General features: G+C 41.7%; 3 protein-coding genes and 2 long non-coding RNA genes across 7 annotated transcripts; 2 read left to right on the plus strand and 3 right to left on the minus strand.

Moving 5' to 3' along the window:
• Positions 1-424: 424 nt before the first annotated feature.
• Positions 425-270,692, minus strand: grin3ba (glutamate receptor, ionotropic, N-methyl-D-aspartate 3Ba). Its single transcript, XM_034195295.1, has 12 exons — positions 270,006-270,692; positions 100,012-100,712; positions 78,936-79,432; positions 75,742-76,013; positions 74,929-75,165; positions 67,444-67,590; positions 67,059-67,204; positions 53,771-53,886; positions 7,475-7,626; positions 3,884-4,048; positions 2,784-2,851; positions 425-1,833 (listed from the first exon to the last, which is right to left on the minus strand). Exons 1-12 carry the CDS (start codon positions 270,540-270,542, stop codon positions 867-869), a joined length of 4,005 nt encoding a protein of 1,334 aa, XP_034051186.1. The 5' UTR covers positions 270,543-270,692; the 3' UTR covers positions 425-866.
• Positions 270,693-277,772: 7,080 nt separating this feature from the next.
• Positions 277,773-277,989, plus strand: LOC117500817. Its single transcript, XR_004557857.1, has 2 exons — positions 277,773-277,850; positions 277,913-277,989. It is a non-coding gene; the product is annotated as an uncharacterized LOC117500817 (long non-coding RNA).
• A 129,508-nt stretch (positions 277,990-407,497) lies between these two features.
• Positions 407,498-436,832, plus strand: cldn11a (claudin 11a). 2 transcript variants are annotated; one of them, XM_034159713.1, is made up of 4 exons: positions 407,498-407,550; positions 408,214-408,489; positions 411,185-411,349; positions 436,514-436,832. In XM_034159713.1, the coding sequence occupies exons 2-4, from the start codon at positions 408,264-408,266 to the stop codon at positions 436,783-436,785; spliced, it is 663 nt and encodes a 220-aa protein (XP_034015604.1). In that variant the 5' UTR covers positions 407,498-407,550; positions 408,214-408,263; the 3' UTR covers positions 436,786-436,832. The 2 variants fall into 2 exon arrangements, with proteins under 2 accessions (XP_034015604.1, XP_034015603.1); XM_034159712.1 differs by having other exon boundaries at positions 407,524-407,546; positions 408,210-408,489.
• Positions 436,833-468,626: 31,794 nt separating this feature from the next.
• LOC117500907 lies at positions 468,627-471,566 on the minus strand. The gene is made up of 2 exons (XR_004557889.1): positions 470,707-471,566; positions 468,627-469,384 (listed from the first exon to the last, which is right to left on the minus strand). It is a non-coding gene; the product is annotated as an uncharacterized LOC117500907 (long non-coding RNA).
• Positions 471,567-477,125: 5,559 nt separating this feature from the next.
• On the minus strand, positions 477,126-524,713 carry slc7a14a (solute carrier family 7 member 14a). 2 transcript variants are annotated; one of them, XM_034159561.1, is made up of 9 exons: positions 524,341-524,713; positions 523,798-524,034; positions 516,029-516,246; positions 515,788-515,934; positions 511,910-512,118; positions 511,675-511,822; positions 506,901-507,396; positions 498,732-498,968; positions 477,127-478,021 (listed from the first exon to the last, which is right to left on the minus strand). In XM_034159561.1, the coding sequence occupies exons 1-9, from the start codon at positions 524,645-524,647 to the stop codon at positions 477,723-477,725; spliced, it is 2,298 nt and encodes a 765-aa protein (XP_034015452.1). In that variant the 5' UTR covers positions 524,648-524,713; the 3' UTR covers positions 477,127-477,722. The 2 variants fall into 2 exon arrangements, with proteins under 2 accessions (XP_034015453.1, XP_034015452.1); XM_034159562.1 differs by lacking the exon at positions 523,798-524,034 and having other exon boundaries at positions 477,126-478,021.
• Between the last annotated feature and the right edge of the window lie 52,003 nt (positions 524,714-576,716).

Raw genomic sequence — 576,716 nt, forward strand, 5'->3', positions numbered from 1 at the left:
AAAAAAGACATACTGTAGATAAGGAAGGTGATAAATACACAGTTGCATCCTTGAGCAATGCCCTCAACTCCCAAGTTGCAAGACATGCTTCTGGGGTGAATTACCTAGTCTTAGTAAATGGAATTTTGCAAGGTAGATTTCAACAAGTGACATCGCAGCCAGTTTTTATATTTCATTTTTTATATTTATTCCCTCTGAAGAGGTTTGTTTTGTCAACTTGACCTGGAATGACCCTTTGAACCGAGCTGAATTAATTTTGTGGGAGGTGTAGACACTGGATTTTGAAGTATAGCCAGTTGGTCCCAGTGTTTATTTGTGTTAACTAACACCATATTTTTGGGGTGTAGCAGAAATTTGTGCCCCGTGATTGTTTGCTAATCTTGATTGCTCGGTTTTACACGTTTTAGGCAAAATTAGATTTTTTTTCTGTGCTCTTATACTGACATTTGTGTGCTTGTAGGCATCTTTAGGTGTTCTAACAGGATGTTGTTTTCTCTTTGTGATGTCAAAGTTGTAGCCTCATGGTTCTTCAAAGGAAACAGTGGAATCCGTAAATTACGATGTGATTTTAGAACTATACCAGATTATCCATATTGCTGACACATTCCACTTTGCCATTTTGCCAGTATCTAAAAATTCAGTTGATTAAATTTCATTTCACAGTATTATGTTACATTTGATTGAATAAAGATGTTATTATGGCTTGAGGTGAAATTTTAAATGCAGAAATAATGTAGAATATAGAAATGACAAGTTAACATTTGTTGTGAGCTACGTTACTGTACTTTTCCAATAAGTGTCCTTAAATTATTTAATCTGACGTCTCCGTTTCTCTTCTGTCCTACATTTGGGCTTCAGAAAGACCATCAAGTTCCACTGGTTACACTTGACTGGTTGGCTTTTGTCCTCTCCAAAGTGTTCAGAGTGCGAGATAGATTTGCTTTCTGTCTGTCAAGGCTTGAAGTGTTCTGTGATTGAACATTTTTGCTTCCAGAACCTGGGTAGTTGCCCCAACTTTGCTCCAGACTGGTGGAAGTGGGTGACTGGACAGTCCTTTCACCTACAAAAGCGAGAGCAGAGCGTAATTGGTTGATTCGCCCTCTGTCTAAACTGTTCACTGTATTTAATTGGCTGCTTCTCCCACGCTCCACAGTCCCAACACCACCCGATTGGTTAGGTCTCCCTGCCTGTTGATTGTTCAGAGTTTGAAGTTGGCAGGTTCTGTCTCGTTCAGGGAGTTTTGTCTGGGCAGAGCTACTTCTGTCAGTGTTAATAGTTTGTATTCTCTGTTTGTCCTTGTCCCGCTCCAGGCTGGTGTCCCTGCGTCCAAGTCCCCTCCTCTCCCTCTCCAGGCTGGTCTGAATTTCTGCTCGCCTTGCCAGAGCTTCTCTCAGCTGGGTACGGTAGGTCTCAATCTTTCCCTGGAGCTCCTGGAGCTCCCCTTCCCACAGGCTAGTCTTCGTGACCCCGCTTCCCAGGGGAGAAAGCACCAAGCCCGCAGAAGCCAGTGCTGAGATGGGGCCACCGTTAGCATGGAGGCTAATTGCTGGAGGGGATGCAAAGCCTATACTACCAAGCCCCAAACCTCCGAGGCCTAGCCCAGGACGACCGACCATCCCGGGCCTGCCACGTACTGAGGCGGTGTGTGTGCGCAGGCGGTAACTATGGAGTGTTTCCAGGTCAAAATGCACACGTTTTTCCTTGGGCTCATTGGACGGTGAGTTGTTCGCATTGTCTCCAGTTGATGCAGGGAGGGATGAAGGAGGAGATGGAGGATTAGTCTGATGCTGTTTTCTGTGTAAGGTGCAGTTTTCTGAGATACAAGAGGAGGGACTAGTGAGAGAGAGAGCGGGAGAGAGAGGAGGGACACACCCAGTGAGATACATATCCCAGTATTTATAATACTGATTGTACATTTTCCACTATAACATTACAACATGCAGAGAGTATACTATATTATACTTGCCATACACCATACAACACCATGCAATTTATATTATACTGTACTATGCTATGCAATACTAAACTATACATACCACACCATACAACACCATACTATTTATATTATAATGTACTATGCAATACTAAACTATACATACTGTACCATACACCATATTATATAATACCACACCATACTATACTGTACTATACACCATACAACACCATGCTATTTATATTATAATGTACTGTGCTATACATACTGAACCATACACCATACTTTACCACACCACACTAAACTATACAGTGTATACACCATATTATACCACACCATACTATACTATACTATGCTATACACCACACAAAACACCATGCTATTTATATTATAATGTACCATGCTATCCTATGCTATGCACACTGTACCATACACCATACTATACCACACTATACTATACAGTGTATACACCATATTATACCACACCATACTATAGTATACTATACACCATACAACACCTATGCTATGCACACTGTACCATACACCATACTATACTATACACTGTATAGTAATAGTATGGTGTATGGTACAGTAGGTATATTATAGCACAGTACACAGTGTACTGTGCTATACAGTATAGTGTACTGTGCTATACTATACCTACTGTACCATACACAATACAATACCACACTATACTGTACTATGCTATATACCATACAACACCATGTTATTTATGCTATACATACTGTACCATACACCACAACACCACACTATGCTATACTATGCTGTGCTGCACTATCCTATAGTATAATATACGCTACATGCATGCAAAAGAAAATGAGTTTGTTACTTTTGATCAAGGCCAGTCAGTTCCTTCCCAACATCTTCATATGTGGTGTGGAGAGCTCGATGGATTTTCTGTAAGCACAGATAAAACACATCTGATAAATCTGGTCATGTTTCATCGGGTCAGATAAAACACATCTGATAAATCTGGTCATGTTTCATCGGGTCAGAAGTAAATCAAGGAGAATATAACAATTAAACCTGTCACGGATGCCGTGGTGGCTTCTGTCACTTGTCTCCTTCATGCACAGTGTTTTTAAGGACAGTCTGCTCTCGGCCACATTGACATTTTCAGTCTATTGTGTAGTGATTGATTTATCAGATCTGTCCAATTTAAAAGCTGAGAAAGAATAAGTTGCTTATTAACAAGAAAGTTCCCCCCTCCCCAGAACATGCCTGAGAGAAAGCCCAAAGAGAATAACTCAGATGTCACCCTCTCATTTGAGCTGGTGTTTTGATGAATGCCCAACGCTGCCTGGGACTGGTTGCCCTTTTTCGGAGGACTACAGCAAACAGATGTGCGCAGACTTGATATTCACAGCCACATTTTCATTATTCACTCAAAAATATCACCACCAGCACCTCGTTTGCTCTTGGCTACAGTTTCCCTGTGACATTTACAGCTCCAGTTGGTTGTTTTCCTGCATGTTAGAAACAACAAACCTCAAAATGCCTGAAATCACACTGCAGAAAAACAAAATGTTGCACAGTGTTTGTGCACGTTTTAGTCCATTCATTCACTTTGGATCCTTATAATGAAATACAGAGATGTGAAAAATACTGTAAATACTCATAACTAATGAAGAGCAGATTGATGAATGATGAATGACTGCTTTTTTAAAGATGCACATTTAAAAATCATAAAAATGAGTGATTGCAAATTGAAATGTCGTGAAGCACTGCTTATGAGACCCATAAATATTACATTTTAAAGAGTTACAACAGCATTCCCTATTTAATGCAGAGTTTAATCTGCCAAATCCATTTCTGCACATTTTCAACAGTAGAGGGCGATATTGACTGGCAGAGAAGAGCAAGGTTTGTGCAGAATTCCTGTGTGTGCATGAAAGACACTGCAAATGTGTGTGTGTTTTTTTTACTCACTTGACTCGTGTGCAGCCAGTACTGCAGCGTGCGCGCGCGCCGGAGCCGAGGGATAACCAGGTGATAGAAGGTGTGCTCTCCGGCCAAGGTCAGCAAGGCTCCGCCCACTCCCATACACAGCAGCACAAATAGGCCTGAAAAATGCTGGATCCCCATCTGTAGAGTCTGCAGGATGGAGGGAGCACGAGCGACACAGAGCAGGAGAGAGTCAAGCTGACACTCAAATCAATTGTAACACTTTACATAAATGTCCATTTAAATGAGTTTGTGTGAATGTGGAATGTAATATATAAATGGTTGTGAGAAGACAAAATGAACAGGTCAGATATCAGAGAAACTGGGGAGGTTTCAAGCAACAGCCTCCAGAACAGAGTACTCTTCTGTTTGATTCCCCCCCCCCCCCCCCACACACACACACACAAAATCATGTTCTTTGGGACATGACTTGTGTGAATGAATGTGAGGCGCCATTGTAAAGTAATAACACGTATGACTAAATCGACACACAGACCAAAATCGATTGGAATGTTCTCTCAACAGGATGACGGCTCAATCAGTCAAACAATATTTACGTTTAGGAGCTTTCTGAGAGCAGAAGTTAGCTTTGTTATATTTACACACAAACAAAATGGAGTTTGCAGCTAGCTACCAGACTATGATGTCACCACACTAATGTCCGCTAAATGTCTTGTAAATGACATAAGAGGTGTTATCAGGTTACAAAATGGCGTTTTCAGTTTTACGAGGTCTATTAGAAAAGTATCCGACCTTATTATTTTTTTCAAATGCCATATGGATTTGAATCACGTGTGATTACATCAGACATGCTTGAACCCTCGTGGGCATGCGAGAGGTTTTTCACGCCTGTCGGTTACGTCATTCGCCTGTGGGCAGTCTTTGAGTGAGGAGTCGCCCACCCTCTCGTCGATTTTTTCATTGTTTAGGAATGGCTCAGAGACTGCTGCTTTGTTTGATCAAAATTTTTTCAAAACTGTAAGGCACAACTGAGTGGACACCATTCGATAAATTCAGCTGGTTTTCGGTAAAAATTTTAACAGCTGATGAGGGATTTTGGTCTGGTAGTGTCGCCGTAAGGACGGCCCACGGTGCCTGACGGCGATCTGCGCTTCGAGGCAGCAGCGTCTCGCCGTTTCAAGTTGAAAACTTCCACATTTCAGGCTCTGTTGACCCAGTAAGTCGTCAGAGAACAGAGAACTTTCAGAAGAAGTCGGCATGAGGAGTTTATTCGGACATTCCATTGTTAACGGACATTTTGTAATGAAAGAACGTGCGGGCAGAGTCGCATGTCGGGCCAGACCCGACCGCGGGTGGTTGCGACAGGAAAAACACCTCCGTTGGAAACCTTAACGGGCAAGTTGGAACATGCCCAAGCTGTTAAACAGTTTCTCAGTTACTCACTTGTTGAAAGCCATCAAAAGCCGCCTGAATTTTACAAATGGTTTTCAACACGGAGGTGGTATTCCTGTCGCGGCGCACACAGATTCGCCGAGTCGTCACGGAAATGACTCGGAGAATTTGCACGCACGTCTTTCATTAAAAAATGTCCTTAAACAGTGGAATGTCCGCATAAAGTCCTCATGCCGGCCTCTTCTGAATCTTCTCTGTTCTCTCACGACGTCCTGGGTGAATTAGGCCTTAAATTAGGATGTTTTCAGGTCAAAACAGACCGACGACGGCGCCTGGAAGTGCTGCACAACGTCCCGCTCCGTGGGAAGTCCTTACACTGACAGAAACACCCCATAATCTCTCATCAGCCGTTAAACCTTTCACCGAAAACCAGCTTAATTTCTCGAATAGTGTCCACTCGGATATTCCTCACAGGTCCAGAAAAATTTTTGATAAAGCAACGCGCACCGTCTCGAGCAGCGTGTGAATCAAAGGAATTCAGCCGAGAGGGCGGGACCACATCTCACTCAAGGCCTGCCCACAGGGAAATGACGTCACTGACGCGTGAAAAAACTCACGCATGCGCACGAGGGCTCAAGCATGATTGGCGTAATCGCACGTCATTCAAATCCATATAGTTAAAAAAAAAATAAAAGGGTCGGTTTATTATCTAATAGACCTCGTAGAAGTGTTTATTTCTCACTAGCCTTTACATAATATATGACAGAGGTTATATTTACACACAAACAAAACAGAGTTAGCAGCTAGCTACCAGTCTATGATGTCACCACACTAATGTCCGCTAAATGTCTTGTAAATGACTTCAGAGGTGTTATCAGGTTCCAAAAACAGCGTTTTCAGTTTTAAAACTGTTTATTTATCACTAACCTTTACATAATATATGACAAAGAGGTTATATTTACACACAAACAAAACAGAGTTAGCAGCTAGCTATCAGTCTATGATGTCACCACACTAATGTCCGCTAAATGTCTTGTAAATGACATAAGAGGTGTTATCAGGTTACAAAAACGGCATTTTCAGTTTTAGAAGTGTTTATTTCTCACTAGCCTTTACATCATATATGACAAAGAGGTTATATTTACACACAAACAAAATGGAGTTAGCAGCTAGCTACCAGCCTATGATGTCACCACACTAATGTCCGCTAAATGTCTTGTAAATGACTTCAGAGGTGTTATCAGGTTCCAAAAACAGTGTTTTCAGTTTTAGAAGTACTTATTTCACACTAGATTTTACATAATATATGAGAAACATGTTATATAAACACAAATGAAGCATTTTTAGAGAGACCTGCCACTGACGTCACGGTGCTGCGCTACTATGATTGGATGTCACCTCCGCCACTCAAAAAAAGAAAAAAAAAAGGAACAGATTGAAACAGAATGTGACTTTATTTGATGGCGTCGGTTAAAACCAGACCACGAAGTTAGAAAGAGACGCTTAATAACAGAATACACTGCTCCCTTTTGGCAGCTCTACACACCCCCTGATATAACGCCAGTTCATTATAATACTTTCTGGAGGCCTGGAGGAAGTATTTATTTTGTTTCTACGCTGTTCTCCATGTGTCTCATTACAGCAACACCTCTGTTAGCACTTAGTCCCACGCTGATGCCGCACGTCCATAAGCGTCAACGCTAACCTCCTTTTGCTCCCAACCCTGAGGGCACACAGTCTGACCAACGCCAACATTGTTTAAGAGCCGTCCACTCTCTTGGCTCCAAAAAAAGATGAACAGTAATAGCTTCCGGACACAGGGGGAAGCCGAGGTCTTCATTTCGCTGGAGAATCAGGTGTAATTGCATTTGTTGCTTATAATATGACTCAACTTTGAAGTGGGATTTAAAAGGAGATGGCCACGCGGAGCTGAATAACACCTCTGTTCACAAACAAGAGATAAAGATAGAGACGGTGAACTGTGCTGAGAGATTCTTCAACAAAAAAAGTGACATGAAAATTGGAGGGGGAGGGATGTAAACTCTGCTTTAGTGTGCTGAAAACACAAATAAGTGTCGACACCTGGGGAATATGCGACTATAACTCTGTAAATAGGTGTGTGTCTGTGTTCTGACAGGTAGTACTGTCACAGTCCCAATGGGAGACTCATTTTGAGGAGGACAATTGTAGCTACACAGAGACACCTGCTCACAAACATCTCACCTCAGTGACGGCAAAGACTCTCTTTCCACAAGGCACCACCTTATACCATTTGTCATGCAGCATGTCCATGACGCCGTCCGACTTGTAGCGGCTGACGAACTCGGACACATTACGGGTTAAAGGAGAGCCCTGGGGCAAGCCTATACCGTAGCCTGGAAAAGGCGGTGGGGGTGTGGGAGCACATAAATATATTAATGACACTGACAATCGCAAATAAAGCTGCAGATACTTGTTTTTGTGGAGGAAATACAGCTGGTTATAGTTTGCTGAAGGGCAAATGCTCTCTGGGAAGAAAAGAGATTTATGGCTTTGCAAAGTTTTAGTTGGTATCAGATACTTCTGAATGGCACACAAACTGTTTTTGCTTCTTTTGTGCAGTGAAATGACATACTGATCTGCTTAAACTAGTGGGTTCAGCTTCATACAGAACAAAAAAGTAATGAAAATTGACCAAATATCAAATATGTGTTGATATACCATTTATACAAGTAAACCGAAACTTTGGAAATGAAATAGATAAACTTAAAACAAAGCTTGTTTTTGGATTGATCTGATGCATCACAGTTAACCAAAGTCAAACCAGTTTATCCTCATTATATGTCCCTTTAATTTGGAGAGTTATAAATTGATAGTATTTCTTGTTTTTGAGTTATTGTGTTAACAATCTGGAAGGGCTGGACCCATCTATTTTTTTCGTTCTATGTGCAGTTAACAGGTTACATGCCTAGGCTTTCCAGAGCCTAGGAAAATAAGTGGAATTGTATGTAACTCAACTAAGGATTTTTACCAACCAAAGGGTTATGGGTTCAATCCCAGGGTTGTCTGAATATTGAAGTATCTTTGAGCAAGACACTGGATGGTAACCACTCAGACACTCGCCTCACGTAAGTAACTATGTACCTGCCACACGCAGGTGAAGCATAGGTATTCCCCTGGCATTCTCCAGCCACTGGGGCCCCTTTTTAGCCCACAAAAATAAAGGTAACCCGTTAAAGGTAACAAATTGAAGGTAACCCGTTAAAAGTTTCACAGTTGTCTCCTATAGAGTTCCAGGCCATGAAGCCGACAAATGGGACTCCTTTTTTATATTGTAGTATTACTGAAGTGCTTTGATGTAGTATCACTGTTTGTGCCGAAACCTTCTTAGTCCCTGGAATAATAAGGAATAAATACAGCATGCTTGTGTTACACGCACATCACTGTGGTAAGCTGGTGACGGTGATTTACTATAATTCACATTATTTCTGTCAAAATGAAAATGCAATTGGAGCCCCTGGAGTTTTCATTCTGCAAGCAGATTGCTTTAATTGGCTTGCTCAAGAAGATTTGGACAATGAAAATTTAAATAAATTATATGCAAGTAATGCACAGTCTCCTCTGCAAGTAACAGAACAACAAATTAATTTCTTTTTGCTGTACACTGAAAACATTTGGGTTGGTGATCAAAGATGGCTGTGAGTGGGTAATTTAGAATGTCAGCATTTATTTACCCTGGTATTATGTCTACATATGTCAAACAGCATGCTATAGTACTGCCTGTGTCAGACTACCCAGAAATACTGGAACATGATGGTACTAACAGGTGTTTCCTTTGGTCCAGATGCACCAGTTAGATTGCTTGTTTGAAAAACAAGTAAGCAACAGTACCTGTGGGCATAAAGATGGTAAAGGCGATGACAATCTGACATTTGACCCCAATTACCTTGTCGTTCACTCAAATACGTCACCTCTGACCTTGCATGGCACTTCTGGAATATACCGAAGTGTATTTCACAATTCGTCTAAATAGAGTTGAAAATTTAATTCCTTGATCTTGACCTTTACCAAAATTAATGAAAGCACAATTTCATGGTCCGCTTTCGTTCACATACCAAGTTTGGTAGAAATCAGCAAAAGGATCTGGAAGGAGGAGGACAACAAACCTCGGCCCCAATGATTGTCCTCTGCTACCCTCTAGTGTCCGTCCTGGATTTGTTACCTCCGCCAAGGAGGTTATGTTTTCGGTCGCGTTTGTTTGTCTGTTTGTCAGCAGGATAACACAAAGTTTTGAACGGATTTTGATGAAATTTTGTGGAGTGGTTGAAAATGAAAGAGGAACAAGTGATTAAATTTTAGTGGTGATCTGGATCATGATCTGGATCCAGGAATTTTTTAAAGGATTCTTCACCATTGCAGGATAGAGGGAATTTTGACATTCTAGTTTCTAACTCCACAAAAACAAGGCAGAAAGGCTTGAAAAAAATTAGGGTGTAACATAGTCAAATGTTCTGTCAAACAACAAAGTTTGGTGATGATCGGATCTGGATTCCGGATCTGGTGATCCAGAATATGCAAAAATATAGGGAACATAGAAAATGTGTCAGTGTGAGGTGACAAATGAAGCTAGAGATGCACTAACTAACACCAAATTGTAGCTGAATCTGTACTGATTCAGTAAGGTGTCATCAGATTTGATGTACCTTCAAATGTTATGGAGCTAGATCCAGAAGAAAACCGCCATTACCGAAAAATCGTTTTTATACAATAACCTTTGAACTAATAAAGATATAAAAGTGATTCCAAGTTCTAGTGGTATGTTTTCATGGTCAAGGATGTCAAATATAAAGGAAAGAAAAGTGTATGTATCATAGTTTTGGTTGTAACACTGAATTGTTGAATAGATCACTGTGCCAAGGAGGGAATCTCTTTAGGGTCAGTGACCCTATGGCCTTGTTTAGAGAAGTGTTTCATAAATGTTAAAAAATTCATATATTTGCAGTTTAGTTGAATAATAAATTGAATGTTGTCTTTTATTTGTTTTTGTCTATAAGCACATGCAATATCAATATCAGTGCTCAGATGACAGTAGCTTCTGGGAAAGGTGCAAGTTGCAATAAACTGTGATGCCAAGCGCTAAGGATACATGCTATCCAGTCACAGCAGATGAAACTTTTTTTTTACTACTGAGCAAACATCATTGTTGGACTTTTTTAGGTTCAATGATTCCATGGCGTGTAGATGTTATGGCGTCAAGGTTTGCACTCTCTGAGTGCTTCTAGTTTCTAATATGTGGCTTGTGGCTTTCTTCCTGTGTCTCTTCCCCAGCTGTGTCTCATTCAGCTAATTTCCCCACCTGCCTCCTGTTTGTAGTCACTCCCAGTGTATTTAAACCCTGTTCGTCTCTCAGTCTCTTGTTTGAATGTTTGTGCTTTGTTGCTTTCTTCTTGCCATTGCTTCCACTGTTTCCTTGTGATTGTCTTCTTGTTGCTGACCTTTATTTGCCTCTTGTGAGTTTTTGGCCTTGCTTGACGTTATTGGGCACTCTTGCCTGTTTCTTTGGTTAATCGCCATGTTTTGACCTCTAACTGTGGTTTGTTTGTTTTTTGTTTTTTGGACCATTCTCCTGCCAGTCCCCTCATGGGCACTGTTCCCAGAAGTTTCGGACTGACATCCTATGTATTAATCTCTGATCTCTTCCCATGTGAATGATTAAAGACTCTGTTTTTGAATTTGCTTGTGTGATCTTTGCGTTAGGGTCTGAGCCATCGCCCCCCTGTAACACCATATGTATATGTGTTTCGTGGATATCTGAGTAAAAATCTTTATATTTGACCTTTGATGCCAATGAGGTTGACCTCTGGTAAATTTGATGTTGTCTGGGTAACTCCAGAACCCACCTACAGGTTTGGTGGACCCTAGTAGCCTTGACTTTTCCCAAAATTACCCCTTTCAGGATGATTCTGGGGTTGACCATTGTACACGTCAACTTTGGTGGAACTTTGCAAAGTATGTGGGAGGATTCCAAACAGAGACGAACCAACAATTTTGACCTTTGACCCCAGTGACCTTGAACTTTGCCAAAATAAGCTCTTTAAGGGCATATCTGGGTCAGTCAGAGCCAAACAAATGTTTCTCAGATTCTACCATAATGTAATACTGTCTTTTACTGAGGTTTTACCTATGAAGACTGCTGTAAGCTATTTTGAATCTGAGAAAAGGAAAATCCATCAGAGACATTGAACAAATCAAATCAAATCAATTTTATTTATATAGCGCCAAATCACCACAAACAGTTGCCCCAAGGCGCTTGGACAAACACTGGGCATTGTCAATTGAACAATTTGGAATGTTTTGAAAAAGAAACCAGTAGTGAGCATCAGTACTGAATGGGTCAACCAAGAAAACCACGGAAGAGGATAAACTTTTTGCAGTAAACAAGTGGGAATTGCTGATATTGGTCATCTCATAACTTCTTGGGGCATTATGTAAGACCCTTTATCAATTTTCTCAAAAACAACGGGTCCTATTTTCCACCTGGGGCAAAGCAACACACAGCACAAATGTGTCATTGGTAGTTTCCACTTGATGCAGTCGTGTGGTGCACACAGTGAGTCCATTTTTTGCTCATTTGTGCAACCATGAGTCTGTTGGTTTAAATAATGGGTGTGGTCTGACACAGTGATTGCATGTTTAATGTGGAATCAGAAAGGAGTTGCACCATAGACCAGCAAAGACCTGCTCTAAAGTCAGGCAGTGTGCATTTATGATATTTAATGTCTTAATGAGGGAAACACAACACATGGACATCCTGCCTGTATACATAATAGCAACTAAATTAAAAATAGCCAATAGAAACAAGAGTCATCATGAGATGACAGTTCTCCCCAGACCACACAAATCAGTAATACAAAGTGACTGGGATCATGCTGAACACTATATCTCCTCCCCCATTATTTCATACTGGGAGATAATAAATGCAAGCACTCATTGGAAAATATAATCCTCCACCTTACTGCTTCGCCTCAGGGAGCTCTGGTGGCATCTTTCCACTTGTGTGATTTGACAAGTTGGCACAGACCTTTTAAATCATTAACATATCTCTCACTTGCATCTTTTTTCTAAATAGCAGTGCACAGGGTTCCTTGCACATTAATTTCTTAAAGGGGATGATGGAGCACACTGCTTTATTTCATGTTACGACCAAAGCATACCCATGAATAATGAAGACTATACATAGGTGCAATCACTTGCAACTTGCATTCTACTTTGTGCTCAGATTGTGCATGTTCTGAATCACAAAAATGATCAGGATATGCCCCCCAAATTGATTTGTGTTATGCATAGCTTATCAAGAGAGGGCTCAGTATGTTAGCGGCAAGTTGAATCTAAAATTAATAATTGCATTGGTTCCAAATAATTATCATGCTTTATGGAAACAAATGCACTACAGAAACAAACAAAAGTAATTCTGAATCTGGTGATTTTCAGAATTATTGATTTCACTCTATACAATGGGTAAAATTATTATATGGTCACTGCGACAACTCAGCTAGCTGGGGTGTACAGCTAGTGCATTCTGAGTGCATGTCCCGAGCCCAAGTAAACGAGGGAGAGGAGCAATGTTACAAGAGTGGAAGTGAGAGTTGGGACTTTGAATGTTGGCTGTAAAACTGGTAAAGAGAGAGTGTTGACTGATATAATATCAACATACTGTGTGTCCAAAAGACCAAATGGAAGTAAACCTAAGAACATTAGAGGTGTGTTCAAACTGTTGTCTTAGTGTGGACAGTAGGAGAAATGGTCTTCGGTCATTCTAAAGGAAAAGTATATTAAGAGTGTACTAGAGATAAAGTGAGTCTCTAAGAGGGTGACCACTGTAAAGTTGAAAATCAAAGGGGTGGTGGTGAATGTCATCAGTGCATATGTCCCATGGGTATATTGTTTTTCCAGATTAAAGATGCATCTGTTCTCTCTTTCATATGCACAAGATACTACCATTGCCCTGAATTTCTTCCTCCCTCCATCTTAATTTTGTTACTCATAATGGAGCATGTCTCTGTCTCATTTAAATTCTGGGACTGTTAGTGAAACAAAGAACTAGCTGTGAGCAACCACATCAGTATCCTGGGTGTGATTCTGTTATTTAGCTCCTGAGAAACAGTGTTGTGAGACTTGTTAGTTCCAGCTGATTTATTATGCTCCATGGTGAAGGCAGATGAATTTAACTGTCCAAATAGAGACTGTGGTAGAGAGGTGAAGAAGGGAGTGTAGGGTAGGTGGAGAAAGGTGGCAGGAGCGATCTGTGACAGAAAGATATCTGCAAGAATGAAAGGCAAATTTAAGACGGCAGTGAGACCAGCCATGTTGTACGGCTTTGTGATTGTAATGCTAACAAGAACACAGGAGGCACAGAGATGCTGTGATTCTCTTTGGGAGTTACGAGGATGGACAGGATTAGGAATGAACATATCAGAGGGACAGCTCAGGTAGAACGGCTTGGAAACAAAGTCTCAGAGGCGAGACTGAGATGTTTGGTCACGTACAGAGAGGGGACGCAGGGTATATAGGGAGAAGGATGCTGAGGATGGAGCCATCAGGCAGGAGGAGAAGAGGGAGGCCAAAGAGGAGGTTTGTGGATGTGCTGAGGGAGGACATGCAGGTGTTTGCCATGACATGAGATTGGTAACTTCCTGATTACAACTTTTAGTTAAGACATGACACCATCAACAAGATAGGCCATTAAGCGTCCATTTTTCTAAACCAATAAAAATGTTAATATTTTAAAAGAGAATCAAAATATATGTGATTCTCAATAGAGAAGTAAAATTAAGTATGCCAGAGCTTTTATTCTCTGATCTCTGCTGAGGCTTGTGTCAAACCTTGTTTGGAACATCTTAATGGCTTGATTAATTTGACACCTTTGAGAATGCAGATTTCTGCTGGCCAGAACCAGGTGTGTAGTTTAATTGGGTTTGATTTTGTTGGCGATGAGGTTGTTGATGAATTATTATGTAGATGATGAATTTGATGTAGAAAAGCCCAACTACAGGGACGGTGGCTGCAAATGAGATTAAGCTATAAATGTTGTGGACGTGGATATGTATGTATCACACTTTTATCCCCATATAGATAAAGATGAAAATGTGTAAAAATAATCAAAAGAGGCAAACAAAAGATTAAAAAAAGTTTCTGCTTTTGTTGTTATGTCACTCACAATACAACAATTGTTCTGAGGTTCTTTCATGCATTGAACTGGTTCAAAGATTATAAACTGACAAAAACAAAGTCCTATTGCTTGATTTTGGACAACTAAGGAACCAGGATAATGACATACCTTGTATACAAATAAATAAGCAAATAAAATGGATTCAAATGTTTCAAGCAGAGGTGCACATGAGAATGATTTGTTCCTGTTTTTTGGTGGAACAACTGGTTCCCACGTACCCTCGTCATCTCACAAACAGCCAGATACAAAACATACATCAAGGTTCAAGGAGCAATTCTTTTACTTTGTACTTCCTTGTGCTGCAGAAGAAAGGCTCAGTTTAGCAGAAAAGCAAAGGTTAGTGTTTGTGTGGCGATGAGTGGGAGGGGATAAGACACTCATAAAATCCTAAAAGTACTGCTATTAATCACATTGTGTGCCTCTGAAATGACTGCTGCTGACTGTTGTCAGGGCTTGTAACTGTACCTCAAGGTCAATGCTATAACTTCAATGGTAACTATGTACTCATGTTCCAATAGATACTATAAATCTGAATTGAGGTATCAAGCAAATGACTTGGATAATGTCAAGTAGTTGGTAAAAAAAATGTTAGGTGCATGTTTTTTCCCATGTAGCTAGAGGTCTTGAATGTCTCGTGCTGGTGCGCGCATGAAGGAGGTAGGGTTCGGGCTAAATATCCTGTACAAGTCATAGAGCTCCAAAGTAAACTCCTGTGTAGCGCAACCATGGAGTAAAACCAGCATGAACCTCAATGTAAAACCAACATAAACTGTGTAAAACCAACATGAACCTCAATGTAAAACAAGCATAAACCTGGTTTAGGAAGGTTTGTACATAGTGTGACATTTACTAGAGCTCTGGGTGCAAACTAAGCAGAATTTCTATCACCTCATTTGTTAAATCAAGTCACTGTTGTACATGAAGATGAAGCAAAGTCCACACATTCCATTTTGAAAAGAAAGTGTAGAATCAGCTCAGGGGATGTCAACCAGCATGAACCTTAATGTAAAACCAATACAAACCTCAATGTAAAACCAACATGAACCTCAGTGTAAAACCAACATGAACCTCAGTGTAAAACCAACACGAACCTCAATGTAAAACCAACACGAACCTCAATGTAAAATCAACATGAACCTCAACGTAAAACCAACACGAACCTCAATGTAAAACCAACACGAACCTCAATGTAAAACCAACATGAACCTCAATGTAAAACAAGCATAAACCTGGTTTAGGAAGGTTTGTACCTAGTGTGACATTTACTAGAGCTCTGGGTGCAAACTAAGCAGAATTTCTATCACTTCATTTGTTAAAACAAGTCACTATTGTACATGAAGATGAAGTAAAGTCCACACATTCCCATTTTGAAAAGAAAGTGTAGAATCAGCTCAAGGGAGTCATGGATATGTGACGTGTGAGATCTATACCCCTTGGAGGCTGTCACAACAAGACATGACAACACTATGCTATTATTTTGTGACGTAATTTCATTCCTAATGTGCCACCACTTCTCATTGTGTAACATCTTGTGTAATGTCAGATGACATCAATATCCATTTAAGGGATTCCAGGGATTTCCCAAATAATTTAGAGCATGAAGGTGCTCTACCTCTGGGGATGGTGTGATAATGTGGGGCGGAAGTCCAGAGGAGGGAATTGCTTGCATTGTGCTGATGTTTAAGATGTGCCAGATTTAAATCAATATTCCATTCAAGGGATCCTTTCATTTGAATGACCCAATCCAGTCAATGATTGTCTGTAGCACCTAATATAATATTATATAACCGAAATTAGTGAAATGGCATGATTGTATTAAGGATTGTATAGCTTTTTCAGTATTTAGTATATTTAACATATTTGGAACATTTTTTTGTCTGTGTTCTCTATTTCTGCTTTGCTCCATTTGGGTTAGGTTGAATTTTATTCCTTAATTACCCAAAACATTGTGTTATATAATCAGCTAATATAAATAATTTGCAATCAAAATGTTTGAAAAAAAATCCCATAATTAAGTAGCAACTGACATTTTGAGTTAATGCCAAACAGCTGTGAATGGAGTAATTCTGAGACCTAGATCAGGCAGATGGGGTTGAACACACGACACCCTCTGCTCCCTGTAATGTGTGTCTAATGCATCCTTACAAACTGGCAGTTTATTTTAGCTGTCAAAACACTCTACTTGCTCTCCGCTCTGTCAGTTTCACAGCTCGCTGTGAGCGCCTCCTGCTCACCTTTTGCTGCTGCTAGCACAACATTTGATCTGTCGCACCCGAACCCCTTCACATGCAAGCGTTTACTGTATTCTTCAACTGTCCCATGAAATTATGAAAGCTGTGATATCAGTGCTTTAGCTGCTGTAGCGGTAAAAACCCAACATGGGTTAGCAGATTTTAAAGGGGTCAGGATCGCATAAAATTGGTTATCCACATTTAATAATTAAAGGTTGAATGAATGAATGAATGGATTTATTCGGCACACACACAAATCCGAAAGAACAGAAACATACCAATAATATGAATGTTATATAAACAAGCCTGTGAGTCTGAAAGGGTGTGGGCAGAAGCAAAGCTTATCAACGCCCACCCCTGCTAGAATGAGTCCAACAATTATAACAGTCATAACAACATATACACAAATTCACAACACACTACATAACAACACAGACATACACTTCAATATTCAATTACATTTCAATTCATGTATAAGTATGTTATGTATAAGTATGTTATGTATAAAGCGCCAAATCAATCAATCAATCAATTTTTTTATATAGCGCCAAATCACAACAAACAGTTGCCCCAAGGCGCTTTATATTGTAAGGCAAGGCCATACAATAATTATGTAAAACCCCAACGGTCAAAACGACCACCCTGTGAGCAAGCACTTGGCTACAGTGGGAAGGAAAAACTCCCTTTTAACAGGAAGAAACCTCCAGCAGAACCAGGCTCAGGGAGGGGCAGTCTTCTGCTGGGACTGGTTGGGGCTGAGGGAGAGAACCAGGAAAAAGACATGCTGTGGAGGGGAGCAGAGATCAATCACTAATGATTTAATGCAGAGTGGTGCATACAGAGCAAAAAGAGAAAGAAACAGTGCATCATGGGAACCCCCCAGCAGTCTACGTCTATAGCAGCATAACTAAGGGATGGTTCAGGGTCACCTGATCCAGCCCTAACTATAAGCTTTAGCAAAAAGGAAAGTTTTAAGCCTAATCTTAAAAGTAGAGAGGGTGTCTGTCTCCCTGATCTGAATTGGGAGCTGGTTCCACAGGAGAGGAGCCTGAAAGCTGAAGGCTCTGCCTCCCATTCTACTCTTACAAACCCTAGGAACTACAAGTAAGCCTGCAGTCTGAGAGCGAAGCGCTCTATTGGGGTGATATGGTACTACGAGGTCCCTAAGATAAGATGGGACCTGATTATTCAAAACCTTATAAGTAAGAAGAAGAATTTTAAATTCTATTCTAGAATTAACAGGAAGCCAATGAAGAGAGGCCAATATGGGTGAGATATGCTCTCTCCTTCTAGTCCCCGTCAGTACTCTAGCTGCAGCATTTTGAATTAACTGAAGGCTTTTTAGGGAACTTTTAGGACAACCTGATAATAATGAATTACAATAGTCCAGCCTAGAGGAAATAAATGCATGAATTAGTTTTTCAGCATCACTCTGAGACAAGACCTTTCTGATTTTAGAGATATTGCGTAAATGCAAAAAAGCATTTACGCAATAAGCATTTAAAAGCAGTCCTACATATTTGTTTAATATGCGCTTTGAATGACATATCCTGATCAAAAATGACTCCAAGATTTCTCACAGTATTACTAGAGGTCAGGGTAATGCCATCCAGAGTAAGGATCTGGTTAGACACCATGTTTCTAAGATTTGTGGGGTCAAGTACAATAACTTCAGTTTTATCTGAGTTTAAAAGCAGGAAATTAGAGGTCATCCATGTCTTTATGTCTGTAAGACAATCCTGCAGTTTAGCTAATTGGTGTGTGTCCTCTGGCTTCATGGATAGATAAAGCTGGGTATCATCTGCGTAACAATGAAAATTTAAGCAATACCGTCTAATAATACTGCCTAAGGGAAGCATGTATAAAGTGAATAAAATTGGTCCTAGCACAGAACCTTGTGGAACTCCATAATTAACTTTAGTCTGTGAAGAAGATTCCCCATTTCCATGAACAAATTGTAATCTATTAGACAAATATGATTCAAACCACCGCAGCGCAGTGCCTTTAATACCTATGGCATGCTCTAATCTCTGTAATAAAATTTTATGGTCAACAGTATCAAAAGCAGCACTGAGGTCTAACAGAACAAGCACAGAGATGAGTCCACTGTCCGAGGCCATAAGAAGATCATTTGTAACCTTCACTAATGCTGTTTCTGTACTATGATGAATTCTAAAACCTGACTGAAACTCTTCAAATAGACCATTCCTCTGCAGATGATCAGTTAGCTGTTTTACAACTACCCTTTCAAGAATTTTTGAGAGAAAAGGAAGGTTGGAGATTGGCCTATAATTAGCTAAGATAGCTGGGTCAAGTGATGGCTTTTTAAGTAATGGTTTAATTACTGCCACCTTAAAAGCCTGTGGTACATAGCCAACTAACAAAGATAGATTGATCATATTTAAGATCGAAGCATTAAATAATTGTAGGGCTTCCTTGAGCAGCCTGGTAGGAATGGGGTCTAATAAACATGTTGATGGTTTGGATGAAGTAACTAATGAAAATAACTCAGACAGAACAATCGGAGAGAAAGAGTCTAACCAAATACCGGCATCACTGAAAGCAGCCAAAAATAACGATACGTCTTTGGGATGGTTATGAGTAATTTTTTCTCTAATAGTTAAAATTTTGTTAGCAAAGAAAGTCATGAAGTCATTACTAGTTAAAGTTAATGGAATACTCAGCTCAATAGAGCTCTGACTCTTTGTCAGCTTGGCTACAGTGCTGAAAAGAAACCTGGGGTTGTTCTTATTTTCTTCAATTAGTGATGAGTAGAAAGATGTCCTAGCTTTACAGAGGGCTTTTTTTATAGAGCAACAGACTCTTTTTCCAGGCTAAGTGAAGATCTTCTAAATTAGTGAGACGCCATTTCCTCTCCAACTTACGGGTTATCTGCTTTAAGCTACGAGTTTGTGAGTTATACCACGGAGTCAGGCACTTCTGATTTAAAGCTCTCTTTTTTAGAGGAGCTACAGCATCCAAAGTTGTCTTCAATGAGGATGTAAAACTAATGACGAGATACTCTATCTCACTTACAGAGTTTAGGTAGCTACTCTGCACTGTGTTGGTATATGACATTAGAGAACATAAAGAAGGAATCATATCCTTAAACCTAGTTACAGCGCTTTCTGAAAGACTTCTAGTGTAATGAAACTTATTCCCCACTGCTGGGTAGTCCATCAGAGTAAATGTAAATGTTATTAAGAAATGATCAGACAGAAGGGAGTTTTCAGGGAATACTGTTAAGTCTTCTATTTCCATACCATAAGTCAGAACAAGATCTAAGATATGATTAAAGTGGTGGGTGGACTCATTTACTTTTTGAGCAAAGCCAATAGAGTCTAATAATCGATTAAATGCAGTGTTGAGGCTGTCATTCTCAGCATCTGTGTGGATGTTAAAATCGCCCACTATAATTATCTTATCTGAGCTAAGCACTAAGTCAGACAAAAGGTCTGAAAATTCACAGAGAAACTCACAGTAACGACCAGGTGGACGATAGATAATAACAAATAAAACTGGTTTTTGGGACTTCCAATTTGGATGGACAAGACTAAGAGTCAAGCTTTCAAATGAATTAAAGCTCTGTCTGGGTTTTTGATTAATTAATAAGCTGGAATGGAAGATTGCTGCTAATCCTCCGCCCCGGCCCGTGCTATGAGCATTCTGACAGTTAGTGTGACTTGGGGGTGTTGACTCATTTAAACTAACATATTCATCCTGCTGTAACAAGGTTTCTGTAAGGCAGAATAAATCAATATGTTGATCAATTATTATATCATTTACTAACAGGGACTTAGAAGAGAGAGACCTAATGTTTAATAGACCACATTTAACTGTTTTAGTCTGTGGTGCAGTTGAAGGTGCTATATTATTTTTTCTTTTTAAATTTTTATGCTTAAATAGATTTTTGCTGGTTATTGGTGGTCTGGGAGCAGGCACCGTCTCTACGGGGATGGGGTAATGAGGGGATGGCAGGGGGAGAGAAGCTGCAGAGAGGTGTGTAAGACTACAACTCTGCTTCCTGGTCCCAACCCTGGATAGTCACGGTTTGGAGGATTTAAGAAAATTGGCCAGATTTCTAGAAATGAGAGCTGCTCCATCCAAAGTGGGATGGATGCCGTCTCTCCTAACAAGACCAGGTTTTCCCCAGAAGCTTTGCCAATTATCTATGAAGCCCACCTCATTTTTTGGACACCACTCAGACAGCCAGCAATTCAAGGAGAACATGCGGCTAAACATGTCACTCCCGGTCCGATTGGGGAGGGGCCCTGAGAAAACTACAGAGTCCGACATTGTTTTTGCAAAGTTACAGACCGATTTAATGTTAATTTTAGTGACCTCCGATTGGCGTAACCAGGTGTCATTACTGCCGACGTGAATTACAATATTACCAAATTTACGCTTAGCCTTAGCCAGCAGTTTCAAATTTCCTTCAATGTCGCCTGCTCTGGCCCCCGGAAGACAATTGACTATGGTTGCTGGTGTCGCTAACTTCACATTTCGCAAAACAGAGTCGCCAATAACCAGAGTTTGATCCTCGGCGGGTGTGTCGTCGAGTGGGGAAAAACGGTTAGAGATGTGAACGGGTTGGCGGTGTACACGGGGCTTCTGTTTAGGGCTACGCTTCCTCCTCACAGTCACCCAGTCGGCCTGCTTTCCCGGCTGCTCGGGATCTGCCAGAGGGAAACTAACGGCGGCTAAGCTACCTTGGTCCGCACCGACTACAGGGGCCTGGCTAGCTGTAGAATTTTCCACGGTGCGGAGCCGAGTCTCCAATTCGCCCAGCCTGGCCTCCAAAGCTACGAACAAGCTACACTTATTACAAGTACCGTTACTGCTAAAGGAGGCCGAGGAATAACTAAACATTTCACACCCAGAGCAGAAAAGTGCGGGAGAGACAGGAGAAGCCGCCATGTTAAATCGGCTAAGAGCTAGTAGCTGCGCTAAGCTAGCGGATTCCTAAAAACACGCAAAGTGAATAATGTGTAAATAATTTAGAGGTGATTCAGCAGAAGGAGTGCTTTAGTTAAGGCACGTAAAGATTACACTGGGAAACAAATCGTAATCTAGATAACTAGATCAATCTAACTGCGCAGATTAAACAGCTAACAGATACAGAAAAACACCGCTGTGCTCCGGAACAGGAAGTGATACAATACCGCAGTGAGAGCCAACCACCAGTAGAGGCAAGCAAACATTCCACCACAGTGACGGATAGCACACTGCAATTATGATAATTACACCGTAAACAGAGCAAACTTGTAAACAGAGCAAACAAATCACAGCAAACTTGGCCCAAGTCACTCCATATTAACCCTGCCGACCCCCAGAGCAAGCACTAGGCAACTGTGGTGAGGAAAAACTCCCTCTTAGGAAGAAACCTCAAGCAGACCAGGCTCTAGGGGGTGACCTTCTGCTTGGGCCGTGCATATATACCTGTATACGTACATACATACACACACATTATATACATATATACACTTATACACACAGATATACACACTCACATATATACCTATATACATACCCACTAACACATAAATAAATATACACTACATATATATACACATACATACATTTATACCTACACATACATATACATACCCCTACACATATACACATATATATACACGCACACATATACATACATACACACACACACACACACATGTATACATATATACACATACATACTACATATATGCATATACATATATACACACACATATACACGTACATATACGTACATATTGACTGATTGATCATTTATTTTGAGTTTTACAAAATAAGCATTTCTTTGACATCTACATTTACCCACATTGGGTTGAAAAGAACAGGAGATACAAACATACACGCATACATACCCGCGCACTTAACCCGAAAAGGGGTGGGATGAAGACGAACTTATTTAATCCCACCCCCAAATACCCATACGTTATTACGACTACCGAGTGTGATCAATATTCCTTTTTTATTACTATGTAATTGATATCATATATTAGTGATGAGTATCTATAATAATAATAATAATAATGATGATAAAAACAATTCCCACCATAATAGACAGTAATAATGACAATAATTATTGTCAATCAAATTTTTTTTTTTTTCTATTATTATTATTACTACCATTTTTTTTAAAAATTGCTATTGATATTGCTGGTGTCATTCCTTAAGCCATTTTCATATGTCAATAAATTCCCCACATTTACTCAGAAAATGACTATTTAAAAGGACTATTCTTGTGTGTGTCGATGGTAATTCTGTCTCAATATATACATATATACATATATATATACATATATATACATATATACACATCATACATGCGAACATACATACACAAAATACACACATACATCACCTATACACACATGTATACACATAATACATATACATATATACAATCATGCTACATTCATTTTATTTTATTAATTTAATTACCTTAACCTTTTTATTAATTTATCATTATCATTATTATTATTATTATTATTTTCTTTTTTTTCCACTTCCCCTCCTTCCCCATTTGTCATGTGTGTGGTGCATTAAAAGATGCAAAGTATTTTGTAAACCTGCTGCCAGAGAGGGGTCGCCCTGTGACACAGGTCCACCCTTTGCTGAATGTCCTAGGCTCTGCATTAAAAGACAAGGTTTTGGAGTCTGCTGGCAGAAGGGGGAGACCTTTGCGCAACAGACCCCCTCCAAGGTTGACTCTGGAATTTTTTTCGCCAAACAGTCGGTTCAGTATTGAGCTGGAATACAGAGGATCCCTATGGAGCACACATGCATGTTTACCATAGTAAATGTGAAGAAACTCTATAAAATGACTGATTATTCAGACAGTGATTTATTTGAAGTTGGCCACTCACTACCTGGTGATGTGATACGAATGCACACTTTGCCGGAATTGTACAGAAATGAAAGTCCTATTGCAAGGCGTGAGCAAGTGTCTGTGTCCCACTTATGAATTCTGGTGAGTTGAGATCCAAACGCAATTGTTCGAGCATGTTCAAGGACATATGGAACAACCTATGGTACCTGGAGAAATTATACATATTCACACCTAGCATAAACAGTTTTAAGAATGGCTTCGATAAACTCTGGAAGAATCTACCCTTAGTCCACCATCACAAAGATATGCCTGCTACTAAAGACGCATCAAGATCTGCGTATCAACATTACAACCTGTACATCCTTAGGAGGGTTAGCAGTACAGCTGACAGAAGAGGCCTTCTATGATTACCTAGGTTTTGTGATGTGACCAATGCTGTTTTTCCCGTATTGCATAATAACACCCTTTGTGTGACGCTACATAGATATTACTTGTACAAACAAAGACCCACACATATACAGAAAGTTGCACGTGAGCAAAAGAGGAGGAGCCTAAAAGACACAAACATTAATAATGATACCCTTACAGGTGACCGGACTTCCACAAAGAATTTGTGTGAGGTGGAGATATAATTTTGTTGTTGAAAACCCAAATAAATGCACCCCATATTTTACATAAGTAAATTGTCTCTAAGGGCAAGTGACACAACTGTAAGTTGATTTTCAGCTGTCAGCCCATCTGATTTTCTGCAAAACTTTAACTTCTCAAATGAATAAGCAGTGGCGATCTCTAGAGGGTGATGTGCTCATTTCAGGGCTTATGTACATTTCCTACTTGAAAATCAAAATTAATTTTAAAAAATATATAAATGTCAGAAATGAATTTTTTTAAGCAGACAGATCTTTGACCTCGAATTAATACATAAAAATTTACATTTTGAGAATTTTACCTTTCTTGAGTTTTAAGATGGATGGAAGGATGGATGGCAGGTACCGTACATCCGTAAAGTATTCACTTTTTCCACAATTTGTTATCCATTTTATTCCAAAATGGATGAAATTCATTTTTTTCTTTAATCCTACACAGAACAAAATTCTCTGTTGTGATGCTTCAAAACTTGAACTCTTAAGCACACAGCTAAAATATCAAAGGAGTGGCTTCAGGATAACTCTGTGAATGTCCTTGAGTTGTCCAGCCAGAGCCCAGACCTGAATCTGATTGAACATCTACGGAGAGATCTGAAAATGGCTGTGCACTGATGCTCCCCATCCAACCTGATGGATCTTGAGAGGTGCTGCAAAGCAGAATGGGCAAAAATGCCCAAAGATAGGTGCGCTAAGCTTGTGGCATCATATTCAACAAGACTTGAGGCTGTAATTGCTGACAAAGGTGTTGTGTGGGCCGCTGAAGAGGAGGTACTGCTGGCCCACCACCACCAGAGGGCGCCCTGCTTGGAGTGCGGGCTCCAAGCACGAGAGGGCGCCAGACCTAGAAGAAGTGACAGCTGTCATTCATCCCCTGCACCAGCTGTCACTCGTTCATCATCATCACCACCATAAAAGCCGGACTGCAACTCCACCTCCTCGCCGAGAAATCGACTACCAGTACCAAGGTAATTTCTCTGCTGACTAACACTGTGTGTGTAATAACTTGAACTTCTATTGCAGCCGTTTTCCTGGAGTGTTGCCTTATCTGGAGGATTGGCGTTTGGTGTGACAGCGACGGCTTCGCCTCACACCCCATCTCAGATAAGTGGTTGACCAGGAGCTGCACGAGTGTGTGTGATTTGGAGGTGGAGGTGCTCCCTCCCAACTGTGTTTGGACTGTGAATTACTGAGTGTGCGGACTCACACTCACACATCATATCTCTGCTTTCTGCCAGCAGTACCAGGGTCGACAGCCGAAGACAGAGGCCACCTGGGGACTCGGGACTTGGCGGCTCCGGTGTTCTTCAGACCGTTGGTGGTGGAGGCCGTGTGGGACGCGGCTTCTCTCTCGTCGGGGGTCTTCTATCTTTGAGCCTGCCCACACGTCACCTGGTGTTTATTGACTGTGAAGATTCCTGCACGTTTCGTTGTGTATTATCACAACATTAAATTGTTACCTTTTGGCTTACTCATTGTCCGTTCATTTGCGCCCCCTGTTGTGGGTCCGTGCTACGACACCTTCCCAACAAAAGGTGCATCAACAAAATATTGTGCAAAGAGTGTGAACACTGATGTACATGTGATTTCTTATTTTTTTTTTAATTTGCAAAAATATCAAATCTTTTTTGATATTGTCATTATGGGGTGCTGTGAGTAAAATATTGAAAAAAAAAAAAAGAATTTGTTCCATTTTGGAATAAGGCTGTAACGTTAAAATGTGGAAAAAGTGAAGCGCTGTGAATATTTTCTGGATGAACGGTATGGTTTTATACTGTGTTGGCAGGATTATCAGCAGTATGTCAAAATGACGCCAGGAGTGTGTAAATCCTTACATCTCATTGATTAATGTTCAGCTTTGGTTTATTAAATGTTTTGTTGGACTACCGCGTTGTTTTGTGTTCTGCGGTAATTTTCAGATGATCTGGATTTGGGTTAGTTTGTGGATTTCAATCACGAGAACAGCTGCCAAACCACTCAACAATACTCGTTAGTATAAAAAAACAAGCAAATTCATACACATTTATGTCCTTTCACTTCGATAATAATCCTGTTGTGTCTGATGATTTGCGGACGTTCATGCTGGTTATACTGTCGCAAATAGAGCTTTACCCATTCTAATTCAGTTCCATCCTTTGCACGGTTTATTTTTCTGTAGGTAATTCGGTCGGCGAGGCTTACCGTCGAGCTGAGGCAGCGTCGCTCCAACAACGGTCAAGACGTGGTGTAATCCATCAAACGTGAAACAGTAATTCTGTATCAGAATCCATATCAATACTTTTGTATGATTCACCCATTTAGGCGGCGGTGGCGGTATGTGACTTTCTCTCTCTCTCAGCTAACAGTGCTGATTCTGTCGAATTGTAAATCTCGTTGTATAACTCAACACTTCCGCATCCCAACAATATTGCGCGGAGGACAGGAATGACATTCAACAGGAATGACATCTCTTCAGAACACCGGTCAGGGCACAGAGTAATACATCCAAATGTGAAACGGTTGAATATTTTGCCACCGTTACCCCGATATTATACGATCTGACATCTCACACGCTTAACTAATCAAATTGACGGAAAAAATGTAATTGGATTAGAATTGCAATTATACAACATAAAGTAAATTTAATCCTCTGGGTCGACGCCATCGTATACGACGGCTAAGACCAAGCTTTACTAAATTATAAATAACTTTTTAATGATATGAGATAGAAATGTACTTTTGTTTTGCTGAAAAGTTAACTCCGCGGACTTTCGAGCCAGCCATTGGCCATCTTCGTACTCCTCGTAGAAGCTGTGTGATGACGTGCGCAATGTGAGTGTCCAATTGGAATTGGTTCACCGTCACATGGTTTTCCAAAATCCAATCGTAGGGCAGATTTACCTCACGTGAAAAGCCAAAGATTGTTTTCAGGAGTGATATGTTACTAGTTGGCCCATTTGAATAGCCCCTTGGGTGCTCCAATGAGGACATACTATTCCAGTGCACCCTGTGCCATTACGCACAGCAAAAGTGAAAGCAGACGGAGCAGATGGAGAGCCTCTCATGACAATCTCACATGCTTAAACAAAGAGTGTGTAACTATCAGGATTGCTCCACTAGTTTGCATGTGAATGTTACTGGATAACTCTTGCTTTCTCAGCGTAAAGCACTGTTTACCATATCAAAATAACAAAACGCATAGACCATTTTGTATTTATTGTTCAAAATGTGCATTTGTGTTTATTGTTTGAACCTTTTTGTTGTACAGTCTTTCACACAAGACCTCAAATTACCTTTATAAAGTGTCAAAACAGTTGTTTATTATAGTTTGCTGTGTGCTTTGAATAACTGTGTGTGGAAAATTATTTTTCACTTTATTTTTTTCCTTTCTTATTGTAAACCTTTATTACACTTATAAAACACAACAAAAAATATATATTCTGAAAGCACATGTTGTCCTGAAAAAAGAGACATAAAACTTGATTGTGGGATGCAGGGAGAGCTGTTGACAGCAATAATAAAACATTTATGCCAGGCGAGTTGACTGTCCAAAAAATGCCCTCGGAACCCAGAGTGTTAAAGTAAAATTTGCATTTGCTCCTTTAATAAATGTGAGTATTGTATATAAAATATACACAACACACTTTACAGCATGAGCTATAGATTGTCAGGATAGTGCTCCTAGGGACTAAAGGCAAAGTTTTCTGTGTGTGTACAGCATGCGTTTTGATTTGTCTTGTAGTGCTGACGGCATTAAGCACCAATCTCCTTGATTTACACACCTAACACTGCGCACATTTGTAAATCCAGGCGAGTTCTTTCTACGGCTTGAAAGAGGAAAGAAATGTTGCAGTGCCACTCTCAGACTTTGAACCTTCATCTGTTTTACATTACAGCCCGTATTTGTGTTCCACCATGAAAGAGATCAGTCCCTCAGCTTCCATTCAAGATGCTCTCACTGATTTATTGCTGTACATCTCCCGAGGTTGTTTGTTTCATTTCGTCTTTACTGTCGAAAGCACAGGAAAGCCAGCAGCACTTGTGTGTGTGTGTGTGTGTGTGTGTGTTTGTGAGATCGTCACACGGCTGGCAGCTGTTTCTTGGAGCCGGTAAGGCACGTCAGCCCGGTGGAGGTCACGGGCACAAACACAGCAGCCAAGGTTCACAAAAACTGTCACACTCTGCTTCCTGCATGACAAAGACATTTGAAACTTCCCTCTATTTGCTTTCATGTTGCTCTCCCTTAAATCTTTCTGTTTCTTCTTTCCTCAGTCACTCCTGTCATCCGTCCTTTTTTTCCCAGCCAAAGTTCACACCTCTCTCACCATTCCCGCTAGATTGTCCTTTGTTATCTCCGTCATCCTGCGCTTTCATTCAAATTTTATTCTGCTCTTTATCTCTCGACTCTTCTCCAGAGTCCTCCGCTTTGTCTTCGTGCCTCCCTCATCCTCCTCCTCATTCTTTTTTTTCGCCGCGTTTCCGTCATCAGCCTATCTCCATCTTGCACTCGAATAATGAAATAAAAGTGGGCAGCCACTTGTCGCTTGTTTTGATTCTCTTCCACAGATGTTCCCGTCTTCCACCGCAAACTTTAAAATCCCAGAGCTGTCACTCAGACTCCACACACACATACACACAAAATGACACAGTACAACACTTCAAAGATTTATATATTAAAAAAATCTCACAAAATCACAGATCATTCCACTTCTACAATTTGTTTACTAAATATTTACAATCATAAAGTTGTTTCCATTAAACAGCTTCTTATTAGAATCATTGCTCTAAAACATTCTTTCTATTCCCAAAAAAGAATGAGCCTCATAATTTGCCTATGTTGCTTTAGATATAAAAATATGATTTTATGATTTAAGGCCCTTCTCCCTGATCGCTGTTTAGACAGGCGGCCAGCTCTACGAAGAGTCCTGGTGGAGCTGAATTTCTTCCATTTATGGATGATGGATACCACTGTGCTCATTGGGACCTTCAAAGCACCAGAAATGTTTCTGTACCCTTCTCCAACTTTGCGCCTCGAGACAATCCTGTCTCGGAGGTCTACAGACAATTCCTTTGACTTCCTTCTTGTTTGGTGCTCTGACATGCACTGTCAACTGTGGTACCTTATATATAGACAGGTGTGTGTCTTTCCAAATCATGTCCAATGAACTGAATTTACCCCAGGTGGACTCCAATTAAGCTGTAGAAACATCTCAAGGATGATCAGTGGAAACAGGAGGCACCTGAGCTCAATTTTGAGCTTCATGGCAAAGGCTGTTAATACTTATGTACATGTGATTTCTTAGTTTTTTTTATTTTGAATAAATATGCAAAAAACAAAACAAAAAACATTTTCTACATTGGTATTTTGGGGTATTGTGTGTAGAATTTTGAGGAAAAAATGAATTTCATCCATTTTGGGATAAGGCTGTAACATATCAATGTGGAAAAAGTGAAGCGTTGTGAATGCTTTCTGAGTGCACCATGTTCATATGGGTTCCCTCTGGGTACTCTGGCTTCCTCCCTCTTCCAAAGATGCAGGTTAGGTGGATCTGAAACTTTAAATTGATTGTAGGTGTGTGTGTGAATGTGTTTGTTTGTCTACATGTGGACCTACGATAGACTAGCATCCTGTCCAGGGTGTGCCCCACCTTTCACCCTGTTACTTTTGGGATAGGCTCCAGCACCCTGTGATCCTTGATTGGAGTCGGTGGGTACAGAAAATGAAGGGATGAATGAAAAAATTGACTTAAATAATGAATTAAATAGCATGATTAAACATAAAGCACATGGTTGTTGTTGGTGATCTCAGAGTTGCATTTCTGCTTTTTGCAGATGATGCGGTTCTCTTGGCTTCACAGGCAGTAAAATGGTAAATGAACTGCACTTATATAACACTTTTCCATCTGCATCAGATGCTCAAAGTGCTTTAAAATAATGCCTCACATTCACCCCGATGCAAGTGACCTCCAATGCAGCTTCATACTGAGTGTGAAGGCACCGGGATGAAAATCAGCACCTCCGAATCTTGAGGCCATGGTCCTTTGTCAGAGAATTATTGCGTCAGGTGGAGCTCGTGGTTTTTTTCATGACTGAGGGTAAGTTGGCGTGTGAGATCGATAAACAGATTTGGGCAGCATCTGATGTTTTACTGACGCTGTAGCGATTATTGTGGTGAAGAAGGGAGCTGAGTCAGAAGGCAAGTCTCTTAACCTATCGGTTGATTTATGCTGGTATCCTCACCTGTGGTCATGAGCTTTGTGTAATGACTGCGAGAATATGATCATGAATACAAGTGGTCGAAATGAGATTCCTCCATCGGGTATCTGGGCTTACACTCCTGGACAGGGTGAGAAGCTTGACTACCCCAAGGAGGGACTCTGAGTAGAGCCGCTGCTTCTTCGCATCAAAAGGAGCTAGTTGAGGGGGTTCCTGGTGGTCTCCTTAGGGACCTTTCACAGACTATCTCATACAGTGGGGCAAAAAGTATTTAGTCAGTCCCTGATTGTGCAAGTTCTCCTACTTAGAAAGATGAGAGAGGTCTGTAATTTTCATCATCGGTACACTTCAATTATGAGAGACAATATGAAAAAAAATTCCAGGAAATCACATTGTAGGATTTTTAAAGAATTTATTTGTAAATTATGGTGGAAAATAAATATTTGGTCAATAACAAAAGTTCAACTCAATACTTTGTAACATAGTCTTTGCTGGCAATGACAGAGGCCAAACGTTTCCTGTAAGTCTTCGCCAGGTTTGCACACACTGTACCTGGTATTTTGGTCCATTCCTCCATGCAGATCTCCTCTAGAGCAGTGATGTTTTGAGGCTGTCGCTGGTCAACATGGACTTTCAACTCCCTCAGCAAATTTTCTATGGGATTGAGGGCTGGAGACTGGCTAGGCCACTCCACGACCTTGAAATGCTTTTTACGAAGCCACTCCTTCGTTGCCCGAGTGGTGTGTTTGGTTGGGATCATTGTCATGCTGAAAGACCCAGCCATATTGCATCTTCAATGCGCTCACTGAAGGAAGGAGGTTTTGGCTTAAAATCTCACGATACATGGCCCCGTTCATTCTTCCCTTAACACAGATCACTCGTCCTGTCCCCTTTGCAGAAAAACAGCCCCAAAGCATGATGTTTCCACCCCCATGCTTCACAGTAGATATGGTGTTCTTGGAATGCAACTCAGCATTCTTCTTCCTCCAAACACAAGGAGTTGGGTTTTTACCAAAAAGTTCTGTTTTGGTTTCATCTGACCACATGATATCCTCTTCTGGATCATCCATAGGATCTCTGGCAAACCTCAGACGGGCCTGGACACGTACTAGCTTAAGCAGGGGGACACGCCTGGCACTGCAGGATTTGAGTCCCTCTCTGCGTAGTGTGTAGCCTTTGTTACTTTGGTCCCAGCTCTCTGCAGGTCATTCATCAGGTCCCTCCGTGTAGTTCTGGGATTTTTGTTAACCATTCTCATGATCATTTTGACCCCACAGGATGACATCTTTGGTGGAGCCCCAGATCAAGGGAGATTATCAATGGTCTTGTATGTCTTCCATTTTCTTACAATTGCTCCCACAATTGATTTATTCACACCAGCCTGCTTGACTATTGTAAATTCACTCTTCCCAGCTTGGTGCAGGTCTACAATTTTCTTCCTGGTGTCCTTCGACAGCTCTTTGGTCTTGGCCATGGTTGTGTTTGGAGTCTGACTGTTTGAGGCTGTGGACAGGTGTCTTTTATACAGATAACGAGTTCCAGCAGGTGCCATTAATACAGATAACACGTGGAGGACAGAAGAGCTTCTTAAAGAAGAAGTTACAGGTCTGTGAGAGCCAGAAATTTTGCTTGTTTGTGGGTGACCAAATACTTATTTTCCAGTATAATTTACAAATAAATTCTTTAAAAATCCTACAATGTGATTTCCTGGATTTTTTTTTCTCATTTTTTTCTCTCACAGTTGAAGTGTACCTATTTGAAAATTACAGACCTCTCTCTCATGTTTCTATGTAGGAGAACTTGCACAATCAGGGGCTGACTAAATACTTTTTTACCCCGCTGTAATTGTCATATCCAGTAGTTGTGTGAATGGGGTGAAGTCTGCTATCTCTGATCACCTTGTTTTTTAAAGTCATTAATGATGTATGTTGTACAGTCATTCCACCCTGTCAAAAGAACAGGTCAAGGACATCATTAAAAGCTCAAAATTACCACAACATTCCACAAGTGACCACATGCTCAAGTGAAGTTTAACATCATTTTTAATTCACCCCTTATTTCCACATTTCCACACTTCTGCTCACAAACTGTTGTGAGCCGATGAAGTCCTTTCACGTAAGCTGCCGCTCTAACCAGAACCTCACCCTAGCAGCAACAACAACAACAAAAACACTCCCCTCTGCCAGCCTCATTCTGATCTTCAGACACACTCCATCCTGCTTCACTGAGCTTGTGCAGACAACGATTTCGCACACGTACACAAGTGAGCATCGAGCGGCTGAGTGTTCAGCGGCAATATTATTAATGGGGTGTGTCTCGGCCGTCATAAACATCTCCCGGTCGCGCACGCACAGCGGCCCTTCACATCTTTCTACACCTAATCAGCACGAGGGTTTCAGCAAATGCTTCCTCTGAATCTCACCTCTCAAATCCTCCATCTATTTCCTGTGTCCAAATTCCACACACAGCCCAAACCGCACTTCCTCTGTTTCCTCCTCCCTCACTCCATCTGGCTGAAGGTTTGTCTTGATTAGGTGACACTGTTGGCTGGCTCCTTTATCACTCGCTGTGCAGAAAGTCACAAACTGGCAGCGGGTGAATGAAAGCCCTCTATCTCCTCCTTTTACTCAACTCCCACCTCCCTCACCGGCTCTTCTGCTCCTCACTTTTTTGTTGGTTTTTTCTCCTCTCACTTTTCCCCATCATATCCCGCATTTGGCCTCGTACATGCCTATTTCTTACCTCTCCGTGTTCTCTGTCTCTTCCCCCCCACCGCCGCCATTTCGTGCCTCCTACCATTCAGATTGATTGAGTTATTCCCTCCATTCTTCGCCAGCTGAGAGGCGTATAGCTATCACTGCAGACAGATTCTCCGCCAGACTTTTCATCGAAACAATGAATCAACTAGTCGTCAAATTGACCCATTCTGCATTCTGAGAGCTACATTGTCATCCTCGCCCTCATGAGTGGCGCCACAGCCATGTCTCCCGTCTCATTTTCGCAGCAGTAGATAATCTCTAGTGAACAAGGGTGTACAGTAAGTAGAGTATGGGAGTGGGGTCTTTCTCTGGCTGCACTTTGACTGACAGAATTGCTATCAAATTGCTCTTGCTGGTATCTGCTCCCTGTAGGAGGGCCCCTGTTTCATCAATGAGAGAATAAAAGAAATGTCTGGGTGGAAGCAAATGCCTATACACCATAATATACAGAGTTCCAGCTAGTACTACATGAACCAAGCAAGTTATTGGTTCCATCAATGGTCCACCATAACTATAGCCAGTTTGGGGCCAATCAAAGATGACACAGCGGTCAAAATTTAAAAATACATCAGTCATGTTGAAGACTATATACCACATTACACTCACCGGGCACTTTATTACTAAACCTTAACACAAATAGCTAATCAGCCAATCACATGACAGCAACTCAAAATGCATTTAGGCATCTAAGACGTGGTGAAGATGACTTGCTGAAGTTCAAACAGACAATAAGAATGGGGAAGAAAGGGGATTTAAGTGACTTTGAAAGTGGCATGGTTGTTGATGTCAGACAGGCTGGTCTGAGTATTTCAGGAACTGCTGATCTACTATGATTTCTAGAGTTTACAGAGAATGGTCCAAAAAAGAGAAGATATCCAATGAGAGTCAGATATGTGGATGAAAATGCCTTGTTGATGCCAGAGGTCAGAGGAGAATGGGCAGACTGGTTGAATGGGTGACTGCGTGATGCCATCATGTCAATTTGGACCAATATCTCTGAGGAATGCTTCCAACATCTTCTTGAAACTATATGCCATGAAGACTTAAGGCAGTTCTGAAAAAAAAAAAAAGATCCAACCTGGTATTAACAAGGTATACCTAATACAGTGGCCAGTGAGTGTATGTGTGAGATCATTTGAATTCCAAAAATGTGTTGTTTGGACTATCTATAACTAAAGGTTATGGAGTAAAAACAGGAAAAAAAATATGAGAAAAGGTAATTTCAGTGTGTGTGTGTGTGTGTGTGTATGTTGGTCAAAAATTAAAAGTGATGCAATTGTGGTAAAATGTGATGTAAATTATTGGTTGAGGTAACATGATTTTTAAAAAGTAAAATATTGTACCATTTGTTATGCTCATTTCCTTTTAGTTTGAAATTGAAGCAATCAAAACAGCTAAAACTATGCCATTTTTAAATCTATCTAGCTCAACCAATAATTTGCATCACCTTTGACCAAATTTTTGGTCTTTAATTTTTGACCTGTACAATCTTAAATGGACTTTGCGCAGCCGATCTGCTCTGTGTGCGCAGCTGATCTGCTCTGTGTGCGCAGCCGGTCTGCTCTGTGTAAGCCTGATCCCGTCAGATCTCAGAAGCTAAGCAGTGCGGGACCTGGTTAGTACTTGGATGGGAGACCTCTTTGGAACACCAGCGGCTGTGTGTGTTTCTCCAGGTAAAACTGGAGTTGCGTCAGGAAGGGCATCCAGCGTAAAACTTGGGCCAACTACCAATGCGGATCTGGCTGTATCCGCTGTGGTGACCCCAAACACGAAATGGGAGCAGCCGAATGGACAGCAGCAACAATCTTAAATGGACCTTTGTCACCATTTTTACTGTTTTTACCCCATAACTATACAACATTTTGCCATACATAGTCCAAACTCAACATGAAATTATCAGGTTTGACTGATAGAGACATCTGGACACAATTGCAGGACTCAACAAAACAGCTTTGGTTCATAAAAAAGTTTACTGAAATATTCAGTGGGGTCCGGTACACAGCAAGGCAGTCCAAGATAAGCAGACAAATCCAAAGCATCAGGCATAAGTCGTGGTTGCTATAAACAGGCAGGTGGTCAACACAACGTGGTAGCAGGACTAGGAAACACAGAAATCAGAGCTGGAAGTGTAGGCACAAGGCACAACGATCTGGCGGGGAACTAGTACAATCATTGGAGCTTAAATACACCCAGGTGATGAGCTACAAATTAGAAACAGGTGTATGGAAAGATCCAGAACAGGGTGTGGCCCAAACAGAGTGTGACGCCCACCACCAAGCACCAAGAGAGATGGACAAGAGAGATAGGGACAGACAAAGCCCAAGCAGGAAAAACCCATCAAGAGAAATCACACACTGGAAGAACAAGCAAATCTAAAACATAATACAGAAAAGTCCAGATCATGACAGAAATGTGATCTAATCTTTTAGTTTGTGGGCTTGGGGATATGGTTAGGGTTAAATATCGTGACTGAAGGTTAAATATGGTGACTGAAACTTGACCATGTCATGAAAATGTGACAGATTTTGTGACAGTGTCACCAAAAAAAAAAAAAAATAGGGTGACACTGAGCTGTCCAAACGATATCTTTTTATATTCCTTATGATCACTCAAACAATGTTACACTTTGCAACATGATTAAAGCACTTTTAAATTCTGAAGTGGGTGTCGATTTTCATTGATCCCCAGTGAGCTGTACCTTCCACTGCGATGATTATCATATATTTTTGTATAGGCCATGGTGTCCTGACACTGAAATAAAAGTGTTGTTTAATGTCCTTAGGTGGTACTGATTAGGTCAAATTGGCTGCGTGCTCATGGACTATATGAGAATAAAGGTCACTAGGTGCATTAAAGATGGATATTAAACTTTATGCTGCATCTTCAAATGTCATTTCTCTCAGAAATGCCACACCAGGTGGCTCGCACCATCAGTATATAAGCTCGGGTTCAATTCCAGGGTTGTGATTTGGGCAATCTGTGTCCTTGGATAAGACATTTCATCTGAATTGTTCCAGTCTCAGCTCAGGAAGTAATCTCCAATGGATTTGCATCCCTTCCAGGTGGAGTTGTAGACTTCACATTATAGTATCCAGGAATAAGCAAGAGGTTGAGTGAAGGGCTTTCTAATATTGTTTGCGCATCTCTGCTTACCACGTCCCCTTAACCTTGAAAGAGGAGATGTGTTTCTGTCTTGAGCCCAAAGTCCATGTGGGTGTGTTGTTGAATACAGACTAAATTCTGCTCCTGACAGGCGACTTTCTACATGTGTAATTAGCAACATGGAGTCACAAGCAACTTGATCAGCCTGTCTGTATTTTTTTTTTTGTGATGATCAGTGTGCATATTAAAAGATGCCTGTATATATATCAGAACCCAAAAGTTAAGGGCTGAATATACAGTAGATTTGGCAAAGTGAGTTATGAAAATTTTGCACACTCACTGACCATTAACCCTGTGCCAATCACAAGGAAAAACATCAAGGAATCAAGGAAAAACATCCTACAAAAAAAGAACTATATCAGTAACTTTCACAAAATGTGTGATGCACAATTTTAAACAAGAGCAAACACACATTTCTGACGTCCGCCAATCCGGATTCGGATCACCTCCAAAATTCAGTGGAGTCTTCCATGCCCTAATATCTATCTGTGATGCAAATTTGGTGAGAATCCATGAAGTAGTTTTGAAGTAATCCTATATTTTTTATAAGCCATGGTGTCCTGACACTGGAATAAAAGTGTTGAAGTAGTTTTGACGTAATCCTTCAAAGTCTATATAAGGGTGATTCTTTAACTACGGGCACTATTGGCCTTGTAAATGTAATTTCCACCACACCATTGCCTTACAATATAAAGTGCCTTGGGGTAACTGTTTGTTGTGATTTGGCGCTATATACATGTGCTCTGATGTCACTGTTTATCTCCATAGAAACTACCCAAACAATCTTTCATGCAAACTGTTTAAAGGGACATTACAGTGTTGTGGTGGAAATTACGGCAATAGTGTGGGACAATTACATTTTGTTTAAAAAAATCACAACAGTTGTATGACATTGAATACCCCAATTATGTTTTGATTATTTTACTGATATTTTATTCAGAGATATTTTAAAACATTAGAAAAAACATTTCTTTACCATTCATTTTTATCATTGAAGATCAAAAGTCTGGGTGTGGGACAAGCACAAAATGGCAATATTTGCATATAATGATGCTGAAAAAAGGTGAAAAAGTCATCATAGACTATTAGAACAAATTTCTTAACACACTTTCATTGTAAAGATAACTATAAAAGTGTGAAATTTCCCCTTTTTTCTGTTTTTCATACAATATGATCAAAGGACATAATAAGTGCCCATAGTCTAAGAATCACCCATAAAGGGAAATCTTGATCCAGAATCCAGATCTGGTTGCGGATCACCTCCAAATTCAGTTGAGTCTTCCATGACCTAATATCTATCTGTGATGCACATTTGGTGAGAATCCATGAAGTAGTTTTGAAGTAATCTTCAAAGCCTATATAAAGTGAAATCTTGATCCAGAATCTGGATCTGAATCACCTCCAAAATTCAGTCGAGTCTTCCATGCATTAATATCTATCTGTTGTGCACATTTGGTCAGAATGTGTGAAGTAGTTTTGACATAATCCTTCAAAGCATATATTAAGGGAATCTTGATCCAGAATCTGGATAGAGATCTGGATCACCTCCAAAATTTAATGGAGTCTCCATGGCCTAATACGTTTCTCTGGTGAAAATTTTGTCAAAATCCGTGTAGTAGTTTTGACGTAATCCTGCTAACAGACAAATAAATAAACGCAGATGATTTTATTACATCCTTGCCGGGCGTAAAAACCAACAACATTTTTACTGCATTCAATGCTGTATTGGTTGATTTGAAAGAGAAAAAAAAAACAATGTATCTGATACGATAAAATAAATACTTGCGTACTTGTGACATTTGAGACTTGTTTGTGTATACCAAAAAACTCATGCAGATTTTGCTGACCCACTGCTGAGTATTAGACTGTGCTCTTCACAGCACTCGGGGAAATTCACTTGACACTGAAGCCACATTATTAGCTCCACAGAACACACTGATAGGACACATGAAACGCTGTCTTGTCTGGGACTGTTTCCACTTTGAGTCAATGAAATATGAGGTATTATAATTAACTGTCTGAGACACTTTGACATGCAAACAGTATGTTAACCAGGAGGATTTTTACATTGTGTGCTTAGTTGTGTGTTGCCAGATCCGTAAGATGACACTGTAAAAACACACCAGTCTCCACCCTAATGCAGTTTCAACCTGGGTGAACATTTGCACAGTGACGGCTGTGCCAGTCTTGTCACCCATTGCTGTTGGGAGATGAACACGGTTTGATGGTGGGAGAAAACCCACACAGGCACAGGGAGAACATATAAGCTCCACACAGGAAGGAATCAAATACACAACATTCTTCCTGAGGTAAAAGTGCTAAGCACTGCCACACGTCCATGGCCCGAAAATGCATGCAAGCACCATACTAGGGGAGCTAGGACCACTACCTTTGGACCCCCCCCCCCCCCACCCCCAAGGACTAAACCAAACCTTTTTTAGGTTCCTTAGATGACCCCAAAAAACAATCAGGATAATCCCAAAAATAAAAAACAGGCCTCAAGCCACTTATCCAAGATGGCGTCCAAGATGGCCGCCCAAATGGGGTTTTTCACTAAAATACCTTTAAATAACATATAAACAATTTAAATATCACAGTGATTCAATGGGAAGACCATTGCACGTCACAGCAAACTCATTTGTGCCTAAACTAAATTCATTCATGGGTTTAAGATTAAAAATGGCGTCCAAAATGGCCACCAATAGACCCTTATCATTGAATCTCTGTGATATTTAAGTTGTTTAAAGGTGTTTTAGTGAAAATAAAAAACTATTTTGGCAGCCAACATGGACACCATCTTGGATAACTGGCTTGAGGCCAGTTTTTATTTTTGGGAACATCCTGATTGTTTTTTGGGGTCATCTAAGGAACCTAAAAAAGTTGGTTTGGTTTAGTCCTGCGGGCGGGAGTGTGTGCAAAGGTAGTGGTCCTAGCTCCCCTAGTAGTGTCCTTAGGCCTGGTTGCCTTGAAAGGTGCTTGAGCACAGTTGTCCTTCTTTCCCACTTCCGTGCTGGCCTGCACACACATTCCACTCCATGTTCAGGGTCTAAGCATGCCTGCGTCAACCCAACATGGCTTCAACTTTGAGAAAGATAATACTGCATTGAAAGGTTACTGAGTTTAGCCCTATTTGGATGTGATTACATTTATATAAGGAGGTGTAGCAATGTAATGTTCATTACGCATGAATAGCACTGGATAAAAACACATAATATAAATAACAGAGGAGAGTGGTTACTCAATAAACAGACCAGATGCATGGTCATCTATCCTAAAAAAAACCCCAAACAAACAAACATAGCCAAAAAAAGCAAACAAACATTCAAGCACCCATCACACACAGCAAGAATGTGGAGGAACCATTCCTGACACAGCAAATATTGCCATAATCTGATGCAGTCGGGAGGAAAAGAGGCATGGCCAGCCGTGTCAGAACGTATCTGGATTACCTCATCCACACCTGCACGATGGCATCCAATGCGTACATAGACAACAGAAAGATGATACAGACTGCTGTCAGATGGCCATAAAAGGCACTGCAGACTGTCTGATGTCCAAATGTCTGGATGGCAAACACGGTCCTGACACACGTGTGCGTGGTGCACCAGCACTCCGCGCACGTGTAGGGCTGCAATTATCAATCAGCCGTGTGTGTGTGTATCCATAATGCTGCATGGGTCACTGTCCAGTTGCACGTGCACGCGCATGCAACTGGACAGCTTCGCTCAAAGTTTGCTGGCAGTGTGCCATGCTGTCCCCTGTCAGATGCAGTGCCTTTCCAAGGAACTTTATTTTTTCTTGTTTGCTTGCTTCAGGAACACAATGCAATTCTGGACACCGCGATGGTTGGATTATCACATGGGATTATTTTTTTTTATTTTGGGTGAGAGGATTTTAACCACAGGCTGCTGTCCCGGCTTCACATCTGCACTGTGAAACACTCCTGGACCGCTGTTGGAGGTGAGATTCATGTTTATTAATGGTGTAACGACCTGGCCCAACAGTTTCATGTCATATCTCCTACAGAGTTAGAAGGTGATCATTTATTACAGCGTGAGATCTGTCCAGCTCCGACGTGTTACTCTGCATCACATAGAGGCGCAGCTGCCTGTGTTATGATGGAGACGATAGTTCACATTATTTATGTCGCCGATGGGAAGGAATGTACAAATATCTGTACTGTAAGGTTTATTGCGGATATAACAGCCTGGTCAGATTTGCGGCGGTGTGCACGCAGTTGCGCATGGTGTTTTCGGTTTGATAGCCGCTGTTCACAGTCACTGTACATAATAATAATTCATAATTATTATGATGATGAAGTGTGCCACATACATTTCAACAGTTCCTTTGCGCTCTGGTTGGTGGACATTATTATACACGTGGCAGGTCATACCGGCAGGCTTTGCTGTGCCAGATCCATCTCAAGGTTCCCTCGTATGCGCTCAAATCATTTCGGATTCTGTTTTGCCGCCATTGGAATATGTAAACTGCAGTCAGATGTTCCTCAGATTGCACATGGACCGCCGTCGGATAGGTGTCCCATCTCGATGGCGCCCGGAGGGTTTTGAACATGTGCATCACACTCTGGGCCGCCGGCTGATTTTGACAAACTGTGTGGATTTCCACAGATGGCTGTCAGAATGTCTTGGAACTGCAATCTGACACTTTTCGGATGTGTGCTGATTCATAATTTTGATGCCATTCTGTGTGATTCCGGATATGTGTGATGGGGGTATCAAGCTTGTGCACCTTTATTTCAGTTCTGTGAAAGAATTGATTCATCATTAGTTACTTTCTGTCATGTAACTTCAAGTTATCTGTTGGGTTCACTTTTTTGGCTTCATGCGTTCAAAACAGAACAGGCTGTCTACATACAAGCATAAAAAAAATGTCCCATTCCACTGGCTTTAGATTAGATTTTTTTTTTATCTGCATGCAGATCTGTCGTCTTCACATTGTGCATTATGCAGGTGACAAAGCAGGTGATCCAAACAGATGCAATGTGTTTTCCAAATGTGTCTCTATGAATGACTACCTCCATGCTTGAGATAAATGGTAAAAAAAAAAAAACCTTTTCCATGAATAGTTTTACAGAAGGTAAAAGGTAAAGTCTGTCCAGTCTGAATAAAATATGCAGGAACTGTGCTCACCACTGGGCAGCACCCTCACATCGGGGTGAATGTGAGGCATTGTAAAGTGCTTGTTGTGTGGGCCGCTGAAGAGGAGGTACTGCTGGCCCACCACCACCAGAGGGCACCCTGCCTGGAGTGCGGGCTCCAGGCACCAGAGGGCGCTGCCGCCTCACAGGAGCAGCCGGGGTGACAGCTGACACTCATCACCTGTGACAGCTGTCACCACTCATCTGATCTGCATCGGTATATCAGCAAGACGTCATCTCCACCTCTTTGCCGAGATATCGTTCTACCTGAAAGGTAATATCCTCAGCCTGACTGCTTGATAGAAAGCCCTTTTTGTGATTTTTGTGAGTGATAACAGACTTTTTCTCCAACGAGAGGTGGAGGTAGCTTCCCTGCCATGCAGATTGCTGGGTGCAGACGCACCCACGTTTAATTGTGTTTTTGTTCCTCGCCAGCAGTACCAGGTCCGACACGCGGAGGCAGTGGCCACCTGGGAGTTCGGGACTTGGCGGCTCCAGTATTCCCGGGGTCTGGTGGTGGAGGAAATCGTGTGGTTCCGGTTCTGCTTTGGACAGGCGTCTCCTATCTTCGAGCCTGCCCACACGACACCTTGTAATTTGACCTTTGATCTATTGTGTAATCTATTGTGTTTGTTGTGCACGTTCGCAACAGTAAAGTGTTGTTATTTGACCTATTCCATTGTCCGTTCATTTGCGCCCCCTGTTGTGGGTCCGTGTACTTACACTTTCCCAACAGGATATCTCGGCCAACGTCATGGATCCCGAGGGGCGTCAACCGGCTGTTGAACGGCCAATGGAAGAACAGGGCGCACAGGCGCCCGCAGGAGGAACGATCGGTGAGTTGCAGCGGATCCTCACTGTTTTCACGGCTCGGTTGGATTTAATGACCGAGCAGAACGTCCTCCTTAACCGCAGGGTGGAGGCTCTCGCCGCGCAGGTGGAGGCGCGCCCTCAGGGCGCTGCTGTGGCTCTCCCTCCTGTCGACCCTGTGCGTAACAGTGACGTTCCACTGGTCGTTCAACGACCCCTCCCACCTTTCCCTGAAGCATACATAAGCCCTCCAGAACCGTACGGAGGTTGTGTGGAGACGTGCGCGGACTTCCTTATGCAGTGTTCGCTCGTCTTCGCACAACGTCCCGTCATGTACGCGACTGATTCTAGCAAGATAGCTTATGTAATTAATCTGCTTCGCGGCAAGGCACGCGCTTGGGCTACAGCGCTTTGGGAGCAAAATTCACGGCTCCTTCTGACATATGATGGGTTTGTGAGGGAGTTCAGAACAGTGTTCGATCACCCAAATAGAGGAGAGACCGCTTCAGCCGTGCTGCTGTCAATGAGACAGGGGCGCCGGAGCGCAGCTGCTTATGCAGTCGACTTCCGCATCGCGGCTGCGAGGTCCGGCTGGAATAGCACTGCCCTCCGCGCCGCCTTCGTAAACGGACTGTCGTTGGTCCTAAAGGAGCTCCTGGTGGCTAAGGACGAACCGCGGGATTTAGACGGGCTTATTGATCTCGTTATACGATTAGACAATCGGTTAGAGGAACGCCGTCGGGAGCGAGGCGAAGGACGTGACCGGATACGCGCCACCCCTCTCCCTTCCGGGTTCGAAAAGGGGCCGCCCTCCCCACGCTCCACAGCCGCAGCGCTTTGTGGGGCAACAGCTCCCCCTGTTGATGTTGTTAGGGAGACGCACAGGGCCAAAATGGGAAGGCTGATCCGTGGAGAGTGTTTTCTCTGCAGCTCAACAGAGCACACACAGAGAGACTGCCCCAAACGGCCAAAACGTCAACACTCGCCCTTAGAGACTGGGCTAAGGGGGGGTCAAGACATTCAAGTGAGACACACACAAATTGCCACACGACTCCCAGTCACAATCCTGAGCGGGGATTTAACCCTTCAAGCCCGAGCACTGGTGGACACGGGGTCAGAAGGGAATCTGCTAGACAGCAGATGGGCAAAGGAGGTAGGGCTCCCTCTGGTGGCGCTTCCTACACCATTGCAGGTGCGGGCACTAGATGGCACCCTCCTCCCTTTACTCACACACAAGACACCACCAGTAACTCTGGTGGTGTCTGGAAACCACCGGGAGGAGATTGAGTTTTTTGTAACTCCTGCCACCTCCCGCGTGATTTTGGGCATCCCATGGATGTTAAAGCACAATCCCCGGATCAATTGGCCGTCTGGGGTGGTGGTTCAGTGGAGCGAAACCTGCCATCGGGTGTGTTTAGGATCCTCGGTTCCTCCCGGTTCCCAGGCTAAGGAGGAGGTCAAAGTCCCGCCCAATCTGACGGCAGTGCCGGTTGAGTACCACGATCTTGCTGACGTCTTCAGCAAGGATCTGGCACTCACCCTTCCCCCGCACCGTCCGTACGATTGTGCCATTGATTTGGTTCCAGACGCTGAGTTCCCGTCCAGCAGGCTGTACAACCTCTCACGACCTGAGCGCGAATCAATGGAGACCTACATCCGGGACTCATTAGCTGCCGGGCTGATCCGGAACTCCACCTCCCCGATGGGGGCAGGTTTCTTTTTTGTGGGCAAGAAAGATGGCGGACTTCGTCCATGTATTGATTACAGGGGGCTGAATGAGATTACGGTTCGCAACCGATACCCGTTGCCATTATTAGATTCCGTGTTCACCCCCCTGCATGGAGCCAAAATCTTTACTAAACTGGATCTTAGAAATGCGTATCACATGGTTCGGATCCGGAAGGGAGACGAATGGAAGACGGCATTCAACACCCCATTAGGTCACTTTGAGTACCTGGTCATGCCGTTCGGCCTCACAAACGCCCCCGCGACGTTCCAAGCATTAGTTAATGATGTCTTGCGGGATTTCCTGCACCGATTCGTCTTCGTATATCTAGACGATATACTCATCTTTTCTCCAGATCCTGAGACTCATGTCCGGCATGTACGTCAGGTCCTGCAGCGGTTGTTGGAGAACCGGCTGTTTGTGAAGGGTGAGAAGTGTGAGTTCCACCGCACCTCTTTGTCCTTCCTGGGGTTTATCATCTCCCCCAACTCCGTCGCTCCTGATCCGGCCAAGGTTGCGGCGGTGAGAGACTGGCCCCAACCCACTAGCCGTAGGAAGCTGCAACAGTTCCTCGGCTTTGCTAATTTCTACAGGAGGTTCATTAAGGGCTACAGTCAGGTAGTTAGCCCCCTGACAGCCCTGACCTCACCAAAAGTTCCCTTCACCTGGTCGGATCGTTGCGATGCCGCGTTCAAGGAGTTGAAACGGCGCTTCTCGTCTGCACCCGTTCTGGTGCAGCCCGATCCTAGTCGCCAGTTAGTGGTTGAAGTGGACGCCTCGGACTCAGGGATAGGAGCTGTGCTTTCCCAGAGCGGGAAGACCGATAAGGTCCTTCACCCGTGTGCCTATTTTTTCCCGCAGGTTGACCCCGGCCGAACGGAACTATGACGTCGGCAATCGAGAACTCCTTGCGGTGAAAGAGGCTCTTGAAGAGTGGAGACATCTGTTGGAGGGAACGTCCGTGCCATTCACGGTTTTCACTGACCACCGGAACCTGGAGTATATCAGGACCGCCAAGCGGCTGAATCCCAGGCAAGCCCGCTGGTCACTGTTCTTCGGCCGTTTTGACTTCCGGATCACCTACCGTCCCGGGACCAAGAACCAGAGATCGGATGCCTTGTCCCGGGTACATGAAGATGAAGTCAAAACGGAGTTGTCGGATCCACCGGAACCCATCATCCCGGAGTCCACTATCGTGGCCACCCTCACCTGGGACGTAGAGAGAACCGTCCGGGAGGCCCTGGCACGAAGCCCGGACCCCGGAACTGGGCCGAAGAACAGACTTTATGTCCCACCAGAAGCCAGGGCTGCAGTCCTGGACTTCTGTCACGGCTCTAAGCTCTCCTGTCATCCAGGGGTGTGAAGAACCGTGGCAGTTGTCCGGCAGCGCTTCTGGTGGGCGTCCCTAGAGGCCGACGTCCGGGATTATATCCAGGCCTGCACCACCTGCACCAGGGGCAAGGCTGACCATCGTAGGGCTTCGGGTCTGCTCCAGCCGCTGCCCGTGCCCCATCGCCCCTGGTCCCACATCGGCCTGGATTTTGTCACGGGTCTCCCGCCGTCCCAGGGCAACACCACCATCTTCACGATAGTGGACCGATTCTCCAAGGCGGCCCACTTCGTGGCCCTCCCGAAGCTCCCGACGGCCCAGGAGACAGCGGACCTCCTGGTTCACCACGTCGTCCGGCTGCATGGGATCCCAACAGACATAGTCTCAGATCGCGGTCCCCAGTTCTCCTCGCACGTCTGGAGGAGCTTCTGCCGGGAACTGGGGGCCACGGTGAGTCTCTCATCCGGGTACCATCCCCAGACCAACGGGCAAGCAGAATGGGCCAATCAGGAGATGGAGCAGCCCTGCGTTGCGTGACAGCCGCGCACCCGGCAGCCTGGAGTACCCATCTGGCCTGGATCGAGTATGCCCATAACAGCCAGGTGTCGTCAGCCACCGGCCTCTCCCCTTTCGAGGTATGTCTGGGGTACCAACCGCCTTTGTTTCCAGTGGTTGAGGGAGAGGTCAGTGTGCCCTCGGTCCAGGCCCACCTACGGAAGTGCCGTTGGGTGTGGCGTGCCGCCCGTTCTGCCTTGCTGAGGTCCCGGATGAGGTCAAAGGCCCATGCAGACCGTCGGCGGACCCCGGCCCCTGCGTATCGGCCAGGGCAGGAGGTGTGGTTGTCGACAAAGGACATCCCCCTCAAAGTGGACTCCCCCAAGTTACAGGACCGTTACATCGGTCCCTTCAAAATCCAGAAGGTCATCAGTCCAGCCGCAGTGAGGCTTCAGCTGCCGGCCTCACTGCGGATCCATCCTGTATTTCACGTGTCCCGAATCAAACCACATCACACCTCACCCCTCTGTACTCCGGGTCCGGCACCGCCTCCTGCCCGGATCATCGATGGCGAGCCGGCTTGGACTGTGCGCCGGCTTTTGGATGTCTGTAGGATGGGCCGGGGCTTCCAGTATTTGGTGGACTGGGAGGGGTACGGACCTGAAGAATGCTCCTGGGTGAAGAGGAGCTTCATTCTGGACCCGGCCCTCCTGGCCGATTTCTACCGCCGCCACCCGGACAAGCCTGGTCGGGCGCCAGGAGGCGCCCGTTGAGGGGGGGTCCTGTTGTGTGGGCCGCTGAAGAGGAGGTACTGCTGGCCCACCACCACCAGAGGGCACCCTGCCTGGAGTGCGGGCTCCAGGCACCAGAGGGCGCTGCCGCCTCACAGGAGCAGCCGGGGTGACAGCTGACACTCATCACCTGTGACAGCTGTCACCACTCATCTGATCTGCATCGGTATATCAGCAAGACGTCATCTCCACCTCTTTGCCGAGATATCGTTCTACCTGAAAGGTAATATCCTCAGCCTGACTGCTTGATAGAAAGCCCTTTTTGTGATTTTTGTGAGTGATAACAGACTTTTTCTCCAACGAGAGGTGGAGGTAGCTTCCCTGCCGTGCAGATTGCTGGGTGCAGACGCACCCACGTTTAATTGTGTTTTTGTTCCTCGCCAGCAGTACCAGGTCCGACACGCGGAAGCAGTGGCCACCTGGGAGTTCGGGACTTGGCGGCTCCAGTATTCCCGGGGTCTGGTGGCGGAGGAAATCGTGTGGTTCCGGTTCTGCTTTGGACAGGCGTCTCCTATCTTCGAGCCTGCCCACACGACACCTTGTAATTTGACCTTTGATCTATTGTGTAATCTATTGTGTTTGTTGTGCACTTTCGCAACAGTAAAGTGTTGTTATTTGACCTATTCCATTGTCCGTTCATTTGCGTCCCCTGTTGTGGGTCCGTGTACTTACACTTTCCCAACAGTGCTTTGAGCGCCTGATGCAGATGGAAAAGCTCTATATGAATGCAGTCCATTTACCATTTATTTACCATTAGTAATAGTAATAATATTTCATTGTGCCAACATTCTTATTTATATGTAAAATATTCTAATTAATATAAATTACAAATTCCAATTATGAATTATAAATATGAATATTTTTTTAAGTAAAATATTACAGTATGTTAAAAGATGCAACATGGCTCAAAATAGGAGGCTCACTGGTCAGACTCCTACGTTCAAAGCTGAAAATATCATACTTTTTATGGAGAATTTGATTTCTAACAGAAACTTTGCGGGCTAATGCTCACTGACTGAGTGACGTGATCTGTAATGTGAAGAAGCTCAGAGCAGAACTACTGCACCCTCACTTTGAAAAGAGCCAGTTAAGGTCAGTAGATGGGGATTCTCCTGAATGCCTCTCTGTGGAGGTTTTCTCAGGTCATCCAACTGGGAAGACACCCAGAAAATTCTGAAGACTTTATTTATTGCCTCTGAATTCATTGGGGTTCCCCATGACGAGCTGGAGGATGTGTCTGAGGGGAAGAACATCTGGGGTGTCGTAATTAATTACTTCATATATGACCCAGTGTTCACATTAAATTCTCAAAAATCAGCTTGAAATTTTTATATATATATATATATAAAGTACTACCTGGCTTCATCCTCTTATTCAGGATAGACACAACCTTCTTGCCAAGTTTTTTGTACATTAAATCATTAGTTTTAAATTCATTCATAATTCATTTTCCGAAGACAAGCAAATGTGAACAAAAACATTGACCTCATTTGTCAGGTAAATAATATGGAAAGCAAGTCACTGAATATTTAATGGTATCAATATTAATGAAATCAGGATTTTTGCACTGACAGCATTGAAAGAATAAATAAATAAATAAATAAACACCAGGATGCCTGCAAACATGGACTCGTACCCGTGTGTGTGTGTGTAATCTCTTAAAATTTGAAGTTGAAAATGAAAACGATACTGTCTCGTGTGGTTCATTAGCTGCCCATATGTTTCATGGATCTCTTGCAGCTATTCACTCCTTCGAGCATCAAATCCAAAGTGCTCTAACGGGGCATTGTTATTAATAATAGATGGTTGAGTACATTTCCCCTCCAGCATTGCACGCTCATGCAGTGAATCACTGTGCGATTCTGTCAGTCATGCAGCCTAAGTAGAGTACTTGATTCCTATTCTAATGTGTGTGTGCATGTCCTTATAACATCCATATGCATGTGTGCATATTTGCATTAGCATGTTTAATATGAATAAGACGCCGACAGGCTGTCAGACCATATAGCAGATGCACCGACTGTGCACGTGACTTATGTCGTGTGGACAAAGTTGCATTCCCAGTTTATGTGGTGTACTTGATAATCAGATCAAACTGATACATTTCTGAGCTTTTGTTTACATGGTGTAATCCAGCTGTCATATACAGCTTGTTGCATGTCATTAAAACATCGTTTGTGCTGCAAGCGAGGACCCGTGAATCATCGCGGTTTCTTCAATTAACAAAATGAGACTGCTTTTGGCATCTATTTGAGCTTCACTGCTTACAGTGCGCCGGTGCTTCTAATGTGCTGTTGAGGTTTTTTTTTTTTTTTAAAAAGCAACAGCATTAAACTAAAACATTTTGTTCCAGCAGGAATGTAATCGTTTTAAGTGAATGAGCTGTGCAAACAGGCGGGGAGGAAAAAGAGATGGAGGTGGTCAATGTAGGTAATCATACTGAAGCCAGGATTCTATAAACCAATAAAGAACACACTATATGAGGATAGGTTTTCCAACGAAATAAGGCCCTGTGTCCTTATAACTACCCCCCCCCCCCCCCACCCCCAATATAGGCACCTCCATCTTTTTTTTCTCAATTGCTCTACATGAGAATGGAGTATATGTGACCACAAGCACCCACTGCCAGCTTTTTTTTCACAGCAAACCACTTTTTCTGTGCCGTCTCTGAGCACGTTTCAGCTGAAAACCTCTGAACTTTGTAGAAAGACGACATGACATCACTGCAGTGTCTTTTCAGAGAAACGGGAGGTTTATTTTTGCTGATTCGCACTTGTAACATAATCGAGACAAACTACTCATCTGTGATAGCAGACTGGACAGACGCTTGGGTCTTTGCTGAGAGTGAGTACTTTTTAATGATGTAAATTATAAACTAGTCATTTGCTGTGTATTTTTGTCATTAGTGATGAACTGATCTGATATTTCAGTATTGGTCCTGTACTGATGAAAATGATGGTTGATGTTTTCCTTTAGGGGAGTACAATATTTGTTCCACAGTTTGAGTTGATGTTTTGCTAAATGGCTGCATTAGCAAAGTGCATCCTGACAAATGTGTTAATTAACAGAGTATTGTTTTAAGGCCGGGGACAAAGGTATGGCGTTGGTATCGTTGTTGGCAGATACTGAAGGGTCCAGTATTGTTATCATATCAGACATGGAAAAAGTGGTACTATGGTATGCCTCCTTGTCATAGAAACACTGAAGCCTGGAACACACCTGGAATCACTGAGACTGCTGGGGTGAAATTTTTATGGGTGCACTACAAGGGGCCTAATGCTGTAAAAAGAAACAGCTCACACTCACTCAACCGCTTATCCGGGATTGGGTTGTGGGAAAAAGAAACAGCAGAGAAAACTTAAAAATTTAAGAGCGGTAGATGTTTGTGTCACCGACCGAACGGTCCCCCCGCCTTCACTGCGCATGCATCATTTCGGAATATCAGCAGCAATTCACCAGTTATCACCTCGTTTCTGCTTAAAACTGCACTCCAGTCATCCTCTATCTCAGCAACAGATATCTGAAGCTTTTGTACAACAATCATTTCCACATAAATTCAGCATTATTTCATGATAAGACGGTGGAGCGATCAGACTGCCACAGCAGCACGTCTGAGTCTGACTCTCTGAGTCTGAGTCTCTACACCCAAAGCGATCAAAGGGAATGATGTGATTATTAACCATCAGATGACAAAGTCAAACCTCTGAAATCATTCTAAAGTCAGTTTTATGCAGAAACAAGGCAACAGTCGGTGAATCGCTGCTGATGCGCCGAAATGATGCATGCGCAGTGAAGGCAGGGGGGCCGATTTTTTTTTTAGAGAGACCGCTCAGTTGGTGACACCAAGTTTTTTCTTGTGCATTGTTTCGAGGTGGTGTAGAAAGAAAGAATAATGGGTAGTCAACCAATGCTGAGGCTCTTGACATGCTGACATGTGATCCCCAGGGGCGTGTCTAGAATTGTTTTCTTGAGGGGGCCACGTAGGTGCCCAAACTGTAGAAAGGTGGCACACTGAAATTCCAATTTCTTTTTTAAATGCCTATCCAAGATTGTAATGAACAGGAGGCTCTGCCTGTGCATGTGCCTTTGATGTGGCACCTACATTATGAATTACAAAGTAAAGTTACAAGACAGAGTATTATTCACATACATTGAGGATTATGCCAGCTGAATATCCTTGTTTTTCTGCTGTTGGGCAACATGTTCAACAAAGTCATCTAAGTTTAATGATCTTGTCCTTCTTCTCTCAATACTAGCACTCCAATATTGCTAAGCCTATCATCATTCATTGTTGTTCGCAAATGATTATTAGTTTAAGCGCTGAGAATCTACGCTCACAGCTAGCAGCGCTCACAGGCAAGGCTATAGCTATCCTACACAAGTGAAAAAGCTGAAAGACCTTTTGTATGATTCAAGGAAAGTTGAAAAATCCAGTATAGTGGATACTTCAGTCCCACACTGTGCCTTTCTCTGAATGACCTTCTTTACCTGATACAGGTCATGTTTCAGGTCCTCATCTCTAAGTTCATCATTCTGCAAAGTTCCTGGAAAAAGTTATCTTATTATTTAATTATTCAAAATGTCAATGCAAGCATAAAATGGACTCGGCTTTTAATACATATTCAAATGTGATTAGTTTGAAAGAAATCCTGCTGCTTTTCTGGACGTTGTGGAAATATAGCCTATTCAGTTAAATTAAACTTCTTACACTATAGGTTTCTAATCTATTCCTCTCCACATGGTTGATAGCCAGATAGATAGGTAGTTTATTCATCCCGAGGGGAAATTCAGCTGTCCATTAGGTCAGAATAAAAACTACTACTAGCAACTTATAAGTGAGGAATCCTAATCAAGCTACATTTTGAAGGGGAACTTCAAAAGAATGATAAATATTTCTTTTACAATTTAAAGGAGACTTCAAGTTAATGATAAATGCCATATTTACATACATATACAGTCCTCCAAGTGATGAAAAATGTAAGCAATGAAAGCAAGAGAGAAAAGAAGTGCATGGTAAGTGTGAGATAGGCATCTTAGAAAAGTCGTACTCTCAGCTTTTCAAGAGCTTCTTGAAGATGCAGTGTGATGCCCCTGCTCTGATTACATTTGGTTGGAGACACCATAAATGAAAGTAGTCTGGATTGTCTCGTGTGTAGGGATGATTGTGCCAGATACTGCTCCTTGCTCTAGCACCAGAAGAAAGGACAAAGTGGTTTTTGCGTAGGGTTGGCCAATTGGCCCGAGTTGTGCTGTTAACCATTTACAGCTGGATAGATGGAACAATGCAATAAAATGTCTTGTCCAAGGACACAAACAGGTAGCTTGGATCACACAGATGGCATCAAACCCCGGTCTATATATTTGTTGTGTAATTCCTATTCCACAGAGACACACGCTTGCTTTTTGTTTAGTTGATTACCTTCGGTATTGGAAGGCAATGAAAATGTCAAAATGCTGAATTAGAATGTAAATGTACTTACTATAAATAAAATGCCTTTCAAATATTGTTTACAGAAACTTATTGAAACTTACTGATCTTTCAGCTCTTGCTGTGTGTTTGTGGATATTGGTTACTTAATTCTTGGTCTTGTTTTCTCAACCTATGCCCATACATTATGGCTAGAATGATTTTGCTTGCCTGAGGTTATCCCAGGGGAGGAACAAACAAATCCATAATGGCACTGGTTTTATAATTTGTTTTCTTCAAGCTACAACTATCCCAAGTGACTTACTTTAAGCCTTTAATATTCAGCTCAACCGCTTGGTGGAGCATATTGATACCAACTACATTCTATTGAAAAAATGTGAAGACATTAAAGGGTTAAGGAAGTGCTTTAGGAAATGTGCATTTTTTAAAAGTTCTTATCCAAACATAATTTTGTTTAACGAATATATTAAGTTCCTGACATTAAAATACACAGTAGAGATGTACTACTTGTATTGTGAGGGAAGATCCATTATGACATTTTGGCAATGTTGTGCTTTTCTCTGTGCACGTGCCACTGCGCAGTCGCAGCAATGTTTGAATGTCTACCACAAAACCATTAAGGAATGATGTTGCTGCATTTCCTCAAAAGTCAGCATGTTCATAAAGCTGTACTATGATTCCACTTAATCACTTTGATTGCATTGTATAACATTATTACATGGGGAAAATATACTGAGTTCATTGGAAGCTCTCTATGTCAGCATATTCTCTGTATTAAGGGATTGCGATTGGGATCAGGGACAAAAACGAGATTGGAGCATCCCTGCTGTTCAGCCACCCTTGTAAGCACTCATTTCCCATTCGATGGCAAAATTCATTTTCCCAAAATGTCAGGATTAAGACTGTTTTTAGGTTTACGCTTGGCGTTATCTTTTGGTTTAGGGTGTAAAAAATACTTGGCTTGACATGGACATTTGAAATTTTAGCACAAATGTAAATTATACTACAATCTGAGAAACATTTGTCTCTGTTCTCCTACTCCTTTGTTCAATTTCTACCAACCTTAGTATGTAGATAAAGGTCAACCCTGGAAATACCAAAAGGTTATAGTTTCAGACAAGGTTATTTGGGTGAAGGTCAAAATTTTTATTTTCACTCCAGTGGAGACCAAACTTGGCACACATATGTAGGTGGGTTCTGGAATTGCCCAGGTAAGTTCAAGTTTACCAAAGGACAATACTGGGGTCAAGGTCATTTCGGTCAAAAGTCAAAATTAAAGTTTTTCACTGCATTTGTACCAGACTTCACACACATATGGAAGCTGGGTCTGGAATTGCCAAGATGAGGTCAGATTTGACCTCAAAACTTTAAATTAACCGTAGGTCCCGAAGGTCACTGGGGCCTAGGTTATTTCTGCTTGTCTGTTGGTTGGCCTAGGTCCGAGGTACTTTTGCTGATTTCTACCTATTTAGTGCATCAGCGGATGAGCTAGAAATTTCTCTTAAAGAATTTATTTTGGCAAAGGTCAAGCACAAGGAAATTGATTTGGACCAAATGTGGAGTAAATGTAGGTGGATTCCAGAATTGCTGTAGCCAGAGGGCAAACATGTGGGTGAAGGTGGTAGTACTTGGGTTCAAATGTCAGATTGCCCATGGGTACAGTTTCCTCATCAATGTAATGCAAAAACTCTATGCAGTCTCACTCCAAGTGGCAGTAATGTCTGTGTGTGTGACACTGAGTGTGTACCTTCAATGGCGAATGGCTTCCCCACAGTAAGCAGTTTGCAGTCTGCATCAATAGAGACCTCAAAGTCCAGCAGAGCTTTGTCCATGATGAATGCATCCAAGGCAGGAGGATCTGTCCTTCACCATCGACATATACAAACACAGGAAAAGCATCATAAGGGTGAGAGAGGATTAATTAAGACATACAAAACTCAAATGTTTCAAGACCTGTAAATGCTTGTGTTCTCTTAACCAAACTCTCCGACTGCCAAGACCAATGCAGGAACTCTTTATTTTAGGCTGTCATCCCACTGTCATTTATACAGAGGATGAGATTAACTGCATCCTAATACACTGTGTAAACACATACATCATTACCTAAACAAACAGCTTCTGCAGTAGACTGATAAGGCATTATACACACTGCCAACAAGTCTCCTACTCCGGCAATATCGATCCAATTGACTCAGTCTGACCCCGAATTATAGAGCACTCCTCTGTACGCTGCCTCTGACCGCTGCTGGCAGCGGATGCATTTCAGGACACTAAGCACATTTCAACACTGACAGAGGACAGGTTCAGAAAACCAAATGTAGAATTATGAGCAGTCTCATAATTAGGTATGTGTGAGCTTGAATGTTTCACATTCACTTAGTGTTAAATGAAATAAATGGTTCATTTAGCTGCATTAAGCTTTTTAGTTAGTTAAATTTATATTCAGTTTTCTGTTCATTTAGCAGAATTTTCTTTGTTTTAGCTGGTAAGTTTTATGTAGATTGAATTAATTTGGGTAGACTCAGATTTGTGTCAGGAAGGCCATTTGATATCAAACCTGCCAACTCGACACATGGCTTCATAGTGGAACTGCTGTGGCATGCTTGAGCAAAAATGGGAGCAGCTGAAAGAATTAATTCATTCAAATTACTTTTCAGTTAATTTTACATTATATTTATTGTATCGAAAGGGATTGTTCTCATGATGTGGAATATAATAGATTTAATTGTAACCGAATGTTATTGCATGTATGTTGTTCACGCATCATTTATTTTTGGCGCTTCATCCGCATGGATCACTTCCATTCAGTGCCCTTCAAAAGTATTAGGCCCCCTGGAATTTCACAAATTTTAATTTGTTTGTGCCATTTCAAATACAAAATAAATAAACAAATAAATCAGGCTTCTCAATGATAATAATAAATAATAATAATAAAAATCTAAAATTATCTTTCATAAGCTCAAATTCAAAGCAAATCTGTACAACTGGATATAAATTAATTAAAAATACAAAAGCCAAGATGATGGGTTGCACAAATAATGGGCAACTTTTGGTGTGGTACCTGTAAATCAGTTTTCTTCAGACAAGTCAGGGGATGGAAACATAAACATTTTCAAGTCACTGAATATTTACATCAATTACAAAGAAATACAAACAGTATGGCACTCTATGGTAAATCTGTGTGGAGTAGACAGTTCTCAAAAACTGAGTGACTTTGCAAGAAGGAAAAAAGTGAGGAAAGACACCCAGACAACCCAGAAGATGTTATAGGCTTCTGTAACTGTGATTGGAGAAAGTGTACATAATGCACGTTTTCCATTTTGTATCCGCAGTTATACAGCTTCATGATGAAGTGGTATAGAGAAGGATTTTCTTAACAAGACCACCAGGGCCGGTTTCATAAAGCAGTCTAATCTTAAGTCGAATAAAGTCACTTAGTTGACAAATTTTTTGACATTAATTGTTGTATAAAGCGCTTAGTCGGCTAAAGTTTCGCATTACTCGACAAAAGTTTTTAGCCTGGTACAGAGGAGGCTAATTTTATTTTAGTTGACAATACTTCAGTGTCTTACCTCAAAAAATGGCGACTATTATGTACCACCACTTGATGGAATACTCAAGAGCACCCCTACTTCATGGTATTCTTCTAAAAGGTGAGCTTACTCCACTTTTGGCCATGGTTGTAGCTAATGACTGTCAAGTGTTTGTGACTTTTCTCACATTAGCCACCGGGCATCACTGTTTTACGCTGAGCAGCGTTGTGTGCACAAAAAGGCTTGACGGAAGTGCTGTAAGTATAAAGACAAAGAACTGCTAGGCACGTCGTTCTACAGTTCATATGTGTCTGTAAATGTTATTAAAGCCAGTTAATGAAACAAAGGCTGGATAGTTCATGACAACGACCAACCAAGAAGTAAACAAAACTCTCACACATTGGAAGCCTTTCTTGGCAATGGCAGTTGTGAGGCCATTATGCCTGTGAAAATCGTCGACTAACATAAGACGGCTAATCTGCAAGTTTAGCCGTCCATGTGAAATGGTGATGAGATGGATAATGTGCGATTTAACCTTAGTCAACTAAGTAAAATTAGCAGATTTAAAGATTAGACTTCTTTATGAAACCGGGCCCTGAAAGTTCAGCTACAGTTTGGCAGAAGGTACATCTGAGATGCAAGCCTAGAGTTGATCCTTTTTGTATTTGAAATGGCATAAACAAATTAAAATGTGTGAAATAACCAAGGAGCCCAATACTTTTGGAGGGCATTGTATGTGCATTATTCCTATTGTATTATTCCAGTTAGCTTTGTCTTCAGTTGGTTTTATATTCACTTAGATTTATATTCTGCTACATTTAAGCTATGTTGGTTGTATATTCACTTGCTTTAATATTCAATTAGATTTATATTTATATTCTCTTTCTCCATGTGTGTATGCTCAATTATTACCATCAGTATTCATTTAACTTTATATTCAGTTGCTTTTATATTCGCTTTGCTTTATTTTGTTATTTTTAGTGTTCCACTAGTTTTACCTCAAGTAAACTTTATATTTGGTTATATTTGTATTTCTTGAGATTTACAATCTATTGGTTTTATATTCAATTGTTTTATATTCAGTTAGCTTCATATTCTATTATTTTTATGTTCAGTTGGTTTTATGTTAAGGTAGATTTAGATTCAGATACATTTATATTGTATTGAATTTATAGTCTATTAGCTTTATATTCAGTTAACGTGACATTAAGTTGGCTTGTTCAAATGTTTTTTCTCCAGTTCCCTTTATATTTAGTTAGCTTTTTGTTGCTTTTATATTTAGTTAGCTTTATATTCAGTAAGCTTTATATTCATTTTGCTTTTATGTTTATTTGGTTTGCATTCAGTTCTGTATTCATTAAGGTTCATGTTGCTTTCAAATTCAGTTTTATGTTGTTTTGTATTTAGTCAGCTTTATATTCAACTGAGTTTATATTCATCAGTTAGCTTTATATTCAGTTGCTTTAGCATTCAGTTAGCTTTGTGTTCAGTTAGCTTCAAATAAATTTTTATATCCAATTACCTTTATATTCAGTTGCCTTTATATTCTCTTAGCTTTATATACATATTCAGTCCGCATTATGTTCAGTTGCCTTTATATTAAGTCAGCTTCAAGTTTAGTTGCCTTTATGTTTAGTTGCCTTTATGTTCAGTTAGCTTTATGTTCAGTTGCGTTTGTTACGACCCAGCTCAGAAACCATAACAAAAAAGTGAGGCACACATGGAAGCAACAAATTTTTAAGCCCTTTATAGCGCATTTATTTCAAAAATAAAAGAAAGAGGAAGGGAAGGCGTAGCGGGATGAACAGGAGGACCAGGCCCAGGACCAATCATGCGGCCGCTCCCCAAGTCGCAAGCTGGAGGAGGAAGAGCCAGGGAGAGAACGGAACTCCCCCCTTTTATAGCCCCAGGGCAGGAGACAGGAACAGTGCCTCCTGGTGGCCGGGACCTCATGACACACAACAAACACATTAGGATGGCAGCAGGGGGCCGTCACACCTTTATATTGCCTTTGTGTTCAGTTAGCTTTATGTTCAGTTGCCTTTATATTCAGTCAGCTCTGTGTTTAGTTGCCTTTATGTTTGGTCAGCTTGAGAATATGCCACTAGTCCAAAGGTTCAGGTAAATAAATGAATATATTTTGAAGCCAAGTTTCAGTAGACTGCACTACTAGCTGTATCCTTACATGTATCCCTTGACCTGTGCCAACCCCTACTGGTGGTTGGCTCTCACTGCGGTATTGTATCACTTCCTGTTCTGGAGCACAGCGGTGTTTTGCTGTATCTGTTTGCTGTTTAATCTGCGTCGTTAGATTGATCTACATAACTAGATAACGATTTATTTCACAGTGTAATCTTCACGTGCCTTAATTAAAGCACTCTCTCTGCTGAATCACCTCTAAATTATTTTCACATTATTCACTTTGTGTGTTTTTAGGAATCCGCTAGCTTAGCCCAGCTGTTAGCTCTTAGCCGGTTTAGCATGGTGGCTTCTCCTGTCTCTCCCACACTTTTCTGCGCTGGGTGTGAAATGTTTAGTTATTCCTCGGCCTCCTTTAGCAGTAACGGTACTTGTAATAAGTGTAGCTTGTTCGTAGCTTTGGAGGCCAGGCTGGGCGAATTGGAGACTCGGCTCTGCACCTTGGAAAATCCTACAGCTAGCCAGGCCCTGTAGTTGATGCGGACCAAGGTAGGTTAGCCGCCGTTAGCTGTCCCCCAGCAGATCCCGAGCAGCCGGGAAAGCAGGCCTGCTGGGTGACTGTGAGGAAGAAGCGTAGTTCTAAACAGAAGCCCCCTGTACACCACCAACCTGTTCACATTTCTAACCGTTTTTCCCCACTCGGTGACACACCCGCCGAGAAACAAACTCTGGTTATTGGCGACTCTGTTTTGAGAAATGTGAAGTTAGCGACACCAGCAACCATAGTCAAATGTCTTCCGGGGGCCAGAGCAGGCGACATTGAAGGAAATTTGAAACTGCTGGCTAAGGCTAAGCGTAAATTTGGTAATATTGTAATTCATGTCGGCAGTAATGACACCCGGTTACTCCAATCGGAGGTCACTAAAATTAATATCGAATCAGTGTGTAACTTTGCAAAAACAATGTCGGACTCTGTAGTTTTCTCTGGGCCCCTCCCCAATCGGACCGGGAGTGACATGTTTAGCCGCATGTTCTCCTTGAATTGCTGGCTGTCTCAGTGGTGTCCAAAAAATGAGGTGGGCTTCATAGATAATTGGCAAAGCTTCTGGGGAAAACCTGGTCTTGTTAGGAGAGATGGCATCCATCCCACTTTGGATGGAGCAGCTCTCATCTCTAGAAATCTGGCCAATTTTTATTAAACCCTCCAAATCGTGACTATCCAGGGTTGGGACCAGGAAGCAGAGTTGTAGTCTTACACACCTCTTTACAGCTTCTCTCCCCCTGCCATCCCCCCAATACCCCATCCCCGTAGAGACGGTGGCTGCTCCCAGACCACCAATAACCAGTAAAAATCTATTTAAGCATAAAAATTCAAAAAGAAAAATAATATAGCACCTTCAACTGCACCACAGACTAAAACAGTTAAATGTGGTTTATTAAATATTAGGTCTCTCTCTTCTAAGTCCCTGTTAGTAAATGATATAATAATTGATCAACATATTGATTTATTCTGACTTACAAAAATCTGGTTACAGCAGGATGAATATGTTAGTTTAAATGAGTCAACACCCCCGAGTCACACTAACTGTCAGAATGCTCGAAGCACGGGTTGAGGAGGAGGAATAGCAGCAATCTTCCACTCCAGCTTATTAATTAATCAAAGACCCAGACAGAGCTTTAATTCATTTGAAAGCTTGACTCTTAGTCTTGTCCATCCAAATTGGAAGTCTCAAAAACCAGTTTTATTTGTTATTATTTATCGTCCACCTGGTCATTACTGTGCGTTTCTTTGTGATTTTTCAGACCTTTTGTCTGACTTAGTGCTTAGCTCAGATAAGATAATTATAGTGGGTGATTTTAACATCCACAAAGATGCTGAGAATGACAGCCTCAACACTGCATTTAATCTATTATTAGACTCAGTTGGCTTTGCTCAAAATGTAAATGAGCCCACCCACCACTTTAACCACACTTTAGATCTTGTTCTGACATATGGCATAGAAATTGAAGACTTAACAGTATTCCCTGAAATCCCCTTTTTGTTTGATAATTTCTTAATAACATTTACATTTACTTTAATGGACTACCCAGCAGTGGGGAATAAGTTTCATTACAGTAGAAGTATTTCTGAAAGTGCTGTCACTAGGTTTCAGGATATGATTCCTTCTTTGTTATGTTCTTCAATGCCATATAGCAACACAGTGCAGAGTAGCTACCTAAACTCTGTGAGTGAGATAGATTATCTCGTCAATAGCTTTACATCCTCATTGAGCACAACTTTGGATGCTGTAGCTCCTCTGAAAAAGAGAGCCTTAAATCAGAAGTGCCTGACTCCGTGGTATAACCCACAAACACGCAGCTTAAAGCAGATAACCCGTAAGCTGGAGAGGAAATGGCGTCTCACTAATTTAGAAGATCTTCATTTAGCCTGGAAAAAGAGTCTGTTGCTCTATAAAAAAGCCCTCCGTAAAGCTAGGACATCTTACTATTCATCACTAATTGAAGAAAATAAGAACAACCCCAGGTTTCTTTTCAGCACTGTAGCCAGGCTGACAAAGAGTCAGAGCTCTATTGAGCCGAGTATTCCTTTAACTAGTAATGACTTCATGACTTTCTTTGCAAATAAAATTTTAACTATTATAGAAAAAATTATTCATAACCATCCCAAAGACATATCTTTATGTTCGGCTGCTTTCAGTAATGCTGGCATTTGGTTAGATTCTTTCTCTCCGATGGTTCTGTCTGAGTTACTTTCATTAGTCACTTCCTCCAAACCATCAACATGTCTATTAGACCCCATTCCTACCAGGCTGCTCAAGGAAGCCCTACCATTAATTAATGCTTGGATCTTAAATATGATCAATCTATCTTTATTAGTTGGTTATGTACCACAGGCTTTTAAGGTGGCAGTAATTAAACCATTACTTAAAGCCATCACTTGACCCAGCTATCTTAGCTAATTACACTATGTAACACAATTTTTGTTCCTGGGTTCTAAGTGTTATATTTCAACTGCTTATGTCTAAAGTCTATGGAAAAATAACTACATTCAGCACAAACTTTGATTTTATTTTTTTTAACGTTCTAGAAAGTTCTAAAAGTTTCTTGAAATTTCTAGATAATTCTGGAAACTTCTAGAAAATTCTTGACAGTTCTAGCAGTTAAAGAATATTCTAGAAGACTGCTCAGTAGTAGTGAAGGCGAATCGAGAATATTCTTGAAAACAGACACATTTCAAAATATCATTGTCCTGATCACAGAAGCAAAGTTTCTGTGGAATAACAGCTATTTTCTATTTATTTAAGGCATGACAGGTTAGGAAAACACACTGTGTACCCAGGAACAAAACAAAAATAAAAATTTGTTACATAGTGTTATAGGCCAATCTCCAACCTTCCTTTTCTCTCAAAAAGTCTTGAAAGGGTAGTTGTAAAACAGCTAACTGATCATCTGCAGAGGAATGGTCTATTTGAAGAGTTTCAGTCAGGTTTCAGAATTCATCATAGTACAGAAACAACATTAGTGAAGGTTACAAATGATCTTCTTATGGCCTCAGACAGTGGACTCATCTCTGTGCTCGTCCTGTTAGACCTCAGTGCAGCTTTTGATACTGTTGACCATAAAATTTATTACAGAGATTAGAGCATGCCATAGGTATTAAAGGCACTGGCTGCAGTGGTTTGAATCATATTTATCTAATAGATTACAATTTGTTCATGTAAATGGGGAGTCTTCTTCACGGACTAAGGTTAATTATGGAGTTCCACAAGGTTCTGTGCTAGGACCGATTTTATTCACTTTATACATGCTTCCCTTAGGCAGTATTATTAGAAAGCATTGCTTAAATTTTTACTGTTACACAGATGATACCCAGCTTTATCTATCCATGAAGACAGAGGACATACACCAATTAGTTAAACTGCAGGAATGTCTTTCAGACATAAAGACATGGATGACCTCTAATTTCCTGCTTTTAAATTCAGATAAAACTGAAGTTACTGTACTTGGCCCCACAAATCTTAGAAACATGGTGTCTAACCAGATCCTTACTCTGGATGGCATTAGCCTGACCTCCAGTAATACTGTGAGAAATCTTGGAGTCATTTTTGATCAGGATATGTCCTTCATGCGCATATTAAGCAAATATGTAGGACTGCTTTTTTTGCATCTAAAATTATAAAGGTCTTGTCTCAGAGTGATGCTGAAAAGCTAATTCATGCATTTATTTCTTCTAGGCTAGACTATTGTAATTCATAATTATCAGGTTGTCCTAAAAGTTCCCTGAAAAGCCTTCAGTTAATTCAAAATGCTGCAGCTAGAGTACTGACAGGGACTGGAAGGAGAGAGCATATTTCACCCATATTGGCTTCTCTTCATTGGCTCCCTGTTTATTCCAGAATAGAATTTAAAATTCTTCCTTACTTATAAGGTTTTGAATAATCAGGTCCCATCTTATCTTGTCATACAAATCCACTATTTTTACAATCCAAATTCTTAAAATTCACAGACTTGGTTCATTTTCAAACAGTACAAATTGTGTATAAAGCAATACACAATTTACTTCCAGCAAATATTAAAAATATGTTTTTTAACAGATCAGGGGATTACAGTCTGAGGGGGAAATTTAATTTAAAGCATCAGTGGGCACGAACAACATTAAAAGGTTTCTGTATTTCTGTCTGTGGGGTGAGGATGTGGAACAGATTGGGAGTGGGGCTCAAGCAATGTCCAAGCATGAACCAGTTCAAACAGCGGTACAAAAATATGTTTTTTTCTGGGTATAGGGAGGAGGAAGGGTAATGAGGGTTAGGGTGTTTTTGTTTTTTGCTTTGGTTTGTAAATATATAGTATTTTGTATGTAAGTTGGTATGTGTAGGTGTATATTTATGTTTGTGTATATATATGTGTATATATGTATATGTGTATATATGTGTATGTATATGTGTATGTATGTTGATGTGTGTATGTATATATATATGTGTATGTGTATGTATATGTATATATATATATTGATATCGGTTTAGGTGTGTAGGAATCTATGTGTATATGTGGCAAAGGGTATTACTGGTTGTGGGGAAGAAGGGGTAGGGATAAATAAGCTGATGCTTCACCCTACCCCTTTTCGGACATGTTGGGTACACAGTAGGAACTTTTTGTTGTTGTCTTTACTGATCTATCTTGTAATTGTTGTTGTATCAAATGTTCGAAATAAACAGTTTTCATTCATTCATTCATTCATTCATTCATTCATTCATTCATTCATTCATTCATCTTAGGGACCTCATAGTACCATATCACCCCAATAGAGCGCTTCGCTCTCAGACTGCAGGCTTACTTGTAGTTCCTAGAGTTTGTAAGAGTAGAATGGGAGGCAGAGCCTTCAGCTTTCAGGCTCCTCACCTGTGGAACCAGCTCCCAATTCGGATTAGGGAGACAGACACCCTCTCTACTTTTAAGATTAAGCTTAAAACTTTTCTTTTTGCTAAAGCTTATAGTTAGGGTTGGATCAGGTGACCCTGGACCATCCCTTAGTTATGCTGCTATAGACTTAGACTGCTGGGGGGTTCCCATGATGCGTGTTTCTTTTTATTCACCTCTTTTTGCTCTGTATGCACCACTCTGCATTTAATCATTAGTGATTGATCTCTGCTCTTTTCCACAGCATGTCTTTTTCCTGATTGTCTCCCCTCAGCCCCAACCAGTCCCAGCAGAAGACTGCCCCTCCCTGAGCCTGGTTCTGCTCGAGGTTTCTTCCTGTTAAAAGGGAGTTTTTCCTTCCCACTGTCGCCAAGTGCTTGCTCATAGGGGGTCGTTTTGACTGTTGGGGTTTTTCTGTAATTATTGTATGGCTTTTGCCTCACAATATAAAGCGCCTTGGGGCAACTGTTTGTTGTGATTTGGCGCTATATAAATAAAATTGATTTGATTTGATTTGATGTGCTTTTCGGTTCAATTAAAAAGACATTTATTTCATCTGGGATGTGAAAGTGAATGTTACTTTAATAAAAAAAACATGTCACTTTGATTTTAACTTTGCTGGTTATAAAGATACATCATACAATGCAACTGTCATACGCAATATTCCGTAATTAAGCCTTTGGCAATTAATTCAAATGGCAATTATCCAACATACATGGGTGACTGTGAATTGTGATGTTTGGCTTAAATTGGAGTAAATACACACACAGACTACTGAACCTTCAGACGAGTGAACCTTCGGACTACTGAACCTTCAGACGAGTGAACCTTCGGACTACTGAACCTTCAGACGAGTGAACCTGCAGACTACTGAACCTTCAGACGAGTGAACCTACGGACGAGTGAACCTTTCCCGCTTCATGTTCATTTAGGTTTATGTTCAGTTGCCTTGATGTTTCGTTAGCTTCATGTTTGGTTGCCTTTATGTTCGGTAAGTTTTCTGTTTGGTTGCCTTTATGTTGAGTTGCATTTATGTTTGGTTGCCTTTATGTTTGGTTAGCTTCATGTTGGTTTGTGTTTATGTTCAATTGCCTTTATGTTGGGTTGCCTTTATGTTCGGTCAGCTTTATATTCATTTATATTCATTTGCCTTTATATTCACTTAGCTTTATGTTCAGTTATTTTTACATTCACTTAGCTTTATATTTAATTACCTTTGTGTTTAGCTAGCTTTATATTCAATTTCATATTCCACTAGCTTTATGTTGCTTTTACATTTAGTTTTCTTTATATTAATCTTATAGGGAACACAGAGGACCAGTGATTCATGCTGTTGTGTCACAGAAGGAGCATTGTAGGTTTGACTCCACCAAATCCCAGTTGCTTCCTGTATGGAGCTGGCATGTTGCGTCCAGGTTTTCTCGACACACTCTGTTGGTGGCACTACCAACATTCTAGTCACTGCAAAAACATTGGGCCAGTTTCACTTTGAAACCATGTGATGATTTAAGGTGCCGTCTTCATAGCGATGTGGCGATGTGCAGTCAATTCCATAACAGACCAGACTGCTCAAAATACGCGCATCTTGTTATTCAGAGCATTCTCTGAAAGAAAGCAAAAACCGTCTATGTCCAGACCTGTCAAATATGAGGCAGCACGAAAAATACTCAGAAGTGTGAATGTACTGTGTGTCTGTGCACATTTGCGCATGCATTATATCTCGTGCACATGTAAAGCTGCAAGCGTAGCCCACATCATTCTGTGTCTCCAGCAGGAAGGCTTTATTTCTGCTCAGATTTGAGCGCAGTATTGGGGTCAGTAGTTGTGCCAACACAGTATTTTACTGCCTCACTTCACTTCTCTGCACCGCTGTGACTGACACTTCTGTTTTGCTCCCTGTGCAAAGAGACTCTGCCTTTATCCTCCTGATTCTGCTCCTCTTTCTCTGAACAAGCATTTTGTATCTTTGCACTTGTATCACAAAGTCAGTGCTCACACTATCTCAGCATCTTTGCAGATGTTCTTGTGTGCTGTACAGTGCAGCTGTGGGATACAGAATGTGCTGTCGTATGTAATCTAAGAATCCATGTGTACGTACTCCAAAGATGATGCATTTGTATATATCTTAAATGGTTTTGCCGAGCTTTAAAAAAAAAAATCATGCTTCATACGCTTTCAGTTCCTCAACATCATGTTGTGACTTTCACAAGTTGCAAAACTGAATCTTCATCAATTTGTCCTTGACCTCATTCATCCCTCAATTTTGTTACAATAATTGAGTTCATTTAAGCAGTGTTGTAATGTAACGAAGTATAAATACTTCGTTACATTACTGTACTTAAGTAGAATTTTGACCTGTCTGTACTTTATTTACATTTCTGGCGACTTTTACTTTCACTCCACTACATTTCCTCAATAAAATCTATACTTTTACTCCGATACAGGACTCTGTTGATGCAGGTAAGAAAAGAGTCGTCTGCCGTTTAATTTACACAGTGTGTTTTTTTTTTCGTTCTTCATAACGTGCTTTCCGTGGGACAGCACATGAAGGTTCTGTGGTGTGTCGGAGAACTTTTCCCATAGTCACATTCTTCTGCTGCAGGAGAAAAGTTCTCGCCCCAGTGATATGTCTACATGATGACAGCAAGCAGACACACGCGCGTCACAGTTCTGACCAGTTCAGCAGCTGCGGGATTTGGTTACACATCCCGCAGCTGCTGTGAAAAAAAAAAACAATTACATGCCACCCACAGGAATTGAACCCGTGCCTTCCAAACGCTCTGAAGGGCGCTCTGATCACGTCCACATCTGCTGGCAGCGTCCAGCTGGCCCCGCGCGCATGTCCTGCCAGACACAGGTGTCTTGTGGAAGGTGCGCCGCAGGACTGACACTGCGTCATGTGGAACAGAGCTCACATGGGTGACGTGACAGGCAGATCACCTGCTGCATGTTATGATGTGATGGTCTGTTTCAACCTGGGGGTAGCCTGTCAATGGACCGGAGCATGCACGCATGCACTCGCTGCAGCCTGTTGCCACAGTGAAATGTCTACATGATGACAGCAAGCAGAAACACGCGTGTCACAGTGAGCAGTTGTTAGTTCATGTCTGTCCAAACACAGTACTTGTTGTCCAGCTGGGTTATCCAGAATGACAGATCTCCACAGCTGCTTCTGTCGGTGGCCACACCTCCTGTCAGTTCAGCACACACACCAAAGCCACATTCATGGGACACTTAGACATATTTCACTGCCAGCACGACAGTGATTGTCTGCTGACTGTCGTGTTAATAGTGCGAATGGCCGCACATTTTCTAAGTGCCATGCGAGCGGTGTTAGACGTTCATGTGTGTCAGCTGGAATTTGGCTGACACCTGCCACGAGAGGGTTAGATGGGCTTGCACAGTGCACACTCTGTCTTTCAGCCGCTGGTGTGTGCAAATAGTTGTAGCAACAGGTGTACGAGGCATTAGAAGCAGCTACAATTCTACACGTTTTGCATACAATTCCTGCTTTATGCACACTTTATGCGCAAATCGATCAAATTTGCACTATATGTGAAGGGGCCCTAAACCTAACCAGGTTTTGTATTATGGGTAGTCATGAACTGGTATTCTCATTCCAGATAACCTCTAGATAATCATTGTAAAGGATTTCTCATCTCTTAATGCATACGTTTACACACTTAAGTTTTAGCCTTTCCAGAATCAAAGTGATTTAAAAATAAGTGAAATGGCAGCCATTCTGGACGCCATCTTGGATTTTGAAAAAGCCACAAAGAGGATTTTCAAGGAATTATAATATATGATTCTACATATTTTCCTGGACCTACCCTGAAAATTTCAGGTTGTTGTATCAGGAATGGCAAATAATTTTCCAACAGGACTTCTTTTGAAGTTCAGTTTACCTTGGTAAGCTTTGTGTGTATGTGTGTGTGCGTGTCTTACTTTAACATGTGTACCCCCTTGGGAGTAGTGGGCTGGTTGAAGCGCCTCATGTAGTCATGCATCTCTGGGAAGCTCTTCTTCATGTAATCCTCAGCACTGCTCTCTCTGACCGTCCCAAAACGAAAGCCGAGAGAGGGATGGTGCAGCTGGGGTGAAGTAATAAAGAGGAAAAGATGGATATCACGATGCACTTCATATCATATTCACTGTAGCCGTGAACTCCTAACAGGGATGTGGAAGTAGTGTTTCACAAATATGTCTTCTCTTTACTCATCAGACTGTCTGTGTGAACTTCACTGTTTGTGTACATGTAGCTGTGCATGCCCCGGTGCCATGTGCTAACATGCATGAAATTGTGAGTTTGTGTCCTTGTCTGTGTTCTAACCTTTTCGTCATGAATTCCTGAGACCTGCTCGAACGTCTTCTCACCCACCATCACTGCTGCTAAGTTAGCGGTGTAGCTGGAGAGCACCAGTAAGCAGAATATGGCCCAAAGATTCATAAGAAAGCGCCCCGTCCAACATTTAGGTGTCTGCAAAGCCGAAATGTATGCCAAGAAAGAAGTTGTCATGTTTTCTTCTATGTGACGGTAACAATGCGTCAAACACTTGATACGTACATTATAGACACCACTAGGGGAGCCCATGAGCTGATTTTGTTTTAAACTTGTTTATTTTATACAGTATTGTGTGGGTCCATTCACAGGTGACCCAGACTTGCCCTGTGCTTTAATTAAACGTGACTGTGACTCAAACCGCAAATGTTAATGATGACAAAATGATCCCTGACCTGCAATCTAACCCACTAAATGGTATCGCAATAAATTCACAGGACTTCACCAACACTAATGCTGTATTCAGGAGTAACTTGTCCAAACACTTCTCACTGTCCGTGCATCAGGTGCCCAATAGACTTTTTTTTTCTTTGAAATGAGAAAACAAAAATCAGAAAACAACCTAATTTCCATTTTTATTTTGAAGTAGGTAAACAAAAGGGAAAAGATTATTTTATTTTTCATTTCATACTTGAAAACAGATGAACACACAGTGATCCATTCAGTGATTTTCTTTCATCTGTTTTCAAAGTCAAATCTGGAATTAAATACCTGTGTGGACATCAGTTTTCTTAATATTGTCTTTTAAAAAAATTGTGAGTAGGTGTTTTATAGAGTTCATCTGGTAGCACCTCACATGAATGCATAGACAGTGGAAACTACAGTATGGCTTTAGGGCATTAAAATGATGAAATCAAATTATTGATAACATATTGGAAATAACATTATGTGGAATAATTTAGCAATCATGTGAATCTCTCACCAGATGTTTTATTTTAAATTAATGATGACAAATCTTTATATTTCTGACCATTTTTATATTTCTGAATAATTTTTATATTTCTAATTATATTTCTATATATTATATATATTTATATATATATTATATATATTTCTATTATGTATGATGTGTGCTTTGTATGTACTATTGTACACTATTTTTTCACACAAAATAGAGAATTCTCAATTTTGAATGATAAAATAATAGAACATCCAGAGCTTCCTTATATGCTGTTTTAGTTTTTCCACTTCATTTAAATGTAGCCCCCCCCCGACTCCCTTTCCCAAATCCAATTTTGTAGTCATAACCCCTGGAAACCTGTATTCACATTATGACTTTATTTATTGACGTGCATGAATTAAATGGGTTTAAACATTTCTGCACAGCTTGAAATTGAAGCAGTTTAGTTCTGACATAAATTGAATAAATAAATTCATTAACAGCTTAAATAATTCTGAAAGATCACAAATAAATTGGGAATCAGCACACTATATCCGCTTACTCCAATTAAGAGTCACGGGGGGCTGGAGCCTATCCCAGCAGTCAGTGTGAGGCGGGGTATGCCCTGGACAGGATGCCAGTCTATCGCAGGGCATAATAATAATATTAATAATAATAACAATAACAATAATACCTTTTATTGATGTATCTATTTTTCAAATACTGAGACAGTTTTGGGAGAAAAAAATTGAAGACAGAATTGGTTTTATCATGTCAAAATGAAAATCCAATCATGGACCTTCCACACCAAACTTTTCTTTGAGTTGTGCTTTTTTATTTTACATTCTCCAGTCTTCACCTTCTCCTGCACAGTCTTCATGTGCACTCTCCTCTCATGCAGGTATCTATGGTAGGCACGTGCTGCATCTTTTCACAATGAGTTATTCAACTAACGATGATTTAGAAAATTATTTCTTAAACATTGATATTAGCTTTTAAGGAATATTTGACTAATATGCTTAAAATTTATTTTCACTGACCCGCCTGCATATGACCCACATATCATTTAAAAATATTTGTGTGAATCGTAACCGCGGGCACCTGCTGATTTCATACCAACCCTTGCATCACTGGTCCCATATAACTGAATATTACTGAGGATGAAATACATTTTCTGAACAATCATTATTCAAGAATACTTTACGAGAGAGACTTCATATTCAGAATGTGCATATATTATGGTGACACAAATATGATATTCAAATACACACATCTGCATACACTATTCCAGCAGCTATAACTCAAGAACAGTTGCAGAAGCACCTCATATTGAGGATGTATTTACAGTGCATCTGGAACGTATTCACAGCGCTTCACTTTTTCCACATTTTATGTTACAGTCTTATTCCAAAATGAAGTAAAATCATTTTTTCCCCCTCCAGCTTCTACTCGCAGCACCCTATAATAACCACATGAATTATTAAAATAAAAAACTAATAAATCAAGTGTACATAAGTATTCACACCCTTTGCTCAAAACTTTCTTGATGCACCTTTGGCGGCAATTACAGCTTCAAGTCTTGTTGGTTATGATGCTGCAAGCTTGGTGCACCTATCTTTGGGCAGTTTTGCCCATTTGTCTTTGCAGCACCTGTCATGCTCCATCAGGTTGGATGGGGAGCATCGGTACAGCTATTTTCAGATCTCTCCAGAGATGTTCAATCAGATTCAGGTCTGGGCTCTGGCTGGGCCACTCAAGGACATTCACAGAGTTGTCCTGAAGGTACTCCTTTGATATCTTGGCTGTGTGTTTAGGGTCATTGTCCTGCTGAAAATGAACTGTTGCCCCAGTCTGAGGTCAAGAGCGCTCTGGAGCAGGTTTTCATCCAGCATGTCTCTGTTCATTGCTGCATTCATCTTTCCCTCAATCCTGACTAGTCTCCCAGTTCCTGCTGCTGAAAAAAACATCTCCACAGCATGATACTGCCTCCACCATGATTCACTGTAGGAATGGTGCCTTGTTTCCTCCAAACATGATGCCTGACATTCACGCCAATCATTGTTTCATCAGACCACAGAATTTTGTTTCTCATGGTCTGAGAGTCCACCAGGTACCTTTTGGCAAACTCCAGGTGGACTGCCATGTGGCTTTTACTAAGGATTGGCTCCCATCTGACCACTCTACCATACAGGCCTGATTGGTGGATTGCTGCAGAGATGATTGTCCTTCTGGAAGGTTCTCCTCTCTCCACAGAGGAATGCTGGAGCCTTCTCCCACAATTGCTTAGTTTAGATGTGCAGCCCTTTCCAGGGTGTACCTCGCCTCACACCCTATGACTGCTGGGATAGGCTCCAGCCCCCCGTAACCCTTGATTGGCGTATGCGGGTATTGAAAATGGATGGCTGGATTAATATTAAAGGATTATTAACGACTGCAAGGCCTGTACAGGGAAATATCAGACCGAGCATTAGCAAGGTCTGATATTTCCATACAGACTGAGCAAGCAAGGTTAATACTTTGTTTATTATATGGCTATTATATATATAAACACTCAATCTTACAGTATCGCCTGAATATGAAAGCCGCTGACGGCTCGAAGTCAGTCCTGTTTGCTTCACCTCCATGAAGAACTTGCTATCAGATGGTCTGGTCGTTAGCTGGTAAGCTTTCAATCTGTGTGTTTTTTCTGATGCTGTTCAGATATTTATGGAGTTTATGTCCAACTTGGATTTTCTAATTGTGTTTTTTGCTTCCTGGTTAGTAAAGAAAATACGCATTGCAGCCCGATTGTCATGGTAACCAGTATGGATATGAGAAAATATCCCACCGGTAATCAGCCAATCAGAGTGTGCGTAGTGTCGCAGCCATATTATTATTATTATTATTATTATTATTATTATTATTATTATTATTATATTTATTTATTTATTTATTTTTTGCTCAAAGTATGCTCAAAGTAATTGAGCCGCATTAAGACGAGTTTGCCCTCGGATTGTTTTTATACTAAAAAAGAAGTAGTTGACTGTTTCTTGTTTTGCACACTTTCAAAAAATACTGGCCCAAGCCAAACCATGATTTTTTTATTCTAATTATAAGCCCTAAAGTCTTGAATTGATGCTAGCAAATTCAACCGATTCTTATTTATTAATTTTTTTAATGGGCTTTGATTGACTTTTGTCAACTTATTTGTATATAAAAATAACTAAACAGAACAAAAGAGCTTATAAAAAAAGTAAAAAAAAAGAAAAAAGAAAATGTTATAATGCCAAACTAAAAATAAAGCTAAGATGAATGACAAAGAAGGAAACGGAAATGGCAAACATGTAATATGCAAATGCGAATAAGTCAGAAATATGCAGGGATTACAATAATATAAGATATAAGTGTGTGAAAATGTTGCTGTTAGGCTTCACTTCTGTTCCTCCACCCTCCTGTCAAATCCCAATTTAACTTCACATTAATGCTAATCAAAGTAATCACAACAGACCAGCAGAAAAGTTAATGCCAAACAGGAAATTAAATGGTGTGACTGTTTGTGAGATGCATCAGAAATATCTCGCCATGAAATTGCATGCCGAGCCGAACAAATACACCTGAAGCCTGCGATCATTCATTTATTTCACCTATTAAAATCCCTTTAACGGCTCAAAACAGAGGAATTTAAAAAGCCCCAGATTAGTGCCACATTAATTATACAAACAAGGACCAAAGCCATTATGACGAAGCGTGTTTCAAACATTTTCTTCTCTCGGCACAATTAGTTTGACAAATTGATGGAGAAGAAAGAGAAGATGACATGTGCATTATTGCAGAGTTTAACACGAATCTCAGGGCACCCTGAAATGAAACGGTAGACGACACAAATAAATAAAATGTTTGCGTTTTCAGATGTGGTGTTTTGCTCTGTGCCAATTGAAAACGATCCTGTTCAGTAAATAACATATTTTGCGACATGTAATTGAATTGTGTAAAGAGCTCAGCTTTCCATTTGACTAATTTGTTTTTATTTGACTTTTAAAATGGATCAAAAATTGCATTAAAATTGACCTGTGCCAGACAAACCAGCCATTATTGTCAGTTTAGTCAACAATTTAGCCGCCTGTTGTCTTCTTCCTGACCTACGTAAACGTGAGGCTGGCTCAGTACACAGTTTTACTCAAGGACATGACACAACCTGCTAATAACCACATTACCTAGGCAGGAATCAAACCCGTGACCTTTAATTACAAGATAAGAAGGTCTCTCCAATTAATCCTTCTATATCCTGTCATTTGGTTCCTTTGGGGACATTGCGGTACATTTTAAACAAATATTACCTTGATGGGATGCACTCTGACGCATTGGTCACTCAGAGAGGAATAAATTAAGCAAATGACATTTCGGATATTCATCTGAATGCAAACATTTGAACAGCAGACATAAGCAATCACTGTGATGGATTCTGCCGCACACAGTTTGAAAGACAAAGAATGCAGAGGACGCGCCTGTCTTTCATGACCGATGACGTCTCTCGTGGCAATGGATGTGACAGAATTAGTCATATGTGACAGATTTATGATGAATGCCGCCACTGCAAAGGTAGATTAAATATCCGTGTGCATTCATAATACATATAAATGAGATGAAAATAAGAGGGTTTTCTGTTTTTTTTTCAGGGCATTTGGTTGTTTTCATTGTGTTGTGTATTTATTGATGGACACATTTGCTTAAGATTGAAAATTTCAGTGACAAATCTGTGTCTGTTGTGTCTTTGTTTCTGCTCACGCCTCACCGGCTTCACCTACCTGCTTGCCATCCCCCCTTTTTACATCATCCTCTGCATACCCATCTCCATGTTTCCCTCATCTTCTCACACTTTCCATCTCTGCTTGACACTTATCCTTTCGACCTCATGTCAGCCTTCCTATCATCATCTTTGTGAACGTATCCCATAAATGACAATTTTCCCTTTTCCACCACTGCTGTCCATTTACAGTTTGCCTGCTTATTTTCAACTTTGCTTCTGTTTTCCACCTTCATCCATCCCCGTCATCCTCACCATAACTCTCTGGATCTCTGTCAGCACACTTACCCTTTCACCCTCCTCCTGTGTGCACATTATCCTCCCTGCACTTCATCACTGCCTACCTTCTTAACCTCTTCCCTATCCATCTTTTTTTTTCTGGCAGCAGTAATCGCTGCCATATACACCTTTCCCTCTATTTAACTACCATCATCCATTCTTTCCTATAATCCACATTGTTTTTTTCTCAAGTAACCATATGTCCAGTTTCCTGTGGGACAATCCATCTTACAATGGCTATGTCTGTCAACTGGCTCCATGTCGAGACAGATGCCTACAGTTGCAAGTATATGTTTACAAGCATCTTAGCTAAAAACCTTCATTTTTCACCATCTGTAAATGTCCTAGTTTATGAAATGCTGTGGGCCTGATATACACATGCATGCTGATTTTACTAACAGTGCACAATGAGGATTGCATCTGTCCAATGTGGAAATAGTGCATATTGTAAAGTACACTCACCAACCACATTGTTAGGTACACCTTGCTAGTACTGGGTTGGACCTGTTTTTGGCTTCAGAACTACCTTAATTTTTCATGAAATAGATGCAACAAGGTGTTGGAAACAGTGCTCAGAGATGTTGGTCCATATTGACATGATACCACCACGCAGTCGCCCATTCAGCCTGTCTGCCTGTTCTCCTCTGACATCAAAAAGGTATTTTCATCTAATGGATATCTTCTCTTTCTCTGACTATTCTCTGTAAAATCTAGTTTACAGGGATCAACGTTTCTGAAATACTCAGACCAGTATATCTGGCACCAATATTCAAAGTCACTTAGATCCCAGTTCTCACCGGTTTGACCTTTAGCAAGTCATCTTCACCACATGTAGATGCCTACATACACTGAGTTGCTGCCATGTGATTGGCTAGTTAGCTACTTGTGTTAACAAGCTATTGAACAGGTGTACCCAATAAAGTGGCAGTGTGTGTAGCATGTATTCTGCGGGAAAGTCTGTGTTGTCTCACTATTTTGGGTCTCTTTAGTCTTTTGCTACAGCACCACTAAATAACATCAGTATCAATGTCTGTATGGATCCTTGTATATGATTGGACCATCCTTACCACTATCCCCCACTTGTTGGACATTGACTGTTGTTCTTTTTGTGGTCACAGATCTAGCCACCCTGTTTCCTCCCTTCTCTGCCATATGTCTACTCAATCCTTGCCCTTCCATTGACATTTGAAGGAAGTTTTAGGCAACTGGCCTTTTTGATGCCCATCTCTCAACTTATTGTTTACCTTGAGCTTTCTTAAAACTAGCCACAGTTATAAGAGGAAGAAAGCCCGTTTGAGTGGTCTACCACTCATTGTGTGAAGAACTTCTGCCATTGTTGTTTGAATAAATTTCTTATTGTGCCCTCGTAGTGTTTGCATTCTTTGGTCTTTCTGGAGGACATCCTCAGCTCTGATGTATCCTTCTTTGTGTACCATCTTGTGTAGTTATGTCAGGTCTCCTCTTACTCTTTGTTCAAAAACCTTCCTGTATCCTACATGATATTTATGTACGACAGCAAGGCGAGCTACTTTACCTTGGTGGCGACAGTGCGTCCAAACAATATGGCGTAGCATAGATTGAGGGCAGAAGAGTAGGAGAAGACACGTAGCCTGTTCCTTCCATGAGGAGTCATGCCAAAGGGGCTGTTCCATTCATACAAGGTGAGGAAGAGTGCGGTGAGATGCAGTGTTACAAAAATTCCCACCCACATGGACCAATGGAGAGGCCACATGAAGGCGCCGATGGGGGCTGCTGTATCCCGACTACGAACCTGTCGGATCAAACAATGTGTATAGTTGTACAAAAACTGTGACTCCAGTTTGTAGATCTTTTCAACGAAATTCTTATAAACAGTCACACAATGATAATCTTTCAAACTTTTATTTTGTGCAAGAAATCTATTTTTTATAATGTGGGGTTTGTCATTTTTTGCACTGAAAGAATTTTGTCAGATAATATAACATCAACAGTTTGTCGGCCACAGAGGGAGACATTAAGCAAACCAAGTACAACTGCAGTATATTTGATGGATCTGCTAGATTACTTCTGAAAAATGCATCTTGGAATGTTATACACACTTATACTCCCTCTCATTTTCAACTTCACTGAAAACTGATCTCCTGTTCCTCTTCAAAAGACCAGGTTCAGTGGGGTTGATGGGAGAAATTAAATCATTTGCAGACCATATCGTCTAATCACACAGAAACTGGCCACACAGAAATACTGACAAATCAAAGTAATGTTGAAAGCTGTGTGGTGTGCATCTTCTACAGTCATAAAAATGCAAACAAATCATTAAAATGCAAAGGAAGAACTCAAGAAAACTAATGAGTTCAAGCAGATTTACCAGAATGCCCAGGCTGGTGGAGTAAAAAGGGGAGGTGAAATCGATGACTCTGCTCCTGGCAGAGTTAATGGAGAAAGACGTTACGGCCATGTCAGCGGTTCCACTCAGCAGGTCCCCAACCAGACCTGTCCACCGTCCTGTCGCGCTCAGTGCGCCGTATTTCCCATCACCCACAATGTAGAGGTCAAAGGTGAAACCCATGTCCTCCGCCAGTTTCTCCAACAGGTCGATGCAGTACCCATAGCAGCACTTTCTCAGGTCTTCAGGTAGGTCTAAGGATCAAAATATGATGATGATGTGAAATTTATCTTTCTGGGTATTCATATATAAGGTGTGAAAGAGCAGACGTCACACGTCTGCACTCAAAAAATAGCTTATTGGATGAACTCAGTTCAATTATGTGCAGGATTTCTATCTAATAAATATATGTAGCCCCAACTCAAATAAAGCACATTCAATGCAAGACAATGTAATTTAATTTAGTTGGGACTACATATATTTATTAGATGGAAAGCCAATCCAATAAGTCAGTTTTTTGAGTGATGGCTCATTAGATGAACTCAATTCAAATATGATCATGAATTCCATCTAATAAATATATGTAGCCCAAACTCAAAAAAGCACATTCAATGCAAGACAATGTAATCTCATTTAGTTGGGATGACATATATTTATTAGATGGAAATCCAATCCAATGAGTCAGTTTTTTGAGTGATGGCTCATTGGATGAACTCAGTTCAATTATGGGCAGGATTTCCACCTAATAAATGTTTTATTTCAGTTGGGGCAACATATAATTATTTTATGGAAATTCTGCTCATAATTGAATTAATTTCATCCAATACATCAGTTTTTTAATTGTGGGAATTTGTTGCCACTTTTTGACTTTACATCATAGAAAATGCTGCATCTCAACAATAATCTTACCATAGAATATTTGTTCTATGGTAAGATTATTCAGTATCAGACTTCATTGTTCCCAGAAAATGTAACAACTTTTGATAAAGCATTCAGTGGTGCAAAGCTCTATCATTTTGAATGTTCAGCCAGAATGTTTCTTGCAAACTCGTCTTGCTGAAATTCAGCCATCAAGAGGTGTGCGTGTACAAGTTACCACAATACCATCACAGCAATGAAGTTGTAATGTTAGAAAGTCTTTCTGTTTTGTTTTACTTTTACAAGAAAGCTGTTAGGAAACAAGAACAAAGCTGTGAAGTTATGGCAAACATTGTTACACAATATAGTCAAACTTGAACAAGAATAATCATATTATAAGAATACTTGGAGTATTACACTTAGGAATATAAGGTCATAAGATTGACTCTACTGTTAAAAGAAAAAAAATCCAACTTTAATGATAATGAACTTTCACAGATATGCGTCCCAGGAGGTCACAGCCTATAAATGCAGCAAATTGGCATGTGAAATTCCCATCTGTCCATCACCATGATCTAGCACACAATTTGATTATGTAATACACCATATTTGTACCATGTGACAAATGCAAAAGCATGGTTGTAGTATAAATTTTTAAAAAATTGGCAATTTGGTGCTTAGGGAACACCCTCGTTGTGATGTAACATTCCGCTGAAATGCAAGGGATTACCAGAGTATGTCAAAGTTGGCAACAATTTTTTTTTCAAACATTTTGAAAATCCACCTAAAGTTGAAAGAAGATCACAAAATAATGATAGACTTTCCCAGGTCACCTCTCTAACACATTATCCAGTACTATAAAAAGCTGACTGAGGCATTTAACTTCATCCACCTTCAGCATCTCTTTCATCCACACTCAGTCCCACACTTGTACGTCTTGCTCTTACTGACTTTCATTCCCCTTCTGTCCAGAGCTTATCTCCACCTCTCCATGCTTCCTTCGCCCTACTGTCTACTCTTACAGCTCACAATGTCATCTGTGAACATTACAGTCCTGTCTCATATTGTCCATCAACCTGTCCATCGCCATAGAAAAAAAAAAGAAATGGCTGAGCTGATACTTAATGCAATCCTACCCCACCTTAAACCAGTATGTTATTCATACCACACATTTATATCTGGGACCACCCTACCCTATTTCGCTGACACTCCCAACCTCCTCATTCAGTTCCAGTAATTCTCTCTTGAAACTTTGTCACAAACTTACTGTAAATCCATAAACACATAGTGAAATCCTTCTGGCCTTTTGTGTGCTTTTCCAGTACATTCAAAGCAAACATTGTACATGTAGTACTATTTCCTGGCATGAAACTATATAATTACTAGTGTGTGCATCTTTTCCTTATGAAACAACCCAATACTGACCTTGATACATTGGCTATGATATGATTTGGGAACAATACTTAATACAGTAATGCTTCACTAATTTAATGTGACACAGTGCAAATGATGCAATTCTTTGTTTAATGTAGACATTCATTTTCTATGATAAATTAGAACAAGCCAAACGTGGCTTGTTCTGCATACATAGTATGTACATTTTTCATGAAAAACAAGGGACCTTCAGGGTTTTGCTACTGTGCAGCAGCACACTGACACAGCCTCCGCTCACCTTTCGTTCACCTCTGGGGGCAGCACTACATACACTTGCCAATGTTAAAGTTAAGCCATTTACATTTCATAGTACATTTAAATCAATTTGGGGTCCATACGTATATCACTGTATATGTATGTTACTTTAGTATGTATGTATGTATGTATCTATCTATCTATCTATCTATCTATCTATCTATCTATCTATCTATCTATCTATCTATCTATCTATCTATCTATCTATCTATCTATCTATCTATCTATCTATCTATCTATCTATCTATCTATCTATCTATCTATCTATCTATCTATCTATCTATCTATCTATCTATCTATCTATCTATCTATCATCACTTCTTCGTGTCCTCTCATAAGCTTTTTCATAAAACTGAGACACAACTGTAGAGGTGGACCCTTAACAGCACACCGGCTTTATTTTGAGCTGGACAGAGTTCCCATTATTCCATACTGATTTCACTGAAACTCTTCTTCAATCTTGAGGCAAAACTGATCTTGCATAGCAATAAGATCTTATATAGTTTACATTAATTCACACATTTTAGAATGTGTTTGGAAAGATATTAGAGTTCCCTTCAGACCAATGCTGAACAGTTGATGTATTATTGGATGTTCAATGTAAGGACAGATGACAAATAAAAACTTACCAATGCCTTCCAAGTCTGCAACTGTAGCATTTGGGTTGTGTAGCTGGTTGAAGAGGCTTTGGATTATGTCAGACCTGTTTGTTCTGGGGTCCAGACAGAGTTGACCAGCTGGACAGATTCCATCCGCGTCTGCTTCCCGTGTGAAGACAAATGGGTGTTCCACCAGGGTCACCACTGTCAAGCGGTGCCCCTCGACAGAAAGACCTGGCCTCCAGCGTCCCCAAAAGTGACCATCCCCTTGCCCTTCCCCTCCTCTTACCCCAGCACCAAGTCCCTGTCCCTGGCTGTTACCAAACCCTCCAACTAGCCCAAGGATCCCCCCTTCTAACTCCAGCCTGCCTCTGGTCCACTGGCCAACAGTAACCCAGGCTGGCTGGCCAAGGGCACCCCTCTTCAGGCTCCATACATGGAAAAGTTGGGATGAGAAGACCCGGGAAATGGCAGGATCCACCTGGATCAGTCCTGTGGCCCCGGTGAAGGAAGTGTTGGAGAGAAACCTTGAGGGATAGAGAGAGAAAAGAACTGTAAAATCTGTGTAATCTGTTTAACCTTCACCAGTGAGGAGAATCCAATTGGAAAATGTTAGATGTAATAAAACAGCATTACACCAGCAGAAAAAGTAAAATACCTGGGAAAAAAGCTGGAAAAGTAACAAAAGATGGAGCAGACAGACATGGTCTGGTTTTGGAGCTTCAGTGAGTCAAGTCTCAGATGGGTAATTACATATTCCAGGAAAAGATAATTAAAAGTTAATGCAGTGCGGTGAGAGTCTCCCGCTATCTGCCAGTCCATACAGTCAGTCATTACTATTCTTCTCACATATCGGGTGTTCCTGCATTGGTCTTTATGGTAGAATACATTACAATCCCCGCTCATAAACCTGCCCTGGCCTTCTGAACTGTGTAGGGCTTGTTAGCAGATGTCTAAATATGTAATGATGAAGAGATCACCAGGTGATGTCTCAGTTTCAGCTTCTAAAAGGATTATTTGATCATGACTTGATTAGTGGGTAGCTAATGACCACTTTATGGTAGTTTAAATGTTAGCATATGCAGGGATCACTAGGGAGGGGGCATTGAACTAAGAATGCATGTCTGGGTCATCACCAGAAAGTGGATATTTTTTTCCTTGCTTTAGCTACTGGCTTGAGCCATAACACTGTCAAAGCCAAAAACAAAACAAACCATTGATCTATTTCTATGCAGTCATCAAGTTTGAGTTTGGATCTGTCTGCACTGAGACAACAGAAGCGTCCTGGACAACTTTCGAGAAAAAAATCAAATGAAATCATCAGTACTACCAGTACATCGCAAGACCCAGACCCCTTCAGATTCATTTTAGGATTACTCGGAATGCCCTTGCATGGTTGACATCATACCTGACCAGTCATTCTCACTGTGTTTTGTACAATAACACTACTGCTAACCTTAGTGACATGAAATTTAGGGATCTGTCTTAGGCCCCCTGTTTTATCCCTTTATATAGAACCCCTTGGGTACATATTGCAGCATTTTGGGATTACCTTTCATTGCTATGCTGATGATACTGAGTTATACATGCTGACAAGTGCTCATAATCTCATCCACATAAAATCCTTAGAAGATTGTCTTGCATCAGTGAAAAGCTGGACGTCTAGCAATTTCCTACTTTAAAACCCTGACAAGACTGAAATGATGATTCTTGGTCCAGTGAGATATCGGCATCTATTGGAGCAGCTAACGCTTGGCCTAGGCTCGTGTGTCATACAGCACACTGACAAAGTGAGGAACCTTGGGGTAATTTTTGATCCTACGTTGTCCTTGGACCTCCACATTAGAGATATTACGAGGACTGCTTTCTTCCACTTGCGAAATATAGCTAAGATTCGTCCCATCCTGTCTATGGCTGATGCTGAGACCCTGATTCATGTGTTTGTTTCTTCTAGATTGGACTACTGCAATGTTCTGTTTTCTGGTTTACTGCAGTCCAGCATTAGGGGTCTCCAATAGGTTCAAAATGCTGCTGCCAGACTTTTGACAGGAAGCAGAAGGTTTGACCACATTTCCCCCATTTTGGCATCTCTTCACTGGCTTCCTGTCCCTGTGAGGACTAGCTCCTCCCTAGTTAGCTGACCTACTTAAACCCTACGTACCGACCTGGGCGTTGCATTCTCAGGGTGCAGCACTACGTTGTGTCCAGAGGGGTAACAAAATGTCTGTGGGTCACAGAGCTTTCTCTTATCGTGCACCTGCTTTGTGGACTGATCTCCCTGCATCAATAAAACAGTCGGATTCTGTAGAGACTTTCAAGTCCAGACTTAAGACGCACTTATTTTCGCTTTCATATGGCTAGCATACTGACATAGTATGGTACTATGCTTTCTACCCTTTTAAATTCATTTTATTATTAAACAGAGCGGGCCGTGGCCTCAACTTTATCTAATGTGTGGGACTTTTAGTGAAGCTTAGGGCTAGTGGCCGGCGATCACCTTATTATTTCTTCTGTTTTTCTCGTTGCTAAATGCTGATTAAATTATCCTGTATTTGTTGTCTAACTGCCGCCTGATTCTGGGTGTGTGTGTTTTTCTTATGCAGGCTTCCCGTCTTGTGCTCCAGCATGGACTCCCAACATTTCCTCTATATTTTCCTGGATGGTCTATTGTGTCCATAGCATGGCCCAAGCAGAGGGTCACCCCTTTGAGTCTGGTCTGCGTGAGGTTTCATCCTCAAATCATCAGAGGAAGTTTTTCCTTGCCACTGTCGCCTGTGTACTTACTCTAGGAGTTAGTAAGGTTAGACCTTACTTGTGTGAAGTGCCTTGAGGCAACTTTGTTGTGATTTGATGCTATATAAATGAAAGTAAATTAAATTATAAAATTCTGGAAACAAGTAGGAAATAGAGTACCACACTCGTAGAGCACAAAACTCTGCACACTAGTTTCCAATTCTACAAATTTTTACCTTGGAAAAAAATGTCATGGTTGAAGTCCTGTTAGAAGTGGCTTTTCATAAGCTAAAATATAATACAAAATATAGGTCAAAAGGGTAAAAATTAGAATGATTGAGGCACTTTTGATTGAGATATAATGCAAAATGTATACCAAATGGGCTTTTAAATATTAAATTCAAATGTCCAAAAAATCCACAGTCTAGCTTAGATCCAGAATAAACTTTGTCAGATGATAGTGAGTGCCAGTCTGCACCTCACTTTCAAATATGAGAGTGATTGGAAAGTGTTTGATTAAGATATAATGTAAAATATACATTAAATGGGGTTTTCAATGTTAAATTTAAATGGCCACAAAATATGTAATCTGGATCAGATCTGGATCAAACTTTGTTATGAGGTGCAATGAGGTGGTGCAAACTGCTACTCTCAATGAACAGATTAAGTTTGATCCAGATCAGATCAATATTGTGGATTGGATTTTAACACTGAAAGGCCTTTTGATCTAGTGTGGGCGGAGGTTTACACTCTATAAGCACGGTGCTCTAGTTAGTACAAATCTTCACTTTTATAGCTAGTTTTCTTCAAACAAATCATGATCCATGAATGTTTCCAAGTCACTGAATACTTCTTAGACTTCATTTACATAACTCATCAAGAAATACAAACAGTATGGTACTACAGGGTAAATATGTCTGGAGCAGACAGTTCTCACAAACTGAATGACTGTGGAAGAAGTGAGCAAAGACACCCATGACATCTCGGAAGGAGTTACACACTTCTGTGGATGTAACTGGATATTGCCAGTTATACAGCTTCAATGTGGTGTAAAAGAGATAAGATTTAATACAAGAAATCATAAGTCTAGGTTCAAGCAATCCTTGTGCCTTTTAGAAAACTGTAGCTCAAATGTCACATCTTATTTTTAAGAAAATCCTTCCAGTGGTATGACCATGTGGTCTATTTTCCTGATCATTATCCAGCACACAGATCTTTGCAACTGAATGAGAATGATGACTCCCATGCAACACTTGACTGTGAAATACAAATTGTGAAATCAGGATGAACTACATAGAATACGAGGTCTGTCCATAAAGTAACGGTCCTTTTATTTTTTTCAAAAACTATATGGATTTGATTCATATGTTTTTACGTCAGCCAAGCTTGAACCTTCGTGCGCTTGCGTGAGTTTTTCCACGCCTGTCGATTGCGTCATTCGCCTGTGAGCACGCCTTGTGGGAGGAGTGGTCCAGCTCCCTCGTCGGATTTTCATTGTCAGGAAATGCCGGAATGATTTGGGCTTTTTTTCCATCAGAATTTTTCAGAAACTGTTCGAGACATGCAGCTGGAAACCATTTGAAAAATTTATCTGGCTTTCGGTGAAAATTTCACGGGTTTCACAGAGAATAAGGAGTGTTACTACAGCTTTAAGGACGGCCCACAATGGCGCACGGCGTGCCGCGCTCGGCATGCCGCGCTCCGAGCTGCGACGACGAGGCAGAAACCACCAGATCATTTCTAAACGGATCTCTGTGTGTAGCCGGGACTGTCGTGTGCAATTTCTCTGGTTATCACAAGAGCTTGACATCAAGAGATTTGTCATGGAAAGTCGCGCGGAGGCTTCGCGCGTCATGACGGAGCCGCTGATGGAGCGAGACAAAGGAGCACCTCCGTTTCGGAGTGCCAGACGACAAGTTGGGACATGCCTATCTCGGCTTTCATTGCTTACCAGTCGAGTGAGTATAAGAGAAATTGTGGAGAGCTGGACATGTCGATCTTGACGCTTTAACCAAAATTGAAATAAAACATTCATTGTTACATTCAGCTTGTTGGAGCTTTAGTTATTGATCCGTTCAGATATCGTCAACCTTCATGCAATACGTCGGACTTGGGAGGTTGGACGGTTGGACGACGGTTACACGATGCCTCCGAAAGTCAATGAAAATCTAGATTTCTTGTTTCATTTGGGCTTCGTTGTCCTTCGTTAGTGCCGTGTGACCGGGGCTTTACATCTTAATTGAGTTGATGAAGTATTTTGAAGATATACATGAAAACATGAAGTTCATTCCATGTGAACCTCTAGAGTTTACTTTACATAAATAATAGAAATACTGAAGCTTTTATTTCTTTCAGAAGATTTTAGGGCGTAAGCCCATCCCCATCTTTATTTGAAAAGTTGCGTCATGAACAACCCCTTTAATAATCTGAGCTGCACATCTGTAATAGAAATACACTTGTCAACCTTCAGTATTTTCTCAGAATTATGAATTTCAGACTCTGAAATCCTAAAAGTTCTAATCTCTTTGCCTGATATATTTCTTTCTGTCTTAATTGTTTCTCTCTTTTCTTGGTTATCTGCATGATTTGGGGAGCTCAGTGATGCGCCGCCCGAGAGCTTACCCACTGAATATTGAATATGCTTAAGAAATTGAAAAGGCAAAATTCATAATGAGGGTCAGTCACCTCACCTCCCAACCCGCGCCTGCTCTCTGCACAGCTGCAGTGTGTGGACAAATGGCATTGCGTATTCTGCTAGTGTTGTGTTCATCATCCTCTGAGCCCTTTGCAAATATTGTGGATTTACTCCGGCAGCACAATATGCATTTTCCATCGTACTGCGATTCTGAAGAACCTGATTAAAAATGGGTGCGATTTGTGAGTCGCTCCCATCTCATTCCACCTTATCTTCAATTTCCTCATCAGCAACTTTCTGTCTCTTTGGTCATAAAGCGGAAGTGCTAGTCTTGCCTTGAGGTGAAATCAGTCATGCTAATGGCGAGGCTGAATCATCATATCCCGTAGACCGCAAATTCATCAAGCTAACCACTCCAGGCTCTGTCACTACCTTATAGTTGACGCACCCGGCCATAAAAGAATGAACACAGGCTTCACTTAACATCTCTGTTCGGAGGAGAGAATACAGGTTGAGACCCCACCCTTCCTTCCTGGCAGATGACATTTTGAATTCACGCCCAGATATAAGACGTATAGGAGAGAGAATACAAACTTATAAAATGTCACAAGTGACCATGATATCATAGGATTTATGACCTTGACCTCTAAATGATTCTCACTGCTGTCACTTTGATGTGTTGGGAGGAGCCAGGGTGGTCTAGAGGTCAAAGTCATACATCACATGACATCATGTTCACATGTCACAGTTTTGTGTTTGTATTCTCTCCGAGTTCAGTTATGGTCAGCATTAAATATGTGGACGGACTTTGTGTACATTTCATTCATATTTGTGTCAATTTAGTGTCAATAGTGATGACACCGATCAATACTTGTGTTAATCGTAGGGGTAGTGTAGCTAAAGGTCATACGAGACACAATCAGAAAGCAAAAGCACATGACTATTTTGGCAAGAGTTTTTATACGTATATAATCTTCCTGTGAAGTATTTAATAGTTGCACACAACACCTCCATCAACACAGCTGCCTACTTTTATTTCTTTTGTGAAAGAAAAAAATTTCTCTGTCCCAAATCAGCAGCTGTACCTTTCTAAGACTGCATTTGGTGGCCGCATACGTCATACGTGATGCTACTAGGCTGTCCAATTTTGAAGGATCCTTGGAATGCAATCAACATATGCAACCTTCTTTCCAGAGAAAAATTAAGGATTCTCTGGTTAAAAAAAAAAAAAAAAAAATATCGATGTTTACCTTATGCCTGCAGGAGCAGCGTAACTGGGCCAGGGTCATCTCTGCTTGTCTTGTTGATAGAACACATTGTGTTTCTCCAGGTCCACAGCTAAACATCTGATCATGGCCCAGACTAGCCAAAGGCCATGTTTGTATTATGAATTATGTTTAGATTAGGGGAGAGGACTTTAACACGGCTCACTGAATGTAGAAGCCAGAAGGCTCAGGGGGTTATGTTGCATGCTGTAACTGTTAGAGTTTCTCCAGGTGCACCTGTTTTCTGCTTCAACTGTAAATAAATCTATCTCTGCATCGGATACCTGAATCCTGAGTGCTCCTTGCTCGCCGGTCTCATTTTCTGCTAACATCATCTCAGAAATTCTACTACAAATGCAAGTACATCTTTATCATGAATCATTGGAAATTTTTTTCTAAGGCAACATGGCTGGAATTTGTTATTATTTTTATGTCACTTTTGGGCTTCAACTCTAAACAAGTCATGTTTATAAGTAAAGTATAAATAAGTACTAAAAAATGATTATTAAACTACAGATTGCACCCACTATGCTAGATTGTAGCATGCATTTATCAAAATTGCCAGGTGACATTGGGTAGGGGCAGAAAAAAGCTTATGATGGAATCACAAAATGCGCTGTTTGTTCAGCTTTATGGTCTGTGTAGGCCAGATCTTCTGTGGACACAGCCAGAGAAGCTTACAGCCCCTGAACTGGGACACAGCCACTATTACATCTTCTTCAACTATCACCATGTTTGATGTTGTCATAAACTTTCCAAACTGATACAAATGCAGTGCCCTCTAGTGGACATTTTTCCTAATGATTGTGCCAACATAAAGGACACGTGGAAGTTTGAAATGCATGCAGTATATACAGTTGTATGCAAAAGTTTGGGCACCCCTGATGATTTCCATGATTTTCCTTTATAAATCATTGGTTGTTTGGATCAACAATCTCAGTTAAATATATCATATTGCAGACAAACACAGTGATATTTGAGAAGTGAAATGGAATTTATAGGATTTACAGAAAGTGTGCAATAATTCTTTAAACAAAATTACGCAGGTGCATACATTTCAGCACCCCAACAGAAAAAAAATTATATCAATATTTAGTAGATCCTCCTTTTGCAGAAATAACAGCCTCTAACCGCTTCCTATAGCTTCCAATAAGAGTCTGGATTCTGGTTGAAGGTATTTTGGACCATTCTTCTTTACAAAACATCTGAGGTTTGTTGGTTTCCGGGCATGGACAGCTCACTTAAAATCACACCACAGATATTCAATAATATTCAGGTCTGGGGACTGAGATGGCCATTCCAGAACATTGTACTTGTTCCTCTGCATGAATGCCTTAGTAGATTTTGAGCAGTGTTTAGGGACATGGTCTTGTTGAAAGATCCAGCCCCGCATAACTTCAACTTTGTCACTGATTCATGAACATTGTTCTCAAGAATCTGCTGATATTGACTGGAATCCATGTGACCCTCAACTTTAACAAGATTCCCAGTACCTGCACTGGCCACACAGCCACACAGCATGATGGAACCTCCTCCAAATTTTACTGTAGGTAGCAAGTGTTTTTCTTGGAATGCTGTGTTATTTTTCAGCCATGCATACCGCCCCATTGTTATGTCCAAATTACTCAATTTTAGTTTCATCAGTCCACAGCACCTTATTCCAAAATGAAGCTGGCTGGTCCAAATGTGCTTTAACATACCTCAAGCGGCTCTGTTTGTGGCGTGTACGCAGCATTACAGCATCATACAGCATCTCTTCGTGCAAAGTGTGCTGTATAGTTGAATGATGCATAGAGACACTATCTGCAGCAAGATCATGTTGTCCGTCTTTGGAGCTGGTCTGTGGATTGACTATAATTGTTCTCACCATCCTTCGCTTCAGCTTATCTGAGATTTTTCTTGACCTGCTACTTTGGGCATATGTTCCACTATGTTCCTCACAGTGGAAACTGATAGCTGAAATCTCTGAGATAGCTTTTTGTATCCTTACCCTAAATCATGATGTTGAACAATCTTTGTTTTCAGGTCATTTGAGAGTTGTTTAGAAGCTCCCATGTTGCCACTCATTAGAAGAGATGCAAAGAGGGGAAACATTTGCAAATGGCCACCTTAAATACCCTTTCTCAGAATTGGATTCACCTGTGTAAGGAGGTCAAGGGTCAGTGAGCTTACCAAACCAAGTTTGTGTTCCAATAATTTGTCCTAAATGTATTCAAATTAATAAAATGACGAGGTGCCCAAATTTATGCAACGGCCTAATTTAGTTTAAATAATTATTGCAGACTTTCTGTAAATACAAGAAACTTCATTTCACTTCTCAAATATGCGTGCTCGTCTGCTATATGATATACACTCAACAAAAATATAAACGCAACACTTTTGGTTTTGCTCCCATTTTGTATGAGATGAACTCAAAGATCTAAAACTTTTCCACATACACAATATCACCATTTCCCTCAAATATTGTTCACAAACCAGTCTAAATCTGTGATAGTGAGCACTTCTCCTTTGCTGAGATAATCCATCCCACCTCACAGGTGTGCCATATCAAGATGCTGATTAGACACCATGATTAGTGCACAGGTGTGCCTTAGACTGCCCACAATAAAAGGCCACTCTGAAAGGTGCAGTTTTATCACACAGCACAATGCCACAGATGTTGCAAGATTTGAGGGAGTGTGCAATTGGCATGCTGACAGCAGGAATGTCAACCAGAGCTGTTGCTCGTGTATTGAATGTTCATTTCTCTACCATAAACCGTCTCCAAAGTCGTTTCAGAGAATTTGGCAGTACATCCAACCAGCCTCACAACCGCAGACCACGTGTAACCACACCAGCCCAGGACCTCCACATCCAGCACGTTCACCTCCAAGATCGTCTGAGACCAGCCACTCGGACAGCTGCTGAAACAATTGGTTTGCATAACCAAAGAATATCTGCACAAACTGTCAGAAACCGTCTCAGGGAAGCTCATCTGCATGCTCGTCGTCCTCATCGGGGTCTCGACCTGACTCCAGTTCGTCGTCGTAACCGACTTGAGTGGGCAAATGCTCACATTCGCTGGCGTTTGGCACACTGGAGAGGTGTTCTCTTCACGGATGATGCGAAGGAGATGTGTTGCACTGCATGAGGCAAATGGTGGTCACACCAGATACTGACTGGTATCCCCCCCAATAAAACAAAACTGCACCTTTCAGAGTGGCCTTTTATTGTGGGCAGTCTAAGGCACACCTGTGCACTAATCATGGTGTCTAATCAGCATCTTGGTATGGCACACCTGTGAGGTGGGATGGATTATCACAGCAAAGGAGAAGTGCTCACTATCACAGATTTAGACTGGTTTGTGAACAATATTTGAGGGAAATGGTGATATTGTGTATGTGGAAAAAGTTTTAGATCTTTGAGTTCATCTCATACAAAATGGGAGCAAAACCAAAAGTGTTGCGTTTATATTTTTGTTGAGTATATTTAACTGAAATTTCTGATCCAGACAACCAATAATTTATAATGGAAAATCATGAACATTATCAGGGGTGCCCAAACTTTTGCATACAACTGTAAGTCGAGCGTAAATGAGCCTTTACAGGAGTGTGAAAGGCATAGCGTGACAGTATGAGCTTTCAGTTACAGGCTGTGCCAGAGGAGACATTTATGGAGCGCATGTCAAAATGTATTGATAAGTCAACAGGGGGTGCCACAGAGGGAAGCCTTGCTCTCATTCACACTTGGCCCTGGCTCAAAGACAAATAGTAAATGTCAACAGAGCGGCCGGTAAATGATGACTCAATAAATGTTGCAGGCATGTGCCTTACTCCCGTATCTCTCCATCTCCTCTTAGTTTCGAAGAAAGTTTACTCCCTCTGTCTTCCTCCATCTGGGATATTACGTGGCTTGCTTGTTTCAGTGGCTTTAATCTCTTTGGGGGAGATGTAATCAGCGTGGCAGCTGTGTCTGTGAGATGGCACTGACTGGCAGCTCTCACTCTGATAACAACGCTCCATCTCCGCCCTCTTTCCCTTTTCTCCTCTTTCACATCCTTCTCCACACATGGTTCCTCACCCTACTCTTTGATTTGATCCATATCATCCCTGCTTCCTGTGTCTTTCATCTCTTTTCTTATTTGTCTTTAATGTATGTTTAAGAATAAGGAACCAGGGTCGTTGTAATTCTGGACATGTGTTTGAACTGCCATCCAAAGTAGTTGGTTTCTTGTATTTTTTTGAGTAACAATTAAAAAAATATGAGAGACCACCTACTTCAGATGGCAGTTCAAACACACTGCACTGCAGCAGTACTTTCAATTGGAAATAGAAGCCAAGCAATTTTTTCACATACATATGCAACCCGCTGGGATCACAAGCCATTGTTATCTTATTACTATTATTATTATTATTATTATTATTATGAGTAAAGTTTTTATTTTCATGTCAAAGTATTCCCAACACAAAGCAATTTTCTCTTCTGCATTTTGTTATTGCAAATACAAATGCCAATATTCTATGCACATGTAAAAACAAGAATGGGCACTGAGAGAGTGCTATGTTAGTGCCTTCAATCAGCCATTCCCAAAATTAAGAATGCCATGACTCCCTTTGAACTATAAAAATCTTCTGGGGCCCACAACAAAACTTTTATGTATATACATTTGTGCTCAAACATTTACATACCCTGGCAGAATTTATGAAATTTTTTTTCCCCATAATTCAGAGAGTACGAATGATAACACGAAAACTTTTTTCCACTTATGGTTAATGGTTGTGTGAAGCAACTATGTTTACTCTTTTTAAATCATAATGACAACAGACACTACCAAAATTACCCTGATCAAAAGTTTGTATACCCTGGTGATTTTGGCCCGATAACATGTGCACAAGTTGACAAAAACTGGTTTAAATGGATACAAAAGGTAACCATCCTCACCTGTGATCTGTTTGCTTGTAATCAGTGTGTGCATAAAAGGTCAGTGAGTTTCTGAACTCCTGGCAGACCCTTGTATCTTTCATCCAGTGTTGCACTGATGTTTCTGGTTTCTGAGTCATAGGGAAAGCAAAAGAATTGTCAAAGAAAAGCTAATGAACTATATAAAACAGGAAAGGGATATAAAAAGATATCCAAGAGAACGCCGATCAGCAGTGTTCAAACTCTAATTAAGAAGTGGAAAATGAGGGATTCTGTGGGAACCAAACCACAGTCAGGTAGACCAACAAAAATTTCAGCAACAACTTCTAGGAAAATTGTTTGGGATGCAAAGAAAAACCCACAAATAACTTCAGCTGAAATACAGGACTTTCTGGAAAAAAGTGGTGTGGCTGTTTCAAGATGCACAATAAGAAGGCACTTGAAGACATTGTTCACCAGAAGAAAGTCATTACTACGCAAATGCCACAAAGTATCCCACTTACAGTATCCTAAACAGCACAGAGAACAAAGCCATTTGGAGTGATGAGACCAAAATTTTACTTTTTGGCCACAACCATAAATGTTACATTTGGAGGGGAGTCAGCAAGGTACACCCTTCCTACTGTGAGGCACTGAGGTGAATCGCTGATGTTTTGGGGATGTGTGAGCTACAAAGGCACAGGAAACTTGGTCAACATTGATGGCAGGATGAATGCAGATTATCAAAAAATACTGGAGGAAAATTTCCATTCATCAACCCAGAAGCTGCGCATGGGATGCAGACATTCCAACATGACAATGATCCAACACACAAGGCCAAGTCGACCTGTCACTGGCTACAGCAGGTTAAAGTGAAGGTTCTGGAGTGGCCATCTCAGTCTCCTGGACTCAATATGACAGCCCATGAATTTACAGGAACTGCAGGCTTTTTTCGAAGAAGAATGAGCAGCTTTACCATCAGAGAAAATATGGAGTCTCATCCACAACTACCACAAAAGACTCCAAGCTGTCATTGATGTTAAAGGCGGCAATACACGGTATTAAGAACTGGGGTACGTAAACTTTTGATCAGGGTCATTTGGGTAGGTTCTGTTGTCATGATTTAAAAAGAGTAAACACAGCTGTTTGGCAGTAAATTGCTTCACACAACCACTAATCATGAGTGGAAAAAAAGTTTTGTGTTAACCTTTATATTCTCTGACAAATGGCAGAAATCTAAAATTCTGCCAGGGTATGTAAGCCTTTGAGTGCAACTGTATTAGGTTTCACTTGGGGTCACCACAGCGGATCCAAGGTGGATCTGCATGTTGAATTGGCACATGTTATGCTGGATGCCCTTCCTGACGCAACTCCACATTACATGGAGAAAGGTGAACCTTCTGCCCTGAAACCAAACGTACGAACCACCCCTGCATATCTATCTATCTATCTATCTATCTATCTATCTATCTATCTATCTATCTATCTATCTATCTATCTATCTATCTATCTATCTATCTATCTATCTATCTATCTATCTATCTATCTATCTATCTATCTATCTATCTATCTATCTATCTATCTATCTATCTATCTATCTATCTATCTATCTATCTATCTATCTATCTATCTATCTATCTATCTGTCTATCTGTCTGTCTGTCTGTCTGTCTGTCTGTCTATCTATCTATCTATCTATCTATCTACGAGGTCTGTTAGAAAAGTATCGGACCTTTTTATTTTTTGCAAAAACTATATGGATTTGAATCATGTGCGCTTGCATCAGCCAAGCTTGAACCTTTGTGTGCATGCGTGAGTTTTTTCACGCCTGTCGGTTGCGTCATTCGCCTGTGGGCAGGCTTTGAGTGAGCACTGGTCCACCCCCCTCGTCGGATTTTCATTGTGAGGAAAATGTCTGAACGGCTGGAGCAACGCTGCATCAAATTTTTCCAGAAACTGTGAAAGACAGCCAGGTGGACACCATTTGGAAAATTCAGATGGCTTTCAGGGACGATTTTATGGGCATCACACTGATTGAGTGTTACAGCCGGTTTAAAGACGGCGCACAATGGCGGAGGGCGCGTCGCACTCCGAGCGGCGATCGACAGGCTAAATGACCAGATCATTTCCAAAGTGAAGGCTGTGTTGATCCGGGATGTTGTGTGACTACCAGAGAAATGGCAGAAAAGGTGGACATCAGCCATTTTTCGTCAGATTCCACTGTTACAGGAGATTTTGTAATGAAAGACGTGCGGAGGCATTCGCGCGTCGGGACGAAGCCGCAATGGCAGAGAACAAAAGCAAGTCCGTGTTGGAAGTCTCACGGGACATGTTGTGACATACCCAGCTCTCCACAATTTCTCGGATACTCACTTGACTAAGAAGCCACCGAAAGCCGTCTGAATCTTCTGAATGGTGGAAGACCTAACGCCATTGCGGCTTCGTCCCAACGCGCGAATGCCTCCGCATGTCTTTCATTACAAAATCTCATGTAACAGTGTAATCTGACGAAAAGTGGCTGATGTCCACCTTTTCTGCCATTTCTCTGGTAGTCACACGACGTCCCGGATCAACACAGCCTTCACTTTGGAAATGATCTGGTCATTTCAGCCTGTCGATGGCCGCTCGAAGCGCGGCACGCCCTCAGCCGCTGTGGGCCGTCTTTAATCCGGTTGTAATGCTCCTTAATCTGTGTGATGCCCATAGGATTTTCACCGAAAGCCATCTGAATTTTCCGAATGGTTTCCACCTGGCTGTCTCACACAGTTTCTTGAAAAATTTGATGCAGCGCTGCTCCAGCCGTTCAGACATTTTCCTGACAATGAAAATCTGACGAGAGGGGTGGACCAGTGCTCACGCAAAGCCTGCCCACAGGCGAATGACGCAACCGACAGGTGTGAAAAAACTCACGCATGCGCACAAAGGTTTAAGCTTGGCTGATGCAAGCGCACATGATTCAAATCCATATAGTTTTTGCAAAAAATAAAAAGGTCCGATACTTTTCTAACAGACCTTCTATCTATCTATCTATCTGGAAAAAATAGAATGACGTACCAAAATTTTCTCATCCTGGACATGGAAACCTGCATTCATATTAGGACTTTATTTCTGGAGGTCCACAAATGAAATATTTTAAACATATATCTGGACAGTTTTAGATCAAGTCTGGTACAAATTGGACCAAAACTCTTTGTGATCTTGTAAAGACATGGTTGGCCGTACAGAACTAAAAATAATACTCCCCACATGTGCTACCATGAGGGTGTAATAAGTTTAATGAATTTCTGACCTTCTACTGAGATACAGCAAGATCTCATTTCATCTGGAACATCGCTCAAAACAGGAATTTCTGATCCTTTTGGGGAAAAATGTTGAAATAATAACTTTGGGTCTCCAAATAACTTGAAGTTAAAATCTCCCCTCCAGCTTCAGTGATGGCTGAGATCTGAGTATAGTGGGTGATGCTTATGGTTTGCTATTGAGTCTGTTGAAAAGTTTGAAAAGTTTTTGATAATTATTACATCTGAATAAGACTGTATGACTGATTCCTGAGATACCTATAGCATAATGTCCATGAAGCACACAGACAGACGTACAGGCATAATGTACATAATTAATTTGTCAATGTGCAGATCATGCGATTATTTCTCCTGCCTGCTCTGGTGGGTTGCTTTGTGCTTTATCAGGATTACTTACAGGTTTCTGCACAAAACGTGATGCGCCTATGACTGCTCTGTCAGGCTGCTTCGGTTCACGCTTTGCTGCATTAATCTCAGTTTCATTTCTCTGTCACATTGCATCATTAACTTACAGCTGTGGTTTAAAACTGCAGTTAAACTTTAGTGTTCTATTCCAGTTGAAAATGAATAGTCGATCTTGACGGCGGTGACAAAAATGAGTTGCACGGTGGGTACAAGTCCATTTAGGGGTTGTCCGAGGACATTGCTATTTATGTGGCAGGAAATACATCTGGAAAAGTGGGTAGTGGGTACAAAGAAGTTGGATTCACTGTGTTCATTAGGCATGGATGTGTTGTAGTCTGCATGAACCAGTCAGAGTGGCAGCTATTTGTCCCGTTAAACTGGCGTGCACACAGTACTCAGGTTTTCTATTGATTTAATGGATTCACATTAATGACAGAGAGAGAGATTTCTCCCTCGTCCCTCTGTTCACCCATACAGTGGCCACCAGTGATGCCGGTAACGCCTTACTTAGTAACATGTTGCTCTAATCTGACCACTTTTTTCAGTAACAAGTAATCTAACGTCTTAATCTCCAAATCAGTTACTTCTGCAAGTCACTGTGTATTGCTATTATTTTTGTATTTAGGTTGATCGCAGCATTAAAACCGGTGTGAAGAGTCAGCGTTTGGTTGAATTGCCCACTTTCAGTGAGATCCAAGGACAGAGTCATATCTGCTGTGCAGCAACTCCAAGTTGAAAAACAGTTGTCTCTCAAAGTGCGGTCATGCTCAGAGCTATGGTTTTACAAAGACATTTTTACACTTTTTTCTTCAAAACTCTGTGCCACTGTGCGTCTTCTCACTAAAAACAGCTGATCCGCAACAAGTTATCAACAAATAAAATGCTTTTTTCAACCCAAATGCATCCAAAGTCTGTTTCTCAGGAAAATGTGATGTTAAAAATGCTGATAAAACTTTCTTACCTGTCAGTCTGGTCTGCTTTATCCATAATTAAACATTATCAATTCTTCTGCTCAAACAGCAAGCCAAGGGTGAATCCATGCAGGAAGGGGGTATGGGTTGGGGGGAGCGTGGCTCGCCACAACAGCCCTATATTATAGGTCCACTTTTGAAGACATTTTTCATACTATTACTACTACTAATACTACAATAATAATAATTTAATAATAATGTTGTTGTTGTCTATTCGGCTGCTCCCGTTCTTTTGTTCGGGGTCGCCACAGCTGATAGGTCCGCATTGGTTCTACGCCGGATGTCCTTCCTGACGCAACTCCAGTGTTACCTGGAGAAATAATAACAATAATAATTTACTAAACTAAAATGTTTAGAAAGAATTTAAATGTTAGAAAGAATTTAATGGTTACATTTATAAACAATGTTGGCTGGAGATGGTTCGTTTTACCGTTAGTGTCAATAGTTAAATATGAGGCCAAGAAAGATTTTTTTTTATAAAACAAGTGTTTATGGTCATTGAAGTCAAGAAAGGGTGACAACAAAGTGAGTATTGGCAAAATGGGTTATTTTCATGTTGAGGTGGCACTACTAATGTAATTTAGTTACTTTTAAAACTGAGTAATCAGCAAAGTAACAAAGTTACTTTTTCAAGGAGTAATCAGTAATTGGATTACTTTCACAAAGTAATTGTGGCAACACTGGTGGTCACAATATGTTGTCATATGAACACACTGTTACAGGCAACTGGCAACAGTATATGCAGTGTATACGTGTATTGTGATCCCTCTTATGTAAGGCACATATTGACAGTTATACCTTCTGGTGACAGACAATATCAGTGCACCAGCTCTTTGCTTGAGGATGTGAGCAATGACTGTAAAAATGACATCTGCATCTGGTGGAAATGATCACTGACACCCACGCAGGGCCGTGCATGCAGTTGTTACTTTTAAGACCAGATTTTTCTGTGACTTTTAGACTAATCATCAAACTGGGGCAATTTCTAACATTTCACTCAGGTCAAGTGTGGGAGCATCTGCTGTTGCCATGTGTTGCCGCAACCATTAGACCATGAACCCACCCAGGTCCTGAACATCAGTCACCCAGGCAGACAACCAATCCATCTTCACCTCCAGAAAGTATCTGTCTGCCGCAACAAGGTCACTGGTGGGCATTTATTTGGCCTTCTCCAGCCACTGAAGTCCTTAACACTGAAGCACCTACATGCTGGACCATGAACAGAGAGACACACCACATGTCCAAAATGTTATAGATGATGTTCCCTCCCAATGCAAGTGATACTTCTCTACATCTTCTTAATTAACCTCTCATTTGACACAATCATTCCAGTGGTACCGAAGAATCCTTCAAAGTCATCCATCCTTAATGCTGCATCTTAGGTCACTGGTTGGTATCCAAGTCCCAGAATCACCAGACACCTCTATCTGGCAACCTCATAATGCCATAAGCTCTTCCCAGACATCTCTCAATTTCAGAGGGTGAAGACTTAGACACATGAATGTCACTGCCGACAAAATCGAATGTCTCTACTAGTTCAACACTTTAGCTGCATACAGATAGACTTCTGATGGCTGAGTCCAGGAAGTCACTGAAAGCCGGTATCTTAGTCTTGATGCAGGACAATTGCAACCTCAGACACTCTGATTCCTCACTCGGCTTCTTAAGCACTGCAATCAGAGTATCCATTGATTCCATAAGAATCACAACATTGACCATGAAGTCAAGGTTGATCAACCTTTCTTCGGCAACAAAGGCATCTAAGCTCCTGCTTTCTACACCCCAACCTAAAACCCAGTCTATACGAGCACTGAACGGTGGAAGGACCAGAACACATCCCTACCTCTGCTCTGTACACCACACACAGGATTTCACTGAGTTCCACAGAAACTAATACAATAACATTGAAGAAACCTGTGAGTAAAACACATCCCTCAACAAATAATCAACAAGTGAATTTCATTGCCAGACATGTTAGGAAATATTCTTTCAGACAGAAGACATTTTGCAGAAATGCCCATATTTCAAGAAATATTATGCTTAAAATCCTCCATTGTCTATTGTTTGGCCTTGGTGGTGTTAGCGTTCCCGTTTAGTACTGTACGTGTTTTACTTTTACTTTCCTTCCTCTTCGTTTAATACTCTAGACATCCTCTCTGTCTCTCTCTGTGCCTGCCTCACTCTATCCCTTGGGCATTGAGCTGTTAATTGCCTTTTCCATGTGGTAGTCTCTGACCTCCTTCAGCTTTGTTAGGGCGCTCTGAAGCGACGGCATGTCTGGCAGGGGATGGATAAAAATCAGGACCTACAGCGGAGGGCAAAAAGTGTAACTGGACCGCTGTGAATAGCGCAGTAGAACGACCTCCTCAATCAGTCTCTCACAGGCTGAAGACAAAGGTCACTGACACCAGGTTGCGGAGAATTCGACAAAAAATAGTTGGTAGTGATTACGGCTTTCCTCAATGTCCCACAGAAGTGTCCATCAATCGCTACTTCCTTGACTGATCAGAGCATAATAATTAGAAATGTTATCACACAAAAACCTGTTGAAAACTCATTACAGTTGCGACTAACTTCATAACACAGCGCCTACTTCACTCGTCTCATCCACTGGTCCTTGGTGCCAGATCGCTCTGGCACTCCTGTGCTCAATTTAACTGCAGAGGGAAGGAGCGCTGTGAGATGCCAGCTTGTGATTACCAGGGTGTTGTTGATGATCGTTCTCAGCTGGCAGACACTGTGTGTGTTCAATATTTGCTGTGGGGCCCATGTCTGCTTCCACAAATCCCTTTCTTGCCAGTACCACATGACCACAGAAATTGGACATATGCCGTTTTAGCCATTGCACCACTTGGAATTTTAGCATTCAGCTACATTTGGCTCAGAGACATCTGTATTTTTGCTGCATGGAATAGCAAATATTCCCTTTTTTGTGGAAATATTGAAGGGTTAACGTGGTTTTTCAGCGGTTGCTCACAGTATGTAGGTGCGTTATCACTGACCCCACCTTGACAGTGTTTGTGAAAGCTGTCAGAGGTCCTTCTTAAATCAGCAGGGATTTAAAGCAACCGCAAAGAGACGCAGGCAAAGAATATGTGGTATCAGTGTGTGAATCTGTATGCCATCAAGACTTCCTCACCCCCCCTGCAGGTATGAGAGCACTATTAAGGAGGGACCACCGCAGAGCAGAGGACAGACAAGGAGAGCGACTGGAGCATGCATCAGCACAAGGAGAGCCCTACAGAAATCCAAAAAGTCTGTCAGGAAAAGTTACAAACTTCCAGACCATAAACAACCCCAAATCAGAAAAAGTTGGGATGAAACCACAGTGATCCTTCATTTACTATGACTTCTATTTTATTGCAGATAGTATAAACCCAAGATATTTCATGTGTTGTGTAGTCAGCTTCATTTAATTTGTTAATGTACATCCATTCCTGTATTTAAGACCTGCAACACATTCCAAAAAAAGTTGGGATGGTGGCAGTTTACTCTAAATATATCATCAGTTTTATAGCCAGTTTTTTTTTAGACAAATTAGGGGATGGATACATGAACATTTCCAATTCACTGAATATGTCTTCAGTTCATTCATAAAGCAAACAGACAGTTCTCATAAACTGAGTGGTCGGGCTGGTAGGATACTAGTGAGGGAAGCCACCAAGACACCCAAACAACTCCAGAGGAAATATAGGCTTCTGTGGTTGTGGTTGGAGAAACTGTGTACTTTGCAAATTTTGTGTGTTGCATCAGCAGTTGCACCACTTTGTGATGAAATAATACAGAGGAGGATTTTCTGAAAACAAAAAAGAATGTGAAATTTCATCTGCAGCTTGTTAGAAGGCACATGGGATTCCAAAGCCTAGATTTAAACTGTTTTCCTGTTTTGCAGTCCTTCTATGCTCAACTCCGACATGAAGCTGTGAATGGGGATGCAACAGGGAAATGTACCGTTCCCGTTTCTACACTCACATCCACAGCACGCTCTTTTCGAACTGTCATTGGTGTCTTGGTGGCTTCCCTCACCAGTGTCCTGACAGCATGGTTGCTCAATTTTTGAGAAGTGTCTCCTTGACACAGATTTACCGTACAGTACAATATTGTATGTATTTCTTAATAATTGATGTCAGTGAAGTCTAAGACATATTCAGGGACTTGTAAATGTTCATTTATCTATCCCCTGATATGTCTCTGGAAAACTGGCCATAAAAGTGATGATTAAATCCTGATATTTTAAAGAAATTCTTCCAGTCCCAACTTTTTTGGAATGTAATGCAGATCTGAAATGCAGGGAAATGTGTATAATAACAAATTAAATGAAATGGACCACACAAAACATGAAATATCTCAGGTCCATATGTCTTCAATGAATTAGAAGTCAAAGTAAATGTAAGAATCACTGCATTTTTTTGTTTGTTTGTTTGTTTTTATCATCCCAGCTTTTTCTGATTTGTGATTGGGCCATTTCTCGGGATGCTCTGCACCAAAGGTGGGACGAAGTCACTGTCAAGTCATTCTCAAGTCATCAATCTGCAAGTCCCAAGTCAAGTCTCAAGTCAGCTTGCAAACAATTGGTGGTCATTATGAATTGGGACTTGCTGATTCATGACTTGAGAGTGACTTCATGGTGATTTTGTCCCATCTCTGTTCTACACACTTTTGGATTCTTGCAAAAACATTTTTATTAGAATTTAAAAATTTGAGTTCAAATTGAGTTCCATGTGGACAAGTTGACCTCTGGTAATCCAATCTCAACTAACACAACATATTAAATTTCATAAGAATTTAGTATTTCTGCAGAATTCATCCTGCTAATGCATTTTGAGGCAGATCAACTGTGATTTTAATCCCATCCCCAAGTAAAATGCATTACAATATTCAATATCAATTAACGTTACTGCATAAATATTGGAGTGCATACCTGGCTAGATACTGTCCTGAAGAGGGGAGCTCATGTTGGTTTGGTTTTTCGTAACAGCTCACCGTGTTCTGGATCAGCGCCAAATCTGGTTTCACCGTGGTGGCTGCAGTGACCGCTCGGCCAATCAGCTGCAAGGCGTCCCGGATGTAGAAGCTGATTGGCTTGCGGCCGACCTCCCCATAGGCTAACAAGCCGAGGGGTCCTCCTAGGGTGTGTAACGAGTCTGGTGACAAGGGGTATCCCATAATCCACTGGAGTGCTGGTAAGGAGGGAGCGAGGCGCTGAGCGGCATGAAGGACCGAGGAGAGACACTCGGGGTCAGAGCCGAGTAGGAGAACAGAGGAGATGGGTGAAGGGGAGCGCAGGAAACTGGTGGAGAGGATCTTCAAAGCCTCCTCTTCTCTCTGATCCTCCCTCCTCTCCTCGCTGGCCTCCCCTCTTACATCCCCAGCCCTTGAAATCCAAGTCAAGTTGACGATATCCCACAAATGCCACGTGGATCCGCTGTGAGTCTGCAGGTGAGACAACAATCCGTCACCCCCCTCCTCCCATCCGGGACAGATTACAGCTGCTCCTCCCCAGCCTCGCTCTCCGCGGCCTCCCCTTTCTCTCTCCCCATCTCCCCCCTGCAGGACCGCCATCAGCAGGCTGCCCAGCGACGAGGGAGGCACGCGAGCCGACAGCTGCAGATGGAATCGGTTCTAGCAGAGACGAGAGAGGGGTGAAAAGTGATGGAAGAGAAGACAAAAGCAAGAAGCGAGAGAGAATGTAGAGAAGGGGAGAAAAGAGAAAACAGATGAATATTCTGAGCCAAACCCCAACATGTCAGGGTTGATTAGCATTTATCGCATCTTTCTTGAGCACTTTAATGCTGCATCATTTGACTCACATACTGATTACAAATAATCAGTCACATTTGTTCATTATCTCGCACGCTGAACAAAAAGAGTCCCTCTGATCCAAACAAGAAGTCAGTGATTCACATCTAATCTGCAACATCACAGTTCACTTGGCAAGACAACAGTGGCATCCACAGTTCATCCAGAACCCTGCATTTCCATTCCCCCCCTGAAAACACTGGCTTGTTTCATACTGTTCCAAAATGGATAACACTGTTGTCCTTGAATGCAGCACACAGATGGACCTTCTCTCCCTTCCTTTGGGACTTCTATCCATTTTTCATCCTATCTGCGCTCCAGGCGAGGTTGACGAGAGATTCTGCTTTCATATCAACACCCCAAAGTCGATCTTAACATGTCTTAAGATTGGCTTTGGGATGGAATCTGCCTCAATGAATTGAGATGGTCGGTGTGTGCTACAATCTGTGCACGTAAACACCCTCTGCTCCTTTGATGCCTTTTCATCCTCTTCATAACATCTGCACACTCACATACACACACGTACAGTATACAGTACTTCATGAAGTGTGCACAGTCTCAAAGGTACACGGTGTGCATGTAGGTGAAGCTTATGAAATGCAAACTCCTGACATATCCAAACCCAGCGTGCACTCACAGAGACCATGCAAAAGGAAATGTCCCACCGAGGAGCACAAAATAAACTTAGCATCGCTATGCACGAAGTCTTTAGTTCCTTAAGAGAATGGGGATGGGGGGGGTGTACTTGTGATGGATCAGTGGTTAGAGCACAGGTCTTCTATGCAGAAGGTTGTTGATTTGAGTCCCAGTTTGGATTGGCACTAAATGCCCCCTGCTGCCCACCCAGGAGTAAAAGGGGGTGCCTTACTAATAGTTGGGGAAGGTATAAGGCACCAAGGAAAGGAACTGGTCACCCTAACTCATAATGCTGTGCCCACACCAGTGGTAGACACAGCTAACCTAAAAGTTAGCTTCAATAACCATTAAACCGCCAACTGAAAAGTTAACATTTATAACGCTAAACTGAAATTTTTTGCAGAAGTTACTGGTAACCGCTAACTTTTAGTATTGACTTGGTCGCGGCCACATCGGATTACACTGTCGGCTACTGGGCATTCCCAGGATCGCAAACACAAAATGAAAGCACGGAAAATAAATAAATAAAAAATAAAACCACAGAAACTGTCATCTTTATCAAAATCAGTAAATCGCAGTATTAATAGTCACATTTTATCTCTGTATTATAGATTTCTAAACCCTTAACAAAGCTACGGCTTACCTGTATTGCGTTCACAAACAAAAAACAAATGCACGAAAAATAAATAAATAAATTTACTGACTTTTGAGATGCTTACATACTGTTTTTGTCCACAGTGTAACTTCTTTCAGCTCTACATTGCAACAACAGCAGTGTTTTCTTATAATATAGCAGACAACTGTAAGAATCGTTTAAATCCGGTTGCAAGTACCAAAATTTGACTGTGTATACTTTTTGGTACATATTTGAATTTTCAATCACAAAGATTCCAAAAAGGTATAGTTTGGACTATCTATGACTGAATGTTCTGGAGTTATGGGGTGAAAACAGCAAGAATGGCGACAAAGGTCAATTTCAGTTTGTACTGGGGTAAAAAGTTAAAGTTGCCCCAATTTTGGTAAAAAGTGGTGCAAATTATTGGTTGAACGAATAGGATTAATAAATGGAATAATTTTGACTGTGTTGAATGCTTGGTCTCTAAAGTAAAGGTCAAACAATGTCGACGTCCATTGGATTCTGTGACATGTGACATATGTTACCCTGTAACATGACAACTGAGAATGACTTAAGAATCCTTTTTAAAACCATATTAACTCAACCAATAATTGGCATCACATTTTGCAATAACTGGAGCAACTTATACTTCTGACCCCTGTATAAACTGAAACTGACCTTTGTCACCATTCTTGCTGTTTTTACTCCATAATGCCATCACATTCAGTCACACATGCTCCAAACTATACCTTTTTGGAATCTTTGTGATCAGACAGATAATGTGGTATAGCTTTCAATTTGACTGGAACATTTCTAAATTTTGACTGCTGTGCAATTCTTCAATTGACCCCTACTTGGCACCCCCTACTGAAAATTCAAATGGCTAGCATTATTTTTTTTTAATATGTACCAAAAGGTATACAGAGTCAGATTTTGGTGCTTGTAACCGGATTTGAAGGATTCCTCTGCAAATATTCTGTTATCTGCTGCACTATTACCAGCGCTTGGGTGCTTTGACCTGTGAACCGGAAGTGTTAGCTAGCTCTCTGCGTACATAAACAGGAACTAACATGTATGATTTTAGGGTTTACAAACGTTTTTGACTGTTAAACTTTGCTCACTTTACCAGCAAAAAAAAAAAAAAAAAAAAAAAAAAATGCTAGCGGACTGAAAGATAGCGGAACTAAATTTAGAGGAAGCTAATTGGTCCGCTGATAGTTTTCAAAGTTAGCTGAAAAGCTAATCCACAAATGAAAATGTTAGCTTCGCTAATTAACGGTTAGCAGATTAGCGGAAATGTGCCCACCACTGGGCCACGCACATGTTCAACTCCAAGCTGCACATCCCTGAACCTCAGATAAAAAGAGTTTGGGGCTCACCCTTTACCCTGATATACGTTGGAGATGGTGCATTGGAGGAGGGATGGAAGAGATGGTAAATTCAATTAAAACCACTGGAGGTCCAAAAAGATGTACGGTTTCGTAGAAGACAGCAGTGGGTGGCAGGTAAAATGCAGTTTTCACTGTGTTGCTGTCCCCAATGAAATTCACTTGTATTTTTCAAAGATGTCAGAGAGCCCAGAATAAGCGAATTTGAAGTCTTATGGCACATGGAGGTGTGCTGGAATTAATGTGAGGTCATTCAAGGTAATATTTAACCTGGAACTGCTGACACTCATTCTTTTTATAGTGAGTAGATTGAAAAGCAAGTACAAGGCTTTTTTTCTGAGAAATTGTGATATAAAGGAGCAAGAAATGACTGTCATTGATATTAGAAGGTGGACATTTTCATTTTATTGTTTTGAAGAAATAGGGCCGATGGTGGGTGGTAAGGAGCAGGATCTGGGGGTCAGAACGTTCATAGCAAAGCAATTCAATTTAATATTACAAGAGCAGGGTCCAGTAATGGTGGACCTGGCTCAGTTGGGTGTCCATCCTCTCTGGTCACCATAATAAGAATAAAAATTACAACAGTTAGGCAGCGTGGAGGCTTAGTGGTTAGCACTGATACCTCACAGAAAGAAGGTCCTGGTGTCCTGTCCAGAGTTTACCGTACCTCAGGTCCTATGACTACTTGAATAGGCTCCAGCCAATATACATTGCATATGTTACTGATGTTACCGCACACAAATGAGGTTCATGGGGGAACCTGCCTATACAACTCTGAATTAGTTACAGTTACATCAGTGGTTGCGATTGAAGACATTATGTGCACCAGTTTTGCCTGTTGCTTTATGTCGGGATGTGTCTGTAGAACACAACCCTCTCTGACCCAATATCAGGGCATTTCCATTTGCATTGTAGAGTTTTGTGCATTTTCAAAACCCCAGTGTTTTCAATTCACTTCAGCTCAGCTCACCTGAAACTGAAATTGACAGGGAATGCTTTGTTATGAAATTGTTGTGGTTTGGAACATGCATTCCAGTCATTCGCAATGTCCAGAGTCTGAACATCTAAAATGCAATAGTCAAACCATGTCACATGATGAATGACAAAAACTGCTAAAGGTAAAAGGCGACCAAAAGTAGTATAGATTGTGGTGACTTCCTTGTTGTTGTTGTCTGCTGTTTCCCACACTTTAAAACAAAAGAAACAAGCAAAAACCAAGATTACGACCTTCCATCATTTGCAAACACACACACACAGGAAAGTACCCAACATGTCCAAAAACGGACGTGTGTTCTGATCATGACACGTTGTGTTCTATTGGGTTGTACTGTGTGATGCCAGTGCACAACCCTTGAAATTCCTACGTTATTAACATCAGCCTCTTTATCCAGAAGGAAACCTAGGTTTGATTCCCATTACCTGTCTGCATGTTTGGAAAATAAAGTTCATCTGCATTTTCCCAGTCCACCCAGTTGTAAGTGTGTATGTGTATCATCCACTTCACCCTATGGAATCCAGTAAGCACAGGCATCAACAGGCCTCAAGGGCTATAAAGGATTTAACTTCTTCACCTTTCCTCCATTAAATCCACAGTAATGGCCCACCTCTACACTCTGCAAAGGCCAATGGTTTTATGCATTCAAACCTCAATGCCGTTTATGGCATTACATTTGATTATTCATCTGTGCAAAACTGTTGGAAGAGAATGCTTAAAATATGTTCTGCAGCAATAATCAGAACACAGCTTTCAGTCAGTGGATTCAAACTCAAGTTACCTGAGGGAGAGTGGACTTGTTCTGTCATCAAATGGGGCCAATTTGAACAATCAACAACCACAAATAGCACAGGATGTCCTGGGATAATCCAAATGATTGGTTTTATGGCTTGTAATATATTGTAGCTGCTTCCCAGTGTCAGAGGCACCAGTGTTTTAGCTGAAGTATAAACCCAGATGTTATAATAGCTGGTGCGTTAGTGTGTGTGTGGGTTTGTGTGTGCATGTAGGGGTGGGGTGGGGTGGGGTGGGGGTGGTTGCTGGTAGGACCTAAATACCATGTCTGATTCTGCATGCAGTATTAAGAGATCATAGTCAGAGGTAAACACACTTGATAACTAGAGCACCGCACTTGTAGGGCGCAAACCTCCGCCAACACTTGGAAAAAATTTTCAAGGTTAAAAGTCCTGTTAGAAGTGGTTTTTCATAAGCTAAATTAGATGTGATCAAATATCAGGAGTATGTAGTTTATGCACTTTTCTGAATTCTTTTTCAGATAGTTTTCACAGAACACTGGTTATCTCTGCTATGCACAATTAACAATTTTATGGTTACAATTTAACTGGAAGATAGACAAACAGGCGTAAAATTGGAATTTTGCTGGTATAGGTTGATTGATTGATTGATTGAATTTATTCATATAAATACTGTATATACAATACATGTAAATACAGGGTAACACAATAAAGTGAAATTTGCTTGTTTCCTTTGTGGCCCAGAAATATCACAGACGCATGTAGCAAGAGAAATAAATTATGAATGTATATAATAAATTCAAGATTAAAAATATGATTATTTGTACAATATACTTACACATTTTAAATGAGATATTTACACATTTTACACCAATGTTAAAAAGTTGTATATGAAAATAAAACAACTAATAAAGCAAATATGAGTCATTCTGTAAATTTTCTAATTTTTGAAACGTGTTGTTTTACCCTTCTTTTAAAACCAGATGAAGTATTTGACAGATGTATTTGACTAGGTGCACTGTTCCACAACTTAACACCTGTAAACAAGAATGTTGATGCACCAAAGGATTTGACTGATGGGATGACCATGGACGAGGTGTGAGATCTGGTATTTCTGCTGTGAAGTGCCGATGTGAATTTAGTGGGGGAGGATAGATAACTGGGAGCAAAGTTGTTTATGATTTTAAATACATGATTTAATTTGAGTTGTTCAACCCTGTAATCCACTGGAAGCATACCGACCTGTCGGAATTCAGGAAGCCCGACATGGTTCCTAAGGTGAGCATCAAGGAGGAAGTGTATTATTTTATTCTGCCCTACCTGCAGCGTCCCCTGATATTTCTTGGTCAGGCCAGAATACCAAGATGAACTAGCATACTCCATATAACACTGTATTAGTGCTGTCACCAGTAGCTGTTTTGTTTTAATGTCAAATTGTTTGGCCTGTCTGCACAAGAATTTCAATTTGACATTAGATTTACTAATAATAATACTATCAGCAATCTGATCTCCATTAACCACCTGATCAGGACCAGACCAATGTATTTCACAGAGGATTTACTATTAATGGTTTCCCCATAACAGGCTACCTTGACGGAGTCCGTAACAGCGAGTCTTCATTTTTAAAGCCAAACAGGACTGATTCTGTCTTCCCCAAGTGTTGAGACAGTTTATTGTTGATTAACCATTCTCTGACAGACCTGGGTTCAGAGGTTAGGGTTTGCTGAATTTGATATTTTTGCCAGCAACAATTAAGGTGGAATCATCAGCATACAACAGCAGCTTACAAGCCACTGCTGAGTGCATATCGTTCACATAAATCAGAAACAACAAGGCACCAAGTATAGAGCCTAGGGGTACACCACACTTAATTCTGGTGGGGGTTGACAGGATGCCTCCAATCTCAACCCACTGCAACCTTCCATAAAGGTAGGACTCAAACCAGGTTATAGTTGGCTTTGAAAATCCTAAGGTTTTCAATTTATCAAATAAGACTGTGTGGTCCACTGTATCAAAGGCTTTTGAAGATCAAGGAGAACCATACCTGTGTAATGGCCTTTGTCCTGCTTGAGTTTGATGTAGTCCAATAAATGGATTAAGCAGGTATCAGTGGAGTATGATAAGCAAAAACCTGATTGAAACTCATACAGGAGTGTTGGGAAAGGGTCGTAACACGAACCCGCAACAGGGGGCGCAAAAGAATGGACAATGGATAAGACAAAGAGTAACAATTTAATGTTGTGAATCGCACAACTAAATACAGATACAGATAATGCCAATTGTACACAAGGTGACGTGCGGGCAGGCTCGAAGATAGGAGACCTCTGGCGATCTGAGAGCCGGGACCCACACAGCTTCCACCACCAACGGCCTGAAGAACACCGGAGCCGCCAAGTCCTGAGTCCCCAGGTGGTCACCGTCTTCTGTTGCAGACCCTGGTACTGCTGGCAGAAGATGACAAAACAGTTAAGGTGAGTGTGTATCCACACACCCAGAAATCCTTGGAACTAGTTCCTTCGGGAGGGAGAACCTCCACCTCCAATAAAGAACAAACGTGCAGCTCCTGTCAGTCGCTTCCTTAGGAGGAGTGAGAGGCAAGGACGTCGCTGACTCTCACTGTATATCACTCCAGCAGGGACTGAGACGCAGGAACACGGCTGCAAAGCAGAATAATAATGATAATAATATCGTTAAATACAGCAGAGAAGATTACCTTCGACGGTAGTAGATTTCTCGGCGAGGAGGTGCAGTAATGATCCGGCTTTTATAGAGATGACGGTGATTGTTGACAGCTGGTGTAAATGAGTGACAGCTGTCACTCTGTCTCGGCGCCCTCTCATGCTTGAGGCCCGCACTCCAAGCAGGGCGCCGACTGGTGGTGGTGGGCCAGCAGTACCTCCTCTTCAGCGGCCCACACAACAGGACCCCCCCCTCAACGGGCGCCTCCTGGCGCCCGACCAGGCTTGTCCGGGTGTCGGCGGTAGAAATCGGCCAGGAGGGCCGGGTCCAGGATGAAGCTCCTCTTCACCCAGGAGTGTTCTTCGGGTCCGTACCCCTCCCAGTCCACCAGATATTGAAAACCCCGGCCCTTCCGACGGACGTCCAGGAGCCGACGAACAGTCCATGCCGGCTCCCCGTCGATGATACGGGCAGGAGGTGGTACAGGTCCAGGAGTGCAGAGTGGTGAGGCGTGGTATGGCTTTAACCTAGAGACATGAAAAACTGGGTGAATCCGCAGTGAAGCTGGGAGTTTCAGCTTCACTGCGGCCGGACTGAGGATCTTGAGTATAGAGAAGGGTCCGATGAACCGGTCTTTGAGCTTCTGTGATTCAACCTGCAGTGGGATGTCCTTGGTAGACAACCACACCTCCTGCCCAGGCTGGTATGCAGGGGCCGGGGAACGCCGGCGATCTGCATGGGCCTTAGCCCTCGTCCGGGCCTGCAACAGGGCAGAACGGCGGTCCGCCACACCCGGCGGCACCTTCGCAGGTGGGCCTGGACAGAGGGGACCCCGACCTCTCCCTCCACAAGTGGAAACAAAGGGGGCTGATACCCCAAACACGCCTCGAAAGGGGAGAGGCCGGTAGCAGACGAGACCTGGCTGTTGTGGGCGTACTCGATCCAGGCCAGATGGTCACACCAAGCCGCCGGATGCGCGGAGGTTTCGCAGCGGAGAGCCTGCTCCAACTCCTGGTTCGCCCGCTCTGCCTGGCCGTTCGTCTGTGGGTGATACCCGGACGAGAGACTCACGGTGGCCCCCAGTTCCTTACAAAAACTCCTCCAGACTTGCGAGGAGAACTGGGTACCATGATCCGAAACGATGTCTGCTGGTATCCCATGCAGACGCACGACGTGGTGGACCAGGAGGTCTGCTGTCTCCTGGGCCGTCGGGAGCTTCGGGAGGGCCACAAAGTGGGCCGCCTTGGAGAACCGGTCCACTATCGTGAGGATGACTGTGTTACCCTGGGATGGCGGGAGGCCCGTAACGAAGTCCAGGCCGATGTGAGACCAGGGGCGATGAGGCACAGTCAGGGGCTGGAGGAGGCCCCTGATCTTGTGATGATCCGCCTTGCCCCTGGCACAGGTGGTGCAGGCCTGGACATAGTCCCGGACGTCGGCTTCCAGTGACGCCCACCAGAAGCGCTGCTGGACTACTGCCACGGTCCTACGGACCCCGGGATGACAGGAGAGCTTGGATCCGTGGCAGAAGTCCAAGACGGCAGCCCTGGCCTCTGGTGGGACGTAAAGTCTGTTCATAGGACCGTTCCCCGGGGTCCGGGTTCCTGGTCAGGGCCTCCCGGACGGTCTTCTCCACGTCCCATGTGAGGGTGGCCACGACAGTGGACTCGGGAACGATGGTCTCGATGGGGTCTGACAACTCAGCCTTGGCTTCCTCTTCGTGCACCCGGGACAGTGCGTCGGATCGTTGGTTTTTAGTCCCGGGACGGTAGGTGATCCGGAAGTCAAAGCGTCCAAAGAACAGGGACCAGCGGGCTTGCCTGGGGTTCAGCCGCTTGGCGGTCCGGATGTACTCCAGGTTCCGATGGTCCGTGAAAACCGTGAAAGGCACCGTAGCTCCCTCCAACAGGTGTCTCCACTCTTCAAGAGCCTCCTTCACCACGAGGAGTTCCCGATTGCCCACGTCATAGTTGCGTTCTGCGGGGGTCAACCTGCGGGAAAAGTAGGCACATGGATGGAGAACCTTGTTGGACTCCCCGCTCTGGGACAGAACGGCTCCTATCCCTGAGTCAGAGGCGTCCACCTCCACTATGAACTGGCGAGTAGGGTCAGGCTGCACCAGAACTGGCGCAGACGAAAACCGGCGTTTCAACTCCCTAAACGCGGCTTCGCACCGATCCGACCAAGTGAAGGGGACTTTAGTGGAGGTCAGGGCAGTCAGGGGGCTAACAACCTGACTGTACCCTTTAATGAACCTCCGATAGAAATTTGCAAAGCCGAGGAACTGTTGCAGCTTCCTACGGCTTGTTGGTTGGGGCCAATCTCTCACCGCCACAACCTTGGCCGGATCCGGGGCGACGGAGTTGGAGGAGATGATGAACCCCAGGAAGGACAAAGAAGTGCGGTGGAACTCACACTTCTCGCCCTTCACAAACAACCGGTTTTCTAGTAACCGCTGCAGGACCTGACGTACATGCTGGACATGAGACTCAGGGTCCGGAGAAAAGATGAGTATATCATCCAGATATACGAAGACAAACCGGTGCAGGAAGTCCCGCAAAACGTCATTAACCAATGCTTGGAACGTCGCGGGGGCGATAGTGAGACCGAACGGCATGACCAGGTACTCAAAATGACCTAACGGGGTGTTAAATGCCGTCTTCCATTCGTCTCCCCTCCGGATCCGAACCAGGTGGTACGCATTCCTAAGATCAAGTTTGGTGAACATTTTGGCTCCATACAGGGGCGTGAACACCGAATCTAACAGGGGCAACGGGTATCGATTGCGAACCGTAATCTCGTTCAGCCCTCTGTAGTCAATGCATGGACGGAGTCCGCCATCTTTTTTACCCACAAAAAAGAAACCCACACCCATCGGGGAGGTGGAGTTCCGAATCAACCCGGCGGCTAAGGAGTCCCGGATGTAGGTCTCCATCGATTCGCGTTCCGGACGTGAGAGGTTGTACAATCTACTGGACGGGTACTCAGCGCCCGGAATCAAATCGATGGCACAATCGTACGGTCGGTGCGGGGGAAGAGTGAGTGCCAGATCTTTGCTGAAGACGTCAGAAAGATCGTGGTACACCTCGGGCACCGCCGTCAGATTGGTGGGGACTGTGACCTCCTCTTTAGCTGTAATTCCGGGTGGAACCGAGGATCCAAGACACTCCCGGTGGCAGGTTTCGCTCCACTGCGTCACCACCCCAGACGGCCAATCAATCCGGGGATTGTGCTTCACCATCCATGGAAATCCCAGAATCACTCAGGAGGTAGAAGGTGTTACATAAAACACAATCTCCTCCCTGTGATTCCCAGACACAACCAAGGTTACTGGCTGTGTCTGATGTGTAATCAATGGGAGTAGAGTGCCATCTAGTGCTCGTACCTTCAATGGTGAAGGCAGGGCCACCAGAGGAAGCCCTACTTCCCTAGCCCATCTGCTGTCCAGCAGATTCCCTTCTGACCCCGTGTCTACCAGTGCTGGGGCATGAAGGGTTAAATCCCCATACAGGACTGTTACTGGGATTCGTGCTGATTTATGGGTTTTCTCTGTGTAAATATTATGACCCACCCTTAACCCAGTTCCTAAGGATGGGCGTTGAAGTTTGATCGTTTGGGGCAGTCTTTTAACATGTGCTCACAAGAGCCACAGAAAAAACACTCCCCGCGGGCCAGTCTCCTTTGTCTGATATTAGGTTTTAATTTGGCCCTGCTCGTGTCCATAGCTTCGTCAGCAGGGGGAGCTGTTGCCACACGGAGCCCTCTGGCAGTGGAACGTGGGGAAGACGACACCCTTTCGGGCCCGGAGGAGAGAGGGACGGCTTGAGCCCGACCACGCCCCCCGGCCTGCTCCCGACGGTGTTCACTCAACCGGTTGTCTAAGCGTATAACCAAACTGACAAGCCCATTGAAGTCTTGCGGTTCGTCCTTAGCCAATAAATGCTCCTTCAGTACTGGAGACAGTCTGCTTATGAAGGCGGTGCGGAGCGCAACATCATTCCAGCCGGACCTCGCAGCCGCAATGCGGAAGTCGACTGCATAATCAGCTGCGCTTCGGCGCCCCTGTCTCATTGACAGCAGCACGCTCGAGGCGGTCTCGCCTCTGTTGGGATGATCAAACACCTGTTTGAATTCCCGTACAAACCCAGCGTATGACGTCAGGAGCCACGAATTCTGTTCCCAAAGCGCCGTAGCCCAAGCGCGTGCCTCACCTCGAAGCAAATTAATCACATAAGCCACCCGGCTGGCATCTGATGCGTACATAACTGGACGCTGTGAAAAAACGAGCGAACACTGCATTAGGAAGTCTGCGCACGTTTCGACACAGCCTCCGTACAGTTCTGGAGGGCTTATGTAAGCTTCAGGGGATGGTGGGGGGGTTTGTTGAACGGCCAGTGGAACGTCTGTACGTGGCCCAGAGCCAGCAGGAGGAGTCACTGCAGCAGCGCTGGAGTCGCGCGCTTCCACTCTGGCGGTGAGAGCCTCCACCCTCCGATTGAGGACTGCATTTTGCTCGGTTACCAGATTTAACTGAGCAGTGAAAGCGGTAAGGATTTGCTGCAGATCACTTACCACGCCTCCTGCTGACGCCTGCGCTCCTTGTTCTCCCATTGGCTGTTCAAGCTGTGGTTGACGCCCCTCGGGATCCATGACGAGTCGCCGAGAAATCCTGTTGGCAAAGAGTCGTAACACGAACCCGCAACAGGGGGCGCAAAAGAACGGACAATGGATAAGACAAAGAGTAACAATTTAATGTTGTGAATCGCACAACTAAATACAGATACAGATAGTGCCAATTGTACACAAGGTGACGTGCGGGCAGGCTCGAAGATAGGAGACCTCTGGCGATCTGAGAGCCGGGACCCACACAGCTTCCACCACCAACGGCCTGAAGAACACCGGAGCCGCCAAGTCCTGAGTCCCCAGGTGGTCACCGTCTTCTGTTGCAGACCCTGGTACTGCTGGCAGAAGATGACAAAACAGTTAAGGTGAGTGTGTATCCACACACCCAGAAATCCTTGGAACTAGTTCCTTCGGGAGGGAGAACCTCCACCTCCAATAAAGAACAAACGTGCAGCTCCTGTCAGTCGCTTCCTTAGGAGGAGTGAGAGGCGAGGACGTCGCTGACTCCCACTGTATACCACTCCAGCAGGGACTGAGACGGAGGAACACGGCTGCAAAGCAGAATAATAATGATAATAATATCGTTAGATACAGCAGAGAAGATTACCTTCGACGGTTGTAGATTTCTCGGCAAGGAGGTGGAGTAATGATCCGGCTTTTATAGAGATGACGGTGATTGTCGACAGCTGGTGTAAATGAGTGACAGCTGTCACTCTGTCTCGGCGCCCTCTCATGCTTGAAGCCCGCACTCCAAGCAGGGCGCCGACTGGTGGTGGTGGGCCAGCAGTACCTCCTCTTCAGCGGCCCACACAACACAGGAGTTTATTGTCCCTCAAATAGCAATGAACTTATTCATAGACAACCTTTTCCAATGATTTTAATAAAATGCTCAACACTGAGATGGGTCTATAGTTTCCGGCATCTGTTTTCGAGTTCTTTTTTGTATAGAATTATTCAAGCATATTTTAAGTCTTTTGGAATAGTGCCGTTAGTTACTGACAGGTTAATTATGTGTGTTAAAGGGTGGGTTATATACTTAGCTCCATGAAGTAGGAATTTTATTGAGACCAGTTGAGTTGATTAAATTTAAAGTTTTTAGGAGATCAAGCACCTTGTTCTAAGTCAAAGTAAAAGAACCACATATTACACCTTTTTCATTTAAAACCTTTCTGTATATTTCTTTCCAAACCTGCCTGACTTAATGTTAACTTACCAACTAAAGCTGAAGCTATGTTGCAGAAATATTTGTTAAATGCTCAGCCACATCCAACTTAGTAAAATTAATTAATCCGTTAATATCCATACCGCCGTTTAGAGATTTTGTCAAACACGATTTGCCTGTAGCTAATGTACCAAGTAGTTTCCATAGTTTGTGTGGCTGTGATTTACATTCTCCCACCTTGTTGGCATAATTCTGATTTAGCCATTGCCAACTTGTACTGTACTTGATTTCTATAATATATAAATTTACTATACCACTTGGGGTCTTTGGTTTTCCTAAACTTACAATGGACATTGTTCCGCTCGTTTACAAGGTGGATGATCTCGCCGTCAATCCATGTATCCGATCTGGACTTAATATGGAATGTCTTTATCGGGGAAACCTCATCAATCACACTAAGAAACTTACACTTACCCAGGATTCTTCATCAAGAGATGAAATCTCAACCACTGGGTCAGTCTGCTCCATTTCTTTAAAATTTACACCCATTTTACTCAATTTCGCTAAAAAAATTAAATAAAAGAAATTAATTTAATCATAGTCTGTGTTTGTTTGTCTGTTTGTGGCCCTGCGACAGACTGGCGTCCTGTCCTGGGTGTACCCCGCCTCACGCCCTATGACTGCTGGGATAGGCTCCAGCCCCCCGCGACCCCTGATTGGACTAAGCAGTGGAAGATGAATGAATGAATTTAATTATATTTGGAGTCATTCTGGATCAGTCTGCTCCATTTCATTACATTTCACCCTCATTTCATGATTACCAGTCCCCATTTTATTCATTCAATTTAATTTCAATTTCAATGTATTTTCCTTTATATAGTGCCAAATCACAACAGAGTTGCCTCAAGGCGCTTCACACAGGTAAGGTCTAACCTTACCAACTCCCAGAGCAACAGTGGTAAGGAAAAACTCCCTCTGAGGAAGAAACCTCAAGCAGACCAGACTCAAAGGGGTGACCCTCTGCTTGGGCCATGCTACAAACATAAATTACAGAAACAATTCATTTCGTCCATTTTGTATTTTAGTATGCTTCCGAGATGCCTAGAATACACAGACTGCTCATGAGAGCCCAACTGAGTTCGGCAGGTCATGTCTACAGGCTCCTTCACACATAGTAAAAATAAATTGATTTGATTAGTACAAATGTGGTAGAATTGTGCATGAAGCACGAATTGTATGCAATACATGTAAAATTGTAGCTGCCTCCAGCACCTCGTACACCTGTTGTTACAACTATTTCTGCACACCAGCGGCTGAAAGACAGAGTGTGCACTGTGAGAGCCCATCGAACTCTCTTGTGGCAGGTGTCGGCCAAATTCCAGCTGACACACACAAACATCTAACACCGCTCGCTTGGCACTTAGAAAATGTGTGGCCATTCGTACTTTTAACATGACAACCATCAGCAGATGATCACTGTCGAGCTGGATGTGAAATTTGTCTAACTGCCCCCACAACTGTGGCTTTGCAAACAGACACAGCAACATGGTGCATGCACTGAACTGACAGGGGGTGTGTCCACTGACAGGAGCAGCTGTGGAGATCTGTGGTTCTGGACGTCCCAGCTGGAGAACACGTACTGCGTCTGGATGAACATGAACTAACAACTGTCCACTGTGACGTGTGTCTGTCTGCTTCCTGTCCTCATGTGGACATATATAAAAACATATATCGCTGTTGCAATGGGCTTCAGCGAGCATTGACAGGCTACCCGAGGTGAAGCGGACCACCAGATCATAACACGCAGTGGGCGATCTGAATGTTACGTCGCCCACGTGAGCTCTGTTCCACATGGTGCAGTGTCTGTCCTGCGGTGCGCTGTCCACAAGACACACGTGTTGCGCAGGACACGCCACCAGCAGATGTGGACATCATAAGAGCGCCCCGCTTCTCATTCATGTCATTTTATGACTGTACGTCTGTGATCATGGGTCATCTACAGAGGAACAGATGGATCATATTTGCATTGCCCACTTGATAAGAGGGATTCAATAAAATGTGGTGTTTTTTATATGTTGTGTGGTTTTATTTTTTTTAAATACGTCCATGTCCTTCTTGATATCAGGCATTTTGCCACAACTTTTACAGGTGAAAAGGACCGTCAGATCATGTGGTCATGCAGCAGGCGATCTGAATGTCACGTCTGTCTGACAGGACATGCGTGTCCTGTGAGCAGCACACCACAGGACTGACACACCACTGTGTTCGTGCTGCAACGGTTTTGTGCACATGCACAAGCGTGCATGAAACCGTCGCAACGGAATCGTTCACACCTGACCGACCATGTGTCCCTCCCAGTGTCGGCTCAATGTTTTCGGGGTTCGCTCATTGGGGCTGTTTTGCTGTGATCCGCCCTGATTCCTACTTATTTGTGTTATGTCTGAAGAGGCCCTTAAGAAATCACTGGATTTTTATTTTTTGCTAAATATACATGAATATCATCATAATTCTCATTTTAATATCAACTACATCCCACAGTTGTCAGCTATTTTGTACAAATATCATCTGATTATCTCCTTTCCATTATCAACTCTGAGTATGTTGTTTGACATTTATAGAAATTCTTTGACAGTTTAATTCACACTTTTGACATTGTCACAAGCTGCGCTGTGAGACTAAAAGCAATCAGAACAATGCAGAAGGTGTTACTGCATTATGACACAATGTCAGTTAGAATGTATGGAAGAGTCCGATGTGTGGGACGTGACGTCGTTCTCAACAGTAAAGATGATTTGAACCTTTCCTTAAAGGCTTAAGTTCCGGCCCATAAAATGGGGAAGCACTTCACTGATTACAGTGGAGGACACGGGGCTTAGAGAAAAAAGAAAAAACTGCAGGAAATCAAATGTGAACGCTCCAAAGTGGACACAATAAAACAAATTTTTTTTGATGCACTTTTTTTTGCCTGCATCTGAATGTTTCTACACAGTGAACTACAGTGTTTTATTGTAGCTATAATGTCTATCAAACACATCTTACGCTGTAAGTGGGACGCTAAAGACTTGATCCAAGTGACATACATTAATGACTAAAACACTAATGAAACTACAAAGTTGATAAAGTCCATAACTCTGCCTTTTATAATAATCACTGAACTTTGAACCTGTTTGCTGAATTTTGACCCTGATTGCTAATCTTTGATTATGTTCTTGATTTTTGATCCTTACCTGTCATCTTTGATCCTGATCCAGGCTTTTGGTTGCCCTTGCTGCTCTTTGATTCTTATCACATAATGCTGATCTCTGATGCTAATTAAGGACCTTTGATCCTAAACCCGAATCACTGACCATTGATCACTAATCACTGAACGTTGGTCTTTGATCCTCATTCAATCGTGAATGCTGTTGTTTGATTATATGATTGCTGAATGTTCATTCGTAATCACTGATCTTTGATCTTGAAAATTCCACTTTGATCCTAATGGTTGATCTTTGATGCACCTCTTGATCAAGATCGATAGAAAATTTATGGCTCATTTAATTTAGTTTAAAAAATTGTGGAAAAGAGTGCTAAATATCCATTATTTATAAATATGTTGACAATAAGTAAAATGTGTCAACATTTCACCCTTTAAAAATCTATATATTCAAGGTGATAAAATTGCATATTTCTGTTTGGTGCTCGCTATCATTTTATAGGTAAAGCAAGGTTAAAAAACATTTTTTAACAATAATTTGTTATTAAAAGATTATCAGTGACTGTCTTTGTGATGTTGACAAGAAATTAAATCTAGGCTTGACTTTCTCCTGTATCTTGTGACACTCTGGAGCAGAAAGTTCATATCTTGTTTTTTCACTAAATTTCTTTTTCCTCCACTGTAATGTGAAGCTGATGAAACAGACAAAAATTGCTCAGTTTCTCCAGCTGGATCCATAGATTTGTCATGGCTGTCTTGGAAGCTTCCCTCACCAGTCTGCTTTTATTATGCTCAAACTATTCCTGAAGTGAGCATGAATTAAAGAAATTTACAATATACAGTACCTTACTGTTCTATTTATTATTGATTGCTTTTAAAGGATGTCCAACAGATATTCAGTGATGACAACATTCTTATAACATTTATATAAACTGTCTGCAAGAGTGATGTTTATCATGTGAGTTTTGTTGCATAGAATTTCTACTTTGAGGCTTCTGACTTTTAGAATGTAACCACTGTCAAACAATCTGAAAATAACACTTTACTTCTCTAGTTTTTACAATTTTCTGTGTCTTTCTCACTGCCAACCACACCTGCTTCTAGTCCATCATCAATCCAGCAGGTTGCAATGTTGAGCAAATAGCTGATGGTCCATGGTATCCATGCTCTGTTCCACAAGAAAAACAAAGTTGGTGGTTTTTTTTTGTGTATTGATCAAAGGTTAAACTGTATGGCGAAGATCACTAGATTTTAGATGATGAAAAAGGACTGCATTTCAATAGCACTTTTCACCGTCAAAGTGCTTTACAATGATGCCTCACATTTACACCCCCAGACACCCCGGTACACATTTTTACAGCTAGTTGGGCTGATGAGCTGGGTGGGTTTTAATGAGTTTGACCTCATTATATGCCCGTTAAATTTGGTGATTTACAAGAAGAAAGCATTTATCACTTTTGAGTTATCATGTTAATCTGGTGAGGATGGACTTAATTCATCTACTTCCTCAGTGCACTTTACACAATACACCCTTAGGCTTTTCCAAAGCCGAGCCATGTTATCTTTTCAAAGTATTTGTTTTTAATTGTTAATAAGAGAAAACACACTACAAAACAACACATTAATTGAGAAGTGTTGCCATTTCTGAATCAGTTGACATTTAAATTATATATCACAGGTTTGTACCGTCTGTTGTATACCGTATGTGAAATATGCGTACACACTTTTGTTTCAGTGTTTTCAACACACATTTTCTCGCTGTGCATGATTTAGGACATCCATTGCTTTTGCTCTGGGTTGGGCAAACTTTGTAGTTGCAGTTGTCAGACATTTGAATTTAAAATGTCATATTTTTTGTTTATCCTGATGGAGCCAGCGCTCCCGTTTGATCTCTAAATAAATTCTGTCAGAAATTGTTTTTTTTCCTTCCTTTTCTAGGTAAGATGAAAGCAACAATAAAGCTGAAGCTTTGAAGGATATTGCCAGTTTGTACTTATATACGGGTTATGTCAACATTTTACTGATATTCTCCAGTATTCAGGAAGACACAAACGTGATTGATATAGTTACACGGCAGAGACAGGCTCTGAGGCTCTTTTAACCTGGCCAGCCCAGGCCCAAATCAATATTTATCTGAAGGGCACAGATTCCTATTCTTTTTTAACAGGTTTGCACAAAAATGCACTTTTCTGATCTGCTCGGATCTCCAGAGTCTCCTGTGTGAGAGTGTGTGCATGCTCTTAATCTATTTCGGTTCACAGGTAAAAGCTCCATCGGCAAGCACGTGGTTAGAAAGTCTCCCATCCAAGGATGCAAGATAAGCACAGCCAAAAGGAATGTCAGCATTATTCCTGTTTAAAGTGTAAACTCCTGACTCCGCCTCCCACTTCTGCAAATAAGAAGCCTGATACTGAAGCTCTGTTTAAACCAAACCCATGGTGAATGATGCACTCGCCCAAACATGCAAAAATACACACATGCATAAATAATCCCAAAATTTGAAACCACGACATTAATTAAATAAATTTAAACTACATTAGGTTAGTTAATCCATCCAAATAAACTTGAAAAACAAATCATTTAAAGCTACAATGTGTTGAATTTCATGTCATCTAGTGGTGAATTGACAGATTGCCAGTTATGATTTTGTTTCCTTTCACGTTTTGACTCATTTGGTGATGAGGAAACATGTTCCCTTGGTTTCTCTTGTAATCATCAGGATGATCCTCCATTTCACAAAAATTAGGATTTTCAAACTTGTTAGCCTGCACTAGCATCCAGTAGACAGTGTATAGTGCAGCAACTACTTATTCCTCTTTTTCATCAGTCTTTGCAATCCAACAACTATTTCTTCCTCTAAAGACTTTGTGGATTAATGTCATATTGTACAGAGAATGAAGCAGCACTCCCTCTGTGCTCTGAGCTTTTCTTTCCATGGTTTACATTCTTGGTGTGGTTGCATGCAAAGATTTAGCGGATGATGTGATGTCAGGAAAGGCATCCAGCATAAAAAGTGTGCCAAATCAACAGGTAGCTCCATTGTAGATCTGCTGTGGTGACCCCGAGCATGAAAAAAAAAGCTGAAATAACCTTTCGTGCTTCGGAGTCCTGTCCTGTGATTTAAAAAAAAAATTATTTAACTAGGTTAGTCCCATTAAGGGCCCTGTCCCACTGGCGTTTAGGAGGATTTGTGCATGAAATGAGGAGACAAAAGCTGAGCGTCCGCAACAAAGGTGGGCGGAAATGACAAATGTCCTGGGGTGGATCAGTGAATACATGAGGAAGAAAAGCGGATATAACAGGGAACAGAAGCGAAGGCGACCGCGGAGGCGCCCCCATGAGGGGCACAGCGGCCGTGATGCACTCGCTTCATCCATGCCCACTCTGTCTGCATGCGCGACATACCATTTGCGACCGTGATGTGGCCATGCTGGGCACGCGTCATATCTGTTTTGCACGCTGTTCTGGTCTGCCGCCAAGCCGCGCCAACCCGTCGGTTGCGGATATCAGCGGATGACAGGGGATATGCGGTGCGTTGGTTGTGTATGTCTTGCGTATGTCTTCAGTAGGTGTTCAGGCAGTGATGCGAATCTCATCCGCAGCAGGATTTTTGAGCCGCTCAAAAATCCTGGCTGCAGACATGTGTGCCTCTGCGGATGATCACGGACGTGTTCGGATGGCAACTGACTCATACAGGAATGTTACACGGTTATTGCGGTTGTTTGGCGGATGTGGGCCACTTTTGTGCACATTCCATCCGCAAATCCTCCTAAACGCCAGTGGGACAGGGCCCTAAGATTGAGATTTTTTTTGCAGTGGAGTCCTGGGCAATTATAAAGTTTCCAATCCACCTAACCTGCATGTCTTTAAATGGGAGAGGAAGCCAGAGCACCTGGAGGGAATCCACGCAAACATGAGGAGAATATACTCCACACAGAAAGGCAACAGGTAGGAATCGATCCCATGACCTTCTTGCAGTGAGGCAACAGTGCTAACCACTAATCCACCATGCTGCCCCTCACAATGTTTGAGTCTGCAGTAGTTACTACCAACCACATAGTTGTTGAAAATTTTTTTAAACTGGTTGATAGCAGCTAATTTGCAGACATTTGTCCAAAATTCCCATTTTGAGGTTATAAATTCCTTTCACGAAGAATGTGGTTGGACTAGACTCCACATACATTTGGCTTTTCCCACAAAGAGCTGTTAGTCCTTTTAAAACCATCAAACTGCTTTTTGTTCTGCTCAATGTAGAGAAGGAAGGGATGAGGAGGAGTGGCTGAGGAGAGAAGCTTTGTTTATGTCTGGAACTGTGGTGCAAGAGAGACATACGGGTACAGTGGCAGAAAAATCATTCATAGCAACTGCAAGTGAACTGAAAGCAAAAAAAAAGAAGAAAAAAGATACTATAAATTGCACAATCCACTTCATTAATTTTGTTCAGTGCGAGTGCCGTACAGTACACTGCAAATACCACAAGTATTCCACATAGACCCAGAGGGATGTTTGAGCGATGTGGTGAGAGTGAACAGACATGAGCGCATAGATAGAGAAGAGTGGGAGAAATCCCTGAGTTAGTCTGCTCATTCCTTATTTAGTCTTTCAAAAGAAAAGGTGTTCAACTGCAGGCACAATGCAACAAAGACAGACAAGGCAAGAAATAGCAACGCCAGCAGATTCAGAGCTCATTAAAAGCAAGACTGCAGAGCAACTCTGTCTGGGTGCGTTTGGAGGAGTTGAAGGAGGCTAAAGAGGCTTTGGATTAAAAAAAAATAGCAGGGTCTTCTCTTGTCCATCCGGCAAAGTTTCAGGATAGGGATCCCTTTAACTCGCTGCAGCTCGACTTATTGCAGGAGCCCACAGGAGCTGCAGCTGGGCTCACTGCTGCAGCTATAAATCATTTGCATGAGGCCGAGGAGAGCGTAAGGCTTCTGGACCTCTCTGCCTGAGCCTCTGAACAGCTGCTTATCTCCTTCTTCTGTCCAGAAACAAAGCTCGCGGTTCGGGGCAGCACTCCAAACAACATTTCACCGAGCACATTAATATTTCAGCAGCGCTGTCACAAGGTGAGCTGCTGATACGTAGGGTGGATTGAGATGAAACGCTTAGGGAACATGAATGAGATAGGTAGGGTAATATTTGTGGTTTTGAAAGAGGGGGAAATGATGTTTAGCATCAGCGCGGGTGCAGCAAATGGAAAGTGCGAGACACCGATAGGGGTTGCATAGAGTTCATGTTTTGAGGACGATTTCCTCGAGTGTCTAACTTCTTAATTTTTTTTTCTTCACACTTGGGGTGAAAATCTGAGCATGGCATCTTCTGAATGTCAGACTAAAATGTCACTGCAGACATGAGCTGGTAGGCATGTAGGCATGCGCCTAAAATAATCTGAATCCATCCGATGCAATGTAATTTAAAGCTACAGTGTGTAGGATTTAATGTCACCTAGTGGTGAGGTTGCAGATTGCATTAAGCCATAGCCAGTTACGATTTTTTCCCTTCATGTTTATATATATATATATATATATATATATATATATATATATATATATATATATATATATATATATATAGTTAGCCTGTGGTAGCAACCAGAAGGCTGTGCATAGGAGAGCAACCACTGATTCGTCTTCTTTTTGTCCATCGCCATGAAATAAGGTCCACTGAAATGGACTCTGTGCGTCCGTCCACCAGCACATACCAAATTTTGAGAACCCTAGATTTCCCTGTTGCCCCTTTCTGAGACATTACTTACCTGTATCATATTGTAAAAGGACACAAATGTGACATTTACACATATGACCTTGACCCAGATTCCCAAGGTCATCTAAAATAATTGCCGACAAAAACACCCACCGTCTCACCCCAAAATACTGCATTTTCTCTCCAAATATCAATGCTAGAGCTATGTTTGTATTGAACACCTACAAAAAATCATGTGTCCTGACTCCCTTTAGCACACTACTTTTGACCTTAAACCTCAGGGTCAAGGTCAAATGTAAATGGATTTAAAAAACTGAACTTTTTGGGTATATTTTGCCTTTTCAGCACAAAATTTTCTAATCTAAAGCTCAAATTTGCATTGAACACCTATAGCAAAGCATTTGTCCTAACTCTCCTGAGTCAAGTGCATTTGACCTTTGACCTTAGGGTCAAGGTCATGCATGAAAATGAATGTAAAACTACACTTTCCTGTATAAGTTGGCTTTTTTCTCCACTCATTTTTCTCTGTCCCCTGCCATGAAATAAGGGGTCCATCGAAATGGACTCCACGCTTATTTGTTTAATTTGTCACCATGCCGTATTGGCATAATAGGCGGGGTTCCTCAGCAGAGTACTGGCTTGCTTCTTCAGTCTTCCGGCTGCACTGGAAAATGCGAAACACAGAGTACATATATTCCATTCGACCTACTGTATCAACATGGCGGTGCAACATGGCTGCCCCCATGAGGGGGCCTATGAAGTGCTCATTCTGACCTCATCAGAACACAGTAATTACACACTAAAAACATGTTATGAATGCTATAATCCATTTATACTAATAAACACCCCTGAATACTACCAGTACAGAAGTAGTCTGTTGCAACAGAATAAAACAGTGTGATGCTCTTGCATTAGCTCATTCATAATGAATAAAGAAACTGTTGAGTGTAGATTTTTTTTTCTCCCAATAATAGTCCAAATAAACACTGTTGACTGAATAAATCCAAGCAGAGCTGTTTGCATAGTTAATGAATCTGTGTTCAGGAGCACTCTTTAGTTGACCAAGCCATTTGGCATGCCACTGTGTAATAGTATGCAAATAACATTGTTTAATTTTCTTCTAATTTTCCTTACGTCTCCTGGCGCTAAGCGTAATATGAGTGATGTTAACTGTGCACAAGCGTGCTAATATGTGGTACAGACAGTCACGCACCAGTCCTCAAGAAAGCGCACACACATACACACGGAGGTGACAAATTAGCGTGCTTACACATGCAAGAAAGTAAAGCACAGGCAAACGTGCAAGCAAAACGGCCGCATAGCAGTCAGGCACTTAGCGCGGGGAACTGCGGCGGTTATCTAAGCATAACAGCCTGTTGGCTTGGAAGCGTGGTGATAAACAGCGAGATACACGCACTATTAGTCGCCGCCGCTGCCGCCAGACGTCACCGAAAGAGGAGTTAATTCTTGTTTCAGAGTTAACAGTTAATGGAGACGGAACCACGTCTCAGTGATTGTCTGTGCTGTATTACATATGCAAATACCTTAACTCCAATTCCACCCACCACCTCCCGTAAAGTGATCAAAGAGGAAGAGAATGCAGGAGATTGTCGCCTGTGGGGAGCAGTTTGTAGCAGCGGGCACAAAGTGTAAAACGCACTTTGAGTTAGGTTTGATTAGAGCCAAATCTCTGCTCGTTACTCCGGTTGCCCATAGCGGTGACAGTTTGGGAGCCACTGGAGATAGAGGGTGTTGAGTCAGTTAAATTTAAGGACCTTGTTAGTCGCTGTGGTGGTGTGTGTTTGTTGGAGTTGCAGGATTACACGGTTGCATCATAAAAAGATGACTGCGGTCCTGAGCGATTGTAAGAAAGCCCATAAAGTGTTGACGGGGCTTGTCCCCTCTTTTTCTGCAATGCTCCAAACTTTATGGAGAGGATCACTGCCAACGGGAGAAAATGAGATTCGCTCATTTTGAACATCATCATCAAACCAAGAAACATGCATACAAAGCCTTTCTCTACGAAGGTGTTTGTTGACGCCAGCGTGGGGTTTTACAATCACGGGCACGTGCTGCTTTCAAAGCATTTGGTGGAATATTGTTCTCGGAGAGGCTCCAAATTAATTTGAATGATCAAGACACAAATCACATCAGCGTTTTTTTCACCCTGGAGCACGGTAGAAGTGAGAGAACAAGAATGTCGGGCGCTGCACGCGCGCGCACGGATCGTACGCTGAGAAGCAGCTGAGAGATTTGGGCTTGTGCACATTTCCCATAAAGACATTTTTTGCAACATGATTTCAAGTCGTTTTAATCAAATGGAGATCCAGAGGGAATAGTCTGAATTAAAGTGCTTCTCTGCTAATACGGCATCAAATAAATTGTTAATCCCGTGCAGATTGTTCGCTTTCACTATCTGTTGACTTAATGAGCCTCCTTGGGCCCTCGGATGTCCTGATGTCATCAATAATAATCAGACAGGAGAAACAGCAGGGGGCCTGAATGTGCTGTTTTGGCCTGGTTAGTCAGGGCTGTAGTCAGCTGATGTTAATGCTGAATGCACCGCTAGCATGGGTGAAGGCTGTCATCTCAGCACGCTGCATCCGTGCCTCTTTTGTCAGGATCCTCTTTGATCCCCCCTCTCTCCCCACCAACAGATACAGTCCCATTGCCAAAACCTGCTGAATGGATTTGTGTCTTATTCTCCTCCTCTACAAACAGCCTCTGGCCTCCCTCACTATTTATGATCATAATAGCTGCCATTATTTATTAAAGCGAGGGATTGTTGTCCTTGTTCTATAGACAGTGTTGTTTTCTCTACTGGGACGAATACCATTTGTCTGCTCGCCGAGGTCCCGCGTGCGATACAAGCCGGTGCAGTGAATGTGATGGTGATTGAGTCCCATGTTGAACAGTGGAGAAAGGTGCAGAGGAAGGCTAATCTGAGTTATGATTGCCACTGTAATCACTTTTTCTCCAACCACCCCTCCTCCCCCGCTCATCCGCTCCCTCGTCAACGGCGTATCCGTGTTTTCTTGTGATTACACTGCACATCTGTCAATAAATGACAAAGGGCGCCCGATCAAGCCCGGAGGCACGCCCACCCGCTCTTCCCAGAACACCTTTTTGGTCCTGTGTTCCATCACCATCCTTCCACCCGTTGGAGGTGACATCAAGTGTTTGCGGTAATCGTGGTAGCGTGTTTGGGTAAAACAAACAGTTTTGTGTGGTCTCGGCTGGTACGCCGCCTGTCAGGCTGGAAAATTGAATACCGCCATCCAGAAAGGCAGCTGGACCAATGAGACAGAGACATTACTTAGTTACTGGGCGAAAGAGACCAACAGCTCCCTGAGTACAGATGCAGAGTGGCGTGATGTCATTAGCAGTCACCCCACGGGGAACATAGATCCAAACAGCAAAAATTTCCACGGGGCAGCATTCATTCTGAATGTCCCTGCAGTGAGAGCATGACATGCCATTAATGAGGTGTCTAGAGCTTTGGGCATCGGGTGCACGTCTGAGAATGGGGGATATTTCTTCGTCTTACGCCATGCCCATATTTGTGTGCTTTGTTTCGGTGCATTTATATGCTTGGAAGTGTGTCCAAACAACTTTCTAATGGAACAGACATCTTTGCTCAGGCCATGTTATGTAGAATACTTAGACTTCCCAGGAGTAAAATAATACACCTATGGAGATGGAAGTCATTTAGGATCGGTGCATGTTGAGTTGAGGATGTGTGCTTATGTTTGAGTGGGGGAGGGGGGCTGCCAGGATGGATGAGCTCGCCGTGAGTAAATGACCTGCCTTGATTCAGCCTATCAACTAAGCTCTCCACCCAGACTCCCTGATATCCCTTTCATCCATCTCTATAAGAGCGTGATGACGGAAAGATGGAAAGAACCACAGAGAGAAAGCGAGCCTAAGGAAAAAAAAAATGCATGGAGTGAAATATGTTAACTCTGAGTGTGACTATAAAGGGACTAATTAGAGAAGTGGGGAAAATTTTCAAGCAACAGCGACAGAGACAGAATAAGTGAACAAAAAAGCTGTTAGACTAATCTAAAAGTGGGATATTATGGATGAGAAGCAGCAGCCTGTTCATAGCAGAAGTGCCTTTACAATGTGGCTGTGTTCCAGGAAATTGAGGGTCCATTTGGGCTGAGCAAATTTGGGGCACAAATTAGTCTGTTGTGTGGCCTCAGCCCACCTCTGGTGCTCCGTGATTAAATATGCAATGCTGAACCTGCAGAAATAGCCTCAGCAGGAACAAGCAGAACTCTGCACATTTGCTAAAGAGGCGTATCAACCATTTTGGAAAGAAAAAGTCGGTATGGTGGGTGAATGGCATTCCATTACAGTTACAGAAAAGACGGGCATAATCCAGCTACAGTTACATCACAGAAAATTGGGGATTCCTTTTCATGATTACAAGAGTGCTACGTGTTGCCTGTGGGGATCCACGGTCTCTAGATTGGGAACTGTTTATAAAATAGGTAGTTGACATTTTTGTGGTAAGGGTGGGAATAAATTAAGCAAAGCTTGTATAATGAGTTTGAATGCCGTGAGTCCAGAATGTTTTTAGAACCTTATACATCAACAATTTTTAGAAGAAGAACTCAACCCTTTTATCTCCTGTTAATTATGTAATTTTTCTAATGTTAATTTACTGTCTTAATGTATTTATAAATTTGTTAGGTTCTTGTTATCATATACACTATTATTATTTTATTTCTGTTTCTATTTTGTCATTTGATTTTTAAATGGACCACAATGGAAATAAGTGTTTTCACGTTCTTGTGTCATCCATGTATTTTTAACATATTTACAATTATATTATGTGCTTACACTGAGCTTAATATGACTCGCCACACTCACGCTTTTAATATAAAGATGACTTACCACCCCCTGCTGGAATGGTATGTGAGTCCAGAAAGTAGTTAGCAGTGCACACCTGCTGTAAGCAGGTGGTTTTAATTTGACAAACGGACAGTGGCTGAAGACATTAAAACCACTAAACATTTCACTCATGGTACCAACATGAAACTTAAATCACTCACGGTAAGAGCAACATGAGACTTATCTAAACTGACTAAACCAATTGCCCTACAAAACACAAATCAAAACAAAACAAATCAATGACACAACACTTTTAAACTAACATAAACCACAATAACATTTAAAATCTCAAAACCCTGAACTCCCATGGTGTATTGCAGCACAGCATCCATTGTTTATTGGTTAGCTAAAATTGCTGATTTCTCCAAAAATATTTGTCCTATCAACTTTCCGTTTTTACAGCGTTCATCCTTGACCCCAAATACATAAGCATACCAAATGGCAAATGTCAGGTCTCCCCGATTTTGCATGATCGAAGCCTTACACATGCACACACACTCACACAGAGGCCACTTGGTGAAGGCTGGCATTGAGGACCCCTCGTGGTTGTCTGGTGTGGTGGAAGCAGTGACATGCCCCCAGGCCTGACATCAATATAAATATGTTTGAATTTGACTTTAACTTAACACAAAAATACTAATTCAGTATGAAACAAAAATAACATAAAGATAACTCAATATAAACTTAATGGACAACAAAATATAAAGCGACATTACATAAAACTATGATAACTGAAAATAAAGGAACACATGGAACTCTGGTATCTCCAACTACATTTAAATATTTGGAATATTATATCCTGCAGCGATCAGGCTCAGTATCGATTGACAGACTCTTGCGGTAAGTGAAACGTGGCTGAACAGTAATATTCCAACAACTATGATTGATGTTCCTGGATATACTTATTGTAGAAGATACAGACGACTGGGAGAAGGAGGGAGAGTACTGATTTATATCACAGACACTTTTAAGTGCTTTGACATTAAAGTGGAAACATTTCACTGAGAGTATTTAATTTTAAATATTGTTCTGTCACCTAAAATGAACTTTAACATTGCAGTTTGATATAATTACCCTTTTTGTAATGCATATTTTATCATGATCTAGTTGAACTATTGAAAATGATAAACTGTTGTAGTTACACTACAGCATAGAACCTCAAGATTTTAATCTAAATTGCCCCGAGAAGGCAGTAGGCAAAAAGGTTCCATCAAAATATAAATTTCATCAAACACTCACAGATCTAATGTTCACAAATAAACCTGAACAAGTGACAAGAGCTTCGAATTTACAAATTAATTTGTCTGATCAGAAATTTACCTTGATTGTGAAAAAACTCACAAAGAGGCATGTGCATAGCTTTTGTTACTGATCAAACTACAATAATCAATAGAATGTGATTCCAAAGAATGAAATTCTTCAGTCTGAAAATGAAGTACAGAATATGAATTGGAATACAATTTTTTAATTTTCATTTCTTAATTTCATTTCAATTTATATAGAGCCAAATCACAACAAAGCTGCCTCAAGGCACTTCACACAAGTAAGGTCGAACCTTACCAACCCCTAGAGCAAGTACACAAGTAACAGTGGTAAGGAAAAACTCCCTCTGATGATATTGAGGAAGAAACCTCAAGCAGACCAGAGTCAAATGGGTGACCCACTGCAGAAACCATGATTTAAATGGTTTTAATTTTTTTTTTCTTTTTATAACCATGATTTAAACAGTTGCTGCAAAATTGTGACAGTCAAGTCTGGGAGGATGCCCAGGTGCTGCTTTTCACTGGATGGCAACCACCCAGGCAGACAACCAGGCCATCCCAACATCTCTAAAATAAAGTCAAATTAAGTCATCCTCCATTTCACAAAAAATTGAGTTCTCTGCATTCTCAAAGCAAACAGTGTATGGGGAAGCGACTACGGGCTCTTCTTCTTTTGTCTTCATTCTTTCAGCTGTGCTGCAAATTATGAAAGGCAGAATAAGTTTATTCCTTTTGGGTTACTGCATCAACATTGTGCTCAAAGCACTTTACAGTAATGCCTTGTGTTCACTCGTTCACACACTGCAAGGTTCTCACATATGCTATTTGTGCAGCCCGCAAGACAAAAGTACATCTCAATTCCAACCCCTATGAGTGGCATGCACACAGTGCATGCGACGGAAGTGGCACGGCTCCCGGTATATATATGAAGTAGATCACATACTGTGTAGCATTGGAGAAGGGAAGAAGAGGGCGCTGCCAGGATTATATTCCATAGTACACACCAGACCCCCCAAATAATCTGACACATGGGTTTTAATTTAAGAAGGAGAGGAGATGTGGTCAGACGTGACCTCCATATTGTTGCGTACAAGATTGTGGGTCTATGCTATAATGCAGCAGAGACCCACAGTGGGTGTTTTCACTCTTTCAGCACCTTGGACAGCAGCGCAGCCTCAAGGCTCATGTCCAAAGGATGCACCATGTTGATATTGTGGTAATATGGAATTATTTTTACATTTAAAGCCATGAAAAAAAGTGGACGCACAATTAATGGTGGTCTGCATACTGCCACGATGTCTCTGGCGACCTCCACAGGCAAGATGGAAGCTGAGGAAAAACATGAAGCAATATTGGCTGTGTTATACGGGAACTGGTGTCAGAAGGCGAGGTGGAAGAGGCGGTGGTTAGCCTCCTTTTATATGCACTCCCAGCTTGCGTCACAGGCTAGTCAGGAGTGACTGTCTTATGCAGACCCCGTGCATCACAGGACGGCCTGTACTCGTGGCGTACGGGGGTGGTAATTTGCAAATCGCACACACTGCACACGTGCATCAGACGTGCAACTGACATGCAATATTCCCCATGCCTTGTGCACAACAGGACTGCACCCTGTACATCACAAGTACCACGCCCGTACTCTTTCACAAACTTTCCCCCGGATCCCTGTGGCACGGTTGTGGGCTGCGCTGACTTGTGGAACAGACTTTACATATAAAGAACTGATTCTAATCTAATGAAAACATATTGATTCATTATTTGAGGTAATTACACACTAATGAACAGATGGTTATTCCATTTCTGCTAATCGTAAACACCCCTCCATCCTACACACTGCAGCTTTAATGGATACAGATTATATGATTATTGAAGTTTTTGCGCATACATTTGAAGGTACCCCTCCTACGAATGAGGACAGTTAAAATCATGTGAATGCTTTTGCCCAGCAAATGGTTTTGTTTACTCGATGAATATGTGTCATTTCGCACAAAATGGAATTCAGCTGCACAAACAAATGCTCTCGCTGCAGTACTTGCGTGCGTTTGCACGACCAACCTGGTAATCCTTCTCCCGTTTGCTTGTTGCACCCGCTCTGTTTTCAGCATCAATGTTATTTATTTATTTATTTTTGGTAAAAGCACACAAACCGCCCTGGAGAAAGTAATTTAAAGGACACGAGCTGTGTGTTGCAAAGCACACAGATATGAATTGATACAGTGTGATTACATTGGAAGCAATAATCGTATGCTGCAAAAGGGCTTTTTTTTGAGGGGGTGCATGGTGTTTTTTCAGGAAACCCTTCCTCAAATGTCTTTGCTCAAGCATGTGGGCAAACATAAGGCACGTACCAACATAAATTTGTACATCTGGACCTGTCATTAGCTCAGTCAGCCAATAAACTGCGAATAAACTGTTATCCTATTCACTAACTTTTAGATTAAATTTCCAGCAGCTGCTGCAGTACTAATTCCACATAGATGGAGGACTTTTTATTTTTAAACAGTACCCACTATTGTCTATTTTTAAGCCATTATTTATTCGGCAAAGATTTGCTGAGCTTGCTGAGCATGCCGAACAAACGTGAACCTTTAAGCAGCACCGTGATGCTTTTTTTTTTTTTTTTTTTTTTTGCAACACTTTCACATCGTGATGCTCGCACTGGCTCGCCCATTTAACCTTGATCGCTGAGCGGTTCCCTCGGAGCCTTGCTCGAGAGCACAACAGAATGCTTGCGAGGTTGAAGATATCGTGCATTCGCTCATCACACCGGTCTCGTAAACGGACCGGGCGGCGGCGACCTTGACTTTGCAGCCGGTTGCCGCGCAAGCTGCAACATAAAGATGATGCATCTCTCGTGCTGTTTTTCATTACGGCTTAAAATGCAAAACAAAAACCCACGTTGGTAAAATGCATGCTTCACACTGTAGAAAATAGCTTTCTGGAGGGAAATATTCTGACCTGTTCCCATTACGGAATAACAGTGAAGTGTCATGTCATGAAAACGGAGGGAAGAACACAGCTTACGGTGATCTCAGGGTCAATGCTGCGCACAATAAATTAAACTGTAAATGCGATCGCAGATGTTGTAATGTTTTAAAGAAATAGGCTTGAGTCCAACAGCTACTGCCTTAACAAGAACAAAAAAAAAAAGAAAAGAAAAGAAAAGAAAAAAGGTGTGCAAATGCCATCAGCTATACGTGTTATCATGAGCAGAGCCCTGAATCCCAACCTGCTCGCTCAGCCTTTAAACCCAGCTGCAGTTCAGCAGCACCACCTAAGTGCACAAATTATGAATGTATCTGATGGCATTTGACAACATAATGAGCTGTCAGTCTGCTCACTTAAGGAACTCATTATATAAACAAGGATGTTTCTACAGCGGGTAAAGTGCTGGACTTGATGTACTCTGGGAATTCATACAGATTAAAAAAAAATCATAGGTTTTGTTATGAGAACTTTGCACTTAAGACGTCCCCTGAGTCCTTTTCTGTCATAAATGTGCCATTAGTCATTCTAGTGGCTCATATTGTGCACAGATTTGTAATTGTTGCTCCAGTGTGTCCCTTCAGATGTAACCTTTAAGGAACCCCGAGGACAGAAGTGTGGGTTAAAGCCATAGTTAAAAAACTGACTTTTTGTTCTCTATGTAAGCAAACTCCTGCACACTGTCCTTTCATACTGTGTAGCCTGATCATTTACATTTTTCCCTGCCATTACATCAATCACTGGTAAGCCATGGGCCAGAATGGTCCATTGTGCAACCCCCCACCCCACAACCCTATAAATTTGTTATCATTACAAAGTTGAGGATGTCTGGATTACAAGAATAACTGGTAACAGTAAAACTATGACATGCAACATTGGATTACTAGCCTGTCATTAACCACCCAATTACGGAATAGAAAACTGTCAAAGAGTAGCAGAAGAGGCCACACATCAAGAGTATGTCATTACAACCTTCAGCACAGGGGTTTGTATGCAGGCATATCCTTTGATCTGGAACAAACCTGAAAGATCAGAGGGTGTTTCAGGTCTTTCAAAAAGATCCAGTATTTTTGTTGCAAAGGAAAGCTGTAAGAATTATCTGTAACAAATCACATTGTGAGCCAACGAATCCATTGTTTGCTTCTTTACATATTCTAAAATTCTGGGACTTGGTTGATTACATTACAATACAAATTATCTATAAAGTTAAAAAATAAACTGCTGCCACAACATGTCCAGGATGTGTTTAAACCAAGGGACTCCGTCATAATTTGAGAGGAATTTCATTTTTTGAGAAATCAAGGATCCGAACTACTGCAAAAAGTCATTGTGTTTCTGTTAAAGGTGTTAACATCTGGAACAACTGTCCTGACAATATTAAAGTACTTGGTATTTTAGTCGGCTTTAAAAGACATTACAAGAATAACAAAATTGTGTGCTATAGTTGAAGACTTAGGTCTACTGATTTGTTATTTCTTACGGGTTTGTGTGTTGTGTGCCAGTATTTATCTGGTTGTATTTTGTTATTTTGAGTTCATTGACTAACTTTGCACAGTTTTTTTCTTTTTGGTATTGTCATTATGTGTGTGCATATATATATATATATATATATATATATATGTTGTATGGCTGGGGGGCCTGGCTGCCTTTTTGTTTGTCTTTTGTTTTTCCTTCCAGGTGGCTTGCATTTGGGACTGAGTGGCTGTGTAGCTGAGTTTATCAGGACCTCACCCTGATAACCTGAGGCTGATCACCTGCGGCTCATCAGGACTCACAGCTGTGGTGCATCTACATGGATTGGAACATGGTGGCATTTAAGACTGGAGTACACAGTGTGTATTTGCCAGAGACTCGACCTTGTGACCAGACGGGTGAGATCGTCGTCTCGGGAGCCATCTCATCATCAGTGGATGCAGAGAACGTCCAGGTTTGATGCATGGTCTGTGAAAGAGGAGAGGGTGAGGTCTCACGCTCGTCAGCACACTTCCTGAGGTACGTTAGATTTTGTGACTAACATTTATACAGTCAGTAAATGTGGTGTCCCTCACACCTTATTATATTGAGCTGTATGTTGGTCGTTTAAATCAGCTTCCGCTGCAGTGAGTTTGTGAACTGGATGTTCTATGCCTGCAGGGTGGGAAGCTGATTAGTAATTAAGCCAGGAAGTGTTTGCTGTTTGTGCACCTTTGAGCGTTCTCTCTGTGTGTTGAGTGTGGACTCACATAATGATTCCTTCTTTCACAGACTCGGTTTGTCGCGGCCACCTGGGGGGTGTCGGCGGGGTCCTTGGGTCCGAACCAGTTCTGGCTCCGGACCGTCAGCGCTGCTGGGAGCGCACCGCAATCCACCACGCCAGACCGCGCACTATTATATTTTTCACAGCACTGTTATGTTCATTAAACTCTGTTATCCTTTGTACCGTGCTCTGCTTATTTTATACTGGGTCCTTCAAACGCTGGTCGGTTCTCCGGGCTGCATCCGACACATAAGATATATATATATATATATATACACGAGGTCTATTAGAAAAATATCCTACCTTTTTATTTAAAAAAAAAACTATATGGATTTGAATGACGTGCGATTACACCAATCATGCTTGAACCCTCGTGCGCATGAGTGAGTTTTTTCACGTGTGTCGGTGACGTCATTTCCCTGTGGGCAGGCCTTGACTGAGATGTGGTCCCGCCCTCTCGGCTGAATTCCTTTGTTTCACACGCTGCTCGAGACGGCGCGCGTTGCTTTATCAAAATTTTTTCTGGACCTGTGAGGAATATCCGAGTGGACACTATTCGAGAAATTAAGCTGGTTTTCGGTGAAAAGTTTAACAGCTGATGAGAGATTATGGGGTGTTTCTGTCGGTGTAAGGACTTCCCACGGAGCGGGACATCGCGCAGCGCTTCCAGGCGCCGTCGTCGGCCTGTTTCGAGCTGAAAACATCCTAATTTAAGGCTTAATTCACCCAGGACGTCATGAGAGAACAGAGAAGATTCAGAAGAGGCCGGCATGAGGACTTTATGCGGACATTCCACTGTTTAAGGACATTTTGTAATGAAAGACGTGCGCGCAAATTCGCAGAGTCGTTTCCGTGACGACTCGGCGAATCTGTGTGCGCTGCAACAGGAAAAACACCTCCGTGTTGAAAACCATTTGTAAAATTCAGGCGGCTTTTGATGGCTTTCAACAAGTGAGTAACTGAGAAATTGTTTAACAGCTTGGGCATGTTCCAACTTGTCCGTTAAGGTTTCCAACGGAGGTGTTTTTCCTGTCGCGACCCCCCCGCGGTCGGGTCCAGCCCGACATGCGACTCTGCCCGCACGTTCTTTCATTACAAAATGTCCGTTAACAATGGAATGTCCGAATAAACTCCTCATACTGATTTCTTCTGAAAGTTCTCTGACGACTTACTGGGTCAACAGAGCCTGAAATGTGGAAGTTTTCAACTTGAAACGGCGAGACGCTGCCACCTCGAAGCGCAGATCGCTGTCAGGCGCCGTGGGCCGTCCTTTCGGCGACACTACCAGACCGAAATCTCTCATCAGCCGTTAAAAATTTTACCGAAAACCAGCTGAATTTATCGAATGGTGTCCACTCAATTGTGCCTTACAGTTTTGAAAAAATTTTGATCAAACAAAGCAGCAGTCTCTGAGCCATTCCTAAACAATGAAAAAATCGACGAGAGGGTGGGCGACTCCTCACTCAAAGACTGCCCACAGGCGAATGACGTAACCGACAGGCGTGAAAAAAACTCTCGCATGCCCACGAGGGTTCAAGCATGTCTGATGTAATCACACGTGATTCAAATCCATATGGTTTTTGAAAAAAATAATAAGGTTGGATACTTTTCTAATAGACCTTGTGTATATATATATATGCGAGGTCTGTCCATAAAGTATAGGTCCTTTTTATTTTTTTCAAAAACTACATGGATTTCATTCATATGTTTTTACGTCAGACATGCTTGAACCCTCGTGCGCATGCGTGAGTTTTTCCACGCCTGTCGGTGACGTCATTCGCCTGTGAGCACTCCTTGTGGGAGGAGTCGTCCAGCCCCTCGTCGGAATTCCTTTGTCTGAGAAGTTGCTGAGAGACTGGCGCTTTTTTGATCAAAAGTTTTTCTAAACCTGTGAGACACATCGAAGTGGACATGGTTCGAAAAATTAAGCTGGTTTTCAGTGAAAATTTTAACGGCTGATGAGAGATTTTGAGGTTACACTGTCGCTTTAAGGACTTCCCACAGTGCGAGACGTCGCACAGCGCTCTCAGGCGGCGTCATCTGCCTGTTTCAAGCTGAAAACCTCCACATTTCAGGCTCTATTGATCCAGGACGTTGTGAGAGAACAGAGAAGTTTCAGAAGAAGTCGGTTTCAGCATTTTATCCGGATATTCCACTGTTAAAGGAGATTTTTTTAATGAAAGACGTGCGGACGGGTCCGCGCATCGGGATGCAGCCGGCGCGGAGCGGCGGCACAGGAAAAACACCTCTGTTGGAAGCCTTAAGGACAAGTTGGAACATGTCCAGCTGTTAAACAATTTCTCATATACTCACTCCACTGAAAGCCATCAAAAGCCGCCTGGATTTTACAAATGGTTATCAACACGGAGGTGTTTTTCCTGTGCCACCGCTCCGCGCCGGCTGCATCCCGATGCGCGGACCCGTCCGCACGTCTTTCATTAAAAAAATCTCCTTTAACAGTGGAATATCCGGATAAAATGCTGAAACCGACTTCTTCTGAAACTTCTCTGTTCTCTCACGACGTCCTGGATCAATAGAGCCTGAAATGTGGAGGTTTTCAGCTTGAAACAGGCTGATGACACCGCCTGAGAGTGCAGCGCGACGTCTCGCACCGTGGGAAGTCCTTAAAGCGACAGTGTAACCTCAAAATCTCTCATCAGCCGTTAAAATTTTCACTGAAAACCAGCTTAATTTTTCGAACCGTGTCCACTTCGATGTGTCTCACAGGTTTAGAAAAAATTTTGATCAAACAAAGCGCCAGTCTCTCAGCAACTTCTCAGACAAAGGAATTCCGACGAGGGGCTGGACGACTCCTCCCACAAGGAGTGCTCACAGGCGAATGACGTCACCGACAGGCGTGGAAAAACTCACGCATGCGCAGGAGGGTTCATGCATGTCTGACGTAAAAACATATGAATGAAATCCATATAGTTTTTGAAAAAATAAAAAGGACCGTTACTTTATGGACAGCCCTCGTATATATATATATATATATATATATATATATATATATATATATATATATATATATATATATATATATATATATATATGTGTGTGTGTGTATGTATTTCTTATTTTTTAGTATAAGGGGTGGGTATTTATAAGCTTTGCTTTTGCCCTCACCCTTTTGGCCACACGGGATCTTTGTAAGGTTGTTTTGGTATGATTGTTTTTATTGAATTGTGTGCCGAATAAACTCAATCATTCATTCAAGATACAAGAAGCACGTTGTCCTCATTGGTACGTTCCACCTGGTTTGTGCGTATATGATGTCAGGCACTTGTGAAATGGCCAATATCTTTGTCAATATATGTCTGATTTGAATGTATGTTGCATGTGTTGTAGCAGGTTATATTTGTGTTCTTTGTGTTTGAAAACTTTTTTTTAATTTGCAAATGTTTTTTTTGATGCACCTACCTATTGTTGAATTGATACAGGTGTATTTGCTAGTGTTGTCTTAATCTCTTAATCTGCTAGTGTTGTGGCCTCTAAGGGCCCCCTTACATTTGTCAGGGAATGCACATGCTGTTATATTTAGTTGCGGAGGATCTTTTGGATACAAACTGCAGTTTCCTTTTTGTAGTTTCTGGCTGTAGACAGTGAACATAAAAAGCCAGCAGAATTCATTCTAGGCCAAAGGACTTTACTTAAACTTGGGTGAAGGGTGTCTTGCATTAATCACAGTTTGGCCTTAAGCCTCTTCCCTTTGGGCAACAAGAAAATTAAGTCACTAATCCAGCTTTCTGTTACGTCAGTAACTCTATCAATTGCTGCATCAAATAAATGGGGCAGATCACTACACTAGGTCCTAATCATTTATCTGCCATTAGTGCTTCTAGCCAGGGGGTATAATTGGAGCAGTTCATAGCTGTGGAAAATAACTTGGTGTTATCATCAACAAAGGCACAAGGGTGGCCCGCTTACAGTGACAAAACTATTGTCACTTCAGAACAAAACAAAGAGACTGTCAAATACACAATATAAACATACTATATGCAGCAGCATAAAAATGGTTGCCAGTCATGATTTCTTTTATTTTGCATATTTCTCTTTTTTTGTCCCAGATGTGTTGACATATATTTCAAGAATGTTAATCTAAGTAAGCAGTTTTTTCCAACTGTAGTTTAATTTATTCAAGAAAAAAGTACCTAAAACATAACACGAGAGAAGGGATTTGTCTCTGAACTTGACCTTAACCTTTTCTGAAACACATTGGTCACCAGGTGTTTGAAACAGAGATACTAAAGTTTGAAACCAAAACAACACAATGGAAACATAATGGAAATAATAATAGAAAAATTATCATTCATGTGTATTCAATAAAAAAACAAGCAAAACTAAAGACAATGCACATGTATTCTACAAAGAATTGAAAATAACAGACAATACAAAACATGTATTGTAGCAAAAAAAAAGAATGAAAATTAAAAACAAAAGGTCGTACACAGCATGTATTCTGTCAATAGATTGAAAATAAAAATAGACAATGTACAGTATGCATCTACTAATGATCAAAAATAAAAAAATAATAAAAAGGAGTCATAATTTGCATTTTATGAAAAAACATTGAAAATAAAAATAATTAATGGAACACATACCATACATTATTTCCAACATGTAATAAAGATTAAAACACTAACAGTAATTCAATGTATGCATGTTGTTAAAAAATAGTGGAAATGAAATAATGAACTATTAAAAATATTCTTCTTCAGTAAATTATTACTTGTTAAGAAGGATAAGGTGAACAGGGTGTGTAGGATGTGTGTGTCGTGTGATTGGTGTTGTGGGGCTCCACGCCCCCCCATTCCTCCCCTATGTACGACCCTGGTCTGTCTCTTGACCACCAGGCGCTCTTCCCACTTTTCTCGCTGGAGCTGTAAGGTGTCTTGATGGTGGTAGTGTTGTGCCTTGATGAATAAAGACTGTGGAGGATCAGAGCGGTGTGTGTGTGTACAGGGGCGCCAAAATGGGGAGAATAAGGAGAAGGATTCTAGGAGCCCATGATTGACAGGGCCCCAGAGAGGCCACTGATGTCATGACCTGGACTCTTTGCTTTGTGTTTCTGTTTTATCATGTGTTTTTTGTTTTACTATGTTTAGTTTAGGTTCTAGTTTTGTTCTGCTTAGTTTAGGTTTTGATTGTTTTGTCTGTGTGTGATTTCTCTTGCTGGGTTTTTACTGCTAGGGCTTTATCTGTACCGATCTCTCTTGTCAGTCTCTCTTGGTGGTTGTTGGTGGGTGTCACACTCTGTTTGGGCCACACCCTGTTCTGGATCTTTCCACACATCTGTTTCCAATCTGCAGCTCATCACTGGTTGCACTGGTTCTGCTGTTTTGGATCTGTTTGCCCGTCTTTGACTGCCTTTCTGTGTACTGGACCCCACTGAATCCTTCAGTTAACGTTTTTACTAATCAGAGCTACTGTGTTGAGTCCTGCAATTGTGTCCAGATGTTCCCATCTGTCCAGTCTGATAACTAATACAATTATAATTCTGACAAAATATGGGGGTGGCCCAGTAAGATTTCTTGTCATGGGGCCCCAAATTCCTGGCAGCACCCCTGTTATGTGTTTGTGTGTGGGGTGTAGGGGTGTACAAGGGGTGCATCAGGTGCACACCTGCTAATTGGCTTCCTGGTTCCAAATGGAGCACATGTAGAAAGGGGTTGAGACTGGTGAGGATGCAGGATTCCAGTGCATCTGTTTTGAGGTTGGAACTACCTGGGTGGCCTCCACTGTGATGGTTTGGTTATGTAGGGCTATTCTCAGCACCCTATTCAAACATTATGTCTTGCCAGCTCTGGACCACTGCACCTTGCTCTGCTGGAAGGAGTCTTGGTCTACCATTTACAAACTGGGCAGCTTCCAAGGTGTGTTGGAGCCCATGGAGCCACAGCCCTTCTTCTGAACTTGTCTCTTGGTTTGGATTCTGCCTTGCACCCCCTGGTGGGAGGTCTTGGCAGCTTTGGGACAATGGTGGATGCTGTTCTATGAGCTTGAAGGTCTTCTCGAACTCTTGGGTTTTCTGTGCACCTCATTGGCTGTCCTTACTGAATGTGTCCATTGCTTTGGAGTATTTCCTTAACTGCGCAGCTTCCCGTGGAAAAACATAGTGTATTGGCTCAATATAGCAACACAGATGGAACGCCCTCATTGTTGGAATTCACAAATATGCACCCCAGGAGGTGGCCAAAAACTTTTTCACAGCACACTCTGTCCATCTGCGATTTGTGTGTGTGTGTGTGTGTGTGTGTGTGTGTGTGTGTGTGTGAGTGTGTGTCCATGCGTCCATGCATGCATGAAAACACAAAACTTTGGTGCATGTGTAACCATGTCTATATTCACCTTATCCTGCATGTGGGAGAGTGTCAGTGTTGTTATTGTGGTGTGTTTGCCAAAATCCACAGTCAAATCAAGTCAACCGGTGATAAAACACTCACCTCAGTGAAACAGACCCGGGCTTTGTTTTGACTTGACTCCAGCTCGACTCCACCAACCCGCAGAGCCGAAAAGGAATAATCATTCTGTCAAAGGCGGCTTAGAGTTAACATTCTCCAAAGTCACCTCCAATTTAGATTAATAAAAAAAACCCAAACCAGCATGCATCAGATCTTCCTAAGCGCTGTGACTTTTTAGGAGCCAATCTTAATTTCCGTAGTTGGCAGTCACCCCACCAGTGTGTGATCTTTCAATTAGAGGAAGCAGCTGTAAGTCTGCAAGATTTGTGTATGTGTGTGTGTAGGTCGATGACATTACTGTGTTCTGCTGTGACATTTGACCCTATTACATTCTGACTGAATGGATGGCAATCTGTGCTAACTCTCCCCGCCGCCTCCATTCGTCAGTCTCAATTAATATGACAAGCTGCATTCCAAGTGTTGACTGATGCTGATTGAAACATGCGAAGAGTGACAAAGACCAATGAGAACACACACACACACACACACACACACACACACACACACACACACACACACACACACACACACACACACACACACACACACACACACACACACACACACACACACACACACATGTACTATTATAAGTGTGAAAACACTCCACACTGTCTCCTTGTGTACTCATATGCCTCCCTTTGCACTCAGTATGCTGGAGGTGGCACATAAATATCAGAGATAATCATGTCTAAATTAGCAAACCTGTTTTGATTAATCCTTAATGTTTAATTAACTCACCTTTAGGTCTTCAGCCTGCTGGAGGTTCCTCTGCATAGCAAACAGGCTGAGCCGGAGGTGTGAGCATTTTAATGTAATTTTCAGGGATTATATTTGTAACTCACTCACCAGTGATGAATAATGAATATTTCCCAAATAGAATGAAGAGCAACAAAATAATAAATTGCATACAGCAATGTGCCATTTATGTGTGGCAAGGTGTGTGTGTGTGTGTGTGTGTGCGTGCGTCCACATGCCAAAAGGAAGAAGATTATGCGAATGCTGCGTACTGTGTATGAGCATATATTATGCAGACGATTATATGCTCTTCTTACTATCTGAGACATTTCTTTGAAGCTTACGTGGGTGTACAAGACAAAGTATGCATGAAATTGACATTCAGTCCTCTTGGTCAGACCATGACCGCATTCAAATGAACCACTTAAAGTGTTCTTTGCACAGAATGTGAAAATATTGTAATAATATTCCATCAGCATGAAATCTTTGCTTTCAATGCGTGTTATTTCCTAGCTGGGATCTGAAAGTGTACACTATCTTCTTTTTCTTTCTCAGCAAATTCTGTGTGGAGAACTTTGAGCCCAGGGGCATGGACAGGAATTAATTGTGTGTGTGTGTGTGTGTGTGTGTGTGTGTCGGGGAGGGGAGGGGAGGGGAGGGGAGGGGGTGGAATAGTCTGTCCACTCAGTCAATATTTTGCTAAATTTGTTCCATAGTTAATACTTTTGATGTTGTTGCATATAGGTGTGAAATAAAGTGGTTTGAGTACCTAAAAACAGTGAATCTTTTCTGCAACAACTGTTTCATTTAACGTTTCACATGTTTTGAAATTGTGAATTTTTGATGCAGTTATCTAAATTAATGTGTTTCACCTATTGAAACAGTCGATGTTTTCTGATGGAATTAATTTTATTTATTATTTATTTATTATGTTTAATAAAACTAATCTAATCTAATCTAATCTAATGTGTTAATCTAATAAATTAGATTAACACATATGTAAATCTAACTTATTAACTTAATTTAAAAGAACATAATTTATTTAGGTGTTACCAATTGAAACAACTCAATTAAGTTGGTTCTTTTCAGTGTGACAGCTTGATTTCAAGTGAAATCAATGTGTGTATTGTTCACTCAGTCTCTGTGACACGTGAACACCCGCCCTACCCCCTTCCTCCCGACCCCACTTTTCCACATTTGTATGAAGGCTGCTCAACAATGGGTGTGGAAAGAGTGGGCTTGCACAAGAGCTGGAGAGAAGATAGGCAAGAAATCAATGACTTGGACAGGTGTAGCCTCATGTTTAAATTAAACATTTCACAGATGAGGGAGCTAAAGCAAGAGAATGAAAGAGGGAGTGTAAAATTATACCCCAAAGAAAGAGATTGAGAGAATGAACTTTTGAAAGATAGTCATGAAAAAATACGACATTTACGGATCAGAACTTCACATGCCTTCAAAACTCGAGCATGAGGCAGAGCTGTCCTTTTCACAGGGCTGATCTGCCACATCAGCTGGTCCCTGAAGCTCGGCTAGAATTGCAGATGGAAACTGTGTTCTGAAGAAAAATGGCTCTGCCCCATGCCAGAGTTTGGCTCCACTGAGTTACAGAAAAGTGAAACTATTTTTGAACGATTTCAGAAAGCTTAAGGGTATGTGAACTGACCCTGCATGGGCTTTGACAGCTGCACATACTTCAACCATCCTCCACTATTTTCTTTAAAAATAAAAAAGACCCATATTCTGTATTTTCTCCACATTTTCCCAGCCGCCGCTGTCCAATCTGTACCAGTTTCTTGCTTTTCTGGGATACTGCAGAAACGTCACTGAAAGAATCCACAGAAGAGTTTTATAGCACTGAACAGGATCCTTTTGGCATGTGTGTAATGTTTAGAAAGAAATGTAAGGAATCAGAACTTCTGCTTCATTTTATGTTTTACTTCAAAAGAAGTTGTGTGAACATCAGGAAGTATAATTTCCTGGTTGAGACCTGGTGTACTCTTGCTGAGGACCCATTCACACTCTGATGAGTAGTCCGCTGTTTGCCACTGGAGAGTGAAAAGTTGACCAATGCTGAGATTTTGCAGGAGGTACATTAACATCACTCTAGTGATGCAGATGTTTGTCGTGGTCCATGAAAACTGTCAACTTGCTAAAAATCTTTGGTATTCATGCTAAAATGCTGGCAAGAGTTGAGCTCCTCTACAGCTACATCACCTCTGCTCCGTTCACTTCCACCGGCCCCCATAGGTCAATATCAGAGGCTTAATTGGATGCACCACCTCCTCTGGATCCTTTGGGCATGAAGACATATGTAGAAACTAGCTGGGGTACCCGGCGCTGCCCGGGTTAACCTGTTTTAGACATAAGCCAAATGCCAATCATTTTAATCAAACAATTGCCCAACATTTGTTTTTGTAATGCTGATGTCTTATAAATATAAGAGTTAATGGGCTAAAGTTTGTCCAGCAGAACTATAAGAGGTGGACTCCCCAAACTAAGTGGAAATACTTGGTTAAAAGACAAACACATTTGAAGTCCTTCATGCAGACTTTGTTTTGCAATCAAATTTATAACAAAATTACACACAAAAGGTAGGTAACAGTAAATGTAAATATCAATGAATCAAAATTGAGGTAGTGGTGTTCACTGTTTTTACACTGCAATTTTACAAACAAAATGAATGTATTCAGACAGGAAGACAAACTGGGTTGTACAGGACAGTCAGATGCTTAACAGTTAAGAACATAAAGTAGCTCAAGGAAGGGATTAAATAAACAGAGATGGCCAAAACATATACAGGGCTGGAAATTTTAATCTGCCTGGTCATACCCACAGCCTCAGCCTAAGCATGTTGTTTTGTTGAGTGTGCTGTGGCTGTGCTGAGTGTGCTGTAGAAAGGGACTAAATAAACAGAGATGGCCAACAAATATACAGGGCTGGAAATTTGAATCTGCCTGGTCATGCCCACAGCCTCAGCCTAAGCATGTTGTTGTTTTGCTGAGTGTGCTGTGGCTGTGCTGAGTGTGCTGTAGAAAGGGATTAAATAAACAGAGATGGCCAACACATATACAGGGCTGGAAATTTGAATCTGCCTGGTCATACCCACAGCCGGCTATTTTGGGGGTAATTTTCAGTTCAACTTTTTAAAAAATGGTACCAGTTTGTTCCCCATGTCATGAGGATTCAGAATATATATAGTTTTTAGGGCTACATATTATAGTTTGGGAGTTTATCCCGGACAGACAGACAGACAGACAGACAGACAGACAGACATAGCCCTTTATGTATATAGATATCAAATGTTGAGTTGACAATCAGCTTCACCAAGCTACTCATGGAGTACATTATCCAATCTGCTCCCTACCCCCAACAGGCAAAAGCTGAAATACTCCCTATAGCAGAGGTGGGATGAAGTCACTGTCAAGTCATTCTCAAATCATGAATCGACAAGTCTCAAGTCACAAGTCTTAAGTCAAGTCTCAAGTCAGCTTGCAAACAATTAGTGGTCATTATGACTTGAGACTTGATTTGAGACTTGTGACTTGCCGATTCATGACTTGAGAGTGACTTGCTGGTGACTTCGTCCCACCTCTGCCCTATAGTAAGTCAACGGACCATCGCCAAACATTGAGTTCCACATTACGTCACTCTCTGCTGAGCTACGTTGACCTGCGTTGAAGACGGGAATATTGGAGCCTTCTCCATCGTACCACAGAGATTTTTGAGAATCTGTTACACTGACCAGTGTCAGCCCCTCCGCATCAATAATCAAACATGGCAGTGAAGCAACCATATACATATTGAGTCCAGCTATTACAAAGAGTGTGGCTCAGGAGACAACCAAAAGGTGATGAGCAGAATCGCAATAAAATGGACTACAATAGTTGAGTCAGTGATTCTGTGACTCAGTCAGTGTTTTTTTTTTTTGTTTGTTTTTTTTAGCAGATGATCCACAGGCACACTCCGGATAAATAAATACAAGTGCTCTTTCCCAGTATTGTTTGTGTAACTTTTTTATAAAGTATGAAGTGTGCTGGTGTTGACATCCTTTGAGCTGCAATGGAAAATGAAATGAAATGTAGAATTTTCTAGTTACAATAACTCTAAATTGCAATTTTATATAAAGGAAGAATTATCATAAATGGTCTGAGATGGGCTCACAACTCAAAAATTTATTGGAGCTTGAAATTTAGAATTTTGACATCTTTTCATTTTTCCCATGTGCTACGACAGTTTACTGCTCAAACTGAATTAATAATAAACATTCTCCAAGATCCTTATCTGACACTGGTGAAACTTGCCAGGAGCCACCAAAAAAACTGCAACCTGATGAATCATCTGCTGATTTTATAGATTAAAAAACACTAGAGGATATTAGAAAGAAATTAACCCAGGCATGATAGGAAATCCTTTAGTATTAGCAAACTGTGTGCCTGATTCAAAACTGCTTCAGTCTGAACTGATTGTGATAGATGATATATGCACTACACATTTTTTGTTAACCAGGGTTGTGAATAATGTCTGGATAACATTAGGGCCATGTATCTTGAAAACTGTCATTTTGTTGCTCACCACTGGAAGTGTTTATGTGAGCTTTAAAACTACTGTGTTCTTATTAAAAACATCAAATTGTACTTCAGGTTACTGGCAAATTATATATTTTTTTTATTCTAAAGTCCTGGGAAAAGTGATTGTTTAGTGAGTGCACAGAATCTGCACTCACTAAAGTGGTGAACAACTTGAAGCTGCTGTGGATACATATTCCACATCGATACTGTTTTGGGATCTAGCTGTAGCCTTTAATACAGTTGACAACTTTATTTTCTTGGAGAAAATAGGAAATTATTTTTGCATTTCTGGTCAGGTACTTTCATGGTTGAAATCTTACTTGTGAGGTCAATGATACGTCTGAATTTCACATAGGTAAAAGTACGGGGTACCTCAAGGATCTGTTTTATGTCCTATGTTTAGTCAGATTATTTGTTTCGATGGGTTTGATTTTCATATTATGCTGATGATCAGCAGATCTACATTTCTCTTTGCACAGGTGATGTTTTTCAGACTCCAAAAGTGGAGAATTGTCGCTGTCTTCTACTTTTGAATTCAAAGATGATTGAGATGTTTATGGTCCCGAAGACAGAGGCATTTTTATGATCAGTTAATATTATCACTGTGTTACGATTCACAATGTCAAGTTGAACCCAAATATGTAGGCAGTAATCAAGCAGGTGGTAAGATGCAACAACAAGGTGATTTATTTCTCCCAAAACAACTCACAGGCCCAAACCAGCAAAAATTTGATGATAACATGGGTAAGATAAGTCTAGCAAAACTCAGAACAAAAACCTACAAGGGGAGGTGCCACAGCAAAAATGATCTAACACCAAAAAAAAACCCCCCCAAAAAAACAAACAAACAATGAAGCAACAAGTAATAACAGACTCTCAAGCTACTTACAAGTTACACACATGGAGGGACCAAATGAAGGAACTGTCAACAAACAGGAAAAAGGTGAGGGGTCAAATGCAAAATGAACTAGTGAACAACAGGTGTATGAATTAGGGAGACAAGGTCAAAGCTCACATGACAAACTAAACAGACATCTAAGGATGAGCAGAAACAAAACATAACCTAAGAAGAAAAAGAATGACAAAACCAAAAAATACAGATCCAAAAATATATAATGCAAAAACAAATGTAGAACTCAAAAATGAACAAACTGCAACAGTGGACAAAAGACTAAGACCAAATAAGGCAGCAATCAAAACAAAAACTACGACAAAAACTAAACAACAGCCAAAAACTAAATCAAGGAACACATGCAGAAAATAAACATGGAACTCAAAAGTGAACCGAGTGCAAACTGAGGGAACATACATGACAAGCCTAAGACACACATAATGGGCCTCATGTATCAACGTGCGTACGGCGATATTTGAGCGTATATGGGGTGTACGCCAAAACGGCTGCGCTACTTGGCATTTATCAATGTGGTCGTTGGCGTACGCTGCACTGAAAATATACACCAGGTCGAGAGGTGGCGTAAATTATACACCAAAATGAACCAGCGCTGGAATCGACATAAAAATGAAAATGATCAACATGTTAAACAGTGCCATCATACAAATCAATGCATATGTTAAATAAATAACACTTTCCTGATTATACTACATAATAAACAATACAAATCCCGCTTTTACGGGATTGCTGGTCTATCGAGCAGGATCCGTGGCCACAGCGCTGACCACAAAAAAAGCGCTGCTCGCCTTTTTCTCCAGAGCCTGGAGCCAGAGCAGCGCTGAGCTTAACTTTATGTGGTGTGATCGTTTTAGACAATGAAATTGATCATTACAACTGTAGTGTTGTCATTCCCTTCGCCCGTGCTGCAATCAGGTTTTGTCTTCTCCATTCGTTTGTCACACTAAAATAAATAAAGAAATACATTTTAAGAATAAAGAAATCCAAAAAATTAGACATGTCTTATTAATTGAGAGAGCAAATATCCACATGTCAAGAATTATTTACATGTGAAAAGAGAATACAGTGGTCTCTCGCTATAACGCAGTTCACCTTTCGCAGATTTCTTTAGTCCAATTTTGCATGCTTTTTTTTACAGTGCATTGTGTTCTGCGTGTCTGTTTATAAGAATCTTCTGGCCCAGAAGAAAAAAGAGCGCCAACAACTACTCATAACTGTGTTTGTCACTCGGAAACAGACACCTGCAGCCAGGTGTGAGTGGAAAAAGGCGCGGCGTCAGGACGCAGAGGCGCGATCTGTGAAATACTGGTCAGTCACTATTAATAATTTCTTATGTGTCCAACCTCATAAGTTGATCGTTAAAATTAAATTCGTTAGTTCTAAAAGCCATCATAATTATTTATAGGAAAACGTTCTATTTTTATTTCTCAAACAAATGTTTGGGCCTGAAAACAGGTTGGTCTTATTTTTCTAATAAGGTTTGAACTTTGAGAATGTTTACACACGAGAGAAACGTGAGAAAATGTTCATGCCTGATTGAGAAAGTGTCATGTCTGTGATCTGCTTTTTTCTACAAAATTAAACAACTGAATGAACATCCTCCGAGGCCGGTGATTCCATAATTTTTGCCAGGGGTTGTACTACAAAACAATTAATACGACGGCCGCTTTTGACGCTCTATTGGCACGCGTCGTGATTGGTGGAGTTGTTTTTCATTGCCGTCTTCCTGGCTTCCATGTCGTAAAATGAGGGTGTGTCTGAAGCAGAGTCTGCATATTTATGAGCGTGTTTATTATAATTACGATTGTTTTCACCCGCCACATTTATCAAGGTCACGTCGGGCGTACGCCAGAAATGGGCAGGTGCGCACTGCTTGATACATGTCACGGCAACTTTGGTGTACTTCAAATTTACACCGTAAATTTACGCCACAAGTGCGCAACTTTGATACATGAGGCCCAATGAAAACTGATGAGCAAGGAGCACAAAGACATGGAGGACTTAGGACAGGGGAAACATACTAACAACACAAACAGGACGAAACACCAGGAGAATACACATGGAGTACAGACAGTGATCAGGGAAAGAACACACCGATCACCACAAACCAAACACCAACAGAAGACAAAAGATAACAGGCACACAATAGACACAAACAGAGCACAGGACACAGATATGGACCGGGAGCGCACACACACACACACACACACACACACACACACTGGGTGCCTGCCTGAAAATTTAAAAAACTCTTGGTGCGATGTTTGATCCAACATTGTCTTTTGATGTCCATATTAGAGAGGTGACTAGGACCGCCCATTTTCATTAGAATAAAAGTCCACTGATTGGACCAGCCTGTCTATTGCAGATACTGAGACAGTGAGTCACACTTTTATGTCCTCTAGATATGACTGCTATAATTCACAATTTTGTGGTCCATCCCATAAGAGCAAAATATGTCTGCAGTTCACAGGAACTAAATTTGATCTCACAACACCTGTATCTCCCTTCACTGCCTACCTGTGAATAACGACAGATTTTAAGGTCCTATGGTGACTTCTAAAATTGTGAATGGTTGTGTACTCTTTGTCTTAAGGAATCTATTGTGCCTTACGTACCACCTCATGTCCAGAAGTATCAGGATATATGATGTAAAGTTTTTGCTTTTCTTGCTCCTACTTTGTGGAATAATCTGCTTAAAGTCCAGTCCACTTGTTTTGAATCATATATGGTCACACTTAAATAATTTGTCATTTACCATATACAGTTAGCATATGCTATTAAATGTGATTAAAAACCTATTGCTGATTTGCATTATATGTGTGTAATTGACGTTTTTTGATCTCTTGTCTGTTTTTGCAGTTCAAGTTATTTAATCGTTTTGTTTAATATTTTATATGTTAAAAACTTTGCAATTGTATAACCTGAAAGTGTTGAATTATTATTAATTTGGTTTATTATCAGTTTCACTGTGCAGAATACCCGTCCATATGCCCTATCTTGCAATGGAAAAATCAGAAATAACAAATTGCATGTTCTACCACTTTGTACATGTCCACTCCAAAATTTAATGGTTTCTATTCTGGGCAAGACTTTTATTTTAGCCATGTTTTGGAAAAACTGTTTTGTTCAATTTGAGTAATGCTACTGACAGACCAGCAAAACAGACACCGGAGAAGACAGAGCCTCCTTCTGGAGGTAATGTCCCAAGTAGAACAGCCTACATTTCCACATTTTCATTTTCACCATGATGATACTGACAAAATGAAGTTCTTTGCTTCCATATAGAAAGCTATTTTGAAGTTTGTATTCCCCTTTGAATTTATATTTTATAGAACTTTTCCATTTAAGGTAATGATGTCTTAGATTCACCCATTCATACAAATGCTGATTTTCGGGTGCTGCTGTGTACTGCTGCAGTCCGGGCATAACTCTGAGATTAAAGACTTTGCTCAAGGGCACCCACATTTTCCTGTCTGCTCAGGGTATGAAACTGATGGCCTGTTCATAAGACCTTCTCACACCTTTAGGCCACCACTTTCCCAGACAGTCAGTCTAGTCTTGGACAGTGGCAATTTTGTAACTTTCCACTCTCAAACCCATGACTCTAGTCTTTAAAACACCACCCTTACTGTTCACCATAGCTACCAATTCACATAATCATCATTTAATATGAATTGTGCACACTCAAAATATTGATGCATTGGATGAACTCAATTCAATTATGAGCAGGATTGCCATCTAATAAATATATGTAGCCCCGACTCAAATAAAGCACATCCATGCAAGATATAATATATTTAATAGATGGAAATCCTGCCCCTAATTGAGTTGACTTCATCCAATGAGTCATTTGTTTGAGTGACACTCAAAAAACTGACTCATTGTATTGGTTTTCCATCTAATAAATATATGTAGGCCCAACTAAATTAAATTAAATTATATTGCATGGATGTGCTTTATTTGGGTTGGGGCTACATATATTTATTAAATGGAAATCCTGCCCATAATTGAATTGAGTTCATCCAATGAGTCATTTGTTTGAGTGATCACACAAAAAAACTGACTCATTGGATTGATTTTCCATCTAATAAATATATGTAGGCTCAACTAAATTAAATTATCTTGCATGGATGTGGCAGCTGATTTGCTCTGTGTAAGCCTGACCCGTCAGATCTCAGAAGCTAAGCAGTGCAAGACCTGGTTAGTACTTTTGGATGTGAGACCTCTTTGGAACACCAGCAGCTGTCTGTGTTTCTCCGGGTTGCACTGGAGTTGTGTCAGGAAGGGCATCCAGCGTAAAACCTGTGCCAAATACCAATGCGGCTCTGGCTGTATCCGCTGTGGTGACCCCCGAACAAAAACGGGAACAGCTGAATGGGCAACAACAACATCTTGCATGGATGTGCTTTATTTGAGTTGGGGCCACCTACGAGGTCTGTCAATAAAGTATAGGTCCTTTTTATTTTTTTCAAAAACTATATGGATTTCATTCATATGTTTTTACGTCAGACATGCTTGAACCCTCATGCGCATGCGTGAGTTTTTCCACGCCTGTTGGTGACGTCATTCGCCTGTGAGCACTCTTTGTGGGAGGAGTCGTCCAGCCCCTCGTCGGAATTCCTTTGTCTGAGAAGTTGCTGAGAGACTGGCGCTTTTTTTGATCAAAATTTTTTCTAAACCTGTGAGGCACATCGAAGTGGACACGGTTCGAAAAATTAAGCTGGTTTTCCGTGAAAATTTTAATGGCTGATGAGAGATTTTGAGGTTACACTGTCGCTTTAAGGACTTCCCACGGTGCGAGGATTCGCACAGCGCCAGCCTGTTTCAAGCTGAAAACCTCCACATTTCAGGCTCTATTGATCCAGGACGTCGTGAGAGAACAGAGAAGTTTCAGAAGAAGTCGGTTTCAGCATTTTATCCGGATATTCCACTGTTAAAGGAGATTTTTTTAATGAAAGACGTGCGGACGGATTGCAGCGTCGGCTCGCAGCCGCCGCGATGCTCCACCACAGGAAAAGCACCTCTGTTGGAAGCCTTAAGGACAAGTTGGAACATGTCCAGCTGTTAAACAATTTCTCATATACTCACTCCACTGAAAGCCATCAAAAGCCGCCTGGATTTTACAAATGGTTATCAACACGGAGGTGTTTTTCCTGTGCTGCCGCACCGCGCTGGCTGCGTCCCGATGCGCGGACCCATCCGCACGTCTTTCATTAAAAAAAATCTCCTTTAACAGTGGAATATCTGGATAAAATGCTGAAACCGACTTCTTCTGAAAACCAGCTTAATTTTTCGAACCGTGTCCACTTCGATGTGTCTCACAGGTTTAGAAAAAATTTTGATCAAACAAAGCGCCAGTCTCTCAGCAACTTCTCAGACAAAGGAATTCCGACGAGGGGCTGAACGACTCCTCCCACAAGGAATGCTCACAGGTGAATGACGTCACTGACAGGCGTGGAAAAACTCACGCATGCGCACGAGGGTTCAAGCATATCTGACGTAAAAACATATGAATGAAATCCATATAGTTTTTGAAAAAAATAAAAAGGACCTATACTTTATTGACAGCCCTCGTATATTTATTAGATGGAAATCCTGCACACAATTGAATTCAGTTCATCCAATGAGCCATTTTTTTGAGTGCAGTGTACAAACTAAAAGGACTTTTGCTCATGACTGAACTGTGGAAAAATTACCAAAATTTTTTTTTGAAATTACTAAACCTTAAATTAAATTTAACATGAAGTTTTCATTGGCAAATACAAAACAATTTATCCATGGAAAAACACATCAATTATGAAAAAGAAAACTTCAGTAGTTCACCCAAGCATGTGCATCACTTGACATCTTTCTGGGTGATTGTTTCACTGGAAATAGATTCCTGCAGACACCTTGAAATAATCAAATTCATTTTAACAGGCAGCATACAATCCTCATTGAATTTGATATTTATTAAATGAAAAATTAATGATGTCTGAAAGCAAGTGGCTCTTATTGGGATTCTGAGATTGCTTTTTTGGTTTAATCAAATACAACATTAATAACGAGTATTAAGATTTTATCATAGACATTTGTCACTTTCACAACAGTGAGTACAGTAAACATCATACGGCTTTTAAACAGCAAAGATAGATGATTGGAGTGTCACTGAGTAAGCACTGAGGGTTTTGGTCTCTATTACTGTTAAACGTAACATTTAATTTTGATAATAGCTTTATTCAAAGGAGACTGAAATCCTGAGCCTTCAGTATTGGCGTTTTAACTAAAACTGGCAACTCCTGAATGCGCTGTGAAGGTAGCTCTGTGTGATAATGATGTTGCCACATTGTGCTTAAAATTTAACAACACTGATTGCCTACATTTATATTGCCAGGTGTGTGTGAGTTTGTAATTACAAGAAATAAATGTAATATAATTTATTTAGAGCAGAAATAGTACCGCACAGTTAAGAATTTGCACTGAAGTTAAACAGGAAGTAAAAAGCAGAAAGTCACTGGTATGTTAATATCTGTAAGACAAAAATAACAAGCAGTGATAGCCTTGGTGGCCCCTAAACCCTGCCTTGGAAATGAAAGAAACAAATATGTGAGTTCATTTCAAGCAACATATAACTTCAACCATGCCTGCTGCTAATTCCAATCATTCGTGTGATGATAACATCATTTCCTGCAACAAGCCCAGATATATCCAGCAAGAGGCAGACAAGTACCATATTATTCCAAAATAAGATGACCCTGCTCATAAGATGACTGCCCTACCCCACATACATACCTGCATGCATGCACATGCTTTCTGAAACTAATACAAATAAACAATATCTCTTGGACAGCCCTTCATTTCTTTTTCAACCATATACTGACAAACCTGTCTGTCAGTTTGCCTTGACAGTGCCACTTTTGTTTCTCTGACTGTACACATTTTTAAGATGGTGTTCATGGGCTCACCACCCTCTAACATTACACTCTGTCATGTCATATTTCCTGGCTACTTGAGAGTTGTTTGATGACTCAGTTACATTTCTCAACATAAGTTTCAAATTTGCATCATAACTTTGCAGACTTTGTATATAGCATTTTTTTTTACTCAATAGAAAACACTGTCTTGGCACTACAGACCACTTCACCCCAGCATTTTTATTAAAAAAGTACTGCATATGTGTTTTGTTTGTATGACAGCACTAAACAGCTAACAAGAATCTTACGGTGTGTATGGTGATAAACACAGCACTCCCCAGCAATATTTTAGACTCCATACAACTGTGTCCATAGAAATTTACAGGGGTGTGGTGCTACAGTTCTGTGGGTCACACTTATTTCACATTTACTTGACAACACCTAGTGTTGTTGGATGTACTGAAATGTAGAAGTCTCAACTTTGAATATAAGATGACCCCTTCATTCCACGTGCTTTTTCCAGGGGAACAAATCACACACCATATTATATTTGGAACAGTATAGTATGGTATGTTGCATAACCAAAATAAACTTGGTTTATGGTGCACCAGATCATGAGTTAATAAGTTGATGAGTGTTTAATGAGGTTGTCCTTTTATATGCACTTAATTTGGAGACTAACAAGATGATAGCTCATTGTTTTTGAGCTATCATGTTAAAACTGGAGGGGATGGATTCATTTATCTATTAATTCACTTTCTGCCTTTTACAGGGTATATACCAAGGTTTTTGCAAAGCCTAGTAATAGTTACACTGTTTGAACTGCACATTTGGGAGTGTTATTGACCATATTTTAAATGTACCAATAATAAAAATATTGAGAAAATTACTTGAAAATGGAACTTTATGATTGCCAGCAGTTGTGGTGGTGTTTTTATAACAGCGTATATCTTGTGGGGGACATTTATTAGCCGAGTAATATATTGGAGAATGTGATGTTTAATGTATCCAATGGAGGCAAAATACGCTTTGGTCAGTTTGCATCTTTTAGTCATAGGTGATGATTTATTGTATTTAGACCTGATAATGTGGTTGTAAAACCATGTTTTATGTTTATGGGGTAACTATTGTTTTGTCGCAAATGTATGCACAGTATAATTTTAGTCTTACAGAAATAAAATAAACTTGTATTTTCACAAATTACTTTGTTTCTTTTTTAGACTGCAGTCAGCACATAAAGCTTATGCTTCCATTGGGTTAAACAACAGCCATTATTTAGCTGAATGGAGAATGCATGGAGCAGAATGGTTTGTTCATCTACCGTCTATTTGCATCACAAATAGTATCTCCATTTCATCAGGACAACACAACAAATGAGATGGACTCCTCGACATTATTGTGCTGTGTGGCCACACAGAACAATGGGCCCCTTTTTGTCTGCGAAAGCTGCTCTTCATCTAAACAGTGATAACTCCAAGCTATCATTTCTGAGAAGAAACGTAAAATCGAGCTGACGGGTCTGACTGCTGCCGAGATAATCGCAGACCACTCAAACTCTCGGCAAGAACGGCACCATTTTGCATGAATGTGTTGTTTATTCGACATTACATACCTGGACAAGCATGCATGCAAGTGCAAAACAAGAATTCATTTCCTGTAAAGTCACATAAAACAAAAGTAGCATGCAAGGTGCAATAAGTGATTAGGCTTAACATATAGTATGTGTAGGTTTGGGCTTTTCTCCAATAAAAATGAGAGCGAAAAACAATGAGACAGGCCCGTGTTGTTTCGTCCTGACAAACCATTGCTACAGGTAACATTATAATTCATATCCTGGCAATCAACAAGGAGAATTTCTGCCTAAGTGAATGTCTGGCAGTCTGGTTTTACAAGCCAGTGAGAAGGTGGCAGGCAACTAAAAATAACCTTGCAGCAGGTCTCATAAATGCAAAGAGAAACAGTAAAGGGGCAGAAAAGAAAAACACATACACAGCCAAGCGGTGATTTCATTTCCCTACCTGTCATAGTGCGGCTAAATAACTCTGGTCAGGGTATTACGAGCTCTAGGCTCACCAAGCAGGTGAGAAATGAGGAGGAGAAGGGAACGAGCAAAAGCGATAAGAGGGAGCGAAAGAGATAAATGACGATTGGGAGAATGTAAAAGAAAGAAATGGAGAGCAAAGGATTTGGCAAAACCAGGAGCAGAAGGAGGAGAGAGAAAGTGTACACTGAAAGAGGTAAAGAGAGGAGAGAGGAGGCGATGTAATAAGAAAAAGATAGATGGACATGGGAGGGGGAAACAAATCACAATAATAACAGATGTTCTGCTATGTGTGGTCTGAAGCACAAGTGTCAGTGATCAACAACAAAACTATCAACACATTTCCTAAATCAGTGCTTTAATTTTAATTTGACAGTACGGTGGCTTAGTGGTTAGCATTGTTGCCTCACAGCAAGAAGGTCATGGGATTGATTCCCACCTCTGGTCTTTCTGTGTGGAGTTTGCTTGTTCTCCCTGTGTTTGCGTGGGTTTCCTGTGGGTGCTTCGGTTTCCTCCCACATTTAAAGACATGCAGGTTAAGTGAATTGGAAATTTTATAATTTCAAGGTCTCCCTTGCAAAAGAGATCTCGATGTCAATGGGACTAACATTTTAGAGAAAATAATCAAATTTGGTTATAGCATCTTAAATGTGAAGATTTTGATAATTTTTTCAAATTATTTAAGTGAATTGTCTTTAGGCTTTGAACTATTTGAATAAAACAAGCAATTTGAAGATATCACATTAGTCTGTGCAATTTGTTCAACTAAAGGTTTGGTAAAAGACAATGCGGCAGGGTTTGACGGAGATGATGGATGCCAAGAAAACATAGTAGGGATCTCCCATTTAGGTTTTTTGTTTTTTCCCCTGATCCCACCCAGAGTCATTTAATATTGTCTGCCAATGCTACATCCTGGTCCAACACTTGTACTTTCCTAGATATTACCTTTGCACAGATGGATGATGATGATAATGATTATATACAAAAGTGTCTTAAAGTGTATCTCCATAAGGTGACCTTCAACATTACCGCTGTACCCCTCCCTCACTTCCTCAACCCTTTTTGGGATAGCAAGAGATAAACAGTGATGCGATACTAAAGCAAACAACCTGTGTATTCATGTGGAAAGCATTACCTGATTGGCCAGCCAGAAGTGTGCCAGTGGTGGGATTTGTTCAAAATAGACTATTGTTGACTATTTGAAGTAAAGACATGTACATATGTTTTTGGAGGGGTGCACCACTGTTGCTGCTGAGCCAGCAGAAAGCAATGTTATGGTTAGGGTTAGGGTTAGGGCTATGGTTAGTGGTAGGGTTAAAAATAGTGAACTAAACAACTGCATCCCACAAATGTGGTGCATTTTGTGACGGTATCACACAAAAAAAAAAAAAAGAAAAAAGAAAAGAAAAGCGTGAGACTGGGCTGAAATAAATCAGTGGCTCCAGCTCTGTCGGCACAATTTTTATGAAATGGATGATTTTAAAAAATGGCCTCAATTAGGTCCAATACTGATTATCCCGATTGGATTTGGACATTTCTATTGTTCAATTTAAAATATGAAATATACAGAAAGCTGTTGAAGGCAATCACTTCTACAACCCCAATTCCAATGAAGTTGGGATGTTGTGTAAAATGTAAATAAAAACAGAACACAATGATTTGCATATCCTGTTCAACCTATATCAATTGAATACACCACAAAGACAAGATATTTAAAGTTTAAACTGATAAATTTTATTGTTTTTGTGCAAATATTTGCTCATTTTGAAATGGATGCCTGCAACATGTTTCAAAAAAGTTGGGACAGTGGTATGTTTACCACTGTGTTACATCACCTTTTCTTCTAACAACACCCAATAAGCATTTGGGAATTGAGGACACAAATTGTTGAAGCTTTGTAGGTGGAATTCTTTCCCATTCTTGCTTGATGTACAACTTCAGTTGTTCAACAGTCCGGGGTCTCCATTGTCATATTTTGCGCTTCATAATGCGCCACACATTTTCAATAGGCAACAGGTCTGGACTGCAGGCAGGCCAGTCTAGTACCCGCACTCTTTTACTATGAAGCCACGCTGTTGTAACACGTCCAGAATGTGGCTTGGCATTGTCTTACTGAAATAAGCAGGGACATCCCTGAAAAAGACGTTGCTCGGATGGCAGCATGTGTTGCTCCAAAACCTGGATGCACCTTTCAGCATTGATGGTGCCATCACAGATGTTTAAGTTGCCCATGCCATGGGCACTAACACACCCCCATACATAACAGATGCTGGCTTCTGAACTTTGCGCTGGTTACAATCTGGATGGTCTTTTCCCTCTTTTGTCCGGAGGACACAACGTCCATGATTTCCAAAAACAATTTGAAACGTGGACTCCTCAGACCACAGCACAATTTTCCACTTTGCGTCCGTCCATTTCAAATGAGCTCGGGCTCAGAGAAGGCAGCAGCGTTTCTGGATGTTGTATGGCTTTTGCTTTGCATGGTAGAGTTTTAACTTGCACTTGTAGATGTAGTGACGAACTGTGTTAACTGACAATGGTTTTCTGAAGTGTTCCTGAGCCCACGTGGTAAGATTCTTTACACAATGATGTCCGTTTTTAATGCAGTGCCGCCTGAGGGATCGAAGGTCATGGTATTCAATGTTGGTTTTCGGCCTTGCTGCTTACGTGTAGAAAGTTCTCCAGATTCTCTGAATATTCTGATTATATTATGGAGTGTAGATGATGGAATCCCTAAATTCCTTGCAATTGAATGTTGAGAAACATTGTTCTTAAACTGTTGGACTATTTTTTCACATAGTTGTTCACAAAGTGGTGATCCTCACCCCATCTTTGCTTGTGAATGGCTGAGCCTTTTGGGGATGCTCCTTTTATACCCAATTAAGACACTCGCCTGTTTCCAAACAGGTGTTCTTTGAATTTATCAACTTTCCTAGTCTTTTGTTGCCCCGTCCCAACTTTTTTGAAACGTGTTGCAGGCATCCATTTCAAAATGAACAATTATTTGCACAAAAAGGAGGCTTATCAGTTTGAACATTAAATATCTTGTCTTTGTGGTGTATTTAATTGAATATAGGTTGAAGAGGATTTGCAAATCATTGTATTCTGTTTTTATTTACATTTTATACAATGTCCCAACTTCACTGGAATTGGAGCTGTAATTTCGCACAAATTTTCACTACATTGTTTTCATTGACCTATTCCAAGCACATAATGTGAATTTCTCCACTGTGAGATCAATAAAGTCTTATCTTAATAAACTATGTCATTTTCTTTTTCCTTTTCAACTATTCTCTTTCAGTGTATGTTTGTGTCAACTCCTTGCATCTTTTTATCCTCTCTTCATAATCATGGTGTTTTCTGGTTGTACTCGGAAGTCAGAATTTCCCAGTTATGTCCAACAGGAATGTCCCCAAACTCAGAATTCCAATTTGGCAATTTTCTCAAACCTCAAATACTCTGATTTCACAACAACAGCCAGTTTTTACTGTTGTTTGTTTAATTATTGCCGCTAATATTGGCTAACCCAGTAAATGTTGCTAAAAACAATGTCTCGTGACACTGCGCTACAAACCAAGCAGTAAATAAAAACAATAATACAACTTTTGTGTCATCTGTCTTCTTACATGAGGTCTGAGTATTTTAGTAGCACTCTACGGTATACTCCAAAATATTGGAGTAGTTCATCTTATTTTCTGACTTGTTCTGTGGAAACTGGAACACATTGACGTCGTGTGTGATGTCATCCCCAGTCTCAATTTACAACTTTTTGAGGAAATTGGAATGTGGCATCAGAATGGGTGAAGCAGATGGCCACCCCACTGAGTCTGGTCTGCTGGAGGTTTCATTCTGTTAGTATTTTTTTTTCTCTTGCTATTATTGCAAATGTTAGACCTGACTGTTTATGTACTGTTATGTGTAGCACTGCGGGATGACTCCTGTTGTGATTTGGCCCTTTATGTGAATGAATTGAACTGAATCAATACGCAGTATTGTGGAGTAAAGGCCATAACAGCAGTGCACAAACAAGTAAATAAATAAATGAAACAACACAAGGCTCAAATAGGAACAATGAACATGCAAGAATATATGATAAAGGTAAAAAAAAACAAATCCAACCTTAAACTAACCTCGGATTCAAAGAAAGAAAGAACCTCATGCTGAACATGATTTGACACGACAGGACTTGAGGTGACTGGCTTCACACACTTGACAATCTGGTCCGTAACAGACGGACAGGAGCAGAGTCTGTGATTAATTGATGAAGCACAGGTGAGAGTGAAGCACATGGATTCAGCAGAGGACCTGAGTGTGAGAGCAGTGTGTATGAAAATATAAAAATGGAATGCGATCATGACAATAGAGTCATAGACAAAGAAAATTAAAATGAGTTTATTGGAGCCTGAAAGGGTACGCCCACACAGAAACACACAATCACAAACATGTACATGCAGTGCAGCCAAGTGACTCTGAGAGGTGGATTTACACACACACACACACACACACACTGTTCTTAAAAGGGTCAGATTATATACCTTTTTATCAAATAATGGAGCGTTCAGTGTGTCCTCAAAACAGACATTAAAGGGTATAGCCCCATAGACATGGGAAAGACACGCCCTTAAAGCATCCTATTAATTTAATTTTCTAAACCCAGAGTAGGCCAGCACATTGTAAGTTGTGTTAACCATGTCTTAAGATTTGACAAATAACAATATATGTACACACAGTGAATCCAGAAAGTATTCACAGCGCTGCGCATTTCCACATTTTTCTTATGTTACAGCCTTATTCCAAAATGGAAGAAATTAATTTATTCCCTCAAACTTCTACACACAATACCCCATAATGACAATGTGAAAAAGGGTTTTTTTTAATGAGATTTTTGCAAATTTGTTAAAAATTAAAGCTAAGAAATCACATGCACATAAGTATTCACAGCCTTTGCCATGAAACTCAAAATTGACCACAGGTGCATCCTGTTTCCACTGATCATACTTGAAATGTTTCTACAGCTTAATTGGAGTCCACCTTGGGTACATTCAGTTGACTGGATATGATTTGGAAAGGCACACACCAGTCTACATATAAGATCCCACAGTTGACAGTGCATGTCAGAGCACAAACCAAGCATGACGTCAAAGGAATTGTCTGTAGACCTCCAAGACAGGATTGTGTTGAAGCACAAATCTGGGTAAGGGTACAGAAACATTTCTGCCGCTTTGAAGTTCCCAGTGAGCACAATGGCCACCATCATCCGTAGACTCTTCCTAGACCTAGAGCTGGCCGCTTATTTAAACTGAGTGATCAGGAGAGAAAGGCCTTAGTCAGGGAGGTGACCAAGAACCCGATAGTCCAGCATTACCTCTGTGGAGAGAGGAGAAACTTCCAGAAGGACAACCATCTTGGCAGAAATCCACAAATCAGACCTGTATGGTAGAGTGGCCAGATGGAAGCCACTCATTAGTAAAAGGCACATGGCAGAAATGCACTTGGAGGACCCTCAGACCATGAGAAACAAAATTCTCTTGTCTGATGAGACAAACTCTTTAATGTGAGTGGCACGTTATGTTTGGAGGAAACCAGGCACCACTCATCACCTAGCCAATACTATCAAAACAGTGAAGCATGGTGGCAGCATCATGCTGTGAGGATGTTTTTCAGCAGCAGGAACTGGGAGACAAGTCAGGATTGAGGGAAAAATGAATGCAGCAATGTACAGAGAGATCCTGGATGAAAACCTCCTCCAGAGCGTTCTTGATCTCAGACAGAGGTGATTGCTCATGTTTCAACAGGACAATGACCCTAAGCACACATCCAAGATATCAAAGGATGCATCAACAAAGTATTGAGCAAAAGGGTGTGAATGCTACCGTTTCTTAGTTTTTTTATTTTTAATGAATTTACAAAAAAAAAAAAAAAAAAAAAAAAAAAAATCAAAAAAACGTTTTTCATGTTGTCATTATGGGGTGTTGTGAGTCGAATTTTGTGGGGGAAAAAACGGAATTTGCTCTATTTTGGAATAAGGCTGTAAATAAATCACACAATTTACAATCTGTTATGTGTGAGTTTTACACAAGATACCCTTTCTAATGCAGCTCCAGATCTATAAACTCTACACAGAAAGGACCAGGTGGGAAACAAACCTAGGACTTTCTTGCACTCAAGCAACTGTGTTAATCACCATTGTTGCTGAATACTAGAATATCTAAACTGAAAAGCAAATCATTTTTGACCATTTTAGAAGGTTGTTTGTTAGTTTCTGCAAAGTAAATTTATTCAAGTAACCTCTGATGCCGCTGGTTTACGATGTGCTTGCAGTCTGACCCAACAGCCCAAATATCTGATTCAGATTATTACTTATGTGCATCAACCTCAATGGATAATTGGCAGTGCTGTCAAAAGATACTCGAGAATTAGTATTGAGTATTGAGTTAATGTGGAGTAATGATGAGGCGCAATGCATCCTTGAAATTTGGTCAGAGGACAGCGCCTGGACTGCATACATAACCCCACAAAAGCAGGGACTATGGCAAACAGAGAATCTGATTCAGTGGTCTACATTACTGTGCCACATGAAATTAAAAGATCAACATCAAAATCTTAATGGAAATAAAAGAGATGCTACTTTTCTACATAAGCTCATAATAAATAAAATGCAGCTTCTTACATTGAACTATCCATGGTGCTGATCAGATGCGGAACACATTACTGTAACATAGTCTGAAGCATGTGAATGAATGTCAGTTCTGTTGCACGTCACACTGCAAAATATGTAGATTTCAAGAAACAAATGGTTATAAAAGGCAAGGTAACAGGCTCGACTACTCTGAGGAAGCGATTGGGGTCACCAACTCTGATCCTTGAAGGTCACCTTTCCTGCATGTTTTTGATGTCTCCCTGCTGCAACCACAGCAGATTAGTTAAGTCTGATGTTTCCTAGCTCTTGACTGGCTGAGCTCAACTGACAGCTAAGTAGCAGTGGGTGGGTCAGGGGGAGTTGGAAGCCATGCGGGACAAGCGCCTTCGAGGACAGGAGTTGTGATCCCTGGAAGCTACATATGTGGTTTCTATGAAACACTAATATAAAGTCATCGCCTTTCTATTTGTCACGTGGCCTTTCACTGTGAAAGGTCAAACTCAAGGTCATGACATAAAGCAAACATGGTAGAAGCATTGCGTGTGAGTCATGGTTAAAGTGATTCAGTTTTTTCAGTGCTGATGATATGTCAAGCTGACAAAAAATATATTATGGTATCGCTGGATCACAAAGAATTAATATGAGTGTCAAACATAAAAGGTGCAGATGTTGTGCTCTCTGACTGGCCCTGGTTGTTATTACAGAATTCTCAGTGGAAATGAAGCATTATGTAAAAATACATTTGTATGCATTTAGTTGAGGAAGTAATGCCCTCAAGATTAGGCTGACATACATTCAGATACATATTGTCAGCAGAGGAACAAACAGAGTATCATGGAAAAGCAGAATTGCAGTTAGATAAAAAATAAATACAACTAGTGCATTGTCTGTGGGGATCCATGGGCTCTAGATTGGGTAGTGTTTATAAAATAGGTAGCTGACATTTTTCAAGGGTGGTAATAAATTGTGCAAAGTTTCTATAATGAGTTGGAATGACGTGTGAGCCCAGAATGTTTTTAGAACTTTAGACCTTTAGAAGAACATAACCCTTTTATTCCCTGTTAATTACATAATTTATTAATGTTAATTTGCTGTCTTAACATATTTATAAATTATTTTAGGTTCTTGTTATCATATACACACTATTATTATTTTTTTATTTCTATTTTGTAATTTGATTTTTAAATGGATCACAATGGAAGTAAGTGTTTTCACTTTCTTATGTCATCCTTGTATTTTTAACATATTTACAATTATATTATGTATTTACATTGAATTTACTGAATAAAATCATGCACACACAGACACTTTTAATATATAGATGATTTACCACCCCCTACTAGAATGACATGCAAGTGTTGTGAAAGTGTAGGTACACGGACCCACAACAGGGGGCGCAATGAACGGACAATAGAGAAAGGTGAATAACAAGTTTTACTGTTGTGAACAGGGCACAACCAATACAACAATTAATACTTTAGAGTTGTAAGTCGAAATCTGCTGGTGTTGTGTGGGCAGGCTCGAAGGTAGGAGACGTCCGTCCCAGTCGAACCGGAACCACCCAGATTTCCTCTGCCACCGAAAACCAGGAGTACTGGAACCGCCAAGTCCCGAATTCCCAGGTGGCCACTGCCTTCGCTCGTCGGATCCGGTACTGCTGGCGGGAAAGAGCACAAACACACAGGTATGGATGCGACAGCACCCAGTAGACGGAGAGGGGAGAAGCCGCCTCCACCTCTTGTAATAATGAAGCAGGAAGGTGAGTACTTATCCAAGCAAGGTGCTTTCTGTAATCAGCTGTCCTGAAATGGTTTAGCAAGGTTTATCAGAGTCCTCAATATATATACTAGCAAAGAAGGTTACCTTAATCTCAAGGCGATATCTCGGCACTGAGGTGGAGACGCTGTCCTGCTGATATACTCCGTCCTGAGTGCAGTCAGCTGTGTCTAGTAATGGGTGACAGCTGTCATCCTGACAGCCTTCGTCGGCGGCAGCGCCCTCTGGTGCCTGGAGCCCGCACTCCAGGCAGGGCGCCCTCTGGTGGTGGTGGGCCAGCAGTACCTCCTCTTCAGCGGCCCACACAACAGGACCCCCCCCTCAACGGGCGCCTCCTGGCGCACGGCCGGGCTTGTCCGGATGGCGTCGGTAGAAGTCGGCCAGGAGGGCCGGGTCCAGGATGAAGCCCTTCTTCACCCAGGAGCGCTCCTCGGGGCCGTACCCCTCCCAGTCCACCAGGTACTGAAAACCCCGGCCCATTCGACGGACATCGAGGAGCCGGCGCACGGTCCAAGCCGGTTCCCCGTCGATGATCCGGGCAGGAGGTGGTGCCGGACCCGGGGTGCAGAGGGGTGAGGTGTGATGGGGCTTTATCCGGGAGACGTGGAATACTGGGTGTATCCGCAGTGAGGCCGGAAGCTGAAGCCTCACTGCGGCGGGATTGATGACTTTGACAACCTTGAAGGGACCGATGTACCGTTCTTGGAGCTTGGGGGAGTCCACTTGAAGGGGAATGTCCTTGGTGGACAACCACACTGCCTGCCCAGGACGGTACGTGGGGGCCGGGGCCCGCCGCCGGTCTGCATGTTTCTTCGCCCTCGTCCGGGCCTTCAACAAAGCAGAGCGGGCAGCACGCCACACCCGACGGCACTTCCGTAGGTGGGCCTGGACCGAGGGCACACCGACCTCTCCCTCGACCACCGGAAACAAGGGGGGCTGATACCCCAAGCACACCTCAAACGGGGAGAGGCCGGTGGCTGATGACACTTGGCTGTTGTGGGCGTACTCGATCCAGGCCAGGTGGGTACTCCAGGCCGTCGGGTGCGCGGCTGTCACACAGCGTAGTGTCTGCTCCAGTTCTTGGTTGGCCCGCTCTGCTTGCCCGTTGGTCTGGGGGTGGTACCCGGACGAAAGGCTGACCGAGGCCCCCAGTTCCCGGCAGAAGCTCCTCCAGACATGTGAGGTGAACTGGGGACCGCGATCGGAGACGATGTCTGATGGTATGCCATGCAGACGGACGACGTGGTGGACCAGGAGGTCCGCTGTCTCCTGGGCCGTAGGGAGCTTCGGGAGGGCCACGAAGTGGGCCGCCTTGGAGAAACGGTCCACTATCGTGAAGACGACGGTGTTTCCCTGGGACGGCGGGAGACCCGTGACGAAGTCCAGGCCGATATGGGACCAGGGGCGATGAGGCACGGGCAGTGGCTGTAGCTGCCCTGAGGTCTTCTGATGATTGGCCTTGCCCCTGGCACAGGTGGTACAAGCCTGGACGTAGTCCCGGACGTCGGTCTCCAGGGATGCCCACCAGAAGCGTTGCCGGACGACTGCCACGGTCCTTCGCACCCCTGGGTGACAGGAGAGCTTAGAACCGTGACAGAAGTCTAGGACTGCGGCCCTGGCCTCTGGTGGGACGAATAGTTTGTTCTTTGGTCCGTCTCCGGGGTCCGGGACACGGGTCAGGGCCTCCCGGACGGTCTTCTCCACGTCCCAGGTGAGGGCGGCCACGATAGCGGACTCCGGGATGATGGGATCCGGGGGATCCGACGGTTCCGTTCTGACCTCCTCTTCGTGCACCCGGGACAATGCATCCGATCGCTGGTTCTTGGTCCCGGGGCGGTAGGTAATCCGGAAGTCAAAACGGCCAAAGAACAATGACCAGCGGGCTTGCCTGGGGTTCAGACGCTTAGCGGTCCTGATGTACTCCAGGTTCCGATGGTCAGTGAAAACCGTGAATGGCACGGCTGTTCCCTCCAACAGATGTCTCCACTCTTCGAGGGCCTCTTTCACAGCAAGGAGTTCCCGATTGCCGACGTCATAATTCCGTTCAGCGGGGGTCAACCTGCGAGAAAAATAGGCACACGGGTGAAGGACCTTATCGGTCTTCCCGCTCTGGGAGAGCACCGCTCCTATCCCTGAGTCCGAGGCATCCACTTCAACCACTAACTGGCGGCTAGGATCGGGCTGCACCAGAACTGGTGCAGACGAGAAGCGCCGTTTCAACTCCTTGAACGCGGCCTCGCACCGGTCCGACCAGGTGAAGGGAACTTTTGGAGAGGTCAGGGCTGTCAGGGGGCTAACTACCTGACTGTAGCCCTTGATGAACCTCCTGTAGAAATTAGCGAAGCCGAGGAACTGTTGCAGCTTCCTACGGCTAGTGGGTTGGGGCCAATCTCTCACCGCCGCAACCTTGGCCGGATCCGGGGCGACGGAGTTAGAGGAGATGATAAACCCCAGGAAGGACAAAGAAGTGCGGTGGAACTCACACTTCTCGCCCTTCACAAACAGACGGTTCTCCAACAACCGCTGCAGGACCTGACGGACATGCCGGACATGAGTCTCAGGATCCGGGGAAAAGATGAGTATATCGTCTAGATATACGAAGACAAACCGGTGCAGGAAGTCCCGCAAGACATCGTTTACCAACGCTTGGAAGGTCGCGGGAGCATTAGTGAGACCGAACGGCATGACCAGGTACTCAAAATGACCTAAGGGGGTGTTGAATGCCGTCTTCCACTCGTCTCCCTTCCGAATCCGAACCAAATGATACGCATTCCTAAGATCCAGCTTGGTGAACATCTTGGCTCCATGCAGGGGGGTGAACACCGAATCTAACAAGGGCAACGGGTATCGATTGCGAACCGTGATCTCGTTCAACCCCCTATAATCAATGCATGGACGAAGCCCGCCATCCTTTTTACCCACAAAAAAGAAACCTGCGCCCATCGGTGAGGTGGAATTCCGGATCAACCCGGCAGCTAAAGAGTCCCGGATGTAGGTCTCCATGGATTCGCGTTCCGGCCGTGAGAGGTTGTACAGCCTACTGGACGGAAACTCACTGCCTGGAACCAAATCAATGGCACAATCATACGGGCGGTGGGGAGGTAGCGTGAGGGCCAGATCCTTGCTGAACACGTCAGCGAGGTCATGGTACTCCGCTGGCACCGCCTTCAGATTGGGCGGGACTCGGACCTCCTCCGTAGCTTGGGAGCCAGGAGGAACCGAGGAACCGAGACACTCCCGATGGCAGGTTTCGCTCCACTGTACCACTACCCCGGACGGCCAATCAATCCGGGGATTGTGCTTCAGCATCCATGGAAACCCTAAAACCACACGGGAGGTGGCCTGAGTCACGAAGAACTCGATCACCTCCCGGTGGTTACCTGACACCACCAGAGTTACTGGAGGTGTCTTGTGCGTGATTGGTGGGAGTAGGGAGCCATCTAGTGCCCGAACCTGCACAGGCGAGGTAAGAGCCACCAGAGGGAGCCCTATCTCCCTGGCCCATCTGCTGTCAAGCAGATTCCCCTCAGAGCCCGTGTCCACCAGTGCTGGGGCTTTCAGGGTTGAATCCTCATATAGGATCGTGACTGGGAGTCGTGTAGCAATGTGGGTGTGTCCCACGTGCATGTTTTGGCCCACCCCTGGCCCAGTCTCTAGGGGCGGGCGTCGGTGTTTAACCGCTCGGGGCAATCGTTTGCCATTATGCTCACTCGAGCCACAAACATAACAAGCTCCGTGGGCCCGCCTCCTTTGTGCTTCAGGTGCCCTAAATGTTGCCCTGCTCGTGTCCATAGCTTCGTCAGCAGGGGGAGCCGTAAGCGCACGGAGCGCCGGAACAGAGGAGCGTGGGGACGGCGGAACTCGATCGGACCCGGAAGGGAGAGGGACGACCCGTGCCTGGCCACGCCCTTCGCCTCGCTCCCGGCGACGTTCCTCTAACCGGTTGTCAAGCCGTATGACCAGATCAATGAGCCCGTCTAAATCCCGCGGTTCGTCTTTAGCCACCAGGTGCTCTTTTAGGACCAGAGACAATCCATTTACAAAGGCAGCGCGGAGGGCAGTGCTATTCCAGCCGGATCTCGCTGCCGCGATGCGGAAGGCGACTGCATAGGCAGCTGCGCTCCGACGTCCCTGTCGTATGGACAGTAATGCGGTTGAAGCGGACTCTCCTCTGTTGGGATGATCGAACACCGTTCTGAGCTCCCGTACAAACCCGTCGTATGACTGAAGGAGCCGTGAGCTCTGTTCCCAGAGCGCTGTAGCCCAAGCGCGTGCCTCCCCGCGAAGCAGGTTGATTACATAAGCTACCCTGCTAGCATCAGCTGCGTACATCACGGGACGCTGAGCGAAGACGAGCGAACATTGCATAAGGAAGTCCGCGCACGTCTCCACACAGCCGTCGTACGGTTCTGGAGGGCTTATGTATGCTTCAGGGGACGGAGGAAGGGGCCGTTGAACAACCAGTGGAACGTCATTCTCACACGCAGGGTCCTCGGGAGGGAGAGCCGCAGCGGCGCCCGGAGGGCGCGCTTCCATTTGTGCGGCGAGAGCCTCCACCCTGCGGTTTAGGAGAACGTGCTGCTCGGTCATAAAATCGATCCGAGTGGTGAAAGCGGTGAGGATCCGCTGCAACTCACCGATTACCCCTCCCGAAGCCGCCGCTGCGCCCTGTTCTTCCATTGGCCGTTCAACAGCCGGTTGACGCCCCTCGGGATCCATGACGCTGGCCGAGATATCCTGTTGTGAAAGTGTAGGTACACGGACCCACAACAGGGGGCGCAATGAACGGACAATAGAGAAAGGTGAATAACAAGTTTTACTGTTGTGAACAGGGCACAACCAATACAACAATTAATACTTTAGAGTTGTAAGTCGAAATCTGCTGGTGTTGTGTGGGCAGGCTCGAAGGTAGGAGACGTCCGTCCCAGTCGAACCGGAACCACCCAGATTTCCTCTGCCACCGAAAACCAGGAGTACTGGAACCGCCAAGTCCCGAATTCCCAGGTGGCCACTGCCTTCGCTCGTCGGATCCGGTACTGCTGGCGGGAAAGAGCACAAACACACAGGTATGGATGCGACAGCACCCAGTAGACGGAGAGGGGAGAAGCCGCCTCCACCTCTTGTAATAATGAAGCAGGAAGGTGAGTACTTATCCAAGCAAGGTGCTTTCTGTAATCAGCTGTCCTGAAATGGTTTAGCAAGGTTTATCAGAGTCCTCAATATATATACTAGCAAAGAAGGTTACCTTAATCTCAAGGCGATATCTCGGCACTGAGGTGGAGACGCTGTCCTGCTGATATACTCCGTCCTGAGTGCAGTCAGCTGTGTCTAGTAATGGGTGACAGCTGTCATCCTGACAGCCTTCGTCGGCGGCAGCGCCCTCTGGTGCCTGGAGCCCGCACTCCAGGCAGGGCGCCCTCTGGTGGTGGTGGGCCAGCAGTACCTCCTCTTCAGCGGCCCACACAACAGCAAGTCCAGAATGTAATTATCATCATCCATTGTTCACTGTTGTTAGCTGATATCCATAGTTTCTCCAAAAATATTAGTCCTATCAACTTTCTGTTTTTGCAGCATTCATCCTTGACCCAAAATACATAAGCATACCATATGGCAAATGTCAGCTCTCCCCAGTTTGTCTGTGATCAAAGTTATACACACTCACACATGTAGAGCTTTTTGTCTTTTAAGCATTCTGCCGCAAATAGGTGCTTTTATTTTTGCACACCCTCAAACAGAGACGGTGGTGGAAGACATCAACACACTGACTGCGGGAATGTACGGTGCGCCACACAAAATTCATGGCTGGTGTACACACATTTCTACAGCTATTGTTCCACTGCTGACATGTAGAGATGATGCTGGGAACCATTAATAATGTGAAAATAAGAAGTCATCAGAGTGATGTGCACACAAGAAATGCACTTATGAACAATTAACACACCCACATGTTTGCAGTTATATGGTTGCATATAAAACCATGCGCAAACTGATGAGGAAAATGGTATGAACAATGGCTACGTTATCATTGTTAGACATGAGCGAGTATTCAGAGAACGCAAATTACTTGCAAATGGCAATAATTGGCTCATAAGCCGATTTCATGTACTAAGGCCACTGTTGCTGGAGTTGTGTGCAGAACTGTGGTCGGCCCAGAGCGCAGTACGTCAAGGAGCCTGAGGTTCTCTGTGTCCACCCATGTGCTGACCACGCTGGGCTTCCTGGCAAAAGGGGGATTCAATCGTGAGCTGGCCCATCGGTCAGGAGTGTGCCAGTCAACCTTGAGCTGAGCCATGCCAGCTGTGTGGAATGTAGTCATCTGAATGTCACATTCCAACATTAAAGTGCAATTTGCAGCGAGAGCTGGTTTCCCTAATGTAATCGGAGCTATTAACTGCACACATATTGCTATAAAGGTGCCATCACATGATGAATTTGTTTTTGTTAATAGGGAACATTGCATTTGCACATGTGATGTGCAAATGCATGTAACTAAAAATCATATGTGATGCAGAAATACATCTAACTAACATTGTGGCTAGGTGGCCTGGTTCAACGCATGACTCATTCATCCTGACTAACAGTGTGGTTGGGGCAGCCCAATCTTATGCTTTGTTTTCATGCTCCCGTCACGAAATGTGTGACATTTCCGTCATGTGGGTTTTTATTTTACTATTTGTAACCATAACCCCTTCTCCTAAACCTAGCCATAACCCCCCCCAGACTCCCCCGTGTCACCCCACATTTCATGCCCCCATCTGGCACATGCGCGATGAGCAAATAGTTTATTTGTGTAATTGTTCCGAATGGAACCAGCGCAGGCACATTTGGCCATGTGTGCATTCAAATATGTTTTTTGTTATTATTATTATTATTATTGTTTGTTTCTTGATGGTGAAATTAGAGCTTCTTAACAAGCCCCTGATTGTGTCCCTGTGTCCGATAATTGTCATTAAATGCATGCATATAGTTATGATGTCAGTCACTATCAGTGGCAGTGCATTCACTGTGCGTGCACTGCTTCCGCTTCATGGTTATTCAGGTTGACAGGATACCAAATAAAATATCCTTGTGTATCTCCACTTCATTTACTTCATTTACTCTTACTCCACTTCAACTGTAGCTCATACTCGGTTAAAGTCCTTTTCCTACCATGATCATTCCAGACAGGGAGGGAAATCCCCATGTCCCAAGACCTATTTAAATACATTTGCATATTTAATTAGGGGCATGGACAGGGAGGAGTTTGGTACTCCTGCTTGCACGCTTAATTCCTTGTTCAGTGGAATGTACAACAAAAACATGCTTGGATCCATGCGCACGCACACTTTGATGCATCTGAATTTTTTTTGTACTTATGCCGGTTTCTGGGTTTTGTCATATGCCATGTTTCAGTAGGAGATCCACGCAAGTCTTTGTACATGAGGCCCCTGATTCTGTCAGAACTCAGAAGGGAATCAGAGTAGTAGTACTTGCCTGGGAGATTGTTTGGGAACAGCAAAAGCTGTGTGCATGTTTCTCCATGTAATACTGGAGTTGTGTCAGAAAGGGCATCTGGCGTAAAAGTTGTGCCAAATCCCAATGCAGATCTGCACTACACCAGCTGTAGCAACCTCGAGCAACTGGAAGAGATGCCAAAAAATAAATCATATGTGTTGCCTAAGTACATAGATTTGTGTGAGCATGCATGACAGCGAGAAACAATCAGACTGAGAAAGCAAGCAAGATGGAGAGAAAACTTTCTTGTAAAATGTTTTTTCCCTTTTCCTGCTGCAGGTTTTTCTTGTGTGAATATTACACTATTTCAGGCAATTGCCATAGATATGTTCATGCAAGCAAAGTGTACATGCATTCTGATCCCACTTATGTAAGGTGCGTCTGATTGTTATGCTTTTTAAATGTAGTGTTAGACATTGCTGCACTCTAGACCTGGTTTTTTATGATGTCCCTGTGTTATCTTTGTATATTGCCTGGATTTAGTTTTATTCTGTTGTTTGCTACATAAACAGGGTGAGCACAAAAACACTCCTTGACTTCAAGTAGTTATAATATCAAATAAAATCCTGTTGGAATATGTTTCTAAATACGGTGACTGCAGACACATTAACTTCAAACCCTGCGCTGGGTGGCACTCTTCTATCACTATACATGCAGGGTGTCATGCCTAGCTTTTGAACTGTTCAAGACTGGGGAGGTGAAGCTTTAAATTGAATGGAGCTAGAGCCCAGACCTGAATCCGATTGAACATCTTTGGAGAGATCTGAAATTGGCTGCATCAACAATGTTTTGAGCAAAGAGTATGAATATTTATGTACATGTGATTTATTAGTTTTTATTTTTAATAAATTTGCAAATACCTCAAAAAAACCTTTTCATGTTGTCATTATTGGGTATTGTGAGTAGAATTTTGAGGAGGAAAAAAAGAATTTACTCCATTTTGGAATAAGGCTGTAACATACCAAAATGTGGAAAACAAACGTGTGAATACTTTCCAGATGCACTGTAGATAGATAATCACATCAACGTTTGCCGAGTACCAGGCAGGGACACACCGAGTGTGTGTGATACCAACTGATACCAAGTGAAACTTTACAAGATCATGCTACTTTAGCCACCAATGTGTAAAAACAAACTAACAAATTAATTAAGTTTACACTTTGATTTGCAAAATAAATGAGTTAAACTATGACCTTTTTAATCAAATTATGCAGCCCTACTTGTTATTAATAAAAAATTTTTTAAAAGGACTCCAAAGTCAACATCCATCTGCAAGACTGATGGTACTCAAACTGATTAGAACTAACTTCTAAGACTGACACAAGGTTGATAGAAATTTCTATGACAAAAATGCACCTATTTAGTGATTCCTCTCTGTATGGTGTTTTATCAAAAATGTCTCACTGACACAAGTTCATTGTGTTATTCTGTTGCTATCATGAGCATACTGCAGATTTTTGTAACTCAGCATAGTCACGCTGTTCACTTTCAGTCCTTCCTTCCTAAGCTAATTTTAAAGTCATGATTTCTTACAAAAACACCAATTAAAGGTTATTTGTACACTGAGAGGCCTGATTGCGTAGGGTCCTATTTCACTGGGCTCTGACAGCCTGCAAACGCTAATTGCAAGGAAAACTGCTTGATTTCACGTGACGATCGCTGGGTGCACTCTTCTGTCGCTTCACTCACAGGGCGTTGCAAGAGTTATTCCTGGATTTTGAACTGTTCAAAGTTGGTGAGGTGACAAGGGTCCTTCCAGTATGCAACCAGAGCCATCTTTGGTGTCATGCGATCCTCTGAATGTATTCGCTGGGACTAATGTGAGAGGTTCGTGTGAGAACTGTGGGAGGGCTGAGCCACATGCACAAGCTGCTGGGGATCATGCCAAAATAACCGAGATGATCGGAGAGGAACTGCCCCTCCTGGAAGTGGCCAAGCTGCTGTCCAGCCCAGTCTCACGTTTTTTTCGTGCTCCCATGACGAAATTAGTCAAATTTTCATGACAGAGCCTTTTTTAACTCACTATTCCTAACCCTACTCCCAACCCTAACCTTAACCATAACCTAATCTTACTCTTTCTCCCCACCCTAACCATAACCACCCTGACCCCCCCGCTTCACTTTTAATTTCGTGCAGCCATCGTAGAATGAATAAGAATGAATTTGTGCTGCCATGATGAAAATGAGGCGCTTTTCGTCACAATATCACAAACCAAAAAATTAATGTATATTTCGTGCTGCTGAAGCACGACTTGCCATGAGACCAGGTTGCTGCTGTCAGTGGACATCAGGACTCCTGTTTGAGCTTTCTGGACTTATGCATTTAATGTCCTTTTTTTAATTATTGAAGAGTGCAATTCTGCAGGAGCAGAGCACTTAGCACAGTGTCATTTTGAATCTTTTTTTATCTGGAGCACTCTCTCTCTCTCTCTCTCTCTCTCTCTCTCTCTCTCTCTCGCTCTTGCTCTCTCTTCACCTTTTCTCTCTCTTTCTCTCTCTCTCCCCCCCCCACGCTCTCTTTTTTTCTCCCTCTCCCCTCTCTCTGTTTCTCTCTCTTTCTGCCCCCCCTTTGATGTGCTCACTGTGAGGACCATGCATGATCAGTGAGGAAATATGATATCATGCTTTCATTTCAGGGCACACTGCTCAAATCCAGCTCTTCCACAACGCATATATGTACTGTATGTTTAACCTGGGAAAATCTTTCTGCTAAATGCTGTGCCGTGATGATATCTGTCCATCAGAGCTAAATTGTAGGAGGATGGATGAAGACTATCCATGCCAGATCAACATGCAGATCCACTTTGGATCTGCTGTAGAGACCCTGAGTGAAAAAAACAAGGGAACAGCTGAAGGGACTTACCATGTTATTGCCGAATAAATCAAATCAAAGGACACACACCCCTGCTGGACATTGTGGTGTCATGGAGAAGAGACTGGTCCAGCGCATGGATGAGTGTTGTACAGCGATCTCGGAGCAGAGAACAAAATGATCATATAAGTAGGGGATTACATACTGGACATGGAAGAGAGGACAGAAGCAGGGACATCATTCTGCAAGTCGGCGCTGTACACACTTTCATTCCAGTTCCCCTGTCTCTGTGGAGCTACTGAGCTTCATTATTAGTTTTTTTTTGTTATTATTTTATGTTGTTTTGTCATTACTTGGAACAGTCCAGGGAATTTCCAGTCTATTCACATGGATAATAGCAGGATAATAAGAGCTGAACACTTTGTCATCATTTCAGCTGTGAGTAGCCACTTCAGTGAGATACTGTACCAACTGTGAAATTGTTGCTTGTTCATTTGTTTGGTTGGTTACTAATTTGTGTCTCCAACTGCTCTCAAACATTTGCACTCAGTGAGATACTACCCTTGCCTTTAAATATTTTTTAGATGAAGATGAATCTCTACCAATATGTAATACCTTTGTGACACACTATAGAACGAAACTTGCTTTTACCATGTGTGATTCTACATGACCATATACCTTCCTGAGACCCAGTCCATTAATTATGTCCTCTGTAGTGGACAAAAACAAGCTAAATTGAAAGATATTTTTTTCCTCAGTTCTCAGGAGGATACAGCTGTGCTCAAACGTTTACATACCCTGACACAGTTTTTTTTTTTTTTTTTGGCTATTTGTCAGAGAGTATGAATGATAACAAAAACAGCTGTTTTTTTTTCACTCATGGGTGGCTGGGCGCTCCCTTAGAGATAGGGTGAGGAGCTCGGTCACTCGGGAGGAGCTCGGAGTCAAGCCGCTGCTCCTCCACGTCGAAAGGAGTCAGTTGAGGTGGCTCGGGCATCTTTTCCGGATGGCCCCTGGACGCCTCACTGGAGAGGTGTTCCGGACACGTCCCATTGGGAGGAGGCCCTGGGGAAGACCCAGGACACGCTGGAGGGAATTCATCTCTCGGCTGGCTTGGGAATGCCTTGTGTGGATCGGGAGGTCTGGTCGGCTTTGCTTGAGCTGCTGCCCCCGCGACCTGACTCCGGATAAAGCAGAAGAAAATGGATGGATGGATGGATGGGTTAGTGGTTGGTTGAAGCCATTTATTGTAAAACAGCTGTGTTTACTCTTTTTAAATCATAAGGACAACAGAAACTACCCAAATAACCCTGATCAAAAGTTTACATACCCCTGTTCCTAATACCGTGTATCATTTGAGTAGTCTCTGTTGCTTTCGTGTTATCATTCATATTCTCTGACAAATGGCCAAAAAAACCCCTAAAATTCTGCCAGTGTATGTAAACTTTTGAGTACAACTATATGTAACTTCCATAGTTGAGACTTTGCAGTTTTGCACAACACAACCTTTAAACCATAGGTGTCAAACTGGTTCTAGAACAGGCCAAGAGGATGCAAGTGTTCTTTGTAACCAAGTAACTCCACCAGGTGATTTCACTGATGAACTCATCCCATCTGCTCAAGCGATGTTAATCAGTGAAATCACCTGGTGGAGTTAACAAAGGTTATACAAAGAAAACTTGCATCCTCTTGGCCCTTTCTGGAATCATCTTGACACCTATGCTTTAAACAAAGGTAACAGTTGACTTTTTTGAAGGAAGACGTCTTTGGGCAAGAAACGTTTTTTAGTGTTTCCAATCATATTGCAGAGAGCGTGACAAAGTGCAGGTGTCCCCTGAAGGCAGGGGAGAGAAAGCGAAAGGATGTGAAACTAAAAGTTAGGTGTGGAGAGGGGAAGGGACTACAACATATGGAAGGGGATGACCCGTTGATAAATAAAGGAATCTCACCTGTTTCTGCCCTCGTGCCAGCGAGGGGTCAGGACACTGTTTGCTTTAGAGTGACAAGCTTAGAATCTTTGCATAGTGACATGTTACTCTCAAAGGTGTGACACGCTTTCAGCTGGGATAAGAGCGCATTATGTCAGTAGATTTAGGCCTCAAAGACGCTTGATTGCATGAATAAAAATGAAAGATGACTTCTTGGATTGCAGTCACTGCAGAATCTCTCCCTGGACTACTCATCCCTCCCTCTCCCTCCCTCCTCTGCGGACTCTGCATGCTGCCAAAAGAGTGCCTTTGTCCCTAACCCTCAGAGGTAGACGGAGGGATAATTGAAAAACTTCTCACACTGGGAGTTAGGTAAAGCAGATAAGGGGAGAAGTTGGAGGGGACAGCAAAATCTTTGAAGTTTGTAGTGGAGTCTTAAGACAAATAGAGACTCGGCTTGTGGTAACCATGTGAGGTTTATCGTATTTTATGGATGGTATCCGTCACTGCTTTCTATGGTTGGGGATAACTTATCGTCTGTGTTAAATGCAGATATACATGGAACCTTCTGTCCACACTCTATTTTCTGAAAGCTTATTGATGTCGATGATCCACAGTAGTACCACAGATAATCGCAGGGACGGTGTAGCCAAAGTTCAAGTGAAACACAAGCTTAAAATAAAAGTACACATAGAAGACTTTTAACAATGCCTGTCGTGTGTGTGTGTGTGTGTGTGTGTGTGTGTGTGTGTGTGTGTGTGTGTGTGTGTGTGTGTGTGTGTGTGTGTGTGTGTGTGTGTGTGTGTGTGGGAGGGGCTTATTTAATGTGTGGATTTTTGTATTTTCTTGTATTCATGTTTGAGTTTACCTTTATTCAGATTCTGTCTGCTTTGTGTTTGTCTAACTGCAAGCTCTTGTCTTGTGCTTGGGGTTTGGTGTGGGTGTGTCTTGTCCTTTGTTTGCCACGCCCTATTCCTGGTTGTGCTCCCGCACTTGTGTGTTGTTGTCCCTAATCACATATGTTATTTAAACCCTCTATTTTCCCCATCTCTTTGCCATTTTTTTGTACCTCGTCTCTTCATTCCACCTCTCGTTCACAGCTCTTGATCTTGTTTATGTCCTGCCATGTAATGAACCTTCTTGCCTGTTTATTGACCTCACCTTTGTCTCATGATTGGGATACTGTTGCTGTTTTTGGCTTGCCTTTCCATGTGCTGACCACTGCCTGATTTTTCAGTAAACCTGTTTTTACACTCTACTCCTCTGTGTGAGCTTTGCATTTGTGTCCTGCCTTTTTTGGTCCAGGTTCTTGACAGTGCCAGAATATTCTGTAGATAAGCTTGCCGTAATACTCCATTTAATACAACAGTCAATTTCTGGACAATTAGTCAACTAATTGTATTTCAAATAGCATGGTATTTATACAATTTCAGGGTAAATCTTGAACAAAATTAATATCTTTAAAATAATTGTTTAACTAATGTATTTTTATGACATCAGTGTTTGATGTTCTTTTCCCACACAGCTGTCCAAAACAAACACAGAGTACCCTTGTGTAGATCATTTCACAGAGGACAGAGGTCAAGAAGCAACCAACACAGGCCAAAATCCACCAGCAGTCAGTGCTCCCTTCACTTAAGGGCAATGAATAAATATGTTACAGCTAATATATCCCACTTACAGGTTAGATGAATTGGTGACTAAAATGACTGTAGGTGCAAGTGTGTGTTTGTCTGTCTATATGTAGCCATGTGATAGACTGGCATCCTGTCCAGGGTGTACCATGCCTCACACCCTATGACTGCTGGGATAGGCTCATACCCCCCTCCTCCCCCATGACCCTTAATTGGAGCGTTGAAAATGAATGAATGTTTCATGCATTTCAGCGGCACAGTGGCTTAGTGGTTAGTGCTGTTACCTCACAGCAAGAAGGTCAAGGGATCGCTTCCCGCCTGGTTGTTTCTGTGTGTAGTTTGCATGTTCTGCTTGGGTTCACATGGGTTCCCTCTGGGTGCTCCGACTTCCTCCCACATCCAAAAGACATGCAAGTTAGGTGGAGTGGAAACTTAAAATTAACTGTAGTTGTGTGTGTGTGGGTGTGAATGTGTTTGTTTGTCTGTTTATGGCTCTGTGACAAACTAGTGTCCAGTCCAGGGTGTACCCTGCCTCACCGGGATAGATGAATTGGAAGCTTTAAATTGACTGTAGGTGCTAGTGTGATTGAGTTTGTCTGTCTACATGTGAGATAAACTGATGTCCTGTTGACTGGCGTGCACCTTGGCTCTTGCCCTGTGACTGAATGTGATACTACACTTGCTTGTAGCAAGCAGGTATAAAAAAAATGAATGAAAGCTTCATGCGTCTACTCTGACTTGAACTCCTCAAGATGATGCTTCTCACAATGTGTCAATTTTGTTTATTGGATTAGTGCATAAGCTCTAACAGGAACAAACATGTAATTTTAGACTTTATAAGCAGTTTGACAGTTACACTTTATTCAGAAAATGTTAGCTGACTTAAAGGTGTAAAGGTGTAAAAATAATTTTCTTTGACACCACTATAATTTTATTTTTTAGCCTTTAAATAAGGGATTCAAAATATGTCTTTGCCAATATGGTCAAAATTCAAGACATCTGGACAAAAATGTAATTATTTCCACTGAAGGGAAAATTTCCAAACGAACAGGCGGACTTAAACTAGGTTCGCTAGCAGCCCATACAGTCATAGATCATGTGGGGGCTTCCACCAACTTGCACAAGGGATACTGGGAAGCACACGGTGACAGTCAGTCAGAGTAGAGATGCACAGTGATGTCAGCTGGCAGCTCGCTTGAACAAAATAAACTAAGATGGTAGATAATGCTCCAAAACAGCTTATTTCTTTATAAATCTCATGTTTTGTACAACCCCAATTCCAATGAAGTTGGAATGTTGTGTAAAATGTAAATAAAAACAGAATACAATGATTTGCAAATCCTCTTCAACCTGTATTCAGTTGATTACACCACAAAGACAAGATATTTAATGTTCAAACTGATAAACTTTATTGTTTTTGTGCAAATATTTGCTCATTTTGAAATGGATGGCTGCAACACATTTCAAAAAAGCTGAGACAGTGTTTACCATCATTTTTCCTTGTTTACACTCAGTAAGCGTTTGGGAACTGAGGACACTAATTGTTGACGTTTTGGAGGTGGAATTCTTTCCCATTCTTGCTTGATGTTCAACTTCAGTTGTACATCAAGGGGTCTCTGTTGTTGTATTTTGCACTTCATAATGCGCCACATATTTTCAATGGCGACAGGTCTGGACTGCAATCAGGCCAGTCTAGTACCTGCACTCTTTTACTATGAAGCCATGCTGTTGTAACACGTGCAGAATGTGGTTTGGCATTGTCTTGTTTAAATAAACAGGGATGTCCCTGAAAAAGACGTTGCTTGGATGGCAGCATGTGTTGCTCCAAAACCTGGATGTATCTTTCAGCATTGATGGTGCATCACAGATGTGTAAGTTGCCAATGACATGGGCACTAAAACACCTCCATACCATTACAGATGTTGGCTTTTGAACTTTGCTCTGATAACAATCTGGATGGTCTTTTTCCTCTTTTGACCAGAGGGCATGATGTCCATGATTTCCAAAAACAATTTGAAATCTGGACTTATCAGACCACAGCACACTTTTCCCCTTTGTGTCTGTCCATTTCAAATGAGCTGAGGCCCAGAGAACGCAGTGGAGTTTCTGGATGTTGTTGATGTATGGCTTTCACTTTGCATGGTAGAGTTTTAACTTGCACTTGTAGATGTAGCGACGAACTGTGTTAAATGACAGTGGTTTTCTGAAAACACACGGTAAGATACTTTACACATTCATGTTGGTTTTTTAATGCAATACCGCCTGAGGGATCGAAGGTCACGGTATTCAATATTGGTTTTCGGCCTTGCTGCTTACTTGTAGAAAGTTCTCCAGATTCTCTGAATCTTCTGATTATATTATGGACTGTAAATGATGGAATCCCCAAATTCCTCGCAAAAGAACGTTGAGAAACATTGTTCTTAAACTGTTGGACTATTTTTTTCAAGCAGTTGTTCACAAAGTGGTGATCCTCGCCCCATCTTTGCTTGTGAACGGCTGAGCCTTTTGGGGATGCTCCTTTTACACCCAGTCATGACACTCACTCGTTTCCAATTAGGTTCTCTTTGAGCATTCATCAACTTTCCCAGTCTTTTGTTGCCCCGTCCCAACTTTTTTGAAATGTGTTGCAGGCATCCATTTCAAAATGAGCAAATATTTGCAGAAAAACAATAAAGTTTATCAGTTTGAACATTAAATATCTTGTCTTTGTGGTCTATTCAATTGAATATAGGTTGAAAAGGATTTTCAAATCATTGTATTCTGTTTTTATTTACATTTTACACAACATCCCAACTTCATTGGAATTGGGGTTTGAAAAAGCTAGCAAAAAATAAATACTTTTAAATCTAAAACTTTGCTTTTGAAATCAGATAACACCCCTAAAGTGATTTACAAGACATCTAACAGACATGCATGCATGTCTCAGGAATGTGCATCACGCATGGTAATTTCCTATAATTTCAAAACCTCATGCGCACACGTTTCCTCTGCAAACAGCGTTAAAAGGAAAATAACATTACTAAAAGAATATTTACTTCATTAAAATGAGCTGTAATTTTGCAAAACGTTTACAAATAAACTGACATTACAATGCTTGGATTTCAGTAGAAGCTAAATTTTGTCAGTTTTGTGAAATTTGAAAGGCCATACAGCTTTAAAGTAAGCACAGCTAAATTGAGTGAAAGCTAACTGGTCAGTTAGCTGAAAAGCTAATTCGCTAACCAAAACGTTAGCTGTGCTAATTAGCTGTTAGCTGATTAGCCAAACTGTGCACACCACAGGAATAGTTGAATGTGAGGCATCACTGCCAAGTGTTTTGAGCATCTACTTCAAATAAAAAAGCACAACAGAAATGTAGCCCATGTACCTTTAGCATATAATTGCCATTTATGTAGCTGACTCTGGAAGCCTTAATGAGAGTCTAACAAAGCATCTTTTTGCACCAGCTCTTGTAGATCACTGCCCAGCTGTGTTTATGCGGTTCAAACTTGTATGTGTGCTTTCAGGACTGTGCATGTGTGCAGGAACGCCGCAGTTCCCCGCCTCCTGTGCCAGCCGTCCCTGCAGCCATCCATTCAGACCAGTCTCTTTTTTGCATTCCTCATTCACTCTGTCTGCCTCCCTCCCTCTGTCCTCCTCCCCTCCTATCACTGCCGTTGTCTTTTCACAGCCACGTCAGATTGCTTCAGATCAATCAAAGGCGCTCAACGCGGTTTGTTAGTGAGCCGCCATCGTGGGGGAATGAAGCCGTGCACCCAGGGGTCTGTCGCCTTCATAATTAAATAGCCGGAGGACTGAAGGCTTTCCTCCAGAGGACCTCATGCACTCTCCACTGACAATCCACCTTGCAGCGGTTTTGTCCTGCTGCAAAAGTAATCACTTAGGCCAGTGCAATCTCAGACATGTTATGGAGAGAAAATCGCCAATATTATTAGGTTCTGGGGAAGGAAGGAAAATAAAAATCTACTGTTAATAAATACTGCACGCCAAGCAGCTGATGCTGATTTGAAAGCAGCAGTTAACCCGTTGTATGCCTGAAGGTGCGCTGATGAGATGGCCAGTCAACGGGATGGTTCAGCTTCTGCTCCACAAGCGTCAATCACAAGTTGATTTACGTGAAGCGGGAAAATAAGTTGTTGTGCCGGGAATCAATATCTCATCTTTTAAGTGCCAGTGAGGAAAAACAAGCAGTCTCATGCTGTGCCCTAGACACACACACACACACACACACATGGTGTTTGTTTACGCACTACCGGGAAAGCAGTTAAACAGCCTTTTATTGAACCTGAATCTGGAACCAAATTCAATTATCAAATGTGAATCCCTTAACAAATGGGTTTAGACTCAGCTTTCAGCAGTTTAAAAAGTCATGATAACTTAAAACTGAAAAGTCGTACATTCTGACACTCAAAAATCTGACGCTGATGTTTAACTTCATGCAGTAAGAGCTCAGGGCCTTAAAGCTACACCGTCAATTAAAATTCAGTTTACTTAATTTATTTAGCGTCAAATCACAACAATGCTGCCTTAAGGTGCTTTACACGAGTAAGGTCTAACCTTACCAACCCACCTGAGCAAGCAGACAGGTGACATTGGTAAGGAAAAACTCCCTCTGATGATAATGAGGAAGAAACGGTGGGAAAGTGTAGTGACACGGACCCACAACAGGGAGCGTAAATGATCGGACAATGAAAGAGTCGAATATGAACACTTTACTGTTGTGAAAGAGCACAACAAAAACACAGAGGATTACAGAATTTGAGCAAACAGTCAATCCACAAAGGTGACGTGTGGGCCGGCTCGAGGATAGAAGACGTCTGTTCTGAGAAGAACCGGAACCACACGATTTCCTCCGCCACCAAAACTGGAGAATACTGGAGCCGCCAAGTTCCGAGTCCCCAGGTGGCCACCGTCTCCGAGTGTCGGATCTGGTACTGCTGGCGAGGAGCAAAAACAGTCAGATGTGGGTGCGTGCACACCCAGTAACAACGAAGCTAAAAAAAGAAGCTAAAATAGGCTTTAGTGCTTGGAGGTCCTGCCCTGTGAAATTGCTGCCCCGCCCAATGCTTATGAGTCTCCAGCCGTTACTACCCACCACACAGGTGCAGATTTTTTTTTTTGCAGCTAATTTACAGAAATATGTCCAAAATTCACATTGTGAGGCTATAAATGCCTTTTAGCGGGAATATGGCTGGACTAGACACTCTTACATTTGGCTGATTCCTCTTTTTTTAAATCTGACATCTATCTGTGCTGCAAAATGTGAAAGGTGGAGCAAGTACAACCCTGGCAAAAATTTAGGAATCACCGGCACTCGGAGGATGTTCATCAGTTGTTTAATTTTTAGAAAAAAAGCAGATCACAGACATGAAACAAAACTAAAGTTCATTTCAAATGGCAACTTTCTGGCTTTAAAGAAACACTATAAGAAATCAAGAAAAAAAGATTGTGGCAGTCAGTAACAGTTACTTTTTTAGACCAAACAGAGGAAAAAAATATGGAATCCTCAATTCTGAGGAAAAAATTATGGAATCACCCTGTAAATTTTCATCCCCAAAACTAACACCTGCATCATATCAGATCTGCTCGTTAGTCTGCTTCTAAAAAGGAGTGAACAGACCTTGGAGAGCTGTTGCACCAAGTGGACTGACATGAATCATGCTCCAACACGAGAGATGGTCAATTGAACAAAGGAGAGGATTATCAAACTCTTAAAAGAGAGTAAATCATCACGCAATGTTGCAAAAGATGTTGGTTGTTCATTCAGCTGTGTCTAAACTCTGGACCAAATACAAACAACATGGGAAGGTTGTTAAAGGGCAAACATACTGGTAGACCAAGGAAGACATCAAAGCGTCAAGACAGAAAACTTAAAGCAATATGTCTCAAAAATCGAAAAATGTACAACAAAACAAATGAGGAATGAATGGGAGGAAACTGGAGTCAACGTCTGTGACCGAACTGTAAGAAACCGCCTAAAGGAAATGGGATTTACATACAGAAAAGATAAACGAAAGGCATCATTAACACCTAAACAGAAAAAAACAAGGTTACAATGGGCTAAGGAAAAGCAACTGTGGACTGTGGATGACTGGATGAAAGTCATATTCAGTGTATGAATCTCGAATCTGCATTGGGCAAGGTGATGATGCTGGAACTTTTGTTTGGTGCCTTTCCAATGAGATTTATAAAGATGACTGCCTGAAGGAACATGTAAATTTCCACAGTCATTGATGATATGGGGCTGCATGTCAGGTAAAGGCACTGGGGAGATGGCTGTCATTACATCATCAATAAATGCACAAGTTTATGTTGATATTTTGGACAATTGAAAGGATGTTTGGGGATGATGAAATCATTTTTCAAGATAATAATGCATCTTGCCATAGATCAAAAACTGCAAAAACATTCCTTGCAAAAAGACACATAGGGTCAATGTCATGGCATAGGGTCAATGTCAATGAGCAGATCTGATTTGATGCAGGTGTTAATTTGGGGGATGAAAATTTACAGGGTGATTCCATAATTTTTTCGTCAGAATTGAGTGATTCCATATTTTTTTCCTCTGCTTGGTCTAAAAAAGTAACCGTTACTGACTGCCACAATCTTTTTTTCTGATCGCACATAGACATGAAAGGCTCATTCTCAATTCATGAAAACACACTGATTTACTGTTGCAGATGAATAGCTGGTTATGTTAATAAGCACCTCTAAATCCTACACACTGCATCTTAACTATTGCTCTTAGTCCAACTTCATTCATGATCTGACTAATTGAACTTACAAAAAAAGGTAAAAATAATAATAATACATCTGCACATTTGTGTGGTGTGTGTGTGTGTGTGTGTGTGTGTGTGTGTGAGAGAGAGAGTGTGTGTGTGTCATACCTCAAGAACTGCAGCTTGGATCATCTTAATTTTGGTATCAACTGATTTGAAATATACACATTTTTACAGGCTCAAATAGATCGTTTAGTCAGAAACAGAAGTGTTACCATAGTAATGGCCCAAAAACAAAAAATATCCACCAACTGCTCAAATCTCAGCCACTCACTGATGCTATAGAGCACATTCTGGGCTTAAATTTCTCAAAAACTCAGAATTTGTGTTTGGTTCTCTGAAACATTTTATCCTGACAATGATCAGAAAAGCCTATTTGCTCTTTGTCCCAGATAAAATCACTTTTGTCAATTTAGGATTAATGGTTTCCTCTGTAAACGACAGCCTTTTAGATCATGTTGATGGAGCGCTCCCCAAAAGATGGATGATGCCAGATTTTGATACAGTGCCTCCAACTCCTTCAGGAGTTTCGTAGTTGTGATCCTGATGTTCTGTTTGACCTTTTGGAATAAATATTAATTATTTTGTGGATGGTAATTTGGGCCTTTTCCTCTATAGTGTGTATACCTTGACATATTACATTATTTTAGTTTTAGCTCCATTGCCAAATATTAAGCTTGTCAAGGAACTGCCTGACTCTGTGTGTGCGTCTACATTATGCAGTACATTATCAAATACTTTATTGATGTGAAACTTGGTAGTCAAGGTCACTCAGAACGCAGACAAAGTTAGATGTTGGGCTCATTTTGGTTCTTATTGTGGCCAGTATGGTGCAGGCTCTATGAAACCTTGTGTATGCAATATCACAAAAAAGACTTGGCATATTGTGAAACTTGGTGTACAATGTCACCTCAATAAGACCCTGGACAACATCACATTTAGGGCGTGTGTGTAAATTACGGCCCAATCTGAACCGCCAGGAAGGATCTAAAGAAGAAGGTCACATCCAAAAAAATTAAATCATCCAGAATCTTGAGCACTGACGACACCCTCATCGCTGGCATGCAGCAGCCTGAGGAGGAACAGGAAGATCCTGAACCCACTCCAGATGAAGAAACCATCATCCAGAATCATACATACTGACAATCTCTCCCAAAAACTGTCAAATCAAAATTTACTTTAATACAGTAGTCTAAATTTTCGGGGTGCACAAATCGGCCATGAGTAAACGTGAGTTAATGAGGTTTACCTGTACATTAGATATTTCAGATTACTTTGCATGTTCTTAAATGCAGCATGCACTATATCCACAGGGAGGTCCTTAACTACAGCCAAAGGTTCTCTAATTGACCCTACACTATACCACTTATTCATTCAGAAACTTTTACAAATAATTCCATAGGTTTCTCTAATCTTTTCAAATCTTCCATGCTATTTAAAAAGTTATTTGTCTTGTTGATATATAAACACAATAGTTTTATGTAACTTTTGTGGAAATAAAATACACATTTTAACTGACTTAACCAACAAGGGTTTGACAAAATGGAATTTACGCAGTAGGGGAAAACAGTTCAAATATTTTGAATGAATGAATGAATGAACTTATTCTTCACACACAGACTCAACTGAAATGCTCATTTAAAAAAAAAAAAATCACAGTTTTGTGCGGCCTATAGGGTGTAGGCAGAAGCAAAAGCTTATAAACACCCACTTCTTTTACTATCTATCTATCTGTCTATAACAATTTAACAACAAATACCAAAGAAACAAGCACAGACAAAAATTTCTCAACACAACAAAACAAACAACAGTGCACAACGCACAATCCAAAAAAACAATAACAAAATCAATAAACCTAATTCTTCATATAATAAAACTAATTATTTTGTTTTTATAAAGTATTTTAAAGCCAATTAAGGTACCAAATAATTGAACGTCATCAGGACAGTTATTCCAAATATTTACAAATTTTACAGAAACACAATGTCTTTTTACAGTAGTCTGTCTTTAAAGTATTAGGAGGCTTATTTTTAGCCAAAGTGCACATCCCAAATGTATGTCCACACCTGTAGAGTATCTTTTAACTTATAGTGACATAAAGTACGTAGAAGGCAAACAGTTTTGTATGTTGGAAACACGTTTACATCAAAGGCAACAATATACAACCTGTCAGTAAATCTGCCTGAGGTGGTGATGGTGGTGGTGGTGGTTTGGGATGTAGTTTGCCTTGTTCAAGTATCAGATCACACAAACCATAAAAACCATAACAAAACAAGACACAGTTAACAGTAATGCAGCACTAGCTTTAATGGCCACCAGGAGCATGCAATTAACAACACAGCTTGATGGCTGTCTTCTTTATTTTATGTTATGTTTACAAAAAGATACCAACAAGGTCCAAAAGAGAAGGTTCACTGGTCCTCAGTTGCATCTATCTGAACTCCATTTTTCAGAACAAAGCATGTAGAGAACTACTACATGCTTTGTTGAGGTACTTATTGAGGTACTTATGAATATTTTGCCAACCCACTCCAAAAATATGCCATTAGGTGATATCAGTTCACTTTTGGTCCAGTTTAAATATATGTAGTCCCAACTCAGTTAAGTTCAACTATACTGCATGTACTGTCTTTGAATTGAGATCATTTATTTATTTGTTTGTTTATTTGTCTGAGTGGACACTGTCTGACTGACTGACCTAAACAATCTTTATCTTGCCCTGATAATTGCAGGATCCTGCACAACAAATAGCACACAATGCAAGCATTCAAAACCACACAAACTGCTACATGCAGTGACATTTATTAGTATAATAGGCAAACCTTCACACAAAACAACGATAAGATTGGCAAAGCATCATCAGTGCTGTGGAGGTCTAGGCAGTAAACCTGTGGATGAGCTCTGCTCGGCCTGATTGCGACTGACACTGAGTGGATCTCTGCAGACATCAGAAAACTGGAATGGACAGACGAGCACATCCTGGTGTATCAGGAAGCCTTTAACCTGAGCTGACAAGGCTGCCAACAAATTGCACAACGGAAATGCAGTGCCCTTTTAAAAATTAACACTGTTTAACAAAGCCTGGGAGTGACAGCCGCTGCTGTGTCCAATGCAGTGATTGCTTTGGAGGCTCACAAGCTTTGCTTTGGCTCTTTTGCCCCCCCCCCCAAAAAAACAAAACAAAACAAAAAAAAACAAAAACAAACAAAATTCCAGTGAAGTTGGGACATTGTGTAAAATGTAAATAAAACAGAATACGATGATTTACCAATCCTCTTCAACCTATATTCAATTGAATACACCACAAAGACGAGATATTTAATGCTCAAACTGATAAACTTTATTGTTTTTGTGCAAATATTTGCACGTTTCAAAATGCTGGGACAGTGGTATGTTACCACTGTGTTACATCACCTTTCCTTTCTAACAACACTCAATAAGCGTTTGGGAACTGAGGACACTAATTGTTGAGCTTTGTAGGTGGAATTCTTTCTCATTCTTGCTTGATGTACAACTTCAGTTGTTCAACAGTCCGGGTTCTCCGTTGTATTTTGCACTTCATAATGCACCACACATTTTCAATGGGCAACAGGTCTGAACCGCAGGCAGGCCAATCTAGTACCCACACTCTTTTACTATGAAGCCACACTGTTGTAACACATGCAGAATGTGGCTTGGCATTGTCTTGCTGAAATAAGCAGGGACCTCCCTGAAAAAGACGTTGCTTGGATGGCAGCATGTGTTGCGCCAAAAACCTGGATGTACCTTTCAGCATTGATGGTGCCATCACAGATGTGTAAGTTGCCCATGCCATGGGCACTAACACAACCCCATACCATCACAGATACTGGCTTTGAACTTTGCGCTGATAACAATCTGGATGGTCTTTTTCCTTTTTTGTCCGAGGACAGGATGTCCATGATTTCCAAAAAACAATTGAAATGTGGACTCATCAGACCACAGCACACTTTTCCACTTTGTGTCTGTCCATTTCAAATGAGCTCGGGCCCAGAGAAGGCGGCAGCGTTCTGGATGTTGTTGATGTTTGGCTTTCACTTTGCATGGTAGAGTTTAACTTGCACTTGTAGATGTAGCGATAAACTGTGTAACTGATAATGGGTTTTCTGAAGTGTTCCTGAGACCGCGCGGTAAGATCCTTTATACGATGATGTTAGTTTTTAATGCAGTCCGCCTGAGCGAGATCGACGGTGACGGCATTCAGTGTTGGTTTTTGGCCTTGCCGCTTACCGTGTAGAAAGTTCTCCAGATTCTCTGAAATCTTCTGATTATTTTATGGACTGTCGTGATCCCTAAATCCTTGCAATTGACGTTGAGAAACGTTTCTTAAACTGTTGGACTATTTTTCATGCAGTTGTTCACAAAGTGGTGATCCTCAGCCCATCTTTGCTTGTGAACAGCTGAGCTTTTTGGGGATTCTCCTTTTATATACCCAATCATGACACTCACCTGTTTCTAATTAACCTGTTCACCTGTGGAATGTTCCAAACATGTTCTTTGAACATTCATCAACTTTCCCAGTCTTTTGCTGCCACTGTCCCAGCTTTTTTGAATGTGTTGCAGGCATCCATTTCAAAATGAGCAAATATTTGCACAAAAACAAAAAAGTCTATCAGTTTGAACATTAAATATCTTGTCTTTGGGTGGATTCAGTTGAATATAGGTTGAAGAGTATTTGCAAATCATTATATTCTGTTTTTATTACATTTCACACAACTTCCCAACTTCATTGGAATTGGGGTGTATAATGCATGACTGACCATGTCCAAAAGTGAGGGGATCAGAGGAAGTGTGAAGGTTCATCAAAATTCCAATTACTGAGTCACTTGAAGGGAAATATAACCTCAGTGTGAAATTCAATTTTCAGATTTCATCTCTTACAGCAAATTGCCTTTGGTTTTCTTTCATTGACAGCAATAAAATTGTGGGGCAAGCCTATTCAACATTTAAGCCGGTGATACCCAAAGTAATATATTTATGATAAATTATGTAACCTTGGCTCAACAACGCTGGATTATAGAAATTTGCATATTTGGCAAATCCAAGTTTGAGAGTGATTAGATGAACAGATAATGATATTCCCAATTGGTGGCCCCTGTCAGTGATATGGACAAAGATGGGAATTTTATTCCCCGGTGAGGTCATTTGTCTATATCATGCTAAGAAAAGAGGCCCGAAGGCGGTAAATCTTTATTTTATACTTCACAAAGCTTAGCACTGAGAAAATACTTTACATGGCTGTTGGCTGAATAAAGCAGCTTATTGTTATCAAGAGTTAAGAACAAAAGGAAGTACTTTAGTAGGGAATAATTGAAATAGGTTTCTTCAGACTGGTGACATTCATGCTGCTCTGCCAGCACCATAATGATTTTACATACATTTTAAATGAATTGAATAAGTTCTTGCCTATCAGGATATGAATCCTCTGTAAAAAATTAAATAATGAAACATGAAAAGTTGTAGGTTACAGGATGTTCAAAAAGAGACAAACACTCTAAAAAAGGAGCCGCTGTCTCAACGAGAAAAACCGGTGTGACAATTTGCATCCAGGGTTTTCATGTACAGTATGCCATAATCCCTTGCGCGCCAGAGAGTCGCTGCAGTCAAAACAACATAGAGAATCACATGATGACAATTGTAAATGAATATTATACTACAAAAATGTAATTTTTTATGCTTTTCATCATGTAATAAGAGACTGCTGCATGATACCCTGAAAACTTGCTAAAACAATTATAACAAGTAATCCGTGTCTGCTATGTTTAATCTGCGTGGAATTTAATAAACACAAACTGAATTTCACACATATTATATATATTAGTCTGGAACAAAGAGGACAAACAGTGTTGGAAAGAACAATAATCAAGACGTTAAAGAGCAAACTTCACTTTCCCCCAGAACGACATGATCAGAAGTGAGCGTAGCTCACAGCAACTCCCGTTGAAAATAACGGAGAGACAGCCTGTGATTCTCACATGTTTACATAAAACAAATGCGTCTAAAAACCCAGAGAATATATTCATGAGAGTTTTAGGCACAATATAAAAAATAGTTTTATGTTGCGATGTTAATGCTGTTGTCCGTGTGCAGTGGTTAAGTGCAGCCCGATCAGAGCGTCTCAATGCAGTTCTCAGTGTTACTGAGATCTCGCAGCGCGGTGAACTCTTCGAAGTTTTGCAGGATTTGAAACCTAAAAAGGGGTGGACAGATTTTTTTTAAAGGTTACTTCAACTAAGTTATTTCAAATTTCAACTGAGGGTAATGCCCACAATACCTTTCTACTAGTTGAGTTGAAATAATGTTGGTTAAGTTGAAATAATAAAAAAAAAAAATCTATGCAAATTGTTACATAACTTCTTCTCGGTGAGACAGTGTGTTCATTTTTTAGAGTGAACAAGCAACGGGTTGTAAACATGACCTCTGCCCAACTTCAGTTATAATAATAATAATAATAATAAGAAGTATTAAAGTATTGTTGGATGTACATGTGAAGGTTTAGCTCAATATATGTGCTGAATATTTTGCCAATATATAAGAAGGGCCTTTATTGTCATTGTACATGCATTTTTTCATTTATATATTTATATAGTGCCAATCACAGCAAAGCTGCCTCAAGGTGCTCACACAAGTAAGGTCTACCTACCAACCCCTAGCCCTAGAGCAAGCACACAGGTGATAGTGGTAAGGAAAAACTCCCTCTGATGATATTGAGGAAGAAACCTCAAGCAGACCAGACTCAAAGGGTGACCCTCTGCTTAGGTCATACAAAAAAACAAAAACCAAAACAAAACAGAGAAACGTCAAATTTTTAAGAATTATTAAATCCACACAGATGTCCAGGACAGTACCAGTTGGTTGGGGAGGGGAGGGGAGATCCAGTCTTCAAGCAGCATCTTCGAAAAAAAAAAAAAAATAAAAAATAATATATATATATATATATATATATATATATATATATATATATATATATATATATATATAGGCACTGAAATTTGGGAACTGGTCCTTATGAAGCGGGAGCTGGCCGTGGTGCTGAACCATGGCGTTGTCAGTGCCAGTTTCCCTTCAGATGCACGTCAGTTAATTGATAGCTCTGCCACAGCCATGTGAATTTGAAAAAAGGAACAACATAAACACAGCCAACCTGCTACAGTGATGCTACCATCATGCATTCAGTGTGCATCAGAGCCTTTGTAATCAACCCAAAACCGTACATGACTGTAACTTTTATTTTCCGCAAAGTCCGCAACCATATTCTTGAGGGGTTGCAACAGAGATGAGATAAAGTCCTCAACTCAAATCTTTAGCCAAAAAAAAAAAAAAAAAAAAAATATTATGTACATATACACAACAACTGACTGTGTGATGGATGGAGATTGGCCCTGCACCCCAGGGTGCTGGATGAGCCCCTGCCTGTGGCGCAAATGCTTGCATGGCCATCTCAATAATGCAGTTTGTTTTTGATGTTACTTTGGTTTTATGTTTGTTGTTTCTTCAGCTATATAAAAACTTTTGTTAAAAACCTTCTTCTGCTTGAGGTTTCTTCCTCAATATCATCAGACGGAGTTTTTCCCCTATCACTGTCACCTGTGTGCTTGCTCTAGGGCAGGGGTGCCCTAGAAAAAGACTCGTTAGCAGCTTTTAATGAGCCTTTCATTGGATTCAGGTGTGTTGGAGCAGGGAGACAACTAAAAGTGTCAGGAAGGTACATCTCGAGGACCGAACTTGGGCATCCCTGCTCTAGGGGTTGGTAATGTTAGACCTTACTCGTGTGAAGTGCCTTTCGGCAGCTTTGTTGTCATTTGTTGCTATATAAAATGAAATAAATTGAACAATTATTTTTAATCCCAAATAGCAGTCAGTAACATTTTTATATAAAAAAAATTAGAATAAAAAATTAGTTTGAACCTAAATGTAAGAAATATATGCTAAAACAATGTAAAGTCAATCTTCCCCTGTCATTTTGACTAAACGAGAAAAAAACATCCTACTTTTAACAAAACAGTAGTCTACAAATGGAACGTTTGACATTATGTCATTGATGAGTTCATCATCTCATCTCAATTGTTAATTTTTTTTTTAATTCTTTAAACTAAAGCCTGAGATCTGTACTGTTTCAATCCATCTTGGTGCCTGACAATTCTACAGGAACAGAGAAGGAAGAAGACATCTCAATCCAACCTTTATGTTCAGCCGTCCTGTCTGAAAAGAATATTTCTACCAAACCATTCCACCTGAACGCTTCTGTGCCAGTTCACACTTGTGTCACAGCTCTGAGAAATAAACAGCCCACCTCTTACACAAAACTCAAACTGACATATCCTTTGTTAGGCCTCTCTGCTCTACATAAACCAGGAATAACATTGCTATGCCTGTCCTGTCGTGTTTTCACTTTAAAAAGAAATTCTCCTTTTTCATTGCCTGAGGTATTTTAGTAATATTAGTTTTTTTGGCACCCTGCTGCAACAGCATATTTGTACTGTGGCAATCACAAGAAACACAACAGTCTGTGTCCAGATGCAGTATTCCAGTGATTCCCAAAGTGTGGGCCTTGAAATGGCAATAAAAGAACTGAAGAATAAAGTAAGTCCCTTCAGCTGCTCCCTTGTTTTCACTCGGGGTCACCAGAGCAGATCCAAGTTGGATCCACATATTGATTTGGCACAAGTTTTACACCAGATGCCCTTACTGACGTAACTCTATAACACAGAGAATGGGCAGGGGTGGGTTTGAACCAGTAACCTCAAACCTCAGACCATCACCTCCCCTGCCGCACTGAAGACGAGCACAGCTAACCGCTTGGCCAAAATTACCCCAAAATATTTATGAATATGAAGAAAAAACAGGTGTGTGTGTGTTTTGGAATGGCTGCAGGATGCTATCAGCAACATAATCATTTAACATCCCAGCTTTTGGTACTTTAATGAGGAGTGACTCTTTATATTCTCAAATTATTTTGTGTTATGTTTTATTTTTTAACTGAAAAGTGTCATTTTTTGACAAATAGTGCAGACCTTGGCTCCACTAAATGAGTGTTCAGTTTGGGATGGACGCTCAATGATATGCATGCAGCTGACCTGAATTAGAGTGAAATATTGCTGTGTTGTGTAGCATGACTTGGCATGAGATAAGTGTGACAGGAAACCTGCTTTAGGACTATCAAGACGATCGGTCGTCCTCTGTTGCGAAGGACACGAGAGGGAAAATTGATCACGTTCCTTTTTTCATCTCCCCAACATACTTCTGGAGCCTCTGTCTGCTCTTCTTCTTCTTTTTCTGCCTCCCTTGTTCACCACCCGTCGCCTTCAGTCATCTCTCCGTGCACCGTACGTGTCAAAATCCCACAATCTACAAACTGTATATATAGTGTTTGTGTGCGAAATGTTTTGCATATGTATATCAGGTTGTGTTGATGTTTCCCGTTGCACTGGCAGCCAACCTGGGAATATGAGTCAGGAAGCATCCGCTGCTCTGCTCTGCTTTATGGAAGATGCTCAAACACAGAGGTCAGTGTGTGTGTATGCACACACATGCATGCACGCGCGCACACACAGTGAAAGCAAGAGCTTAAATAAAGCACTTCCAACAAATGACAACCCCTTGTGTGCATGTTGGATGCTCCCAGACACAATCTGTCTGAGCCCATGAATCCATACGTGTTTGCCTGCGACAGTCACGTCTGAGTGAGTACAAGTGGGTTTCAGTGTTGTGTACATGTTCAAGAGTGAGTGTTGTCCCTATGAAGTGAGGCAGGAGTTATAGATATTGGAAGATTGTTGGTGTGAGTAAACCTGTGATGGGATGGGGCGCTATTTCTCACCCCCCGTTCCTGGAGGGAACCGGCCCTCCCTGTTCCGCTCCAAAGCAATTAACTCTATCAGGTGTGCTCAGACAATCAAGAGCTGGAAAACACCACTTTTAAAAAATCAGGTGTGGCTTGAGTAGGTAGGCGTGGAAAACATGCAGGGCAGGTGTTCTCCAGGAACAGGGTTGGGGACCCCTGTCTTTATGGTAACCATTGACATGCTACATTCACCGGTAGTATTGCCACAGTTACTTTGAAGAGTTACTTTATTAGTTATTTTATACTGTTATGTACATTAAACAGTTACTTTCAACCGTTAATTCATTAGGAGCTGTGGATAACTTGTCGGCACCTGCTGAATGTAACTAATAAGGCAACTAGTAACCTAACTGGGTTTACTTTTAAGACTGAGTAATCAGCAAAGTAACTAATAAGCAAAGTAACTAATAGTTGTTTTTCTGAGTACTCGATCTTAAAAATAATCAAGTTAGATTAGAAGTTACTTTGTACTATTAAATTATATAGTTACTTTATACCGTTGCTTCATTAGGAGCTGCGGACAACTTGTCGGCACTTGCTGAATGTAACTAATAAGGTAACTAGTAATCTACCTTGGTTACTCTTAAGACTGAGTTATCAGCAAAGTAACTAAGCAGCAGTGTAACTAATTGTTACGTTGCTGAGTACTCGATCTCTTAAAAATAATCAAGTTAGATTACTAGTTACTTTATTAATTACTTTATACTATTACATTATACCGTTACTTTATACTGTTACTTCATTAGGAGCTGCAGACAACTTGTCAGCACCTACTGAATGTAACTAATAAGGTAACTAGTAATCTAACTTGGTTACTCTCAAGACTGAGTAATCAGCAAAGTAACTAATCAGCAAAGTAACTAATAGTTACTTTTCTGAGTACTCGATCTTAAAAATAATCAAGTTAGATTACTAGTTACTTTAATAGTTACATTCAGCAGCTGCCGACAAGTTGTTCGCAGCTCCTAATGAAGTAACAGTATAAAGTAACTATAATGTAACTGTATGAATTAACTACTAAAGTAACTCCTCAAAGTAACTGTGGCAACACTGTTCACCTGTAGTTTTTTCTTTTTTTAAGTCGCAGATTTGACATTTCTCCAACAACCTGGTGCTTTGCTACCTCTCACACAGATGGTGTGTATAGTGTGTTAGTGGTATGTAAGGGGAGATGGCATGATGTGAAGATGAGTGTCAAGTGTTTTAAATGTGACTAAGGTTCCTGCCACACCCTTTCCAGTGCCTGGAACTGTGTGATGTATCTGTGGCGCGTTTGATGGCGAGTGCTAAACATGCCTCTGAATACCAAAAACACTCTCTTTCCCCCATTATGGAAACAACAGGTTTTCATATTCTGGCACAAAAGAAATACTTAAGTCCAGGGTGCTAAGTGTTAAAAGCGCATAAAGTAGTTTACATGCAATATACTGTATCTACCCTCAGCTGAATGAGCATGTAATCAATGAAAGTGTGAGTAGTAACTATGTGACCTTTTGACCTCTTAGAATAGGTCAAGGTTACTCATCTTTGAACTTGTCCAAGGTCTGTGTTCCAAGAAAGCTCCCTGTGAATTTGAAGACCCTGGCATCAATAGGACTGGAGGTATGCTGAGCACAGACAGACGGATGGACGCAAAGTCTTCACAATACCCGATGGCCATATTTTTGCCTCAGGTAATAAGTGATATATGTATTTTCAGTTTAATTATGTTCATCAGATATATACTAAACAGGTAGTACTGGCAAGTATATAGAAAAATTTGGTGTATACTGACAAGTACACAGAAAAGTCAAAGTATGCTTGACATATACTGACAGGTACACAGAAAAGTCAAAGTATATTTGCTGTATACTGAGAAGTACACAGAAAAGTCAAAGTACATTACATATACTGGCAAGTACAGAGAAAAAAAAAGTATACTCGGCATTTACTGACAAGTATACTTGTGGCTTAAACTTCAGCCTATAAGAAGCAAGTCTCTTCAGGTAACATCTAATTCGATTACTGTAAAACTGGACGTCGTGGTCTAGCAGGTTTGGAAAGTCTTGTGACTGGTTGGTTGGTTCAAATCTCAATCCAACTACAAAAGTCCCTTAAGTAAGCCTACTTTCATTAACTAAGAAGTGTTATTCAAGTATATAACGATTAACTTTAAGTTAATTTCCACTGTAAAATAAAACTACTTGTGCTCAAACTTTACTTCTCTTACACTTAAAGTGTACTTACGAATACACTTTTATAAACTAAAATGTGGGCCAATTTAGTACCAAGGTTTATGGAAATAGTACACCTACAAGTACACTATAAATAATACTTAAGAAGTAAACTTGAGGTTTACTTATGTTTGTTTAATAAAATAAACTTTAAGTATACTTTTTTGGAAAAGGTTAGTCTTCAAAAAACTGTCACGACTGCTGACTTCTTTGATTCTGGTATTTATACAGTAAAGCTTAATATTTAAATACGCCTTCACGACACATGTACACTTTGCTTGTACTATATACGAGGGATGAAAGATTTCCCCTGACCCACTTCCTATGAACTGAGAGGAACAAATCTTGGCAGATTTATAACTCTTTTTCTACATTGGTACCACCAAAGGTGACCCACTCCTCCCATTGCTTTAGGCAGCTGAGGAGCCTGTACAAATCTACAGGTTGTGTCACAAGCTGCAACTTGACCTCGGAGAAAATATTTCATTGCCTGGGAAGTGCTTGCCCTTCTAAAATGACTTCATGGTTGGAAAGAGGTGGACCTCAGGTGATGTGAGGTCGGTAGAGTGAGGGGGGTGAGGAAGGATTTCAAAGTTGCAGGACTGTGCTTTTTGGGCAACATACGAGTATAAGTTGTGAACCAGGGAGTTTTCTTGCAGGAGGCGGACACCATTGGTCGGCATTCCATTCCTCTCTGTTTTGATGGCTTCCTATAATTTCGGCAGCAGTGAAATGTAGGATGTTCCAGTAATTGTAATACCCTTTGCCAGAAAAAACATCATCACAATTCCATGTTGGTCCCAACACACCTTGAGCATGGCCTTGGACACGTACCTTCTTTGGATATGATGATGATCGTAATGCTTCCATTATTTCAAATTTCGAATCAAAATGTATTAATTTATATAGCGCCGACCAAGGTCGCCTCAAGGCGCTTCACACAACACAACTCAGAAAATAAAACAAAATGAATTAAAAGATTAAAAACATAATAAAGAGCGAAACCATAAAAGAGTAAAAAGAATTAAACACATAATAACATAATATACTAATGATAAATAGAGAAAACAAATGGGTCTTAATTCTTGATTTAAAAGTCTCAACAGAATCCGACTGCCTTATGTGCACAGGGAGATTGTTCCATGGAGCAGGGGCACAATAAGAGAAAGCTCTGTGACCCACAGACTTTCTATTCACCCTAGGAACACAGAGAATGGAGGGCCCAAGCTGGTATGTAGGGCTTAACCAGGTCAGCCAGGTAGGGAGGTGCCAGTCCGTGAACAATTTTATAGGCCAGTAACAGAACCTAAAAATCCGATCTCACAGAGACAGGAAGTCAGTGAAGGGATGCCTGAATGGGCGTAATGTGATCAAACTTTCTGCTTCGTGTCAAGAGTCTGGCAGCAGCATTTGGAACCAATTGAAGACCCCTAATGCTGGACTGCAGTAAACCAGAAAATAGAATATTACAGTAGTCTAATCTAGAAGAGATAAATGCATGTACCAGGGTCTCAGCATCAGTCATAGACATGGTGGTATAAATCTTCGCTATATTTCGCAGATGGAAGAAAGCAGTCCTCGTAATGTCTCTAATGTGGCCATTAAAGGACAACGTAGGATCAAAAATTTCAACTGGGCTTTAGTGTCTGGATAATAGTGATGGACCAATGGTTCATCCTGTCTGATTACACTGTTAAAGACGTCTTCTTGGTTTTCTTGGCACATGGCCAAAGAGCCTGGGGGCATGTGACTCACTCCTGCTTCTAGAAAGGTGTGAGCAACTAGTGAATCAATCTTGCAGACAACTTCCACATGTGCAAATGGCCATGACACCCACACTGATGTTGACATCTTGTGCTAGTTGGTGAATGGTTATGCAGTGACCCTCCAAAATGGTGGCCTCCCACCTGCTGAATGATGTGTTCATCAATGGTGGACTGTGGTTGTCTGGGAATGGGGGTAGTTTCCACTGATGTCTGATCCACACTTGAACTGAAGATGCCAGTGCTGCCCACACAACAGCAAGTCAGAATGTAATTATCATCATCCATTGTTCACTGTTGTTAGCTGATATCCATAGTTTCTCCAAAAATATTAGTCCTATCAACTTTCTGTTTTTGCAGCATTCATCCTTGACCCAAAATACATAAGCATACCATATGGCAAATGTCAGCTCTCCCCAGTTTGTCTGTGATCAAAGTTATACACACTCACACATGTAGAGCTTTTTGTCTTTTAAGCATTCTGCCGCAAATAGGTGCTTTTATTTTTGCACACCCTCAAACAGACGGTGGTGGAAGACATCAACACACTGACTGCGGGAATGTACGGTGCGCCACACAAAATTCATGGCTGGTGTACACACATTTCTACAGCTATTGTTCCACTGCTGACATGTAGAGATGATGCTGGGAACCATTAATAATGTGAAAATAAGAAGTCATCAGAGTGATGTGCACACAAGAAATGCACTTATGAACAATTAACACACCCACATGTTTGCAGTTATATGGTTGCATATAAAACCATGCGCAAACTGATGAGGAAAATGGTATGAACAATGGCTACGTTATCATTGTTAGACATGAGCGAGTATTCAGAGAACGCAAATTACTTGCAAATGGCAATAATTGGCTCATAAGCCGATTTCATGTACTAAGGCCACTGTTGCTGGAGTTGTGTGCAGAACTGTGGTCGGCCCAGAGCGCAGTACGTCAAGGAGCCTGAGGTTCTCTGTGTCCACCCATGTGCTGACCACGCTGGGCTTCCTGGCAAAAGGGGGATTCAATCGTGAGCTGGCCCATCGGTCAGGAGTGTGCCAGTCAACCTTGAGCTGAGCCATGCCAGCTGTGTGGAATGTAGTCATCTGAATGTCACATTCCAACATTAAAGTGCAATTTGCAGCGAGAGCTGGTTTCCCTAATGTAATCGGAGCTATTAACTGCACACATATTGCTATAAAGGTGCCATCACATGATGAATTTGTTTTTGTTAATAGGGAACATTGCATTTGCACATGTGATGTGCAAATGCATGTAACTAAAAATCATATGTGATGCAGAAATACATCTAACTAACATTGTGGCTAGGTGGCCTGGTTCAACGCATGACTCATTCATCCTGACTAACAGTGTGGTTGGGGCAGCCCAATCTTATGCTTTGTTTCATGCTCCCGTCACGAAATGTGTGACATTTCCGTCATGTGGGTTTTTATTTTACTATTTGTAACCATAACCCCTTCTCCTAAACCTAGCCATAACCCCCCCAGACTCCCCCGTGTCACCCCACATTTCATGCCCCATCTGGCACATGCGCGATGAGCAAATAGTTTATTTGTAATTGTTCCGAATGGAACCAGCGCAGGCACATTTGGCCATGTGTGCATTCAAATATGTTTTTTGTTATTATTATTATTATTATTGTTTGTTTCTTGATGGTGAAATTAGAGCTTCTTAACAAGCCCCTGATTGTGTCCCTGTGTCCGATAATTGTCATTAAATGCATGCATATAGTTATGATGTCAGTCACTATCAGTGGCAGTGCATTCACTGTGCGTGCACTGCTTCCGCTTCATGGTTATTCAGGTTGACAGGATACCAAATAAAATATCCTTGTGTATCTCCACTTCATTTACTTCATTTACTCTTACTCCACTTCAACTGTAGCTCATACTCGGTTAAAGTCCTTTTCCTACCATGATCATTCCAGACAGGGAGGGAAATCCCCATGTCCCAAGACCTATTTAAATACATTTGCATATTTAATTAGGGGCATGGACAGGGAGGAGTTTGGTACTCCTGCTTGCACGCTTAATTCCTTGTTCAGTGGAATGTACAACAAAAACATGCTTGGATCCATGCGCACGCACACTTTGATGCATCTGAATTTTTTTGTACTTATGCCGGTTTCTGGGTTTTGTCATATGCCATGTTTCAGTAGGAGATCCACGCAAGTCTTTGTACATGAGGCCCCTGATTCTGTCAGAACTCAGAAGGGAATCAGAGTAGTAGTACTTGCCTGGGAGATTGTTTGGGAACAGCAAAAGCTGTGTGCATGTTTCTCCATGTAATACTGGAGTTGTGTCAGAAAGGGCATCTGGCGTAAAAGTTGTGCCAAATCCCAATGCAGATCTGCACTACACCAGCTGTAGCAACCTCGAGCAACTGGAAGAGATGCCAAAAAATAAATCATATGTGTTGCCTAAGTACATAGATTTGTGTGAGCATGCATGACAGCGAGAAACAATCAGACTGAGAAAGCAAGCAAGATGGAGAGAAAACTTTCTTGTAAAATGTTTTTTCCCTTTTCCTGCTGCAGGTTTTTCTTGTGTGAATATTACACTATTTCAGGCAATTGCCATAGATATGTTCATGCAAGCAAAGTGTACATGCATTCTGATCCCACTTATGTAAGGTGCGTCTGATTGTTATGCTTTTTAAATGTAGTGTTAGACATTGCTGCACTCTAGACCTGGTTTTTATGATGTCCCTGTGTTATCTTTGTATATTGCCTGGATTTAGTTTTATTCTGTGTTTGCTACATAAACAGGGTGAGCACAAAAACACTCCTTGACTTCAAGTAGTTATAATATCAAATAAAATCCTGTTGGAATATGTTTCTAAATACGGTGACTGCAGACACATTAACTTCACACCCTGCGCTGGGTGGCACTCTTCTATCACTATACATGCAGGGTGTCATGCCTAGCTTTTGAACTGTTCAAGACTGGGAGGTGAAGCTTTAAATTGAATGGAGCTAGAGCCCAGACCTGAATCCGATTGAACATCTTTGGAGAGATCTGAAATTGGCTGCATCAACAATGTTTTGAGCAAAGAGTATGAATATTTATGTACATGTGATTTATTAGTTTTTATTTTTAATAAATTTGCAAATACCTCAAAAAAACCTTTTCATGTTGTCATTATTGGGTATTGTGAGTAGAATTTTGAGGAGGAAAAAAAGAATTTACTCCATTTTGGAATAAGGCTGTAACATACCAAAATGTGGAAAACAAACGTGTGAATACTTTCCAGATGCACTGTAGATAGATAATCACATCAACGTTTGCCGAGTACCAGGCAGGGACACACCGAGTGTGTGTGATACCAACTGATACCAAGTGAAACTTTACAAGATCATGCTACTTTAGCCACCAATGTGTAAAAACAAACTAACAAATTAATTAAGTTTACACTTTGATTTGCAAAATAAATGAGTTAAACTATGACCTTTTTAATCAAATTATGCAGCCCTACTTGTTATTAATAAAAATTTTTAAAAGGACTCCAAAGTCAACATCCATCTGCAAGACTGATGGTACTCAAACTGATTAGAACTAACTTCTAAGACTGACACAAGGTTGATAGAAATTTCTATGACAAAAATGCACCTATTTAGTGATTCCTCTCTGTATGGTGTTTTATCAAAAATGTCTCACTGACACAAGTTCATTGTGTTATTCTGTTGCTATCATGAGCATACTGCAGATTTTTGTAACTCAGCATAGTCACGCTGTTCACTTTCAGTCCTTCCTTCCTAAGCTAATTTTTAAAGTCATGATTTCTTACAAAAACACCAATTAAAGGTTATTTGTACACTGAGAGGCCTGATTGCGTAGGGTCCTATTTCACTGGGCTCTGACAGCCTGCAAACGCTAATTGCAAGGAAAACTGCTTGATTTCACGTGACGATCGCTGGGTGCACTCTTCTGTCGCTTCACTCACAGGGCGTTGCAAGAGTTATTCCTGATTTTGAACTGTTCAAAGTTGGTGAGGTGACAAGGGTCCTTCCAGTATGCAACCAGAGCCATCTTTGGTGTCATGCGATCCTCTGAATGTATTCGCTGGGACTAATGTGAGAGGTTCGTGTGAGAACTGTGGGAGGGCTGAGCCACATGCACAAGCTGCTGGGGATCATGCCAAAATAACCGAGATGATCGGAGAGGAACTGCCCCTCCTGGAAGTGGCCAAGCTGCTGTCCAGCCCAGTCTCACGTTTTTTTCGTGCTCCCATGACGAAATTAGTCAAATTTTCATGACAGAGCCTTTTTTAACTCACTATTCCTAACCCTACTCCCAACCCTAACCTTAACCATAACCTAATCTACTCTTTTTCTCCCCACCCTAACCATAACCACCCTGACCCCCCGCTTCACTTTTAATTTCGTGCAGCCATCGTAGAATGAATAAGAATGAATTTGTGCTGCCATGATGAAAATGAGGCGCTTTTCGTCACAATATCACAAACCAAAAAATTAATGTATATTTCGTGCTGCTGAAGCACGACTTGCCATGAGACCAGGTTGCTGCTGTCAGTGGACATCAGGACTCCTGTTTGAGCTTTCTGGACTTATGCATTTAATGTCCTTTTTTTAATTATTGAAGAGTGCAATTCTGCAGGAGCAGAGCACTTAGCACAGTGGTCATTTTGAATCTTTTTTATCTGGAGCACTCTCTCTCTCTCTCTCTCTCTCTCTCTCTCTCTCTCTCTCGCTCTGCTCTCTCTTCACCTTTTCTCTCTCTTTCTCTCTCTCTCCCCCCCCCACGCTCTCTTTTTTTCTCCCTCTCCCCTCTCTCTGTTTCTCTCTCTTTCTGCCCCCCCTTTGATGTGCTCACTGTGAGGACCATGCATGATCAGTGAGGAAATATGATATCATGCTTTCATTTCAGGGCACACTGCTCAAATCCAGCTCTTCCACAACGCATATATGTACTGTATGTTTAACCTGGGAAATCTTTCTGCTAAATGCTGTGCCGTGATGATATCTGTCCATCAGAGCTAAATTGTAGGAGGATGGATGAAGACTATCCATGCCAGATCAACATGCAGATCCACTTTGGATCTGCTGTAGAGACCCTGAGTGAAAAAACAAGGGAACAGCTGAAGGGACTTACCATGTTATTGCCGAATAAATCAAATCAAAGGACACACACCCCTGCTGGACATTGTGGTGTCATGGAGAAGAGACTGGTCCAGCGCATGGATGAGTGTTGTACAGCGATCTCGGAGCAGAGAACAAAATGATCATATAAGTAGGGGATTACATACTGGACATGGAAGAGAGGACAGAAGCAGGGACATCATTCTGCAAGTCGGCGCTGTACACACTTTCATTCCAGTTCCCCTGTCTCTGTGGAGCTACTGAGCTTCATTATTAGTTTTTTTTTGTTATTATTTATGTTGTTTTGTCATTACTTGGAACAGTCCAGGGAATTTCCAGTCTATTCACATGGATAATAGCAGGATAATAAGAGCTGAACACTTGTCATCATTTCAGCTGTGAGTAGCCACTTCAGTGAGATACTGTACCAACTGTGAAATTGTTGCTTGTTCATTTGTTTGGTGGTTACTAATTTGTGTCTCCAACTGCTCTCAACATTTGCACTCAGTGAGATACTACCCTTGCCTTTAAATATTTTTAGATGAAGATGAATCTCTACCAATATGTAATACCTTTGTGACACACTATAGAACGAAACTTGCTTTTACCATGTGTGATTCTACATGACCATATACCTTCCTGAGACCCAGTCCATTAATTATGTCCTCTGTAGTGACAAAAACAAGCTAAATTGAAAGATATTTTTTTCCTCAGTTCTCAGGAGGATACAGCTGTGCTCAAACGTTTACATACCCTGACACAGTTTTTTTTTTTTTTTTTTGGCTATTTGTCAGAGAGTATGAATGATAACAAAAACAGCTGTTTTTTTTTTCACTCATGGGTGGCTGGGCGCTCCTTAGAGATAGGGTGAGGAGCTCGGTCACTCGGGAGGAGCTCGGAGTCAAGCCGCTGCTCCTCCACGTCGAAAGGAGTCAGTTGAGGTGGCTCGGGCATCTTTTCCGGATGGCCCCTGGACGCCTCACTGGAGAGGTGTTTCCGGACACGTCCCATTGGGAGGAGGCCCTGGGGAAGACCCAGGACACGCTGGAGGGAATTCATCTCTCGGCTGGCTTGGGAATGCCTTGTGTGGATCGGGAGGTCTGGTCGGCTTTGCTTGAGCTGCTGCCCCCCGCGACCTGACTCCGATATAAGCAGAAGAAAATGGATGGATGGATGGATGGGTTAGTGGTTGGTTGAAGCCATTTATTGTAAAACAGCTGTGTTTACTCTTTTTAAATCATAAGGACAACAGAAACTACCCAAATAACCCTGATCAAAAGTTTACATACCCCTGTTCCTAATTACCGGTGTATCATTTGAGTAGTCTCTGTTGCTTTCGTGTTATCATTCATATTCTCTGACAAATGGCCAAAAAAACCCCTAAAATTCTGCCAGTGTATGTAAACTTTTGAGTACAACTATATGTAACTTCCATAGTTGAGACTTTGCAGTTTTGCACAACACAACCTTTAAACCATAGGTGTCAAACTGGTTCTAGAACAGGCCAAGAGGATGCAAGTGTTCTTTGTAACCAAGTAACTCCACCAGGTGATTTCACTGATGAACTCATCCCATCTGCTCAAAGCGATGTTAATCAGTGAAATCACCTGGTGGAGTTAACAAAGGTTATACAAAGAAAACTTGCATCCTCTTGGCCCTTTCTGGAATCATCTTGACACCTATGCTTTAAACAAAGGTAACAGTTGACTTTTTTGAAGGAAGACGTCTTTGGGCAAGAAACGTTTTTTAGTGTTTCCAATCATATTGCAGAGAGCGTGACAAAGTGCAGGTGTCCCCTGAAGGCAGGGGAGAGAAAGCGAAAGGATGTGAAACTAAAAGTTAGGTGTGGAGAGGGGAAGGGACTACAACATATGGAAGGGGATGACCCGTTGATAAATAAAGGAATCTCACCTGTTTCTGCCCTCGTGCCAGCGAGGGTCAGGACACTGTTTGCTTTAGAGTGACAAGCTTAGAATCTTTGCATAGTGACATGTTACTCTCAAAGGTGTGACACGCTTTCAGCTGGGATAAGAGCGCATTATGTCAGTAGATTTAGGCCTCAAAGACGCTTGATTGCATGAATAAAAATGAAAGATGACTTCTTGGATTGCAGTCACTGCAGAATCTCTCCCTGGACTACTCATCCCTCCCTCTCCCTCCCTCCTCTGCGGACTCTGCATGCTGCCAAAGAGTGCCTTTGTCCCTAACCCTCAGAGGTAGACGGAGGGATAATTGAAAACTTCTCACACTGGGAGTTAGGTAAAGCAGATAAGGGGAGAAGTTGGAGGGGACAGCAAAATCTTTGAAGTTTGTAGTGGAGTCTTAAGACAAATAGAGACTCGGCTTGTGGTAACCATGTGAGGTTTATCGTATTTTATGGATGGTATCCGTCACTGCTTTCTATGGTTGGGGATAACTTATCGTCTGTGTTAAATGCAGATATACATGGAACCTTCTGTCCACACTCTATTTTCTGAAAGCTTATTGATGTCGATGATCCACAGTAGTACCACAGATAATCGCAGGGACGGTGTAGCCAAAGTTCAAGTGAAACACAAGCTTAAAATAAAAGTACACATAGAAGACTTTTAACAATGCCTGTCGTGTGTGTGTGTGTGTGTGTGTGTGGTGTGTGTGTGTGTGTGGTGTGTGTGTGTGTGTGTGTGTGTGTGTGTGTGTGTGTGTGTGTGTGTGTGTGGAGGGGCTTATTTAATGTGTGGATTTTTGTATTTTCTTTGTATTCATGTTTGAGTTTACCTTTATTCAGATTCTGTCTGCTTTGTGTTTGTCTAACTGCAAGCTCTTGTCTTGTGCTTGGGGTTTGGTGTGGGTGTGTCTTGTCCTTTTGTTTGCCACGCCCTATTCCTGGTTGTGCTCCCGCACTTGTGTGTTGTTGTCCCTAATCACATATGTTATTTAAACCCTCTATTTTCCCCATCTCTTTGCCATTTTTTTGTACCTCGTCTCTTCATTCCACCTCTCGTTCACAGCTCTTGATCTTGTTTATGTCCTGCCATGTAATGAACCTTCTTGCCTGTTTATTGACCTCACCTTTGTCTCATGATTGGGATACTGTTGCTGTTTTTGGCTTGCCTTTCCATGTGCTGACCACTGCCTGATTTTTCAGTAAACCTGTTTTTACACTCTACTCCTCTGTGTGAGCTTTGCATTTGTGTCCTGCCTTTTTTGGTCCAGGTTCTTGACAGTGCCAGAATATTCTGTAGATAAGCTTGCCGTAATACTCCATTTAATACAACAGTCAATTTCTGGACAATTAGTCAACTAATTGTATTTCAAATAGCATGGTATTTATACAATTTCAGGGTAAATCTTGAACAAATTAATATCTTTAAAATAATTGTTTAACTAATGTATTTTATGACATCAGTGTTTGATGTTCTTTTCCCACACAGCTGTCCAAAACAAACACAGAGTACCCTTGTGTAGATCATTTCACAGAGGACAGAGGTCAAGAAGCAACCAACACAGGCCAAAATCCACCAGCAGTCAGTGCTCCCTTCACTTAAGGGCAATGAATAATATGTTACAGCTAATATATCCCACTTACAGGTTAGATGAATTGGTGACTAAAATGACTGTAGGTGCAAGTGTGTGTTTGTCTGTCTATATGTAGCCATGTGATAGACTGGCATCCTGTCCAGGGTGTACCATGCCTCACACCCTATGACTGCTGGGATAGGCTCATACCCCCCTCCTCCCCCATGACCCTTAATTGGAGCGTTGAAAATGAATGAATGTTTCATGCATTTCAGCGGCACAGTGGCTTAGTGGTTAGTGCTGTTACCTCACAGCAAGAAGGTCAAGGGATCGCTTCCCGCCTGGTTGTTTCTGTGTGTAGTTTGCATGTTCTGCTTGGGTTCACATGGGTTCCCTCTGGGTGCTCCGACTTCCTCCCACATCCAAAAGACATGCAAGTTAGGTGGAGTGGAAACTTAAAATTAACTGTAGTTGTGTGTGTGTGGGTGTGAATGTGTTTGTTTGTCTGTTTATGGCTCTGTGACAAACTAGTGTCCAGTCCAGGGTGTACCCTGCCTCACCGGGATAGATGAATTGGAAGCTTTAAATTGACTGTAGGTGCTAGTGTGATTGAGTTTGTCTGTCTACATGTGAGATAAACTGATGTCCTGTTGACTGGCGTGCACCTTGGCTCTTGCCCTGTGACTGAATGTGATACTACACTGCTTGTAGCAAGCAGGTATAAAAAAATGAATGAAAGCTTCATGCGTCTACTCTGACTTGAACTCCTCAAGATGATGCTTCTCACAATGTGTCAATTTTGTTTATTGGATTAGTGCATAAGCTCTAACAGGAACAAACATGTAATTTTAGACTTTATAAGCAGTTTTGACAGTTACACTTTATTCAGAAAATGTTAGCTGACTTAAAGGTGTAAAGGTGTAAAAATAATTTTCTTTGACACCACTATAATTTTATTTTTTAGCCTTTAAATAAGGGATTCAAATATGTCTTTGCCAATATGGTCAAAATTCAAGACATCTGGACAAAAATGTAATTATTTCCACTGAAGGGAAAATTTCCAAACGAACAGGCGGACTTAAACTAGGTTCGCTAGCAGCCCATACAGTCATAGATCATGTGGGGGCTTCCACCAACTTGCACAAGGGATACTGGGAAGCACACGGTGACAGTCAGTCAGAGTAGAGATGCACAGTGATGTCAGCTGGCAGCTCGCTTGAACAAAATAAACTAAGATGGTAGATAATGCTCCAAAACAGCTTATTTCTTTATAAATCTCATGTTTTGTACAACCCCAATTCCAATGAAGTTGGAATGTTGTGTAAAATGTAAATAAAAACAGAATACAATGATTTGCAAATCCTCTTCAACCTGTATTCAGTTGATTACACCACAAAGACAAGATATTTAATGTTCAAACTGATAAACTTTATTGTTTTTGTGCAAATATTTGCTCATTTTGAATGGATGGCTGCAACACATTTCAAAAAGCTGAGACAGTGTTTACCATCATTTTTCCTTGTTTACACTCAGTAAGCGTTTGGGAACTGAGGACACTAATTGTTGACGTTTTGGAGGTGGAATTCTTTCCCATTCTTGCTGATGTTCAACTTCAGTTGTACATCAAGGGGTCTCTGTTGTTGTATTTTGCACTTCATAATGCGCCACATATTTTCAATGGCGACAGGTCTGGACTGCAATCAGGCCAGTCTAGTACCTGCACTCTTTTACTATGAAGCCATGCTGTTGTAACACGTGCAGAATGTGGTTTGGCATTGTCTTGTTTAAATAAACAGGGATGTCCCTGAAAAAGACGTTGCTTGGATGGCAGCATGTGTTGCTCCAAAACCTGGATGTATCTTTCAGCATTGATGGTGCATCACAGATGTGTAAGTTGCCAATGACATGGGCACTAAAACACCTCCATACCATTACAGATGTTGGCTTTTGAACTTTGCTCTGATAACAATCTGGATGGTCTTTTTCCTCTTTTGACCAGAGGGCATGATGTCCATGATTTCCAAAAACAATTTGAAATCTGGACTTATCAGACCACAGCACACTTTTCCCCTTTGTGTCTGTCCATTTCAAATGAGCTGAGGCCCAGAGAACGCAGTGGAGTTTCTGGATGTTGTTGATGTATGGCTTTCACTTTGCATGGTAGAGTTTAACTTGCACTTGTAGATGTAGCGACGAACTGTGTTAAATGACAGTGGTTTTCTGAAAACACACGGTAAGATACTTTACACATTCATGTTGGTTTTTAATGCAATACCGCCTGAGGGATCGAAGGTCACGGTATTCAATATTGGTTTTCGGCCTTGCTGCTTACTTGTAGAAAGTTCTCCAGATTCTCTGAATCTTCTGATTATATTATGGACTGTAAATGATGGAATCCCCAAATTCCTCGCAAAAGAACGTTGAGAAACATTGTTCTTAAACTGTTGGACTATTTTTTTTCAAGCAGTTTGTTCACAAAGTGGTGATCCTCGCCCCATCTTTGCTTGTGAACGGCTGAGCCTTTTGGGGATGCTCCTTTTACTCCCAGTCATGACACTCACTCGTTTCCAATTAGGTTCTCTTTGAGCATTCATCAACTTTCCCAGTCTTTTGTTGCCCCGTCCCAACTTTTTTGAAATGTGTTGCAGGCATCCATTTCAAAATGAGCAAATATTTGCAGAAAACAATAAAGTTTATCAGTTTGAACATTAAATATCTTGTCTTTGTGGTCTATTCAATTGAATATAGGTTGAAAAGGATTTTCAAATCATTGTATTCTGTTTTTATTTACATTTTACACAACATCCCAACTTCATTGGAATTGGGGTTGAAAAAGCTAGCAAAAAATAAATACTTTTAAATCTAAAAACTTTGCTTTTGAAATCAGATAACACCCCTAAAGTGATTTACAAGACATCTAACAGACATGCATGCATGTCTCAGGAATGTGCATCACGCATGGTAATTTCCTATAATTTCAAAACCTCATGCGCACACGTTTCCTCCTGCAAACAGCGTTAAAAGGAAAATAACATTACTAAAAGAATATTTACTTCATTAAAATGAGCTGTAATTTTGCAAAACGTTTACAAATAAACTGACATTACAATGCTTGGATTTCAGTAGAAGCTAAATTTTGTCAGTTTTGTGAAATTTGAAAGGCCATACAGCTTTAAAGTAAGCACAGCTAAATTGAGTGAAAGCTAACTGGTCAGTTAGCTGAAAAGCTAATTCGCTAACCAAACGTTAGCTGTGCTAATTAGCTGTTAGCTGATTAGCCAAACTGTGCACACCACAGGAATAGTTGAATGTGAGGCATCACTGCCAAGTGTTTTGAGCATCTACTTCAAATAAAAAAGCACAACAGAAATGTAGCCCATGTACCTTTAGCATATAATTGCCATTTATGTAGCTGACTCTGGAAGCCTTAATGAGAGTCTAACAAAGCATCTTTTTGCACCAGCTCTTGTAGATCACTGCCCAGCTGTGTTTATGCGGTTCAAACTTGTATGTGTGCTTTCAGACTGTGCATGTGTGCAGGAACGCCGCAGTTCCCGCCTCCTGTGCCAGCCGTCCCTGCAGCCATCCATTCAGACCAGTCTCTTTTTTGCATTCCTCATTCACTCTGTCTGCCTCCCTCCCTCTGTCCTCCTCCCCTCCTATCACTGCCGTTGTCTTTTCACAGCCACGTCAGATTGCTTCAGATCAATCAAAGGCGCTCAACGCGGTTTGTTAGTGAGCCGCCATCGTGGGGGAATGAAGCCGTGCACCCAGGGGTCTGTCGCCTTCATAATTAAATAGCCGGAGGACTGAAGGCTTTCCTCCAGAGGACCTCATGCACTCTCCACTGACAATCCACCTTGCAGCGGTTTTGTCCTGCTGCAAAAGTAATCACTTAGGCCAGTGCAATCTCAGACATGTTATGGAGAGAAAATCGCCAATATTATTAGGTTCTGGGGAAGGAAGGAAAATAAAAATCTACTGTTAATAAATACTGCACGCCAAGCAGCTGATGCTGATTTGAAAGCAGCAGTTAACCCGTTGTATGCCTGAAGGTGCGCTGATGAGATGGCCAGTCAACGGGATGGTTCAGCTTCTGCTCCACAAGCCGTCAATCACAAGTTGATTTACGTGAAGCGGGAAAATAAGTTGTGTGTGCCGGGAATCAATATCTCATCTTTTAAGTGCCAGTGAGGAAAAACAAGCAGTCCTCATGCTGTGCCCTAGACACACACACACACACACACACACATGGTGTTTGTTTACGCACTACCGGGAAAGCAGTTAAACAGCCTTTTATTGAACCTGAATCTGGAACCAAATTCAATTATCAAATGTGAATCCCTTAACAAATGGGTTTAGACTCAGCTTTCAGCAGTTTAAAAAGTCATGAATAACTTAAAACTGAAAAAGTCGTACATTCTGACACTCAAAAATCTGACGCTGATGTTTAACTTCATGCAGTAAGAGCTCAGGGCCTTAAAGCTACACCGTCAATTAAAATTCAGTTTACTTAATTTATTTAGCGTCAAATCACAACAATGCTGCCTTAAGGTGCTTTACACGAGTAAGGTCTAACCTTACCAACCCACCTGAGCAAGCAGACAGGTGACATTGGTAAGGAAAAACTCCCTCTGATGATAATGAGGAAGAAACGGTTGGGAAAGTGTAGTGACACGGACCCACAAACAGGGAGCGTAAATGATCGGACAATGAAAGAGTCGAATATGAACACTTTACTGTTGTGAAAGAGCACAACAAAAACACAGAGGATTACAGAATTTGAGCAAACAGTCAATCCACAAAGGTGACGTGTGGGCCGGCTCGAGGATAGAAGACGTCTGTTCTGAGAAGAACCGGAACCACACGATTTCCTCCGCCACCAAAACTGGAGAATACTGGAGCCGCCAAGTTCCGAGTCCCCAGGTGGCCACCGTCTCCGAGTGTCGGATCTGGTACTGCTGGCGAGGAGCAAAAACAGTCAGATGTGGGTGCGTGCACACCAGTAACACCGAAGCTAAAAAAGAAGCCTAAAATAGGCTTTAGTGCTTGGAGGTCCTGCCTGTGAATGCTGCCCCGTCCCAATGCTTTATGAGTCTCCAGCCGTTACTACCCCACACAGGTGCAGATTTTTTTTTTTTGCAGCTAATTTACAGAAATATGTCCAAAATTCACATTGTGAGGCTATAAATGCCTTTTAGCGGGAATATGGCTGGACTAGACACTCTTACATTTGGCTGATTCCTCTTTTTTTAAATCTGACATCTATCTGTGCTGCAAAATGTGAAAGGTGGAGCAAGTACAACCCCTGGCAAAAATTATTGGAATCACCGGCCTCGGGAGGATGTTCATTCAGTTGTTTATTTTTTATGAAAAAAAGCAGTATACAGACATGAAACAAAACTAAAGTCATTTCAAATGGCAACTTTCTGGCTTTAAGAAACACTATAAGAAATCAGACTAAAAAAAGATTGTGGCAGTCAGTAACAGTTACTTTTTTAGACCAAACAGAGGAAAAAAAAATATGGAATCACTCAATTCTGAGGAAAACAATTATGGAATCACCCTGTAAATTTCATCCCCAAAACTAACACCTGCATCATATCAGATCTGCTCGTTAGTCTGCTTCTAAAAAGGAGGTGAACAGACCTTGGAGAGCTGTTGCACAAGTGGACTGACATGAATCATGGCTCCAACACGAGAGATGTCAATTGAAACAAAGGAGAGGATTATCAAACTCTTAAAAGAGGAGTAATCATCACGCATGTTGCAAAAGATGTTGGTTGTTCAGTCAGCTGTGTCTAAACTCTGGACCAAATACAACAACATGGGAAGGTTGTTAAAGGCAAACATATGGTAGCCAAGGAAGACATCAAAGCGTCAAGACAGAAAATTAAAGCAATATGTCTCAAAAATCGAAAAATGTACAACAAAACAATGAGGAATGAATGGGAGGAAACTGGAGTCAACGTCTGTGACCGAACTGTAAGAAACCGCCTAAAGGAAATGGGATTTACATACAGAAAAGATAAACGAAAGGCATCATTAACACCTAAACAGAAAAAAACAAGGTTACAATGGGCTAAGGAAAAGCAACTGTGGACTGTGGATGACTGGATGAAAGTCATATTCAGTGATGAATCTCGAATCTGCATTGGGCAAGGTGATGATGCTGGAACTTTTGTTTGGTGCCTTTCCAATGAGATTTATAAAGATGACTGCCTGAAGGGAACATGTAAATTTCCACAGTCATTGATGATATGGGGCTGCATGTCAGGTAAAGGCACTGGGGAGATGGCTGTCATTACATCATCAATAAATGCACAAGTTTATGTTGATATTTTGGACAATTGAAAGGATGTTTGGGGATGATGAAATCATTTTTCAAGATAATAATGCATCTTGCCATAGATCAAAAACTGCAAAAACATTCCTTGCAAAAAGACACATAGGGTCAATGTCATGGCATAGGGTCAATGTCAATGAGCAGATCTGATTTGATGCAGGTGTTAATTTGGGGGATGAAAATTTACAGGGTGATTCCATAATTTTTTCGTCAGAATTGAGTGATTCCATATTTTTTTCCTCTGCTTGGTCTAAAAAAGTAACCGTTACTGACTGCCACAATCTTTTTTTCTGATCGCACATAGACATGAAAGGCTCATTCTCAATTCATGAAAACACACTGATTTACTGTTGCAGATGAATAGCTGGTTATGTTAATAAGCACCTCTAAATCCTACACACTGCATCTTTAACTATTGCTCTTAGTCCAACTTCATTCATGATCTGACTAATTGAACTTACAAAAAAAGGTAAAAATAATAATAATACATCTGCACATTTGTGTGTGTGTGTGTGTGTGTGTGTGTGTGTGTGTGTGAGAGAGAGAGTGTGTGTGTGTCATACCTCAAGAACTGCAGCTTGGATCATCTTAATTTTGGTATCAACTGATTTGAAATATACACATTTTTACAGGCTCAAATAGATCGTTTAGTCAGAAACAGAAGTGTTACCATAGTAATGGCCCAAAAACAAAAAATATCCACCAAACTGCTCAAATCTCAGCACTCACTGATGCTATAGAGCACATTCTGGGCTTAAATTTCTCAAAAACTCAGAATTTGTGTTTGGTTCTCTGAAACATTTTATCCTGACAATGATCAGAAAAGCCTATTTGCTCTTGGTCCAGATAAATCACTTTTGTCAATTTAGGATTAATGGTTTCCTCTGTAAACGACAGCCTTTTAGATCATGTTGATGGAGCGCTCTCCCAAAAGATGGATGATGCCAGATTTTGATACAGTGCCTCCAACTCCTTCAGGAGTTTCGTAGTTGTGCTCCTGATGTTCTGTTTGACCTTTGGAATAAATATTAATATTTTGTGGATGGTAATTTGGCCTTTTCCTCTATAGTGTGTATACCTTGACATATTACATTATTTTAGTTTTAGCTCCATTGCCAAATATTAAGCTTGTCAAGGAACTGCCTGACTCTGTCTGTGTGTCGTCTACATTATGCAGTACATTATCAAATACTTTATTGATTGTGAAACTATGGTAGTCAAGGTCACTCAGAACGCAGACAAAGTTAGATGTTGGGCTCATTTTGGTTCTTATTGTGGCCAGTATGGTGCAGGCTCTATGAAACCTTGTGTATGCAATATCACAAAAAGACTTTGGCATATTGTGAAACTGGGTGTACAATGTCACCTCAATAAGACCCTGGACAACATCACATTTAGGGCGTGTGTGTAAATTACGGCCCAATCTGAACCGCCAGGAAGGATCTAAAGAAGAAGGTCACATCCAAAAAATTAAATCATCCAGAATCTTGAGCACTGACGACACCCTCATCGCTGGCATGCAGCAGCCTGAGGAGGAACAGGAAGATCCTGAACCCACTCCAGATGAAGAAACCATCATCCAGAATCATACATACTGACAATCTCTCCCAAAAACTGTCAAATCAAAATTTACTTTAATACAGTAGTCTAAATTTTCGGGGTGCACAAATCGGCCATGAAGTAAACGTGAGTTAATGAGGTTTACCTGTACATTAGATATTTCAGATTACTTTGCATGTTCTTAAATGCAGCATGCACTATATCCACAGGGAGGTCCTTAACTACAGCCAAAGGTTCTCTAATTGAACCCTACACTATACCACTTATTCATTCAGAAACTTTTTACAAATAATTCCATAGGTTTCTCTAATCTTTTCAAATCTTCCATGCTATTTAAAAAGTTATTTGTCTTGTTGCATATATAAACACAATAGTTTATGTAACTTTGTGGAAATAAAAATACACATTTTAACTGACTTAACCAACAAGGGTTTGACAAAATGGAATTTACGCAGTAGGAAAACAGTTCAAATATTTGAAATGAATGAATGAATGAACTTATTCTTCACACACAGACTCAACTGAAATGCTCATTTAAAAAAAAAAAAATCACAGTTTTGTGCGGCCTATAGGGTGTAGGCAGAAGAGCAAAAGCTTATAAACACCCACTTCTTTTACTATCTATCTATCTGTCTATAACAATTTAACAACAAATACCAAAGAAACAAGCACAGACAAAAATTCTCAACTACAACAAAACAAACAACAGTGCACAACGCACAATCCAAAAAAACAATAACACAAATCAATAAACCTAATTCTTCATATAATAAAACTAATTATTTTGTTTTTATAAAGTATTTTAAAGCCAATTAAGGTACCAAATAATTGAACGTCATCAGGACAGTTATTCCAAATATTTACAAATTTTACAGAAACACAATGTCTTTTTACAGTAGTCTGTCTTTAAAGTATTAGGAGGCTTATTTTTAGCCAAAGTGCACATCCCAAATGTATGTCCACACCTGTAGAGTATCTTTTAACTTATAGTGACATAAAGTACGTAGAAGGCAAACAGTTTTGTATGTTGGAACACGTTTACATCAAAGGCAACAATATACAACCTGTCAGTAAATCTGCCTGAGGTGGTGATGGTGGTGGGTGGGTGGTTTGGGATGTAGTTTGCCTTGTTCAAGTATCAGATCACACAAACCATAAAAACCATAACAAAACAAGACACAGTTAACAGTAATGCAGCACTAGCTTTAATGGCCACCAGGAGCATGCAATTAACAACACAGCTTGATGGGCTGGTCTTCTTTATTTTATGTTATGTTTACAAAAAGATACCAACAAGGTCCAAAAGAGAAGGTTCACTGGTCCTCAGTTGCATCTATCTGAACTCCATTTTTCAGAACAAAGCATGTAGAGAACTACTACATGCTTTGTTGAGGTACTTATTGAGGTACTTATGAATATTTTGCCAACCCACTCCAAAAATATGCCATTAGGTGATATCAGTTCACTTTTGGTCCAGTTTAAATATATGTAGTCCCAACTCAGTTAAGTTCAACTATACTGCATGTACTGTCTTTGAATTGAGATCATTTATTTATTTGTTTGTTTATTTGTCTGAGTGGACACTGTCTGACTGACTGACCTAAACAATCTTTATCTTGCCCTGATAATTGCAGGGATCCTGCACAACAAATAGCACACAATGCAAGCATTCAAAACCACACAAACTGCTACATGCAGTGACATTTATTAGTATAATAGGCAAACCTTCACACAAAACAACGATAAGATTGGCAAAGCATCATCAGTGCTGTGGAGGTCTAGGCAGTAAACCTGTGGATGAGCTCTGCTCGGCCTGATTGCGACTGACACTGAGTGGATCTCTGCAGACATCAGAAAACTGGAATGGACAGACGAGCACATCCTGGTGTATCAGGAAGCCTTTAACCTGAGCTGACAAGGCTGCCAACAAATTGCACAACGGAAATGCAGTGCCCTTTTAAAAATTAACACTGTTTAACAAAGCCTGGGAGTGACAGCCGCTGCTGTGTCCAATGCAGTGATTGCTTTGGAGGCTCACAAGCTTTGCTTTGGCTCTTTTGCCCCCCCCCCCAAAAAAACAAAACAAAACAAAAAAAAACAAAAACAAACAAAATTCCAGTGAAGTTGGGACATTGTGTAAAATGTAAATAAAACAGAATACGATGATTTACAAATCCTCTTCAACCTATATTCAATTGAATACACCACAAAGACGAGATATTTAATGCTCAAACTGATAAACTTATTGTTTTTGTGCAAATATTTGCACGTTTCAAAATGCTGGGACAGTGGTATGTTTACCACTGTGTTACATCACCTTTCCTTCTAACAACACTCAATAAGCGTTTGGGAACTGAGGACACTAATTGTTGAAGCTTTGTAGGTGGAATTCTTTCTCATTCTTGCTTGATGTACAACTTCAGTTGTTCAACAGTCCGGGTTCTCCGTTGTATTTTGCACTTCATAATGCACCACACATTTTCAATGGGCAACAGGTCTGAACCGCAGGCAGGCCAATCTAGTACCCACACTCTTTTACTATGAAGCCACACTGTTGTAACACATGCAGAATGTGGCTTGGCATTGTCTTGCTGAAATAAGCAGGGACCTCCCTGAAAAAGACGTTGCTTGGATGGCAGCATGTGTTGCGCCAAAACCTGGATGTACCTTTCAGCATTGATGGTGCCATCACAGATGTGTAAGTTGCCCATGCCATGGGCACTAACACAACCCCATACCATCACAGATACTGGCTTTTGAACTTTGCGCTGATAACAATCTGGATGGTCTTTTTCCTTTTTTGTCCGGAGGACATGATGTCCATGATTTCCAAAAACAATTTGAAATGTGGACTCATCAGACCACAGCACACTTTTCCACTTTGTGTCTGTCCATTTCAAATGAGCTCGGGCCCAGAGAAGGCGGCAGCGCTTCTGGATGTTGTTGATGTTTGGCTTTCACTTTGCATGGTAGAGTTTTAACTTGCACTTGTAGATGTAGCGATAAACTGTGTTAACTGATAATGGTTTTCTGAAGTGTTCCTGAGACCGCGCGGTAAGATCCTTTATACGATGATGTTAGTTTTTAATGCAGTCCGCCTGAGCGATCGACGGTGACGGGCATTCAGTGTTGGTTTTTGGCCTTGCCGCTTACGTGTAGAAAGTTCTCCAGATTCTCTGAATCTTCTGATTATTTTATGGACTGTCGATGATCCCTAAATCCTTTGCAATTGAACGTTGAGAAACGTTCTTAAACTGTTGGACTATTTTTTCATGCAGTTGTTCACAAAGTGGTGATCCTCAGCCCATCTTTGCTTGTGAACAGCTGAGCTTTTTGGGGATGCTCCTTTTATACCCAATCATGACACTCACCTGTTTCTAATTAACCTGTTCACCTGTGGAATGTTCCAAACATGTTCTTTGAACATTCATCAACTTTCCCAGTCTTTTGCTGCCACTGTCCCAGCTTTTTTGAAATGTGTTGCAGGCATCCATTTCAAAATGAGCAAATATTTGCACAAAAACAAAAAAGTCTATCAGTTTGAACATTAAATATCTTGTCTTTGTGGTGTATTCAGTTGAATATAGGTTGAAGAGTATTTGCAAATCATTATATTCTGTTTTTATTTACATTTCACACAACTTCCCAACTTCATTGGAATTGGGGTTGTATAAGTGCATGACTGACCATGTCCAAAAGTGGAGGGGATCAGAGGAAGTGTGAAGGTTCATCAAAATTCCAATTACTGAGTCACTTGAAGGGAAAATATAACCTCAGTGTGAAATTTCAATTTTCAGATTTCATCTCTTACAGCAAATTTCCTTTGTTTTCTTTCATTGACAGCAATAAAATTGTGGGCAGCCTATTCAACATTTAAGCCGGTGATACCCAAAGTAATATATTTATGATAAATTATGTAACCTTGGCTCAACAACGCTGGATTATAGAAATTTGCATATTTGGCAAATCCAAGTTTGAGATTGATTAGATGAACAGATAATGATATTCCCAATTGGTGGCCCCTGTCAGTGATATGGACAAAGATGGGAATTTTATTCCCCGGTGAGGGTCATTTGTCTATATCATGCTAAGAAAAGAGGCACCGAAGGCTGTAAATCTTTTATTTTATACTTCACAAAGCTTAGCACTGAGAAAATACTTTACATGGCTGTTGGCTGAATAAAGCAGCTTATTGTGTATCAAGAGTTAAGAACAAAAGGAAGTACTTTAGTAGGGAATAATTGAAATAGGTTTCTTCAGACTGGTGACATTCATGCTGCTCTGCCAGCACCATAATGATTTTACATACATTTAAATGAATTGAATAAGTTCTTGCCTATCAGGATATGAATCCTCTGTAAAAAATTAAATAATGAAACATGAAAAGTTGTAGGTTACAGGATGTTCAAAAAGAGACAAACACTCTAAAAAAGGAGCCGCTGTCTCAACGAGAAAAACCGGTGTGACAATTTGCATCCAGGGTTTTCATGTACAGTATGCCATAATCCCTTGCGCGCCAGAGAGTCGCTGCAGTCAAAACAACATAGAGAATCCACATGATGACAATTGTAAATGAATATTATACTACAAAAATGTAATTTTTTTATGCTTTTCATCATGTTAATAAGAGACTGCTGCATGATACCCTGAAAACTTGCTAAAACAATTATAACAAGTAATCCGTGTCTGCTATGTTTAATCTGCGTGGAATTTAATAAACACAAACTGAATTTCAGACATATTATATATATTAGTCTGGAACAAAGAGGACAAACAGTGTTGTAAAGAACAATAATCAAGACGTTAAAGAGCAAACTTCACTTTCCCCCAGAACGACATGATCAGGAAGTGAGCGTAGCTCACAGCAACTCCCGTTGAAAATAACGGAGAGACAGCCTGTGATTCTCACATGTTTACATAAAACAAATGCGTCTAAAAACCCAGAGAATATATTCATGAGAGTTTTAGGCACAATATAAAAATAGTTTTATGTTGCGATGTTAATGCTGTTGTCCGTGTGCAGTGGTTAAAGTGCAGCCCGATCAGAGCGTCTCAATGCAGTTCTCAGTGTTACTGAGATCTCGCAGCGCGGTGAACTCTTCGAAGTTTTGCAGGATTTGAAACCTAAAAAGGGTGGACAGATTTTTTTTAAAGGTTACTTCAACTAAGTTATTTCAAATTTCAACTGAGGTAATGCCACAATACCTTTCTACTAGTTGAGTTGAAATAATGTTGGTTAAGTTGAAATAATAAAAAAAAAAAATCTATGCAAATTGTTACATAACTTCTTCTCGGTGAGACAGTGGTTCATTTTTTAGAGTGAACAAGCAAACGGGTGTAAACATGACCTCTGCCCAACTTCAGTATAATAATAATAATAATAATAAGAAGTATTAAAAGTATTGTTGGATGTACATGTGAAGGTTTAGCTCAATATTATTGTGCTGAATATTTTGCCAAATATATAAGAAGGGCCTTTATTGTCATTGTACATGCATTTTTCATTTATATATTTATATAGTGCCAAATCACAGCAAAGCTGCCTCAAGGTGCTTCACACAAGTAAGGTCTAACCTTACCAACCCCTAGCCCTAGAGCAAGCACACAGGTGATAGTGGTAAGGAAAAACTCCCTCTGATGATATTGAGGAAGAAACCTCAAGCAGACCAGACTCAAAGGGGTGACCCTCTGCTTAGGTCATACAAAAAAAACAAAAACCAAAACAAAACAGAGAAACGTCAAATTTTTAAGAATTATTAAATCCACACAGATGTCCAGGACAGTACCAGTTGGTTGGGGAGGGGAGGGGAGATCCAGTCTTCAAGCAGCATCTTCGAAAAAAAAATAAAAAAAATAAAAATAATAATATATATATATATATATATATATATATATATATATATATATATATATATATATATATATATAAACATCTCAGGCACTGAAATTTGGGAACTGGTCCTTATGAAGCGGGAGCTGGCCGTGGTGCTGAACCATGGCGTTGTCAGTGCCAGTTTCCCTTCAGATGCACGTCAGTTAATTGATAGCTCTGCCACAGCCATGTGAATTTGTGAAAAAAGGAACAACATAAACACAGCCAACCTGCTACAGTGATGCTACCATCATGCATTCAGTGTGCATCAGAGCCTTTGTAATCAACCCAAAACCGTACATGACTGTAACTTTTATTTTCCGCAAAGTCCGCAACCATATTCTTGAGGGGGTTGCAACAGAGATGAGATAAAGTCCTCAACTCAAATCTTTAGCCAAAAAAAAAAAAAAAAAAAAAAATATTATGTACATATACACAACAACTGACTGTGTGATGGATGGAGATTGGCCCTGCACCCCAGGGTGCTGGATGAGCCCCTGCCTGTGGCGCAAATGCTTGCATGGCCATCTCAATAATGCAGTTTGTTTTTGATGTTACTTTGGTTTTATGTTTGTTGTTTCTTCAGCTATATAAAAACTTTTGTTAAAAACCTTCTTCTGCTTGAGGTTTCTTCCTCAATATCATCAGACGGAGTTTTTCCCCTATCACTGTCACCTGTGTGCTTGCTCTAGGGCAGGGGTGCCCTAGAAAAAGACTCGTTAGCAGGCTTTTAATGAGCCTTTCATTGGATTCAGGTGTGTTGGAGCAGGGAGACAACTAAAAGTGTCAGGAAGGTACATCTCGAGGACCGAACTTGGGCATCCCTGCTCTAGGGGTTGGTAATGTTAGACCTTACTCGTGTGAAGTGCCTTTCGGCAGCTTTGTTGTCATTTGTTGCTATATAAAATGAAATAAATTGAACAATTATTTTTAATCCCAAATAGCAGTCAGTAACATTTTTATATAAAAAAATTAGAATAAAAAATTAGTTTGAACCTAAATGTAAGAAATATATGCTAAAACAATGTAAAGTCAATCTTCCCCTGTCATTTTGACTAAACGAGAAAAAAACATCCTACTTTTAACAAAACAGTAGTCTACAAATGGAACGTTTGACATTATGTCATTGATGAGTTCATCATCTCATCTCAATTGTTAATTTTTTTTTTAATTCTTTAAACTAAAGCCTGAGATCTGTACTGTTTCAATCCATCTTGGTGCCTGACAATTCTACAGGAACAGAGAAGGAAGAAGACATCTCAATCCAACCTTTATGTTCAGCCGTCCTGTCTGAAAAGAATATTTCTACCAAACCATTCCACCTGAACGCTTCTGTGCCAGTTCACACTTGTGTCACAGCTCTGAGAAATAAACAGCCCACCTCTTACACAAAACTCAAACTGACATATCCTTATGTTAGGCCTCTCTGCTCTACATAAACCAGGAATAACATTGCTATGCCTGTCCTGTCGTGTTTTCACTTTAAAAAGAAATTCTCCTTTTTCATTGCCTGAGGTATTTTAGTAATATTAGTTTTTTTGGCACCCTGCTGCAACAGCATATTTGTACTGTGGCAATCACAAGAAACACAACAGTCTGTGTCCAGATGCAGTATTCCAGTGATTCCCAAAGTGTGGGCCTTGAAATGGCAATAAAAGAACTGAAGAATAAAGTAAGTCCCTTCAGCTGCTCCCTTGTTTTCACTCGGGGTCACCAGAGCAGATCCAAGTTGGATCCACATATTGATTTGGCACAAGTTTTACACCAGATGCCCTTACTGACGTAACTCTATATTACACAGAGAATGGGCAGGGGTGGGTTTGAACCAGTAACCTCAAACCTCAGACCATCACCTCCCCTGCCGCACTGAAGACGAGCACAGCTAACCGCTTGGCCAAAATTACCCCAAAATATTTATGAATATGAAGAAAAAACAGGTGTGTGTGTGTTTTGGAATGGCTGCAGGATGCTATCAGCAACATAATCATTTAACATCCCAGCTTTTGGTACTTTAATGAGGAGTGACTCTTTATATTCTCAAATTATTTTGTGTTATGTTTTATTTTTTAACTGAAAAGTGTCATTTTTTGACAAATAGTGCAGACCTTGGCTCCACTAAATGAGTGTTCAGTTTGGGATGGACGCTCAATGATATGCATGCAGCTGACCTGAATTAGAGTGAAATATTGCTGTGTTGTGTAGCATGACTTGGCATGAGATAAGTGTGACAGGAAACCTGCTTTAGGACTATCAAGACGATCGGTCGTCCTCTGTTGCGAAGGACACGAGGAGGGAAAATTGATCACGTTCCTTTTTTCATCTCCCAACATACTTCTGGAGCCTCTGTCTGCTCTTCTTCTTCTTTTTCTGCCTCCCTTGTTCACCACCCGTCGCCTTCAGTCATCTCTCCGTGCACCGTACGTGTCAAAATCCCACAATCTACAAACTGTATATATAGTGTTTGTGTGCGAAATGTTTTGCATATGTATATCAGGTTGTGTTGATGTTTCCCGTTGCACTGGCAGCCAACCTGGGAATATGAGTCAGGAAGCATCCGCTGCTCTGCTCTGCTTTATGGAAGATGCTCAAACACAGAGGTCAGTGTGTGTGTATGCACACACATGCATGCACGCGCGCACACACAGTGAAAGCAAGAGCTTAAATAAAGCACTTCCAACAAATGACAACCCCTTGTGTGCATGTTGGATGCTCCCAGACACAATCTGTCTGAGCCCATGAATCCATACGTGTTTGCCTGCGACAGTCACGTCTGAGTGAGTACAAGTGGGTGTTTCAGTGTTGTGTACATGTTCAAGAGTGAGTGTTGTCCCTATGAAGTGAGGCAGGAGTTATAGATATTGGAAGATTGTTGGTGTGAGTAAACCTGTGATGGGATGGGGCGCTATTTCTCACCCCCCGTTCCTGGAGGGAACCGGCCCTCCCTGTTCCGCTCCAAAGCAATTAACTCTATCAGGTGTGCTCAGACAATCAAGAGCTGGAAAACACCACTTTTAAAAAAATCAGGTGTGGCTTGAGTAGGTAGGCGTGGAAAACATGCAGGGCAGGTGTTCTCCAGGAACAGGGTTGGGGACCCCTGTCTTTATGGTAACCATTGACATGCTACATTCACCGGTAGTATTGCCACAGTTACTTTGAAGAGTTACTTTATTAGTTATTTTATACTGTTATGTACATTAAACAGTTACTTTCAACCGTTAATTCATTAGGAGCTGTGGATAACTTGTCGGCACCTGCTGAATGTAACTAATAAGGCAACTAGTAACCTAACTGGGTTTACTTTTAAGACTGAGTAATCAGCAAAGTAACTAATAAGCAAAGTAACTAATAGTTGTTTTTCTGAGTACTCGATCTTAAAAATAATCAAGTTAGATTAGAAGTTACTTTGTACTATTAAATTATATAGTTACTTTATACCGTTGCTTCATTAGGAGCTGCGGACAACTTGTCGGCACTTGCTGAATGTAACTAATAAGGTAACTAGTAATCTACCTTGGTTACTCTTAAGACTGAGTTATCAGCAAAGTAACTAAGCAGCAGTGTAACTAATTGTTACGTTGCTGAGTACTCGATCTTAAAAATAATCAAGTTAGATTACTAGTTACTTTATTAATTACTTTATACTATTACATTATACCGTTACTTTATACTGTTACTTCATTAGGAGCTGCAGACAACTTGTCAGCACCTACTGAATGTAACTAATAAGGTAACTAGTAATCTAACTTGGTTACTCTCAAGACTGAGTAATCAGCAAAGTAACTAATCAGCAAAGTAACTAATAGTTACTTTTCTGAGTACTCGATCTTAAAAATAATCAAGTTAGATTACTAGTTACTTTAATAGTTACATTCAGCAGCTGCCGACAAGTTGTTCGCAGCTCCTAATGAAGTAACAGTATAAAGTAACTATAATGTAACTGTATGAATTAACTACTAAAGTAACTCCTCAAAGTAACTGTGGCAACACTGTTCACCTGTAGTTTTTCTTTTTTTAAGTCGCAGATTTGACATTTCTCCAACAACCTGGTGCTTTGCTACCTCTCACACAGATGGTGTGTATAGTGTGTTAGTGGTATGTAAGGGGAGATGGCATGATGTGAAGATGAGTGTCAAGTGTTTTAAATGTGACTAAGGTTCCTGCCACACCCTTTCCAGTGCCTGGAACTGTGTGATGTATCTGTGGCGCGTTTGATGGCGAGTGCTAAACATGCCTCTGAATACCAAAAACACTCTCTTTCCCCCATTATGGAAACAACAGGTTTTCATATTCTGGCACAAAAGAAATACTTAAGTCCAGGGTGCTAAGTGTTAAAAGCGCATAAAGTAGTTTACATGCAATATACTGTATCTACCCTCAGCTGAATGAGCATGTAATCAATGAAAGTGTGAGTAGTAACTATGTGACCTTTTGACCTCTTAGAATAGGTCAAGGTTACTCATCTTTGAACTTGTCCAAGGTCTGTGTTCCAAGAAAGCTCCCTGTGAATTTGAAGACCCTGGCATCAATAGGACTGGAGGTATGCTGAGCACAGACAGACGGATGGACGCAAAGTCTTCACAATACCCGATGGCCATATTTTGCCTCAGGTAATAAGTGATATATGTATTTTCAGTTTAATTATGTTCATCAGATATATACTAAACAGGTAGTACTGGCAAGTATATAGAAAAATTTGGTGTATACTGACAAGTACACAGAAAAGTCAAAGTATGCTTGACATATACTGACAGGTACACAGAAAAGTCAAAGTATATTTGCTGTATACTGAGAAGTACACAGAAAAGTCAAAGTACATTACATATACTGGCAAGTACAGAGAAAAAGAAAAGTATACTCGGCATTTACTGACAAGTATACTTGTGGCTTAAACTTCAGCCTATAAGAAGCAAGTCTCTTCAGGTAACATCTAATTCGATTACTGTAAAACTGGACGTCGTGGTCTAGCAGGTTTGGAAAGTCTTGTGACTGGTTGGTTGGTTCAAATCTCAATCCAACTACAAAGTCCCTTAAGTAAGCCTACTTTCATTAACTAAGAAGTGTTATTCAAGTATATAACGATTAACTTTAAGTTAATTTCCACTGTAAAATAAAACTACTTGTGCTCAAACTTTACTTCTCTTACACTTAAAGTGTACTTACGAATACACTTTTATAAACTAAAATGTGGGCCAATTTAGTACCAAGGTTTATGGAAATAGTACACCTACAAGTACACTATAAATAATACTTAAGAAGTAAACTTGAGGTTTACTTATGTTTGTTTAATAAAATAAACTTTAAGTATACTTTTTTGGAAAAGGTTAGTCTTCAAAAAACTGTCACGACTGCTGACTTCTTTGATTCTGGTATTTATACAGTAAAGCTTAATATTTAAATACGCCTTCACGACACATGTACACTTTGCTTGTACTATATACGAGGGATGAAAGATTTCCCCTGACCCACTTCCTATGAACTGAGAGGAACAAATCTTGGCAGATTTATAACTCTTTTCTACATTGGTACCACCAAAGGTGACCCACTCCTCCCATTGCTTTAGGCAGCTGAGGAGCCTGTACAAATCTACAGGTTGTGTCACAAGCTGCAACTTGACCTCGGAGAAAATATTTCATTGCCTGGGAAGTGCTTGCCCTTCTAAAATGACTTCATGGTTGGAAAGAGGTGGACCTCAGGTGATGTGAGGTCGGTAGAGTGAGGGGGGGTGAGGAAGGATTTCAAAGTTGCAGGACTGTGCTTTTTGGGCAACATACGAGTATAAGTTGTGAACCAGGGAGTTTTCTTGCAGGAGGCGGACACCATTGGTCGGCATTCCATTCCTCTCTGTTTTGATGGCTTCCTATAATTTCGGCAGCAGTGAAATGTAGGATGTTCCAGTAATTGTAATACCCTTTGCCAGAAAAAACATCATCACAATTCCATGTTGGTCCCAACACACCTTGAGCATGGCCTTGGACACGTACCTTCTTTGGATATGATGATGAGTCGTAATGCTTCCATTATTTCAAATTTCGAATCAAAATGTATTAATTTATATAGCGCCGACCAAGGTCGCCTCAAGGCGCTTCACACAACACAACTCAGAAAATAAAACAAAATGAATTAAAAGATTAAAAACATAATAAAAGAGCGAAACCATAAAAGAGTAAAAAGAATTAAACACATAATAACATAATATACTAATGATAAAATAGAGAAAACAAATGGGTCTTAATTCTTGATTTAAAAGTCTCAACAGAATCCGACTGCCTTATGTGCACAGGGAGATTGTTCCATGGAGCAGGGGCACAATAAGAGAAAGCTCTGTGACCCACAGACTTTCTATTCACCCTAGGAACACAGAGAATGGAGGGCCCAAGCTGGTATGTAGGGCTTAACCAGGTCAGCCAGGTAGGGAGGTGCCAGTCCGTGAACAATTTTATAGGCCAGTAACAGAACCTAAAAATCCGATCTCACAGAGACAGGAAGTCAGTGAAGGGATGCCTGAATGGGCGTAATGTGATCAAACTTTCTGCTTCGTGTCAAGAGTCTGGCAGCAGCATTTGGAACCAATTGAAGACCCCTAATGCTGGACTGCAGTAAACCAGAAAATAGAATATTACAGTAGTCTAATCTAGAAGAGATAAATGCATGTACCAGGGTCTCAGCATCAGTCATAGACATGGTGGTATAAATCTTCGCTATATTTCGCAGATGGAAGAAAGCAGTCCTCGTAATGTCTCTAATGTGGCCATTAAAGGACAACGTAGGATCAAAAATTATTTCAACTGGGCTTTAGTGTCTGGATAATAGTGATGGACCAATGGTTCATCCTGTCTGATTACACTGTTAAAGACGTCTTCTTGGTTTTCTTGGCACATGGCCAAAGAGCCTGGGGGCATGTGACTCACTCCTGCTTCTAGAAAGGTGTGAGCAACTAGTGAATCAATCTTGCAGACAACTTCCACATGTGCAAATGGCCATGACACCCACACTGATGTTGACATCTTGTGCTAGTTGGTGAATGGTTATGCAGTGACCCTCCAAAATGGTGGCCTCCCACCTGCTGAATGATGTGTTCATCAATGGTGGACTGTGGTTGTCTGGGAATGGGGGTAGTTTCCACTGATGTCTGATCCACACTTGAACTGAAGATGCCAGTGCTTGACTGTCATACAATGGGGCATCTTCCTCTTCTTTTTCTTTCAGCTACTCTTGTTATGGGTCGCCACAGCAGATCAATTGTTTCAGTCTCACTCTGTCCTCTGAATCTTTCTCTGTCACACCAACCACCTACATGTCCTCCCTCACCACATCCATAAACCTCCTCTTTGGCCTCCCTCCTCCTGCCTGATGGCTCCATCCTCAGCATCCTTCTCCCTATATACCCTGAGTCCCTCTTCTGCACATGTCCAAACCGTCTCAATCTCGCCTCTCTAAATTTGTCTCCAAATTGTCCCACCTGAGCTGTCCCTCTGATATGTTCATTCTTAAACGTTTCCACCCTCATCACTCCCAAAGAGAATCGCAGCATCTTCAGCCCTGCCACCTCCGGCTCTGCCTACTGTCTTTTTGTTAGTGCCCATGTCTCTAAGATGTACAACATAGCTGGTCTCACTACGGTCTTGTAGACTTTCCCTTTCCCTCTTGCTGATATTCTTTGCTCACAAATCCATCCATCCATCCATCCATCCATCCATCCATCCATCCATCCATCCATCCATCCATCATCCATCCATCCATCCATCCATCCATCCATCCATCCATCCATCCATCCATCCATCCATCCATCCATCCATCCATCCATCCATCCATCCATCCATCCATCCATTTTCTTCCGCTTTATCCGGAGTTGGGTTGCGGGGGCAGCAGCTCAAGCAAAGCCGCCCAGACCTCCCGATCCACACACACCTCCCCCAGCTCCTCTGGGGGAACCCCAAGGCATTCCCAAGCCAGCCGAGAGATGTAATCCCTCCAGCGTGTCCTGGGTCTTCCCCGGGGCCTCCTCCCAGTGGGACGTGCCCGGAACACCTCTCCAGCGAGGTGTCCAGGGGGCATCCGGAAAAGATGCCAGAGCCACCTCAACTGACTCCTTTCGACGTGGAGGAGCAGCGGCTTGACTCCGAGCTCCTCCCGAGTGACTGAGCTCCTCACCCTATCTCTAAGGGAGCGCCCAGCCACCCTGTGGAGGAAACTCATCTCGACCACTTGTACTCGCGATCTCGTTCTTTCGGTCATGAGCCAAATCTCATGACCATAGGTGAGGATCGGAACGTAGATCGATCGGTAAATCAAGAGCTTTGCCCCCCTACTCAGCTCTCTCTTCACCACGATGGTCCGATACAGCGACCGCATCACTGCAGATGCTGCACCGATCCGTCTATCGATCTCACGCTCCATCCGTCTCTCACTCATGAACAAGACCCCGAGATACTTAAACTCCTCCACTTGAGGCAAGGACACTCCACCGACCTGAAGAGGGCAAAGCACCTTTTTCCGGTCGAGAACCATGGCCTCGGATTTGGAGGTGCTGATTTTCATCCCGGACGCTTCACACTTGGCTGCAAACCGCCCCAGTGCACGCTGAAGGTCCTGATTTGACGAAGCCAACAGAACCACATCGTCCGCAAACAGCAGAGACGAGATTCTGTGGTTCCCAAACCAGACCCCCTCTACACCCTGGCTGCACCTAGAAATTCTGTCCATAAAAATAATGAACAGAACCGGTGACAAAGGGCAGCCCTGGCGGAGGCCAACGTGCACTGGAAACAGGTTTGACTTACTACCGGCAATGCGAACCAAGCTCCTGCTGCAGTCGTACAGGGACTGGATAGCCCTTAGCAAAGGACCCCAGACCCCGTACTCCCGCAGCACTCCCCACAGGGCGCCCCGAGGGACACGGTCGAACGCCTTCTCCAGATCCACAAAACACATGTGGACTGGTTGGGCAAACTCCCATGAACCCTCAAGCACCTCATGGAGCATGTAGAGCTGGTCCAGTGTGCCGCGACCAGGACGAAAACCACACTGCTCCTCCTGAATCTGAGGTTCAACCATCGGTCGAATTCTCCTCTCCAGTACTCTGGAATAGACCTTACCTGGGAGGCTGAGGAGTGTGATCCCCCTATAGTTGGAACAAAACCTCCGGTCCCCCTTCTTAAACAGAGGGACCACCACCCTGGTCTGCCAATCCAGAGGCACTGTCCCCGATCGCCACGCGATGTTGCAGAGGCGTGTCAGCCTAGACAGCCCCACAACATCCAGAGACTTAAGGTACTCAGGACGGATTTCATCCGCCCCAGGGGACTTGCCACCGAGGAGCTTTCTAACCACCTCGGTGACTTCAGCCTTGGTAATGGATGAGTCCGCCTCTGAGCCCCCAGTCTCTGCTTCCTCTTCGGAAGACGTGACGATGGGATTGAGGAGGTCCTCAAAGTACTCCTTCCACCGCCCGACAACATCCCCAGTCAGGGTCAACAGCTCCCCACCCGCACCGTAAACAGTGCTGGTGGAGAGCTGCTTCTGCCTCCTGAGGCATCGGACGGTTTGCCAGAATCTCTTCGAGGCCGACCGATAGTCCTCCTCCATACCCTCCCCGAACTCCTCCCAGACCCGAGTTTTTACCTCTGCGACTGCACGGGCTGCGGCACACTTGGCCTGCCGTACCTGTCAGCTGCCTCTGGGGTCCCACCTACCAACAAAGATAAGTAGGACTCCTTCTTCAGCTTGACGGCATCCCTTACTTCCGGTGTCCACCACCGGGTTCGGGGAATGCTGCTGCGACAGGCACCAGAGACCTTGCGACCACAGCTACGAGCAGCCGCATCGACAATGGAGGTGGAGAACATGGTCCACTCGGACTCCATGTCTCCAACCTCCCCCGGGATCTGAGAGAAGCTCTCCCGGAGGTGGGAGTTGAAGGCCTCGCTGACAGAGGGTTCCACCAGTCTTTACCAGCAGACCCTCATGATACGTTTGGGCCTGCCAGGTCTGACCAGCTTCCTACCCTCCCAGCGGATCCAACTCACCACCAGGTGGTGATCAGTCGACAGCTCTGCCCCTCTCTTCACTCGAGTGTCTGAGACACGTGGCCGAAGGTCAGATGATACGACTACAAAGTCGATCATCGACCTCCGGCTCAGGGTGTCCTGGTGCCATGTGCACTTATGTGCTCGAACATGGTGTTCGTGAATGGACACGAACATCCCAGCTTTTGGTACTTTAATGAGGAGTGACTCTTCATATTCTCAAATTATTTTGTGTTATGTTTTATTTTTTAACTGAAAAGTGTCATTTTTTGACAAATAGTGCAGACCTTGGCTCCACTAAATGAGTGTTCAGTTTGGGATGGACGCTCAATGATATGCATGCAGTTGACCTGAATTAGAGTGAAATATTGCTGTGTTGTGTAGCATGACTTGGCATGAGATAAGTGTGACAGGAAACCTGCTTTAGGACTATCAAGACGATCGGTCGTCCTCTGTTGCGAAGGACACAAGGAGGGAAAATTGATCACGTTCCTTTTTTCATCTCCCCAACATACTTCTGGAGCCTCTGTCTGCTCTTCTTCTTCTTTTTCTGCCTCCCTTGTTCGCCACCCGTCACCTTCAGTCATCTCTCCGTGCACCGTACGTGTCAAAATCCCACAATCTACAAACTGTATATATAGTGTTTGTGTGCGAAATGTTTTGCATATGTATATCAGGTTGTGTTGATGTTTCCCGTTGCACTGGCAGCCAACCTGGGAATATAAGTCAGGAAGCATCCGCCGCTCTGCTCTGCTTTATGGAAGATGCTCAAACACAGAGGTCAGTGTGTGTGTATACACACACATGCATGCACGCGTGCACACACAGTGAAAGCAAGAGCTTAAATAAAGCACTTCCAACAAATGACAACCCCTTGTGTGCATGTTGGATGCTCCCAGACACAATCTGTCTGAGCCCATGAATCCATATGTGTTTGCCTGCGACAGTCACGTCTGAGTGAGTTCAAGTGTGTGTTTCAGTGTTGTGTACATGTTCAAGAGTGAGTGTTGTCCCTATGAAGTGAGGCAGGAGTTATAGATATTGGAAGATTGTTGGTGTGAGTAAACCTGTGATGGGATGGGGCGCTATTTCTCACCCCCCGTTCCTGGAGGGAACCTGCCCTCCCTGTTCCGCTCCCAAACAATTAACTCTATCAGGTGTGCTCAGACAATCAAGAGCTGGAAAACACCACTTTTAAAAAAATCAGGTGTGACTTGAGTAGGTAGGTGTGGAAAACATGCAGGGCAGGTCCGCGCGTCGGGACGCAGCCGGCGCGGTGCGGCGGCACAGGAAAAACACCTCCGTGTTGATAACCATTTGTAAAATCCAGGCGGCTTTTGATGGCTTTCAATGGAGTGAGTATATGAGAAATTGTTTAACAGCTGGACATGTTCCAACTTGTCCTTAAGGCTTCCAACAGAGGTGTTTTTCCTGTGGCGGAGCGTCGCGGCGGCTGCGAGCCGACGCTGCAATCCGCCCGCACGTCTTTCATTAAAAAAATCTCCTTTAACAGTGGAATATCCGGATAAAATGCTGAAACCGACTTCTTCTGAAACTTCTCTGTTCTCTCACGACGTCCTGGATCAATAGAGCCTGAAATGTGGAGGTTTTCAGCTTGAAACAGGCTGACGACAGTGCCTGGGACCGCTGTGCGACGTCTCGCTCCGTGGGAAGTCCTTAAAGTGACAGTATCACCTCAAAATCTCTCATCAGCCGTTAAAATTTTCACGGAAAACCAGCTTAATTTTTCGAACCACTTCGATGTGCCTCACAGCTTTAGAAAAAAATTTTGATCAGACAAAGTGCCAGTCTCTCAGCAACTTCTCAGACAAAGGAATTCCGAGGGGCTGGACGACTCCTCCCACAAGGAGTGCTCACAGGCGAATGACGTCACTGACCGGCGTGGAAAAACTCACGCATGCGCATGAGGGTTCAAGCATTTCTGACGTAAAAACATATGAATGAAATCCATATAGTTTTTTGAAAAAAATAAAAAAGACCTATACTTTAAAAATAAAATGACTATTAAACAAATTAAGAGGAGCCAAAGTTGGAAAAATGCAAAAACCTCACCTTACTGCTTCACCTCAGGTTGCTGTGGTGGCTGTTCTCTCCGCTGGTGGTGCAGATCTATTAACTCACCAGGAAACCTCTCATTTCAGTCTTTTTTTCGAAACATCTGTGCACCAGGAGTGGTGCACTCCAGCACTTAAAGAGGGTGACAGTTCATTTAACCCTAATGTACAGAAAGTCACACACATTCCATGTATTCGACAGCCGGCAGACGGCAATGTCATCACTGATTAGAAAGGGACAGACACCCCCCCCACCAATAAAAATGAAAATCTTGGACACATTTCTAACTAATAAATGCAAGATATTCAGACAGAAATTTATTGTAATATACATGAATATCTCACTTTACTTTTTGTATGATACCATACAACATGCATCATGAGCATATATTTATTCATGTTATCCCCTTAATATGCCTAATCCTGATTAGCTGACCATGTATAACCTATTTGCACACTGTGCCCTTGGTTGTGCTCAGCTTTCACACTATATAACTAGCACTGTGTATCGTGGTTTCAGCACTGTGGACCCCACAACAGAGAACAACACAGGTGGGTAAGTAAAACTATTTGTTTTTGTAAAACTGTGTGGGAGAATCCACAATGACAATAAAAATAAACAGGCAGAGAGTCCAAACACAGGCAATTCTCATTGCAGGCAGGAAATCCAAGCAGCACAAGCTAACTTGTGAAAAAAGCATAACTGCAGCAAAGGTTGGCAACAGGAAAAGCAAACATGGAAGAGAAACACAAGAAGACTTATAGGGAGCAAGATGTTCTGACACTGGATTGAGGAAACGTATGATGATTAAATGAAGAAAGAAGCAGTTAGTGAAGCAAATGGTCGTGCACGTGAACAGGAAGACTGTTGCAAAAATATGACAGGGGACATCAAAATAAAAGCACCTGCAGAGATGAACAGAGCATAACCGTGACATTGTGGAGTTACATGTTCTCCAGATTCAACTACACTACACATTGTACGAGGTCTATTAGAAAAGTATCCGACCTTATTATTTTTTTCAAAAACCATATGGATTTGAATCACGTGTGATTACATCAGACATGCTTGAACCCTCGTGGGCATGCGAGAGTTTTTTTCACGCCTGTCGGTTACGTCATTCGCCTGTGGGCAGTCTTTGAGTGAGGAGTGGCCCATCCTCTCATCGTTTTTTCATTGTTTAGGAATGGCTCAGAGACTGCTGCTTTGTTTGATCAAAATGTTTTCAAAACTGTAAGGCACAACTGAGTGGACACCATTCGATAAATTCAGCTGGTTTTCGGTAAAAATTTTAACGGCTGATGAGAGATTTTTGTCTGGTAGTGTCGCTTTAAGGATGGCCCACGGCGTCTGACGGCGATCTGCGCTTCGAGGTGGCAGTGTCTCACCGTTTCAAGTTGAAAACTTCCACATTTCAGGCTCTGTTGATCCAGGAAGTCGTCAGAGAACAGACAACTTTCAGAAGAAGTCGGCATGAGGAGTTTATTCGGACATTCCATTGTTAACGGACATTTTGTAATGAAAGAACGTGCGGGCAGAGTCGCATGTTGGGCCGGACCCGACCGCGGGTGGTCGCGACAGGAAAAACACCTCCGTTGGAAACCTTAACGGGCAAGTTGGAACATGCCCAAGCTGTTAAACAATTTCTCAGTTACTCACTTGTTGAAAGCCATCAAAAGCTGCCTGAATTTTACAAATGGTTTTCAACACGGAGGTGTTTTTCCTGTAGTGGCGCACACAGATTTGTTGAGTCGTCACGGAAATGACTCGGCGAATTTGCGCGCACGTCTTTCATTAAAAAATGTCCTTAAACAGTGGAATGTCCGCATAAAGTCCTCATGCCGGCCTCTTCTGAATCTTCTCTGTTGTCTCATGACGTCCTGGGTGAATTAAGCCTTAAATTAGGATGTTTTCAGGTCGAAACAGGCCGACGACGGCGCCTGGAAGCGCTGCAGGACGTCCCGCTCCGTGGGAAGTCCTTACACCGACAGAAACACCCCATAATCTCTCATCAGCCGTTAAACTTTTCACCGAAAACCAGCTTAATTTCTCGAATAGTGTCCACTTGGATATTCCTCACAGGTCCAGAAAAAAATTTGATAAAGCAACGCGCGCCGTCTCGAGCAGCGTGTGAAACAAAGGAATTCAGCCAAGAGGGCGGGACCATATCTCACTCAAGGCCTGCCCACAGGGAAATGACGTCACCGACATGCGTGAAAAAACACACGCATGCGCACGAGGGTTCAAGCATGATTGGTGTAATCGCACTTCATTCAAATCCATATAGTTAAAAAAAATAAAAGGGTCGGTTTATTATCTAATAGACCACGTATTTCATGTATCATTGATTTTCAAGATAGGGCCCTTGGAGTGAAGGCAGAAGCATTAGGGCAATAACGCATTTTCCTTGTGCTGATTGGACTGGCCATCATTTAAATGTGACGAGGGGCCAATTTCTCAACAAACAAAGACAACTGGGGCCAGACTTGAACAGTGCATTAACCAAACTCTGTTGTTTATTCCATTACAGAGATCTTGGCTCTATCTTTCCCTTTGGTACTTTTTTATCAGAAGCAACCATAAATGCTCAATTACTCCTGTGTGCAGCCAAAAACAATTACATAAAGATACTTTATGCTGCTCAAAGTGCTAAAAGTTGCAATATGATACATCTCTGACTGATAAGGAGCCACAGAGAATCTCCTTGTGGTTTTGGAGTAGTTTTACACCAGCATAAGCAAAGAAATGGGTAAACACAACATAATTCATTTGAACCAAATTGGTTTGAAAGCTTTACAAAGTTCTTACATATAAAAGAAAGGCTCGCTGAGTTTGCAACAGGATGTTTTTTTTTTTCTCATTTTTTCATATTCATACTGGGTCTTTATTTACCTCAAATTTGAACAGTTTTAGTCATCACTGACTCCCCAGAGGGCATTTTAACACTAAATATCAATCGATGCTTGAACCCAAATACTATTCACTTAATGGTCTACCACCTAAGCACCAGTCACCCCCATTTGTAATTGCATATGTAATACTGATGTAAAGTAGAAAGCATACACTGCAATTAAATTCCAGCACACACTGCAAAACCTGATCAATTAATTCAGCTTAAACACTTTGAAGAAACATATTCCCTTAAACCATTTAATTTGAGTTAGCTCAGATAATTCAAGCACTGACACTGATTTTATCCCAATTGTGCCACAATGATAGACCCAAAAGCAATAGGTTTTTACTCTTAAACATATAACAAAGGATTCGTCAACTTTGCACCAAATGAAAGAAAATTTTGACAATGAATTGGCGTCAAGTTTCTATAATCTTAGGATCAACCATGATCAGAAAAATACTCACATTTAGGCTAATGAGGAATGGTAATTTTGTGAATACAATAATCCAGCTCCTTAGACAAACTTTTGTGATGATGCTAAATATATAATCTCTAACTGCAAAAAGATTAAATGATTATTAACTGAGTGCAAGGTCTGTATGGGAAAATATTAAACCGAGGTCTTGACAGTACGGACCTCGCTGCACTGCTTGTGCCATGCAAAAAAGACCAAGGTCTGATATTCCCGTACACACCGAGCAATCAAGGTTTATTTAATTTATTTATTATATGACTATTTGGAGCTGTTTTCATCTTGTTGGTCTTGTTGTGTGGGCCGCTGAAGAGGAGGTACTGCTGGCCCACCACCACCAAAGGGCGCCCTGTCTGGAGTGCGGGCTCCAGGCACCAGAGGGCGCTGCCGCCTCACAGGAGCAGCCAGGGTGACAGCTGTCACCCATCACCTGAGACGAGACAGCTGATATCAATCAACAGGGAGGTATATCAGCAGGACGGCATCTCCACCTCATTGCCGAGATATCGCTCTACCAAGGAGGTAACGTATCCAGCCAAACAGATCATCTTTTGACCATTAAATACTTTTTGCCTTTACACAGAAAGAGAAAAGACAGCAGGAGACTGTATTTTGGATAAGTACTCACATTCCTGCACTCACCTGTATTTTCCTGACAAGAGGTGGAGGTGGTGTTTCCACCCTGTGTGTTGCTGGGTGCAGCCGCACCCACACCTGACTGTTTCTGTTCCTTGCCAGCAGTACCGGATCCGACGAGCGGAGGCAGTGGCCACCTGGGGTTCGGGACTTGCCGGCTCCAGTATCCCCGGGGTTCGGTGGCAGAGGAAATCGGGTGGTTCCGGTTCGACTCGGACAGACGTCTCCTATCGTCGAGCCTGCCCACACGACACCTTTGGAATTCGGTTACTGCTGTATTTGTAATCTGTTGTGTTTGTTGTGTGGATTCACAACAGTAAAACTTTGTGATTTGACTTTCTCCATTGTCCGTTCATTGGCGCCCCCTGTTGTGGGTCCGTGTTCCTACACTTTCCCAACAGGTCTTCATTTTGCATGTGCACTTCGAGCTCATTTGCTGTTAATTTCTCCAATTCAAACTCCTCGCTGTAATAAAATTCACTTGGAGAATTGTCCTCTTTGTCCCTCATAATTTCTTCACTGACTTCTTGTTTTGTTTTATTTTGTGCTGTGAAAATTGTAAACAAAGTCGCAAATCTGATACGTGATCCGGACCGATTGTCATGGTAACGGTCTATATGAGAAAAATCAGACCTTAAATTAGCCAATCAGAGAGTGCGTACTGTCATAGTCATGTAATAATAGCAATCACTGAAAAAGAAACATGATGACATTTGGTACCATTGTTGTCCCTGCTATTTTTGCACAGAATGAATGTAGTGTCTGTTTTGTGCCCAAACTAATTTTTGCACCAAGAAAAAAAGTGCTCATTCATAACTTACCATACCTTTAACAAAAATTGCAAAAAAAGGAAAAAAAAAAAAAGCAAGAATAAAAAAAGAAACAAACAAGCCTTCTGCATCCAACTTTGTCTTTTTGTTTATTTGTTTTTTTTTTTGGGTTTTTCAACATTGCACAAGAATCACCATGGAACATTTGCCTGTTGCCATAGTTCAACTAACCTGATAAGACCACCAATCGGTTACTTAAATCTTCTCCAGGCCTGCTAATGACTAAAAGTGAAAGACTTTCAAATTTAAAGCTTTGCCACAAATAACATAACCCCTAAGCGAAGAAGCTACATTTTACCTAGGAGGCTATCTACTTTTGAATATGTCAAGTCAAGTCGGGCAGCATGCACTGATGCTGCACTTTTCCACGTCCACAACACCATGGAACCACTTTGGGTCCTGGATGGCAACTACCCAGGCAGACAACCGGTCTATTCCCACATCTCTACAATAACAATCAGTCTGTTGCAGCCAGGTGAAATGTGGCCACCTCCTTGACCTTCTCCAGCTACTGGGGTCCTCAATACTTGGGCACCTATGTGCTGGATCAAGAGAAACGGGCAACATAACCAAAACATTGCAGCTGGCACTCCCTCACAAATGCAAGTGATACTCCTCATCTTAGTCTCTCTTAGTAACCGCCCATTTGATTCAAAGTCATTCCAGCTGTACCTAAGGATCTTCTGAAGAGAACCACTACCAAAGACAGCCAGTCGTCACTTTATGTCACTGGTTAGTGTCCAAGTCTCACAACTATGCAGCAAGATGGGCAGCACCAGGACACTAAAGACTTGGACCTTCATTCAGCTCTTTCTGGTGACCTCATGACTCCGCAAGCTCTTCCCAAGTGCTTCTCAATCTCAAAAACCAAGGACCCACTTATCACTGCTGTGACACACGAATGTCTCTTATGAATGTTAATTTTGAATTAGAGAGACGGAATTTGGAATTTCTGAATTGGAATCATTGGGAAGCAAAAAATAATGTTCCTTTCAAAGCATTATTTACATATATTACCTTTTACGCTTCCTAATTTTCCATCTTTGATGCAGAGCATTCAAGCGGTTCTGACCATGGTCAGTTATAAATTTAAGTTCCAACTTAATTGTGACTTCATGTAACACCATCCAGTCACATTAATGGAGCTGAATTTAGAAAAAAAATGCTTGATTGTTTTTTAACGTAATTCAACTCAAGTGGTTTAAGGTAATCAGTTCCCTCAAATGTTGAGTTGAACCAATTTATCAGGTAAGGTTAGGTAGGATCTCACTGGGCTGCAAGAGCCTGCGAATGGCATTTGTGAGGAAATTTGCGCACTTTGGCACAAGGTTTGTAGGCGTTCATCATCCCCTCGTCTCGCTTGAATTTGGAACAAGCCAAAAAAATTCACCATGATGAATCCCCTCGCCAAATCGTCGAACAGGCACCTCGTACCCCTCACCACTCTGCAACTTCAGAATGTGCACAGCATGTGAGCGGTTATGATGGGAGAGGAACATTAAAAGTTAATGCCGTTGATTAGTGCACACCTGACTTGTGCTCACGTGGGAGTGGGTTGTATGCACAAGGTGCACAAATAGGGTTCATTGTGTTTATTGATGGATTGATTTTTTTTTCCGAGAATGCTGTTAGCCAGTGGCCACGTGCTGTGCATGTGTGCACTGCGTGCTGGACGGATGATGTCAGCACTCTGGCTTCTTTCTTTTATTTTAAATTTATCGGAGTGCTTCCAAATGATCTTGATGCCTATGCATCCTGTCCTACCTCCGATGAGCCATGCCATCTCTCGGCTTTATGCATGACCCAGCTGTGAAAGCACAGTCCGGCTGTGCACGCACACTGCACTCATCGTGCCCGACTACAGAGGAGTGCACGAACCAGATTTTCTCTCTCTTTGGCTTCAGAGATGCAACTCAGTGGACATCATTCTGTAAGTTCGTGAGTGGTTTTTCATGCTTTTCATCTTTAAAAAACAAAAAAAAATCTACATTATTTACAGTTTTTCTGCCAAAAATCTGGGGAACTTTCACAGCCTCTTTCACATAATTCTATAATAGTCCACATCCATCCTGAGCACTGTGTGCACAAACGTGTGTTCATTTGCACCAGTAACGCTCAACATCCGTGGGAGTACCGTGTGGTATTCACATGCAAATCCTTGCACCTGCAAAGACCGTGCAAGTGCCCTTCGACTTTTGCGTGTGTGTCACGCACCATGTCAGTGGATCTCAGGTGGTGTGTGTGCGAAATGCTTGAAATTTACAGTCATAATTTTTACCGCCACTCCGGAGAGCATTCATTGGACAGTCGGCTGTCATTCGTGCACATGTCGGGAGGACCAATTCAGTGACATTCCTGTTTTCGCACAACTTTGTGTCTCCACCTCCTCTCCACCAGTCATGCGTCAGTGAGATACTAGCCTAAAATACATCGCAAGAAAACATCAGCAGGAAGCTGCACATCTCTGTTAAACATTGTGTTGGGACCACAACCGGCCCACAGGGTGCAACTTGTTTAACCCAGTTATAGAGTGTATTAAATTTAAAATACAACTCTTTCATGAAATTGTTGCACTCATGACCATTAATAAAGTTTTTGAGGGTCAGGTTACTGCTGAAGGCCTTTTGCACAAAGGCTGATTTGATATTTAAAATAATTCTTCAGGTGACAACAGAACTTTACACACTGCTGCCAGATGTTTATGTGACGATAGAGAGAGAGAAAAAAAACTTACTGGTGCATTTATGGAGCTGTGAATGCCTAAAGAAATACAGTATCTGACCAATATCTCTCCCTCCCTCGATCTCCACCTCACGAATGCCAGTCCGAGGTAGAGAGGCTCATCAGCTTTGTCGGATAAAATCAAGTGCTGATGAAGCTGATGAGGCGCAAAGAGAATAAAATGTGTGCTGAAGGGCAGATCTGTAATCATACATTAAAGAAGATGATAATTTGACCAATGTGTTATTTTTTCTCTGTTCCTTGCTCTCTGTTCCACTGTGTCCAGTGGAAAGAGGGGCAGGATCGAAATGAACGGTATTGAGAATGTTCATCAGACACATCAATCCTACAGAAGAAAAAGAATAGGAATAAGAAGAACGCATTGGCGTTCTAATTATTGAACGAGATGTCGACTGGAATTTTTACAAATGCATTAGAGACGACACCTTGGCAAAGATCCACCAGTCTTCAGTTGACATCTCTTGAACATTTTCTTTTTAATTCTTCTTTTTTCCACTGTGAGAGGATTAGTTCTTTGATATCTTCTTATAGCTTTAACATTCTTTCATCTTGAATGTTGCTTTTTGATTCTCATCACTTACTGTTGTTTCTGATTACTGACTTCTTATCCCAATATAGATCATTCTTCCTGATTGCTCGCTGAGCTTTGATCCGGAGCTTTGATCCTAAGACTGGCCTTTAATCCAAATTACTGACAATTTGATCCTCATCGCTTGCAGTTGGTTGCGATTGCTGACTTGTGACCCGGATAATAATCATCCTTTTTGATCACTTGTGTTTGTTTGCTGATTTTGATCCTGAGCTTTGATAATGATCATGTTGTGGTATTGCCTCTCTGGCTGTCTCATTAATTCAGTGAATGCTCTCCACTGCAGGTCAGTGATAGACAGTATTTATTCCCTTGTGGTTGGTTTCACTAGTGTTCTGTTACTGACTACCTGTTTTTGTTTTGTTTTTTTGAGCTTTTGTGTCTTTGTCTCTGTCTACATCTGCCTTTGAGCTGGTTATTTGACCTGGAGATCTGTTTAAGTTCTTTCTGGTGTTGCCTGGCTTAGATTGGATTTCTGGGTTTTGACCTCCTCCCCGAGGATTAACTGTCCCACCCTGCTTGTCAAATGAAGTGAGTCTCTTTGTTGAATTATTAAGTGAAGCGTGAGTCAGACCTGAGTCCTCGGTCCTCGTCTGTCCCTGACTGCTGCCTGTCCATTCCCACAGTCTATTTGAATCTGTACTAATAAATCCATTCTATTTCTATCCTTTGTGTTCTCTGTGCTGTCTTGGGGTTCTCCTTTGTGTAATCGTAACAGCTCACTGACCTTTGATCTTTGATCCTGAAGTTTCATCGTGATTGCTGCTGTTTGATCCTGATCACTCAAATTTGTTTCTGATTTCTGACCCATTATCCTGAACTTGATCTTACATCCTCCTCACTCATCTTTGTTTATTGAGCTTTGATCCAGGTCACTGGCCTTTGATCCTGATCCCTAATTTTCGATCCTATTTACTCATCTTTGATCCTGATCACTCATCTTTATAGGGCTGTGATCCGCGGATCTGAGGAATTCCACGGATTTCATCATGAGGAGTGGGGGGGGGGGGGGGGGGTGTTAGTGTTGTACTCTGTAATGGTGATTGTCACTGAGTTTTTAAAATGCCTATCGCAAAGCGTTTCCTTTTTTTATGACCGTGCAAGTTTTATAAGTCAGCGGACACTGATCTGTGTGTTACAAATACAAATCTGTGTGCTCGGATCCGTGGAACTTCGCGGGGGAAAAATGCCACTCAAAGCGTAGCTGTTGTGACAGTTGTCGTAAAGCGGGACTGTTTGGTTGCTGCAGCGATGCTGTGTGGCTCCTGCAAGATGCTTAAGCTAAACGTAGCATGTGGACATCGCAAACTTTTAGAGCTCTCAAGTTTTTAAAAGAAGAATTTTGCAGCATGTCTGTGTCACGGACCGATGTCGGACAGAGAGAAGATGGTGAGAAAGACGGTTTGAAAAAGTTTGATAAGGACAAGAATCCGTGGAATTGTCGCCGGCTTTATAAACACATCTCTAAGATAAACGGGAAAAGCGAACTGTGCCCTCAGGAAACACGGTAAGAATTTTCTCTCCCTGGAAAATAAACATTGTGCTGTTCAAACAGGATTTTAGATAAGATTATGTGACTTTTTATTATTTATCTAGACTTTCTTTCATTGGAAAAAAGGCATTGTGTCTTTGAATGGATTTACATGAATTTACACAAGAATGGAAATTAGTTTTTATTAATGTAGACTTTTTTCATGGGAAAAAAATGACACTGTGGATTTACAGGAATTTACACAACAATATGTGACTTTTTTACTAATAAGGTATGTTATATGCAGATTTTCAAAAGCTTAAGCTATGGTTTTTGATATGCTTTAACAGTCTTTTCAGTCTTCACGAATTTCAAGAAGTTTAATTGCTCTGAGTTAATGCTTAATTTGGTTTCCGCCATTTTCCTTGCAAAGAAAATCTGACGAGAGACTCCACCCATCTTCACACAAAGGCTGCTTACCAGCAAATGACGCAATCGACAGGCGTGAAAAAATTCACGCATGCGCACGAAGGTTAAAGGTTGGCTCATACAAGCACACGTGATTCAAATCCATCAGGTTTTTGCAAAAATTAAAAAGGTCGGATACTTTTCTAACAGACCTCGTATGTCGTCATACTTTTGTGATGGGCAGAAAACATTTATTAGAGGTAATAAACATCTTACAGTTAGAGTAACAAGACAAAGTCTATGTGGAAACTCAGTCATTCAAACTGATTTCAAAACGTACAGTATTTCTGCTTGCACTGCACACTGTGTGTGTGTGTGTGTGTGTGTGTGTGTGTGTGTGTGTGTGTGTGTGTGTGTGTGTGTGTGTGTGTGTGTGTGTGTGTGTGTGTGTGTGTGTGTGTGTGTGTAGAAGGTCTCTGTGACCAGGTGGTACTGAACCTCATCCAGATGGGCTCTAAAACATCCCCGTTTTTTTGCCAACTCCAAACATAAATATCCCAGAAGGGACGGAGACATTACCTTGGACTCCGCCATCCTTCAATACCACTTGCGCACCCTCTCAAATAACTTCAACACAAACAGCTTTTCTCTGTAACATTTGCCACCGTTTTTTTTCTTTTAATTTCTAATTCTTGGGTTTTTTTGTCATATTTCCTGTCACGTCCACTCTTTGTTTGCTTCTTTTTCACTTCCTCTTACTTACTCTTCATCCTTTGTTCCTTGGATCTTTTTGCCACCCCCCCTCCCTCTCCACCGTTCTGAATGTTTACCCCACTTTTTCATCTTCACCCCGGGGTTTTTGGCTAACCTGTCGCTTTGGTACGCGCTCAGCCATGTCTTACAGCCATCTGTCAGCATCTGTCTAATCTCCCATCAACGCGACTCTCTCGCCTCCTCTCACCTGTCTGACTCTCCCGTCTGCTTGTCTTTCACTTGTAACCTGTGGGAGCTTCTACAGGGACCCGTGCACGTCTTGTCTCCGAGTGTGTCCTTATCGTCGAGGCCCACCTGGCCTACTTTCCTGCTGTTCTGCCTCAGTTACCACTCGAACACAATTTCTAGAGGGCACGCACATACAAGCATTTGCTGCATATTCAACAGCACTGATTCATCTGGGACAGATGGAAGTTACTTTGGGATGATGTGCAAAGTTTTAAGCATATGTCAAATTGTCTTCCTTTGTTTGTACGCACATGCGCGCGAGTGCATGTTTTTCAATCACAGATAGCTCCAAGTTATCACTCACTAATCCGCTAATGAACCAGCACAGTTTAGATAAAACTGCCTCCATCAAACTCCTCATTGGAAGAGAAATCACGAAGCCCAGACCTCCTGTCATGCTTCCCAGCATTGCTTCAATATCATCCCCTCATCTGTACCATCCTACCTTTCATCCTTCCTCAAGCCTTACATCCTACAACCTTCTTCACCTGGGTTCTACTGCCGATTTCTGCCTTGCTTCCTTCGCTGTTTGAAGCCTTTCATCCTAAACCCTTCATCCTAATGTTCTGTTTTGTCTATAAATGATCCTTGTATCCTTCCCCACCTAACTGCTCCTTTCTTCCATGATTAGTCCTTTGATTTCATCCACGCACCTCCTCCCTCGTTCCTGGATTCGATTTTCTGAAAAGATCATGTCCAGTGGCCGCTACAGTAGATTTCACTGGTCAACAAATTAATTTTTTTTCTTGGTAGGTGTATGAGACTGCAGTTTTTGCTTCAATGCTTAATATGAGAAATATGTTTTTATATCTCAAAAATGTTGTTGTGTGGGCCGCTGAAGAGGAGGTACTGCTGGCCCACCACCACTAGAGGGCGCCCTGCCTGGAGTGCGGGCTCCAGGCACCGGAGGGCGCTGCCGCCTTACGGGAGCAGCCAGGATGACAGCTGTCATCCATCACTGGAGACAGCTGATCCCAATTAATACGGAGGTATATCAGCAGGACGGCATCTCCACCTCATTTGCCGAGATATCGCCTAACCAAAGAGGTAACAATCTCTGCCCATACATACAAACTAACCATTGTTGTAATTCTTGTTGAGCATTTGTAGGACAGCTGACTACTGAACACATTCGGATAAGTACTCACCTTCCTACACTCCTGTATCATTGTTAACGAGAGGTGGAGGTGGACTCTCCACCCTCCGTGTTGCTGGGTGCAGCCGCATCCACACCTGACTGTTTTTGTTCCTTGCCAGCAGTACCGGATCCGACGAGCGGAGGCAGTGGCCACCTGGGGATTCGGGACTTGGCGGCTCCAGTATTCCCGGGGTTCGGTGGCAGAGGAAATCGGGGTGGTTCCGGTTCGACTTGGACAGACGTCTCCTATCGTCGAGCCTGCCCACACGACACCGTTGTTATTAGACTTAGTCGCAATATTGTAATCGGCTGTGTTGTTGTGCCTGTTTTCACAACAGTAAAAACAGTGTTATTTGATTCCTCCATTGTCCGTTCATTTACGCCCCCTGTTGTGGGTCCGTGTTCCTACACTTTCACAACAGGATATCTCGGCCAGCGTCATGGATCCCGAGGGGCGTCAACCGGCTGTTGAACGGCCAATGGAAGAACAGGACGCGCAGGCGTCCGCAGGAGGGGTAATCGGTGAGTTGCAGCGGATCCTCTCCGCTTTCACGACTCGGTTAGATTTGATGACCGAGCAGAAAGTCCTCCTGAACCGCAGGGTGGAGGCTCTCGCCACGCAGGTGGAAGTGCGCCCTCCGGGCGCCGCTGCGGCTTTCCCTCCCGTAGACCCTGTGCGCAACATTGACGTTCCACTGGTCGTTCAACGACCCCTCCCACCTTCCCCGGAAGCATACATAAGCCCCCCAGAGCCGTACGGAGGCTGTGTGGAGACGTGCGCAGATTTTCTTATGCAGTGTTCGCTCGTCTTCGCACAGCGTCCAGTCATGTACGCGACCGATGCTAGCAAGGTAGCTTATGTAATAAACCTGCTTCGCGGCGAGGCATGCGCTTGGGCTACAGCGCTTTGGGAGCAAAAGTCACGGCTCCTTCAGACATATGATGGGTTTGTGAGGGAGTTCAGAATCGTGTTCGATCACCCCAATAGAGGAGAAACCGCTTCAACTGTGCTACTGTCGATGAGACAGGGGCGTCGGCGCGCAGCTGCCTATGCAGTCGACTTCCGCATTGCGGCTGCGAGGTCCGGCTGGAATAGCACTGCCCTCCGCGCCGCCTTTGTAAACGGACTGTCGTTGGTTCTCAAGGAGCACCTGGTGGCTAAGGACGAACCGCGGGATTTAGACGGGCTAATCGATCTTGTCATACGGTTAGACAACTGGTTAGAAGAACGTCGGCGGGAACGAGACAAAGGGCGTGGCCGGGCACGCGCCGTCCCTCTCCCTTCCGGATCCGACCACGCTCCGCCTTCCCCACGCTCCACGGCCCCTGCGCTCCGTGGGGCCACAGCTCCCCCTGCTGACGAAGCTAAAGACATGAGTAGGGCAACATTTAGGGCACCAGATGCACAGAGGAGGCAGGCCCACGGAGCTTGTTTTGTTTGTGGCTCGACAGAGCACCACGTCAGAGACTGCCCCGAGCGGTCAAACTCCAAACGCCCGCCCCTAGAGACTGGGCTAGGGGTGGGTCGAGACATTCACGTGGGACACACCCACATTGCTACACGACTCCCAGTCACGATCCTGTATGAGGACTCAACCCTGAAGGCCCCAGCACTGGTGGACACGGGCTCTGAGGGGAATCTGTTGGACAGCAGATGGGCCAGGGAGATAGGGCTCCCTCTGGTGGCGCTCACCTCGCCTGTACAGGTTCGGGCACTAGATGGCTCCCTACTCCCACCGATCACGCATAAGACACCACCTGTAACTCTGGTGGTGTCAGGAAATCACCGGGAGGTGATCGAGTTTTTTGTGACTCAGGCCACCTCCCGTGTGGTTTTAGGATTTCCCTGGATGTTGAAGCACAATCCCCGGATCGATTGGCCGTCCGGGGTAGTGGTTCAGTGGAGCGAGACCTGCCATCGGGTGTGTCTAGGTTCCTCGGTTCCTCCCGGCTCCCAGGCTAAGGAGGAGGTCAGAGTCCCGCCCAATCTGGGGACGGTGCCGGTGGAGTACCACGACCTTGTCGACGTGTTCAGCAAGGATCTGGCTCTCACACTTCCCCCCCACCGTCCGTATGATTGTGCCATTGATTTGGTTCCGGGCAGTGAGTACCCGTCCAGTAGACTGTACAACCTCTCACGGCCTGAGCGTGAATCAATGGAGACCTACATCCGGGACTCATTAGCTGCCGGGTTGATCCGGAATTCCACCTCCCCGATGGGCGCAGGTTTCTTTTTTGTGGGTAAAAAAGACGGCGGACTTCGTCCATGCATTGATTATAGGGGGCTGAACGAGATCACGGTTCGCAACCGATACCCATTGCCCCTGTTGGATTCGGTGTTCACGCCCCTGCATGGAGCCCAAATCTTCACCAAGCTCGATCTTAGAAATGCGTATCATCTGGTTCGGATCCGGAAGGGAGACGAGTGGAAAACGGCATTTAACACCCCCTTAGGTCACTTTGAGTACCTGGTCATGCCGTTCGGCCTCACAAATGCCCCCGCGACGTTCCAAGCATTAGTTAATGATGTCTTGCGGGATTTCCTGCACCGGTTCATCTTCGTATATCTAGACGATATACTCATCTTTTCTCCGGATCCTGAAACTCATGTCCGGCATGTACGTCAGGTCCTGCAGCGGTTGTTGGAGAACCGGCTGTTTGTGAAGGGCGAGAAGTGTGAGTTCCACCGCACGTCTTTGTCCTTCCTGGGGTTCATCATCTCCTCCAACTCCGTCGCTCCTGATCTGGCCAAGGTTGCGGCGGTGAGAGACTGGCCCCAACCCACAAGCCGTAGGAAGTTGCAACAGTTCCTAGGCTTCGCTAATTTCTACAGGAGGTTCATTAAGGGCTACAGTCAGGTAGTTAGCCCCCTGACAGCCCTGACCTCACCAAAAGTCCCCTTCACCTGGTCGGATCGGTGCGATGCCGCATTCAAGGAGTTGAAACGGCGCTTCTCGTCTGCACCTGTTCTGGTGCAGCCCGATCCTAGTCGCCAGTTAGTGGTTGAAGTGGACGCCTCGGACTCAGGGATAGGAGCCGTGCTGTCCCAGAGCGGGAAGACCGATAAGGTCCTTCACCCGTGTGCCTATTTTTCCCGCAGGTTGACCCCAGCCGAACGGAACTATGACGTCGGCAATCGAGAGCTCCTTGCGGTGAAAGAGGCTCTTGAGGAGTGGAGACATCTGTTGGAGGGAACGTCTGTGCCATTCACGGTTTTCACTGACCACCGGAACCTGGAGTATATCAGGACCGCCAAGCGGCTGAATCCCAGGCAAGCCCGCTGGTCACTGTTCTTCGGCCGTTTTGACTTCCGGATCACCTACCGTCCCGGGACCAAAAACCAAAGATCGGATGCTTTGTCCCGGGTACATGAAGATGAGGTCAAAACGGAGTCGTCGGATCCCCCGGATCCCATCATCCCGGAGTCCGCTATCGTGGCCGCCCTCACCTGGGACGTGGAGAAGACCGTCCGGGAGGCCCTGACACGAGACCCGGACCCCGGAACCGGACCGAAGAACAAACTCTACGTCCCACCAGAAGCCAGGGCTGCAGTTCTGGACTTCTGTCACGGTTCTAAGCTCTCCTGTCATCCTGGGGTGCGAAGAACTGTGGCAGTCGTCCGGCAGCGCTTCTGGTGGGCGTCCCTGGAGGCTGACGTCCGGGGTTACATCCAGGCCTGTACCACCTGCGCCAGGGGCAAGGCCGACCACCGCAAGACATCGGGATTGCTACAGCCGCTGCCCGTGCCTCATCGCCCCTGGTCTCACATCGGCCTGGATTTTGTCACGGGTCTCCCGCCGTCCCAGGGAAACACCGTCATTCTCACGATAGTGGACCGATTCTCCAAGGCGGCCCACTTCGTGGCCCTCCCGAAGCTACCAACGGCCCAGGAGACAGCGGACCTCCTAGTCCACCACGTCGTCCGTCTGCATGGGATACCATCAGACATCATCTCCGATCGCGGTCCCCAGTTCTCCTCGCATGTTTGGAGGAGCTTTTGCCGGGAACTGGGGGCCACGGTCAGTCTCTCGTCCGGGTATCACCCCCAGACCAACGGACAAGCAGAACGGGCCAACCAGGAGATGGAGCAGACCCTACGCTGTGTGACAGCCGCGCACCCGACGGCCTGGAGTACCCACCTGGCCTGGATCGAGTACGCCCACAACAGTCAAGTGTCGTCAGCCACCGGCCTCTCCCCTTTCGAGGTGTGCTTGGGGTATCAACCCCCGTTGTTTCCGGTGGTTGAGGGGGAGGTCGGTGTGCCCTTGGTCCAGGCCCACCTACGGAAGTGCCGTCGGGTGTGGCGTGCCGCCCGTTCTGCTTTGTTAAAGGCCTGGACGAGGACGAAGAACCATGCAGACCGGCGGCGGGCCCCGGCTCCCACGTATCGTCCTGGGCAGGAAGTGTGGTTGTCCACCAAGGACATTCCCCTTCAAGTGGACTCCCCAAAACTGCAAGAACGATACATCGGCCCTTACAGGATACTCAAGGTCATCAATCCCGCCGCAGTGAGGCTCCAGCTTCCGGCCTCACTGCGGATTCATCCAGTATTCCATGTGTCCAGGATTAAACCCCATCACACCTCACCCCTCTGCACTCCGGGTCCGGCGCCACCTCCTGCCCGGATCATCGACGGAGAGCCGGCTTGGACCGTGCGCCGGCTCCTCGACGTCCGACGGATGGGCCGGGGTTTTCAGTATCTGGTGGACTGGGAGGGGTACGGCCCCGAAGAACGCTCCTGGGTGAAGAAGGGCTTCATCCTGGACCCGGCCCTCCTGGCCGACTTCTACTGTCGCCACCCTGACAAACCCGGTCGTGCGCCAGGAGGCGCCCGTTGAGGGGGGGGTCCTGTTGTGTGGGCCGCTGAAGAGGAGGTACTGCTGGCCCACCACCACCAGAGGGCGCCCTGCCTGGAGTGCGGGCTCCAGGCACCGGAGGGCGCTGCCGCCTTACGGGAGCAGCCAGGATGACAGCTGTCATCCATTACTGGAGACAGCTGATCCCAATTAATACGGAGGTATATCAGCAGGACGGCATCTCCACCTCATTTGCCGAGATATCGCCTAACCAAAGAGGTAACAATCTCTGCCCATACATACAAACTAACCATTGTTGTAATTCTTGTTGAGCATTTGTAGGACAGCTGACTACTGAACACATTCGGATAAGTACTCACCTTCCTACACTCCTGTATCATTGTTAACGAGAGGTGGAGGTGGACTCTCCACCCTCCGTGTTGCTGGGTGCAGCCGCATCCACACCTGACTGTTTTTGTTCCTTGCCAGCAGTACCGGATCCGACGAGCGGAGGCAGTGGCCACCTGGGGATTCGGGACTTGGCGGCTCCAGTATTCCCGGGGTTCGGTGGCAGAGGAAATCGGGGTGGTTCCGGTTCGACTTGGACAGACGTCTCCTATCGTCGAGCCTGCCCACACGACACCGTTGTTATTGGACTTAGTCGCAATATTGTAATCGGCTGTGTTGTTGTGCCTGTTTTCACAACAGTAAAAACAGTGTTATTTGATTCCTCCATTGTCCGTTCATTTGCGCCCCCTGTTGTGGGTCCGTGTTCCTACACTTTCACAACAAATGTGATGTGATTGGCAAAGACTAACACCAGATTTGGATTCAGTGCCCCCAAATCCCAATGCCAAAATCCATTGAAAAAGTCCATGCAAGAAAAATCGTTTTGACCAGTGTTATTTTCAATATCAACAAATCTCTTGATTTATTTATTTTTAATATACCCGATAAAATATTAGGAATATTGGAAAATGTTCATCATGTGTTCTCAAAATTCCTTCTTCTTCTTCTTCTGCTTCTTATAGTGGATATGGTACAGATCCACTTTGGGACAAACATGCCGTTCTTGATGCAACTCCCCCAATCCGATGATCAAGTATAGAATTAAAATATTTGAAAGACTGTGTACACAATTCTGTGTGCAGAATTTGAAGATTTCAAGGGTTTAAAATAAAAATTATGTATTAAACTAATTGCTAGACAGTCATTATTTAGCTTCTCAGATTGCATTACAATGCCTCCATGGTGGGGGGGGTGGGCACCAAACCCCCTCTTCAGCTGAAAGTGGTTCTGCCCCTGTATTGACATATTGCTTTGCATGACATTTGTTCCTCAGTAATGATTAACCATCAAAGGTTTTGACAGTTATTATATGCTGCTCTCACATAATTGCACAGCATGCAGACAAATCACTGATGTGATTAAACTTGGCTAAATAAATAAAATTACACAATGTATAGTTTTCAGTTTGTCCATCTGTCCAAGCTTCTCTGTGTGCTTGCTCCTCGGGAGCCGCCAGCTAAATTTGTCTTAATTTGTATTGATATCTTAATTTTAGTGCCAATTTATATGCAAGATACAAATTTCTACATGCTATAATTGAAAATAGAAAATTTAATGTCTTAAATGATCCAAGCTTCTATTTGCTCCAATGACGTCCCCCCCCCCCCCCCCCCTTTAATATAACCAGACATTCTCATCTTAACCTTTGACCCCAATTAAAACCACCCCTTAGTGCAGGGGTGGGCAGCGAGGGCCGAGACACTGCAGGTTTTCCTTGCAACCAGTCACCTCAGCAGGTGGGTTGCTGATGAGCTTCTCCCCTGAGCATAAACACCTGATTGTCAATGAAATCACTTGCTGAGATGATTGGTAGTAAGGAAAACCTGCAGTGTTCGGCCATTCATGGCACATGATTGCCCACCCCTGCCTTAGTGTATCTCAGTTACAACTAAGCTGGAGAGCAGTCTGGCCTTTAAAGTACTTCAGAACCTCAAGAAGAGTCGACCTGAATCACCTGACCTTTGACCCAGATGTAACCGCTCCTTATCGTCACCTGCAGGAAATACTCCTCTTGTTGTTTCAGCTGTATTTTCACCTGATTTGCCCTTTTTACTTTTTCGGTCCTTCCTCTTTTTAAATCCCTACAATAAACTCTCGGTGGTGACGTGTCTCCTCTTTCCGCCTTTATCCCGCGGACACATGTAGCACTTCCTTTTGTTTCTGCCTCTATCCATCATTAGTCCGCATGCAGCATGTATTTAACTCCAGAGAAATAAAGCGGTGATGTGCAGTTCCAATTTTTGCCAGAGGCTGAAACACAAGCCAAACATTAAACTACTAACTCAAACGGTGAAGTAAGCCGCTCGAACATACCCACAATCTGTTGTACACACACATACACATACACACACACACATACAAACAAACAAAGCTCTGCTGTTTCTGCCCTGCTCAATTAATCTGGCTCAGTCATGATTCCACTGAACTGTCATCATTACACAAATAAAGAAAAAGCTTTGAGCTGTTTGCATTAAGTGGCCCGTGTCTCAAACTGTCAGTTTGCCTGCAGCTCTGACTTTGCACAAGTTTAGTCTTTCTGTTTGCACAGGTTTATTCTACTGTAGTCAGCGACTAAATTCGCCGTCATTTCAAAGAAAACACTAAAGGCAGCCTTGTAAAGCCTCATTAGGCTTAATAACCTTTAGTGAGCACAGAGCAAACACTGTGTGTGCACAGGTATGTGCGTGTGTCTGAGGCACATGCGCAGGTGTGTATTTATGGCTGCGTGCATGTACATGTGGGTGAGTGTGTGCACTGTGCATGTCCGTCCCCTGAGAGCTAGCTCAGAGCCACAGTGCATCTAATTCAGCAGGGTCTTTGGATTAAAATGTAATTTCATTCAACTTGGAAATTGTTTTCTTTTTTTTTTAGCTGTGCTAATCTTCATTTTACTGAACAGAATGATGTATGTCATAAAAAAGAGCATACAGGGCAGATAGATTGCACAAGGCAACACTGTTCCGCACCTCAATAATAACAGTAATTCCCAAATTATAAACTGTGAAATGCAAGAATAATACACCATGTAGGTATATTTGAGCATATAGTTTTGTCATTATTTTTAATTGCAGCGATAATAACAAGCAGCGGAGCTAAGCTTTGGAAATGAAAGTTTAATGGTTTGGCAAAAAGGCCCCAATGCAGATAACCACAGTGACTGAAGGTAAAAGCAGGTTTATCAGCCTGCAGGCAAAATATTGGTGTTTAAGCAGTAAGAAAAAAAAGGACACAGGACAGCAACAAAGGTATGTAACAGGAAGGCAAAAGCACTGGCAAAAGGCACTGGAACTATAATGCTAGAGAGCAGGATGAACATATCTGGCAGCGAGGGAATGTTTTAACAGTGGTTACAAAAACGAGTAAAAAAAATTAAACGGAGAAGTGCAGTGACCCATTAACACAGAAGTCTAGAAACAAGAACTTAAGGGCCCGTTCACACTACTATGACTGATACTGACCAACGTAGCAAATTATCAAAAATCTCTGTAAAATACTGGAGAAGGCTCACTCCAGGGGTCCAAATTTCCTGTCTTCAACACAGGTTGATGTAGCTTAGCGGAGGATGATGTTGTATTGGCAGAGCTCAACATTTGGCAACAGTCCACCGATTTACTCTACAACATTTTTGCCGCCCTTTTGTAAAAACTCTAGGGGTGATAGTTGACCCAATGTTCAGATTTGATAAGCACATCAGCTCTGTCATCAGGGCCAGCTTCTTTCAGCTGAGGACTCTTTCCAAAATTAAATCTTATTTTACTCAAGTTGATTTTGAAAGAGCTATCCATGCATTCATAACGTCACATCTGGATTATTGTAATGCTCTTTACGTTAGGCTGGATGAGCACTCCCGATAGCACCTGCAGAGTGTACAAAATGTTGCAGCCCGCCTTTTGACTAAAACAAAGAAGCATGAGCACATCACCCCTGTGCTATGCACCTTACACTGGCTCCCTGTTGGCTTTCGTGTTAAACATACAGTTTTGCTGATTGTTTTTAAGTGCCTGCACTGTGTAGGCCCAATGTATCTGAGTGAGCTCTTGCAGCTGTACACTCCACATAGGGCTCTGAGGTCAGCTGACCAGCTTCTCCTGGCTGTTCCTAAAGCCAGGCTTAAACCCAGAGGTGACAGAGCCTTTTCTGTGGCAGCGCCACGACTCTGGAACAATCTTCCACTGTCTGTCAGGTCCTCAGAGTCTGTGGGACAGTTTAAGTCCAGACTGAAAACTCATCTCTTTTCCCTGGCTTTCAACACTGGTGAAGTGGTATATGCTTTGCTCTGCTATTTTGCTCTGTATTTTTAAATTTGTTATTCTTTGCCTTTGTTAATATTTTACAGTTATTGTATTGCTATTATTGTGAAGCACTTTGGTCAGCTGCAGCTGTGTTTAAATGTGCTATATAAATAAACTTGAATTGAGGTGATGGTCTAGTGGTTAATGTGTTGGGCTTGAGACCAGAAGATAAATGTTCTTCCATTCATGCAATAGAATATTTTCATTCAGTGAAAGTGTGAATGTACCTTTGAACTCAGCTGATGCCTCATTAAATGGTATGTTGCAGCTTTGAACTCAAACAAATATTCTTACCACTGAACTCATAAACATATATTATTTGTATGTTATGCATTGTATAGTACGAGGTCTGTGATTAAAAAAAGCGGTCCTTTTTATTTTTTTCAAAAAATAAATGGATTTGATTCATATGTTTTTACGTCAGACAAGCTTGAACCCTCGTGCGCATGCGTGAGTTTTGTCATGCCTGTCGGTGACGTCATTCGCCTGTGGGCAGGCTTTGAGTGAGGTGTAGACTCCCCCTCCTGTCGGAATCTCTTTGTCTGAGAAGCTGCAGGGAGACGGCGCGCGTTGCTTTATCAAATTTTTTCAGGAGCGGTGAGGGATATCCATGTGGACACTATTCGAGAAATTCAACTGGTTTTCGGTGTAAAGTTTAACAGCTGATGAGAGATTGTGGAGTTTCTTTCGCTTTAAGGACAGCCCACAAAGCGGATCGGCGTGGCGCGGTCGGAGGTGGTGTCCGTCTGGCTGTTTCGAGCTGAAAACATCCTAATTTAAAGCACTGTTCACCCAGGACATCGTCAGACAACAGAGAAGTTTCAGAAGAAGCCAGCATCAGGAGTTTACCCGGACATTCCTCTGTTAAAGGAGATTTTGTAATGAAAGAACGTGCGGACGAATTTGCCGAGTCGGATCCGTGACGACGTGGCAAATCCGTCTGCGCCGCGACATGAAAAACACCTCCGTGTTGAAAACCATTTGTAAAATTCAGGCGGCTTTTGATGGCTTTCAACAAGTGAGTATCTGAGAAATTGTTTAACAGTTTGGGCATGTTCCAACTTGTCCGTTAAGGTTTCCAATGGAGGTGTTTTTCCTGTGGCGACCCCCCGCGGTCGGGTCCAGCCCGACATGCGAGTCTGCACGCATGTTCTTTCATTACAAAATCTCCTTTAACAGTGGAATGTCTGGATAAACACCTGATCCCGAATTCTTCTGAAAGTTCTCTGTTATCTCACGACGTCTTGGGTCCACAGAGCCTGAAATTAGGAAGTTTTCAGCTTGAAACAGCGAGACACCGCCGCCTCGGAGCGCAGATCGCCGTCAGGTGCCGTGGGCCGTCCTTACGGCGACAGTAAAACTCCAAAATCTCTCATCAGCCGTTAAAATTTTCACCGAAAACCAGCTGAATTTATCGAATGGTGTCCACTCAGTTGTGCCTTACAGGTTTTGAAAAAATTTTTATCAAACAAAGCAGCAGTCTCTGAGCCATTCCTAAACAATGAAAAAATCGACGAGAGGGTGGGCCACTCCTCAAAGCCTGCCCACAGGCGAATGACGTAACCGACAGGCGTGAAAAAACTCTTGCATGCCCACGAGGGTTCAAGCATGTCTGATGTAATCACACGTGATTCAAATCCATATGGTTTTTGAAAAAAATTATAAGGTCTGTTACTTTTCTCACAGACCTCGTATGTACATACTATATTTTGGTCAAAGGTCAAGGGCAAGCAAACATATTGATTAGGAAATAGTTTGCCATAATTTTGTACAAAAGAAGTGATTAGAATGTCATAAAAACAACTCAGCCCAGAGGAGGAAAACATTTTTGATATATATCTCTTTCACAATATCAAATTATATCTCTATGTGTGTGCAGAGCACAGGCCCTCCAATGCCTTTCATTTTTGTATTGCTTTTAATTATGGTACAATTGTTAAAACACTTGGAGTTGTATTATTTTATACTGAAAAGTCCTATATGAAATTATTATTAGTAGTAGTATTAATAACTTCTCTGATTTGATCAATTTCTGTACAGAAATGGTTTGTCTTTTGCAAAGACAAACACACCTGCTCCTAATCCATCATCAATCCCACAACCACTATCGAACCTGCAGGTGGCAGACATGTCTATGGGACATAACACAAGGAAAACTAAGTAGCTTTTTACGTGGATCTTCATTTGAATGAGTTTATCCTCTTTATATACCATTTTATTTCAATGAGTTACAAGATGATGGCACTTGTTGAGTTATTGTGTTAACAAACCAGAGATGAAGGAGTCATTCAGTCAGTCTGTCCATCTAACTCACTGCATTTTACAGAGTGCATATCTAGGCTTTCCAAAGGGTAGGAACATATAAATTTCAACTCTAAATATTGTATTCATGCAGTTTCTCACAGGAATTTCAACTGTAAAGAGCAAACTTTTACTGATTTATTTTTAAAAGTCTAAAATTTCAAGGAGTAAAAATAACAGGAGGAAAGCAAATATGCTTTCAGCCATTTGAAAAATGCAACACACAGGGAGGAAAACAAGAGGGCAGGTAAAACGTGCACTGTGAAATATGAGTAAAATGCTTTTATTTTTTCCACTGCAGGTAATATTTAACATTTAATGTGGAAATAATGGAAGTGAGTGAAAAATCAAAGAGCAACAAAAAATACACAGATTAGACACTGTGAAATCCAACCGTGTACGTAATGCTTTGCAGTGGAATTTGAACGTATATATCAGTAGTATTAAGTGTAAGAGTGAGAGTGGAGTGGCAGATAGCAGGCTGCAGGAAGACACTTATTACCACTGTGAAGAATGACAATAATGAATTCATAACATCACGCCCCTCTCATCTAATCACATTCAGGAATCAGCACAAACCATTTCCTCCGGCTCACCACGATAACACACTTCCGGAGTAGACATCATGATCTGCAAAAATTATTTCTGTGATATTATCTGTGAATTTTGAATTGTTTGGCGAGGCTGCGCTGCTAAAAGGACCGAGATTTTGCAGGAGTCTGTTTTCAGTTAAATCCGCTGGCAAATGGGCAACAAAATACTTTGATTTGATAATGACTGTCGACCATAGCGACAGCATGTGCTACCAGAATACCAATTCTAAAACCAATTCACTTTCATTTTTTAGGTTAATTAAGGTTATTTTCCATTCCTCTACTTAAACGTTAAATATCCTAAATTTCATCTCTTACCCTCATTCCGCGAAAGGCAACTGATGAACAAATCAGCACCACAAATAGCCATTATGGCTGTGATGGGAATAACAAGCCTGTTTCCTTTTTCTTTCCCCTCGGCCTCTTCGTCCTTTCTCCTTTCCTCCTCCCGTCCTTTCTTCCATAGATCAACAGGAGAGATTTACAGCTGAGGGTCACACTGTACTTCTAATTAGCTTAAGTAGATTGGGAGGAATAAGCACTTCCTTTGCTGAGGCGCATCGTGACATCCTAAAGTACCGACTGACTAAGCAGAGACAGAAGAATGTAGATGGATAACAGTCTTCCAAAGCTGACTTTCTGTCCCTTTGCCTGTCTCTTTTTCTGTTTTCTGCTCACTGGTGCAGAAAGTTTCCCATTTTTCATCATAATAACTCATGATTCTGACAGTCCTTCGACGGCACCTTTAGAGTCACCACAAGAAAGAAAGGTTTAAGGGTCAGCTGAAAGGATCGTGTGCCAGATGAATGAAATTTTGTGTTTATTCAAACTCTTTTGTTAACCAGTTGCATTGGGGTTTTTTTTTATCATGCAGAATTATATTTTCTTTAAGATATTTTAACAGTTGTTGCTGGTGAGTATATACCAAAATGGGGGAGGGGGAGCACACAAGGCAGTGTGTTGTCATCTTGTATCTGCAGGACAAGCATTTAAAGCTCAAGGACTTTCATGTCAGTGTGGTTGCTGCATCATACATGATGTCCCTCCAGCTTTATCAACAACCAAAAGACAGATGACTTTAAGAGGAGTAGAAAGACTTTTGTCAATGACCCAGTAGAGCTCGCAACTACCACCACTGAACAAAACACTGACGATATCCAGCACATGGTGATGGAACATAGGCTAGAAGTACAATGGGTAATGTTTAAATCTTTCAAGAGGGAGATGAGAACTTTTCATGTCAAAGGTTTCTGCTTTGTGGGTGCCACTTCTTCTGAACCCTTATCAAAGGTTCATGAGTTTTGTCATGTTAAGAAAGAAACCAAAGCTTTTCAAAGAAGATCTAACTATCCCAGAATGTTTTTTAAGGGTATTATCTTACTGGGCTGCAATAGCTTGCGAATAGCATTTGCGAAACATTCACTGGGTGGCACCATTCCCTCACATGAGTCCCGTGGTGTCACTGAATTTTAAATAGTTCAAAGTTGGTGAGGCGACAGTGGTTCTTGTTAAATACTCAGAGCCATCGCATGAATTGCAAAACCCTTTGAATGAAGTCCCTGCATAACATAATGTGCAAAAATCTTGAGAGAACTTTGTGAGGGGTTGACAATGGATAAAACTATATTGTAAGTGATTGGAGACAGAAATGAGGATCTGATATTCCTTGTGGGAGTCACACATGAGCTGCCCTGGTACCATGTCAAAATGATGAAGATGATTGGAGAGCGATTGTGCTTCTAGAAGTAGCCAAGGAAGCCCAGCAGCTGTAGCTCAATTGCTGACACATGTGCATGCATGTTCATTGGCTGGACACCTCTCCATGGTAGCTGGGATGATCTATTTTTTCTCTTCTAAGTCAGAACCTCAATGGGAAAAAGTTTCACGCTGGTGGCTGTTAGCAATTTGCATGCATGGCCAGCCCGGACACACAAAGGTGGGCTTCAGCACAGCCTTGGATGAATACTGTCCATTCCCAAGAACCAAGAAGGACATTTGTCCATAGGAGGATGTCATGTGTCATCTGTGCGTGATGGTGCCTACCAGGAGCTCTTATCTGCTGGACATTACATAATTCATCCTACAGCTGGCCACTGAGCATCATCCATTCATGACATGCCAGCCAGGACCTCTTTTATGGCATGGACCATTGGACATTACATATTTCATCCTGTGGGAAATCATTCTACAAGTGGGTGAGTGACCTGTTCACAGTTTTCTTCCTTTTTATTTTTTTCCCTCAGTGGAGCCACAGTAGGCTTTGTTATTATTATTCATTATTATTTATTGTTTATTTATTATGATTTTATTATGAATTTTATTTTATTATTATATACAAGGCAGTTTCTTAGTGGGTACAGTTGGGGAATTTCCACAGCATCTATTCACATAAGAGCAAGATAATCCCAGGGCTGTTGCAATAATAAATGAGCACTGAACAGTATGCCCCTTCTCCAAATTGTGCAATATTCCTCCCTGTGCAATAAATGCTCTTCAGCTGTGAATAACTGTGCAATCAAAATTTTACACACACACACACATACACACACACACACACACACACACACACACACACACACACACACACACACACACACACACACACACACACACACACACACACACACACACACACACACACACACACACACACACACACACAGGCATATAAATATATATTAATTACATTTTTTATACTGGTTCTATTTATTTACTTTATCATTTTAACCTTTGTACATAGCCTATGGATCTTTTTCACTGAATGGCACTGCTTACAGTTTCGTTATACTTTTTGTATAATGACAATACAAATTCTGAATCTGATAATACCAGCTGAGTGTTTTTTGTGCAAACATGTCATAATTTCAGGTGCCAGTGGCATTAGACATCCATACGAGTGCAGCACGGCAGTCGAGCAGCACTCACGCGATATGTATGTGGGCATCTTCCCTGTGAGTCTGTTCAAAATACGGCTGACTTTCGGGTGACTTCCTAACGTGTCATTTGTACCATTTCAATTAGGTTTCAGCTGTGTCATTCGCATGTTTAGTTGCTAATTTCAGTTTAAGTTATTCAGTTCAATTCAAATGATTTCATTTATATAGCGCCAAATCACAACAAGTTGCCTCAAGGTGCTTCACACAAGTAAGGTCTAACCTTACCAACCCCCAGAACAAGCACACAGGTGACAGTGGTAAGGAAAAACTCTCTCTGAGGAAGAAACCTCAAACAGGCCAGATTCAAAGGGGTGACCCTTTGCTTGGGCCATGCTACAGACACAAATTACAAAACACTTCACAAAGTGAATATACAGAAGATGTTGCCGGTGCGCAGGACAGGAGGGTTTCAGAAAACAGACACCACACCCATCTCTGGACGGAGCCACATCTCCAGTTCCTCTTCAAATAGCATCTGGCCAGTGAGATACTGGCCTAACTGAGGCTGAGTGCTGGTTCCATCACTTGGAGCCAGACACAGATGATCCATGCAGTGTAAACTCACATGCACCCCTCCATGAGCCAGGGTGCTTTGATTTGTAGGGATGGTGATGGTCTCAACACCACACCAAGTCATGGCATGAAGCTATCAAGACGGACTACTTTTAAAGGTTCCTTTTCATTAGTTTTCTTAATTGGAACAATCCCCCAGCTCACAAGTCAGTGACTCCTATGACTATGTGTGACTGTGTTTAACTGACTGTCCCATGGCCTCCTGATTTGGCACCATCTAATTTCCACCTGTTTGCCAGTATGCAAAACAACAAAGTCACATGGTGATATAGTTTATGAGATGGCTCGGAGAAGTGGGATTTTTAGGCTTTCCATGAAACTGAGGATGTTTCACAGAAAAGTAAACCCATTTCAATGGTCAACTGTCAAACTAGAATAGACTAAGTTTGGTCCACTGAGAATGAAAATTATCTTTCACATTTTTGAGTGACTCCAGTTTTTAAGATAGACTACTGGGTGTACTGCCTTAAAAATCATGGAGGATAAGTGAAGGGATTTTAATTTTAATCAGAAGTGGCTAAATGCATCTTTGACAGAATCTAGGAATACACCTTGGGTCAATAGATTCAATGTTGCAGCATTGACTTACAATAAGAGAACAGGTCAAATATTATACAAACAGTTAGATCAACCCAAAAAGACCATTTCAGTTAAATTTAATCAGCTTATAAAGCACCAAATCACAACAAAAGCTGCCTCAAGGCACCTCACACAGAACAGTTCAATATAAAATTTAAAATAAATAAGTAAAAATTTAAAAATTAAAATACATAATTAAAAACACAACCAAAAGAATAAAACAGATAAAAAAAATAAATAAAAGCTATTCATAAGAAATAGAATAAAAATATGTCTTGACTTAAAAATGTCCACGGACTCTGACTGCCTCACGGTCGCAGGAAGACCGTTCCACAGAGTGGGTGCATAATAAGAAAAAGCTCTTTGACCCGCCGGTCCGGTAGGGAAATCCGGGCCGGCACGTAGGGAAACCCGGGCTGGCACGTAGGACCTATGTTTATGATTTTTATCATAAAAACTCCATTACAATACAACTGTGTAGACATTGCTGTTTGTCTGCAGCTGTCTCTGTCTGTGCAGGGTCACCACAGTGGGCCCAGTAGAGGTATGCATCAGAATTTGGCACACGTTTTACACAAGATGCCCCGCTTTATGCAACTCTAGTTCCAACTGGGAATGGGAAAGAGAAAAAAAACATACCCCTGGTCTTCCTAAGTGGTTTGCTATCCAAGTGCAAACCAGGACCCACTCTGCTTAGCCTACAAGATCTGACAGGCTCAAGTGAACACAGAGCAGACTGCCTGTACAATTATGGAGATATAAAATGTAAATAACTTAAATATCTTGGAAACAGTAGCCATTCCCCTATTTTTATTGTCATATTTGAATTCAACATGCCAAAATCCATAATAAATAGTGCATTATATTTCTGAAGCAGACTACTTATAAAAATTTGTATACCAGCATTTTCAAATCCTACTCACGCTGTCTGTCTGTGTCCTTGGAAAAGACACTTCATTTGCAGATGTAAATGGGCACCAGCCTTGGCTGGGGGAAGTAACCTGCATCACACTGGCGTCCCATCCAGGCGGAGTCATCCACTCCCATTTGCTTCACACTACGGAATTCAGAGGTAAGCGCCGGCTATATAGGACTTATTTTGTATTTTTGTTGACATGAAAATGTAAATTGCTGTAAACATTATCAGTCTGCAAAGACTAATTTGCATAACTCTAATTACATTTTAAATACACTTTATTACACTTGGACTTTTGACTTCCAAAAAGTTGGCTTCAGGCTATAATCATTCAGATTGAATTTACTTGACATTTAGGAGGAACCAGCCCCGTCCCCCAACCCCCGTGCGCGCAAATGTCTCTCTTTCAGTTTTCTGTGGTCATGATGTTTGTGTATATCTCTGTAATATCCAGGATGGATGTGCTCATTAGTGAAATACTGGCTGAGTTCCTAACACCCCACGGAAAATGTCCGCAATTAAAAAAAAAAAAAAACTCAGAGGGAGGGAGAACCAACTAATTTCAAAGCTTAACCCCCCCAGAATTTTGGATCACTCTGTGACGGATTCGTTAATGTACTTGGCAGATGCATTTGTTTTGTTTTATACATTTTCCATCCCCGCATTCACTGGACCACTTTGTCCCCGATGCAAAATTGCAAATAGGATTTTTAATTACAAATATGCTCTGTGATTTTATTTTATTTTTTTAATAAACAGGGAAACATGAAAACTCTCTGTTTCTGTGGGTTAAAAATGTGTTTTTTTCACTTTGTGTGAAACACCCTGTCCCATGCTCACCAAACCTCCTGTTATTACTCATAATATTTTTCAAGCTGCCAGAGGTAAAGATGTACTCGCACTCTAGCCGTGAGACAAGCATTAGTTATACAAGCAAGAAAATGACAAATTCCCAGAGGTGGAATGAAATATTCCCACCAAATATCTCCTTATGTGTGCGAACGTGCTTGTATTTAAAGTAGAAGTTTTGCTCTGAACTGTTATTGCTGTTATTTTTCTGCACTGACCTTTGCAGAGCTCACTCCTTGGGCAAACAACGTACACTCGGTGTTTGTGGATGCTGTTGTTGTCGTTGGTGATGATGAAGAGTTTTTGGCCCATGCCCTTATTTTAATCTATCACTACCAGTTGTTTGCCTTGGAATAAATACTGTACATTTTCCTGCTGCTAGGAGCATAAAACACATCAACACTGACACTGGCTGAAATGGATTTCATGAATTTACTACAAAGCTGGACTGCATTTGTGTTGCACTGACTCAGAAATAAGCAAAGCGTGCATTTTGTTTACACAAAAATATTCCTTAAAATTAGGTGATTCCACCCCACCATGGAAGTGCCTTGGGTCGTGGATGGCAACCACCCTGCCAGGGAACTGGTCCATCCCCACCTCTTGAATGTAGGCATCTATTTGCCATTGCCAGGGGAAATGTGAGTACCCCCTGGCTTTTTCCAGCTGCTTAGGGTCCTCAACACTGAGGCACCTGCATGCTGGATCATGCCCAAAGAAACATCCCACACAGCCAAAGTGTCATAGCTGATTTTCTCTCATATTTTAAGCAATATGCCTCATTTTAGGTTCCAGACCATCTGACTTTTCAGTTTGATCCAACGCAAAACAGCAGGTGTGGATGTTGGCTTGAACCATGGTCCGACCACAACAGGTGGTTTCAACCCAGATCAAACTAAAGAATGATTTGATTTGTTTCTCATGAGAAAACATTTTGGAATAGGTTTGGATTTTGGACAAATTGCATGAAATTGCTGAGGCAGGTTCTTGCCACTCATTAAACAATAGAAGAAAAGAAATGGACAGTAATTTTAATTACTGTACCTGAAAGCTGCTTCAGAGTTTTGGTGTGTTTCACAGTATTCTGTTCAAACAGGAAGCTCTGGCTGCTAAAATTTCTTAACGTTTTGTGAGGTTAGGCTATAGCTTAATTCCTCTCTGTAATATTACACAGTTTGTTCAAGTCAATCAGTTAACCTGATTAAAACCAAATGACTCTCTGCACTTAAATTGTCCATTGCTTGCTGCCAGTCTTTTCTCCTCAGTAAAGATAAAATATTTTTGCCCTCATTGCTGAGGCACATAAGTTGAAAATGTCTAACTTTTGTTGGTAAGTGCCATCATGTATTATGTTTTTTTTGTTTTCATGTGTGTACTTTCAACAAATGGAATCTATTCAGTCATTTCTCTCCATTCAAACAGAACTATCAGCCAAACTGGCAAGAAGCCAATGTTAGATATCTCAGATACGCATACATCAACAAACCAGTCAATGTCAAGTATAGGGAGATGCAGCCTGCATAGTAAGTATGCCACGAAAAGATCTTCAGTGCAAACACATTGCAGTGTGAAATTAAACTAGCCTAACCAAACATATCCAAGCATGAATCTTGGTACGGATTTTGTTCTGGGCTTTCAGGTATGAAAAGTTCTTAGTCTCCATTGGTAATTGTTTGTTTGACGCAAAGTCATTTCAGCTGTACCCAAGGATCCTCCAAAGAAATCTTGTACCAATGACATCCAGTTTTTACCTTTGATCAGTAGGTAGTGTCCAAGTCTCACAACTAAGCAGTAAGTCAGGTCTTGGACTTTTGCTCTCATGCAAAGGTATTGGGTTCACCAAACACCTCTGTCCACCTACCTCATGACTCCATAAGCTCTTCCCTGGCAGCTCTCCATCTCAAAGGCCAAGGACCCAGAGACACAAATGGCACAGCTGATAAACTAGGGCCCCATATTTTCCAGAATATAAATCGTCCCTGCATGGACTCTCATCAATTATTGGAGTTCTGTATTGTAAACCTTTTGGTAAAATGGCCTAAGCAGTGTGTTACCCCTCTGAGTCTGGTCTGCTTGAGGTTTCTTCATCAATATCATCAGAGGGAGTTTTTCCTTACCACTGTCGCTTGTGTGCTTGCTCTAGGGGTTGGTAAGGTTAGATCTTACTTGTGTGAAGCTCCTCGAGGCAGCTTTGTTTTGATTTGTCACTATATAAACTAAAATAAATTGAATTGAATCCCTTAAAATGCCTGTTAAAGAGGAAAAACCTATATATGGTGCTCTGGAATATAAATCATACCTTTTTTTCAGTTTTATCAGCTCTTTACTTTATGATTTTTTGCATTGTTGTAGCATACTTTAAATTGTTGGCAATTATTCTTTAAATGTGGGAGGTTGTTATTGTGTTTACTGCTTTGATTCCTGAGAAAGTCCTATATAAATAATTACAGTTATCATTCTTATTATTAGGACTGAAAGTGTGTCTTTTCAGTGTATAAGTTGCAGGATCTCCCAAACTAAAACAAAAATAATGACTTATACTCCGGAAAATATGGTAAAAATGCTTAAACTGGAGAAAGAGAGTGAGTTTTGTTGCTCTTTTGTTCTGTAGAGTTCTGCAGAGCTAAAAAAACATCCCTTCAACCCTTCCTGCATTCTGCCTTCTGCCTCCTTCTCCTTATCTACTGGCATTGACATCAAGTGGTGCAACTCCTCATTCATGCAAGCTTTACTGAAATCGAATAAGGAATCCATTGTTGACAATGAGATGCGACAGGACAAAGATTTCAGGCGGTCCTCCTCTCTCCCTCGGGTTTCCTATAAAGCTGAACCTGAATATTTAAAGTCTTTATACACTCGTGTAAGAAATCTGCGTGTGGTTTCTTGAGCCTGTGTCAGAGAGATGCAGTTGGCTGCTCGGTTGAACAGCGGCAGATATGACTGTAGTTGGACTGACTGACTGGCGAGCAGCTCCGACTGCTGCTGGGAATACTAACATGACACACACGCTTATTGGCAGCCTATAATCATGCACGCTGTTCTACTCACACATCATCATACGCGCACAAACTGCAGCCACCAAAACCGCTCTGCAGCTTTAATTTATCAGTGCCTCCACTGACAGACTGAGAAAAGCAACAAGAACACAGACTCCAGGGTCAGTCAGTCATGGGGGTCGTATTGTGCACCTTCTCAGTGTGCGAATGGCAGGTCAACGGGTGTCTTATAAACAGATTTTTTTCATTAGTAACCTTGAAATCAAACATTCTTAACAAGGCTGCCAATTTTTATAGAGCACAATTTCCAATGTAATGCAGATTTTTTTTTTTTTTGCAAGTGATGAAAGCATTAGTTATTAATAATAAACTAGCGTGTTACCTATGGGGATCCACTGGCTCTAGATTAGGTAGTGTTTATAAAATAGGTAGCTGACATTTTGCAAAGGTGGAAATAAATTAAACAAAGCTTGTATAATGAGTTGGAATGACTTGTGAGTCCAGAATGTTTTTAGAACCTTACACCTCAACAATTTTTAGAAGGGGAACTCAACCCTTTTATTTCCTCTTAATTATGTAATTTTTAATGTTAATTTACTGTCTTAATGTATTTATAAATTGTTTAGGTGCTTTTTATCATATACACCAGGGGTGGCCAAGTTCGGTCCTTGAGAGCCACCTTCCTGACACTCTTAGTTGTCTCCCTGCTCCAACACACCTGAATCCAATGAAAGACTCGTTAGCAGACCTTTAATGAGTCTTTCATTGGATTCAGGTGTGTTGGAGCAGGGAGACAACTAAGTGTGTCATTTGATTTTTAAATGACCACAATGAAAATAAGTATTTTCACTTTCTTGTGCCATCCATGTATTTTTAACATATTTACGATTATATTATGTACTTGCATTGAACATACTAAATAAAATCACTCACCACACTCACGCCCCCTGCTGGAATGTGTAGATAGCAACATCCATTGTTCAGTGTTGTTACCTAATAATAGCTTCTCCAAAAATATTTGTCCTATCAATGTTCCATTTTGGCAACATTCATCCTTGACTCACAATACATAAGCATACCAAACAGTAAATGTCAGCTCTCCCTGGTTTTTTCGTGATCGAAGTCGCACATGTGCACGCACGCACGCACACACACACACACACACACACACACACACACACACACACACACACACACACACACACACACACACACACACACACACAGAGGCCAATTGGCTGTTACAAATAGCTGTACAAACACAAATATTTAACACTGCCACTGTCTGCATTGTCTCTGTTCAGGTCTTACCATTTCCTATCAGGGAACATTACACCCAGTATTTGCGTGTTTTTGCCACAGTTTCAAAACACCCATCTCCACTGTTTTAAGGCACTCGTATGCATGTAAACTGACATTGACAATCCCACTTATCAGATGTGACTGCAGTTTTGTTTCTTTTTCTCAGTTGGTCTCATAACTGCATACATCAGCTCATGCTGGAATCGCATATTGGCAGTAAACTGCAGACTGCAAACCAAATGTATTGTTTCTAGTTAGAGGACGATGGAAAATTACCCCACCACTGGCTGTGAGCTTGCCAGCCACACATTGTGATTGCACTTGCTGTCAAAAATTAAAAAATGTTCAACTTTTAATGCCTGCTGCAGCATCGATGAAAAACTGGATGTTTTATCTTTAAAAATGAGAGAAGATGGGCAGTACAAGATGTACTGTTTCAGTGCAGTCACCCCAGTTTTAATCAGGTAAGTGTGAATAATTTGTGTGATGTTACAGAGAGAAATTAAGCTACAGCTTCACAAAAAGTTCACTTTTAAAGCAGCTGTTAGAGCCAGAGCTTCCTGTTTTAAGGTAGTGCTGTCCAAAAATGCTCTCTGTTGTATCTTCAATTAAGCAAATTGTCTGTGACCGCAAATGACCACATCTGACGATATCATGCACCTGCTGCTGTAGACGACAGTATTTTTGCTGTAACTAGCAGTGACAGGCACAGCTAACTGAAAAGTTAGCTTCAATAACCATTCAACACTAACTGAAAAGTTAACTTTTATAACACTAAACTGATGAACCAAAAAAAAAAAAAAAAAAAATAGCAGAAGTTACTACTAACGACTTAAAGCTAACTTTTAGTATTGACTCTGTACACTGCCGGCTAATGGTAAGCCAGTTTCGAGGGGCTGCTGGGTAAATTTGAAGGCGATCATGAACACAAAACGAACACACGAAAAATAAATAAATAAAAAATAAAACCCCAAACACTGTCATCATATTTATCAAAAGCATTAAAGTGCTAGAAGTCACAGTTTGTCTCTACATTATAGATTTATAAACCATTAACGGAGCTACGGCTCAACCGTATTACGTTCACAAAGACAAAACAAATGCACAAAAAATACATAAATAAAAAGACTGACTTTTGTGCTGTTTACATAATGTTTTTGTCCACCATGTAACTTCATGTGTAGCGCTTGTGTGCTTTGACCTGTGAACTGGAAGTGTTAGCTAGCTCTCTGTGTTCATAAACAGGAATGAACATGCATGATTTTGGGGTTTACAAATGTTTTTAACCATTACATTTACTCACTTTACCAGAAGAAAAAAAAAAAGTTAGCTGACTGAAAGTTAGCAGAACAACATTTTGGATTTCAAAGTTCAATGGTTTTCAAAGTTATCCGAAAAGCTAATCTGGGAATGAAAACATTAGCTTCGCCAATTAGCGGTTAGCGGATTAGCGGAGCTGTGCCCACCACTGTCGGTATGGAATGGAATGGAATGAGAGTTATTATCATTTTCATTACAAATGCAACAACGAGATTACGTTTACACTCCAATTACCTCAGAATACAGCAATTAATCCACAGTTATTACTTGTTTACCGTAATAATGGCACACATCAAAATTAAAGACAACACATATACATTTGACATTGTTTATGTGCTATAAACTTGAAGCAGTCCGTCATCCGTATTGAGGCAAACGTGAGTCGCGCCGCCATATGACAGCTTTTCTGCTGTCGGCATCTCAATATTTAATCAGTCAGATTATTACCACTGCTCATTTCCAGATCTGTAAAATTTGCTTGAAATGAAACACCTGCTGCTTGCCACGCCCCCTCCTCCAACAGTGGGCGTGTCTCTCACTGCTGGAGGACAAACAAACCCTAGAATATGACCTTGAAAGCAACTGAAACAAGATTCTCCAATACGAACTTGTTAAATTTACATCACTGCAGCTTTAAACTTCCTTAAATTAGACTTAAAAGCATGAGAATTCCTACATTCATAAACATGGAATTATGAGATTTTGTGGATGTCGTTTAAATGCAAAAAGTAGATAAAATAACATTAACACAGACACACACAGAAAGCAAAAAAATAACTTCAGAATTCAGCCCAACAGCTGCCAGATATCAAAGTTGCATGTTGGAGGGCCCTGCAGGTTCACCAGCATAGCTCGGATCAGCCTGAACCACAAACTCTGCAGTGCAAGAAGGTGTTCAGGGAAATCTGAAGAAGATCCATTTCACACCTTCTTATTATCATTATCAGTATTACTCTGCTAAGTCTATTAAATCAGGTTTTTTTTCCTTGTGTGCGCACTTTTGCTCCAGCTCTCACACACGCATACACACACACTTTTACGCATACACACCTTTGCCACAGGCTAATGGATCATTCAAAGCCTCATCAGTCAGTGCCAAATCTCTAATAAACCTCATAATGGAAATATTTTTGGGCCACGGATTGGTGCTCATCGAGCTGCGAGAGGCAAAAAAAGAAATCAAAAGAAAGAAATGTGAGCGAATCAGTCACTGTTACACGCTTTGCTGTGCCACAGGTCCATGTGCGCACGCACACACACACATACCTTGGTCAGCAGGGGTTCTGTGTCCTCCAGGATGGAGATGAAGGGGATTTCCACGAAGGAGGAGAGGAACTCCACCTGGATCAGCTCCTCTCTCGAGCGAGGGAAGGCGAGCACGGCGGACACCCCCCTGACCACCAGGTCCTGACAGGCGCTACGGGACAACGACTCCGGGTCTCCTCCTGCAGGGGTACGAGCCACCATCTCCAGGCTCAAATTGTAGGGGAGCAGAGGAGGCGTCTGGGAGGTCGTGGTGGAGTCTCCCCCTGCGCTCTGGTGCCGGAGGCTGGCCAGGGCGCGGTTGAGCGCATTTTGTATCCGTGCCGGCTGACGGGTCGGCAGGAGCGCACCGAGGCGCACGGTGTGTCCGATCCGGGCGAGGAGGATGTGGCACGGCTGCGGGTGAGGGAAGCACGGCTCGGGGGAGGAGAACACCCTCAGCAGGAGCAGCAGCAGCAGGAGCGGTCTGAGGGAGAGGAAGAGAAGATGAGCTCTCCCGGGGGCGAAGCAGTAGGTCCAGAGTCCAGAGAGAGACACCATGCTGCAGCTCCGACGCGCGACAGAGGAGGAGGAGGAGGAGGAGGAGGAGGAGGAGGAGAAGAAGGAGGAGGACTGGGCTCCACTCGGCGGGAGATGGCATAGCTCCCTTTCTTTCTTTCTCCCCGCTTCTCTTGCTTTTCTCGGAGTTGATATTCCCCCTTTTTTCACGTCCCTGTGCGTCGATGCGCGCCTGTCAGCGGTGATCCGTCTGTGCGCGCACCTCCTCAAAGTTTTGATGTGAACAAGGGATGGAGGGGGAAGAGACGCGCGGCTGTGGAGGAGCAGCGCGCACACCTCTCCTCTCTGCCAGTCTGTGCGCCTGAGGAAGGAAAGCGCACCAGCTGTGAAGTCGGCGCGCGTGCGTGTGCGTAATAATGTAACCTCTCACAAAGCCGCGCGCAGCCTCTTGTTGAATTTTAATGACGACTCGTCCGGTAACATTTCCGTCCTCCTCCGCCGGATCCGGCAAGAATTTGCCCTTAATGTTTTCTTCCAGTCACAGATGGTCCACTCGTGATATTTTATGAGTGTAAATTTTATGATAAAAAAAACTCCAGTCTTCGAAATTAGCTTTGCCCCCCTCTGAACAAGTTTTATGGCTGGAGAAACTATCTAAGCTTTCTAAATTATGCTTACAGTTTAAGAATTATATGTGCTTAAGTGTCATAAAGGCGGCTTTAAAGGGGTCACATTCTGCGCCTTTTCAGCAACATCATAAATACTAAAGATTTTTTTAGATGCATCACCTCTTCAACTTTGAACATAAATATTCAAAATTCGCATGTCACAGCAGTTCGTGGTGGCGTTAAGAAAAGTACATTAACCTATGGGTTCATAAGTGGGGGCATGAAAATGGGCGCTTTTCGTAAGGGGCACAAATTCATTTCGTGATGGAGGCACGAAATGTGGGGTGTTTGGGGGATATGTGGGGTTAGGGTTAGGGGAGGGTAGAGACTTACGCCATATGGTTAGAGTTCGGAGAAGGGGAAGATTACAAATAGCACAATTTAAAAATCGTGTCACGAAAATTAAGCACTTTTTGTGATGGGGGCATGAAATAAAATGTGAGACTGGGCTGGTATTTCCACGAGGAGTCACATTTTTACCCCCAAACCACTTTTTGTTGCATGCCACATACAGTCAGCTCCATAAGTATTTGGACAGTGGTGTTTGTGGAGGTTCTCACTCATCCATGTTCAGGTTGATTGATTGAGTTTATTTTATAAAATCAATATAAACACAGAAAGGTGAGTATATCAATGATACATGGATGACACAATACAGCATAAATGCTTATTTCCATTGTGGGCCTTGTGAGGCTATCAGTTGACAACACTGAGGAGCTCAACTGAACATGTACAGATTGCAAGACACTAGAATCTCATCAGTTAATGTAAGTAGCAAGAAATGTCTAATTATATACGAGGTCTGTTAGAAAAGTATCCAACCTTTTTATTTTTTTCAAAAACCATATGGATTTGAAACACGTGTGATTGCATCAGCCAAGCTTGAACCTTCGTGCGCATGCGTGAGTTTTTCCACGCCTGTCGGTTGCATCATTCACCTGTGAGCAGGCTTTGTGTGAGCAGTGGTCCACCTCTCGTCGGATTTTTATTGCGAATAAATGTCTGAACGATTTGGAGCTTTGCTGGATCAAATTTTTCCAGAAACTGTGAGAGACCTCCAGGTGGACACCATTCGGAAAATTCAGATGGCTTTCAGGGATGACTTTATGGGGATTACACAGATTAAGGAGTGCTCCAGCCAGTTTAAAGACCGCCCACAGTGGCTGAGGGCGCAGCGCACTCCGAGCACCGATCGACAGGCTGACACCCCACTAAAACTGTTATGTGGGCCGCCAGAAGAGGAGGTACTGCTGGCCCACCACCAGAGGTGCGGACTTCAGGCACGAGAGGGCGCCGCCGCCACGGACACAGCCGGGGGTGACAGCTGTCACTCATTATCTCATGACAGCTGTCACCCATCTACACTTCATCATTCCACTCCATAAAAACCGGACGTCATCTCCACCTCGTTGCCGAGATATCATCTACCTGTGAAGGTAATATCCTCAGCCAGAATCTAATTGTGTCTTAGTCTGAATTCATTTTACAGCTGCTTTCCTGTGGAGTGCCTTATCAGTGAGGTTGGCGTAATCAGCGACGGCTTCGCTTCACACCCCAACCAGATAAGTGTTTAAGACAGGAGCTGCACGAGTGTGTGTGAGAGGTGGAGGTGGATTCTCCACCTTTGTTGTTACTGGGTGTGCACGCACCCACATCTTATTGTTTTTGCTCCTCGCCAGCAGTACCAGATTCGACATTCGGAGACGGTGGCCACCTGGGGACTCGGGACTTGGCGGCTCCAGTATTCTCCAGGTTCGGTGGCAGAGGAAATCGTGTGGTTCCGGTTCTTCTCAGGACAGACGTCTTCTTTCCTCGAGCCTTCCCACACGTCACCTTTGTGGATTGACTGTTTTCACAAATTCTGTAATCCGCTGTGTTTTGGTTGTGCTCTTTCACAACAGTAAAGTGTTCATATTCGACTCTTTCATTGTCCATTCATTTACGCCCCCTGTTGTGGGTCCGTGTCACTACACTTTCCCATCAGAAACAACCAGATCATTTCCAACGTGAAGGCTTTGGTGATCCGGGACGTCGTCTGATTTCCACAAAAATGGCAGAAGACATGGACATCAAGATTTTTTCGGCACATTCCACTGTTACAGGAGTTTATTTCATGGAAAGAGAAGCGGAGGGATGCGCCACCGTGCCGCTCATGGCGTGGGACAAAAGCGCCTCCGTGTTGGTCTCACAGGACGGCTTTCAGATGGCTTTCAGACGGCTTTCAGACGGCTTTCGGTGGCTTTTCAGTCATGTGACTATCCGAGAAATTGTGCATGAGCTGGACATGCCAGAACATGTCCTGTGAGGCTTCATCACGGCGTTGCTTTGCGCCATGCGGCTCCACAGTGATGCGCGGAATTCCTCCACACGTCTGTCTCAATGTGCCGAAAAAGTGCAGATGTCCACGTCTTCCGCAATTCCTGTGGAAGTCAGATGACATCCCGGATAAAACACAGCATCCAGTGTGGAAATGAACGGCACATTTCACTGTTACAGGAGTTTTTGTCATGGAAAGAGGAGCGGAGGAATTCCGTGCATCGCGGTGGAGCCGCATGGCGCAAAGCAACGCCGTGATGAAGCCTCATAGGACATGTTCTGGCATGTCCAGCTCATTCACAATTTCTCGGATAGTCACATGACTGAAAAGCCACCGAAAGCCATCTGAATATTACGAATGGTTTCCAACACGGAGGTGTTGTTTGTCCCGTGCCATGAGCGGCTGCATCGTGACGCGCAAATCCGTCTGCACATCTTTCATTACAAAATCTCCTTTAACAGTGGAATGTGCCGATAAAGTGCTGATCCCGACCTCTTCTGAAACTTCTCTGCTAGTCACACGACGTCCTGCATCAACATTTTATGTCAGCCAAGCTTGAACCTTCGTGCATATGCGTGAGTTTTTCCACGCATGTCGGTTGCGTCATTCACCTGTGGGCAGGCTTTGAATGAGCACTGCTCCACCCCTCTCGTCATTGTTTCATTCATTTCATTCATCATTCAAGTTGGGACAAGCCCAGCTCTCCACAATTTCTCTCATACTCACTCGACTGGTAAGCACTGAAAGCCGAGATAGGCATGTCCCAACTTGTCCTCTAACACTCCGAAACGGAGGTGTTCCTTTGTCTCGCTTCATCAGCGAATCGGTCGTGACGCGCGAAGCCTCCACGCGGCTTTCCATGACAAAATCTCTTGTTAAAAGTGAAATTTGCCGGAAAATGGCTGATGTCCAGCTCTTGTGATAACCAGAGAAATTGCACACGATGGTCCCGGCTCCACACAGCCATCCATTTAGAAATGATGTGGTGGTTTCTGCCTCTCGATGGCGGCTCGGAGCGCGGCACGCCGTGCGCCATTGTGGGCCGTCCTTAAAGCTGTAGTAACACTCCTTATTCTCTGTGAAGCCTGTAAAATTTTCACCGAAAGCCAGATAAATTTTTCGAATGGTTTCCAGCTGCCTGTCTCTAACAGTTTCTGAAAAAATTCTGATGGAAAAAAAGGCCAAATCATTCCGATACTTTTCTAACAGACCTCGTATATATATATATATATATATATATATATATATATATATATATATATATATATATATATATATATATATATATATATATATATATATATATAAACTACAAAATAAGTACAAATTGAACAGAGAATGATAACATCTTGATAAATTAAAATAAATATCAATTGTATCTCTATTGTTTGGACATTGGCACAATTTTTCTATTTTTTTAATATGTTTTTTATTATTATTTATTTAATCTTTTATTTTTGAATACTGCCACAATTAAGTTAAAATCAAAAAATCAAAATATAATTATAGATTGTTGTCTTTAAGGGGTTTACCTGCATTCACCATGTATGAATCATGGCTATTTTTATACATAATAATTTTCAGAGCCCATACATAATTGGGCAAGCTAAAATGAAAAATTATTGTTGATTTTCCCAAGTCACTGAATAGGTCTTAAACGTCATTGATATCAATCATTAAGAACTACAAATCTGTATGCAGTAGACAGTTCCCCAAAACTGAGTGACAGTGCAAGAAGGAAACCAGTGAGGTAAGCACCAACAAACCAAGAAAACTCTGTTGCTGGAGAAACTCCATTGTGCAGCTTTTGTCCTTTGCACCACTAGTCACAGCTTCATGGTGGAGTGAAACAGAAAAAAGATTTTCACACAAGGAAACACATCAAATCTCGACTCCAGTCCTTACTGTATGTGCCTTCTGGAAAACTAGCTCAAATTAAATCTTATATTTAAATCTTTTTCTGTGACACTTTTCTATGAAGCTGTATCACTTGTTATGCAACAGACAAAAGGAGTATGAGGCAGAGTTTCTCCAACACAGGGTTGCCTGGGTGTCTTGGTGGCTTCCCTCAGACAATGTCCTGATGAAGGTTGTTTGACTGAAAGCTTGCTTAAAAAAGATACTAAAAATAATTGCACAGATTTAAGAGTGCAGAAAATTTGTATTTGAATTCTTTGGATTTATTTTTCTGGCAACTTAGTGATCATGAGTGCAGTGTACAGCTTTAAAACAGTCAGTTTTTGAGAAATACAGCGCAGCATCAATTCTGCAAGAAGACTCACAATTCAGAGTCACTCGCAATCAGCTAATTGTCCTAAACAGGTGCTACCCTTAATCATCACTACAAACCAATAGGATGCATCCTTTAAAAACTTCAATGTCTCACTCACTTCTCACTGTTTTTCAGTTCTCCGTCTGACACTCCCTCCACCGCCCCACTGCCACCAATTGGTCCCTGTCTGATGCAGGGGATGGGCTCCACCTTCTGCCTTCTCCATTGGCAGGATTCGAGATTATCTTGGCTCATCCTTCTGTTGACTGATGCAAAACCAAATTTAGAACTCTGTACTCACCTATTCGTAATAAATTATTTGTTCAACTTGTCGAGTCTTCTGGTTGAACTGCCTACTACGCACAGATTTACCATAGATTTGCTACCATATTGTTTATATCACTTAATGATGGCTGTAAATAAAGTTCAAGACATATTTACTAACTTGGAAATGTACTTATGTCATCCCATGACTTGTCTAAAGAAAACTGTCTGTAAAAATAATGATTTGTATTCATCATAATCCTTATATTTATATGGTCCAATTACTTACAGGTTCTGAAAGTGGAAAGACTGTATATACAACTAGCTGCAATTCCTAATGGTTAATGCAATATGTATTTATTTTTTGTTAAACCCCTTGAATTAAAGTTCGAAGTCTACAACCCAAACATGTCTTCATCTTTTCATTTCACCTCCATTGTGGTGACATACAGAAGCAAAATTACAAAAACGGTCACAGTCCAAATAATTATGGAGTATATGTAAGTTTAAAATACAGTGTTCCAGTCAAGATGCATACATAGGATTTGGTACTTCTCACATCACCTGTGTTATTACACAGTTTTTCATTCTTGGAGAAAATTAGGCAACACAATAGAACACCATTAATGTTACATTAAAAGTGTATGAAATCTACATTAAATACACTTTAATGATACAAAACAAGTAAAAAAATGTTTTAGTGAGTGCAGGAAAAGCTTTTAAAAAGACTTAAATTATTTATAAGAAAAATTGTGGATAAATATGAGGCCCAACAATCCAACGCATCACCTTGTTGCTCCTGAAACATTTAGTGATTTGGTTAACCTGTTTTGCCCCACTGGCAACAATTGCTGCTGAAGTGTATCACTGTCATTTTCTACTCACAATAAAAAAATCTCAAAGGTACTAATGCAACTTTTTCCACTTATAAAAAAAAATCCGGGCATAAACGGGTTAATTATAAGACTGCAATAATTATGCACAAAGCTACTATAGCAGAATATTCAAGAGATTTTTGAGCTAAGAGATAATATAATGTGTGAACTGTGCATGTTTATGAGGCACAAATTGAAAACTCATGCTATATAGCCCCCGAGGCCCTTTGCTGCTGCTGCATATCCACACATTTGAGAAGTAGCAAAGAGTTCAGATTTGAAACAGAAACTGTGTGACAATTTTGGTCAATGTAAAAAATGTTCAAAGAATATTGAATCCTTAACTCCAAAGGTTCAGATGTGCACAATTGAGTTTCTGCAGTCTATTGTAATTAGTGTTTTATATTTATGGCCAGTGGGTGGGGAAAGCCAGTTCCAAGTTAATAGGGTGATGCAAACAAAACAGAACCCATAAAAATTGTAATAAATCCTACATACTTCAGTCTGTGTACAATCATTCCCCAAAGTTTCAGTTATCTTGGTCGCTTCGCATAAAAGCCATGTTCTTTCAAAATTATGCTCCAAATGGCATAATTTGTTGGTGAAATGGGCCTCCAGGCAAAATGTCTTTTTCCTTGGTTGACCAAGACATGTTGGGTTGGGGAAGACGATTGGAACAAGCTGACCAAGGAACATGGTGGTTGACCAAGACAAGCTGGGTTGGGGAAGACAACTGGAACATGTTGACCAAGAAACATGTTGGTTGACCAAGACATATTGGGTTGGGGAAAAGGGACCAAGGAACATGTTGGTTGACCAAGACATGTTGGGTTGGGGAAGACAACTGGAACATGCTGACCAAGAAACATGTTGGTTGACCAAGACATATTGAGTTGGGGAAGAGGATTAGAACATGCTGACCAAGAAACATGTTGGTTGACCAAGATATGTTGGGTTGGGGAAGACAATTGGGACATGTTGACCAAGAAACATGTTGGTTGACCAAGACATACTAGGTTGGGGAAGATGATTGGAACATGTTGACCAAGAAACATGTTGGTTGACCAAGACATATTGGGTTGGGGAAGACGATTGGAGCATGTTGACCAAGAAACGTGTTGGTTGACCAAGACACATTGGCTGAGGAAGACGACTGGAACATGTTGACCAAGAAACATGTTGGTTGACCAAGATATGTTGGGTTGGGGAAGACAATTGGGACATGTTGACCAAGAAACATGTTGGTTGACCAAGATATGTTGGGTTGGGGAAGATGATTGGAACATGTTGACCAAGGAACATGTTGGTTGACCAAGACATGTTGTGTTGGAGAAGACAAGTGTTCTAATCCTACAAAATCCTTTGTGGGATTTACTACAATTTTTTTGGGGAGGGGGGGGTTCTGTTTTTGTTTTGCTGTTGTTGTTGTTGGGTCACCTTGTAATTTAAATAGGAAGGAATCAATGCTGAAGTGAATATGTAAAAGACAATGATCACAGTATTACATCTGTGTAAATGATAAGCTTATTAAACTTTTCCCATTCAGCTTGTCCCTGCAAAATCTGTGTGGCATTTGATTTTCTGAAACTGAACTTTTCTGTTAATTCTTGGATCAAAATAAATCTTCCCTGATAAAACAATAATGCTCTGCATGCCATGCATATAATACATAAATCACTTTCACTGTAATGAATGAGTGGGGCTGCCATCCATTTGTAGATCAATTGTGCTGTGAGTTATGGGTTTAAAAATCATTGTACAGCTATCACAAAGGGAGTGGAAAAATATATGAAGAACAACGGCTTCACTTCCCCACTTAATGACTGATCCGTGGTAAACCAGCTCAGTGGGTGTCATACCAGACATTTCAAGGAAAAGCTGAGAAGGTTGTGGCTGCATAATGTGGACTAAGTGGAACTCTACCTTTTTTGTGGAAACACACGACCTTCATTGATCCTAACTCAAATAAATGCAATTAATAACCCACCTTTGATCTGACACCAATTGTAGCATGAGCACGGGTCATGTGTTAGTGGCGCTCCAGAGCAGAACTCTGCAGTAAAACCCTCTAGATAAATATTGCTCACTGGAGGAGAATTTATACTGTCATGCTGAAAGTATGGTGAGACTTTTGGGATGTTTTAATGTACCACAGCAGTCTATAAAATGTGGGCTACATCTAATTTAGTACAGCATGATCCTTTTTAACTTACAGGCACAGGAGAGTTCATTCATTTTCTACACCTGCTTGCTCCGATCAAGGGTCACTGGAGTGCTGGAGTTGTAGCCTATGCCAGCAGTCATAGGGCATGAGGGAGGGTACACCCTGGGTTGCATCTTTCTATAAAGCAAGATGCATGTGTGTGTGTGTGTATGTGGCTCGCATATCTCTCTGATTGTTTGTCAGATCGGCCTCGGCTTTCAGATATGGCTTGCGCATGGCACAGTGATGTGTATCCTTTATTATGAAAATTTTTGGTATTAACTTTCAAAATCTTTATTTTGAAGTCATCATCATTATTGGCACAAGGCGTAACGTTCTCACGCACCAGCTTCGACAAAGATCGTCGACAAAGATGAGTCACTCTCTGCCTTAACAGATGCCTATCTCTAACGCGTTCACGGGGGAGACACGGAAGAAATAAATAATACACAAACACTCAGAGATATGAGCGCCACAGACACACAGATAGACACAGAGACACTTCTTGCTTTATTATCACACAGCGAATGTTCTCACACGTCAGCTTTGACAAAGATCGTCAACAAAGTTCCTACTTTTCTATAGGAATACAAACTTCCTACGGGCACCACACTAGTATAGACAGACAAACACAACCACCCCTCAAGGTCAATTTAAAGTTTTTAATGATCTAACCTGCCTGTCTTTGAAAGTGGAAGGGAGCCAGAGCGCCCGGAGCAGACATGGGGTGAACACATTAAAATTATAATGATTGCAATTACAACTTTTTTTGCAGTTCTACAATTACAATTACAGTTACTGTTGGAAAGTTAGATTACAACTAAATTCTGATTACATTTCAATGATTACAATTAAATTATGATTACTAACAAAAGAATAAAGTAAATACATTTCTTATTAAATATGTTTATTGGCAGAAATAGATTAACTTCTTGTTGTTTTTCCTAAACATTAGTCTTCCATGCAAGCATGCATCCAGTGACACTGAACAGATGCCCCACTGAAGCAAAGGTAGCTGGAACTTTAAAATGTCCCAATGCCAGAATAGAGTTGGAAATTACAAGTTCTTGTTGCATTTCAAAAACCGTAAGTCTCTCGAAGGTTGTGTCCTTCAGCAAGCACTGGTCTGGTCGAAAGATGCCTTCAGCAATACTAAAAAGGTGCTCACCTGGAGTAGAGGTGGCTGGAATTTGCAAGTATTGCAAGGCCAGACTTGCCAAGATGGGAATTTTGAACGGGTGTGCCTTCCAGCAGACAGGAATGTCTGAAGATTGGGGCTCCAGAGGTTCACTGAGGTAAGTGTTGATCTCAGTGGAGACAGTCAAGGCACACAAAGAAGAAGGGGAAGTGTCTGTAAAACCCACGGAGGCCATCAAATCAGCTCCATCAGTGGCAGGTTGGGCATGTTTGTGTGGAGGCTCTGAACAAGTATGGAGTCAGCCTCTGCAATGGCTTCAGTTTGCTCTGTAAGTTTCTGTTTATGTGCATCATGGTCCTCTGCAGCACACCAAATGCAGCTTGAATCTGAGGTCAAGTATGGCAGCAATGATAAATGTATTGTCTTTCTGGTAGGGAGAAAGCCTGGACTGGACTGAGTCCCTCAGAGTGGTATCTGGCCATTAGATGATCCAGCTTGGTCATGAGGCCGCAAAGACGAGAAGACACAGATTTGTCTTGTTGGGTCATCTTGGTGACACTCTCAAAGGGTGCAAGAACAAGCATTAGGTCTTCCAACAGGTTCCTCTCATGTTTGGTGAGGGTGTATGATGAACAAACATCAGACAGCTTGTCCTCAGGGATGGCCAAGATGGAGCTTATCAGCAAGCTGGGAGTTCCAGCAGGTGGGAAGAGCACTCTGGAGACGATATTCCAGAGTAGATGTAGTGGGCTGCTACAGTGATTTAACAAAACAGCTGTCTGCTGGACTACAGGATGATGGTAAGGCAAATGCTGGAGACCTGGTGCAGCTCTTGTCTGAAGCACTGCTCAAGCTGTTGGTATTTGTCCTTGGGGAGTTTGGTGGAGAGGTGTTTCCTGGAAGGAACCTAGTGCCTTGGGTGTGCTATCTCCATCGATGGCGAAAGCCTGTGCTCTCTACATGAGAGAGGGGCAGAAGATCATCGTCAGCAATGTAGCTGACGATGGCATCTGTGAGTCTGATCTGCTTCTGATGAGTAGCAGTGGACTTGATGCTGATATGGTGCTGCTCATGTACTGTGTGGATCTCTGGATGTTTTCTCTGAAAAATAATACAAAAAATGTTACATGCTCTGGCAAACATGCAGATCAGGATTATGCAATGTATAATTTTGTCATATATAAATTAACTCAATTCTTATTGCTATTGTAAGTACTTACAATGCTCCCAGTTTATTCTCTCACATAAACCCTGTGTTTGCATGTATATTTAAGGAAAAAAATACATCATATTTGCTTTCACGCTGCAAAAAATTGTCAAATTTTATTTTATTTTATTCTACAAAACATACCATATTATACAGTATTATCTCCATAACCAGCGACTAAATCTTACCTTCAGGTGAGTGACAAAGTTGGAAGTTGTCACAGTGTGTCCACTGCCTGTAGACTTGCAGTGCTTAGAAGCGGCTGTAACCTTCCCATTAGCGGGAGATCAGAGGTCAAAGTGCTGAAATATCCTAGAACTTGCTGGAACTCAGAGTCATTATATACTACACAGAACTGATGTGACTGACTCACTGACACACTAACTGGACTGTCGTCTGACTACACTGACAAGTGACCACAGGTGAAATGCTCCACTCTGGTGACACATACTAGCTGTTGTTCAGCTCAGTCGGTTTATTCTGCTTGTGTCAACATCTAGAATCACAGGTGAGAAGTGCTCACATGCCAGATATTATTCACACATTTGAAGAGAATAATGTTCAGCTCAAGCTCAGTTTAACTCCAGTGTCACACTTTCAAGTGATCACCAAAAATACCTTAAATTTCTTGCATATTGTTGATACTAACGGGAAGGAAATCTTCTGAACAAATTTATTGCTGAACTTTTTAAGATAATCAATTTCATTTTAGAGTAATCTTGACATCTTGGCCCCACTCGGTGGGAGGAGGAACAGTAGTAGCCAGTAAACCAGTAGCAAGCAGTATTTCTGGTGTTTATATTTGTGTATTTATTTTTGCAAATTGTTTTTTACTTTCACTATAGATACTCTGTGTGCTTCTTACCCTGTGTGCTGCTATCCAATGATGCTGGAACCTCAGCTTCCCTGAGGGAGTCTTTCCAAGGGATTAATAAAGTTCCATCTAATCTAATTTAATCTAATCATAATTCTCACAATTAGAATAGAATAAACTTTATTGTCTGTTCCAAAAAGGCTACAGAAATTCTTCTTCAGCAGACTCAACACATTAAAAAGTCAGACAAAAATCTACTATGCACTGTAAAAAAAAACCCATTAAAAACCAACCCAGTCTCACATGTTTTTCGTGCTCCCATCACAAAATGATTCAAATTTTTGTGACAGATTTTTTTAACTCACTATTACTAACCCTACTCCTACCCCTAACCCTAACCATAACCACCCCTGATCCCCCCTGTTCACTTTTAATTTCGCGCAGCCTTCACGGAATGAATTAGAATGAATTTGTGCTGCCGTGACAAAAATGAGGCACTTTTTGTCACAATATCACGAACCAATAGATTAATGTATATTTCGTGCTGCTGAATCACAACTTGCTGTGAGACTGGGTTGTTAAAAACACACAAAATTACAGTTTTTCTGCAAAGATTACAATGAAATTATGATTACAGTTATCTGTTTTAGTTAAAATTACAGATTACATTAGATGAAAAACTGTAGAATTACAGGTTGTGATTACCCCATGTCTGACCCCATGGGAACCCTCGTGAATATGGGAAATCATGCAAATTCCAAACAGAAAGGACCAGGTGGGAAGCAAACCCATGACCAAGGTTGGGTAGGATTACTTTGAAATGTAATCCAAAAGTAATCAGATTACAAGTAATCCAAATGTATGTACATACATACATGTAATCCACATGTATTCTTTCAAAGTAATCCTACCCAACCTTGCCCATGACCTTCTTGACATGAGGCAACAGTGCTAACCACTAAGCCATCTGGATGGAAGAGTTGGCAAAATAAATATACATTGCAATTTTTTCGTAATGTAAAAGGTAATGTTGAAAGAGAACCCAAACTTTTTTCCAATGTAGGCTCTGTTTTAATTGTTTGGGGATTTATCTTTTGACTTGGTCAAAAGAAAAAAAAAAATTAAACAATGCTATATTGATTTACAACCCCTGGCAAAAATTATGAAATTGCTGGCCTCAGAGGATGTTCATTCAGTTGTTTAATTTTGTAGGAAAAAAGCAGATCACAGACATGATACAAACTAAAGTCATTTCAAATGGCAACTTTCTGGCTTTAAGAAACACTATAAGAAATCAGGAAAAAAAAACTGTGGCAGTCAGTAACGGTTACTTTTTTAGACCAAGCAGAGGGAAAAAAAAAATATGGAATCACTCAATTCTGAGGAAAAAATTATGGAATCACCCTGTAAATTTTCATCCCCAAAACTTAACACCTGCATCAAATCAGATCTGCTTGTTAGTCTGCATCTAAAAAGGAGTGATCACACCTTGGAGAGCTGTTGCACCAAGTGGACTGACATGAATCATGGCTCCAACACGAGAGATGTCAATTGAAACAAAGGAGAGGATTATCAAACTCTTAAAAGATGGTAAATCATCACGCAGTGTTGCAAAAGATGTTGGTTGTTCACAGTCAGCTGTGTCTAAACTCTGGACCAAATACAAACAACATGGAAAGGTTGTTAAAGGCAAACATACTGGTAGACCAAGGAAGACATCAAAGCATCAAGACAGAAAACTTAAAGCAATATGTCTCAAAAATTGAAAATGCACAACAAAACAAATGAGTAACGAATGGGAGGAAACTGGAGTCGTCTGTGACCGAAATGTAAGAAACCCCCTAAAGGAAATGGGATTTACATACAGAAAAGCTAAACGAAAGCCATCATTAACACCTAAACAGAAAAAAACAAGGTTACAATGGGCTAAGGAAAAGCAATCGTGGACTGTGGATGACTGGATGAAAGTCATATTCAGTGATGAATCTCGAATCTGCATTGGGCAAGGTGATGATGCTGGAACTTTTGTTTGGTGCCGTTCCAGTGAGATTTATAAAGATGACTGCCTGAAGAGAACATGTAAATTTCCACAGTCATTGATGATATGGGGCTGCATGTCAGGTAAAGGCACTGGGGAGATGGCTGTCATTACATCATCAATAAATGCACAAGTTTACGTTGATATTTTGGACACTTTTCTTATCCCATCAATTGAAAGGATGTTTGGGGATGATATCATTTTTCAAGATGATAATGCATCTTGCCATAGAGCAAAAACTGTGAAAACATTCCTTGCAAAAAGACACATAGGGTCAATGTCATGGCCTGCAAATAGTCCAGATCTTAATCCAGTTGAAAATCTTTGGTGGAAGTTGAAGAAAATGGTCCATGACAAGGCTCCAACCTGCAAAGCTGATCTGGCAACAGCAATCAGAGAAAGTTGGAGCCAGATTGATGAATAGTACTGTTTGTCACTCATTAAGTCCATGCCTCAGAGACTGCAAGCTGTTATAAAAGCCAGAGGTGGTGCAACAAAATACTAGTGATGTGTTGGAGCGTTCTTTTGTTTTTCATGATTCCAGAATTTTTTCCTCAGAATTGAGTGATTCCATATTTTTTTCCTCTGCTTGGTCTAAAAAAGTAACCGTTACTGACTGCCACAATTTTTTTTCCTGATTTCTTATAGTGTTTCTTAAAGCCAGAAAGTTGCCATTTGAAATGACTTTAGTTTTGTGTCATGTCTGTGATCTGCTTTTTTTCTACAAAATTAAACAACTGAATGAACATCCACCGAGGCCGGTGATTCCATAATTGTTGCCAGGAGTTGTAGTAACATGTAAACACTGTCACAGGCTAACTGGCAATAAAATGCTCATGGACAGGAAAATCAAACAGAGTCGAAGCAAACTGCATGTTATCATCATAGAAGAGGCAATTAGATATTTCTGGCAGCATGGAGCAAATCTGTATGGATGGAAATGTTAATTACCTCACTAAAGTTTTAAAATGTCTGATAATACATTTTGCTGCTTGCCTTAGCATGCGATTGACATAGACATTACCTTAGGATCTATGTTCACTTTAGTTACAAATGAGTGTGATAGTTGACATTTGACATTTGATGGGTGTTCCCTGGGCGTGGCCAGCTCGTGGTTATTTGGCGTTAATGTGCACAATGTTTAATGATCGATTACAAAGGAGGGAAAAATCTGACACTGTCACAGTTTTTTTTTTTTATTTCGTGCTTGACTGCTTAATGGAACCAAAGTTCACTTAATTTGTTTCAGTCAGACTTCTCTCACAATGATACTCCTGTGTCACTAGTTAGCATGCTAACATCTCCGTAAAATGTCTTGTAAATCACTTCAAAGGTTAAAAAAACATCATTTTTAGATTTAAACATGTTTATTTCTTGCTAACGTTTACAAAATATCAGAAAAATGCTAAAATATTAGATTTGTATCAAAATAAGCTGTTTCAGAACATTTTTTCCTCCATCTTGGTTTATTTTGTTTTAGCAAACAACCAGCTGACGTCACATTTTTACTTGGATTGGCAGTCGCCACGTTGCATCTCTCGGTATTTACATAAAATAGACTTCTTGTCTATTTTGCCCGAGCTGACAGCATAGCAACCGTTGTCTCTTGTCACTGCAAAACGCCCACTCTGATTGAAAGTCAATGGGAGGTCGTCCCTTTGCCTCTGCCGCTTGCTGTCGCTTGCTGTCATTTACTGTCGCTTGTAGCTAATGTGACCCTAGGGTCACAAGGTGAATGCAGATGAGGGGTTCATTCTACAAGACTACGGAACTGATGAACCCCAAAACATCGTAAAACAGAGGCTATTTCAAAAAATTCCAGAGGTCTCTTTTAACCACTTCTTTGTACTTTGAGCCATCATGATCTTAATAGCTTGATGAAACCTTAATTTATTCCCATTTGCTCCCTGCAGTCCAAGTGGAACATTATCCACTGTGTAACCGCATCTTTTCAGCACCATGGACAGCGACGCTGCCATAAAATAGACTGTGAACGCTAATTTGGCGTCATGCTAAAGACAAGACTCATTCATTCTTCAATTAGTTTTCTTCCATCTAATTTACTGTCTGTATGAGCTCATTTAAAGTGTGTCCACTGGTCAAATCTGCTCCTGCTGTGTGTTTTTCTTGGGGTTCCCCACTGTTTTTTCTTCTAATAGGCCAAATAGCCCCCCCCCCCTTTTTTTTTTGCATAATATTGCTCTTTCAAGTGTTCCAATGACCCTGACATCAGTGTGGGAGTGTATGTGCGAATGGGTGAATGGCAGGCATCATTGCAAAGCGCTTTGACCTTCTGATTCTAATGGAAAAGCACTATATGAATACAGTTCATTCACCAGTGAGGAAAGCAAGGTAAGAATAAATAAATAAACCCTGAAATTCTTTACGTCCATGAAGAAAACTGTAAATTTCTCTAAGCTCTTTGGTGGAATTTAGTGCACTCTTGCAGTCAAATCCTGTCTGTTTTCTGATCAACAGAAATTTAGAAATTATACCAAATGTGATAATTACGAAACATTATTTGATTGGTATTATCAAATTTATTACAGCAACATTTGCATTGCACAGTGTCAGTGAACACACTGAAGTTTAAACATGCCAAAACATCACACATGGAATGCATTTCTGTAGCATTTTTCCTTTGGAAGCAGATGCTCAAAATGCTTTACAATGATGCTTCACATTCAGCTATTTTTTCTTTCTCTCTCTCTCTTTCCCTCTCTCTCTCATGCACACACACTCCAGTGACAGCATGCTGTCATGTAAAGTGCTCAACTGCACACCGGGACCATTTTAGGACATTTCCCAAGGGCCCTTGAAATTTTCCAGTCTGACAGGAATTTGAACTCAGCACCTTCTGGTCTCAGGCCCACCACCTTACACATAATTAGTACTTTTTGTGTATTTCATATATTCTGACACCAGAACCTTTGTACTTTTACAGTTCTGCTTTGTCAGTCTGCTGCTACACACTCATGTCCAGTAGGTGGCAGTAATGCAGTCACACGTTTGGTAACCACCATTAACATTACAAGAAGAAGATGATGTTACCCTCATGCTAACTTATTAGAGATAAGTTCTGCAGTAAAGTTATGTTTGTTGTCGTACATTGAGTGATAATCATGGCTTTATTAGTGGATAACTGCAGTGGATTGTGTAACTTTTTTAATATTGCTTCAAATGATATTTTCCCAACACTTTGATACTGAATGCAGCAGCTAAAAGGACACTTCACTTAGCTGACACGACGACGACTCTGGGCTATTTAAACATGCCTGAAACTACACAATGAAACACAAACATCCTGATATATTCACTTTTATTCTGCAGACATGTACTGAAGAGAACAGTCCAGACCAGATTTACTATGAATTTGGTGGAAGTTTATATTGGGTCGTCTGTCACTTGGTCAAAAAAAAAAAAAAAAAAAAAAAAAAACTACAAAAATGGCCGCAAACATATCCAAATTGAGAAGAAAGACTCAACCACAAATAAGGTGAAATGTTTATGCATTTTGAGTTATTTCTGTGCAAAAAAAAAAAAAAAAAAGAAATATATGGAGAATTTGCTTATATTTACCAGCCCCCCAACCCCCAATAACCAACAATAATGTCTATCATCTTTTTTACGGTCTCTCTCTGTGTCTTTGCCTCGAATGTATGAGACTTTTGCAGTCTGTGGTTTGATGCTAAGTCCCTTCAGATAGAGGTATCATTGGCTCACTCTTACAGGGACATTTTGGGATCAACGACTCATTTCACAACCTGCTGGGTGACCTGGTGTGATAGTGATCAGTTTAATGGGAATCTGTCACAGCTGTGCAAAATGTGTTTTCTTTCCTTTCCTCCTTCTCTTCGAGCTACACTTGCTTGATACTGAGAAAGATGAAAACTAACACCGTGGGCTTTGTTCTGCTGCAAAAACAAATAGCATTAAAGTTGCATGACTCTTCACACAGTTTCTCCATCAGGTACCTGTTGAAGCTGTGCAGGACCAAGGATAATCTGAGTATGTTTCTGTTCATACAGTCAACCATGATTATTATAGGTTTAAATCATGTTTATTGCAAGGTGCCTTCCAAAATAACTACATTTGTGTGTGACTGCCGAGAGAGCTTAAAATGTCAGTCAGCTATATGTTTCTGGGAACAATGCTTCAAAACTATTGATCCAGTTTACCTAAACAATCAACACAGGTGCTAGTGCACATACAGTCCTTGTGCTGATTGTGGCCTTTAAAAATGATATAGTTTGATATGGATGCACATTCAAGAACCATTGTGCAGGTGGCAGCACAGCACATGTTCCTCCATGTTTTGGAACATGGAGTGGAACACCTGTGTTCCACAACACAGGTGTTGGAAATGATTCAAAATGTAGCGGAACAGTGTTTTGAGTTAGACGTCACTAATTTGCAGTACTGATGAAAAGGTTTTTGTATCATCTGCTGCCACAAGATCAATCCATTCTATAATTGTGCTTTTACTTTGTAGTGTGTAGTGGACATTATGTTTCCCCTCATGGTTGCTGTCACCTCGTTGATTGGTATGTTCCAGCTTTCACCTCATGAAATATTTGTACCGTTGAAAAAGTGTAAAAAAGAGTGAAAGAGTGTGCCTAAGCATAACTGGGTAAAGAAGTAGACCATGAACAAGACCAGCGTGACCTTGATGAGGCAAATGAAGTCCGAACGCGTCCTCCATCTTGCACTTAAAAAACAATGTAAAGCTAATAGACTAACCTTTGTTTGGGTGTTTTATTAAAGCTTTTTTTTCATATTTTCCAAACTGGATGGTAATTTTCAGAGGAACAATACAGGTGGGATCGTTTGAAGGCAAAGTCAGAGAGGTGAGACTATATGCAGAAGAGGGACCCAGGGTATATAGGGAGAAGGATGCTGAGGATGGAGCCACCAGGCAGGAGGAGAAGAAGGAGACCAAAGAGAAGGTTTATGGATATGCTGAGGGAGGACATGCAGGTGGTTGGTGTGAAGATGCAGATGGCAGGGTGAGGTGGAAACAACTGATCTGCTGTGATGACCCGTAACGGGGAGCAGCTGAAAGAAGAAGACGATGGATGGTGATTTTCATAACAGATGACTTATTTGCTGTTATTAAAAATTGTAACCCACATAATGCCTTAAGTGGAGATAGACTTCTGCTCCTGTTTTGTACAGGTTTACTACAGCGGATCAGCAGTGGGATTTGGTGCAAGTTTTATATCAGAGGCCCTTCCTGATGCAACTCCAATTTAACCTGGAGAAACACACACGCAGCCCCTGATCTTCTAAAGTGGTCTCCCATCCAAGACTAATCAGGATGCACTGTGTTTAGAGAATCTGGCTTACACAGAACAGTGTGGCTGCTTCCGCACATGGTAATATACAAATTTAATAATGCTGAATTTTGCACTCAGTGGAAATACTGAAGCACAGACTTCTTAGATGGCCTATTTAACCACACAGCAAGCCATATTATAGCAGATATTACTTATTTTCCATGTCTACCGGTTCTAGTAACACCTGGTCAATTAACATTGGTGTTTTCCAAATCTAGATTGGCTGAGTATACCTGACTGAGGTAATTAGTTGTGGGTGGAGTACGCAGAGTTGTAAAACATACAGGGCAGGTGTCATCCATGAGCATGGTTGTAGAGGCCTGCTTTAGTGTGTACATCTGTAGCAAGCACATCTTTCAGACATTGTTGACCAGGGCTAAAATGGTAGCCGGACCTTTCTCTCAGTGACAGACAGCCCACTCTTGCTCTTCTTCTATACTCAATGTTTGAAACCAGTAGCCATTCAAGGAACTGCCAGATTTGGCAGATTTCCGTGTGGGCTTCATTTGTCAGCACTGGAGGTTGTGATTTGTTTGCTACCCCTGTGCTGAACTGGCTCTGAATCCCCAACTCCCTCTCCCTCCTGACCCGATGCTCAACAGCATAAGTGGGTGTAAATAATGAATGGTTTAATAAAATTCTACAACAGAATACACAAACAAAGCCAGTAAAGAAGGGGGCTGATGCTGTAAAACTCAAGTGTGATAGTAAATTTCCTTTGTTGCCTAATTTATTCTCAGGCCTGACATGCCCTTAGGTTGTCCCCATCACTATTTACAGGGTTCCCACATGCACATCATATCTGTATTACTGTTTCCTCACGCAGTGCTGTGATTATTTACTTTGTAATGGATTCATATGGGGAACCTGATTAAGCAGAATTCAGAAACCCAATTAAAGCAACCCTACAAGCAGGAGATGTGACTCTTAAATTAGCTGCAAATGGGGATGACAAGCAGTTGGCATTTGTTGCTTGATGTACATTGCTGGAGTATGGCCATTGTGTGTTTACTTGATGTTACTGTGCATGAATTTAAATACATTAAAAAGGTAAACGGTCAGTGTGAACTTTTACTTCATGCTCAGCTGCTTAATGGCAGTCTCAGTCCAGCATCTTTCACAGTGACATATTGCTAGTTAGCATGCTAACAACACACTAAGATATTTTGTAAATCATTTCAGAAGTATTATCAGGCTACAAAAACAGCTTTTTTAGATTTAGATGTGTTTATTTCTACCATAGGAGATCAAGAGAAACATTTAGTCCAATAGATACAAATATTACAAATGAAAGATCATCTTTAGGTCTGGTCCCCATTCCTGACGGGTTTGAGGTACAATGAACTTAAATCCTGCCATCGGAAGAAGGCAGGAGCAGAGCTTCCCCCCAGGCACTAGACGGGGACCAACTGGTGGCAGTGTGGCGGAGGAGAGCGTGGTGCAGGCCAATGACCAGTGATGCAAACAAGAACTAAATGAAGGGACTGACAGGAAAAGGCAGAGCAGAGGTGAGGCCAGTGACAGACAGAGAACAGCAGGAGGCAGTGTGGTGGAGGTGGAAAGTTCCAGACAGCAGCTGCAAGCAGCAGTGGTGAGTCAGGATTGACAGCTTTTAATAGCTTTGATGTTTCCTATTAGTTGCTGTTTATGACTAAATAGTGGGTGAGCTGCGTCTGATTAGAGATACATGTTATTATTTTGCAGAGGTGAATGAAAGTTTGAAACCTGAGTCTTCCTGGTTGAACCTACACTACATTTCTGGCTAACTTTTATGTAATACAAGAAAAAAAAAAACGGCAAACACATTTGCTTTATACAGAAATACATCTTGGATTATTTTGTTTGAGCAAGCAACGGACGTACATGACGCTAACGTCACAGCCCAGTGTCATGTTTTTGTTTTGTTTTTTCCATGATATCAAAAAATGTCACACAGATTTCTTGAGATCAGGATGTATCACGCTGCCTTCATTTGGACTGGCAGTCACTGTGTTGTTCATTATTTGTATAAAGTAGACTTCACGTCTATTTTGGCCACGCACAGCTAGCGGCACAGCGACGGCTTGTCGCCTGAGGCTCTAAAACACCAGCTCTGTTTGAAAATGAATGGCAGCTCGTCGCTTTGCCGTGCGCTTACCTACCAACGGGTTATTCTGTGTGTGAGATGCTGACTTGTGTTTCCGCCCCCCCTCCATTTGTTCCCTGTCTGCTCTTACCTGCCCTTTAATTTTGCATTTCAAACACACTTTCGTTTATCCACCCGGCTCCTCCCTCTGTCTGCCCCCGCTCTCACCTTCATTCTTCTTCATGTGATCACACGGCCCTCATTTTCCCTTTCATATTTTCAGCCTGTGTGAGGGAGACTGATAATTTTGTTATTTGCCCCAAACGTGCTACCCATGCCATTAAACCACATCAGTGACTCATTCCGCCACCAAAACTGCAGTTACGCTGGGGAAAGAATGCCGCAGAGCAGAGTGCTTCTGTTGAGGGCAGAGCCAAACACAACTGCCAATTTGAGTAAAGGGTGATCGCTCTTGTGCGAGGGTGAATAGTCTGTGTGTGCGCGCGTCGACACGTGTGTGTGTGCAAATGTAATCCTGAGTATTCTGGCAGTGCAGGCCCAGGTAGCTTAGCGGCAGTTGAAATGCCAGTGAGCCTTGAGTTAGTATTCCTGGCGTAGCGCCGAAGGCACTAATATCACCTTTTAGCACAACGCTCGCTAACAAGGACCTCGACAGGGAGAAGGGAGGAGAAAGAATGCTAGGAAGGAAGAAAGCAAGACAAATAACAGACGGCCGTGAAGCTGGAATGGCTTACGAGGGACAGGAGAAGGTATAGAAGTGTGGAGAAGTGAGAATGTTTAGGGGAGATTTGGGTCTGGCGTGCACTCTACTGTAGAGTTAAAACAAATGAACAACATGAGTTCATTCCTCTCGGTTCCTTTCACCTGCTGCTCCCCCCGATGTACAAAGACACTGGGCTGTGCAGATAGACTTATCAGGGAGCAACAGCACAACCCGGCGTGTGTGGCTGGCTTTGTGCGCTGCTTCACTGCTTCATGGGAGCTTATGTGTGCGGGCATTTGTGAGCTTCTAATAGTGAGCATGTCGACTGTTTGTAGCGACATGTTTTGAGGGTGAATGAATGACGTGTTCACTTTTCTATGTTAATTTGGACCCAAGTGTTCTTGTGTTATTCAGTGTTCAGCCGTGGTGTGAAGGACCATATTTGGTCCGTGATTCCACATCTTCCACAGTTTGGCATGCGTACATGCAATTAATGTTATGTGTCGGACGCAGCCCGGAGAACCGACCAGCGTTTGAAGGACCCAGTATAAAATAAGCAGAGCACGGTACAAAGGATAACTGACTTTAATAACAGTGAGGTGATAATACAAACAAATAAGTGCGCGGTCTGGCGTGGTGGAATGCCGGTGTGCTCCCAGCAGCACTAACGGTCCGGAGCCAGAAACAGTTCGGACCCAAGGACCCCGCCGACACCCCCCAGGTGGCCGCGACAAACCGAGTCTGTGAAAGAAGAAACCATCATGTGAGTCCACACTCCACACACAGAGAGACCGCTCAAAGGTGTACATAAACAGCAAACACTTCCTGGCTTAATCACTAATCAGCTTCCCACCCTGCAGGCATGGAACACCCTGTTCACATACTCAAACTGCAGTGGAAGCTGATTAAACGACTAACATAACAGCTCAATACAATAAGGTGTGAGGGACACCACATATACTGACTGTACAAATGTTAGTCACAAAACCTAACGTACCTCAGGAAGTGTGCTGACGAGCGTGAGACCTCACCCCCTCCTCTTTCACAGACCATGGTGTCAAACCTGGTACAGTCTCTGCATCCACTGATGATGAGATGGCTCTAGAGACGACGATCTCACCCGTCTGGTCACAAGGTCGAGTCTCTGGCAAATACACACTGTGTACTCCAGACTTAAATGCCACCATGCTCCAATCCGTGTAGATGCACCACAGCTGTGAGTCCTGATGAGCTGCACTTGATCAGCCTCAGGTGATCAGGGTGAGGTCCTGATGACTCAGCCACACAGCCACTCAGTCCTAAATGCATACCACCTGGAAGGAAAAACAAAAGACAGCACAGAAGACAGAAACAAAAGGCAGCCAGGCCCCCCCAGCCATACAACAATTAACCTACAATTGCAAAGTTTACATAGTAGTAACTAAGTCCCTTCGGCTGCTCCCTTGTTTGCAACTGAGGTCGCTACAGTAAATCCAAGGTGGATCTGCATGTTGAATTGACACAGGTTTTACGCTGGATGCCCTTCCTGATGCAGCTCCACATTACATAGAGAACCGGGAACCTTCCACACCGAAACCAAGTGTACTAACCCACTTGGCCACGACCCCCGCAAAGTTTACATAGTAGTAAGGGTGGAAAAAATTCCATCCATCCATCCATCCATCCATCCATCCATCCATCCATCCATCCATCCATCCATCCATCCATCCATCCATCCATCCATCCATCCATCCATCCATCCATCCATCCATCCATCCATCCATCCATCCATTTTCTATGCTCACTTACTCCAATTAAGGGTCATCATGGGAAACAGAGTGTGAGACAGGGTACACCCTAGACAGGATGCCACATATGGACAAAAAAAAAATAAATTCACTCTCACATGCACTTCTACGGTCAATGTAAAGTTCCCACTTCACCTAACCTGCATGTCTTTGGATGTAGGAGGAAGCCGGAGCACCTGAAGGGAACCCATGCAGACACGGACAACCAACCCAATCTCTCGCCATTTCATGATGGCATCACAGGAAGTAAATTAATCTGTTGTTCATGATACCGTCACAGGAGCACAAATTCATTTCATGACAGGAGGAGTCTGTGGGAGTTATGGTTAGAGTTAGAGGAAGGGGTAGGGTGAGTAAGAATGTGTCTCATTTCGTGATGCGAGCACAAAATGCGGGATGATGCTGGGGGTCTGAGGGGGTTATGTTTAGGGTTAGGGTTAGAGAAGGGGTAGGGTTAGAAATAGTAAAATAAAAATAAAATGCATGTATCGGGAGCATGAAAAAACATGAGACTGGGCTGGTGAGAACATGTCAACTCCACACAGAAAGTGTGAGAAGTCAACTCACAACATTCTTGCTGTGAGGCATCAGTGCTAACCACTAATCCACCATGCCGCTTACTTGTGATATTTTGATATTTATTTTTACAATATCAGAATCAATTTTTAAAGTCCAAAACTGATATAATTCAAATGAAATTGTCCATATCACATATCGGCCAAAATTGACCCAGAATGACCCAGAGTTACAGTCTTTTTACTGAAAGAAGCTGTATTGAGAGAGTACAAATAAAGGATGTAGGAGAGTCTAAACTTGTAAGTTTTAAGGTTGAGACTGCAAGAGAATCGTGCAGTGGGCTGACAACAGGAGTCCAAGCAGTCATGGACTGATTACTCCCAGCACTGATCTGGTCAGAGTGTTTTGATTCAATGGCAGAGATACAACAAGGCATCCAGTTTTCACTGTGAGTACGAAAAAAAAAAAATCCAATATAGTAAAAGTGATATACCTATTAAGTACTGCACTGCACAGCCCTAATAACTATTTTTACTACTTTTCATGCAGCCAAGACTGGGGTTAAAGTCACATTGGCAGGCAGGCAGATTACGTCAAAAAGTATTAATTGTTTAAATGTCAAATATGCTGCACAATTCTCCTGGAAAAGAAAAATTTTCAAATGTGACGTGCATTGAAGGTATTCCTATTCCTGATACTATACTTTAGCAAAGTTGCAATAGTTGCAGAATTCCATTTCTTATATATATATATATATATATATATATATATATATATATATATATATATATATATATATATATATATATATATATATTCCTGTGGTCTTTCTGTGTGGAGTTTGCATGTTCTCCCTGTGTTTGCGTGGGTTTCCTCCGGGTGCTCCGGTTTCCTCCCACGTCCAAAGACATGCGGGTTAGGTGGATTGGGATCTTTAAATTGTCCTTAGGTGTGTGTGTGGGTGTGTCTGTGTTTGTTTGTCTATTTGTGGCCCTGCGACAGACTGGCGTCCTGTCCTGGGTGTACCCCGCCTCACGCCCTATGACTGCTGGGATAGGCTCCAGCCTCCCCGCGACACTTAATTGCACCCAAGTATCGTATGTATTGTATCAAGAGATTAGATTACATTGCATTACATTAGATTAGATAGAACTTTATTCATCCCTTGGGAAGACTCCCTCAGGGAAATTGAGGTTCCAGCAGCATTGGATAGCAGCATACAGGGTAAGAAGCATACAGTGTATCAAAAGTGAAAGTAAAACCAATTTGCAGATATAAATATAAATGCAGAAATATAAATATCAGAAATACTGCTCGCTACTGGCCTACTGGCTACTACTGTTCCTCTCCTTCCCATCCTCTGTCTTCATGTTACTCCTCCCCCCGAGTGAGGAGTAAGTGTATCATCCCTGCTCTATATAATATTACGATATAGATTTATTACCACTGTGATGTGTTTTTAAAGAAATAATTATGTATGTTTCAATGTAGAGCTGCAGGAAATCACTGCAGATGTGTGTTCATGTGAATGCAACATCTCAGCTCAATGCACGTCAAGGTCCAAGAACAGAAAGAGTCACTCAGAAACACCAGGAGGTGAGGGCGGAGATAATGTCCTGGCAGAAAACATCTTTTTCTTTATGTTTCCTTCAAGTGACAACCCTGTACTCCATCTTTTTATGTATGTCATAATCAGTATTGTGTATTCATTATGATTAACGCATATTTTATGAAAAATAATTGTAATTTTTCTCACATTCTGTTTTAATACTAACCTTTACCTCTAACTAACTGGTTTTGTGTTTTTAATTTTCTTGTTTCTAGGTGGGTGTGCAATGTGCTGTTACCATTAAAAACAGGTTTATAAGTAAGTGTAGATTACCGCAACAATTTTCTGTGTTGGTAACAACACAGCTTCATCATCCTTGCCACCACATTGGTGTGCCGGTGTCGCAGACCTAACGGTCCGCCCCTAAAAATTGATCTGCCTTTTGCATCTGCACATGCGTCATTTCAGACCACAGCAGCACATCTGAGACAGAGGTCTCTTCACCCAAAGCAATCAAATGGATTAATGGGATTATTAACCATCAGACGAAAAAGGTAAAACCTCTGAAATCATTCTAAAGTCAGTTTTAAGCAGAAACGAGGTCATTTTAAGCAGAAACGAAGTGAAAAGCCGTGACGCTTTGAAATGTCCGACGTGCAGTGAATGCATCAGCTAGCATCTCATTTAGCCGCGGCACTCTGATCGCTTCCTCCGTCTTTTCTGATGAAATAATGCTGAATTTGTGTGGAAATGATTGTTGTACAGAAGCTTCAGATATCTGTCACTGAGATACATGATGACTGGAGTGCAGTTTGAATCAGAAACGAGGTTTTAATCTGTGAACCGCGTCATCAGGGGGGAACTGATTTTTAGGGGGACCGTTCGGTCTGCGACACTTGCCTGTAAACAGTTATTGGTTCAAAGCCACCACTTGTTTTATGTTTCGTGTTGTGGAGATTTTGTTTTTATCCTGAATTAAATGTCTCGCAACACAAATCAATCATTTGTGACTATGACACAAGAAGACATTGCAAATGGGATGCAATGAAATGCTTAGCCAACAATATGGGTACAATAATTATTCCCACCACCCTGCAGGTTGTTGTCTTCTCCACTGCTGCTTTCATCTCCTCCTGAACTTGGCGGTGCCTTTCCTTCTCTTTGTTGGTGTTCCTGTGGGGGCATGCCAGTCATCCTGGTCCACCGTGGCCTCGTGTGATCACTCCCATTAGCCTCTGTTTCATGAACAGCTTAAACTGCTTTCCTCTTCCTGCCCGTTCTCGCTCGCATCCCTGCTCTGGCGACCTTTGGATCACTTGGATCCCTGAACTATATCATTTCTTTGGCTCAAGTTTTTTAAACTGCTATGATTTATAACACGCTTTGGCGGTCCTAACCATCTCCTGAGGTGTTTGTAGACCCTCCTTTGTAATGTCTCGACTATTGAGAGTAAGTACTGCCCACTACCAAGGTGAAGCTGTGTGCCTAATTTCAAAGAGATGTGCCAGATTTCAGTTTTCAGGATTCTGGCAGGATTGCAGCAAAGAAAAACTCTGGAAATGGACATCCATTAGGAGCAAACTTGGAGAATAACTCTGGAAATTCACATTAAGTAGGGACAAGTTGGTTTTTAAATAAAAACACCTTCTAGGGTTCTGGGGCCAAGCAGTTCATGCGCTTGTTTCCAGAACAGAAGGTTTCCAGTTCAAAACCACCACTGCTCTTTCTTCATGTCACTCTCTGTAGGTTTTCTGTCATCCAGGCGAAGATCTACGAGTACATCAGTGGTGTCCAAAGCCATTCCAGAAAGGGCCAAGAGGGTGCAGGCTTTCTTTGCAACCAGTGACTCCAACAGGTGATTTCACTGATGCACTTGTCCTATCTGCTCAAAGTGCTGAAGTCAGTGGCTACAAAGAATATCTTTCTGTTATGTCTTTGGACACCACTGATCTAGAACTTTCTAAGTTTAATTGAGACAACTGGACTTTTTGGTTAGCTGTTTCAACATTCATGCAAGTGGCTTCACGAGTCTGGGATCATGCTGGTTGGGGAACACCCAGATATACACTTTCAGGGTCAAGTCCTCCATTGCTAGCATGGAGGACTCGATGAAGCCACTTGCATGAGTGGCAACATGTTTTTCATCTAAACAACATCCAGTTTCCTCTGCAAAACTGTAGGAAGCTTTAGTGTCCATGTACTGTGAAGCTGTGTCAGGAAGAACATCTGGCATTAAATTTGTGCCAAATCAACATGCAGATCCATCTCGGATCTGCTGTGCATCCCCCAAGTGGAAAAAATGGAGAAGCCAAAGGAACATACTTACCTTCCAGAGTTCTGGTAAGATCACAATGACAACATGGCAACTGGTGTTGGATGGATTCTTGATCAAGAAAAGGATGGACACAAACAGATGAATTGTGATGGTGTAGAGCCCAAAAGGTCATTGGATGGGTTGACCTAGCACATGATTATGCATATAAATTTGGGATTAAATAAAGATTGTAGATGTTGAAGATTGATATCATTTAGTGTCCTCAGTGTTTGACATGGCTCTATTGTAAATATCCTCACTGATATATGGCCAAAAGTTCATAAGGTGAGGAAGCATAGTATTTCATTGTGTATATTAGATAAGACATTTATGAATTATAGTGTTGAAAATGTGATTTACTTATGGCTGTACAGGCGGTGCACTATTCTACATATATCCTATGTCTTGCAGAATCAGCCAGCAGGGGATAAATAGGTGAACACGACCCAACACCATGCTGAAGGTTGGTGTGAATTTTCTATAAAGATGCATCAAACAGGATTGAAGTGGAGCTCTGAGAATCCTCAGCGTCACAGAAATAGACGCATGCACTCTGATACAGCTGTATTTTCTGTAAGCCACAATAATTAAATTTAAAAATAATCTAGATACACTTATGGCAACCTTAAGGGCCCCTTCAGACATAGTGCAAATTTGGTTGAATTGCGCATGAAGTGCGCCTGAAGCAGGAATCGTATGGAAAACGTGTAAAATTGCAGCTGCTTCCAACACCTCGTACACCTGTTGCTACAAATATTTGCCCACACTAGCAGCTGAAAGACTAGAAAGAATGTGCGCTGTGTGAACTCATCGAACCGTCTCGCGGCAGGCGTCGGCCAAACTCCAGGTGACACACACGAACATCTAACACCACCGTACGCGCACACTAGTGGCTAAAGCACTTAACAGCTTATTGACGTTGCTCATTCTTTTAACAGAAAAGACAAACAAATCCACTATGCTGTAAGCCATCTGGAGGCATTTGCAATATTCGCTGGGATGTCTTTGGCGAAGTAGAACCGCTGTTGGCTGAAGAGCTTAACAAATTTCTGTTGTGAATTTTCACTGTACTGAGAAAACCAGACAGCAGTGTACACGAAGAACTCGGTGCACGGCATCAGCTATGGACTACATCATCAGGATTGCTTTTGAACTATCTGACTGTTTTTGGAAGTTGACTGAGAACAATTGGACTGCTATTGAAAGTTTGTGTTTTTGACCCTCTTGTCATCAAAGGAACAGCGACGGTAAATTCCTTTTCTCTTGTTTATATATTAATAAAAAAAAAATCTAATGGAATCTGTTTTAGCCATTATATAAACAAATAATGAATGTTTTTTTTTTCATTTATTCAATGGAAAGAATTTTTCATCTTCCATGAAATATTCTTTCCATTGCACTATATATATATATATATATATATATATATATATATATATATATATATATATATATATATATATACACTCAACGAAAATGTAAATGCAACACTTATGGTTTTGCTCCCATTTTGTATGAGATGAACTCAAAGATCTAAAACTTTTTCCACATACACAATATCACCATTTCCCTCAAATATTGTTCACAAACCAGTGTAAATCTGTGATAGTGAGCACTTCTCCTTTGCTGAGATAATCCATCCCACCTCACAGGTGTGCCATACCAAGATGCTGATTAGACACCATAATTAGTGCACAGGTGTGCCTTAGACTGCCCACAATAAAAGGCCACTCTGAAAGGTGCAGTTTTATCACACAGCACAATGCCACAGATGTCGCAAGATTTGAGGGAGCGTGCAATTGGCATGCTGACAGCAGGAATGTCAACCAGAGCTGTTGCTCATGTATTGAATGTTCATTTCTCTACCATAAGCCGTCTCCAAAGGCGTTTCAGAGAATTTGGTAGTACATCCAACCAGCCTCACAACCGCAGACCACGTGTAACCACACCAGCCCAGGACCTCCACATCCAGCATGTTCACCTCCAAGATCGTCTGAGACCAGCCACTCGGACAACTGCTGAAACAATCGGTTTGCATAACCAAAGAATTTCTGCACAAACTGTCAGAAACCGTCTCAGGGAAGCTCATCTGCATGCTCGTCGTCCTCATCGGGGTCTCGTCCTGACTCCAGTTCGTCGTCGTAACCGACTTGAGTGGGCAAATGCTCACATTCGCTGGCATTTGGCACGTTGGAGAGGTGTTCTCTTCACGGATGAATCCCGGTTCACACTGTCCAGGGCAGATGGCAGACAGCGTGTGTGGCATCGTGTGGGTGAGCGGTTTTCTGATGTCAGTGTTGTGGATCGAGTGGCCCATGGTGGCGGTGGGGTTATGGTATGGGCAGGCGTCTGTTATGGATGAAGAACACAGGTGCATTTTATTGATGGCATTTTGAATGCACAGAGATACCGTGACGAGATCCTGAGGCCCATTGTTGTGCCATACATCCAAGAACATCACCTCATGTTGCAGCAGGATAATGCACGGCCCCATGTTGCAAGGATCTGTACACAATTCTTGGAAGCTGAAAATGTCCCAGTTCTTGCATGGCCGGCATACTCACCGGACATGTCACCCATTGAGCATGTTTGGGATGCTCTGGACCGGCGTATACGACAGCGTGTACCAGTTCCTGCCAATATCCAGCAACTTCACACAGCCATTGAAGAGGAGTGGACCAACATTCCACAGGCCACAACTGACAACCTGATCAACTCTATGTGAAGGAGATGTGTTGCACTGCATGAGGAAAATGGTGGTCACACCAGATACTGACTGGTATACCCCCCCCCCCCCCCCCAATAAAACAAAACTGCACCTTTCAGAGTGGCCTTTTATTGTGGACAGTCTAAGGCACACCTGTGCACTAATCATGGTGTCTAATCAGCATCTTGGTATGGCACACCTGTGAGGTGGGATGGATTATCTCAGCAAAGGAGAAGTGCTCACTATCACAGATTTAGACTGGTTTGTGAACAATATTTGAGGGAAATTGTGATATTGTGTATGTGGAAAAAGTTTTAGATCTTTGAGTTCATCTCAGACAAAATGGGAGCAAAACCAAAAGCGTTGCGTTTATATTTTTGTTGAGTATATATATATATATATATATATATATATATATATATATATATATATATATATATATATATATATATATATATATATATGTGTGTGTGTGTGTGTGTGTGTGTGTGTGTGTGTGTGTGTGTGTGTGTGTGTGTTGTCATGATTGGGTCTTTGAGGTAGTTTTTGTGTTGTATATTTTTCTCTCTGTTGTTATTTTTGTGCTTGGGTTTTGGTGAAGACACTTCTCTTGTCTGGTGTCTGGGTCTTGTTGTTGGGTGTGTCCCTCCTGTCCTTTCTTCCTGCTTGCCATGCCCCTTTCCTGAACCTTTCTTGCACATCTGTCCTGCATTTCCTCATTATAACTCTGCCAATATTAGTTACACCTTTTCCTCATCCAATTGCAAGGTTGTTGTGCATTGTGCTTTTTCAAGTGTTTGTCCTCTGAGTATCCACTCCTGTTTTGCTTGCCCATGTTTTGACCAGTCTGTCTGTTTTTTTGGCTCCTGTCTCTGTCTTATGCTTCGACTACTGTTGCTTATCTTGGCCTGCCTTTTTGTCTACTGAACCCTGCCTAGACTGACAAACTCTGTAACACTTACTTTGTGTCTTGCAACTTTGTGCCACCTCCCCTGCCACACTGAAGACGAGCACAACTCACTGTTTGGCCAAAATTACACCAAAATATTTATGATTATGAAGAAAAAACAGGTGTGTGTGTGTGTGTGTGTGTGTGTGTGTGTGTGTGTGTGTGTGTGTGTGTGTGTGTGTGTGTGTGTGTGTGTGTGTGTGTGTGTGTGTGTGTGTGTGCGTGTGTGTGTAAATCTACATTTTTTTAATCCCATTGATAGCAAATTTGGTGTGTTGATAGCTTGTGTCACTGGACTCCATATGGGCATATTTTAAATATGTTTAATTGCACATTTAAGAGAATACTCAGATTGTTCTCTTAAATGTGCAATTAAACATACAGTACAGCCACCTGTACAGTTGTGAGGAAGGGGGGAACTAACTCTACATACCAAAACTGTTTTTGTACCAGGCTGTAAACATGTTTATTTCTGCGCTCAATATCAACATTTTAACATGAACTTCCATGATAACCTGCTCTCTTCTGGAGCCAGCCTCAATGCAGTGGTTTTAGGCAAAAAAATAAAGTACAGGACTCACACTACCAAGGAAAAACACTTAATCTTGGAACTACAGAGTGAAGAAACTACAGGGAATGTTATCATAGTCAATTTGGCCTACAAATAAACTACAGCACTCAGAGTGCATACTTCCACCAAGGACTCAGGGCATAAAATTAAAATTACAAAAAAAAAAAAAAAAAAAAAAAATCTACACCTACAGTGGTTAAAGACTCCAAGAATCAAGAGCACTTTCCTCTGCAAAATTACCCAGTCCAATATTTAATGTCCACTTATAAATTACTGGCCTATTTATTCTTCACCTCTCTACCTCTGCTACTTTAATATAAAATACAAAATTAAGTATCTGGTTGAATTTCCACTCCAAACCACAATTTATTTGTCTTTGTTTTCTCTTTTCAGCCTCTCACCAGAAATGCTTCAAAAACACAACTTTGGATTACAGAACACTTAAACTCAGTCCTGACAAATACAACAAAGACATGCTTTTAAGTGTTGAATAATTTCACACAACATTTGACAACTGACTAAAAAGATGAAACATTCAACCGTAGCGCAGTAGATCTGTTTATATTGATGTATTTTTAATAGTCACTATTGCATATGTAGCTTTGGAGTTGCATTGGATGGAATAGTTTTACTGTCTGTTCTCTTTCTGTGTTAGCGGAGAAGTCGACACGACTCAGTGGCTGTTCTGCAAATTGAGTTAAGTGAGTGTCCTCAAAAAAGACCTTGGACCATTAGAGACAAAGTAGAAAGCACAATGAATGGTTTTGAGCTCTGCAACTTTGCTTAAAATCAAACCTCCACAACTTTGGCAACCTATACCATCAGTGGAATTATTCGGTAAATCTATACTTGTTGATTAACAGGCTGGGGCTTTTTTGTTGTTGTTTTTTTTTGGCATAAAATATTGCTCTAATCCCAGAAGCTGGCATGATATACCATCATCCGAACTGGCATGCATTTATCATAACAACAGCATCATCAACAACACTGTCTCATTAGCATCTCGCTTGCGGTAAAAAATCTTCGGGAACTCCGCTGTGACCACACAAACAGTCCCATTTTCATGACTGAATTCACAAACCCATTAAAACCTAAACTGTCAAGGTACATTTTGGGAGGAATACATTGTTTATGTTGCTGTGTGAACAGTGTAAAGAACAGAAGATGACAAATGGCAGGATTGTGGTTACATTCAGTCAAGGACCATCTGTGCTGCAGAGCTGCACCGATTAGCCCGAAGAGCGGCCGAACACGCTGCAGCCGCGCACACGCGGTATTCAGATGCATGCACGTTTGCATCTTGGGATGCATGCACATGCCTGACGAACTTGTGCATTTTGTTTACTTTATACGTATACACTAAATATGCTATATGTTAATGATGCTGGCCTTGTCCTTGTAAAAAAAACAAAACAACAGTCTCCTTATCAAGGTTTAGAAATTTGCCTGCACTTTTTGTTTCTTTTCTTCCTCTAAGTGTGTCCATTGGCATTCAGAGAGAAGGAACTCAGCTCTAATTACATTGGCTTGCACATTTCAAGATACCCACCAATCAATGGCCCGCTAATGGGCTGTCAGTCAACCGACAAGGCCTGGGACAGGTCAGGGTCGCTAGAGAAATGCCTTAATATCTCAGTAGAATGGGATGAAATAGACCAGATAGGAATCCGGCCAATGGGGGCAATTATAGAAAATGATGAGACCCAATAGCAGCGGACAATGCATAATGAGAAACAGGCTAGCGGAGGGGATATTCTGTCAGCTTGTTAATCATTTAAAGTTTCTGAAGGTGGATGTTTGAGGTTACTTGCAGTGATTTTGTCTTGTTTGTGCACCTTATTTCCTCTTTGACTGTGAGAGTGTGTTCAAATTAAGGGTTACAAGTCACACATTGAAGGGGAACCCTGGAATCTTTTCACACTAGGCCCTATTTTTAGATTCTTTTGGGTTCAACTCTTCACTTGGGGAATAATGGTGATAGCTGGTGCAGTATAGAGTTTGAATGCTAATACAATCCAGGGTCAAACAAAGAGAGCCAATGAAGCAAGCTAAATACCTCAAAATAAACCACTTTTTTGTTGCCAGTAAATAGGCAAATATGTGATTAGATGTGTATGATAGCATGGAGAGGATTTACCTCACAAAATGAAAGAAAACCTTTTTAAAACAGTTGATTATCAGTGATGAGCATATATCACTAATCTGCTAACCATTAAAGAGCAATGCTAACTTTGTTGTTAGCAGATTAAGTATTCATCTTACTTTGAAACCATAAGATGTTCAATTAATTCCGCTAAATTTGTGACTGCTAACAGTTGGTTTGCTAACAGCCACGTTTAATAATCACACTTCTTGCTACATTTTGTTAGCCAGTGACCTTGCTTTTGTGATGAAAATGCTTGCAGTCAACTCTTTTGCAGGTCATTCTGTTGCATTAGCCAATTTATTTAGTTTATATACAGCGCCAAGTCACAATGAAGCTGTCTCAAGGCACTTCACACAAGTAAGGTCTAACCTTACCGACCCCTACAGCAAGCACACAGGTGACAGTGGTAAGGAAAAACTCCCTGATGATACTGAGGAAGAAACCTCAAGCAGATCAAACTCAAAGGGGTGACCCACTGTTTAGGCCATTGTATCAAAAAGGTTTACATTGCACAACATAACACAACAGCATTTGATGAGAGTCCATGTAGCCATCCAGTCCACCATCTCGTGGGGGTTGGGGAGGGGGAAGTCACCGAGCCACTCAGTGGTTCTGTTCCAACAGCAATCATCTAGTCAGCACATGGATCCAGCCACATCTCAGACACAGAGAGAGAGAGAGAGAGAGAGAGAGAGAGAGAGAGAGAGAGAGAGGGAGAGAGAGAGGGAGGAATCAGTTGGCCAGAAAAACTGCACTTAAGGTAAAATTTGTCAGCATTAAGCAAGAGGAAAGCAGAAGCACTACTAAGATGATTGCCAGCCACTAGCCCTAAGCTTCACTAACAGACCCAGACTTTAGATAAAGTTAAGACCGAGACCCACTCTGTTTACTAATTAAATGCATTTTAAAGGGTAGGAAGCATAGTACCATACCAGTATATTAGCCATACGAAAGGGAAAATAAATGTGTCTTAAGTCTACACTTGAACGTCTCTACAGAATCTGACTGTTTTATTGATGCAGGGAGATCATTCCACAAAACAGGTGCATGATAAGAGAAAGCTCTGTGGCCCACAGACTTTTTATTCACCCTAGAGACACAAAGTAGTCCTGCACCCTGAAAATGGAGAGCCTGGGCTGGTATGTAGGGTTTAATTAGGTCAGCTAAGTAGGGAGGTGCCAGTCCATGAATAATTTTATAGGTTAATAGCAGAACCTTAAAATTTGATCTCACAGGGACAGGAAGCCAGTGAAGAGATGCCAAAATGGGTGGAATGTGGTTACATATTCTGCTTCCTGTCAAGAGTCTGGAAGCAGCATTTTGAACCAATTGGAGACCTCTAATGATGGACTGTGGTAAACCAGTAAATAGAACATTGCAGTAGTCCAGTCTAGAAGAAACAACAAATGCATGGATCATGGTCTCCTCATTAGCCATAGACAGGATGGGACGGATTTTCGCTATACTGTATTTTGCAGGTGGAAGAAAGCAGTCTTCATAACATCTCTAATGTGTAGGTCAAAGGACAACATAGCCAGCATTTGAGTTAGCAGTCTCAGATTTAATTTCTCTCTGTACCTCCCAAGCAGGCAGCAATCCTTGCACACCCTGGTGACCTGATTGGTTCAGCCTGATTATTACAGGTCTAATTTCTCATTTTTAAACATGAACTATTCAACAGATGTTTATTTGTGAATGATATGCTATGTCATAGTCTGTATCTTAATAGTAATAGTATCTTAAGTATCTCGGGGTCTTGTTCACGAGTGAGGGACGGATGGAGCGTGAGATCGATAGACGGATCGGTGCAGCATCTGCAGTGATGCGGTCGCTGTACTGGACTGTCATGGTGAAGAGAGACCTGAGTAGGGGGGCAAAGCTCTTGATTTACCGATCGATCTACGTTCCGATCCTCACCTATGGTCATGAGATTTGGCTTATGACCGAAAGAACGAGATCGCGAGTACAAGCGGCCGAGATGAGTTTCCTCCGCAGGGTGGCTGGGCGCTCCCTTAGAGATAGGGTGAGGAGCTCGGTCACTCGGGAGGAGCTCGGAGTCGAGCCGCTGCTCCTCCACATCGAAAGGAGTCAGTTGAGGTGGCTCGGGCATCTTTTCCGGATGCCCTGTGGACGCCTCGCTGGAGAGGTGTTCGGGGCACGTCCCATTGGGAGGAGGCCCCGGGGAAGACCCAGGACACGCTGGAGGGACTACATCTCTCGGCTGGCTTGGGAACGCCTTGGGGTTCCCTCAGAGGAGCTGGGGGAGGTGTGTGTGGATCGGGAGGTCTGGGTGGCTTTGCTTGAGCTGCTGCCCCCGCAACCCGACTCTGGATAAAGCGGAAGAAAATGGATGGATGGATGGATGGATGGATGATATGCTATGTGTTTTATTGTGGATCTACTGAAGTCATATCATAAAAGTTAGGAGTAACAGTAGCTTCAGCTTAATTGTGTTAGAGGTTTATCAGTTCAGCATTATCACAGTTACCGTTAAAGAGCAAAGCTATTTTTTTTTTTTTTTTTTAGCAGATTAGGTATTCAGCTGACATTGAAACCATTAGCTGTTCAGTTGCTTCTGCTAAATTTGCTATGGCTTACAGTAGGTCCGCTAACAGCCACGTTTAGGGCCCCTTCACACATAGGACGAATAAGTGCATATCAGGGCGAATCACGGTGGAACAGCTCATAACATCGAGCCGACGGGCAGGCGTGAATGATCCTGCTGTGATCACGGTTTCATGCATGTGACCACAGTGGGAGCAGCTAGAGCATGTGCAGCCACATTGTGCAGCTGCTGTAGAAAAAAAAGAAAAATACTTGCCACCCCCGGGATTCAAACCTGCAAAGCTCTGATTGCCAAGCAGAAACTTTACCACTGCACTGCCATCGCTGTTCTGTAAATGGTGCAGAAAAATGCCTGAAATCAACAAGGACATGGATGAGGTGCACTGTGTGAGGTTGCTGCAGCCCCTTACAAAGGCAAAAGATGTTTTTATGTATTTCCACGCGAGGACAACAGGCAGAGACACGCGCCTCATGGAGGAATGTTGGAAGTTCATGTCCTTTGAAACACGGTACGTGTTCTCCAGCTGGGATGTCCAGGAGCAGAGATCTAATAACGCCAGCTGGGGGTGGACACCCCCCCCCCCCCCCCCCGTCCATTCAGCACACAGACCACTCTGTGTTATTTGGTCGTTCATTTTCTTTCTTTTTTTTTTTGTGTAATTGCATATGTAGACATTGTCGTAATTATTTATAGATCAGCTGACAGGCACCTCCCCGTGCTGTATGCACTCAGACCTGGCTGTCAGGCCCCCATGTGATCAGATCTGTACATACATATAAGCATCTTATGCAAGCGTGGGGTGCGCGACATGTGCACACGTGCGAATGACATGCACCACATGTGTGTTGCCTTTTGCAATGCCACCCTCGTGGGGGCACTTAGACAAATTTTACATCCAGCTCAAAAGTCATCGTCTGCAGACTATTTTCTTGCTAATAGTGCGAATGGCCACACATTTTCTGTCAAGCTAGCGGTGTTAGATGTGTCTGTTTGACCTGGAATTTGGACTACACCTACCGCAAGAGGGATTGAATGGGCTCTCACAGTGCACACTCTGTCTTTCAGCCACTGGTGTGAGCAAATGGATGTAGCAACAGGTGTACGAGGTGTTGGAGGCAGCTATCATTTTACACGTTTTGCATACGATTCCTGCTTCTTGCGCAATTCGACCAAATTAGCATTGTGTGAAGGGGCCCTTAAGCTTGCCATGAGTGTATCTGGATTATTCATTCATTCATTCATCTTCTACCGCTTAGTCCAATTAAGGGTCGCGGGGGGCTGGAGCCTATCCCAGCAGTCATAGAGCGCGAGGCGGGGTACACCCAGGGCAGGATGCCAGTCTGTCGCAGGGCCACAAATAGACAAACAAACACAGACACACCCACACACACCTACGGACAATTTTAAAGATTCCAATCCACCTAACCCACATGTCTTTGGATGTGGGAGGAAACCGGAGCACCCGGAGGAAACTGATGCAAACACGGGGAGAACATGCAAACTCCACACAGAAAGGCCACGGGAATTGAACCCACAATCTTCTTGCTGTGAGGCAACAGTGCTAACCACTAAGCCACCGTGCTGCCCGTATCTGGATTATTTTTAAATTAAATTATTGTGGATTACAGAAAATACAGGTGTATCAGAGTGCATGCATCTGATTCTGTGACGCTGAGGTATCTCAGAGCTCCACTTCAGTTTTGTTTTATGCATCTTTTATAGTAAATTCACACCAATCTTCAGCATGGTGTTGGGTCGTGTTTACCTATTTATCCCCTGGCATTGGAGGCAGCTATGATTTTACATGTATTGCATACGATTCCTGCTTCATGCGCAATTCGACTACATTCATACTATGTGTGAAAGGGCCCTTAATAATCGTACTTGGATCAGGTACAATTCCAGTGCCCAGTTTGTCTGACAGTTAGTAGACGGTTGGTTATTGAAGCTATCTTTTCAGTTACCTGTACCACCATGCTTGTAGCAACTTAACGTAGCTTTGTTCCCACTAGACGATGTTGCTATCAAGCACATCCATAAACACTAAATATTGATGAGGGACCCATTCGTCTGCTTACAACAGGAACCGGGTTTTGTCCTGAGTGAAAAATTGAGCCCCCCCCACCCCCACAAAAAATGTCTAAAAACACAAGTCAGGCTGGAAAAACTCCAGTTTTCCCCTGTTCATACCTCATGCATAACACCTGCTTCTGTTGTACAGAAACATAAAGAGGTTTCCTGCTGAGTGAATTTTTATTGAAATCCAAGTATTGAATAGCTTTTTGTGGTTCCAATTTGTTCTGGAATGAGCCTAGAAGAAATGACACATAGAATGAAAAAGTGATTAAAATGGTAATTGAATGATAAAGGATAGAAATGAACTGTAAAACACTGTCAGTTAAGGGCAATTCCTGTTTTTACTGCAATAATATAATGCAGACAATGATAGTGCACAAAATTGACATTTTGCTCCATCATACATTCCCTTTTATTGGCTGTCCCCATATCCCATAATAATTCCAGACTTTTACAAGCGCGCATGTGTGCATTGTGAGAAACTTGGTGTGCTAAAATGAAAGGCTTTATTTAATCATGACGTTGGATTCTATGGCAACTAAATCAATGACTCAGACAGAACCTTAATTACAGAACAAATGCAGAAAACACAATGGAGCTTTGTAACGTCTTATTTGCACGATTCACACATGCAGACAAATGCTGTTGCTCAAGTTTAGGGCACATTAACATGTTAGAAAACCTGCAGGAAATGCAATATTTAACCTCAAGAATCTCATGCGAGAGTATTATCGCTGTAAATAAAGAGATCATTGTGTGAATTTTTTTTACGCTGAGCCCCGCATAAACAGACTGTCGGAAAATCTCTTCAGATCTCTTTATAATGCATAAGGATGAGACGCTGAGTTAAAGGTTTTGGGCTTCTGCATGAAGGCAGATGGCAGAATGAAAGAAAAGCTTAAAAAACACTTGTATCATATTTATCCTCTTAAGTAAAATATAGAAAATTACATTTACTGGATTGATTGCAAATAGGCGCGACTAGTTGTAATGCTGCTTTACTTCAGTAAATAATGAGATTTACAGGAGACATGATCTTAATTTGGAAAAGCCCAAGAACTACGTTGTGACTGCAGGCTAGTAATCCTCTCAGCCGTAGAGTCGTTTGTTTAGTGTAATTATAGAAGGAATTCACAATTAACCTGACAGTGATATACGATGTTTGAAACAACTGCTGAGTCCTTCACGCATGGTATGTTAAATGCATAGGTAACAGTGTGCAACTGTACAGACGGTATAAAATATAATTTTTTATCAGCCAAGGACTTTACTTTGCAAAAATCTTTCCAGTGCTCACTTCAGCATTTTTTTAAATGTTTGTCTGACTATTGTTCTTGATGTACCAGCAACCTATCACCAGCCTCTTTATTAGGTACACCTTGCTAGTACCTGGTTGGACCCCATTTTGCCTTCAGAACTGCCTTAATTCTTCATGACATCGATTCAACAAGGTGTTGGAAACATTCCTCAGAGATGTTGGTCCAGATTGACATGATGGCATTGCGCAGTCGCCCATTCAACCAGTCTGTCCATTCTCCTCTGACATTAACAAGGCATTATTGTCCACACAACTGCCGCTCACTGGATATCTTCTCTTTTTTAGACCATTCTCTGTAAACCCTAGAGATGGTTGTACATGGAAATCCCAGTAGATCAGCAGTTTCTGAAATACTCAGACCAGCCTGTTTGGCACCAACATCCATGCCATCTTCAAAGTCACTTAAATCCCCTTTCTTCCCTATTCTGATGCTCAGTTTGTACTTCAACAAGTTGTCCTCACCACGTCTAGATGCCTAAATACATTGAGTTGCTACCGTATGATTGGCTGATTAGCAATTTGTGTTTACAATCAGTTGAACAGTTGTACCTAATGGTGAGTGTATAGTAGTTAAATGGCTTTATTACATCATCATTAGAATTTGTGTATGATGTAGACTACATGTCCATGCAGTTTTTTGTTGAGTAATTGTTAGATCAGTTAAGGATCTAAGTAAATGAAGCAAACTGGCAAAGATCCATTGGCTATTTGTGCTGTAGGTTGTAGGGTGAGCTGGATTATAGGATCAAATTCCTCTTAAATAATTCATGCATTGTGATGCCACAAACAAGGCATTTGACATTCGGAGCCAAATGCTTCCTAAAATCATTCACTGATTTGAAATGCTAAAAAAAAAAAAAAAAAAAAAAATGAAGTTGAACAATTAATTCAGAAGTGATTTGCTGGTTTGAAATGTCTGAAATAGTAAATGAACCCAATTAATCTAAAAAATGATGGAGTCATTCAAAATGCTGAAAAAGCTAAATGAATCAATTGCTTTTGGCAGCATTTTGAAAAAAAAAAAATTACTAAATGAAACAGTGGCTTCAGAAAATGATTTACTTTCAAATGCAAGAACTAAATGAAATATTTAGTTTTGAAAATGATTGTGTTTTGAAATGCTCAATGCGCAAAATGTGACAATCACCGAAGAAAATTTGGTGTTTTTGAGATGCTTGAAAATCAAAATGAAATAATTACTTCGGAAAGTGATTCTGTTTTAATGAAAGCTCTCTTAACTCTTAGGAATAAACTGTTTAAAAAAATGTATTCACTGGTTTTTAAAGTCTCACACCAACTGAATGAATGAATTGTTTAATGACAGAGTGGAAAAAAATGATGTCATTAAAAATAGATGGAATGGACATACAAAGGGTAAAAGAAATGACATTTCTAGGAGTCATGATTGATGAAGATCTTACATGGAAGTCACACATAAATTACATAAAAGGAAAAATAGCGAAAGCTGTTGCTGTTTTGCATAAAGTAAAATTTTCATTAAATAGTTATGGTTTATTAACATTGTACAATTCATTGATTGTCCCATATTTAACTTACTGTGTAGAAATCTGGGGATCAACATGTAAAACTTATACACAACCATTATTTATTCTGCAGAAAAGAGCTTTAAAAATGATTAGCAATAGTCATTTTAGAGATCCATCTAATCCATTATTCATTAAGTATAGGGTACTTAAATTTCATGATTTAGTTGATTTGAAAATATTACAAACAATGCACCAAGATAATAAAAATACCTTACCAATAAACATTCAAAATATGTTTGAAAAAAGAGTAAGTAGTTATAATTTGAAAGGAATAGAAGTCTTTAAAAAAACAAGATTCAGAACCAAAGCAAAGGAACGGAGTATTGCAGTGAATGGTGTAAAATTATGGAACAGCCTCAACAAAGAAATCAAAGAATCAAGGTCGCTTAAATTATTAAAAAAAAAACTTATTAAACTAGATGTAATAAGTAAGTATGAAACTATGAAATAAGTCAGTGGGTTGTGACAAAGTCTAAAATGTAATCTGTTAATAATGTCTAAAATGTTTTAAGTCTAAAATGTAACCTGTTAAAAATGTAATCTTTTAAATAATGGCTAAAATTATGAAATAAGTCAGTGGTATGTGACAAAGTCAAAAATGTAATCTGTTAAATAATGTTGAATAATGATGCTTAAAATTGAAAGATTTTATTGTAAAAAGGGACAGAAAATATGACTTGTTCTTCCCTCTGCTCCTTTTCATTCAATGTCTTGTAATATATTCATTTCTGCTTTTCTGTTTTTCTTTTAAATGAATGAAATAATATTGAAAAAAAATCAGTTAGGCTCTTCTGAGACCCCTGTTTCTTTGATGAAGAATGTAAGACCCCCTCAAACATAACATGAATTTGTCCAAATGGCGTCCAAAAGACGAATAGACCCACATCCGAAAAGTGTTGAGGTGCAGTCTCAGAGCAGTCAACACAAGCGAGCCCATTCGCGTGGCTGCCTTGATTGTTTTGCACATGTAGAAACCACTCGTGGTGCAGTCCAGGTGGGACACTCATCGAACGGCAGTCCGCATTCAGAACAATCTGATCGCGGTCGGGTGTTGGCATGTCCTGCTTGTGCCACACACTTGCACCTCCACTGGATCCCGTTCAGGGAGTGCAAAGGAAGCGGTGGCATAGTGGTTAGCACTTAGTGTTTAGCACTGTTGCCTCGCAGCAAGAAGGTCATGGGTTCAATTCCCACCTGTGGCCTTTCTGTGTGGAGTTTGCGTGGGTTTCCTCTGGGTGCTCTGGTTTGCTCCCACATGTAAAGACATGCAGGTTAGGTGAACTGGAAACTTTTGTATTTGTCCAGGTCTCCCTTGCAAAAGAGAACTCGATGTCAAAAGGACTAACCTGGTTAAATAAAGGTTTAATTAAAATGTTGATATGCAACATGTATGCGGCATGCATCCATCATGTGAAGTGGATGTGGACATTGCGCAATCAAATCAAAAGCACCGTCTGTCACTGCAAGTCAATGCATTGATTGTGTGTGTCAGAGGTTCGGCGTGGCACCTGCAATGCATCTGAACTAGGCATGTGAATCTCATCACTGACAACGATTCGATGCGCACCTCGATACACTACCACCGATACAATACATATAGCGATACATGATGATACTGACGATATGATGCGATACAATTCACCTCTGTTCTCGATTCGATGCGATTTGATATGTATTTGGTGATTCAATTCCTCACAATGTGATATGATTAAGTATTGGTATTGTTAAGATTTTATCGGTATCGATTCAGCTTATTGATCCGATTCTTTATCCATTCCCTTATCAATACCTCTATTGAATTTTTTGTGTACTATAAATAGGCTTTACAGGTTTTCTATGTCAACATTTTATTGAGTCTTAAAGTAAAAAATATGAAATTGGTCACTGGAGCCTTGATCTCTGGACATAAATAAAAATCAGTAAAATCTGTACCTGGTCACTGGATCCTTGGTGTACATGATGTATCCTTGATCTCTGGCCACAAATAGTAATAAAATCTGTAGTTTTTGTCAAAAGCATTTCCTTCCAGATATTAATGACACAAATGTAAATTCATAGCCTGTGAGCTGAGCTCTTCAGCCGGCTGCGCTGCACATCAGGATGTAATTCATAAAAAACGCAAGACGTCTCTTTTTGTTGGGGAAAAAACAGTTTTGGTCTGTTGTAGTTCATTGTTTGTATTATAACATTTGGAAAGCGGTGTCATTTGATTTAAAACGGCGATTCACCCTGAAGTTATTAATTCTGACCAAAAACTGCATGGCTGTTTGGAGCTGTGCACTTAGTCCCACAAAATAGAGGTTGTTATTATTATTATTATTTCCTTTACCTGATGGACAACTTCAGTTTACGCACCAGCTGGTGGTCATGCCAGAGAACCATCATGTACAACTCCAGTGTGGAATGGAGGACGATTCTCGTTTCTTGCCCGCAACCAGACAAGTGTCCCAGGTCGTGACTTTAATCCAAAAAGATGACTCATGATTAACATCTTCAAATGGCTTTGAGAGGGGTTAATGAAGAAATAGCGGACTCGCCACTTCTGAAAACCAGCAAAGCAGAGAAACAGCGAACAGCGGGTCAAAGTGCTGCTTTGTTGCTTCAGGCTTCAAGCTGAGCTGTTGCAGTCTGCAATTAACGTAGAGAAATAATCATTTTCCTGATAAACACCCTCAAAAACAATGGCTGCTCCAGTGTTCCGAACCGTCCGTGATGCATTCAATGTGCCATAGAAAAAATCTATGCAAAAAGGCAGCGGGTAATGCAACACGATTTCACCTGTCAGTTGAATGAATTGATGCACTTGCATCGTGCACGTTTGTATCTGGATACCAATTCCTATTGATTAATCTACACATGCCTAATCTGAACAGGATGTCACCACCATAATACACACATTATGACATGTTTACCAGTGGAACTGTTTCACCAGCCCATGACACCATAAAAAAACATGTAAACTTACCTCCAGTACAACCCCAGGTGCGTATCACAGCACAGGGCAGACACCAGCCAGGCATTGCAGTCTGTGGTTAAGTCCTTCTTGTCCCAACTACACCATGTGCTGACAACATTGCCTTACATTGACTCGTCCGATGAGTAAATATATCCCATGTCAGCTGCTGTCCCGTGGCGCGTCATGCATCGATGATCTGACTGGACAGCTCAACACATTGCCCTCGCTGTGCTGTGTCCATGAGCACAGTGCTGACAGTCCGCCATGTGTGGGACACATGTCCTTCATGGGGGTGCAATGTCCTGCTCAGAAGTCAGTGCGTGCGAGTGCATGAGTGAATCTGTGAGTGGGTGACTGAGAGGCACATCCGTCCGGCAGTCTGACCGCTTTGTTTTCTTATCTTGGTGCAGTCTGACAGCAGTTCGTGTCTACGTACTGTTGTCGTAAGGTAACGTTATGTGCAACAGATCGGTAGTATTTTTGTAACTGCCATGTGAATTAATCAGAAAGACTTCAGAAAACCCTAATTGCATCAGAAAAAGATTGGATGTTGTTGTCATAGCAACCACGATGACAGTAACATCCAGGATCCATTTTGCGTGCCCCCATTTACTCAGAGTTGCCACAGTGGATCTGGAACAGATCTGCATTTGGATTTGGCACAAGTTTTACACCAGATGCTCTTCCTGACTCAACTCAAGGTCCTGACTCAACTCAAGGTCAGCACTGAAAATAAACATGCACAAAAATAAATGAAATAAAAATATACACAGAGGGCCCCCGTCCCCCACCCCATTCTCATATATATGAGTAAAAGTTGGATATACAGTATGTATGCATGTCCGCTTTTGACCTGTTGCATACCAACAGTAACCATGGCAATGCCCCAGCACACAAAATTACATCCACACTTACACAACCTCTAATCTCTTCCCACACACATACACACCCCCCGCCCAACACACACATACACACACGTCCTTGCACCTATTCATTTGCTCTCCAAAAAAAATTCCAAGATGGAATTCCTGTGAAACATCAGCATAGGCACTGCCCACATTAAAAATTCCTGCATTCCACATTCATCACACTCTGCTGAATTTTCCCTGTCATAGTAAGAAAGATGTGCACATAGAGTTCCAACAGGTTAATGTCCCTCTGCTTAACAGTGCATTGTGGTAATTGGTAAGAGCACGGCCATTACTCCCATTGTCGTAGGGAAGGCTGTGCCGCGCTGAGCTGGCAGTACTAGCTGAAAGGATTACATTAATACCAGCTGCTGTTCTGTGCCCAAGCACTGCACAGCTCTGTGCAGGATGAGTGTGGAGCAGAGCTGACATCGGAGCGGCAGTAAGAGTCAGCAGGGAAATAATGAGAGGTCCTGTACGAGTCTAATACGAGCTAATCTGCATCTTTTATGATCTATTCCCAACTAATCAGCCTCTTTCTGGTGCATGCCATTTGTCATGGTATTAACGTGGGAAGCGTGAACCAAGTTCAAGGCAGACAAGTTGCCTCCTTGCCCGAAACAAGTTGCACATAATTACATCTGTGCAGAAGTGCATTCATTCAGTCCCCCTGTTGGTCATCTTCAGCTCTCATCTGCTGCTTTACCATCCTAATTCATTGATGTACAATTCAAAGTCCAAACTAGTGCCTGCACATTCAAAATGTTCATGGTCAAATAAAGTATCAAATAAAATATAAAAAGTACAGATGGGTGGCTCACTAATAATGCTGCAGCACAGCTTTACCACCCACGTAATGGGCCAACTGCAATAAATACATAATTCAGGTGGTTGATGGTTCAGTGCATGTGTGTCAAATGGCTCTTGAGCAAGAAACCCGACTGCAAAATTCTCCTGATCTGCAAGTCAGCTTCTTGGACGCTCAGACAATATTGAAAGTGTTTATGTGCATAAGGGTGAAGTGGAAATTTACTGCAAAGCGCTATAAAAGCTGTAAACTGCACACTCCACTTCCAAATTAAGACAAGACAGGCAAAAGCAGACAGCAAATTTAAAAAATAAATATTTGCATCGATTCAACAACAGGAGGTTGCATAAAAAAGTCTTTCAAATTGAAAAACAGCAGTTTATGCCTGGGCAACCGTTCAGTGCATCGCGGCCCGCCGCTCTTTATCTGCTTGGTCGACAGACCTGAGTAAATGTATGTATTTACTTTATTCATGATTTTACTCTTACACTAGCTCTATTTTCATGTGTTATTATTTTCTTTGCAGCGCATGAAAGAATAGAAGTAACAACTGATTTTACTTTTCACTGACAGTAGCTGACTTCAGAACATGTGCTTTATTCGGTCATGATTACGCTGTTGTTGTCACAGCATCTGCACCGTTAGTCCGTGCCGCCTATCTTGGTAATGGGATGTTGTTTTTGTCGAGACAAAAATAAAAATAATATAAGACCACATCCACAGAATCAAATGGCACAGCACAGTTGCTCCAAACCTTTTTTTCCTTGGAGGGCCCCACTTATGTCTAAGAAAGGTTGAACCCCCCCACCATTGTGAATACATTTACATGCCTCAAATGCATAAAGTGACTGACACATTTGTAACTTTAACTTTAATACCAGGTTTTCCCACTTTTCTCTTTTGTTCATACAAAGACAAAATTTTTTTATTAGTTTTAATTGTCCCATAAGTGTATTTTTATGACTTTTATTTTGCATGTGCACTTTTAATTTTAATGAATTCAAAGCTGATAACCATCCTGGAGTTTTGTTTGTTTGTTTGTTTGTGGGAGGTGGAGGGTGGGTTCCAACACCAAGATGAGAGCCAGGATATAGGAGACTGTGATATGACTTTTCGTTTAGTATTATTTATTTGGATAAAACGTGGTGTTCAAATTAATTAATTAACTTCATTGAATGAATGCATAATTGAATTACTAAGTAAATTACATTAATTATACATATACATTACTCTGGATGGATGGCCATGACCCTAAAGTAAATATTGTTCTTGTGTGAAGTATATATATTACAATAAAATGTATTTTTTTTATATATAAACATACAATTCTAAATTTAAAGATGCTAGACCTTTGGGGTTTTTAAGATTTAAATCATAAAATAATATTCTTTACCACCATTATAAATTTATTCCTTAGCATTTAAATAAGGGATTTATAATATGATATTGCCAATATTATCAAAATTTGGATGGTCTGGAAGTGATTTAGAATTTCAACCCTGATGGGTAGAAATTCAAGTGATCAGACGCCATGAGCTACATTTGGTAGCAATGTCATAGATCATGTGGGGGCTTCCCCCAATTTCACAAGGATGGTATGAAAGACACGACCACTGCAGGCCACTAGTCCAGTAATATTAGGTCTTTTTTTTTTTTGGCCAAGGTCAGAAAAAAATAAATAGAAAGCTGAAAACTGCTGGTTGCAACCTTTAACCATCCTAAACATCATACTAAAAGTCCCTATGTATCCTCCTTGAGCTTTTCCTCATATGACGTAAAATGAAAACAATATTACATTGTGATATCAAACAGACGCTATGACATCTTTGTGAAATCATGACAACATTGTGTATCTCCTTTTTTAAGTTGCTGGTTTTTAAAAAATCTGTCAGAGAATCAGGTCTCTTTTTCCATGTTTTTCAGGGGATGTGGAGAAGTGAAAATTGCAAGGCTGTTCAAAGGTACACACTGTCATCATGGATAAGGAGAACATTTGCTTTCTGTGTGATAAAGAACGTTGGCAGAGGAGGCGGTCACTGTGACCAGAGGACTGGACACCATTCGAAAAAGCAATGTGCAATGAGGAGACAGAATAGCAGAGAGGTTAACTGGCCTTTCATCCATTAATGTGCACACTATAAGTTGTAAAAACTATACATGACAATCCATTATTGTGTCCGTGCTTTAACCTTTTCCAAAAAAGCAAAAAACCCTCGGATCATCACTGCCACCATTAAACTTTAAACACCACTGCTTGTTTTGTGGTAATGACTGTGACGTATCAGTGGAAACAAAAAAGCCTCTGGGCAGGCAGAAAGACTTAAGACGCATTTATTCTCCCTCCCGTATGGCTAGCATACTGGTCGGATGAGGGTTGTATCTTCTTAAGGAGCTTTACAGACTGGTGCACCTGTTGGTGTACAGGGACAAGAGTAGAGGGATCTGGTCCTGATGGACCATGTGTTGCAGACGCACCCTCCCAACTTCAGATGCTGCCTCCTGTTGGAAAGGAAGTCAGTGATCCACCTGCACGTGGAGTTAGGCCCACCAAGCTGAGAGAGCTTGTCCTGCAGCAGGGCTGGGATGGTTGTGTTGAAAGCAGAGCTGAAGTCCACAAACAGAATCCTGACGTAGGTTCCTGGGGAATCCAGATGCTGGGGGATGAGGTGGAGGGCCGTGTTCACAGCATCGTCTACCGACCTGTTGGCACTGTAAGCAAACTGCAGGGGATCCAGGTGGGGGTCAGAGATGGCCATGAGGTGTGTGAGGACAAGGTGCTCGAACGTCTTAATCACCACAGAGTTCAGGGTGATGGGTCTGTAGTCATTAAGTCCTGAATTTTTTGTTGTCTGAAGTGATCTACAAACCATTTCCCGGATGTTAGCTTGCACATCCAGGGAAAGCAAGTGGGTCCTTTAGCTGATCTACTTAAACCCTATGTACCGGCCCAGGCTTTGCGTTCACAGGATGCAGGATTACTTTATTTCCCTCGGGTGAATAAAAAGTCTGTGGGTCATAGAGCCTTCTCTTATCGTGCTCCTGTTCTGTGAAATGATCTCCCTGTGTCAGTGAGGCAGTTGGACACTGTGGAGACTTTGAAGTCCAGATTGAAGACGCATTTGTTTTCTCTTTAACATGATTAGCATATTGTTTTAATATGCTTTTTTTTTTTTTTTTTTTTTACTTGTTTACTCTTTTACTGTTCTATTAATCTTTTAATTATGCTCTTTGATCTTTTGGTCTATTTAATTTTGTAACGTGGTACAAAAATAAACCTAAATTATGATGCTTGGATTTTGGTAGAAACTAAATTTTGTCTGTTTTGGAAAATTTGGAAGGCTGTACAGCTTTAAAATAAAGTTTCAACAAAATAAATCACACTAACTGTTTAGTTTGCTTAACAGTAATTTATTAATTCCAGGGAGTTTGCCAATACAAAGGGACAGTAGACCACATTTTGCCCGTTGGCCTCACACTGGGCACCAACTAGAAGATAAGGAGCACAAAACGTATCTATATTCCATAAGTCTGAGTTTCAATAATATCTTCAGGTGACCAAAAAAAAAAAAAATAATAATCACTCACTTAGTCTTGGGTTTGTAGGTGATGTCAAATAAGTTACTTGGCCACGTCCTGATGATCTGGTTTGCCTAATGTCTTATGCGATAAGGGCGCCGCAAGATAATGGACCCCCATTAGCCTAGCTCAGATGACATAATGGCTCACCAAGACAAATAGTTTGGCTCGTTAGCGTATAGTTGTAGATATTTGAGTTTAACGATTAACTCCACTTTGTGGTCGTATTCATGCACACTATACGGAATGCACCATTTATATCTCCTCCCCTTCCATATCTCCTTTATTCCTCTCCTTTCCTTCCCGCTTTCACTCACTCACTCCTTACTACCTTAAATCCAACTTCTCTCCTTCGCATTCTCCCCTAATAACAAATGCATATTAACTCCGTTTCTATTCTTCTTTTCCTCTCACTCACTCACTCATTCTATCCATGCTGTCAGGCTTTGATCACATACTCGTCTCATCCCTCGTCTCCTTCCCTGTTTGCTTTTTCCTCACCTCCCCATCTGTTCTTTGACTTACTTCCTCTATCCATCCTTGTCACTTTTCTCTGCCTTCCTCTTGTCCTTTTTCGCCTCAAACACTCTTGCCAGCCCTTTACTCCTCTCCTCCTGTTATCCCTCTGTGATTCTCTTCTCCTGTCACGCCTCGTAATGATACACCACAGCTTTCTTTAGTGCCATTTTTTTGCCTTTCCCTCTGCGTGCCTTTCTCTCCTAGCCTCATATTTTATTCCACTCCTCTCTTCCTCTATCCTTCTGTCTTCTCAATGTCTCTGTCTCGCTCCTTCTTCCCATTCACTCTGAGCGATGGCTCTATTGATTCTCTCTGTGATGATATTGCCCAAGGACAACCACAGGGCCAAAACTCTTTAACTTACCACAGAGCTTGTGTGAGTACAGTGCAAGTGTATTTAGGCTGGAGGGCAATTTAATTTTAGGAATCATCACAAACCACATGCCAGAGAGCATTCGGGAGCCTTGTGTGCTTTGTATGAGTGCATGCAAGTCTAAAGCTGCTCTGACACCTGGCTGACTTCACCTCATCGGTGCAGTGTGTATGATTTCGGAGTGTTTATCAGTTGAAACGGAATATTGCATTCATAACCATCTGTTCAACCATCTGAGTCTATTATACACTCTTGAACACTCCTGCAACTTTGAATCACTATGTTTTTATAGGCTTATAGTGATCCCTTCATATTCACATGGGAGCAGACCCCCTCATGAAGATACCCATGTTGCACAACCATGTTGAGTCTGTAGCCAAAAAGGGACATACACCAGAGACAGCCGAAGAGGAATCAGGGGGTGTTCTGCTGTGCACTCTTTATTGTCCTTTCTTCCCCCACTGAAAAGGTCTGTTGGATTTGCATGATTTTAATATGTACATTGGTTACACTTGATCAGAATGTATCTGAATAACATGTTATTTGGTCATGTTCTGATCATGTGCAACTGATATTTAAGTCATGTTTCTTTTTTCAGTGCATTGAGTAGAGGGAACACTAGTTGGAGCCATTTGGCAGATGTAACAGCACTCTATCTGGGAATTCCCAGATACATGTTGATTCTCATCCAAATGATCTTGGTCAGAGGCATTTTTAACATCTAAATGTGATTTTTAGATCTATTTCTGGAAGGTTGCTGCTATCTGTGCATAAAGAACAAGGGTGCAAACCTAAACTGCCCCCCCCCCCCCCCCCCGTTCTCTGATCCCTTTATTAAGAACCATCATTCATCAATAGCTGTTATAACCATGTGGACAAGAGATTACAGTGGGAAACCTTTGTTGAGCACCACAATAAAGATTTACATTCACAAATGTCACTGAAAACTTTACTGTGCAAAAAATAAGCCTAATATTATCCTTGTCCACAAGCAGCATCAAATTCTCTGGGAGGCAGTTGGGTTGTCGGCAGCAAGTCCAAAAGCAAGGGTATGTCATGTTATGGGGTTGTGTCAGTGCCCGTAGCAAAGGTAATTTACCCTTCTGTGATGGTAGCAATATTGCAAAATGTACCCTGGTTTTAAAGCCACATATGCTGTCTTTAAGATGACAACTTTTACAGGGATTTTTGCCTGCATTTTTCAACAATGCAAAACCACATTCTGCGCACACGACAAAGGCATGGCTGTGGAAGTAGAGGATATAGATACTGGACTGGTCTGCCTGCAGCACTAATCTGTCACCAAAAGAGAATGCATGGAGAACAAAAATTGGAACAACAATGACCTCATACTGTTACACACCTTAAGACGTGTTTGCTGGAAGAATAGGACAAAATAAGACTGAAAACATTTCATTGCTTGGTATCCTCAATTCCAAAATGTATTTTAAGTGTTCTGAGAAGGAATGGCAACATTATAAAGTGATAAATGCTTCAGCATCCTGACTTTGTCCTTTTTTTAATGTGTTGTAGCCCTTAAATGCAGGAGTGGATGTAAAGTAAGAATGAAGTTGACCTATCAAAACATGAATATCTTGGGTTCATACTGTCTGCAATAAAATAGTATTCAAAGTACTGATAAATGTAAGAATCACATTTACCACACTATCCCTATGTCTTCTGACATGAGGTTGTAAGAATAACATAATGGAAATAAAACATGAAAATACAATTCAAATGCAACCTGTGACCGGATCTGTGCCGATCCACAGATTGCTGCAAGATTTTGCCAAGTTTCGTCATGCATTTATTCTCGCCTCACATTAGGGCGTGACTATGACTCAAGTCATCGCCAGACATCAGAAGCTAACAGTCTGTGATATCCCCTCTGCCGCCTCTCGTCGTCTGTACCATCGGCTTCCACAACAGGTGGCCAAATGCCATCTGAGGTACAGATGCTTCCAAATGGGGGCCAGCTTGTGGGTGTGAACTTCCTGCAGTCAAGAAACCCACCATAAATCCACAAGCAGGACAGACACACAAATACCTCCAGGCCTGATCACACATCAGGCCATTTGTGCACATGTACACGTTTGTGTGCTCAGATGAGAAGAGATACACTAGAGGGAATAAACTGAAAAAGCAAAGTCTGCAAGCTGACTTTTTGCTCCCACGGTGTACATTTATTTCAGGTCCCTGACATTTTGAGCTGCACAGCAGTTATTTATTCATTCAATCCACTGAAAATGAACCTGCAGGGGTGTCTATTGTAGAAATTCTGCCTTGCATGCAGCTATCCTGCATTAGTACTGCAGGATAGATACAAGGAAGCAATTTGTTTTGCTTACAGTGTTTCCTGTAAGTACAGCAGCGGTGCAGAAAGCATTGAAAATATGTCTTCTTTACTTCATCTACATTTATCCCTATGGGCCACATTTAATTTAGCAATAAAATGTTGAGCTGTAAGTAACCTCAAAATTCACTGAAATCCTGCTCCAAATTTGTTGAACAAGCAAAAAAAAAAAAAAAAGTGAATTGAAATAACTAAGCGCATAAAAACACTGCAGAGTCTAATATGCAGAAAGATACATTCACAGCATGACCAGTGAGTGTTCATACTGCATGTGTTTATGGACAAAAAGGTCTTAATTATTTCCATCATTTATCAAAACCACCAGAAAATGCAAGGTACACATGCTGATTTTTTTTTTTTTTTTTTTTTGCCACTTTTTAAATTTTTTTTTTCATTAATTAAAATCACAGTTTGACCAGCATGGTGAGCAGCTGCCTTGCTTTAGGCTACCTTGGTGTAAGACGTGAAGAGAACTGAGACAGCTGCCACATCTCAATTAGCCCAGGCAACAATTTAGCCACACAGAGTTTGCACAAAAGTTTTCATCAAAAACACAATCATTCATTTTTTTCCTGCTTCAGGCTTTTTCAGGTAACAGGCTATTTTGTGCTCATTTAAACAGTTTAGCAGACAGCTTGGGAGTCTTAAATATTCCATCCAACAACCTACTTGAATGAAAGACATTGGCAAGGAATGTTTGCAGCATGCTCAACAACATTTGGAAACAAACACTTCAATCATACCAAAAAAAAAAAAAAAAAAATACATGGGCTACATCTTCAAGATTTACTTATACGAGCGAAGTGATGTGCAAGTGGTGCGAGCTCACACATGGTACAGGGAGTCTCAAACCAGATGTGACAAATTTTGAATTCACAGTGAAACAGGAAATGTCAAATGTTGAACACTTCCTGAAAGTGACACTTCCTGGATTGACAATAGAGGAGATCTTGTGGGATCTCACAGGAATTCAGTGGCAAGTTGATACTGAATCAGGATGTGCCAAATTTTGAGTCAACAGTGAAACAGGAAATGTCAAATATTGAACACTTCCTGGACCTACAGCAGAAGATATGAGCCTATTTTTCATGATGTCGTTTTTCCACTTTAACTTTTTGCTTGGCTCAATTAAACAAACATAAAAATCTAATTTAAAAAAAAGAGAAAGGGGAGATCTCGTAGAGATAGAGGAGATCTCACAGGAATTCAAGGCACAGTTGACACTGAAGCAGGAAATGCTAAATGTTGAGTCAATGTTGAATCCAGGAGCAGCACGCACCTTGATAGCATATGCGTTCAGTCAGTCACTATTCAGTGTATTCCTTGCATGAAGGTTTTTAGCCGCATTAATGCTTAAAATGGCTGGGGATTAAGCGGGCTGTAGTTTGAGGGCCTGGGGGTCGAAGCTGAATGTTTTTAGCCATGCTAATGCTCCCCAGAAGCATTTACTGAAAATAAAGTCTGAAGGACTTAAATGAGATGGTGAGGACTTTCTCGGCATGTCAGAGGAAAATAAAGAAAAATGCTTCAAATTTAGAATTTAGTATCTTAATGAATCATGGGTGTAATTTGGGCAAAAATTTAATTCCACTAGTCAGATTAGCACAAGTCTTTCCCTTTAAGAGTTGTATGTGCTTGATCTTGGTGTATTTTTCTTTAGATCATGGTCTCAGGAGTGAGAGGTTTTCTGTCAAGGAAGCAGATCTGTGCACAAAATATGAAGACACATGAGCAGTTATAGGTGCAGAGGTCATCTCTCCATAGAGCGCTATACAAGAAGAACTAGAGTGGGCAGCTGATCATTCTCGTGCACATCCAAGGAGTATCAATGCCAAAAAAAACAAAAAACAAAAACAAACAAGCATGGACAGACAATTACGTGAACAATCAATATGGTTTGACAAAAAGTTTCAAATCATTTTGAGAATGGAAAAGGGAGTGAACTCCTGACAAATCACTTTGACAGCTGTGCCAATCTCAGGTACTGATCGATCTGGTATGCACTGGGATTTTGTGAATTTCCTTCCTCAGACACTCACAAGGTCACAACAGCAACAATGAAAATCTGATTACAGCAACAGCAAAATTGCTGAACTTGTCTATTATTTCTCATCTTTACATATCAGCTATATTGTATGGCTTAGAGGTAGTGGCACAACAACAACAAAAAAACGGGAGCAGAGTTGGAGGTGGCAGAACTGAAGATGCTGTGATTTTTCTTGGGGGTGATGAGGGTGGACAGGATTAGGAATGAGCACATAAGAAGGGCAACGCACGTAGGATAGTTTGGGGACAAAGTCAGAGAGGTGAGACTGACTTCTTTGGGCCTGGGCAGAGAAGGGATGCAGGGCATGTGTGGAGAAGGATGCTGAGGGTGGAGCCGCGTGCAGGATGAGAAGAGGGGAACCAAAGAGGGAGATTATGGATGTGGTGTGAGAGGAAATGAAGATGGCTAGTGTGACAGAGGAAAATGCAGACAATAGGCTGAGATAGAGTTGTGAAGTTACACTTCAAAATCCTAAAACAGCATAATAACAAACTAGATTTCACTTCACAAACAAATCATAACGTCATAACATCCAATGTGTTATGCAGTGGTGGGTACAGTTCTGCTAACCGCTAATTAGCGAAGCTAACTTTTTGTTAGCAGATTAGCTTTTCAGCTAACTTTGAAAACCATTAGTAGACCAATTAGCTTCCACTAAATGCAGTTCCACTAACTTTCAGTCCACTAACATTTTTTGCTGTCATTGTGAGTAAAACTTAAAGGTCAGAACATTTGTAAATCCTAAAATCATACATGTTAGTTCCTGTCTGTTGCATGTTATACAACAATCAGACCACTGCGAGCTCAGCCCTCCCCCAGCAGAAGAGGGCAGGCCACGTGCCCGCTGCTGCTAAAACAAAAGTGTCATTTACGTTCCACATACAACAACACAGACAGTGGCAGGAGACATCAAAAGCAAGGCACTTTTCACTCATGGTTTCATTTATAAACTAAACTAATTCCAGGCAGTTTATCAACATTAATGGCAACACTGTCATTTTTACAAAGTGAAAATATCACACATATCTTCTAAAGTAATGCACTAATTCTTAAGGTTTGAGTGTTAACCAACACACGCGTCAAAAGGCATTATGGGAAATGAGTATCCTCTCAATTACCCCCCCTGTCAAAATGCATAGAACACTGCCATCTACTGATGGAAGTGTGAATAGCAACTAACTTGTGATCGTTGGGCTATTCCTTGTGCTGAATCACACGTCACAAACAGAAATTTCAGTTTTGCAAAAGCTTTTTTTTACAAATGAAAACAAAATACACATTTATAAATACACATTTATTTGTAAAAACCAACACACACGTTTCAGAGTCCAGTCAGATATATATATATATATATATATATATATATATATATATATATATATATATACACACTGTATGTCTTGATCGATCTATCTATCTATCTATACAGTTGTGCTCAAACGTTTACATACCGTGGCATTGGGTGGGGGGTGGGGGGCATTTTTCAGAGAATATGAATAATACAGACACACAAATTCACTCATGGTTAGTGGTTGGGTGAAGCCATTTATTGTCAAACAACTGTGTTTACTCTTTTTAAATCATAATGACAACAGAAACTACCCAAATAACCCTGATCAAAAGTTTACATACCCCTGTTGTTAATACCATGTATTCCCCCCTTTAACATTAATGACAGTCATCGTTGAGTCTTTTGTGGTAGTTGTGGACGAGGCTTTCTGATGGTAAAGCTGCCACTGAATGTGTCGTGGACTTTATTTACATCAATTACAAAGAAATACAAACAGTATGGCACTCTGTGGTAAATCTGCATGGAGTAGACAGTTCTTAAAACCTGAGTATATGTAAACTTTGGAGCACAACTGTATATTGAAGCAATGCTATGCTCCTCCTCATCATCTTCGTCAGCCATTCCAGGCTGGATCCTGCTGTCCTCTACTGCTTCTGGCGTTCCTCTGTTCACTTGTCATCCAGTATGTGGCACGTCTTCCTACCTCCACCTCCCCATGAGCTTAACATGATTAAATGAATAATTGCTCAGGGGCATACACATAAGGCTGACTCCATGCCCGATCTGTAGAACAGTGCATCCTCTACACACACACACATATATATAAATTATGTAAGCTGCTGGTGCAAGCAGCCTTCAGTGCCTTTTGTTTTTATTCAACAACATCAATTGTTCATGACTAATCATTATTTGATTTCAAAGTTCCAAGGTTGACCTTTTCTTGTATTCTGTGCAGATGCTGTTAACATCTGTCTGTGTACAAACAAAGCATATCCAGCCTTTGCTTTTAGGTGCTTATTACTACACATCACATTAAAGCATTTGATTGTATGCTGTTGTTTAAAGTTAAACGTGCGTGACCCAAACCACTTTTAACTCTAGCACCTCCTGAGATACGGTGTACAATAATTAGTCTGAACCACAGGCGGTTTTGCTGTTTTGTTTTTTCCCCCCTCTGGGATAACAAAGCGCGAGCTCTAATGGAGTTCCTGGGGAGAGGAGAGAGAGAGGGTGGAGAATGAGTCTGAAGAATGGAAAACCCTCAATCTTTACCATGGCTGGCGTGCAACCCACACACAAGTCCTTGTGCGAAAGGTTGTTGACACGCGTGCTCTCACTGCACCCAGGCTATAACACAAAGCGAGTGCACACAGAGAGTCCTGTCAGTATTAGCAGCTTGTTCCGTGAAGGTCAGAACACTGCTTCTCAGTGGGCATGCGGTTTGACTGATCCCTTCTTCCTCCATCTGCATCTGTGCATCACTCGTCTTTTCCTCCTTTGTTTGCCTTTTCTTTCATGCCATTTTCATTCATTGTCATTCAAGCTTTTCTTTCAATTAGCAGCTTCATGTAAGGAAATAAAAAAATCATTCAGAAAACACAAGTGAAAGTTGTTTTGTACATTTAGACATACTTAAACTGCAGATACACGTAGAAGATCGGAGATGAGACAGGATCCCCGTGGAGTCTAGATGTTGACGGAGGGGGAGGAAAGTCAGCAAGATGTAGGTCGATCTCCTGGAAAAATCTTAAGACAAAATCGAATTTTAGAAGAGAACCAACCAGCAGTCAGTTGGTTCAGCCAATAACAGGAAAATTCTAAATAACCAGAGAGAAAGTTGAGACTCGTACTCCTTTTACACTGATATGTGTTTCAGGTGAAATCTATCTCTCTGGACCTGTGTCAGACCAGGGCAGGTCCTGTGTTGAATTTTCCTTGAATGAGTTTTGTGATCAAATCATGTCTGTTAGCATGTGGTGGTGATTCATGTCACCGCATCGACCTCACCAAGGACCTGCCCTGGTTCCTAAATGCCAACAGCCTAGGCAGGCAAACATTCCATACACTCAGCTTGAAAGTAGCTGTTTAACTGCAGCAGCCAGGTAGCCCCTTGGTTTTCTTCATCTTCTGGGATCCTCTTGCATGTTGGATCAAGCACAGAGAAAGACATCATATGCAAAAATGTTGGTGATGATGCTCTTTCATAATGTACCTGAGTCTCCTTGAGTCTTCCTAAGTAACCACGTATTTAATACAAAATTATTCCAGCAGTGCCAAAGTATCCTCTGAAGAGATCTAGTACCAAAGACATCCAATCATTGTCTAAGATCAGTGGTTAGTGTCCAACTCACAATCAAAGGTAAAAATCACCAGGAGCGGAAAGACTTTGTCCTTCATTCTCCTGCAAATATATTAGCATTGCCAAACACCTCTGTCCAGCAACCTCATGATTCCACAAGCTCTTACCAGGCATCTCCCAAACGAAGAGTCAGAGGACACAAGAATGAATGAGTTCCATGATCCAAGTCTTTAAAATAAGACCTCATTTGTACAGAATACATGTTCCACACTACCTGGGGTGATCCTCTCATGACTCGCCTGGGATAGCATGGGTTTAATAATCTTTAATGTGACTTCAGTTTTGATTTTAAATTCAGATTTGAAAATGCTTTTCCCACTGTGTGCACCAGGAGACTGTAACATACGGTGCATCCAGAAAGTATTCACAGCGCTTCACTTTTTCCACATTTTGTTGTGTTACAGCCTTAATCCAAAATGGATGAAATAAATTTTATTTTCCTCAAAATTCTACACACAATACCCCATAATGACAATTATTTTTTGGAAATGTATTAAAAATTTAAAAACTAAGAAATGATATGTACATAAGTATGCACAGCCTTTGCCATGAAGCTCAAAATTGAACTCCGGTGCACCATGTTTCCACTGATTTTCCTTGAGATGTTTCTATAGCTTAATTGGAGTCCACCTGGGGTAAATTCAGTTGATTGGACATGATTTGCAAAGGCACACACCTGTCTACATATAAGGTCCCACAGTTGACAGTGCATGTCAGAGCACAAACCAAGCATGAAGTCAAAGGAATTGTCTGTAGACCTCCGAGACAGGATCGTCTCTAGGCACCAATCTGGGGAAGGCTACAGAAACATTTCTTCTGCTTTGAAGGTCCCAATGCGCACAGTGTCCTCCATCATCCATAAATGGAAGAAGTTTAGATCCACCAAGACTCTTTCTAGAGATCAAGGAGGTGACCAAGAACCCGATGGTCACTCTGTCAGAGCTCCAGCATTCCTCTGTGGACAGAGGAGAACCTTCCAGAAGGACAACCATCTCTGCAGCAATGTACCAATCAGGCCTGCACAGTAGAGTGGCCAGACGGAAGACACTCCTTAGTTAAAGGCACATAACACCTCACCTGGAGTTTGCCAAAATGCACCTGAAGGACTCTCAGACCATGAGAAAAACAAATTCTCTGGTCTGATGAGACAAAGATTGGACCCCTTGGTGTGAATGCCAGGCGTTATGTTTGGAGGAAACCAGGCAACCAGGCACCATCCCTACAGTGAAGCATGGTGGTGGCAGCATCATGCTGTGGGGATGTTTTTCAGCAGCAGGAACTGGGAGACTACTCAGGATTGAGAAAAGATGAATGCAGCAATGTACAGAGACATCCAGGATGAAAACCTGCTCCAGAGCGTTCTTGACCTCAGACTGGGGTGACAGTTCATCTTTCAGCAGGCCAATGACCCCAAGCACACAGCCAAGATATCAAAGGAGTGACTTCAGGACAACTCTGTGAATGTCCTTGAGTGGTCCAGCCAGAGCCCAGACCTGAATTTGATTGAACATCTCTGGAGAGACCTATAATTGCTGCCAAAGGTGTATCAATAAAGTATTGAGTAAAGGGTGTGAATATTTATGTACGTGTAATTTCTTATAGTTTTTATTTTTTAATAATTTTGCAAAAAAAAAAAAAAAAAAAGTTTTTCATGTTGTCATTATGATGTATTGTGTGTAGAATTTTGAGAGGAAAAAAAAAAAAAATTACTCCTTTTTGGTATAAGGCTGTGGCATCACAAAATGTGGAAAGAGTGAAGCTCTGTGAATACTTTCCAGATGCACCGTCTACATAAACATGAAATCTTTGGAATCCCTATTGTACTTTCTAAGGTATCATAGTTGTGGTTATTGCATAATATACATAGAAGAGGGGGAAGTAAGTCTTGCACTGTGAGGCCCATTGGGCCAGTGTGCATCCCCTGATACTGTAGTATAAAGCTGATAAGAGTCTATGACTTTGCCACACAAAGTGTTCCATGGGAGCACAGGTTTTGAATACATGAATATAGATTTTGTGAGTTCATATTGTGCACACCTGAACCCATATGTCTTCAAAATTTAATAACAGAGACGCACATAAGTTTTGCCTCACCGCACAGTACAGGTCCTCATGGGTCACATCAGTTCTAATAAGAGAGGGGCACAAATATCAGCCAGTCTAGTTCTCCTTCTGTTGTCGCGGGTCTCTGATCTCTGTGTGTTAAAATGAATTCAGGGATCTGACTGCACACATTGTCGGCTGTGGTCATGTGCACGCCACAGCAAAGACTGCATCTTACCTAATACTCTGTCCATGCAAGTATTGAACAAAGCTCAGACACATTACTGATGAACATCAGAATTCATTGGAAAGAAGTCATGCTGGTTATTGACATCCAAAACCTTGTTGGGGCTCTGCAACGCAGTCAAGAGTCAAACCGTCAAATGTAGATAGTCAGTGGTTGACATCTTGCAGGTGAAGCCAAAGTGTTTTGCTCAAATAGCATCAAGTAACACCCACTGAATCCTGTTAAGAATAATCACTGCACTCACCTTTCCCTGTGCAGAGGGCAGTGTAATACCCCTGTAGCTGTTGCAATCTAGGCAATCCCCCACAAGTCCTTTCTTGAAGACCGTAGGGATGATACCTGTCATCAAGGTCAGAGATGTGCATAAATTCTCAAGTACACAATGCTGAATCCCACACTTTACTTCGAAATGCTTGTTCACTTGTTGGTACACAGTTTTGTGAAATGAGGATGCACAATATAATCAGCAGACATGACGGGTTACAAACCACATTGGTCTTTTTATTACCTCCGGACATGGAGGTAACATTGTTTTTTGTTTGTTCATTTGAATTTTGGCAGGATTATACAAAAACTACTGAACACATTTTCTTGAAATTTGGTGGAAGGATGAGGTATGAGCCAAGGACAAAATCATTAAGGTTTGGGGTAGATCTGAATAAGGGTGCATATTCAGGACATTTTTTTAAAATCTATCTTTAACATTGCGCAGGGATGAGAATAGTTATAGCCCCTTCATACACATTGCGACGTTTGGATGGTGTTTGGACAAAAATGGTGAAACGGTGCAAAACAGTTTGAAATTAGCACACCACAAAACATCGCGCCGACGGGCAGGCGTGCACAAACCCGGTGCGAGAGTTCATGCATGTGCCGGTGTCTCTCAGGCAGGAACACACAGTGCCAAAAACCAGTACCTGTGGGACCACATTGTGCCGCTTATGTGGAAAAAAAAAACATACAACCCACTGGACATGAACCCGCACCATCCAAAAGCTCTGACTGCCAGTCAGAGACTTCACCACTGAGCTATCGAGCTGTTCTTTGAAAGCTGTGGGAATCTGCCTCATATGAGGAAAGACATGGAAGTTTTACAAAAATAAATAAATAAATAAAATCACACGCCACATAAAAATACCATATTTATGAAGTGGGCAATACAAATATGATCCATCTGTTTCTCTGTAGATGACCCATAATCACAGACATACAGTCATGAAATGACATGAATGAGAAGCAGTTCACTTGTCTAATTCATGTCCATATCTGCTGGCGCATCTCCAACTGGCCGCACGCGCGTGTCTTGTGGACGACGCACCGCAGGACACCACATCATGTGGAACAGAGCTCACGTGGGTGACGTGACAGTGAGATCGCCTGCTGCGTGTTATGATCTGAAGGTCTGTTTCAACCTGCAGCTTGTCCATATGCACGCAGTGCACACGTTCGCTCACTGCAGCACATGGCCTCAGTGATATATGTTTTTATTTATGTCTACTTGATAACAGCAAACAGATACATGCGCGTCACAGTGGGCAGTTGTTTGTCCATGTTCATCCAAACACAATACGTGGTGTCCAGCTGGAATGTCCAGATCCACAGATTTACACAGCTGCATCAGTGGGAGGACACACCTCCTGGCATCTGAGCGCACACACCAAAGCCACACTCATTTGGGACTTAGACAGATTTCTCTGCGAGTATGAAAGTGATTGTCTGCAGTCTGTTAATGTGCCAAGAGTGCGACTGTCCACACATTTTCTAAGTGCCATGCAAGCAATGTTAGATGTTCATGCGTGTCGCCTGGAATTTGGCCGACACCTGCCGCGAGAGGGTGCGATGGGTTTGCAAAGCACACGCTTTGTCTTTCAGGCACTTGTGTGCGCAAATAGTTGTAGCAACAGGTGTACGACGCATTGGAGGCAGGTACGCGGTTTGCCCACAATTCCTGTGTCATGCGCACTAAGTGTGCACTTTGTCCAAATTTCGCGCTACGTGTGAAGGGGGCCTTAGGAAGGAAAAAGACTGGTGGGCCACTGAGAGGGGGAATGTGTGAAAAGAGAAACATTTAGAATTTTTCACACTTTAAAGGAGCTATTCTGGTGAATTTTAACAGATGAAAAGATGATTTATATGGATAAAAATGCTCTCATTTATACCTTTAACTGAATAAAACCTTAGGCTATGAATGACAATTCATAATAAATTGTATCAAAATTTATTGTGACCACACATTCCAAATCAGTGTTTGTAAATAAAGAAACCAAATAGCCAGGATATGTATCATCAATCCAATGTACATGTAAATCCTGGTAATTACATAGTACTAACTTACCCCAGCAGTAGATATTTGGTCCAACATCAAAGCAGGTAGTCACAGGGCTGCAGGTTGTTTGGCTGCCTTCGAGTTCTGTTCACCTCGTTTGAGATTGGCTTCATTGATATTAGATTAGATTAGACAGAACTTTATTAATGTCTTGGGAAGAGTCCCTCAGGGAAATTGAGTTTCCACCAGCATTGCATAGCAACACACAGGGCAAGAAGCACACAGAGCATCAAAAGCAAAATAGAAAAAGTATTTGCAAATATAAATTTTTAACCTTTATTTTACCAGATCTTTTTTGCAAGGGAGACCTGGGCAATTACAAAGTGTCTAATTCACCTAACCTGCATGTCTTTAAATGTGGGAGGAAACCGGATCACCCGGAGGAAACCCACGCAAACACACGGAGAACATGCAACCTCCACACAGAAAGGTCACAGGTGGGAATCAATCCCATGACCTTCTTGCTGCAAGGCAACAGTGCTAACCACTAAGCCACCGTGCTGCCAAATACCAGATATCACTACAAGTTTACTGGCTACTACTGTTCCCTCCTTCCTGTCCTCTGTCTTCCTGTGACTCCTCCTCCCTGCGAGTTGTATGAAGTGCTGCTGGTGTGTTCCGAGACACCTGGACACTCTGTCTGTGTTTCGCTGTAAGAACATGAATTTTCAGAGCAGCATGTCCTCTTTGTGCATAGTTCACTGTGACTGCAGCAAAAGTTTCAGATCTGAGGTGTCAACTTTCAAGAAAAAGTCACCAAGTTTGAACTTCACAGTCTCCCTTTTTGTCCAGCTTCGCTGGTACTTCCTTGTCCGGTCACGTCCATGCAAACTTTTCTTTGCAATCTTTATATCGATCTCTCAAGCACACTTGCCATCTTCATCTTTTATCCTCTCTGCATTTTCTTCACCAAAAACTTTCCAAACTTTCAAACTTCTTTTTCGCTTGCCACCATATGCATCCTACAATACGCAGTTTTCACCTGCGCGATCTCGGGCGAGATATGTTTTTCAGGAAAAATAAAGTTTTTACCACTTAGGGTACCCCTACCCTACCCCTCCTCAATTTTCTTTTCTCACCGGATTTGAAATGATATCGACAGGTGCCAAAATTATCCCCAAAAGTTGGGAAACCACAGATCGGTGGGTGATTATCATCCCTGATTGCAATGCTGGGCACAGCTAACCAAAAGGTTAGCATTGATAACCATTAATCAGATAACTGAAAAGTTATTTTATGATGATAAACTGATAAACTGCTAAAAAATTTATCTTTATTACAGATAACCGATAACTATTTGTATTAATTTGGACGCGGCCACATTAGATTACACTGTCGGCTTCTGATAAACCAGTTTCACTTTAAGTGCTGCAGGGGCTGCTGGGTAAATTCAAGGGTCACAAACACGAAGAACACGTGAAAAATGAATAAATAAAAAATAAAACCCCAAACACTGTCATCATCTTTCAAAAACAGTAAAACACAGTATTAGAAGTCACAGTTTATCTCAGTATTAGATACACCGTTATTTATGAGCTAAGAACTGCTGCTTTTTTCACACACTTTGAACCCTGCGGCTTAAACAACCGAAATACATTCATTAATGCATTGATTGGCAGAATAAAATACACTTAGTAAATATAAATTCTTACCTGTTAGTTTCAGTGGGATTCATCTGAATAAATAATCCACATAAAGCGTCCTTTTTTTAAAATCCAAAACAGTGTCTAAACATGAAGAAAAGTCCCTCTCTCTGTACATACAGCTGTGCCGTGAGAGCTCCTCTCCCCCACCGAGTCTTGGTGAATAAATTACAGCCAGAAATAAATAATTATAAAATAATGTTAAAACTAGTCTGTTTTGTTTTTGTGTCAAGTGGACGAGTCACTGTAATGTCCAAAGTGAACCTGAACTACACTACCCACAAGCCTCCCTGCGTCGACCGGCCAATCACATTTTACACTTAATGATGACATCATCACCAAGCGACAGGCAGCCAGTCTGCTTCAGCCATATAACAAATGGACTGAAATGTTTGATTTTAGTGTTTATAAACCTTTTTGACCGTTAAACTTTACAAGCAAAAAAAATGTTACCGGACTGAAAGTTATCGGAACTACATTTATCGGAAGATAATTGGTCCGATGGTGGTTGTAAAGCTTATCTGAAAAGCTAACCTGATAGCAAAAACATTAGCTTTGATAATTATCTGCTATCGGATTGTCTGAACTGTGCCCACCACTGTCTGATTGTGAGATAGGCCAGTTTTTTGTCAATTTTTGTCAATTTTATCAATTTTTGTCAGTTTCTCAGAAAATTAACATCGACCATCATGAAGAAACTCAGGTATTCTTATTATGAGACAATTTAGCAATATCTTAAATTTGGTGTAGATCTCTAACAAGAACTGGATTTTATGGAACAAAATGTGAATTTTATAGGTACGGTCAGGCCTACGTCACTTCTGCGTAGTTACAGCCGCCATTTTGGGTTGCCGCTGAAAACAAACTGTACGCGCACTCACAACCATTGTTGATATAGTCGTCTTTACTGCTGTTTATTCGCAAAGGCTTGCCAATTTGGTCATGTCAAATGGTGTAGGTACGGTTGGACATCCGGGTCCCTGATGTGCGCACACATAGCAACACGCATAGTAACCAGCAAGCCGCTGAACACAAACCGCTGCCGCGCTCATTTCCTACTTGACGTCCATCACGCTCGCATCGTTCTGTCACATTTTTTCTACCAGTTTTCACAACAAATGCCAAGATCGTGTGCTGCAGTAATAGTACTTCAAAGGCCGTGGAACGCCACGGCCGCAGCCAAAGCAGAAATGTGAAGCATCTCGATCAGCCACGCCCCAGGCCAATGAGGGTGAAGTCAAAGCTTCATTTCGGCTCACCTCCTGCAGCTGCCTCTCTTTGTGAACCTGCTACAGCAGTAACCTCACCCAGAGCGTTCCTGCCTCCAGCTGAGTGACCATGAGGACTTGCCTTGTCCAGCGTCACATGATTACGTTAACATGTAACAGGTGTCCTAAAAGGAAGAGTTGAAACACCTGAAAGCAGAGAACTCACAGCTGAAGACAGAATGCATTCCGGCGAGCCGAGCAGAATGAGGAGAGAAGCAGAATGTGGCACTTTGGGAGCTCGAAAAAAACACACTTTTTGACCTTTTAACTTATTGTGGTTGGTAGAGCCAACTGCAACACATGATTGTGGCATTCTGTGTGAAAACTGGTGTATATTAAGTAGAAAAAACCGTGGCAGAAGATGCGAGCGTGATGGACGTCAAGTAGGAAATGAGTGTGACAGCGGTTTGTTTTCAACGTCTTGCTGGTTACTATGTGCGTTGCTATGTGCGCGCGCATCAGGGACCCAGATGTCTGACTGTACCTATTGGAGTGTATTTACAGCAGATGAGTGGAAGAAAACAAATTGGACTAGAAACCCACAACTCGTTTTTCACATAATCTGTGAGCATACAAACATATAATATTTCTTTCTGATGGAGTGAACTCAACAAAAATAAAATGTTATTGTACTTCATACTATAATTTCTTAGAAGACTTAGGTTTATTGAGTTTGTTATTGTTTTTGGGCTTGTATGTTGTGCACCATTGTTTGGTTGTGTTTTGAAATTTTAGTTCATTAACTTTGACAGGTTTTTTTGGTATTTGTCACTGTGTGTGTGTGTATATATATATATATATATATATATATATATATATATATATATGTGTGTGTGTGTGTGTGTGTGTGTGTGTGTTTCTCTGCCATTACTGTGGCTGCGCAAGAAAACTTGTAGAATGACTGAAAAAGCACAGCATGTGGTGCAGTACACTCACAAAACTGACTCATTGGATTGGATTTCCATCTAATAATTATATGTAGTCCCAACTAAATTAAATTACATTATCTTGCATGGATGTGCATTATTTGAGTTGGGGCTACATATACGAGGTCTGTCCATAAAGTATCATACCTTTTTATTTTTTTTTTTAAACTATATGGATTTGATTCATATGTTTTCACGTCAGACAAGCTTGAACCCTCGTGCGCATGCGTGAGTTTTTCCACGCCTGTCGGTGATGTCATTCGCCTGTGAGCACGCCTTGGGAAGGAGTGGTCCCGCCCCCTCTTCAGATTTTCATTGTCTGGAAATGGCGGAATGATTTGGGGTTTTTTTCCATCAGAATTTTTTCAGAAGCTGTTAGAGACTGGCACCTGGAAACTATTCAAAAAATTTATCTGGCTTTCGGTGAAAATTTTATGGGCTTCACAGAGAAACTGTTCAAACTTGTCCTCTGACACGCCGAAATGGAGGTGTTCCTTTGTCTCGCTTCCAAAGCGAATCGGTCGTGACGCACGAAGCCTCCGCACGGCTTTCCATGACAAAATCTCTTGTTAAAAGTGAAATCTGCCGGAAAATGGCTGATGTCCAGGTCTTGTGATAACCAGAGAAAGAGCACACGACGGTCTCATATCCACAGAGCCATCAGCTCAGAAGTGGTCCGGTGGCTTGTGCCGTGTCGTCGCAGCTCCTTAAAGCTGTACTAACAGTCCTTATTCTCTGTGAAGCCCGTAAAATTTTCACCGAAAGCCAGATAAATTTTTCGAACAGTTTCCAGGTGCCAGTCTCTAACAGCTTCTGAAAAAATTCTGATGGGAAAAAAACTCCAAATCATTCCGCCATTTCCAGACAATGAAAATCCGACGACTGGGCGGGACCACTCCTTCCACAAGGCGTGCTCACAGGCGAATGACGTCACCGACAGGCGTGGAAAAACTCACGCATGCGCACGAGGGTTCAAGCATGTCTGACGTGAAAACATATGAATCAAATCCATATAGTTTAAAAAAAAAAAATAAAAGGTACGATACTTTATGGACAGACCTCGTATTTATTAGATGGAAATCCTGCACATAATTGAATTGAGTTCATCCAATGAGTCTTTTTTTTTTTAGTGTATCAATAAGGACAAGACGGATGTAGCGAGAACGTGGGAAGCACGTAGTGCAATGTGATTGGTCATCATAAAAACGCTGGTAGAAAGAACTGGACGTGCTAAGAGATTACTGGGAACATGTTTGACACTTTGAAAAGATGTCAGGGATATAATCAGGATGAAGGAAGCACTTGAAAACCGCAGATTTTGCCCACCTCCACAATGCATTCATCAAAATTTTCAGGACACAGTGCAGTCTTTGTGGTTTTCTCTATTCCGATCCGTCTATGAATTTTGTCCGCTTTCATCCATCAGTGGTGATGGTGTTTGATTGTGCCACGTGAGGGGTCCCTGTTTTGATGAAATATCGACATGTGCACTAAAATGTCTTAACAGAAAATCCAAACCAGTTCTCCACTCATCCTGTCATCATCTACACCCACCCCCCACCTCCAGTGCTTCAATTTTCTACAGTGTACATGTGTGAGTGATCTAACAATGTTCTGTGTGCGTGTCTATGAGACGCTGAGCTAATTGAGGTCATTGGTGGCGAATGTGCTGAAGCAGGAAGGAGGCAAAAAAAAAAAAGACCCTACGGCTTTGAACCTTGTCTTCTCAGCATACCGCCAAAAATATTAAAAAATAAAAGTACCCTCTCATTCTTTAAGAACTGCTTTTGCTGGGTGCATGAGCACATTTCACTTGTGAGCTAACAGATGGTTTTAATCCTTGGATTGCAGTGACACTGTGTATTTCTGTGTGTTTTTTGGCTGTCAGTAAATGAACATGTGGGTTAGTGCTGCAGTCAAATGGTTTGGAAATGAATCAGAGTACAAGTTTCCTCTTTTAACCTACGGGTGGTTCTGTCCTTCTGCTCATGTCAATAACTTCACCCACACACACAGATCTTATAAGACCTCTCCACCTCCCAGCACTCACAGGGCAGCTGATAGTGACAGATAACTCACCAAGCTGAAGGAATAATCCAAACGGTCAGTGTGTTGCTCGACACTGCTGCTTCCATTCAATTAAAAAAAATGAATTAAAATCAGAAACCTCCCAAGACAATCCTAAAGGAATCACCGTGTTAAAGAAAAAATGCACATCAAGAGGTTTGTATGTGACAGTCAGTGGGGGGAAAAAAAGGATTATAAATTGCAGCAGTGAAGGGATTGCCATAAAAAATAGTAACCAGTGAAATTTTAAAGCAGTGCAATGAGAAGAAAGTACCTGAATTGAACCAGCGCCTCTGAGTACTGGTCCCATGTTAGCCCATTAACTTGTTTACTGCTCACAAACAGAGCCTCCCTTCCAAATGCTTGGCCAAGGTACACATTTGGAAGAGGCCTTAGTCTTGTTTTATCAGGAAACAGAATGAAACATAAACTTGAGCAGTACAAATATAAAGGGGGGCCTTTACAGCACGATGCCTGGTTGACAAGTTCGACTGAATATGAAGAAGTACCGCCAGGTCAATGAAACTTAGCATTTTTACAACTAATGGTGTTGGGTTTTTGAATCTTTGCTTACAGAGTACTCATCAAATTACAAAAAAAAAGGAAGAAAAGAAAAATTTGGTATTACGACATCATCAAATACCAAAAGGCATAATTAACTCCCAAGGACATTCATTCCAGTATGGGTGTTACATTTGGGGATGATGCCCTATATTCATCAACAGTACAAAAATGGGCAGATGAATTTAAGATGGATAGAGAGAAACTCGAAGATTTCCCAAGATTTGGGCTCCTCACTACTCTTGCCACATTGAAAATATTGAATATGACTGAACATGTTCACCATATGATGATGGATGATAAGTGACGGAGAGCTAAAGCTGTTGGAATCTCATATTAGAGTGTTGAGAACATTCCAAGGAATGTTAAAGGTTTCTTCTTAGTTGACTGGTGGGTAACACAATGGTATGCCAGACTTTGTGGACATTACGCCATCTGATTACAGTATGAAAACCATCATCTCCTAGCAAAGCTAAGCTAGTGTTATCGGGCATGACATTATAACTTTGTTACATATTATAATGTAATGAGTTCTAATGGTCACCTCATTTACAAATTTTATGTTATATGTTATTACATATTCTGTCATTCTTGTGTTGTATTTTCTGTTTTGTCTTGGTAGAATGGCCATAGCAGATGGCCACCCCACTGAGACAGGTCTGCATGAGGTTTCATCCTGTATAATAACTAAAAATGACAGGGGTAGGGGTCCTTACCACTGTCAGCAATATGATTGTTCAGGGAGTAATGTCTCATGAGTAATGTCTAGACCAGTGATTTTCATCCTTTTTTGAGCCGCGGCACCCTTTCTATATTTACAAAATCCTGCGGCACACCACCAACCAAAATAATATTATAATTCTATTACCTCTGGTTTTGCGCAAAACCCAATTATCGCAATAGAAAATCGATACAGAAAACACCGCATTTCAAAAATCCTCAAGCATTTTGCGCTCTGATCTCAAGTAGGGCTGTCACGATTAAGAATTTCTGGAGACGATTAATTGTCAGACAAATAATTGCGATTGACGAATATATTGTCTATTTTTTTTTTCTTTTTTTCGCCCTTCTTTATATTCTACTATTGTAGTATAATTACACAACTCTGGAAGAACGTTTGGCTTCTGTGAGTGGAGAAACTGGGAATAGTGCAACATTTTTATTTTTATCTTCATTTTACATACAGTCCCAACTTTTTCTGAATTGTGGTTGTTTCTGTTGCATTTCTGAAATTGTTTCTCCTCATCAGTCACGTTTTGTGCTTAAACACTACATTAAGCTCAAGATTGAACAAATAAATACCTTTGGAAAGTAACAGCTGTTAAAGTTCAGAGTTCTCACCCGTTTTTTGTGATCTGTGCATCTGAACATCACCACAGCTTCTCCATGTCAGGGTTTTTTTTTTTTTTTTTTTTTTGTGGCTCAGTTCATTTATATATTCTCATTTTTTAAATATGTTTTTAAAGATATTTGACCATTTATTTCATCTCATGATCTCATAAATTCTGTATACGACATGCACATGATGTGAACAGGATGGTAACGGCAGAATCACACCTTTAGAGAAAGTTCAGAGAGAAGTAAAAGCAGCTTCTCGTTTTGTTTTGTTTTTTAACATGTTCACTCGGGTTAAAATCCTCTCTCTGCTCCGCGCTCGCTGCGCACTGATGGTTCTCAGACTGTAACGTGTCGCGCCTGCATTCAGGAATCTCCCTCACGCACCCCTCCCTCGCAGTCTGCAGCCTGTTGACTCCGCGCACGCGCACACACACACACAGACACACACACACCGACAGCTCCGCATTTTAGAAGGCTTTTGAAGAAGACGGCCACTGTTTTAATCGGCCGTCTTATCCAAACGGCAGGACGGATCGCTCATCAGCCTCCATGTTATTGTCCCGCCTTAAGACGAGAGCGAGGCTGCAGCACAATGATGTCAGATTCTGAGTCGTTTTATGCTTTGTGGATAAAATAAATAATTCACGGTAATCGCGAATATGAAAAATAATCGCGATTGACGAATATTGTAATAATTCTGACAGCCCTAATCTCAAGTGTTTTTTTAGACGTGTCAGCAATTCTGACAGCCCTAATCTCAAGTGTTTTTTTAGACGTGTCGACACTTTTATTCACAATAATCTGCCACTCTAATATTCACGGAGCGCAGAGGCTGCCTTCAGCGAACCCAGTTGTGAGCGAGAAGTCTGACCATGGTGACATCAACGGAGGTCAGGCCGCCTTCCCCGCACACCTCCACAGCCAACGCGGTTTCTCCTTCTCCAGAGGAGCCATGCTCCATGAGCAGCTGAGATTCACGCTGTAGTCAGCAACCCGTAACCATGGAGACGCACAACGCTATGTGTGCAAGTATGTCTATTATACTATAGTACAGCGCTTTGCTGCCATCTACTGGAATAAAAGAGCATTACATCATCTGCCACACTATTACAGCACATACACCCGATAATGGTGATATTTGCTAATTGCCCACGGCACCCCTGACGATCGATCATGGCACCCTAGGGTGCCGCGGCACCCCGGTTGAGAATCACTGGTCTAGACCTTACTCTGTACTGTAAGTTATGATTTGTTTCTCTCTCTCTCTCTCTCTCTCTCTCTCTCTCTCTCTCTCTCTCTCTCTCTCTCTCGCTCTCTATTGAAATGAAACAAACTGAATTATACTAGCTTGGTGAAGCAAGGTACGTGAGGCTATTCAGAGCAAACAGACCAATACCTTGGGATTTTATGGCTGATGCACTCAAATGAATGGATGAACTCAATTCAGTTATGTGCAGGATTTCCATCTAATAAATATATGTAGCCCCAACTCAAAACACATCCATGCCAGATAAGGTAATTTAAATTAGTTGGGACTACATACATTTATTAGATGGAATCCAATCCAATGAGTCAATTTTTTGAGTGTCTCACTCAAACAAATGAGCCATTGGATGAATTCAATTCAGTTATGTGCAGGATTTACATCTAATAAATATATGCCGCCCCAACTCAAATAAAGCACATCCATGCAAGATCATTTAATTTGATTTAGTTGGGACTACATGCATTTATTAGGTGGAATCCAATCCAGTGAGTCAGTTTTTTGAGTGAATGAGTCATTGGATGAATTCAATTCAATTATGTGCAGGATTTCCAGAAATCCTGCTCATAATTGAATTGAATTCATCCAGTGCATCAGTTTTTTGAGTGTGTGTGACTGTGGTTTACAACTGATCATTTCAAATACTCTGCTGCCTTGAGACCAATGGACTTCGATCTATTTCTAGATATGAAAATGTATTTGAGTAGAAAGATGTACTATCTAAATTATGATTTTATATGTGTTATGTGTCGGACGCAGCTCGGAGAACCGACCAGCGTTTGAAGGACCCAGTATGAAATAAGCAGAGCACGGTACAAAGGCTAACTGAATTTAATACATAACAGTGATACATAAAAATACAAAAGAAAGTGCGGTCTGGCGTGGTGCGCTCCCAGCAGCGCTAACGGTCCGGAGCCAGAAGCTGTTCGGACTCAAGGACCCCGCCGACACCCCCCAGGTGGCCGCAACAAACCGAGTCTGTGAAAGAAGGAACCATTATGTGAGTCCACACTCTACACACAGAGAGAACACTTAAAGGTGTACAAACAGCAAACACTTCCTGGCTTGATTACTAATCAACTTCCCAACCTGCAGGCATGGAACATCCAGTTCACAAAACTCCACTGCAGGGGAAGTCGATACATGACTAACATACAGCTCAATATAAAAAGGTGTGAGGGACACCACATTTACTGACTGTATAAATGTTAGTCACAAAATCTAACGTACCTCAGGAAGTGTGCTGACGAGCGTGAGACCTCACCCCCTCCTCTTTCACAGACCGTGCATCAAACCTGGACGTTCTCTGCATCCACTGATGATGAGATGGCTCCCGAGACGACGATCTCACCCGTCTGGTCACAAGGTCGAGTCTCTGGCAAATACACACTGTGCACTCCAGTCTTAAATGCCACCATGTTCCAATCCATGCAGATGCACCACAGCTGTGAGTCCTGATGAGCCGCAGGTGATCAGCCTCAGGTGATCAGGGTGAGGTCCTGATAAACTCAGCAACACAGCCACTCAGTTCCAAATGCAAACCACCTGGAAGGAAAAACAAAAGACAGAAACAAAAAGGCAGCCAGGCCCCCCAGCCATACAACAATATGGACTGATAAGGACTTTTTTGGCATTTAGGATGAGTACACAGGAGAAGAAGAATGAGGTGTATGATTCAAAAGTGGTAATTGGCCCGGGACTGTAAGGATGATGGAGAAGAGCTTCCCCTCAGAACAGATAATCAGTCCCTGCATCTGACCCTGAAGCCAAAGGTGGTCTTGCAGAGCCCCACACCTGGCCAACCTGTCCAGTAGACGATTGCCTTGAGTGGTCAAAGTGGCAGCGGGCAGTACTCAAAGTGCTCTTTATCAGCACAAGTCCAGCTGTCTAACGTTTTAACACTGTGGCCAAAGAAAATTTCCCTGTGCTCCTGGCAGCTCCACAGCAGCTTGCCTCACAATGCCAGACACGGCTGTCTTGTTTAGTGATGAAAGTGGCGATCAAGACAAAATACTCTGCCACTGGCCATGGAGTCAGACCGCTGAGCACGGCCATGATGGATGGAGTGCACTGGAAGCAGTATGATGGTGAGATGACTGTGCCCCATAGAGAAGTTCCATTGCTGGCTCTGATGATTGGCAACTCACTTGTGACACATATTAGCTGAAAGCAGCTTGTGTGTTCAGAGTCTTTCCAGTGCCGGAGTCACTGATGTCACCAAGCATCGACCTAAGTTTGCTGAGTCATCCAGAGATGGTGAAACTCGTTATTCGCATGGGAAAGGGTGACTATGTCAGCAGTTGGAGCTGATAAGGCAGGATTTTATTTTGGTTTTAAAGAGACAGCCTGGTTATATGGTTACTTTTGTTTCTGGGCCAATTCCTTTGTTGAATCAAGGGTATTGATCCACATTTTGGCCTTAAACATCAGCTGTATACTGCACATGCCTTCATCCCACATCCATAGACATGGAGGTTAAGTAAATTAGTAAGTAAATTGGTTAAGTAAATCCACTGTAGGTCTTAGACAAACTCATTCACACTCTCACTATCTATATGTGGCCCTGTGATAGACTTGTGGCCTGTCCATGGTCTGTCCCATTGACTCCTGGGATATTCTCCAGCTCCTCCGCGACCCTTAACTGGATTAAATGTGTAGAAAATGAAAGAATGAATGAATTTGCATGGGCATTTGAGAAGAATGGAAATAAAATCAACAAGATGGAACGGGTACAACTTAATTGTCCTTGTTGAGGGCAAAGCAAAACAAGTGTTATTTCCCCCTCACAAAGTACAGTCTTGAATTTTTCCGCACTTTTAAATTTATTCAAAGTCACAGTGAAAATTTCAGGCCTGGGTCCTGTAGAACTTCTCTCACAGATGAGATCCACTCTTCAGAACCAAGAACAATGGGTACAAACAGTTTTGTAAAACACTCCATGGGCATAACAAAGGTGGACCTTATATTGCAAAATCCTTCCCTTATTGGTCCCCATGGGCATCAAGGGAGGTCCAACCCCCTGCCCAAGACCTGCGCAATAACGGGACATATATGATTTATAATGTAACCTAACTCTCTTTGTCCTAAGTGGTAAAAACTGGCTAAATCCAGTTCAACATGGACATTCCCACAGAGAACAAAGGAAAGCAAGAATAAGAAATAAGAGTGAAAACTAAGAATACAATCCTAAGTAAAATTACTACAACCCCTGGCAAAAATTATGGAATCACCGGCCTCGGAGGATGTTCATTCAGTTGTTTAATTTTGTAGAAAAAAAGCAGATCATAGACATGACACAAAACTAAAGTCATTTCAAATGGCAACTTTCTGGCTTTAAGAAACACTATAAGAAATCAGGAAAAATAATTGTGGCAGTCAGTAACGGTTACTTTTTTAGACCAAGCAGAGGGAAAAAAATATGGACTCACTCAATTCTGAGGAATAAATTATGGAATCACCCTGTAAATTTCCATCCCCAAAACTAACACCTGCATCAAATCAGATCTGCTCGTTAGTCTGCATCTAAAAAGGAGTGATCACACCTTGGAGAGCTGTTGCACCAAGTGGACTGACATGAATCATGGCTTCAACATGAGAGATGTCAATTGAAACAAAGGAGAGGATTATTAAACTCTTAAAAGAGGGTAAATCATCACGCAATGTTGCAAAAGATGTTGGTTGTTCACAGTCAGCTGTGTCTAAACTCTGGACCAAATACAAACAACATGGGAAGGTTGTTAAAGGCAAACATACTGGTAGACCAAGGAAGACATCAAAGCGTCAAGACAGAAAACTTAAAGCAATATGTCACAAAAATCGAAAATGCACAACAAAACAAATGAGGAACGAATGGGAGGAAACTGGAGTCAACGTCTGTGACCGAACTGTAAGAAACCGCCTAAAGGAAATGGGATTTACATACAGAAAAGCTAAACGAAAGCCATCATTAACACCTAAACAGAAAAAAAACAAGGTTACAATGGGCAAAGGAAAAGCAATCGTGGACTGTGGATGACTGGATGAAAGTCATATTCAGTGATGAATCTCGAATCTGCATTGAGCAAGGTGATGATGCTGGAACTTTTGTTTGGTGCCGTTCCAATGAGATTTATAAAGATGACTGACTGAAGAGAACATGTAAATTTCCACAGTCATTGATGATATGGGGCTGCATGTCAGGTAAAGGCACTGGGGAGATGGCTGTCATTACATCATCAATAAATGCACAAGTTTACGTTGATATTTTGGACACTTTTCTTATCCCATCAATTGAAAGGATGTTTGGGGATGATGAAATCATTTTTCAAGATAATAATGCATCTTGCCATAGAGCAAAAACTGTGAAAACATTCCTTGCAAAAAGACACTGGGTCAATGTCATGGCCTGCAAATAGTCCAGATCTCAATACAATTGAAAATCTTTGGTGGAAGTTGAAGAAAATGGTCCATGACAAGGCTCCAACCTGGAAAGCTGATCTGGCAACAGCAATCAGAGAAAGTTGGAGCCAGATTGATGAAGAGTACTGTTTGTCACTCATTAAGTCCATGCCTCAGAGACTGCAAGCTGTTATAAAAGCCAGAGGTGGTGCAACAAAATACTAGTAATGTGTTGGAGTGTTCTTTTGTTTTTCATGATTCCATAATTTTTTCCTCAGAATTGAGTGATTCCATATTTTTTCCCTCTGCTTGGTCTAAAAAAGTAACCGTTACTGACTGCCACAATTTTTTTCCCCTGATTTTCTTATAGTGTTTCTTAAAGCCAGAAAGTTGCCATTTGAAATGACTTTAGTTTTGTGTCATGTCTGTGATCTGCTTTTTTTTCTACAAAATTAAACAACTGAATGAACATCCTCCGAGGCCGGTGATTCCATAATTTTTGCCAGGGGTTGTACTTCAATACCAAAACAAGTTAGGAGAACAAATAAAGAAAACCTTAATTGAACACACGAATACGAGGTCTATTAGAAAAGTATCCAACCTTATTATTTTTTTCAAAAACCATATGGATTTGAATCACGTGTGATTACATCAGACATGCTTGAACCCTCGTGGGCATGTGAGAGTTTTTTCACGCCTGTCGGTTACGTCATTCGCCTGTGGGCAGTCTTTGAGTGAGGAGTCGCCCACCCTCTCGTCGATTTTTTCATTGTTTAGGAATGGCTCAGAGACTGCTGCTTTGTTTGATCAAAATTTTTTCAAAACTGTAAGGCACAACTGAGTGGACACCATTCGATAAATTCAGCTGGTTTTCGGTAAAAATTTTAACGGCTGATGAGAGATTTTGGTCTGGTAGTGTCGCCATAAGGACGGCCCACGGCGCCTGACGGCGATCTGCGCTTCGAGGCGGCAGCGTCTCACCGTTTCAAGTTGAAAACTTCCACATTTCAGGCTACGCGTGCCGTCTCGAGCAGCGTGTGAAACAAAGGAATTCAGCCGAGAGGGCGGGACCACATCTCACTCAAGGCCTGCCCACAGGGAAATGACGTCACCGACACGTGTGAAAAAACTCACGCATGCGCACGAGGGTTCAAGCATGATTGGTGTAATCGCACGTCATTCAAATCCATATAGTTAAAAAAAAATAAAAGGCTCGGTTTATTATCTAAGAGACCTCGTATATCTAACACAAGTGTACTCAAGTACTTACTAAATGCTTTAGTGAACTTAAGTTAATCTTGAGAATAGTCTGATGGCATTTACTCTGGAATGTTGAAATTACTTAAAAGGATCCATACAAGTTGCTGCCTTAATTTTCTTTTGAGCCAGTGTATTTATTACTTTTATTTATTTATTTACATACTTATTAAGTGCCATATGGAACAGTTTTATGTAAAATTGTATTTTATTTTATTTGGGGGGGTGCAACATTTGTTGTGGAGACTTCAGAGTCCTTGGTCACCAGATATAAGTCTAAGTATTTAGCTGTGCTCAATTATTCAAGAAGATGTCCCCAAAAAGTGCAGCAGAGTCAGAGTCCATAAACAATTCTATAGAGGAAGCACTCTCAACAACACCAGAAAAGCTTTGATTTAACAGTCGTCCGCATCCATCTTAAATACTGCTGGATGGGGCTTAGCCGCACCTTATAGGATGGTCTTTGTTCTAAATTTAGCAGTATTACAACATTAAAAACATCTGTCGGTGTCATCTTTTTGGAAAGTCCCTGGTTTAGGGTTGGAAGTTCAACTCTGAGTCATGGAAATTTCTACATTCAGGACCTGCATGTGTAAGCTTTTTTTTATGTGTTTTTTCTAATTTTGCCCTGTTTTTACACCAGGATTTCAGAGTGTTTTGGTCCATTTAAAAAAAAAAAAAATCAGATCACCTTTACTTTTTCTCCTGATATGTTTGGTCTACTAAAAATAAGTTATCTACTAAACTGTTTACCTTTATTTCCAGACTCTTTTTTTGTGGTATTTTTTTTTAAATCAGTATATGTCTTCACCAGCCCAGTCTCACGCTTTATTTGTGCTTTATTTGTACATGTGAAAAAGCATGTGCCTTAAGGATCTGTACTTGGCCCCCTACTATTCACCCTTTATATAAACAATCTAGGACAAAATATTCCAAACTTTGTGCCCTTTCCCCCAACCCTAACCATAGCCTAACCCTCTCCCTTTCTCCAACCCTAACCTTAACCCACACAGACACCCCCCCCCCCAATGTCACCCTACATTTCATGACACTGTCACAAAATGAATTTGTGATACCATCATGAAAATGTGGCACTTTTTGTGACAATATCATGACCACATTAATTTACTTTTACTATGATGCCATTACATAATAACAGAATACACTTATCCCTCTAAGCATATACTAAATGTTGTCAGTAATATATCATGTCGCACAACATAATCATCTTTGACGCTTGCATATCATCATAATCGCTTGTCTTATTGAAAATTTACACCACACATCACTCCGGCATACACGGTTCACAAGCACTAACGGTTAACATTGTCCACTTTGTCACCGCTACTCCTGACTTATATTGCTAGAGGCGCTTTATTTAAATTTGCATATTAAAAGGTGAACAGGATGTTTTGGGAGCCATTTTACCTCAGTGTGGCTGGACTATGTAAAGTAATTTTTGCATCATCTTACATCATGTTGGGTACATGCTGCAACATAACTACTGCGAATAGGAATGAGGGGAGTTATTATTATTATTTTTTTTTTTACATTCTGTCTGTGAATGGGTTCCTTCTGTGCTGAAGAGTTTCCCGGCACAGTAAAGAAGAACAGGCTGTCCGATGTCTCAAGGTCAAAGATTAGCCTGATGCTGTGTCCCAGGATAAAGATTATGTTAGCGCCAGAAGTAACTTTTTTATTTGTGTTTCAGTGGTAAGTGATGCTGCTCACTAAATCTAGCATCTGTTGGGTGGAATAAAGATCAGCTGGCAGGAACATGCATTCAGAATTTGAGGGTGGCACACATATTGTCTGAGGTCCTTCTGTTCTCTGAGCTCTTATCCCTTCATCTCTTTGTAAAGCACCAGTTTCCTGCATCCTGTCTAAACAGGGTCCACTTGTCCATAACACCGTGTATAATACACCCTGAAAAGTTGCAAAATAGCCCTGCTGGTATTCATGCCTGGCTTCAAGGATAACTCATAGAACTGGGATGTGTCGACTACTTGGGTGTGAAGACAGATTGTTCCCGTCTCTGAGCGGCAAGTAACTGAGAGTGAATCTTATTAAAAATGCATTCATATGGTGATTACAGAAAAGCCGTAATACTGACCCTTACAGCAGAGTTACTGTTGTCAGCAACTTCAGACTGTAATAGATGTTGTGAAACGTGGACAATTTTCAGTGCTAATGAGATGGACGATAATACTTAATTAAAAGATGCAACAGAGTTATGGCATTTTGCACAACAGTTTATTAAATAGCTTTGGTTCCTTAAAACGTCAGCTTTTATTGAAGCTACAGCTGAATTCCTTTCTGTAATATCACATTAATTATTCCCATACAGTGATATAAAACCAGGTATTGCTCCTATTAAATATTCTTTCACTGCCTATCTTTCCCCATTTTTTTTTTTCTATTTTGAACTTGTGATCGCGGTGCACACATCCACAACCCTCCATTGCATTCTCATTGATAGCAAGGGAACATCTGGTTTACCATCTGCCTCTTAAAAATAACATGTTAATGCAGCATAATACTCTTTGCAAGCCCCTACTGTTGTGCTGCCGTGGTTTGCTCTCCTCTCCCTCCCTTCTTGTTCCTCCAGGCGCTGTGTCACGGGGCTGATTCCATGCACCTGCCTCCAATCATCACCAGCTGTATTTAAACCCTGGTCCTGTAACTTCACCCTCGGCAGAAACCCAGTGTTGCCTGTGTGGTACCTGGCCTCGGTTTGTCTCTTGATGAACATTTCTGTTTCCTTGCACTCTGTTTCCTGGTTTGTGTCCTCAGTGTTCCTGTTTGCAGTCAGCTCCATCACGGCCACTTGGTCCTGGTTCTGGTTTTGGTTCGGTCCTATCACACCATCTGGCTAGGGAACACCTCCATCTACCTGTGGTTCTGGTCGGCGACTCCCTCCTCCGGTGTCATCCTACTTGGACTTTGCACATTTATCAATTTCAGTTTGTTTGTAAAAATAAAATTGTTAATTTACTTTCATTTTGGGTCCAAATCTCTGTCTTTCTCTGGAGTTGATGCAATCGGGTGATCACCATTTACTCCAGTGGGATGACAAATCCTTTCTTACAATCTATGGGGATGATTCATACCTTCAAGATTGAGACAGAGATTGTTTGCACTGTCAGGAGAATATTATTTCCACCTGCCTGAAGGTTTTCAGATAAAATACCCTGATCTCTAGAGCTTTCCTCACCCTCAGCTGTTTGACTGACTTTGAGATGTCACAGACATTTGGTAGTTCACACTTGACTGGACAATCAGCCACAAAGTCCCTGACAAAGGAGCTGTCTAAGATCCCAGTAGGAGGATCACCACATGCTCCCAGACCTGACCTGATCACCCTATAACTCACCTGTGCTTAGTATTAGTAGTAGTATTACTTGCATTGTGAGGGAACATCCATGACAACATTCCATGAGCTCAGTGTTGAGGACAACAGCAGCTGAAGAAGGCCAGTGTTCATATTTCACCTGGTTGCAGCAGGTAGATGGGCATTTAATCAGAGCCTCAGAGAGCTGATCAGATGCTTTAACACCATCAGACAGAGTGTAAATGTAAACTAATGTACATCATATTTAATTGGAGCTTTCGACAGATGATCAGACACTTTAAGTGTACATGTAAACTGTTTTTAATTAAACCAGTGCAGTGCCCTTACAAACACGGTGGCTTAGTGGTTAGCACTGTTGCCTCACAGCAAGAAGGTCATGGGCTTGATTCCCACCCGTGGCCTTTTTTCCTCCGTCTCTCCCCATGAACACGTTAGAGATAGGCATCTGTTTAAGGCAGAGAGTGACTCATCTTTGTCAACAATCTTTGCTGAAGCTGGTGTGTGAGAATGTTCCATTTTGTGCCAATAATAATGATGACTTCAAAATAAAGGTTTGGAAAATTAATCCCAAAACTTTTCAGAATAAAGGACACACAACATTGTGCCATGCGAAAGCCATATCCGAAAGCTGAGGCTGATCTGACAAACATGCAGCGAGATATGTGAGCCATACACACACACACACACACACACACACACACACACACACACACACACACACACACACACACACACACACACACACACACACACACACACACACACACACACACACACACACACACACAGACGCATCTTGATTTATAGATAGATATTTGTCATTAACATCAAATGGATTTACTCTGCAGCACATTTATTATTCATTCATTTATTTATTTTTTGACTAGTTGCATGACGTGTAATATATTTTGTGTCATCTTAAATGCGCACTTATTAAACACAAACATTTTGGCTTTCGGGTTCCTAGTTTGTAAGAAAAATGTAAATTAACTTTCTGGAGACTGCTCAAACACAGCAGGATGACCCATTGCCCCTTCCTGCTAGTGGTCCAACTTGGCAACTTCTCACTAAATCTGGCAACTTTCCAAACCCTCTTGGCAGCTTATTTTCTCAAAAAGCAGCTAGTGACAAATCTAGCTTGTTTTCTTGGCATCACTGAAGACTTTTCTGGTGTTTGGCGACTCAAAAGCGAAATCACATGTTGATCTCCAGTCTCTTGTCACCAAGTGGCAGCGGGTGCTGCCGTGAGGTCCCCACTGCCCCAAAAGCAGTCAGAAGTGGTCAGTACACAGTGTGCTCCACGGCAGCTGAGCGGACGGAGGTCTACACTCCTCCGCATTCAATGTGCAAATGAATCACGCTGATCTCGCCCTGTTTTACTATATTAGGCTATACATTTTCTGATATGGAATTAAGCCTGGGTCCCCTCGAATAATGAAGAAGGAGCCACGCATGGGTGTGGAGTGATTATTCAAAGAATGACCCATGTTTTCATCTAACACGTATCCACTACTAAGGTGCCTCTCTGTACCCTGCATGTGCCACGTAGAAGCCACAACCGACAGGTCATTAGAGCCTCGAATGGCTCGTATCAGCCACGCTAAGCCATGCTAAGCCATGCTAAGCCACGCATGAGCCACGTATGAGCCACGCAGTGCTGTGTAGCGTGATGTTATCAAGCTATAAAAACATTAAAAATAGTTAACTTAAGCTGTTCAAAATATATTCCACATGGATCAGGAAAGAGAGGAAAATAAAGCGTCCAGATGAAACAGTCTTCTGTGATTCCAGAAGTGATTAGAGGTGTTTTCAGCATCCAAGGTTTGGCAGAAAATGATTACATTATTTATATAGAGCTCAGCGCACAGAGCAGGTGGAATTGTATGCACAAGAGGAGAGCCGTTCCACAAATAGCCTCTCAGGTCCTGCGTAACTGCCAGGCGCACGGATAATGGGCTTTTAGCAGACTGGTAATCACCACGCAAATGCCTCTAAGCCGTCGCAGTAACTCGAACACAAACTGCGCCACGCTGTTGTTACTAAATTTTGAACATCTTGAAATTAGAGCCACGCTCAGAGAGGAGCCTCGTTAACTGAAGATAATGCCTCTAAGAGCCACTCTGAGCAAATATACTGCCACGATAGCTCACGAAACAAAAAAACAGGGTGCGTGGCTCCTTCTTCACTCCTTCACTCGGTAGGACCGAGGCTTTAGACAGTGACATCATTTAGTGACTTCTAGCGACTTTTAGGACAGCCAATAGCTACTTTTCTTACTGAGGAGTTGGCAACACTGCCTCTTGCACACAGGAGATGGAGGAGCTGACAGCAGCGAAGAGAATCAAACAAAAGAAAGACAGCGTTATTTTAAAAACCGATTGTTGGAAGTTTTGAATGTGCAGGACATCCCGCGCATTGTCAAATGTGCTCGCGGTACATTTTATATGATGCATTCACCTTTGATGATTTTGTGTCAGGACGGCTTCAGTGCGAACTCTGCTGAATGCGAGAGATTGTATTTCAGTGTTTATAAATGCCGATGATTTTATTACGTCCTTGGCAGATGTAAACAACAAAACAGGGATTTTTACTCTGGTAAACACGGTATATCCAAATGTAATCTCTTTGTAAACGCCAATATTTAACTACAAACTGTAATTTAATTACCTATTTTTTTCCTAGTAATTTTAATGAATCACAGTGATATTTATTTTGTAATATAATTATGTAACTCCATCACTGTACATGTAACTAGTTACTCCCCAGTACTGATTTTCACTCAACAGATTTTCACTTTCATACCCAACCCACACTTTCTTGAGCACTCAGGGGTACATGGACTCACTGGTGCACTCGCTTTGATATTTCTTTATGTTTCTGGACTGCTGAGGGCTTAATCGCAAGTGTACTGGCTCGCATTTGTGTATCCATGCCCTCAGGTCAGGTGCAAAGTTGGAGTATTGCTATGAGGCATCAGAAAGCTGTTGTGCCATAGCAGCACCCCCCCCCCCCCCCCCCCACACACACCCTGAGGACCAACATCTATTTTTTTTTCAATTGTTCCAAATGATGCATAACTTGTTTTTTTATTTGGCATGGCTGCTCCAACCTGAAAATCTCTGAACTGAAAAGGCGCTGGTATTTTGCACCGAGTATAACATAGAGCCCATAATCTCATGGCCCGAGGGCATCATCGCTGGACTATGAACGCTTCAGCTGACCAATTTACTTTGACAAACCTGCTTTTTGTGATGTATCGCCTCTGTGCACCGCTGCATGATTCCGTTTGTACAAGACAATTCATAAAATTGATTAGCAGTCAGATTGCATTGGTAGGCGACGCAAGAGGTTACAGGGTACGAACTCACCAAGGTCTCAGAGGAGAAATAATATTATAAACTACCTTCGCTGCCAGCACATGGCACAAAAATAACCATCCATCAGACAAGCACAACATTAATTACAAGCATTTATAATTAGGCTCTAAACTGACAAGTAATGAATATTGATCTGTCAGGAGCAACAAGAGTCAGCACATTCTATACATGACCAACACAAATGCACTCATTTCTGCAATCAATGCTCTGATTGATTGTAATTGTGATCGTGTGTCGTGCACACAGTGTGCTTATGAAAACAGATGCAGAATTGTTTTGTCAGTGTCCTAACATCACCCTGGCATGCCTCAATGGACATCAATAAAGTCATAATCAATCTCCAGGTGTCTGGTTGGGTGGACGGTGTTTATGATATACTTTTATTATCACTCAGAGGAAGAATAATTATACCAGGTGTGTTTGATTCACACAGTAATCAGAGCTGTTTGTTGATCCGCGGGTGTGAAAACACTTAATCACGCCGGATAAACACAGATCCTGATAGATAAAAGTTACACCTAATGAGAAACGTGACATCATCCTGACAATTCCAATTTAGTCCCACTTTACTCCTGAAGGATTATTTTAGCGAAATAGAACTGGAAGAGGTTAGATCGTAGAGGGAACTAAACGGCAGAATGTGTTAAATACACTTTTTCCAGAACCCGGCATAGCTGCAGTTAAAGGGAATCAAAACTCCTGCCAAGCAAAACTTGACATCAAAAACAAAAACCTTCACGACTGTAAAGAATATAAAACAGAAATTTGGCCAAAGTGCACTTAAAGTATTTAGTAGCATTTCATTTACTTTCTGCACAGGTGGTTACGGCCACTTTATTTCACTACTCACGCAAACTTTTACACTGCAGGATATTAGATCGTCCTCACTGCTCAATAAAGTTGTTTTTCGCCTAATGTAATTTATGTCTAATGTTACTGCGTGCAGCATGAGAGCAATTTAAACAGTAAACAAGGAAGTTCTCATAACACCTGGGTTATAATCCGAGTGGAATAATGACACTAAATTTTACCAGCTGCACATAAATAATGTGTAATTGCAGCAGTTTTACAGTGTACTGTAAACAACAAAGATTTGATTGTCCCTGAAACACAATAAAAAGAAAGGTGTAAATCACCTACAAAGCTATACAGTTCTTTTAAAGAGCAGTGCCTCTTTCTATGGAGTGAATTCTTCTTGTGCTTTTTATTTCAACCTTTTGTAGGATACAGTTTTGGGTGTGCAACTCATTTATGGTATGCTCAACTCTGAAAGCAGTGTACAAATTTTCAGATATTCTGTTTTTCCTGAGGCCATCAAATATGGCCATCAGGTATTGCAAAGGCTTTGTGTCCATTCGTCTGTCTGTGCTCAGCATGAGTCTAGTCCTATTACTGCCAAAGTCTTCAAATTTACAGGGAACATTTTTGAGGTACAGACCTTGGGCAAGTTCAAATATGGCTAACTTTGACCTATTTTAAGAGGTATTTTAAGAGATTAAAAAGTCACATTCTGTTTTGATTTATTCCATTTAGTTTTTGAGTGGCGGGAGTGACAGCCAATCAGAGTAGAGCTGCTCCGTGATGTCAGTGGCTGCTCTCTCTCAAAAAAAAAAAAACGCTTCATTTTGTGTGTTTATATACCTGTTTCTCATATATTGTGTAAAAGCTAGCAAGAAATAAACACTTCAAAAACTGAAAATGACATTTTTGGAAGCTAATAACACCTCTGAACTTATTTACAAGACATTTTGCGGATGTTAGCATGGTGACGCTGGTAGCTAGCTGCAAAATTCCATTTTGTGGTGTGTAAATATATCCTATGTGTCATATATTATGTAAAAGCTACTGTTTTTGTAACATGATAACACCTCTGGAGCCATTTACAAGACATTTTGCGATGTGCATGTGAACTTCCGCTAACTTAAGCTAACTTGGTTTGGAGTTATGGCCTAGTCACACGGCACTTAACGAAGGGCATTGAAGCCCTAACGAAACAAGAAACCTGGTCTTTTGTTTAACCTTCGCTCAGCTTCTTTCCAGCAGTGGTCGCTTCATCAGGATTTTTAAACTGTCGAAAAATTTGAACTTAGATTTGTCTCTCTAATACCTGCAAGTTCACAGAAGGTGATCTACAAATATTCCTTGATTTGCATAGCTTTCGCTCTTGTCAAAAGCTCATGTTTATGCACATTTCTTCTTTTATTATTGGAGTTTATGTTGTTAATTGCTTTGATTCCTGGGAAAGCCCAATATAAATAGATTATTATTATTATTGTTATTATTATTATTGTATTGTCAACTAGTAACAAAGTATGACTTATATTCTGGAAAATACAAATATGCTTTTCTTTGGATTAAAATGTTTGTTGGCCTTGATGTTGTGGACGATGCTGTCATCTTTGCAGTATCAGTTGATACTCTAGAAACTGAGTGTGGATTCGAAATATCTGGATCAAGGCTGAGATCCAGGGTTTTAGTGACTTCCTGGACTCGGCTATTGGTGAAAACAGTTAAAGTGTTGAACTTGTAGAGACATTCACATATCTCGGTAGTGACATTCATGTCTCTGGGTCCTTGGCTGTTGAGATCAAGACGCCTGGGAAGAGCTTAGGGCCACATGGCACACGGTGATAGCTGAACGAAGGATAAAAAGTCAAAAAGTCACAAATTGTCGAGAAAAGGTGAACGAATAATCCTGCACCTTTCTCATCACCAAAAAGCCTGTGAATCAAGAGCACAAAAAGGAATGAAACAAAACCAAAACTAACAAACGAAACATTCATGATGACGTGATGGACAGCGAGTATGAGACCGAGCACAGCCAATTCCTGTCCTCATGTCCACAGCACCTGCAGGGGTGAAATTTGATTGTCCTGACAACAGGTGAGAGATGTTGTCTTCACAACGTGTGTGCACATGCAGGCCAGCCACAAACAGCTGGAACGTGCATAAATAGTTAAAGTAGTTGATAAAACATTGTTGCTGTTATTGTTTCTGTATGATAGTGTAGCTTTTCATCCCACACATGGACGATTCATCAGAGAAACAAGGATGTTATGTGCAGCTCTTCGGAGCTTTAGTTATTGATCTGTTCAGATATTGCCAACGTTGTGTATTATGTTGAACTTCGGAGGTTGGATGAAGTTGGACGACTGTCAAATGAATCACTGACATCAATGAAACTACACAAATGATGAGGAACCGTCAAGACAGACAGCAAAATGGAATATGGACGAACTGAAGGTGTCGTCGGAATTCATTCAAATTTTTCAACAGTTTGAAAATTCTGACGAAGCACCAGCTGCAGAAACGAAGCTGGATGATGGTTAAACGATGCCTCCGAAAGTCAATGTAAGTCCAGATTTCTTGTTTTGTTTGGGCTTCTGTGTTCTTCATTAGTGCCGTATAACCGGGGCTTTAGGGAGTCATGAGGTCGCCGTCCAGAGGTGTTTGGCGTTGCTGATATGGAGAGTGATGGTCCAAGTTTGTTGGGGGCTGGTGCTCCCTGTCTTGTGAGACTTGTTAGCAATAACTCGATGTCTTTGGTACTTGGTCTTTTCAAAGGATCCTTGAGTACTCTAGGAATGACTTTGTGTCAAGTAAACCGTTTCTCAGGGAGAGTCGGATGATGACTATCACTTGCATTGTGAGGGAACATACACTATGACATTTTGCCCATGTGGTGCATTTGTCTCAGCATGCCTCAGACTTGAGGACCACAGCTGCTGGACAAAGGTAAGCTAGCTGTTGCTCATCTTGAACTTAGTCATACATGCATCCACCTTATAGAGGTCAAATGTTAAGTGTTCTTGCTGAAGCATCCGTTTAATCTGCTGTGATTTTACTGCCATTTGAAGTAAAGCCTTATATCTGATTGATGTTTTTTTTTTTTTCAGGAGTCTACAAAGACAGTTCTATTTGATGGCTGTTCAGAGGAAGATGGTTTATTAACACATGGACCATCTGAAAGCCTATGTTCACATCAACAGGAAAGAAGAGAAAAATATTGTCGATATATACAGTAATGTAAAATCTGACAGCTAAGAGAACATCAGAGTAAAATTACATACGGCTTTCTGTATTTTATGTTATATTTCAACCAAATTCACATTAATATAACATATAGCAGAATAATGAAAGCCAAAGTAAAATTTTGGGCAGTAAAATCAAGTTCTGTCACAATAAACGACACAATCACACAACAATTTGAGAAAAGTTTGTGGGTTTGTTCCACTTCTCCTTCCAGGTCCTTTGGCTGATTTCCACCAAACTTCATATGTGGATGACACATATGAAGTTTGTCCTTGACCATTAGGCAATGGTCAAGGACATTGGGGTGAAAAGTCAAGATGGATTAGCAACAAACTTGGCATAACTATAGAGGTGGGTTCTGGAGCTGCCCAGGTGTGGTCAAATTTGACAAAGGTCAGTCATTGGAGTTAAGGTCAGTCAGTGTGCAAAGGTCAAAATTAAAACTCCAGTTTCCACTGAACTTAACATACATATGGGGGTGGGTCCCAGAATTGCCCAACAAGGTCAAATTTGCCAAAGGTAATTTTTGGGGGGTTTTCTGGCCAATTCCTACTAGATCTTGTCACTCACTTCTACCAAATATGATAGGTCAGTGAAGGTTGGTACCCAAAATTGCTGTGGAAAAAAAACAATTGACAAATGTCAAGGTCAAAGAATTTGATTTTCAACCCAATTTATACAAAATGTGGCACACACTGACGAGGTCAGCCAGAGAGCAGTTATTTGGTTGAAGGTCTAATGTCAGATTGCTGTAGTTGCCTTCATGCCTTGTACTGTCACCCATTGATAATAATGTGGAGGCATGTGCACACATATATTAGCATAGTGGAGCAGCAGTAATATGTGATGGGGTGGGGCAGCAGGCTGAAGGCAGCTGACACGAACAGACTGAAGAAGCTCATCAGGAGAGCTGACTCTGTCTTGGGGGTTGAGCTGGAGTCTTTGGTGGAGATGTCAGAGTGGAGGATGTTGAGGAAACTGCTCAGCATCCTGGACAACACCTCCCACCCCCTGCATGCCACACTGACGTCCTGTCAAAGCACCTTCAGCCACAGAATGAGACCACTGAGGTGCACTACGGAATGCCACAGGAGGTCTTTCCTACCTGTGGCAATCAGGCTGCATAATTCCTCCTCCTTCTGCAAGATGAATACATAAGGAAAAGTGTTATTCACTTACTCCGAGTTATGTGCAATATTGTTGACTATCTTGTGTAAATGTCTTCAGTCATTTTGCATAAATTTGTTATACTTATTGTAAAAAACAAACAAACATTGTTGACTATTCACTGTTTCAGTACTCTGGCAAAATAATTTCCATCAAGATGAATGAAGTTGATCTTATCTTATCTTGTTATATTTTTCCACTTATGTGATTGCATTTCAGTGCAGGCATGAGACTGGCTGCTGAATATGAGCAGAGATGATTCTGTATGCAGCAACTGAAAGCTGAGATACAGTACATCGGTAACATCTCTGCATCTGTCTGGTTCACATCAGCACTGCTGGCATAATGTTTGCATATTCTGATGCATAACTCAGGCAGATACGCAAACAAGCGTGCACACATGCATGTGTGCACACAGTGGTCGATACTTCCTAACCAGCTGATGACCCTCAGCTTGCACTTTTTATCAGTCTAAGCTGGTCCTGCCTTCAGGATAATCAAAAGGAAGCCACTATGACCGATGCCTCACATTTTTTATGGAAAAAAAATACAGATTTCTGCAGCTATAAGTGATTATCTCTGCTGTGTCGGCTTAAACACTTGCTGTTAAACATTTGACTGACTCTATGTGCACAGTTTGTGATGCACAAATATACACTACAAGCCGTACAGGCCTTGGGGAGTTTCTCAACAAAACATTTTTACGACACCGGCTGGAAACGAAGCAGTGGAGCTTTTCGGCCTAGGAGGTTTAAAATCTCATATTCATGTATTAAAATTGCCAAAGACACATCAGTCAGTGAATTGAATCAAAGCAGTAAAACTGTCCTCAAATTTCTCAGCCACTTAAATCCCACATGAGTAGAATTCGCCAAACCATCGCATTCATTTCAGCAGCCGGCAGTTAACTCGCAAATCTCTTTTCTTCTGCGTCGTGCAGCTTTTGGCTGCAGAGCAAGCGGCGCATCGGCCTGCTGCACGAGGCATAGAGGTATTCAAAAGCATACACACGAGCGGAGGGATGAAAGACCCTCTAACAGGTAACGTGTATCGTGTTTTGAGCATCTGTGCATGCCACCAGGATCATATGTGGAAATGCAAAAAACAATAGACTGCTATTGTGTGAGACTTGGGCTCAATTTGCCGGTGCCTGGCTCAGTGCTGATAAGGATGCGATCCTCTCGAGACTTAAATTCACCACCAATTGAAGGGACAATTAGTGCTCTGCTGTTTTACAATCAATAAAGTTGCTGCACAACACCAGTGAACCAGCACAATGATAGGTCATTTGTTGTCATTGTGGCCACTTGTTTTCTTAGTAGGTGTGCTGAGTAACGATTGAGCCATTTTTAACTTGATGCTCTGTTTCACAGCTGATCATTAAATGCTTACAGCTGGTAACAGGTTTTCTCTGTGCTTAAGATTTTTATTTTGTTGTTTGATTTCCAAAAAAGCTTCAGAACTGACTTAACACCAGGCTGCGTGGACAAAATGCAATTCAACACAACTGTAATTAGCATAACTTGTCACTATGAGTATGCCCCGTATAAGATTTTTTTTTACTTGCCAGAAAACAAATAAAATTAAAATACTTTAAATGACCACTTCTTTAAAAAAAATAAGTCTGAGTTCTGCAAGTAAAACTGTAATATATATATATATATATATATATATGAGGTCTGTTAGAAGAGTATCCGACCTTTTTATTTTTTTCAACAACCATATGGATTTGAATCACGTGTGATTGCATCAGCCAAGCTTGAACCTTCGTGCGCATGCGTGATTTTTTCACGCCTATCGGTTGCGTCATTCGCCTGTGAGCAGGCTTTGTGTGAGCAGTGGTCCACCCCTCTCGTCTGATTTTTATTGCGAATAAATGTCTGAATGATTTGGAGCTTTGCTGCATCAATTTTTTCCAGAAACTGTGAGAGACCTCCAGGTGGTAACCATTCGGAAAATTCAAATGGCTTTGAGGGACGATTTTATGGGGATTACACATATTAAGGAGTGCTCCAGCCGGTTTAAAGACGATGGATGAGCCTGGACATGCCAGAACATGTCCTGTGAGGCTTCATCACGGCGTTGCTTTGCACCATGCGGCACCGCTGCGAGCGCGGAATTCCTCCGCTCCTGTTTCCATGACAAAAACTCCTGTAATAGTTGAATGTGCCATTCATTTCCAAACTGGACGCTGTGTTTGATCCGGGATGTCCTCTGACTAGCACAGGAATTGCAGAAGACGTGGACATCTGCACTTTTTCGGCACATTGAGACAGACGTGCGGAGGAATTCTGTGTGTCGTGGTGGAGCCGCATGGCGCAAAGCAACGCCGTGATGAAGCCTCACAGGACATGTTCTGGCATGTCCAGGCTCATACACAATTTCTCGGTTAGTCACACGACTGAAAACCCACCGACAGCCGTCTGAAAGCCATCTCAAAGCTGTCCTGTGAGACCAACACGGAGGTGGTTTTGTGCCGCGCCATGAGCGGCACGGTGGCGCATCCGTCCGCTTTTTTTCCATGAAAGAAACTCCTGTAACAGTGGAATGTGCCGAAAAAGTACTGATGTCCACGTCTCCTGCCATTTTTGTGTAAGTCAGATGACGTCTCGGATCAACAAAGCCTTCACGTTGGAAATGATCTGGTTGTTTCAGCGGGGTTTCAGCCTGTCGATCGGAGCGCAGCATGCTCTCAGCAGCTGTGGGCGGTCTTTAAACCGGCTGGAGCACTCCTTAATCTGTGTAATCCCCATAAAATCGTCCCTCAAAGCCATTTGAATTTTCCAAATGGTTACCACCTGGAGGTCTCTCACAGTTTCTGGAAAAAATTGATGCAGCAAAGCTCCAAATCGTTCAGACATTTATTCGCAATAAAAATCCGACGAGAGGGGGGGACCAGTGCTCACATAAAGCCTGCTCACAGGCGAATGACGCAACCAACAGGCGTGAAAAAACTCACGCATGCGCATGAAGGTTCAAGCTTGGCTGATGCAATCACACGTGATTCAAATCCATATGGTTTTTGAAAAAAATAAAAAGGTCGGATACTTTTCTAACAGACCTCACATATATATATATATATATATATATATTATGCAACAAAAATCAGTCTGTCATATCAGTACAAGTCAATTGCTTGACCATAAATTGACCATATTTTAGTTTATTTTAAAATTGGTCTCATATTGTGGAGAAGTGGAGAAAACATATATACATTGCATCCACAAAGGATTCACAGCACTTCAAGTTTTTAATTTATATTTTTTTCTCCTCTAAATTCTACTCACAACACCCCATAATGACAACATGAAACAAGTTCTTTTGAGATATTTACAAATTTATTAAAAATATTTTTTTTTAAAAGAACCCCTAAGAAATCACATGTACATAAGTATTCACAGCCTTTGCCATGAAGCTCAAAATTAAGTTCAGGTGGATTCTGTTTCCACTTGAGATGTTTCTACAGCTTAATTGGAGTCCACCTGTGGTAAATTCAGTTGACTGGACATGATTTGCAAAGGCACACACCTGTCTACATATAAGATCCCACAGTTGACAGTGAATGTCAGAGCACAAACCAAGCATGAATTCAAAGGAATTGTCTGGAGACCTCCAAGACAGGATTCTCTTGAGGCACAAATCTGGGGAAGGGTACAGAAACATTTCTTCTGCTTTGAAGTTTGCACATCATCCGTAAATGGAAGAAGTTCGGATCCACAAGGACTCTTCCTAGAGCTGGCTGCCATCTAAACTGAGCGATATGGGGAGAAAGGCCTTAGTCAGGGAGGTGACAAAGAACCCAATGGGCACTCTGTCAGAGCTCCAGCATTCCTCTGTGGAGAGAGAAGAACCTTCCAGAAGGACAACCATCTCTGCAGCAATTCACCAATCAGGCCAGTATAGTAGAGTGGCCAGACAGAAGCCACTCCTTAGTTAAAGGCACATAGCAGCCCACCTAGAGTTTGCCAAAAGACACCTGAAGGACTCTCAAACCATGAGAAACAAAATTCTCTGGTCTGATGAGACAAAGATCAAACTCTTTGGTGTGAATGCCAGGCATCATTTTTGGAAGAAACCAGGCACCATCCCTACAGTGAAGCATGGTGGTGGCAGCATCATGCTATGTGGATGTTTTCCAGCAGCAGGAACTGGGAGACTAGTCAGGATTGAGGGAAAGATGAATGCAGCAATGTACAGAGACATCCTGGATGAAAACCTGCTGCGGAGCACTCATGACCTCAGACTGGGGCAACGGTTTATCTTTCAGCAGGACAATGACCCTAAACACACAGCCAAGATATCAAAGAAGTATCTTCAGGGCAACTCTGTGAATGTCCTTGAGTGGCCCAGCCAGAGCCCAGACCTGATTCCGATTGAACATCTCTTGGAGAGATCTGAAAATTGATCTGAACAGTTCTCTGTCCTTCCCCCATCAAAATGCAGCACAATTATTCAACAGTTTGCTGAAATACCATGGATAAAATAAGAATTACAAGTCTGAAATAGCAGATTGTTGTCATGTTGCATGCATGTTCAAGCACTGTACATTCCTTGCGCACAACCATGATGTCCCACAAAGACTCCGATATGTGTGCCTGTTTTTGGTCTGACAGTTACACATGGAGACATTTATTCTAAAAGAAACAAGCACAAAAATAAAGTTAAATAAGCCCAGCTTTTATGATGAATGATATATTTTGCTCATTTGTTTGTTTGTTGCAGCCTCTGTGTTGGAACAACATTCTAGAACAGCAATATATCTATCAAGTGCAATCAGTTAACGCCAACATTTCAAGCTCGCAAAATATAGATACTATCAGCACCCGCTAAATTCCTTTTGACCTTGAAAAGTTGTGCTGCGTGTGCAAACCTCACTTATATGCATTTTTCCTCCTATAATTTTGTGCACTCGAGTGGACAAACCCCAAATTGCATATTCATCTAGATAAATTTGTTAAATTGGCCGTATGTGCAATTTTGCACATTTGACAGACACACTCCTCATTGTGCACTAATTAGTATTTCAGCATTCATGTGTATTTGTGAGTGCAATGTCTTTGCACAAGTTTTTATACATGCAAACCTTTAGCAATCAGGCCCGTAGTTTTTGTGGTTGGTAAAAGAGAGAAGCATTTGTGATGTTTGAATGCTGTCTTAGAATGTATGTTGTGCAAAAGCAAATCAAATATTCTCCCACTTTAGCCCATAAAAGCTGACTCTGTGTTGGACCATGCATGTCATCATTTGTTAAAAAAAAAAAAAAAAAGTTAGAGGCCATGCGAGAAGCTGAGAAGAGCTGGTGAAAAAGGTGTAATATGAACTGCAGAGCAAACAAAGAAACAGCTCACTACTGTTGTGACTTGTCATGTCTCTTTTAGAGTAATGCTGAATGCAAGACTGAAGGCCTTTTCTTTCTTCTGCAGTGCTGCACATCTGTGTTGGCCAGAGGTGACGCTGAGAAATGAATTATGAGTCTGCTGCACACTGAGAGAAGCCAATTGGTTGAATTTACCACTGCGGTAAGGAGTGGTTGATTAACAACAAAATTAAGGAGAAGAAGGTGGAGCTCTGTGCTTATATGAAGTGTTAAGAACTGCAGATCGATTTCAGCACAGGGAAAGCCCAGGTAACTGCTTTCTTCTATACAAATGATAAAGGTTTACTATTCATGCAGTGGTAAGAATATGTGTAAGAGTTGAAAGATGAGTGCTCCATTCAACAAGGTGAGGTTTCCATTGCATCAAAAGAAACAATCCATTATTTGTTTTGTATGACACCTAAATAAATCTGTGTCATTTGATATTTTAATTCAATTACAAATGTGTTTCTTCTTTAAACTATAAGCTGAAAGCAGTGCGGCAGAGATGGCTCTGTGTCTGCGCAGCAATTCACTCCACCTGGCAGGCGAGCTGCCGACACACCGCTGAGCTCAGCAAGTGTCTGAAGTAGACAGAAGGGACTGAAGGCAAGAGTGTAGAACAAACCAATTTAAAAAAAATCTGGTTGGAAGCTGGAATCTGGTATAGAAACAGTGGTACGGTCAAATCCACAAAGCCAGAGCTTCAGCACCATGGACAGCGCAGGTGATAATGAACAGGGATCATGGAAGACCATAGACTCTCAAAAAAATGTACCCAAAAGTATTTTACAGCACAGGAAAACCAATCAATATTATCAGACATCTACTAGCCAGTAGATGGCAGTGTTCAGGGCAGTGTGAACAGCATTTGTCACACATTTGCTAAAAGTGATGAATCTCTTAGCAAACAGAATTTTCAGTTTTACAAATAAAAAAGACATATTTAGAAATACAGATTTATTTGTAAAACCCACCACGCATTTCAGTATATGGTTATACTGACCAACCAATGACTGACGTCAGGAAACTAATGTTCCCATAATGCATTGCGGCATGTGAGTCTACGTAAACACTAAAACCTTCAAAATTAGGAGGAGGAGAAGTCTGTGGCTGAAGGAGCAGTATGTGGCTGAAGACGCTCCTCTGGTTGCTGATGAAGGTGTGCAGAGGGTGACTGGCATTGTCCATAATGTCCAGCAGTTTGTCCAGTGTTCTCTTCTCTGTCACCATCACCACAGAGTCCACCATCACCAGAGAGTTCAGCTTCATGCCAACTGCAGAGCCAGCCTGCCTGATCAGGTTGTCCAGTCTGGATGTGTCCTTCTTGGATGTACTGCCCCCCCACCATACCCCAGCACACCACAGTGTAAAAGGACGCTGGCAACCACGGACTGGTAGAGCATCCACGGGACTTTCCTGCAGATGTTAAAAGACTGCAACCTCCTCAGAAAGTACAGCCTGATCTGTCCCTTCCTGTGCATTTCGTGATGTCAAACCAATAGCAATAGCAGTCTGCCTCTCGGTAGGAGGGGTCTGGTTAGGTTTAAAACTCCAGCTTTTTGTGGCTTCTGTTATTCTTCTCTATGAGTCAAGACAGAAGTCAGACTACCAGAGCAAGAATTTTACCTGAGGAAGCTTCTGCGATTTGAAGCAAAACGTCCTCGCGTCAAGCAACCCAGTCCAGTCGAAGATTCAAGCTTCTCTACTATGGAAACCACCTGGACAACTGAGAGCCTTCACAGAAACATTTTGGTAGTTTTATTTCATTTTTTAGATGCTGTCAACTGTGTCATGAAGCTGTATTTTTTGGAGACTTAAAGCTCCAGTATGTAGGATTTATGGTTGGTTATTAGCAGAAAGGGATTATTATTTACTTTCATTAATGTACAATTGCCTCCATCTATGAATCAGTGTCTTTTCATAAGCTTAGAATGAACCATTCCTGTCTATACAGGATTGGATCCCCTCATGGAGGCAGCCATGTTAAACCACTATGTTGCTACAGTAGCCCAAAAAAGACACACTTACTCTACCTTTCACATTTTGCAGCACAGCTTGAAGACTGAAGAAAACTAAGAGAAACAAGTGGTTACTCCCTAACATAATCGTGACTGCCGATGGCAAAAAGCAATCTGCAATTTCACCACTAGATGACACTAGACCCTGCACACTGTAGCTTTAAGAGATATGTTTTGAAAACATGGTAACTTGATGGAGAAGTAAATCTAAAAAAGAAAATGTGGTTCACTTCAGCAGCTTGATGAATGATTTATGATCTTGTACCATTAACATCCATCATCCTGTGTTGCTGTTTGGTCCTACGCATTAATTGTCCACATCAGCCACTTCTCCAAACAGTCCCATAACGAGGAACACAAAGTTACATTTTTTGAGGATATGGAAAAACAGCATGGCCCATTTGTCATCCTACCTGCACGCTCAGATACCAATCTTTCTCCTCCATAGCAGATTGTGCTTTCAATTTATTTAGCTCCTCTGTGGGCCCCTCTCATCTTTCCTTCACATTCCTCCTGCGATCCCTCCTTCCACCTTTTCTTCTATTCGTCTCACCAACGATCCCTCAGGCCAGTTCAAACTGTGAATTAGAAAAGTCCTTGAGAAAACCTGATTCAGAAGCTTGGTCGTCAGCACTGCAGCCTCCAGCATCTCCTCCTGATCCATGCTCGTCTGTCTGTTAGTCCCCTTAACTCAGTGTCTGCAACTTTTCTTCCTCCTCACCAACTCAACCTATATTAGATATTAAATCACCTCCAGTCACTTCTGCAAGTTACCAGAGTGAGAACAAGAGGGATGGAGAAAAAGCAAGACTTTTAAAGATAAAATAATTTATGGTGAAACTAAATGGCTTATTGCATGCCAACAGCACGCCAGGTGTGATATAATAAAATTTTCCAGTTTTTATCCATTATCTCATCTTTATTCTGTTGTAACCCCTCAAAAAAACATGTCATTTTCTATGTTGCTGCACAATTTAGCTGTTACCCTCCCTGTAAAAATATATGCACATAGGATAGCATGGAAGCAGAACTCTATCACTGACATGCATGAAGCATGTGTGTCTATAGCATCAGTCATTAGAGGGTAGACTTCATTAAAAACTGGAATCGATTCATCCTCTTCCAGCAACATTTGCATACTTTGGAAAAGTGAAGATTTTCAACCCCATCAATAATGTTGATGGGACTTGAAGGAGTTGTGGTCCAGTAATCCCCCCCGCAGAAAATCCATATTTGATATTAAAATCTTAATTCCAGTCTCACTTTATCACATCCTCTGACTTATCAGCTCCTATAGTGTCCCTAGTTTCCACAACACGAGTTATCGTTTATGCACTGAGATCAGCTGAGCAGGTTGATGCCATTGGCATAAAATACATTTTATTATTATTATTATTATTATTATTATTATTATTACTATTATTATTCTGCTTTCTTTTGCATACTGGCATGATGAAAAATCTATTGTTTCCGTTTCATGCAATTCTAGGGTGCAGAATGAGCTGCAATTGAGACATTAGAGGATAATAGTCCAACACTGAGAAAGAATAAAGGAGAATAACACCCTTTATGCACCTTGGGGCAACTGTTTGTTGTGATTTGGCGCTATATAAATAAAATTGATTTGAAATTGATTTGATTTATCATGGATGCATCATTTAATATTAGCTATATTATGTTTTCCCCAATTATTTTTTTTTCCAAATTTGCATTTGTGTCCTATCAGAGGGCTCTTTATGATTTTGCAAACAATTGCCAGTTGCCTTTGCCATTTGCCAAAGCATTTGCTTTGGTTGATTAGACTGCTCTGGGACATCCTGAGAATTTGCAGGATCCCAAATAAGTTGCTTGAAGTCATAGTTATCCTAAAAACAAGTAGTGTGAGTACTGAGCAGTGGGCAGGCATAGTCTTTAATGACTTTCCCAGGGAATTCTGGTGTGATGAGCACTAGAATTCTCTGGGCAGGTCCTGGCTCCAGCTCTGTATAGTACTTGCACAAACTGGATGTTGAGTCGCAGCTCATCCCACACTTCCCTAATCTCAGACAAGTTCTGTAACTCTTCCTGGGGTATTCTGAAGCATTCCCAAGCCAGATGGGAGATATTATCCCTTCAGCATGTCCTGGTCTTACTTGTGTCCTCCACCCAGTTGGACATGCATGGAAGACCTCCCTATAAGAGAGGACCAGGGGTCATACTTACCGGATACCCCTGAAGGCAATACAATATTACTTAACAACTTGTATGTGGTAGACATTTGAACTTGACTGGAAAATAGATATTTGCATATATGCTGCATGTTCGGTCGCCACTCCATTCACCCTCAACTGGAGCTCACCAAGAATACAAATCCTCTGGAGGAACAAGACCTATGTGGCAAAGGTAATTAAAGATACGAACTGGGAATGAAAACAGCAGCTGAGAATAGCACAAAGAAAGAAAATAAAAGCCACATTTGGTGGAGTCGCTCTGACCCTTTCCTTTTTCCCTCATTCCTCTTCTCAGTGGCGGTTTGATGGACACCTCCCTGCATTGTGTAAAGGTGCAGTGAAATGTATCATCTGTCTTTCCTGGTGGAGCGATGTCAAAGCCACTCTAATATGAGATGCTGTTTGCGTGACAAATAGCCCTGAGTGTGCTCGGCTGAGTGGATGAGGGGGCGAGGGGGGTGGGGTGCAGGCCATTTTAATATTGGGATGATGGAGACACTAACAATTTTCCAGTGAAAGGCCCAGAGCCAGATTGTTTCTGTAGAGAAATGAATTAAACTCAGTGTCCCAGCACAGGAGAGCGGCTGTATATACAGAACTAAACAGAACACAACTGACACAGGTGCCGGTGCCCAGAGACAAATGATTGATGAGTGTGAGGCTTGAGGTTCCTTTGGTAAAAGTTTGAATACAGGCACAGCTCCATGCTGCATTCTTTAGTACGTGCCTTTTGAGTCCGGTCCATTTCGCATGAGAGGTAGCGCGCGGTAATCATTTCTAAGCTCTATTCATCCAGGGAGGGTTTGCTCAGCACTCCGATGCTGTGTCACACAGCAAATTAAAACGTTCACTCTTTGCGATATTTACAATGCTATGACTGCGAGGGCACTTATTCCAATGCGAGAGCCACATTTGGTAATGTTAAGATCTTTTATCCTTGACAAACCCTTTGTAACATCACTCATAGGTTTTCTAAAGGGTGTGAAGCTCAAATGAGCCACGGTGGAGCAAAGACAAGAACCTGCATGACCTTGGGAGGACAAAGGAAGCCCAAATATGCCCCTGTCTCATATGAGGGGATCTCAAAAAGTTTTGAGCCTCACGCATTTTTCCCATTTGGATATTACAATGCCTTAGCTACTTATTTCATGTAGGATCATATTGCTCACTTCAATTGTTGAGCCAGAACACTGTGTGGAATTAAGAGACATACCCTCCAGTGTCAGTCGTGACATTCTGCTTCACCAGGACAACGCACCAGTCCACACCAGCTGGGTTGCCATAGACCTGTGCGCGAGTGTGGCTATGAACCTCTTCCTCAACCACCCTATTCTCCAGACCTAGCCCCTAGTAACTTCCACCTCTTTCCCAGGCTGAAAAAATAACTTTGGGGCCATAGATTTGAGGATGACAATGAGCTGACTGCTGCAGCGGAGGGTTGGTTCAGGGACCAAGATGTTGAGTTCTACCAATCAGGTATCAATGACTGGCAAACTAGATGGAACAAGTGTATGGAGTTGGAAGGGGACTATGCTGAAAAATAAACCATTATAAATCCAAATATCTTGATCTTTCTGTTTGAGGCTCGAAACTATTTGATATCCCCACGTACTTACACATTATACATTTGTTGACTGGGTGGTGGTTTTCATGATGGCTGTCTAGGGTGCGCCCTCAAAAATTCTGACTAGCTTATTGCCTCACAGTAGAGTGTCAGGGTCCATTTGGAGTGGAGCAAACCTCAGCTAAGGTACGGTATCTGGTAACACCCTGGCACTAACAAAAGAACATAAAAATTTCACTTGACAGAAATGCTGCAGCACAAACTTCTTAGATAATAGATAATCTGTTTGGACAATTAACCACACAAAAATTCATATTATTCCAGATATATTTGTAATAAAATGCTCAGAAAGGACATTAGCTCCTCACACCCCCCCCCCCCCCCCCCCACCCCAAGATGCCATGGTGGATGAAATTGTCTATACAAATCCAAACTGATTTTTTTTTTTTTTTTTTTTTTTTTTTGACCAGGCTGCAAACATGTCATCCTCCAAATTTAGACAATTTTACACTGGATTTTATGGCAATGTGCTCCCATTGCAGCCAGCCTCAAGTGGCCATTAAAGTAACTTCCTCCATTTCCAGGAGGTGGGGCTTGGTGTAGATCACAATTGAATGCAAAATCGCATACCCAGGCGTTGATGTCCAGGTACACTGTTACTTAAAAGCTATGACCATCACTGCAGCTAATGTTATGAAGCTATCAATAACTGCTAACTAGTGATAACAATGCTAAGATACAAATTAATAATACCAGCATTTCACTCAACAGAAATACTGGAGAAATAACTTCTTAGATGGTCCATTAACGCTCTGGGGTCGACGCCGTCGTATACGATGGCTAAGACCAAGCTTTACTAAATTATAAATAACTTTTGAATGATATGAGATAGAAACTTACTTTTTTTTTTTTTTTGCTGAAAAGTTAACTCCGCAGACTTTCGAGCCAGCCATCAGCCATCTTTGTACTCCTCATAGAAGCTGTGTGATGACGTGCGCAATGTGAGTGTCCAATCAGAATTAGTTCACCGTCACATGGTTTTCTAAAATCCAATCGTAGGGCAGATTTACCTCACGTGAAAAGCCAAAGATCATTTTCAGGAGTGATATGTTACTAGTTGGCCCGTTTGAATAGCTCCAATGAGGACATACTACAACCCCTGGCAAAAATGATGGAATCACCGGCCTCGGAGGATGTTCATTCAGTTGTTTAATTTTGTGGAAAAAAAGCAGATCACAGACATGACACAAAACTAAAGTCATTTCAAATGACAACTTTCTGGCTTTAAGAAACACTATAAGAAATCAGGAAAAAAAGATTGTGACAGTCAGTAACGGTTACTTTTTTAGACCAAGCAGAGGAAAAAAATATGGAATCACTCAATTCTGAGGAATAAATTATGGAATCACCCTGTAAATTTCCATCCCCCAAACTAAAACCTGCATCAAATCAGATCTGCTCGTTGACATTGACCCTATGCCATGACATTGATCCTATGTGTCTTTTTGCAAGGAACGTTTTCACAGTTTTGCTCTATGGCAAGATGCATTATCATCTTGAAAAATGATTTCATCATCCCCAAACATCCTTTCAATTGTCCAAAATATCAACGTAAACTTGTGCATTTATTGATGATGTAATGACAGCCATCTCCCCAGTGCCTTTACCTCACATGCAGCCCCATATCATCAATGATTGTGGAAATTTACATGTTCTCTTCATGCAGTCATCTTTATAAATCTCATTGGAACGGCACCAAACAAACGTTCCAGCACCATCACCTTGCCCAATGCAGATTTGAGATTCATCACTGAATATCACTTTCATCCAGTCATCCACAGTCCACAATTGCTTTTCCTTAGCCCATTGTAACCTTGTTTATTCTGTTTAGGTGTTAATGATGGCTTTCGTTTAGCTTTTCTGTATGTAAATCCCATTTCCTTTAGGCGGTTTCTTACAGTTCAGTCATAGACGTTGACTCCAGTTTCCTCCCATTCGTTCATTTGTTTTGTTGTGCATTTTTGGATTTTTGAGACATATTGCTTTAAGTTTTCTGTCTTGACGCTTTGATGTCTTCCTTGGTCTACCAGTATGTTTGCCTTTAACAACCTTCCCATGTTTTTTGTATTTGGTCCTGAGTTTAGACACAGCTGACTGTGAACAACCAACATCTTTTGCAACATTGCGTGATGATTTACTCTCTTTTAAGAGTTTGATAATCCTCTCCTTTGTTTCAACTGACATCTCTCGTGTTGGAGCCATGATTCATGTCAGTCCACTTGGTGCAACAGCTCTCCAAGGTGTGATCACTCCTTTTTAGATGCAGACTAATGAGCAAATCTGATCTGATGCAGGTGTTAGTTTTGGGAATGAAAATTTACAGGGTGATTCCATAATTTTTTCCTCAGAATTGAGTGATTCCATATTTTTTTCCTCTGCTTGGTCTAAAAAAGTAACCGTTACTGACTGCCACAATCTTTTTTTCTTGATTTCTTATAGTGTTCTTAAAGCCAGAAAGTTGCCATTTGAAATGACTTTAGTTTTGTGTCATGTGTGTGATCTGCTTTTTTTCTACAAAATTAAACAACTGAATGAACATCCTCCAAGGCCGGTGATTCCATAATTGTTGCCAGGGGTTGTATTAGTACATACTCTGTGTGTCCTGTGCCATTACGCACAGGGATCAGTGAAAGCAGGAGCAGACGGAGAGCCTCTGATGACAATCCCACATGCTCAAACAAAGAGTGTGTAACTATCAGGATTGCTCCACTAGTTTGCATGTGAAGGTTACTGGATGACTCTGTTGCTTTCTCTGCGTAAAGCACTGTTTACCATATCAATGGACAACAAAACCCATAGACCATTTTGTATATATTGTTCGAACTGTGCATTTGTGTTTATTGTTTGAACCTTTTTGTTGTTCAGTCTTTCACACAAGACCTCAAATTACCTTTATAAAGTGTCAAAACAGTTGTTTATTATAGTTTGCTGTGTGTTTTGAATAAATGTGTGTGGAAAATGATTTTTCGCTTTATTTTTTCCTTCCCTATTTTTGATTGTAAACCTTTATTATACTTATAAAACACAACAAAAACATATATATTCGGAAAGCACAGGTTGTCCTGGTTGGTCTCAAACTTTTTTTCTTTTTGTCCCGAAGTTGAAACATGTTTTTGTCTGTTGTAAATTTAACATTTTAACATGCGGGTCTATGGGGACTGACTGTATTTTGGAGCCAGCCTCAGATGCCAGAGTTTAAAAATGTTTATCTCTGCTGTAATGTTGAACATTTTAACATGTGGGTCTATGGAACTTACTGTCTTTCGGAGCCAACTTCAACCAGCATTTCACAGAACTGCGAGTTTCACCTCCTCCATTGCCTTCATTTTTTATTTTGATCACAGGGAGTTTGGGGCTTGGCCTCCACCTCAAAATGTAATGACTCACATTCCAAACCAGTTCAGATATGGTCATTAAGTTGTTATAAACCTGTGTTTTAACAAAACAATCAACAATACGCTATCTTCCTATGCAGTTAGGCCTCAAACTCCTTGTGTTAGATTTACATTTCAGTAGTTTTGATGCATGTCATGGAAGTCCATAATAGGACTCCTGCATGCTCCGTAAGACACACCCAAGAAAATCAGAAAACACTTGAGGCAGAAACCTTTCTTTGTGTTTACACTTTGTATTGTGGAGCTTTGTAATGCCTCTGTGGTTTTGTGTGCACTGTGTGAATTTGCAGCAGATATGCTGTCAAATTAAACTGTTGCATGTGCTGTGGGTTATGCTTGTTTGTATTCTGTTTGCAAGAATTTTTTGCAAAAGGCAATTTTTGCTGCCACCCCGTTGGTGAATTAATGCAGCTGTGTTTACCCGAGGCCAAAAAATATGACAATCGGGTATAGCAAAGGCTTTGCGTCCATCTGTCCACCTGTCTGTCCAGCTGTCTGTACGTCTGTCTGTCTTTGCTCAGTATAACTCCAGTCCTATTACTGCCAGGGTTTTCAAATTCACAGAGAACATGCTTGGGACACAGAACTTGGACAAGTTCAAAGATGGCTAACCCTGACCTATTTTAAGAGGTCAAAAGGTCACATCCTGTTTCCTATTTTAATGCAGTGAATCATGCAAATCCTCTTTTTTTTTTTGGTGTGGGGGCGGGGGGTCAACATTCTGAGAAGGACAGAGAGGCAGCGTGATGTCACTGGCTGGTCTCTCTCTTGCTGCTGATCTAACATGGCGGAATCCGCTCCGAAACCGCTGTGTTTCTGTGTGTTCTAACATGTGTCTCATATATTATGTAAAAGAGAAATAAACACTTCTAAAACTGAAAATACTGTTATTGTAACCTGATAAGGAGTCATTTACAAGACATCTCGCGGATGTCAGTGTGCACACGCATCACACACAATTAAGTTAACTTCCAGTCTTTTCAAAAGCTCATGTATGCACACACGCACGCCCTCCTGCAGACGCTGTTAAAAAGTACATGCTCATTAGCACTGCATTATATTTGTATTTGTAAGCCTTTTCTTGTACTGTGACCTCTCTCTCTCCCCTCCTCCTCACAATTTGTTGCTGCCTATTTGATGATGGACCCAACAATTTTCGACAAGTTTTATGAAAATCGTCTGGGCGGCTTTGCTTGAGCTGCTGCCCCCGCGACCCGACTCCGGATAAAGCGGAAGAAAATGGATGGATGGATGGATGGATTTGTATTAAAAACACTCCCTGCTCCCCCATTCCATTATGTACCCAGACCAATATTTTATGATTTGAATTATAGTTTTGAAGGGGCCTGTTCAGACAGATGTGAAACTTTTTTAACATAGTTTTTGAACTTTTTTAAAACATCAAATATGGCCATTGGGTATTGCAAAGGCTTTGCGTCCGTCTGTCCATCCGTAAATATAGCATCCTTGTTATATATTCTGTAAAAGCTTGTGAGAAATAAACAATTCTAAAACTGAAACCGCTGTTTTTGGAACCTGATAACGCCTCTGGAGTGATTTACAAGATATTTCACGGGTAATAGCATGATGATATCACAGGCTGGTCTAGCTAGCTGCAAACTTAATTTCGTTTATGTGTAAATATAACCTTTTTGTCATATTATTATATATTATTGAACATGTAAGACAATAGGATCAATAGCAATAACAATAAATGTATGTTTTTGTGTGTGTGTATATATATATATATATATATATATATATATATATATATATATATATATATACACACAACATCTGTGAGAAAAGTAACGAACCTTTTTATTTTTTTCAAAAACTATATGGATTTGAATCACGTGCGATTACATCAGACAAGCTTGAACCCTCGTGGGCATGTGAGAGTTTTTTCACGCCTGTCGGTTACGTCATTCGCCTGTGGGCTGGCTTTGAGTGAGGAGTGGTCCACCCCTCCCATCGGAATCTCTTTGTCTGAGAACTTCCTGAGAGACTGACGCTTTGCTTGATCAAAATTTGTTCAAAAACTGTGAGGCACATCAAAGTGGACACCATTCGAGAAATTCAGCTGGTTTTCTGTGAAAATTTTAACGGCTGATGAGAGATTATGGACTGTTGCTGTCGCTTTAAGGACTTCCCACGGAGCAGGACGTCGCGACGCGCCCTGATCCGCCGCTGTCTGCCTGTTTCGAGCTGAAAGGGTTAGGGTTAGGGTTAGGGTTAGGGTTAAAAAAAAAATAAAAAGGTAAAATAAAAAAAATAAAAAAATAAAAAAAATAAAAAAGTACGTTAGTTTTATCACAGACCTCGTATATACATCTATATATCTATATATATCTATATATATCTATATATATATATCTATATATATATAGATATATATATATGCTCATACGACCAAGGGTATTTTAGCATTGCATTATTTTTTTAAGGTGATCTTGCAAAAAATCCAACAATGCAACAAACTGTATTAAAAAAGAATAGAAGAATTGCCTGCATAACAGATTAGCCTTACAAACTGTCATCTTTCTGGCAGTTTTGTTAAAACAGAAAAATGCTAAATGCTTCAGACGGTAATCTGTGGTAGCTGTTAAATCTGTCAACAGGCTGCCAAGTAGCAACCTTTGCCCTCCCAAACTGCAACACCATCAGCTGCTAGTCGTGAAGGCAGCCTGTATTATGAGCAACAGGTAGATTATAAAGTTACTCCAATCTTATAATACTAGGTGTGGAAAAAAAACACTCGGCTCCCAGTTGAGTGATTTTTAGGAATAAAATGAGGTTTCCTGTAATATTTGAGTCAACAAGAGAAAAAAGGAGCAATTTCACTCACAAATGCACATGCAGCATGAAAGGGCAGGTGTAAAAGTCGCCCCATCATGGCTGATTGACTGTCTGAGTGGCAAGGTCACAAGGAATCTGGATGAGTGTGCTGGGCATCGCTGAGCCCAACACTGACAGCGAACCAGGACGATGTATGTGCACACATGGGAAAACACACACACACACACACAATTATGTCCAAAAATCCTCAGGCACCAAGACATACACTGTCACATGCAGACACAAACCAGACAGCACACATGGACAGATTCATGAGGGCAAAGACTCTTCCATGGTTTAATTGGTTTATTCAGTTAGGGAGATAGCGGTAAAATACATTTTAATACATTTCTCAGGTTTAACATATGGTATGCAGGAAAACAAACTAAAAACCAGTAATAAATGCAGTTTTCAAGGATTAAAGAAGTGCATGAGCAAGCACTGATAAGAAAGTGGGTAAATAGTTGCGTAAAGTATGCAATGCAAATAGTAGACACATAAGCATCTGTAGTGGGCAGAGTTCAGCTAATCCAATAACCGATAATTATCGAAGCTAATGTTATTGCTAGCGGATTAGCTTTTCAGATATTTTTGAAAGCATCAGCAAACCAATTATCTTGCATTAAATTTATTCCCGATAACTTCCAGTCCACTAACATTTTTTTTTTTTTGCTGGTAAAGTGAGCAAAGTTTAACGGTCAAAAATGTTTGTAAACCCTAAAAATCAAACATTTTAGTCTGTCTGTTGTGTGTTTGTGGCTGTCGCTTGCTGATGATGTCATCATTAAGCGCAAAACGTGATTGGCCGGTCGGCGCAGGGAGCATTGTGGGTAGTGTAGTTCAGGTTCACTTTGAACTTTACAGTGAGTGTTACTGTCCGCTTGACGCAGAAACAAATAATTTTAATGTTATTATTATTTTTTTATTATTATTTCTTTGTGGCTGACGGCACAATTTAATCGCCAAGACTCAGTGGGAAAGAGGAGATCTCACGGCGCAGCTGTGTTACAGTGGGACTTTTCTTAGACACGTTTTTGGATCATCAGGATGCTTTATGTGGATTATTTCTTCAGAATTTAATGAAACTAACAGGTAAGAATTTATATTTACTATGTATCTTTTATTCTGCCAATCAATGCACTAATGGACGTATTTCGGTTGTTTAAGCCGCAGGGTTCAAAACGCGTGAAAAAAGCAGCAGCTTTTAGTTAGTAAATGATGGTGTAGATAAACTGTGACTTCTAATACTGTGTTTTCCTGCTTTTGAAAGATGATGACAGTGTTTGGGGTTTTATTTTTTATTCATTCATTTTTTTGTGCATTCTTTTTGTGTTTGTAATCCTTGAATTTACCCAGCAGCCCCTGCTGTGCTTAAAGTGAAACTGGTTTATCAGAAGTTGACAGTGTAATCTGATGTGGCCACGTCCGAATCAATACTAAAAGTTATCGGTTTTCGGTTATCTGTAATAAAGATAAATTTTTTATCAGTTTATCATCATAAAAAATAACTTTTCAGTTATTGGATTAATGGTTATCGAAGCTAACTTTTTGGTTGGCTGTGGCCACCACTGGGCATCTGTATGGGGCTGTAGCCCCCTCAAATGTTTCAGTAGTCCCATGTTAACACTTCCACAAAACGCATTTTTAATTCAATATCCTGTTTTCTGCCTCTGTTTCTCGCTAAAACCACCATACTGTGACGGATCCAGGCTCCCAGTTGCCATAGTGCCCATGAAATATTGTTGATACAAAGCACAGGAGTCAACTTAGCAAGTTTGTGGCACCTACATAACATAAGGCGCGTTTATGATTTTCATTAACCTGTTTGCTTTGCGATGCTTTTCGGGCAAGTCCATGCAAGAACCAGACCTCAAAAGCATGAAAGTGAATATAGCGCGACCTAAAGGAGCGCAAACTATATCATAACTGGTGAGTTATGTTAGCTGTATAGCGTTTCTGTTGTTCTGCTTAATTTTGTCAGACAAGACAAAATATATTTGTCCACAACCATGCGAGACATTGACGATGCACTGCTGAATACAATATTAACATGAATGTGCGCCATCTGGGGAAAGACTCACAAACTACACGAGACCATGACAATGAATTTTTGTTGACAAAAAAAAAAAAAAAAAGACAAGACTAAAATGTTTGAATGAAATAAAAAATGGGCATCTCTCTTCATTTTTGTCTACAAGCAGTTACACCTTGAAAATGTTTCCAAAATGTTTTGCATTCAGAATATTACACAGCGGCTCTTGCACAACCTCTTTATTTCCTGTACTACTGCTACCACCTTGTGGCTGCAACATGAAACTACATGACACAGACATCTTGTCCATAGCGACATGCTAGGAAAGAAGAAAAGGCTTGATATCCGGTCTCATTTTAAATATCATGAGACTGACAAGAAAACCAAATGTCTAATTGTATCTGAAGGGAAGCCTTGCAGATTTAAAATATCGAGGAAAAACACCACAAACCTTCAATTATTCAACAAGTGTATTTTGTCAAGTATTTATAACATTTGTTATTTAAGATGTGTCAACCACTATATTGACTTATATTGATAAAGTGGTAATCAGAAATTATCTAATTGTTTTGGGTTTTTTTAATGAAAGACTAAAATGTCTTGACTGAAGTGAGATTAAAATACATTCAGTTCTCTTCTGACTAATAATAGACTAAATTAGACAGACTTCTAGTCAAAAAACGGACTAAAAAAGATATGTGAGTGACTAAATATGACAAAGAAAAAAAAACCTAGTCATACCAAACCCCCCAAAAATACCCTGGAGCCGCCACTGTATACCAACTACAATATGTAATTTCCAGTTCAAGCCTGGCACTTCAGCACTAGAAATCTACTTTAAAATGCATATATGCACATTTGCTACAATTTAATTTTTTTTTTACCATCACGACAACAGAAGAAATACCTAGCCCCACCAAGAAAAATGCCTGGAGCCACCACAGGTTAAGTGCTGCACTCCAGCACATTGGCACGTGTATATATACACATAGCAAGAGACTGGATGGTGGTTACGACTGGTGCAGCTCCTAACTGCCTCTTTGACAGGCAGCTAAACCGCATTAGCAGAAACAATGGAGCACTCAATCTCTTCCATGGTCCCCTGAGAGAGCAGCATCAGGGTTAGAGGAAAGAGATTTAACCTAATATATGGATTGAGGCTGTGGTTTTTGGAATGACCCTGATTCTACACGCCTGTCAACTCATAATTGAGGAAAAGCAAGGTGCAGGTCAGAGCCTGAGTGAGTGGATAAGTAATGATCTTCTTGGGTCATCGACCCCTGTCCATTAGACTTAATGTAATCTGGAAAAAAAAAAGTAAGAAAAGCACCTATAAGGTCATCCTGGAATGTGTCAACACGAGTATTTAGAAGTGTTGATTGCTGCATCAGTCCAGGCAGATGTTCCATTCAGTCCCATGACCCATTCATTCATGAGATGCCTGTCTTTTGGCTAATTGTGTAGAAACTTGGGGTCTCTGAGAAATTTAAACCCAACATCTGCTTCTTATCTTCAGTGTCTATATGGATATAGTGGAGCAGGTAACTGTAAAAATCATGCATTTAGTAAAACAAGCACCAACATTATTTTATGAGAAGAGAGGTAACCACCACTAGGAACTTCAAAAGAGTGGACTGAGCCATGGGCATTTCTTAAAAGGATTTAATTCTAATGATAAATATGAATAACAATATTCATTTATTCATTTGTTTTCTGTACCCACTTAATTCCAGTTAAGGGTCACGGTGGAGCTGGAGCCTATCCCAGCAGTCACTGGGCGAGAGGCGGGGTACACCCTGGATGGGACGTGGGGCCACATTGATTATAATATATTTGTATGTTTTATATTTTTGTTGAACATTGACTAAATCATTTGTAGAGTTGCTATGAATTTTATTTCATACTCATTTGAGTGACTTGTGTTGTTCTTAGGATGCTTTATTTGACATATTATGCCTTTATAGTGAACAAGTGTGTTTGTTGCTGTTTAGTTTGTTTATATATATATATATATATATATATATATAGAGAGAGAGAGAGAGAGAGAGAGAGAGAGAGAGAGAGAGAGAGAGAGAGAGAGAGAGAGAGAGAGTTCTTTACATTAATTATTAAGATCCTATTGTCTTACTCACAATTTGTACATGTTCAATAAAGCCCCTCTATCAATCAATCATAAGCAATATTTATGTGTATGAGCTTTTGGCAAGAACAGAAGTTAGCTTTGACTTAGCAGAAGTGCATGCTGATGTCTGCGAAATGTCTTTTAAATCACTCCAGACTTTTTAGGTTACAAAAACAGTGTTTTTGGTTTTAGAAGTGTTTATTTCTTGCCAGCTTTCACATAATATCTGACAAAGAAGTTATATTTACACACAAATGAAACAGTTTGCAGCTAGCCTGTGTCATCATCACTCTAACGTCTGCAAAATGTCTTGTAAGGTGTTATTAGCTTCCAAAAACAGAGTTATCTGTTTTAGAAGTGTTTATTTCTCGTTAGCTTTAACATTATTACAAGACAGCTCTGCAGTGTTTGCACAGGCACAGTGCGAACAGTTGGATGCTGCTTGTAGCTTTCAGCAGCAGGATAACCTCATGACGGCCGACCACAATAATATATCAAACAGGTTTGATTCTCATTCGACCATACGATCGGCGATCAGGAGGTGGTCGTCAGATGTTGACCGCAGCTTGATACTCCATGACCACTACACGATGCAGGACGCACGATTAACCTGAAACTTGGTCCAAAAAATTCCTGCATGAAAAATCATCTTGCACACTGTAAAGCACGTTTTACAACATCAAATGAATGTTGTAAAGAGAGAATGTGCAAATGCAAAAAATTTTGTGATGACACTTCCAGGGCTCCATAAAAATGCCTGTTTTTACAAATAAAAAAAAATGGAATATTTTACAAAAGCACATTTAAACACCAACACACGACAGACGTCACATTAACGTGTTGGTTTACATAATGAATGACTGAACCAATCAGTGTTTAGCAGAGGCACGTTTACCCAGAATCCTTTGTGATCTGTCTCTTTGTTACAAAACATCAGAATTAGTGCATTATTCAACATTAAAATATATATGTTATATTTTAACTTTGTACAAATGACAGAATTTACATTAATGGAGTTATTCTATCGGTATTAATGTTATTTATAATTCAACACCATAACTCAATATGACTTTATTTTTCAAGACCTCCGCTTGACCGGAGCTTTGTCATTGATAGAGAGCTGGCTTTATGGCTGTTCTCAGGGTGTCTTTGTGTTGGGAGGGCTGTAATAAACAAGAGTTTCCAGCAAGGGCCAAATGTTGAAAGAAAAAAGTGTGGTCTTATTGTTTGGGTCTCGGGGTGCATCTGTGCTCGGAGCGCTGTAGTAAACAAGAGCTTCCAACAGGGGCAGACTGTTTAAAGAAAAAAGTGTGGTCTTATTGTTTGGGTCTCGGGGTGCATCTGTGCTCGGAGCGCTGTAGTAAACAAGAGCTTCCAACAGGGGCAGACTGTTTAAAGAAAAAAGTGTGGTCTTATTGTTTGGGTCTCGGGGTGCATCTGTGCTCGGAGCGCTGTAGTAAACAAGAGCTTCCAACAGGGGCAGACTGTTTAAAGAAAAAAGTGTGGTTTTATTGTTTGGGTCTGCTGTTATTTTTAATATTATAAGCTATTTAAATTTGTTTTACTAGTAGTTGTAAATGTGCCAGAGATAATATTGGAATTTATCTGTTATCGGTTATCTGTAACTTCTGATACATTTTTGGGTGGTTTATTGTTTTATCTTTATCGAAGATAACTTTTCAGTTATCTGATTATCTGTTATCAAAGTTAATTTTTTGGTTATCTGTGCCCACCACTGTTGGCTTCCAAAAACACTGTTTTCAGTTTTAGAAGTGTTTATTTCTTGCTAGCATTTACAGAATATATGCAACCTGGTCTCATGGCATGTCGTGACTCAGCAGCATGAAATATACATTATTCTATTGGTTCGTGATATTGTGACGAAAAGCGCCTCATTTTTGTCACGGCAGCACAAATTTGTTCTAATTAATTCCATGATGGCTGCATGAAATTAAAAGAGAAGTGGGGTGATCGGGGTGGTTATGGTTAGGGCTGGGGGTAGGAGTAGGGTTAGTAATAGTGAGTTTAAAAAAAAAAAACCTATCACGAAAATTTGACTCGTGAAGGGAGCACAAATAAAAAACATGAGACTGGGTTGATATCTGAGAAACATGTTATATAAACATATAAAAGAAGCATTTTTTAGAGAGACCTGCCACTGATGTCACGGTCCAGCTCTACTCTGACTGGCCGTCAGCCCGCCACTCAAAAAAAATGGAACACACTGAAACAGAATGTGACTTTTAAACCTCTTTAAATGCCTCTTAAAATAGGTCAAGGTTAGGCATCTCTGAACTTGTCCAAGGTCTGTGTCCCAATATTGTTTCCTGTGAATTTGAAGACTGTGGCAGTAATAGGACTGGATTTATGCTGAGTTCAGCCAGATGGACCGATGGACGGACGGACGCAAAGTCTTCGCAATACTTGATAGCCAAAATTGAAAAAATGTACTTTACAATAATTTAATACCTAAGATAAGACTGTAGAACCATCTGTTTCTGAGACACATTAAGGCCACATGGAGCAATGATAGAACAATGAGACAGGCTGGAATGACCGATAGACATTATCAGGTTTTTGTTGGGTCATTTTGGTCTGGTAGGTTTAACAGGCCATGCAATTTTGAGTCCATCAGAAGCGGGAAATGATGACTGACCACTAATCCTAATTTATCACTCTGCTTGTTTGCCTTTTAGTCTTCACATCTCTCTTCCAGTCACCTGACATAATCCTCCCCTCCACATACGGTGCAGCGACTGTCGGTCAAGTTCCGCAGAGGCCCTCATCAAGATGATATATGACTAATGGCACATCTCCCTCCCTCTCGTCTCTCCCGCTGCCCAACACGTTCCCATCTTCTATATTAGATAATGCACCACCCACGATGTACAGAGCCATAGATTATACTATTCCTGGTGACAACAGAGCAGAAAGGGGGATGGGAGGAGGATTATAAAGAACGCAATGATGAGGAAGCTAATTTAAGCAGTTTGAAAATGCTGGATCGTGAGGCAGAAAGAGAGAGAAGCAGAGAGAAGGAGGATTAATGGAAATAGGTGTTTAGGTGCCAGATGTTGGATAGTTTTTGAAATATGTTCATTTATGACAGATTTAATGCATGTATTTCGGAAAACAAAATGCCCCTTTCCTAATACCCTCCCCATACCCTTGCAACATCCATAAATCTCGCGGCAGCACTAATGAACTATTATGACAAATAGCGGGTGTATATTTACTGCGCTGACAGCAACTTTGCTTCTCGGCTGAAACGACGACTTCTTTTTCACTTTTTCCTCCCGTCTTCTCTTCCTTGTTTGGACTTGTAACTCATACGCTCTCCAGTTAGCGATCGGGCGGGGCTGGGGGTGGGGGAGTGTGACGCATGGGAATCTCTCCCGCTCGTGTTGCTCGGTTAGCTGCTCTGAGTTTTATGGTTAGCCAAAGCCTGTTGTGATGTATTGAGCGTAATGGCCAACTGTGTTTCTCAAGATTAATTGATACTAATGGCTAACACATTTAGCGGTGAGTGATGGCGGCTCTGGCGCAGACATGCTAGAGGATTAGACACAAATCAAGTTGTGACTCGGCTCACGCCGCAGCGGCGCACAGACTCTGTTGTGTCATCAGTCTGAAACAAGTGGTTGTGCCGCACCATGAAGCAGCAGCTCTTAAACCCACTCGCTGTGATCTGAGCGTTTCATGACAGCCGCAGTTTATTGAAAGATTCCATTTACTTACTTACCAACCAAGAAGTGAGCCTGAGTTTTTGGGCAACGGACATAATTACCTCCGCCAACAAAGATGGAGGAGGTTAAGTGATCGCCCCTGATTGGTTGTTTGTTTGTCTGTTTGTGAACAGCCTGGAACCCGTAATTTTTCATATATCGTTATGACATTTTTACTGAAGATTCAAAACCTGGTAGGCAAGAACTGATTAAATTTTCAAGGTCATAGGTCAAAGTCAGGAAAAATCTTGGAAAACTGGAAAAATTCATATCTGTTAACTAATTGAAGGAATTTTCAAAAATTGATAACTGTCCAAAAAATAACATTTCTTTCATATTTGAGGGTGTTATACAGGATTGCATCCTTTACCGACTGACAAAGTTTGATCGGGATCTGATCCAGATTACAGATTTTGTGGCCATTTAAATTTAACATTGGAAACCCCATTAATGTATATTTTACTTTTACAGTCACTCTCATATTTGAAAGTGAGGTGCAGATTGGCACTCACTATCGCCTGACAAAGTTGTATCTAGATCTCATCCAGATTGTGTATTTTGTGGACTTTTGAATTTAATATTGAAAAGACCATTTGGTGTACATTATGCATTATATCTCAATCATTCTCATTTTTCTGTTAGGGATTTACCGAAACCACCAAAATTGGATAGAGGTTCCAATTTTATGACTTTTGTCTATCTTCCAGTTGCCAAAAAGCAATGATAAATTGTGCATGGCAAAGATAACCAATGTTCTATGAAAATATCACAAAAAACTTCAACTGATTCAAGTGCATGAACAAAATACATATTCCTTTTTGATCACATCTAATTCAGCTTATGAAAACCCACTTCTAATAGGACTTTAACCTTGAAAATTTTTGGAGGACATAATAAATAGTATACTAGCATACTAGTATACTAGAAAATGCAACAAGTAAATGTTGCTAACAATGACTGTCTACACTGTGCTACAAACTGAACAGTAAATTAAAACACTAATGTAACTTCTGCATCATCTGTTCTGTTCCTTGAGGTCTCTTTAGTGGACCAAATATTTTTTGTAGCACTCTATTGACTTGGTTGCACATCCGGGCACTCTGTCTGTGAGCTCTTTGCAACGTGCTGGTGTGTAAACAATCAGTAGCAGACAATGAAGTTGATGCGAGTTTTTCATTTTCACCACTGTTTTTTTTTTTTTGTTTGTTTTTGGGTTTTTTTTAATGCTTCAGCAATGCGAGACAATGAGTTGTACCAACAAAGTCAGAAAGAATATTAAAATCCGTCATGAAACACCAAGAGAATTATACATCACATCGATCATGCGTTACTTATGGGAAAATAATCATCAGCTGGCCCCTTCTGGAGCAGACCAGCAATTCACAATGCATACATGACATAAATTATATAAAATACAAAAATACCTGGTGTGTCTATGAGGTAGGAATAAATATTAAGATATTGAACATCTGGCCATTGTGTGGCATCATTTTTCCATCGTCCAGCTTCCTGTTGGTACAGACAAGATGTCAGTCCTGCTGCTGCTAATTTGGTTTTATATTGCTCTCGTGTGATATTATCCAGTGGTGGGCACAGATAACCAAAAAATTAACTTTGATAACAGATAATCAGATAACTGAAAAGTTATCTTTGATAAAGATAAAATGATAAACCACCCAAAAATGTATCGGAAGTTACAGATAACCGATAAATTCCAGTATTGTCTCTGGTATATTTTGCAACTACTAATAAACTGAATTTGAGTTTTAACACCATGATTGCTTCTGGTAACAACAAAAGCGACAACAAACCCAAGCAATGAGCACACATCTTGCCCCCTGCTGGAAACTCTTGTTTGCCCCATAGCTTCCACAGCAGCCACAAAGCCCAACTCTCTACCAATCACAACTCTGCAGTCAGGCAGAGGTCTTGGAAAATAAAGCAGTGCTGACTTATGGTTTTGATTTATAAATTACATTAATACCAATAGAATAACTCCATTAATGTCAATTCTGTCATTTGTACAAAGTAAAAATATAACATATAGCTTTTAATGTTGAATAATGCACTAATTCTGAGGTTTTGTAACAAACACAGACAGATCGCAAAGGATTCTGGGTAAAATGTGCCTCTGCTAAACACTGATTGGTTCAGTCATCCATTATGTAAACCAACACGTTAATGTGACGTGTGTCGTGTGTTGGTGTTTACAGATAAATGTGCTTTTGTAAAATATTCCATTTTTTATTTGTAAAAACAGGCATTTTTACGGAGCCCTGGAAGTGTCATTGCAAAATGTTTTGCATGTGGAGAGAATGTGTGCACGTTTTGTGATATTGTAAAACATGCACTCAATATTGTCTTGACGCATAAATGTTGGCTATTCGCCCTATTGACGTTTCAAATCCCACAAAACCTTGGAGAGGTCGCTGCGCTGTGAGATCTCAGTAACATTGAGAACTGCACTGAGACACTCTGATCGGGCTGCACTTTAACCGCTGCACACAGACAACAGCATTAACATCGCAACATAAAACTATTTTTATATTGTGCCTAAAACTCTCGTGAATATACACATCAGCTATGAAACATTCAACAGGTAGATGCTCAACTGATTTTAAGTTTTACAAATATTTGTAGCTGTTCAATTTTATTTACCACGTTATCGGTCTAAAAATTATCAGACAAAAATTTATCGCAAGATAATTAGTCCGATAATGGTTTTTAAAGTTATCTAAAAAGATAATCTGATACTGAAAACATTATCTTCGATAACTATCGGTTATTGGATTATCTGAACTGTGCCCACCACTGATATTATCCAAACTCTCTGAATAGTTGAAGGCCACACTAAGGTCCCAACAACAGAAATATAACGGAATTCAAATAAATAATTAATTAAATCTGGAATTCAAGATCAAACACCACTCCCACATACACTATGCATCTCTATGGTAAAATGTGCTGACAGCCACGGATTTTCACATCAGCGACAGAGCTGATGCGAAAGTAAACTGACATTGACGTGGCCGCGACCAAGTTAATAGTGTTTTGCTCTCTCTCTCTCTCTCTCTCAGGTCTGGGGGACCCTGCGTGGAACCTACCCTGTGGGCTATGTTCTTGATGCCTGGGAGAAGTGGCGCATTGCGTGGTTGGTACCGCTGTCTGTGGAGGACATCGGAAACTTATTTATATTTGGTTTTATAGTGGGAGGGCTGGTACTTATTGATTTATGTACTGCCCTGACATACTGGAGAATTGGCAAGACGACTGCTACCAGAACCACGACCCCTCACCTGTCCATCGTGATTAATGAGTTGGGCAAGGTGGTACATTCTCAGACTGCATTAACCCGTAATCTCAGAGCAAATGTACCCCTTGCAAAGGAAGATGTCGGAGACCAGGGAATACTCATAAATTGGATTTAGTCGGTCAGAGAAGCTGTAAATGGTGTTTCTCTGCTTAACCCTAAACATTGCAGGCTTATCAGCCTCCAAAGGTCAAAACACCCCAATGTTTTCCTCCAGAAGAATCTCTACGGCCTTTGTGAACCATTCAGCTGCCCTTCTTATCTTTCTGCCCTCCCCTACAGTCTGATGTTGTCAAGGCAACTCCAGACATTATGCACACACTGACAGAAACTGATACAAACTGATCTGGCTGATACAAACTCATTTCATCTGCACACATGATGCATGCTCCCACCCCTACCACCCCCCACCCACCCCCATGTCTCTGCCCTGCCACTCCCCCCGAGCTTGCAGCTGTGTGGGATACTGCTGCAGCCACCCCACACTCACACTGCCTCAATTCGGATGATGGACTGTCTTAAAGTTTAGCGTACATAAACAATCAAATGTGTATGTATGGTTGTTTTAATTCTGATGTGTGCCATTATTATGTTCAACAAGTAATAACTGTGGATTAATTGCTGTATTTTGTCTATGGTGATTGGGTGTGAAGATAATTTTGTTGCACTTGTTGTAACTTCGTTGCACTTGTAATGACAAAAAAATCTATCTATCTATCTAATGGTGAACACAGGTGGCAAAAGTCAAACACAGTTAAAGCAATGGTGTCACCGGTTGAGCACAACAACTCAAAATTGATCACACTTGTGGCCAATGATGTGAGGGAACACATTTAAGCCAGTTCAGAGATGCACTGGTTTGTGAGGCACAACAATGGATAGAAATCTGAAAGGAAGAGTTTGTGTGAGAGGTGGTAGTGGTGCTCAAAGTGGTCAAAGTGGTCAGCGAAGACAAAGAACAGTAATATCTGATGAAATCAGAGCTACTGTGATTGACCATGTTCTTGTCCAGAGTATGAGAATGAGGGAGGCCAGACAAAGGGTCCAACAAAACATCAGTAGATTCACTGTGTCCACTAGAATCCAAAGATTTAGAGAAGAGAACAGGTCATTACCTTTTCTGACATTATAGTATGTAAATGTTGACAGGAATACTGTATGACTATACTATATACTGTACCACAGTATACTGTAAGTAAATACATGTTTCAGTACATCACCGTGCCAATGTACTGTAGTATTGTAATGGAGGGTTAGTCTAAGTGTTTTTGGCCTAGTATTCCATGTATATTTTTGTACTTTATTTTTACATAGGCTTACTGTATACAAGTGTTAAATGCACATGATTTCTGTTTATTTTTGTACTGTACAAGTGCTATGTGTAAATGCACAGGATTTCTGTTGTTTGTAATTTCTTTACTATGTACAAGTGCTAAATGCACAGGTTTTTGTTTTGCAACCTGCATTTAGCCTAAACATTTATTTCTACAGCTTCATATCCTTAACATTATATTTTCTATTTTTCTATGTAGTACTTAGAGACTGCTCAGTAGTGTTTTTCATTTTGATTGACCTGGGTTATGATTGGACAACATAGTTCAGTTTTGAGCACAGACTGAACTGTTTTGGGGTGAAAGTTTGGTTTTGCAAGAAGAGTCTGTGGTGTTGTGAATGTAGCTTGAAAACTGGGTTTTGTGTTCACAGTTTAGAGAAAAGGAGAACAGCTTTGAGAAATGTGTCTTAGCAATTGAGAAAAACTATAAAAAGCAAACTGGTAAACCTTGACTGGCTTTGATCTTGAGGTAGAATGAGGTGGAATACAATTTTCATTCAATCATTTTTTTGTAAATTTGACATTTTTAGCCAACTGGGGTTTGGTTAGAAAAGCTGTAAAATCAAGAAGCTACAAGTTATTCACTGCAATCATGCAGAAATGAGCTTACAAAGCTTTCAGGAAATGTAACAAACCAGAGATGTTCACAAGCCATTTCTTGCAACACGTCTCAAGTCTTAGCGCTCAAGCTCAAGTCAGGGCTTTTGTCTTTCGGGAGAAAGCTCAAGTCAAGTCTTAAGTCTTTGGGGGAAGCTCAAGTCTTTGGTCAGCTGGTCTGTCTTTAACGCTGCACTGCTAAATCTTTTTCAAATTCTGAATTCAAAACTGTGGACATGCCCCTCCCCCACCATGAATTTTTGTAAAAAAAATTCAATCTGACATGTTATTTAGACCATTTTTTTAAGATAACACTCTTATTTGTTGAGCTTGAACATGACCAACAGATCTACTACCATCAACATCATCATCATCGTGATCATAACCTTAATCACAATCAATATCATCCTCATCATCACCATCATCATCATAACCTTAAGATTGTGATGGTCATGAGTTTTCTCATCACCCATTGATTTAAACGCACCACATGATATAAAGGCATACTCTGATTGGCTCTTGGTTTGTCCTGTTTCAGCTCAAGGAAGAACAGAGGACAAATTTTGGTGTATGTATTCATCTATGTTCAGTGACAATAAATACCCTTATCATTATTATTATTATTATTATCAGCTCTACTTCCAGAATCAGCAGTGCTGTTTATCGTTTATACATTTGGATTACATACCATCAGGGTTCCAGCCCTCTTGGGACTGAGGACAGTGATGCTCTGAGCCCTGTGGGCCTTGGACCCTTAAATTTCATCTGTGTCACTGGGCCAAACAGCACTGGAGCCTTTTCATGAAAATGACGTGTTAAATCGCCTCCATTCAGCCAGAAATATGATGCTCAGAATTTGTAGCTTCACCGAATGGAGCGGACGATTCATTATTAAGGATTTAATAGCTTTACAGCTTCAACACTTAAATGAAACCGATCTGACTCTGCTCTGTGACTTTTCTCTGGTGTAAGCGAAGCAAAATAAAGCAATGCTTCATAAGAGTCAGACACTTCAGATGCCGAGCTGCAAATCAGTTCTTGCTGCAGCAGATGGACTTGATGGAGAACATTATAAATTGATGTAAATCAATTTGGAAACGGATATCTTGCACATAATGATATACGGTGCATCTGGAAAGTATTGACAGCACTTCACTTTTTCCACATTTTTTTAATGTTACACCCTTATTCCAAAATGGGGTAAATTCATTTTTCCCCAAAATTCTACTCACAACACCCCATAATGACAACATGAAAAAAGTTTTTTTTGCAAACTTATTAAAAATAAAATGTGCACTTGTTTTTTAATAGAAGGAGTCTGTGTGCTGATACTCTTCACAAGTCTTGAATCTTGATTCGCAAGTCAAGTTTGAAGTACCTTTTGTGCGATTTAAGTGTGAATCATGTCCAAATCTCAAACTCTGTAGCATAAGCATTTAACTTCCCCCCACTCCAAGTGGTAGTTATCAGCCACATTTTGTGGGTCTGGCCCCTACACTATGAGGCACAACTGTAATGCGCTTTAAACATCTGGCAGATTGAAAAGCAGGTATAAAAATACACTTAATTCATGTGAATGGTGTATTTCATTTGATAACACTCAAATACTGCCTTTTCTTCATTCACAAACATAGCCACTCAAATTTAACAAAAAACAAAAATGAATAAAACAGTTCTTTAGACATAGATGAAGAAGAATATCAGTCTTATGTGCGCTCCACCTGCTTATTCCATAGCGTGAAGCAGATGAGAATCTATGATTCCCCCGGACAGCACGTCAGTCCAGATGGATAAAAGGATTATGGGCGATAGTATGTCACAGTTTATGAACAATACACAGCCAAAAATGACCCAGAGAGAGCGCTTGTCCTCTCTCTCCCTCTCTCTTTCTTTGGTCTTTCCACATCTCTTTCTGCTGTCTTCAGCTGGTCCTGCCTTTTCTCTCTCCAGATGTCTTCTGCAATGTGGCGGATTTTATTGAATAGTTGCTATTTGGTGCACAGAGAGACAGAAAGACTGATAGATTGATAGATTAATTGATCAGTAATTGTCAGGCAGCAGGATAGAATAAGATAAATGAAGGGAGAGAAAGACGCAGAAGTGAAGTGAATGTAAGAAGGATAAATCCCGCTATGATTCTCAGAGCACTTTGTCTGATGTATATGAGGAATGAGGCAGCATTGGAATGGGAATATTATGCTAATGGTCCGAGGGTTGTAAAGTGGTGCTGACAGAGAGGGATGATGAGATTTTAGCCCCCCTGGGCAGACAATGAGGGGGAACAGCGGTGCGAATTTGTGCACGTGTTTGTGCGGCGGAGCAAGTGAACAAGGTGGGAAGTTTAAAATATAGTGTGCAGCAAAATGTGGAGAGGAAGCGCAGCGGGGGGCGACTCCACTCCTGCCCTCTGTGATGTCAGAGATGTCAGTCAGCCAAGTTAAAAGAGACGAGGTGAAATCAGACAGCTTTTGTCTCGGAAAACTAAGACGAGTGGTCCGGTGCAGAGGTGGGGTGTGGTCACTCGGAATGAGTGACGAGCGGGGCGGCAAAGAGGAGCAATGACGGAGTGATTGGAGGAAGAAGGGAACCTTTTTAGGCCAGCAAGCTGTGATGGAGTGTCAGGAATACAGGATGAGTCATCCTGGCCTGGGGGAGTGATGGGTACTTTTTCAAACAGTTGTCAACCCATATTCTGTGATTAACAGGATGCAGACACTGAGGGGAAGGAGATCAGTTTATGCAGCAGTCATGTTATGAACCCTGTCAAAAACCTGCACAAACATTTGATCCGTTGATCCGCTGGGGGGGAAAAACAAATCACCGGAGTCTCATTCTCGAGCCAAAATACTCACGTTGTTTTTTCCCCCTGATGTGCCTTCTGCATTAATGTTTCTCATCATTTGAAACAAGAAAATCAATTCAGGCTCTAATCACTTGGATCCTCTGAGAGTGTCTGTCAGACTGGTATTATTTTTTGAAAAGCTGGCATTGAGCTTGCTGACCATTTACAGGCCAAAATAAATACTTCAGTGTTACCTTTAACAAGCAATGTTGTGGAGGTGACCATACATGACTATGGCTATTATTTCAGCCCAGTCTCACTTTTTTTTTCGTGCTCCCATCACAAAATGATTCAAATTTTCATGCCATTTTTTTAAACTCACTATTACTAACCCTACTCCTTCCACCAACCCTAACCATAACCACCCCGACCCCCCTGCTGCACTTATAATTACATGCAGCCATCACAAAATTAATTAGAATAAATTTGTGCTCTCTTGATGAAATTTGTGCACTTTTCATGACAATATGACAAACCAACAGATTAACGTATAATTTGTGCTGCTGAATCACGACAATCCGTGAGACTGGGTTGATTATTTACACTATTTTGCCAACTGTCAGGCCACACTGTCACATGTGAAAACTATTTTAGATCATTAGTTCACTTTGCAATCAGCCTGAGCTCTATAAATAAGCCACAGGTAACCTGTTGGTGTGGAGAATAATGGAAGGAGAAGGAAGACCAAGAAGAGCGAGAATTCGATGAGGGCGAGGAAGAGGACATGGAAGTGAAGAAACAGGAGGACGAGGACAAGGAAATGAATTTAGAGGAAGAGATCGAGGAGGCGCAGAAGCACAAGGAGGACAAAGAAGGGAAGAGGAAGGGGAAGGAGTAAGAGTAACATATAGAATTACTGATGTCATCAGAGCTGCGATAGTGGACCATGTAATCAACCATGGCATGACCCTGAGGGATGCATCATAAGCGTCATAAGAACATTTTGAAATGAGAATCGGTGAGTACAGCCTCTTCACACTAAGTTTTATAGTAGTGTCATATTCTAATGAGAAACAAAACAACACTACACATGTAAAACCACTGAAATTGTTACTTTACAGAATTGTTAGACGACCAGTAGCTGGGGGCAGATGGAGTATATTCACTGCAGAATAACAGACCCACATTGTCAATATAGTGATTGCAAACAAGTCTATAAGGCTACGAGAAATACAGCAGCACATAACAGAGGATGACACCACGTTCCAAAACATAAATAATGTGAGCATCTGTATTATCTCGTGTACTTGCACGCAACAGAATCAGGATGAAACAGATTTACAGGGTCCTTTTTGAAAGAAACAGTGAACGCATAAAACAACTGCGATATGAATTTGTGCAGGTAAGCTATAGTATCATTGGTACTGAATCTGGAAGTGCATACTGTAGTGCTGTGCACGGGCCTGCTGTGCTGTATTTGTTTTGTCTTTTCCAGAGAGTGATGGAGCTAGAGGCAGATGCCATGGATCATGAGCTGATTTTTGTGAATGAGCCAGGTTTTAACCTTGCTAAAACGAGAAGAAATGGCAGGAACATCATTGGACACCGTGCCATAATCAAGCGAGTTGTCCTTTTGCTTAGAGTCACTGCTGAAAGATGAACTGTCACATCAGTCTGAGGTCAAGAGCGCTCTGGAGCAGGTTTTCATCCAGGATGTCTCTGTACATTGCTGCTTTCATCTTTCCCTCAGTCCTGACTAGTCTCACAGTTGCTGCCACTGAAAAACATTCACACAGCATGATGCTGCCACCACCATGCTTCACTGTTGGGTTGGTGCCTGGTTTCTTCCAAACATGACACCTGGCTTTGACACTAAAGAGTTCAATCTTTGTCTTATTAGACCAGAAAATTTTGTTTCTAATGGTCTAAGAGTCCTTCAGGTGCCTTTTGGCAAACTCCAGGTGGGCTGCCATGTGCCTTTTACTAAGGAGTGGCTTCTGTCTGACCACTCTACCATACAGGCCTGATTTACAGATTGCTACAGAGATGGTTGTCCTTCTGGAAGGTTCTCCTCTTTCCACAGAAGAATGCTGGAGCTCTGACAGAGTGACCATTAGGTTCTTGGTCACCTTCTCCCCAATCGGGCGGCCAGCTCTAGGAAGAGTCCTGGTGGATCTGTACTTCTTCCATTTATGGATGATGGAGGCCACTGTGCTCATTGGGAGCAGAAATGTTTCCGTACCCTTCTCCAGATTTGTCCCTCAAAACAACCCTGTCTCTGAGGTCTACAGACAATTCCGATGACTTCATGCTTGGTTTGTGCTCTGACATGTACTGTCAACTGTGGGACCTTATACGAGGTCTGTCCATAAAGTATTGTACCTTTTTATTTTTTTCAAAAACTATATGGATTTCATTCATATGTTTTTACGTCAGACATGCTTGAACCCTCGTGCGCATGCGTGAGTTTTTCCACGGCTGTCAGTGACGTCATTCGCCTGTGAGCACGCCTTGTGGAAGGAGTGGCCCCGCCCCCTCGTCGGATTATCATTGTCTGGAAATGGCGGAATGAAAAGGACTTTTTTTCCATCAGAATTTTTTCAGAAGCTGTTAGAGACTGGCACCTGTAAACCATTCGAAAAATTTATCTGGCTTTCAGTGAAAATTTTATGGGCTTCACAGAGAATAAGGACTTTAACTACAGGTATAAGGACCCCTTTAAGGACGGTCGGTGCGCCGCGCTGCGAGTTGCGACGATGCGACACAAACCACTGGATCATTTCTAAGCTGATGGCTCTGTGGATACGAGACCGTCGTGTGCTCTTTCTCTGGTTATCACAAGACCTGGACATCAGCCATTTTCCGGCAGATTTCACTTTTAACAAGAGATTTTGTCATGGAAAGCCGCGCGGAGGCTTCGCGCGTCACGACCGATTCGCTGATGAAGCGAGACAAAGGAACACCTCCATTTCGGAGTGTTAGAGGACAAGTTGGGACATGTCCAGCTCTCCACAAGTTCTTTTATACTCACTCGACTGATAAGCACTGAAAGCTGAGATAGGCATGTCCAAACTTGTCCTCTAACACTCCGAAACGGAGGTGTTCCTTTGTCTCGCTTCATCAGCGAATTGGTCGTGACGCGCGAAGCCTCCGCACGGCTTTCCATGACAAAATCTCTTGTTAAAAGTAAAATCTGCCGGAAAATGGCTGATGTCCAGGTCTTGTGATAACCAGAGAAAGAGCACACGACGGTCTCGTATCCACAGAGCCATCAGCTTAGAAATGATCCAGTGGTTTGTGCCGCATCATCGCAGCTCACAGCGCGGCGCACCGACCGTCCTTAAAGGGGTCCTTATACCTGTAGTTAAAGTCCTTATTCTCTGTGAAGCCCATAAAATTTTCACTGAAAGCCAGATAAATTTTTCGAATGGTTTCCAGGTGCCAGTCTCTAACAGCTTCTGAAAAAATTCTGATGGAAAAAAAGTCCTTTTCATTCCGCCATTTCCAGACAATGAAAAGCCGACGAGGGGGCGGGACCACTCCTTCCACAAGGCGTGCTCACAGGCGAATGACGTCACTGACAGGCGTGGAAAAACTCACGCATGCGCACGAGGGTTCAAGCATGTCTGACGTAAAAACATATGAATGAAATCCATATAGTTTTTGAAAAAATAAAAAGGTACGATACTTTATGGACAGACCTCGTATGTAGACAGGTGTGTGTCTTTCCAAATCATGTCCAATCAACTGAATTTACCACAGGTGGACTCTAAATAAGATGTAAAAACATCTCAAGGATGATCAGTGGAAATAGGAGGTGCATAAGCTCAATTTTAAGCTTCATGGCAAAGGCTGTGAAAACACTTATGTACATGTGAGTTTTAGATTTTTTTTTTTTATATATATATATAAATTTGCCAAAATCTAAAAAAAACAAAAAACAAAACAAAACAAAAAACTTTCTTCATATTGTTATTATGGGGTATTGTGTTTAGAATTTTGAGGGGAAAAATGATTTTCATCCATTTTGGAATAAGGCTGTAACATAAATTGTGGAAAGGTGAAGTGCTGTGAATACTTTCCAGATGCACTGTACATGCATTGTGATGTGCTTATGCACATGTACCAACTCAGGTGAAAGTAAAGAGCAGAAAGGTTCAGGCTGGAAGGGCATGAGGTGTGGTTGTACATTTACATTCTATGGGTTACAGTGGAAGCTTTACTGATGAGAAAATGCACTGTTATTGTACTTTAATTTCAATTTTCGTTGACAGTAAAATACAGACACTGTGCCCATGTATCATCAGAAGCTCTGCTAATGTTAGCGAGTATAAATTTATGGCATTTTATCAATTGTTTTTCTACATAAAATGAATGGCTTTTTTTAAAGTGGATGGAAAGTCCTTGTAATTTTTTTTCAGTCATACCATGTTGCTGTGTTATTAGAATGATAAATAGTATTCACACACACACACATCTTCAACCACTTAATCCAATTAAGGGTCACGGGGGCTGGAGCCTATCCCAGCAGTCATAAGCCGTGAGGCGGGGTACACCCTGGACAGGACACCAGTCTGTCGCAGGGCCACATATAGACAAACAAACACATTCAAACCTGCACGCACACCTACGGACAATTTAAAGTTTCAAATCCACCTAACCTGCATGTCTTTGGATGTGGAAGGAAGCCGGAGCACCCGGAGGGAAACCAAGCAAACATGGGGAAAACATGCAAACTCCACACAGAAAGGCCACTGTTGAGATGTGAACCCAAAACCTTCTTACTGTGAGGCCACTGTGTTAACCACTAAACTACTGTGCTACTGAGTTATGAGAATGATAAATAGTATTCTATTTAGCATTTATGTTCATTTAAAGGCAACAATGTTATTACATAAACAAAATTTTGGACAATATAGAGTTGTATAGTATCGTGCAGCAGATAAGAGAATATTTAAGGGAGGAATCCTGCAAATGGTGATACAAGCATCAAATTCAGCACAAATACTCTTTAGACATTCCTCTTTTGAAAAAACAATTGGCCACTTGAATTTTCAGTAGGCAGCCAGGTAGGGGTCAACTGAAGAATTACACAGGGGTCAAAATTAAAAGATCCTTCAATCATACTGAAAACTATACCACATTATTTGTCTAATCATAGAGATTCCTAAAAGGTATAGTTTGGACTATCTGACTGAATGGTCTGGAGTTATGGGGTAAAAACTGCAAGAATGGTAACAAAGGTCAATTTGTGTTTGTACAAGGATAAAAAGTTAAAGCTGCTGTAATTTTGGTAAAATGTGATGCAAATTATTGGTTGAGTTAATAGGCTTTTTAAAAGAAATAGTTTCGACCATGTATCATGCTTAGTTATCACGTTACGGGGTAACATATGTCACATGTCATAGAATCCGATGGACGTTGACCTTCTTTGACCTTTACTTTGGAGACCAAGCATTCAACAGTGTCAAAACTATCCCATTTAATAATCCTATTAGCTCAACCAATAATTTGCATAACCTTTTACCAAAATTGGAGTAAATTTAACTTTTGACCCCTGTACAAACTGAAATTGACCTTTGTCACCATTCTTGCTGTTTTCACCCCATAACTCCATAACATTCAGTTATAGATAGTCCAAACTATACCCTTTTGGAATCTTTATAATCAGACAAATAATGTGGTATAGTTTTCAATTTGATTTTAGAATTTTTACATTTTGACCCCTGTGTAATTCTTCAATTGACCGCTACCTGGCTGCCTATTGAAAATTCAAGCAGCCAATTGTTTTTTTCAAGAGTAATGTCTAAGGTGTATTTGTGCCGAATTTGGTGCTTGTATAGCCATTTCGAAGGATTGTTTCAGTTATCTGCTGCACTAATATTCATTACTATCATACTAGAATCACCTCTAGACATTCAATATATAGCTTTCAGAAAATTCTACTTGGCATTTGCTCCCACAAGTGGTGGTTATGACCTCTCCTGGCCCATACACTGTCACATTCACACTGATGTGAGAGTACTGTCGTGCGAGGCCCTCAAACACGAACAACTTTGGGGATATGATCCTCGCTCTGTAACAACTAGCAATAACCCTCTGAGAGAGGCAGCCACCTCGAGTCACATCGTTACACTGATGTAATATCTTCCTGCTGTCATTGCTGTGAGCACAACACTCTGATGCAGTGGATAAAATCTGTTACCCCACATTACTACTTGTGTGCATTTAATCTGCTCCACCTCTTCCCCATCATCCACATATCACCTCTGACTCTATTTTTCACAGAGAAAAATCGCTACTCTACAATATCCCTCTGTGCAAGATGAAAGTGCACGCTCTGGGAAAAGATGATGGGAAAGCCTTGATGCTATACATTGCCACCCCGTGGATGGATTCACCAATCTAGCAGTTATGTATTTTGTGACAACTGTCTGACTGAGAGAAAATGTATGTGGCTGGTTTGGATGTAAGGGCTTGGAGATATTTATTTAAAAACCTGCAGGCACACTGACAGAAATCTTTTCTTTTTCTGCCTCATCCTTCTCACATCTACACAGCTCACACCTAAAACCTGCTGAGTACAACCAGAATCTGACCTGATGGCCATCGATGAGCCTCACTGGAGCAGTTCAGGTACCTCAGCTGTGTACTGTGTGGGCCAGACCCACATCATTTGGCTCATAACTACTACTTGGGGGAACAAATACTATGTGTATCTATGTACATGCAGCTATGTATCTCCAGAGTTCTTTTCAGCATGATAACAATCAATATCACCAAGCTTCTTGTTTTTACAGCCATCAAACCAGCTCCCTATCATCCAAAACTTTAGGTGTATGAAATAACATTTTTGCCTTTAAATACATGTGAATGCTAAACATAATACTAAATATCAGTCTAATGATGTATTAAATATTGCATTTTGTATTCAATTTTACACACAAAATGACATAAGGTAACAAATTTATATGAAATGACTGAAAGACATTTGCACAAGATGTTTGATAATATTGCACATAACTGTGAGTAAGTGAATAATTCTGAATAACTCTGTTTGTTATGTATTCATCCTGCAGAAGGGGGAGGAATTATACAGTCTGAATGCCACAGGTAGGAAAGACCTCCTGTGGCGTTCTGTGGTGCACCTGGGTGGTCTCAGTCTATGGCTGAAGGTGCTCTGACAGGACGTCAGGGTGGCATGCAGGGGGTGGGAGGTGTTGTCCAGGATGCTGAGGAAACTCCTCAGCATCCTGAGGAGCATCCAATATGACCACCAATATCCATGATGGTGGCTAAAAATATTCCAAAAGCATCCTTCTGATGTTTCCCAACAAGATGCCTTTACGGTCGTACATTGCCATTTTTGTTTCAACAAAATGCAAATCAGGCTATTAAGCAGATGACCCCCCCAAAATATATTGACCTTTCAACATTTCATGTGGGAAATGTGGATCGGTTGTCTCCATGGGTGGTTGATATCTGGGACCCATGGCGGTTCCATGGTGCTGTAGATGCGGCAAATGCAGTGCCCGTGTATGCTTGACTGACTTGACTTGACTTTCAACATTTGAGAAAATAATTATTTCTGCTCTGAAAATCTTTCAATTCTTAAATTCAGAACATATAGAATAAATTGAATATGAGTTGAATCTTTTGAAACAGTTATCATTTAACTAGAGAATTAGACAATTTTGCATATGTTTGAACTTCAGCCATAGTGTCATTTAACATGATTAGAATATTTTATATTGTATTTTGACATTTATATGTGTTTACCAAGAAAATAAAGGCACTTTTGAGAAATTTGAAATTTTGGTCAATCGCGGGTTGGGATGAAAGTGTTGTGTGTTGGGGGGTTTGGCTGGACATTTTGGTGTTGTTTTCTTTTCTTTGCTCTCCAGGTGGTATGCAAACTGGTTTTTCTCTGTGGAGAAGGTGCTGGCAGAAGAGTCCTTCACCCTCATCAGCATTATTGGCTGCACTTGTGGAGGATGTTCACGTGCAGGCCTAATGACTTGCAGCACCTGTGGATGATGCTCACGTGCAAACTTAAAGACTTTCAGCTGAAGCAGATAATGAGATGGCGTTCTGCATTTAAGCCATGAGTGATTCAAGCAGAATTGCCGGGAACTCGACCTTGTGACGTTCGTTTGTGAGACGCTGAGGACCGCGCCAGGGTTTGACACATCGTGCCTGTGAAGGAGGACGGGTGAGGGACACATGCTGTCAGCACACATCAGAGGTGATTATTGTCTGAATGATCGTTAATAGTAATTTGGCATTTTGTTACGCAGTATATTTGAACATTGATGAGAATTGTGCAGTTTGCTTCTCACTGCCGTGGCGTACGGAATGATGATCCTCCACCTGTTGTGAGAAGCTGCTCATTTACATAAAGCTTAAATTCAGACCTGAATGTGTTGCTGATAGTGCGTGCCTCTGAAGGATATTTGCTGTAGCTCTGTTGACTTACCTCACCTTTTCCATCCTTCACAGAGTCAGTTTGTCGTGTCCACCTGGGGGGTGTTCGGCGGTGAATCTGAGTCCAGAAGCGCCGGGCTTTGGGTGCTGGAGAGCGCGCCGTCCTTCACTTCGCCAGACAACCAAATATTTATGTTGTACACCAATTATTGCACAGGAGGGAAATAAAACCGTTTTGTTTTTGGAACCGCTTTCTGGTTATTTAGCGCTGGGTTCAGTCAGACGCTGGTCCGCTCCTCAACCCGCGTCTGCACATAACAGAAAGTCTGTAAAGTCAAGAAGCTACATGATATTGGTTGCTACCATGCCAAAATGATGTCTCTTTGAGTAAGGAGTCAGAATTTCTGGGTTTATGAAGCTCCTGGATCAAAATGAAGATCCAGTATTTCTCTGAGTCCATGGACTCAGCCATTAAAAGTGTATCTGCAGTGTTGAGCCTCTATAGACATTCACTTATCTCAGCAATGATGCTTCTTGTCTTTAGGTCCTTCACCCTTGAGGTCATCTGGGAAGAGCTTATGAAGTAATAAAGTCACAGTTCAAAAGTTTCTAGAGATGCTGATACCTTTGCAGGAGAACAAAGGTCCTGATCTATCATACTGCGTGGTCATGAGACATGCACTTGATACATACCACTCACCTAAGGTAAGTGTTTTTGGTGTTATGTCTCTATGTAAAATCCTTGGAATGACTTTTTGCCAAATGACAAGTTTCTTAGGAACACTTGGATAAAAGGTATCACTTGTAGAGGAAGGGACCATGATTTTTTGACAGTTTGCCAATGTGTTGCACTTGTCTGTGCATGATCCAGCATACAGCTGTCTCACTTTTGAGGACTCTACCAGCCATAAACGCAAAAACGGACGCCCACATTTCATGTGGCAGCAACAAACACATGGTTGCTTTCAAGAGATGGTGATGGAGCGGTTGTCTGCCTGAATAGCTGCCATCCAGGACACAAGGAGGTTCCACAGCAGAGTCATGGGTCAGCAGCACATGTTCCCAGACCTGGTATCACCTGCTCAAAATCCTAAATTGTGTCCAGATAATGTAAATAATGATCATATTGGTGCCATAAGACTGTGAATCCTGTATTTGAATGGAAAGGAACAAACTTATAAACATAGCTCCAACTTTAACGTTCAGTCAAACAGTTTGAGATCATTTGGAGTTCTGTTACAGGCCATCGAGTCCATGTATTTCCTTTTCAGCAGGTTGTGGAAAAAGTAATTTCCCTCAGTTGACTGCTGTCCAATAAAGCTCATCTATTTGTGCATTGTGCATGAGCTTTTTACCCTAGGCCATCAAATATGGCCATCAGGTATTGCGAAGACTTTGCGTGTGTCTGTCTGTCTGTCTGTCTGTGCACAGCATCAGTCCAGTCCTATTACTATCAGAGTCTTCAAGTTCACAGGGAACATTCTTGGGACACAGACCTTGGACAAGTTCAAAGCTGGCTAACCTTGACCAATTTTAAGATGTTAAAAAGTCACATTCTGTTTAATTCTGTTCTGTTTTGTTGTTGCTGCTGTTGTTGAGTGGAAGGGGTGACAGCCAATCAGAGTAGAGCGGTACTGTGACATCAGTGGCAGGTCTTTGCAAAACTGCTTCATTCATGTGTATTATATAACATGTTTCTCATATATTCTGTAAAAGCTAGTGAGAAATAAATACTTCTAAAACTGAAAATGCTGTTATTAGAACCTAATAACACCTCTGAAGTGATTTACAAGACATTTTGTGGACGTTAGTGTGGTAACGTCACAGGCTAGCTGCAAACTTTCGTTTTTGTGTAAATGTAACATCTTTGTCACATACTACGTAAAACCTAGTGAGAAATAAATACTTCTAAAACTGAAAATGCTGTTTTTAGAACCTAATAACACCTCTGAAGTTATTTACAAGACATTCTCTGGACGTTCGTGTGGTAACGTCACAGTCTAGCTGCAAAGTTTCGTTTTTGTGTAAATATAACATCTTTGTCACATACTATGTAAAAGCTAGTGAGAAATAAACACTTCGATAACTGAAAATGCTGTTTTTGTAATGCGATAACACCTCTTGAGTGATTTACAAGATATTCTGCGGACATCAGCGTGCATGCTAACTTCCGCTAACTCAAAACTAACTTCCGCTCTTGTCAAAAGCTCATAAATGTAAAAAATGTTTATGATTGATTGATTGATTGATTGAAAGAGGGGCATTAATGTACAACATGTAAGTAAGACACTAGGATCTTTATAATTAATGTAAATAACAATAAATCTATAATACACTGGGTTACCAATTAAACAACTGCAAATTATAAAGAAGACAGTGCTCATACGGCCAACGGTATTTTACCATTGTGTTTTATTTACTTGTACTTGTGACTGGCTGTTTATTGTAAGTTATCATTCTGTTTTATATGTTTATTTTTGTCAAGCTTGTGTGCCAAAGAAAATTTCCCTAAGGGAACTATAAAGTAAATCATATGGCATCATAGATCACTGGGTCGCCACAGCTGAGTTTGGAAAGCATTTATCTTTGCCTCTGACATATAAAAATCATCTACTGTCAAAAAAAGAAACACAAAAAGAACAAATATTGATTTAGAATAACTTCCAGTCTCTGTTTAAAGCAAAAGCTATCATCAACTACGAGAGCTCAATAACTCCTGCAGCTGCTTTGCAGCAGCAATCGATTATCTGGAAGGTTTTCACTTTGACGTAGCTGCAGAAAATATCGAGTTTGCCACCACAAGAGTTTTACCTTTGCGACAAACCTGTGGCACTATTTTGTGTGCATGGACAAAAGCAGGACCTTATAAATTATTGTGACCTTGTGGAAGTGTCTGAAGCGTGTCATACTGTCCCACTCTTATTCTTAGTCTGACTGTTGCACTGATGTGACGTCAGCAGACTGCTGCAAGCGAGGAAGGACATACTTAACTTGATCCAGCAAGGACATAAGGGAGGATCCATGTCTGGACTGTATCCTACAGTCTATGAACGTCACCTGAGGGAGCATTGTTGAGCTTTGTCTCCCTCTGGTGGTGAGTCACGACATAAGGCAGTATAATAGAAGTGGAAAGTACACAGTGAAATCTGTATTTAAGGACGTGGTAAAGCAGGACTCACAGGTGGTTGGTGTGACACCCCTCAAGTGCACAACAACAAGCAAAGAATTCCATGCAAATAATATACAGTACTGTGCAAATGTTTTAGGCACATTTAATGCATCATAAAAACATAAAGAATTATGAAAACCTGATAAATATTCATGAATAAATTCAATGTGTGATGAATTTAAACTTTAATGGTAATCGATATGAAATCTGGGTTCTATTTACGTTTGATTTTTCATTATGTAAGCCACACCAGAGTATAGCAGCAAGACCTCAAAAAAAGCTACTTAAAGGATAAATAATTTTGCTTTACAATCATTTTAATATTGAATTATCATTTCCAACTGTGTTTGTGTGGTATTCTACTGGCCAGTAGGGGAAGCTGGAGCACAGTGGATCAGAAAAGTTGTTTTGTGGCAGCATAAACATATTATGCATAGGTTTAGGTCATTTTATTGTGAATTTAATACAGCAGGTTATTGTTTATAAATCTGTGTTATTTTTTTTCTCACCTGTAATTTACAGGTGTTTAAAATCGATTTAAAATTTTTTTATTCACTGTGTCCAAGACACTAATTCACAGGGCACAGTGAATCAACTTAGAATATAATTCAAATACACAGGATTATAAAGATTTCTTCAAAATTATTAAATATATGTTGATGCATATACAAACTATAATCCAGAAAACCAGCTATGTAATGTGTGAGTGTCTTATATAGTGATATAAGTCCTTTAGAAACTATTATAAATACAACTGTCATCATTTCTGTTCAAACGTGAAAACAGTTGTTTATATACAGAAATTCTCAAAATAATTCATGGAAAAATAAATGTATAAGCTTCAACAAGTAATAGTTGCCATCCACTTGATACTGGGGCTTAGTAAATCACTTTCTAGACTGATTCACTGTGCCCCAGGTGCATGTGACACACCAGTCATGTTATCAAATAGCTGATAGTCTGGAGAAGATATAACACATGCTCATCAGTTGGAGGGGGTAGTCTTCTCACTAATAACATTTTTGGGTCACCTTTCCTCTGTTGTGAGAAATAACTACAAAGACATTGACATCCACAAATTTTACTTTTGATAGGAAAAAACTGACTTCACTTGCCACTTAGTTTTACCCTTAATGTATCCAAAAACAAAACATTAATTTAAAGGGGGATGTCTTTATGCATAGAAATATGGCATATCTGCTGCAAATATACAATATATGTAGATTTGCAGATATAGCTACTGATTCACTGTGCCCCGTGATTCACCGTGCCCCGGATTCCCCTACACTTACAAAGAATTATTATTATTATTATTGTTGTTGTTGTTGTTGTCCATCAATTTTCTAAACCCGCTTACACCAGTAAAGGGTCATGGGGGGCTGGAGCCTATCCCAAAACCCATGGGGCATAAGGCCGGGTACATCCTGGACAGGATGCCAGTCTGTCACACCCTCACGCACACCTACGGTCAATTTAAGGTTTTTCCAGTCCACCTAACCTGCATGTCTTTGGATGTGGGAGGAAGCCGGAGCACCCAGAGAGAACCCACACAGACACAAAGAGAACATGCAAACTGCACACAGAAAGGCCGCAGGTAGAACTGAACCCATGACCTTCTTTCAGTGCTAACTACTAAGCCACCCTGCTCCCTATTCTTCTTCTTCTTCTTCTTCTTCTTCTTCTTATTATTATTATTATTATTATTATTGTTATTTAATTTTTTTTAATGGAATAAAAAATAAGCTCACATATTTGCTTTTGTTGGAACTGATTTTGTGTTGACGGGAGCGGGAGGGGGAATCAAACGCTACTTTGATTATCACTCTGGGATGCCTAAAGCTTTGGCACATCATTTTATAATACAATAACAACAATATATATATATATATATATATATATATATTCTAATATAATTCTAATAAAATAACATTAACAATCGACAATAAAATTAAAAAGAATTTAAAGTAGAAAAAAATAAAATAAGACAGACTGGGAGTCAATAACGTTGCCAGTAGGTGGCAGCAAATGCCTCTTTATATTTTGTCAGCTCTCAACAGCTGTGAGTATTATTTGACAGACGAAACAAGTGAACTTTCTGGACAGTTAAAAAAATGGGGTGGTGGTTGTTTTGTTAGGATAGGCCAAGTATGTGATTGGCTGAAAGTTTTGGGGTTGTGAACTTTTTCCCTATAAAAGCTGGGATTATCCGTGATCTTCATTGTTTGTGCGCAACAGAATTCCACTGATGGAATAGACAGACTACTGAATTTGTGGCAAGAGCAAACGTTGGATTTTCTTGTGGAATAATATCACATCGATTCATCACTTTGCCCGTTTCATCCAACTTGCTTTTATTTTTATTTTATTTTTTGTGTTGATTTAACGGTTTTTGGTGCTTGGGATCTTTACGCACAGTTGGCGCAATGGTGAACTCGTGTCTCCAACTTAGCGGCTTTGTCTTCAGCTGCCTGGGCTGGGTGGGTATCGTGATCGCGACCTCCACCAATGACTGGGTGACTATGTGTAAGTACGGTTTGAACACCTGTAAGAAGATGGATGAGCTGGGAGGCAAAGGACCGTGGGCGGAGTGCGTCCTCTCCACAGGACTGTACCACTGCGTGTCCCTCACGCAGATCCTGGAACTGCCAGGTAAAAAATAAATAAATATTAATAATAATAATAAAAAAAAATCCACAACCACGGATCACGACATAGGGTTTAGATACTTTACAATCAGTTCTGTGTGTTTGCCAGTTGTTTTAATCACTTTTCTCCACCCTTCTTTGTTCCAATTCAAACTTTAATAGTCTTTTAAAAGCATCCCCTTATTATTAAATCAATATAGGGTAAATGAATGCAGGGTGTCAAGTGTTTTAAAATTATTCAAATTTGTTGCCAAAAATAATGTAGTAAATGTGTGTATCACTTTAACTGGAAACAAGATGCTGATGGCCACACCCCTTTCTGTTGAGAGAAACTTCTCAGAGTGTGGATTAAGGCTGCAACTAATGATTATCTTCATAATCAACTAATCAATCACTTATTTTCTCAAACAATTAGATTTTAAGTTCATAAAATGAAAGCAAATGAGGAAAAATGTCAATCATTGTTTTCCAGAGTCTAACATGATACCTTCAAATGTCTTGTCAACAACCCAGAAATATCCAATTTACTGCCTTTTTGGAGTAAAGAAACTGGTAAAATAAACCAGAACGTATTAGCATTCAACAAGCTGAAATCAGAGAATTTTCCTTAAAAAAAGATTCAAAATGAGTAGTTATCAAAATAGTTGTAGATGAATAGTTAGTTACCAAGTGATTAATCAGTTTATCATTGAAACTCCAGTCTTCAGTATTCTGTTAAAGATGTCACAGTTTCCCCTTTTCAGTGAGATTATATAGAATGTCAAGTGTGTAAAAAAAATATTAAAATATGTAAAACTTCACAGACTCTGGGTGACATAGCTTTAAACCAAGAGCAATCAGAGATTTCTGACATCTGCCAAGGGTTGATGAGGACTCAGAATAACAGATGTGTGATTCACACCGTGACCCGGACATTACCTGCATCTGGATTCCACAACACAATGCAGTAATTACCTTAGTGAACTCCTCACGCCACACACCGCCCCAAGAACCCTCCGCTCCACCACGTCCACCTACCGCTTGCACCAGCCCAGATCCAAGCTCTCCACCATGGGAGACAGGGCCTTCCAGGCAGTCGCCCCATGGCTCTGGAATGCCCTTCCAGAGACCCTGAGGGTCCCACAGAGCGTGGGGGCATTTAAAAAAAGGCTTCAAGACATTTTTATTTAAAAGGGCCTTTTAAAATGTTAAAAATGTTCAAATGTTTAAAATGTTATGATTTTATCTGTGTATTTATGTTTTATGAATATATTTTATTGTTCTTGACCCTGTATATTGTTTGTTTTTAGTCTCTGCTCTGCAGCACTTTGAGATTCCATGGAATGTAAAGTGCGTTACAAATAAAATGTATTATTATTATTATTATTATTATTAATTACATACTGATCCAGAATGGTCCGACTGATCAAGATGTTGCAATCTGATATTTAATTCACAAGCTGAAACAAAATAACATCTGCCTGATCTTCCTTTCACATCGTGATGCCGTATCAGCGGAGTAGTCTGTAATTTATGTCTGTAACATGGCCCAAGCAGAGGGTCACCCCTTTGAATCTGGTCTGCTTAAGGTTTCTTCCTCAGAGGGAGTTTTTCCATACCACTGTTACTCTGGGGGTTAGTAATGTTAGACCTTACTTGTGTGAAGCGCCTTGAGGCAACTCTGTTGTGATTTGGTGCTATATAAATGAAATAAATTGAAATTAGAATTGAAGTGTGGTGCAAATTTGGTGAAAATCCATTAAGTAGTTTTGACGTAATCATCAAAATCCAACAAAGTGAAGTGTACAAATTGAAATCCTGATCCAGATTCTGGATCTGGATCACCTCCAAAATTCAGCAGAGTATTCCATGGCCTAATATCGATTTCTGTGGGAAATTTGGCAAGAATCTGTAGATTTGACATAATCCTTCAAATGTTGATCCAGAATCCGGATCTGGATCACTGCCAATATTTAATGGAGTCTTCCATGGCCTAATATCTATTTGTGGTGAAAATTTAATCAAAATCCGTGCAGTAGTTTTGACATAATCCTGCTAACAGTCAGACAAATAAATAAATAAATGCTGATGATTTTATTATGTTCTTGGCGGACATAAAAAGAAAAAGAATAATAATTGTGGCAACATTTATGGCATTCCCAGCTGGTTTGGGAATGCCTCTTAATCCTCCAGGAAGAGTTACAGGACTTGGCTGAGGATAGGGAAATGTGGGCTTCTTGATCTACTGCCACCTGGATAAGTGGCTGAAATGATTGAACAATTTGCAGAAGAAAAAAAAGTCCTTTTCTGTGCCTGTCACTTTAATTAGAAACAAGCTGCTGCTGGCCACACCCCCTTTCTGCTTTCTGTTGAGAAAAGCATGTTTGTTTATGTGACACATGGTGTGGGTTTGTCGCTGCTCACCAGCTTTCCTTGACAAATATGGACGTCTGTGACGTATGTCACAGAACTCAAAAATGACGTGTTTTAATCATCTATTTTTCATACAGCAGGTTTTCAACATGCAGAGTTGTACAGTTGTATTACTTGAATGATTATTTATTTGTTAGCACGTCCTACTTCAGGTGATACAAACTCATTTTTTCACAATGTGACCACTTTACTTTTTGGCTTTTAAACATACAGTTATACTTTTGCATCCACTTTTTTTTCAAATTCCAAAAAGTCTACTGTTTTCCTTTTCGTGTGTGTTTCTACAGCGTATATCCAGACAACCCGCGCCCTAATGATCACAGGCTCGATCCTTGGCCTCCCAGCTGTGGGGTTCCTCCTCATGTCCATGCCGTGCATCAGCCTTGGCGGGGAGTCCCAGGGCTCCAGGAGCACCTTCTCCATCCTGGGAGGAGTGCTTATGCTTATAGTCGGTAAGGGTCTTGAAATCATTTTGTAAAGTCGCAATCAAGATGTTTTGCACATGCGTGCACACTGCTGATCCGACCTCTTCACTCGCCCCCACATGTTCACGGTTTGTTGCAAGTGGATGATGTTGAACGTGACAGGTTTCCTCCCATGGGTTCACACATACGAATGCATCATTTTAAACATTCCCGTTCCACTGGGCAGATCCCATCACATTCCGTTCCTCCGCCTCCTCTCATCCACACCCTGTTTTGTCCTCAACAACATGGAAAGTAATTCCCTGACTTTAGTGTTGGTATTAACAGTATTCCTGCAGCATTTCTCATACATTCTAACCTCATGTGACCATAGTTTGACCTTTTCATCAATTCATAGGAAAACAAGAAGTACACAGGGAATGAATTCTGCCCAGATCTAATAACACACTTACATTTGGATTTACAAACTTTATTGCATTATTGTACCACTTATATATCGAGATCAGTTTGTTAGTTTGGTAAGTTGTTCAAAAATGGAAAGTTAGTATGAATATAAAGCATAGACTCAGAACACTTTTTTTTTATCAGGGGCGGCACCAGAGATTTATTCTGAGTAGGGGCAGGATTACTTAGTGGTGGGGCAACATAATCTGCAGTAAATGTACAAGTATTTTTTAAGTACATTTGAGTGCATCTTATATGGCTATATGTGTCTTAGTTTAAATGTATAGTAATACATGCATAAAATGTAAAAGACCTAAATATACCAATAGTTTTGAAAACTGATATCAGTCACACTTCTGACAGGATAAAATATTGGAAGTACACCAGTCAGCCATAACACTGTGACCACCTGCCTAATATTGTGACGGTGCTCCTTTTACCACCAAAACAGCCCTGATCCATCGAGGCAGCCCAATCTTACATATTTTTGTTTTTTCATGATACCATCATGAAATGTACTACATTTTTGTGATGCAGTCACCCATCGCTGACTAATGATGTATCACAAAAAAATTTGCGATAACATCACAAAAATCTACTATATTTCCTGACAGCAGTCCCGGCGCCAGAAAAAAAATATTAAGGGGGCAATGAGTTTATCACAGGGGGCGGGGTCGCTCCCCCCCCCCCCAAAAAAAGTGCGCACCAGAAGAGACATGCCTCTGAGCGTGCGTAATGAATTGGGTGCGCTCCTGGAAAGCTCATGTATTTAGGCTACACCGTTGTAAGAGACTGACTGAGTAAGAGTAAAGAGTCATGACAGTATTTTTTTAATTATTATTTGAACGTATAGACCCTCAGTCAAGTGATCTCCTGCATACCACACAGAGCTGGTGTTCTGTCAAGATGAGGTGAGCCAACTTTCGACACTGAGCTGTGACGTACCTTTGTGTTGTCCAATAGGAACGACGTGTCGGGCCAAAACACGGAAGACTTGTGGCAGAAACCACTGATCTGTACAAAATGGATTGGACCAATCCGATTGGTGCAGAAACCACTGATCTGTACAAAACATTAACGTGTGACAGGACTGCTCATTTAGAGAGAAGTTTTGAAGAAAAATCATTGGAAATGTTTTTCTGTTGTTTGTTACCTCAAAATTTCTGATTACTGTTAAAAAAAAGTTTATAACACTTGTAATTAAAATAGCTAAATAAATCAATAAATGGTTCTTTAGAACCCTTTCATCTGTAAACTAAAACCACCTGTTATTTCATATTAGATGATTTCTTGTTTAACATAAGGAACCTCAGACATTTATTTTTAGACAAATAAAATAACATGGAAACGTATATTTTTTTAAGTCTGGTAGATTATTTATATCTCATTTCAACCAGAAAAACAAACACTAAATAAATACAAATGTTTATTATAAATGCAAAAGGAAATAATTTAACAATGACTGCAGTGTGAGTGTAAAGTAGGATTTCTGTGACATAAACCCAGTGGTGTCAAAAGTACACACATTTGTTAGTTAAGTAGAAGTATAGATACTGCAGTTTAAAACACTCTGGTAAAAGTTGAAGTATCAACTTGACCTCTTTACTCAAGTAAAAGTGAAAAAGTATGTGCTCCAAAACCTACTTAAAGTATAAAAGTATAAAGTAACCTTTAAAAAAAAAAAAAAAAAAAAAAGGTAGATGCCACTATATGAATTGAAAGCTTAATTTAAAAACTGATTCGTTCTACATGTGGCCCAAGCCAAAATTACCCCCCAACACCACCTGCACGCAAATGTTTCAATTCTAGAAGCTCTGAAATGCAATCTGGGACTATTCCAGACAATAAACTGCAGTGAGTGCAGCATCCATTTAGTGAAGGAAGAAAAAAAAATATACAACTTTCCTTATTCAAATTCATTCCAGTAATATTCTGCTCTTACTAGGATGCAGCAGTTTTCTAGTTTGGCAGATAGTTCTGGAAAAAATCACAACACATTGAAAATATGGTTTGACCGAAACGAACTGTCATTAAATAAGACAAGGATGAAGTGGAGGTGTAAGAGTCACTAGGTGTTCACAGGAAACACTTATTTCTGTATGTATTTATTTATTTATGTATGTTCATTGTTAGTTGCGTTTATATTTTCTGTTGTGTTTCTATTCAGGTTCTTTTTGCCTCTTTCTATAAAATTGTATATAATAATCATTAGATTATTAATATATAAACAAAAATAAATTTAAGAAATATTACAATTTGAAAACAAATGCACCCGAACGTGATGACAGCTGCTTAATGGATTTTGGATGTGGATGTGGATTGGATTTGGATGTGTAATTTGGATGTGTATTAGGGATGTGCAATATGTATGATTGATGTGTGTATTAAGCAGTGATGCCGGTAACGCGTTACGCGTTACTCTAATCTGACCACTTCTTTTAGTAACGAGTAATCTAACGTGTTAATCTTTCCAAATCAGTAATCAGATTAAAGTTACTTCTCCATGTCACTGTGTGTTACTATTATTTTTCATTGTGGGTCGATAGCAGCATTAAACTTGGTCTGTGGGCTGGAGGTCGGGGTTCGACTGAACTGCCCACTTTAAGCGAGCTGTGAGCTTTTCATCCAGGTTTTTTTTGCAGCTGCTCGACTCGTCGTCTCCTCTTAAAGCGCGGTGATCAGCACACCTGCACTCAGCTTTACAGACATTTTTATACTTTTTTTCCTCCTTTATTTAGAATTCTGAGCTGAGCCGCTCTGTATCTGCACGTTAAAAACAGCTGATCCTCTGCGACGCGTCAACAACTAACACTATTTTCCACTCAAATGCACCTAAACTCTCTTTCTGAGGACCACATGATGTGAAAACGCAATAAAACTTTCTTACCTGTAAATCTGGTCATGTTTTCTGCATAAATAAATGTTATCCATTCTTTGTGCTCAAACGCCAAAGCAGGGGCGAATCCAGATGGGATGGGGGCGTGGGGGAGGGATGTGCCCCCCTCACAACACCCCTAGATTAAAGGTCCAGTTTTGAAGCCGTTTTTTACTACAACTACTAATATTGCTTAAAATAATAATAATTTCGACAAGTAAAATGTTTAGAGAGAATTTAAATGTTAGAAAAATGTTAGAATTTAATAGTTACATTTATTAACAATGTAGGTTTGAAATTGCAAGTTTTACTGTTACAGTGCTGTCAACAGTTAAATATGAGGTCAAGAAAGAGGTCTTTATTTTACTTTTTATAAAACAAGTATTTATTTTCATTGAAGTCAAGAAAGGGTGACTATAAAGTGAGTTTTGGCAAAACAGGTATCATTGTCATGTTGACGTGGGTTGTTGTCGGCAGCTGGGGAAAGTAACTAAAAAAGTAACTAGTAATCTAACTTAGTTACTTTTACAATTGAGTAATCAGTAAAGTAACTAAGTTACTTTTTCAAGGAGTAATCAGTAATCAGTAATTGGATTACTTTTTCAAAGTAACTGTGGCAACACTGGTATTAAGTTATGTAAATTATATAATTATGTCATGGCAGTTTGACTTTTTACTTGTGCAGCTCTTGGAGTCTAAGACAAATTTCCCGGAAGGGACAATAAAGTGTATCGTATCGTATTAATGCTAACTTTTAACATTGAAAATGCCATAGACATGCTAACGCGTTAGCGTCGCTCCCGTTTTTAAGTTATAAAATACATCTATCAACTGTTTCAGAAGACCATAACAGGTCGGTTTAACATAGAAAAGGTAAATAATACTCACAGAAGTATGCTCTTTAGGGTTTTAGCGGGGGAAAATTAAGCAAAAGAAAGAAAGAATAAACGAAGCAATAGGTCATAGCATTGTTTCAATCTGCGAACCACTGCTTGGATTGGTTCACGGTTCAAAGCAAAGCCGTGCTGCAGAAAAGTTGATTACAGGCGCACATGACGTGAAATATATATATATAAATATTAAACTGAAGCCAAGAGTAACGAGGCTGTTTGTTTTAAAAATGTAAGGAATAGAAAGTACAGATACTTGTGTGAAAATGTAATGAGTAGAAGTCAGAAGTAGGCAGAAAAATAAGTAAAGGAGTAAAGTATAGATACCTAAAAAGTGTACTTAAGTACAGTAACGAAGTATTTGTACTTCGTTACTTGACACCTCTGCATAAACCTCATGATGAATTTTTTTTATATAGTTATTTAAACTTGTAATTTCGTCAAAATATGTAATTGCCTTTAATGTTATCAGGAAAGAGTCATTTCTAAAATATGAATTTGAGCACAATAAGTGGAGAGCTTCTACTTGTGCAAATGTCTTTTGACTTTGATTCGTGGACATTTTTAATGATCCGTTCATTTATTGTTAAAATATAAAATGAAACAGCTTTTTTAAAAATAATAAAATAGTTGCTGTTCAAAGAGCCTTTTATTTAGAAGCAGGTGATGTTCTGCTGGATTCTCGGGACCAGATGAAGGTCTCTTCTGCAGCTTTGAACTCTGGTGGTGTTGCTGAAAAGCAGAGATGTTTTCTTTCGACTGGACTTCGCGGTGTTCAGCTCATCAATGGAAGTTTGGTTGTCTGCACAGCAAATGTTTCTGATTGGGACAAATAAAAATATTTCTTTACATATAAAGAAACACTAAACAGTTTATACATAAAAAAAAAAGGGGGGGAAAAACGGCAAAAAAAAAAAACGATGGAAAAAATGCCTGAAAAAATAAGTTATTTAAAGTTGAGCTTTTGTGGTGTCTGAAAAAAGCTGTAGCTTTATTTGGTAAAAATAAAAAAGACTGAACCATTTACAAATTAAAAGTGTTCACTCAGATCAACTGTGGTAAAAGGCTAAGCTAACGTTAGCCGATCATTAAACCTTCACAGTTCAGTAAAGGTCACGTTTTATTTTTACATTATTCTCACCTCAGTAAAGCTGCAGAACTAAACTCCGTTGGGCAAAGTGGGACTTCGCATATATCCAAAAAGTGGGAGATTTCGGACTGAGTGGGTTTGCTCCATCACCCCGGCGGCCTGGATCGCTCTGACCAGTGATGATGCCTGAAGGCCGGCTTCTCCATGCAGGTCGGCCCGCTGTCGCGGTTCGATCGATATCCCACCAAGACGTCAGTCCTCCCTCGGTCGGTGTCACTCCGAAAAGTAGCTGAAAAAAGCTTCTCCCAGCAGGGTGATTGGAGAATCGTTCTACTGCTGTTTTTTAAAGTTTTTTTTGTGGTTCAGGCGACGCAAATTCAAGATGGTGATTGCTGAACTTTATTCAGGTTGTGGAAACAGCCAGAGTGTGACGTAGCAATCTCTGCCCCCTTGCCGCTTCCGAAGCGACGCGTCTGACGTCACGACGCGTTGGAAACGCACCGCCCTCTGCCGCACTGACAAGTGCAACCCTCAACCTATCAAATCCCTTGAACACAGACACACGCCATATCCATTTGTTTTTAAAATTAATTACTTTAGTTAATTAATTTGGTTTATTTGTTAAATACATGATATTATTGAATAACTAATATTTTGCTATATTTTCCAGTATTTCTTTTTCTTTCTTTTTTATTTTTTTGATAACTCTAACATCCGAGGGGGCGAGGTTGATGACGTGAGGGGGCGTCGCCCCCAAACGCCCCCTCGTGGCGCCGGCTATGCTTGACAATATCACAAACTAATAGATTAAACCACTTTTCATGATGCCATCACAAACTTGTTGTGAGATTGGGCCGAGGCATGATCACCACTACACATTTCTATGACAGCAAACATTAACTTTCTCAACAATTTGAACTCTTCAGATGTCATGGGCCAGCATTTCATCCTCTACATGCATCATTGTGCCTTGATTGCCCATAACCCTGTCACCTGGTCATGGGTTTTCCTTCCTTGGTCCACTTTGCTTTGATAATGACCACAACAGGTTATGTACATCCCACAACACCTTTTCTCTTGTTCACTGATTTTCCTTCCTTGGACCACTACAGACCAGGAATATCCCACAAAGTCTATAGTTGTGGTAATGCTGTGACCCTGTTGTCTAGCCTTTATAATTTGGCCATTTTCAAAGTCACTCAAATCTTTATCCATTTGCATTTTGCTCCTTCCAACACATCAGCTTCACGGAAAAAACTTTGATCCTGATTACTGACCTTTGATCCAGATAACTTGTGGTTAATCCTGATTAGTGGTCCTAATTATTCTTATTTGATCATTTGCTTGCCCTTTAATTCAAATGTTTGATACTGATCACTCGTTGTTGTTCTTGAACCTTAATACTGAATACCTTTGATCATTATTGCTGATTACAAATTGCTTTGATCCTGTAATAAGGATCAGTGAGCTCAGGATCAAATATCAAAAGCCAGTAATAAATAACGACTAAAGATCAAATTTGAAAATTTTGAAAAGATCAAGAATCAAAGGCTGGTCTGCCTGTTGGTTAGGATCAAATGAGTCTGGATCAAAGAGCAATCAGTCAAAGGCTAGATTTACCCTTCGATCCATTCTCAAAATGTAATCATTTCTTTCTTGATCCAAAGTCTACCTTTCCTCCAAATTTCTTGAGTAACCAATGGCAACAAAAACATAAATAATGTCCTTGATGGAGATTAAAAAAAATTATATACTGTGCAAAACCTGCACCTCCTTTTGATCAGGTTTGGATTCATGGATGTGGCTATTTGATAAAAAAACAAAAAAAACAATGCAGTTTTAATCATACTAGCATAAGATGTTAAATTGTTTAACAAGTTTAATTAAATATATACATTTTGCAGTATTTAAGTACCACACACTCCCTCCGTTGATCCCTATGCAATGCATGGACAGTGTTGTCTGGGCGCTATGGAAGCTGGGGAGCCTCTGGGATTATATCAGTCTGAGAATTTCAATCAATCAATTTTTTTTATATAGCGCCAAATCACAACAAACAGTTGCCCCAAGGCGCTTTATATTGTAAGGCAAGGCCATACAATAATTATGTAAAACCCCAACGGTCAAAACGACCCCCTGTGAGCAAGCACTTGGCTACAGTGGGAAGGAAAAACTCCCTTTTAACAGGAAGAAACCTCCAGCAGAACCAGGCTCAGGGAGGGGCAGTCTTCTGCTGGGACTGGTTGGGGCTGAGGGAGAGAACCAAGAAAAAGACATGCTGTGGAGGGGAGCAGAGATCGATCACTAATGATTAAATGCAGAGTGGTGCATACAGAGCAAAAAGAGAAAGAAACAGTGCATCATGGGAACCCCCCAGCAGTCTACGTCTATAGCAGCATAACTAAGGGATGGTTCAGGGTCACCTGATCCAGCCCTAACTATAAGCTTTAGCAAAAAGGAAAGTTTTAAGCCTAATCTTAAAAGTAGAGAGGGTGTCTGTCTCCCTGATCTGAATTGGGAGCTGGTTCCACAGGAGAGGAGCCTGAAAGCTGAAGGCTCTGCCTCCCATTCTACTCTTACAAACCCTAGGAACTACAAGTAAGCCTGCAGTCTGAGAGCGAAGCGCTCTATTGGAGTGATATGGTACTACGAGGTCCCTAAGATAAGATGGGACCTGATTATTCAAAACCTTATAAGTAAGAAGAAGAATTTTAAATTCTATTCTAGAATTAACAGGCAGCCAATGAAGAGAGGCCAATATGGGTGAGATATGCTCTCTCCTTCTAGTCCCCGTCAGTACTCTAGCTGCAGCATTTTGAATTAACTGAAGGCTTTTTAGGGAACTTTTAGGACAACCTGATAATAATGAATTACAATAGTCCAGCCTAGAGGAAATAAATGCATGAATTAGTTTTTCAGCATCACTCTGAGACAAGACCTTTCTGATTTTAGAGATATTGCGTAAATGCAAAAAAGCAGTCCTACATATTTGTTTAATATGCGCTTTGAATGACATATCCTGATCAAAAATGACTCCAAGATTTCTCACAGTATTACTAGAAGTCAGGGTAATGCCATCCAGAGTAAGGATCTGGTTAGACACCATGTTTCTAAGATTTGTGGGGCCAAGTACAATAACTTCAGTTTTATCTGAGTTTAAAAGCAGGAAATTAGAGGTCATCCATGTCTTTATGTCTGTAAGACAATCCTGCAGTTTAGCTAATTGGTGTGTGTCCTCTGGCTTCATGGATAGATAAAGCTGGGTATCATCTGCGTAACAATGAAAATTTAAGCAATACCGTCTAATAATACTGCCTAAGGGAAGCATGTATAAAGTGAATAAAATTGGTCCTAGCACAGAACCTTGTGGAACTCCATAATTAACTTTAGTCTGTGAAGAAGATTCCCCATTTACATGAACAAATTGTAATCTATTAGACAAATATGATTCAAACCACCGCAGCGCAGTGCCTTTAATACCTATGGCATGCTCTAATCTCTGTAATAAAATTTTATGGTCAACAGTATCAAAAGCAGCACTGAGGTCTAACAGAACAAGCACAGAAATGAGTCCACTGTCCAAGGCCATAAGAAGATCATTTGTAACCTTCACTAATGCTGTTTCTGTACTATGATGAATTCTAAAACCTGACTGAAACTCTTCAAATAGACCATTCCTCTGCAGATGATCAGTTAGCTGTTTTACAACTACCCTTTCAAGAATTTTTGAGAGAAAAGGAAGGTTGGAGATTGGCCTATAATTAGCTAAGATAGCTGGGTCAAGTGATGGCTTTTTAAGTAATGGTTTAATTACTGCCACCTTAAAAGCCTGTGGTACACAGCCAACTAACAAAGATAGATTGATCATATTTAAGATCGAAGCATTAAATAATGGTAGGGCTTCCTTGAGCAGCCTGGTAGGAATGGGGTCTAATAAACATGTTGATGGTTTGGATGAAGTAACTAATGAAAATAACTCAGACAGAACAATCGGAGAGAAAGAGTCTAACCAAATACCGGCATCACTGAAAGCAGCCAAAGATAACGATATGTCTTTGGGATGGTTATGAGTAATTTTTTCTCTAATAGTTAAAATTTTGTTAGCAAAGAAAGTCATGAAGTCATTACTAGTTAAAGTTAATGGAATACTCAGCTCAATAGAGCTCTGACTCTTTGTCAGCCTGGCTACAGTGCTGAAAAGAAACCTGGGGTTGTTCTTATTTTCTTCAATTAGTGATGAGTAGAAAGATGTCCTAGCTTTACGGAGGGCTTTTTTATAGAGCAACAGACTCTTTTTCCAGGCTAAGTGAAGATCTTCTAAATTAGTGAGACGCCATTTAAAGCTCTCTTTTTCAGAGGAGCTACAGCATCCAAAGTTGTCTTCAATGAGGATGTAAAACTATTGACGAGATACTCTATCTCCCTTACAGAGTTTAGGTAGCTACTCTGCACTGTGTTGGTATATGGCATTAGAGAACATAAAGAAGGAATCATATCCTTAAACCTAGTTACAGCGCTTTCTGAAAGACTTCTAGTGTAATGAAACTTATTCCCCACTGCTGGGTAGTCCATCAGAGTAAATGTAAATGTTATTAAGAAATGATCAGACAGAAGGGAGTTTTCAGGGAATACTGTTAAGTCTTCTATTTCCATACCATAAGTCAGAACAAGATCTAAGATATGATTAAAGTGGTGGGTGGACTCATTTACTTTTTGAGCAAAGCCAATAGAGTCTAATAATAGATTAAATGCAGTGTTGAGGCTGTCATTCTCAGCATCTGTGTGGATGTTAAAATCGCCCACTATAATTATCTTATCTGAGCTAAGCACTAAGTCAGACAAAAGGTCTGAAAATTCACAGAGAAACTCACAGTAACGACCAGGTGGACGATAGATAATAACAAATAAAACTGGTTTTTGGGACTTCCAATTTGGATGGACAAGACTAAGAGACAAGCTTTCAAATGAATTAAAGCTCTGTCTGGGTTTTTGATTAATTAATAAGCTGGAATGGAAGATTGCTGCTAATCCTCCGCCCCGGCCCGTGCTACGAGCATTCTGACAGTTAGTGTGACTCGGGGGTGTTGACTCATTTAAACTAACATATTCATCCTGCTGTAACCAGGTTTCTGTTAGGCAGAATAAATCAATATGTTGATCAATTATTATATCATTTACCAACAGGGACTTAGAAGAGAGAGACCTAATGTTTAATAGACCACATTTAACTGTTTTAGTCTGTGGTGCAGTTGAAGGTGCTATATTATTTTTTCTTTTTGAATTTTTATGCTTAAATAGATTTTTGCTGGTTATTGGTGGACTGGGAGCAGGCACCGTCTCTACGGGGATGGGGTAATGAGGGGATGGCAGGGGGAGAGAAGCTGCAGAGAGGTGTGTAAGACTACAACTCTGCTTCCTGGTCCCAACCCTGGATAGTCACGGTTTGGAGGATTTAAGAAAATTGGCCAGATTTCTAGAAATGAGAGCTGCTCCATCCAAAGTGGGATGGATGCCGTCTCTCCTAACAAGACCAGGTTTTCCCCAGAAGCTTTGCCAATTATCTATGAAGCCCACCTCATTTTTTGGACACCACTCAGACAGCCAGCAATTCAAGGAGAACATGCGGCTAAACATGTCACTCCCGGTCCGACATTGTTTTTGCAAAGTTACACACCGATTTAATGTTAATTTTAGTGACCTCCGATTGGCGTAACCGGGTGTCATTACTGCCGACGTGAATTACAATCTTACCAAATTTACGCTTAGCCTTAGCCAGCAGTTTCAAATTTCCTTCAATGTCGCCTGCTCTGGCCCCCGGAAGACAATTGACTATGGTTGCTGGTGTCGCTAACTTCACATTTCTCAAAACAGAGTCGCCAATAACCAGAGTTTGATCCTCGGCGGGTGTGTCGTCGAGTGGGGAAAAACGGTTAGAGATGTGAACGGGTTGGCGGTGTACATGGGGCTTCTGTTTAGGGCTACGCTTCCTCCTCACAGTCACCCAGTCGGCCTGCTTTCCCGGCTGCTCGGGATCTGCCAGGGGGGAACTAACGGCGGCTAAGCTACCTTGGTCCGCACCGACTACAAGGGCCTGGCTAGCTGTAGAATTTTCCACAGTGCGGAGCCGAGTCTCCAATTCGCCCAGCCTGGCCTCCAAAGCTACGAATAAGCTACACTTACAAGTACCGTTACTGCTAAAGGAGGCCGAGGAATAACTAAACATTTCACACCCAGAGCAGAAAAGTGCGGGAGAGACAGGAGAAGCCGCCATGCTAAACCGGCTAAGAGCTAGTAGCTACGCTAAGCTAGCGGATTCCTAAAAACACGCAAAGTGAATAATGTGTAAATAATTTAGAGGTGATTCAGCAGAAGGAGTGCTTTAGTTAAGGCACGTGAAGATTACACTGGGAAACAAATCGTAATCTAGATAACTAGATCAATCTAACTGCGCAGATTAAACAGCTAACAGATACAGAAAAACACCGCTGTGCTCCGGAACAGGAAGTGATACAATACCGCAGTGAGAGCCAACCACCAGTAGAGAATGTGATCAAAATTGAAAACAGGATCTTAAATGGTTTGGTGGGGCTACAGCTCCATCATGGTTTCGACACCCTGTCAGGTTAGTTTGTATGTATGTGTCTGTGTGTGCTCCCAAAATGGCACTGTGGAAAAACTACACTTGCCGACTGCCTCATTCAAAGCAACACAAACTATATTCCATATTTACTCTGAGATCATTCTTTTTGTTTACTAAAGCCTAAGAAGGAGCTGTTTTATTTCTGGATTTGATTTGTGACAGCTCCTGTGCTGCATATTCAAACTGTTTCACTGCTAACAGGATTTCACGCGGTAGCATTGTGTTTGCGTTTCGTGCATACTTTAAAGAACTTTAAAGAAGTTATTCTCGCCTTCTTGTTGTCATCCACATGGGGAATTCAGTATTTGTGTAGGTCTTACAGGAGGCTAAGCTCTTCCTCTATAGTTCAAGGCAAAGCTTACATAAAGCCGTTAACTCTTACTGCTCGCTAATATTCTTTTGCCATTCTCGCTTTCTCTCTCCCAGTCCTTTGTGTGCTGTGCGTGGAACAAAAAACAGTAAAATCAAATTTTGTATTCTTTCTCTGTTCTTGCTACTGACATATGAACATCTTAATATTCTGAAGTTTCAGAAAACGTTTGGATGAAATGGAAAATGCAAATTTTATAAAAATGCAGTTATTCTTACATATAGGTTGACTTCTATTTCATTGTAGACAGTATAAATCCACTATTTTGTTTTGGTAACTTCATTTCATTTGTTACTAGATTAGATTAGATGGAACTTTATTAATCCCTTGGGAAGACTCCCTCAGGGAAATTGAGGTTCCAGCAGCATTGGACACAGTAGCACACAGGGTAAGAGCACACAGAGTATCAAAAGTAGAAGTAAGAAACAATTTGCAAAAAGTAAGTACAAATATAAATACCAGAAGTAATGGTTTACTGGCTACAACTGCGCCTTTCCTTCCAATCCTCTGTCTTCCTATTACTCCTCCTCCCCCCCGAGTGAGGAGTTATATGCATTCATTCAGGGCCTGCAACACATTCCACAAAGAAAAGGGGATGAGATGGGGCAGTTTATTCGAAATTTACAGTTTACATAAGCACGTTTACAGCCAATTTTCCAGAGACAATTCTTAGACTTTATTTACATCAGTCATTAAGACAGACCGTATGGCATTGTATGGTAAATCTGTGTCTGGTAGACAGTTCTCCAAAAATTGAGTGACCATGTTAGAAGGAGACTAGTGAGGGAAGCCCCAAGACACTCAGGCAAATCTGAAGGAGTTATAGGTTTCTATGATTATGGGTGTAGAAACTGTGCATAATGTATTTTTTTTTTTGTCTGTTGTTCTTTGAAAGTACATGTGAAATTTCAGCTGCAGTTTGTCAGAAGGCACATGGGAAATCTAGCCTAGATTTGATCTTTTTTCCTGTTTTACAATCCTTCTCTACTCCACTCTGACATGAAGCTGTTAATGTGCATGCAACAGGCAAATCTTGCATCATTCCCAGTTTCTCCCCTCACATTTACAGAAGCCTATAATTCTTTCAGAGCTGTCATGGGTGTCTTGGTGGCTTCCCTCACTAGCCTCCTTCCATCATGGCCACTCAGTTTTTCAGAACTGCCTACTTGACATACTGTAGATTTACTAAACAGTACCAAAGGTTTTTCTTTCTGACTGATTGATATAAACAAAGTCCAAGACATATTCACTGACTTGAAATGTTTGTGTATCCATCAACTTATGCTTGTCTCAGGAAAACTGTAAAAGTGATAATTTAATTAATCCTTATATTTAGAATAAAATGCCCATGTGCCAACTCATACATACTCATGTGTACACATATATTTAATTTATATTTATTTATGTGATCATTTTAAGTTAAATTACACTTTCATCCATGAGTATGATGATTATTCATCATGTTATACAACCCCTGGCAAAAATTATGGAATCACCGGCCTCGGAGGATATTCATTCACTTGTTTAATTTTGTAGAAAAAAGCAGATCACAGACATGACACAAAACTAATTTCAAATGGCAACTTTCTGGCTTTAAGAAATCAAGAAAAAAAGATTGTGGCAGTCAGTAACGGTTACTTTTTTAGACCAAGCAGAGGGAAAAAAATATGGAATCACTCAGTTCTGAGGAAAAAATTATGGAATCATGAAAAACAAAAGAACGTGTTGGGTATTTTCTCCTCCAAACATTTTTAAAACCTTTAACAAGACAAACAGAGTCAAGAAACACCAGTGAGACAGAAAGTCAAATTTTACGCGCGGAGTGCGGCCAGGCTGTACACCAAGGCTACACTAAAGTCTGGCCTGCTTTTCCGCTCTTTTTATTAAGAGACTCCCTCATCACATAAACAAAAAACTTGTCCTAAGGGTGGGGGTGATGACGTAAGACAAGTTTCTTCCCGTAACATAAACGCATACGTCAATAAGTGCAGCTGTAAGGAAGGACACTTTCTTTTACACAGGTCAGCACATCTCGTTCGTCTGTTGCAGTTATCAGCTGTTCTGCATCTGCCTGAAGTGTCCTGTCCTTCACACTCCTTCACACTAAGCACCACATCACAACAGTCAAAACGTTCTCTTACTCCCAGTCGTTAAGAGGCTGCGAAAACAAAGTTATATTATAATAATAAGTACATCCAGCCCTTCATTCCCAGCTCAGATTGACCCCAGAGTGCTAAAACAAAATTGAATTCTCAGGCTTGGTTAAGACAGGTGCAAAACAGCACAATTACATAATTACATCCCCGTCCAATGTGATGAAGATAAGTACCATTCACATATTATGTTTTGGTTAGGCTTAAATTATTTGATAAAACATACGTTTGGGTACACAGACGTTTCTTAATTTTACCTACATTTTTATTCCCTGTCCCGTAAAAGCAAATTGGGAATGGCCGTTGTGATGACAATTTAACGTGATGATATTTTTGCATTTCCCTTCAGTCTAGTCAATGGAGCAGCACTTGGGCACGCTTGTACGTCCTCTGTTGAAATCCCTATCATATAAGTGGTTGCACTGAGGCAAGTGGTGTTACATCTTATCAGATTTGCTGAGAACTGCTGCCCCCGAAATACAGTTTGATTATGCATCCGTATGATAAGACATTCTGTCACCCTAGCAGGGTACGGTTTAGCCGTCAGAGCTGGGTGTGTTGAGGATATAGGTATCTGTGAACAAACATAACAATTAGTAACGTAATTCCATTCCACCAGGCCAGGAATCCGAGGAGCACGAAACACACTAAGATCACAACGCAACCGGCTGCCCTACCAACAGTCCGGCAGCGGCGGCGCTGAGCACGCCGCTCCGGGGTCTGCTGTAGTTCAGTCATGATTGCTAGGATACAGTGTTGTTAACCACCTCACCTAATAGTGCAAGGATCTCCCTGCTTCACTGGCATTGAGACAATCTATTGCTAATTAAATAGACTCCCTTTGTAGCCAGACTTCCCCTTCCACTGTGGAGGCCGCCAACACACGCTGTATCTTACAGTGATGTATCCACGTTGATCTCTCCGCTATCTTTACTGCAGTTGGTGTTGTTAACAGCACTTGGTATAGACCTTCCCAACGAGGACTGGACTCTGATGAACACCCAGTCTCCTGGCTAGACTACTGGAAGGCTGTCCTGTGGAAGATCAAAATTATTCGGCAGTAAATGTGTTTAAGTTATCTCTTTCTGTGTTAATGTCTTTTTCATAAAATTTGCTAATGTTTGTTCCTCATCTGCTGTTTTAGTATCCATGTCAAAATTGGTAGACGATATGGTCGTCCATAAAGTATCTCAAATGGTGTTAACCCTGATGGTGTTGGTGTTATTCTCATATACAATTTTACTAGGTCCAACATTCAATCCAGGTTTGTTTTGTCTCTTCTATACATTTCCTTAATCTTATTTTTATTGCGCCCTTTTATGTGCCCTTTGTCCTTTCCACTAATCCGGCACTGTGTGGTTGATAAGCACAATGATTTTTGAGATTGACCTGTAGCGCTTCTCCTACGTATTGCACTATTGTATTAACAAAATGCGCTCCATTATCTGAATAGACTGTTTCTGGTATTCCAAATCATGGAATGATGTCTTTGCACAATGCCTTAGCCACTGTAAGTGCACCTGCATGTTTTGTAGGGAACAATTCTACCCATTTTGAGAAGGCATCAATTATGACTAAACAAAATTCCTTCCCTTCATGTTTACTCAGCTGTATATAATCCATATGAATCACTTGAAAGGGATATTGTGGTGTTGGAAATTTGCCTCTTTGGGGTCTCAAATTGCCTTGTGAGTTGTGTTTTGCACATGTCATGCATGCTCTACAATGCTGTTATGCATATGCATCGAACCCATAAAGACAAAAAATAGATTGCAATTGCGATATCATACCCCCTGATGAGACATGCGTCACGCCATGGCTCATAATAGCTGCCCATTTAAACATATTTTTTGGCAATATGGGTTTCTTTTGTGGTCATATCCGGAGGGGTGTCATATAGGAGAAAAATAGAAAGAGCTGTTGCCGCCTTTGCGGTTTTGTCAGCAACGTCATTTCCTTTTGAAACACTGTCAGAGCCTTTGGTGTGAGCCGCACATTTGCATATAGCAATTTGTTGAGGCAACTTCACAGCTTGCAGTAGGGCAGTTAGGAGAGTGGCATGAGTCACTGGCTTTCCAGATGATGTCACCATTCCACGCTCCTCCCACAGTTTTGCAAACACATGCACTGTGCTGAAAGCGTACTGGCTGTCTGTATAAATTGATACAGCCGTACCTTTAAACAGATAGCAAGCTGCAGTTAAAGCAACTAATTCAGCTGCTTGTGCTGAAAATGACGATGGCAATGAAGCAGAATCCAATACTTCTGAATTTGTGACAACAGCATATCCAGATTGTGTTTGTCCATAAGCTTTGTCAGTGGAAGAACCATCCACATACACAATTGTACTGTTTGGGATGGGTGTGTCCTGGAGGTCTGGGCGTGCTTTCGTACAGACCGTAGCTACATCAAGACAATTGTGCGGCTCACCATCCTCAGGTAAGGGTATCAATGTGGATGGATTCAATGTCGTACAGCGCTCTACCGTGAGGTGTGGTTGTGATAATAGCAAGGACATGCACGAAAGATGTCTTGCTGGGGACAAAAGGCTCATTTTTGTCTGCAACAGAAGTGCAGAAACTGCATGTGGAACTTCCAGTGTCAACTGATGGAATAGAACAACATTACTGCTACTTTGAACAGCCATAAAGGCTGCAACAACAGCCTGTACACATGGTGGTAGAGCACTTGCCACTGCATCCAATTTAGATGAGTAGTAGGCAACTGGCCTTAATTTTGAGCCATACACTTGAACCAAAACACTAGTCATGGACTCATTCTTACAATCAGCTGTTTGAATGAATGGTTTACTATAATCTGGTAGTGCCAAAACTGTGGATGACACTAATGTTTGTTTTACTTTTACAAAAGCTTCCTCAGCTTCTTTGTTCCATTCCAACACGGTTGACATTGAAATATCATCCTTGTACATCAAATCAGAAAGTGGACTAGTCAATTCTGCATAGCAGGGAATCCATGCCCTGCAGTAATTAGTCAGTCCAAGAAATGACATCATCTGCTTTTTGGTTTGTGGTTTTGGAGCGTGCAAAATTGCTTCCTTCCTGTCAGACAGGATCGTGCGCCCTGTGGCTGATAATTCATGTCCTAAATATTTTACTTTATCCCTACACAACTGAACTTTGTTTTTACTCACTTTGTGGCCATTATCAAATAAGAAACATAATAATGCTACTGTGTCAGTTATGCAGTTTTCTCGTGTGTCAGAGGCAATCAGAATGTCATCAACATACACTAATAGTTGGCTATCTGCCGGTGGAACGAAATTGGCTAAACATGCTGACATGACTTGAGAATAAATAGTTGGACTCTCTGCGTAACCCTGCGGTAATCTGGTAAATGTATATCGTTGTCCTTTAAAGGTAAAAGCAAACCAGAATTGACTATCTGGGTGTACTGGTACAGAAAAAAAAAAAATGCATTACTGATATCTATTACAGAAAAACAACTAGAATTTAATCTCAATGAGCTTAACAGTGTGTGCGGATCTGGTACACATGGTGCTCTTTTAATCACAGCAGCATTTACTGCCTGCAGATCTTGAATCTATCTCCATCCCACTGAGGGCGGAGCCTTTTTTTACAGGAAATATGGGTGTGTTACATGGTGAATCTGGACATGGCACTATTACTCCTGCTGTTAATAAATTCTCTATTACCGGCCTGATTCCTTCAATTGCATCAGGTTTCAATGGATACTGTCTTACACATGGTCTGTATTCTGTTTTTGGTCTTATAACTACAGGTTGTGCATTTTTTATCAGTCCTACGTCTGAAGGACCTGTTGTCCACAATCCTGATGGTACAGAAGAGAGAAGATCATCCTCTTCAGGACTCAACTGAAACACTCAGGATTGTGAAGTGGGCACATCAATATGTGTTCCAGCTGTCAGCACCAATGAGACATTAACTGGCACTTTATACAATTTAGTTGATGGACTGAACTCCGTTCGTGGTCCAACTCTGCTCCAATCAGAGGCTGACAAAGCTGTTATGACTGTCAGTCCCAATTCTTGCCATTCTGTCAAATATGGTTTACAAAGTGACACATGTAATGGCATACCTGTGAATCTCAATTTTAAAACATCTTCAGTGGCACCTGTTACTGTTATGACAGCTGTTGAGTTGCCATCATGAATCAAATCGGTCATTGTCAGCTTCACAGGTGAAACATTTTTCAATTTGTTTTCATACACTGGTGTTCCTGGCAATATGCCACTATGGACCCTAAACACATTCTCAAATCTGCATCTAAACTCTATCCATGGCTCTCCTTCTTTCTGAGTTGTCCTGGTAATTTCAGTATAATTTATCTTTGGTCCTAACACACCTTTTGCACATGTAATCATAGCTTCCACTCTTGTTTTCAAGACTGGATCATCATGTGGCAATGGTACGCCATCCTGGTCTGCAGGATTCCAGTCTCCGCGTATCTGACTCCATTTTAGGGCCACATGCTTTCATCCACACCTGTTGGACTTCAGGTCCACTAAGGTGGTAAGAACTTCTAATGTTTTCTATATCCTGCATAAATCCCTCGATATCGACATGTGGCAATGGTATCATGTCGACTGCTGCTTTGATATCATCAGCATTCCATGTTCGATATACGAGCATGGTTGTTCGATGTCCTGCTGTTCCTGCACGAGGATTTGGTACTTCTATCATAGGATAGGCACCTCCCTGGTCACTGTGTTCCACCATGGGAGGGGCTGTGGGCACTTTCGCTTGACTGCGTGTTTGTGGTTTTTCTGGTTTTTCACTTTTTACCTTAGGTTTTACTGCTAAATCATACTGTGGTGGCGGTACATCGTCATCCTCTGGTAGAGGAGATAAGGGTGTTGTTGTCACCGACGATCCAGCCGGCGGTGGTTGCTGAGGCTGTTCTGGTTCTCTGTGCTGAATTATCACATCTTCTTCTGCCTTACCTACAGCTTTCTTTTTCCTTGCTTTCTCTAATCGTCGCTTCTCTGCTTCCTCCTCCCAAAATGCCACTAAATCTGCCCCTACTTTCTGCATCTTTTTCTCATCACCTTTATGTTGCTGTTCTAACTCCTTCTTTAGCTTCTGTATGCTGATCAGGTTCAGTCGTCCGTCAAAGTCATGTTTATTAATCCAGGTCTCCAATTTTTTGTTGTTTTTGGATTTTTTTTTTTGTTTCCATAAATTTCCAGTCGTCAGTTGATAAATTTTCCTTATTTTTAGACGTCTTACCCCCCATTTTTATTATCCCTTGTTATAATTTGGACTTCAGACGGGGGCACACCTAGGGTGTTCTAAATCTGAAGTTTTCACACTTTCTTTGGACGTGACAATTAATTTGCCGTCGTGTGGTTGATTCCTTTCACCTCCCCGTAGGAAGCGGAATCACTTGCCTGCTGCTTCCACACGCACGGTTGTCACTAACGTTGTCCAAAGTATTACACTTTCACACAGTTATTTACACTTACACAAAACACTATTTACACATAGAAACACTTTTAATAATTGTACGCGTATTCTTATGTCAGGGGAGCTCGCCCTCCCGTGAAATTTAACTAATGTCCTGCATTAGGGGACTCCGCCGTCCCTGCCAAATTTAACTACTTTTTTACAGTGCACGTATTTCTACCCGGGATTTCCTTTACGTATTAAAACAGAGGAGTCCGTATCCTCCTTCCGGAATTTAACTACTTGCGTCCCTCGCAACCGTAGAGGAGTCCGCCCTCCTTACAGAGTTTAACTGTGTTTCATTAACAGACGATTCTGTATCATCGCTTACGGAGTTTAACTGTTTTATGTGATCACTTTTATCCCCTACCGGTACGCGTATATAAACAGAGGAGTCCGCACCCTCCTTACAGAGTTTAACTGCTTTGCATTAACAGACGATTCTGTATCATCGCTTGCGGAATTTAACTGTTTATGTGATCTGATCACCACTCACTCAGTACTGTTTACAAAGAAATTCTACTCACTGACTCGACTTCCTGTCTGTCTTCTTCGGGAAAATCTCGTCAACCAGACGATGCCAACGGTGGCCGACAATTGCAGACACGATCAATCGATCGGACCTTGGCCAAGGATTTACGTCTGGACTTGACGACCTCCGCTGGACACCTCCGGTATTGTTGAGATCCCGGACGAGCCCCCAGTCAATGTTGGGTATTTTCTCCTCCAAACATTTTTAAAACCTTTAACAAGACAAACAGAGTCAAGAAACACCAGTGAGACAGAAAGTCAAATTTTACGCGCGGAGTGCGGCCAGGCTGTACACCAAGGCTACACTAAAGTCTGGCCTGCTTTTCCGCTCTTTTTATTAAGAGACGCCCTCATCACATAAACAAAAAACTTGTCCTAAGGGTGGGGGTGATGACGCAAGACAAGTTTCTTCCCGTAACATAAACGCATACGTCAATAAGTGCAGCTGTAAGGAAGGACACTTTCTTTTACACAGGTCAGCACATCTCGTTCGTCTGTTGCAGTTATCAGCTGTTCTGCATCTGCCTGAAGTGTCCTGTCCTTCACACTCCTTCACACTAAGCACCACATCACAACAGTCAAAACGTTCTCTTACTCCCAGTCGTTAAGAGGCTGCGAAAACAAAGTTATATTATAATAATAAGTACATCCAGCCCTTCATTCCCAGCTCAGATTGACCCCAGAGTGCTAAAACAAAATTGAATTCTCAGGCTTGGTTAAGACAGGTGCAAAACAGCACAACACCGTTCTCATAAGAAAGAAGACAAAGCTAAAACAAGGTTGAATAACACGTACATTCTCAGGGTGAAGTGCAAACAGCACAACACCGTTCTCATAAGAAAGAAGACGAAGGTACAAATGTTTAACAGTGATAACATATATATATATATATATATAAAATCCTTAACAGAACGTATCACTAGTATTTTGTTGCACCACCTCTGGCTTTTATAACAGCTTGCAGTCTCTGAGGCATGGACTTAATGAGTGACAAACAGTACTCTTCATCAATCTGGCTCCAACTTTCTCTGATTGCTGTTGCCAGATCAGCTTTGCAAGTTGGAGCCTTGTCATGGACCATTTTCTTCAACTTCCACCAAAGATTTTCAATTGGATTAAGATCCGGACTATTTGCAGGCCATGACATTGACCCTATGTGTCTTTTTGCAAGGAATGTTTTCACAGTTTTCGCTGTATGGCAAGATGCATTATCATCTTGAAAAATGATTTCATCATCCCCAAACATCCTTTCAATTGTCCAAAATATCAACATAAACTTGTGCATTTATTGATGATGTAATGACAGCCATCTCCCCATTGCCTTTACCTGACATGCAGCCCCATATCATCAATGAATGTGGAAATTTACATGTTCTCTTCAGGCAGTCATCTTTATAAATCTCATTGGAACAGCACCAAACAAAAGTTCCAGCATCATCACCTTGCCCAATGCAGATTCAAGATTCATCACTGAATATGACTTTCATCCAGTCATCCACAGTCCACGATTGCTTTTCCTTAGCCCATTGTAACCTTGTTTTTTTCTGTTTAGGTGTTAATGATGGCTTTCGTTTAGCTTTTCTGTATGTAAATCCCATTTCCTTTAGGCGGTTTCTTACAGTTCGGTCACAGACGTTGACTCCAGTTTCCTCCCATTCGTTCCTCATTTGTTTTGTTGTGCATTTTTGATTTTTGAGACATATTGCTTTAAGTTTTCTGTCTTGATGCTTTGATGTCTTCCTTGGTCTACCAGTATGTTTGCCTTTAACAACCTTCCCATGTTGTTTGTATTTGGTCCAGAGTTTAGACATAGCTGACTGTGAACAACCAACATCTTTTGCAACATTGCGTGATGATTTACCCTCTTTTAAGAGTTTGATAATCCTCTCCTTTGTTTCAATTGACATCTCTCGTGTTGGAGCCATGATTCATGTCAGTCCACTTGGTGCAACAGCTCTCCAAGGTGTGATCACTCCTTTTTAGATGCAGACTAACGAGCAGATCTGATCTGATGCAGGTGTTAGTTTTGGGGATGAAATTTTACAGGGTGATTCCATAATTTATTCCTCAGAGTTGAGTGATTCCATATTTTTTTCCCTCTGCTTGGTCTAAAAAAGTAATCGTTACTGACTGCCACAATTATTTTTCCTGATTTCTTATAGTGTTTCTTAAAGCCAGAAAGTTGCCATTTGAAATGTCTTTAGTTTTGTGTCATGTCTGTGATCTGCTTTTTTTCTACAAAATTAAACAACTGAATGAACATCCTCCGAGGCCGGTGATTCCATAATTTTTGCCAGGGGTTGTATATGTTTATATTTGTACCTTTTTATAATACAACACAATTTTTTACAATTCAACATAATTTGTCAGTCTGTGTTTGTGTGTTATCTGTGCTGCAGCATTTTTCATTGGATGTAAGAGGCAGTTTACACCGCCGTAATTGGTGGCCAGCGTTGTATCCCTAACCAACAGCATGTAAAACGGCGATAGAGCCTACATCGGCGTCCTCAAAGGCGTTATAACCGGCGACAGAGGCAGACAAAACGGCGGCGCTAGCGGACAGTACGCCGTTCTAAATGCCACCTCCCGGTTAACGGCGTTCCAAATGGCCAATAGGCGCCGGTCAGTATAAAAATGCTAGCGCGCTGCATGCAGGCCTCTCACTCACGGCCAACTCCAGATATTTTTGCAGAGAAGCTCCAGTATGCCTCCTAAAAGAAAATTGGCAGCGGCAAGGACTTACCAAGAGGTCTGGTTCAGAAGCAGAGGAGAGGCCTGTGGTGGAGATGAGCAACACGTTGAGGAGGGGAAAAGGAAAGCGGCAGCAGAACACACGCTGTTGTCACGCGCGTCTTAACCTGCGATTGTAAAGGATAGAACTGGGTATTAACCCCCGTTGCCTAACGTGTGCCGGATGCTACGGCGTCAAAACGCCGCTTTATTCGGCGGATTTAGCGGTCTTTTATCCGCGTATTTGCGGCTAGTACGGCGCTCAAAATGCCGGCGAAATGCTCCGCCCCTTTCCACCGCGAAAACAGCCGGAACTACCGCGAACTTCGGTCTACGTACTACCCACTGACAAAACCGTCTATGTGTAACCTGGGCTCAAAAGTGTGTTTGAGGTTAAGCGAGAGTTTGACAGGGTGAGGAGTGTGAAGTTGTAAATTGAAGGGGTGATGATGAATATCATCAGTGCATATGTCCCACAGGTAGATTGTGAAACAAAGGAGAAAGAATATTTCTGAGTGAGTTAGATGAGGTGGTGGAGAGTGTGCCCAAGTATGAAAGAGTGGCAATTGGAGCAGAATTCAATGGGCATGTTTGCAAAGGGAACAAAGGTGATGAGGAATTCATGGGTAGATGTGGTATCAAGGACAGGAATGTGGAAGGCATGGAAATGTTTAGGAGAGATGGCAGTGGAGTTTCTAACCAGATTGTTTAATAAAATCTTGGAAAGTGAGAGGATGCCTGAGGAGTGGAGATAAAATGTACTGGTTTCTATTTTTAAGAAGAAGTATGGTGTGCAGCGCTGTAGTAACTACAGAAGCATTAAGCTGATCAGCCACAACATGAAGTTATGGGAAAGAGTAATTGAAGCTAGCCTTAGAAAACAGGTAAAGATCTGTGAGCAGCAATATGGTTTCATGCCAAGAAAGAACACTACAGATGCAATGTTTGCTCTGAGAGTACTGATGGAGAAGTATAGAGAATGTCAGAAGGAGTTACATTGTGTGTTTGTGGATTTACAGAAAACTTATGACAGGATGTCGGGAGAAGACTTGTAGTATTATATAAGGAAGTCTGGAGTGGCAGAGAAGTATGTGAAGGTAGTGCAGGACATGTACAAGGATAGTGTGACAGTGGTGAGATGCGCAGTAGGAATGACAGATTCATTCAAGGTGGAGGTGGGATTACATCGAGGATCAATTCTGAGTCCTTTCTTGTTCACAATGGTGATGGACAGGTTCTCTCTGGAGAGAAGGGGAATGAAAGTCAGTAGGAGCAAGACTGAGTACATGTGTGTGAATGAGAGGCAGCCCGCTGGAATAGTGCAGTTACAAGGAGTAAAAGTGGTGAAAGTAGATGAGTTTAAATATTTGGGGTCAACTGTCCAATGTAATGGAGAGTGTGATAGAGAGGTGAAGAAGAGAGTGCAGGCAGGGTGGAGTGGGTGGAGAAATGTGGCAGGAGTGATTTGTGACCAAAGTGTATCTGCAAGAGTGAAGGGAAAATTCTACAAGACAATAGTGAGACCAGCTATGTTATACGGCTTAGAGACGGTGGCATTAAGAAAAAGACTGGAGGTAGAGCTGGAGGTGGCAGAGCTGAAGCTTGTGTTTGGGAGTGACGAGGATGGACAGAATAAGGAATGAACATGTCAGAGGGACTGCTCAGTTGGGATGGTTTGGAGACAGTGTCAGAGATTGAGATGGCTTGGACACGTGCACCGGAGGGACCCAGGGTATATAGGCAGAAGGATACTGAGGATGGAGCCACCAGGCAGGAAGAGAAGAGGGAGACCAAAGAGAAGGTTTATGGATGTGCTGAGGGAGGACCTGTAGGTGGTTGGTGTGACAGAGGACAATACAGAGGACAGGGTGAGACAGAAACGATTGATCTGCTGTGGCGACCCCTGACAGGAGCAGCCAAAAGAAGAAGAAGCCAATAAGACAAAAGAGACAGTCATATTCAATTGGAACATTGTTCTTTTATTCCCAAATGTGACTTTCTTTGTTTGTTACACTCCCCAGCTGTGTGCGGCTTGGTGTCCACAATCTGGTTTCCCATCGGGGCCCACCACGAGCATGGCCTCATGTCGTTCGGCTTCTCCCTCTACACCGGCTGGGCAGGCGCCATCTTCTCCCTGCTGGGCGGCTCCATCCTCACCTGCTGCTCCTCACAGTTCTCCTCATCCTCCTCCCGTTCCTATCAGGACAACAACCGCTTCTACTACTCTAAGCAAAGTGTGAGCAGCCCGCCAGCCGCCTCCTCTGCCAATCACGCCAAGAGCGCCCACGTCTGAAGGACAGACTCTCAATCCCATACAGTGTCAATCTCACACACACACACACACACACACACACACACACTGCATGTATACCAGAAGACAGGGACGCACATACATGTGCATGAGTTGGTTTACGTGCAGAAAAATGATCATGCATGGAAAAGCAGAGACTGTTTTGAGTAGAGTGCCATTGTTGCGTCACAGTAGCGGATTGTACCGTGGAGTTCCGCTCATCTTGTCTTGTTGTGGAGCTCAGCATCATCTCACTGTTATGTAATTCCTCCTGGGGTCCAGCACTCACCATGACTGTGGAATATGGATGCATTATGATCATTCTGTTTGTTTGTTTTATGTAGAAACAACCACAAATCGTCCTTATAAATATTTGTTTACAGGATAATCTGTTCATGAAGGGGTTTTTTTGTCATCCCAGTAATAGATAGATAGTCTTCTTAGCTTTCATTTTTGAAACTGAAAAAGTTACTTGGATGAGAGGATGCAACATTCAGATCAACAAGAAGTCCAGCTGCTGGAGAGTAAAATTCAAGAAAATTTGATTTTTTAAACGTTTTTCTTAATGCAGGCCATAGCAGATATTTTTTATTAATTACGTCATGCAGTGCATCTGGAAAGTATTCACAACACTTCACTTTTTCCACATATTTGTTTTGTTATGCCTTATTCCAAAATGGGTGAAATTATTTTTTTCTTCAAAATTGTACACACAGTACCCCATAATGACAATGTGAAAAAAGTTTTTTTTTTTGGCAAAAATATTAAAAAGAAATAAACTAAGAAATCACATGTACATACAGTGCCCTCAAAAAGTATTAGGTCCCTTAATATTTCATACATTTTAATTTGATTATGCCATTTTAAATACAAAAAGTAAATCATGCTTCTCAATACAAAAATTATCTGTAGACCTCTGAGACAGGATTGTCTTGAGACACAAATGTGGGGAAGAGAACAGAAATATTTCTGCTGCTTTGAAGGTCCCAATGAGCACAGTGGCCTCCATTATCCAGAAATGGAATAAGTTCAGATCCACCAGGACTCTATCTAGAGCTGGCTGGTGTCTAAACTGAGCGATTGAGGGAGGAGGGCCTTAGTCAGGGAGGTGATGAAAAACCTGATGCTCACTCTGTCAGAGCTACAGCATTCCTCTGTGGAGAGAAGAGAACCTTCCAGAAGGACAAACCATCTCTGCAGCAATCCACCAATCAGGCCTGTATGGTAGAGTGACCAGACGGAAGACACTCCTTAATAAAAAGCACATGGCAGCCCACCTGGAGTTTTCCAAAAGGCATCTGACTCTCAGACCATGAGAAAAAAATTCTCTGGTCTGATGAGACAAAGATTGAACTCTTTGGTGTGAATGGCAGGTGTCATGCTTGGAGGAAACCGGGCACCCTGCTTACAGTGAATCATCGTGGTGGCAGCATCATGCTATGGGGATGTTTTTCAGCAGTTGGAACTGGGAGACTAGTCAGGACTGAAGGAAAGATGAATGCAGCAATGTAGAGACATCCTGGAGGAAAACCTGCTCTAGAGCGCTCTTGACCTCAGACTGATGCGACGGTTCATCTTTCAGCAGGACAATGACCCTAATCACACAGCCAAGATATCAAAGGAGTGGCTTCAGGACAACTCTGTGAATGTCCTTGAGTGGCCCAGCCAGAACACAGATCTGAATCTGATTGAACATCTTTGGAGAGATCTGAAAATGGCTGTGCATCGACTTTCCCCATCCAACCTGATGGAGCTTGAGAGGTGCCGCAAAGAGGAATGGGCAAAAATGCCCAAAGATAGCTGCTCCAAGTTTCTGGCATTGTATTCAAGAAGACTTGAGGCTGTAATTGCTGCTAAAGGCATATCAGCAAAGCATTGAGCAAAGGGTGTGAATATTTATGTACATGTGATTGCATGGTTTTTATTTTGCAATAAATTTGCAAAAAATTCAAAAAAGCTTTTGACATGTTGTCATTATGGGGTAGTGTGTGTAGAACTTTGAGAGGAAAATGAATTTCCTCCAATTTGGAATAAAGCTGGAACATAAAAGGTGGAAAAAGTGCACTGTGAATACTTTCTGGATGCCCTGTATTTAACATTATTTTTGTACATTGACCTTTTTTTTCAGCAAGCTAAATGAGCTCACCATGTACTTAAAAAACCCATATTTAAGTTTGTAGCTTTGCACCCTCCTCCCCCCAAAAATGAGGTTTCTAAGATACAGCCTTTTTCTGTCTCTTCCATCAAATATAAAAAAGAAACACCCCTCTCTCTTCAGAAAGAGCAAACCTGCCCCTTTCTCATTAACCATGTGCACAGTAAAATCACCAGTGTTATATTAACACTGACAGTGAACATATGGTCCCACTCTGGCCACAGTAGGACCATATGTACACTGGCAGTGTTAGTTTAACACTGCCAGTGTTTTAGTTTTACACTGGTGATTTTACTGTGTGGGTCCATCACGCATTAAAAATAGTAAAAACACAGTAAAAGTCAGCTCAGTGGGAATGTCTTATAAACCATAAAGATATGGACTTCTGTGACATATGTCACAGAAGTCTAAGAAATTAGCAATTTAATAAAAGTCTTAAATGAGCCATTTCAAACCAATATTTTACTTCTAGGGGGTGTTTATTGAGCCTGCAAAGTTTTAAATCAATGCTATGTTGCAGCTTAGTCATACAATGTATAAATCTCACTACTTTCAAGTGAAAGTTACACTTTTGACAGTGTTAAAAAAGTACCTATTTCAGAGTGTTAAATTTGCAACACTCGCAGTATTATTAACTGACATATGTAAGGATATTTTTAGCATGATAAAATGGTAACTACTGCTCTTTTTTTCTACCCATCAGATAGAGACAGGCTCAGAAGGTTGCTGAGAGTTAAAATCAACTCTGAAATATTTGTGTTTGAAGTTTTTACACTCCAGTTTTGGCTGTGCAGTCTTCAAATGAAATTACACAATGGTGGCAGTTTGAGGATTTTTTTTTTTTTTTTTTTAACATGAAAACCTGCCCATATTAGAAGTGAATTGTGAGAAAACATACAATTTTGCACAGTATGTCCCCTTTAACTGCATGACCTTGAGTTGCAAACTTAATTTTTGGTCTTTTTTTCTGTCACTTGCAATATGTAGATAAAAAGAAACTTCTTTTTCAGAAAGAGATGGTTTTATGTTGCAGCTTTCCAAAGTCTATTTACTGTACATCAACAGTTGCATTTAAACTGACTGAATGTTAATATCTTGTGGTGTTGTTCTACTTATTAACCATCTGTGTGTTGGCAGCATTTAATTATGAGAGAGGAAAATGGTTTATGTCCAGAATTTTATATAATGCAGTATTTTTTTTTTTTTTTGTCACTAACCTGCTTCTCTCAAAGTTAAGATTGATTTGTAAAAAAAAAAAAAAAATGTATGAAGCAGCTTATTTTGTAATTCTGCAATTTTAAGTTCATAATAACAGCCACATCCAGTGTCTTCACCTACAGAAGCTCCACAAACACGTCTGTAAATAAAAGTGGTGACACTTTTACAATAAGAGTAGATTAATTTACATTCATTAATGCAGTGACAAGCATTCATTCATAATTACGATTAGTTATTAATGTGTTTAATAATCAGGTATTTATGATGTTCTCCTTTATAAATTATGAAATAATGTAAGGGTTAATACCTTACTTAATATGACCATCCTTAATAAATCATGATTATACATAATTAAATCTTAATTCATTGTAAGATCATGTTTATTACTGCATTAATTAGTGTACTTTTATGTTCAAGTTACCTTAAAAGTAAATATTTTACTCATCTTAAGAGAAAAAAAGGAATGTGATGATGTGAATGCTGAATATTTCAAATGAACATGATATTTCCACATCGCATTTTCACAGACGTGGTGTTAGCTGTGGTTATTTATTGTTTGGTTGGTGTGTATTTTCTGTAATAAACACAAAGTTATCTATTCTTGTTACACTGAGTCGATAAGATGTTCTCAACACACGCATGACGCCTTCTTTTTTCACAGTCGTGACAAGATTCAGATGAATGCGTGCGTGCATCTGTGTGTAATCACACCCATGGAACAAACTGTGTTCACCAGCATTTGTGTGTGTGTGCGTGCGTGCAGATACATGCAAATGCAAGCTGCAAATTGTTTTAAAAAATTGTTTTTGAGGCAACATATCTGTGACTTTCAGTTTGATGAGCACAGATGAGGTTATTCTAATCTCGTACGCTGTACCTAAACATGCACATGAGGCAAACATGTTGATGAATTGTGCTGCAAGGAATGTGTGATGCTGTGTTTTTCTTCTTCAAGATCACTGAGTCAGACATTTAAATATTTGGCAAACGGCAGAAGTTATCCCCAGTCTGCTGAACATGTGTCATACCTTCTTGTTGCTATATTAATACATGGTGTGTTTTAACTGATGTATTCCAGGCACAGATCCATTTTGTCCGCAGGCAGTCAGTGGGAGGTCTCAGTGCCAATTTAGTCTGGCGGCTAAGGGACAAATTTTAGGGGAATCATGCAGTTTTTTACAAAAGTGCCAAAACTTTATCAGAGGTACTTTATAGTGTTTATAGTGAAGTATATAAGATCGGGAGACATTGAATCCATAAACGTCTACACTCTAAAAACTTGGGTTTAAGAGAATAACCATTTTCAGCCTTCTACAGCATATAATTCTTGACAAACTCTTATCCAAATGTCTATTTAAGTTTATAATATAAACTTGAAGGTTATGAAAAATGTATTAAGGCTAAGTAGGGATGCTTCGAATGTACTTCAGTGTGCTTACACTCTTAGAAAAAGCGTTAATCTAGGGAAAGTGACTAAATATTGTATAACTCATTGTGAATATCAATATACCTATGCAATATAGCTGTTTGCGAGCATAGGGCAAAGGAAAGATGCTACTCATGCACTCGAACATATTTACACTCTAAAATAACAACAGTGTTTGAACGGAAAGAAATGCTTTTTATTAATGACAAGAAATCAATTTTGTTTTATGGCCATAACCATTTAGTTTACAATTTAAAACACTCAGTTTACCTTATGCTATATCTTCCATAACATAAAATCATGACTCTATATATCCGGATCACCTCCAAAATTTAATGGAGACTTCCATGGCCTAATATCTATCTGTGGTGAAACTTGGTCAAAATCTGTGCAGTAGTTTTGACGTAATCCCGCTAACAGTCAGACAGACAAATAAATAAATAAACACAGATTTTTACGCTCTTGGTGGACGTAAAAATCATCCTCAGTTACCGAAACCAACTAACTGACATTCATATATTATTCATAAGTTATAAATGATCTGTCTGTGAGAACAGATGTGTCTTGAGTAGTTTGGAAATATGAGCCGACTCTTTCAATCACATTTGTTACAGCAGCTGACAACACAAAGAAGCTGCTGGTCTTCATCTGCGATTGTCTGCTTATGTTTATATTACAGGGATTGCAATGCTGATTAGACATGCAATTAGTATTTTATCAAGCTTGTGTCACTGATATGATCTTTTACAGTATGTCATGTTAGAAATTGGAAACAGTGTCACGTAGTGAAAATATGTGATAGACTATTAAGACGCCAGAAACAAAAGATGAAAGGACAAACTGCTGCTTCGGATATATGCAAATGACCCAATTTTGTATACTCATAATATTTAATACAGTGCATAAATTGCCCAAAGGTACAGTATAAAACAACACCAAAAAGCTACATTCATATAAAAAGAAACAGAGATGGGGTGTCATATTAAATGCTGGGCAGCACTGCAACATTCCCAGTTTTCTTATGATTTGAATAGTCAAAGGCGTTTTACATCAAAGGACATTTTAAAGAACAACTTGCACAGACCACAGCAAACCTGTTCATATGAGCGAATCGCCATGCAGCGGCGCAAAGCTCGCCCAGTGGGAGACGAAGCCACAAACTGGACAACATTGTCGTAAAAAGCTACAAATCGATGATCGGCAAAGTCCACAAACTGGACAACAATGTCATAAAAAGCCACAAAGCAATGGTAGTGGTAGATGATGCCACAAACCGAAAATGGCACAAAAAATGTGTCCATATACATGAAGCCACAAACTGGACAACAATGTCGTAAAAAGTCACAAACGGATGCTAGACGAAGTGTTGTGTGGGCCGCTGAAGAGGAGGTACTGCTGGCCCACCACCACCAGATGGCGCCCTGCTTGGAGTGCGGGCTTCAAGCACGAGAGGGCGCCGGAGCCACTAGGAGTGACAGCTGTCGCTCTTCATCAGCACCAGCTGTCACTCATTCAACCCATCACCATCACCATAAAGGCCGGACTGCAACTCCACCTCCTCGCCGAGAAATCATCTACCATACAGGTAATTTTCTCTGCTGAATCTAAACCGAACAATAGTCTGATCTCTTTTGCAGCCGTTTTCCTGTGACGGATTCCTTGTCTGCTGTGTTGGCGTTTGGTGTGGACTGCGACGGCTTCGCCTCCCACCCCACCCAGATAAGTGGTTGTCTCAGGAGCTGCACAAGTGTGTGATTGGAGGTGGAGGTGCTCCCTCCTTACTGAACACAGACTGTGGGATTACTGAGTGTGCGTACTCACACTCATCAAACTGTTTCTGTTCTCTGCCAGCAGTACCGGGTCTGACTGCTGAAGACAGTGGCCACCTGGGGCGCAGGGCTTGGCGGCTCCGGTGTTCTTCAGATCTGTTGGTGGTGGAAGCTGTGTGGGTTCCGGCTCTTCTATCACCAGACGTCTTCTATCTTCGAGCCTGCCACACGCCACCTTGTGTATGATTGACATTCCGCAATATTGTTATTGTCTGTACTTCGTTGTGCGCTTCACAACATTAAATTGTTACTTTTTGGCTTATCCATTGTCCGTTCATTAACGCCCCCTGTTGTGGGTCCGTGTCACGACACCTTCACAACACGAAGCCACAAGCCAGAAATGGCAGAAAAAATTCTGCTCATGGGAGACGAAGCCACAAACCGGACAACATTGTCAGGAAAAAAATTAAGCCACAAACCGGACAATATTGTCATAATCGTAGACAAAGCCGCAAACCAGACATGGCACAAAAAAATCTGCCCATGGGAGACGAAGCCACAACCCGGACAACATTGTTGTAAAATGCCATAAACCGATGGTAGACAAAGCCACAAACCAAAAATGGCACAAAAAAATCTGCCCATATAGACAAAGCCACAACCTGGACAACATTGTCGTAAAATCCACAAACCAATGCTAGATGAAGCCACAAGCCAGAAATGGCAGAAAAAAAATCTGCCCATGGGAGATGAAGCCACAAACTGGACAACATTGTCGTAAAAAGCCACAAACCGATGATAGACAAAGCCACAAACTGGAAAAGTGACAAAAAAAATCTGCCATTTGGGAAATGAAGCCACAAACCGGACAACATTGTCAGGAAAAAATGAAGCCATAAACCTGACAATATTGTCATAATGGTAGACGAAGTCACAAACCGGAAATGGTACAAAAAAATCTGCTCATGGTAGATGAAACCACAAACCAGACAACATTGTCATAAAAAAAAAAAAAGAATCGTGAGGACAGTTGTGAAGTAGCCTATCATTACTTTGAGGTTCTGGAACAATTATTCAATTTTAAATTATTGTTTGATGATATATGCACAGATAGTGAAGAGCTTAGCTCATTAATGTCAGTGACATCGAATATAGAATGTGTGAAATACAACGTACCAAGTGTTCCAATACTTTTGGAGGGCACTGTATCCTAACATTATGATGAGTGCAGAATGAGTGTGGTATTATTACTGTTTTGTTGAAGAATGTTTAATTTTCACTGTGGCTGCACTTTGAAATCATAGTCATATTGTGTATCATATTGATATGACAATATTGAGATACGATAATTTGGCCATATTGTACAGCCCTACTGTCAACTAGTTGAAAACTTTGAATATTAATTTACATCTACATTTAAAAAAAATGCTTAAAGTGGCAGGGGGTTCATTAGGGCTGTAATTAGGGGGGTCTGGGGGGTGGAGCTCCCCCCAGAAGCTGATAGGCAAAAAAGAAAAATGCTTAAAAAGGCAGAGGATCTGGGGGGGGGTGCACAGATGCCACACTGATGGAGAGGTTTGTCATGCACAGCTACAGTGTGTATGATTTAGTGTACACAGTAAAATCACCAGTGTAAAATTGTCAGTGCAGTTTGATTGGACAAACCTAAGTTATCTTAAGTTTGTATAACTTAAGTTTGCCTAGCTTACAATCTTAAGTTCAAACAATGTAAGTCATTCAGGTTATACCAGTTGTAATGCTTTTATAAGTTGGTTCAACTGTTCTTTTTTCACTGTAGCTAAGAAGAACTGCTGTCGAATGAGGAGTTCAACAAAGTTCTGTCACGCATTTTCAGTGGACTGAGAAAAGCAGATGGCAGTGTACACAAAGACGTCCATGGCGGCATCACACTGAAAAAAGAGAATGGTTGAACCAACTTAAATGAATTGTGTCAGGATTATTCTGGAGCTTTCCTGCACACCTGTTTCCCAGGTTTCCCACTTGGTTTTGAGTGTGAGGTTTAGAGTGTGTGCATGTGTGAGGTTCACTGCTTGGTTTCTTGACCTGTTTTTGCCTGGCTGTGTTTTCATGACTTCCTGCTCGTTTTTGGACCACAGCTTAGCCTGTTGTTTTTGATACCGTTGCTGATTGTGGACTGCTTTATCGTGTACCAAACCTTGCTTGATAACCCAGTAAAACCTTTTGACTGCATCCCTCCTGTGTCATAACTTAGCATTTGCGTCCAGCTTATTCTTGCCACAGGTTCTGATAAATTGTTTCAGTTGGTATCACTTAAATGAATTAAGTTGTTTGAACTTAAGTTTGCAAGTTAGAGTTGATGTAACTTATTAACTTAGATTTAATTTAGATGATAATCTACCAAATTAAATAACTTTTTAAGTTGGTTCTTTTCTCAGCTGCAGTTATGGACTACATCGTCAGAATTGCTTTCGAGCTGACTGTTTTTGCAAGTTGACTGAGAACAGTTTTGGATTGGAGATACCATACCATATTTTATATATACCATTACCTATGCAACCCATCATCTTGGCATTGGTATTTTTATTAAATTTATATCAAGTTGTAGAAATTTAAACTTTGAGTTTAAGGAGGATAATTTTTGAAATTTTAGCATTGAGAAGCCTGAATTACCTTTTGTGTTTGAAATGGCATAAACACATTAAATTGTGGAAAAGCCCAAGGGAGTGAATACATTTTGAAAGACACTGTACATGCATGAGCATTGTTTGAAATGTTTGGGTTGGAAGCCATCTTTTGAAAAAATGTCAAGGAAGAGAATTTTAAAAACCATCACCAAAACCCACTGTTTGACCGTTAATCCGAATAGCTGCACCAGACCTTTGAACAAAAGACACAGTCTTCTTTTGGTATTTGCAATAAATAACTTTCATTGTTGCATGGAAGCAATATCAACAACTCAGCAAAGAAAAAAAACAGTACACCCAGGAGCAAAGTAACCACATATATGGAAGAAACCATTTAAAAAATTGTACATACAAAACAACTACGTTATACAATTTTGTACCAAAATATACACAAAAGAAATATGTAGTAGCTGTGAGAGAAGACGATCTCAACAATTCCAACACAGACTGGATACTTGGTCACAGCAAACACATATCACAGGAAGAACATGGCATGCCTTCTTCAAGACAAAATAACAAATAGTAGCTGACTTTAAAAGCTATGGTGTCAAAGTGTTACATACCTGTAGTTTTAGACATTACAGAATTGTATTAAAATAGTTTCTGCATTTTTATTTTTATATTTTGGTTTGCTTGTTTGATTGTTGTCTGCAGTACTCTAAATCCTACAGTACCCTATGGTCGTCCACCACAGTTTCCCAGTATCACCAGAGAAACCGTTTTAAAATCCTTCAAAACAAAGGATTACATCTTATAAATTCTCCTTTCATTCTACAATTGATACAAAATATATCTTTTTTTAAGCAGCTTCTCCCAGGCCTCATTGTGATTTAGCAAAAATCCAGATTACTGACAACTCCACCCGTGTGTTTTGTGCACACTTACAACCCATAGAAAGAAAACAGCTGTAGAAAAATAACTTTCTTTTAATTTACTCGTGCTTTAATGTTATAGCTTTCTCTGTGTCATGTCTGTGCTGATGGATTACTACCATAGTATATTACGACCGTTGTGATAAAAACAGTGAGATTTTGAGATTAAAGATATAGGGCCTTTCAAATTTCACAAAACTGAGAAAATGTAGTTTCTACCAAATCCAAGCATTATAATGTAAGTTTATTTTTATAACATGATGCAAAATTACAACTCATTTTAATGAAGAGGACATATTTATCTGGGGCAGAAATTTCATACTGAATATTGCCTTTACCTTCATCACCATCATGCAGACTAACTGCAGGATGAATAGAGTGTGTGCATATGTGAAGTTTTGAGATTACCTGTGACCCATCTTACATTAACACCATAAGATTTCATGTAAATCAAATCCAAGCCTACCAAATGTTGGTCATAGCATCTGATCTCTTGAATTTGTCCCCCTCAGGGGTTTAAATTCTAAATTGTTTCCAGACAGCATGAATTATGATCATATGAGCAATATCATATTATGAATCCTTTATGTAAATGCTAATGAATAAAATTATAGTGGTAGCAAAATAAATTCTTTTTTTATGATTTAAATCTTAAAAAACCCAGTGCCACTATACCTTTAACCAAAACATTTAGAGTTGCCAAATTCTTTAGTTATAGGAGTTCATTTATAATTCTGAATGGAAAAACAAAATTTGGATACAGACGGTGCATCTGGAAAGTATTCACATTGCTTCACTTTTTCCACATTTTTACTCGAGGCCAAAATATTGCCATCAGGTATTGTGAAGGCTTTGTGTCCATTTGTCCATCTGCCCATCCATCTGTCTGTCTGTGCTGAGCAAGACCATTTCTTTTATTACCAGGGTCTTCAAATTCACAGGGAACATTCTTGGGACTGTAGAAGAATTTTTAGGTCCATATTTGAACTGTGATGAACTATCAAGTGTCCTGATCCGAACTGTATGTCCTCTGGTTGAACTAGCAGGTGTTCAACCCAAAAAAAGGGCTCTATTAGTCATTTAGTCTGTCAGGGGCTTTCCAAGGCCTTTTAGGTGCTTTCCCGCAGGCCACGTGCGGGGGCCTCAGGCCAGCTGCACGTGTGGCTGAGGCCACGTGCGGAGGGGGCCTCAGGCCAGCTGCACCTGTGGCTGAAGGTCTTTTAAAAAAATCAGTTGTAAATCCTTCATGTTTTAATGGGAGCATTTGTCACATTGAAATAATGGCCTAACACCTGCTTAGGGTTCACTAGAGGACGCTTCCAATAGAAAACCATGTCTTGGGAATGAAATAAATAAAAAAGTCAAAGGAGGAGCGATGCCCGCGGGTCTCCAATAAATAGACGAGCGCGGTTGTCATATTCAGTCTCTCTAGAGGACTCAGTTTGTCTAAGCTTTGTGTCGAAGGCTTAAATAAACTTAAAAACTCTGTGCATTTTATCTTGCTTAAGGCTGAATTATTCTAAAGTGTTGTGTCCTCTTTCTAGCATATCACTTGCAATTAGTTTGTGTTATCTAAAAGACGACATCCTGAGAAGACCAAAAAGACGAGCCGCGACAGAACTTGGCGAGCCAGCCAGGAGGGTCCAGGGGCATTCCGGCAGCCTGGGGCAGTCCAGCTCATCCCTCCAGACCGTAAATAACAGTGATCACGACTAAAAGGTAAGCAGAAACCTTTTATAACTTCTGCACGATCTGGAGGAGTGAGTCTGGATTTCCGCCCAAGTTGACAGGTGATATTTTTAATTGCCTCTTACCCAAAAGAACCTGGACTAAGAAAATTGATAAGAGACTAAAAAAAAGATAAGATTGAAAATTATCAGGCCTTGTAGATAAAATGCTCAGAAGGTGTGTGTGTTCCCGGGAAAAAGAATGTCTATGTGAGTGAAAGTTCAGGAATGTTCATGAACTCTGGTGCGGAAAGAGTGAGTGGAGAACTAACCTGGATGCTTGGGGAATAATTGGTGTTGAAATTCGTTACTAACGTGCCGGCTGATAGCATGCGCTGTAGGGGTTAATTTAGGGGAGTATACTGACAAATAGATACAAGGTAATACAAGGTTATTTAAAGAGTTTAACAGAGACTGAAGTGAAATAAGTGAGAAAAAAGAGTTTAACAAGAGAATACGTGCAGAGAAAGCACAAGATAAGCGCCTGAGGGGGCGCAGTAGAAATACCGTACGTGATAAAGAGATTTAAAGAGAAAAGTGCAAAGAAGCACAGCTGACAGTAAGTAAAAGAGCTCAATAAAGGACGTCATTTTTTAAGAAAAGAGAAAAACTATAAAAAAATAATAAAATAAATAGAGAGTTAGTGCAGAATACATGAGAATTAATGAAGCAGAAAATAGTGCAGTAAGGCACCAAATACACGCTTGTGGGGCGTGGGAGAAGAATAAGTAATTAAGTACACAGTAATATGAGTTTTTTATAAGAAAAGAAAAAGAGAATATTTTCAGTGCAAAGGCACATTAAGCTCACGAGGAGCTCAGTAAGTGAAAAAAAAAAAAAGGCAGAAGAAAGTGCAGAAAGGCACAGGATACGCACGCGAGGCGCGGTAAGGCGTAGAAGTAAATGAAATATTGTATGCTCAGAAAGGAGCTGGTGGAAAATAATATATTAAGCACAGGATACGCACGCGAGGCGCGGTAAGGCGTAGAAGTAAATGAAATATTGTACGCTCAAAGAGGGCTTGAAAAAAGTAATATATGAAGTTGCTGACAGCGCCGGAGAAGCTGTCTAACGTGAAGAAGAGATACATGCTTAAACAGAACACATTGGTGTTAAGTGAATAAAAAGGTTGTTTAAAGCCGCGGAGTGAAAAGTGGCAGAAGTCTAGATAGAGATATATAGAAAGTTGTTTTTAATAATTTTTGTGTATAAAGCTTTTGAAGATTGGTGTGTGGGAGAGTGGAGAGTAATCTGTGTAAAGCTGTGAGAACTTGCAGGCTGGCTGACATACAAGATTAATGTGAAAGAGTACGAGGGGGAGGTATTTAGACCCAACAGGAGGACTTGGGAGGTGCATGACAGGCAGAGAGGAAAGTGTGAAACAGACAGTGAAGAAAAAGACAGGAGAAGAGTGCTATGTAAATACAGAGAAGGTAGATATTATTTCAAAGAGAGAAAACTAATAAACAAACATAGCAGAAAAAGACGAGAAGCAGAAAGTTAAAAAAAAAAAAAAAATTAAATTAGAAGGGAAATAGAAAGTCGGGAGCAAAGACATTAGGAGGTGTTAGGGTTGTAAGAGGATTAAATAAATAAAGTTGGTTATAAATCAAAAGAGATAAAGCTTAGATTATAGTGAAAAAGCTGACAGACTGATCAATGCTTGGGACAGTCATTGATGGGAGACTTAAGTGATGATGAAATAATACTCCCAGAACATTACTTGACTGACGGAGACATCGAAACCCAGGGAATCAGGACACATTTTTGGCTGGAAAGGACCTATTTTGACAGGGTAGGAGCAGAACATTGGCAGGACGAACAAGAGATCAATCAGAAATTATGGCAGATTACTAAGGTAATCAATCTGAAGCAAAAGAAAGAACAATTCCCTCTAATTAATTGGGAGCTGCTGATAAGACGTCTGTGGCATCAGGGTTTAACCCCGTGGCTGGAGCTGCTTTGTGCTGACCCTAATAAAGAACATAGCATACCATTAAATCATTTAGTAACACTACCAACCGATCCAGGTGAAGAACTGTTTCCTAGGTTGACTCTGACTGTGGTCCCAAGGAAGGTTCGGTGGGAAACAGGTAAATTTTCATATTTAGTTAAAGAAAAAGAAGACGGGCATAGCAGTTGGAAATTTAATCCTTTTAAGGGTTTAAAATACAAAACAGGTGTTACAGCCAGCAAGTTATTGGTCTGGATCAGGACAGCCCCTGAGGGACTACCAGAACACCATAGAAACACCTCACATAGCGTTTGTCAGGGTTACATGGGTAACTCTCAAGGTCAAGGTCGGGAAAGTACCCCGCTAGACTTAGTACTAAGAAAATATCCAGGAAAACGCACTAAGGCCAACCAATGTATGAGAAAGTGGCACAAAAGGTCACATGGGGGCAGGCAATGGCCTTTGGAGGGATCATTTGATCCGGTGATGTGTGAAGCAGTTGCGGTAGAAATACAGAAAAAAGAAATTAAAGATCAGCAGAAGAACGTAAAAAACAACAAAAAACGCACTGAAGAAAAAGAAGTTTTGGCCTTGTTCAAGCAGGAAGCACAGAGGCTACAGCAGAAAAGAGAAAAAATGACAGAGGAAAGATCCAAAGAGACTAAAGCCAGTGCACCGAGCTGGGAAGCAGAGCCACCCCCATATAAACGTCATGATATGGGGAAGACAGCTGGACAATTTGTATTAGGAACTCGTGAAGAGGACCAAGGCATGGATGTGGAGGGCAAATTCACACTGACACTAAAAGCTCGAGAGCCACAAGGAGACAGGTCCTCAGTCTGTCAAATGGATCATACAAGGTCTCCAAGTCCGAAAGTAAGTGGTCGCACACCACGACCAGCAGGGGGGGCCACAAATAACAGTGACACGGAGGCAGACGAGGATAAAGAGAGAGACCTGAAGGCTCCGCCTGCACATCGAGGTCCACTGAAAACCGTCCCCTCCCACCATAAGTCAGCTGACTGGACCTTCACAGGCTATAGAGGCTCCGAAGAGTGGCACAAGAGCTTCTGTGACACACTGGATCTGGCCAGAAGAGATAATGAAGAACTAGCTGAGCAATTTCGGCTAGCGAAGGAAAGAATACAAAGACATAGGGACGCCAAGGAAAGAAGAATATTACAACAATCGACGCCCAATCAAGGGAATCACATTATACAGCCACCCACCCGAAAAATTTCTGGTGAGATCATCATTGAGAGTGCAAAAGAGGCCCGACTCAGGCAAAGACAACGATGTGTAGCCAAAGACATAGCGGCTTTAGAACAGAATATAACCGACTGGATGGACTGCCTGGAACCAGTCAGTCGCACTCGATCTGGAAGACAGTATGGAGCCCGCACAGAAGAAGAGGAGGACGAAGACCTCATATGCCCATTGGTGGTTAGAAATGGTCATCATGTGTATACCCCATGGAGCTGGACAGACATGGTGGGGCTGGCCAACAGGCTGCCAGACATCACCCAAGGAGCTGGGAGATGGATAACTGCCTTAGAAGAAGGCACTGCAGGGGTAACCTTGTCTTTAGGTGACATAAAAGCCTTGCTAATGCATGTCATGGGAAAACATGACACTGAAGAATTAGCAGGAAAGGTTGGACTAACACAGATGATGGGCACAAATCAACATGATGAAGTCCCCTTTAATCGCTATAGAAACTCCATGTGGGAAGGACTGAGAAGAAAGTACCCTGAGGTCTTGGATCCCTCTAAATTGGATGATGAGGAGTGGACACCTGAAGAGTGCCCAAAGAAGTTCCTGCACCGATTCCAGAAAAGATGGGTGGAGGAAACAGGAAATGCATGGAACCATTCTCCAGCAACTGAAATCCTGTTTAAAATAACTGTAAAAAAGGCTCTACCAGATGAGGTTCAGAAAGCCCTAGATGGAGTTGTGGGACTATCGAAAATGAATTGGGCTTTATACTCTGAGCATATTTGTCACCATCTTGAATCTACAAGAAAGAAAAACAAAAAGAAGAAGATGCAGCAAAATCCCTGATGAAAAAATTGGTGCAGATGCAGTTGGGAGAGCTAACCAAAGTCAAGAAAGAAAAAACAAAGACCCAGGCACCAATGATGACCCCTGTTCCTTCTGAGTCGGCAAGCCTAGGCCCTACGGCAAACACTGCTGCCACCATACAGGCACCTGTGGTAACAGCCACACAGAGCCCCCAAGGAGCAGCAGGGAGCACTGCTGCAGGAGAAGTCTCAGCACCAGTGGAGCATCACTATCACTACCATAGCACTGGCACACCCGGAAATGGACCCACCTACAGTCATGGGTGGAGAGGAGAGTCACGGAACTTTCAAGGTCAAAGAGGAGGGTGGCGAAGAGGATCTCGCCAACCTTCATTTGGAAACAGATTCCAAAACTCAGCTCCCAGGAACAGTCAAGCGGGACCGCCTATGGGACCAACACCCCCAATAGGGGATCAACCCTCTAATGAGTGTTGGAGCTGTGGACAACCTGGACATCGAATGAGAAATTGTCCGGCCCGGCCTTGGGTTGGACCCTCTGCCTATTGGCAATAGGGGGGCCTAGAGAAGACAGAGGGGGAAACGGTGGCATTGGCTATTTCAATGATACCTAAGGAAGAGCCAACCGTCACTGTTAATATACAAAACAGAGATTTCCCGTTCATGGTGGATACAGGGGCAACATACTCTTGCATAGGGAAAATGGGCGCTCATCTCCCCCTCTCTGGTCTGTAATTAAGACCATCGGCTTCTCTGGGAAAACTCAAATAATACCTTTTACACGCCCACTTCCTGTAACGATTGCAGGAAAAACAATTGAAGCACCCCTGTTATACTCACAAAATACACCTGTGAATTTGCTGGGAAGAGACATTTTATGTAAGCTACAAACCCAGATAGTGTGTACCCATCAAGGACTGCAAATACACTTTCCCGACGAAGCACTCGCCAACATTATGGTGCTTATGGACATGGAAAACAAGGTCCGACCTGTGCAACCCATGGTATACTGGCTGAAGTTACAACCAGAAAATTCAAATCTTCAACTGCAATGGAAAAAATGGAAGCCCTGGGCCGAACAACACTATGAAGCAGTATATACACCTAGTTTACCTTTACATGTCACCCTGATGTTCGATGCCAAACAAGAACAAACTGACTATGCATGCTGCTGGGATGCATTGATGAATCAACGGCTGTTTCACATAACCACCACAGAAATTTATTTAGGCCCCCAAGGGGCCGCAGCTTCTGTCAAGCTAACTTCAGCTGAACAACAATGGTATCAAGTGCCGAATGCCATGCCTCATGTGACCCTTTTAGTCTCAGAAAAGTATGAATCCCATGACCTAGGTCCAATGGTAAAGACAGCCTCAGAAGTTGAAGAATGGCAAAACATGGAAAGTCCACAAGTACATCTGTCAAAAGACCAGCAGTTTATACGAATTAATTTAAAAGTAAATGATGAGGCTATAGCTCAAAAAGTGGAGCTCAATCCTAGACCAGAGGGACAGATGGTGTTATCGGCCCAACAAGAGAAATTGTTAGAGCAAATACCACCAGTGGTGTGGTCCAAAAGCAAAACGGATGTAGGACTAGTAAAAACAGCCTTACCAGTAAAAATAAAAGTAAAACCGGGAGCAAAACTGCCTCACCAAAGGCAGTATCCATTAAAACCTCAGGCTATTGAAGGCATAAAACCAGTAATTAAGGGACTAATGGCAGCTGGAGTTTTAATAAAAACTGCAAGCCCATGCAATACTCCTATCTATCCTATCCCTAAAAACAATACCAAAGAGTATCGGCTGGTACATGATCTGCGTCCTATCAATGCAATAATAGAAATGGATGCACCTATAGTACCTGATCCGCATACTATACTATCAAGCATCCCTGCTGGAGCAAAATGGTACACAGTAATCGATCTGTGTTCAGCCTATTTCAGTGTGCCTGTGCACCCAGACTCACAACATTTGTTTGCATTCACATTTCTGGGACAACAGCTAACGTATACACGGCTACCTCAGGGACTGAACCTGTCCCCAGCCATCTTTAACAAAGTCCTGGCTGAAGATTTACAACACCTTGATATACCCAGTACATTGGTGCAATATATGGATGATCTCCTTATTGCATCAGAGACTCAAGAACAGTGTGAAAAAGATTCATTAATTGTATTGCATGCATTGGCAGATGGAGGTCATAAAGTAAGTAAGGACAAATTGCAGTTCTGCAAACAACAAGTAGAATACTTGGGAAGACAGTTGTGTGGGACCACGCGATGTATAGCCCCAAGCCAAGTGGAGGCTATAGTCAAGGCTCCCAAACCCCAAACAGTGGGACAGATGCTTTCATTCCTTGGGATGGCAGGGTACAGTCGGCCGTGGATTTGTGATTATGCTATAAAAACTGCACCTTTGCGTGCCATGATTAGAGCAGTGGGGCAAACAAGCAATGCAGCTCTCCTCGTCTGGACAGATCAGGCAACGGGAGCTTTTGAGGCCCTAAAAACAGACATGCAATCTGCTCCCGCGTTAGATAACCCAGATTATGGGAAACCTTTCCATTTGTATGTTACTGAAAAAACTGGATATGCTTGTGCTGTACTAATGCAGGAAACAAATGAAGGAAAACAACCATTGGCCTATTATAGTACAAAGCTTGACAACATTGAAACAGGATTGCCACCATGCTATAAGGGTCTAGCAGCAGCTGCTTTTGCATTTCAAAAAGCATCATCCATAATCATGGGACATGCAGTAACGTTGTACACGTCGCATCAGTTACATGCCCTGCTAACCAGTCAACGTTTTGTCTTAACACAAGCTAGACGCACTGGATATGAAGTTGTGTTGTCCGCTCCAGAAATAACAATACAACGTTGTCACACGGTGAATCCCGCCACCAAATTGACCACACCGTTAGATGGTACTCCACATAACTGTGTGGCAGAGACAGAGAAATTTTTGAGAGCCAGAGAACATTTGTATAATCACGCCATAGATGCAGATCTAACCCTGTTCGTGGATGGCTCATGCTTTCGGGATGCCGCGGGATTGCATGCGGGTATGGGGATAGTTAAACTAAACACGGATGGCGAAACCTTTGAATTACAGGAGTCCCAAGGAATTGATCAGCCTTGTTCAGCCCAACTGGCAGAAATCAAAGCCTTAACTATGGCTTGCCAGATAGCTAAAGATCAACGTGTTAATATCTACACAGACTCAGCCTACGCTTATGGCGTATGTCATGTACATGCAAACATTGGAAACAAAGGGGATTCCTGAGAGCAGATGGCACCCCTGTCACTCATGGAGAAGCGATTTCCCAACTGTTACAAGCTCTCCAATTACCGTCTGAGGTAGCCATCATTAAATGTGCAGGTCATCAAAAGAATAATAACATCATAGCTCAAGGTAACAACCTAGCAGATGACGCAGCTCGCAAAGGAGCACAAGGAGAAAATATGTTTCCCCTGCTAACCATCCAAGATTGTGCCCCACTGGTTTCACTTGACGCACTGATAGTGGCTCAAAGTAGGGCCAGTGGAGAAGAAAAACGAATGTGGGTTTAAACGAGGCGCTATTGAGACACGCAGGTCAGGGGCCAGCGGACAAGCTGTGGCGCAGTAGTCATGGACATTTTGTGTTACCCACCAATTTATTACGACATGCAATCATTTGGGCCCACGGACCCGATCATTGTTCGCGAGTCCAAATTATGAACAAACTAAAAGCTGTCTGGTGGTCACCATATATGGCAGCAACAGTGGACCGTTTGTTGAATGAGTGTGAGGTATGTGCACAGTACAATGTCCGGAAATCATTCACAGCCCCTTTAGCCCACATTCCGGTCCCTGATGGGCCATTCAGACATCTTATGATGGATTTCATAGATATGGGAGCTGAAAATCGAGTTAAACGAATGAGATATGTTTTGGTAGTGATATGCAGATTCAGCCGATGGATTGAGGCAGTAGCCTCTGCAAATCAAGACCATAAAACGGTAGCCAAATTCTTGTGCCGAGATGTCTTTCCAAGATTTGGTATTCCAGATACTATCTCATCTGACAACGGTAGGGCTTTTGTAGCCAAGGTTACACAAGAAACATTCAAACAATTGGGTATCAAACAGAAGTTTGGATGTGTTTATCACCCCCAATCAAATGGGGCGGTGGAACGGGCTAATGGCATTTTAAAGAACAAACTAGCAAAAATCATAGCAGACAGCAATGGCAAACTAACCTGGCTGGATGCGTTGCCGCTTGCTTTATTGTCAATGCGCTCACAAACTAACCGACTAACCCATTTGACACCATTTGAAGCTCTTACAGGTCGGCCAATGCCTATTCCATACCTGAGAGGACCCTACGAAGGACCATCGCTGGAGCAGCTACAAGACGAATGGCATAATTATCTGAGACAGTTAACCCAAATACACAAAACTATCTTTTTGCAGGTCAAAGGTGCTACAGAAGACAGAGAAGCAGAGATTCCACTCGAAAATCAGAGCATCCAGCCTGGTGATCTGGTTTACGTCAAGGTGTTCAAAAAGAAGTGGGACAGGCCCCGCCGAGAAGGTCCTTTCAAAGTTATTCTTGCCTCACGTACAGCAGTCAAAGTAGACGGTAAGGACACTTGGTTTCATTTAAACCACTGCTGTAGGGTTGGTGGCCCAGCGCCCCTGCGGCCTCGGCAAGCTCGTCTTGGCAGAGCCGCCGGGCCAAGGGGGGAAGCAGGAGAAGCCAGACACCCTACAGCAGCACCGAGGGATGGCCACGCCTCCCTGCAGCCAGAAGAAGCACCGAGGGAAGGCCACGCCTCCCTGCAGCCAGGCGAACACTGGCCAAGGCGCTCACAGAGACTGATTGAACAAAGACAACGCACAGCTTCAGAGAGTAGTGGATCCCTGCCAGATAGAGCAGCGACAGACTCAGATGCAGACTCAGAAACAACTGGAGACGCAGGCCAACAGACAGACAGAAATACAGACCGACAGATAGACAGGCCACAGGAGACATCAGACTCGGACAGCAACTCAGTAGATTTACCGACAGAAGAACCGCAGGAAGTACAACCCAGACAAAGCACAGATACACCACACATCCCTAGTGACAGCTCATCTAGTGACGGCTCACTTAGTAGCACATCTAGTAGCACATCTCAACAGTCATCAGAGCAATGATTAAGGAATTATTCAAGGGATTGACAATACTACTGGTGGTCAGTATGGGAGAGAATAGACATCCAAAACATACAACGGACTGTGCCGTGGCCATGGCCGCAATAGCAGCTAAACAAGGCATTCTAAACACAGGAAAAACATATAATTTGGTATACATTAAATCAAAAGCCTACAAGAACATAGGAATACAGGGAAAGCTGGGGGATTACATATTAGGCGAAGCCATTAGCATCAAATGTGAAGAGGAGGGAACACTCAACATAGAGGTAATTTGTGATAAAAGAGGATGCAGGGAAACCAAGCAAGACGTAACTGTTACAGTACATGAAGCCACAAAATGGGTAAAAATCAAACCAAGGAAAAAGAGGACAATTAGAAGCCTAGAAACAAGCAGTCACTTAGGGAGATGGGATCCCAGTACAGACCTAGCCCGCACACAAGGGTTGAAGACCAATTTATTTTACCAATGGTTGAAATTTTCGGCTAGGCAGATCAGTGAAAAGCCTTGCATAGCCTGTCACCGGAAAGGTGTGATACCTCAGGCTAAACCCCTACCTGATATCAACAACTGTTATAGGAGTCCCCAACATAACTCAGACCAAGCAGAATGCTATACACAATGTGTTATGAAATGGCAGTAGGTGATGAAAAATATGCTGCCGACAGTAAACTTTGTCCAGTGCCCCTAAGTACAGAAGGAACCGTTCCACCTATGATTAAAATAGAGAAAGGGATGATACACCCATTCTGTATAGCTAAAGGCTTAGTAGCACAATACATAAGCGATTGGCAGGTAGGGACGACCCAGCCAAAACACCACATACAGTGTATGCAAAAGCAGCAAGAATACAAACCGGCCAAAACAGCATGGAACATTACCGTCTGTCACACCCTGCCAGCAGCAGGCATACAGTGTGAACAAATAGTACCGGCCACAGGGGGGTCTGTAATTGGACTGAATCTCACCCATGCTTCATGGGTATCTACTCCAAATTTAGCTAAGGGAACGGTACCCTTAGCTGACATCTTTTGGATATGCGGACAAAAAAAGGAAACTCCTGTCATCGCTGTCCCCGAATTGGAAAGGCCTTTGTGCTCCTGTGATGCTCACAGGAGCAATAACAGTAATTGAAATGCCAAATTCAATACAACCCATGCCACAGAAACTTCGTAAGAAAAGAGGAATAATGACGTTTAAAACAGACTACAACATCACAGTAAGAAACGGGATACCAGAAGGGATACCCCGACAGTTAGAAGCCATAGACAGTAGCAGAGTTAAAGCAGATGAAGATGCGGATAAATGGGGATGGGCATTGGCTCTGTTCGGGGTTACTCCAAAAATCCGTTCTAGGTTCCAGGAGGTGCAGTGGATTAATTACTTGTGGTATAATCAACAAAGATACCTGAACTGGACATTGGCAGCAGTAGGAGCCTTAACCGAACAACTGCACGCCACCTCGCTAATGACAATGCAAAATAGATTAGCTATTGAGATGATGATGGCTGATGAACAAGGAGTTTGTATTATGATCAAAGCCACCGAATGTTGCACAGCTATTCCCATGCGTACAGGGGAAGACGGAAATTTGACAGAGCTCTTAATCACACTTGAGGAGATGCAACAGGAACTGTTAAGTAACTCCATAGGAGGGAGAAATGAAACTGACGATTCTGGATACATTGTAGGGAATGGAATGAATATTGGCCCACTGTTTTCACTGTTTGGGACTCTAAGGAGAGGGTGGATATCATGGAAAGACTGGTTATACCAGATAGGTGTAATCTTGGCACTAACAGGGGTGGCGGTCTTGCTGGTAATATGTTGTGGTATTCCCTTGATAAAATTTCTGGTCAATAAATTGATTTCATCCACAGTAGGACAGCTCCCACTGTTAGCCATCCGAGCCCTGGAAGAAAGCACAAACGAAACAGACAGAGAACCAGAATATATGGAAATGGATGAAATACCAATTATCCTCCCGACAGCCCCCAGCTCCCTAATATTGTGGCGTACACCCCAGATAGGGAGGACTGGGACGGACCGTGCTTGGTGATATTGTAGACGAGGAAGAAGACATGCACGCACATTTACATTCACACACATGCACCCACAAAAATGAGGGATAGGATAGACAATATCTGAAAGAATGACATGGAGCTGTAATAATGAACGTATATGTATATTACTAGGACACAGGAGTATGGCTGAGAGACCAGACTCCCCTGATCAGGGACCTATGCCTGATCTGCCTCTATCAAGTCTGATTGGACTCTCAGAACTGTTTGGAGAAGAGGATATACAGGAGGGATGGTCGAGACATGATTGGTCGCCACAGCCGCCTTCCATCCAGCAGCTAAACCAGTTGGCAACAGAAGGATCTTCATCGTTCCAGCACCTGGCGATGACGGCTTCACAGAATCTGCCTGCAGCAAGAGTCGGCCCGAGGACTCCACCATCACCTGAAAGACCCTTTGGACTCAGGAACAGCCATGGAGACAGTCACATGTGCCAGTGGCAACAATACCCTCCAGGGGAGGCAGCCAAGGTCGGTCATATGCAGCAACAGCCCGAGTGCATCCTAGACCCAATTCACTGCTAGGACCTGTCCCCAGCTTTCCACCCCAAAGGCAGGAGAGATATTCTGATCAGCCCAGTACCTCTGGAGGAGGATCAGCAGGGGTAGACCTTAGCCGAACTCACCCACCAGGACAGAGGGGAGCTTTGTACAGGCTGCTAAATGCCCAGAGTGTCCCACCCACTTGCCTGTGCGACATCAACAATACTCCCCCCACACACGAAATGCCTTCCCCCTTGTACTTCCTGTCCCCTGGACTGCACAACCTTAATCTGGTCATGGTCACCCCACAGGACATGGCAATCTTGGTTCGAGAGCTTCGTCTTCCACAAGAGTCTGTTCCAAAAACCTTGGAGCAGCTCCTGCCCCTCTCAAATCACATTCCCCATGAGCTATTTGAGGAAATCATGCCACAACTAAGTCAGACAGCTGCATACCTGTTCAGGATACACCGTGACAATGCCAACATCTCTTGTGCTCAGGAGGGCCTCCATACTCAACTGTGTGGTCTTCAGTCTAGTATGGACATGCTAGCCTGCATGATGGAGCATATGGAAAGGGAACAGCTAGGGCTGGCCACCACCACCCTGAATGTGGGCAAGAATTCTCTGGGGGCCCTGCACAACCTGGCCAAGCAGCACAAGGAGCTGGAAAGATCCATCAGAGAACTGCACGACTGTCTGAAAGCCAGAATTCCTGATCCTTCCCCCACTACCCCTGAAAGGCCAACCTCCCCATGTTCCCCAACTTCTCCCAAAACTTCAGATGCTGAGTAAATGCTGAGGAGCGCGGACTGACGTAATGGCACTGAACACGGACTATGATCTTGGTTCTTGAGTTTGAATTGCGGACTGGTTTCAGAAATCTGAGTGTAAATAAAAACAAAGAAGGATATATGTTAGTAACGAAGGTTGGGTAAATGTCTGTCCTTACCATCATCTGCGTAACACAGATAAAGCTAAATGCATACACATAGATATCACATTGCAAAGTTATAAAAAGGGGACCCTTACACGGCGTGTTTGTAGATTTAGTAGTAAAGATGCACCATAGGGACCCCTTTTTCTTAAATGATAGCATGCCTCAAGAGACATGCATCGCCTAAATTTGGCGTCTGGCCAAAAAGGGCATTAGAAAACAAGCTGAAAAAGAAGAAAAACAAAGTGGAGAATGTTGAGAAATGGCCTATAATGAAAACCATTATATGATTGACTAAGGCAAATGACTTAAGGACGGACATGAAGGGAAACCATTTATTGTGTTTATCATTTAACTAGACATAGCTGCGCTAACCTTAGAATAGTTTCTTGATTGGTTGACTAAATAGTGGTAACGTAGGGGTTATTTGATGCATTTAAATAATAAATGTGTGATGCTTTAACAAAATAATATGTAGAACCAAGTATAATGGGTTGGAGCCTCTGGTTGAGTGAGTCAATAGATGCCAGAAGATGATTGGTTGCACTGATGTCAATGTAAAGCCTTTACTTTGCCATGATTAAGAAGTTGCTAACTTGTTTTATGTGGCCATTTTAAGTGCCTTGAATTACACCAAAACTCAATGTTTGAATGTCACCTTGTGTTGATATAATCCAGCTAATTGCTCACCTTGTGCCTTAGTATGTAGGTTCACCTGCACTGCAATATATTTACCATGTGAAGTATCACTGATATTCATATCCGCACCAGAGTTATCAGTAAGTCGAGTGCTGTGTTTTTCTTTTTTATTGCGATGCACAAATGAGGATGTCTTGTCAGTAAACAACCCAAGAGTATAGTTGATGTAATGGGACTCTTTCGAGTCCCAGAGGAGGGACTGTAGAAGAATTTTTAGGTCCATATTTGAACTGTGATGAACTATCAAGTGTCCTGATCCGAACTGTATGTCCTCTGGTTGAACTAGCAGGTGTTCAACCCAAAAAAAGGGCTCTATTAGTCATTTAGTCTGTCAGGGGCTTTCCAAGGCCTTTTAGGTGCTTTCCCGCAGGCCACGTGCGGGGGCCTCAGGCCAGCTGCACGTGTGGCTGAGGCCACGTGCGGAGGGGGCCTCAGGCCAGCTGCACCTGTGGCTGAAGGTCTTTTAAAAAAATCAGTTGTAAATCCTTCATGTTTTAATGGGAGCATTTGTCACATTGAAATAATGGCCTAACACCTGCTTAGGGTTCACTAGAGGACGCTTCCAATAGAAAACCATGTCTTGGGAATGAAATAAATAAAAAAGTCGAAGGAGGAGCGATGCCCGCGGGTCTCCAATAAATAGACGAGCGCGGTTGTCATATTCAGTCTCTCTAGAGGACTCAGTTTGTCTAAGCTTTGTGTCGAAGGCTTAAATAAACTTAAAAACTCTGTGCATTTTATCTTGCTTAAGGCTGAATTATTCTAAAGTGTTGTGTCCTCTTTCTAGCATATCACTTGCAATTAGTTTGTGTTATCTAAAAGACGACATCCTGAGAAGACCAAAAAGACGAGCCGCGACAGACACAAACCTTGGACAAGTTCAAAGATGGCTAACCTTGACTTATTTTAAGAGGTCAAAAGGCCACATTTGGTTTCATATTTTTATGCTTATATAGCTGAGTGTATTTTCGTATTACATTATAGTTTTATGTTATGGCCTTATTCCAAAATACATGAAATTAATTTTTTTCCCTCAAGATTCTACACACAATACCCCACAATGACAATGCAAAAAAACTATTTTGAGATTTTTTTATTTTATAAAAAAAAAACTAATAAATTACATGTACTTAAGTATTCACAGCCTTTGCCATGAAGCTCGAAATTGAGCTCAGGTGCATCCTGTTTCTACTGATCATCTTTGAGATGTTTCTACAGCTTAATTGGAGTCCACCTGGAGTAAATTCAGTTGATTGGACATGATTTGGAAAGACACACACCTGTCTACATATAAGGTCACACAGTTGACAGTGCATTTCAGAGCACAAACCAAGCATGAAGTCAAAGGAATTGTCTGTAGACAGGATTGTCTCAAGGCACAATCTGGGGAAGGGTACAGAAACATTTCTCCTGCTTAGAACGTCCCAATGAGCACAGTGGCCTCCATCATCCAAAAATGGAAGAAGTTTGGATCCACTAGATCTCTTCTTAAAGCTGGCCACCTGTCAAAACTGAGCAATCGGGGAGAAGGGCCTTAGTCAGGGAAGTGACCAAGAACCATTGGGTTCAGACCTGAATCTGATTGTACATCTCTGGAGAGATCTGAAAATTGCTGTGCACCGACGCTCGCCATCCAACCTGATGGAGCTTGAGAGGTGCTGCAAAGTGGAATGTCCAAAGATAGGTGAGCCAAGCTTGTGGCATCATATTTAAGAAGACTTGAGACTGTAATTGCTGCCAAAGGTACATCAACAAATATTGAGGAAAGGGTGTGAATACTTATGTGCACGTGATTTCTTAGTTTTTTTATTTTTAATCCATTTACAAAAAATTCAAAAACCTTTTTTCGTGTTGTCATTGTAGGGTGTTGTGAGTAGAATCTTGAGGGGAAAAAATGAATTTACTCCATTTTGGAATAAGGCTGTAATGCCACTGTACATGTTGCACATGATTATACCTGCGTCTCTAATGGAAGCAAAGGTTAGATGCAATGTCAGGAGGATGGTAGCTCCTGGCATTTTTTGAACAAATTGGCAAATCAGCCAAAAGAATCCTGGCACCATGACCAACTTCCTGGCAGGAGGATCAGCCTAAAACAACTTCTCAGTCATTAGCCTCATGGTATAATGCAGCAGAGTCTGTCAGGACTATGCCATCAGAGATTCCTCAAACAAATGCCTGCTTGTGCCTAGTGCCATCCTCCACCTCATCAATGGGAAGTGGTGCAGGGTTTGAGGAATGCAGTGCTTCAATTCCTCTGTGAGCAGGCCAAGGGTCACTAGACCACAGATGGTGTGCTCAGATAGCTTGAAGAAATGTCTCCTTGTCTACGCCCAGTGCCCGACAGCTCATGTTCATGTCTCTCAATGCAGCCCATGATTACCACCATACTCTGCACAACTCCTCTGGATTGTATTATAGTACCCAAAGTACAAACATTAGCAACCCCAACACAATCACAGACTTTAATGTATCTTTTTTTATTAAACGTGATTTATTTGATCTCATAGAATTTTGATTAATTTTGTGTTGTTTGTTGAGGTACATCTGGTATATTTTTGTCTTTTTATCTCATTTTATTCCCATAACAGTATACTTATCTCAAATATTTCAAATTTAATCTCCAAATCACAAACTTTTTTTTTAAATCTCAGTAATCCTAATACTCTGTTGTGCACAGAAGTTTAAGCAATACGTTGAAGGTCTTTCAACAAAACACTTTGGAATTATGATTTTGAAAAAGCTCAATAGTCTGTTCAGTGAAATCCGTGTTTGAAAAATAAATCTGTCTTCTCGAGATAAACTCTTACAAATACAACTAATCTGTAGGCCTCCAAGTAAAACAGCTGGATTTTACTTTACATGTCCACTTTGATGAAAACTCCCAATTTCCTGCATGTAAAAAGAAAAAAAAAGATATACTTTGCTTTGCAGAGGTTGTGATTGAGAAGATAGGTTTACTGTAAGCATCTGGAAGATAAGATCGGAGTTCTTCCCTCATATGAGTTTGCTACGTCTACTCCATTTCCAAATGGAATTGTGGTTCCTGTACCTGTAGGTGAGAGGATCAGTGTACTCAGAAATGTGAAAGAAAGTGAAAAGATTTACATTAAATGATATTAAATATGTTTTCAACGGAATCTAGGTTCTGATGATAAATAGGTTTTAATGACGAGAGTGTGTACTGAAGCCTTCTGAAGAACTGGATCAACATTGTACACACATTATACACACACTCTCTCTTGAACATACACACAGAGTAGGTATAGTAGAAAGATTGTAAAGTCCAGCATCTGGAGTAGGATGCTGCTGGAACTCACATTATTGTTTTGGGTAGGCTAGAAACGTGAAGCAGTAATGTTGTTTTGGCTAAAATGGGAAGTGATCTATGCAAGTATCACATGTATTTGGATGTGGTTCCAAAATGTTTGTGCATGAAATGCCTTAATGGTCACAAGTTATGTGGTTCAGTTCTTAAACTGTGTTCACATTATTGCCATCTTTCACTCCATGTCAGATTGATCTATGCAGATCTTTACTGACCTTGAACGGTTGACAGCCAGAGGTGCCGAAAAGGGGAGAATAATGAGATGGATTCTAGTGGCCCATGATTGACAGGGGCCCAGAAATCCAATTATAATACTGACAAAATAATATCAATCAATCAATCAATCAACTTTTTTCTTATATAGCGCCAAATCACAACAAACAGTTGCCCCAAGGCGCTCCACATTGCAAGGCAAGGCCATACAATAATTATGAAAAACCCCAACGGTCAAAACGACCCCCTATGAGCAAGCACTTGGCCACAGTGGGAAGGAAAAACTCCCTTTTAACAGGAAGAAACCTCCAGCAGAACCAGGCTCAGGGAGGGGCAGTCTTCTGCTGAGACTGGTTGGGGCTGAGGGAAAGAACCAGGAAAAAGAGATCGATCACTAATGATTAAATGCAGAGTGATGCATACGGAGCAAAAAGAGAAAGAAACAGTGCATCATGGGAACCCCCCCACAGTCTACGTCTAAAGCAACATAACCAAGGGATGGTCCAGGGTCACCCGATCCAGCCCTAACTATAAGCCTTAGCGAAAAGGAAAGTTTTAAGCCTAATCTTAAAAGTAGAGAGGGTATCTGTCTCCCTGATCTGAATTGGGAGCTGGTTCCACAGGAGAGGAGCCTGAAAGCTGAAGGCTCTGCCTCCCATTCTACTCTTACAAACCCTAGGAACTACAAGTAAGCCCGCAGTCTGAGAGCGAAGCGCTCTAATGGGGTAATATGGTACTACGAGGTCCCTAAGATAAGATGGGACCTGATTATTCAAAACCTTATAAGTAAGAAGAAGAATTTTAAATTCTATTCTAGCATTAACAGGAAGCCAATGAAGGGAGGCCAACACGGGTGAGATATGCTCTCTCCTGCTAGTCCCCGTCAGTACTCTAACTGCAGCATTCTGAACCAACTGAAGGCTTTTTAGGGAACTTTTAGGACAACCTGATAATAATGAATTACAATAGTCCAGCCTAGAGGAAATAAATGCATGAATTAATTTTTCAGCATCACTCTGAGACAAGACCTTTCTGATTTTAGAGATATTGCGTAAATGCAAAAAGGCAGTCCTACATATTTGTTTAATATGCGCTTTGAATGACATATCCTGATCAAAAATAACTCCAAGATTTCTCACAGTATTACTAGAGATCAGGGAAATGCCATCCAGAGTAACGATCTGGTTAGACACCATGCTTCTAAGATTTGTGGGGCCAAGTACAATAACTTCAGTTTTATCTGAGTTTAAAAGCAGGAAATTAGAGGTCATCCATGTCTTTATGTCTGTAAGACAATCCTGCAGTTTAGCTAATTGGTGTGTATCCTCTGGCTTCATGGATAGATAAAGCTGGGTATCATCTGCGTAACAATGAAAATTTAAGCAATACCGTCTAATAATACTGCCCAAGGGAAGCATGTATAAAGTGAATAAAATTGGTCCTAGCACAGAACCTTGTGGAACTCCATAATTAACTTTAGTCTGTGAAGAAGATTCCCCATTTACATGAACAAACTGTAATCTATTAGACAAATATGATTCAAACCACCGCAGCGCAATGCCTTTAATACCTATGACATGCTCTAATCTCTGTAATAAAATGTTATGGTCAACAGTATCAAAAGCAGCACTGAGGTCCAACAGAACAAGCACAGAGATAAGTCCACTGTCCGAAGCCATAAGAAGATCATTTGTAACCTTCACTAATGCCGTTTCTGTACTATGATGAATTCTAAAACCTGACTGAAACTCTTCAAATAGACCATTCCTCTGCAGGTGATCAGTTAGCTGTTTTACAACTACCCTCTCAAGAATCTTTGAGAGAAAAGGAAGGTTGGAGATTGGCCTATAATTAGCTAAGATAGCTGGGTCAAGTGATGGCTTTTTAAGTAATGGTTTAATTACTGCCACCTTAAAGGCCTGTGGTACATAACCAACTAACAAAGATAGATTGATCATATTTAAGATTGAAGCATTAAATAATGGTAGGACTTCCTTGAGCAACCTGGCAGGAATGGGGTCTAATAAGCATGTTGATGGTTTGGATGAAGTAACTAATGAAAATAACTCAGACAGAACAATCGGAGAGAAAGAGTCTAACCAAATACCGGCATCACTGAAAGCAGCCAAAGATAACGATACATCTTTGGGATGGTTATGAGTAATTTTTTCTCTAATAGTCAAAATTTTGTTAGCAAAGAAAGTCATGAAGTCATTACTAGTTAAAGTTAATGGAATACTCAGCTCAATAGAGCTCTGACTCTTTGTCAGCCTGGCTACAGTGCTGAAAAGAATATGGGGGGGGGGGGGGTGTGTGTGTGTGTGTGTGTGTGCAGTGAGATTTCTTTTTATGGGGCACAAAATCCGTGGTGACGCCCCTGTTGACAGTACTAGACATTGTGCTGCTAGCATTATCCTTGTCATTAGCTCTGTTACATTAGCAACATTTAGTGTATCTTGGAATTCAAACTATTATTATAACATAATCACTTGTGCAGTTAAGTTCATAAATATTTGGACGGTGACATCATTTTTGTCTTTTTGCGTCTGTACACCAATGCAGTGGAGTTAACATTAAACAATCAAGATGTGGTTATATTGTTGAAATTTTCTTGTAATTTAAGGGATTAAGCAAAATTAAATCACCTGAACCATTTACGAATTTGTATACATTGTGCATCAGTAAAAGGGTATCACCGGTGCACCCAAAATGAAAGCCATCAGTGAGGCCTTGGAAGCTGCAGAAAAGGCCTCAAGATGGTTGTGGATCATGCGGGATAAGCAGGCTGGGCACACACGACCGGAATTGATCAATCCTGTTTGAGTCGCCTGGGCAAGGGGGTTCAAAATTGAAAGATCTGAAAGCCTCTATGACCCCCAAGGTACTTCACGAATGATGTGTCCAAGCGCATCAAAAGACATATCTCTCAATGAATTAAACAATGAACAAGTATAATCAGATTGTAACCAGATTTGAACTAGACGTCCTAAATGAGTGTATCTCAAATGAGCTCAAATCTAAGCATCTAGTTTAACTGAACCCTCTAAACTGCCTTTCTGTTGCACTGGTCTGGACAGGAAACTAATTTGTTGTTGCAGGAAATTCTGGTGTATTTTATTAGCATGAGGCTCTCTGCTCTTGTTGACACAGTCACCATCTGACACAACAATGGATAAGACTCACAAAATATTGTTTGTGCAATAACATGAACACAGCTTTAGTTTCATTTAAAATAGAGAGCGTAAAACAGTTACCAAAGGGCTGATCGCTGCATGGAAGGTGTGAACTGGCTGTGAATTTGCTACTGAGTTGTGTGGATGTGAAAGGACCAGAGGTAGGGTGGGGTTCAGGGTGGGGTGCGTGGCATTCTTAGGTTTAGTGCATTAGACAAATAAGGCTTCCCTAGGTGGGACTCATGCAGCAACAGGGGCACAAGGGAAAGGTGGTAAGTAGTACAAAGACAGTAATGAGAAGTGTGCAAACCATCAGCGTAACATAAAAGTATGTCATTTGGTGTACAACCAAATCCCTTACAGTGCCATAGTATGTATATTGTAATTACGGAATCAAACCCCAAACTTTGGCAGCATGAGATTAGACTTCCTACTCACTGGCTGTTTATGACTGAAGAGATTTTAAAGGATTATAAAATGGAAGAGGTAAAGGCAATGGATGGGTCCACTTTGAAACTGTGGTCACCCACAGGGAGGCAAGTAAAATTATTCCATGACAAATCAGATGGGACCATGTAGATGTTCCGAGGTCAACCATGTAGCAGTGGACCTTCTGGCTAAAGCCGCGGTCACACGGCACAAACAAAGGACAATGAAGCCCAAAAGAAACAAGAAATCTGGGCTTTCATTGCGTTTCGGAGACATCGGTTAACCTTCATCCAGCTTCGTTCCTCCAACTGGCATTTCATCATAATTTTTAAACTGTTGGAAAATTTGAACGAATACCGATGACGACCTCAATTCATCCATATTTCGTTTTCCTTTCTTTCTTGACGGTTTCTAATTGCTTGCTTAGTTTTCGTAACGTTAGCGTGTCGTTTGACTTTCATCCAACTTCGTCCAACCTCCCAAGTCCGACGTATTGAACGAAAGTTGATGAAATCTGAACAAATCAATAACTAAAGCTTTGACAAGCTGATCGACACATCCTTGTCTCACGAATGAATTGTCCATCTTTGGGAAGAAGAAGCAAAGTTTTCATACAGAAACAATAGCATTAAGAATGTTTTATCAAGTACTTTATTTACGCCCGTTCCAGCCTTTTGTTGCTGGCCTGCATGTGCACATATTTTGTTGTTGGGAAGACCAACAAAATTTCTCACCTATTGTCAAAACAAACAAAATCCTCCACCTGCAAGTACTGCGGACATGAGGGCAAAGCTGTCTCCACTTGGTTTTATACCCGCTTTTGGTCACGTCATCGTGTTTAAAGCATCAAGGTCAACGTTCGCTTCGATTTACTTTCGTTAGTTTCAGTTTTGTTTCAGTCCTTTCTTCACTCATGGTTCGCAGGCTTTTTGGTGATGGGAAAGGTGCAGGATCTTTTGTCCACCTTTTCTCGATGATTTGTGATTTTTTTTTTTTTTTACTTTTTATCCTTCATCCATCTGTCGCGTGTGCCATGTGACCGGGCCCTTAGAAGGTAAGGGGGAAAAAAAAAAAGACAAAACTCAGTTTTTCGTGTCTACATGTAAACACTGAAATGGTTTCTGAAAATCTTCACTTTGCAAAAGATCTATTTTCAATTATCTAAAATATAGTTTGCATGTAGACAAAAAAACCCAAAGCGCATAGAAAAAGCTCCATTTTCCAAAATATCCATATAGGTGTGAACAGGGCCTCAGGCTATAAACAGAGGGATTTGAACAGATTACTGTTTGAAACCCAGATTGAAATGCATTCCTGGCTCCTGAGTGGCAGCTCCCTGTTGACACAGACTTAATGATACCAGGAGGAGAATGAGGTGGCAAACGCAGGGAAGGCGAGTCCGTTGGAAGAGAGAAGAAGTGATGCAAGTCAAGAATGGAAACCTATGCTTGATAACTATGTGGTAGCCAATTCCATTTTTTGTGCACTCAGTTCCAAAATAAACAAAATTGTCGGGGAAAAAAAATACAGTTTCCTTAATGACTGAAACAAAAAGGAATGAATCCCCAACAAAACAGCAAGAGTCGCGTCAGTCAAGACCAAAGCACACTGAAAAGACAGAACAGAATCGAGGACGCTCACCATAATAAATCATGCAGTTTCTCAGTCAGGACTGTTTTTGCCGCATTACAGCCTGAGCCTGAGCCAACAAGCATGCGTCACACTGCACAACCCTTTTTTTTTTCTTCTTTTAAGGTGGATGTTTGTGATTTGGAGCTTCATGCTGGAATAAAACATTTGACAAAGAAACCAAACAAATACCTACAAATACACAATAAAACAACCCATAGAACACACCTATAGTATAGATAGGAAATGATGTAAAACATGGAGTTTGATTGCACATACACCTTCATGTGTACACAGGCAAACGACGAGCAACACAAACCAGACATTATCTGAACTGGCAGACTTGTACAGGAGATGAAGGCACTATTGCAAGCAAAATACAAGTACTATTTGTGACTTTCATCGCTAAACCCTCCATTTCCCGGTCCACTGTTGTGTACCTTGGGCTAGATGCCACATTGTGTGTCAGTAAATACAGACAGAAATCAGTGTGTTGCAGATATTTGCATTGGCGTTTGGGAAAAGTGCAAGAAGCTAGACCTGGGATAAGTATGAAACAGTTGGGTGATCAAAGACAGGTTGAGTATTTAAACACCAGAAAACATGAGGAGAATATTCTTTCACAAATGTTCCCATTAAAAGTTACGCTATCAACCCCTATCTGGACTGAGTGTGAAGAATAATGTCCTTCCTTTTCAACAGAAGATGGCAGATGAATTAACAACAGCTATTGGGTTGGAATATACAGAAGGTATGATTGGGTCTCACTATGAGTGTAGGGATAGAACAATTAACCAGTATGAGTTAAAAATTGGTTTTAACCCTCAAACAACCAAGTTATTTTAGCGACTAATATGGTAGGATAATTATAGCATCAAATATAGAAAAACCAGTGACTAGCAAATATGCTGGTACTTTAACACAAATCTCAATGAAGACACCAGTCATCCTTTGTGACAACCATGAGCTATTTTCATCCTCACTCTGGGCATCAAGAATCAGTCTTGATGCTTGTGCAGCTGTCAGCCTTGCTATTCTAGGTCTGCTGGTCATGATTCCCTGCAAAACAGTAAAATAGAATGATTAGAGTTGGCAAATTACAATGCTATAATGTCAAAAATCTCATAGATCTTCCAATAGGGGGTCATACGTGACCCTACAGAAGTTGGGATTATACTTGCCACCAGTGGTGGGCACTGTTCAGGTAATCTGATAACTGATAATTATCAAAGGTAATGTTTTTGTTAGCGGATTAGCTTTTCAGATAAGTTTTAAAACATCATCGGACCAATTATCTTCCGATAAAGTTAGTTTCGATAACTTTCAGTCCACTAACATTTTTTTTGGCTGGTAAAGTGAGCAAAGTTTAACAGTCAAAAACGTTTGTAAACCCTAAAATCAAACATTTTAATCCCTGTCATGTGCAGATCAGTGGTTTATGGCACACTGGCTGTCGCTTGTTGATGATGTCATCATTAAGCACAAGACGTGATTGGCCACTCGACACAGCGAGCATTGTGGGTACTGTAGTTCAGGTTCACTTTGGACGTTACACTGTTACGTCTGCTTGACACAAACAAAACGGACTAATTTTAACATTATTTTATTTTATTTCTTTGTGGCACAGGAAAATTTAATTGCAATCACACCATTTTGGATAATCAGGATGCTTTATGTGGAAAGTTTTCTTCAGAATTTAATGAATCCCACTGAAACTAACAGGTAAGAATTTATATTTACTACATGTCTTTTACTCTGCCAATCAATGCATCAATGGACGTATTTTGGTTGTTTAAGCTGCAGGGTTCAAAGCATGTGAAAAGCAGCAGCTTTTAGTTTGTAAATGATGATATATACAATACCGAGATAAACTGTGACTTCTAATACTGTGTTTTGCTGCTTTTGGAAGATGATGACAGTGTTTGAGGTTTTATTTTTTTATTCATTAATTTTTTATGCGTTCTTTTTGTGATTGTGATCCTTGAATTTACCCAGCAGCCCCTGCGGCATTTAAAGTGAAACTGGTTTACAAGGTTGGGTAGGATTACTTTGAAATGTAATCCAAAGGTAATCAGATTACAAGTAATCCAAATGTATGTACATACATACATGTAATCCACATGTATTCTTTCAAAGTAATCCTACCCAACCTTGCTGGTTTATCAGAAGCCAACAGTGTAATCTGATGTGGCCACGTCCAAATAAAGGTTATCAGTTATCTGTAATAAAGATACATTTTTAGCAGTTTATCAGTTTAGCATCATAAAAGATATATTTTTCAGTTATTAATGGTTATCCAAGATAAAGTTTTGGTTAGCTGTGCCCACCACCACTTGCCACACAGATCACCTGATCCTTGCAAAATTCTTTGAACAAATGCAGGACAAATAGATTGACAAATTCATGGCAGGAAACTTTTTCCTATTGAAATTAGAAAAATGCTGCACAAAAATATCTGCCCGGGGTCATAAATGATCTCACTCGGTCACTTGAGGGTTAATGTAACAGATAAAACTACATTGATACACAGAACCCTGAATTGATCTAAATGTATTATGAACTGGTCGATGGCTTGATTTTAAAATTCTAAATCGGTTGGGTTCGGTGTATTTTGCTGCTACTTCTGTGTATTCAAACTCAAAGATTGGAGTTAGACTCTCATGAGACTGGTCATCGGAACGTTCATTTTGCCTGTGAAGTAAAACCAAAATCAACATGTCTGATAGTGCTAGGCGATATAACAGGTAAATGTACCCATTTAAACTTTACGCTTGGTTTACAATTTGTTAATAATATTAGAGCAAGAAAGTGATGCTATGCTATTTGTGCTATACTAACAAAAGCTGACTTATTTTTCTAGGTTTATTCTATGCTTGCTTTCTGCTACTGTATGTGATGCTGCCCCCGGTGGTGAACAAAACCGAGCAGAGGCAGCTGAAGCACAGCACCAAAAACCTGATGAAGGTTCCTGGGTTTTCATGCAATATGTATTTCAAGGTAAACTACTTTTAGCTTATTCTAATTTCTCATTGAAAATAAATCTCAAAATTCAACAGAATCAAAGTACATAAAATACTTCCATAATAAAATATTATTCCTGAATCACATCACAGCTCATGTGCCTAGATATGTAATGTAGTATTTTATGAGGGAGAGATGCACACAGCTAGTTTTTACGTACTTTTCTCTTTGTGCTATGTGTAGCCAGAGGGGAGCACTAATGCAACAAAACATAGGTTTGTCAAATAGCATGGAAGCCAAAAAAGACAAGAATGGCCATTTTTGTACTTTTCTCACTTTTTGTCTAAAACATGCCCCACAATGCATATTAGTCATTGAATTACATCTTCAGTGATTTGCATCTTATAAAGTAGTAGGCTCACTGGTGATGGTCCTTTTCCCCAGATACCTTAGTGTGGCACAAACAAGAGTCTTCAACTTCCCCTGGATTGTGCGCCACTTCAAAAGCAGAAACTGATGCCCATTTACAGCAGGGTGAACTAAAACAGTGACGTGTACAACCCCTGGCAAAAATTATGGAATCACCGGCCTCAGAGGATGTTCATTCAGTTGTTTAATTTTGTAGAAAAAAAGCAGATCACAGACATGACACAAAACTAAAGTCATTTCAAATGGCAACTTTCTGGCTTTAAGAAACACTATAAGAAATCAAGAAAAAAAAAGATTGTGGCAGTCAGTAACAGTTACTTTTTTAGACCAAGCAGAGGAAAAAAATATGGAATCACTCAATTCTGAGGAAAAAATTATGGAATCACCCTGTACATTTTCATCCCCCAAATTAACACCTGCATCATATCAGATCTGCTCGAAAGTCTGCATCTAAAAAGGAGTGATCACACCTTGGAGAGCTGTTGCACCAAGTGGACTGACATGAATCATGGCTCCAACACGAGAGGTGTCAATTGAAACAAAGGAGAGGATTATCAAACTCTTAAGAGAGTAAATCATCACGCAATGTTGCAAAAGATGTTGGTTGTTCACAGTCAGCTGTGTCTAAACTCTGGACCAAATACAAACAACATGGGAAGGTTGTTAAAGGCAAACATACTGGTAGACCAAGGAAGACATCAAAGCGTCAAGACAGAAAACTTAAAGCAATATGTCTCAAAAATCGAAAAATTTACAACAAAACAAATGAGGAACAAATGGGAGGAGACTGGAGTCAACGTCTGTGACCGAACTGTAAGAAACCGCCTAAAGGAAATGGGATTTACATACAGAAAAGCTAAACGAAAGGCATCATTAACACCTAAACAGAAAAAAAACAAGGTTACAATGGGCTAAGGAAAAGCAATTGTGGACTGTGGATGACTGGATGAAAGTCATATTCAGTGATGAATCTCGAATCTGCATTGGGCAAGGTGATAATGCTGGAACTTTTGTTTGGTGCCGTTTCAATGAGATTTATAAAGATGACTGCCTGAAGAGAACATGTAAATTTCCACAGTCATTGATGATATGGGGCTGCATGTCAGGTAAAGGCACTGGGGAGATGGCTGTCATTACATCATCAATAAATGCACAAGTTTATGTTGATATTTTGGACAATTGAAAGGATGTTTGGGGATGATGAAATCATTTTTCAAGATGATAATGCATCTTGCCATAGAGCAAAAACTGCAAAAACATTCCTTGCAAAAAGACACATAGGGTCAATGTCATGGCATAGGGTCAATGTCAATGAGCAGATCTGATTTGATGCAGGTGTTAATTTGGGGGATGAAAATTTACAGGGTGATTCCATAATTTTTTCCTCAGAATTGAGTGATTCCATATTTTTTTCCTCTGCTTGGTCTAAAAAAGTAACCGTTACTGACTGCCACAATCTTTTTTTCTTGATTTCTTATAGTGTTTCTTAAAGCCAGAAAGTTGCCATTTGAAATGACTTTAGTTTTGTGTCATGTCTGTGATCTGCTTTTTTTCTACAAAATTAAACAACTGAATGAACATCCTCTGAGGCCGGTGATTCCATAATTTTTGCCAGGGGTTGTATTCTTCCAGGATACAGATAGGTAGCATGACCAGGAATCCACTCCAGGTTTACATACTGGAGGTCCAAGTTCTATTCCATTGAGCTAACTGCTCTGCACATCTTTATGCTGCATTTACACATAGGCAAGATGCGTTACGAATGTCATATTTGCGTAGTTTTTGGCACATGCCTGACATTCTTAACATGACTTAACACATCTGAATAGGTTTATTAAGAGTGTGCGTTGGTGTGTGATATTCATGATTTTCATGGAGCATGTTTTTGGCTGTCAAAAAAAATCTTCCACAAATGTCACGCACCACCCTCATTTTGCCTTATGTCGTGGAGGTCACAACTGAGCATGATGATCCATCTTGATAGTTTCTTTGTCAAATGTTTTATTCCAGCACTCCTGCAGGTGTTCCACCTGCTGCATGTGCCTGATGTTTGGGAAAATGAGCGAGATGAGACCCGTGTGGAGCCACACATCTGGCTCTCTCTGTCTCCTCCTCCTTTCTGTGCCACTCCATGGCACAGAGCCCAACTAAGCATAGAGTCACAAAGTTCTTCTGCTATGGATTTTGAGGAGCAAACTGGAGCAATCTGAATTGTTCAGCAACTGATGGTAGAATGAAAATGGGGGAGTGTGTGGAAACAATTTGCCTCATTCACACTCTGACAGAACGTAACGCGCTGTTACGCGTGATAGGGTGCAACAACGCATAACATTATTCTTGACCGTGTGTAATAGTTCCTGATAATTCTCCAGCAACATGTCCCATTTATCATAACACGTGATAATAGTTTGCAGCAGTTCCTGAGGACACGTGACGCCTCTGCCCCAAATCATCACATTCATGATCAGTGGCCAAGAAAGTATACTTCGTGACATTCGTGACTTGCTGTCATTATGTGTAAATGCAGCATTAAATGTAAGTTATATTAAGTATTGGAAACTAAAGCCATCTTGACACTTGCATGAATTTTGGCTCCGCACTGCCACGCAATTTGTTGTGCCAATGCGTGCCATTAGATGGTACGCTTGAAAAGCCACCTTGACACATGCACAAATTTGGTCCTTGTGCTGACGCACAATCTTGCGTGCTAGTGCGTAAACTCATCATAAAATGTTGTAAACTGTGCAAGGCCCTGCGTGCAATGACACACATTGACACGCAGTGTTTGCGAATAGGCTGTGCAATGTTCACAGCTAGTTCGCACAAGTGGCACCCAATTTATGCACCACGCACAGTTCACACACAGTTTACAACACTTTACGACAAGTTTACTCATTGGCACCACAATTGCGTGTTAATGCAGAATCAAACTTGTGCAAGTGTCAAGGTGGCTTAAGACTAAATGTGGCAAAGCATGTTTGTTTCTCTTCTAGCACTGAATGGCCGCTGTTATGGTGAAAGACAGAATGCGTCGTCTACGGTGAATTGTCAGCCTACTTTCCTGACTGACTATTAAACCGGAAAAGAGGCGCTGATTCATCTCCCCCTCAGTCATTTCCATCTCTTGTGTCCCATAAATGGCACAGTACCAACAGTTAACTAAATATTTAGGACCAAAACTTGTATGTTTCACATTTCTGCATAATCCCCAGCTACGTGTGCATTTTCCAATCTGTCCCTTAGCTTTATGTCAGATTTGGATTCTGGTAAGTGAATAACGTGTCTGTGATGATACACAAATGTCCTTGATGTCCACATTTGCAGCATTAGAGGGAGAAGTGAACACAGCAGATATAGTTTAGAGACAAAAGAAACAATCTAGCCCAAGGTTCAGACACACACACACACACACACACACACACACACACACACACACACACACACACACACACACACACACACACACACACACAAACACAAACACTCATACCCTCACACAACTGTTCCCTTCTCTTTCTCCAGGCAGCAGACAAGGCAGTAAGTACATTTGGGGTAACACAAAGTCAGTCCGTTCAGAAATCCAGTGGATCCTCCTCCACAAGGCCGTGACTGGCACTGGTCCTGCCTCCACCTTTCAACGGCGTCCCGTCACTTTCAGGTTTTGCTACAGGGGCCGGGGTGTGTCCCGATTCCCCATCAGGGACACTCCATGGATCATTGGTAGGTGGGTAGAAATCATCATCAAAGCCACAGAAGCCTTCGTCCACGCCTTGGTCATAGCGCTGGTAAGTGGAGGCATGCACCTCGTTCTCGCGGGCTGCGATTTCCAGCGTACTGTTCCACATGCCATAACCAAAGTAGATAAGCACACCTGAGAAGACAAAAAATGCACATCAACTGACATATCAGGCAGAAGGATATCTTTCAGTGTGCAAAAAGCATTTAGAATTTTTGACATTACATATTATTGTGGACAAACCAAAAACGAGCAGTGATTCAACACCTAGGCCTGATTTATTAAGATTCCAGATAAGGAGTGTTAAATTGTTTGGGCAATCTGACCTTTTCTGACTAATTTACTAAGAGTAAATGCACAATTGATAGCAGACTGTAATGTGACCTAGACAGCAGTATGTATATGAGGATTTTGATGTGTTAATGGCCATAAGCGCAAAGTAAATTTAAATGAGCCACTTAAGTTACTGGAGGCAGACAGGCTAGTACAGGGGTGGCCAAGTTCGGTCCTCGAGAGCCACCTTCCTGACACTCCTAGTTGTCTCCCTGCGCAACACACCTGAATCCAATGAAAGGCTCATTAAGTCTGCTAACGAGTCTTTTATTGGATTCAGGTGTGTTGGAGCAGGGAGACAACTACGAGTGTCAGGAAGGTGGCTCTCGAGGACCGAACTTAGCCACCCCTGGGCTAGTATCTCACAAAGCAGCAAATGCTGAGGAATGCAGGGAATTTCTGCTACCCTCGGGAAAGAATTGCTTTATCTGGCTGCTGCTGCTGCAGCTATCCTGCTCCAGAAGAGAAGGAAACGAGGAAGAAAAAGAAGAAAGGAAGGAGAAAAGGTACATTGTTTGGGTCAGAGAGTGGCACTGGGGCAGGGGTGGCCAATTTCGGTCCTCGGGAGCCACATTTCTGACACTCTTAGTTGTCTCCAGTGATGCCGGTAACGCGTTACTCTAATCTGACCACTTTTTAGTAACGAGTAATCTAACATGTTAATCTTTCCAAATCAGTAATCAGATTAAAGTTACTTCTTCAAGTCACTGTGTGTTACTATTATTTTTGCATTGTGGGTGGATAGCAGCATTAAACATGGTCCGTGGGCAGCAGGTCGGGGTTCGACTGAACTACACACTTTAAGCGAGCTGTGAGCTTTTCATCCGCGGTTTTCTGCAGCAGCTACGACTTGTCCTCACCTCTTAAAGTGCTGTGACAACAGCACACCTGCACTGAGCTTTACAAAGACATTTTTATGCTTTTTTTTCTCCGAGCCGCTCCATATCTGCTGCTAAAAACAGCTGATCCTCCGCGATGCATCAACAACTAACACTATTTTCCACTCAAATGCACATAAACTCTCTTTCTGAGGACCATATGATGTGAAAACGCAATAAAACCTCCTTACCTGTAAATCTGGTCATGTTTTCTGCATAAATAAATGTTATGCATTCTTTGTGCTCAAACGCCAAAGCAGGGGCGAAGCCAGATGGAATGGGGGTGTGGGGCAAGGATGTGCCCCCCACAACACCCCTAGATTAAACTACTAATACTACTTAAAATAATAATAATTTCAACGAGTAAAATGTTTAGAGAGAATTTAAATGTTAGAAAAATGTTAGAATAAATTTAATAGTTACATTTATAAACAATGTAGGTTAAAAAATGCAAGTTTTACTGTTACAGTGCTGTCAACAGTTAAATATGAGGTCAAGAAAGAGGTCTTTATTTTACTTTTTATAAAACAAGTATTTATTTTCATTGAAGCCAAGAAAGGCAAAACAGGTATCACTGTCATGTTGAGGTGGCAGAGGGTTGTTGTCGGCAGCTGGGGAAAGTAACTAAAAAAGTAACTAGTAATCTAACTTAGTTACTTTTCCAATTGAGTAATCAGTAAAGTAACTAAGTTACTTTTTCAAGGAGTAATCAGTCATCAGTAATTGGATTACTTTTTCAAAGTAACTGTGGAAACACTGGTTGTCTCCCTGCTCCAACACACCTGAATCCAATGAAAGGCTCATTAAAAGTCTGCTAACGAGTCTTTCATTGGATACAGGTGTGTTGGAGCAGGGAGACAACTAACAGTGTCAGGAATGTGGCTCTCGAGGACCGAACTTGGCCACCCCTGCACTGGAGGATCTAAGGGAGAGGGGGGCAGAATTAAATAGCTGTGTTACAACTCTCTAGGGTACAGAGTTTAATTGGCCGTTTTTGACTACTTTTGGTTTTACCTTCTTAATTTACCTTTAAAAACTTTTAAAACACACTAGTTTTAAAATTATTTTATGTTGTGTTTTATGATAAATGTTCGATGTGTTTTTCACGTCTTGGGGCTTCGGCAGTTTATGTAAGTCGATTTTCCGTTTTACAGACAATAAAGTTTTATCTTATCTTTACTGCTTTGTTTGGTGTCATTTTTCATCAATAAACCCAAATTCACATAAAAACATAACCTCCAAATAGAAAATACTATGTTTTTTACTGTGAAAAGCACAAACATATTTAACAACCCTTTTTTAATAACTTAGAATGAAAATATAAATGGTAAGTTTCAAAAACATATGTACAAATGTAGCAAACAACAAAGTTATGTACAACTATTTACATTAAAATGCAGGAAATGCTTCAGGTTTTTTTTTTTTTTGTATAACTATTTACAAAACAATAAGATGCCACACTAATTTTGTGCCAATTCATCTCAACTTGTTAGTAAAATTTATAGCAATTGCCTGTTCCAAATGTCCAAAATACATGCTTGAATAGCCTGAGATTGAAGGAAAATGTACCCTTAACTTCAAAATTTTCAAGGGGCATGCCCCTGCACCCCCACCCCCTCCCCCCATTCAAGTCCTCCCTTCTAGGAAACCTGGATCCGCTCGTGTTGTCAAGGTAATTTTGACAAGTTACTTTTTTAGTTGCTTTATACAGTTGCTTTATGCAGTTACTTCATTAGCAGCTTTATGCAATTACTTTATTAGAATTTGCCAAAAACTTGCAACCAGTAATCAGGGTTGGGTAGGATTACTTTGAAATGTAATCCAAAAGTAATCAGATTACAAGTAATCCAAATGTATGTACATACATAGAGTAGTGTTCAGAATAATAGTAGTGCTATGTGACTAAAAAGATTAATCCAGGTTTTGAGTATATTTCTTATTGTTACATGGGAAACAAGGTACCAGTAGATTCAGTAGATTCTCACAAATCCAACAAGACCAAGCATTCATGATATGCACACTCTTAAGGCTATGAAATTGGGCTATTAGTAAAAAAAAGTAGAAAAGGGGGTGTTCACAATAATAGTAGCATCTGCTGTTGACGCTACAAACACAAAACTATTATGTTCAAACTGCTTTTTTAGCAATCCTGTGAATCACTAAACTAGTATTTAGTTGTATAACCACAGTTTTTCATGATTTCTTCACATCTGCGAGGCATTAATTTTGTTGGTTTGGAACCAAGATTTTGCTCATTTACTAGTGTGCTTGGGGTCATTGTCTTGTTGAAACACCCATTTCAAGGGCATGTCCTCTTCAGCATAAGGCAACATGACCTCTTCAAGTATTTTGACATAGCCAAACTGATCCATGATACCTGGTATGCAATATATAGGCCCAACACCATAGTAGGAGAAACATGCCCATATCATGATGCTTGCACCACCATGCTTCACTGTCTTCACAGTGAACTGTGGTTTGAATTCGGAGTTTGGGGGTTGTCTCACAAATTGTCTGTGGCCCTTGGACCCAAAAAGAACAATTTTACTCTCATCAGTCCACAAAATATTCCTCCATTTCTCTTTAGGCCAGTTGATGTGTTCTTTGGCAAATTGTAACCTCTTCTGCACGTCTTTTATTTAACAGAGGGACTTTGCGGGGGATTCTTGCAAATAAATTAGCTTCACTCAGGTGTCTTCTAACTGTCACAGCACTTACAGGTAACTCCAGACTGTCTTTGATCATCCTGGAGCTGATCAGTGGGTGAGCCTTTGCCATTCTGGTTATTCTTCTATCCATTTTGATGGTTGTTTTCTGTTTTCTTCCACATGTCTCTGTTTTCTTTTTTTTTTGTCCATTTTAAAGTGTTTTCTTTTTTTTTTTTGTCCATTTTAAAGCATTGAGATCATTGTAGATGAACAGCCTATAATTTTATGCACCTGCATATACGTTTTCCCCTCTCCAATCAACTTTTTAATCAAACTACGCTGTTTTTCTGAACAATGTCTTGAACATCCCATTTTCCTCAGGCTTTCAGAGAGAAAAGCATGTTCAACAGGTGCTGGCTTCATCCTTAAATAGGGGACACCTGATTCACACCTGTTTGTTCCACAAAATTGACAAACTCACTGACTGAATGCCACACTACTATTATTGTGAACACCCCCTTTTCTACTTTTTTTTTTTTACTAATAGCCCAATTTCACAGCCTTAAGAGTATGCATATCATGAATGCTTGGTCTTGTTGGATTTGTGAGAATCTACTGAATCTACTGGTACCTTGTTTCCCATGTAACAATAAGAAATATAGTCAAAACCTGGATTAATCTTTTTAGTCACATAGCATTACTATTATTCTGAACACTACTGTACATGTAATCCACATGTATTATTTCAAAGTAATTCTACCCAACCTTGCTAGTAATGTAACTTATAAGGTAACTAGTAATCTAATTTGGTTACTCTTAAGATTGAGCAATCAGCAAAGTAACTAATCAGCAAAGTAACTAATAGTTACTTTTCTGAGTACTAAATCTTAAAAATAACTAAGTTAGATTATGAGTTACTTTATTAATTAAATTCAGCAGCTGCCGACAAGTTGTCCGCAGCTGCTAATGAAGTAACGGTATGAAGTAACTGTAAAATACAACTGTATAAAGTAACGAATGAAGTAACTTTCCAAAGTTACTTTGCCAACACTGCTCGTGAGTGTTTGTGAATTGAAAAGAACTTTCGTGACGTGTTACAACCATTTACAAATGCTTAAATCTATTTTGCAGATGTTTGCAACTGTTTGGAGACAAATAAATTCACTTAAAAATTTGTAACGTTCAAAATTTATACACAACAAGAAATACTGTTTGCAATCCTAAAAACTGTGTGCCAACTGCTCTGCAACCTTTTACTAACACTGACAAAACCCAAAAATTGCAACCTTTGTCAGCATTCGCCACTCCATGAAATACTAGCCTTAATGCTATCTATATTACAAGGGTAGGCTGAAAAGTTCTAAGGCTCACTATAATGCAGTTAATGCATTACTCCTTCATGGGAGCCTTAGAACTTTTCAGCCTACCCTCGTATATTTAGTATTGTACATATTTTATATTATTTTTGTATTTACTATCATTTTTAATGTTTGACTCATTTATTTTTCATTTTGAAGTAAATTTCTTAAATTCTAAAACTCAGATGTTACTTTAATCTTACCATAACTTGTCAGCTGTTGTTGTTGGTTCAGATGGCACAATAGTGATTCCTGAACATAATAATAATAACATACATTTAACATTTGTTTGTAGACTAAGTAAAATAGCATGAAAGTAACGTCAAACATTACTTTCATGCCATTGTCACACTCAGTCAATAATGGTGAAACAAATCACTGTATTTTTTTCCAAGTTCCTTCTGTACCAGAGCAACAAGTTGTTGAGATCAAGGAGGAAAAATGCACCATTTCAATTAATATGTGACACTGAGAACATAAAATAAAACAGTATATTGTTTATTACAAATTATTTATCAGTAATACAATTGAAACAGGTTAATGTGAATAATTGCATGGCAGGTCCATTTAAGCTGTGTGCACCCATAAAAGTTTCTGCTTGTGCTCCTAAAATTGTCAGTTCAGGGCTACAGTGCTCCTGGTAATAAAAATTTAACAACTTAGTGTGGAGCCCTGTAGGAGGATCGGAGTGCTTTAAAGGGATAGGGTCGAAGCCATTCTGTTTGGTCTGCAGGATATTGGACAGGAGACAGAACTCCTGGTCCTCTGCAGCTGGGGGCTTAATTCAGCTGGACTGCAATTATATTGTGCTTCTGCATCTGACTGCATCAAATAAATCATTACTTAGGTTGTCTCAGAGGAGGTGGGCCACTTGTATTTTAAAAACTGCAGCTACAATATTTTGGCCATGTGGTGCAGTGCCACAGTGCTGAGGACCCTGGCTAATGGAAAAGTCCAAGGGAATGTCCACCATCTACCTCGCTACAAAAGATAGATGGCTACTTTCAGGAGGAGCAGATGGACTGGATATCTGTCTCAGAGGTGGTCAAGGACCCAAAGTAGTTCCACTGTGTGGTGAATGTGAAAATTCAGGAATATTTTTGTTCATAATATCTACTGCAAACACTGATAACTAAGAAAGTAAAAAAAAAAAGAAAAAAAAAAGCCTTGTTTAATGAAAATTTGATTTTTTTTAATTCTTTTTTTTACATAAGAAAAAAGTGTCTTATTTTGGGAAAATGTATGTCAATCTTTCTTAAGTCTTTTCCAGCTACTATCAAGCTGTATTTAGCCAGTAACAAGAAAAGACAATGGATTTCAAATAATCTAAGCAAAGGAACAAGATTGTTTTCCTTATTTTAAGACAAAGGCTAATGTTAAAATAAGAATTCTGTCTAGTTTTAAGGTATATTTTGATTATTCAGTGCCTAGACATTTTGGCTAGATTTCGGATTATTTGGCTTATTTTGAGAGGGGAAGATTTTGCAGTGTCTGACTGTGCAGGGTTGAGAGCAGATTCAAGTGAAAGGCACTGGACGGGCAATGTATAACCTGCATGTATACATAATACTATGGTATATAATGTTTACGGGCCAATTTTCATAATATTATTACCATTTAATTTGAAATTATTTACTCATTGAAATATACTTTACATGATATCAGGGGTAGACTGTGTTAAGACAGGAAGAAGAGACAGTTGAGTTGTCCTTGCTCGCTGTGAGGTATGTTTAGTTCAACAGTTAATAAAGTGAAATCAGGTACTTTAAGTTTATTGGTGCAACAATGAACAATTAAATTATACTGTGCTTCCACCAGCACACACAGTGGGGCAAATAAGTATTTGATCCACTATCGATTTTACATGTTTTCCCACCTACAAGGGATGGAGAGGTCTGTAATTTTTATTGTAGGTACACGTCCACTCTGAGAGACAGAATCTACAAAAAAAAATTATTGCATGAATTAAGTATTTGATACAACAGAAAAAAAGACGTTAATATTTGGTATAGAAACCTTTGTTTGCAGTTACAGAGGTCAGACGTTTCCTGTAGTTTTTGACCAAGTTTGCACACTGCAGCAGGGATTTTGAGCCACTCCTCCATACAGATCTTCTCCAGATCTTTCAGGTTTCGAGTTTCAACTCCCTTCAAAGATTTTCTATTGAGTTCAGGTCTGGAGACTGGCTAGGCCACTCCAGGACCTTGAAATGCTTCTTACGGAGCCACTCCTTGGTTGCCCTGGCTGTGTGTTTGGGGTCATTGTCATGCTGGAAGACCCAGCCATGACCCATCTTCTATGCTCTTACTGAGAGAAGGAGGATGATTGCCAAAATCTCCTCATTCATGACCCCATCCATCCTCCCTTCAATACAGTGCAGTTGTTCTGTCCCCTCTGCAGAAAAGCACCCCCAACAATGATGTTTCCACCCCCCATGCTTCATGGTTGGGAAGGTGTTCTTGGAATTGTTCTCTTCCTCCAAACATGGCGAGTGGAGCTGATACCAAGAAGCTCTATTTTGGTCTCATCTGACCACATGACCTTCTCCCATGCCTCCTCTGGATTATCCAGATGGTCACTGGTGAACTTCAAATCGGCCTGGACATGTGCTGTCGTGAGCAGGGGGACCTTGCGTACCTGGCGTTGTGTGTTACTAATGTAATCTTTGTGATTGTGGTTCCAGCTCTCTTCAGGTCATTGACCAGGTCTTCCCGTGTAGTTCTGGGCTTTCTCAGAATCATCCTTACCCTACGAGGCGACATCTTGCATGGAGCCCCAGACCAAAGAAGACTGGCTGTCATCTTGTGTTTCTTCCATTTTCTAATAATTACACCAACAGTTATTGTCTTCTCACCAAGCTGCTTGCCTGTTATCCTGTAGTCCATCCCAGCCTTGTGCAGGTCTACAATTTTGTCCCTGGTGTCCATGGACAACTCTTTGGTCTTGGCCATGGTGGATAGATGATTGATTGAAGTGTGAATGATTGAAGTGTGTGGACAGGTGTCTTTTATACAGGTAACAAGTTCAAACAGGTGCAATTAATAGAGTTAAAGAGTATAGAATAGGAGGGTTTCTTAAAGAAAAACTAACAGGTCTGTGAAAGCCAGAGTTCTTGCTGGTTGGTATGCTTATTTCATGCAATAAACTGCAAATTAATTATTTAAAAATCATACAAAGTGAAATAATAAAAATACAGAACGCTCCATTCTTTGTATGTAGGAAAACTTGCAAAATCAACAGTGGATCAAATACTTACTTGCCTCACTGTAATAATATTAGTAATAATATAAGTTCACTTCAGCGTGGAGCAAAATACATTTTTATGGGGCAGTAATCTTAATTTGATCATAGTACGGTGACAGGTAGGATGACAAACACATATCACAGAAGAGTAGATTATTGGTCTTGGCAGTGTCTGGTTTCAGTCACTCTTTCGTTCTCTCTAGCGCTCAGCTGTCAACAACACATCTCTTACTTTCCAAACACGCTACAGTCACCACTTACAACCCTTTCTTGACTGCCTTCTGGCATTCCTGAGTGAACACCTACGCCTGCCTACTTGCTAAATTCAATAAACACTTGTGGCCACATGTGCGGTTGTCAACGCGCTTCAATGAGTAAATCAAACTCCTCAGTTACAGACTGTACATTGCAATGGCGCGTCCACACTATCCAATACTGATGAATGCCTGAAATACAGGACAAACTGGAATTGCTTTTTAATTAATCAACACACTACAAAGGTAACACCAAAAATATGAAAAGCCCACATTAAACAGAATTTGTTGTGTGGGCCGCTGAAGAGGAGGTACTGCTGGCCCACCACCACCAGAGGGCGCCCTGCTTGGAGTGCGGGCTCCAAGCACGAGAGGGCGCCAGACCCAGAAGAAGTGACAGCTGTCACTCATCCTCTGCACCAGCTGTCACTCGTTCATCATCACCACCATAAAAGCCGGACTGCAACTCCACCTCCCCGCCGAGAAATCGACTACCATTACCAAGGTAATTTCTCTGTGAACTTAAGACTGTGTATCTGTCTAAACTCTTCTTTGCAGCCGTTTTCCTGTCGGTGAGACTCGTCTGTGGAGGTGGCGTTTGAGGTGTTCAGCGACGGCTTCGCAACACCTCCCACCCAGATAAGTGCTCAAACAGGAGCTGCACGAGTGTGTGCTTGGAGGTGGAGGCGCTTCCTCCCTCGTTAACTGTGGATTTACTGAGTGTGCGGACTCACACTCACTCATCATATTTCTGCTTTCTGCCAGCAGTACCAGGGTCGACAGCCGAAGACAGAGGCCACCTGGGGACTCGGGACTTGGCGGCTCCGGTGTTCTTCAGACCGTTGGTGGTGGAAGCCGTGTGGGACGCAGCTTCTCTCTCGTTGGGGGTCTTCTATCTTCGAGCCTGCCCACACGTCACCTGGTGTTAAATTGACTGTGCAGATTACAGTACGTTTTGTTGTGTATTATCGCAACATTAAATTGTTACCTTTTTGGCTTATTCATTGTCCGTTCATTTGCGCCCCCTGTTGTGGGTCCGTGCTACGACACCTTCCCAACAGGATTTCTCGGCCATCGTCATGGATTCCGAGGGGCGTCAACCCGAGCTTGAACGGCCAATGGAAGAGCTAGGAGCGCAGGCGTCAGCGGGAGGCATGTTGAGTGAGCTGCAGAATATCTTAACCGCCTTCACAGCTCAGTTAGATTTAGTGACCGAGCAGAGTGTCCTCCTTAATCGGAGGGTGGAGGCTCTCACCGCCAGGGTGGAAGCGCGCGATCAGGGTGCTGCTGCAGCCACTCCTCTGGCTGGTCCTGGGCCTGTATCAGACGTTCCACTGGTCATTCAACGAACCCCCCCACCGTCCCCTGAAGCATACATAAGCCCTCCGGAACCGTACGGGGGCTGTGTCGAGATGTGCGCGGACTTCCTCATGCAGTGTTCGCTCGTCTTTTCACAGCGCCCTGTCATGTACGCATCAGATGCTAGCCGGGTGGCTTATGTTATTTATTTGCTTCGAGGAGAGGCACGCGCATGGGCTACGGCGCTTTGGGAGCAGAATTCACGGCTCCTAACGTCTTATACTGGGTTTGTACGGGAGTTCAAACAAGTGTTTGATCATCCCAACAGAGGCGAGACCGCTTCGAACGTGCTGCTGTCGATGAGACAGGGGCGCCGTAGCGCAGCCGAGTATGCAGTCGACTTCCGCATCGCGGCGGCGAGGTCCGGCTGGAATAACGTTGCGCTCCGCGCCGCCTTTGTAAATGGACTGTCCCCGGTCCTTAAGGAGCACCTACTGGCTAAGGAGGAACCGCGGGATTTTGACGGGCTTGTCGATTTAGTTATACGCTTAGACAACCGTTTAAACGAGCATCGTCGGGAGCAGGCCGGGGGGCGTGACCGGGCATGAGCCGTCCCTCCCCCTTCCAGTTCCGACAAGGTGACGTCGTCCCCACGCTTCACTGCCAGAGAGCTCCGTGTGGCTACAGCTCCCCCTGCTGAGGAGGCTAGGGACACGAGCAGGGCCAAATTAAGATCAAATATCAGACAAAGGAGGCTGGCCCGCGGGGAGTGTTTTGTCTGTGGCTCTTGCGAGCACATGCAGAGGGACTGCCCCCAAACGGTCAAACTACAACGCCCGTCCTTAGAAACTGGGCTAAGGGTGGGCCATAACACGCACGCAGGAAAACCCCGCGAATCTGCACGAATCCCAGTAACAATCCTTTGTGGGGATTTAACCCTTCACGCCCCAGCACTGGTAGACACGGGGTCTGAAGGGAATCTGCTGGACAGCAGATGGGTAAAGGAAGTAGGGCTCCCTCTGGTGGCTCTGCCGACACCATTGCGGGTGCGAGCACTAGATGGCACCCTGCTTCCATTAATCACACATCAGACACAACCAGTGACTTTGGTTGTGTCTGGGAATCACAGGGAGGAGATAGTGTTCCATGTAACACCTTCTACCTCCCGAGTGATTTTGGGCTTTCCATGGATGGTGAAGCACAATCCCCGGATAGATTGGCCGTCCGGGGTAGTCACGCAGTGGAGCGAAACCTGCCACCGGGAGTGTTTAGGATCCTCGGTCCCTCCCGGCACTACGGCTAATGAGGAGGTCAAAGTTCCCCCCAATCTATCGGCGGTGCCAAAGGAGTACCATGATCTTGCTGACGTTTTCAGCAAAGATCTGGCGCTCACTCTTCCCCCGCACCGACCGTATGATTGTGCCATCGATTTGGTCCCGGGCGCTGAGTACCCGTCCAGTAGGTTGTACAACCTCTCACGTCCGGAACGCGAATCAATGGAGACCTACATCCGGGACTCCTTAGCTGCCGGGCTGATCCGGAACTCCACCTCCCCGATGGGTGCTGGTTTCTTTTTTGTGGGTAAAAAAGAAGGCGGACTCCGTCCATGCATTGATTACAGAGGGCTGAACGAGATCACGGTTCGCAACCGATACCCGTTACCTCTGTTGGATTCAGTGTTCACGCCCCTGCATGGAGCCCAAATTTTCACTAAATTGGATCTTAGAAACGCGTACCACCTGGTTCGGATCCAGAAGGGAGACGAATGGAAGACGGCATTCAACACCCCGTTAGGTCATTTTGAGTACCTGGTCATGCCGTTCGGCCTCACTAACGCCCCCGCGACGTTCCAAGCTTTGGTAAATGACGTCTTGCGGGACTTCCTGCATTGGTTCGTCTTCGTATATCTGGACGATATACTCATCTTTTCCCCGGACCCTGAGACCCATGTCCAGCATGTACGTCAGGTCCTACAGCAGTTGTTGGAGAACCGGCTGTTTGTGAAGGGCGAGAAGTGCGAGTTCCACCGCACTTCTTTGTCCTTCCTGGGGTTCATCATCTCCTCCAACTCCGTCACCCCTGATCCGGCTAAGGTTGCGGCGGTGAGAGATTGGCCCCAACCAACAAGCCGCAGGAAACTACAGCAGTTCCTAGGCTTTGCAAATTTCTACAGGAGGTTCATTAAAGGTTACAGTCAGGTAGTTAGCCCCCTGACTGCCCTGACCTCCACCAAGGTCCCCTTCGCCTGGCCGGATCGGTGCGAAGCCGCGTTCCAGGAGTTGAAACGCCGGTTCTCGACTGCACCAGTTCTGGTGCAGCCTGATCCTGATCGCCAGTACACAGTAGAAGTGGACACCTCTGACTCAGGGATAGGAGCCGTGCTGTCCCAGAGCGTGGAGGCTGATAAGGTTCTCCATCCTTGTGCCTTTTATTCCCGGAGGTTGACCCCCGCTGAACGGAACTATGACGTCGGCAATCGGGAACGTCTTACGGTGAAGGAGGCTCTTGAAGAGTGGAGACACCTGCTGGAGGGGGCATCGTTGCCCTTCACAGTTTTCACGGACCATCGGAACCTGGAGTACATCCGGACCGCCAAGCGGCTGAACCCCAGGCAAGCCCGCTGGTCTCTGTTCTTCGGGCACTTTGACTTCCAGATCACGTATCACCCCGGGACCAAGAACCAACAACCAGATGCATTGTCCCGGGTGCACGAAGAAGAAGCCAAAGTGGGGCTGTCGAACCCCACCGAGACCATCATCCCCGAGTCCACTGTCGTGGCCACCCTCACCTGGGACATGGAGAAGACCATCCGGGAGGCCCTGACAAGGAGCCCGGACCCGGGGACTGGCCCCAAGAACCAACTGTACGTCCCACCAGAGGCAAGAGCTGCCGTATTGGACTTCTGTCACGGGTCCAAGCTGTCCTGTCATCCCGGAGTGCGTAGGACTGTGGCAGTAGTCCAGCAGCGCTTCTGGTGGGCGTCCCTGGAAACCGACGTCCGGGACTACGTCCAGGCCTGTACCATCTGCGCCAGGGGCAAGGCAGACCATCGGAGGACGACGGGCCTCCTCCAACCCCTGCCAGTGCCTCATCGCCCCTGGTCTCACATCGGCCTGGATTTCATCACGGGCCTCCCGCCGTCCCAGGGCAACACCGTGATTCTCACGATAGTGGACCGGTTCTCCAAGGCGGCCCACTTCGTGGCCCTCCCGAAGCTCCCGACGGCCCAGGAGACGGCAGAACTCCTGGTCCACCACGTCATGAGGCTGCATGGAATACCATCGGACGTTGTATCAGATCGTGGTCCTCAGTTCTCTTCACAGGTGTGGAAGAGTTTCTGCAAGGAGCTGGGGACCACCGTGAGTCTCTCGTCCGGGTACCACCCCCAGACCAACGGCCAGGCAGAGCGGGCCAACCAGGAGTTGGAGCAGGCCCTTCGGTGTGTCACCTCCGCGCATCCGGCGGCCTGGAGTCACCATCTGGCCTGGATCGAGTATGCCCACAACAGCCAAGTTTCGTCTGCTACCGGCCTCTCCCCTTTTGAGGCATGTTTGGGGTACCAGCCCCCATTGTTCCCGCTGGTGGAGGGAGAGGTCGGTGTGCCCTCGGTCCAGGCCCACCTCAGGAGGTGCCGCCGGGTGTGGCGGGCCGCCCGCTCTGCCCTGTTAAAGGCCCGGACGAGGGCCAAGGCGAGGGACGAGGGCCAAGGCCCATGCGGACCCCACATACCAGCCCGGGCAGGAGGTGTGGCTCTCGACCAAGGACATCCCTTTGTGTGTCGACTCCCCAAATTTGAAAGACAGATTCATTGGACCCTTTAAGATCCTCAAGATCATCAACCCGGCCGCAGTGAAGCTTCAACTCCCGGCTTCACTGCGGATTCACCTTGTCTTTCATGTTTCCCGTCTCAAACCACACTGCACCTCGCACCTCTGTACTCCGGGACCTACGCCGCCTCCTGCCCGGCTCATTGACGGGGAGCCTGCCTGGACAGTCCGCAGGCTCCTGGACGTCCGTCGTAAGGGCCGGGGTTTCCAATATCTGGTGGACTGGGAGGGGTATGGACCTGAAGAACGCTCCTGGGTGAAGAGGAGCTTCATCCTGGACCCGGCCCTCCTGGCCGAGTTCTACGCAAGACATCCGGACAAGCCTGGTCGGACGCCAGGAGGCGCCCGTTGAGGGGGGGGTCCTGTTGTGTGGGCCGCTGAAGAGGAGGTACTGCTGGCCCACCACCACCAGAGGGCGCCCTGCTTGGAGTGCGGGCTCCAAGCACGAGAGGGCGCCAGACCCAGAAGAAGTGACAGCTGTCACTCATCCTCTGCACCAGCTGTCACTCGTTCATCATCACCACCATAAAAGCCGGACTGCAACTCCACCTCCCCGCCGAGAAATCGACTACCATTACCAAAGTAATTTCTCTGTGAACTTAAGACTGTGTATCTGTCTAAACTCTTCTTTGCAGCCGTTTTCCTGTCAGTGAGACTCGTCTGTGGAGGTGGCGTTTGAGGTGTTCAGCGACGGCTTCGCAACACCTCCCACCCAGATAAGTGCTCAAACAGGAGCTGCACGAGTGTGTGCTTGGAGGTGGAGGCGCTTCCTCCCTTGTTAACTGTGGATTTACTGAGTGTGCGGACTCACACTCACTCATCATATTTCTGCTTTCTGCCAGCAGTACCAGGGTCGACAGCCGAAGACAGAGGCCACCTGGGGACTCGGGACTTGGCGGCTCCGGTGTTCTTCAGACCGTTGGTGGTGGAAGCCGTGTGGGACGCAGCTTCTCTCTCGTCGGGGGTCTTCTATCTTCGAGCCTGCCCACACGTCACCTGGTGTTAAATTGACTGTGCAGATTACAGTACGTTTCGTACAACATTAAATTGTTACCTTTTTGGCTTATTCATTGTCCGTTCATTTGCGCCCCCTGTTGTGGGTCCGTGCTACGACACCTTCCCAACAGAATTTCTGATCACTGGATAGTTTTGACACAAAATCAAATCAATTTTATTTATATAGCGCCAAATCACAACAAACAGTCGCCCCAAGGCGCTTCATATTGTAAGGCAAAGCCATACAATAATTACGGAAAAACCCCAACTGTCAAAACGACCCCCTGTGAGCAAGCATTTGGTGACAGTGGGAAGGAAAAACTCCCTTTTAACAGGAAGAAACCTCCAGCAGAACCAGGCTCAGGGAGGGGCAGTCTTCTGCTGGGACTGGTTGGGGCTGAGGGAGAGAACCAGGAAAAAGACATGCTGTGGAGGGGAGCAGAGATCAATCACTAATGATTAAATGCAGAGTGGTGCATACAGAGCAAAAAGAGAAAGAAACACTCAGTGTATCATGGGAACCCCCCCAGCAGTCTAAGTCTATAGCAGCATAACTAAGGGATGGTTCATGGTCACCTGATCCAGTCCTAACTATAAGGTTTAGCAAAAAGGAAAGTTTTAAGCCTAATCTTAAAAGTAGAGAGAGTGTCTGTCTCCCTGATCCGAATTGGGAGCTGGTTCCACAGGAGAGGAGCCTGAAAGCTGAAGGCTCTGCCTCCCATTCTACTCTTAAAAACCCTAGGAACTACAAGTAAGCCTGCAGTCTGAGAGCGAAGCGCTCTATTGGGGTGATATGGTACTATGAGGTCCCTAAGATAAGATGGGACCTGATTATTCAAAACCTTATAAGTAAGAAGAAGAATTTTAAATTCTATTCTGGAAATAACAGGAAACCAATGAAGAGAAGCCAATATGGGTGAAATATGCTCTCTCCTTCTAGTCCCTGTCAGTACTCTAGCTGCAGCATTTTGAATTAACTGAAGGCTTTTGAGGGAACTTTTAGGACAACCTGATGATAATGAATTACAATAGTCCAGCCTAGAAGAAATAAATGCATGAATTAGCTTTTCAGCATCACTCTGAGACAAGACCTTTCTAATTTTAGAGATATTGCGCAAATGCAAAAAAAGCAGTCCTACATATTTGTTTAATATGCGCATTGAATGACATATCCTAATCAAAAATGACTCCAAGATTTCTCACAGTATTACTAGAGGTCAGGGTAATGCCATCCAGAGTAAGGATCTGGTTAGACACCATGTTTCTAAGATTTGTGGGGCCAAGTACAATAACTTCAGTTTTATCTGAGTTTAAAAGCAGGAAATTAGAGGTCATCCATGTCTTTATGTCTGTAAGACAATCCTGCAGTTTAGCTAATTGGTGTGTGTCCTCTGGCTTCATGGATAGATAAAGCTGGGTATCATCTGCGTAACAATGAAAGTTTAAGCAATGCCGTCTAATAATACTGCCTAAGGGAAGCATGTATAAAGTGAAGAAAATTGGTCCTAGCACAGAACCATGTGGAACTCCATAATTAACCTTAGTCTGTGAAGAAGATTCCCCATTTACATGAACAAATTGTAATCTGTTAGATAAATATGATTCAAAGCAGCGCAGCGCAGTGCCTTTAATACCTATGGCATGCTCTAATCTCTGTAATAAAATTTTATGGTCAACAGTATCAAAAGCAGCACTGAGGTCTAACAGAACAAGCACAGAGATGAGTTCACTGTCTGAGGCCATAAGAACATCATTTGTAACCTTCACTAATGCTGTTTCTGTACTATGATGAATTCTAAACCCTGACTGAAACTCTTCAAATAGACCATTCCTCTGCAGATGATCAGTTAGCTGTTTTACAACTACCCTTTCAAGAATTTTTGAGAGAAAAGGAAGGTTGGAGATTGGCCTATAATTAGCTAAGATAGCTGGGTCAAGTGATGGCTTTTTAAGTAATGGTTTAATTACTGCCACCTTAAAAGCCTGTGGTACATAGCCAACTAATAAAGACAGATTGATCATATTTAAGATTGAAGCATTAATTAATGGTAGGGCTTCCTTGAACAGCCTGGTAGGAATGGGGTCTAATAGACATGTTGATGGTTTGGAGGAAGTAACTAATGAAAATAACTCAGAACAATCAGAGAGAAAGAGTCTAACCAAATACCGGCATCACTGAAAGCAGCCAAAGAGAACGATATGTCTTTGGGATGGTTATGAGTAATTTTTTCTCTAATAGTTAAAATTTTATTAGCAAAGAAAGTCATGAAGTCATTACTAGTTAAACTTAAAGGAATACTCGGCTCAATAGAGCTCTGACTCTGTCAGCCTGGCTACAGTGCTGAAAAGAAACCTGGGGTTGTTCTTATTTTCTTCAATTAGTGATGAGTAGTAAGATGTCCTAGCTTTATGGAGGGCTTTTTTATAGAGCAACAGACTCTTTTTCCAGGCTAAGTGAAGATCTTCTAAATTAGTGAGACGCCATTTCCTCTCCTACTTACAGGTTATCTGCTTTAAGCTGCGAGTTTGTGAGTTATACCACGGAGTCAGGCACTTCTAATTTAAGGCTCTCTTTTTCAGAGGAGCTACAGCATCCAAAGTTGTCCTCAATGAGGATATAAAACTACTGACGAGATAATCTATCTCACTCACAGAGTTTAGGTAGCTACTCTGCCCTGTGTTGGTATATGGCATTGGAGAACATAAAGAAGGAATCATATCCTTAAACCTAGTTACAGCGCTTTCTGAAAGACTTCTACTGTAATGAAACTTATTCCCCACTGCTGGGTAGTCCATCAGAGTAAATGTAAATGTTATTAAGAAATGATCAGACAGAAGTGGGTTTTCAGGGAATACTGTTAAGTCTTCAATTTCCATACCATAAGTCAGAACAAGATCTAAGGTATGATGTGGTGGGTGGACTCATTTACATTTTGAGCAAAGTCAATCAAGTCTAACAATAGATTAAATGCAGTGTTGAGGCTGTCATTCTCAGCATCTGTGTGGATGTTAAAATCGCCCACTATAATTATCTTATCTCAGCTAAGCACTAAGTCAGACAAAATGTAAGAAAATTCACAGAGAAACTCACAGTAACGACCAGGTGGACGATAGATAACAAGAAATAAAACTGGTTTTTGGGACTTCCAATTTGGATGGACAAGACTAAGAGACAAGCTTTCAAATGAATTAAAGCTCTGTCTGGATTTTTGATTAATTAATAAACTGGAGTGGAAGATTGCTGCTAATCCTCCGCCTCGGCCCGTGCTACGAGCGTTCTGGCAGTTAGTGTGACTCGGGGGTGTTGACTCATTTAAACTAACATATTCATCCTGCTGTAACCAGGTTTCTGTAAGGCAGAATAAATCAATATGTTGATCAATTATTATACCATTTGCTAACAGGGATTTAGAAGAGAGAGATCTAATGTTTAATAGACCACATTTAACTGTTTTAGTCTGTGGTGCAGTTGAAGGTGCTATATTATTTTTTCTTTTTGAATTTTTATGCTTAAATAAATTTTTGCTGGTTATTGGTGGTCTGGGAGCAGGCACCGTCTCTACGGGGATGGGGTAATGAGGGGATGGCAGGGGGACAGAAGCTGCAGAGAGGTGTGTAAGACTACAACTCTGCTTCCTGGTCCCAACCCTGGATAGTCACGGTTTGGAGGATTTAAGAAAATTTGGCCAGATTTCTAGAAATGAGAGCTGCTCCATCCAAAGTGGGATGGATGTCGTCTCTCCTAACAAGACCAGGTTTTCCCCAGAAGCTTTGCCAATTATCTATGAAGCCCACCTCATTTTTTGGACACCACTCAGACAGCCAGCAATTCAAGGAGAACATGCAGCTAAACATGTCACTCCCGGTCCGATTGGGGAAGGGCCCAGAGAAAACTACAGAGTCCGACATTGTTTTTGCAAAGTTACACGCTGATTCAATGTTAATTTTAGTGACCTCCGATTGGCGTAACCGGGTGTCATTACTGCCGACGTGAATTACAATCTTACCAAATTTACGCTTAGCCTTAGCCAGCAGTTTCAAATTTCCTTCGATGTCGCAGGTCTGGCCCCCGGAAGACAATTGACTATGGTTGCTGGTGTCGCTAACTTCACATTTCTCAAAACAGAGTCGCCAATAACCAGAGTTTGATCCTCGGTGGGTGTGTCGCCGAGTGGGGAAAGACGGTTAGAGATGTGAACGGGTTGGCGGTGTACATTGGGCTTCTGTTTAGGACTACGCTTCCTCCTCACAGTCACCCAGTCGGTCTGCTTTCCCAGCTGCTCGGGATCTGCCAGGGGGGAACTAACGGCGGCTAAGCTACCTTGGTCCGCACCGACTACAGGGGCCTGGCTAGCTGTAGGATTTTCCAAGGTGCGGAACCGAGTCTCCAATTCGCCCAGCCTGGCCTCCAAAGCTACGAATAAGCTACACTTATTACAAGTACCATTACTGCTAAAGGAGGCAGAGGAATAACTAAACATTTCACACCCAGAGCAGAAAAGTGCGGGAGAGACAGGAGAAGCCACCATGCTAAACCGGCTAAGAGCTAGTAGCTGCGCTAAGCTAGCGGATTCCTAAAAACATGCAAAGTGAATAATGTGTAAATAATTTAGAGGTGATTCAGCAGAGGGAGTGCTTTAGTTAAAGCACGTGAAGATTATACTGTGAACCAAATCGTTATCTAGTTAACTAGATCAATCTAACTGCGCAGATTAAACAGCTAACAGATACAGAAAAACACCGCTGTGCTCCGGAACAGGAAGTGATACAATACCACAGTGAGAGCCAACCACCAGTCATATGCAACAGCTGATAGATCCCGAAGGCAGATCTATCTAGCTAGTATTAAGCTGGTCACTAGCTGGTATTAAGTAATTAAACAAACAACCAAACACTCAAAGCACATGGCTACAGTGGCAGGATGAACTACATACACAACCACATAAATAATGAAAAATCGACATAAATGAACTTAGCCATTCTCAAAACTGAAAATGCCACAGCTCACCTTGAAATCTAGAAATCGTCTGTGACCAATCATGCTCATGTCAAGTGTTTCCACATATGTGTGTATATGGCTTTATTTGATTACTTCTGATTACATTTTAAATTATTGATATTGACTGTTTTAGGTTTTAAAGTTGAATACTAACTTGAAAATCAAAGACATTTTTGTGTATTTATTTTTAATGGCATATCATTGGCCACCTGCAGTGGACCACAGTTTGCGAATAACTGCACAAACCCTACATGAGACAGAGGCAAAGTGACCAGCTGCCATTCATTTTCAAATGGGCATTTTACAGCAACAACAGACAAGTCCCACTATTCATTTATTTATATTTTATATTTAATGCAAATGCTGAGGAATGAGACATGGCAATTACCAATTCAAGTGAAGGTAGCATGATGTAATCTGATTGTTTGCTCAAACAAAACAATCCAATTTGCTCCTAGACAGCTGTCTTTCTGTATAAACAAAATGTCTTTTGCATTTTTTCCTCATATTTTGTAAAGGTTAGTGAGAAATAAACACTTTTAAATCTAAAAGCTCTGTTTTGTAACCAGATAATACTTCTGAGGTAATTTAGAAGACGTCTTACCGCTGCTAAGCAGACATTAGCACTTTAACTATCCATACAGGATTGTCATTGTGACACATTTTGCTGTAACAAATCAAACTTTGGTTCCGTCAAGCACTCAAGACATGGAGGAAAATCTCATAGTCACAGTGTCTAGTTTCCCCATCCTATAATCTGTCATTAAACAGTGTACACAGTAACCACAAGATGGCGGCAACAAACGCTAACTGCTTATCGCCTTCATTTGGAGCTCATCTGACCATAGTGTTACCGATGCAAGAAGTAAAACATGCTCTTTCAACATAAACAGTCAAAGTTGCAGATCAAAACAAGCTCAGCCCACATCGCTGCAGGATTATAATGATGTAAAATCTATTTGGAAACTTTAACAGTACAAGTCAAGACATTTGATAGCACAGCTTCTTACCAACGAAGCACCAGATAGAAAATCGTATCCAGGTGATGGCAGACAGTTTAAGCATGAGGTAGATGTTGACTAGCATAGCTGAAGCAGGTACAAAGGGCACACAGGGAGCCATGTAGGGCAGCCGCTTAGGGTTCTCTGGCTGTTGGAGGATGATGATGATGAGCAGAGCGATGACAATAATGAAGACGATTAACAGCAGCAAGGCCCACCAGCGACCCTCCCCGATAATGCTTGCACCTAGGAGAAGAGAAGCAATTTATTCATGTGTATGCTATATTTTAAAGCTACAGTGTGTAGGACTTAACGTCATCCAGTGGAGAGGTTGCAGATTGTATTTCATTAGTTTCCCTTCACATTTTTCACCAGAGGCCATCAAATATGGCCATTGGTATTGCAAAAGCTTTGTGTCCGTCCGTCTGTCTGTACTCGGCACAAGTCCAGTCCTAGAGTTTTCAGATTCACAGGGAACATTCTTGGGACACAGACCTTGGACAAGTTCAAAGATGGCCAATCTTGACCTATTTTAAGAGGTATTTTAAGAGATTAAATTGTCGCATTCTGTTTCAGTCTGTTCGGTTTGTTTTTGAGTGAGTATTATGTGAAGGCTAGCAAGAAATAAACACCTCAAAAACTGAAAACACTATTTTTGGAATGTAATAACACCTCTGAACTTATTATTTTGTGGACATTAGCATGGAAACATCACAGGCTGGTAGCTAGGTACAAAACTCAGTTCCATTTGTGTGAAAATACAAGGGCCGTCAATAAAGTATAGGTCCTTTTTAATTTTTTCAAAAACTATATGGATTTCATTCATATGTTTTTACGTCAGACATGCTTGAACCCTCGTGCGCATGCGTGAGTTTTTCCACGCCTGTCGGTGACGTCATTCGCCTGTGAGCACTCCTTGTGGGAGGAGTCGTCCAGCCCCTCGTCGGAATTCCTTTGTCTGAGAAGTTGCTGAGAGACTGGCGCTTTGTTTGATCAAATTTTTTTCTAAACCTGTGAGACACATCGAAGTGGACACGGTTCGAAAAATTAAGCTGGTTTTCGGTGAAAATTTTAACGGCTGATGAGAGATTTTTAGGTGATACTCATCAACATCATCATCAATCAATTTTATTTATATAGCGCCAAATCACAACAAACAGTTGCCCCAAGGCGCTTTATATTGTAAGGCAAGGCCATACAATAATTACGTAAAAACCCCAACGGTCAAAACGACCCCCTGTGAGCAAGCACTTGGTGACAGTGGGAAGGAAAAACTCCCTTTTAACAGGAAGAAACCTCCAGCAGAACCAGGCTCAGGGAGGGGCAGTCTTCTGCTGGGACTGGTTGGGGCTGAGGGAGAGAACCAAGAAAAAGACATGCTGTGGAGGGGAGTAGAGATCAATCACTAATGAATAAATGCAGAGTGGTGCATACAGAGCAAAAAGAGAAAGAAACAGTGCATCATGGGAACCCCCCAGCAGTCTAAGTATATAGCAGCATAACTAAGGGATGGTTCAGGGTCACCTGATCCAGCCCTAACTATAAGCTTTAGCAAAAAGGAAAGTTTTAAGCCTAATCTTAAAAGTAGAGAGGGTGTCTGTCTCCCTGATCTGAATTGGGAGCTGGTTCCACAGGAGAGGAGCCTGATAGCTGAAGGCTCTGCCTCCCATTCTACTCTTACAAACCCTAGGAACTACAAGTAAGCCTGCAGTCTGAGAGCGAAGCGCTCTATTGGGGTGATATGGTACTAAGAGGTCCCTAAGATAAGATGGGACCTGATTATTCAAAACCTTATAAGTAAGAAGAAGAATTTTAAATTCTATTCTAGAATTAACAGGAAGCCAATGAAGAGAGGCCAATATGGGTGAGATATGCTCTCTCCTTCTAGTCCCCGTCAGTACTCTAGCTGCAGCATTTTGAATTAACTGAAGGCTTTTCAGGGAACTTTAAGGACAACCTGATAATAATGAATTACAGTAGTCCAGCCTAGAGGAAATAAATGCATGATTTAGTTTTTCAGCATCACTCTGAGACAAGACCTATCTAATTTTAGAGATATTGCGTGAATGCAAAAAAGCAGTCCTAAATATTTGTTTAATATGCGCTTTGAATGACATATCCTGATCAAAAATGACTCCAAGATTACTCACAGTATTACTAGAGGTCAGGGTAATGCCATCCAGAGTAAGGATCTGGTTAGACACCATGTTTCTAAGATTTGTGGGGCCAAGTACAATAACTTCAGTTTTATCTGAGTTTAAAAGCAGGAAATTAGAGGTCATCCATGTCTTTATGTCTGTAAGACAATCCTGCAGTTTAGCTAATTGGTGTGTGTCCTCTGGCTTCATGGATAGATAAAGCTGGGTATCATCTGCGTAACAATGAAAATTTAAGCAATGCCGTCTAATAATACTGCCTAAGGGAAGCATGTATAAAGTGAATAAAATTGGTCCTAGCACAGAACCTTGTGGAACTCCATAATTAACCTTAGCCTGTGAAGAAGATTCCCCATTTACATGAACAAATTGTAATCTATTAGATAAATATGTTTCAAACCACCGCAGCGCAGTGCCTTTAATACCTATGGCATGCTTTAATCTCTGTAATACATTTTTATGGTCAACAGTATCAAAAGCAGCACTGAGGTCTAACAGAACAAGCACAGAGATGAGTCCACTGTCTGAGGCCATAAGAAGATCATTTGTAACCTTCACTAATGCTGTTTCTGTACTATGATGAATTCTAAACCCTGACTGAAACTCTTCAAATAGACCATTCCTCTGCAGATGATCAATTAGCTGTTTTACAACTACCCTTTCAAGAATTTTTGAGAGAAAAGGAAGGTTGGAGATTGGCCTATAATTAGCTAAGATAGCTGGGTCACGTGATGGCTTTTTAAGTAATGGTTTAATTACTGCCACCTTAAAAGCCTGTGGTACATAGCCAACTAATAAAGATAGATTGATCATATTTAAGATCGAAGCATTAAATAATGGTAGGGCTTCCTTGAGCAGCCTGGTAGGAATGGGGTCTAATAGACATGTTGATGGTTTGGATGAAGTAACTAATGAAAATAACTCAGACAGAACAATCTGAGAGAAAGAGTCTAACCAAATACCGGCATCACTGAAAGCAGCCAAAGATAACGATACGTCTTTGGGATGGTTATGAGTAATTTTTTCTCTAATAGCTAAAATTTTATTAGCAAAGAAAGTCATGAAGTCATTACTAGTTAAACTTAAAGGAAGCCTGGGGTTCCTGGCTACAGTGCTGAAAAGAAACCTGGGGTTGTTCTTATTTTCTTCAATTAGTGATGAGTAGTAAGATGTCCTAGCTTTACGGAGGGCTTTTTTATAGGGCAACAGACTCTTTTTCCAGGCTAAGTGAAGATCTTCTAAATTAGTGAGACGCCATTTCCTCTCCAACTTACGCGTTATCTGCTTTAAGCTGCGAGTTTGTGAGTTATACCACGGAGTCAGGCACTTCTGATTTAAGGCTATCTTTTTCAGAGGAGCTACAGCATCCAAAGTTGTCTTCAATGAGGATGTAAAACTATTGATGAGATACTCTATCTCACTTACAGAGTTTAGGTAGCTACTCTGCACTGTGTTGGTATATGGCATTAGAGAACATAAAGAAGGAATCATATCCTTAAACCTAGTTACAGTGCTTTCTGAAAGACTTCTAGTGTAATGAAACTTATTCCCCACTGCTGGGTAGTCCATCAGAGTAAATGTAAATGTTACTAAGAAATGATCAGACAGAAGGGAGTTTTCAGGGAATACTGTTAAGTCTTCAATTTCCATACCATAAGTCAGAACAAGATCTAAGATATGATTAAAGTGGTGGGTGGACTCATTTACATTTTGAGCAAAGCCAAGTGAGTCTAATAATAGATTAAATGCAGTGTTGAGGCTGTCATTCTCAGCATCTGTGTGGATGTTAAAATCTCCCACTATAATTATCTTATCTGAGCTAAGCACTAAGTCAGACAAAAGGTCTGAAAATTCACAGAGAAACTCACAGTAATGACCAGGAGGACGATAGATAACAACAAATAAAACTGGTTTTTGGGACTTCCAATTTGGATGGACAAGACTAAGAGTCAAGCTTTCAAATGAATTAAAGCTCTGTCTGGGTTTTTGATTAATTAATAAGCTGGAATGGAAGATTGCTGCTAATCCTCCGCCTCGGCCCGTGCTACGAGCATTCTGGCAGTTAGTGTGACTCGGGGGTGTTGACTCATTTAAACTAACATATTCATCCTGCTGTAACCAGGTTTCTGTAAGGCAGAATAAATCAATATGTTGATCAATTATTATATCATTTACTAACAGGGACTTAGAAGAGAGAGACCTAATGTTTAATAGACCACATTTAACTGTTTTAGTCTGTGGTGCAGTTGAAGGTGCTATATTATGTTTTCTTTTTGAGTTTTTATGCTTAAATAGATTTTTGCTGGTTATTGGTGGTCTGGGAGCAGGCACCGTCTCTACGGGGATGGGGTAATGAGGTGATGGCAGGGGGAGAGAAGCTGCAGAGAGGTGTGTAAGACTACAACTCTGCTTCCTGGTCCCAACCCTGCATAGTCACGGTTTGGAGGATTTAAGAAAATTGGCCAGATTTCTAGAAATGAGAGCTGCTCCATCCAAAGTGGGATGGATGCCGTCTCTCCTAACAAGACCAGGTTTTCCCCAGAAGCTTTGCCAATTATCTATGAAGCCCACCTCATTTTTTGGACACCACTCAGACAGCCAGCAATTCAAGGAGAACATGCAGCTAAACATGTCACTCCCGGTCCGATTGGGGAGGGGCCCAGAGAAAACTACAGAGTCCGACATTGTTTTTGTAAAGTTACACACCTATTCAATGTTAATTTTAGTGACCTCCGATTGGTGTAACCGGGTGTCATTACTGCCGACATGAATTACAATCTTACCAAATTTACGCTTAGCCTTAGCCAGTAGTTTCAAATTTCCTTCAATGTCGCCTGCTCTGGCCCCCGGAAGACAATTGACTATGGTTGCTGGTGTCGCTAACTTCACATTTCTCAAAACAGAGTCACCAATAACCAGCGTTTGATCCTCGGCGGGTGTGTCGCCGAGTGGGGAAAAATGGTTAGAAATGTGAACGGGTTGGCGGTGTACACAGGGCTTCTGTTTAGGGCTACACTTCCTCCTCACAGTCACCCAGTCGGCCTGCTTTCCCGGCTGCTCGGGATCTGCCAGAGGGAAACTAACGGCGGCTAAGCTACCTTGGTCCGCACCGACTGCAGGGGCCTGGCTAGCTGTAGAATTTTCCACGGTGCGGAGCCGAGTCTCCAATTCGCCCAGCCTGGCCTCCAAAGCTACGAATAAGCTACACTTATTACAAGTACCATTACTGCTAAAGGAGGCAGAGGAATAACTAAACATTTCACACCCAGAGCAGAAAAGTGCGGGAGAGACAGGAGAAGCCGCCATGCTAAACCGGCTAAGAGCTAGTAGCTGCGCTAAGCTAGCGGATTCCTAAAACACACAAAGTGAATAATGTGTAAATAATTTAGAGGTGATTCAGCAGAGGGAGTGCTTTAGTTAAGGCACGTGAAGATTACACTGTGAAGCAAATCGTTATCTAGGTAACTAGATCAATCTAACTGCGCAGATTAAACAGCTAACAGATACAGCAAAACACCGCTGTGCTCCGGAACAGGAAGTGATACAATACCACAGTGAGAGCCAACCACCAGTAGAGGCAAAGACTGTCGCTTTAAGGACTTCCCACGGAGCGAGACTTCGCGCAGCGCTCTCAGGCGCCGTTGTCAGCCTGTTTCAAGCTGAAAACCTCCACATTTCAGGCTCTATTGATCCAGGACGTCGTGAGAGAACAGAGACGTTTCAGAAGAAGTCGGTTTCAGCATTTTATCCGGATATTCCACTGTTAAAGGAGATTTTTTAATGAAAGACGTGCGGACGGGACGCAGCTGGCACGGTGCGGCGGCACAGGAAAAACACCTCCGTGTTGATAACCATTTGTAAAATTCAGGCGGCTTTTGATGGCTTTCAGTGGAGTGAGTGAGAAATTGTTTAACAGCTGGACATGTTCCAACTTGTCCTTAAGGCTTCCAACAGAGGTGTTTTTCCTGTGGCGGAGCGTCGCAGCGGCTGCGAGCCGATGCTGCAATCCGTCCGCACGTCATTCATTAAAAAAATCTCCTTTAACAGTGGAATATCCGGATAAAATGCTGAAACCGACTTCTTCTGAAACTTCTGTTCTCTCACGACGTCCTGGATCAATAGAGCCTGAAATGTGGAGGTTTTCAGCTTGAAACAGGCTGACGACGGCGCCTGAGAGCACTGCGCGATGTCTCGCACCGTGGGAAGTCCTTAAAGCGACAGTAACACCTCAAAATCTCTCATCAGCCGTTAAAATTTTCACCGAAAACCAGCTTAATTTTTCGAACTGTGTCCACTTCGATGTGTCTCACAGGTTTAGAAAAAATTTTGATCAAACAAAGCGCCAGTCTCTCAGCAACTTCTCAGACAAAGGAATTCCGACGAGGGGCTGGACGACTCCTCCCACAAGGAGTGCTCACAGGCGAATGACGTCACCGACAGGCGTGGAAAAACTCACGCATGCACACGAGGGTTCAAGCATGTCTGACGTAAAAACATATGAATGAAATCCATATAGTTTTTGAAAAAAATAAAAAGGACCTATACTTTATTGACAGACCTCGTATAACCTCTTTGTCATATATTATGTAAAAGTTAGTAAGAAATAAACACTTCTAAAACTGAAAACGCTGTTTATGGAACCTAATAACACCTCTGAACTTATTTTGCAGACATTAGCATGGTGACGTCACAGACTGGTAGCTAGCTGCAAAACTCAGTTTCTTTTGTGTGTAAATATAACCTCTTTGTCAATATACTATGTAAAAGCTAGTGAGAAACACACACTTCTAAAACTGAAAATGCTGTTTTTTTAACCTGATAACACCTCTGGAGTCATTTACAAGATATTTTGTGGACATTAGCATGCATGCTAACGTCTGCTAACTCAAACCTAACTTCCTATGGAGTTAAATTGGTCTCATTAATACCAGCAAATGCACTGAGGGTGAGCTACAAATGTTCCTTGATTTGTACAACTTACGCTCTTGTCAAAAGCTCATGTACATACGCACGAGGCCTCCTCCAGATGCCATTAAAATGTAAATATTGTTTTCGTTTGATTGATTAATTAATTTAATAGAGGGGTTTTAATGAACATGTAAAAATTGTGCATAAGACAATAGGATCTTAATAATTAATTAAACCACTGCAAATTATAAAGAACACAATGCTCATTCGCCCTATTGACGTATCCCATAGTCCCTTGCGTGCCAGAGTCGCTGCAGTCAAACAACATATAGAGAATCAACATGATGACAGTTGTAAATGAATATTACACTACAAAAATGTAATTTTTTTTATGCTTTTCGTCACGTTAATAAGAGACTGCTGCATGATACCCTGAAAACTTGCTAAAACAATTATAACAAATAATCTGTGTCTGTTAAGTTTAATCTGCGTGGAATTTAATAAAGGCAAACCGAATTTCAGACATATTACATATATTAGTCTCGAACAAAGAGGACAAACAGTGTTGTAAAGAACAATAATCAAGATGTTAAAGAGCAAACTTCACTTTCCCGACATGAACAGGAAGCGACTGTAGCGATTTGAAACGTCAATAGGGTGAATACGGCCAAGGATGTTTTAGCATTGAGTTATATTTATTTCTTTGGAGACTCGGATTCATGCTGTCTTGCTTTCTCTGTTGATATGCAATATGTATGAAATGAAGGTTTTCAAACTTGTTAGCCTGCACAAGCAACCAGTCAACAGTGTATAGGGGAGCAACCACTGATTCCTCTTCTTTTTTTCTCTCTTCAGTCTTCAGGCCTTGCTGTAAAATGTGAAAGACAGAGCAGGTCTGTCCCTTGTGAACAACTGTATCAATATGGTGGTGCAGCATGGTGGCCCCTAAGGGGGGGGGCACTCTCATGTAGATATGAAGGTCTCATTCTGAGCTCATGAAAACACATGAGTTACTTGTTGCAAATAATTATACACTAATGAACAAATGTTGCGAATACATACTAAATTCCATTTTTGCTAATAAATCCCTCTAAACCTGACACATTGTTCTTACCAAAAATAATAAAGGAGCAGAAAGCAAAGATGAAGATGAACAGGAGCAGCACACACACAGTGACGGTTTTCCCCGTGGCTGAAGTTGGCCTGTCCATCTTTCCTGGGAGGCCCAACCGAATCCTCAGTGTGTAGTAGCGCGGTCCAATCAGCTTCTTTAATCGACGTGATATCCCGCCTTCTGACTCCTCAGCTTCAATCCCAGTGGTCATATCGACCGTGCCGTAATTTGGGTGGCTAGCACTGTAGGCAGTTTTATCCGGTTTGCCAATAAGCATCTCATTGTCACCCAGAGATGGCAGGTTTTTGGCTCCACAGGTGTTTGTGTTTGGACCACCGAAATCATCAGCTTCACTGGTTGGCGAGCATGCATCTTTCTCGCATTCGGCCAGAACACCTTCCTTCCTCTTCTTATTCTGCTCCTCAGAGAGGAAATTCACAAAGCCGTGGATGTCGCTCTCAGGTTGGTAACGTAGCAGCAGGACACACAAACTGACCTGCCAAGAGAGACACATCAGTTACCTCACAGTAGAGGAACACAAAGCATAAGTTTTATTTGTTCCAACCTTAATCAAATTACAGAGCAGTAGCCCCGGGAGAAACTGGAGAATGTAAGGTGGTGGCAGGGTAGAGTGTAACTAGACAGCAGCAGATGATGATTTGTAGGATGATTCAGGAGATGAATTAGAGGAAGAGAGTGAGGGCCCCTTCACATATGTGCTAATACATACAACTCAGGGCAACTCACGGCGGTAGAACTCATATGAGCGCACCATGAAACATCACACCAACAGGCAGGCATGCACAATGCCAGTGCAATGGTTTGTGCATGCAGGAACACAGTGCCAGTGCAACACAGTGCACGATGTGTAACCACATCACACAGCTGCTGTGAAGAAAAAAAAATACATGTTGCAATGGTTTCGTCCATGCAGGAACACAGTGAAAGCAGCAGTGTGATGTGTAACCACATTGCGCAGCTGCTGTAAAAAATAAATAAATAAATAAATAAATAAATAAATACATGTCACCCACGAGATTCGAACCCGCATGTTCCAAAATCTCTGGTTGTTAGTCAGAAACTTTACCACTGAGCTACCATCACTGGCCTGTGAAAGGTGAAGGAAACTGCCTGATATCAGGAAGGACATGGACGAATTTAAAAAGAATAAAATCACACACCATATAAAAACATCACATTATATTGAATCCCTCTTATCAAGCAGACAATACAAATATGATCCGTCTGTTCCTCTGTAGATGACCCATGGTCACAGACGTACAGTCATGAAATGACATGAATGAGAAGCAGTTCGCTCTCATCACATCCACATCTGCTGGTGTGTGTCCAGCCGGCCCGCGCATGTGCCCTGCCGGGAAAGTAGCAAAAGGTAGGCTTTGAAAGGCAGTGAAGATCTGTGAGCAGCAATATGGTTCCATGCTGAAAAAGAGCACTACAGATGCAATGTTTGCATGGATTTTTTTGCATTTACGCAATATCTCTAAAATTAGAAAGGTCTTGTCTCAGAGTGATGCTGAAAAACTAATTCATGCATTTATTTCCTCTAGGCTGGACTATTGTAATTCATTATTATCAGGTTGTCCTAAAAGTTCCCTAAAAAGCCTTCAGTTAATTCAAAATGCTGCAGCTAGAGTACTAGCGGGGACTAGAAGGAGAGAGCATATCTCACCCATATTGGCCTCTCTTCATTGGCTTCCTGTTAATTCTAGAATAGAATTTAAAATTCTTCTTCTTACTTATAAGGTTTTGAATAATCAGGTCCCATCTTATCTTAGGGACCTCATAGTACCATATCACCCCAATAGAGCGCTTCGCTCTCAGACTGCAGGCTTACTTGTAGTTCCTAGGGTTTGTAAGAGTAGAATGGGAGGCAGAGCCTTCAGCTTTCAGGCTCCTCTCCTGTGGAACCAGCTCCCAATTCAGATCAGGGAGACAGACACCCTCTCTACTTTTAAGATTAGGCTTAAAACTTTCCTTTTTGCTAAAGCTTATAGTTAGGGCTGGATCAGGTGACCCTGAACCATCCCTTAGTTATGCTGCTATAGACGTAGACTGCTGGGGGGTTCCCACGATGCACTGTTTCTTTCTCTTTTTGCTCTGTATGCACCACTCTGCATTTAATCATTAGTGATCGATCTCTGCTCCCCTCCACAGCATGTCTTTTTCCTGGTTCTCTCCCTCAGCCCCAACCAGTCCCAGCAGAAGACTGCCCCTCCCTGAGCCTGGTTCTGCTGGAGGTTTCTTCCTGTTAAAAGGGAGTTTTTCCTTCCCACTGTAGCCAAGTGCTTGCTCACAGGGGGTCATTTTGACCGTTGGGGTTTTACATAATTATTGTATGGCCTTGCCTTACAATATAAGGTGCCTTGGGGCAACTGTTTGTTGTGATTTGGCGCTATATAAAAAAAAATTGATTGATTGATTGATTGATAGTGCTGATGGAGAAGAATAAAACAGACCACAAAGAGTTGCATTGTTTGTTTAGGGATTTATAGATGCTTTGGGTCAACTACCCAAAGTGATGGAGAGTTTGGTAGAGAGGTAAAGAACAGAGTTCACACAGGAAGGAGTGGATGGAGAAAGCTGACAGGAGTAAATTGTGCTAAAAGGCTATCTCTAAGAAAGATAGGGAAAATAAGTTGCACCTGTGAGTTCATTGAATCTGTCCAAAAATGTGCCATGAAGACAAAAAACATATGAAGGGTTCAGATGCGAAACCCAGTAACACCATTTTTGTTAATGGAAAACTACAGTTTAAAATGGGGATTTAAAGGAAAACACATTAGAAAATTCATGGATTTCCATAAATAAAACAGAAATGGTTTGTTCAAATTCTTTAATATTTTGTACATTGATAGTTACTTAAACAGCCAAGTGCATGTTGGCTTCATGTAAAAATTTGTCATTGTGGAGATAGTGGAGTTTGCATCTGAACCCTTCATATATCCATCACACTGGTCTATAAGACATATGTATTGTTTAAAGTTTGTGCTACTGTTTCATGCAACAACGAACAAAATTGATTTAATTGCCACCTTACTTACTGATATGGGGGCAATGTGGTGGTCAAGCAGTTATTGCATGTGCTTCCAGAGCAGGAGGCTCCTGTTTCAAGACCTCTCCTGCCTATTCTCCATGTAATGTGGAATTGTCAGGTGTTAAAAAAAAAACAAAAAACTTGAGCTAAATCAACATGCAGATCTATTTCGAATCTGCTGTGGAAAAAGCTCAACCTCAAGGAAAAAGCAAAAAGCAGAAAGAACTTTTTGTTTTTCTGGCCAGTGTAGTGGCCAAGCAGTTAGCACAGAAGGTTCCCCATTCAAGGTCACACCTGCCCATTCTCAATGTAATATGGAGTTTCATCAGGAACTCCGGCGTAAATCTTGTGCTAACTGGCTCCTGGTGTGCAGTTGATCACCTTGCACATGCCATTTATGACAAAAATGCATATATGGATACTGCTTGGTCTGTAGCACACGCCCACTGAGTTGGCCTGCCCTTTGCATGACAGTGTCACACTCAGAGGTAGAGAGATGGATAGAAAAGGGACATAGTGGGCAAAAATAACAGCTCCTTTCCCTTTAAAGTCCTGGAGTTCCTGGCGTGTGGCATGCTTGGTGCCTTTCTCTGTGGAGGCCGTCGAGGACCTATTCATTTTTGGTCTTATGGTAGCAGGCCTGGTACTTTTTGGCTTATGTGCTGCCCTGATCTACCGGAAAAATGGCAAGACGGCGGCATCAAGAACCACGGGCCCTCGCTTGTCCGTCATGATTAACGAGGTTGGCAAGGCAGGCAGGCAAGGCTGAGAAAGCAAGGCAGTGCATTCTCAGACTGCACTGACTCTTGAACTCAGACGCAAATTGGATGACACCTTGGAGCTGATGCATGCCTTGCAGTTGAAGCTGAAGGTTACGGAGGCCGGTGAATATTCTTAATTCAAATTAGGAATATTCTTAATTCATAATTGGGATTTGGCTGAGTGAGTGGAACTGTAAAAAGTGTTTTTCACTGCTCGGCTGCAACACTACAGGCATCAAGGTCAACTGCCCACTGTTTTCCTCCATAGGAATTTATCCAGGCTCTGGTGAGATTATTTGGCTCCATTCTTATCTCAACCCACAAGTAATAATTGTAGATCAATTGCTGTTGTATGTGGAATGTGTGTGCGGACATCTCGTTGTTGTAATGACAATGATAATAAAAGCTATCTACCTATCTATCTATAGCAACATTCACACAAGCAGGTTGTTTATTTAGACAAATTGGTTTGTTCTAGGATCTGTCATGTCAGTGCATGTGGCATTTTTTCTGTCCAAAAACTTTAATATCTGTTTTAAGACTGTTGATGCCCTCGATTTGATCCTTGTCCACACTGTCACATGATACTGATGCCATCAATAAACTGGTCTATGGCCCCCTTCTTAAATTGATGAACTCAAAGAGGATTAGTGTGAGCAAAGACATTTGCGAGTATAAACGTTTGTCAAAACCTGAGATGTGGAACATGCTGAGGGGATTTTAACTGCAGAAAGCTCACAGCTCCAACACAGAGCCTTTTGATAGAATCAAATTTTCAATGTGTTTGTTTCAGTTTGCTCCATCAGTAAATCCTGCCAGATTATACTTTGCCCCTCTATGTCAAGGCTACACTGAAAATATGAAAGCCTGACTAAGCAGGCGGAAAGCTACTAATAACACTGACTGCAAGTACCCACATGGTCCACAAGAATTTGTGTCCTTATTATCCACCACCCACCAGAGTATAGGCCAGAAGGGTTCCTATGGACATCATCTCTATGAGGTCTCTGAGGCTGACCAGGAGGGACAGCAGAGCAGCCAGGAAGCCCGACACCACACATGCCACTGCAGGGGTTTCTGTGTAGGAAGAGACGTGGGCCAGGAACCTGAGCACACATACACGAGTGGCATCAGACACGATGACACATTTGTTAGATATTTTAAAAATGACCACTGAATAACTGTGTACTGACTTAAACAGCAGGCCGTCTCCGGCCATAGCATAGATGACCCGGGGCATGGGGAATAGAGAGCCCAGGAGAGACACAGTGAGTCCAGCTATGGAGCCCACCGCCACGATGTACTTTGCAAACATGCAGCCGTGAATGGCAAACATTTCCATCAGCGGGGCGTCCGCGTCAATCTCAGTGTACGGCACCATCAAGGTCAGGATCACGGAAACCTGCACAGAACAGCGTTAAGAAGAATTAGTGTTTTAGGGAAAAAATAAATATTAATGAATTTAGGAATGTGTGTTGATCCAATGTGTTTTAAGTAGTCACATTATTTCATTTAACTTCTTTATTTTACTTCCATTCAACATTATTATCTTACTAAAATATGACGTGTGTCATCAACTTATTTATTGATTGATTTAAGCTCAACACACTAACCACATGAAACATTTTTTATAGTGTATTTGGATATTCTTTGCCACTGAACTCTGTCTCTGTGCTGGGGAGGGGAGCGTTTGTTTAGGCAAGTTGTAGTTCCCTTTTTTGTGGATTTTAATGTACTTATGTAAGTTGGTGGTGTTGGCACAAGAGTGAATATCCTTGTTACAGACACTACAGTATTTTCATTTACCCGAATAGAATAGAGCCTTTATTGTCATTGTACATACGAGGGTAGGCTGAAAAGTTCTAAGGCTCACTACTGCATCATAGTGAGCCTTAGAACTTTTCAGCCTACCCTCGTATACAAATAATGAATATTTATTAGTTCAATGGTACAAATACTTCCTTCTGTGAAAGATGGAATGTTCTATTCAACAAGGCGAAGTTCCTTTGAATGAATGAAAAATTCATTATTTGTTTTCTATAATGGCTAAAATAGATCCTTGTCATTTGATATTTTATTAATTTATAAACAGAAAACGGACTTACATTTAGGTGTGCGTCACTGGTGTTTTGACATCAGCGGTCCAACACTAACTTTAAATAGGAGTCCAAAATTGTTCTCAGTCAACTTGCAAAAACAGTCACATAGTTCAAAAACAATTCTGACAATGTAGTCCGTGACGCCGTGCCCAGTAGTGTGAGTGTGCGCGGTAGTCAGGGTGTGCAATGGCACATTTTATACAGAACAAAAATTGCACACTAAAAAGCACTATTGCACAGTAAATGAAGCACAATGGCAAATGGTACAAATAATCAATGTCACGTGACAAACAAGCCACCAATCAAATAACAAGGATCTACTCAGCCGTTATATAAATATACATACAATGAAATTTGTGCTCTTGTGTACAACATGTCCATACTGCCTTCCTCCTTCTCTGACATCATCCTGTGTGCGCTCTTCTCTCTCTCTCTCTCTCTCTCTCTCTCTCCATATGTGTGTGCTCAGCATGATGAGAAATCACAGCAGAGGGAGGGGGAGGAGGAGAAAAGGAACAGTGTACCGGTGTTCCTTTCAATTATGGTGATAGCTGATAAGACACACATTCATACTATCCGGTGTGTACCCTACCTCTCACCCAATGACCGGTGGAATTGTCCCCCCCGCCCCACTGTGACCCATAACTGGATTAAGCAGATTTACAAAATGGATTGATGGATGGATCAGATAGAAAACTGTAGTGAGTAATTGAAGTCAGAAGTTACTCTCGGGATTCAGTTACTGCAGTGCACTGAGGCATTATTTTACTGAGCACCAGTGAGGGCTCATTTCAACTGGGTCAATGGTCAAATCTAGAATTTAACCCTCTGGGGTCGATGCCGTTGTATACGACAGCTAAGACCAAGCTTTACTAAATTATAAATAACTTTTGAATGATATGAGATAGAAACTTAACTTTACAGCAGAAAAAAAAAAGTAACTCTGCAGACTTTCGAGCCAGCCATCGGCCATCTTTGTTCTCCTCATACAAGCTGTGTGATGACGTGCGCAATGTGAGTGTCCAATCGGAATTGGTTCACCGTCACATGGTTATCCAAAATCCAATCGTAGGGCAGATTTACCTCACGTGAAAAGCCAAAGATCATTTTCAGGAGTGATATGTTACTAGTTGGCCTGTTTGAATAGCTCCAATGAGTACATACTATTAGTACATACTCAGTGCGCCCTGCGCCATTATGCACAGCGATCAGTGAAAGCAGGAGCACATGGAGAGCCTCTGATGACAATCTCACGTGCTCAAACAAAGAGTGTGTAACTATCAGGATTGCTCCACTAGTTTGCATGTGAATGTTACTGGATAACTCTGTTGCTTTCTCTGTGTAAAGTACTGTTTACCATATCAATGGACAACAAAACGCATAGATCATTCTGTATATATTGTTCAAAATATGCATTTGTGTTTATTGTTTGAACCTTTTTGTTGTACAGACTTTCACACAAGACCTCAAATTACCTTTATAAAGTGTCAAAACTGTTGTTTATTATAGTTTGCTGTGTGTTTTCAATAAATGTGTGTGGAAAATTATTTTTCACTTTATTTTTTCCTTGCCTATTTTTGATTGTAAACCTTTATTACACTTATAAAACAAGACAAAAACATATGTATTCTGAAAGCACAGGTTGTCCTAAAAAAAAAGAGACATAAAACTTGATTGTGGGATGCAGGGAGAGCTGTTAACAGCAATAATAAAACATTTATGCCAGGCGAGTGAACTGTCCAAAAAAAAATGCCCTCAGACCCCAGAGGGTTAAGGATATTTACAGGAAAAACAACAACAAAAAAAAAAACTTAGCTGCATCACATAAAAAATTGGGGTGAGTAATTTTAGCCCCAAAGTTGTTCTCTGTCAACTCAATTACTAGAATACAATGATGTGAGATTATTTCCAGTCATTTTCAAGAAAAATATCTCATTGGAGCAAACAGAAATGAATTAAAGCCAAAAGTCTACTCTCTTTCTGCAGCTGTGACTGAGATCTTAGGAGCGGATGTATTTTGTTGTTTTTGGCTGTCATAATGGTAACACTTTAGTTTTGACAAAATGTTCTATTAGAGCCAATAGAAACAGAAATCTTGCAAATAATTTAATATGAGTGACTCCTGAGAAATGGTGTAATATCCATGCAAGCAAAAATGGTCAAATATAGTGAATTATGCAAACACACACTGCGCAGTTTGAACAATGTATAGTTGTGGTCAGACATTTACATGGACTTATCAATGGATATGAATGTCATGGCAATTTTATGTGTTTAATGATGCATTTGAACAGCTCGTTTGTCAGGGTGGAATAACTGTACATCATTAATGACTTTAAAAAAACAGTGTGTGATAAGTCAGCACAGATACATGGTAAATAAGGCGTACATGATGTGGAATGAAGAATCCCATTAGATCAGCCATTGTTAAAAAGTTACAGAGTTTGAGGAAAAAAACTTGTTATATATTATCAATGAAAGATCAAGATTAAGACAAGTGGGGAAAGCCTAGGATTGAATTTGGGGATCACCGTTTAAATGAGGTGGTTGAGTTCTGTAGTTCATGCATTTTTCCCTTGAGGTGATGGTGAAACATTCTCATTCCTGATAGGCCACCGTTACACAGTACCCATGGCAACAACCTTCCAGCATGAACATGTCGAAGTAAGATATGTGGCAGGCTGAGCTAACAGAATATGTTAAGATCAGAGATACACACCCACGTAGTTGAAGCGCAAAGGCAACTCTTGATCTTTGTATCTTTCTGCAAGTCGTTACTTGACATTGCAGATAATATTTTTTCATAATTCACGAGCGTAATCGGCAAGATCTGATGGATGTGGTTGACTCTGTTCACACCCTACGGGGATATTTTGAGACATGAGACGCAGTGCCGGGCATTCTTTAATAAATAAATGAAATTTGTAATTGTATCTGGTGGATGTGTGCACATCAATTTGTGTCTGACTCACGGAGACGTAGGCAGTGAGGCAGGTGATGAGCGAGGCAGTGATGGCGTAAGGGATGGAGGTGTTGGGACTTTTGGCCTCTTCTCCTGTTGTAGCTATGATGTCAAAGCCAATGAAGGCATAGAAACAAGTGGCCGCACCCTGCATCACCTGGAACACCCGAGAAGCTGGGCAAATGATTATTCCTGTCTTTTTTTTTATTTTTCAACAATATTTTCATGTAGTTGCATGTGTTTAAACGTACCCCCGACCATCCGTATGGCAGGAAACTACCCTCATCCCAGTTCTCGCCGTTGACGAAAAATAAGCCAGCGATCATCATGAACACCCACACAATGAGGTTGATGACGTTCAGTGCGTTGTTGAAGCCCACAGAGTTCTTCACTCCCAAAGCCACAATCACCGTCACCAACAACGCTATCAGCAGCGCCAGCAGGTCTGGGTATGACTGCTCCCCTTTACCTACAGGGCAACCAGAGACACAGTTAAAACACAATCTGATTTAACTGTACATAAGTCATCTCTGACAATCCCTAACAGTCTGGTGGTGGGTAAAAGGAAATGGTGTTGACAACTGCCCCGTGTGTGTGCGCAACTCTGTGTGCTTGCACTTGAGTGTTTTATAAGGCTGCAGTTAACATTGTACCAGTTATTTTCCACCACCATTGTGGTGTTGTACAGAGGCAACTTCACAAAATATCTCTCTCTCTCTCTCTCATATATATATATATATATATATATATATATATAAAAGTTGTGGTGGACATAATTCACCATGTAATGGTGGACATTGTGGACATAATTCACCATACCAAGTGTCGTCACCTGTGGTTAGAGCATATTCCCTGTTTTGCATTTGATAACATGCCGAGATGTGTGAGTGCATATCAAAGTGTCTCGGCCTTTTGCCATTTTTCTCTTTAGGACCCCCACAGGGGTAATGAGCGATGTGTGTGTGTGTGTATATATATATATATATATATATATATATATACACTTAAGCTTTATTTAACCAGGTTAGTCCCACTGACATCGAGGCCTCTTTTGCAAGGCAGACCTGGGAAATTATAAAGTTTCCAATTCACCTAACCCGCATGTCTTTAAATATATAATATATATGCCAAGTGCTCTTTGGATCCACCTGCACTGTGTGATGTGATATTATTTATAAATAGATATGAATATGTGAAATGTGTGACCATTATACGCCTTTAAATTTACATTAGTGTTTAAGTGTTAAAACGGAACTAAATTTTATTCTTGAGTTGTAATTTTTTTAAATGGGCTGAATTTAATCTGCTTTTCACAGTACTCTGCCAAACACATACACAAAAAGAAAAATCCCCAAATAGGTCATATTTATAAGTAAATTTAAATATATTAAATGTGTGAACACTTTATACCTAAAAATATGTCTGTTGTTAGGTGAGAAAATTATGTAGGTGGTTGCTTAAGATTTATAATAAAACTGGGTTTTGTTTCATTGGGTTATTCCAGTGGAAATGTTTAACTGGCCTGTAATACACAATTCTACAGAAACAGTTTCACCAAGTGTACATCGTGGTGGATGCATACAGAAATGGACTGCACTTATATAGCGCTTTTCCATCTGCACCATATGCTCAAAGCACTTTACACATCAATGCCTCACATTCATCCCGATGTGAGGCTGCTGCCAGGCAAGGTGCTCACTACACACCGAGAGCAACTATGGGATTAATGACCTTGCCCAAGGGCCATTAGTGATTTTCTGGTCAGGGTGGGATTTGAACCAAGGATCCTCTGGTCTCACGCCCTACGCTTAACCACTAGACCATCACCTCCCCTTACAGAGAAGATATACAGAGAGAAACTGAACATATAATAAAAATCATATTCTGTTAAATACAACATTTACTTATAGGGTGTGACTGTAGTGTCTTTTTCCAACAGGAAAAGGAAACGACAGCCTTCCATTGCAGCTGTCTGTTCTCTTTGTCATGTGACCTGTAACCTCTTTTTTCAGTGGCCAACAGGAAGCGAGCGACAGAGCGGTCTTGGTCAGATAGACCCAGCTGGCACACACCTCAAATATAGAATTACATCAGATTAACAGTCATATCCGTCACGGTATGGTCTATGACCTGGAAAACTGTTGTGTGTCTTGATACAGTTTCTATTTCCACAAACATTTAATTTGGATCAGTGCTTGGAAAAAAAAAATTTGCGGTGGAATGAGTTGAATAATTTCCCAGATGGCATTGCGTTTCTTATTTTATGTAAGTGGTGAGTGTGTGTGCGTGTGTGTGTGTGTGTGTGTGTGTGCATGCCTGCATATGCACACGTGTGCGTGTGTGTGTGTGCTATCAGGATAATACAACAGTGTCTCTTATTTAATTATAGAAAATAATTTCCACAAAAATCATAATTTTTGTTGAGTAGCTTTGAACTGTCACACTTCAAAGCCTACACATTAACTTAAATGTTTGATTTGTGATCATATGCTGAGCTTTTACATATCAAACAATATCAGATATGTTCAGGTAGGAAAGTAATGTATTTTTACAACTCATACCCACACATATTTTCTAACTAGAAGAGCACTCAGAGTAGAGTAGGACATTTGGACAATACCATCATCCGTCACCGATGGCTGACTGACATCATAATGTGGCATTGTGATGCCACCCCACCACACTTACACTAATTCCATGTTTCTACTTGTTTGTAGATCAGTTTAAGTGTCGCGGCTGCACTCTGCATTGTGTTGTTATGACTCCGCCCATTCGTGTCCCTCGGGACGCAAACTCACGATCCTCTGCATGGAAGTCGGACTCTCTAACCTGAAGGCTAAAACCCAGGGCTCTGGCCTTGTGACTTTTGAGCTGTTGGAGTGAGATTTACTAACTACATCTGCACAGCGACACCTGCTGGCCTCCGTTACATAAGCACTGATGAATATATACTTTAAAAAGTGTCACCCAGTGCACAAAAGAACAATGACAGTGAGTCTACTTGTATCTGAAACAGCTGAGGTGCAACTAGGAGTGCATCGAGCAATATCAAACTGTAGGTGGGCTGAATGTGTTTGTTAGTCCAAGCATGCTCTGGCACAGTGTTTTTGGGGAGAAACTATGCTGCTTGGTTCTGAGCAGCCCAACGGTTGCCAGGTCATCAGATTTCGTGCCACACCGAAAATAAATAAATTCAGATATCAAGAAGAGGTAACCTGCCTGGAGTGGCATGAATATGCACCGGGTTTTTGCAAGCCGGTTTGTCGGCTGATTTAAGACAGAGAATCTAAGAAAGCTCTGGACAAATGTCCTGTAGAAAGATTCTTTACTGGTTGACCCAGCGTGGCCTACACTGGCTTCAGTGATGCACAACTTGGGGTCCAATTTTCTTGCAGAGCAATGAAATCACATTATTACAAGATATCAGGGAGAGTTCACCCACATGGAGACATGCCTACAGCAGATGCACCATTGGCTCTGATTTCAAAAAAATTAAATATGAATTTACTTGTCCTGACATTTTCCAAATGGAGAGGAGGACTCTGATGCTCTGAACACAGCCTGGTCTTGCTTTGGAAAATGGGCTCAGATGATGTACAGTAGTGTTCAGAATAATAATAGTGCTATGTGACTAAAAAGATTAGTGCAGGTTTTGAGTATATTTCTTATTGTTACATGGGAAACAAGGTACCAGTAAATGCAGTAGATTCTCACAAATCCAACAAGACCAAGCATTCATGATATGCACACTCGTAAGGCTATGAAATTGGGCTATTAGTAAAAAAGTAGAAAAGGGGGTGTTCACAATAATAGTAGTGTGGCATTCAGTCAGTGAGTTCGTCAATTTTGTGGAACAAACAGAAAAAAATGGGAAACAGGAAAATGGGACGTCCAAGACATTGTTCAGAAGAACAGAGTAGTTTGATTAACCCCTTAATGCCCATCGTTGCATATATGCTACAATCTCTGACTCAAATATGCAACTTACCAAATTGACTTGTATGCCCGTTGTCGCAAATTTGCAACATACCATCATTATTATTATAACATTATAACATAAAGTCATTACCAGAATACCCAATATTACTATCTAGTTTTTGTGCAAAAGTGAAATTAATAATCTCAACATTATTTACCATGTACTTAAAGGCAAAAACACACACAAAACATTTTTTTATATACAGCTATATAAATTCGGGCCTTAAGGGGTTAAAAGTTGATTGGAGAGGGGAAAACTAAAACACAGGTGCAAAAAATTATAGGCTGTTCATCTACAGTGATCTCCAATGCTGTAAAATGGACAAAAAAAAAAAAAAAACAGAGACACGTGGAAGAAAACGGAAAACAACCATCAAAATGAATAGAGGAATAACCAGAATGGCAAAGGCTCACCCATTGATCAGCTCCAGGATGATCAAAGACAGTCCGGAGTTACCTGTAAGTGCTGTGACAGTTAGAAGACGCCTGTGTGAAGCTAATTTATTTGCAAGAATCCCCCGCAAAGTCCCTCTGTTAAATGAAAGACATGTGCAGAAGAGGTTACAATTTTCCAAAGAACACATCAACTGGCCTAAAGAGAAATGGAGGAATATTTTGTGGACTGATGAGAGTAAAACTGTTCTTTTTGGGTCCAAGGGCCGCAGACAGTTTGTGAGACGACCCCCAAACTCTGAATTCAAGCCACAGTTCACAGTGAAGACAGTGAAGCATGGTGGTGCAAGCATCATGATATGGGCATGTTTCTCCTACTATGGTGTTGGGCCTATATATCACATATCAGGTATCATGGATCAGTTTAGATATGTCAAAATACTTGAAGAGGTCATGCTGCCTTATGCTGAAGAGGACATGCCCTTGAAATGGGTGTTTCAACAAGACAATGACCCCAAGCACACGAGTAAACAAGCAAAATCTTGGTTCCAAACCAACAAAATTAATGCCTCGCAGATGTGAAGAAATCATGAAAAACTGTGGTTATACAACTAAATACTAGTTTAGTGATTCACAGGATTGCTTAAAAAAAGCAGTTTGAACATAACACTTTTGAGTTTGTAGCGTCAACAGCAGATGCTACTATTATTGTGAACACCCCCTTTTCTACTTTTTTTTTTTACTAATAGCCCAATTTCATAGCCTTAAGAGTGTGCATATCATGAATGCTTGGTCTTGTTGGATTTGTGAGAATCTACTGAATCTACTGATACCTTGTTTCCCATGTAACAATAAGAAATATACTCAAAACCTGGAGTAATCTTTTTAGTCACATAGCACTACTATTTTTCTGAACACTACTGTATAACTCTGACGTTATAGTAAATTAGCAAATTTGTAATAGTAAATACAAAATATAGTCTTTTTTGTAATTTAATTTATAAGTAGACATTTTTAAAGAAACTAAAGTACACACAAACTACAACCAAGAAAAATAAGTCACTGAAATAAGCCCACTACTTTTTGCATTATAGTGTAAACAGCCAGACTGTGGAGAAGATGTGGTTTAACACCCCCTGTGCAAGGAAAGCTGGAATTATATAGAGGAGATGTGCCACCACATGTGCAAAATTAAGAAATTATTAAAAAAAAAATCTATTATGTAGTGAGGCAGAGACGAAAGAAGCACCAGCAGCTGGGTGACGACTGAGCAGAGCAGCACCAACAATGAGAGAAGTTAACAAGATCAGACAAGGAAAAGCCTTCAACGAAAGGCTGAGACAGACCAGGAAGAGAAGCAGCTCCAGCCTGGACAATAAATTTTATTTTTGCAGAGCAAATAAACTGACAGGCCTCATATGCTTCGATGTCCATCTCCATTTGAGCCCATGTGTGGACCATGTTACACAACACACCCACAACCAGTCTAACCTCAGCCCTCGTCTTTTGGATGGTCGAGATAATAAATGTACTGTGACTAAGCATCTAGCCAAAGGATTTTAAGCCTGACAGATCACAGAACAAAATGTGTGTTGATATCCTCCTACTAAAGGCAAAAAAATTTACTTTACACTTACTGGTTCTGTGGAGGATTGTTTAGCACTCTGGATTTTGAATCCAACAATATCAATAGTTTTTTGTAATTTTGATGTGTTTGAATTAATGTCGAAGGAAGGCACACGTATCACTGTGCCAGTACATGTATGTGTTGAGAAATTTTATTAAAAAAGGTGACACTGTAGAAGTGGTTTGTCATAATTCCAAGAGAAATGCAAGAATATTGAAGCATCAAGGAAATTACTCACATGAAAGAAAGACCCATGTTTGTGCCAAGGGTATTAGTGGTTACGTTGAGGTTGCGGATACTCGATTCTCAAATCATAAAAATCATGTGTATTTTGGCGGCTTCTTACACTAGTCTCCTTCCTTTAGGGTCACTCGGTTTTTAAGGACTGCCTTCTCCACATATAGTTACCGTACAATACCATGATGTTTGTATTTCATAATGTTTGATGTAAATAAAATCCTGGACATATTCAGCTACTTGGGAATGTTCATGTATCTGTGCCATAACTGGTCTAAAGAAAACTGGCTGTAAAAGTCATGATTTGTATTGAAGAATAATGCTTAAATTTAATTTGTTCAATTACTTATTGCTTCTGAAAACGGCAGCGCTGTGTATAAATGAGATAAATCCAAAAGGTTAATACCAATATTTTGTTGAGCCCCTTAAATCAAAGATAATCTACACTACAATCACAATTTTTTTTTTCATTTCAACACCACTGTTGTGGGGCACAGAAGCAAAATTACAAACTTGTCAATGTCCAGTTACTTTTGAACCTGACTGTATTCTTCTATTTTACTATAACGTTGTTGTTCAATAAATGGACATTCCATTAAAATATTTTGATTGTCTGAAATTCATTTTTACCCGAGGCAATCAAATATGGCCATGGGGTATTGTGAAAACTTCGCATCTGTCTGTCCATCTATCCATCTATCCATGCTCAGCATAAGTCCAGTCCTATTGCTGTCAGAGTCTTCAAATTCACAGGGAACATTCTTGGGACACCGACCTTGGACAAGTTCAGAGATGGCTAACCTTGACCTATTTTAAGAGGTTAAAATGTCACATTCTGTTTCATTCTGTTCCATTTTTGTTTTGAGTGGTGGTGGTGACAGCCAATCAGAGTGGAGCTGCACCATGATGTCAGTGGCAGGTCTCTGTAAAACCGCTTCATTTATATACTGTATTTATGTAACATTTTTCTCATATATTCTGTAAAAGCTACTGAGAAATAAACACTTCTAAAACTTAAAACTCTGTTTTTGGAACCTAATAACACCTCTGAAGTGATTTACAAGACATTTCATGGACATTACCATGGTGATGTTACAAGCTAACAGCAAACCTTTTCATTTTTGGTGTAAATATAACCTGTTTGTCATATATTATGTAAAAGCTAGATAGAAATAAACACTTCTAAAACTGAAAACGCTGTTTTTGTAACCTGGTAACACACCTGGTGTGATTTACAAGACATTTCACAGACATCAGTGTGCACGCTAACATCCGCTAACGCAAAGATAACTTCCACTCTTGTTAAAAGCTCATTGGATGCCAATTAAACAATTGCAAATTATAAAGAAGACAATGCTCATACGGCCTAGGGTATTTTAGCATTGCATTATATTATTTTTATTTCTGAAACCTATTTTTAATTCCAAACTTAAAATTCAACGGGGCCAAAAATTATAATTGGGACTGTATGGATTCGGACTACTGTTGTTGATCTTGTTGTTCAGGTTTCAAAGAAATGTTCTTCATTAGATACAATCCAGACTTTTCATCCACATGTTGGAAGATTAGTCACAACCTAAAAATTTTGTACATTTTGACAAAGTAGTAGAGATCATTGCTTTCCAAAAGTAAGAATGTACTTTCCATTCTGTATCCCCAACCTTATTAAATCCTATTTTCTGTCCTGACTTTAAAATTACCCCCTCTCAAAAGAATGGGAGGAAATCTTCCTTTTACTTCTGGCAAAACAGAAACTCTCACAGTTGCACTTTCTTTTCCACTCACCCAAGCCATTGAGTGCTCCGACGTGTGAAATCATGAAGTTGCTAATACTATGATTGGCCAGTGAGTCGGCCATGCTGCTGAGAGCTGAAGCCCCCGCTGCTGTGCCGATCAGATACTCCAGGATCAAATTCCACCCGATGAAAAATGCCACGCACTCTCCCACAGTCACGTAGCTATAAGTGTAGGCCGAACCCGTGGTCTTAGGCACACGCACGCCAAACTCTGCATAACACACCCCTGTGGAGGAGAGAGTAGAGTGAGAAACATGTGGTCATGTAGGTGAACACTCACACTGGTGATATATCTGCATTATCATTCAGATGAAAGGCTGAGTTGAAGGTATTGATAGCAGCTCTATGATATCCCCAGAGTGACCTCTGGCTTTGCCTGGATAATGTGCTTGGTCTTGTAATATCAGCAGGTATTAAAAGGCTCTTAACCTCAGTCAGTTCAATGGTGATGAGATTCCCAATTATCTTTACACTGGATTTACAGGACATCAGACTGTGGATGAAGCATTGCACATCCAGTATATAGTCTCACCTGAAAGAATCGAGGCCACAGCGGCAATAATGAAGGACACGATGACCCCTGGGCCGGCCATCTCCTTGGCAACCAGCCCAGACACCACGTACATCCCGGTGCCAACGCAGCTTCCTACACCCAGCGACACTAGATCCACAGTAGACAGCACCCGTGCTAGTCTGGTACCATGGGCACCAGTGCCTGATATGGACGAATCCAGCATGGACTCCACAGGTTTGGTCCTGAGAACACGGGAAGTAAAAGTGTTCCAAGCTGATCCCCACTGTATCCTGCGAGGGTCCATCTTTGCCACCAATCCACTCATCCCGAGTGCAAAGGTCAATGTCGTGGGGAAAAGTTGCTCCAGATGAAAGGGGAGAAGTTACGTCCAGATGACAAATTAGTCCAAATCGATGGAAGATTGAAACTTGCAGCAATAGTTAGCCACCGCTTTTCTCTGGCCTGAGTTTAGTGAAACGTCATCACAGTCGCTGCCGACATTACGAGGAAGTGTTCTGAAAAACAAACACAGAATTATTTATTTTCAAAACATTTCACAGTTGTCATGATTCACAGGAGTAGGCCCAACGGCCTACCCCGAAGGCCGAACAAAGCACCCCCCCCAGCCCCCAACAGACACAGACGACCAAGGGAGGGAGGAGGGGGACCGGAGGAGGGACCGAGCACCCAGACTCACACAACAGGAGGTGGTAAAAGAAAAGAAGCATTATCAAGAAACAAACCAGAGCATGACTGATAGTTATGCAGGTTGAGTCACCCAAGGTCACCTTCATGAGCTTTGTTGATGTTTGTGTGCGAGGAAGCAACTCGAGGCGTGGCAGGAGGCGTTTCCCACTGCGTGAATACTGAGACAAGCCGAGGTGTGGTGACCTGTACCGGAGGTTTTACTGGTGGTGCTGAGGTTGAGAAGGGTGCTGATGGATCTTGAAAGGGACGCGCTGCTGTTGTTTCCGAAGAATCTAGTGCCGGTGTGTGCTGTGGCCATGCGGACTGTGTTTGAGTGGCAGCTGACCTTGTGATTGTGCTTACAGGTGCTGCAACAGATGTTACTGACGGCATGATTGATGTGTTAACCTCAGAAGTATTAGATGCTGAAAGCGCTGCTGAGAGTTGAAGCTGCGGAGATTTCTCCAGCGGTTCCGTTGACAAGCTGCACGAAGTGAGCAGCGCAGGCTGAGCTTCAGCAGGTGCAGCCGTGGGCTGTGATGTCGAGCGTGCCGAAGCTGCTGCTGACTGCGGTGTGCACGCGGCAGGAGGCGGACGTGGAGCCGCTGAAGCCTGTAGTGAGTAGCGCCGGGAGGTCGGGACCGGAGTCTCCTGGAGCTGATGCGCTGATGTGCATGGAGCAGGTGTCGTCGGCTGCAGTGGAGGTGTGTACTTTCCAGGTGGCCCTGCGGAGGAAGTGACAGCTGCAGGGGATTCAGGCAACATAAAAGCCACTGATATATCAGGCGGAGAGAATTTAGGGCAGGCTTAGACAGGGGCATAGACAGCCGTCGTGGGGCCGGTGTCAGTGCGAATGGTTCTGGAGCAGCACTTGACCATGGAGCGGATCCTCGAGGCTGAAGGCTCTGCTCGGCCGGCTTCCGCGTTGACGAACTCCGAGAACCACAGCTGGCGTCTGACAAGGTGGTGTCAAAATGACCTGCTGATGGGGTGTGACGGCTGCGGCAGAAAGTGTGATCACTCGTGGAGAATCAAGACAGAAATCATAAAGTTCGGATTCAAAAAGAAAGTCCATTGGATCCTCAATGTATGGAGGGATCTGACCGCATTTGAATAGAGCTTTGATGTTCTCCAGGTCTCGATAAGCGGACACAATCTCTGGCTCGTCTTGCAGGATGTGGTCTAATAAAGAAAAAATCCGACACCTGTCCTGCCGATATGGACTGTCCAAAAATTCATAGTATAAGTCCTGAATCTTAAAAAATACGGTGGCTGTGTACTGTAGATCTGAACCTTCTGATGAGGCGTCATCCTCAAGGTCAACCCATTCATCCTCATCATCGGTGAGCAGGTGGCTGGATGGCAGGTGTGATTCAGGCTCTCTCACCCAGGCTGGGAGGCTCCCTGCTGCAAATAAGCCATCCAGATCCTCTAGCTCAGGGAAGAACTGGTACAACCAGACATTGGCCTCCACCAAATTCCAGGCTTGATCCAGAAAATCAAATTTTCGCTTCGGAGTGTGGCAAGAGTGAAAGCAGTTGAAGAAAAAATTTATTTCTGAAAAAATGTCCTTAATGAGAGCAATGTCCGGGTTCATGGCTGGAGGTGAGTCCACTGCTTCCTGGTACTGGCTTGCTTGTTCTGTCATGATTCACAGGTAGTCAGGGCATAGCAGGTGGTAGGGAGCAAAATGCAGACACACAGGCAGGTGGTGGATTAAGAAGAAGGCTTTATCGATAAATCAGGCAGGGTCTGGTACACAGAATGGCAGTCAGCATTGCGGAGGTACAGGCAGGTGATAAGCACAGGCGTCGTCAAAAAACAGGCGGGGTTCGATACCACAGCAAACAATGTTACATGGTCAAAGACAAAATCCAGATCCAGAATACAAGTGAGGTCGAAAAAAATGTGAGAGCAAAAACTGTGAGGGCCAGGACGAAGGTAACAAAATCAACGAGCAAGCAAAGGCAAAGAAAACATGCAGGGCTTAAATACACTGAGTTAATTAGGAAGTGATATGGAGCAGGTGTGGTGTGCAGGCAGGAGGAGGGCGTGGACTAACAGGAGAGGCTGTGAGACAAGAGAAGGCTGGGACAGGTGGACAAGGAGGTGACAAACAAAACTGGGCGTGGCCAACAGAGCTGAGAAGGTAATCAATCAATCAATCAACTTGTTTCTTATATAGCGCCAAATCACAACAAACAGTTGCCCCAAGGTGCTCCACATTGCAAGGCAAGGCCATACAACAATCATGAAAAACCCCAACGGTCAAAACGACCCCCTATGAGCAAGCACTTGGCCACAGTGGGAAGGAAAAACTCCCTTTTAACAGGAAGAAACCTCCAGCAGAACCAGGCTCAGGGAAATGGGCAAGAGTGGAGTGATCTGAGGACGTGACTGTGATCCAAATGAAACGGGATGTGAAAATACGATGGACATGACAAATGATACTAAAATATCCAAGACGGCATAGAAACTAAACATGAACAGAATCAGGTTGGACAACAAGAAAATCAAAAGCTAAAACTAGAATGGAACTGACATGAATAATATAACTGAAGACAAATGTGGTAAACCTGACAAATAAACTTAGTGACACAAGTGTTGTGGCTGGCGTGCCTGGCTGGCTTTTGTTTGTCCTCTGTTTCTGTCTTTTGGTTTTCCTTCCAGGTGGTGCGCATTTGGGACTGAGTGGCTGTGAGGCTGAGTTACCAGGACCTCACCCTGATCACCTGAGGCTGATCAGGTGCAGCTCGTTCAGGACTCACAGCTGTGGTGCATCTACATGGATTGGAACATGGTAGCATTTAAGTCTGGAGTACACAGTGTGTATTTGCTAGAGACTCGACCTTGTGACCAGACGGGTGAGATCGTCGTCTCGAGAGCCATCTCATCATCAGTGGATGCAGAGAACGTCCAGGTTTGATGCATGGTCTGTGAAAGAGGAGGGGGTGAGGTCTCACGCTCGTCAGCACACTTCCTGAGGTACGTTAGATTTTGTGACTAACATTTATACAGTCAGTAAATGTGGTGTCCCTCACACCTTATTATATTGAGCTGTATGTTAGTCGTGTAATCAGCTTCCACTGCAGTGGAGTTTTGTGAACTGGGTGTTCCATGCCTGCAGGGTGGGAAGCTGATTAGTAATTAAGCCAGGAAGTGTTTGCTGTTTGTGCACCTTTGAGCGGTCTCTCTGTGTGTGGAGTGTGGACTCACATAATGATTTCTTCTTTCACAGACTCCGTTTGTCGCGGCCACCTGGGGGGTGTCGGCGGGGTCCTTGGGTCCGAACTGGTTCTGGCTCCGGACCATTTTGTGCTGCTAGGAGCGCACCGCAAATCTACCACGCCAGACCGCGCACTTATTTGTTTGTATATTTATCACCTCACTGTTATGTTTATTAAACTCAGTTATCCTTTGTACCGTGCTCTGCTTATTTTATACTGGGTCCTTCAAACGCTGGTCGGTTCTCCGGGCTGCGTCCGACACATAACAACAAGTAATCAAATGCAATCAAAAACAGTGGAACAAAACTAAACTAAATCAGAACTCAACATGTGACTGAAGTGTGGTGAACAGAAAACAAGCTGTGACAAAAGCAGTAATGAACAAAAATCAAAGACGGTGGTTCAAAGACTAAACTAAAGCAGAACGGAACTCAAGATGTGGCTATGGAGTGATGAACAGAAAACAAAAAGAAGACAAAAGTGAAATAACCAGACTGTCAAAAAAGCAGACAAAAGGAAAATCAATAAAAAGACTGACAACAAACATGATGGGTGAGGACAAAGCAGGGGCAAGACCTGACAACAGTTAATTACCATCCAGTTTTCCTTCACCGCAGTGCTTATTTCTGAACACACATACACAAAAATAAAGTACAGCAGCTCAGCGGGGAAGATGTATTACATGTTCATCCACAAATGAAGTGTACCTGAATGAGGAAGCAACTAATTAGCAGTGCTCTCCCTAAAGCCCCGTTGCTATAGTAGTCAGGCTCATTAGTGATGGCGGTAGAAATTAATCTTTTGTCTAGTGTGTGTATGAGGGAGAACTACATTCTTGTTTTATGTATAATGAAATGTATGTGCGTTAATATATTTTCCTGTGATTTTGTCAAGATGTCTAACTGAAGGGGGGAGCAGGTATGATGTTTCCAGTGGGACAAGGCCTTGATAACCCAAGTCTTAGTCCCACTGGAAACATCTTAATCAACACATGGTGAAACTGATGATGAAGCCAATTTGTCATAAAGATGACATCATGACATCACCTTCTGGATCTCAGTGTGACCACAAAAACTACATACTCAAATTTACATGATGTCATGGGATCGATTCCCACCTGGGCCGTTCTGTGTGGAGTTTGCGTGATCTCCCTGTGCTCGCATGGGTTCCCTCTGGGTGCTCCGGTGTCGCTGACCAAGCGCCCCCCACTAAAAATCGGTTCCCCCTGCCTTCACTGCACCTTCACCGCACATGCATCATTTCTGTGTGTCAGAAGCAATTCACCACCTCGTTTCTACTTAAAACTGCACTCCAGTCATCATCTATGTCAGTAACAGATATCTGAAGCTTTTGTATAACAATCATTTCCACATAAATTCAGCATTATTTCATAATAAAAGGTGGGGGAGCGATCAGAGCACCACAGCAGCACCTCTGAGACTGACTCTCTGAGTCTGACTCTCGACACCCAAAGCAATCAAAGGGAATAATGTGATTATTAACCATCAGATGACACAGTAAAACCTCTTAACTCATTCTAAAGTCATTTTTAAGCAGAAACTAGGCCGTTTTAAGCAGAAATGAGGCAATAATCTGTGAATCGCACTGACGCTCCAAAATGACGTAGGTCCAGCAGCAGATCAGACTCAGATGTGCTGCTGTGGTGCTCTGATCACTAACCCATTTTGATTATGAAATAATGCTAAATTTATGCGGAAATGACTGTTGTACAAAAGCTTCAGATATCTGTCGCTGAGATAGATGATGACTGGAGTGCAGTTTGAAGCAGAAACAAGGCGATAATCGGTGAATTGCTGTTGACGCTCCGAAATTACGCATACGCAGTGAAGGTGCAGTGAAGGCAGGATGGACCAATTTTCTGGGGGGACCATTCAGTCGGTGACACCGACTTCTTCCAGCTTCCAAAGACATGCTGGTTAGATGAATTGGAAACTATAAATTGACCATAGGTATGAAGTGTGAATGAGTTTGTTTGTCTATATGTGGCCCTGCGATAATCTGGCATCCTGTCTAGGGTGTACCCTCCACTAGCCCTATGACTGGTGGGATGACTCCACCCCCCCCCCCCATGACCCTTAATAGGGGTAAGCAAATACAGCAGATAAACATCAGCAATTTCTGTGCCACTTTGACTTGTAGAGAATAAGTATCTAAGCAATCAGTGCAGCAATCCTCAACAGTCTACAGTCGAGAAAAATACTAGAATTACTGATTCCATTTGTTTTCATGCAAAGAAATAATTTAAAGACAACGCAGCATTATTGCATATTATAATACTTTCAAGTCTTTTAATATCATAATTTGATAAGAGATGCTGGCAGCATGGTGGATTAGCGGTTTGCACTGTTGCCTCACAGCAAGAAGGTCATAGGATTGATTCCCACCTATGACCTTTCTGTGTGGAGTTTGCATGTTCTCCCTGTGTTTGCATGGATTCCCTCCGGGTGCTCCGGGTTCCTCCCACATCCAAAGACATGCAGGTTTGGTGGATTGGACACTTTAAATTGTCCATAGGTGTGCGTACGGGTGTCAATGTGGATGTCTGTCTATATGTGGCCGTGCGATAGACTGACGTCCTGTCCGAGGTGTACCCCGCCTCACGCCCTATGACTGCTCAGATAGGCTCCAGTCCTACTGTGACCCTTAATAATTGGAGTAAGCGGTTGAAGATGAGTGAGTGAGTGAGTGATAAGAGATGCCATTGAAAACAGTATACTAGTCATCAGTTATTGTAGAGTCTTGTTCTCTAACACTCACCAAATACCACTCCTGAGTCTCTTACTGAACAAACACGCCCACCTTGCCTCTCAGCTTCAATACGTACAAGTCACTTAAATGATAACTGCAATTTCTCAGCTGTTGAACATTAATGGGCTACACTCAGTGGTCGTAGGAGTAGGTGCTGTAGTACTACAATTATCAGAAAGGTATTTTATTTGTATGTAAAGTGAGTGCTGCCATGTCAAGAGGACAGTGTCTTCCTGCTAAAAGGTCAACGCGGGTGTTCAGGTGATTATACTGTAATGACTCCAGGTTTTACCCTTCACTTGTACAAAGAAAATCATATGTGACAAGAAATACATAGATTCACAGAAATGGTTATATTAATACACAGCAGAGAATGAGTTGCCCACACACCTGCAAGAATTAAACAATGTGGATAAAACCACCAAAAGCACTTTGCCATAGTATAAATATGCACAAACCAACTAAAGAGCACAATTTTGATGTTTGTTTCAGCCAGGCAAAAAGAAAAGCCACAAATAATGAGCACAATTAAAAAAAAACACAAAACACCAATTCATACACGGTATTGGTTCAAGTAAAAACTGGTGAAACATACTGATTTTATATTTACTTATTTATTTTTCTTTTTTATGAAATTAAAGCCTTGTCCTATTCAAGTACATTTTATCATGTACTTTTTTGCACATTATAAACAATGAATGATATAGTAACAATGAATTAATCAAAATAAGTATCATTTTGGACTTGATCTTTCACCCAGTGCAAAGCAGCTCTCAGACATGACAAGTAATTGACAGTGTTCATGTGATGCCCTCATGTTTGCATCCATTGATCAAGTGCAGTGTTGGGTCATCGCTATCACAAGACAGCTGAAAGTAATTGGTCCATAGACCACACAAATCCTAGTCTAAAGTTGGGGAAGCACACACTAACTGTCACAACCAAGTAGCTGTAATAGTGTACAGAAACGTCTGTGACAAACGGACTGGAAGTACAAAAGTCCAAGTGGGAAAAACCTCCAAAGGCATTTGGGAACAGAAGAGCTAAGGTTCCAGACAGAAAGAGGTGCTGACCTAGTGGTGGTTGACAAGGAGCAGAAAAGGGCAGTTGTGATTGATACTGCAATTACAAGTGACAGCAACATCAGCCAACAGAAGCATGAAAAGATCAAAAAGTACCAGGGACTAAAGGAAGAACTAGAAAAGATGTGGAAGCTCAAGACCACAGTAATAGAAGTTCTCAGGACTGTGAACACCGTACTGGGAGAATGGTTCCAACAGATTCCAAGTACAACATCTGAGGTCTCTGTCCAGATTATTACAGTTGTAGGAACAGCTAACATACTGAGCAGGGCCCTCAAACTCCCAGGTCTGTGGTAGAGGACCCAAGCTTGAGGGAGACACATCAAACCACCCCAGAAGAGAGGGGGATGAGGGTGAGCAAAAGGTTGCATTGGCATAGGAGTTGTAATGCCCGCCTGTAGACTTTGTGTGCTTCAGGCTACCCTTCTATCCTTGACCAAGACACTTCATCTGCATTGGCGCATTCCACCCAGCTGTAAAAAGGGTTCTGGTCTTGCCTAGGGAAGTAACCTGTGATTGACTGCCATCCCTTCAAATAAGAGTCATAGACTCTAAACGACTTCATGCTAAAGCATCTGAGGATAAGCACCACCCTGCTAGGTCTCAGGGCCTATCTAGGACTTCAAATAAGATGTCCATCACACACTGTAAACCCGAACAAGTTAGCAGAACCACTTTTCCGAGATTTGGGTCACGGAAGCAACAACTCCAGCAGGGGACTCCAGACTTCCCTTTCCCATGCCACATTGACCACCTCTGTCTGGGGGGTCTCGAGGTGTTCCCAGGCCAGTGTGGGAGGCGCACAGGAGGCATCCTTACCAGATGCCCAAACCACCTCTACTGGCTAATTTCAACACGAAGGAGCAGCGACTCTACTCCAAGATCCTCACGGATGACTGAACTTCTCGCCCTATCTCTAAGGGAGATGCCAGCCACCCTCCTGAGGAAGCCCATTTCAGCCACTTGTACCCGCGATCTAGTTCTTTCGGTCATGACCCAACACTCATGACCATAGGTGAGAGTAGGAAGGAAGTAGATCGAGAGCTTCGCCTTTTGGCTCAACTCCCTTTTCGTCACAACAGTACGGAAGAGCAAATGCAATACCACGCCTGCTGCATTGATTCTCCAGCCAATCTCACCCTCCATCGTCCCTTCACTCGTGAACAAGACCCTGAGGTGCTTGAACTCCTTCACTCGGGGCAAGGCCATATTCCCTATTTACACTAAAACTTTTTCATTAATTTGAACATTTGTGTTTTCAGTGCAGTAGGAAATCATAAGAAAAATATGTCACGAGAAGTGTTTCACTCTGTCTCCCTCATCTACAAATACAGTGAGGAAAATAAGTATTTGAACACCCTGCAATTTTGCAAGTTCTCCCACTTAGAAATCATGGAGGGGTCTGAAATTTTCATCTTAGGTGCATGTCCACTGTGAGAGACAATCTAAAAAAAAAAAAATCCAGAAATCACACTGTATGATTTTTTTTAATAATTTATTTGTATGTTACTGCTGCAAATAAGTATTTGAACACCTGTGAAAATCAATGTTAATATTTGGTACAGTAGCCTTTGTTTGCAGTTACAGAGGTCAAACGTTTCCTGTAGTTTTTCATCAGGTTTTCACACACTGCAGCAGGGATTTTGGTCCACTCCTCCATACAGATCTTCTCTAGATCTTTCAGGTTTGGAGTTTCAGCTCCCTCCAAAGATTTTCTATTGAGTTCAGGTCTGGAGACTGACCAGGCCACTCCAGGACCTTGAAATGCTTCTTACGGAGCCCCTCCTTAGTTGCCCTGGCTGTGTGTTTGGGGTCATTGTCATGCTGGAAGACCCAGCCACGACCCATCTTCAACGCTCTTACTGAGGGAAGGAGGTTGTTTGCAAAAATCTCACAATACGAGGTTTATTAGAAAACTAACCAGCAGTTTTATAAAAAAAAACTATATGGATTTGAATCATGTGCGATTACACCAGACATGCTTGAACCCTCATGCGCATGCGTGAGTTTTTTCACACGTCGGTGACGTCATTCGCCTCTGGGCAGGCTTTGAATGAGCACTGGTCCAGCCCTCTCAGCTGAAATCCTTTGTCTGAGACGCTGCTGGAGACGGCGCGCGTTGCTTTATCAAAAATTTTTCAGGACCTGTGAAGGATATCCGAGTGGACACTATTCGAGAAATTCTGCTGGTTTTCGGTGAAAAGTTTAACAGCTGATGAGAGGTTGTGGAGTTTCTTTCGCTTTAAGGACAGCTCACAAAGCGGATCGGCGCGGCGCGGTCGGAGGTGGCGTCCGTCTGGCTGTTTTGAGCTGAAAACATCCTAATTTAAGGCTCTGTTCACCCAGGACGTCATCAGAGAACAGAGAAGTTTCAGAAGAAGTCGGCATGAGGAGTTTATGCAGACATTCCAGTGTTAAAGGAGATTTTGTAATGAAAGAACGTGTGGGCAAATTCGCAGAGTCGGTTCCGTGACGCCGCCGCAAATCTGTCTGTGCCGCGAAAGCCATTTGTAAAATTAAGGCGGCTTTTGATGGCGTTCAACAAGTGAGTATCTGAGAGATTGTTTAACAGCTGGACATGTTCCAACTTGTCGGTTAAGGTTTCCAATGGAGGTGTTTTTCCTGTCGCGACCCCCCCGCGGTCGGGTCCGGCCCGACATGCGAATCTGCCCGCACGTTCTTTCATTACAAAATCTCCTTTAACAGTGGAATGTCCGCATAAACTCCTGATCCTGAATTCTTCTGAAAGTTCTCTGTTATCTCACGACATCTTGGGTCCACAGAGCCTGAAATGTGGAACTTTTCAGCTTGAAACAGCAAGACGACGCCGCCTCGGAGCGCAGATCGCCATCAGGCACCGTGGGCCGTCCTTACGGCGACACTTACAGACCAAAATCTCTCATCAGCCGTTAAAATTTTTACCGAAAACCAGCTGAATTTATCGAATGGTGTCCACTCAGTTGTGCCTTACAGTTTTTGAAAAAATTTTGATCAAACAAAGCAGCAGTCTCTGAGCCATTCCTAAACAATGAAAAAAATCGACGAGAGGGTGGGCCACTCCTCACTCGAAGACTGCCCACAGGTGAATGATGTAACCGACAGGCATGAAAAAACTCTTGCATGCCCATGAGGGTTCAAGCATGTCTGATGTAATCACACGTGATTCAAATCCATATGTTTTTTGAAAAAAATAATAAGGTCATATACTTTTCTAATAGACCTCGTACATGACCCCATCCATCCTCCCTTCAATACGGTGCAGTCGTCCTCTCCCCTTTGCAGAAGAGCACCCCCAGAGTATGATGTTTCCACCCTCATGCTTCACGGTTGGGATGGTTTTCTTGGGGTTGTTCTCATCCTCTAAACATGGTAAGTGGAGTTGATTCCAAAAAGCTCTATTCTGGTCTCATCTGACCACATGACCTTCTCCCATGCCTCCTCTGGATCATCCAGATGGTCACTGGTGAACTTCAAACGGGCCTGGACATGTGCTGGCTTCAGATGGGGGACCTTGCTGCTCTGCAGGATTTGAAACCATGTCAACATCATGTGTTACTAATGTAATCTTTGTGACTGTGGTCCCAGCTCTCTTCAGGTCATTGACCATCCTTACCCCACAAAATGAGATCTTGCATGGAATCCCAGACCGAGGGAGATTGACAGTCAACTTGTGTTTCTTCCACTTTCTAATAAATAATCATAACAGTTGTTGTCTTCTACCAAAGCTGCTTGTCTGTTGTCCTGTAGTCCATTCCAGCCTTGTGCAGGTCTACAGTTTTGTCCCTGGTGTCCTTAGACAGCTCTTTGGTCTTGGCTATGGTGGACAGGTTGGAGTGTGATTGACTGATTGTGTGAACAGGTGTGTTTTATACAGGTAACAAGTTCAAACAGGTGCAATTAATACAGGTAAAGAGTGCAGAATAAGAGGGCTTCTTAAAGAAAAATTAACAGGTCTGTGTGAGCCAGAATTCTTGCTGGTTGGTAGGTGTTCAAATACTTATTTGCAGCAGTAACATACAAATAAATTATTAAAAAAATCATATATTGTGATTTCCGGATTTTTTTTTTAATATATATATATATTATGTCTCTCACAGTGGACATGCACCTAAGATGACAATTTCAGACCCCTCCATGGTTTCTAAGTGGGAGAACTTGCAAAACCGCAGGGTGTTCAAATACTTATTTTCCTCACTGTATATGACCTCACCCTCTAGCATACAGAAACACACACAAAGCAGTTATATTATTTGTGGAGTGTTGAGTATTTCTGAAAGAGGAGAATAAGAGAAGATTAACAGTTCCTGATATAGATATGAGAAGGTGCAAATTTTGTTATGATGTGTTGATGTATCTCTTTCTGATCATTTCACATGGCGCACATTTTTCTCTGCCACGCTGCAACTTGTAGAGTGACATGGACATGATTGGATACGTGCATACACATCACTGCCAGAAATTAGTGTTGTAAAGATCTGCCTGACCATCATAAACACACAGAGTGGAAGAAAACTGATCTTTTATATTTGAATATTCTCTGGCACCAGCCACCAGCTGTACTCTATTGAGCGTACGCTATTTGAACAGTAGTAGGTCAACAAAACGGCAACAAAAGCAGCGAAGCAGCAGGTGTTCCATCTGCATCAACAGCTCCCACTGAGAAGGAACATTTAGCTTCCCGGTTTACCGATATGACAAATGTGGCAAACTATTACTGAAGTGTAAAATAAAAACATAAATACAACATTGCCTTTACTGTTAGTTTCGCATTACCCATTACCCATTACCCATTACCCATTGACTGCATATCTAGTTTGGTGGAAATCAGCCAAGGGACTGGGGAGGAGCTGCTGTACAGCCAAACGCTGCTCAAATTATACTGGAGTATGATCATGTGTCACAAATATCTATTTGTCAATTAAGTAGCTGCCAAAACACATCATTTAGAAAGAGACGCTCACAATCACGCTGGTAATATTTGATGATTACACCCAGTGGAGTGTGGCGCCGACAGTCTAACATCTGTGCCCTGCACCATCCACTGACTATATTGGTCTTTTTTACTGCATTGTTTTCAAAAACAAACTACAAGATGTTGCACAATAAATATAAATAGCAGGAAATCTATGAGGACAAAAAAAAAAAAAAAGAAATGTTACTGTATTCTTTTTTTGGTGAAACATTTTTACACTTAAAAATATTGATATTAAGTATATTAATCCTTTCCAAATATTCTGAATGAAATTTACCAAACAAATTAAGTATATTTAAAAAAATATAACTTGTTAAGCATATTTTTCATCATTTCATTTGGTATATCCAAATGAAATGATGAAAAATAAAATTTGGTATATCAACTGAATGTGTTTCAGAGATTTTATTAAGTCAGCATAGCTGTAGTTTCCTCATGTGTATGCATAGATTGTTGACTAGAACAAGCAGACTCAACTCCTGGGGTCATTACTGGAATATGTGTGTGAATAAATGTGTCCCAATTTGTGTGTGCGTTATCAGGGTTGTGAATGTGTATTCAGAATCCATGTGTACGTAAGCAGACTTGTAATCAAAAGCTCTGTAAATGTGTAATGGGTTTTGCAGGTATATTGAGTTGTGCATCTGCAGATACATCTATAAACGCGTGCATAGATTAGCACGTGAGAAGACAATCAGTAAATGTGTGTATCGGAGGTCTACAGACAATTCCTTTGACTTCATGCTTGGTTTCTGCTCTGACATGTACTGTCAACTGAAAATGCAGACAAGTCTGTCACAACTCAGGCAGTTCTCTGAGTTGGATGTTGTGTTCCATGTGATTTTTGCTGCACTTCTGCCTTAACAGATCTGCAAATGCATGTATGGTACTAGATTTGTCTCCTGTTATCCTGAACTGACACTTCATCTTCTACATTGTCTCCGTTCACCCAGCTATAAATGGGTACCAGTCTTAAATGGGGACATCACCTGCATCAGACTGGCATCCTATTCACATTGTAGAATCTGGAGATAAGGGCCACGACCAACGCCCCTTAGGGCCTAACTCTGACCCCAGCGATTGACCTTTGGTAAATTTTATCTTGTCTGGATGATTCTACCACCATCATAACCTGCTGATTTTGCCGACAGTCTAACATCTGTGCCCTGCACCATCCACTGACTCTGCAGACAACACTGAGAACAGGTGCAGCACTGCTCATCAGAGCCTTTATATAAAGCAATAAACGTTGTTGCATTGGCTGCTTTAACTACTAAATTATTTAATAGCGAGTGGGCACATGCAATAAATTTAGCTTTCCTTAAACAGATAGTCACAGAAAGACTGTTATTGCTTGTGTGCCCATATTACATTGATTTGAGCCACTGTAAAAAAAAAAAAAAAAAAAAATATATATATATATATATATATAGCTGGGCAATGATTAAAAATTTTAATCACGATAAATCACATGATTTATGTGGAAGAGAGCGGAGATCAATCACTAATGATTAAATGCAGAGTGGTGCATACAGAGCAAAAAAAGAAAGAAACACTCAGTGCATCATGGGAACCCCCCAGCAGTCTAAGTCTATAGCAGCATAACTAAGGGATGGTTCAGGGTCACCTGTTCCAGCCCTAACTGTTGTGAAAGTGTAGGAACACGGACCCACAACAGGGGGCGCAAATGAACGGACAATGGAGAAGGTAAATAACAAGTTTTACTGTTGTGAAACGAGCACGACCAATACAACAATCAACAATTTGGGATTAAGCCGAATTCTGCTGGTGTCGTGTGGGCAGGCTCGAAGGTAGGAGACGTCCGTCCGAGTCGAACCGGAACCACCCAGATCTCCTCTGCCACCGAACCCTGGAAATACTGGAACCGCCAAGTCCCGAAGTCCCAGGTGGCCACTGCCTCCGCTCGTCGGATCCGGTACTGCTGGCAAGAGAGAGCAACAAACACACAGGTGTGGATGCGGCTGCACCCAGTAACACGGAGAGGGAAGAAGCCGCCTCCACCTCTCGTCACGTTAAAACAGGAAGGTGAGTACTTATCCAAGCAATTGGCTTTCGGTAGTCAGCTGTCCTGAAAAGTTTAACACGTATTATCAAATATACAGAATATGCTGCAGAGTAGTTTACCTCTATCTCAAGGCGATATCTCGGCACTGAGGTGGAGACGCCGTCCTCCTGATATACCTCGGTGCTGAGTAGAACAGCTGTGTCTGGTGATGGGTGACAGCTGTCACCCAGGCTACTCCCATGATGCGGCAGCGCCCTCTGGTGCCTGGAGCCCGCACTCCAGGCAGGGCGCCCTCTGTTGGTGGTGGGCCAGCAGTACCTCCTCTTCAGCGGCCCACACAACACTAACTATAAGCTTTAGCAAAAAGGAAAGTTTTAAGCCTAATCTTAAAAGTAGAGAGGGTGTCTATCTCCCTGATCCGAATTGGGAGCTGGTTCCACAGGAGAGGAGCCTGAAAGCTGAAGGCTCTGCCTCCCATTCTACTCTTAAAAACCCTAGGAACTACAAGTAAGCCTGCAGTCTGAGAGTGAAGCGCTCTATTGCGGTGATATGGTACTATGAGGTCCCTAAGATAAGATGGGACCTGATTATTCAAAACCTTCTAAGTAAGAAAAAGAATTTTAAATTCTATTCTAGAATTAACAGGGAGCCAATGAAGAGAGTCCAATATGGGTGAAATATGCTCTCTCCTTCTAGTCCCCGTCAGTACTCTAGCTGCAGCATTTTGAATTAACTGAAGGCTTTTCAGGGAACTTTAAGGACAACCTGATAATAATGAATTACAGTAGTCCAGCCTAGAGGAAATAAATGCATGAATTCGTTTTTCAGCATCACTCTGAGACAAGACCTTTCTAATTTTAGAGATATTGCGCAAATGCAAAAAAGCAGTCCTACATATTTGCTTAATATGCGCATTGAAGGACATATCCTGATCAAAAATGACTCCAAGATTACTCACAGTATTACTAGAGGTCAGGGTAATGCCATCCAGAGTAAGGATCTGGTTAGACACCATGTTTCTAAGATTTGTGGGGCCAAGTACAATAACTTCAGTTTTATCTGAATTTAAAAGCAAGAAATTAGAGGTCATCCATGTCTTTATGTCTGTAAGACATTCCTGCAGTTTAACTAATTGGTGTGTGTCCTCTGGCTTCATGGATAGATAAAGCTGGGTATCATCTGTGTAACAATGAAAATTTAAGCAATGCTTTCTAATAATACTGCCTAAGGGAAGCATGTATAAAGTGAATAAAATTGGTCCTAGCACAGAACCTTGTGGAACTCCATAATTAACCTTAGTCTGTGAAGAAGACTCCCCATTTACATGAACAAATTGTAATCTATTAGATAAATGTGATTCAAACCACCGCAGCGCAGTGCCTTTAATACCTATGGCAAGTAGTGATAAGTGAGGAGGGAAACCTTGTACTCAATCCTGAATGTGACAGGAAGCCAGTGGAGTGACTTAAGGATGGGGGTGAAGTGATCGTATTTATGCACCCTCATCAGGATCCTAGCAGCACTATTTTGGATGTACTGTAATACCTATGGCATGCTCTAATCTCTGTAATAAAATTTTATGGTCAACAGTATCAAAAGCAACACTGAGGTCTAACAGGACAAGCACAGAGATGAGTCCACTGTCTGAGGCCATAAGAAGATCATTTGTAACCTTCACTAATGCTGTTTCTGTACTATGATGAATTCTAAAACCTGACTGAAACTCTTCAAATAGACCATTCCTCTGCAGATGATCAGTTAGCTGTTTTACAGCTACCCTTTCAAGAATTTTTGAGAGAAAAGGAAGGTTGCAGATTGGCCTATAATTAGCTAAGATAGCTGGGTCAAGTGATGGCTTTTTAAGTAATGGTTTAATTACTGCCACCTTAAAAGCCGGTGGTACATAGCCAACTAATAAAGACAGATTGATCATATTTAAGACCGAAGCATTAATTAATGGTAGGGCTTCCTTGAGCAGCCTGGTAGGAATGGGGTCTAATAGACATGTTGATGGTTTGGAGGAAATAACTAATGAAAATAACTCAGACAGAACAATCGGAGAGAAAGAGTCTAACCAAATACCAGCATTACTGAAAGCAGCCAAATATAACAATATGTATTTGGGATGGTTATGAGTAATTTTTTCTCTAATAGTTAAAATTTTATTAGCAAAGAAAGTCATGAAGTCATTACTAGTTAAAGTTAAAGGAATACTCGGCTCAATAGAGCTCTGACTCTTTGTTAGCCTGGCTACAGTGCTGAAAAGAAACCTGGGTTGTTCTTATTTTCTTCAATTAGTGATGAGTAGTAAGATGTCCTAGCTTTACGGAGGGCTTTTTATAGAGCAATAGACTCTTTTTCCAGGCTAAGTGAAGATCTTCTAAATTAGTGAGACGCAATTTCCTCTCCAACTTACGGGTTATCTGCTTTAAGCTGCGAGTTTGTGAGTTATACCACGGAGTCAGGCACTTCTGATTTAAGGCTCTCTTTTTCAGAGGAGCTACAGCATCCAAAGTTGTGCTCAATGAGGATGTAAAACTACTGACGAGATAATCTATCTCACTCACATAGTTTAGGTAGCTACTCTGCACTGTGTTGGTATATGGCATTGGAGAACATAACAAAGAAGGAATCATATCCTTAAACCTAGTTACAGCGCTTTCCGAAAGACTTCTACTGTAATGAAACTTATTCCCCACTGCTGGGTAGTCCATTAAAGTAAATGTAAATGTTATTAAGAAATGATCAGACAGAAGGGGGTTTTCAGGGAATACTGTTAAGTCTTCAATTTCCATACCATAAGTCAGAACAAGATCTAAAGTATGGTTAAAGTGGTGGGTGGACTCATTTACATTTTGAGCGAAGCCAATTGAGTCTAATAATAGATTAAATGCAGTGTTGAGGCTGTCATTCTCAGCATCTATGTGGATGTTAAAATCGCCCACTATAATTATCTTATCTGAGCTAAGCACTAAGTCAGACAAAAGGTCTGAAAATTCACATTGAAACTCACAGTAACGACCAGGTGGACGATAGATAACAACAAATAAAACTGTTTTTTGGGACTTCCAATTTGGATGGACAAGACTAAGAGTCAAGCTTTCAAATGAATTAAAGCTCTGTCTGGGTTTTTGATTAATTAATAAGCTGGAGTGGAAGATTGCTGCTAATCCTCCCCCTCGGCTTGTGCTATGAGCATTCTTACAGTTAGTGTGACTCGGGGGTGTTGACTCATTTAAACTAACATATTCATCCTGCTGTAACCAGGTTTCTGTAAGGCAAAATAAATCAATATGTTGATCAATTATTATATCATTTACTAACAGGGACTTAGAAGAGAGAGACCTAATGTTTAATAGACCACATTTAACTGTTTTAGTCTGTGGTGCAGTTGAAGGTGCTATATTATTTTTTCTTTTTGAATTTTTATGCTTAAATAGATTTTTACTGGTTGTTGGTGGTCTGGGAGCAGGCACCGTCTCTACGGGGATGGGGTATTGGGGGGATGGCAGGGGAGATAAGCTGCAGAGAGGTGTGTAAGACTACAACTCTGCTTCCTGGTCCCAACCCTAGATAGTCACAGTTTGGAGGGTTTAATAAAATTGGCCAGATTTCTAGAAATGAGAGCTGCTCCATCCAAAGTGGGATGGATGCCGTCTCTCCTAACAAGACCAGTTTTTCCCCAGAAGCTTTGACAATTATCTACAAAAGCAGTGTATAGCACAATTTTATTTTAAATGTTCTGCCATATGAATGAAAGTGCCATAACATTTGTTCTGCAAACACTTAACAACAGCATTTTTTTTTTTTTTTTTTTTTTTTTTTGCAGTTGCAGTTACAGTTGTATAATATAAAAGTTTGGGCACCCCTGATGATTTCCATGATTTTCATTTATAAATCATTGGTTGTTTGGATCAGCAGTTTCAGTTAAATATATCATATTTCAGACAAACACAGTGATATTAGCGAAGTGAAATGAAGTTTATAGGATTTACAGAAATTGCACAATAATTGTTTAAACAAAATTAGGTAGGTGCATAAATTTGGGTGCCCCAACAGAAAAAATACATCAATATTTAGTAGATCCTTCTTTTGCAGAAATAACAGCCTCTAAACCAGGGGTGGGCAGCGAGGGCCGAGACACTGCAGGTTTTCCTTGCAACAAATCACCTCAGCAGGTGGATTGCTGATGAGCTTCTCCCTTGAACATAAACACCTCATCATTAATGAAATCACCTGCTGAGGAGATTGGTAGTAAGGAAAACCTGCAGTGTCTCGGCCCTTCATGGCACACGATTGCCCACTCCTGCTCTAAACGCTTCATACTATATATATATATATATATATATATATATATATATATATATATATACTGTATGTAGTAAGTGTGTGTGTGTGTTTACACCCTCCCACAAACAAGCACTATAATCAAATGTCAAACAAGAAATTTTACTAATAATGCCACGACAAAATAAACAGTCATTATCTGCTTCACTGAACTGCTGCTGTTTAAAGATCAGGAACAGAGCTGCTGTCATCTTGAGCACCAATACCATTCATGTGTTTCCTCTCCAGACAAAGTGCACTGTCAGAACCTTCTCAATCGTCCGTGACGAAGCCTCATTTCTGAGTCCACCCCTGCCAGCGTCTCAACTAGTGGATGAATAACCTGCGTGAGGGTACAATGCTTTAGCTTTAATAGCTGGCTTCATCAAGCTGACAGCTCTTCTGAATCAGTCAAAACCAACCTGGCAACCCGCCTGCTTTTCCTGGCCCTGTCTCCACTGCATACAACCCCTGGCAAAAATTATGTAATCACCGGCCTCGGAGGATGTTCATTCAGTTGTTTAATTTTGTAGAAAAAAAGCAGATCACACACATGACACAAAACTAAAGTAATTTCAAATGGCAACTTTCTGGCTTTAAGAAACACTATAAGAAATCAAGAAAAAAAGATTGTGGAAGTCAGTAACGGTTACTTTTTTAGACCAAGCAGAGGAAAAAAATATGGAATCACTCAACTCTGAGGAAAAAATTATGGAATCACCCTGTAAATTTTCATTCCCAAAACTAACACCTGCATCATATCAGATCTGCTCATTAGTCTGCATCTAAAAAGGAGTGATCACACCTTGGAGAGCTGTTGCACCAAGTGGACTGACATGAATCATGGCTCCAACACGAGAGATGTCAGTTGAAACAAAGGAGAGGATTATCAAACTCTTAAAAGAGAGTAAATCATCATGCAATGTTGCAAAAGATGTTGGTTGTTCACAGTCAGCTGTGTCTAAACTCAGGACCAAATACAAAAAACATGGGAAGGTTGTTAAAGGCAAACATACTGGTAGACCAAGGAAGACATCAAAGCGTCAAGACAGAAAACTTAAAGCAATATGTCTCAAAATCCAAAAATGCACAACAAAACAAATGAGGAACGAATGGGAGGAAACTGGAGTCAACGTCTATGACTGAACTGTAAGAAACCGCCTAAAGGAAATGGGATTTACATACAGAAAAGCTAAACGAAAGCCATCATTAACACCTAAACAGAATAAACAAGGTTACAATGGGCTAAGGAAAAGCAATCGTGGACTGTGGATGACTGGATGAAAGTGATATTCAGTGATGAATCTCAAATCTGCATTGGGCAAGGTGATGATGCTGGAACTTTTGTTTGGTGCCGTTCCAATGAGATTTATAAAGATGATTGCCTGAAGAGAACATCTAAATTTCCACAGTCATTGATGATATGGGGCTGCATGTCAGGTAAAGGCACTGGGGAGATGGCTGTCATTACATCATCAATAAATGCACAAGTTTACGTTGATATTTTGGACAATTGAAAGGATGTTTGGGGATGATGAAATCATTTTTCAAGATGATAATGCATCTTGCCATAGAGCAAAAACTGTGAAAACGTTCCTTGCAAAAAGACACATAGGGTCAATGTCAATGAGCAGATCTGATTTGATGCAGGTTTTAGTTTGGGGGATGGAAATTTACAGGGGGATTCCATAATTTATTCCTCAGAATTGAGTGATTCCATATTTTTTTCCTCTGCTTGGTCTAAAGAAGTAACCGTTACTGTCACAATCTTTTTTTCTTGATTTCTTATAGTGTTTCTTAAAGCCAGAAAGTTGCCATTTGAAATGACTTTAGTTTTGTGTCATGTCTGTGATCTGCTTTTTTTCCACAAAATTAAACAACTGAATGAACATCCTCCGAGGCCGGTGATTCCATAATTTTTGCCAGGGGTTGTAAACCAGAACTGGCAACTGACTCTGGCCTGTTCGGATGTTTCAAAGACATAACAGGAAGACGCTAACTCATCACCACACAGGAGAATGTCTAAGTCAGGGAAAAGTGATTTTTTTTTTTTTTTTTTTTTTTTTTTTAATGTACAGTATATTGAAAAACATGCATTTCCTTTCTTTGTCCCACTCTCACCCACAGTTGCTCTATTGCTCCTTCTATATCCTCTCTTACCTGTAGTCTGGCTTCATGCTCAAAAAGTCAACCATCGACCGCATCCTGCTCTAGCAAGAATCTTTCAATGCAAGTGCAAATATCAGCACTTGTTGCAGCCTATGTTGATTTTTGCAAAGTATTCTCTCTGGGAAATTCCAAAAATCTGTAAAATCCACAAGTTACTGGACATAAATGTCAGGCTAAACAAGGTACTGTGAGGGATGTGTTGAAGAAAGGCAAGAGCTCTGAATACTTACAGTGCATCAGGGAAGTATTCAAAGCACTTCACTTTTTTCCACATTTTGTTATGTTACAGCTTTATTCCAAAATGGATGAAATTCTTTTTTTTTTTTTCTCAAAATTCTATACACAATACCCCATAATGACAATGTGAAAAAGCTGCTTTGAGATTTTTGCAAATTTTTTGCCAAACTTGTAGCATCATATTCAAGAAGACTTGAGGCTGGAATTGCTGCCAAAGGTGCATCAACAAAGCATTGAGCAAGTACTTATGTACATGTGAATTCTGAGTGTTTATATATATAAATTTGTAAAAATTTCAAAACCTTTTGTCATGTTGTCATTATAGGGTGTTGTGGGTAGAATTTTGAGGGGAAAAAATGAATTTACTCAATTTTGGAATAAGGCTGTAACATAAAATGTGGAAAAGGTGAAGCGTTGTGAATAGTTTCTGTAATGCATTGTATATTACTGCCATTTTTTTCTGGTTTGTTTATTTTGTTTTTTGCATAATTAGCAATTTCTGGCAAATTTTCTGTTCATTATGATGTCACATAAAAGATTAAAGATGGATTATCTGTTTAGAGTGCATATATGACATTTTTACACAAATAAATTTACTGTACACACACCTTATAAATGTGCACATCCTTTTTTTCTGTTTGCTGCAGCATTGTACAGTATCGATTGTCCAAGTGAACTTTTACCTACTGTTGAAGGCCGAACCTTACAAAGCTCAACGTGATAGACAATACCATTCAGACAAAAAAAAAACTCTTTTACAGTACAGAAAGCAATCAGTGTCTTCAAAAAGTACAAAACAAACAGAGATTTGGAAAAGAAACGTTTGCTGGGTTTTAGTGTTACGGTGAGAAAAAATGGAAAACTTTGTATGACTCAAAAGATAATAAACAAAACGAAGAAACAAAGCTTCATTTTGGTGACACCAGCCAATTTAGTGACACAAAAACTAGTTATTGAAGCATGAGTGAAAAACTTTTGATGAGTTCCAAATACGGCAGAGTTCCGATGATCCATGGAACAGTTATAACAACTGTACTTACAATTTTGAAAATGTTAGGTCTGTTTTAAAAAATGAGCCAAAGTAATTGAGGAAAAATTGTAATCAATCATAAAATAATAGTTAATTTCTCTGATTTAGCACATTTTTGTTAGGAAATACACTCTCTCTCTCTCTCTCACACACACACACACACACACACACACACACACACACACACACACACACACACACAACATTCATTGTGTATGTAATAACTTGCTCAACCGTTTCCCTTGCATTTATTTCTTTTTTTTATTCTAGATTTACAGAGAGAGACAGTATTTGTCCATGGGCAGTGTAGTAGCCAAGTGGTGAATGCACTTGCTTTCAAAACAGAAGGTTCTCGGGAAAAGACCATCTGTGCCCCTTTTCCATGTAAGGTGGAGCGGTATCAGGAAGGGTATCAGGTATATACGTAGTGATACTGACCAAACAAAAAAAAAGGGGGGGGGGGGGGGGGGGGGTTAGGAGACATGGTGGCATGGCTCAGAAAATGGATAGACACAAATGCAAAACTCACAGACAATGGTGTAGGAGTAATTAAAGGCTTTATCTGGAACATAGGCTGGGGTTCGGTACACAGTCTGTCAGTCGGAGATGTGGAGGTACAGGAGGGTGTCAGGCAGAAGCGTGGTCAAAAAACAAGCACAGTTCAATACACAGAGAGACAAAGTTCATGGGCTGAGGCAAGAGCAAGGTAAAAAAAAATGGAACATGGTCAAAACACGGCTAGGCAAAACAGGGCAAAGATGAAAAAGCTGGGGGGTGTGGTCAGACAAAACAAAGATGAGGGAAGACTGGTGCAAGAGAATGCAGTTGAACAAACGGGGTATGACAGTGACACTAACAAAAACGGGGGTGCAGACGAACGAGACAGAGATGAGGAAAGACTGGTGAGGGACAAGAGTGTACAGTGACAAAAGGAGTGTGACGGTGACATTACCTAAAACCAACAATATACAAAACATACCAAAACACAGACAGCAGAGCCGAAAGTCAAATAAATCATCCACATGAAAAGAACAAAGGAAAAAACTCAAAAGTGAACATCAAGACAACAAAGGCTGAAACAGAAACTAGAATGGAACTCAACACATGGCAAACGTTTGAAAAACAGAAAATAAATCCAGTGACTAAAGTTAAACAACAGCTAAACAAAGGTCAGGGCAGACAGTGGTTCAAAGAAAGAGGACATAACCATAAGATGAGCCAGGGCGGGGCACAACCATGACAGGGACAAGATGAAGGAACTTACTATTAAATAGATAATTCCAACTTTTTGGGCATATGGTGCTTTTCTCTGAACATGATCCAGTACACGGGTGTATCAACACTGAGGGTCCCTGCAGCTGCAGAAGGTCAAGAGGACGTCTACAATTAATTTGGCTGGAGCAGAGTTACTTTTGAGCAGTGGGGACGGTCCAGTTGGCTGCCATCCAGGACTCAAAGTGATTCTGTGATGTTCTGGATGCACCAACACATTCCCCAAGCCCTGACCTGACCTGAACTGTGATAAGCAAAGAAATAAAACCCTTAACTGTTACTTTTTCACATGCACTGTTTTCAAAGTGTAAACTGCTGGCACTGTTTCTGTGCTACAGACAAATTGCTCGGCACTGGCTGACCTGATTTGCTTAGCCTTTGGCCGGCAACATCGCATTCCATGTTGCTGTAATGTAGCACAGCGAGAGCCCAAAGCTTCAAACACACTGGATTTGGCTACAGACTGCAATATAAATAAAAACCCAGAGTGTCACTCCCTCTGGCTCCTCAGCAAACCACCCATATTGATGACATCTGTCTGTGGAGCTTTTAGCTTCAGGGGGTCAGGGTCAAGTGATGCAGAGAGACCACTACCTCGATGCTTAACTGGAGATCTCTGAAAACCTTGTTGATTCAAAGACTAAACTGTCATTGAGTTTATGGGATGAAACATACCGAAATACCATCAAAAGTGATGCGATCAACTCAATCAATCAATCAACTTTTTTCTTGTATAGCGCCAAATCACAACAAACAGTTGCCCTCAGTTGCGATGAGAAAAAGAAAGGCAACGTGCGTCATGCAAGATCATTTTTATATAGGTCTGTAGAACATCTCACGCCAGATTCAAGAAACGCTCACATACTCTACTGCATAAATGGAATCTGGAATTGCTGAAAGCCACTTTTGTGTAAAATCAAGATATCTTCAAATGGTTGATGAATTTCTATAAATATATGTATAAAGCACACATAAATTAACATGTATGTCTTGGCAATGAGGTCCTTCAGCCTTTTTTTTGAGTAAATGCTTCGGTGGAGCATGAACATGGCTAAAACCTTTCAGCTTCTGGGGGAGCTCTGCCCCCCAGACCCCTCGCCTTTTATTTATTTATTTATTGCCTTTCAGACCCCCACCTTTTTAAGCTTTATTCTTTTTTGCCTACAATATGGCCAAATTATCATATTGCAATATTGTCATATCAATATGATATAAGATATGACTATGATTTTACACAAAGTGCAGCAACAGTTAAAATTAAACATTCATAAACAAAACAGTTAGAATACCACACTCATTTTGCTTAGGATACAGTGCCCTCCAAAAGTATTGGAACACTTGGTATTTCACACATATTATGTTAGAAAGATTAAAAAAGAAAATAAGATTATAAAAACAAACCTTCACGGTGCCTTGTGATAGAATCACTATGATGACTGCTCCAAGATGGCGTCTACTCTTCTCAATAATGTCTATGTTTGTCTACCGTCAGTTTGTGGCTTTTTACGACAACGGTTTGTGGCTTTATCCCCATTGTGGAGATTTTTGTGCCATTTCCAGTTTGTGCCTTCGTCTACCATAGATTGAGCAGAGCGCTCTGCTCGTATAATTTTTGAGGAATTTTCAAATGTCAAGTTCTTCCAAGTAATGAATTATGCAATAAATTACCCAAAACTTGGTTGGATGACAGCAAACTAATTAGATATGGCTCCTTTGACACATCTGAACAACCTGTTTGTACCTACTAGAAAATGCATGAATGATGTCTGTGTGATTTAAAACAACTTGCATTTTAAATCACTCATACCTAATCGGAAATATCACTCAAGTAGTTCTTGCACGAGGCCCACTTTTGCCAAAACTTTCATCTCTTCCTTCAACAGAATCTCGACTGATACATACTGTTAATCCTTATCCCTATAGTGGGCATTGCTGCCCTCTTTTAAACTGCCTGAGAAAGCTGCATTAAAACATTTCATCATAAACAGATCTTTACTTTCTCAAGGCCTCAGGAAACTCTCCATAATATCCACACACAGTATACTTTCTATTTGCAATCATTTCCTCGCTATTCTTTCTTTCCGGTTCTTCTCTCTCCAGATTTTTGCTTGTCGCCACATGACAGTCTCCCAGGTATGTTATTCACTCGACTCAGTCCCCTGACAGTTGATGGCGCTTTTCATTTTATAGATTCTTACTTCAGCTGTTACATTTTCAAGAGACTTGAGTGAATTTTTTCCTCTCCACTCTCTGTATTTCTCTTTTACTTTTTGCTCTGTCTTTCTCCAGAAGATGGATGACCCAGTGATTCACCGCAATAACCAGTGGTGGGCACACTTCCGATAATCCGATAACAGATACTTATCAAAGATAATGTTTTCATTATCGGATTATCTTTTTAGATAAATTTAAAAACCATTATCGGACTAATTATCTTCCAATGAATTGCCGTTCGATAACTTTTAGACCGATAACGTAGTAAACCAAGCTGAACAGTGAAAAACAATTTTGAAATTATTAAAGCAGTTGAGACCTACCTGTTGAAAGTTTCCTAACAAATGTGTAGTTCCATCCTCTGCAAACAGAAAAGAGCTGCTTCCGAGAGAAAACACTCTATCCTCTGCAGCAGGCTCGGACTGATAATCTGTGATTTTGGGCATTTGCCCAGTGGGCCGCTGCACGTTTAGACGTATGTGGGCCGGCCTTCCCATATTTATAGAGATTATGGAAATATACAGTGTTCTCAAACCGCGCTCTGCTGTCAATACGAGGAAAGTCCGTGATCAGTGAAGCTACAGCATTTAATCAGCGCAGCTGCAGAGCCACTTCCTGAATTTGTGTCAAAATAAAAGTTCTGTAGTGTTTCATACACGGTGCAGTCTTATTCTAGGTTTCAGTTTAGTTTCTGTTTGATCACACAACAGAGACTTACATCGAGCACAATGATTGACATGACCAACAGCCAATGACAATGGAGAAGCATACAGGGTGGCCAATCAGATTGCAGGAAGAGCAGGCGGCCGCTCCCGCACCTGTGAATTGATTGAGTCCTCGGTGCCTGGACTTCTCTCCGCTCTTCTACTGATACAAGGTTGGAATCGTTTCTTTTATCTTAATTAACTGTGCTTTACTTTTGATAATCTTTAAATGCAACAGCTACGGACTTCAGCTCCTTAATTTTCTGCTGTGTGAATCCTAGCAGTGGTTACACATTACCCCTCTCTCTCTCTCTCTCTCTCTCTCTCTCTCTCTCTCTCTCTCTCTCTCTCTCTCTCTCTCACTCACACACACACTTTGGAGACACAAAAACTTTTTTCCGCTTGTGTGCATTTGCTTCCGTTTTGTCAGAAAAAATTAAGGGGGCGATGAGTTTGTCACAGGGGGCGGGGTCGCCCCCCCAAAAAAAATAATGTGCACCGGAGGAGACGTGTGCTCCTGGAAAGCTTGTGTATTTACGCTGCACCGTTGTAAGAGACTGACCAAGAGTGAAGAGTGATGACAGTATTTTTTTAATTATTATTTTAACGTATAGACCCTCGGTCAAGTGATCTCTTGCATACCACACAGAGCCGGTGTTCTGTCGAGATGAGGTGCACCAACTTTCGACACTCTGCGCTGTGACGTACCTTCGCATTGTCCAATAGGAATGATGCGTCGGGCCAAAACACGGAAGACTCGTGGCAGAAACCACTGATCTCTACAAAATGGATTGGACCAATCGGATTGGTGCAGAAACCACTGATCTGTACAAAACATTAACGTGTGACAGGACTGCTCATTTATAGAGCAGTTTTCTGAAGAAAATTCATTGGAAATGTTTTTTTGTTGTTGTTACCTCAAAATTTCTGATTACTGTTAAAAAAGTTTAGAACACTTGTAATTAAAATAGGTAAATAAATCAATAAATGGTTCTTTAGAAACCTTTCATCTGTATTAAAACCACCTGTTATTTCAGATTAGATAATTTCTTGTTTAACATAAGGAACCTCAGACATATATTTTTAGACAAATAAAATAACATGGAAACTTGTGTATTTTTTGAAGTCTGGTAGATTATTTATATCTTATTTCAACCAGAAAAACAAACACTAAATAAATACAAGTGTTTATTATAAATGCAAAAGGAAATAATTTAACAATGACTGCAGTGTGATTGTAAAGTAGGATTTCTGTGACATAAACCTCATGATGTTATATATACCTCAACAAAAATATAAACGCAACACTTTTGGTTTTGCTCCCATTTTGTATGAGATGAACTCAAAGATCTAAAACTTTTTCCACATACACAATATCACCATTTCCCTCAAATATTGTTCATAAACCAGTCTAAATCTGTGATAGTGAGCACTTCTCCTTTGCTGAGATAATCCATCCCACCTCACAGGTGTGCCATATCAAGATGTTGATTAGACACCATGATTAGTGCACAGGTGTGCCTTAGACTGCCCACAATAAAAGGCCACTCTGAAAGGTGCAGTTTTATCACACAGCACAATGCCACAGATGTCGCAAGATTTGAGGGAGCGTGCAATTGGCATGCTGACAGCAGGAATGTCAACCAGAGCTGTTGCTTGTGTATTGAATGTTCATGTCTCAAACCATAAGCCATCTCCAAAGTTGTTTCAGAGAATTTGGCAGTACATCCAACCAGCCTCACAACCGCAGACCACGTGTAACCACACCAGCCCAGGACCTCCACATCCAGCATATTCACCTCCAAGATCATCTGAGACCAGCCACTCGGACAGCTGCTGGAACAATCGGTTTGCATAACCAAAGAATTTCTGCACAAACTGTCAGAAACCGTCTCAGGGAAGCTCATCTGCATGCTCGTCGTCCTCATCGGGGTCTTGACCTGACTCCAGTTCGTCGTCGTAACCGACTTGAGTGGGCAAATGCTCACATTCGCTGGCGTTTGTCACGTTGGAGAGGTGTTCTCTTCACGGATGATGCGAAGGAGATGTGTTGCACTGCATGAGGCAAATGGTGGTCACACCAGATATTGACTGGTATCCCCCCCCACTAAAACAAAACTGCACCTTTCAGAGTGGCCTTTTATTGTCGGCAGTCTAAGGCACACCTGTGCACTAATCATGGTGTCTAATCAGCATCCTGATATGGCACACCTGTGAGGTGGGATGGATTATCTCAGCAAAGGAGAAGTGCTCACCATCACAGATTTAGACTGGTTTGTGAACAATATTTGAGGGAAATGGTGATATTGTGTACGTGGAAAAAGTTTTAGATCTTTGAGTTCATCTCATACAAAATGGGAGCAAAACCAAAAGTGTTGCGTTTATATTTTTGTTGAGTATATATATATATATATATATATATATATATATATATATATATATAGTCATTTAAACTTGGAATTTCGTCAAAATATGTAATTGCCTTTAATGTTATCAGGACGCCCCCTCGTGGCGCCGGGAACGCGTTTTGTACTATGATCAAGGTGAAATGACAGTGAAAGTGTGTGTTTAGGTGTGTGTTCATGGTGTTTAGGTGTATAGTATTTGTTCATTGGGGGTTCGGTATGGACGGGTGAGTGTGCGTGTTTGGGGGTGGATTCGTCGGGCCAATAGTGGGCTGGTCCAGAGAAAAAATGCCAGGGCCTAAATTTGTTCCCAGTCTGACCCTGCTCTGCAGACAAAGGAAAACTGGTCACACACACACACACACAAAAAAATAATAATAATAAAAATTTCCTTTAATACCATACTGGTATAATCACAACATCACCAAGTCATCCAGAGGCATACATTTTTAACTTATGGTTCAAATTTTAACCTACTCATTTTGGACAAGTTATTTAAAATTACTGTCATGTCTGAGGTTTTGTAAAGTTAAAATATCAAATATATGTTTTCGTTTTAAAGTAATGTGCTAATTTTAAGGTTTTGTGAGCACATGCTGTGCCAGGCAGCAATGCATTATGGGTAGCATAGGGTAATCTCAGACGTTCACGACAAGACAAATGCATTTCAGACACTCTGTTCAGGCTCCACAGATAACAGCATTAAACTCTAGTGCATAAAACTCTCATGAATATATTCTCTGGGTTTATAGACGTTAGTGTATTTGTGTTTGTTAAATTCCACGCATTTTAAAAGTTTAATGTAGCAGACACGGATTATCTGGAACTTTGTTTGGCAAGTTTTCAAGGCCGCTACTGCCATCTACTGGCCAGTAGTGTTCATGGCAGTATTCGCCCCAAGAAGTACTAAGCGTCTGGGTACCAGTAGATGGCAGTGTTCTATTTATTTTAACCCGGTTATTGTTGGAGTTATTCTGTAGATACACTGTTTTATTTTATCATGCATGTTTTGTGTTCTCTGCTCTGGTAGAATGTAGTTCTCTCTGCTCTGATAAAGTGTACTGTACTGATGTGATGGGTGAAGGTTACTTAAGATATGTGACATGACGTGCTTCTGCAAGTTGTGGTATCTCTGTGTGCACGCTAAGCTCTTTTTCAGGACATGTGAAGATGACCCAGGCAGAATGCAGCCATAAGCGGAGCAGTGAGATAAAGAATAGAGAATTGAATGTTCCAACCACAGTGTGATTATGATACATTAGTCCTTGTGTCAGAAGAAGTGTGATTAATCGTTAGATGTCTTAAACACATCTTAATCGAGCCCAAGATTAAAAAGGTTCTGAAAGTCCTGAATGTATTGTGCAATCAGCGGTTCTGCGGCAACAGCTCACACGCTATCACTCCTCCCCTTAGGAGCTGTACCGCCCATGTATGTAGGGAAGTCCTAAATAAAAGAGCAGGAGCGCAGGCCAGACTTTAGTGTAGCTTTGGTGTACAGCCTGACTGCACTCCGCGCGAGATAAATTTGACTTTCTGTCTCACTGGTGGTTCTTGACTCTGTTTGTCTTATCAAGGTTTTAAGAATGTTTGGAGGAGAAAATACCCAACATTGACTGGGGGCTTGTCCGGGATCTCAACAATACCGGAGGTGTCCGGCGGGGGTCGCCAAGTCCAGACGTAAATCCTTGGCCAAGGTCCGATCGATTGATCGTGTCTGCAATTGTCGACCACCGTTGGCATCGTCTGGTTGACGAGATTTTCCCGAAGAAGACAGACAGGAGGTCGAGTCAGTGAGTAGAATTTCTTTGTAACAGTACTGAGTGAGTGGTGATCAGATCACATAAAACAGTTAAACTCCGTAAGCGATGGCGTGGAATCGTCTGTTAATGTAAAGCAGTTAAAATCCGCGAGGAGGGCGGACTCCTCTACGGTTGCGAGGAGCGCACGTAGTTAAATTCCGGAAGGAGGGTACGGACTCCTCTGTTTTAATACGTAAAGGAAATCCCGGGTAGAAATACGTGCACTGTAAAAAGGCAGTTAAATCTAGCAGGGACGGCGGAGTCCCCTAATGCAGGACATTAGTTAAATTTCACGGGAGGGCGAGCTCCCCTGGCCTAAGAATACACGTACGGTTATTAAAGGTGTTTCTATGTGTAAATAGTGTTTTGTGTAAGTGTAAATAGAATAACTGTGTGAAAGTGTAAAACTTTGGACAACGTTAGTGACAACCGTGTGTGGATGCGGAGGCAAGTGATTCCGCTTCCTACGGGGAGGTGAAAGGAATCAACCACACGACGGCAAATTAATTGTCACGTCCAAAGAAAGTGTGAAAACTTCAGATTTAGAACACCCTAGGTGTGCCCCCGTCTGAAGTCCAAATTATAACAAGGGATAATAAAAATGGGGGGTAAGACGTCTAAAAATAAGGAAAATTTATCAACTGACGACTGGAAATTTATGGAAGCAAAAAATCCAAAAGCAACAAAGAAATTGGAGACCTGGATAAATAAACATGACTTTGACGGACGACTGAACCTGATCAGCATACAGAAGCTAAAGAAGGAGTTAGAACAGGAACATAAAGGTGATGAGAAAAAGATGCAGAAAGTAGGGGCAGATTTAGTGGCATTTTGGGAGGAGGAAGCAGAGAACAGACGGAAGGGAGCAGAGAAGCGACGATTAGAGAAAGCAAGGAAAAAGAAAGCTGTAGGTAAGGCAGAAGAAGATGTGATAATTCAGCACAGAGAATCAGAACAGCCTCAGCAACCACCGCCGGCTGGATCGTCGGTGACAACGGAACCTTTATATCCCTCTCTACCAGAGGATGACGATGTACCGCCACCACAGTATGATTTGGCAGTAAAACCTAAGGTAAAAAGTGAAAAACCAGAAAAACCAGAAAAACCACAAACACGCAGTCAAGCGAGAGTGCCTACAGCCCCTCCCATGGTGGAACACAGTGACCAGGAAGGTACCTATCCTTTGATAGAAGTACCAAATCCTCGTGCAGGAACTCCAGGGCACCGATCAACCATGCTCGTATATCGAACATGGAATGCTGATGATATCAAAGCAGAAGTTGACATGATACCATCACCTCATGTTGACATTGAGGGATTCATGCAAGACATAGAAAACATTAGAAAGTCGTATCACCTAGATGGAACTGTGGAAGGTGTAACTCCCCCACGAGAAGATGTAGCCCAGTACATTATTGACGTAACCGCTTTGGTTAAATCCTACAATCTTAGAGGGGATGAAGTTCAACAAGTCATAATGGCAACTGTGACAAAGGATTGGGCTGATGTAAAAGGAGATTGGGATCCTGCAGAGGCAGACCACACTCCATTAGCCCATGATAGTCAGGAATTGGAAGATCGATTGGCCGCACTATTGCTGAGAATTAAGCAGAAATACCAGCAGAAGTCAAATTACACAGAAATAAATCGCACAAAACAGAAAGATGATGAACCATTCGAAGACTATCGACATCAAATGGAAAAAGTTTTTAAAGTGCACAGTGGTCTTCTACCACTGAAAAATGATAGCGTGTATGAACAACAATTGAAAAATGCACTCCATGCCAACTCCAGATCAGATATCCAAGCATGGGTAGACAAACACATGATAACGTTCCCAACAGCTGGGTTACAAGAGTATGTAGACCACGCCATACACGCAGAAAGAAATCTGAAAACAAAAAAGGCAGCCCGCTACTGTATATACAAATTTGGCCCAGGCCTGGCAGTGCTCTTTGGATCTGTCGGAATTGAGACAAACTGAACAATTATTGGAGGAAGGTCTGATGACCTGTAGTAATGATGTCACCTAAAGATCTACACATAACTATACTATTCACTCCACGAAAGGATGAAAGGTATGGAGCAGGATTTCTGAAAATTCCATCAGAATTACAGACAGTAGCACACCTATACACAGACAGAAAAACCACCTCTGTGTGTAGTGTAGTGCTGACCCAAAGTGCAGACAAATGGTACAGAGGAAAACCTGAGGCTGTGCCGCATATTTCACTGATAAGGGCAGACACTCAGCAGACCTTGGAGGAATTGTTAAGATAGCTGAGGAAGCAACTGATTGGCATGAAGCAGATGCAATGTCGGTGTGGGATTTCAGTCCATCCACAGGCTTGTATCGGAAATACAAGTTTGTAAGTGCTTGAACGACACCGGTGATACATGAAGTAGATCTGGATGATTGAAATTTAACAACATCTGTGTTGTTGACACAGGAAGATGAGACTTTATTGGCCAAACCGCCTCCTCATCTCTGGGTGAAAGCACCCACAGATGTAGGACTGTTGAAAAATACTCAGCCAGTCAAAATTAAGCCACAATCTGATTGGAGACCACGGATCAAACAATATCCATTAAAACCTGAAGCAGAAAAAGGAAATGATGACTTTTCTAGGTATCTGTAATTATTGCAGAGCCTGGATTCCATGTTATGCAGAGATGGTGCAGAAATTGCAGGATTTAATACACTCTATACCAATGGATATGACTGACAAAATACAGTGGAATAAAGAAGCTGAAGAACAGTTTACAGCTCTTAAACAAGAACTTGTGAGTTCCACAGTATTATCTCTGCCCAATTATGCCAAGCCATTCTCATGGTGGACACAAAACGGGGATTCATGTGTGCAGTCTTGCTACAACAACATGGTAATAAAAATAAACCAGTTGGCTATTATTCCAAACGTTTGGATACATTCTTATCGCCTGCCAGACAGACAATGAACCATTAATAGATTCTGACCTTTTATTGGATATGCAAAAACAGGCACCAGCACAGGAACGACATTTGTGGTTGAAAAATGGGGCAACTCCAAACCCCAAAGGACTTTATTGTATACATAACAAACCCATCCTACCCAAAAGCTTATTCAAAGCAGCTGCAATTGCGACATATGGGTGTGTCGACAGGGGGGATGGTATATATGGTAGACCAATACTTTACTACCTATGAATTTAATTTATACTCAAAAAAAAATTTTGTAAAGCCTGTGTTACCTGATTGAAACACAACCCACAGGGAAGTATAAGACCCCGGAGAGGGCAATTCCCAAAACCACAGTATCCTTTTCAAATTGTCCATATGGACTTTATTGAACTAAATCGATGTGGACCTTATCAATACAGTCTAGTATTATGGAATACCAGAGACATTGTACAGTGATAATGGAACACATTTTGTAAATGAAGTTGTACAAAGAGTAGCAGAACACATGAAAATTAAGTTAAAACATCATTGTGCTTACCACCCACACAGTGCAGGATTAGTGGAAAGGACAAAGGGCACAATAAAAATAAGATTAAGGAAATGTATAGAAGAGACAAAACGAACCTGGATTGAATGTTTGGACCTAGTAAAATTGTATATGAGAATAACACCAACACCATCAGGGTTAACACCATTTGAGATACTTTATGGACGACCATATCGTCTACCAATTTTGACATGGATACTAAAACAGCAGATGAGGAACAAACATTAGCAAATTTTATGAAAAAGACATTAACACAGAAAGAGATAACTTAAACACATTTACTGCCGAATAATTTTGATCTTCCACAGGATGGCCTTCCAGTAGTCCAGCCAGGAGACTGGGTGTTCATCAGAGTGATTAAGAGGAAGAAATGGTCCAGTCCTCGTTGGGAAGGTCCATACCAAGTGCTGTTAACAACACCAACTGCAGTAAAGATAGCGGAGAGATCAACGTGGATACATCACTGTAAGATACAGCGTGTGTTGGCTGCCTCCACAGTGTAAGGGGAAGTCTGGCTACAAAGGGAGTCTATTTAATTAGTAATAGGTTGTCTCAATGCCAGTGAAGCAGGGAGATCCTTGCACTATTAGGTGAGGTTGGTTAACAACACTGTATCCTAGCAATCATGACTGAACTACAGCAGACCCCGGAGCGGCGTGCTCAGCGCCGCCGCTGCCGGACTGTTGGTAGGGCAGCCGGTTGCGTTGTGATCTTAGTGTGTTTCGTGCTCCTCGGATTCCTGGCCTGGTGGTTGACCCAAGAATTGCAGCTCACTGTGGACCGAGCCAGAGAACAACGCAAGCAACATCAGAAGAGGTTTATTCATAATGTGAATGAGACAGATGGACACCCTCATATATACCATACTAATATGTGGTACAGATATGTTCATTTATTGGCTATGGAATTACGTTACTAATTGTTATGTTTGTTCGCAAATACCTATATCCTCAACACACCCAGCTCTGACGGCTAAACCGTACCCTGCTAGGGTGACAGAATGTCTTATCATACGGATGCATAATCAAACTGTATTTCGGGGGCAGCAGTTCTCAGCAAATCTGATAAGATGTAACACCACTTGCCTCAGTGCAACCACTTATATGATAGGGATTTCAACAGAGGACGTACAAGCGTGCCCAAGTGCTGCTCCATTGACTAGACTGAAGGGAAATGCAAAAATATCATCACGTTAAATTGTCATCACAACGGCCATTCCCAATTTGCTTTTACGGGACAGGGAATAAAACTGTAGGTAAAATTAAGAAACGTCTGTGTACCCAAACGTATGTTTTATCAAATAATTTAAGCCTAACCAAAACATAATATGTGGATGGTACTTATCTTCATCACATTGGACGGGGATGTAATTATACAGGCTCCTGTCCATGGGGAACGGATGAATCATGTGCTTATGTTAGTAAGTTTTTGCTACCACCTGTAAATGGTACTCCGGTGTATGATGACATCTATTGGCTTTGTGGTTCCAGACTGTACATGAGTCTCCCACCAAATTGGGGTGGTGTGTGTGCACCTACCCAGGTGACTGACCATACATATGTGGTAGTGCCAAGGACCTCCACAGAGAAGAATGGCAGCACCAGACGGAGGAGATTGATATACCCAGATGTGTTACCACATGATCACATGTGGGGCTCGGATGTACCAAAGGACCAAAAATTGTGGTCTGTAGGAGATAAAATAGCACATTCATTGTTCCCCTGGATAGGAGTGGGAAAAAAAATTCATTAATGATTGAAACTCTGAATTATCGATTGGGTCTGTTCATGAATGTAACTGAAAAAATAGTAGCAGCTCAAAACACTGAAATAGATGCTTTACGTACCATGGTGATGCAAAATCGCATGGTTTTAGACTTGCTTACTGGTTCACAGGGAGGAGTTTGTGTTCTGCTGAACACAACATGCTGTACTTTCATCCCAGACTCCATTCATTCAGTGGATATGCAGGACGCATTGGAAGAGCTGAATAAACTTCGTGATGCAATGCATAAAGACACCCTAGCCGTGAACCGGTGGAATCCCTGGTCCTGGTTGACTTCAGGACCATGTTGGCAGTTACTATTGAAAATGGTGACACCAGTTATTATAGTCCTAATTCTGATTGGACTTTGCATGTGTTGTGTGATCCCTTATATCAAAACAATGGTTGGCAAAATGGTGTCAAATACATTTGTACAGTGTAATCTGGCCTTCCAACAAACTATGCCAAGATATCAAGCATTGAAACAGTCAGACCTTAGTGGAGAAAACTATAATGACTGTACTGAGAATTATGATGATATTGAAAAGCTCACAACTCCAGTTCAAGCTTGAACTGTTGACGTGATGAGTTACCACACTCTTAGCCTATGAAGCTTTAGCTGAAAATGTAGTAAGACAAGTGGTGTAGTCGAATAATACAGATAAACGGTTCATTTATACCAGTCAGCCGAAGTGGCGTGTGGTGGTGGTGTGGAGATAATAGAATTTTTGACAGATTGCCTAGGAATGTGTCAGGCTACTGTGCTTTAGTGTCCCTACTCCTCCCAGTAAAAGCCATTCCCATTTTAGCCAAGGACTTGTTGACGCACCTAAAGTCTGTGGTGCCTGAAAATTGCAGCTGAAAATCTGAATAAGAAGTGGTTGCTTAGTAACAATTGTTTACTTTTAGGTGAAGCTGTAATACCGTTGGAATGCATGATAAACAGAGGGGAATGTTGGAGTTATTCTGTAGATACACTGTTTTATTTTATCATGCATGTTTTGTGTTCTCTGCTCTGGTAGAATGTAGTTCTCTCTGCTCTGATAAAGTGTACTGTACTGATGTGATGGGTGAAGGTTACTTAAGATATGTGACATGACGTGCTTCTGCAAGTTGTGGTATCTCTGTGTGCACGCTAAGCTCTTTTTCAGGACATGTGAAGATGACCCAGGCAGAATGCAGCCATAAGCGGAGCAGTGAGATAAAGAATAGAGAATTGAATGTTCCAACCACAGTGTGATTATGATACATTAGTCCTTGTGTCAGAAGAAGTGTGATTAATCGTTAGATGTCTTAAACACATCTTAATCGAGCCCAAGATTAAAAAGGTTCTGAAAGTCCTGAATGTATTGTGCAATCAGCGGTTCTGCGGCAACAGCTCACGCGCTATCACTCCTCCCCTTAGGAGCTGTACCGCCCATGTATGTAGGGAAGTCCTAAATAAAAGAGCAGGAGCGCAGGCCAGACTTTAGTGTAGCTTTGGTGTACAGCCTGACTGCACTCCGCGCGAGATAAATTTGACTTTCTGTCTCACTGGTGGTTCTTGACTCTGTTTGTCTTATCAAGGTTTTAAGAATGTTTGGAGGAGAAAATACCCAACAGTTATATCAGATGGTGGTCAAATCAACTTTTTGGCTTTTTTTTTTTCTACAAATTAAGTTTAAAAACAAAACAACAACAAAAAAAAATATGGATGCATGAAGCTCTTCAGCAGCAGGAGGTGGCCGTGAGATGTTAAAGCTTGTTACTCCACTACACGATGCAGGACGCGCGAAATTCTCGCACGAATGAAAAATCATCTGAAAAATGGCCAAAACATGCACAGTGTAAAGCCAACATTTATGTGTCAAGATAAGGCCTTTCAGAACTGACCAGTTGTTAACCTTGTCCTTTATCTGTTTTCATTATTTATTATTGCATTTTAACCTGTGAAGTGCTTTGTGACTTATGTCTGTGAAAGGCACTATATAAATAAATTTACTTACTTACTTACTAATATTGAGTGCACGTTTTACAACATCATAAAAGTTTTAAAACATGCACACATCATCAAACGTGTGCACGGCATTAATAAAACATGCGCACATTCTCTCCACATGCAAAACATTTTGCGATGACACTTCCAGGGCTCCGTAAAAATGCCTGTTTTTACAAATCAAATGGAATATTTTACAAAAGCACATTTATCTTTAAACCAACACACGACACACGTCACATTAACGTGTTGGTTTACATGATGAATGACTGAACCAATCAGTGTTTAGCAGAGGCACGTTTACCCAGAATGCTTTGCGGTCTGTGTTTGTTACAAAACCTCAGAATTAGTGCCTTATTCAACATTAAAAGATATATGTTATATTTTAACTTTGTACAAATGACAGAATTGACATTAATGGAGTTATTCTATCAGTATTTTCATAAAACCATAAGTTAGTATGACTATTTTTCAAGACCTCCGCCTGACCGGTGTGTTGTAATTGATAGAGAGTTGACCTTATGGCTGCTCTCTGGGTGCCTTTGTGATGGGAGTGCTGTAATAAAGAAGTGCTTCCAGCAGGGGAAGAGTATTGAAAGAAAATGATTATGATTAGTAGTAGAAAGTTGATTTTGCTCTCAGGATTTGTCTGTGCTGTATTCTACAGGTGGCAGCATAGTCAAACATTCTGACTCATTCTTTGGGTCTTTTGATGCTTTCAAAAGTGATTGTGTTAAAAATTAATTTCAGCTTCTTAATAATTGCAAATGTACCAGAGACAACACCGGAATTTATCGGTTATCGATTATCTGTAACTTTCGATACATTTCTGGGTGGTTTATCGGTTTATCTTTATCAAAGATAACTTTTCAGTTATCTTATCATCTGTTATCGAAGTTAATTTTTTGGTTATCTGTGCCCACCAATGGCAATAAAAGACAGCAAGTGGATGAACTGAGTCGTAGGTTTTTTTTCCACAAACAATACAAATGTCAAATACACCCCCCTTTTCTACTTTTTTACTAATAGCCCAGTTTCATAGCCTTAAGAGTGTGCATATCATGAATGCTTGGTCTTGGTGGATTTGTGAGAATCTACTGAATCTACTGGTACCTTGTTTCCCATGTAACAATAAGAAATATACTCAAAACCTGGATTAATCTTTTTAGTCACATAGCACTACTATTATTCTGAACACTACTGTACAAGGTGACCCCAAAAAACAGAAGCCATAAAACTACAATAGTCTTCCCCAACATGTCTTAGTCAACCAAGGAAAAGACATTTTGCATGAAGGCCTATTTTGCCAACAAATCATACCATTTGGATCATAATTTTGGAAGAACATGACTTTTACGCAAAGCGAACACGATAACTGAAACTTTGGGGAATGATGACTGAAGTTTAAGTCCAGCAAATTTCAAGAAATTTTCTGGACCTTTGTAGGATTTATTACAAGTTTTATGAGTTCAGTTTTTTTTTTTTGGTTTGGTTTGTTTTTGGGTCACCCTGTATTTCGACTTACTGAACTAATAGAAAAGTACAAATGGATCCTGATGTCAGGTTCGTAGAGCTCTTTGTAATTGTTTTTCCAACAGTGTGCTCCTGAGGCTCAATGACTGGGACAAGCCCACAACAGAAAGAAGAGTGGATATTCCAGGAAACGCAGAGGAGTACCTACTGCTGCTATAGAGCTATGACAGATCAGATTACATTGTAATAATAATATTGACAACTACTACACCTCCCACACATTTATGGATTTCCAGCATCTCCCTTTTTTCTTCACTTTCTTTCTCCTCATCCTTCTCGATGTCTTGTTAGGGCTGGCTAGATTAACAGTGGTCTAAGATTGTGATTGTATTAGCCTTTACGAGCAGGTACATTCACTGACGTCAGCACCAAGCAACAGACAGACAGTGAGCCAATGAGAGAGAACACCAGAGAAGGGTCGAGACCAGACAACCATTCATAAAGGCTTATCAGTGTGTGTGTGCGTGTGTGTTCCTGCTGCATGAGTCACACTGCCATTTATTCACCTTATGACTTTAGTAATTACAACACTAACAATGCAGCTGACGCAAACATTTTTCTTGCACAATCATTCCAAATAGACACAAAGATCAATATCTTGCACAGGAACCTAAATTCTCCTCTTGTTATGTTTTTGTATGTGTTGCAGACACACACACGTGCACATATGCATGGCTGTGTAAAGCATAATTCATTCTCAGACTCTCATATTCTCCCTGTCATATTCTACTGTTCATATTCATGTATAATCAAAGTTATTGGCCCCTGACCAATCACATTTTTAACACAGCTTAACTTAACTTAAAACAAGAGCAATCACAGATTTCCGACGTCTGCTAATCCAAATCCAGATCACCTCCAAAATTCAGTGGAGTCTTCCATGCCTTAATATCTATCTAATGCAAAATGCAGTTAACCATGATTTTCTAACAATAATATGTGTCCCTAGCCTATAAGCTCTCCTTGAAATGAGAAAAGTCTGTCTTGTCCTTGGTTTGCCTGCCCATTCCTTCAGAAAATGTGTGCTTACACAGGCTGACTGGAATTTTCCCTAGATGATGGGTAATAACTTCTCCTCCAGCTGGGTGACACTCCCCCAGCTATGTATTCATTCTACCCTGACTGTGTCTCAGTTCACGGGCCGCAGTTGGTTGGTCAGATCTTCATAATCATCATGTTGTGTGTTGGGGGGGGCGTGGCTGGATGTTTTGGTGTTCTTTTCTTTTCTTTGCTCTCCAGGTGGCATGAGGGCTGATTTGTCTGTGAAGAAGGTGCTGGCTGAAGAGTCTTCACCCTCATTAACATCATGGAAAGCACCTGTGAGTGGTGCTCACGTGCAACCTGGACGACTTGCAGCTGAAGCAGATAATTGGATGGCGTTCTGCATTTAAGTCATGTGTGATTCAAGCAGAACTGCCGGGAACTCGACCTTGTGACGTTCGTTTGTGAGACGCTGAGGACCGTGCCTGGGTCTTGACACATCAAGCCCGTGAAGCAGGGAGGGGTGAGGACACATGCTGTCAGCACACACTAAAGGTAATTAAGTGTTTAAGTAATTGTTGATAGTAACTTGGTGTTTTGTTACACAGTATACTGGAATTGTGAAGAGAATTGTGCAGTTTGCTTCTCACTGCTGAGTGTTTGCTTCTCACTGCTAAGTGATCCTCCACTTGTTGTGAGAGGCTGCTCATTTGCATAAAGTAAAAAAAAGGGACACTGACCTGAGTGTGTTGCTGATAGCGTGTGTTTATTGGAAGATATAGTTGTATCTGTTGCCTTACCTCACCTTCTCTTTTTGCTTCACAGAGAATCAGTTTGTCGTGTCCACCTGGGGGGTGTTTGGCGGTGGTAGGAAGTCCAGGAGCGCCGGCTTTAATCCTTGCGGGCGCTGGAGAGCGAGCCACGAATCACTCCACCAGAGGGATGTTGTTTTTATGTTTTTACACTTTTAAGCACAGGTGAATAATAAATAGTTTCTGTTTGGAACCGCTTTCTGGTTATTTTTAGCGCTGGGTCCTGTCTGACGCAGGTCCGCTCCTCAACCCGCGTCGACACATAACAGTAGTTCCCGGCCATTCCATAATGGACCCAGCGGCAGAGGCGGTTCCTTTTGCCAAAAAGATTCAAGAACACTTGAAGAAAATATGGGAGCAAGTACAGCATCTCGCAAATCAAATTAAACAAACAGACGCCCGTGTTACGGAGCTTGCAGCTCAAGCCGTTCCGCTTCCTGCAGCGCCAGCTGCGTCATCATCGATACCAGGGCAGATAACTCCGTCACCCAGAGATTCGGTGTTTGAACCGATTATTTGTCATCCGGAGCCTTATGCGGGAGATGTCGAAGCTTGTGCTTCGTTTCTGATGCAATGCTCTCTGGTTTTTGCTCAGCGACCGGCTTCCTTCTCTTCTGATGGAAGCCGTGTTTCGTATGTGACAAATTTGCTCCGAGGTGACGCCTTAGCTTGGGTCACAGCGTTGTGGAGTAACAACTCGCCATTGTTAGGGTCCTTTAAGGAATTCTCCCGAGAGTTCCGACTGGTTTTTGACCATCCGGTGAAAACGAATACCGTTGCTCAACGGTTGCTGAATCTCAGGCAGGGGAGGCGGAGTGCGGCGGAATATTCCGTGGACTTCCGGATTTTTTCTGCTCAATCAGGTTGGAATGCCGCAGCATTACGGGGCGTGTTTGTAGATGGGTTAAATGAGTCATTAAAAGACGAGCTGGCGGTCCGTGATGAGCCAAACGATTTAGACGAGCTAATATCGTTGGTGATTCGTTTGGATGATCGGATGAGGGAGCGTGGACGCGAGCGAGGACGCCCATCAGAGCGTTTTTTGTTGTCTCGGGGCTTTCCCCGACACAAAGCTGGGCCGCCTCTTCTTCGCCCCACTGAGGCTCCTCCGACGGGACCTCCGGCTCCTCCTATTGACGAGCCCATGCAGCTCGGACGAGTCGAGATTCCTGTATTGCCCCGACACGTAAGCGTCAAGAGAAATAACGGTGACATAACTCCAAGTGTTCTGGGACAGGCAAAAGAACCCACATAAAAAAAAAAATTAAAAAAAAAATTTAGCACAAGTAAATGTTTTGTTTTCTTTAATCAGGGGTTATACTTGTTTGGGGAGGTAGGGGCGTATCTGGTGGAGTGATAGGCGTTTAGAAGCCCGCCTGGGCTCACTTACTTGTCAATTTTGTATGTGTTTTTAGGTATTTTCTGTTTGGGTTGTTGGGTCGTTTTGTTTTGTTGTTTTTATTTCTCTACATTCCTAACCCCAACCTCACTTGCCCTTAGACCGCTTGTCTTGTGGGTTGTGGGGTGGTGCAGGTTGGTCATGCTGAGCATTCTCAGAAGACCTCTGCACCTAGGGGGGGGGGGGTGTTAGAGGCGTTCTTTTTAGTTTGGTTAGGGCCCGGTTCCACTCCAGCCTCGGTGAGCCTTTGTACCGATTGTCATGGGGGTTGCCGGGGTGTGGTGCAGCGGAGACATGCCTCAGTCGGAGGGGTGGGCCGATCTGTTGCCGTTTGCCATTTCGGTAGTTCCACCCCTCCCGAGTGGCTGGGGTATGGTCGAGTTGGGGCACCGGACGTATTTCCGGTTCTCCGCTGCGCCTTGGGGTTGGAGCTGGGTTAGTTTTTACCTGTTCCCTTCTCCGGCTTAACATTTTGAGCCGTTTGCCAAAATAGAGCCGCCGAAGGGCTCTGGGGGGGACCTGGGGTCTTTCGGGGTGCCGGGGAGGGTAACAGGGTTTATGGTCATTTTATATCCCCCCGGGGTTGTTTTGGTTGTCCTCCGGGGGTTGGTTTTTGGTTTTCTTTCGTTTCCTTCCGGGTTCCGCCTCCAGGGTTGATGGGACGGTCCTCTGGGGGGGAATTGGCTTGGGACCGACCGGCCAAGTGTGACCGGATCTGGGGGGCACCGTTTTACTCCATGTAGACCTGGGGACCTTTGTGGGATTACGGTTTTGGCTGTTCCTCCTGGAACTGGCAATGAAGGCCTTCTGAGGGGGGGTTGGGTTCTGCAGGTCATTCTGGGGGGGGTTGTTTGTTATGTTTCTTTTATGCATTTACGTTTGTACTGTGTTTGTGGGACTGTGTTGGGTTTTTGTGTTTGGGAGTTTTTCTTTTCCTCCCGGGGTTTGATGGGACGGTCCCCTGGGGAGGTTTTGGGTGGGTTTTATGTTTTTTTTGTGTGAGTGGACTTGTTCTGGGGACTGTTTTGGGGCTTTTGTTGATTCCAGCCGGCCTTCCAGCTGCGGTGCCTGTCTTGCCGTCTGCTTCCTGACGTGGACCCCGGAGGGAGGTGCTGTTCTCGGGCCTGGTCTGTTCGGTCGCCGGGAGGCTTCCCGTTGATGGGGGGGTACTGTTGTGTGTTGGGGGGGGCGTGGCTGGATGTTTTGGTGTTCTTTTCTTTTCTTTGCTCTCCAGGTGGCATGAGGGCTGATTTGTCTGTGAAGAAGGTGCTGGCTGAAGAGTCTTCACCCTCATTAACATCATGGAAAGCACCTGTGAGTGGTGCTCACGTGCAACCTGGACGACTTGCAGCTGAAGCAGATAATTGGATGGCGTTCTGCATTTAAGTCATGTGTGATTCAAGCAGAACTGCCGGGAACTCGACCTTGTGACGTTCGTTTGTGAGACGCTGAGGACCGCGCCTGGGTCTTGACACATCGAGCCCGTGAAGCAGGGAGGGGTGAGGACACATGCTGTCAGCACACACGAAAGGTAATTAAGTGTTTAAGTAATTGTTGATAGTAACTTGGTGTTTTGTTACACAGTATACTGGAATTGTGAAGAGAATTGTGCAGTTTGCTTCTCACTGCTGTGGCGTGAAGGATAAGTGATCCTCCACTTGTTGTGAGAGGCTGCTCATTTGCATAAAGTAAAAAAAAGGGACACTGACCTGAGTGTGTTGCTGATAGCGTGTGTTTATTGGAAGATATAGTTGTATCTGTTGCCTTACCTCACCTTCTCTTTTTGCTTCACAGAGAATCAGTTTGTCGTGTCCACCTGGGGGGTGTTTGGCGGTGGTAGGAAGTCCAGGAGCGCCGGCTTTAATCCTTGCGGGCGCTGGAGAGCGAGCCACGAATCACTCCACCAGAGGGATGTTGTTTTTATGTTTTTACACTTTTAAGCACAGGTGAATAATAAATAGTTTCTGTTTGGAACCGCTTTCTGGTTATTTTTAGCGCTGGGTCCTGTCTGACGCAGGTCCGCTCCTCAACCCGCGTCGACACATAACACATCATCTAGGTTAAATTCCAGTTACCCTGTGTAAGCACACCCTTTCTGATGTAATGGGCAGGCAAACCAAGGACAGGATAGACGTTTCTCATAGTCACACAACCACCATGTCTCATTCCAAATGCCCATTGGAATACGGCCAACAAATACAGCCTTCTTTCCCCCAAAATGAAGGATACAACAGATGTATCCTTCACAGCCCAAACAATCCCAAGGGTCTTGTGTGATTCCCCCCAACCCTGAGACAAAACTGTTGGTAAATTTTAAAAAAAAGAAAGCACAAGGACAATTTGGGTCTCTATACTGTATGTACAGTTATAAATAAGTAAGGTTTACAAGTAAAGTGATTAGCACAGAAGGTTGTTGGATCACTTCCCACCTGGTCCTTTCTGTGTGAGGTTTGCATGTTTTCCCCATGATGTTTGCGTGGGTTCCCCTCTGGGTGCTCCAGCTTCCTCCCACTTCCAAAGACTCAACTCTACCGTCTTGTCAAATCAAGTTTTTCAACTCCGATTAGAGTCATTCACAGCATGATACAGTTAATTTTACACTGTGATAGAGTTGATTTAGCACTGTGATAGAGTATATTTAACTCTATTTATACTGGGACCAATGTTATCCCAGCTGAGTATATTTTACTCTGCAGAATTTACTGTGTGGCATCCTGTCCAGGTTGTACCCCGTCTCATGCCATATGACTGATAGCATAGGCTCCAGATCCCCTGTTACCCTTGATTGGAGTAAACGGGTATAGAAAATAAATAAATTAATATAAGTATAAATAAGTATTGAAAAATGTTTACTACACTACATTTACGCCCACTGTGCTAGCTTGTCGCATGCAGCAGTCAAGGTGGCTAAGCAATGGGGTTGGGAGTGGGATAAGCCAATGATGTAATCGTATAATGCACCATAGACTAGACCCGTCTCATTTCAGAGCTCTTGGTTTGATCAGATCTTCACAGAACACAGCCTTTGAAGGATGCGGCCCTGAATAGGACAATAACCCTCATTTTTTACTCCCTCACAAACACTGGTGTTTTGCTGACTCCTGCTTGTCTCAGAAAGCCCAAGTCACATCTCCTTCCAGAGAGGGGCGTGGTCACACACATGCAGCGGCACTGCCAGGGATTTTGGTGGTGAAAAGAAATCTTACTGGGCCACCTCCCTTATTAGTTTGTCAGTGTTATAGTTGTATTATGGGCCTCTCTGGGCGCCTGTCAATCTCCTTATTCTCCCCTTTCGGCACCCCTGCACACAGGCATTGGCATTTAAAGCTAGAGACATAGAAACAGCCTGTTCTGAGCAGGGCAGAAACAGAACAACTTATAGGCATGCTAAAATCCAGGATGGGAGTGGATTTTTACCAAGAATCAATGACCATGTCTTGGATTTCATTTACACCAATCATTGAGAAATACAAACAGCATCTTACTGTATGGTAGGTCATTCAAGAAAGGGACTTGTGAGGGAAGCCCCCGAAACTCCACGGCAACTCTAATGGAGTTACAGGCTTCTCATGACTCACAGCTTCATGGAGGGGTGGAACAATGATTTTGTTTTTACATTTTCTTTTTTAAGTTGTAAAATTTAGCTACAATTTTTAAGAAGCTGTATGAGACACTTGAGCCTAGATTTGATCTGTTTGCTGGTATGAAAGTCCATCTCTGCTCCCCTTCAACACGAAGTTGAGTGGTGATGCAAAAAAAAAAGTTTACCTGTGCTGTTTTTCCAATCACATCCACAGAATTGCACAACTCCTTCAGTGTAGTGTGGGTATCTTGGTGGCTTCCTTCACCAGTGTCTCATATTGAGAGTTGTTTACTTTTGGCAGATTCATCATATAGTATTATACACTCACTCACTCACTTACGCACTCGCTCATCTTCAACTGCTTACTCCAATTCAGGGACACGGGAGGCTGGAGCCTATCCCAGCAGACATAGGGCATGAGGTGGGGTACACCCTGGACAGGATGCCAGTCTGTCACAAGAGCACATACAGACAAACGAACAAATTCACACCCGCACACACACCTACAGACAATTTAAAGTCCACCTAACCTGCATGTCTTTGGATGTGGGAGGAAGCCGGAGCACCCAGAGAAAACCCACGCAAACATGGTGAGAGCATGCAAGATAGGCCCTAGGTGGGACTCAAATCCATGACCGTCTTGCTGTTAGGCACCAGTGCTGACCACTGATTCACTGTACTACCTTGGTAACATTGAATTTAACATTGAACATGGAATTGTGTTGAGGGAATATTGTTCATGTATCCATCCCGAGTTGCTGAAAAAAAAAAGAAAAAAACTGGCTTTCAAAGTGATGATTTACTGTAAATTAATCAAAGTGTGCAATAACTGTTCTGTGTGAATTGTATGTGTTTTTATGTCTGTTATGTTTTGCAAACAAATGCTCCTTTTTCCTTTTATGCACGTAAAACACACTGAGTTGCCTCTGTGTACAAACTGTGTATAAACTTAGTTTTGCTGTTTATGTGACTGTGTGTTAGAGGGTAACTCAGGAAGACAGCACAGTCTCTAAATTGAAGAGTTATATAATCGTCTCATTCTACTTTTTGTTCTTTTGCTGTTGGGTTTCAGCGCCTCATCATCACACACTGTTTCATCTTTCGGTGTCAAAATACTGTTTCAGCTCGAAGCAGATGACTAAATATTATATCATTCTTGTCGTTCCTGAGGGCTCCTCATGTGGAGGTGTAGGTCAGAAGCAGGGATCACACCTAAACCCTGCAGCTGCAGCTGTCGATGCTTCCTGACACCTGCCCCACACTGCACACCTTTACACCTTCTGATAGTCCATCGACATTTCTCATACAATCAATACTGAATACGAAATGGATCTTATTGATGACAACGTCTAGCTGGTGACAGGAGTTACCGAATTGAAGAACGGAATTTATTCATTTGAAAAGATGACTTTTCCTGCAGCTGTTACAGAATGATGTAATACCGTATTATGCAGAAGCCTACAATCATTTGCATAGTATTTCCAAAATATTACTAAAAAATATAGACATTCTTAAAGAGAGCACCTATAGTTCAGAGTACTATAACAAGGCACACACGGTGACCCAGAACACACAGAACCCATAAAAATTGTTATAAATCCTACAAAGGTGTAACAAATTTCAAGAAATTTTAAGAAATTTGCTGGGGAAGACCATTGTTCCAATCATCTTCCCCAAGATGTTTTGGTCAACCAAGGAAAAGACATTTTGCATGGAGGCCTATTTTGCCAACAAATCATATAATTTGGAGCATAATTTTGAAAGAACATGACTTTTATGCAAAGTGACCAAGATAACTAAAACTTTGGGGAATGATTGTACATCGACTGAAGTTTAAGTCCGCCAAATTTCAAGAAATTTTCTGGACCTTTGTAAGATTTATTACAATTTTTATAGGTTCTGGACAGTTTTTTGTTTTGTTTTGGGTCACCCTGTATTTCAATTTTTTTAGGCTATGACTACATAACAACATTTTGGTCAAGTCGCGCAGTTCTTTGGGCATGGTCTGGAGAAGGCCAAGCGGACACCCACGTTTCACCTGGCTGCAACAGATAAATGGTCACTTTGGATAGGCGGGGGTGGACAGGTTGTCTGCCTGGGTGGTTGCCATCCAGGACCCGAACAGTTCAATAGTGTGGTCAATGTGGCAATGTGTGACACCTGCACATACTCCCAATTCGACCTGAATGACGAATGGTACATCACATACAACACATACAACACATACAAAGGCATGTGGTTGGATTTCAACCCACAGCCTTCTGATTGTGAGGCATCTAAAACACACAGTGTGCCAAAAAAGTCCTTTTTATATTTTCCAGTTCAACTCCAAAACAGAGTTAAAATTACTCCCTTCTGAAGGTTTTAAAACCTTTAAAGAGATGCGTCTTTCAAATGTACAAATTAGCATGTATTGTCCAATTGTAATTTAGGGTTTGTCCACCCGAGTGAGCAAAATTATAGGAGGTAACATGCAGACATGTGAGGTATGCACAAAGGTTTGCACAAATACAGTAGAGGTGTTAATATGAAAAGATTTGCAAAATACGTCTGTTTAAAATTGAATAACTCAGCAGGCTAAAACAGATCAATTACACTGACCGATGCATTACTGCGTTGCACCACGCATGGTGGTGCATGCAGCTAGTGCACGTGCCTTCCAAGGAGAATATCCCTATTCACAAATGCCAAATCAACATGTGGTTCTCAAATCAAACTTCTTGCAGTGATGACCCTAAGCATAATGGAAGAAGCCCAATGAAATCTCATTGAAGTGTTTACTGCAATTTTTTTTAATAGAATAAATCTGGCAACCACAGCTGCTTACTGTAATATGTTTTACAGTAATAAGCTGTGTATGTTACAGTCGGTGCACTATAGAAGGACAGTATAACACTGGCAGCTAGTAGTCCACAATAAATGAACAGGGACATTTTTTATGGTGTATATGTGGCCAAATGTTGCATTTCAAGGTTGAATAAGAGGGAGTAAATTATTCGGTTAATAGAAAATCAACTGTATAGTGGGGCAGACATGTAAAACAATTATGTGTTTTCTGGTAAAAGCATCATATTTTACATATTATTTGATATATATTTTTATTTATTTTTTTGTTCCTTTTTTTAATCAGTGTAGTTGGAATGGATTCACTTAACCACATTCCAACCAATATCTTTATTTGTATGGCAGATCAAACAATATCTCTGTAAAATTTTAATTTGGTGTTTTTACCATAAACAAAAACACAATCATAGAATCACAATCATAAAAACAAACCTTTTTTTTTCTTTTTTTTTTTTTGAAGTTGCTTTTTAAAATGATTCATTTCTGGCTTTTCTTCTTGCTGACATAAAGGGCACTTGTTGAGTGCCGTCGGCTGATGACGACTTTCAGCACCAAGGACAGCGCATCATCACAGTGTGCACAAAGACAAATAAAAAGAACATGATCATTGAAAAGAAGAAAGAGAGGAGGGGTGGGAACCTTACCGGGGGCGCTGACTGACTATGACATTAGGTATTAGCCCAGATCCACAGACTGTGGGGCTTTGAGTGCTCTTATCCTTTCACAGACACACACCCACAACACAAATAGATAGATAGATAGATAGATAGATAGATAGATAGATAGATAGATAGATAGATAGATAGATAGATAGATAGATAGATAGATAGATAGATAGATAGATAGATAGATAGATAGATAGATAGATAGATAGATAGATAGATAGATAGATAGATAGATAGATAGAATATTTAGCCTCACCTGCGTAAACATTTCATTAAACGTCACACCCTCCGTGCCGTCGCGTCCCGGCCGCGCTTCTCTCTCTCTCTCTCTCTCTCTCTCTCTCGCTCTCTCTCTCCTCCCCAAGTCTGCTGCGGCTCTATAGTCCGGCGGGAGAAGCAACACCCGCCCTTTAACTCCCTTTTTCTGCGTTAAGGTGGAAGAGAGCAGCACCGCCATCCGCCGCGCACGCACACCAAACCTCACCTCAGCGAGGGCGCGCGTCATGCGCCATTGCTCATAGAAATCGCACAAAGGAAGACAACAAACAGGGGAGGAGAAGGGATGAGGGGGAGTAACCGAGGGTGAGAGAGGTGGAGGGACGATCTAGCTGGAGATAACGACGGGATGAGACGATGAGGAGGAGGAGCAGGAAGAGGAGGAGAAAGTGGAGGCGCAACTCACTGCGGCGCGGCTGGATTGGAGAACGCCCCGCATGTCGGATGCTGCAGTCGGTCAGCAGCATCAGCAGCAGCATCTCAGCGCTGCGCCGGCGGGAGGACGGTGGGAGGGAGGGAGAGGGCGATGATGTCAAAAGATTTAAATCATTCAGGAGCCCGCTGCTCAGCACGTGACCGCCGACGCGCTTTATTCATCCGGTTCGCTTCCCCTGCCGCCTTCGACTAGCCAGGAAGTACAAGAGTTCGGCCGAGGATGGTGACAACTACTGTTGCAGGACTGATTTGATGCTGACACCACAAAAAAAAAAATTATTTATGCGTAAATATCAACTCAGCCACATGGAGTGTGCAGCCAGTACATTCTGCGTGTCAGTCCCAAGCCCAGATAAATGAGGAGCGTTGCGTCAGGAAGGGCATCCCAAGTCAAATAAGGCAAACTAAAGATGCAGCGTACAAATGGAATTTCCATACAGGATCAGTCGAGGCCCGGGATAATAGCCTGTGTGTGTGTGTGTGTGTGTGTGTGTGTGTGTGTGTGTGTGTGTGTGTGTGTGTGTGTGTGTGTGTGTGTGTGTGTGTGTGTGTGTGTGTGTGTGTGTGTGTGTGTGTGTGTGTGTGTGTGTAAGAAACCAAGTGGAAGGAAAGTAAGACCAGAAGCACAGGCGGTGGGTTCAAGTTATTGTATCTTGGTGTGCACAGGAAAAGAAATGGTGTTGGGGCAGTGGCAGTTCTACACTGACTTACTCCCTAGGCGAGACCCCCTTCAAGCACCCCCCCCCCCCCAAAAAAAAGACAGAATTTTGCGCTAAACAGCCATTTTTTTAACAACTTTATTATTATCCATATTTTAGAACTGCCCCTGAAATTGCAATTGAAATTGACATCAAAAGACAGCAAGCTAAAATATAACTTATACAAAACATCCATGAATTGCAAATTTGAACTTTATATGTAAAAACCAACACACAAGTTACTGTAACTTGTGTGCTGGTTTTTACAAAAAATTGTATTTGTTAAATATGTAATTTCTTTCACTTGTAAAAAAAAAAAGGGGGGGCATTTGCAAAACTGAAAATTTGGGCAGGTACTATTCAGTTTCTATGCATTTTTACCCATCTACTGGATGGCAGTGTGAATGACACCCACCCAAATATCACACGGCTGTTGAGCACACTTAAACAGAATTTTCAGTTTTGCAAATGCCTTCTTTTACAAATAAAAAAAAATTACCCTATTTTAGGCATAAACATTTATTTGTAAAAACCAACATACACAGTAACGTGTGTGTTAGTTTTTACATATAATAAATCAAGCAACCAGTGATGAGCGGAGGGTCATTTTTCCCATAATACCTTTTGACATCTGTGTGTTAATGTTCAAACCTTCAGAATTAGTGTGTTATTTTAAATTGAAAAATGTGTTATATTTTCACTTTGTAAAAATGACAGAGTTGACATCAATGTAGATAAACTATCTGGATAAATTTGGTTTATAAATCAAAACCATAAGTCAAATTTGCTTTACTTCTCATGACTTCTGCCTCATGTCTGGACCATTGTATGTTGAATGTAAATGACTTTTGTTTTGGTTTTTCTTGTAGCAGCCTGGCAGCCAGGCTCCTGCTGGGGTAGAGTTGAGCTCAGCTCCTCATAGCTACTTGACTGCTGCAAAATACGTAGCAGACAGGAACCAACATGTATGATTTTAGGGTATACAAATGTCTTTGACTGTTACTGACTATGCCAGCAAAAAA

The sequence above is a fragment of the Thalassophryne amazonica genome, chromosome 19, assembly GCF_902500255.1.
Source record: "Thalassophryne amazonica chromosome 19, fThaAma1.1, whole genome shotgun sequence".
Taxonomy (NCBI): Eukaryota; Metazoa; Chordata; class Actinopteri; order Batrachoidiformes; family Batrachoididae; genus Thalassophryne; species Thalassophryne amazonica.

Coding starts and splice junctions, on each gene's coding strand:
- grin3ba (XM_034195295.1), bottom strand. CDS start 270,542: ATGGTGTCTCTCTCTGGACTCTGGACCTACTGCTTCGCCCCCGGGAGA. Junction 67,205..67,443: donor CAGGAATTCATGACGAAAAG/GTTAGAACACAG, acceptor ACTTCACCCCAG/CTGCACCATCCCTCTCTCGG. Junction 4,049..7,474: donor GAGTCTTTGCCGTCACTGAG/GTGAGATGTTTG, acceptor TCCATCCTGCAG/ACTCTACAGATGGGGATCCA.
- cldn11a (XM_034159713.1), top strand. CDS start 408,264: ATGGTGAACTCGTGTCTCCAACTTAGCGGCTTTGTCTTCAGCTGCCTG. Junction 408,490..411,184: donor GCAGATCCTGGAACTGCCAG/GTAAAAAATAAA, acceptor GTGTTTCTACAG/CGTATATCCAGACAACCCGC. Junction 411,350..436,513: donor AGTGCTTATGCTTATAGTCG/GTAAGGGTCTTG, acceptor TACACTCCCCAG/CTGTGTGCGGCTTGGTGTCC.
- slc7a14a (XM_034159561.1), bottom strand. CDS start 524,647: ATGAGTGGATTGGTGGCAAAGATGGACCCTCGCAGGATACAGTGGGGA. Junction 511,823..511,909: donor GGAGACGGCCTGCTGTTTAA/GTCAGTACACAG, acceptor ATGTGTGCTCAG/GTTCCTGGCCCACGTCTCTT. Junction 478,022..498,731: donor TTCTATCTGGTGCTTCGTTG/GTAAGAAGCTGT, acceptor TTGTCTTCTCAG/GTGTGCTTATCTACTTTGGT.